General features: G+C 44.4%; 4 protein-coding genes and 2 long non-coding RNA genes across 10 annotated transcripts; 3 read left to right on the top strand and 3 right to left on the bottom strand.

Annotated features, from left to right (window-relative positions):
• Positions 1–60,334: 60,334 nt before the first annotated feature.
• On the bottom strand, positions 60,335–74,547 carry LOC116273680 (collagen alpha-2(I) chain-like). The gene is made up of 4 exons (XM_031662929.1): positions 74,500–74,547; positions 74,216–74,340; positions 67,901–74,098; positions 60,335–62,367 (listed from the first exon to the last, which is right to left on the bottom strand). The coding sequence occupies exons 1-3, from the start codon at positions 74,545–74,547 to the stop codon at positions 73,120–73,122; spliced, it is 1,152 nt and encodes a 383-aa protein (XP_031518789.1). The 3' UTR covers positions 60,335–62,367; positions 67,901–73,119.
• Positions 74,548–82,731: 8,184 nt separating this feature from the next.
• On the top strand, positions 82,732–93,875 carry EPHB3 (EPH receptor B3). Its single transcript, XM_021934599.2, has 15 exons — positions 82,732–82,912; positions 84,031–84,703; positions 87,352–87,507; positions 88,307–88,648; positions 88,814–88,938; positions 89,139–89,298; positions 89,379–89,487; positions 89,895–89,947; positions 90,952–91,074; positions 91,169–91,416; positions 91,885–92,100; positions 92,212–92,361; positions 92,455–92,648; positions 92,736–92,891; positions 92,997–93,875. The coding sequence occupies exons 1-15, from the start codon at positions 82,856–82,858 to the stop codon at positions 93,103–93,105; spliced, it is 2,871 nt and encodes a 956-aa protein (XP_021790291.2). The 5' UTR covers positions 82,732–82,855; the 3' UTR covers positions 93,106–93,875.
• LOC103882150 lies at positions 91,011–92,799 on the bottom strand. The gene is made up of 3 exons (XR_643866.2): positions 92,712–92,799; positions 91,752–91,939; positions 91,011–91,083 (listed from the first exon to the last, which is right to left on the bottom strand). It is a non-coding gene; the product is annotated as an uncharacterized LOC103882150 (long non-coding RNA).
• Positions 93,876–220,127: 126,252 nt separating the features above from the next.
• Positions 220,128–221,886, bottom strand: MAGEF1 (MAGE family member F1). Its single transcript, XM_003894729.3, has one exon. It carries the CDS (start codon positions 221,582–221,584, stop codon positions 220,658–220,660), a length of 927 nt encoding a protein of 308 aa, XP_003894778.2. The 5' UTR covers positions 221,585–221,886; the 3' UTR covers positions 220,128–220,657.
• A 9,708-nt stretch (positions 221,887–231,594) lies between these two features.
• On the top strand, positions 231,595–235,791 carry LOC108584611. Its single transcript, XR_001899904.3, has 2 exons — positions 231,595–233,161; positions 233,892–235,791. It is a non-coding gene; the product is annotated as an uncharacterized LOC108584611 (long non-coding RNA).
• An 85,592-nt stretch (positions 235,792–321,383) lies between these two features.
• On the top strand, positions 321,384–573,684 carry VPS8 (VPS8 subunit of CORVET complex). 5 transcript variants are annotated; one of them, XM_003894741.4, is made up of 48 exons: positions 321,384–321,472; positions 334,986–335,227; positions 336,631–336,699; positions 343,394–343,524; positions 345,542–345,635; positions 348,925–348,957; positions 349,906–349,960; positions 353,294–353,299; positions 359,046–359,170; positions 359,911–359,997; positions 362,462–362,529; positions 363,820–363,973; positions 364,077–364,136; positions 365,677–365,784; positions 370,269–370,349; positions 373,465–373,635; positions 377,729–377,803; positions 378,883–378,918; positions 379,801–379,891; positions 380,332–380,378; positions 381,567–381,656; positions 394,711–394,757; positions 402,374–402,596; positions 406,482–406,571; positions 408,821–408,872; positions 420,202–420,244; positions 421,668–421,740; positions 422,042–422,161; positions 426,960–427,031; positions 431,845–431,964; positions 433,709–433,765; positions 435,572–435,654; positions 436,685–436,769; positions 437,575–437,673; positions 449,770–449,859; positions 454,754–454,800; positions 472,154–472,301; positions 478,648–478,737; positions 480,904–480,946; positions 485,817–485,920; positions 502,345–502,426; positions 502,789–502,871; positions 513,446–513,526; positions 515,773–515,942; positions 518,971–519,136; positions 543,147–543,200; positions 569,565–569,645; positions 572,949–573,684. In XM_003894741.4, exons 2-48 carry the CDS (start codon positions 335,075–335,077, stop codon positions 573,096–573,098), a joined length of 4,287 nt encoding a protein of 1,428 aa, XP_003894790.3. In that variant the 5' UTR covers positions 321,384–321,472; positions 334,986–335,074; the 3' UTR covers positions 573,099–573,684. The 5 variants fall into 5 exon arrangements, with proteins under 5 accessions (XP_003894790.3, XP_009199498.3, XP_021790289.2 ...); XM_009201234.4 differs by lacking the exon at positions 353,294–353,299 and having other exon boundaries at positions 321,385–321,472; positions 572,949–573,658; XM_021934597.2 differs by lacking the exons at positions 321,384–321,472; positions 334,986–335,227; positions 336,631–336,699; ... (4 more) ...; positions 353,294–353,299; positions 362,462–362,529 and having other exon boundaries at positions 359,057–359,170; positions 572,949–573,658.
• Positions 573,685–576,716: the final 3,032 nt, after the last annotated feature.

The raw sequence follows: 576,716 nt of genomic DNA, 5'->3' as shown, positions 1-576,716 counted from the left end.
AATTCCTTTATATATTATATATACACACACACACACACATATTTTCTTTATCCAATCCACTATTGATCGGCAACTAGGTTGATTCCATATCTTTGCTGTTGTGATAGTCCTGTGATGAACACGTGAGTGCATGTGTCTTTTTGGTAGAACGATTTTTCTTTTTAATACATACCCAGTAATGAGATTGCTGAGTTGAACAGTAACTCTAAGTTCTCTGAGAAATCTCCACACTGCTTTCCACAGTGGCTGAACTAATTTACATTCCCACCAGCAGTGTATAAGCGTTCTCTGTTCTCTGCAGCTTTGCTGGCATCTGCTGTTTTTTGATTTTTTAATAATAGCCATTTAATAATTGCCATCTGGTGTCAGATGGTATCTCATTGTGGTTTTGACTTGCATTTCTGATGATCAGTGATGTAGAGCATTATTTCACATGCTTGTTGGCTGCTTATATGTCCTTTTTTGACAAGTGTCTGTTCATGTCTTTTGCCCACTTTTTAATGGGGTTATTTGTTTTTTGTTTGTTGAATCATTTAAGTTCCTTATAGATTCCCTACCTCCCTCCCTTCCCCCACTTTCTTTTTTTTTTTTTTTTTTTGAGACGGAGTCTCGCTGTGTCTCCCAGGCTGGAGTGCAGTGGCGTGATCTCAGCTCACTGCAAGCTCCGGCTCCAGGGTTCACGCCATTCTCCCGCCTCAGCCTCCCAAGTAGCTGGGACTACAGGCGCCCGCCACCACGCCCGGCTAGCTTTTTGTATTTTTAGTAGAGACGGGGTTTCACCATGTTAGCCAGGATAGTCTCGATCTCCTGACCTCGTGATCCACCCGCCTCGGCCTCCCAAAGTGCTGGGATTACAGGCTTGAGCCACCACGCCCGGCCTCACCTACTTTCTTTTTGTCTTTCTTTCTTTCTTTCTTCTTTCTTTTTTTCTTCAGGGTTTCACTCCTGTTGCCCAGATTGGAGTGCAGTGGCATGATCTCAGCTCACTGCAACCTCTGCCTCCTGGGCTCGAGCAATTCTCCTGCCTTAGCCTCCCGAGTAGCTGGGACTACAGGCATGCACCACTGCGCCCAGCTAAGTTTTGTAATTTTTCTAGAGGCGGGGGTTTTGCCATGTTGCCCAGGCTGGTCTCGAACTCCTTAGCTCAAGCGATCTGCCCACCAGACCTCCCGAAGAGCTAGGATTACAGGTGTGAGCCACCTGACCCGGCCAGATTCTGTATATGAGACCTTTATTGGATGCATAGCTTGCAAATATTTTCTCCCATTCTGTAGGTTGTCATTTACTCTTTAGTTTAATTAGGTTTACTCTTTAGTTTAATTAAAAACTCTAGTTTAATTAGGTGTCACTTGTCAATTTTTGTTTTGGCTGCAACTGCTTTTGAGGACTTAGTCATAAATTCTTCCCCAAGGCCAATGTCCAAAATGGTGTTTCCTAGGTTTTCTTCTAGGATTCTTATAGTTTGAGGTCTTACATTTAAATCTTTAATCCACCTTGAGTTAATTTTTGTATATAGTGAAAAGTAGGGGTCCAATTTCATTCTTTTGCATGTGGCTAACTGGCCATCCCAGCACCATTTATTCAATAGGAAATCCTTTCCCCATTGCTTATTTTTGTTAACTTTGTCGAAGATCTGATGATTATAGGTGTGTGGCTTTATTTTCGGATTCTCTATTCTGTTCCACTGGTCTATGTGTCTGTTTTTGTATCAGTACCATGATGTTTTGGTTACTGTAGCCTTATAGTTAGTTTAAAGTCAGGTAATATGATGCCTCTGGCTTTGTTCTTTTTGCTTAGGATTGCTTTGGCTCTTTGGGCTTTTCTTTTTTATCATTATTATTAGAGGTAGAGTCTTTCTCTGTTACCCAGGCTGGAGCGCAGTGGCATCATCATAGCTCACAGCCGCCTTGAACTTCTGGGCTCAAGCATCTTCCCATCTCAGCCTCCTGAGTAGCCAGAACTATAGGTGTGTGCCACCATGCCTGTCTACTTAAAAAAATTTTTTTTGGTATCAGACTCAGGGAAAAAATAAAAAAATTTAAAACTAAATAGAAGACCAAAATAAAAAAAGAGAAAACAAATTTTTGTAGAGATGAGGTCTCACTGTGTTTCCCAGCCTGGTCTCGAACTCCTGGCCTCAAGTGATCTTCCCATCTCAACTTCTCAAAGTGCTGGGATTACAGCCATGAGCCACTGTGCCTGGCCTCAATTCAGTTACTTCAAAACCTGTCCTCTGTGTCCCCTATTTCCCCCCAGTACTGAGCCTGCACTATTACCTGCAATAGCTGTGCCTGGGATTCTCCTGCAAACATGATCACACACATTCAATCCAGTATCTTCAGTGCAATCAGGCAGACACGCGCAGGCACTCACCCTCTCTCTGTGTGCATGCAGACCAAATTGATGACAATGGCCAGCTTTCAGAGCCCCATAAGCTATGCATATCCCAAACATTACCTCTAATCTTAGCACCCGCCCTGTAGGGTAAGTGTTATTATCCCTTTAGTCTGCTCCAGTTTGAGACTCAGGTTTGAGAACTGAGGCAAGGCAAGAACCCAGAGTGCACCTCATCACATTAAAATATTAATTATCTTGTAGGTTACACAGTATGGCCTTCCAGGTCTTTTGAAGTAGCAGGATGCATATCTTGAATGAGTATTGGAATTTCAAGAAGGGAGATAAGATTGCTGAGGTATTTAATCATTACCTGTTCCACATCATACAGAGGGACATTTTCAACATTACTCTTAAAAATGAGACCAATGCTATTCTGAGAATATTATTCTTTCTTACTTTTCCTCTTTGACTGTAATTTGCTTGGTGTGTTATTCCTGTTTCTATTAAGGTTATTCCTTCTTTGGTTTACAGACTAATGAGCCTGGTATGTTTTTATGTATCCAAACACTAATTTTCATTCTGATGTTGACTGGAACCTCTTGTCTTTCATTCTTTAGTATTTTTGTAAGGAAATGCTTCCAATATTCTTACTTCTAAACCCAAATTGACTCAGGCAACCATACAATCTATTATGTATTCTAGTAAAGTTGTGCTGGATCATTTACATATGAAGATGCATATTATTTTGTTATGATCATTTCATTTATCCTTTTATGACAAGGTGTGAGAAAAAGCAGTCCCTGACACCCGGGAGTTGGCTTGGCACTCACTTATGGGTTTTTTCTGTTGCATGTGAACAATTCCACAGAACATCGGTATTGGATAAGGCCACCCAGATGGGAATGGCTCTAGATAAAAACAAGAACATTCCCTAATCACGTCTGAACATAGACAAAACATGAACATTCTCCAAACCACAGAGATGACCAAACCTCCCCCTATCCTGGCTAATATGAGTGACTGCTGCTTTTTCACATTGATAGCTTTAGCCTGGCTCTAGTCTTCCCTCCTTCTAGATGAAGTTAATTAAAATACCCAACCATAGAACTACTCCCGCTTCTTGATGGCATCCAATCCAAAGCAAAGCATCGCTTTCATAAATCTTTCCAAAAGCTGCCCCCTAAACCCTAAATCCTACAGTAAGTCCTTTCTAATACCCTCTTACCAAGACATCCTGCATTTCCCTGTGGCCTGCATTCTCCCTCCCTGCAATGTACAATAAACTGAACTTGTTCAACTGCAAGTGCGCTCCCAAGGAGGCTGGGAGGCGTTGATAGATATAATGATGTTTTTGGAATTATGTATGTAGGTAGATTATATTATCTGTGAATTCTATTTCAAGATAGTAAATGGGGGAGGGGGGAGGGATTGCATTGGGAGTTATACCTGATGTAAATGACGAGTTGATGGGTGCAGCACACCAACAAGGCACAAGTATACATATGTAACAAACCTGCACGTTATGCACATGTACCCTACAACTTACAGTATAATAATAATAAATAAATTAAAAAAAAAAAAAGATAGTAAATGGGCTTTACAAAGCATTTGCTACAAAAAGTGGGTATTGAATTTGGTAGGATCATTGCTAATGATGTTCTGATCATGGCCCTGCCTAGGGCTACATCCTTAATCCTGGTAGATTGCTTATTGCTACATTTGCATAGAAATCCTGCTTGTGAAGGTAAGGTTTGCTTGAGGATGCCACTTAAATGATTGGTTAGTATTAAATCACCCCGCCCTTCCCATGCCCAAATTGCCCTCAAACTAAATACAGAACAAACTATTCTACTTTGCAGCTTAAGAAAAATGAGTAGGGAGGGACTGCTCCAGGTCAGTCTTGTCCTCCAGACTCTGGCTTTGATCGCCTTTGTCATATAGGGTACTATTGTCTGGGCATTAGGTCTTGCTATGCTCATTTAGGACACTCATGTATCGCTATCATTTGTTTTTCAGATGTGTGCTTTTTCTTCTGCCAGCACTTCTGGCATCTCAATCGTGTTGCAGGAACTGTTAAAGTAAATCAGTGGATAAAAGTATTTTTATGACCTTGTGGAATGAAACTGACATCCTTTCTTACTTTTCAAAAACTAGCTGCTTTAAAAGGGAGGAATAGGCACTTAGGAAATTCTGAGAAGCCCCAATGATTAAGACAATGCTGCTTCATAAATTAAAAAAAAAAAAAAATTAGCTACATATGTAAGCATTGTTTCCCGAGGACATACCCTCTCCATCTCGGCATACTTTTGTCACTTGCTATGCCTGGGTGCATGATGAAGACCAACTGGTCAAAGAAGTGTTGCTTTTAAGAGTGTGGGAGGAGGCAGTTTAGATTACTTAGGGCTAATCATTAATATATGATTTAATAAGTTCATTGTTTATTTTTTATCCAACCACACCTCTACCCCAGGTCCATGAGGGCGGGGACGTTTGATTGGTTTGCTGTTGCCTGTCAAGAGCTTTAAAAATGTTAAATAAATATTTACTCCATGCACAGATGACTGAATCAGTCCATCCCTCAGTGATTCATCTGTTTTTCCTCTTCCTTTCCCCATATCGGGTGTGCGAACCTCTGAGCACCAAGTACCAGTCGGCCCCCTCTCCCGCCCACTTGAAGGAAGAAGGCGCAGCGGCGCTGGGGCCTGACTAGGGCACCCACGCGGAGCGCTGCGCTCAGCCTGCTGGACCCGGTACCTCCCCAGGCTCTGAGAAGAGCAGCAGCCCCAGGACGGGCGGGTACGCCAAGTCCTGGGGACCCTCTTCCAAGCGCTGTCAGGGCGGCGGGGTGGCGCGCGCTCCTCCCTAGGGCGCCAGCTCAGGAAATCGCTCTGGGCAGAGATGGGCTTGTGTCCGCACCCGCAGCCTCCGCCTCAACACCCTAGGGGAGAGGGACGCGAGCAAGGGTGCCGGGCCCAGGCTCCCTAGCCATTCTCAGGCCAGAACCCCCTTTTTTAACAAGGGATGGCCGTGGTGTGTAGTGGACTCTACCAGGGACAGTCTGGCAGAACTGGGCTCCTTGCATTCCCCAGTATATCGGCTAATTCCGTGCCCTTGGCAAACTTTATATTTTGATTTCAAATATAAAAATAATCAATAGGCCGAGCGCCGTGGCTCGCGCCTGTAATCCCAGCACTTTGGGAGGCAGAGGCTAACGGATCGCCTGAGGTCAGGAGTTCAAGAGCAGCTTGGCCAACATGGTGAAACCCCGTCTCTACTAAAACTACAAAAAAATTAGCCGGGCATGGTGGCAGGCGCCTGTAATCCCAGCTACTCAGGAGGCTAAGGCAGGAGAATCTCTTGAACCTGGAGGCGGAGATTGCAGTGAGCCGAGATCGCACCACTGCACTCCAGCCTGGGCAACAAGAGCGAAACTCCTCAAATAAATAAATAAATAAATAAATAATCAATAGCATTACCCATATCCTTTCTTTTGTCCGTGGTAAAACAATCAAAAGTACCAAAAAAAAAAAAAAAGTGAAAATGAAGTCTGTCTCCCAGTCCCCACGCCCCCAGATACTGTCTAGGGCGCCTGGACAGGTCGGCACTGGAAAGCGTGAGCAAGCAGCCACCCAGAGAGCGCACTGCGGTTATCATCGGAGATGGGGTCTCCGAATCTGCGACTTCTACGAGGAGCTCGCGAGAGGGAAGTTAGGAGCTGGTTTCGCGAGGATGGATGGGGTTGGCACACAGTGCGAGAAGAAAGGGGTTCTCCCGGTTGAGCGCGGGCTGGCTCCGCTCAGTGTCATCAAAGAATTGCGAAGTAGAGGAGAAAGCGGCTGATTACCAAGGACGCCTTGGGCAGTGAGGAAGGTGGAGGGCGAAGGGGAGTAAATATATGTGGGCTCCAGGGCAGCCAGAAGGTGGCCCTCAGCAGTACCTAGGGAGTGGGAGAGAGGGACAGGAGGTGGGGGGAGAGAGAGAAGGAGAGAAGAGAAAGAGGAGGAGGGGGAGAGAGAAACCTGCGGGGATTCAGACCGATGCCTGGGTGAGGCTTTGAGGGTTGGGGACTATGAATATGGCTCGCTAGCCTTCCTGTGGTCCCTTTTGCACTCACAGGCTAGTGAACAGAGAAGGAATTGGATTTTCTTTTTTTTTTTTGAGACAGAGTCTCGCTCTGTCGCCCAGGCTGGGGAGCAGTGGGGCGATCTCGGCTCACTGCAAGCTCCGCCTCCCGGGTTCACGCTATCCTCCTGCCTCAGCCTCCGGAGTAGCTGGGACTACAAGCGCCCGCCACCTCGCCCGGCTAATTTTTTTGTATTTTTAGTAGAGGCGGGGTTTCACCGTGTTAACCAGGATGGTTTCGATCTCCTGACCTCTTGATCTGCCCGCCTTGGCCTCCCAAAGTGCTGGGATTACAGGCGTGAGCCACCGCACCCAGCCGGGAATTGGATTTTCATCTTCCATCTGGTGTATGATAGGCCCTCAATAGCCAGGGCGAATGAACTAAATAGCTAACTACCTCACATACTCTCATCAGACAGAATAATGCTCAACGTGGTCCCGGGATTAACCCCAGTCCCACCTTAAGATATTGGCAAAATCCTTAGTTGGGTAAGACTCAGGGGAAGTCCTTGTCTTCAGAACGTTCATCTCTTCTTCTTTTCATTCATTTTTCTCTTCATCTTTCTTTCAGCCTGGGTGACAGTCTCACTCTGTCACCCAGGCTGGAGTGTAGTGGCATCCAGTCCAGTGTATTCTGCAGACAGTGCCAAGACCAGCGCTTGGTTAACAAAGCTTGGGCAACACTGTGGAGCAAAGCAGGACCAGTTTCACTAGACTTGAGCAAATCTGTGCTGCCTTCACAGGGTAGGAAAGGAAGGAGGAAGGGGGAAATAAGGAAGGAGGCTTTGCTGTCTACTTCTGGTCCTGGAACAGGGCCAATCTTTAGTATCTGTGTTAAAACATGTTCCTGGCTTTCCTTCTACACCTGGCTGCTTTTTCTTGGTCTGCTCCCAAGTGCCTCTCTTTCCTTTCCCAATTATATGTGGGTGCCTCCCAAAGTTCTAAGCCCTCCTCCTTGCACCCACTCTCTCTCGTGACCTCACCCACCTCCATGGATTTAATGGCCATTCACTTGTGCATGATGCCCGGATCTCCCTCTCTACCCATCCCTTTCTCTGGAACTCCAGATTCTACCCATCCCTTTCTCTGGAGCTCCAGACTCACACATTCATACACCTCAAACTGTATCTCTCCATCCAGAATTCATCTCTTAACCTCCACCTCCCTGCCCTGGTTTTCATCATCTGAGCGATAGTGTTCACTTTCCTCCCAGCTGCCCAAACTGTGGCTCCTTCCCCCACTTGTTCACCCCACCAATCTCAAGCCCCAACATCCTATCAGGAGCCATTTAAATCAGCTCTCCAACGCATACAATTTCCTCTTTCCCCTTATCTGGCCACCGTCACCTGTCAGCTTCCACACTGGTCCCTGAGTTTCCAGGTTTGCTCTGCTCCCGGCCTCATTCCACATGAAGCCATATTCCAAAATGGGTATTTGATAATTACTTCAGAATAAGTGCAAAGTTACTTCATGTGGCCCAGAAGGACACTGACCCTTGTCTGCTTTTCCATGGCTCACCACTGCCAGTTCAAACACTAAGTTCAGCCATCTGGCTTTTGTTCACATCCTTGAATGTTCATACTCTCTGTGGCCTGGCAACCTACCCGTGGCCCTTTCTTTCCCTCTCCACCATTTTTCCTCCACTTCATCTGTCCATACTCATGCTTCAGGCCCCTGTGGAAACATCGCTTTTCTCAGACAAATTCCCTGACTTCCAAGTCTGGTTAGCTGGCCCTCATCACAGCCCTTTTCAGACTGTGCTCGGCTTACTATTTATTTGCCTTTCTCCTCCCATTGGACTATAATCAGCTTAAAGTCAGGGATCTTAGCATCTGGGTCACTTCATTGTTCTCAGGGCCTAGCATGAAGTCTGGCATATAATAGATTCTTAATAAATATTGAGTACCTACTTAGATGAATAAAGGGAAGAATTGAATTGCTGGAAATAAATGAAGATCAACCAAATGAGAACAAACAAAGGCGACTGATTCAGAGCTTGCTAAGCAAGGGAGTTGGCCACCATCACTTATGTTTTGACAGAGAATCCAAGGCAGGTAGAGGAGTGGGAAAGCTTTATAGTGGAAAAAAAGGGGAAGGCTTCACGTATGCCCTGATTGAGGCTGTTAGCCTCTAAATATTATTTTTTAATCTTTAAAAATAAGTGTCACTGGCTGGGCATGGTGGCTCACGCCTGTAATCCCAGCATGTTGGGAGGCCGAGGCTGGTGGATCAGCTGAGGTCAGGAGTTCAAGACCAGTCTGGCCAACGTGGTGAAACCCCATCTCTACTAAAAATATAAAATTAACTGGTCATGGTGGCACATGCCTGTAATCCCACCTACTTGGGAGGCTGAGGCAGAAGAATTGCTTGAACCCGGAGGCAGAGGTTACGGTGAGCTGAGATCGTGCCATTGCACTCTAGCCTGGGCAACATGAGCGAAACTCCATCTCGAAAATAAATAAATAAATAAATAAATAAATATCACTTACCTGCACACCCAGCACTCTCTCTCCCACTAGGGAGAATATGTAAGGGAAAGGTCCATATAGTATTATACAGTCAGAACTGCAATTAGAACCTATAGTGATTAAATTCCTTTTTTTTTTTTTCTTTTTTTTTTTATGAGACAGAGTCTCACTCTGTCACCCAGGCTGGAGGGCAGTGATCTTGGCTCACTGTAATCTCCACCTCCAGGGTTCTGCCTCAGCCTCCCAAGTAGTTGTGTTGTGATTACAGGCACCTGCCACCACACCTGGCTTTTTTTTTAATATATATTTTTAGTAGAGACAGGGTTTTACTACCCTGGCCAGGCTGGTCTTGAACTCCTGACATCGTGATCCACCCGCCTCGGCCTCCCAAAATGCTGGAATTACAAGCGTGAGCCAGCGTGTCTGGCCTTAAATTCCTTTAAAGTGAAGTTATTGGCTGGGCACGGTAGCTCACACCTGTAATCCCAGCACTTTGGGAGGCTGAGGTGGGTGGATCATCTGAGGTCAGGAGTTTGAGACCAGCCTGTCCAACATGGTGAAACCCTGTCTCTATTAAAACTACAAAAATTAGCCGGGTATGGTGGTGGGTGCCTGTAATCCCAGCTACTCGGGAGGCTGAGGCAGGAGAATCGCTTGAACCTGGGAGGCAGAGGTTGTGGTGAACCCAGATCTCACCACTGCACTCCAGTCTGGGTGATGCAGCAAGACTCCATCTCAAAAATAAATAAATACATAAAAATGAATTATTATTATTATTTTGGAAGGGCTCCAAAAATCATAACAAATACAATTGATGGAAATCATGCTGGAGTGGTCATACTCCAATATGCAGGGTATGAAGGTTAATTTTATGTGTCAACTTGTATAGGCTCTGGCACCCAATTGTTTGGTGAAACATCAGTCTAAATGTTGCTGTAAAGGTATTTTTGGGGTACAATTAACATTTAAATCAGTAGATTTTGAGTAAGCCTATTATCTTCTATAATGTGTCTGGGTCTCGTGCAGTCAGTTGAAGGCCTTAGAGAATAGATTAGGTCTCCTAAGGAAGAAGGGATTCTGCCTCCAGACTACCTTCAGACTCAATACTGCAACATCACCCTTCACTGTTCTCCCACCCGCTGGCCTGCCCTGCAGATTTTGGACTTGCTAGCCCCAACAATCACATGAGATGGTTCCTTAAAATCCCTATTAACTCCCAACAATTGCATGAGCCTGCCCCTTAAAATCCCTATTATCTCTCTACTCATCCATTCATCTATCTACACATCCTATTGGTTTTGTTTCTCTGAAAAACCCTAATACACTGGGCAAGGTCCAGATGTGCAGACAAAAATTCTCCCCCCAACAAGCACAAGTGAATATGTGCAGGACTAACCTCTGTACCTGACTCCCAACTTTTCCTCTAGTCTTCTGCAACTCTAATTCCTCTTTATCAGTTCAGACCTAGAATCAGATAACACGCATTTACATTTGTTGTCCGAGGGATTACACTATAGCAGGTGATTTTCAGCCAGTGTATGATGTCATTAACATTATAAGCATCTTGTTTCCAAGTTGAAGAAGGAAGGATTCTCTAAGAAAGAATGTTCCACAAACAGGTAGAGGGATGTGTTTATCATAAAGCATCCTGAAGTACATCTGTGGTAAGCCTCCAGGGTGAGGGCAGAGCCAGGCTTTGTGGGGCCTAATGCTTATACAATTTAGAGGACTCTCTTTAGGAAAAAAGAATACACAAAAATAGTACATTTGCAAATTTTCAGTGATAGGTGACCATGCGAACACCTTGCTAAAGCCTCTTCCAGGGCCTTGGGCAGGACGAGTAAGGTGAAGGGCCTTGAAGCTTAAACTTAATTGGTTCCGGTATATCTGACTCTGCTTCAGGGCTTTTTGAGGTGGGGACAGAAAGACAGGTGCTGGCCTCTCCCTGGGTTGGTTCTTCCACCTCTGGGGAGGAAAGTTGGGGCTGGCCTGGTTCCAGCTGCTTGAGAGACACATTTCTCTTCCTGTAAGACCCAGAGTCTTCCCTCCCATCCAAGCCCTGCCGGTGTGAGTTGCCAGATTCCTGGCTCCTTCTTTATCCCTTTCCTTTCTCCCCTTCTCTAATATTAACCCCTTGTCCCAGAATCTCAAAGGCCTGTTTTCTGTGCTCTTGTACACTGCTTCTTTAGAATGCATCCAATTGTCTTGTCTCTCTTTTCTTTTTTTCTCTTCTCTTCTCTTCTATCTTCTCTCCTCTCCTCTCCTCTTCTCTTCTTTCCCTTCCCATCCTTTCCCTTCTTCCTTCCTTCCTTCCTTCCCTCCCTCCCTCCCTCCCTCCCTTCCTCTTTCCTTCCTTCCTTCCTTCTTTCCTTCCTTCCTTCCTTCCTTCCTCTGTCTCTCTCTCTCTCTCTCTTTTTTTTTTTTTTTGAGTCAGGGTCTCACTCTGTCACCCAGGCTGGAGTGTAGTGGCATGATTATGGCTCACTGCAGCCTCTACCTCCCAAACTCAAGCGATCCTCTCACCTCAGCCTTCTGAGTAGCTGGGACCACAGGTCTATGCCACCACACTTGGCTATTTTGTGTGTGTGTGTGTGTGTGTGTTTTTAGAGACAGGGTTTTGCCATATTTTGCAGGCTGGTCTCAAACTCCTGACCCCAAGTGATCTGCCCACCTCTGCCTCCCAAAGTGCTGGGATTATAGGCGTGAGCCACTGCGCCTGGTCCACACTGCTTCTTTAGAGTGCATCCAATGATATTTTCAAATAACAGTGTGCAGCCTGTCTTGTCTGCCATCCCGCAAACCTCTCTGTGCTTCTTGAAGCTTCTCATGGTCTGAGGAGAGCATTCCTGGCTGCACACAGGGTGTCGTAATTGCAGCAGCTTCATCATGGGGACTTTTCTCTATGGTCCTTTCTCCACATCTGTGACCAGCCATCTCTTTTCTTTTTGCCTCTTCAGATTTCTAAATGCTGGGTGTGTCCATCTCACTTAAGCTGACTCATACTATTAGAAGCAATGGCTTTCTAACTGTACGCAGAGACACGTAATTTTATATAATTTGCTTTCATATATTTCACCGAATATGTGAATTTATTAGCACCTCATCCTAAGAGAAGACCAATGATTGGTTGAAAATATTCCTGCACATTCCAGGGTACTGACACCCTCAGATTCTCTCTCAGCTCTGAGTTCCTGTGTCTTCAGAACCACTGAGATCACTTGCACCCCATTTCATGGCAGTTCTTTCACCCTGTTCTTTTCCTACCAATTGAGATCTGGGCTCTTTCTCTGGCTTCCCCTCTGAATCATTCACATGAAACGTGTATACATGTAATAGACTTTACTGAATGAATTGGAACAACAGAGTTGTTTTGTATCACAGAAAAACACAAACAATTTAACATTATATTTAAATCATCTTCATTTTTGACAAACATCTTTGGAATTCCTCCCTGGCCTCCTTTCTCCCTAGTCTTGACCCCCTGCTAAATTGATTGCCAACCACACACCCCCAAATGCCCAACCTTCTCATTCCTTCCTCTCTCATAAGGCAGAAGTGGCCTCATTTAGTTTAGGTTTAAAAAACAAAAAATGGCCAGGTGCGGTGGCTCATGCCTATAATCCCAGCACTTTGGGAGGCTGAGGTGGGCGGATCGCCTGAGGTCAGGAGTTTGAGACCAGCCTGGCCAAGGTGTTGAAACGCTGTCTCTACTAAAAATGCAAAAATTAGCCGGGCGTGGTGGCAGGCGCCTGTAGTCCCAGCTACTCGGGAGGCTGAGGCAGGAGAATTGCTTGAACCTAGGAGACGGAGGTTGCAGTGAGCGGAGACTGAGCCATTGCACTCCAGCCTGGGGGACAGAGTGAGACTCCATCTCAAAAACAAACAAACAAACAAAACAAAAAACACAAAAGTTCCTCATACTGCCATACTGAGAGTGAATAAAAAACAGAGAAATTAAGAAAACAGAAGACTTCTCCATTATGGAAAAACGGAGCTCCTCTCTTTCACACATTGAGACTTCATTTGCAGGCATCCCCGTGCATACAGTAGTCCTGCACCACCTAAGATATACAGTGTCCACGAGCCCTCTTTCCTCTCCGTCTACTTCCTCAATTCATTTCCTCCTCTTGGATCCTGAAAACTGTCAGAAAAAAGCACTACTGTTCTCATTTCATGTAGTGCTTGGCCAGAATAATGATACAGAAAAGAAACAGACCTGGAGAGAAGAGAGTGATGGATGAGAAGTTGCCTCAGGAACTAGCAGGTTTTTTTTTTTTTTTTTTTTTTTTTGAGACGGAGTCTCGCTCTGTCGCCCAGGCTGGAGTGCTGTGGCCGGATCTCAGCTCACTGCAAGCTCCGCCTCCCGGGTTCCCGCCATTCTCCTGCCTCAGCCGCCCGAGTAGCTGGGACTACAGGCGCCCGCCACCTCGCCCGGCTAGTTTTTTGTATTTTTTAGTAGAGACGGGGTTTCACCGTGTTAGCCAGGATGGTCTCGATCTCCTGACCTCGTGATCCACCCGTCTCGGCCTCCCAAAATGCTGGGATTACAGGCTTGAGCCACTGCGCCCGGCCGGAACTAGCAGGTTTTTTTGGGAATAAGGAAGATGGCTACTGAGATGGAAACCAGCCTGTGAATTCCAGGACATTTCCATGCTATGCATGCCATGGGCGCCCTTGAAACTCTCATTACAAAAGGCATAGAACAAGGACAGTTTCTGTAGCTAGACGCTTCCATCCAGCAGCACGGCCTCTGCCCTGAGCTTCTCAAACTCTTCGCTACTGGAATTGGTGAGGCACGGCTGGTACCTGGGCCCTGGGAACGCTGTCCAGGAGGAGCAGTGACGGTGCCAGAGGCTGCAGAGGCCATAAACAGCAACCAGCATGGCAGCCCCCAAGCCCAGGTGTCAGGAGAAGAGAGTGAGGAAGGCAAGGTCCGTGGGGTTCTCCACTTGCAGGGCTGTCCAGAGGGAGGCACAAACATTAGCACACACAGCTGCAGCATCCAGTTGCTGAGCACCAGCCCCGTCCAGGTCTTGAGCACCCAGAGTTGGGGCTGGACAGGGACCTAGACCTTGAAGGTGAGCACCAGGGAGACCAGGAAGGTGGGCACGCTGAAGAGCTCGTACACATGGATCTCCAGGGTGCCCTTGTTCTCAATGTGGGCTGCCATCAGTAGTGCCAGCACATAGGAGCCCAGGGCCTCGGCTGCTTGCTCCAGCTTCATATTCTGCCACACCTGACATGACTGGCTTACGAAGTCCTCCACGCCACTGAGCATAAAGAACCCATACATGGTGATGTGCTGCTGGCTGTCCTTGAACACAAATGCCCACCGCGGATCCTCCCAGTCTACCATCATCAGCCGATTTACTCCAGACGGGTAGAATAACGTGGGTAAGATGCCAGCCAGGGTGATGACCACCTTCACCACACCTTCTAGTGGCACCAGTTGCCACCATCTGTGTCCTAACTTCTCCCTGGGGGGCAGAGGGAGTTTGAGGAGCCTCTGTTTCCATAGCAGGGCCAGAGACACCAGCCCCAAATAGTAGAATGAGTAGAGAAGGAAGAACATTGCTGGCAGCAGGTGTCCCTCGAGAGTGCCCATGGCTTTAGTGTGTGTGTCGGGGCCAACAGGGCGAAGGCTGGCAGATAAGCAGCAACCTCACACGCACACAACCAGCATCCTCACAGGCGGGAGTGGCCGCCTCTGAACCACAGAGAGATCATGCTGTTGAGCCCTACCCCTGCCTCCCACACACAGAAAGGGATAAGTCTCGTTGCAGACACCTGAGCCATGCCCCAGGGTGGGACCGCTTTAAGAGGGTTCCCCCAGGGGCAGCCACCTTGCTCTGCTCCTTACTTAAATTGGCTAGGCCCAGCATTTCAATCTCGGCACCTCACTGCGGACATCAGTTTCACAGATGCTGATTCAGCGTTTCTTTCACCAGCCCCTCTGCCGCAGCACCCTACCCCTACAGAGAGGAGACGAAGAGAGTGAAGGAGCTCCAGCAAAGAGGAATGGGGCTGACTCTGTCAGGCTGACTTTTCTCTCGGTGCTTGACACAGTACCTACTTTTCTCTCATTTGAATTCCTCAACAACTCTATGAGGAGGTGTTATTAGGTGAAATTTTACAGGTGAAATGAAGGTTCAGAGCAGTGCGGGGACATGCACAAAGTGGTGCATCTGCCAGTTGGCACTGCAGAGCCAGGACATGGACCCGGGTCTGCTCATCCGACAAAGCCTGAAGTTTATGCAGAACTACTGACATTCACCTCCAACCCCATAATCATGACTGTGGGGAATTTACTTCATCTTCTTGAGTCTCGGCTTCCTGATCTGTAGAATGGGAATAACAATTACTTCATAGATTTGTTACGAGAATTAAATGGAATAATAAATATAAAGTGTCTGATACATAGTGAATAATGATGGTGATTATGAATAATTTTCCTATTGTTATTACTAGCCGTCCTTGCTAAATTTCTATGATCCTGAAGTTGTTTAAGTATTTCTTTGAATGACACCAAAGCAAGAGTCATAAAGAAAAACAGTAACATATTTAATTACATTAAAAAATTTAAGTGGTTTTTTAATAAAAATTAAACATTATGTATTTATTAAAATTACAGTTTAAAAATTTCAAAAGAAAAACAAACTAAAAGTGTGCCCCATATGTAAGAAAGTGTCAGTCTCCTTACAACATAGAAAGCACTTACAAAGAAAAAAGTCAAAAATATGGCCAGACGCCATGGCTCACACCTGTAACCCCAGCACTTTGGGAGGCCGAGGTGGGCACATTAAGAGATCAGGCGTTCGAGACCAGCATGGCCAAAACAGGGAAACCCCATCTTTACTAAAAATACAAAAATTAGCCAAGCATGGTGGTGCATGCCTGTAATCCCAGCTACTTGGGAGGCTGAGGCAGGAGAATTGCTTGAACCCAGGAGGCAGAGGTTGCAATGAGCGGAGATTGCACCCCTGCACTCCAGCCTGGGTGACAGAGCAAGACTCTGTCTCAGAAAAAAATAATAAATAAATAAACACCTCAAGAGAAAAATGGACAAAGGACAGAAAGTGGCTATTCACACCAAGGGAACTATAGATGGCTCATAAACATAAAAGTCAAACAATTTTGTGGGCCGTAGGATTCTTGGTTGGCAAGTTTTCTTTTTTCTTTTAGAACTTTGAATATATCAGTCCCCTGCCTTCTGGTCTCCAAAGTTTCTGATGATAAATCTGCTAGTAATCTTATTGAAGATCCCTTGTATATGACAAAGTGCTTTTCTCTTGCTGCTTTCAAGAGTCTCACTTTGACTTTGGCTTTTGATGGTTTGATTATAATGTACCTTAACGTGGATCTCTGAGTTCATCCTACTTGTTGAACTTCTTGGATATTTATATTCATGTCTATTATCAAATCTGGGATGTTTTCAGCTATTTCTTTAAACACTCTCTCTGCCCTTCTCTCTCTCTTCTCCACTGGCTGCGGCAAGTGGTTTTCATTGACACAGAGACATAGAATTGCTGCTACAGAGGTGGTAAAGAGGTGTGGCCGAAATCCAGAGGAGACAGAGAGGTGTGACTGAAATCCAGAGGCCGTAGAGAGGTCTGACTGAAATCCAGAGGAGGTAGAGAGGTGTGTCTGAAATCCAGAGGAGGCAGAGAGGTGTGTCTGAAATCCAGAGGAGGCAGAGAGGTGTGTAGGTACAGAGGTGGTAGAGAGGTGTGGCTGAAATCCACAGGAGACAGAGAGGTGTGACTGAAATCCAGAGGCGATAGAGAGGTGTGACTGAAATCCAGAGGCGATAGAGAGGTGTGGCTGAAATCCAGAGGAGGTAGAGATGTGTGGCTGAAATCCAGAGGAGGTAGAGATGTGTGGCTGAAATCCAGAGGAGGCATGATTACTAAAGGATATTTGATTTATTTATTCATTCAATAATAAAACTTCCAAATTCCAGACATTTTTCTAGGCCACAAGGATACAATAATGAAAAGGACAGAGAAGAAACAAATAAATACACAATTAAAAAAGAAAAATAATAGAGAATGATAAATAATAATGGCAAACTCCCTCCTCCCTGCCAAAAAAATACTTAAATTAAGGTTATTGAAATAGTGAGTAGCTCTTTCAGATTGAATTATCAGAGAAGATGTCTAAGAAAGTGAGATTTAATCCAAGATTAAATTCGCATTAGGGGTCAGTCATGCAATATCTGACTGAATGTGTGAGTCACTCCATTGCATAAAAAACAAAGGAGGAGCTCAATAAAAGCAAAGACCCTGATAACCTCCATTGATGGCATGTGTTATTTTTTAATATTTTCAGTGTTTTGTTCTGTTTTGTGCTGCTATAACAGAATGCCTGAGACTGGGTAATTTTTTTTTTTTTTTTTTGAAGTGGAGTCTCGCTCTGTCGCCCAGGCTGGAGTGCAGTGGCGCGATCTCGGCTCACTGCAAGCTCCGCCTCCCGGGTTTACGCCATTCTCCTGCCTCAGCCTCCCGAGTAGCTGGGACTACAGGCGCCGCCACCATGCCCGGCTAGCTTTTTGTATTTTTAGTAGAGACGGGGTTTCACTGTGTTAGCCAGGATGGTCTCGATCTCCTGACCTTGTGATCCGCCCGTCTCGGCGTCCCAAAGTGCTGGGATTACAGGCTTGAGCCACTGCGCCCGGCCGAGACTGGGTAATTTATAAAGAACGGAAATTTATTTCTTACAGTTCTTTGGGCTGGGAAGTCCAAGATCAAGGCACTGCCATGTGATGCAGGCAGAAGGTGGAGGGACAAAAGGGAAGAAACCTCATGTCCCCACATGGTGGAAAAGCAGAAGTGCAAGAGAGAACCAGGTTCGTCTCTCAAGCACCTTTATAAGGATTCTTAATCCCATTCACAAGGAGTGTCATGGTCTAGTCACCTCTTAAAGGCCCCATCTCTTAATACTATCACATTGGCAATAGCTGAATTTTGGAGGGGACACATTCAAATCATAACATTCGGTAATTGTCTTCCTAGCCAGAATCTGATTTTGTTTTTTGCCATGATGAACTGTAGTGGGGCATTCCAGGTAGTAAGGCAATGGGGTCACGTATCTTTCCTTATCCATCTTTTTCTGCATTTTGCAATGAATAAGTATTACTTTTGTAATTGTCAGAGACTATGTGAAAACTTGAAATCAATGACACATTTAATGCATGGAGAAAAAACTGGGGTATGAAGACAACAAAATGTGGTGATTTCTGTCTCCACTTTTTTTTTTTTTTTTTTTTTGCTTTTCTGGTCATTATTTTTTATTGCCATTTTACTACTATTTAATATAATTTTTTGTATGTACAAAACTTTCATAATAGAAAAATTTTAAAGATATCTGTCTCCACTTTTTTGTATTTTTCAAATGTTCTGAAACTTTATTAATTTTATTTTATGGTAAAATTATTAACATGAAACTCTTTGTAAGAGCCCTTCTCAGTCATCGAAGTATTTCTTTACTTTTGCTTTTTTTTTTTTTTTTTGAGACAGGATCTTACTTTGTCACCCAGGCTGGAATGCAGTGGCCCAATCATGGCTCACTGCAGCCTCGACCTCCTGGGCTCAAGCAATCCTCCCACTTCAGCCTCTGGAGTAGCTGGGACCACAGGCATGTGCCATCACACACTACAGACTTTTGTGTATTTTGTAGAGATGGGGCTTTACCATGTTGCTCAAGCTGGTCTCAAACTCCTGGGCTAAAACAATCTGCCTGCCTCAGCCTTCCAAAGTGCTGAGATTACAGGCATGAGCCACAGTACCTGGCCAAAGTATTTATTTATACATGTATATTTGTGTGTATAATTATTAATATACCTATATATATAATACTGACAACTTTTAAAGATACCAAAAAGCACAAAGACAAGTAAAAAGAGTAAATATAACACAACAAATGCCAACTCAGAGTGAACAAGTGTTAATATTTTGTCCTGCTTGTTTCCAGGGTTTTAAAAAACTAAGTAAAGAAAACATTCAAATTCTTCTGATCCCATTCCCATACCTCCCTTCCTCCACTGGGAGAACCAATTATCCTGATTTGGTGTAGATCTTTCTTATCATTTTGTCATTTTGTATACATTTGTCTGTCTTTTTATCTGTTTATCTACCTACCTATCTACCTACCTATCTATCTACCTATCATCTATCTATCTGATCATTCTCTGTATATTTCTAATTCTGCAGAAACAAGGAACAGAAGGAGATCTTGCTTGAGTAAGGCACTGGTCATGCCTCAATTAGAACCCATGTAAGTGAAGTTCCTTTGTAATGAAGTCAGTGCAGTTAAATGAAAAAAGTGGGGGTGGGGGGTGGGATTCAAGAATCATGCAAAAATACAGTTGATGGGAACCATATGTCTGAGTGGCCACATTCCAATGAACAAGGAAAATCCACAGATGTCTTGGTCGTAAATTCCTCCCAACTCCTATTTTGTCCACAAGGTTACTAAAGGTAAACAGGACTAACCTTTATCACCACTCCCAAAAAAGCGGCCATGGGTCCCAGTGTTTCTGTCTCTCCCCATCTCCCAAATCAGCAGTCATTTACCATCTGCTATTCTGAGCCCTCCCAGTTTCCAGAAGGAGACAGTGTCTGATAATAATCACTTACCCTTGTTGACTGGTAGATTAATCTTTAGCAGATGAGTTTCAGTCGCTGTGATACCCGAATAAGTCATTTTAAGCCTCTCGTCTCCAGTTGAAGAAGGAGAACCCTTAGCTTTACCCACAGCTAAAGGAATCTGGGGAATCAGCCAGCAGGTGCTTAGGTGTGTTTGTCATAAGGGAGGGGTTCTTGAATGCAAATCTGATTTAGATCTTCCAACCCACGGGTGCCCATTAGAATCACCGGGGAGCTTTTAAAAATAACAACAATTATTTGGGCTCCTCCCCCAGAAATTCTGATTTAATTAGCTTGGGGTTGGGCTTGGGCATTCATGCTTTTAAAACTTCCCCTGCAGACACTAAAGGACAAATACTGTATTATCCCATTTATATAGGGTACCCAGAGTAGTCAAATTCATAGAGGAATAAAACAGAATGGTGGTTGCCAGGGGGCTGAGTAGAAGGGAATGAATTGTAGCCTAATGTACAGAGTTTCAGTCTGGGAAGATGGAAGAGCTCCGAAGACGGACAGTGGTGATGATTGCACAGCAATGGCGATGTATTTAATGCCAATGAACTGTATACCTAACAGTGGTAAAAGTGGTCAATTTTATGTCATGTATATTTCACCACACTAAACAAAGTGAAATATGAAATCTCCTGTGGTGATTCTACTGGGCAGTCTTGTCCGGAACCGCCTTATACTTACCTGCGGTGACTGTTGAAAGGGTGGGTCCTCTTGACAAGTTGGCGTCCTGCTTCCCCCGGGAGGCTCAGCTGGGTGCCCTTCTGATTTCAGCTATTGCTGCTACTGGAGGGCAAAGGAGTTCACTTTTCTTTTAAGATTTGGTCTGTCACCTGCCCAGGGCTGGTCCTGGAAACCCTCTCGATGCCCCCTGTAGCACCTCTGCATCTAGTAGCAACTTTTCAGAATAAAGAGTAGCATGGCAATCTCTTACCAGAAGGGATTTTATTTATTTTCTGGTCTCTTCTGATATCTCTGGCTGGAGCCTCCTCCCTTTCCTCTCTTTTTCCAGACTTACGCATGCTTCGTTTGATTCAGTCACATAATCTGACTCATGCAGGTATAAATCATGCAGGAATAACCAGCCAGTTAATGTCAAATAGGGATGACCATATGTCCATGGGGATGACTAGTTCTTTGTATATTTTCCAGTGAAATGTGCTTATCTAGTTTGTAATTCCGATATTACTGGAAGTCACCCTATCTTTTGAAAGTACATGGAGTTGACTCAGCCCCTGTCCTACATTCTGAGGGGAAGTTCAATGCTCTGCCCAAGATTTCCCCTCCCATCTGGCTTGGAGTGTCTGAATCTGCTCAAGCGGTGCCTTACTTGCAAACACATTCTGCAGAAGCTCCCTTTGCTCGGTTTCTGCCCTGACCCAGAGGGGACACTTGGCTCCTTTCTGCGGATTGTCACCTCTAACGTCTGGAAAACAAAACAAAACAAACACATGCAAAAGACATTTGCTTGCTCAACAGGCTTTACTATGTGTGTGAGGATGATGATCAGTTATTATATCATCCCAAAGCAAAGTTGTCAATATTGGGTATTTGATATTTCTGTTCTTAAAAGTCCTTCAGTCGTATCAGATGATTCTATTTCCATAAAGTTCCAAACTGGCAAAAGAAACCTAAGGTATTAGAAGTCAGGTGAGTGGTTAGCATGATGGGGAGAGACTGGGTGGGAGCATTAGGGGGCTTCTGGCGTTCTAGCAAAGTTCGATTTCTTGATTAGATGCCAGTTACACTTGTGATTTTGGAAAAGCCACTGAACTCATGATTTGTGCACTTCTCTATATTTATGTTATGCTTCAATAAAAAAGTTTATATTAAAAACTCAAGAAAAGATAAGAAGCCTTCAACCACCTCATGTGCAGGCAGGTTACTCAACTCCACAGAGAGGAACAGAAGGGTCTTCTACCCACCCGGCATCTGTACCCAGAAGTCAGACGTGGTTGTGGTCGCTTTTGGGTTTTGACCTGTTAGCAATGTTTTCAAAAAGAACCAAAAGAATGCAGGCATACAAGCACGTTATGGATGGTGGGCCCTGTGCAGACTTGGCCCATCACAAACCCTGCTTCATACACATCCTCGTAGCAATCACAGCAGTGAGAACTGGGAAGACTCGCCCAGGTGCCCGCTCCCTCTGGCCCGCCCTTACTCCCTCCACCTCTCCACAGCAGCTCATCCTTTGGACCACCCAAACCTGTCAAAAGAGTGTCTCTGTCTCCATTTTTGACTTTCCAGAGAGGTCTGAAGCCACCTCCACACAGTGAGGTGACAGACTCGTGGACAGGTCCTGAAGTCATACCAGGAGCTGACCAGTCCCAGAAAACAAGGACATGGTTGCAGGGACAGAAAGTCAAAGTGTGGGTCAAGGGCACTTCGGCCTGTCCATCTGGAGGCATGCTCAAAGGTCTATGGTGGGGCCAAAAAGAAAGGTGCAGGCTAAGAACAGAAGGACAGCTCGGCCTGAACAGCCACATCCTGCAGCCCACCCCAGCCCTGAGCCTCTGGAACTCTCCATCACTGCATCCTGGGGCACCTACTTCCCAAGCCCCCTACTCCAGGAAGAGTATCTATGCTGCCAGAGGCTGCAGACGGTGCCAGCAGAAGGTGGTGAGGAAGCTTGGGGCCTTTGGTGGGTGGAACGCATCATCACACACACCCACTGCAGCTGGGAGCGGATGAACAGGCCAACCGTGCCTCGAACACCTATATCAACGGCCAAGGCCTTGACTGCCCTGCCCAGCTCCATGCACTGCTAGTCGCCTTGGTGAATCACAGCCACTCCACACTCCACAGGAAGAATCCCAGACTCAGTGACCGGCTGCTCCAGCATGCCGAGTAAGATCAGTTCCTTAGGGTCCTCCCTGTTCTTCCTCACCATCTGTTTTGTGAGGATGAGAGAACTTAGCAAGGATCATATTAAAGAGACAACTGCTTTCTCTGTCTCTTCCACAGGTACCTGCTGCTGGTACCTCTGCCCTTGGTAAGACACAATTCCAGCAGGGCAGGACCACTTGCCCTGAGGAGAAGAGCCCAGGGACCCATCACAGGCAGGGAACCACTGCCCTTCTATTCTGCCCAGGGCATAATGGCGATCCAATGGGTAGACAGGTGGACTCACCAGTCAGGTAAGTGCTTCCAGGGGCAGGAGGAGGCGCCTCAATAATGGCATTTTGCCCTTGTGCCTTCAGTCACACCCCTCTGCTCTGCTCAGGCATAAAGCTGACACTTGGGAGCAGTGTGTACCATGGTGCCGGCACACCAGGACTCCGCGGCCTGAAACTACAAGTCCAATCTGATTCACAGGAACATCCACATTTTAATGCCTCTTAGCCCCCACCTGATCACAGAGGCTCTTAGGGTCTTGCAGAGTCTCCCTTCAGCACCTACACTGAGGGAGACTCTGGAATCTCACTGGCCCAAGAATCAGTCCTCGCGGCTGCTCTGGCAGTGGGTTGCTGGTCAGGTGCAAAGGTATTGCTCATGCTGACAGCTTGGCACTTATCCCATGCCTGCTGCCCTCCATAGCTCCCAGAGAATCTGCAGCTGGCTGGGTGGAGCCCTCTTGCCCTCAGGTGGCCTGGAGCATCGCCATCGCCATGGGGGCCCCTCCTACTGCTGGCTGAGCTGGGTCTCTGAGCCTGGGTCTCTACAGACAGCGGCCTCCACGGCTGTTCCTGCACAGTTTCAGATCTCTGCCAGTCTCCGCAGGGAAAGATGCTTATGCCAAGAGAGAGGGAAGCAGCTCTTTTACCCCTGGAGGGTGGTGGGGGGTACACAGGAAGTTTCTTTGAGCTCTGCAGGTTTCTACCTTTCTCCTATGCCCTCCACCCAGACGATCGTCTTCCCAAAGCACATTCCTGCTGCTGTGGTAGGCCGGGTTGAGGATCAGCCTCCCAGAGTTTCTGAAATCCCGAAGTCACTTAGGCCCTAAGAGTGGGAAGATGAATGTGGATTGTAGCAGGAGATACCTTTGTCCGGTAAAGTAAGTGTTCTCTTTGGTGCCATATTATTTCTTCTTACCATGGCTTTTATCAGAGACGCCTGGGGTATCAGTTATCTCTGAACTGTGACTATTAACCAAGTTCAAGTTCTTGTTTTTCCAAACAGTCCCCACATAGTTCAGCGGGTACAGACATGTATGGGAGAGGAGGGGCGTAGGGGACATAGTTATTCTGTTTGGCTGTTCAGCATCTGAGCCTTGTTCCTCCATCTAAGGAATTCCCCATCTCATGAGCAGGTAGGAGACAGAGCTCAGTTCTGCATAATACCCCATCATGGGCACCTTGCTACATTTTACCACTCCATTCTCCCCGCAGTGGGCACTCAGGTGACCTTGAACTCCCTGCCACCATAAAAAACAAGCAGTGATAACATCTTTATATGTGCTCCCTGTGGGTCTGCATGAGAACTTCCCTGGGGTATTATGCAGAGACTAGACGCCTTGAGTTAGATGTCACACCGCAACGTAGTTGGATGATAAAAATATAAAAAGGAGGAAACAGAATAAGACCTATCACACGGTACCTTTCAAACAGATTTTTTTAATGTATGCACATAAATCAACAGTACACATTTGCAAGAACACATTCAAATAAAGTTGCCCATTAACATGGTAAAATAGCTACCTGTGGAGGAAGGGGAATGAGAATAGGGACTAGAGATAAAAGAAAAGTCAGTCAATACAATAATGAAATGGCTTTGTGCAACCCAAGAATAATTATATGCCGTGGGTACAGAAATTGGAATAATTCAAACCCCTTCCACCCAGGCAAACAAATGAAACAAACCTCTTCAACCCAGGCAAACAAAACGAAACAAAAAACAACTACCATCTCAAAAGGAAAGACATGATATGTACATAACATCTCGATTCTATATGGTGGAGTGTGAAAAATGGCCACGTGAGACAAGGCAGGGAGAGACCCTGTCTGTCACAGGAGAATCAGATTAGGCTTAACAAAGAGGCATCATGTTTGAGTTAATGTAATGACCTAAGAACAGGCCTTTTCCAGGTGACTCACATCAGAGAGGTCTACTCAAAGAGGAATCTGTCCACCCACTTATAGAGACCTTGGGACCAAATCCATATCTGATTACCACTGGGAAGCCCAGCACTCACCAGAGATCCCTGCGTACATGAGTGGATGGTCATGGACACAGGAAGATGGCCTCGAAGCTGGGCCCAGTGGCATGGGCTAGGTCATAGGCCATACATAGTTGCTGGTTATAAATTGCTCTCTGTATTATAATGCATTATTTAGTCCCCTTATAAAACCCAACTGTGGGTGAATAAAAGGAAGGATCTAAGTTCAGCCAGGAAAGAAGTGGTACCAAGGGGCATTAGAGATTCCCTGCCAACTGTTTCCAGTAATGGTAGACTAAGGGATAAATCACCATTACTTCTAAAGGCAGCTACAAAAGTTAGAGGAGAATCAAACTATCTTCTTAATAACATTGAAGGTCTCATTAATAGAGCAGAACAGGGAGGGGTAAGAGCCTAAACTGGTTACCTGGGATGTGTTCACTTCCTGGGAGAAGGCAGCTGACACACCAAGGTCCTTGGGTGAGTGTGAGGGGTCATATTGCATTAAATAGTGTCCTGGAGATGTGCAAGTCACTTGTACCCCACTGATATGATTACCCTGGGCTGTCTGCCAATCCTCAGAACCATGTGAGATGAACAAGGTGAGCAGTACTTTTGGGGGACTCCCTAGAGCTGGAGGAACAGTTGGTGTCTACTGTTAGTAAAGGAGGAAACTTAGTATAAGCCCACTATGTGCTCTGAGCAGTGGCCCCAAAGGGCTGCATCTGGAAATAGAGGTGGGTACTGGCCCTGTGGACATATAGAACAGCCTCAAGCTTTGTTCCTGGACTGCTAGTTCCCTCAGGTGTTGGAAAAAAGGGGGGGAAAAAAAAAGATCCTCTTTGGAAGAAGATCCTAGATTTCAAATTAACTCTCAAAAGAGCCATTTCAAATAAATTGTCCAGAAAGCACAGAGGCACACGACCTACATGAGACAAAACAATGCAAGTCAGAATCAATAGAAACTGTGGACCATAGAAACAGACCCGCCAGATCCCAGATATTAGAATAACTAGATACAACCTGTAATGAAACCATGCTTACTGTGTTCATGGAGATAAATATTGAATTTAAAATTTTATGTAAGGATATAAAAATTTTGAAAGCAATGTTGAAGATTTTAAAAAGAACCATTTGGGCTGGGCACGGTGGCTCAAGCCTGTAATCCCAGCACTTTCGGAGGCCGAGACGGGCGGATCACGAGGTCAGGAGATCGAGACCACCCTGGTGAACACGGTGAAACCCCGTCTCTACTAAAAAAATACAAAAAAACTAGCCGGGCGAGGTGGCGGGCGCCTGTAATCCCAGCTACTCGGGAGGCTGAGGCAGGAGAATGGCGTAAACCCAGGAGGCGGAACTTGAAGGGAGCTGAAACCCGGCCACTGAAACCCAGCCCGGGAGAAAGAACGACAAACCAAAAAAAAAAAAAAAAAAAAAAAAAAAGAACCATTTGATATTATAGAACTGAAAAGTAGGATAACTCAATAAAAACTCTGTAGAAGAGTTAATAGCAAATAATTGGTGGAAAGGAAGATAAGTCAGAAGAAACTATCCAGAATGAAGTCCGGAGAGGCATAAAGACGGAAAATACAGATGAGAAGATAAACAAAATAGAAGACACAGGGAGAGAATCCAATATACGTTTAATTGGAGTTCCAGAAGAGAGGAGAGAATGGAGCAGAGGTAATATTTGAAGAGATAATGCTGAGAATTTTCCAAAATTGATGAAATAACACAATCCACTAATTCAAGAAACTAGAAGAGAGATTCCTACAGGAATTAGGAAGCTTCAGGAACCAGGCATTGGTTAGAGCCTAAATGTCTCCTATGGAGGTTCTCTTTTCATGACAAGGAAAGAATGCACTTGAGGGAGCCGGTGGGTTTCTTTGCAGAAGAGTTTTTGGTTTTGTTGTTTGCTTGTTTTTGAAGATAGGAGAGATTTGATCTTGTTGAAAAGCTGAGAGAATAAACCAATTGAGAGTGAGAGGCTGAAGCCACAGGAGAGAGGACGGGTAATGCATGAAGCATGAAGAAGTTTTTAGAGGGTACAGGGACTGAAACTATGAAAATAATAACAGCTATCGCTTACTGAGCATTACATGTCAGAGCGCTCTCAGGAATCTGGTCACACATTGATACTAATTCTTATAATCCTTAACAATGAGTATTTCTTTTCAAATATCCTTATGTTAATTGATGTTCTAAAGAGAGAGAGAGAGAAAATCTTGGTCTTATAGCTAGTAAGTGGTGGCACTGGGATCAAAATCAGGTCTGACTTACTCCAAAGCCTGTGCCCTTTCCACTCTACCAGCTGCTTCCAGAACTCCAGCTGGCCTCCTCTTTGTCTGAGACAGGATGGAAGGAAGAGAGGACGAGTGTGGAAGTGGAGATGTTTGGAGATATTGTAGAATACAGGAAGTTGAAGTAATTCAGGCTGGAGGCTTGGTCATTCCCGGGAAAATGAAAGGGATTCTACCTGCAGAGTTCAAGGATGTGGGAATTCAACAGAGAAGAAGCTACCAAGGAAGAGCCGACGAGGGGAGAGGGAGAGGAAAGTAGCCGAGGTTGAGGTGAGCCAAGTGCCCTAACCATCAATGCCAGCATGTAGCGGTGCTCCAGAGGCAGAGAGAGGAGATCGAGAAATGTGAGGATGAGGGGGAGGGGAGAGGGGAGGAGGAGAGGAGGAGTTTGAGAAGAAACAGAAGATGTCACAGTCTCAGAGCATCTCCCCCAAATATTTAATTACAAAGGGGAACCTAGTCATTTTATAGTGGGGAAATCAGCAGACATCACTATAACAAAGTGATCTCAAATATTGTTTTATTAAAAGAGAATGAGACGAAGCTCCTGGCAAGGAATAAGTGACTAAACCATGGCTGTTCCTGTGGTCTTTGCAGTAATAACAATATCCTCAATGACCTGAAGTCAAAAGATCTCCCCACCTCATCCCACCGCAGTGCCAGGTCCATCTGTGCTAACGTGTCGCCGAGTCCTAAAGGATGACTGAGTAGTCCTTGGGTAACACGTGGTTAACGCGTGTGCATTTGACAGGAGTCTTCTGTAATAACGGAGTGATTCTCATGGGTAGGCGGGATTCAGGCATGGCGGCAGCATTGGGAGAAGTGCTTTGAGCTGGGGTAAGAGGAGTCTGGGGTCTCCATGGGTATCAGGTGCCCCCGCTGTCCTCCATGGTAGGGCTCTTGCGTGAGGCTGCAGATCCCGGACGGCGCTTCGGCGGGGCTGGCCTCCCACAGGCACTCGGGTCTCCAGAGGCGGGTGTGCGCGTTGGGGACGCTTCGTCCTGCAGTTGAGCGCCCTGAAGCGGGAGAATCGGCGGCCTCCCCTATCCTGGCTGCGCTGTAGGGTCTGTGAGCTCCCGGAGGGCAGCGCCCAGCCTCCTTCGCCAGCAGCCCCCGCCCCCTGCGCAGAACCAGTCTACGCGGACGCCGGAGTCCCCCGGGGAGGCTGGAGAGCCCGAAAGCAACCGGGGCCGTGTCTTCTGGGAAAGGCGCCAATGCCCTCTAGTGGGCGAACTTTGAACTTCCCTGAGACCCTACGCTGACCTGAGCGGGGGAATTAAATCCCAGGAGCCTCATCCGTGTCTTGCCGAGAGCTGGGCGCAGTGTAGCCCTGGAAGTACGGAGAGAGTGAGGATGGTACACACTCGAACCAGCTGCATCGAGTCAACCCCCGCCCAGGAGGGCGGCGTGGTCTTCTCCTGCCTCATCGCCCCTCTCCCTGTCCTTCACTCCTTCCAGCTAGAATTGGCACCATCCACTCTTCATTCTCCTTGAGCGAAAAGAAGGGAGACTTGAACACATCTATGCGCCAGGCAGCTTCGCTTCTTCATCTGGAAACTATTTCTAAAAAGGATTTGAAGTGATCACAAAGGCTTACAAGGGGACTAAAAAAAGATGGGGAAGGAAAGACGCACAGGCTAGCACTGAAAATGTCTTAAGACCCTGAACGCTAGACCTGGAGTAGAGATAGGACGTTAAGCTTCCAAACCCTTAGAGCGCTACGAAAGAAGAGACTGGGGAAACTCCAGCAGTCCTTCAGGAATCAGGAACAAAAGACCAAGGCAAGGGGAAGCAAAAGAGGAAGGGGCAGGGAAGGTATGGTAACTAAAAAATAGGAAAGGAAGAAAAAAAAGAGAAACCACGGATCAGAGCAAAATTACTGCAGATAGATTAAACTCCCCTATTAAAAAACAAAAACAAAACAGTAAAAAGCCTACAACAACCTATCTACCTAGTTTCTAAGATACGTAGCTGTAACAAAGTGACATTTAGAGTTTCAAAATAAAGAGGTCGGTGAAGATATACCAGGAAAGGGCTAACATTTGTGCTTCCCTCCCGCTGGGGGTCTAGCTCCAAAACACAGCTCACTTCCACCCATGTCTTCTTCGCCCCGCTGCCACTTCCTAAGGCACACCACGGTGAGTTCCCCCCTGTCCCATAGCTATCGCTTTATAATTGGCGTCCTTAGCCCCCCTTGCCTTCCTCCCTACAAAGCACATATAATATTCTTTTAAAAACATAAATATGAAGTTGAGCGTGGTGGCTCACGCCTGTACTTTGGGAGGCCAAGGTGGGTGGATCACCTAAGGTCAGGAGTTCGAGACCAGCCTGGTCAACATGGTGAAACCCCATCTCTACCAAAAAATACAAAAATTAGCCAGGTGTGGTGGCAGGCATCTGTAATCCCAGCTACTCAGGAGGCTGATGCAGGAGAATCGCTTGAACCTGGGACGTAGAGGTTGCAGTGAGCCGAGATCGCGCCACTGCACTCCAGCCTCGGTGACAGAGCGAGACTCCATTTCAAAAAAAGAAAAAAAGAAAAGAAAGAAAAGCATAAATCTGGCTATGTCTTATGGCATTTAGAGTCAAGTTCAACCTTTTTACTCTGTCCTACAGCCCCCACCCCACCTTCTGTCACACCACCCCCTTCCCTTCTAGTTGCTGTCCCAGTGGCCTTCTTGGTGTTTTTCAAACGCATCCTGGCACACACTGTTCCCTCTGGCTGGAATGCCGTTTTTGGAGCTCTTCCTCTCCTTGCCTGGGTCCTAGCTTCAGGATCTCCCCTGGAGTAAACCCTTTCCTGGCCACTCTGTCTGGAGTGAGGCCCTTTGCCTAGCTACTCTTGATCACTGCTCTGTTTATTTCTTGCAGAGTACTTTTTTACAGTCTGTGAATATCTTGTTTATTTATTTGCTTATTTATGTCTTCTCTAGTAGAATTTTTACTACAGTCTTTTGGGTGCTTCTACATGTATAATCATATTATCTGCAGGTAAAGATAATTTTTTCTGCTGTTAGAATTCGTTCTTATACTTTCTTTTTTCCCCAAAATGCAATTGAGCATTTAAAACATGTTGAATAATAGTGATCATGGTAAGCATCCTTTCTTTGTACTTTCCTAATTTAATGGAAATAGTTTGAGGGTTTAATGGTTTTAGTAATAACGATATTTGCCATTGACTTCCGGTAAATATTTTTCATCATATTTAAGAAATGTCTTTCTATTTCTACATTACTTTCACTTTTCCAGTTTCTTCCTGGGTAACTGATCTATTTAAATTTTCAATCTTTTTTTGATATCAGTTTATGTTTTTCTAGGAATTCAACAATTTCTCTAGATTTTCAAGTTGGTTGCCATAGGGTTCTATGTAATATTGTCTTATAATTATTTTTCTCTCTTTTTGTATCTGGCGTTATATCATCCTCTTAATTTCTAATATTGTTGCATTTGATTTCTCTCATTTGCTCCTAATGGTCGGCATGGGATATCTATTTTTCTTACAAAATTTAGATTTGTCGTAAAACTACTGTATGATCCAGAAATTCTGCTCCTATGTATATATGCAAGAGAATTGAAAACAGGAACTTCAACAGATATTTGTACACTCATGTTCACAGCAGCATTATTCACAGTAGTCAAAAGGCAAAAGTAACCTAAGAGTTCATCAGCAGATGAATAGATAAACCAAAAGTGGTATATACGGAGATAGAACATTACTCAGCCATAAAAAGAAATGAAATTTTGATATACGCTGTAACATGAATATATCTTTTTTTTTTTTTTTTGAGACAGAGTCTCACTCTGTCACCAGGCTGGAGTGCAGTGGCACAGGCTGGAGTGCAGTGGTGCGATCTCAGCTCACTGCAACCTCCACCTCCCAGGTTCAAGCGATTCTCCTGCCTCAGCCTCTTGAGTAGCTGGGACTACAGGCGTGCACCACCATGCCCAGCTAATTTTTGAATTTTTAGTAGACATGGGGTTTCACCATGTTGGCGAAGATGGTGTAACATTAATATATCTTAAACATTATGCTACACACAATTAACCAGACGCAGAAGAACAAATATTGTATCACTGTAGAAAGTAAAATAGAGGTTACCATGAGTGGGCAGAGGGAGGAAGGGTGAGTTATTGTTTTAATGCATACAGAGTTTTTATTGAGAATCATAAAAAAGTTTTGGGTATAGATAGTGGTGATGGTTATACAACATTCTGAATGTATTTAATGCCACTTAACTGTACATCTATGAATGGTTAAAATGACAAATATTATATTATGTATATTTTACCACCATAAAAAGTTAGATTTGGGATTTAAAATTTATTCTTTCCATTTATTTTTGACTCTTTTATTAATTTTGGCATTTACTTTTACTAATTACCATGACTGAATTATTTGTTCCATTTTTAATTTTCTAAAATGAGTTCCATATTCCTCTAATTTCAGTTTTCTTTAAGAATGAAGGCATTTAAGACTGTGATTTTTCCTTTGAATATGAGTTTAACATACCAAAAAATAGAATTCATTGCTTTCTAGATAGTTTTTATTCCAATTTTGATTTATGTATTGATCCAGGGTTTTTTTTATTCTAAGCAGTTAATAGTTTAGTGATCATCTTTTTTTATTATTCTCTTGTATTCTGAAATATTGATCAGAAAATACCCTGAAAAATCTTCACTTTTTTGAATTTTTCAAGCTTTGTTTGTGGCCAAGTGCATGACTGATGTCTATCTGTCCATCCGTCTATCATATCTATCCATCTATATCTATCATCTATCAGTGTTACTTACATAAGAAAAAAGCATCTTCTATATTTGTAGGTTTCAAAGTTCTATACACACCTATTAAATTGAGCTGGTTGATTGTAATACTCAGAACTTCTATGTCCTGGCTACTTTTTATCTTCTAGATATGTCAGATTTTGAAAGATGTAGATTAGAATCTTCCACCACAGTTTATGTGTGCATTTTTAAAAATCACATTCTCCATGTTTCTGATAGTTTTTGCCTTATAGATTTGACTGCCATGATGTTTAGTGTTTAGAGATTTATGTTTAACATCTTCTTAAAGTGTGCCTTTTATCATTACATATTATCTCTGTCTTATTTAATACTTTTAACCTTCAGTTTCATATTGTCATTTTAGCTTTTTCTTTGTATTTGCCTGGTATTTCTTTTTTTCTTTCAGAAAATATTTGCTTTATTCATTTGTTAAATTCTTACGGATTGTCATTCATAAGGCACATAGATCTAGGTATTGTGGACACCAACATATGTTGACTTTACAATATTCTGGGGAAACAAAGAAATAAATCAATAATTACAATGTCCTGAGACGTGGATGTGACAATTTAGTAAAAATGCTAGACCACATAGAAAGGGCATCTTAACCAGGCAGAGGGGCTCAAAGAAAGCTTCCCAGAGGAGGGCAACTTTGAGCTAAGACAAGATTAATGTGGAAAAGGACTTTCTTCCTAAATGGTTCTGTTTTATGATGGAAAACTTTCTTTAAAAAATTTTATGAAGATTCACAAATGACTGCAGAGCATTTCCTTATGGAACTACTACAGATAATATAGATATTGTAGCATATTATCTATATTAATCTATATTATCTATGGTGGTTCCACAGGCAAATGCCGAGGTCATTCATCAGACATGCCAACATATGTATGCCTGGTATTTCTTTAACCATCACTTTATTTTAGATGTGCTTCCTGCAAAAACTGAGAGTCTCTATCTTTTCTATGAATATTCAGCTCATTCACACTTAGTGCAACAGTCGATATATTTGATTTTATTCTTTCCATCTTGTTTTATTTTTACTATTTGTCTTAATTTTTATCTTTTCCCTCTTTTCTAACGTATTCTCATTACTATTCATTTCTTTCTCCTCCTTTGTTAAATTAGAAGCACTCCTGGGCTTTCCTAATCAAAACTAGATTTATTTACAGTTGTATCAAAACACGGCAACAACCTGCTCTCACACCACGAGGTGTTCACTGCTTGGGCGCCCTCCTCCCAGTAAGATAAAACCTCTAAAACACTTTTGCTTCCTCACTCTTCCCACATATTCTCAACTCCTTGTTTTTTTTTTTCTAAGACGGTTCAGTGTTCCTGACTTATAACTAATATTAAGTTTTTCCTTTATGATAAAACAGTTCTTACTTAACACTCATATTACAAATTTTCGCACTATTCTCATCCATTTAAATCTAACAATATATAATGCAAACATCATTTCTCAGTAACTGTCTCCCTTTCTTTCCATATTTCCTTTTGTTGAAGTCTCTAGATTCTTTCCTTATTTGGTTATTCTTGGCATCTTTCTTTTACTTGACAGGTAAGTGGTCTTTTACCTGTGTGTAAGATTCATAGGTCACTGTCCTTTCTCTTAATATCTGTAGTTATTATTCCATCATCCCTTAGACCCTACAGTTGTGGCAAAACAAAACAAAACAAAACAAAAACAAACAAAAACCTCCCAGCAAGCTAGTAATATAAGGAAACTTTCCTAACATAGTAAAGTTACCTACAGAAAAGCTTATCGCAAACATCATAATTAATGGTACAATACTGAAACTGTTCACCTTTAGGTCAGGAATGAGGCAAGGATGCTCAATTTCACCACTTCCACTTAACATATTATTGTATGTCGAAGCCAGTGAAAGAAGGCAAGACAAAGACATAAAAAATTATATTATTTAGGCCGGGCGCGGTGGCTCATGCCTGTAATCCCAGCACTTTGGGAGGCTGAGGAGGGCGAATCACGAGGTCAGGAGATGAGACCATTCTGGCTAACATGGTGAAAACCCGTCTCCACTAAAAATACAAAAAATTAGCTGGGTGTGGTGGTGGGCGCCTGTAGTGCCAGCTGCTCCGGAGGCTGAGGAAGGAGAATGACATGAACCCAGGAGGCGGAGCTTGCTGTGAGCCGAGATCACACCACTGCACTCCAGCCTGGGGAACAGAGCGAGACTCCGTCTTAAAAAAAAAAAAATATATATATATATATATATATATAAAATAAAATAAAAATTGTATTATTTAAAAGAAGGAAATAAAACTATCATTAGCTGTAGGCAGTGTGACTGTGTATGTAAACATTCTAGAATACTCTAAAGATAATATGTTTAATTTAATAAGTGGATTTAACAAGAATGCTGGATCCAAGGTTGATATATCAAATATAGCTCTGATTTGTAGCTCACTATTATTGCCACATGTAACAACAGGAAATAATCCCACAAACATAATACAGAGTGAAAGGAGCAAAGGATTAAAATAAATACAGCACCATCTCATTCTTTTTTTTTTTTTTTTTGAGACGGATCTCACTCTGTTGCCCAGGCTGGAGTGCAGTGGTGCAATCTTAGCTCACTGAAGTCTCTGCCTCCCGGGTTCAAGTGATTCTCGTGCCTCAGTCTCCCAAGTAGCTGGGACTACAAGTGTGTACCACCACGCCTGGCTAATTTTTGTATTTTTAGTAGAGACAAGGTTTCACCATGTTGGCCAGGCTGGTCTCGAACTCCTGACCTCAGGTGATCTACTCGCCTTGGCCTCCCAAAGTGTGGGATTACAGATGTGAGCCACCGCGCCTGGCCTCATTCTATTTGAATAATTTTTTTTTTAAAAAAACTACGCTATATTGTTTAAGGATATACATACGCTGTTTATCACAGAAATCAGATATTTCAGAAATTAGAAATCCCTCCCTGGTGGGGAGGGAGAAGATTATGATTTATAAGGGGCACAATGGGGGCAGGAGGAGCAATTCTAAGGTGTTAATATTCTATTTCTCTACCTGGGTTGTAGTTACATAGGTGTTCACTTTATATTTATCATAAGCCATATATATGTGTGTGTGTATATATATGTGTATGTATAAAATCCCCATTTTCTATATGGAGATACATACCATGTTTATCAATAGGAAGACTCAACATAAAGTTGTCTACCTTCCCAAATTAGTCTATGAAGTTACTGGTTTTTTGGTTTGTTTGTTTTTGAGATAGCATCTCACCCTATCACCCAGACTGGAGTGCAGTGGTGTGATCACGGCTCACTGCAGCCTTAAACTCCTGGGCTCAAGTCATCCTCCCACCTCAGCCTCTGGAGCAGCTGGGACTACAGGTGAACGCCACCCAGCCAGGCTAAGTTTTTTAAAATTTTTGTAGAGATGGGGCCTCGCTATGTTGCACAGACTGGCCTTGAACTCCTGGCCTCCCAAAGTGCTGGGATTATAGGTGTGAGCCACCGTGCCTGGACCTGAAGTTACTGGGTTGTTTTTTTTTTTTCTTTTTTATAATTGTTTTTAACCACTTATCCTCAAGTTCTACAAAGTTACTGTTTTAATCAAAATTCCCATCAAAGATTTTTATAGAGCTGGTATGCTAGTTTTAAAAAAATGTACATTTCACCATAAAAATGCATGTAAAGTACTACAATAAAAGATTAAACAATTTTAAAAATAGAACTCTTGGAGTGGGGAAAGCCTTTCTAAGTAAAGGACAAAACTCAGAAGCCAAAAGAGGAAAAATAGAACATGTGCAAATACATTAAAGCAAAATTCTGTAAGGAAAACAAACAAACAAACAAAAAAAAACACGTAAAAAAAAATGAAAGTTAGAAAAAATATGGCAACTTATACATTATATAAATAGCTAATTTCCTCAATATATAGTGAGTTCTTACTATCAACATAGGAATAAATCCAGCCCAAAAGAAAATCAGCATAGAGCAAGAAAAGATGTATAAATGACTTAAAGACATATAAAAAGATGGGTTCTATTTCATCCATAATTAAGAAAATGCATATTAAAGCAAAAATAAATTTTTCATTTTAAAATTTGATAATATAAAGTGTTAGCGTGAATGAGGGCAATGCAGATAGGCAATTCTCATGCGTTTGTTGGAACTGTAAATTGTTGCAATCTTTTTGGAGAGCAATTTGGCAGTCTATAAAAATTACACATGCATTTATTCTCTGCCCATTCCTATAGCGATGCTCCCATTGTTGTAAAGCTGTATGTGTAAGAATGATGATTGCAGTGTTGTTTGTTATTGCAAAAGACTGGACACAAGTTAACAGGGAATTGGAAAATGAACTGTGTAGTTATTTTTTAAATGAGCTAGACTTTATGCACTAACAAGGAAAGATTACAATGGGAAAAGCAAAGTGCCGAGCTGTATGTATTTTATACTTTCATTGGTGTCAAAAAAAAAATGGATGGGATAGATTTGGAGAGAATATAATCATATGCATAATTGTAGGAGACCAATATTTCTGGAAGGCTACACAAGAACCTGTAAGCAGCAGAAGCCTGCTGGTGGGGAAGCCGAGAACCTGAGGTGGGCAGGTGGGCAGGTGGGCAGCTGAGTTCCATTTGTACGCTTTGTACTTTTTTTTTTTAAGAGACGGGGTCTTGCTGTGTTACCCAGGCTGGAGTGCAGTAGCTATTCACAGGTGCCATGATGGTGCAATACAGCCTCAAAGTCCTGGGCTTAAGTGATCCTCCTACCGCAGCCTCCCTACTAATGGGACTACAGATGTACACCACTGTGCTCATGTCATTGTCCATTTTTAAAATAAATCTATTGCCCTATATTCTCTGTCTCTCTACCTCCATTTCTGTTTGTCTCTCTATTACACACACATAAACTTTGTAAATTCTTAAGTGCATAAAAATTCTCCTGCCTTCTTCCTTTCTCCAAAGGTTCTAACACTTTTTGTCTATAGAGGAAGCCATCTTCCCATGACCCCAGTCTGCGTGTTGACATGAATCATTAAATACTTTTAAGGATTGTAACTGAAAAGGTTTACAATTAAAACCATACGTAAAGGTGTGTTTTTCCAATTATGAAAGTCAATCCTGGAGACTGCTGAAGTTTTACAGAAATAAAGTATCTAGGAATAAATGTAACAAAAGATATTAGATATATATATATGAAAAACTTTATTGAAGGATTTTGAAGAAGACCTAAATAAATGAGACATATTCCATGATTATCAATAGGAAGACTCAATATTCATAGGTTTCCCTAAATTAACCTATGAAGTCATTGTTTAAATCAAAATCCCAACAAAATTTTTGTAGAACTGACAAGCTAATTCTAAAATATATATGAAAATCAGAGAACTCCAAATAGTTGAGATAGTCTTGAAAAAAAATGTATGAATACATGCTCATCCAGAAGTCAAAACTTATTATCAAGTTGTAAGTGAGAGTGCAGTATTGCTAGAGGACAGAACGATGTAACAAAATAAGGAACCCAGAAATAGATCACCACGTACTGGGAAAATTGATTTATGGCAAAGCCAGCACTGCAGATGACTGGAAAAGGATGAGCTGTCCAATAAATGCTTTGACAATTATTATCCAATGAGAAAGATGATCTCTCCACTACACCTTCACAAAGAATCAAATCCAGGTAGATGTAAGACCAAATATAAAACAACAAAATTTAGAAACTTTTAGAAGAAAGTGTGGGGAAACTTATGATCTTGGAACAGGAAAAGGTACTTTCACCATGTCAACCAAAGTACAAACTTTAAAGAAAGAGGTAAACTAGAAAATGTGCAGATGTAAATTTTCTGTGTCTTGAAAGACACCACAAAAAGTTACAAGACAAGTCATGGAGTCAATGACAATATTTGCAACTCATCCATCTGGTGAAAGATTAAGATACAAAATATATAAAGAATTCTTAAAAAGCAACAAGAAAATGACAACAACCAATAGAAAAAAAGGAAAAGGTTATGATCAAGACTTTACAGTATAAAAAATACCAATAAACATATGAACACATGCCTGACCTCTAACCCCATGGTAATGAGGGAAATGCAAATTTAAACCATGAGAAGTAACCCTCCACACGCATTATACTGGAAAAGAACTGACCTGATGAAAGGCAGTGTTGAGGGCTGGGAGTATTACTACAATGACTCATCTGCTGCTGGCAAGATCACTTTGGAGAACGACTGGGCAGTAATTTGTAGCACTGAAATTAGGCATCCCTTACAATGCCTGTGGCCAATGCTAGGTGCACTCCATAGAAACTCACACGTGTGCACAAGAAGACACAGACCAGAATGTTCATCGTGGCACTGTTTGTAATAAGAACAAAATGGAAACATTCTAAATTTTCACGACAGGAGAATGGATCTGTACATTTAGTATGATATTAGCAACAGTCTACTATATTGCAGTGAAAATGATTTTTTTATTTCTTAAAAAACAACAAACCTATGTAGTGCCATGTGCCAGGCTCTGCTCTATGTTTTTGATAAATATTAAGTCATATTTACTCAATGTACCAGAGCCAGATTCATCAACACGAGTTGGCATGGATGAATCCCCGGAGCACCAAGTTGGCTTAAAAAAGCAAGTCAAAGGAGTGTGCATAGTACTTTACCATATATGTCAAGTTTGAAATACTTATGTAATGTTTAGGAATCCACTCATATGTAATAAAGATAGTGACAGGTCACCGTGAGGAGGGGGGTGAAGAGGGTCCCTAAGAGGCTTCAGCAGTGAGGGTGCTCCATTTCCCGTGATTATTGATGGGTGAGTTCTTCTCTATACCTTGATATATATCTGAAATAGTTCATAAAAAAGTTTTTTCAAAAGAAAAAAAAGAGCACCCATTCCTATTTAAAATGTATTTCTTCCAGTCTTTCCACTATGCTTAGTTTACATGCTTGTGATGATCTTGGTATACAAACTCACCTTGTGCCTTTTACATAATAAGAAAATTTCCTTATATACTTAAAAACTTTTCAGAAATGTTATCAATGACAGAATGATATCACAACTGTGGATACACCATAATATATTTATCAGTGCCCAACTAGTGATTTCAATTTTAGACAATTTTTTTCTCATTTTTCAGTGCAAAGAATGTCTGTGTCCAAAAAAGCTTTGGGGGAATATTTGGGATTATTTATTTTGATGCATGTCCACCACTAGAATCACACTGTCAAACAGTGTGAGCCCTCAAAGACTCTAACTCTGTATTATTACATTTTGCAAAAGAGCTAGACCAGTTCGCCCCCTGTCCCTGACGGTGCCCGGGTGACTCCATTTCCTCTGCAGCTCTGTCGGCACTAAACAGTGTCCTTTTAAAAAGCCTTTACTATTTTGATCGGTGACAATGGAAGCTTATTTGTATCGTTTTGAGAACACTCCCCACAAATGCACATAAAACCTCTATAAAGGGAGAACCACCTTGCTGCTGAGGGCGCGGTGGGGCCTGTCGCACGGCCAGCTACTGCGGCAGGTGACCCCAGAGGGTCCCGCCGGTGATCCTCGGGGACTGAGCGCCCACCGCCCTTCCCACGCGCTCAGATCCGCCGAGCCCAGCGCCCGCGGGAGCCCAGCGGGCCCTCGGGGTCAGAGTGGTCACGTCACCGTCATTATTTGCTGCCCGACTAGTCGCTCCGGGCTCCCCGGGACCCGGGGCCGAGCCGCCGCCCCGATTCCCGCTTCACCCGCCCTCAGCGTGGCGCCCTGCGCTCCATTCGCGCTCCCCTGCAGCGGGCAGATGGCCCCACCCCACCGCGGGCCACACACAGCCAGGGTGGGACCCCTGCCGCTTTCTCTTTCCCAGGGAGAGGACTGGAATTTGGGGGGGAGGTGGGAATTGAGGAAGTCGGGAAGGGAGGAGTAGAGAGGTGGGTGAGAAGGGGGAGAATGCTTCTAGAAGGCGGGTGGGGGAGTGGGGGAGGCCAGGAAGGGGAGGAAGGGGTAGGAGGTGCAGGAGGGCCTAACGGGGAGACTCCGGGGGCAATCAGGGGATATTCGCAGGCAGCTGGGCGCGAGCATCAACGGGATGAAAGGCAGGTCAGGGTTTGCGCGTCAGGTCTGAACTGCGCCCTGGAGGGGCTCCCAGTGGAGCCTGCACAGGAGCGCCGGGAGCGCGCAGCCCAGGCCTCCCGCCAGGTGGAGCAAGAGGAGGGCGGAGGTGGACAGCGCATCTCGCCTGTGGAGGACGGGCAAGGACGCCGCCTGCCCATCTGTTGGACTCTCCTGGGCACGGAGCGGGAGGGTCTGAAGAGCCCAGAGATCCCAGAGGCACCAGCTTCTTGTTACAGGGAAAATCCTCACCACCGAGAGATGCAATGAGTGAATCATGGTGTAGCCCTATTATGGGAAATTCTGTGGACATTAAAAACGATGCTGTGAAGCCATGCTCCGCAAAGTGTGTGGGGCATAGGAATCCTCTAGGGGCCTTACTAAAATGCAGATTCTGATTCGGGCCTGAGATTCTGCTCTTCTCACAAGCCCCCTGGCGCCTTCTATTGATGTAGAGCTAGCTTTAGATTATATGGTAAAGGGAAAAACAGTAGGTGTGGGATGAGCCCATTGGTTCTTTGAAAAATGTGTGTTTTACACAGACACGCATACACATATACAGAAAATAAGATGCAAAAAAACAAGAAAACACCAACTATGTTTTTCCCTAAGAGATGGGATTCTAGTCAATCTTAATTTTCTACTTTTTGCTTATCTCTATTTTCTGAATTTTCTTCAATAAACGTATATTCCTACTGTAAGAAAAAAGATTCTCACAAAACCATAGAAGTTACTTATTTCAAGGAGAGTGTAGGAGTCCAGGGAAAGCCCCCTCTGAAAGTTTGCTAAAAATCACTGACAAAAGACAGATTAACGGGAAAAAAAAGGCATACAAATTTATTTGATCATAGTTTATATGACATGGGAGCCTTCAGAATGACAACCAAAGATACAAGGGAAGTTGGTTTTTTTGTGTGTGTGTTTTTTCTTTTTTTGGTTTGTTGTTGTTGTTGTTCTGTTTTGGCTTGGTTTTTTTTGTTTGTTTGTTTGTTTTTTTGGAGACAGAGTCTCTTTCTGTCACCCAGGCTGGAGTACAGTGGCGCCATCTTGGCTCACTGCAACCTCTGCATCCCAGGTACAAGCGGTTCTCCTGCCTCAGCCTCCTGTGTAGCAGGGACTACAGGTGCCCGCCACAAAGCCCAGCTGATTTATTTTTGTATTTTTTAGTAGAGATGGGGTTTCACCATATTGATCAGGCTGGTCTCAAACTCCTGACCTTGTTATCCGCCTGCCTCAGCCTCCCAAAGTGCTGGGATTACAGGTGTGAGCCACCACGCCCAGCCTAAGCTGTTCATTTTTATGCTTAGGTTTGACATAGAATGGGCAGCCATGTTGAAATATGACTGGACAAAAGGGATATGTTCTAATGCTATTATAATAGATTGAATGGGGAAACACAGCAAGGCCTGTTTGGGTTCTTCTTGGCCTTTCTGTGCAGCTTTCCTTTCTTCTGGGGATGGGGCACAACACCTCTTTGGAGTGGGGTCCTATGAACTACAATCAAACAAAGTAGGCTGGGCATGGTGGCTCACACCTGTAATCCCACCCCAGCACTTTGGAAGGCTGAGGAGGGTGGATCACTTGAGGTCAGGAGTTCAAGACCAGTCTGACCAATATAGTGAAACTCTGTCTCTACTAAAAATACAAAATTAGCCAGGTGTGGTGGCACATGCCTGTAATCCCAGCTGCTCAGGAGGCTGAGGCAAGATAATTACTTGAACCCAGGAGGCGGAGGTTGCAGTGAGCTAAGATCGCGCCATTGCACTCCAGCCCGGGCAACAAGAGCAAAACTCATGTCTCAACAAAACAAAACAAACAAACAAGAATAAAAAAGTAGGTTAGATAATTTCTTTTTGTTTTATCTTTTGAGGTGGAGTCTCGCTCCGTTGCCCAGCCTGGAGTGCAGTGTTGCCATCTCGGCTCATTGCAACCTCCGCCTCCCAGGTTCAAGCAATCCTCCTGCCTCAGCCTCCCGAGTAGCTGGGATTACAGGCACCCAACACCACGCCTGGCTCATTTTTTGTTTCTTTAGTACAGATGGGGTTTCACCATGTTGGCCAGGCTGGTCTCGAACTCCTGACCTCAGGTGATCCACCTGCCTCGGCCTCCCAAAGTGCTGGGATGACAGGCGTGAGCCACCGCACCTGGCCATATCTCTGATTTCTATGATCTGTCTTGGGGAAGAAGGATTCTAGTTTCTAGGGCTAGCTGCAGGGGAGAATGAGGGGCCAGAGACAGGAGGATGGGAGAAGGTCAGAGAAAAACTTTTGCATCTGAGGCCTTCATTTAGGCTCATATTGTTTTCTGAGCCCCAGTGAGAGAAATCAGGCAGACGTTTCCAGATTTCCCTCAATTGGAATTAATTGCTCCTCCTGTGCCCTATACTCCTAGAGCATCAGTTACACATGGCATGGGGAGAGGCCATGGCATGGGGTTTTGCTATGTTGGCCAGGCTGGTCTCAAACTCCTAACCTCAGGTGATCCACCTGCTTCGGCCTCCCAAAGTGGTGGGATTACAGGCATGAGCCACTGCACCCGGCCTCTAGCACCTAATTTCTTAACTTAGAAACTTAACTGTCTTATTCTCAATAAAAGGCTAGCTTCAAATTCAGAAGCCCACTTTTCCAGTTCCACATCGCTGAAACTCTGTTTTCTCATGTGTGAGCTTGGGGTGGTGGAATCTCTCTTGTACAGCTCAGGCTCCAGTGAGGGGAGAGATGGCTTCTCTGTGAGTGAAGCCAGGCGCATGGGGCGGGTGATGGTGAGGATGGTGATGGGGATGTAATGATGCTGATGATGACCATTTTTGTTTCAAAGAAGGGCTGATAATGTGGATAAGAAATCTAGAACCTGATTCCTGGGAATTAACTGGTTATCCCTGAAATGGTCTTTTTCTTCTCTGGACATCTCTATACAGTACAAAACACTTTTGGCCGGGTGAGGAGGCTCATGCCTGTAATCCCAGCACTTTGGTAGGCTGAGGTGGATAGATTGCTTGAACCCAGGAACTTGAGACCAGCCTGGGAAAAATGGCAGAACCCTGTCTCTACAACAGATACAAAAATTGGCCGGGCATGGTGGCACGTGCCTGTAGTCCCAGCTATTCAGGAGGCTGAGGCAGGAGGATGGCTTGAGTCTGGGAGGTGAAGACTGCAGTGAGGTGTGATCACATCAGCGCACTCCAGCCTGGGTGACAGTGCAAGACCCTGTCTGGAAAAAAAAAAAAAAAAGAAAGAAAGAAAACACTTTTATTAAGGTCTCCCTCTGTCTTTGAAAAGTTTTAGTCTATCAGGCAAGCAGCATTTTTTAACTCATAATTTTTCATATTTTTATTAATCAAAGTCATTTGTAACTACCAGAGCTTTTAATCAACCTGAAATGCAAATATAACCACACTGAACAGGTGCAATTCTATGCAAAAGAAAATTGGCATTTTAGTTGACCTGTGCAGCTTTATAAGAGCTAATTCTTTCATTGTTGTAAAGGCTTTTAAAATGGTGGAAAAGGCCCATGGATTCCCTAAGAATCTATCCTTAAAGAAACTATGTGCTTTGCAGAAGATAAAATGTATTTACAAAGATGTTTGCTGCATTATTTATTATGACTTAAACAGTAGACACACACTAAATATTCATCTGTAAATAAATTAGGGCTTATTTGCATATTTGCACAATGGCGTGCTTTGCAGCCATTAAAAGTTATGTTCAGTCTTAGGGTGGAGAAAGATTTCCTATGCGGGGCACCAACCCCAGAAGCCATTAAGGAAAAGCTGACAGATTTGATACCATAAATATTAAAAAGGCTTGTCCTTGAAAGACATCATAAACAAAGCAAAAATACAAGTGCCAAACTGAGATAAAATATGCAAGAAGAACAATATTAAATCCACGTATTTTTATTTTCCCTGTAAATCACACTCTTTCAGCTTCTCCTCCCCAAGGCTGAGCCATGAAGCTCATTGCCCAGGGAAAGAAGGGCAGGTACTGCCTGGGACAGAGGCACCCTTGAGAGACTTTCCTTAACTTTCCTTAACCCATTTAGCAAGACAAGAGGCTCAAATGAAAGCCTTTGTGGAAAAACAAAAGGAATGATTTTGACTTTATCCTGAAGCTCCTCCTCTAATAGATCAAGGCTCAACCTTGTGGACTTTTTTTTTTTTTTTTTTTTGAGATGGAGTCTCACTCTGTCGCCCAGCCTGGAGTGCGATGGAATGATCTCGGCTCACTGCAACTTCTGCCGCCCGCGTTCAAGCAATTCTCTTGCCTCAGCCTCCAGAGTAGCTGGGATTACAGGCATGCACCATCATGCCTGGCTAATTTTTATTTTAGTAGAGATGGGTTTTTTCTCTGTTGGCCAGGCTGGTCTCGAACTCCTGACCTCAGGTGATCCACCCGCCTCAGTCTCCCAAAGTGCTGGGATTACAGGCGTGAGCCCCCATACCTGGCCAACCTCAGTAGATTTAATAATGAAAGTCCACATGGGAGATGCGCTATCAAGAGGAAGTAGAAAAATGCCACCCTTCCCTGGGAGGGTTGTTGGGGGAGGAGGAAGATGGAGGTAGGAGAAGCAGTTGTTAGAGATGTGTCCTGACAGCCCCAATTCTAGACAGGCAAATTGAAGGGAACACCGAAAGCAGAAGAGAGGCCTCTGACTCTGTTTCAATTTGGGCTTCTGGGAAGAGAAGCCTCACCAGGTACCTTCCCTGTATCAATCTGTCTGCCTATTAGGCGCCTAGACACAAGACTTAGATGCCCATTCATTGGCATGAAAAGTGTCCAGAATTTCCTGGATACTCTTGCAGAGGAAGAGCTTATGTGAGGAGAGGTGACCCTATAGTTGAGAGCTGGGTGGTCACTCAGGCTGGGAGCCTAATGGAAGTTCCCTGAGGGGGATCGAGCACAGTAGGACCGAAGTGGAGAAGAATCAATGGAAAGGACCCCCGGACTTGGAGGAGCTAGGAAAGAGTTTCTCAGCTATCAATGTAAGCAGCAGATGCCAGCGAGATTCATGTCCTCTGATGGGGTCAACAAGAAATTGGCTACAGAAATCGGAGGTGGTATAGAGCAGCACATGTATCTGTGCCAGGAACTGAGGTCCCTTCTTCACCTTCACCACCAGACCAGCTAAGACCCACCTCCCACACCCCAAATGCCATCTCAGAGAATAAGCAGCAGGAGGAGGATAAGCTGAGATCATGGGTAGAGTAGCTGCAACAAAAAGATCTTGAAGATGGTGGCTTAAAAAATAGAAGGTTTCTCTCTCAGATAAAAGTGTGGGTGGGCTGGGCACAGTAGCTCACGATTGTAATCCCAGAACTTTGGGAGGCCAAGGCAGGCAGATCACTTGAGGTCAGGGGTTCAAGACCAGCCTGGCCAACATGGCAAAACCCCCTCTCTACTAAACATACAAAGATTAGCCAGGTGTGGTGGCGCATGCCTGTAATCCTGGCTACTTGGGAGGCTGAGGCACGAGAATCACTTGAACCCAGGAGGTGGAGGTTGCAGTGAGCTGAGATCACAGCACTGCACTCCAGCCTGGATGACAGAGTGAGACTCTGTCTCAAAAAACAAACAAACAAACAAAAAAACAGGCCAGGTGGTGGGCAATGCAGACTGGGCATCTGGGGATGGCAGCTGGATGGGGTGAGGGACTGAAGCTGTATGTGCTTTTTGCAATGTAGGACTTCTAGCTAGTGGGAAGAAGGAAAACAATAAATCAAGACAAATTCCTCCTTATTCCCTTTAAGAGCATGACCTGGAAGTCACACACATCACATATGCTCCCATTCCATTGTCTAGAACTAGGTAACTTTGCTACATCCAGCTGGAAGGGAGATGTCCATCTGTCTGACCTACAGAACACACTTGCTCCTCCCCAAGGAACAGGTCTACAGTGATGGCATCAGTGCAAAGGGCAGACTCTCTGGGTCCTCTCCCAAAGGTCCAGATGTGACTCTATCTCTGCCGACCTATAAACCAAAAGAAAAGTCACTTCTCTTGCTTCTCATGACACATAAACACAGTATGCACTGGGGTAGAAGGAACAGGATAACTAATAAAAACTTTCAGAAAAGGGAAGAACAGAAAACACGCATTAGTCACTGGTCCGTAGCGATAACGAGATCCTACAAAGACTCCCTTCCCTTGCATGGAGTCACCATTGGCGTCGCTGTCTGGGAGCAAACCCCTTGTCCACTGGCCCCAGAGAGGACAGGCTTGTTTTCTGGGAGGTTATTCTCTGTCAGTTGTTTTTTCTGGCCACATCCCAAGTGGGCACTGGAGACTACATCCTTCGTGGGAGGGGGAGCTCATAGGTCTCATAAGCTCTTTCTGTCCGTGCTGTCTGGGGACCCTAGAGTTACTTTAGGAGTCAAAACCAACCCAGGCTGTTGTAGACCATATCTGTGGTTTCTTTTTTTCTTTTTTCTTTTCTTTTTTTTTTTTAAATGTAGTTTTGCTTTTGTTGCCCAGGCTGCAGTGCAATGGCGTGATCTCGGCTCACTGAAAACTCTGCCTCCCAGGTTCAAGTCATTCTCCTGCCTCGGCCTCCCAAGTAGCTGGGATTACAGAGGATGGGACAGAATAAAAGGCATACGAAGGAATAATGACCAAATTTTCCCAACATTTAGTGAAAACATCAACCTACTGATACAAGAAGTTCAGTGAACTCCCAGGATTAAAAAAAAGAAAAAGAAAAAAAAACTATAGTTAGGCTCATTACAGTCAAACTGCTGAAAATCAAATATAAGAAAAATTCTTGATCTGGCGCAGTGGCTCACAGCTATAATCCCAGCACTTTGGGAGGCCGAGGCTGGAGGATCACAAGGTCAGGAGTTTGAGACCAGCCTGGCCAACATGAGGAAACCCCATCTCTACTAAAAACATAAAAATTAGCCAGATGTGGTGGCGGGCACCTGTAGACCCAGCTACTCGGGAGGCTGATGCAGGAGAATGTGGCGTGAACCCAGGAGGCAGAGCTTGCAGTGAGGCTGAGCTTGCAGTGAGCCGAGATGTCACCACTGCACTCCAGCCTGGGCAAGAGTGCGAGACTCCATCTCAAAAAAAAAAAAAAAAAAAAGCAAGGGAGGCCACAAGACAATAGGAGAATAGCTTCAAATTGCTGACAGGAAAAACTAAAAACCCATAGTTTTATATTCTGTGAAAAGATCCCTCAAACATGAGGTTAAAAGAAAGACATTTTGGCTAAGTGCAGTGGCTCCTGCCTATAACTCCAGCACTTTGGGAGGCCGAGGTGGGAAGATGGCTTGAGTCAGGAGTTTGAGACCAGTCCGGGCAACATAGGAAGACAAAACTGAAGGGAGAAATAGACAAATCCACAATTATAGTTGGAAATTTTAACATCTCTCTGTCAATAATTGATAAAATAACTAGACCAAAAAATCATTAAGAATATAGATTTGAACAATACTACCAACACGACCTAACTGGCATTTATAGGACAATAAACCCAACAACTGCATATTCTTCTCAAGTGCATATAGATTGTTCTCAGGACAAGCCATATGCTGGAGGATAATATGTCTCAATGTATTTCAGAAGACTGAAATTTCACAGTGCATGTTTTCTGACTACAATAAAATTAAATTAGAAATCAGGCCAGGAGCGGTGGCTTATGCCTGCAATCCCAGCACTTTGGGAGGCCAAGGCAGGTGGATCACCTGAGGTCAGAAGTTTGAGACCAGCCTGGCCAACATGGTGAAACCCCATCTCTACTAAAAATACAAAAATTAGCCAGGTGTGGTGGCACCCACCTGTAATCCCAGGTACTCAGGAGGCTGAGGGGCAGGAGAATCATTTCAACCCAGGAGGCAGAGGTTGCCATGAGCCAAGATCACGCCACTGCACTCCAGCCTGGGTGACAGAGTGAGACTCTGTCTCAAAAAAAAAAAAAAGAATAGTTGTACATGAATATTTGTAATACCTTCCTCACAACAGTTAAAACCAGAAATAACCTAAATATCTATCAACAGGAGAATGGACAAATTGTGGCATATTTATGCAATGAAATACAATTTAGCCATTAAAATGAATAAATGACTGATAGGTGTGACATGTGTGAATCTCAAAGATACTATGCTGAGTGACACAAATGAGTACATAATGTATTATTGCATTCATATGATGTTCAAGAAGGGGCGAAACTAATTTGTGGTAATAGAAATTGGAATGATGGTTACCTGTAAGCATTGGGCATAAGGGAAATTTCTAGGGTAATGAAAATACTCTACATTTTGACTTGTGTGTTGGTTTCACAGGTGTAATTCATCAAAACTTTTTGTGTCATACACAAAGATCTTTGTGTTTCGCTCACGGCACATAAGTGTTCCTCAATGAAAAAGAAGGGAAGAACAAATATTGAGGGGCTAACTCACAGTTTCTGGTATATCATTAAACATTCTTTAGTTTTCACTTAATATTAACAAATTCCTTTGTGCAGTACTCAGTGTTTGTTGCTGTAATTGATGAATCCCTAAACCCACTGCCTTAGCACAAAAACGTTTCTCATTCACATGAGGCCCCAATGGGTGCTCGTGATCCATAGGGAGTTCTCCTCCAAGTGTTGATTTAAGAATCTATAGTGGGCTGGGTGCAGTAACTCAGGCCTGTAATCCCAGCGCTTTGGGAGGCCGAGGCACGTGGATCACCTGAGGCCAGGAGTTCAAGACCAGCCTGGTCAACATGGGGAGACCCTGTCTTTACTAAACATACAAAAATTAGCTAGGCGTGGTGGCAGGTGCCTATAATCCCAGCTATTTGGGAGGCTGAGATAGGGGAATCGCTTGAATCTGGAAGGCGGAGGTTGCAGTGAGCCAAGATCGCACCATTGCACTCCAGCCTGGGTGACAAGAGTGAAACTCCATCTCAAAAAAGAAAAAAAAAAAAGAATCTATCATGGCCTCCACCATCTCCACAACATGGCTTCCAAAGTCATTGCGTTTGTCTACATTAAACAAGAAGGGAGGTTGAAGCTTAGAGCTTGTGCATGGAAGGTTTTTATGGGCCAGGCCTGATGGGCTCACATCACTTCCACTCTCATCCTGTGGCCTTGAGTTTAGTCACATGGTTACACCTAACTGAAAGAGAGGCTGGGAACCGTAGTCTAACTAGGAGCTCTAGAAGAAAACATGATTTGATAATGTTAGCAGCCTCTGCCACATTGTTATTAAAATATCACGAAAGCTAACTTGTATTAAATACTCCTTACCTGCAACTGTTCTAAGAACTTTACATTTCATCTTCAACAACTCTTTGAGGTACGTACTAGTTTAATCTCTGTTTTACAAGTGAGGAAACTGAGGCATAGAGAAATCAAGGGAGTTGACCAAGGCACAGTGTTGGTAAGACGAAGCCTGGCTTTGAACTCAGACAGGCTAACGCGAGAGCAGGTGTTTGTAGCCACTACTCCACGCTGCAGCCATTTAAGGATTGTACAATTTTTCAAATTTTTGGGTGAGCCAAATTTTATTTAACCCTTTTCGTATCATTAGAGATGTAGATTACATCTTGATTGGGGCTCTGCAAATAATACATTGCTAATATCTTTTTTTTTTTTTTGAGACAGAGTCTTACTTTCTCCCCAAGCTGGAGTACAGTGGCACAATCTCGGCTTACTTGCAACCTCCACCTCCTGGGTTCAAGCAATTCTCCTGCCTCAGCCTCCTAAGTAGCTGGGATTACAGGGGTGCACCACTATGCCCAGCTAATTTTTGTATTTTTAATAGAGATGGGGCTTCACCATGTTGTCCAGGCTGGTCTCAAACTCCTGACCTCGAGTGATCTGCCTGCCTTGGCCTCCCAAAGTGCTGGGATTATGGGTGTGAGCCACCGCACCCAGGCCATAGCTAACATCTTAAAGTTTATTTCTCCCTATGTCATGAATTGATTCCTTAGAATTAATTTTTTAGTTTTTAAAGTTCACAAAATTAGGCTGAAAAAGTCTATTTCCTCTCTGAATTATGTACTGCATACAAATGACCTCATTATTGACAAGACATTCATCATTAGATATTAAATATTTTGGTTCATCTATCTCAGTTTGCAAACGATTTTGTATAAAATATTAATCTGCTTTTGTTGATGTTTGAACTCTAATGATATTTGAGTAGACAGACATGAGTTCCTCATCTTAGGCAAGAGAGAAACAGAATTTTTCACTGGAAAAAGATCTCACGGCTTATCTGGTCCAATTCCTTAGCCACTGGAGAAAGATAGTTCTAAAAACAGCTGAACGAAAATAGAAATTTTATAAATTGAATCACATTTATTTTTACTTATGTAGCGCACGTGCTCTCAAAGACAGCCTATGATAAATGCTTCAGTAAGTGAAAATTTAGCTTGTGAACAATTAGCAGCCATTAAAGCTGAGATGCAGAAAGGAATGAAAACTGCAAGCTGACAAATTGGGCCTCAGCTTCTGAAGTGATTTGGCTGTTTCTAAATCATAGTTAACATTTACTGAGTGCTTAACTGCGCATCAGACACCGTGCTCAGCACTTTACAGACTTCCTGTCATTGAGTCCTTGCAGCCCATCTAGGGGGTGCGTATTGCTAATATCTCTATTGTACAAAGGAGGAAATGAGCTTAGGGAGGTTAAATGAGGATGTATGACTTTTAAAAGCAGAAAACTCCCCGATGAAATAGTTCATGCAATCCATTAACATCATTTCCATCTTAGATTCTTTGACAAGGTTGGAGATAGCGTAGGGGATTCCACTCAGGTAAATAATTCCGAAATTCTAAAATTATTAGTTTCTCAGGTTAAAAAAAAGGATAATGTAGAAAGTTAACAGGTATGGTGAAAACCTAGATTTTCCTGAAATCTGAGGACGGAAGGGACATTTGATGGACTGATTGATTGATTGATTGATTGATGAGCCTTCGAGAAGAGGCCCCCCAGCGAGTCTATTGTAGAGTTTCATTCTCTGCCACTTGTCTGTTCTCTATTTCAAAGCCCTCCCACCAAGTGTCGGGATCCCACCCTCCTTCCTTTTCTTTCTCCCCTCTTCCCACACGCTCTCCCAGAGCCTCTTCCCAGGCCCAGCCTTCCCAGCCTTCCCAGCCTACCTCAGTCCTTCCCTGCCATTCAAGCCACAACCCTGTGGAACCTCCTTGAACTCAGAAAGGAGAGGCTGACTTCCGATGAGTTCCACCTAATTAATGAGCAGTTCCTCCCCAGAACCCAACGCTTATCCCAGGAGCACAGCACTCGTGCCTCTCATGGAGCAGAAGTGTGCCCCATGAGTGGTTGATTCGCCTGATGACTGTCCTTCAGGCACCACCGGAGGCTGAATTCTCACTAGGAGGTGGTCACAGGTGCAGGCAGGCTCCAGGGATTAGGAGCTGTGGTGTCTTTCCAATGCTCCTGTGTATACTTGGTGGAGCTGAGAACAGCCAGACACTGGGTGAGAGCTTGGCTTTAGGATAACATCCTACATTTGGGGCCCCATGGCCTCTGGTGTCCCCACCTGGATTGTGGTAGCCTACTCTGGGGCAGGGGAGGAGATTCCAGGGAAAACAGGGCCAAAGACTGTGCAGTGAGGTGGAGGTGGTGTGGAAGGGGGCCTTGGTTCCAGCCGCATGAGCCTCTCTCCACTTGACACTGAGGAGTCGTTGGAACCCTAGCTCTTGTCTCTGGGAGGTTGGCAGCAGGCATCACAGACTACCTCCCTCAGGGAGCTCACAGTCCCCATAGAAAGGAAAGACGTGCAGGTGCATGCCGGCTCACACACACACACACAGAGCACATCCACACACGCGGCGCATAATGAGAACTGACAACTGGCCCGCAAACTCGAGAGCTGTGGTGGCTCCAGCAGTGCCACTGCTGCTTGTAGGTGGGGGATGTGGGGGCATGCATGCGCTGATTTCGCAGGTGGCTTTGGAGCAGTGGTTCAGGCAAAGGAGTTACAGGACCTAGAGCTGGGCCCAGGTGGAATCATTGTCTTGTTGGGTGACCTTAGCCAAACTAGGAGTCTTAATGCTACCTTACAGGTTTTGTGTTTTGTTTAGAATTAAAAGAGGCAGGGCCTGGCACGGTGGCTCACGCCTGTAATCCTAGCACTTTGGGAGGCCGAGGCGGGAGGATCACCTGAGGTCGGGAGTTTGAGATGAGCCTGATCAACATGGAGAAATCCCGTCTCTACTAAAAATACAAAATTAGCTGGGTGTGGTGGAGCATGCCTGTAATCCCAGCTACTCAGGAGGCTGAGGCAGGAGAATCGCTGGAACCTGGGAGGTGGAGGTTGCTGTGAGCCGATATTGTGCCATTGCACTCCAGCCTGGGCAACAAGAGTGAAACTCTGTCTCAGAAAAGAAAAGAAAAAGTGGCAATATCTGTGTAAGAGCCTACCGTAGAGAAGTGTTCATGGCATCACCTGAACCTGAACCTGGCACATCCTGGGAGGCCTGTGGTCGCAGGGGAACTGCCTGGCCCAGCAGAGCTCGCTGTTTGATATAAACACAGATCACACATGACAACTGGTAACAGCAGTGGCCTCCTGGAAGGGGAAAGGGTTACCGGGGGCAAGACAGGGAGGGACATTTTTTTTTTTAATTTTGTACACAATACATCTACTTCTTGTTTCAGAAGTATGTCAACCATTTTCCACCTTGGCCTGCACGCAGTGGTGTGCTGCGAACATTCAACAAGGGGCTCTGGGGCAGTCTGGTACCAGCAGGCTCCAGCGCTCCCACTGGTTGCACAGGTGTGTTAAGGCCAAAGCTTAAGGACTGATGACTAAGCTTTGCTGTTCTCCTTCACTGGGATGGAAACCAAGGCACAGAGAAAGCCGAGGCTCTCTCTTAGGACCAAAAACCCAGTGGTGGTGAAATTGAGTCTGAATCCAAGTCATTTGACTGGGAAGGGCCTGGATTCAGGTCCAGCCTCTCTGTCCAGCTGTGACCTGAAACAAGTTGGCTAACGTGTCTGAGCCTGTATTTTCTTGAAATAGAAAATTTCTCAAAGACTGTTTTGCAGCTTCACTACAAAAAAAAAAAAAAAAAAGTCTACCTGAGGGTGCTTTGAAAACCTTAAAACCCAGCCTGGCCAACATGGTGAAACCCTCTCTCACTAAAACTACAAAATTAGCTGGGCATGGTGGCAGGCGCCTGTAATCCCAGCTACTTGAGAGGCTGAAGCAGGAAAATCGCTTGAACCCAGGAGGCAGAGGTTGCAGTGAGCTGAGATTGCGCCATTGCACTCTAGCCTGGGCAAAAAGAGCGAAAGTCCATCTCCAAAAAGAAAGAAAAAAAAGAAAGAAAGGAAGGAAGGAAGAAAACCTTAAAACCCTAATACAATATAATATGTTTTTAAACAAAAAAGAAAATAGAAATCACCTTTTCCTCTAGCCCCTCAGTTCAGCATTAGTCAAGCTCTTTAACCTACTCTTGAATGTACCAAGAGCCTTCTTCACTTGGCCCACCCTGGGTAGAAGTGGATTCTCTCTTCCTCTCTTCCCAGTTCCTGAAGTTTCCATGGCTCTATACTCTCTGTAACAAGCAAAGGAGAAACAGGCCATCCTCCCTCCGCTGGAGCTTCTCCACAGGTGAGTCCTTTGCTGCCAAAGGCTGTACCTGTTCCGCCATCTCCCCCTGGTGGTGACTCTTACGAGGCGCTCTGGCTTCGCTGGCATCTGGGCAGGTTGGAATTTAAGGGAAGTATCTAGATGCACCTAGATGGGGCTTGGTGAGGAGGAATCAAGCTGCTGGGCCTCGAGTAACATCCATCTCTGCACCGTGGCCACTGTGCCCATCATGCCGGCAGTGGGCTGTGCAATAACAAAGGAGGGCTGTTGAAGGTTGACCAAGTCATTTTGTCTAGTTGGTTGTTCAGTGCCTATCCACACTGGATGCTCTCTGGCAGCTGTTAATATGTGCTACAAAAACCTTCACGCTTGGGCCCACTCCCTAATGTCCAGACACGTCCTTCAGCCCAGACCTGCTGCTCCTCAGCTTCCAGCCTTTTTCCTTCAGGTCCCAGCCTCTGACCAGTCAGCCAAGCCATCAGCCCTGCCCATGAGTTGTACATGTACTTCTCTTTCCACACAAAGGGGACAATTAGATGCACCATCTGAAACTCGCCTATTTATTGGAGGATTTTCTCCAGTAATTTTGGATAAATAATTTCCAAAATTATTGGGAAATTATTCCAAAATAATTTCAAAATTATTGGAAATTCCAAAATAACTTCCAATAATTCTTTTCAAGGCCACCCCTGAGTGAGGCTGCCATCATTTTTAGTTTGCACATACATATGGAGTTGTACCCCAAGTTCAGGCTTTTCCTCCCACTTTGGCTGGTTGGAGAGGAACCCATAGAATCATGGGCTCGAGCTGGGGTGGGGGCCCTGCGGCTTGCGGTCTACTCACTTCAATCCTGGAGGATGCATCTCCATCTTACAATGGGCTGCTGCTGGACCTGCTTGGCCTTATGGCTTGGGAGGACTGACAAGACCCAGCTCACAATGGGCAGTTCTGGCTGCACAGTCACTTGGTGCCCCATGGCAGTTTCTTATTTTATTTTTTTTTGTTTTTTGGCATGTAGTTCTCACTGCAGATGGCATGGCCTTGCTAGAGAATCTCAGAGGGCTCACTGTGAGTCTCCCACTGGAGCCTGCACAAACACCATAGGCGTCCTTCCCCACCATTGATCTTTCAGCACCATAATGTCTGCTGGGCCAGAGGCTTCAGGCGACAGGCTGCATCTGTAGGTGACACAAGGCTACTTGGAGTCATTAGGGTAGGGCAGTCTGAGCAGGGGATGCTGTTTCCTTCTCAGGGGAAGCTCTTGTGAATGCAAACAGAGCATATTAAGTCCTGGAAGGAGAGACAGAGAGAGAGAGGGAGAGAGACAGAGGTGTGTGTGTGTGTGTGTGTGTGAGAGAGAGAGAGAGAGAGAGAGCAGGGGAGAGAGAGAGAGAGATGAGGGAGTGAGGAGAGAAAGAGAGAAGGAGATGGGGGAGAGAGACAGAGAGAGAGAGGTGGGAGAGAGAGAAGGGAAGGAAGGAAGGAAGGAAAGAAGGGAGGGAGGGAGGGAGAAAAAGAAAGGGAGAAGAGAAAGAAAGGGGAGGAAGAAAGAAAATGAAGTTGCTCTTTGCTGTATGCTCTGTGTCATTTAGGGTCTTTTTCTATATACAACGCCCCAACTAACTGTGAGTTCCTTAGGGGCAGAGTTAGAACCCCAGCTCCTCCACCTACTGGCTATGTGATCCTGGGCAAGCCACTTCACTTCTCTGAGCCTTGGTGTCCTCCTCTATAAAATGTGGATTTTTTTTTTGAGATGGAGTCTCGCTCTGGAGTGCAGTGGTATGATCTCAGCTCACTGTAACCTCCGACTCCGGGGTTCAAGCGATTCTCCTGCCTCAGCCTCCCAAGAAGCTGGGATTACAGACATGCACCACCACACCTGGCTAATTTTTGTATTTTTAGTAGAAACGGGTTTTTGCCATGTTGGTCAGGCTGGTCTTGAACTCCTGACCTCGTGATCTGCCCGCCTTGGCCTCCCAAAGTGCTGGAATTACTGAGCCACGGTGCCCAGCCCCGAATGGGAATAATATTTTAGTATTTTAGCTCACAGCACAGTGTCTGCACCCAATCAGCACTCCTTAAAGCCTGGCTAGCATTCTCCTCCCCTGTGGCCCTCTGACAGAAGATTCCCCACCCCAACCTCAGCGCTCAGCAAATCTGTGCTAATGTGTGAGTGGGTATCGATGAGTTCATATAACCCTTGGATAGCATGTGGTTAACATGTGTGCATTTTAATAGGGCTATTTTACAGCGACTCTAATGATGTGTGGATTGTCTGGGGGCCGTGGGGGTTGTTCTCTCAAGCTATAAACTCACCAATGCTCTACTCCACATTCTCCTCAGAGTCTCTAACCTACCTCCTCTTTGGCCCTGGGTCTGCCCAAGCTGGCCCCTCGAAGGTGCCCAGGGCTGCAGGGTGTGTGTATGTGACTTGTGTGGTGTGTGCGTGTGTGTGTGTGTTGTTTGTGTGGTGTGAATGTGGGTGTTGCTTATATGATGTGTGTTGTCTACTTGGTGTATGTATGTGTTGTGTGGTTGCACGTATGCGTGTGTCCTATAATTAAAGTCCCCAGAAACAGGAAAAAGCCACGCCCTGCCTGGTTACCACCTTCTCACCCCTCTCCACGGGCTCTGAGCCCTCCCCCGACGTGGCAGTGGGCAGCACCTGTGCCCTGATCTTTGCATCTCAGCATCTCACCCAGGGCTTTGTGCTAAACGGGTGCTCAATACGGTAGTACTTTGCTAATTGGAAAAAAGCCGTCGCGGGATGTTCTTTCCAGGGCAGTGCTGCAGTGCCATCTGGTGGATTTTCTCTGAACTTCTCTAGGTTTGCGGTTCCGCTCGTCCTTGACAGGTGAGTCGGTCCTGGGAACCCAACCGCCTGGCCTTCTTCGCTCTGGGTCACCCCTCCACCTTGCAGAGAGTGGGGCTCAGTGGGAGCTGAGGCTGTGTGAGGGTGAGGCTGGGGTCAGGCTGGGGAGGAGACTGATGTTGGGAGTCCGGAGGTACAGTTATTCTTGTACCTCTAGTAATAAGAACTGTGAGGTGGAAATGCCCATTTCAGTGATGGTAGAGAGAAACCAATGGAACCTGAACATAGGCAGCAATCCCTTAGGAAGCATCTCCTCCTCCTCCCCCTCGTCCCCCTCCTCCTCCTTTCCTCCTCCTCCACTTTCTCTTCTTTTCAGACAGAAGTGCCTCCACAGATTCCCTTATTATCCATGTAGAAAAGGAAGGAAGACATGAAAGCTTGTATGTCAGATATGTTATAAGTAATCTGTTTAAAAGGGGAAAAGAAAATAGGGGAAGAGATAAGAAACAAGACAATAAATCTAGAAAATCAGGAATGAGAATAAAGATAACAACCAGAAAAGCAACAACACAAAGGTAGAAATCAAAACTAAAGTGATCTCAGTAATTATGAATAAATTATCCATCCTCTGAATATGAAAATATGAATAGTTTAAATTTAGCTATATCTTGTTAATAAAGATGACACATAAAGGCCAAGATTCTCTTACACTAGGCAAATACTCACACATGCACATCCAATCCATCAGCAAGTCTTGCTGGCTCTGCACCCAAAACACATCCCAAATCCATCTTCCCTGCTGGCGCCACTGCCCAAGCCACCATCATCTCTTGTTTGAATGATGCCAGGAGCTTCCCAACCCATCTGCTGGGTTCTTTCTGTTACTCCCCTGTAATCCAGATTCCACACAGTAACACAGTGTTGTTGTTGTTGTTGTTGTTTCCTTTCCTTTTTTCTTTTTTGAGACAGAGTTTTGCTCTTGTTGCCCAGGCTGAAGTGCAATGGTGCAATCTCAGCTCACTGCAACCTCAGCCTCCTGGGTTCAAGCGATTCTCCTGCCTCAGTCTCCCAAGTAGCTGGGATTACAGGTGCCCACCACCACGCCCAGCTAATTTTTGTGTTTTTAGTCGAGATGGGGTTAGACCATGTTGGCCAGGCTGGTCTCGAACACCAGACCTCAGGTGATCTGCCTGCCTCAGCCTCCCAAAGTGCTGGGATTACAGGCATGAGCCACCGCACCTGGCCCACAGCGTTCTTTTGAAATCAGAAATCAAATCACGTTGCCACCCCTGCTCCCTGGTTTAACAATACATCATTTGCCCCCCCATTTCACTTGACGTAAAATCCAAAGTCATTTCTGCAGCCTATGCAACCCTGTGAGTGGGATGAAGAAATGATGCCACTCCAGAGGGCAGAACCAGGGCCAAATGACAGGAGTTGTAGAGCACAAACCTTGACCCAAGGAAGGGGGAATTTTCTAATCATTAGAGCTGTCCAAGCTGACTGTACGGTGCGGAATAAGGTCCCCACTACAGAGAGTACGGAGCTGCAGCTGAGGGGATTTCCGTACAGGGTTGGCTGGTGGCCGAAGTAGATTTCCCTGTTGCCTTCTTGCAAGAGACTCTGTGCCTCTAGGAATAAGAACTGTGAGGTGGAAATGCTCACTTTGGTGATGGTGGAGAGAAACAAATAGAATCTGAACATAGGCAGTAGTCCCTTAGGAAGCATCAGCTTCTGCTTCTTCTTGATTACTTCTTCCAGTGGGGAGCTCAATACGTGGCGGGCAGCCCTTCCTTTCAGTCAACACCACGTATTGGGCAGGCCAAGTCTGTCTGCCTCCCCGAAACTTCCTCATCTCAGTCTCAGCTTCTCTCTCTTGCAGAGTTCTAAGCACTCTTCCAAAAGTGTGCCAGAAATTGTGCTGCATGTTGGGGACATAAAGATGAAAGATGTGAACTCTGCTGTCAAGAAGTGCACAGACTAGAGGCAGCTGGCTCATTCACAGCAGGAGTGCCACAAGGATGATGGGGTATTGCAAAGGGCAGGGCATGCAGGAACAGCAGTGCAGGAGAGCTCAACCCTGGCTGGGCATCACCATTATCCAGGGAGCTCTGAAAACTCCCACACTCACAGGGTCAGAGCATCCAGAGATTGTGAGGGCTGGAGTGCAGTGGCACAATCTTGGCTCACTGCAAGCTCCACCTCCCAGGTTCACACCATTCTCCTGCCTCAGCCTCCTGAGTAGCTGAGACCACAGGCGCCCGCCACCACACCCAGCTAATTTTTTGCATTTTTAGTAGAGATGGGTTTCACCGTGTTAGCCAGCATGGTCTCGATCTCCTGACCTCGTGATCCGCCTGCCTTGGCCTCCCAAAGTTCTGGGATTACAGGCGTGAGCCACCACACCCAGTGGCTTTGGTGTTTCTTAAAGATCCCCAGGTAGTTGTAAGGTGACTAAAGTCGTGGGCCCCTGGCTTAGTTGGGAAGTGCTTCATCTCTGAGACACCTGGATTCGAATCCCAGTTTTGCCACTTAACAGCTTAGTGGCCATGGATCTGCCTCTCTAGTCCTGTGAATGAGCAGGAGAAAAAAACAAGAAAGAGGGAGGGAGAGAGAGGGAAACAAGAAGAAATAGCTTGAGCAGTGCACCTGGCCATAGAACACCAGGGCGGGGCTGGGGGTGTCTTTGCAAATGGTCACATCACACCAGGCCTAGCTGCACCCCAGTACACCAGGCCGCCAGTACAGCTGTGGCACCCGCTCAGTCGTCTTCCTTTGCGGAACACCTGCTGTCAGGGTTTATTGCAGAAGGAGCCAAGATCACAACTTTATGTAGGCAACAAAATAAACCCTTACAAAACATGAAAGGATTTTTACAGCCACCCTATGACATGAGAACTGAGTACCCCCATTACAGAGAAGGAAACGGTTACATAGTCTGTCTAAGGCCATGTGAAGTGAAGGGCTGGACTGGAACTATAATGTAGACCTATCTCATACAACACCCTGGAATGAGTCATGCCCAAGTGAAAAAGGAAACTACTGGCCGGGTGCGATGGCTCACGCCTGTAATCCCAGCACTCTGGGAGGCCGAGGCGGGCAGATCACCTGAGGTCAGGAGTTCAAGACCAGCCTGGCCATGGTGAAACTCTGTCTCTACTAAAAATACAAAAAATTATCCAGGTGTGGTGGTGCATACCTGTAATCCCAGCTACTCGGAAGGCTGAGGCAGGAGAATCACTTGAACCTGGGAGGCAGAGGTTGCAGTGAACTGAGATCGCGCTATTGCAATCCAGCCTGGGCAACAAGAGTGAAACCCCGTCTCAAAAAAAAAAAAAAAAAAAAAAAGGAAAAAGGAAGAGGAAACTATTAGAGTGTAGCTGTCTGTATTCCCTCCTGATCCTCTCACCTCTCTCCCCTCCAACCACTGTCCTGAATTTGTGTTGATCATTTTCACCCGTCTATATGCCTTTGCCATATATGAAAGATTCCATACCCAGTACATTGCATCTGATTGCATGTTTTTCTGCCTTATATAGACAGCATCATAGGAAAGAAATCCTCCTCTTGCATCTTGCTTTTGTCTACTAAAATTGTGTGTGACATTTATCCATTTGAATACATATATCTCTAATTTGTGTATTGTTACTGCTTTTCAAAATCCATGACTCTGCTGATGAAGTTTCAGGTTGCTTCCCATTTTTTACTGTTACAGATAATGCTGCTACAACCATTTTTGTTCTGGTATACTGCACATGCGTGAGACTTTCCCAAGCGTGTACACCTGGGGAGGTTACTGGGCTTGGAGTACGGTGCTTTTCCCGTCTGGCGTGCAGGTTACCTTCATGCCAGCGTGAGCCAGTTTCTGTTGCTCTGTGCCCTCACTCACACTTGGTATCACCACATTTCACACGTACAAGCCTACATTCTTCTTTTCTTCTTTTTTTTTTTTTTTAGACAGAGTCTCCCTCTGTCTCCCAGGCTGGAGTGCAGCGGCACAGTCTCAGCTCACTGCAACCTCTGTCTCCCAGGTTCAAATGATTCTCCTGCCTCAGCCTCCTGAGTAGCTGGGACTACAGGTGCTCACCACCATGCCCTGCTAATTTTTGTATATATATTTTTTTATTTTAGTAGAGACGGGGTTTCACCATGTTGGCCAGGCTAGTCTTGAACTCCTGACCTTAGGTGATCCACCCGCCTTGGCCTCCCAAAGTGCTGGGACCACAGGCGTGAGCCACCGCTCTCGGCCACAAGCCTATATTCTTTATACCGTCCCTAACAACCTTTTGGGAGAATAGTTGCACAGAGAACTGCAGCTAGACCATGTTCTTGGCTATGACATCCTTGGCAAAGCCCGGACGGAGGTCACTGAGGCAAGCTGTGCCAACATTGATTCAGAACATCCTGTTGCAAAACATGGAGTGAAAGACATGAAGCAAAAGAGGACTTTGGAAACGTTTCTTGGCCATCTCCACCAACAATTTGCTTCAAGGTATCATTCTTTCGTCTTGACCTTTTTTTTGAGGGACTAAGTAGGGAGCCCAAACTCCTATATTTACCCAGGGTAGTCCCAATTCAGGCCAGTTGTCCCAGTGTAATTATTAATAGTACCACCTTTGACTCTTCAAGGTGTTCAGACTTGAAAGATAATTTATATGGTCACCTTCTGTAGGAGGGTGGCAATTCACAGCAATTTCCTATCCACAGGTACTCTGCTGTGGCCAACGTGGGGATGACTGAATGATGGAGAGCCTGTGTTATACAAACCACAGGGCAACATTTGCCATTGTTTCTGCTATCGTCCCGCAATTGTTTAAGATGGAAGCACGAGCCCTTGGAAGCTTTCAGAGAAGAAGCTAGCCAGAAACTCACAAGCCCTTTCCTTGTGAAGATCTGGCCCATGGAGTGCTGGCCATGCTCCCTGGTCACTGCCCATGGGATGGTCAGCTCCCGGGGCAGGTGGTGCTGAGCAGGTTGGCGGGTGTTACCCCTCCCAGTCTCCTCAAGATTAGAATCTGTTCCAGGCCACCAGACAGAGCTCCCTGCCAGCGCTCTCACTAGAACAGTTCCTGGACGTGCTTCGAGAGCTGTGGCCAAGCTCTTGTGACAACACCTCCTGGAATAACAAAGGGATCCTTTGTGGGCAATCGGCTCCAGCTAACAGCTTGTGGATGGCTGGACTCCCTCTGGCATTTTCTTTTCAAGACAGCCGCCCCCCCATTCCCATCCATTCAGCTCAAGACAATCTGGGATCGTACATAGATAATTGGATCATTTGTTCAACCTGAAGAGGTAGGTCAGAGCGGCCTTCCAACATCGAAACTTCCGGAGGAAATGATGGACACAATGGGAGGTCTGTGGGGGTGACAGCTCAGGGCATCCGCATTCGATGGTTCCCTTCCAGTAAGTATTGTGCCACCTCTGAGAGAAGGCCTTCAGCTGGCAGTGTGCTCGTGTGACAAGGGCTTATTCTTAGCAATAGGTCCACAAAGGATTTCCCACTGAGCAGCTTTGGAAACCTAGGCTGTTACTTGGAAGGGCAGGCCCGTTGAGGATTGCTCTTGCCAATGGAGCTTCAAGACTCCTCTGGGGCCACCAACTCCATGAAGTCTTTGTGGAGCCACCGCCTCCTAGATGTTCTCCCAGATGAGAGTTGCACACTCTTGCTTTTGTGCCCCCTGTGTTATCCCCATGAGTGTGTGCATATGTGTATCTGCCTCCATGCACATGTCCATATGTCTGTCACGGCACAATCACTCCCCAGGGACAGCGACACTACCTTACTCTTCTGTGTTCTCCTTCCTGCACTGGGAACTCAGTCAAAGCTTGTGAAATGAAGAACAGAGTCAGTCTTTCACCTGGAGGTGGTTGGGCCCAGAAGCAGACTGCATGGAGGAATTCAGATGATATTGTCTCATCTCTTTTTGCCTCCTGAATTCTTCTCTGTTTCTTTTCTTTTCTGTTACTGTAGATGAATGCTCTCCATGTTGGGGGAGATGGCCACCAGCACCCCCAACTGGCAACATTGCAGCTCTGGAAATGAGGGCAGCTCCATGGTCTCTCCCCTGTCCCTTGATCACCCCTGTGGCCACAGGGTGGGGTGCAGTGACTAGCGGGTCCACTAGAATGCCATGATTGGATTGGGGTATAGCAGTTCCCCAAAGTGGGGCGATTGAGGTGGCCCTGAAGAGACAAAAACAACAGACATCCAGGAGAAAAGCACTGAGCTTGAGGGATCTCTAGGAGGACAGATTCTGACCTGGAGACCTGGAGGGCTCCTGTGAGAGGAAAGACTGAAATCTCCAACCACCACAGGCTGAGGAGCTTGGGCTGGGCGTGTTTACAAAGACCACCCCCTCAGAAAGGACCACGAGTGGTTGATCTGCAGGCTTTGAGCATGAGGCAGCAGCAAATGGACCCTCACTGGGACACCCAGCGGCCTGGTCCTGTGCAGGACCGGAAGTCAGCAGCCAACCCCTGCTCATCTGCTGGGGGACCGTGGTCCGCTAAGTGGCCCCACAGAGGCCCCCCTCCCATCAGGCTGGCTCCGGGATGACCGGGTGGTGGCCCTCACAGCAGTAGTTAACATTCTGGGAACCAGGCTCCCCGGGCACTGCCCCATTGCCTCCTGCCAACAGTGCTATCTTGTAGATGTTAGGATTTAGAATCAGAAACAGGCCCTAAATTAAGCAGAGAAAGAGAGAGAGGGTGGGAGGGAAAGAGAAGAGGAGAGACTGAGGAGAGAAAGGGAGGCAGAGAGAGAAAATGTTGGAAGGACACGGGATAGTTGAAGGAAAAGATGAACAGCCGCTTTCGGGATAAACGGGCGCAGGACCGAGGCCTGCTGCTCTGCCGACCCAGGGCCAACTCCCTTCAGTCCCTGTGACTGCCCCAGGAGTCCAGTTCCCAGGACTAACACGGGCCGGTTCCTGCCCCTGGGATCGGGGATCAGGTTCTGTGATTGACCACCCCACTATGCGGACTTGAGGGGCCGCTCACTCAAAGGAAGGGTGAGAAGGAGGGAAGTTTATTGTGGACAGACAAGACCAGCAGCTCTCAGGCCCCACTAGCTCCATTTTCCAGGTAAGGAGACAGGCTTGGGCAGGGGGCAGGACTTGTCAACATCACGGTGACAGTGAGTGACAGTACTTAACCCAACTAGCTTGACTGCAGCACCACATTCTTAATCACTGTGTTTGCTCCCCATCCAACCAGGGATGGCTGCCTGGTGAGGACACCTCATTTGATCACAAATCGTAATTTAACAGAATAACACAGTGGTTAAGAGTTTGGGGACCTGTTAGAAAGTCACTACAGTCAAACAGGCAAGAGAGGAAAGGACTAGCCTGTCCCAAGGAAGTAGCTAGGATGACAGGAGGACATGAATCAGTAGATGCCAGAGAGTGTGAGAAGAAATCTGTCACGACTGAGAACTCATAGGACTGGGAAGGGAGGAAGGAGTGGGGTCTACATTGGCCTCAGGCTTCTGGTTTGGGCACTGGGTAGATGGAACTGCCCTTCACTGAGGTGCAAAGCCCAGGAGGAGGAAGCGGTGGCAGTGGAGGTGGGAGAGAGAGGAGTTTCATTTTGGAAATGTTGGGTTTGAGGTGCCTGCAGGACACCCAAGTGGAAATGCCTAGGGTTCAGTGGGTCCATGGGGTGTGGAGCATGAGAAAGAGCCATAGGTGGAGCTGGTATCCCCCAACGGCATGGTATAGTGTGAGGCTGGCAAAGGCCTGAGGACAGAGCCTGGGCATCATGGCATTTAGGGGCAGGGAAGCCTTCTCAGGTGAGAAAGCATCAGTAGCTCATTCTTTCCTTGCATGAGTGTGATTCTGTCTGCCTCTTCCTTCCCTGTCCACTCCCCCAACTTTGCCTTGCCCAGGTAAGCCTTTTTTTTGGACAGAGTTTCGCTCTTGTCACCCAGGCTGGAGTACAATGGCTCAATCTCGGCTCACTGCAAACTTCGCCTGCCTAGTTCAACTGATTCTTCTGTCTCAGCCTCCCAAGTAGCAGAGATTACAGGTGCCCAGCACCATGCCCAGCTAATTTCTGTATTTTTAGTAGAGATGGGGTTTCACCATGTTGGCCAGGCTGGTCTCGAACTCCTGACCTCAGGTGATCCATCCACCTTGGCCTCCCAAAATGCTGGGATTACAGGCGTGAGCCACTGTGCCCGGCCAGGGTAAGTCATTCTTAACATTTCAGCCTCCACAGTCGTTCCTCGGCACAGCCTTGCCTGGCCTCCCAAGCATGCTTTCATAGGCTCCCATGCTTTTCCAGCACAGGACTTCTTACCTTGCAATAACCAAATCATGTCCGCGACGATCGCCCCTGCTGGACTGTAAGCTCCCTGAAAACAGGGGCCATGCCTACCATGCTCACTGTTGTATCCCTGACGGAGGTGGAGAAACTCCCCCTCTCACTCTCTTCCCGTGCCCCACCTTTTCCAGGGATGCGGATTGACTGGGTGAGTTTCCAAGACGCAGACAGGGACAGAATCACAATCAGTGTATGAAACTGACCCACATTTCTGTGGTCCTTCTTCAGCTTCCTTCATCAGGCCCACTGGGTCAGGAAGAGAGCCTGGACTCTCTTGCAAGCTGGCATCTTCTCTCTCTTGTCTTCCCACAGAGTGCCTGGGTAGTTGGCAGTGCTCCTCGTTTGGGCTGCAGCCCTTGGTAAGACCCAATCTGGGCTGTGAGGCTGAAGCACATGGCCCACCCCATGCCAAAAGCAGCCTGTCTTGGGGAATCACACAGTCACCCAAACTTGTAACAAAGGGGCACTTTGGTTTCTCGTTTATTTTTACCCTCACAGCCTTGGGAACCTTATGGAAAGAGGGATCACAGGAGGCCAAGATTTGGCCATTCCCAGATTTCCCTCTGGTGAAATCCCATTGAATAGACCCTTTCCCTTGTTTAACCCCTGTTCAGTGAATGAAGGAAAGAAGGAGGAAAGGGATGCACAGAGCAGAACTTCAACTCTAGAGTCATGATCATTTATGAGTGTCTGTCTCTGGGGAGATCTGGTCCTAGACCATTCAGATACCATATGGATCCAGGGCTTTGCTCCCATGGTACTGCGTGGCAGACAATGGGCCCTGTTACAGCAGTTCCCACAAGCATTTGGAAGGCTTCTCTGTCAATCTGCCAGCCAGACAGTGGTATAAACCTCTGCAACCTAAGCACAGGTTGGGCTGGGCGCAGTGGCTCACACCTGTAATCCTAGCACTTTGCAAGGCTGAGGCGGGGGGACCACTTGAGGTCAGGAGTTCGAGACCAGCCTGGCCAACATGGTGAAACCCCGTCTCTACTAAAAATACAAAAATGATCCGGGTGTGGTGCCGGGTGCCTGTAACCCCAGCTACTTGGGAGGCCGAGGCACAAGAATCGCTTGAAACTGGGAGGCTGAGGTTGCAGTGATCCAAGATCATGCCACTACACTCCAGCCTGGGTGACAGAGTGAGACTCAGTCTCAAAAAATAAAAATAAAAACCAAGCGCAGGTTGGAACGTCTGCCGGGTCTGTTAGATATTCAGCATTTTCTTGGCCCATGAGTAGCCTCCAGATCTAATAAAATGTCTTTAAAACTATCTGAAACTGGCCAGGTGCGGTGGCTCACATCTGTAGTCCCAGCACTTTGGGAGGCCGAGGCGGGCGGACCACGAGATCAGGAGATCGAGACCATCCTGGCTGACGGGGTGAAACCCCATCTCTACTAAAAATACAAAAAATTGGCCGGGAGTGATGGCAGGCACCTGTAGTCCCAGCTACTTGGGAGGCCGAGGCAGGAGAATGACATGAACCTGGGAGGCAGAGCTTGCAGTGAGCCAAGATCGTGCCACTGCACTCCAGCCTGGGTGACAGGGCAAGACTCCATCTCAACAAAAAAAAAAGTCTCTGAAACTGCCTGCATGCTGGAATTCACATCAGTCCTATAAGCTAGGTGGCACATCTTGTTTTACAAAAGGGGATACAAGCTCAAAGAAATCCTATCATTGGCAGAATACCCAGCACGAGTAACAATAATTAACAGTAATGAATGATAGTAAATGGTGCTACCATTGACTGAAGACCTACTATGTGCTAGGTACTCCATTCAGGCTTCTACATGTTTCTGTCACTCATTCTTCGCAGTTGTCCAAAGAGGTTGATGCCATTATTTTACAAATGAGGAAACCGAGAATGGGAGAGATAGGTGACTTGCTAGAGTTCACAAAGTTAATGGGAAATGGGGTCAAGGACTCGAACCCAAGTCCGTCTCTAAGGCCTTCTTCCTTTCACTGTGCTGTTCTCCTTCCAGCTGGTGGCAGGAGGTGCAGCGAGGATTCTGTGTGTAGCAGGAGGGACCCAGACAGGCCCGACAAAACAGATTCTGAAGGAAAAGGCTGTTAGGCCTGGTCCAGGATTGGCAGCTTCAGAAACCAGCGTAAAGGAATTGCCTCGTTTGTATTGCACGCTGGGCCAGGTCATGTGCCAGCCACTTCCCAGGGGGCGGCTGGGCATAGTGGTTCATGCCTGGAATCCCAGCACTTTGGGAGGCCAAGGCAGGGGGATCACCTGAGGTCAGGAGTTTGAGACCAGCCTGGCCAACATAGTGAAGCCCCGTCTCTACTAAAAATACAAAACTTAGCGGGGCGTGGTGGCGGGCACCTGTAGTCCCAGTTTCTCGGGAGGCAGAAGCAGGAGAATCACTTGAATCTGGGAGGCAGAGGTTGCAGTGAGCCGAGATTGCACCACTGCATTCCAGCCTGGGTGACAAGAGCAAAACTCCGTCTCAAAAAACAAAACAAAAAAAGAAAAAAACCAAGAAAATAGAAACCCAGGGGGAAACTGGCCAGACCTGGGACCCGGGCAGAGTGGGGACAAAAGGCGAGAAGAGACCTGACATTCAGATGGCCATTCCCCACCGGAAGCAGATGCAAAGGACTCGTGCTGCCCAGAGACACAGGGCAGGGCCTGGCAAAGGCCTTAGCTCTGCAGAGGAAAGGAGAAGCCCTGAGAAGGCCTCCTTTGGGAAGGAGATGGGCCAGGAGACCTTGAAGGTCCAGTTGGCCCTGGTGGCCCCGAGTGAACCTCTCTCCAGGGATCCTTCTACATCAGCAGTGGGAGAGGGAGGGAGAAGAAAGAGGTAACTGAGATTTTTCTAAAAGCTTTTGTTTTATAAAGCATTGTGACTGACTGAGGCTTCTGCTTGAAACATTAAAACCCATCTAGGAGTTCGTGTCTCTCTCAGGCTGAACTGGAAACTCCTAACACAGCTAACAAAGCCCTGTGTGCTGTGGCCGCTGCTGACCCCACCTGACTGTCCGTGTCTCCAACACATATCTCATGATGCAGTGGTTCTCAAAACTTCCCTTCCCCTTCTCCCCAGCATGAGAACCCCCTGGGGGCTTTAGAAACGCACCCATGCCCAGGCCCTAAGGCAGACCAGTATCTCTGGGGGTGGCATCCTTCTTCCTAAAAACCTTCCCAGGTGATTCCGTGTGTGTCTAGGGCTGAGAACCCTGCCACTCAGCCTTCTCCGTCATCCTCTCCTGCCCAAATCCTCCTATTCTCCAGGCCTCAGCCAAGTCTCTGTGCGGGGTCTGTTCCAGAGGAAGCCCTCCCTGACCCCTCTCCCAGAGTTATATTTGGCACAACGGGTTGGGTGGCCCATCTGCGCCTGTGTTCCCATGGCACCTTGTGATTGTCCGGAACTGCTTGACACTCACCTTTCTCCCTGTGACTGTGATCTCCCTGAGGACAGGGGCCTTGTCTGGTGGTTCACAGTTGCATTCCTGCACCTGACATATGATGACCGTTCAATAAATGGGCTGAAATATTAAATATCAAGTTAAAAATCTGTCTTCCTAAAAATTTCCCTTAGTCCCTGATGTTCCCACCTTCCTAATTAAACGTGAAAACCCACTTCTTTTCCATTTTTTAACTTTCCCCAAATGTCTATGGATATTGGCCCTTAATTAGCGCTTTTGAATCCCGCTGGGTCCTCCCTGTCCTCCTGAGCAGGGAGCTGGCTTTCTGTTCCTGCAAACATTAGTGTTTCCCCAAATAGCTCCTAGAAAAGGAAGCACAGCTTCTCCACAAGAAAAGACAGTTTGCAAACAAGAGCTCTGCACAGGCAGGCTCAAAGGCAACTGAAGCGGTTCCCTCTCTGGGAGATGTTTAAAGCACCTTCATTTAGGATCACAGAGAAGTTTAGTCAATACTCACCCATTTCCTCCTCCACCCTTCCTAAAAGGAAGCCAGAACGGAGCTCTTGTCAGAGAGGGTACCGGCCGCAGAACAGCTTCAGGAGAGTAGAGGGGATGACACATGTTGGAGCGGAAGAAGATGAAGGTGAGAAGCTGACAACAGGGCATTAATTGGCTTTGGAACAGCTAAGAGCCTCACCCTGGCCCAAAAACCCCGAGGCAATTTCCGAAAGCAACTGTGGAGGAAGAGGCCTGCCCCTTTCTCACCTCCTCTGAATGGGCAGCTTGGAAGTGGGAAAGAGGGCCAGGAATCCATGGGGCATCCTTCTCCCGCCAACTGCCTGGAGCCTGGAGGGAGGCCAGGCGCTCACCTCCTGGGGTTTGGGATTGTGCCTGGATATAAGGAGCTGCAGCCCCCATCTCCCCATTACTGAGAGGAGGTGTTGAGAGTTGCCCCGGCAGAGCTAGGGCACAGGGATGGCTGCTGCTAAAGTGTTGGGTGTGGACAAGTGGTCTTTGCTGAGTTTCTGGCTCCACTGACGTTTCTTCTTAGCTCAGTTTCCTTATCTGAAAATGAGGGGATTTTTGGACCAGATATCAAAGGTCTCTTCAGCATTGCTTCCTAGGGCTGGTGAGAAAACAGGGAAGCAGGAGGGGAAAGCCCAGGAGTGGTTGTAACTCAAAGACCGGCACTGAGCCCCTGTCTGGGGGATGGGGCATGTCCTCACAGTGGTATCCAGGCTCTAGACTGGGGGCTCACATATAAAAGGGGTGGCAGGTCTACCCCTACATCTTGTATGAGTCATTACATGAAGGAATCGGGCCCAAAGAGCTTTAAAAGACTCACACAAGGTCACACAAGTAGTGAGCATGGAAGCTTTCTCTACTACATGGATGGCAGGTAGATTTACCTTCATGCCCAACTCTGATAGATTGGCAAGGGCTGTTGGGAGCATCATGTGGAGGAAAGAGTCTGTGATCTATTAGCAATGTCTGCCACACGCTTGGAAAGAGGAAATGCCAACAAGGCCACCACATGTTTACCGTAATTACTAATTATTTACTAAATTGTTATTGAGAGGCTGCTTCATGTAGGGCACTGGTCCTTATACTGGAGATTCAGTGATAAACAAGAGCAGCTCCTGCCCGTAGGAAGTTTCCATTCTAGAAGGGGAGACAAACAATATATATGTGAACAAATGACTAAATAATATCATCTCAGCTAGTGCTAAGAAGTATAAGGAAGATAAAATAGTGCAATGGGATAGGCAGTGGTGGTGTGGGAGAGGAGGGAGGAGATCAAGGCAGCCAGCAGGCAACATTTAGGCTGAGACCTAGATGCTGAGAAGGAGGCCTCCTTGTGAGGAGCTGGAGGAAGAGCATCCCGGCAGAGGGAACAGCCAATGCAAAGACTCTCCAAGAGACAGAAAGACCAGAGTTGAGGCTGCTTAGAGGGCAAGCAAGGGGGCCAGTGGAGGGGATAGGAGCAGTGAGAAAGCCAGCTGCCTGCTCAGTGTGACCATTCGGATATCTGACAGGCCCCCCCAACTTAGCCAGTCCAGCACGACACTCTCAGTCCGCTTCCCCATCACCCCTGCTTCACACACAACAAAACCTGCTCCTCCCCAGGTCTTTCCCTTCCCTTCCCAGCAAATGACATCTTTGCCCACCCTGTTGCTTGGTCCACTGTGCTACAACCCTGGCCATGCCACCATCAACTCTCTCCTGCAGCCTCCCCGTAATCCTCTACAAAAGCCCCCAAAGCACTCATCAAACCAATCCCCTCATTGCTTACTGCCCAAGGCTCTCTTCCTCCCAGTTTTGTCTTTTTTGCAGCTATCCCTAACCCATGAACCCACGAACCCAGGGACAGATACTTTATCATCTTTTTAAAAAGAGAATCTGAAGTTGGTTATAGCCATAAGAGCACTAAGCACCAATTCAATCCACACATATTCCTCTAGTTGCCCCCAAACAAACAGTGTTTCCAGAGTGGATATGAGGACTGGGTATTAATGATCACAGGACCATTTATCAGGCCCCTGCAGTGCTCCTGGCTCCCTGGCCAGAGCATCACAATAGCCCTGCAGGGACGGCATGATTTTCATCCCACTTTCATTCATGCAGAGATTTAGACTCAGAAAGGTTCAGCTTCTTATCAGAAGTCCCAGAGCTGGTAAATGGCTGAGCCAGGATTTGGACTTAGGTCTCTCTGATGCCAAAGCCCAAGCTCTTACTTCTGCATCAAGTTTCCTCCTAGACTCAGATGGGCAAAGAATGATGGGCTCAGAAAGAGACACCTCAACCTCAGTCCAGATGTTTCCCTTTTATACCAAAATCAAAGGTCAGAACCTGCTCCCTGGGTTCCTTGGGACCGCCTCAGCCTGGAAACAGGAGGGGCAGGAACTTCTGCCCACCTAACCCCAACAAAATGAGGCATCCCAGCTCTCCTTATCTTCCTAGCTTTCAGTCTTCATCCTTCCATCTGCCCCTTCCCAAGTCCTTCTTTTGCCAGGTGGTCACCTTTTTGCCCTGGGCTGTTATAGCCAGTACCCCAGTTTTCTCCAGGAAGCATTCCCGTGGGAACCACAGTGCCAACATCCGGTGAGGACAGGCCCTCCGTTACCTGCTGGCCCTGCTGCCTCTGCTATCAGAACCAAGAACAAAGGAGCTTGGTGCCTGCCGCCTGGCTGGCTGTGTTTGTCCAGGGTGAGGCCTTGCCTGGCACAGATGCTGAGCAAACAGAAGTGCGGCTTCACAGATCCGCCTTACAATGAGTGGGACTTTAGGGGATGTGTTGCTGCCAGGCCACCTGCCGAAATATCACTGTGCCCAACCCCAGCCAGCACTCCAGGGCATGGAGGACTGCAGGGCAAGGGGACCCATCTCTGAGCCTTAGGCTTTTCGGCTCTACAATGGGAGAGTCGTACAAGATGATCTCCAAGAGCCCTTCTGTGGTCTGGAGGCCTGAGAGATGTTTCTGAAAGCCCCTAGGGCTTGAGAACAGATCTTGGTGGCAAAATGCTGAGGGTGGTGTGGGGTTGGAAGCCAGGCTTCTGACTCATGGCAGTCCGGGCCCCAGCCCCATGTACCCACACATGCCTCTGTCTCTGACCAGCAGGACTGACCTCTTTCAGAGAAATGTCCTTCAGCACTGGATTTATGACCTCATTCACTCTCATGGAACTTCCAGGACTAGAGCTAGGGCACTTCACGGTCAGAGGACTAAGTGTGCCTGTGTTGCTTCTGAGGTCATTCAGAATCTAACTTCTCACTCTCTGCCTGCAGAAATCAGGGTAGCTGGGGAAGGCTCTGAGGGACTGTGGAGGGAGGTTTCTCCAGTTAGGACAGGAGAGCTGCATGATGATGGTGATTCTCAGAATGTAGGTGCATCAGAACCACCTGCTTGTTAAAAATACAGAATCTTGGACCCCAAACTCCAGAGGTTCTGAGTCCCAAGATTTGAGGTAGGAAAGGATGGCTTAGAATTCTGAGTTTTAAACAAGCACCTAGGTCCTCTGTAGGTTTATGATGAAATGTATTTAAAAGCTATAAAGTCCTGGGTTCAAATCCCACCTCTGCCACTTTTTAGCTACGTGACTTGAGAAAGTCACTGAGCCTTTCTGGATGTCCGTTTTGTCTGTAAAATGAGGCTGTATAAAATAACTTGCAATAAGTTCGAGTTATTGTTTCAGAGTGTTGATTGCACTTTGTAAATGTTTGTGGAATGAATGGGACAGAAGTCTATTTGCCCAAACCAGAAACCTACTGTTCTCCTTGACTTCCTCACCTACCACATCTCTCCACCAACCAATCACAAATTCCTGTGAACTCTATCTGCTACATACACTTCACACCTGCCAGCTTCTCTCCATCCTCAGGGCCATGACGCTAGCCAAAGCCACCATCTTCCCCTGCCTGCGCACCGCACAGCACCCTCACTGGTCTCCCTGCTGCCACCATGGCCTCTGCCCATTCATGCTCCCCAGAGCAGCCATGCTCATCCAAGATCATGCCCCTACTTCAAACCTTAACTCTCAGGAAGGCCTTATCATGAGTCCAGAACAATTCCTCCTTCTCCCAACACCTACTTCTAAGAACTCCTTTCAGTCCCTCTTACACTCAAGCTATTCTGAACTTCTTTCGGATTCCTCCAGTGAATCACAGTTTCTCTTGCCCCTAGGTCTTCATACAAAGAGTATTTGCTCCCCTCCCCAATCCTCCGGAACACACATCCGTCACTCACTACTCATCCTTCCTATTTCAGCTTGAATGCCAGTTCTTCAGGGCCGGACACTGGCCGTCGCCCTCACGTACGCTCGGGAACTCTTCCTCCTCGGCAATAAAGCTCCTTACACTCTACAGCGATGACTTAATCCCACATCCTCCACTGTCTTGTCCATTGCAGTAGCACCCGCAGGTACTAGAGTCTGACACATTGTGGGCGCTCACAAAGATGTGCTGAATGAATGACTAAATACTCAGCCCAATGAAAGAATGAAGAAACGATAAAGTAGTCCCTGGTCACAGGATACAGCGCGGTGGGGGTTCCCCCAGGTAGGGCTAAGCTACAGCCACATGAGGGCGTTGCAGGGCAGGCGCGGGCCACATGGGGGCGCCCCCGGTCCGTCTTAGCTGGTTGGCACCTCCTCGGACTGAGGTTCAGTTACCAATCGCCAATGGGCGCCAGGGAGCGGGGTTCTCTCTCTGATGGACGGCATCGCTCCGCCCAATCTAATTCATCTTTTCCTTAGTCCCGCCCACTCCGAGCCCCTGAGACCCCGAGGGTGGGCCTGGCGGAGACACCGCCAACTGAACTCCAGCTGAGTGCTCTCGAGGCCGAACCAGCGGGCCTGGCGGTCTGTGAGTGGGTGGCCAGCCGCTAGGGGCGGGGCCTTAGCGTTGACGGGCAGGCAGGCCGTCCCGCCCCTCTCACCCAGAGCGGCCGCGCCAGCGCTGGGGACAGCAGAAGTGAGTACGTGAGCGGCGCAGCAAGATCCCAGCTCGGACCCCGGACGGCGCGCGCCCCCGAAGCCCGGGATCCCAGTCGGGCCCGCAGCGGACCGCCAGATTACTGTGCACCCCGAATCACGACCACCTGCACCCTCCCGCCCCGGCCCGCCCCCCGAGTCCTCCTGCACCGAGCTCCCCGGCGCCCCGGATCCTCCTGGACCGGTCCGTCCAGATTCCCGCGGGACCGACCTGTCCGCATCCCCAGGATCGCCGAGCTCGGTGCGCCGCCTCGGTCCCGGAGCCGCCCGCTTGGATTGCATTCCCTTCTCGCCCGGATCTCCTGGGACCGGACGCGAGCCTGCCCCGGAGCCCGCCAAGCGCACCCTCTCTCGGGTGCCTGCAGCCCCGCCGGCGCGGCCCGGCCAGGCGCGGCCCGGCTCGGCTCCTAGAGCCGCCCCGGCCATGGCCAGAGCCCGCACGCCGCCGCCGCCGCCGCTGTCGCCGCCGCCGGGGCTCCTGCCGCTGCTCCCTCCGCTGCTGCTGCTGCCGCTGCTGCTGCCCGCTGGCTGCCGGGCGCTAGAAGGTGAGCGGCGTCGGGGGGGCGCGCCCGGGAGCAAGGTGCACGGGGTCGCGGGGCTGCGGGCTGGTAGCGCGGGTCCGACCGGGGTTGAGCGCACGTCGGAGGAGGCCCCGCCACCGGCGCCCGCTCCGGGACCCAGGGATGGGGTGGGGAGGCCGTCCCCGGAGCCGCCTCGGAGGCTGGAACTGGCTCGGAGGCAGGCAGCCCGCGGGTTGGGGGATCCAGGGGAGCTAGACTTGGCACGAACGTCCCCGAAAGTCCTGGCCCTGCCTTGAGCTTTCGCGGGAGTCCCCCACACTCACGGCAGAGAAGCGGGGCTCCCGGCACCCCCCGAAGTCGGGGATGTGTAGGCGACCCCCCAGGCAAGGCGAGGGCCGCGGGGCTGTGGCGGGTAGGGGCGAAGCGGGACTCTCCGGGTTGGGGGGCGCTAATTAGGAGCCCGTTGGAGTTAACTGTGAGAGTGTGAGTGCGAGCACCCCGCTTTGCCAGGGGGCCGCTGCGGGGGCGGACAGGCGGTGGCCTGTTATTGTTTATGGTTTACCGGGCGCCAATTACACCCGAGGTGCTGTGTGCGCGGGCCCCGCACCCTTTTCGGAGGCTCCCTCTCGCCTTCTAGCAGGGCTTGGGTCTCCATTGAACCCCTGAAGTTGTGGGGTTTGCCCCAGGTAGCACCAGAGCCCTGTGCCTTCCTCAGTAGCCGGTGGGAAAAGGCCCGGCTTCTCTGGGTTCTGTGAAACCTGCCAAGGCTGCTGTGGGGGGCAGCTCCAACTTCCAAATGATTGTACTTGGATGAACAGCCCCGCGTTGTTGGCCCTGGCAGGAGAGCTCACACGCATGCCACTTGACACAAGCTTGCCGCGGACAGAGGCCCCAACACCAGCCACAAACAATAGGGAGGCCCACACACACTCACGCCCCGTTTCCAAGAATTTCGGAGCCATTAAATGAGAGGGGGTCAAAACCTTCCCTAAAGTGGAGGGAGGGAAGCCCCAAAAATTCGAGGGCAATTGGAATAAAGGCAGTACTTATTTGGGGCATCTTTAACAGATCTAGTCACTTTCTTAGTTTAGGAACGAAAAGAGAATTCTGTGGAACTTGGCTTGTTCTTATGTTCACAATCGGTAAACTTAAAGGTTGGAAGGAAAAAAACACAGTTCAGAGAGAAAGGCATCCTCTGGTGCGTTTTAATGTTCTCCAGGGGAAAGATCTCCTATGATCCCCCACCCCCTTCGTCTCTGAGCCCACTGTGCTGACAGATCCAGTCCCACGGGTGGACACATGCAAATTCAGACCGGCACACCGAGGTCTCGCCCACACTCACACACATTCTCCCACATGTGTGTGATAGGATCGCAGGCGTGAGAACCCAGTGTGGGGCTTTGTCGTTGATTGCCTTGAGGGTGTGAGCCAGGGAGCCTGTTCAAGTTGCCAGATCTGTGTTGGGTCTCTGTGTCGTAGCCCAGGAGAGACGACATTGGTACACACACCCTCATACACTTACGGGGCTGTGTGTCACCTGTGTGTGTCGTGCCGCAAGGCCCTTGTTGTGGGTGTGGTGGGTGCTGGTGCTGAGAGTGGAGTGGGGGTGTGGTTTGGGTCAGGTGCACAGGTGCTACCTGAGGAGGCTCTCTTCTCCCTCCCTCCTTCCCTTCCTTTCTCTTTTTCAACCCTCATCACCTACTGGACCCTCAGGAGTCCAGGCCCTAGCAGGAGCCCAAGCTTCCAAGCCTCCAGGCCAAGCAGCTGGAGAGCTGTCCAGAAGGCGGAGTCCTTATGTGCTGGGGCAGCCTGGGAAGAGGGGGCAGCAGGGCCCTTCGTTCCCCGTTCCCGGCCTGCCCACCTCCCCTCGGCTGTGAAGTGGGAGCTAGGGCTACTCTCTGGCTGTGAGGCCAGGCCAGCACGGGATGCCTCTGGGAAGCAGCGGTGCCTACAAGGGTGGTTTCACCAATTCCTTCACTTTTGCAATACCTCAGACCCTCTGGTCTCCAGTTTGTGCACAGGAGAATGTGAGAGAACAAATGCAAGGTGCTGACCCCAGGGCAGACCTTGCACCTACCCACCCTCTGGCTCTTCCTCACTGGGAGACAGGATAGAACGGCATCGACCTCATGGGGTTCTTCTGAGAACTGCATTGTTAATGTGTGCAAAGTGCTTAGCACATAGGCATTGTTATTCAAGGAGTAGCTGTTATTATTATTACCCTAGGGTCTGCTCCTTGGGGAGCCTCAGGAGTGTGTGCCCTTATCCTGCCCGAGGGAGGTTAGAGGGAGGAAAGATGAAAGGGAAGGTTGGTGCAGGGGGCCGGGGGTGGGGTTGTCTCCCCCACATCTCTGCAACTCCAGGGAGGGAAGGAATGGGGAGAGAGCGGGCCCAGTGGGTAGCTGTTTTCTGCCTGTCCTCCCTCCCGTATTCTGGGGTTTGGCGTGTGGATGGGTGGACTTCAAGGTCCTGGGGTGTGACCGGGATAACATGGGTTTCATAGCACTGAAGAGCTTTTCAGCCCCTCCAGCCTGACAGGTGGGGGGTCCAGCTTTCTCCATCCAGCCTTCCATTTGGCTTCGTCAGGATTTTGGTCTGCCCTTGGCCTTGTGGCTCTCTGTGTCTGGGGCATGACATTTATTTAGGCTCAGGGTCCCTGACCCCTGGTTGCTACCTCTCGTGTACCCACTAGTTAGATGCTGTCTAGTGCCTGGTTCCTCTTACCTCCCTGCACACTTGGGGGTCACCAAGACTCTGCATCCAAGGCTGCCGTCAGTTTTCTGTGTGGCTGGAGCCTGGGTCCTTGCTTGTCCACGTGGATGAAAACATGCCCTCACCTTGCCCTCTGATTGACTGCCCCCTTTCCCCGTGCAAATTGCCCTGGGCTTTACCCACAGACACAGGGAAACAGGGCCACCTAGTCGCCCACTGGCCTTTTGAGTACTGTTCCCCAGTTCCCCAAAGCCAAGATTATTCTCCCCTCAGGGCCATCAACGGGTCGGGGAGTGGGGTCCAATGGGGAGCAGACTAGGAATGGGGCCTGGGATAAGGAATGGTGCCTGAACCCCAGCGCCCCTATACCTGGGATAGGATGGAGAGGTCCCTGCTGGGAAGAGACCCTTTTGAGAAAAGAGAAACAGTTACCAGATCTCAGGAGGTGGGGCCAGCACGTTCCCCTCCAGCCAAGCCATGGTAACGGAGCTGTCACTGCAGTGGAACCTGTCCCTGAGGGAACAAGACAGCACGGAGCCCAACTCCTCCACAGGGACAGCAGGAGTGACCCCTGAGAACATGGAAACTGAGAGGGGACAGCGGGCTGGGATTTGGGGGGCTTGCTCACTTGTTTGAGTTGCCTCTGGCACCCCCAAACCCCATCTGTGTCTGTCAGGAGCTGGCCTTCTGAGCGGCTGCTGAGGGCCGGCAGGTATTTGGAAGAACCAGTTTGCTCGGCACTGCCCTGTCTTTAGCCACAGCTGCTGCTGCCGCCACTGCAGCCTCAGCGGCTGCGAGCTGAAGCCGAAGCTGCCGTGGGCAAGGCCTCTGCCGCACAGCCTTCCACTAATTAAACAGCATGAAGAGGCTGAATCACCAGGCCTGCATAGTTTGAAAATTGTAGCCCTGCCTGTTGTGCTGAGTCAAACTGGTTTGTCGGGATTGGGCAGCTGGGGGGGTGAGGGGTGGAGGGAGACTGGATACAGCTGGGCACCTGATGGGCTGGGAGAGGCCCCCTGCCCAAGGGCTAGCCCTGGTGCCAGGTCTCCTATTCCCTTCTGCCCCCAGCCTCCTGGCCAGACCCAGTGTGGCCAGCATCACAAGGAAGGGCTGAAAGGCTCAGGTTAAGGGCTAGCTGTCCACCCGTTCTTCTGGCTGCTGGCAGGGCCACGAGTGGGGTGGGGGCATGGATGAGCGCCCAGGCGTTTGGGCTCCCCGCCCTGGGCTTCTTCCCCCTTCTCCTCCCTCTCAGGTTTATTTAATTATAAACCCCCATGATCTGAGGAGAAGAATGAAAAACAAAATGTGTTCTCTGTTCTGAGATGTTCCCCTCCCCTCCATCCCAGACATGGGGGCCAAGGGGCTGTGGCAGGAAAGGAGGAAGTGGTCCTGGGTGAGTTAGGCTCCCCCACAACATGTATCTTCTCCAGGCCCCACGGCAGGTTCCCCTCAAGACCCCTTGATCCTCACGCTGACCACCTTGTGTGTACAGGCTGGCACAGGCGTGTACACATCCTGACCCATGGGAGGGGAGCCAGATCCTTCAGCTTGGTAGCTGAGGAAGGGACTCCATGAAGAGGAGGAGGGTGTCCGACTCAGGTGGCATAGCACTGCTCCAGGGTGCTCCTTGCGCAGATCCTGGCCCTCTGCCCTCCTGCCCCCCTGCACACTCTGCAGGCCCAGCCCTGGTGCTGACCTTTCCTTCCACCTCTAAGTCCCTAGTCTGGAATTTGGGCTGAAGTCTTGCTGCTTCTGTCTTTAGTTGTTTTGTGTTTCTGTTTTTGGTTTTGGCTTGTTTTTTTGTTGTTGTTGTTTGTTTCCTGGGTCTCAATGACACTCTTGCTCCCAGGGTGCTATGGGGCCTGGCCCTTCACCAGGGCAGGTGGCAGGCCCTCAGCTGGTGCCCCTCCTGCAGGCCAGGGTGGCCATGATGTCCTCCTCATGCCCTGCTCAAGGTCCTCAATCTGCAAGTGGAAGAGCCTTGCCCAGAGCTTTTGAAGCCAAATCTCTTCAGGGTGCTACCCTCTACCAAGGGCTCAGGGGCCCTTGAGACGGTGCCATTGTGCTGGCAGGGAAGTGGCTTGTTACTTGGGCAGGGGCTATACCTGGGGAGGCCGCACCCAGCCACACCCAGAATCATCTTCATACCCCTGCCCCACCCCAGCCTCGTGACCTGACTGACAGCTCCTGCCCAAGCCAGGACAACAGGAAGCAGGGCTGGGGCTCTTTCCCTACACCTCTGGCTAAGGCTGCCCCAGCACCTCTGCTTCCCTTGCAAGAGTGGCCCATGTGGCTGCCCTGCCTGAGCGAGAGGCACCAGAGTGTTGGGGCAGGATGAGGGGTACTGCCCTCTCCCAGTAACTCTTCCTCTACCCCACTGGAAGACATCCCGTAAAGAGAACCATGCTTATAGGGTGTGTGTGTTGCGGGTGCATGGAGGATGCACCTCTGAGGCTTTACACAAATCTAGGTATTGATACTTACACCATGTCAGGATGCTCTTTTGCAGGGACTGTGGCATGTTCCAGTGTCATTGGGCATCTGTGACTTTGCAGCTGATTGTAGTTTGTGTGACTGAGTAAGAGCATGTCACCAAGTCTATACAGGGAAACTGGTGTTTGTGTTTGCACTTTACACTGAAGACTGTATGACTTGCAGCTGGTGATAGCATGTGCAATTGCGTGTGTAAGGAGAACATACTGTAGGGTTGGGTGTGCATGCTCTCGGTGTGTGCATATGTTTCAGGAAATCTGCACATAGGCAGGCTGGAAGCGTGGGTCTGCCTAAGGCAAGCCAGATCTCTGTGTAAGAAAGATTCCTGTATATAAATGTCTAAGGAAGACTAATCTGTTTGTACCATATGCATCCGTGTGTCTGAGAAAGACAGACCGTGGCTCTGTGTGAAGCTGGGTGTGTGTTTGTGGGCGGCTGTGGCTTTGTGTGTTTTTGTCCACCATATGTGTTGACTTGTCGCTCTTTAGCCCCAGTGGTGGGGAGTGAGCCCAGCCCCCGACGACTGGATGCTGTGAGTGCATCTGTGTGTTTGTGCATGGGCGGGGGCCACACAGCTGCTGCCACGTGGCTGCTCTCCATGGCCCTGTGGAAACCTGAAAGAGGTGTTGCTTTGCTCCTGAGCATCAAAGCTCCAGTCCTGGAAAGACCCTGGGCCTGGTGCCTACCTCCCTGGTGACTTTGCGGGGCAGTTGTTGTTTCCTGCCCGACAGAGCCCAGTGTCTAGGGTGGCCAGCGTCTTCTCCCCTCTGCCTTCTGCAGATACATGGTGGGGGCAGCGAGGGATGGGGTGCAGCAGGCACCTGGGGGAGCTGGGAGCTTGCTCACTCACTCCTCTTTTGTCTTTACCTGCTGCCCCTCATACCCCCGTCCCAACGTGTGTATGTACAACACACGTACACACACGTGCACACACATGCACACACAGCACAGAAAAGGTGGGTTGGGTCTCTTCCTCCCAATACCACGGACGGATGGGTTCTATGACCCCCCACACACCCCCCTCACCTACTGCCGAAGGCGGGGACGGGCACCTCAGGGCTGAGGAGGGCCTTGCCCTGTCTCCTGTGCCCGCGCAGGCTGAAGGGAGCAGGCTCCTCCTCTCCCCCTCCGAGAAGCGGGGAAACCGAGAGCACGCGGCCCCCTCCCCACCGGAGTGACCGGAGCCCTTCTTCAGGCACACATGACTCGAAACTCAAGTCCTCTCTTCATTAATGGGAAAAATGTGGCGAGATTGAGCGATGGCCAAGGCTGAGCGATGGCCAGGGGCCGATCCCCTCCCTCCCTCTCTCGCTCCCCAAAAATTAAACAGAAATGAAGAGCCTCCTTGCCTCCCTCGCTCTTTCTCTCCCTCCCTCCTTCCCGCCGCCGCCTCTCCGCCGTCCCCTCCCTCCGCTCCCTCCTCCCGGAGCCAGCGCAGGGCTTGTTTTAAACTGTGGAGGAATCTGGCTGGAGGGGGAGGGGGCTGAATATTTGGGTTTAAACAGTTCCAGATGGGTCTGGCACAGGCTGAGCAGAAGGAAGTGAGGGAGCGGGAGGAGGGAGGCGGCGCGAGGGAGCGGCGGGAGCCCCGGCCTGCTCGGACGGGCAGCGGCGGGCGGACCGGCGGGAGGACTGGCTGCTGGGGCAGGGCGCTCTCGCTGGGAGGGCTCCCAGGACGGACACTCGGGCCGCCGGCTGGAGACAAGGCCGCCTGGCAACCTCCCTCTGTCTCTGTCTCTGTCTCCTCGGGCCTCCGCGTCTCTCCATCTCCCTGTCTTTGTAGTCAGCCGCCGGCCATCCCGGCTGTCTGATCCCCGCCAGCCGGCTCCGCACATCCCTCCGGCTCCGTGCCGCCCACCGCCCGCCTGCCGGAGTCGCTACCCCTCCCGCCTCCCTCCCCGCCGGTCTCTGGGCCCCGGCTTTTGAGTATCTCGGCTTCCCTCGAGTACCCCCCGGCCAAATGTCTGTGTCTGTCTGTCTGTCCGCCAGAGGCCAGGATCACTCCCCTTGCACCCGGGCCCTCAGGGGACCAGCGGCTGCGGCAGCAGGAGGAGCCTCCCTCCCTGCAATGAATGGCTGCTACCTGCTGCCCCTTTGCCTGACATCGGAGGCTGGGGTCACAGCTGCCTTGTCCACCCTCGGGGTCCTCCGCCGGCCTCGACTCAGACCCAGCCTCAGGAAACCACTGAAGACTGCAAGCCTGTGGCCGTGGGGTTTGGGTCTTTCCCCACCTGGGCACACCGAGGGGGTGATGTAGAGGCCTCCAGAGGTCCTGGGGCAACCCTGCCCCATTCCAGCTTCAGAGCTGGCTGCACTGTCTTCCAGGCCACGGGAAAGGAGTTGGCACCTCTTTCCTTCCTTTCCTGCCCCAGGTCTAATCTGGGGGTCACACTGTCTTTCAGAGAGTAGTGACATCCAGCCAGAGCCCAGAACCAGGTTCCTAAGAGAGCAAGAAACTTTAATGGGCCCCTGCTATGACCAAACAAAGTGAAACAGGCAAGAAACCAGCTCAGAACACAGGCCGGGTACTGTGACAGAGCCACTGGCCCTTGATGCACAAAGGAAGGCATCTTACCCTGACTTGGAGGTTCACGGAAGGCTTCCTGGAGGAGGCAACAGCTCTGTTGGGACTTAAATAATAGGCAGTTTTCTAGACTTTCTTTCATCCCCCCCTTACAGAGGGGCATATTGCAGTCAGAGTGCAAGGGATTAATTATAGAGTCAGATACACCTGAATCTGAGCCACTCTTGTCCCCTCACCCCAAGTCCTAGCAACTTTACCTTAGGCAGTATATTTTCTTTGTCTGGGCATCAGTGTTCTCTTCTGTAAAAAGGATACACCAACAGTACCTTCGTGCAAGGATTGCAAGAAAAATTGAACTAAGAGCTGGTTTGGGCCTTTGGTCGTCCCCTCTCCACCCTCAAAGCGTCCCCTCTCCACCCTCAAAGCGCATCCCTGCCCCATCACCTGTAGGTGCTGGGTGGGAGCTGGCTCTGGCCTTTCACTGCCCTCCCCTTCCCCTGGGCCTTAGTGTGGGGCTGGGCCTTTGTGCTGGGAATGGAGTCAGGGGAGGCCAGGGCCAGGGTCTGAAGCACACAGCCCTTTGTTCCAGGATAAAGGCCCTGCCGGCCCCTTTGTGTGGAGATTAGCAGAGCCTGTAGGTGTGTGGACGGGCCTCTGCTCCTGCCTCATTAACCCAGGCCTGGGGTCAGGGCACCCACCCCTAGCCTGCCCAAGGGGACATCTCTGGGGCTGTGACATCTCTGGGGATGGCCGCAGGGTCTCCTCTAGGATAGGGAAACTGGGAGCTTTCAGGACTTGTGGAAAGTGGAGCCTGGTGGGAATCCTTTCCTGAGCCATCTCTTCTTTCTTTCCTTTTCTTTTTTTTTTTGTTTTTTTTTTCTAGACAAAGTTTCGCTTTTGTTGCCCAGGTTGGAGTGCAGCAGTGCAATCTCTGCTCGCTGCAACCTCCGCCCCTCGGGTTCAAGCAATTCTCCTGCCTCAGCCTCCCGAGTAGCTGAGATTACAGGTGTGTGCCACCACACCTGGCTAATTTTGTATTTTTAGTAGAGACGGGGTTTCACCATGTTGGTCAGGCTGATCTCGAACTCCTAATCTCAAGTGATCCGCCTGCCTCGGTCTCCCAAAGTGCTGGGATTACAGGCGTGAGCTACATCACCCAGCTGTGATCTCTTCTTTCTCCTCACCCTGAGATTAGTCCCTGACCTTTTACTCCGTTGTTCCTCCAGAGACCCTCATGGACACAAAATGGGTGACATCTGAGTTGGCGTGGACATCTCATCCAGAAAGTGGGGTGAGACTTTCCCATCATTCTCTGAGTGTTGTTTGCCATTAGGCCTCCCCCCACTTCCAGCCTGCGTGCCCCCTCACCTCACCAGGGCCTGGAGGAGGGCTGCCTCTGCCCTCTGCTGTCACCCTCACTTCCTGTGCTATCCCCATCGTCCTCACTTGTCACCCTCTGAAGCACCTCATGATCCTTCTCTGTGGGTGTTTTCTATCTCTTCCTACTCTGCCTGCCTGTGACCCCCAGCTCCCACTCCCTCTCCCTCTGCTCCAGACAGCCCTCTGCATGTCCATCCCTACCATCTCCCTCCTCCCTGGGTCCCTGGAGAGAGCACTGGCTTGGAAACCTTAGTTCCAGATCTTTAACTTGCTGTGTGACCTTGGGCAAGGCCGTTTACCCCTCTGGGTGGCCACTTCTTGACTGTTGAATTCCTGCAGTCCGGACCTCTCTCAAATATTCTAATTAATCTCCCTAGATGGCCTTCATGGCTGCTTGAAGCCCTAGAACCCTGGAGTACGATGGCACCACAGGCCCTGCAGTCATCATGCCTGACTGTGTGACCTTGGGCAAAACTCCCTTCTGTGGGCCTTGGCCTCGTCATCTCTAAACATCGGGACAACAGATGCGGCTCCTCATGGAGTTGCTGTGAAGATTAAATGCGATGTTAATAGTGACAGCCAGTATCCCAGAAGTGCTTGCACTGTTACAAGCCCATTACATTTATTAGCCTGATTTAATTCCTCACAGCCTTGTTTAGTTCTAATCAGCCCCATTTTACAGATGATGAAACTGAGGTATAAAGATAGCAGATATAGCTGATGTTCCCACAGTACTTAACAAGTTGCTAGTCCTGTCCTAAATGCTTTATTCAGTTAAAGTCATTATTCCTTACACATCATTATGATCCCCATGTTACAGATGGGAAAACTGAGGCACATGGAGGTTAAGTGACTTATCCATAATCACACAGCAAGCAGAGAGCTGGAATTTGAACCCATATAGCCTGTATCCTCAGCCGCTACACCATAGAAGCATCCCCGTGAGGTACATAGAGCAGATCTGGGCATGAGGGAAGCACTTGGCAAATGCAGGCGTTCACTCTGTTTTTTTCATTGGTCCATGCACAGTGGGAAGAGGTGAGTGGCTACGATGAGGCCATGAATCCCATCCGCACATACCAGGTGTGTAATGTACACGAGTCAAGCCAGAACAACTGGCTTCGCACAGGGTTCATCTGGCGGCGGGACGTGCAGCGGGTCTACGTGGAGCTCAAGTTCACTGTGCGTGACTGCAACAGCATCCCCAACATCCCTGGCTCCTGCAAGGAGACCTTCAACCTCTTCTACTACGAGGCTGACAGCGATGTGGCCTCAGCCTCCTCCCCCTTCTGGATGGAGAACCCCTACGTGAAAGTGGACACCATCGCACCAGATGAGAGCTTCTCACGGCTGGACGCCGGACGCGTCAACACCAAGGTGCGCAGCTTTGGGCCACTTTCCAAGGCTGGCTTCTACCTGGCCTTCCAGGACCAGGGCGCCTGCATGTCGCTCATCTCCGTGCGTGCCTTCTACAAGAAGTGTGCATCCACCACCGCAGGCTTCGCACTCTTCCCCGAGACCCTCACTGGGGCGGAGCCCACCTCGCTGGTCATTGCTCCTGGCACCTGCATCCCCAACGCCGTGGAGGTGTCGGTGCCACTCAAGCTCTACTGCAACGGCGATGGGGAGTGGATGGTGCCTGTGGGTGCCTGCACCTGTGCCACCGGCCATGAGCCAGCTGCCAAGGAGTCCCAGTGCCGCCGTGAGTGGGGACTGTCCTGGGGAAAGGGTTGTGGGGAGGGCCTGGGCCACAGCTACCTACTGCCCTGCACCCCTGCCCCTGCTTGCTATCTGACTAGGAGGTCTGGGAGCAGGTCCACAGTGGAGGCAGGAAAGGGAAGAGTGGGGATCAGATGCAGAGAATGTGGTGCAAGGAGGGAGAAGAGAGAGAAAATCAGGAGAGACACAAGGATAGTAAGAGAAAAAATGAAACTGAAGAGAGAGGAAGAGAAGCGTGCAGAATCCTTGGCAATCAGGCACCTGGAGAACCCAGTCAGAGGCTTAGGAGGCCAGCAGAAATGCTCACTTTGTCCTGGCCTGAGTGTATACTTCACCCTGAAAGTGGTAGGTCGGCCCCAGGACTGAGGGCATGGGGGCTGTGGGTACCTTGTGCATGGCCTTTTACCCTGGGCTCTCTTCTGCCCCTTGGGTGGCAGTATATAAATGGCACAGTGGTTAGGGACCCAGTCTCTGAAGTTGAGTCCCGACTCTGTCACTTACCACTGACGTGACCTTGGGCAAGTTACTTTTTTTTTGAGATGGAGTTTTGCAATTATTGCCCAGGCTGGAGTGCAGTGGCACGATCTCGGCTTGCTGCAACCTCCACCTCCCAGGTTCAAGCAATTCTCCTGCCACAGTCTCCTGAGTAGCTGGGATTACAGCTGTGTGCCACCATGCCCGGCTAATTTTGTATTTTTAGTAGACGGGGTTTCACCATGTTGGTCAGGCTGATCTCGAACTCCTGACCTCAAGTGATCCACCCGCCTCAGCCTCCCAAAGTGCTGGGATTACAGGCGTGAGCCACCACGCCTGGCCCTGGGCAAGTTACTTAACTGTTTGAACCTCGGTTTCCTCATGTGCAAGATGAGGACAATAATCAAGTTTCCTTCATAGGGCTGTAGTGAGGCTTACGTGAGCAGTGCTTTGCCCGTAGAACAGTGTCTGGCACATGGGAGCACAGCCACCAGCTAAGTGTTGGCCATGAGTCTCCAGAGCCCCGGGATCCATGAGAGCTGGGCTGTTCTGCCCTCATTTTGTACATGAGGAGTTCAGGAGGCCTGCCTCCGATGGCTTGCCAAGACTTATGTACGAGGCTTCTCAATTATCAAAACTGTCCACCTAGGGGGTCTCTCACTGAGCCTCATCAGTCCTTGTGAGGTAGATTCCTGCCATCTCCCCATTTCGCCAATAAGGAAACTGAGTCTTGGAGAGGCTCTGTGCACAGGCCTTGTAGCTAGGGAATGTGGAAGCTGACATGGAAGCCTCCTCCTGTGCTCTGCCATGCAGGACGGCGCGCTGAGGGCCCTGTCTTTCGCTCCCTCTGCCCGATTCTCTTCCTTGGGGCTTGCAGCCTCCATACAGCTCTGAGGCGTAGGTGATGGCTCTTACCGCAGCCCTAGGTGTGAGGGGCTTGGCAGCATGAACCTGGCTGCGAGGCCCAGTGTTGTTATGTGAAGGTGAACAGTGCCTTTCCTGGGCCCTCTCCACTTCTCGATGGGAATCTGTCCTGAGATTTCCTCTTCCTAAGTGGAGAAAGGGGGTGGGGTGATGAGCCTGACAGACTGAAGAGGGGCTAACACTCTGCAGGTCCCCGGCAGGAAATGCATGCTGGTTCCCATAGCAACCAGGCTGGCCTGGCCTCTGCCCCCTCCCCCACTGGCTCAAAAGAGCTAGGGTGGAATATCACCTTCGTGAGGGGAGATGAAACCCCAGAAAAGGGCAATCCCTAGCGCTGGGCATTCTCCCCTGTGGGTGTCCCCCTCCAGAGGCAGTCATATGGAGAGGCGTTGACCCACTTTAGTGTCTAGAAGGGTCTTGGTGTGTGCCCATTTTCCTAACACAGTTATTACTAGTGCCTCCTTTGACTTGCAAATTCCAGTGTGAAGAATACACGATATGGCCACCATAAATCCACAGAGCCTGTGTCCAGGGGGCCAAGGGTAGATGGCAGGAGGGGAGACCCGGGAGAAGGGATGCTCAGGCCCTGGGCTTGCTCTGGGGTGAGTCCCCTTGTGAACACTTGAGGCCTCTGAACTCCAGGTGACCCCAGCCTTCCTGCCTGCTTTCTTTCTCTCCTCCTCTAACCCGTCCTCAGCCCCCATCCCTGCCCAAAGGCAGACAGGAGCTGCTGCCTGCGCCTGGTGGGTGGGGCGAGAGCTTCCCTGTGAAGGCCCCACCTCCTGGCTGTTCTAGGGTGTCCTTCAGGGTCCTCAGGAATGATTTTTCTGGAGCCTCGGGGAGAGGTGGGGCATCTCCACAGTGCCGGGTGCTGCTAGCCCACCGGGGGTCTCTTCCCCATCCCCGCCTCTTCCTCTGCCTTTCACTGTCTTCCCTGCCTCAACAAGCCCAGGCTGTCCAGGTGATGGGGCTGACGTCTTCGTCCATGAGGCCCCGGGGTAGGGGTGAGGGGGGCAGGGGCGGGGAGGAATCCGCTGACATGGGGTTTCCATGGGGCAATAGGGCCTTTTGTAGCTGCAGCTGGAGTTAGGCAATCCTAGCATTGCCCCCACAGTCTAGGAGGTGGAGGGGCCAGACCTAGGCTGGGGAGAAGCCAGGTTCTCACGGAGGTGTGGAGGTCTGGTGTCTGCAGTGAAGGGAGATAAGCCCCATCCATCCTCTTCTCCCCCACAGCCTGTCCCCCTGGGAGCTACAAAGCGAAGCAGGGAGAGGGGCCCTGCCTCCCCTGTCCCCCCAACAGCCGTACCACCTCCCCAGCTGCCAGCATCTGCACCTGCCACAATAACTTCTACCGCGCAGACTCGGACTCTGCGGACAGTGCCTGCACCAGTGAGTGAATGCGCGTCCTCTCTCCCCATCTGCAGGCCTTCCCTCTGGGGGGCCAACCTGGGAAGCCTAAGCAGTCACTATGAATAGCCCCATTTTCCAGAGGAGGAGCTGAGGCTCAGGGAAGTTAGATGTTGTGCTTAAGATGGCACAACTGGGAGGTGACTGCCCCGAGCCAGAATCCAGGTCAGCCAGCTCATCCCTTCCACCAACACTTGCTAAGCACCTACCACTTCCTAGCCACGAGTAGGGACTGGCTAGGAGCTTAGCAGTTGGCCTTCTAGTCCATCGCCCCTCCCTCTGTATAGAAGTGCCTCTCCCCAGCCCTACCCTAACCATGGAGGGGGCCTCACATCCTGAGGGTGACCTGGTGCCCCACTTCCTCTCTGCCCTGGCCTTTGGTGTGCCAGGCATTGTGCTGGGTATTGACGGTGAATAAAATATAGTCATTGTCCTAAAGGAGCTCGCAACCTGGTGGGAGAAATAGGTGTAAAAGCAGATAATTAGCATAATGTACTGAGAGCTGGGCTAGAAGGCTGTCTAGGAATTGTTTTATGTACATGCAGAGTATAGGGCAAGGACGAATCAAGGAAGACTTCCAAGAGGAAGTGACATCACAAGTTGGGTATTGAAGGATAGATAGGAGTCTGCCTAGTGAAGAAATGTAGGAAAGTTATTCTGCTTATCAAAGTAGAGGCAAGGCAAGGAGGTAGAAAGCAGGTTGGAGTGTGCAGGAACTCTGGGCAGAAGGATGGTCCTAGAGACCCCAGCTCACTGCCTTCTCCCTCCATGTTCCTCACAGCCGTGCCATCTCCACCGCGAGGTGTGATCTCCAACGTGAATGAAACCTCACTGATCCTCGAGTGGAGTGAGCCCCGGGACCTCGGTGGCCGGGATGACCTCCTGTACAATGTCATCTGCAAGAAGTGCCATGGGGCTGGAGGGGCCTCAGTCTGCTCACGCTGTGACGACAACGTGGAGTTTGTGCCTCGGCAGCTGGGCCTGACGGAGCGCCGGGTCCACATCAGCCATCTGCTGGCCCACACGCGCTACACCTTTGAGGTGCAGGCGGTCAACGGTGTCTCGGGCAAGAGCCCTCTGCCGCCCCGCTATGCAGCTGTGAATATCACCACAAACCAGGCTGGTGAGGAGGGGGCACTGGAGGGCAGGGCCTGGGTCACCTTCCCCTGGATCGAGCTGAGGTGTCCTCGGGCCTGCTAAGGGACTACTGGGGGTCCCATGGGAAGTGGGTCTTTGGGAAGGATGCCAGGGTCCAGGGAGCCCCTGGTGAGCCCTCTGCTCTTCCCAGCCCCGTCTGAAGTGCCTACACTACGCCTGCACAGCAGCTCAGGCAGCAGCCTGACCCTATCCTGGGCACCCCCAGAACGGCCCAACGGAGTTATCCTGGACTACGAGATGAAGTACTTTGAGAAGGTCAGAACCTCAAGGGGCAGGAGGAGGCCTTGGGCTGAGATGGGCTGAGATGGGCTGAGAAAATTACCCCCAGATCGCGATGGGGCCCTTGGGAGCAAGGCCTTGGGTATGGAGGGGACATGTGGCAGGCCTGGGTGTGAATGGGGGCCAGTCGGCCTCAGGACCCACCTGAGGATGCCCCCTCCCTCCTGGCATTGCAGAGTGAGGGCATCGCCTCCACAGTGACCAGCCAGATGAACTCTGTGCAGCTGGATGGGCTTCGGCCCGACGCCCGCTATGTGGTCCAGGTCCGTGCCCGCACAGTAGCTGGCTATGGGCAGTACAGCCGCCCCGCCGAGTTTGAGACCACAAGTGAGAGAGGTTAGTAGCCCCCTGCACCTGTTGCCATCATGGCCCTCACTGTCTGTCGTTCCACTCAGCAGCCCCTTTTCCATCTCCAGGCTCCGGGGCCCAGCAGCTCCAGGAGCAGCTTCCCCTCATCGTGGGCTCCGCTACAGCTGGGCTTGTCTTCGTGGTGGCTGTCGTGGTCATCGCTATCGTCTGTCTCAGGTACTCCCAGGCCCATTGTTGCTTCATGGGTTGACTAGAACTGCCTTTTAGCATCCTAGAGCCCTCCTGCCACAGAGATGAGCTGCCACCACCTCCCTCAGACCCAGGGCCTTAGCCCTCCTGGGGCCAGTCGTTGCTGGAGAAGCCCTCTCCCATCCCTGCCTGTGTCTTCATCCTGCCCTTTCTCCACACCCCATTCCCTGAACCTCCAGGCAGGTTCCCTAGGGACTGAGTCCACTGAGCCCCTTGCTCAGAGACCCAGAGATTGCTGTGACCACCAACTGTGGGACTAGGCCCCGGGCCATCCGCTGTGTCCTCTCTGCCCCTTCTGTGAGCCCAAGGGTCCCCTGAACAAAGGGAGCCAGATGACTTGTCTCAGGCCTGCCCTCCACCCTGCCACCCTACAGGAAGCAGCGACACGGCTCTGATTCGGAGTACACGGAGAAGCTGCAGCAGTACAGTGAGTTTGCTCCCGCCGCCCTCCCCAAGCTCTCCCAGCTCTCCCAGGCCCCTGCAGGGCTCGCAGACACCCTTCTCCCCTCCTGGGACTTCATTCCTTAGAGATAAACCCTGAGGCCCCCTCCCACTTCCAGTCAAGTGCCATTTCCTGACCCCTATCTCACTCCAGGTACCCTGGGCCCCTACTCACTCCTGCTAGCCCCAGAAGTGACTGAGATGTGACCCCTCCCCGTAAAGGCAGTTAGTCTTGTGGGAAAGACAAGATGCATACACACAGGAAACAATTCAAGAACAATTAAGCTCGAGCAGGTGCTCCTATTGTAAAGGGCCCTCAGAGTTTAGAGAGTAGGAAGGCTTTCTGGAGGGGGTGAACTTGAGCCGAGCCAGGGTTTTGGGAGGTGAGGGAGAGCATTCCTGGCCAGAGGAGCCTCTGGAAGGTAGTGGGTGGGGTGGGGAGGGAGCCCAACTGTGGGGGCAGCGGGAAGACTGGTTTGACAGCCGCTGGGAAGCCAGGCTGGGTAGTTGTGGCCAGCCCTCGGAGGGTCGTGAAAGGCAGGCAGAGGAGTTTGGACTTGACTCCACCATAGGTAATTGGAAAGGCTCTCAAGCTGGGGAGTAATACAATGAGAGGATTGTTTTAGGAAGACAGCGGTATGCAGGATAGCTCAGTGGGAAAAGTCCAGAGGCAGAGAGCCCAGCTGGGAGGCTATTGGAATAGTGCGAGTGTTGAAGGTCTGGACCAGGTCAGGGCAGTGGGAACCAGGGGAGGGATGAATCTGAGAGAGGTCTGGATGTGATGAGAGATGAGAGAGAAAAACTAGGAGTAGAATCCTAGGTGTCTAGCCTTTATGGTCACCAGGAGTTCTCACGGGGGCTGGGGGGTTAGGGCAGCAACACAGAGGAATATGGGGCTGGGCTCAGCCGGGAGCCTGCTGGAGCTGTGCCTGTCGCAGGGAAAGGCTGGCTTGACTGTTGCCCTCTCACGCCCACCTCTTCTCCTTCCAGTTGCTCCTGGAATGAAGGTTTATATTGACCCTTTTACCTACGAGGACCCTAATGAGGCTGTTCGAGAGTTTGCCAAGGAGATCGACGTGTCCTGCGTCAAGATAGAGGAGGTGATCGGAGCTGGTGAGTCTCCTGGGGCACAGTAGAGATGAGAAGCTGAGGCAGGCTGGGTACAGGGGTGAGTCATAGCTTGTTCCCTGTGCCCTGTGCCTTGCAGGGGAGTTTGGGGAAGTATGCCGTGGTCGACTGAAACAGCCTGGCCGCCGGGAGGTGTTTGTGGCCATCAAGACACTGAAGGTGGGCTACACCGAGAGGCAGCGGCGGGACTTCCTAAGCGAGGCCTCCATCATGGGTCAGTTTGATCATCCCAATATAATCCGGCTCGAGGGCGTGGTCACCAAAAGTCGGCCGGTTATGATCCTCACTGAGTTCATGGAAAACTGCGCCCTGGACTCCTTCCTCCGGGTAAGAGCCAGCCCCCAGGCCCTCTCCCTCCCCCAGAAAGTTGGGTTGGGCTAACCATCCCCTCCCACAAGTCAGACAGCCCCTATTCAAGTCCATAAGCATTTACTGAGGTGGCTTGGTGCAGGGAAATGGCAGGGCCTTCAGAGCCAGAAGTGTGGGAGGTCACATCTTGACTGCTCCTTACTGCCTGTGTGACCTCAGGCAAGTGACTTAACCTCTCTGAGTCTCAGCTGCCTGGTTGTAGAATGGGAGTGGTAAGAGCTAGTGGGTTCTCATGGGATTAATTGGGATGTTATCTACAAGATACTTGACACCTAGTAGGGCAGCTCACTTACCCTCAGGGCACTCTGGACATGGTTGCGGGAGAGATGAAGCAGAGTCTGAGTACTTGGAGAGGACAGGCAGGTGGGCAGGCCACGGGTTGGGATGGGGGCAATGGGCCCATCTGAGCCTGCTTGTTGCCTGCAGCTCAACGATGGGCAGTTCACGGTCATCCAGCTGGTGGGCATGTTGCGGGGCATTGCTGCTGGCATGAAGTACCTGTCCGAGATGAACTATGTGCACCGCGACCTGGCTGCTCGCAACATCCTTGTCAACAGCAACCTGGTCTGCAAAGTCTCAGACTTTGGCCTCTCCCGCTTCCTGGAGGATGACCCCTCCGATCCTACCTACACCAGTTCCCTGGTACAGGAAGCCGCTGGGAGGGAGACTGGGGGCGGGGCCTATCAGCCAGGGGCTCGGGCCTTGGGGGCAGCCTGGAGTCACAGGGTGAAGGGCCTGTGCCCCCCTCACCAGGGCGGGAAGATCCCCATCCGCTGGACAGCCCCGGAGGCCATAGCCTATCGGAAGTTCACTTCTGCTAGTGATGTCTGGAGCTACGGAATTGTCATGTGGGAGGTCATGAGCTATGGAGAGCGACCCTACTGGGACATGAGCAACCAGGATGTGAGTGAGGCTAAGCCAGAGTGGTTAGGTGGGTGGGTGCTGGCTGGGGATCATAGCAGCAGCTCACTCTGCGTTTCCCTGCTGTTGGCCCAGGTCATCAATGCTGTGGAGCAGGATTACCGGCTGCCACCACCCATGGACTGCCCCACAGCTCTGCACCAGCTCATGCTGGACTGCTGGGTGCGGGACCGGAACCTCAGGCCCAAATTCTCCCAGATTGTCAATACCCTGGACAAGCTCATCCGCAATGCTGCCAGCCTCAAGGTCATCGCCAGCGCTCAGTCTGGGTTGGTACCTCTGCCTCTGCTCCCACCAAGCCAGTAGCCCTATCTCCTGCCCTCGAGACTCACCAGGTCCTTCTCTTCTTCCCACAGCATGTCACAGCCTCTCCTGGACCGCACAGTCCCAGATTATACAACCTTCACGACAGTTGGTGATTGGCTGGATGCCATCAAGATGGGGAGGTACAAGGAGAGCTTCGTCAGTGCGGGGTTTGCGTCCTTTGACCTGGTGGCCCAGATGACTGCAGAGTAAGTGTGCCTCAGATTTGGAGGAGCAGGGCAGGGGGCCCTAGACTTGGCCCAGAGTAGAGGGCACGAGGAGAGGGACTAATCCTGCTTTTGCTCCATCTGCAGAGACCTGCTCCGTATCGGGGTCACCCTGGCCGGCCACCAGAAGAAGATCCTGAGCAGTATCCAAGACATGCGGCTGCAGATGAACCAGACACTGCCTGTGCAGGTCTGACACCGGCTCCCACAGGGGATCCCGAGGACCGTGCAGGGATGCCAAGCAGCCGGCTGGACTTTCGGACTCTTGGACTTTTGGATGCCTGGCCTTAGGCTGTGGCCCAGAAGCTGGAAGTTTGGGAAAGGCCCAAGCTGGGACTTCTCCAGGCCTGTGCTCCCTCCCCAGGAAGAGTGCCCCAAACCTCTTCATATTGAAGATGGATTAGGAGAGGGGGTGATGACCCCTCCCCAAGCCCCTCAGGGCCCAGACCTTCCTGCTCTCCAGCGGGGGATCCCCACAACCTCACACTTGTCTATTCTTCAGTGCTGGAGGCCTGGCAGGGTCAGGTTGGGGTAAGCTGGGGTTCCACAGGGCCCAGCCCTGGCAGGGGTCTGGCCCCCCAGGTAGGTGGAGAGCAGTCCCTCCCTCAGGAACTGGAGGAGGGGACTCCAGGAATGGGGAAATGTGACACCCCCATCCTGAAGCCAGCTGGCACCTCCAGTTTGCACAGGGATTTGTTCTGGGGGCTGAGGGCCCTGTCCCTACCCCCGCCCTTGGTGCTGTCATAAAAGGGCAGGCAGGGGCAGGCTGAGGAGTTGCCCTTTGCCCCCCAGAGACTGACTCTCAGAGCCAGAGATGGGATGTGTGAGTGTGTGTGTGTGCGCGCGCGCGTGTGTGTGTGCACGCACTGGCCTGCACAGAGAGCATGGGTGAGCGTGTAAAAGCTTGGCCCTGTGCCCTGCAATGGGGCCAGCTGGGCCGACAGCAGAATAAAGGCAATAAGATGATTCTCTTGCCCCTTCTTATTCCTCCTCCGAAAGCAAGATTCCCTGATTCAGAGTTCACAGTCCCTGGCTGGCAATCCTTCACAACTCCCTGGAGGCATTGAGAAACCAGACGCGGGCCCATCCAGGCTCAGTTTCCCCTTTGTGCTTGGACCTCACAGCTTTGAACATCTAATACACTTCTTGGAAGTGGGTCAGTGGCAACAGAGAACAAACTACCCCAGAGCTCCTTCCTTCTAAGGCAGAGGGCTTCCTGGGGTGGGGGCAGGCTCTCGTGTCTGGATGGTGTTTTACTGAGTTGATTCCCAGCCTTTGTCTTTAAGGGAGCTGAGGGGAGAGGGGGTTGATCAGTTCCCAGGGTCACGTGACCATGGACAAAGGGAAGGAGAGCCACTGGTGTTCAGAGGCGGAGGCCCGGAAGTCCGGCTGCTCCTCACTGAGCGCTTCCTATGCCCAGGCGCTGGGCTAAATGCCCCATTTATACAGGGATCTTATTTAATCTCACAACAACCCAGCCAGGCAAGGAAGTATTTTTAACTCCTTTTTACAGAAAAGGAAAAGGAGAGGTTAAGTAACTTGCCCAAAGTCGCTGAGCCAGTAAGTGAGGCCCGCGGCTGGGATTCCCACCCAGAGACTGCCTGCATACTTGAAAGGTTCAGAGGATAAATAACAAGAACCAGGGAGAGGGTTAGGAAAACAGCTTCTGGAAATGCCAAAGGAGAAAGCGTGGTGGGGGGCCCTCAGAGGCCCGTCGGACGCAGGCACAGGCTGGGGGAGGGGGGAAGTGCAGTCATGTTCCCAGTGTCGGGAGGGATCCCTGGGCAGCAAACCTTTGTGCTTTCCAAGAGATCTGCACAGCCGAAATTAGAGGGTCCCTGGGTCGGCACAGAGGCATGAACAGACACCGCGCCATGTAGATGAGCGGTTCACGTGTCGCGGCCCCGCACCTCTCCTTGGACACGTCCAGGCAGCGCAGAGCTTCCCAGGGGAAATCTAAGCGAGAGGTTGCACCTAGGGGTCGGCGGAGCCGCAGGCCTGGAAGCATGCGACCGTGATTTCAGGCTCCGGGGTGGAGGCCCAGGGAGGCCGCCAGCGAAGGTTGCAGGGTCTGCTGCGTGGCGCACTCCCGGCCGCGGAAGCCGGCGGCGATCGGAGGAGCCTGGGAGAGGCCCCGCACAGCTGGTGGCGGCGCGGGCTCCACAGGCCGCCCCAGTCCCTCACCGCGCGCTCCCGCGCTGGGGTTGCTCGGCGGCGCCCGCTCCTTAGTATTCCCCCCACGGAGCCCAGCCGCGCCGCCGCAGCCGGCCCGGGGGAGGGGCGCCCCGCACGGCTACGCTCTAGGCGTCCCCCGGGGAGGACGTGGGGAGGGGAGGGGAGAGGAGGGGACGCAGACTCTCGGCGTAGGCCTCCTTCCTCCCCCAGTAAGGGAGGGGATCTGCGGGGCCGGGGCGGGGGCGGGCGATGCGGGGGCCCGAGGTGGCCCTTGGACTAGGCGCCGGAGCTGTCAACGGGGCGAGGTGTGGCGGGCGGCCGGGGGAGGGGTCGCGGTGCCGAATGGCCTCCTGCACAGCAGCTCGGCATTCCCCGGCTGCAGGCGCAAATAAAGCGGAGGGGGCGCGCTGAACAGCTGCTCAAGGGTCCACTTCCTACTCTGGAAGCTAGGGGCTGGGGAGGGATCCGTGGCCCCTGAGTCCTGCGAAGCCGCCCTCGCCATCCTACGCCCTCGCCTTGACTTTTATAGTTGGAGTCTCGGTTTAGGGCGCGGAGATGCTGGGGTGGGGGCTTCACCCGCAGAGGTATGACATCGCCCTCTACTGGGTCCGCAGGGAGGGCAAGATCTTGGTCGTTTAGCGCCAAGGCGAGAGGGGCCCTGGGAGCCAGACAATCAGGGGGAACTCTTGGATTGTGCGCCCCAGGCCGAGGATCTCGAGGGACGTCTTGAGCCCAGCGGTCCAGGGGAAGTAAGGTACTCTGTCGGCTGTGCCTTGTGCAGCCACCACGCATACCTCGCTCCTCCTGTATCCAGGTATCCTCGCCTGCATGCGCGCCCTCTCCTGCCGCTGGCCCACAGAAACAGCTGACGGGCACACTACACTGACCCAAGCTACACCACACCATAGTCCTTACTCCCTCACTCACAGTCATTCGTCCTCAGTTACTTGACCCTCTAGGCCCCACCTTCCAAGCCCCTACGCCCTCAGAGCCTAGGGGAAGGGATGCAGAGAGGGAAGAAAAGCCATCCCCTTCCTGGAAGGCGCCTCCCGCCCCCAGCGCACGTCCTATCCGAACCGCTTAACCTAGCTAACCTGTGTCTCCCTGGAAAGGGCTGGGAGGAGTCCCCAGAGCCCCCAGCAGGGTTGCAAGGAGGGAGGGCTATGATTAAAGCAGAGGAAGAGACAGAAGAGAGAGGGCGCCTCAGGAGTTGTCTGGCTCTTCTGGGGACAGATAAGGAGTGAAAGGGAATGAGATTTTAGTAGGCCTAGCTTTGGTTACTTACACACTTCCTGGGGGCAGAAAATTCGATCTCCCAAGTTAGGGCTAAAAGGAAGCCGGTGGGGGTGAGGGGTTGTTGAGTCTTAGGAAGGGGCTGCTCCCCCTTGATTCCCTCATTCCACTTGCCCCATTGGGGCAGTTATAGCCCCAGAGGAACCACTTCTTGCCCTCTGTATGCCTGAGCTCAGAGAGTAGGAACAGCTAGGGAGCAAAGGTGCTTTAGTCTGTGCTCAGCCCCTGAGCACAGGGAGAGGTGCCCAGGACAGCAGGTGAGGGAGAGGGACCTGGACACGAGTCCTTAGATGTAAGCCTGAGTGGCCAGACCCTGGATTATAATCCAGAAAATGTGGGTAGTGCCCTGGGAAGGGCTGCCTATTTATGTACGGGCAGACCGGGGTTCAAAGCCCAGCTCTTTTGTTTCTATACCTCTCTGCCTCAATGCCCTCAGTGATAAAAAGGTATCGTTATCATTTCTATATCATGAGATTGTTACATCAGTTAATACATGTAAACTATGTGCCAGGAAGTGCTCAAAAATGTTAGCTATTTTTTATTTGTATGAGGTTTGAAGAAAATACAGAAGCAAATAGGAAAATGCTGAAGGGTGCTTGGCACATAGCAGGGGCAGAATAAACCAAGGCACTTGGAGAAATCAACCAACTCCATTCAGGTCTCTTTGGAAGGGAAGAGGGTGAGGAAACTAAAGGGGCAGAGAAAGAGGTCCCACTCACGGGGCTCCTGGACGTTTTGCTGCAGGTCTACCCCAGGCCCTGGATCAGTTCCTGGGGTAGGGCTGCTGGGGCCTGGGTGGTTTGAAGGCCATGGGAATGTGGTGCATTGCTGAGAGGGCAAGTGTGGTTCATGGCTTCTGGCTTTTTCTCAGCACACTGATCCTGGGCCTGCTTGGAGAAATGGAACTGTTTCCCCCCGGTAGTCATTCTTCAAGCGTATACTAGAGAACTCCTGTGTGCGAGGCACTGTGCTGGGCACTGGGGATACTGCGATGAGGGAGAACAGAGAAGATCGATGCTTCAAAGAGCTTCAAGTCTAGTAGGGAACAGGGATGTGATTCAAATATACACGCAGATAATTGTATCTAATTACAGGTGGAGGTAAATGTTACAGAAGCCAAGTTGAGTGTTGTGGAACTAAATCACAGTTCTAGGGATTTCAGCTAGTCTTGGGCAGAGCTGGGGGCTCTCTGACCAGTTATTTGATGCCCAGCAGAGGGAGCTGGGACCCCCCATTACCCTCCAGGTCCTTTTAATCTTTTGTGTCTGACCCTGAGCATATCTTAATTCACTCCCCTACTCATTCATTTATTCAACATACTTTCACTGGGGGGGTTCTATAGACCAGATCCAGTGTAAGGAGCTGGGGATGTGGGGATAAACCAGCTTACAGCCCCCACTCCCCGGAGGTGTGCACAGCTGAGAGGGTCCCTGATATGTAAAGCAACGAATACAATGTGGTAAGTGCCACGGGGTAAGTTCTATACCTGGATAAGCACTTCCAAGTGCTGTAAGGAAGGGACCTAGGCCAAAATACTGTCAAAAAGGGCTGCCCAAGAAGGGGATTCTTTTTTTTCTCTCTCCCTGTCTTTGAGATGGAGTCTCACTCTGTCACACAGGCTGGAGTGCAGTGGCGCCATCTAAGCTCACTGCAACCTCAGTCTGCCACCACACCTGGCTAAATTTTTTTTGTATTTTTAGTAGAGACAGGGTTTTACCATGTTGGCCAAGCCGGTCTCAAACTCCTGACCTCAAGTGATCTACCCGCCTTGGCCTCCCAAAGTGCTGGAATTACAGGCGTGAGCCACTGAGCCTAATTCTTGAATTCAATCTTGGTGGCTGTGTTGCAGTTAGCAAGAAGAGACGAGGGAGTGCTGTGTGTAAAAGTTCTAGGGCCGATGAGAGCAGGGCAGACTAGGGGCCCTCATTCCAACTCAGAGGATGAGGAAGGAACAGGGTCATGAACATATGATATTGCCCAAGTCTTCCCTTTTCCATAAGTCATTCCCAGCCGGGGGCCACCCGCTTCTCACAGCTCAGAGGAGCAGTCTTGGGCTTCTGGCCTCAGCAGTTCTTGGTTCCACAGAGTTCCTTGGGCACCCTCTATGTTGCTGCTTCCTTAGCCCTTTGCTCCACTTCTTCCCTGCTGCAAGGTACATCTGTCCACAAGGGTTTCTGAATACGTGATGCACTCTATGCCTGTTTCCAAGAAAAGGCTCAGAGAGGTTAAATGAGTTGCTGAAGCTCACGGAGGCAGTTCCTGGCAAAGACAAAATCCAGATCCCACCTACCCTGTCCCCAGTTCTGTGTTCCTCCCGCTACATCAGGATACCTAGGAAGGGGGTCCAGGGGAATCCAGAAGTGCTCCACTTGGATGACACACTCAGGCCCTTCCTGCCCACCTCAGAGTGACCCCTCCTGCCCCCTAGTTGCACACATTTTAAGGGCTGCCTCAGCTTTGTTTTTTTTCAGAGAGAGGAGGAGAGAGATCAGAGGGAAGCTGGGCACCCAGGCGCTGAAGGCAGTTTTCAGGAGCATAGCCCAGATTCTAGCTTGGGGTGGGGCAGATGGGCAAGGGGCTCTCTCCCTCCACTGTCTCTCCCTGTGCCTCTCTGTTTCTCATTCATTATTCCCATCTCATAAAGCAGGAATGAAAACAGACTCAGGATGTGGCTGGAGGCCTGTGGTGACATCAGCCCAGAGGTGGCTGCCCTGACCCTGACTACTGGGGGCTGAAGAGACCTCCTTCCCTACTTTGTCCTGGCTTGGCAGAGAGAAGGAGAAAGGGAAGAGTCAACTGTCCCTGAATCGCTCTCCCTTCTGGTGCACTGAACTTGGGACAGGTAAGAAAGGTGGCACTTGCCTGAAGGGACCAGAAAGGGTGTGTCCGCAGAAGTGTGAGGGGTACTGGAGTTGGCTTTGGCCAGACACCACTGCCTCCCACACATCCTGCCACTCCTTCCCCACAGCCACCCCAGCACCACTCCTGGCCATTGTTCTCCAAACATCCCCTGCACTTCCTTTCGAAGCCCCCTCTGTTACAGAGGTCTTCCCTTAGATTCCCTGCTCCTGCCTTCTTCCCAGCATCACCTCCCATGGCCTTTCCAAGCCCAGGTCAGCTCACACTCTGGCTTCTGAAACTTGGTATCTGGCTGACCAGATTCTTCTTGGCTCCAACCTCGTGGCTTTCCTACACAGATGCTGACCTCTCACCTGCCGTGACTTCCTCCATTCCTAGTTGGCCTCCTGACAGCACACTGGGCTACCCTTTGAGCCTGGTCATCACGTAGCCATCTCCTCCAAGATTGCAAGTCAGATATTGCAGGCTCTTATCCATTCCTCCTTTCTGCCTAGTTTCAAAATCTGGTCCCCGAACCCCTTCTTCTCCCCAACTGTGGACCTTCTGAGATGCTCCTCTCTCCCAGCCCAACCTGGATTACACCCACTCCCAAACATCCCCACCACCATCTCTCTGAATAATCCTTTTCTTGTTTTGCTAATTTCCAGGAACATTCCCCCACAGCAGCTGGTACAGACTTCTCTACACTACTGAAGCCCCCAGTTGTACCTTCTTCCATTCTCAGCAGAGTTTCTCACCTTCAAATGTACTAAAATAATGCAGCCTCTCAACAAATACTCACTGAGACTTCTTTGCCAGGCAATGGAGATAAGTGAGCCCCCTTGAGGAGCCCACAGGCCAATGAAGGAGAAGAAAATGTGATAGGGTGATGTAGGAATATTCCGGGTATCACTGATGGATTTTGAGGATCGTGCCATCATGAGGACAGTGTTTAGGGAAGTGGAGTGAGGCAGGTGTGGGAGGGACTGGAGGATGTAGAGATAGTGGCAGGAAGGCAGAGAAGGATGCCACAGTCTAGGTGAAGGGTAAGAAGGTCCTGGTTGGAGATGGGGTGAGGAGGAGGTGCTGCCAAGGTGGCAGGTGTGAATGATCTTGCAAAGGTAAGTAACAACATGCTTGGTGACTGATGGAGTGTGGTAGGGGAGAGATAATAGATGTCTGAGCTTGGGTGATTTTGGGGACTGGCAGTAGGGCATACTTTGGCACCATTTGCGGATCCAGAAAGTACAGGAGAAGGAATGGTAAGTGCGAAGGAGAATAATGAGTTCAGTTTGAGGCTTGCAAGGAGAGATGCCTCGTAAGCCATTGAATATCTGAACTGGAGCCACTAGGCACAGCATGGAAGCCCGGGATGAAATACGGATAGTGGGCAGGATTGCCTGGGAGAGTTGTGGAGAGAAGGGGAGGCTGAGGTGGGTATGAGTGAATATGCCTCCTGGCTGCTCATGCAGGCATTGTTCACGCCTCTCCAAGAGCTCTCGCCACATCGCATTGTAAATGTTCCTGTTTGTCTACTCCCACACCATCAGTTTCTCAAATGAAATCTTAGAATAAGAAGTACTACAATTACCATTACTGAACGCTTACTGTGTCAGGCACTGTGCTAAGAACCTTATTAGGTTATTCCATTTAACATAAATGAATTAATAGGTGAATGAAATAATGGATGTTAGGATATAGTACCTGGATGGATGGATGAGTAAAATATGTGTATGTTGATGTACATATGGACAAGTAGGTAAATTGATGGGTAAATGAATGGGTAGATCAGAAGATAAATGGAAGGATGACTAGAGGAGTAAACCATGTATGAATGATGAATAGTTGGCTGAATGGATGATGGGTAGATGAGTGGACAGAGAAATGGACATGTGAATGGATAGAGGGTTGAATGAATGGTGGATGGATGAAAGAATAGACAAACAGGTGTGTGGATGAGAGAATGCTTGGATGGATGGATGGATGGATGGATGGATGGATGGATGGATGGGTAGGTAGAGAAATACATGAATAGATAGAGGAATGGATGGGTAGAAAGAAGGATAAAAAAAGAAGAAATGAAAACTAAATCAATACACAAGCATAAATGACAAGATAAGTAGATGAATTGGTGAATGAATAGATGAGTAGATAAATATATGGGTGGATGGAAAGATGAATGAATGGTAGGATGGATGAATGGGTAGACAATGGGCATATGGATGAAAAGATGAATGAATGGATGGATAATTGAAGGACTAGATAGCAGGATAGCTAGATGAATGAATGGTTCGATCAATGAGTGGATGAGTAAAAGGATGGATGAATGGATGTGTGGATGGCTCCTCTCTCTCTCCCCTGTTATAATCTCTTTAACAGTCTTAATCCTGAAGCCCCAGGACACAAGCAGATGCCAGGTTTGGAGGGTTGTGATTAGAGTGGGAAACTTACCGGCATCACAGAAAGGAGGAGGAGTGTTTTGTGGGGCTGCCAGGACAGCCATATCTATTCCCAGGTAGAAAAGTGCTTTTTAGGAAGCAGCATTCAGGCAGGGAGGAGGCAATGAAGCCTTGCTGAGGTAAAAGATAGGACCTACCCCCAAAGGCATCTGGAGAAGTGGTGGCAATCCCCAGTTCATAGTCTGATAGGCCCAGTTGCAGGCCTTCAGTTCAGTTCTACTACCTAGGAGCTGTGTGACCTTGGGCAATTTCACTTAACCTTTCTGACTTTCCTCGTTTGTAAAATGAACCAGCAACATCTACCTCACATGGTCACTGAGAGAATAAAACAAGATGTTGCAAAGAAAGCACAAATGCTTTCAAGAAATAATAAAATACATAGATTTCATTTTTGGTTGGGGAAGATAAACTAAGGAAGTTTCACTTTGTGCCTGTTTAGGAAGAAGTGTGAGTTTGGTATGGGGATGATGGCATCATGGTCTAGGGTCCTCATGGCCTCTGGGCATTAGCACAGCCTCATAGCGTTCTTGAGAAGCCCCATCCTGCTTCCTGCTCCCACAGGCTCAGGTCCTTGGAGATTTCCGAAGGCCAGAGCTGGAGGAAGTAGCATCAGGGTGCAGGTGGGGGCAGGAGCTAGCCTTGGAGCCCCTCCCTCTAGCCCGACCCTCCATCTCTGGGCCAGGTGCCAGCAGGCAGGGCACTCAGCTCTGTATGAAACAAAGAAGAGTTGCTCGTTGTGGAGGATGAGTCATGGAGACCCCAGAATGGCCCTGGGAGGAAGTGGGGAGAGGGTTCCTCCCCCAGCCCATCCCCAGGAACAGGACTTCTCCCACAGCTGGACCTCGATGTGGAGCGTGTGAATTAAAGGGAGCCAGGAACTGGGATTTGTACCTTTTTCCTCCCCGCTACTTTCTTTCACTTCCCTTCTTTCATTTTCTCTCCATCACATTGAAACGTTTTCAGATGGAAGAACAGAGGCTGGGAAGCTTGCCTTGGGTCTTGCAGATATTGACAATATTCAACACCTGGGCTTTTGGCTCTGCTGGAGGCATTTCCTCCTCCTAAACTGGCTTGTACTGACCTTGAACATAGGATAGGTGGAGAAAGACTGTCTTACACTAGACTTTTTATGTAATTTCATCTTCACAGCAATCCTGCAAGGATGACTTTATTACTCAATTTTACTTTTTTTTTCTTTTTTTTTGTATTTTTAGTAGAGACGGTGTTTCACCATGTTGCCCAGGCTGGTCTCAAACTCCTGAGCTCAAGCGATCAACCTGCTTCGGCCTCCCAAAGTGCTGGGATTACAGGTGTGAACCACCACGCGTGGCTATTCCATTTTACAGACAAGAAAACGGAGGCTCAGGGAAGTAACTTACCTAAGGTCACATGTCTGGTAAGGGTTAAAGCCTGGATAGAACCCAGGGTGTCTGACTCTTGACTAGAGTGGTACCTTAGAGAGAGGGCCTTGAGGACAGGGACCACACAGGGATCTGAGAGAGGCGGTGAGAGGCTCTAGAGGCATGAGGGCCTGGGTACTGTTCGGTTTGACTCAGCGGCAGGACTCCCGGCTCGGCATGCAGCTCTGCGCCAGGAGCCCCAGCTCTCTGTGCAAAATGAAGATGCTGAAGCAGTGCCAACAGAGCCATACCCAGCCCCAGCCCCCACCTGAGGGCTCGGGAAATGACACACCTGAATGTAGAACAGATTGTTGGACCCGTCTCCAGGATCACCTCCCAGGGGAGGGGTTTGCAGATGGTGGCTCAGCAGCCCCTAGCAGGGAGGAGGTCCAGGCCTCCTGGGTGGGAGTGCCCTCCATGGCCCAGACCCTGCGGTGTAGTGTGGTGGGCACATGGGCCTGTGGGTCAGGTCCTACTGTGTGACCTTAGACAATTTGCTAAATATCTCTGGGCCTCATACTCCTCTTTTGTAAACAAAAGGAGAAAATGTGTTCTGTCTACCTTCTGGGCAAAGGGCCTGGAGAAAGAGACCTCCTACTCCATGGGGATCTAACTGTGGATCACAACCCAGTCTCTGGAAAGAGGTGGGGGAACGGGAGCTCTGCCCATTGGTAAGGAGTGTTAGGAAGCACGAAACAGCACCCTGGGGGCTGCCTGGAATTTTTTTTTCACAGCTCTGCCTGTGCATGAGGAGCAGCTTCCTCTTGATACCCTTGCTATGGGATCTGAAAGGAAGCCTTTTCTGCTCCTGCGGGAATAGAGGATGTGTTAAGGGGCAGGCGGGGATGGGCTCCTGGGATAGTGATTAGCTCTGCTGTGGCAGCTAAACTCTCCTGTGGTCAAGGCCGGACACTGGGCTCAGCTCTAGATCGTCTGCTCCTGGCACAGGCAGGGTGACTGAGGTACTCAAAGGGGCAGCCAGCAGAGCCTGAGCTCCCACATTCTCAAGCCTGAGGCAGACAGCGCGAGTGGCCAGCCTGCAGGGGCCTCTCTTTGAGGACTGTAAGTTGCGTAGAGGCTGAAGTGCCCAGGAAGGGGTGGTGGGGACAGTGGTGTCATTTCAAGTGTGTGTGTGGGTCATCCCTTCTCCTTCCACACCAGCCTTGGCTGAGGCGGCAGCTCAGGCAGAAGGGAGGCTGGGGGGAGGGGAGGGCAGAGTTTTGCAAAGGAGGAGGCAGGAATTCTGGTTGGAAATCATTCAAATGAGGCTATGAAACCAGAACCCTGTCTCAGAACAAATTGGCCAGATTTGGCCTGGGGCCGAGAGTACAGTGGGAGTGGAGGAGGTTGGGCCCTGGCTGAGCAGGGGAGGGGTTGGACAGGGCTCTGATGTGTGGCCCCAAGAGGAGCCCAGTCTTGGACTGTGATGGGAAAAAGGGGGCAGTCGTCCCTGTTCTTCCTGCCACTCTGTGGGCTGCCTGCCACGACCTAGGAGGGAGCTGCCAGGAGCCCCAGCTACCCTCTGGCCTGTCCTGGAGCGAAGGGATCCAGTCCATCGCTGACACCTTCCAGGGCCACCCAGCTGTGACCCTGCCACAGTCCTGTCACTGCTCTTTTATGGAGCAGAAGAGGCCGTGTGGCTCCCCAGCTCAGCGAGTATTCATTCTCACTTTTCTCTTTCCCTTCTAAGTCCCATGCCAGCAGCTCCAGGGATGAACTGGGCTGGGGGCTAGGGAGGGAGGGGTGAATCTCTGAGGCTTTGGGGTATGCCTTAACAAGTGGGTTCTCACTCCTTGTCCTAACTAGGGGGGTCTCTGGGGGCCTCTCGCAGGGTTGCTAGGGGAATGCCTCTCCTCTCTAGTCAGAGCTGAGGATAGGCCTGGGTCACACACTGAGTGGGGGAGGGGGGAGCACTAGGGGTTCACTGCAGGGCCAGGCAGGAGCATGCATGGAGGAAAACGAGGCCTTCAGAGACCCATCGAAGGAGCTGTTGTGTGAGACAGGCAACCTTGGAGGGTCACCCAGGTTCATGCCACTGAAGGGGTGGAGGCCTGGGCTGATGGAGGGGCGGTGGAGGCAGCTGGGGATGGACTGACTAAGCGGGGAGTGGCCAGGCGCAGGACACTTGGCTCCTCGGCCAGGACCAGATTCCTGTCCAGCTGGCCGGCCACAGGCAGAGCCCCAGGGAGAGCTTTCTAGGGAGAAGCTCTGTCTGTCTGTCTATAGTGATCTGAGTGTCTGCGCCCCTTCTCAGGGAGGAAAACAGGGTTCCTTGGCCACCCAGCCCCCACACCTCCTCTTCTAGACTGAAGAGCCAAAATCAAGCCTCAGAGCCAGAGAGAAGCCGAACTCAGACACAAGCCGTGACCTCCCGTTTCCTGTCCGACCCTTCCCTCTTGCCACCCCAGTCCTGGGGTCTGTCTGGCATCCCGTTCCTTAAACACTGCCCTCATCATGCAGGCTTCTGCCCTTGTTTCCATGACAGGCACTCCCACTTTCTATCCCCATAGCCTTTCCTTTAACTCAAGTCTCACCCCATGGAGAGAGAACCAGAGATTGGATGGGAACCCCCTTCTTATTCTTCTCTGTGCCCACTAAGCATCCAGAGGGGACCTTACTTCCTACCCACCTCCAGTGTGGGGTCTCAGAGGCCTCTGACCTTCCCGCTCTCGCCCCAGTGGAGGCTTCCAGAATCTTCTCTGCTCCCCACCACGTGGATTTCTAGGATCTTCTCCGACTTGCCCCTCCGAGTGTGGGTCTCAGTCTCGTTTTCTACTCTCAACACCCCCTACCCCACCTCAGCGAGCCCTCAGGATTCTCTCTGTTGTCTCCACACCCCAGCGTGGACTTCCCAGGGGAGCCCTGAAAGAAAGGCGCTTCTCAGGCCACGGAGGGGGTGGCCAGCCCTGGCGCCTGCTGGGAGGTGACTGCCTTCTGGCCCTTCCTTAAGGATCAGGCTGGACCTGGACCTCCACTCTCAACCCCTCCTCTCAACGAAGTGGGGACCTGCTGTGGCGGGGGAGTGAGCTGGAGGGGGATGGGAGGGGCAGGAGAGGTGGGGGAACCGGTCTTCTGTTGTTCTTGGCTTGGAGCCCCCAGCCCCAGGGAAATCCTGACTCTGTGGAAAACTGAGCAGGCAGTCAGGCGGAGGAGGAGGAGTGGGAAGAGGAAGAGGAGAAGGGGGAGGAGGACCAAGGGCTCAGGGGGAGGAGGGGTAGGGGCTCCTTTCATAAATCAATCCCACCAACGTCTCAGGCCTGACGAAAACCAGAGACCCAGGGTCCCTTGGGGGCCGGTGTGGGGGCGCCGTGCAGACCATCAGATGGACTTCAAGAGAGGAAAGGCTGATTTGAGGGGCAGCGTCCTGCCCAGAGGGTTCTGCCTCTAGCCCCCCAAAACAACAGGTGTTTGTGTGGTGGGGGAGGGGTCTGAGAATTAGGCCTCACAACTACGGGAGCGCAGCCCTCATGGCTGTGACAGATCGATGGGGAAGGGGGGCCCCACTTGTCTACAATTCAGAACTCTTTTATTGCCATGGATTGAGGCCTGGTTCAACTCCTGGGGAACCGTGCGACTTCACACAAGTTATTTCACCTCTCCAGGCCTCTGTCTCCATCCCCCAGGGTGCAGGATGCTGGGCCGTGAGGTTGAAGTGGATGTTTACAGAGGTCCCACCTCACTTTGGCACCCTCTGACACTCCACCACAGTCCCTCTCAATGCTTGGCAGAGGAAAGAATATTGTTCTGGAGCTGGTAGGACAACAGTGAGAAGTCTAGACTCCACCATTTAGTAACTGTGGCCCTGGGCAAGTCATAGAACTTCTCAGATCCTCAGTTTCTGCATCTGTGAAATAGGCATAATATTGGCTCTCTGGCAGGGCCATTATGCCAGTGAGTGAAGTGCCATTAAGCCAGTATGGAAAGTGCCTGGTCCTGCAGATTCTCAGTGGAAGGCCATGGTTTATTTTGTGTCTGCCTCTTGGGTGTTCGCAGCATCCAGAGATCCCCTCTGTCCTTTACTGATGCTAATTAAGTGGATGCAGCTCCCAAACTGGTGACATAGGAAACCCTTGCAAGCCACTCCCTCAGTATTTCCAAGAGTCTTAAGATGCCTGCTTCTCCTGCACCCACTCATCCTTCCTGCCATGGCTGGTGTCTTCCTGCACTGAGTGTTGCCCCACTTGGCCACTGCCCCAGGGGACACGTGAGGCCTAGGATGTGCTTTGGCTGGCCATCACCAAGGTCTGCGCCATGGAGGAAGGATCCAGCCAGCCCAGCGCCGCCAACAACGAGCACTTGAACATTAACTGCCACTGCTGTTCCAACCCCCAAGTCTCACCAGCTGCTGGCCTTGCTCCCACAAATGTCCATCACGGGCTGTTTCTTGCGCCCTTCCCCTCTAGTCTCCCCTCCCAATCCCTGCCCCTCACTCCTTCCCCATCCAGGTTCCTTGGCTGTTGACTGAGCCACCCAGCACCCCTTTATACTGCGCTCCTCTCCCTGCTTCGGCCCAGACCTTACCTGGTTTCAGCCAGATCCCCATTCAGGTACACTGAGATATTTCAACCAGTAGAAGGGACTGATGCTTGTGGTATGTTCTGTTCCTCCAAGGGGATGCCGAAGGGCAATAGTGTGTTCATTTCCCGGGTAGTAATGTTTTCTCATACCTAGATTGTAAGACTTTGACCAACGCTTCCCCTGCCCTGAGCTTCCCCCATCTCTCCTGCCCCTCCCATCCCCAAAGGCTCACCTTCTTCTCTAGGCCTCAGGTTCTCTCTGGAAATCCCTAGGGAGGTATGTGGGGAGGCATTGGGTCGGGCCACTCCAGGTCCCCACTTTTGTGTGTGTGTGTGTGTGAGACGGAGTCTCGCTTTGTGGCCCAGGCTGGATGCAGTGGCACAATCTTGGCCCACTGCAACCTCTGCCTCCTGGGTTCAAGCAATTTTCCTGCCTCAGCCTTCTGAGTAGCTGGGCATGTGCCACCGTGCCTAGCTAATTTTTGTATTTTCAGTAGAGATGTGTGGTTTCACCATGTTGGCCAGGCTAGATTCCAACTCTTGACCCCAGGTGATCCACCTGCCTCTGTCTCCCAAAGTGCTGGGATTACATATGTGAGCCACCATACCTGGCCAGGTCCTTACTCTTGAGTTTGAACAAACCCATTGGGCTGGGCCAAACCTGGGGCACAGGCTGGGGAGAATTTGGCCAGGCTGGTCTGATCCCCCTTGAAACTTCTAGCTGTGGTCTCTTTTCCCAGGAAATCTTGTCTACCTCCAAGATTTCCATTCACTGATGGTGTCCGCAAGGATCCATGCTCCAAGATGCAAGGGACAATGGAATCAGAGGCCTATGAGGGCTGGGACCTTGCTGGGTGGCTCTTGTAGTGACCAGAACTGCCATTGTTTGAAGGTGTGGGCTTTCAATGGTGAGAGGCGTGAGAAGCCCCTGGGGGAGAGTGGGCAGTGCACAGGTTCCCAGATAGAATCTTTCCAGATTTGTCTTGCCCACTGCATACCAGTCCCTCAAGGATGGAGTCCATACATTATGCGGTGGTGGCCCTTTGGGCCTCTGGGCCTGAAGCTTACTAGGTCTCACCTGTTGCCCCAGGGCTCTGAGCAGCCCAGTCAGGCCAGCTGGAAAGGTCCAGAGAGACCATTTCTCTGACAGTGGCATCCCCACTCCTCTCCCAGGGGCAGAAAGCCCCTCTCCAACCCCCATGACAGATGACACCCAAACTCTGCTTGGCCACTCCCAGGGACGGGGTACTCATGACCTCCCAAGGCAGCCCCCTCTTGGTGGGGTAGCTGGGATGATTGAAGAGTTCAAAGTGGAGACTCCAACAAGCATTTATTGCTGGTCCCTCTGTGGGAGCAAAAAGGGGGTCAGGGAGCACAGCTGTGGATGTCTCCATGAGGGAGGGTGTGGGGCAGGGCTGCCTGTTTGGGGTGAGGCCCAGGATCCTGGGGAAAAGGCTCACACCTAGGAAGCCAGGGATGGGATTTGAGTCTCTGCTCTGCCATTAACTCATCGTGTGGCCTTGAGGGAGTCCCTCCTCTCCCTGGGCCTCAGTTTCCACAAATGTAAACTTTGGGAGCTGGGCTTGGGGACTTCTAAGGGCTCTGCCCCTGGCAACGGATGCTCTTCCGTGAGTCTATGAATAGCTGGCGCGAGGGATCAGGCCTTGGCCCACAGGGCTGGGCTGGCTTGACAGTGCTCAGAGAATGAGCCCTGTGTGGGACAGGACAAGGTTCCCTTTCATTTCAAGAGGTCTTGGCAGCAGCCCAGGGCCCACAGGCTCTCCCTCCTGCCAAGGTCAACCCGACCCTGACCTGGGGGGCACCACTGCCTGGGGTGGTTGAGGTCAGGCGCTGGCGACTTGGTTGAGAAGGAGCCCAGCACAGACGATGACTCCCATCCTCTGGGCTGGGGTCAGGGTCTGAGCAACAGCAGCTCTGTGTGCCTTGTGTTCCTGACAGTGACCCAGAGCTCTTTCCCCCACCCCACCTGGGTGGTTCCTGGAAAGACCCCCTCTGGCCTTGGCATCAGGCAGGTCTGGTATGGAATCCAGACCTGCCACTTACAGGCCAAATGACCTTGGGCAAGTCATTGCTCCTCCTCATCTGGAAGTCAGTGACTGTAATTTCTACCTTGCATGGTTGCTGGGAAGATAAGGCCTACGAGCAAAAGCATCATGCACACAGCACGTACTCCATGAAAAGTGGCTGCAGTGATCATGACCAGAGGCCCAGCTAAGCAGGGAAGGTGACAAGGAACTAGCCTGGACTTGGACTCTTCCTGCTGCCTTAGCCCTCTGTTTCTTGGTCTGTTTGTCCATCAGGGCATTGGGGGGTTCCAATTCTCAGGCTCTAAAATCTGCACAATTTAAAGTAGTCAAAACAAACTCCACTGACTCTATTTATGCTGAGAGGGAACAAGCTCCTGGCCGGGTCTAATGGGTTCCAGGTGTGCTCTGTGCCCTGCAGCGCCTGAACTGGCAGCAGTGGTGGTGGCTGTGACTGTGCCCGGCTGGCTGAGAAGACCCAGCTAGGCCAATCCTCTCTAGCCCAGCCCTCCAACCTGTGAAAACTGTAGAGCTGGATCAGGCCCTACCCAGTATGGCGGAACAGATGTTAGCCTTGTGCGCAGAGGGCCTTGTGCTCAGGAGTGTTGTCTGCACCCCCAGCAGCACACATGGGGGCTCCCAGACTCTCCTGCCTTTATCGCAACAGCTTCTGGGGCTGCCCAGACATTTTTCACAGATCTGTAAAACTCCCTCTCACAGGAGGTCGGCTGCGGCAGTGACCTCCCAGAGAGGCTCGGGGAACCAGGTGGGAGCCCAGAGGGCATGAGTGAGGTTTCTTTTATTACCATTATATATTAATTATCCTGTTATATAATCAGAGTGACAGCTGTCCTTTATTAATGGCCAGCCATGGGCCAGGTACTGTATTTGGTGCTTTCCATCTAGGATTCATCAAATGCTTACAGCCACACATGGCAATGACAGGCTAATGTCGTCTCAAAGAACACAAAGGGAGGGAGGCTCAGGGATACCAGGAGCCTTGCCTGAGGTCACACGGTCAGGAACTGGCTGAAGTGGGACTTAGGCCCAAGGCTGTCTGATTCCCACGCTAAGGTCTGCTCACCATACCAGGCAGGCCTGTCTCAAGGGCCAGAGGGAGTGCATGTGTGTCAGTGTGAGGGTGGATAGGAGGATCTGGAAGCAGAGCTGGGAGTAATTTCTCCTTGAGTGACAATGCCAAATACCCATGAGGTGAGTGCACAACACCTTCTCCCATTCTAGCTGCACTCCCTCCCTGCACCCAGTCTTCCTAATCCCAAGCCTGAGCCCTGTCCTGCTACCTGGGTGGACAACCTCTCCCTCAGCCTCCTGACCACCTCTGGACCAGGCCAGCCCAAACCCTGCCCCAGGAAATGGAGGCGACTGTTGGCATTGAGGCCACCATCAGATCACCCTACTTTCGCCCATATCAGCTGGACCCTCCAGGACAGACTGGGCAGTTCCCCGTTGAGGGAAGGCTGGAGATCCATCGTGGAATCACAGATGGTGTGTGGGCACCATTGCAAGTGGGGTGCCTTGGCTCCACTCTTTGGGTAATTATTAGTAATAGTAATGTTTAGCCTCTGTAGTCCCAATAATCATCCCATACACACAGTGTCCTTACTGATGTGACTTCTCAAAGCACCAGGTACTTTCCTTCACACCATTTACCAATTCGTTATTAGACACTTACACACATATTTTCTTGGTTCATTCTGCCCTCCCCCAGGCTGCAAGCTCGAAAAGGACAGTTGGCTTTCAGCTGTATCCTTGGTACCTGGCACAGCGTTGACGTATAGTACAGGTCCCTGATAAACTGTGTTGAACACACTTGTGGATGAATGAGTGTAATGGAGTCAGCAGGAAGCTACGAAGAGGTAGACAGGACTACGGGAGAAGGCTGGGAAGCGGGAGGAGTATGAGGAGGAAGCTTCAGGAGTCTGTGGATGGAGCTGGGCTGGGAGGGCATATCCAATAGGGACAGGGAGGAGGGACACTGCATTCTTGGTGGCCCCTGGGAAGCCAGGTATGGTTCTGGGATGAAGGAGCTAAGCTGTAAGGCCCCTTCACCTGCCTGGAGCTGAACTGTGGCCTCCTGTAGGTTGGGAATCAGAGGAAGCCTGTGGATAAAGCCCTCTCTTGTATCTCCAGACTTTTGCAACCCAGAAGAGCACTTTCTCCCCTCCCACTAACACTCTCAAGAGGGGATTCGGGAAGGACCTCAGTATTTAGGCCCTTTCATCGAGGCCGTGGAGAAGGGTCCTGATTACTCAAGTTGCAGAATGGGATGCTCCTCACCCCTTTCTCTCCTGTCTCTAGAGCTGTTCAGTGCATGACCCTCTCTCAATCAATCTCTACTCCTTAGCCCAGTGTTCTTGGGATGGCGGAAAGGGAAGTTGTTTTGGAGTCAGAAAGATCCGGGTTCAAAACCAGCTCTACCGCTTTCTACCTGGGAGACCCTGGGTACACTTAGCTTCTCCAAGCCTCAGTTTCCACATCTCTAGAATGGAGGGGATAGTGCCCACCTTGCAGTGTGGCAGTCATCCCAGTGCCTGGCACCACACAGGCACTCACTGATCGCCTGGCCTCTCATTCCTGCTCTCACCAACTGGCTCTGTGACTTTGGGCAGGACTCATTACCTCTCCTGGTCTCAGCTTCCTCATCTCAAAGACAGGGTTGCATCCCGCAGTCTTGAAGGCCCCTTCCAGCTCTGACTTGCTCCGTTCTATTCTGAGCAGGGAGCCCCACCTCTGGGGAGGGGGAACACGAACATTCTTTCAGCACAGATTCAACCCAGGCACATGCTTGCCCAGCCCCATCCTTCACATTTAGCCTGTAGCTGTTGCCACATGGGCCGCGCCCTTGGCACTGTGCTGCTCCCCCCACCCCCGCCTGACTCGCCAGGGCCACAGGTGGGTGGCTTGTTCTTGTGGGACTGAAGGAGCCTGGGAGGACAGAGGAAGAGGGTGGGAGAGAAGAGGGAAGAGTGGAGGGGCTGCAGGGATAGCCAGGTGGGAAGGGCGGGGCTTTGAGCCCCGTGGAATTCTAGCTCTGCCACTTTCTAGCGGTGTGTGTCCTTGGGCAAGAGGCTTTAACCTCTTAGAAACCTGTTTCCTCGTTTATGAGCTAATAATAACAATTTTTTAAAAACCCATTAGATCGCAGTGAGAATTAAATGAAAGAATATCTGTCAAGTGCCTGGCACTGCAGCGGTTCTGTTCTGGGGTCGGGGGAGGCAGGCACGTACACCCTTCTCTCGCCCCGGGTAGCAGGAAGTTCCACGAAGGCCCGTCGGGGCGCCTTGGCCACCTTCTCGCAGGCAGACCCGAGCCGGAGAGGCCCAAGGTCCTCCCCGCAGCCAGAGCCATCTCCCGAGGGCTGGCGGTCTGGGATCCTTGGCCCGGGAGCGCCAGCCCGCAGAGCAAGGGGAAGGCTGCGGCCCGAGCCAGCCCCCGACCCACCCGCCCCGCCTCGGCCTCGTACAAGCGCCTTTGATCTGCAACCTTCAGGGGGATTAAGAGCCTGAGAGTCCCGCTCCCCGGGGTCCCCCGCTCCCCAACGCCCTCCCTCCGGGCTGACCTCCCAGTCTGCGGCCCGGGCTGGGGGCCGGCTCCGCCGCCGGTGGTCCCCGCCGCTCCTGGCTGCCGCGCCTCCGGGCAGGCCACTTGGATTACAGGGGCAGCAGCCGCGGTTGGCGGCTTCGGGGAGCCCTGGGGCTGGGGCCCGCGGGCGGGGCGGGAGGGGAGGTTGGGGGCGGCGGCCCCGTCTCGGCCATTTTTGGCCGGGGAATCTGTGTAAAGTGTTTAAAAAGAAAAACTCTCCGGAGGAGGACGTAACCTTTTCTTAACATCTGGGGCTCAATTAGCTAATGACAGCAAAGCCTTCTCCGGTGTCGCTGACCCCTGGGCGGCAGCCCAACTCCCCCACCCCCGGTATTTATACAGCTGCGGCCCCTCGCTGGGACTGGGGGCAGGGGGCTTGACTGGGTTATCTCGGCGGAGATCCGCCGCCCACCCCAAAAAGGAGAAAGAAAAGGCTTAGCACAGGGTCCCACCCACCGCCCCTCGGTCCTCCTCGTCGCCCCTCACTCTTTCCCTCTCTCTAGCTCTTGGCGCTGCCTCTGCCTTCCTGCCCCTGGGCTTCCCTCCTCTGCCTCTCCTACATTTTCTACTCTTTCTCCTTTCTCCTCTCCTCTTCTCTTTTTTACCTCTCCCTCTCCCCTTTCTCCCGTTTCTTCTTCATCTCTGCTTTGTCTCTCCTTCCTGCCCAGCTTTCTCACTCCTCCCTCCCTCTCCCCCTGCTCTCCTCCCTTTCTTGCCCACCACCCCCTTGCCTGTCTGTCTCTCTTTTCGCCCCTCTTTCTCTGTCTTTTCTCTCTCCCTAGCGGCCTCCCCTCTCTTTCTCACTCTCTGAATAGCACTCTTGTTCCCTCTCTGTGTTCCTGTCTCTCCCTCTCATTCTAGCGCTTCCTCCCCACCTTTGTCTCTCCATGTCTCAACCTCTGAATGCCTGTCTGTCCTCCCAGAGGTGTGTCCTACCCTGGCTGCCAGGCAGATGCCCCCAGGGGAGCAGACCTATTGCTGGGCCACCTCCAGACCAAGCATCCTTTCCCGCTGCGTTGGGCAGGCCTGTGGCTGGGCACTTGAGGGCTGACTCTGGATCCTGGGTGTGGGAGGTGTGTGGGAGAGCCGTGTTTAAGGCTCTCCATGGCTAGAGCCAGAGGGGATCCCCAGCGGCTTCCCCAGACACCCTGCCACTCCAGCTGGTGGAATCTCGCCTTCCCTGGAGGCTCCTTCCCTACCACTCCACTCATCCCCAACTCCCCCAACACCTTGCCTGGTATTTTGAAACCCGGCACAAGTGCAGATACACACTTTCCTCTTTATCCTCCCTGAGCGCAGTTAAAACAGGCTGGAGTCCCTTAAAAAAAATTCACCAATACTAAGAAAAAAACTGATCAGCTCAGAAACTATAAATAGCACAAAATAGTCATGTCCAAGGGCAGCGCAGAGCAGCAAAGAGCACACAGTTAGGAATGAAAGGAGCTGGACTCAACTGCTAACTCCATTATTTAAACAGTTCTGCCTTCTCCAGGGAGTCATTTGAGCCTCAGTTCCATCATCTATAAAATGGGCATAATAATAGTTATTAAACAATATTGAAACATTGTGTTCTTTCAATCAGGCATTTGCTTTTTGTTTTCCTGGAGAAAATCTTGGACTCTGATTTTTCCAGGATAGAACTATGTTCCAAAATTCTACCTCCTTCTCCTCCAAATACACTTGAAACTCTGGCATCCATTGCTGACCCCTCTTATCTAAGGGTGAAGGCTTTTCGCAGGAAAACGCAAACATAGGCAACATTTACAAACAATGGGTTGAGGGGGTAGGGAGTCTCAGAGCTCCTGAAACCTTTGGTTGATGCTGGGTGGGACCCTGGGCTCACTGCGGCGGATGCTTTGTGAATCCTCACAACAACCAAATGAAAAGGGTCTTGACGTCCCGTTTTACACTTGGGGAAAAGCGGAAGCAATTGTCCAAGGACCACAAAGCGGTCTAGGAACCCAGGGTGTCGTCTCTAGAGCTTTGGGGAAGTGGGGTTTCTCCCAGCGGGCAAGGGGTAGAAGCGAGGTAGGTGGCTTGGAAAAGTTCGGTAGTCGGACCTGGGCCGCAGAGGGCACAGCGGCCACTCTTTCTGAGAGGCAGAGGTAGGTGGGCTCACCCTCCCACTCCGAGCCGGCCTGACCCTGGATGCAGGCGGAAGGGGGGCAGCGGGGAGCGGAGGACTGTGCTGAGGCCTCGCTGCAGCTGCTGCACCCCCACCCCGCGTCGCCTCCCTGCCCTGGCTCCCAGTGCTCCGGGTTTGCTGATGGTCCCGGATGGACAGCCCGGAGAAGGCTTCCTGTGCAGGAAGACATTCTCATCAGATCTCGTGTCCCGCAGCCCAGCGCTGCTGCCGGGGGTCTGACCCGGCCGCTCCGAGCACCCCTCCCCCGAGCCCTGACTGGGAGAGAAACCGAGATGGTGGCTGCAGAAACTGGAGCCCCGGCGCCGGGGCGACCGCGAGGGGCTGAGGCCTTTGAGAGCGCTGCCGCCCCTTGCCAAGGTCAATCAAACCCTCCCACGCTCCGGAGGCTCGCGCTGCGTGCTCGGGGCAGCGGGGATTGGGGCCGGAGGGGGCGTCCCCGGCGGGGCCGGGAGAGGGTGGGCTGGGAGCTGGCCTTGGGGGCGCCTCCCGCCCCTCTCGGGGAAGGTGCTCGGAGACTCCTGGGCCCTGGGCGGAGAGTGTGGGGAGACTGGGGCTAAAGGCAGAGACCCTGGCCAAGGGCTCTGACCCACCCAAGAGGAAATAGCTACTAATTAGGGACGGGACGTTTTTATGCTAATATGCACCTGGCTGGGCTTTTCTGGGGGCTGAGAAAGAGTGTAGAGTGGAAGGGAAGAAGTTCCGGAGAGCGGGAAACTTCCGGAAGCACTTGATTCCAGGATAAAAGACAACCCCTGCTCCTGCTCTCCTGCTCACCCGCTGTGTAGCCTTGGGGAAGTTACTTAGGGACGTGGAGGAGCTTCAGTTTCCTCCTCTGAAAAAGAGAGAACGCGGTCAAGTTTCTTCCCAAGCTCAGTCACTGTCAGCAAAAAGATGGAAAGCCAGCCCTCGGGTGGCTCCTGGAGAGGGGACAGAATTGCGGAGGTGTGCGTCGCGGGACAGAGTCCTAGGAGAGCCGGGTGCACACTGCCAAGGGCCTGCGACTGTCTCCACTGTTGCCCAGAAGTGGGGGGTGGGCAGTAGAGGGAGGTCGAACAGAGGTCCTCCGATTGTTGGAGGGAGCGGTCAGGAGGTGCTCCGTTGTAAAAGAAAATGGGAGGTGGATGGGAAGTACTGTAGAGGAGTGGGTATTCTATGGTGGGACCGACTTGAGCTTAATCAAATAGTTGGGGTGGAGGGGCGGGATAGGTTGAAGATGCCAAGGGGAGAAAAGGGAGATGACTGATGGAGTCAAGTCCTGAAGGAGGCCTAGTGGGTGGGAGCCAGGCAGGGTGCAGGTTGGAAGAAGTAGAAGGAGACAGGTTGGAAGTGGGGAGGAGGAAGGGGAGAGGAGGAAGTGGTGGAAGAGGAGAAGAGGAAGGAAAGGTGAAATTCAGGATATTTTGAAGGGAGGGAACACTCTCCATTGGCCTTATTCAACTCAGCTCAGTATTGCAGGATGCCTCAGTGTTGTTTCACAGACTAAGGAATCAAGAGCGGATTTGGGCTGGCCGCGGTAGCTCATGTCTGTAATCCCAGCACTTTGGGAGGCGGAGGTGGGCAGATCACCTGAGGTCAGGAGATCCAGACCAGCCTGGCCAACGCGGAGAAACCCTATTTCTACTGAAAATACAAAAATTAGCCAGGCATGGTGGCGCATGCCTATAGTGCCAGCTACTTGGCAGGCTGAGGCAGGAGAATCGCTTGAACCCAGGAAGCAGAGGTTGCAGTAAGCCGAGATCGTGCGGCTGCACTCCAGCCTGGGCGACAGATTGAGATTCCATCTCAAAAAAAAAAGAGTGGGTCTGGAATAATCCACCATGGAGACCCAAGCAGGAGTAGGGAAGGTTGGACAGCAAGGGCTGCTGAGCAGGGCTGCCACTGACGGTGGGTTACAGGAATTTGAAAGCAAAGTAATAGAAACCTTTGAGCTCACGGGAAACAGGAAGCGTTTACTGAGATTGGCTTGGGATTCATGGTCTCATTGATTTCTCACCACCCAGTGTGGTCCGTGTTATTTCTATTTTACAGATAGAGAAACTGAGGGTCAGAGCAGTAAAGGACCTTGCCCAAGATCATTCAGCTGGTGATAATGAGATGAAGGAACGGTTTGAACCCAGGTCTGTCTGCTCCCAAAATGAGGCTGCTTCCTTTGGGGTCCATTGGGCAGGAGTCCTGACCATGGAGCCTTAGCAGTCCTTCCCTCCCTGGGCATGGCCATCCTGGGAGCACTGACCCATTTGGCTGGGAGGAAGGGGCTGGGCATTTTTGACTGAGTACAGGCTGCCCTGAGCCAGCCTGAACTTAGCAGGAAGCCCCAAACCCAGCTGAGAGGAGAGGGGAAAGGGTAGGCTGCGCCTCTGCCAAATGAGATCAAACCATATATTTTATTCTGCAACATGCTATTTTTATCTTAATATTTCCATGTATATATATATATATATATAGGCCTATTTTTTAAAGTTGTGTAGTGCTCCTTTGCATAAATATTTCATTTCTTATTTATCTATTCCTCTACCGCTGAACATTTATGTTGTCTCCAGTCTTGGAATTACAGGTAATGCTCACTGAACATCCTCGTGAGAATGTCTGTGTAATGACACAAGTACTTCTACAGGATAGATTCTTAAAAAATGACATCAGTGGGTTAATGGTATGCTTTTAAAAAATTCTTATAGATAGTACTAGACTTCTCTCCAAAGATGCTTTATCAATTTACACTGCCTCCATTAAACTATGAGTTTGCCTACCCACTGACACCCTTGCCACTGGGTATTCGCGCTCTCTCTCTCTCTCTCTCTCTTTCTCTCGCTCTTTCCATATAGATAAGTTTGGGTGGGGGGCAATCTACTGAGTGAAAAAGAGTTTTCCACTTATGTTTTCATTTGTATTACCCTGAGTCTCTACAGGTCTGCCAAAGGTCCATTAGCTGAAGAAAGCACTGTGAAGGGAAGAAGAGCTCAAGATGAGTAGCAGAGATTTAGGGCAGCTCTGAGGAAGAACTTACTCCCTAGATAACAGAGGCACCTGAATTCCTTTCTCTGTGCACATTCTTTTGCTGCAAGGAAGATCGCATGACCCCAGTAGCTCTGGGTGAGGGCTGGCTACCTAGGGTCTCATGGCAGTTAGCCAGACACTGAGAGATGCCCGCTCCCCACGGGCTGCAGGGACAAGCTAACAGGCTGCATGGGACAGAAGATGGCAGTTTTCAGGGAGGGCAGAGGAAGGGGTTCAGCTTCCTGAAAGAGCCAGGGAAGATGAGGGTCACCATGGCGGGGGAGGCTAGCCCTGGGTGCTAAATGAAAACAGGAAGGTCAGTAGTTTGAGGAGGTGGCAGATGGGAGGGAATGGGATGCCAATCTAAGCTTAGCAAAGGTGGGACTGGGCAGTGGTGGCTGCACTCCCCCTATCCCATAGGCACATCCACCCCAGCCTATTGATGATAATAACATGGCTGATATTTTTGAGCCTTTACTGTATTAGACACTACTTTCTTTCTTTTTTGAGACAGAGTCTTACTCTGTCACCCAGGTTGGAGTGCAGTGGCATGATCTCCACTCACTGCAACCTCTGCCTCCTGGGTTCAAGCAATTCTCTTGCCTCAGCCTCCCGAGTAGCTGGGACTACAGGTGCCCACCAATTTTTGTATTTTAGTAGAGATGGGATTTCACCGTGTTGCCCAGGCTGGTGGTGAACTCCTGAGCTCAGGCAATTCACCTGCCTTGGCCTCCCAAAATGCTGGAATTACAAGTGTGAGCCACTGCGCCCGGCCTAGACACTGCTTTAAGTGTTTCAATGTTTTGACTGATTTTATCCTTTTAACAATTCTGTGAGGTAGCTGTAATTATGATCCCCATTTCATAGATGAAGACATGGAGGCATAGGCCTAAGTTGCCTACCCAAGGTCACACAGCTAGAAAGTGGCCAAGCTGGGATTCAGACCCAGGCCAGGGGGCTTGGGAGGCTACACTTCCAACCACCTCACATGTGGCTTTTCATAGCCTTTCTTAGCCAATAGAATGACCACTGCTATTAATTAAGAGTGGGCCAAGAACACTTAATTCTTTGTCTCTAATGCTTACAACAAGCCTTGAAATAGAAGGTGCTACCCTAAATTTATAGATAAGAAAAGTGAGGTTCAGAGAGGCTGAGCACCTTGGTTGAGATCACCCACATAAAAAGAAGTTGAGCCAGACTTTGCACTCAGATCTGTATGAATCAAAAGCCCCTGCCCCTTCCATATCACTACAGGATATTTTGCAACATGAGAAGAGAAATCACACAACCACAGAATAGTCATCCCCCTAAAAATGCCTCTTTCCTGTAGAGATGAGTGTATGTGAGTGCAGCCTGGAGGCAGCATCTATGCACTCTATGGTGGGGGAAGGGGAGCCAAGGGGGCCAAGGGCTAAGAAAGGCTATGAAAAGCACTATGCAGTGCTGCGGAGAGACTATCTCCCCTCTATCAGCAGGGCTGCTTGGGAAGCAGAGTGGCAGTTTGGGAGGGGAGTCTGGGGAAGCCATCCCTTTTGTTACTGGAACCTAGAACCTCTCTCCACCCCCATCCACTCCATATCCACCTCCAGCTTAAGAAAAGCATGAGTTGGCCGGGCGTGGTGGCTCATGCCTGTAATCCCAGCACTTTGGGAGGCCGAGATGGGTGGATCATGAGGTCAGGAGATTGAGACCATCCTGGTTAACATGGTGAAACCCTGTCTCTACTAAAAATACAAAAAATTAGCCAGGTGTGGTGGCAGGCACCTGTAGTCCCAGCTACTTGGGAGGTTGAGGCAGGAGAATGGCGTGAACCTGGGAGGCGGAGCTTGCAGCAAAACGAGATCGCGCCACTGCACTCCAGCCTGGGCAACAGAGCGAGACTCCGTCTCAAAAAAAAGAAAAAAGAAAAAAGAAAAGCAGAGTTGGTATTATGGACAGAGCTGCTTTTGAAGAGCCCCAAGTCACTGGCTGACCCGAGAAGGACTGCCATTTCACCTTATATGAGTGGCCTGTTAAATTAAGCATTGTCTTTTTTTTTTTTTTTTTTTTTGTGGGAGGGGGTCTCCCTTTTTCCCCCGGGGTTGAGGTGGGGTGGTGGGATGTCGGCTCATTGCAACCTCCGCCTCCCGCGTTCAAGCGATCTTCCTGCCTCAGCCTCCTGAGTAGCTGGGACTACAGGCACATGCCACTACGCCTGGCTACTTTTTTTGTGTTTTTAGTACAGATACGGTTTCACCATGTTGGCCAGGATGGTCTCGATCTCCCGACCTCATGATCCACCCATCTTGGCCTCCCAAAGTGCTGGGATTACAGGAGATGATTTCAATCTCCTGCCCTCGTGATCCACCTGCCTCAGCCTCCCAAAGTGCTGGGATTACAGGTGTGAGCCACCACACCTGGCTGTCTTTTTCTTTTTTTAATTTTTGAGACAGGGTCTCAGTCTGTCACCCAGGGTAGAATGCAGTGGTGCTATCATAGCTCAATGTAGCCTTGAACTCCTGGGCTTAAGCCTCAGCCACCTCAGCCTCTGGAGTAGCTGGGACTACAGGCATGCACTACCATACCTGGCTAATTTGTAAATTTTTTGTAGAAGGGTCTCGCCATGTTGCCCAGACTGGAAGCATTGCTCTTTCTAAGGGTATATGTAAGAGTGCAAATTGCCCTTGGACCTAGCAACTTGGTGAAAAGGATGTATCAGTCATTCACACCTTCCTGTGAATTAGTTTCTCAGCCAGGACAGTGTTTCTCAAACTAGGGTATCTACTTTCAGAGTTCCTAAGTGCTCTGAAGAGTTTTAAATTTTGGATGTAAATTTCAGTGATGTTAAAATATTTTAGCAGTTATAAAGACAGAACTCTTTGCAGTTAAACATTTTCATAGACTAGAACTTCAGTTCCTTACATTGGCGTTGCTCCAGTATGGGTCTGTGAACTTCTGGGAATTCACAGATGGGATCTTTGAGAATTGCTTTTTCTTTCAAGAGGTTTGCTCATTACACAGGTTTGGGAGACACTACGCAAGAACTAGATGGGTGTGAGCCTTTTCCACCCTGGTGCCATGGTTGCCAAGGTGCTGGGGACCCAGAGATCTGAGTTCTAGCCTTGGCCACTTGACCACTGGTGCCTCAGTTTCTCCACGTGAAAATTCACTCACTCTTCGCCACTTTGCAGCATCCTCTCTGTCAGGCCTGTGCTGGCTGCTGTGAGGGACAGGAGATGAACAAGACCAAGCTGGTGAAGGTGCCAAGCATGGCACCCTCCTGTCTGACAAGTCAAGGCAGAGGGGAGATAAAGGCTATGGGGGTCCAGCAGAGGAAGAGGTCATTTCTGCCTGCTGGGTGCAGCAGAACTGGCTTTGAGCTGGGCCTTGAGATGGTGCCACGGCAGGGGAGGAGTCCAGCCCTCTAGGCAGAGAGGATGAGTGAAGTGGGCTGTCTGCGATGAGCTTGTGCGGAGAGTTCAGGGTGTGACGTACGTTTAGGGAACTGGACCTGTAGCCGAAGGACCTGAGAGATCATCTCGGCCAACTCTTTAGGATACAGGGGAATGTCAGGAGGCTGAATTGGCTCAAGGGCCTCCTCAATATCACACAGCCAGCTGGGGGCCCTGCCGAGAACAAGGAGGTAGGCGAGATGTTTTTCCATCTGGAGCTGAGCTCCCAGCCTCAGGAATGTTTCGGGGGGTCCAGCCCATGTTGGCAACCCCCTCTTCCACCACACACTCCACGAAGCCTAACACAGGCTCTGCAACCCACCGTCTCTCCTGCCCCCAAGGCTACTGAGGCTCACAGGCCCACAGACCTAGGGGGCGTTTTCATCTGATTTTCACTCAAGGAAACAGCCACGTCCTGACGGAAGCCAAGTTGGAGGGAGGTCTTTAGCTCACCCTTCCCAGCCTCCTAGTTCTTCGGGGTTGGGGTGGGGCTCTAATAGCCTTCAGTTAACAGGGGCGGAAGCGTCCAGGCTTAGGCAGACAGCCTGCCTCCACCAAGCCCCAGGAGCCTTCTCTTTTTGGCTGTGGGGGACTCTCAGGTTGGGCCCACCCCTTTGAGTCTAGAGAAAATTCTCCCCTCACACAAGTCTCTCAGGGCCCATATCTAGTCATCCTGTGTGGGCCGAGAGGGGCTCACTGTCCCAGGACTAACTGGATAGTGACCACCAGAATAAGGCTGGGCCCAAAATCTTGTGCCCGCTTCTCTCAGCCAAGACATGGAAAGAACAGGCTAGTGTGAGTGGCCATCACAGATGCCAGGCAGGAGGGCTGTGAAGCCCAGATTTACCATCACTAGTCTGAGTTGGCTTGCTGCTGCCATGACCACCACCGACCACCACCATTGTCACATTTCCATTTCTGCCACCATCACTGTTTCCATCTCTACCATCGCTGTCTTCATCTCAACCACCCTCTCCATCTCCACTGTTATCACCACCTCCATACCCACCATCGTCAACATCTCTATCACCATCATCTCCACCTCAGCCATCATCCCCAGCTCCTCGGTCATCACTATGCACCGTCACTGCCCCCTCCACCATAACCACTGCTTCCATCTTTACCACCATCACCAACTACCCCCACCAGTATCACTACCGGCATCCTCACCCAACAATTGCCATCTCTGCCATCATCACCACCTCCACCAGTATCACTACCTTCCTGACAATTATCACCACCATTTCTACCACCACTGCCCCTCTTACCTCCCCGACACGTCTAACCACTGCCAGCCCAGTACCCCACCTACCCCAACCTCTGTCCATTCGAATCCATCCACGCTACCTAAAACATAAAGAACTGCCATTTGGGCTAACCCTTCAACCTCTTTTCATTTGCCCAACCCCAGAAAGGCCAACTATAGACCTCATTTCTCCAGTTTCTCTTTTGAGACTTCTCCTGGAAGATGAAATGAAATGCCTTGCTCTTGAAGTTGAGGAAGATTATGTGTCTCTTGCCGTTCTTGATTTACCAGGCCCATCATTCTGTCCTAGAAGGAAATTGGATTACTCTGACAGAATGTGTTCTTTGGAAAGCAGTGCTGGTTATTACCTAATTCCTTATGACCTAGTGTTTGCAGATTGATTTTTTGACGACGTGTCCCAGTAGTTTTCTATTATAGCAGCTTGGTGGATGGGCCCAGCACTTGTAGAGGCATCTGCTTTCCCCCAGGTTTGGAAAGAGGCAGGGACCGGCTGCCTGGGTCTCTTGTCTCCAGGCCCCTCACCAGTTCTCCATAAATCCCCTCAGAGTGAGAGAGAGCTAGTGATTGGACTCCAATGTGGGCCAATTTCTTAAGTACCTAAGCATGTAAGTCATCAGGGCCTGTGGATGGGAATACACAAGTTCTTTCCTTATTCCCCTGGCTTCCTGCCTGCTCGTGATTCCACGTGGTGCCTCTTTCAGTTTTCAGATCACAGCTGACCTTTTTAGGCTAAGAAAAAATTAAAAGGCTCTGCTTTTTCAGTGTCGTTGCTTATAAGCTTTCTCTTCCCAGCGAAAAACGTGCCAGCAATCCCCTTATCCCCTTTCTTTGGCCCATTATAGTTAGCAAATGTTTTTCTCATTCTTTTGCCACCTCATGCAAGTTATATCCCATTTCTTTTCTGAACAAGTTTTCTGATTTTATCTCCACAGCCTTTTTTTTTTTTTTTTTTTTTTATTTCTTTGTGTGTACCCCTCCTTTGGAACCTGGCCTGATTTCTACTTTCTTTGGCTTGTCCGTTATCATTTTAGTTCTCCGGGAAGCTTTCTGCATAACTAACACGTAATCACTGGGTTCTTTTTAGCTGCTTTGTGCATCAGGATAGTTTCATTCTCTTCTCCTAATTTTGTTGCCTTATGTGGAAATGTCCAGTTCTCCTTAGAGAGTGCCCTTGGTTCTTAAACTCTGTCTTTGTGTTTTTCATCTTGAATCTCAAAGCCTGGTACAGAACGCTTTCAGGAAGGGCCAATATCTGGATCTCGTTTGAGTTCCTGCTTTTCTTCCTTTCTCTCAGGTGGTGCTAGCTTTTCTCAGTGCTCCCTTCCATTCCCCAGTGTCTTTTTTTTTTTTTTTGAGACAGAGTCTTGTTCTGTCACCCAGGCTGGAGTGCAGTGGCACGATCTCAGTTCACTGCAAGCCCTGCCTCCCAGGTTTACACCAGTCTCCTGCCTCAGCCTCCCAAGTAGCTGGGACTACAAGCGCCTGCCACCTCGCCCGGCTAATTTTTTTTTTTTTTTTTTGTAGTTTTAGTAGAGATGGGGTTTCACCGTGTTAGCCAGGATGGTCTTGATCTCCTGACCTCGTGATCCGCCTGCCTCGGCCTCCCGAAGTGTTGGGATTACAGGCGTCAGCCACTGTGCCTGGCCCCCCCAGTGTCTTTAGTTTGTTAGTAGCAAACTGAGTCAGGACTTGCTCCCCAAGGCCTCACAAAGCAGGCAACCAGAATGGGGAGGGGACCAGCAGCTGCATTTGGCTTCTGATGCCTGGAGTGTGGATGGGGTCACTTACCAGGAGTGTTTGGTTACCATAAGGGGCTCCTTCCATTCACAGACCCATTTGTTCATTCTCAGACTCCCTCATTCCCTCCAGAACCTCTGTGTTAGTCTGGGGTCCTGCCTGCGTGGGCTTACCGGGCACATGAGCCTTCTTGAATGTTAGGTCAATAATGGTCTGGTGCAGTGCACCAGCGAGTAATACACACAGAAATCAGGTTAACGACGTAGAAGGTGGCGTGTGTAAGGCATGTAGACAGTGGTGTGGGAGCGATGTGCTCTGCTGTTCCATTGCAGGAGGCTGCTCCCCGAAAGCCATATTCCAGCAGGGTCTTTACATTTAGGAATGTGTTTGCCAGGAAGGGTGATGTAGAGGAGCATTCCAGGCAGAACAGGATGTGCAGAGGCAGAGAGGGCCATCTGGGACTTGCCGTGTCGGGCAAAGGGAGTCTCCAAACCCCATGAAAGCCTGTTGTCTTTCCAACCCTCCACTGGTCTGGATGGATCATGTCAAGATGGCTCTGGGAAGGGCCCTTTCAGTGCCTCCCCAGGGACGCCCAGTGCTCCCAGAGCCACCTGCTGTCAGCTCCAAACTTGCCTGTTCAGTGAAGGCTTTCTCCATCCAGCCTGGCCAGTGCTGACTGGAGGCTCCGGACCTAGTCCGTTCCCTTCCCCCATGGCTATGACAATAGGAACTCTCTGAATCTTCCCTGGGCTCTGCCCCGTTCTCTTCACCCCAAGCATCCAGCTAAGCATTCCTCTACGTTCTAGATTCAATTTCTTACGTCTAGAAAAACTAGAAAATACAGAGTAGTAAAAATGTTAAAATAGCTTCAAAAAGCATGCATATGCCGGGCGCGGTGGCTCATGCCTGTAATTCCAGCACTTTGGGAGGCCAAGGTGGGTGGGTCACCTGAGGTTGGGAGTTCGAGACCAGCCTGACCAACATGGAGAAACCTTGTCTCTATTAAAAATACAAAATTAGCTGCGTGTGGTGGCAAGCACCTATAGTCCCATCTGCTTGGGAGGTTGAGGCAGGAGAATCGCTTGAACCCAGGAGGCGGAGGTTGTGGTGAGCTGAGATGGTACCACTGCACTGCAGCCTGGGCAACAAGAGCGAAACTCCATCTCAAAAAAAGAAAATTCATGCATAATCCCATCATTCAGAGTTAACCTTGTCTACATTTCGCTGTATATCCTCCCAGATGTATCATTTCCTTTTACAAAACAGGCAGTTGGCACGGGCATTTTTTAGAAGTATATATACATCTAGCCCAAGATTCCAAACAGCTTCGTAGTACTCCACTGTGCAGCTGAACCATCACTTATTTAAACCTGGAAGCTTGATGAAGGGCACCGACTGAATGAACAAAAATGAGGAAGGGCCTTTGTAGATTCCTCTTCTACGTCTTCCATGTTCCTTTGGAGCCAGTGTTTGAATGTATAGAAAGTGCGCTGGTCAAGACATGAGTTTGAATGCAGGCTCTTGTCCGTGTGTGTGGGTCTCAGATCCATCCACACATCTTATTGAGCCTCATCCTGTTTGGCATTTTTGAGCATTAAACACAACTGACCACTCCCCCTTATTTACCTCTTTTCTTCCTCCGGCCTCGGACGACGTCCTCCAGCCCAGCACTTCTCCCATATTTCACCTTTCCTTCCTAGTTTCACGAACTGGAAACTTTTCTCCTGACCAGCACTCATGTCAGCACCCTCCAGGCCTCTGTTCCCAGTTTCCTCTCTGACTCTTACCACCTTGTCATATTCAGTTTGTTTCCTTTGGATGACCCATCTAGTTCCATAGATTTGAGGGCCAAACTCTCCCTGGCCCATCTCTCCTGAAATCTGCATCCACATAGTCAAGGGCCTAAAGAACATCTCCATCAGAAACTCAATGATGTGACTGGGCGCGGTGGCTCACGTCTGTAATTCCAGGAGGCAGGAGGATCACCTGAGGTCAGGAGTTCGAGACCAGCCTGGCCAGCATGGTGAAACCCCATCTCTACTAAAAATACAAAAAATTAGCTGGGCGTGGTGGCGGGCACCTGTAATCCCAGCTACTAGGGAGGCTGAGGCAGGAGAATTGCTTGAACCCAGGAGGCAGAAGTTGCAGTGAGCCGAGATTACACCACTGCACTCCAGCCTGGGTGACAGAGCAAGACTCTGTCTAGAAAAAACAAAAAGAAACTCAATGTTGCCACATCTGAGCTCACTTTTTCTTCCCCCAAACTACTTCCTCTTGGGGTCTCTGTCTCAGTGACTTCCTGTCACCTAAGCCAGCAGCCAGGAGCCGTCTTGAGTCTTGTTTTGACCCCCCCGCCCCCACCTCCATATCCAGCCCCTTAAGCAGCCTTATTCCTGATGGTACCAGCACCTTCCTCCAGCCCTGCCCCACTCTGCTCCAACATCTGCTATAGCCAGGCCATGGTGTCCTCCTTCTGGGTGACGCCTGCAGCCTTCCCAATGGTTCCCTACCTTTAGATTCTCCTACCATCCATCTACCAGGATACCTTTTTAAAAATTGAGGCATTACTTGAAAACAATAAGATGTACATATTTTAAGTGTACAATTTGATGATATTTTGTTTTTTGTTTTTGAGATGGAGTCTCACTCTGTCGCCCAGGCTGGAGTGCAGTGATGCAATCTTAGATCACTGCAACCTCCCCCTCCCAGATTCAAGTGATTCTCCTGCCTCAGCCTCCTGAGTAGCTGGGATTACAGATGCCCGCCACCACCCCTGGCTAATTTTTGTATTTTTAGTAGAGACAGGGTTTTACCATGTTGGCCAGGCTGGTCTTGAACTCCTAATCTCAGGTGATCTGCCCTCCTCAGTCTCCCAAAGTGCTGGGATTACAGGTGTGAGCCACCGCACTTGGCCTGATGAATTGTAATAAATATATTACATCCATGTAGCCACCCCAATAAAGATAGAGAAAATTTCCATTATCCATGAATGTTCCTTAGAATCCTTTTCAATCAATCCCCTTTCCCATGGGCAATCTCTCCTCTGATCTCTTCCCTAGATTAGTTTTGCCTCTTCTATAGAAAGTCTCACAAATGGAATCATATAGTTTGCATTCTTTTGCTCAGCAAAATGCTTTTGAGATTCCTTCACGTCACTACAATCACTTAAAAGTGAGTATTTATTTAAATCAGTCTCCTATTAAAACTTTTCGTTGGCTCCTGTTATCCAAATTCCTGGCCCTGAATGATCTGGACTCATCTCACACATTGCCTACCCTTGAACTTTCACCTTTAGGAAGACTGAACCATTTGTTCACCTGCACAAACATAGCTTTTCATGGGTTGAGTCCTGTGGCTGGAATCCCTCAGCTCCTACGCAGTTTGCCTGGTGCACTCCTACTCATCTGGCAGCATTCTGCTCACATGTAGATTGTGTGAGGCTTTCTCTGACCTGTTCCCACCCCCGGACAAAGAGTCAGTCAGCTGCACTATAATGGACTGTGTCCACTATTCTTGACACCCCGGAACCCCTGCCCAGCATCGACTGAATGGATTCCTTTCTCGGTATGACTGCTGTGTCTTGCATGTCATTTATCATTGTGCCCACTGCACTGTATGTGTTTATGGACTTGTGTAACCCCTTAGCTATGCTCAGAGGGATAGAAAGATTCATTTTGTTTCCAGAAATTCTTCCTGTGGAAGACTGTCTTGCTGCCTACCGAAGAGCCTACCCAAGAAGTACTCCACTGTGCAACTGAACCATCAATCTTGTGCAACAAGAAGCAAGACAGGCCAGGCGTGGTGGCTCAAACGTGTAATCCCAGCACTTTGGGAGGCTGAGGTGGGTGGATCACCTGAGATCAGGAGTTTGAGACCACCCTGGCCAACATGACGGAACCCCATCTCTTCTACTAAAAATACAAAAATTAGCCAAGTGTGGTGGCGGGCTCTTGTAATTCCAGCTACTCAGGAGGCGGAGGCAGGAGAATCTTTTGAACCTGGGAGGCAGAGGTTGCAATGAGCCAAGATGGCGCCATTACACTCCAGAGTGAGACTCTGCCTCAAAAAAAAAAAAAAAAAAAAAGGCAGTAGCAGCAAGACAGTCTTGTTGCCTACCTAAGAAGACTGCTGGAAATCTCCAGTCTTCTTCGCTAACAGACCCTGATCTTGCTCAGGCAACCATGTGCCTAGAGATTTTGCCAATGATCAGTTGAGGAGTGGTGTAATTCCGACCAAGGAGTTGTTAAGAGGACATCTTCTGGGAAAGCTTTTTCTTCCTGAAAAGAAGAAACGAGAAGCAAATGCTCCATGTTATGCCTTCCTCTTTCCTCTTGTTTGGGACACTATTGTGTGACGGTATGATGTTTGGAGTTGTAGCAGCCACCTGGTGACCATGAGGCAGCGACAAAGAGGAGTGCAGAAACATTGATCCAGAACCCTGGCATAAGTGAGGGTCTAAACATCCCTCCTTCCAACTTCCCGTTACGTGAGGTAATTAAATGACTTTACTGCTTAAGACACAACTAGTTGGATTTTCTGACATTTGCAGCTGAAGGACTCTTACTTGATATATTTTGTGAGTAAAGTTTTTATTTTGGGATAATTGTAGAAACTCTAAATCTTCATGAGATTGTGAAGCACTTGATATCCAGATGATGGTACAGACCCGCCTGGAGCTGTCCTCTCAAGTGGCCATATCATGTCTACTTAGAGTGCGCCTCAGGGAGCTTCTGCCTTCTCTCCTTGTTCTCAGTCTTCGGACCTCTCGACACTCCCTTAGGAAAAAGGAAAGGGCTTCCTCCTCTGGGCCTCTGAGTCAGGCTGTCAGTCAGTCCGTTCCATGCAGCTTTCCCCCACTGGAGCTAGGGGGAGAAGGCTTCAGGTCCTGGATTATCTTCTTAACAACCCATGAAAAAGGCATTGTTGCTCCATTTTGTAGAAAAACTCAGTCATATAAGTAAAAAACCTGATCAAGATCACACGGTCAATAACAGAGGAGCCCCACAACCTGGTCTTCCCAAAGTCACAGTCCTTATACCTCAATACCTGACCCCCCTTGGGCTTAAATCATGTCAGTATCAAGCAGGTGGTGTGAACATTGCTTTGGATGGCGGCCATGAAAATGCCCCACTCAGATCTCCTACTGCTGGGAGTGTCATCGACCAAGGCCTCAACTCCCAAGGCCATGCTTCCTATGGGCTTCCTCTCACCCAAGGCTGAGCACAGCAGGGGTACTAAGACAGGACCAACCTTGGGAGATGCAGGGCTCCTCTGAGGACATCTTTAGCTCAAGGACTCCCAGTTGGTTCGACCAGAACTTTGCTAAAGCTGTGCTGAGTCTGAGACTTTGCTCATCCGACCCTCCTTCCCTCTCTCTCTTCCTGGCAAGGGTCATACCTACAGCCTGGTCTCACAGTTCCCGCCTCTGCTGGCTCACTTCCCTTTTCCCTTCACAGATATTTTCCCCAATAAATCTCTTGCATATCTAATCTTGTCTTGGGATCTGGCTTCTTAGAGGACCTGAATTAATGTGCTTTGATTTTTAACCCTCCAAACTCAACCTGGCAACCTGTCTGTAAAGCACCTGGCACATACTACTAGGTTCTCTTTTCCTCTCAGAGTGTGGGTGTTATGAGTGGCCAAGATGTGAGGCTGTTTCTGTCTCCAGTGGGAGCAAGGTGGACTGCCCTGTGACCAGAAGAATATGCACATACCTGGAAACCTATGCATCCTGAGGTTCAGAGAGGCTGAGGGACTCACCCAAGGCCACACAGCTCATGCCTGAATGCCCACACAGATACACACACAGATGCATGGGATGGGGAGACAAAGTTGGGGTGGAGAGACAGGGTCAGGATGTAGTGTGGGGCAGGCAAAGGGCATGAGGAAAGCAGCCCCTTCCTGCCCCTCCCTGCTGACTTCCCAGGCTGGTCTGTATGTTTTGGTGTCATGGCAACTGGCTGTGGGGGCTGCATGTGGAAAGTGAAGCTTAACCTTAAGACACTGTGGGGAGCTAAATGGGCCTAAAAGATACCAGGTCTGTGATTTTCCAGCCTCCCAGCCTTGCTCCGGCCTGGAGATACTGCCAGCTCAGCCCAGCCCCCAATCATCAGGAAATGCCTTTCTCTACTTACTCTTACTGCCTATCCAGCCCATTGGGCTCACTTGCATGATTGTACTAACTGAATCTGGAATCCTCTCTTCTCTTCTTGTTTGTCTAAATCCTCTCTCTCTCTCTCAGAGTTAAGTTCCAGTCCCACATTCTCTTGGAAGCCTTCCTCGATTTCCCCAGCCCACGGAGCTCTTTTCTTCCTCTGATCACAGCTAGCAGTCACTGCACTATCTGGAGCACTCACCTTATGGCATTTCAACTTTGTCCCCATGCAATTCAACAAGCTCCTAATATGTGCTGGACATCGTGCTAAGTGCTGTATGTTCCTGCGGGTATCTTGGGGGCTAAATCTACTCTAGGCTCATGGCGGGCGAGGTGGCTCACGCCTGTAATCCCAGCACTTTGGGAGGCTGAGGTGGGTGGATCATGAGGTCAGGAGATCGAGACCATCCTGGCTAACACGGTGAAACCCCTTTTCTACTAAAAATACAAAAAATTAGCTGGACGTGGTGGCGGGCACCTGTAGTCCCAGCTACTTGGGAGGCTGAGGCAGGAGAATGATGTGAACCTGGGAGGTGGAGCTTGCAGTGAGCTGAGATCACACCACTGCACTCCAGCCTGGGGGACAGAGTGAGACTCTGTCTCAAAAAAAAAAAAAAAAAAAATACACTGTAGGCTCGTTAGACTTCAGACAGGGAGCAGCTGACCGTCTAGCATTTATGGACCATTTATGACCAGGAGAGGCTCCCATCAGCTCCCAAACTAGGCAAGACAGAGGGTGCAGGTGGCAACTTGTTAGAACCTTGGTCTCAGAGTCCAGACAGGCCACTGTTTGCGTCTTGTTTTTCTAAGCTATAAAAGGGGGATGACAGTACCTACCTCACAGGCTTGTTCTAAGGACAAATGATATGATGAGATAATATATGTAAAGTAACAAACACAGTAATTGATGTGCTAGTTGTTTGCTTTATCCATGCCAGCGGCCCCTGCTGCCACCCCGTAGCCTCTGAGTCTACCTAAATACAAACACTGTGTTCCCTTTGGGGCCATTCAAAGCACTCCCTGTCTTGGATTGTAGAATTAAATAGGAAGAGGTTTACCCTCCAGAAGCTCACCATCGGGTACTTCTCATGCTTGCTCTCACTGAATCCTCTGCCAATTCTGGGACAGGAAATAGTATTCCTGTGTCATACATGACAGAGCTGGGGCTCAGGGAGGTCGAGTCAGACTCAGGCCTGAGACGGATGATTAGCCCTAAGCAAACAGGCATCCACTGGGTGAGAACACTCTTTTATACTGTGCAGGTGTCAGTTCTGCCCAAAGAATTCTTCTTTTTTTTTTTGAGATGGAGTCTCACTCTGTTGCCCAGGATGGAGTGCAGTGGCACAATCTCAGCTCGCTGCAAGCTCCGCCTCCTGGGCTCACGCCATTCTCCTGCCTCAGCCTCCCGAGTAGCCGGGACTACAGGCGCCCGCCACCACGCGCGGCTAATCTTTTTTGTATTTTTTAGTAGAGACTGGGTTTCACAGTGTTAGCCAGGATGGTCTTGATCTCCTGACCTCATGTGATCTGCCTGCCTCAGCCTCCCAAAGTGCTGGGATTATAGGAGTGAGCAACCATTCCTGGCCCAGAAAATAGATCTTAAGTGTTCTCACCACACACACACACAAAGGTAACTATGGGACGAATGTGTTAATTAGCTTGATTGTGGTAATCAATTCACAATGTAATGTATATCAAATATATCTTTTTAAATTCAAAAAGTAATGCCAGGCAAAATCACAACAGGGTTTTTGGGACAGGGCGGGGGAGAGATTTAACAAGACCATTCTAAAACTAATCTGGAAGAGTAACTGTATCGGAATAACCAAAAAATATTTGAAAAAGAAGTACAATGAGGGGAGACTTCCCCTATCAGATATCAAAACACTACCAAGCTGTACTCATTAAAATGGTGTGCCGGCCTGAGACAAGACAGATGGATCAATGTCACTGAACAGAGAGCTGAAAAAGGGGTTCTGTATTAAGAGGAATTCAGTATGTAATAAAGTAGCATGTAAAAGCAGCAGAAAAAACTTTCAGTTATAAGATGAATAAATTCTGGGGATCTAATGTATAGCATGGTGACTATAGTTAATAATACTATCTGGTATACTGGAAATTTGCTAGGAAAATAGATTTTTTTTTTTTTTTTAAGATGGAGTCTTTCTCTGTCACCCAAGCTGGAGTGCAGTGGCATGATCTCGGCTCACTGTAGCCTCCGCTTTCTGAGTTCAAGTGATTCTCCTGCCTTACCCTCCTGAGTAGCTGGGACTACAGGTGCGCGCCACCACACTTGGCTAATTTTTGTATTTTTAGTTGAGATAGGGTTTCACCATGTTGGCCAGGCTGGTCTCAAACTCCTGACCTCATGTGATCTGCCCGCCTCAGCCTCCCAAAGTGCTGGGATTATAGGAGTGAGCAACCATTCCTGGCCCAGAAAATAGATCTTAAGTGTTCTCACCACACACACACACAAAGGTAACTATGGGACGAATGTGTGAATTAGCTTGATTGTGGTAATCAATTCACAATGTAATGTATATCAAATCATCACACTGTAGACCTTGAATATATACAATTTTTATTTGTCAATTAGACCTCAAAAAAGCTAGAAAAAAGCAATAGGGAAAAGAGGGATTCTTCAGCAAGTATTGTAGAGACAATTGGCTATCCTTGTGGAAAAAAACCATAAAGTTAGATTCCTGCTTCACACCATTCATTAAAATAAATTCCAGATGGATTAGAGAGCTCAATGTAAAAAAAAAACAAAGCTATAAAACTATTAAAAGAAAATATGGGAGAATTTGTTTATAACCTTGGGGTAGGAAAGGCTTTCTTTAGCAAGACATAAAACACAGAAACCATAAAGGAAAAGATTGCTAAATTTGATTATGTCCAAATTCAAAACTGCTGTATAACAAAAGACGCTGTAAATATTGTTGTTAAAAGACAAGTGACAGACTGGAAGAAGGTATCTAGAACATATGCAACAGAAAAAGATTAATATTTAGGATCTGTAATGAATTCCTATAGTAACAAGCAAAAGATAAACAACGCCAAAGAAAAAAATGGGTGCTGGGAACAGACAGTTCACCTAAGAGGAACTGCAAATAGTCAATACACATATGAAAATGTGCCCAGCCTCACTAGTAATCAAAGAAATGCAAGTAAAAATAACGCCAAGTTAAGGGTTTTCACTAGTCGGATTTGCAAAATTTAAGAGATTTGCGCCGGGCACGGTGGCTCACACCTGAAATCCCAGCACTTTGGGAGGCAGAGGCAGAAGCAGAAGGATCACGAGGTCAGGAGATCGAGACCATCTTGGCTAACACATGGTGAAACTCCGTCTCTACTAAAAATACAAAAAAATTAGCCGGGCGTGGTGGCGGGCACCTGTAGTCCCAGATACTCGGGAGGCTGAGGCAGGAGAATGGGGTGAACCTGGGAGGCGGAGCTTGCATGAGCTGAGATTGTGCCACTGCACTCCAGCCTGGGCGACAGAGCGAGACTCCATCTCAATAAATAAATAAATAAATAAATAAATAAATAAATAAATAAAATAAAATAAAATGAGATTTGCAATGGCCACTGTTGGGAAGAATCTAAGGGCAATGAATACTTTCGTCACCGTTGGTAAGAATGGAAATTGTCCTGGCATTTGCAGAGTGTGATTTGGCAGTATCCACTAAAATGGAAAACACCCAAACTCTTCATAAGAGCAATTCCAAGTCTCTGCTGGGAGAAATGCTCTAAGTGTACAACGGGCCACATTCACTTGGGGTCGTGGCGGTGGTGATAGAAATGTGAACAATCAGAAACAACTGAAATGTTCCTCGGTAGAGAAAGGGCTAAATACATCTTTTTTCTTGTTGTTGTCTTTTGAGACAAAATCTCACTCTGGAGTGCAATGGCGCGATCTTGGCTCACGGCAATCTCTGCCTCCTGGGTTCAAGCGATTCTCCTGCCTCAACCTCTCGAGTAGTTGGGACTATAGGCACGTGCCACCACACCTGGCTAATTTTTGCATTTTTGGTAGAGACAGGGTTTCACTATGTTGGCCAGGCTGGTCTCGAACTCCTGACCTCAGGTGATCCTCCTGCCTTGGCCTCTCAGAGTGCTGGTGTGAGCCACCACACCCAGCCCTAGATACATCTTTGAATGTGTACACTAGTAATGATTTTCTGGGGACCAAGCAAATGAGAGAGACTTTTACATCCTGAAATGAAAAGGTCTCATTACAGGAGGAAAACAGGTCACAAAACAATATGGCTCTGTTTGTATAAACATGGATACACACTTCACAAGTGTACATGAGAAAAGATACTCTGGAAGGTACCAACCAAACTGACACTCCCTAGGGAGGTGAATGGGGTTGTGTGGGAGCCAAGGGGGGCTTTATCTGAACTATTCAATTTTTTTTTTAAATTATTTAATTTTTTGACAGTGAGTATGTATATGTGTTTTACTCACGTAGTAATAGTAATGCATAATGCATTTAAAATAACTTGAAAGACCAGCTGTCACTCAATGCCTGGTAGTTTTATGCCTCTACTTCTCAAGCCCTGCTCACTGCCGGTGCCCTGGACTTGTTACCCAGATCCTGTGCCTGGTTCCTGATTGTCCACATCCCTGACCCCCTACCACTTCCACCATACTAGGCTCTTAGTCTGGGTTCTTGGCTTGTGCTATGTGACCTTCTTGATTCCTGGTGCCTATCACGGGTCAGGAATAAGGGAGAATTGGACATGGTCAGAGTCCCAGAAGAGTACATGGTCCAGCAAAAGAAGTACCTCAGAGGACTGGCGCAGTGGCTTACGTCTGTAATCCCAGCACTTTGGGAGGCCAAGGCAAGTGGATCAGCTTGGGTCAGGAGTTCGAGACCAGCCTGGCCAACATGGTGAAGCCCTGTCTCTACTAAAAATACAAAAATTAGCTGGGTGTGGTGGCACGCGCCTGTAGTCCCAGCTACTCGGAAGGCTGAGGCATGAGAATCGCTTGAACGCGGGAGGCAGAGGTTGCAGTGAGCCAAGATGGCACCACTGCACTCTAGCCTGAGCAACAGAGCAAGACTCCATCTCAATAAACAAACAAACTTCAGAAAAGATGTGGTTGGAAATTGCAAGGAAGGCTTCCAAGAGGAAGTGACGTTTGAGCTGGGACTTGAAAGCAGGATAATTTTAATCCTAAACCCCACCTCAATTATGTTAAAAACTACATACCACCATCACAGAAATTTTGAATAATGGAGAGAAAAAACGTCACCCAAAATTTCACTGCCCTAACCCAATAACTTTGGTAAATTCCCTTCAATTCTTTGTCCGCAAGACACTTATCATTTAAGTATGCAATCCAAATAATACATTTGATTTATATATATGTGTGTATATATATGTGTATATATATATACACGCACACACACATATACGCACACACACACTTTTTTTTTTTTTTCTTCAAGAGACAGGGTTTTGCTATGTTGCCAAGGCTGGATTTGAACTTCTGAGCTCAAGTGATCCTCCTGCCTCAGGCTCCTCAGCTGGGATTATGGGTGTGCTCTGCTGTGCCTGGCTGGTTGTTGTTGTTTAGTATAACATCATATGACAGCCCCTTTTTACATTACTAAGTGATATTTATCATCATCAACTGTTAATGACTATGCAATTTGCCATACAGTGAGTGTGCTTCTGATTTAATTACCTATTCCCCTATTGTTGGCTGTTTAGGTTGTTTCTTATTACTAATGCTGCAATGAACATCCTTGAGCATGTAGTTTTTTTTTTTTTTCTTTTAGGTTATTTCCTTGGAACAAATAAATTCTCAGAAGTGGAAATACTGGGTCAAAATTTATGAACACTTTTATGGCCCTTGAAACATGTTGCCAAATTGCTTCTAAAAGTAGTTTCAGAATACACTGAGGGCTTTGTTAGGCAAATATGAGAGGTATAGAAATTGAATGGAGGTCCCAATTCCAGGAAACAGCATGTATAAAGGTGCATTGACCAGGACAGACTTCTGCAATTTATCCTTTGAATACCATGACATGGCCAAGATACAGAATTTTATGGCAGAGTCTTCTGGTTGGCAAACTAAGAAGCCATTCACAGTCTCCTTCTTTCATGTTATTTTCCCACCATAGAAGGTAAAAGCCAGATAATCTCTTGCCCAGCTTCTTTTGCAGCTAAAAGTGACCATGTGACTCCATTTTAGACTTGTGGAAGAATTCTTTCCTTCCTTTCAGGTTTTAAACCGGTTTATTAAATCATTCAACTAGGAAGTTGAAGGTTTTTAATATCCCAATTAAAGGGGAAAATGTCATTGATGCCATCTCTCTTTCTTCCTCCTGCCCTGAATGCAGATGTGATGCCTGGAGCTGTGGCAGCCACATGAAGCCTATAAGGTTGGACAAGCATTAGCACAAAAAGCCAACGCAGGAGGGTGGCAGAAAGGAGACAGAAAGAACCTGGTTTCTTGATATCACCGTTTGAGTGGCTGAATCAATACCACCAACCTCTAACTTTTTCTTATGTGGGAGAAGTATTTAATTATTTGACAATCATTATTTGATAATTAGGGTAGGTAATTATCCTCCCTATTTGATTAAACCCTTGTTAGTCAGATTTTTTGTTACTTGCAGTCAAATGCTTCCTAACAGTTGTAAGGCTCCACCACCCTGCCCTATCTCTCTCAAAAAGCACCTGGGATTCAGATTCCTGTCCTGATAGAATTTAAGTTGTCTCTCGGAACTGGTGACTTGGATCTCTGCGGCTCGGGACATTTACCACCTGCCCACATGTAGTGTGGGTGGAATCCTCTTTCTGATGCTGGATGCTCCCAACAGTCCTCAGAGTCTGAGAGCTGCTTCTATAGTCCCTGAGCCTTGTTGGTTTTTTCAAGAGCAGCCACCAGGCCAGGACCTTGTGTTCAAGATACACAGTTGCTGGCTCCCTGTGAGGTCTCAAGAGAATTTTGAGCGAAGAGTCCTGGATTTGTTTCTGGCTCTTTCCTTTACCAGTTGTACGTTGTATGGTCTTTTTTTTTCTTTCTTTTTTTTTTTTTTTGAGATGGAATCTCACTCTGTCACCCAGGCTAGAGTATAGTGGCGCAATCTCTGCTCACTGCAACCTCTACCTCCCAGGTTTAAGCAATTCTCCTGCCTCAGCCTCCCAAGTAGCTGGGATTACAGGCGCGTGTCACCATGCCTGGCTAATTTTTGTATTTTTAGTAGAGACAGGGTTTCACCATGTTGGTCAGGCTGGTCTCGAACTCCTGACCTTCCACCTGCCTCGGCCTCCCAAAGTGCTGGGATTATAGGCATGAGCCACCACACCCGGCCCAGTTGTATGGTCTTAGTCACTTAATCTGTCTGAGTATCGGTCTCCTCCTATAAATAGGGATGCCAGGGTTGCTGGAAGATTTAGAACTGCCAATCTGGTAACATGGTAAGGGCCTAATAAATGTCTTCCATTTGAACTCTCAGAGAGGTGTGGCAAAGAGTCCATCATAGGCCAGGCGCGGTGGCTCATGCCTGTAATCTTAGCACTTTGGGAGGCCGAGGCAGGTGGATCACAAAGTCAGGAGTTTGAGACCAGCCTGGTCAATATGGTGAAACCCTGTCTCTACTAAAAATACAAAAAAATTAGCTGGACGTGGTGTCGCATGCCTCTAATCCCAGCTACTCAGGAGGCTGAGGCAGGAGAATTGCTTGAACCCGGAGGATGGAGGTTGCAGTGAGCTGAGATTGCACCACTGCACTCCAGCGTGGGCGACAGAGTGAGACTTCGTCTCAAAAATAAATAAATAGAGCCCATCATGTAGCAGAACTGGGGATAGACTAGTGTGTGGAGCCTCTGTCGAGGTACCTTCCAGTAGCATGTGGCCTCCTCTGTGGACACCTGATGCTGGAAGTGACGCAGGTTCTGCCCCGCTCAGAATAGAAATTGCAGCCGGGAGTGGTCCCTGGGCAGGCGACTGTAGGGTACACTGGGGCTGGGTTTAGCACATTCTGAAACAGGCTCCCAGGGGAAAGAAGGAACTTCTTCTTCCAGGCTCTGGGGCCTGCAGGGCCTGCCGAGACCTTGTTACTGTTCTTAAGCCCCTGGAGGTAGAGCCAGACCTCCCCTGCATCCCTCCAAGTAGCCAGAGTCAAGGTCAACCTGCTCACTTCCCTCCCACAAACTCTGCAGTGTGGGGGCAGAGGGTGGGGGTGGGAAGCAGCCCTGGTCTCTGCTGCACATTTCCAGCTGACAACTTGAGTACATTACCCAAGCCAAAATTAGGACATGGTTCTGTCAAAGGATTCTTTCCATGGCTGAATATATTTATTTGAAAGTTCTTATCAAGGAATAAAAATGAAATCTGCCAGAGGTTTAATGAATCACCTTAAATCGAAGGAACACAAATATGGGCAAACAGGGTCATCTCAGACACGCTGAATGATGTCAGGAGAGACCTCCTTCTCCACAGCTGAGAGGTAGAAGTCTTAGGCCCAGGGGCAGAAGGAGAGAGGTGGAAGAGGGTGGGCCCTGGGCAGATGTTACTTGCCTTGAACAAATTATCCAAAACTAGCAGCTTTTCAACAATTTTTGAAGGGATTGTAGAGGCGTGTTGATTAATGAAACCAGAATGAAAAGATGTAAATGGATGCACAATTAATGAAAGTAAAGTCCGGGGAAAGCTGGGCGTGGTGGCTCCAGGCCTGTAATCAACACTGGGAGGCAAGGTGAGTGGAACTCCTGAGGTCGAGGGATTGGAACTGCTGTATGAACAAAGGCTCAGGTCTCTACTAAAAATACAAAATTAGCTGGGCATGGTGATGTGCGCCTGTAATCCCAACTTCTCAGGAAGGCTGAGGCAGGAGAATCAGCTTGAACCGGGAGGTGGAGGTTGCAGTGAGCGAGATGCCGGTACACCTCAGCCTGGGCAGCAAAGAGGAAACTGTCTCAAAAATAAAAGCGCGCGAAACCGAGAATATGATCATCATCAATCAACAGGAGGAGCGAACAGTGGATCAAAGGTCAGAGAGATCAGAGATCAAAGTCAGAAACCATCTTGAGCCAGTGTAGTATGGGTCAGGGAGAACAAATCGTTGAACAGTGAAACCTGAGATCAATAAAGTGATAGTCAAAGACCTCTTTTTCCGCTTTTGTTTAAGTCCAGGGGCCACAGAGAGCTGGTGGTGGGAGGGTCACACTGTTATTTTAGCCACTCACGCCTGCCCCCAGTTTACTGGCAGAGCAGGTCCTGCACCCACCCTGACTCCAGATTTACCTGTGTAATTATCCAGCTCTGCACTGGGGGGACGCCAGGTTCCTACCCTGAGCAATTTTCATTTCCCTTCCCTAGCCACCTGCAGCCTAAGGCAGGGAAGGAATGGAGAGAGCGGTGTGAGGCCTGGGAGGAGCCCTCTTCTCAGCAGCACAGCAAGCTTATTCTAAGAGTGTTTCCACCAGCCTAGGATAAGGTTGGAACTCCCTGTAAGCCTGCTCATCATTGCACTGCTTTAGGGGACATGTACCCCCAGTCCCCTCACTCACCTGTGTTTGGATGCTTTCTGGTTCTGACTTGGCCCCTGCAGGCCTCCAGGGAAGAGCTCATTCAAGGACAGCTTGTCCCCTGAGTCCAGGGGAAGACAGGGAGCCCTGGTTGCACATCCTTGTTCTGCATCTTCCTCTGATCTCAATCAAGGTATATAGTCTCACTGAGCATCAGTGTCCTCTTCCGTAACAGGGACCTAGTGATTTCTACCCTTTAGGCCAGATCATACCTGCCGAGCCCCGATTTCTTTGTCTGGCACACAGTAGGCCATTGATAAGTAGTGACTATTAGTATGTAAAAACCATTAAGGCACATAAAAGTATAAGGGCTAAGCACAATAATAATAATAATTATGGCAATTATCCTGCCTTCCTCTTTCCCGTAGGCAGAAGGAAGCCAGAAGGGAGGACGCTGCCGTCCTTCCAGCCTGATGACTGCCTTCTCGTAGAGAGATTCTTGTTGTTCTTGGGCAGATGGGCTCTGACTAATTTCCACAGCCGCTTTCCTCTTGCATAGCACCATTCACACCTAGGAGACTTGACCTTCTTCTCAGCTGGGTAGGGTGCCGCTTCTGCCCCGCATAATAGTCAGGCCCCGGAGGCCACCACCTGGGGCTGCTGGGGGTGACCCATCCCAGCTGCCCTAGTTCCAACAGCCCCGTGAGGTCTCAGCTGCCCTGGTCCAAACAGCCCCGTGAGGTCTTAGCTGCCTTAGTCCCAGCAGCCCCTTGAGTGATCCCTTCTTGTCCCTCCCCTGCCCTGCTCAGCTAAAGGAGGACTGAGCTGCTGTGAGCCCAAGAAAGATGCTCATTGGCATCGCACTTCAGCACTGACAGCAAGGCTGAGCACGCTCAGAGGGAAGGCAGAGAAGGCCCTTGCCTCTTGCTCATGGCCTGCTGTCTCCACAGGCCCAGGCTGCATGGGCAGGACTGCGGCTACATGTTTGCAGCCTGGCTTAGCCTCTCAGCCGACCCTCTCTCTCCTCCCCCACCTTCTCCAGCCTGTTGAGGGTAGGGAGTGAGGAGGGGATCTTAATTTCTCCTGCTTCTAATCAGCGCCACTGGGAGCACCAGCCCACAGGGGCAGGAGGAGGTGAAAGGCCACGGGCCTAATCTACAAGCCACCCAGTCACCAGCACCCAGCTTCCCTCCTCACAAGCCATGGAGCCAAACAAATTATTTTTGTTGTTCCTGGGAAATCTGCAAGTACTTACCCGTGTAATTAGCATCTGTGCCTCGTGCCGGCAGTTCAGGCGAAGAGGCCACGGCTACCTGGTGCCAGGCCGCCTGTAATCAAAACCAAAGCAGTGGCCAGGGTGCTCTCTGGCAAAGACGATGTCAAACTCAATCTGGCCCTCACCTGGGACAGCTTCCCTGGGAGCCCTATGCACGATGAGGCCTCGGTAGCTCTGAAATAAATGCAGGATTGGGCTGGGAGGCAGGGGTAACCCAGCCTTCCGACAAGTAGCTCTGGCACTCCAAAGCTGGGACAGATGGAAGGCCTGAGGCCTGACGTACTAATGCAAAAGCCTTGGGCCCAGGGATCTGCATTTTATGCTGCATCCCAAGTGGCTCTGATGCACATCCAACACTTGGGAAACACAGGATGCTGTCCAGGATCCCCTGAGTCAGTCTAGCAGTAATAGCGATGAGCACTGTTTCCAAATGCCTACGAGGTGCAGGGGCTTTCTCTGTTAATACATTCTTACATCATCCCTTTGAGAAAAGTGTGAATATACCTTCATATAGATGAGGAAGTTCAAGCTCAAGAGAATAAATACTTGCCTAAAGACACAGTGGCAGGATGGAGAGTCAAACTGAGGTGTACCTGCCCGCAAACCTTGTTCTGGACCCTTCTGCAGAGTTAGGTCCTGCTTAGAGCTGCTTGTTTCATGCAATGCAGAGGTGAAGCGGAGTCCCCCAACATTGCTCATGGACTGGCAGCTCCCTCAGTGAGAGAGCACAGGGAGGGAACGACACAGAAAACTCTGATGTGTCTTGTTCCCGCCTAAGGGGCAAGTTGTTCTCAGCCTCCTGCTCAAAGCAGGGAATAACAAGCATCTGCCTTTATTCCGTGGGCACAGAATGTGGCACCCCTACCAGGAGCAGGAAGAACAGGCCAGAAACTGGCAAATGGCACACAAGGTGCTAGGACTGGGACGGAGTGCAGGAGCTCAGCATGGAGCCCACGGGGGAGGTACTCCTCATGACAGCAGGCGGCTGGCACGTGCAGACAGAATGGCCGCTGGAGGCTCTCCGTAATATGCTGGGCAGAGGTTGTACTTAAGTGAACCCCCAGTGAGCCCTCTTGGAGACTAAGGGCCAAAGCTGAACTCAGGGGAAGCCAGCATGGAGCCGGAGTGGGGAAGCCGCGGGAAGAAGCAGTGGAGTTTAGACGGACAATGTAAGAAGTTGACTCTAGCTTGGATAGCGCAGAGACTGGGTTTTCATCAGCTCCTCAGTGAAGAGGAAATTGGAAATTAATATCAAAATCCCACTGAGTAGCGTCCATAGTTTCCATATGTAATCATGCTTGGCTTAGCCAGGTAGTAAAATGTTTATGATTTTCTTTCCAAGGTAGAGTTTAGTCATTCTCAACGAACCATTTAGTTGGCTTCATAAGGTCCTGAATTAAAGAACCCCTCTAGGCGATGTTATAGATGGGCAGATACCTGGGCGAGGTGGACCCTCACTGGCTGTTGAAGTCAAGGCGGGGGGCCCAGATTGGGCAAATCCAGGGAAGAAGCCGTCCTCCCAGACAGCTGCTTGGACAAGGCCAGGGCGCCACACGCTACGTGAAGCACTGGTTCGAGGAGAAATGGTCTGTCTTAGGTCTAGGTCTGTTTTAAGGATCTCCCGTGACATTTGTGATTCACGTACAGAAATTCAAATGGTATGCCCCACCCCCAACACAAGCTGTCAGTAAACCGAGGCATCGCTACACGGCCAGCTAATGACTGCAGGCTGAGGTGGGTGGCTGGGTGCGTTCACCGCAAGCTCGGAACACTGGCACTGGTTCTTCCTGCTACATCCTGGAAAGGGGGAGAATGAGGCAGCCTCCTGCCCGGGGCCCTGATCTTTAGCTTGCTCTACACTGGAAACATGGAGATGGATTTAGAGACCCAGCTGCACAGGGCCTCACCAGCTGCTGGAAACCACAGGCAAGTGAGGGCGGCTGGGCAGGGTGAGGGCCTGGGGATCCCATCATGTGCCTATACACACATGCACACACACTCTTAAGCACACATTATACACACACACTCTTTTTTGTTTTTTTTTGACATGGAGTTTTGCCCTTTTGCCCAGGCTGGAGTGTGACGGCACGAACTCAGCTCACTGCAACCTCTGCTTCCCGGGTTCAAGCGATTCTACTGCCTCAGCCTCCCGAGTAGCTGGGATTACAGGCATGCGCCACCATGCCCAGCTAATTTTGTATTTTTAGTAGAGACGGGGTTTCTCTGTGTTGGCCAGGCTGGTCTCAAACTTCTGACCTCAAGTGATTCACCTGCCTCGGCTTCCGCAAGTGCCGGGATTACAGGCGTGAGCCACCATGCCCAGTCCCCACACACACTCTTAAGCACACATACACACATACACACACATTCATACACACACATACACGTACACGTTCGTGTATACATATTCATATATACACATGCATGTTCACACAGATGTGCCCATTCATCTACACACACTCACTCACAGACACACATTCATTCACAAATGCTCATAAACACACACTCAGAAATAAACTGTATACACATATACAAAGACAGACATACCCTAACACACTCTCACACAGACACACAGTTAACACGAATACAAGACACACACTTATATGCGGCACACACTTGTTCACTTGTTCAATGAGTCTATACCCTCAGACACACGCACGTGCACACACACCTTCCCTCCCCAGTTGCCCTTCAGACAGAAGAAGGCAGCGTTCCGGCGCTCGCTGCCGCCACCTGACTGCTCTGCACAGAGGCCTGCCAGCCCTGGCAGAGCAAGATCTGCTGCCAGGCAGCCCCTGCTGCCCCCACCTTGGTCACTCATAAATGCCTTGAGGATGCCCACACGCTCGGACCTAGCCTTGCCCACCTGCTCCTGCCTGCGGCCTTTTCTTCCACATATCAACAGCCTCTCTCACAAGGGCCTGCCCACAGCCTCTGACACACACACACTCAAACGCATGGAACATGCTCTCCCTCCTTCGCCATCTCACTGTCACATGGGTGGGTCACTCTGTCTCCAGCCTCTCCCAGTCACATCCATGCCATTTGCCTGCCAGCTTGTCCCCCACAACTGCACCCCTGGCTTTGGTCTTTGTCTCATGCACAGATACACCCGGCCCTGTATCTGTCTGTCTGTCTCCCGCACGCAGGAACAACTTGAGCCATGGCAAGTGGGAGAGGGCGTCAGGTCTGATGGAAGTTGTTATTCTTAGCCCTGTCACTGAACACTTGCATCCCTCCCCAGCTCAGCCCCTGCCCTGCCTGTCACCCTCCCCTCGGGCAGAGCCGAACCTGAGGCCAGTCTAATCCCCCATCTGTGGAGAGGGAGGGGAGGCAGCAGGGGACTGCTGCCCAGCATTGAAAAGGAGCAGAAAATGGGATTTATTTTTGCCGCCCCCCACCCCCCACCCAGACCCTGCCCCCAGCTGCTCAGAGAGCAGTTGTGTGAGGAACAAGTGGGGGTGGAAGGAGGGGATTTGCATTTGAAAATACTTGTTGGTTGGCCTGAAACATTGGGTGCCATTGCTGATCCGGTTCTCTGTGTGCACACGTGGGTGCATGTGTATGTGTGTGTGTAGGGTATGAAGAGGTGGGGCTGTGGGTGAGAAGACACTGGGGAAGTGGACTCTGGGCTTTCCGGAGAGACTTTGTACCCCTTTCTTGCTTTGGAGCCGGAACCAGCCATAATAGATCAGACCCAAGCTCAGCTTCTTTTTTTGAGACAGAGTCTCGCTCTGTAGCCCAGGCTGGAGTTCAGTGGCGCCATCTCAGTTCACTGCAACCTGCGCCTCCCGGGTTCAAGCAATTCTCTGGTCTCAGCCTCCTGAGTAGCTGGGATTACAGGCGCGCCACCACCCCTGGCTAATTTTTGTATTTTTAGTAGAGATGGGGTTTCACCATGTTGGCCAGACTGGTCTCAAACTCCTGACCTCAGGTGAATTGCTGAGAGAGAGACTGGGCCTCCTAAAGTGCTGGGATTACATGTGTGAGCCACCTAGCCCGGCCCCAAGCTCAGCTTCTGTTTGGCCTCAGGAACCACCAACTCCTAGACCTCTCTCTGCCACCCAGGCCACTTGTCGGCCTCCATACCTTCTGTCCAGCTGCCAGGAGTAGAAGGGAGGGAGTTCTACCCCAGGAAGTTACATGGACATCTCAACCCCAAGGTGCTTGGTCTTTTTCTCCAAACCTCTCCTCCTCCCTGGTGTCCCTAAGTTGGAAGCTTCAGACAACCCCCACTTCTTCCTTGCCCCCAACCTTTCTGGTCTGCTTCAGAAGGTGCCCTGAAGGTGTCCTCTTGTCCCCACTCCCATGAACGCAGCCCCAGCAGGCCCCTCTTCGGCTCTCGCCAGGACCATTGTAGGAGCTGTTGGCTGCTCTTCTCGCCCTCCGTCTCCCTTCCTGCCCATCCCTTCTCCAGACAGCTGCCAGTGACTTATTAAAAAGCCAGAATAAATAAAAGCGGACAGTGTCACTCTCCTGCTCAAAACAGCCCCCAGGCAGCCGCAGACAGAGTCTGGAGCCCTAGGGTGCCACACCAGGGCCCCCGTTCTGTCCCATGTCCCTCCCACCACTCTCTCTCTCTCTGAGCCCTTCCCTTCCTTTCTGCTGGCTCTTTAGCCTAAAATAGCTTTTCCCTCTCCTTCACCTTAAGTGGATTTGGAATCCAATGTAGATACCATCGCCACTTCTGAAAACTCCTGCCTACCCCCATGTACCTCCGTGAGAATCGTTTTTAATCTTTTTACTCTCAAGGGTGTGCACAAACTTCTTTGGAGCTGGGTGCAGTGGCACAGGCCTGTAGTCCCAGCTACTCAGGAGGCTGATTGCTTGAGCCCAAGAGTTCAAGACTAGCTTGGACAACATAGTGACACCCTGTTCCTGAAAAAAAAAAAAAAAAAGAGTTTCCTGGACATGGAACCTCTCACCTCAGCAGGGAGAGGAGCTGTGGAGGGAGCATGGGGCTGAGACCCTCCGAGTCCCTCCATGGGAACAGCGCACCTGCATCTGTGCCTAAGCCTCAGAGAGACTCCCCAGGGCCTTGGCAGTCCATTCCATTGTTCCCCCATCCAATACAGAGAGCCCACTGGAAGTCCTCCCTGCTGTCTCATTCTGATACCTCCTATTGCAAGCGCAGCCCACTCAACTTTTTAGGAGGTTAAAAAAAAAGTAACAAAAACCCCTCCACCGAAATCTGAAATGCCACACAGTGCTCAGACAAAGACCCCTTTCTGCACAGCTCCACTCCCTCCTACACCTCTTTCCCCCTCCCCACCCCGCTTCCTTACTGCAGGCTAAATTGGCAGCGGGGACGTTTTGAGTCAACAAATGCAGTGGGTTGGGGAAGGGAGCCCTGAAGGGGATTCCTGTCTGGGAAACATTTGCTGACAGCAGTTACTATGACAAGGAAGGCCTGCAACAGAACCCAGCAGCCCCTGCCTCCTGCCTGCTGCCCCTCCCAATTCTATCTCTCCTTGCCCATCCCCCTCCCAACCAGTTCATTCACTGACTCATCCATTCCATCATTTACTCAACTCAACAATCTTTAGACACTTACCATGTCTCCAGCACCCGCTTGGCATTTCATGTTTATTCTTTCACTCTGTCCTCACCACAACCCATGAAGTTATCTGTTGTTTTCCCTTTTGACAAAGTAGAAAGCTGAAACCCAGTATACTGAAGTGACTTGCCCGGGGTGCTACAGATGATAGGAGGCAGAGCTGGGATTTGCACCCAGAACTCTCTGGCTTTCCGGATCAGTGTGGGGGTTTCTGACCTGTGTCAGGAAAGCAGGTGCCAGGTGATGAGCACTGTACAGGCTGAGACTTCGCCGTCTTTGGCTCTGCATCACTAAAACTGTGCCCAGCACCCACACACAGGAGGCACTCAGTACACACTTGTGCCATAAATTCAGCACACGTGAGCTCAGTATACACATGTGCTTTTTGACGGGAGGGCAAGAGTCAGCAAAGGTGGGACTCCTGAGAAGAGAGGGCCTTCCTGTTTGGAAGCAGCTGTACCTGGGTTCTGCAATCCAGGCACTCAAGGGCATTGATAAAGTGCCTACTGTGTGCCGGGCACTGTGTTAGGACCTCTGAATACAAATACTTAAAACACAGATTTGTACTTTGCCCTAAAGGAGGTCTTTGTTTAGTGGAGGAGGCAGACATATAAACAGATGGAGTTAGCAGTGCTACAGAAATAAGTACCAAGTGCCGTGGGGTTCCAGGTGGAGCATGGACCTAAATCTGAGAAGCAAAACAAGAAAGCCTTTATAAGACAACGTAAAAAAAAAATTTCCGTGACCTCAGGGTAGGGAAAGATTTCTTAAACAACACACAAAAATAACACTAACCATAAAGGAAAAGATTGACAAATTCGGGTGCGTTAAAATGAAGAAGCTGTGTTCTTCAAAAGACAACATGAAGAGAGTAAAATGGAAGCCACAGAGCAGCAAAAGGTTTCGCAACATATGCAACTGACAAAGGGCTCAGCTCCAGAATGTGTAAAGAACCCCCACAAACGAGTATGAAGACTGGCAACTCAGTGGAAAAACTGGATCAAATACATAAACATGCAAAAATCCAAATGGCTATAAATATATGAGGTGTGCGGCCTTATCAGGAATCAAAGAAATGCAAATTAAAATCCCAAGGAGATTCTACTACATACCCTCCAGATTAGCAAAAATATAAAAGTCTGATAAAATGAAGGGCTGGTGAAGATCTGGACCAGGAGTTCTCAAATATCTCTTCAGAAGCAGCCAGTCAGCATCTAAGCAGTCAAGTCAGACGTGTGTACTCCAGAAGTGAATCGTGTGCAAGAATATTCACGGCAGGCATTATTCATGAAGGCCCCAAACTGGAACCAGTGAATATCCAACAGCTGTGGGCTGGATAAACTGAGTACAGAGAAACAGAATGAAGAGCACAGCTAATTCTGCCTGAGGGGCTGGGGTGTCTGGGAAGGTGACATTGGAATTAGCTCTTGGAGGAAGAATAGTTTCCCAGTCAAGGAAGCGGGAGACAGGGTATCCCATCCAGAGGGTTCAGCAGGTGCATGATCATGGGGTTAAGAGCAGCTCTATCTCATCCAGGAGGCAGCTGAATTAGGGGCCAGCAGGGAGAGAGGCAGGGAAGGTGAGCAGAGAGAGGCTGGAGATGTTGGAATGTGAAGGCCTCTGTGGGCCACTGAAGGAAATTTGGCTTAAATACGAAAGTGAGAGATAGTCAGAAGTAAGGAGCAGTTAGAGGCTATTGCAAAAGATGATGCACCAGAAAAAAAATCGTAGCAGTGTGGCAGAAGAGAGAGGGTGCATTTGGGAAACATGTCTGAGATAGAATACATAGAATGTTGTGTGGGGTGTTGGGAGGGGGTCAGGATGGAGCTGAGGCAACTCCTAGGTCTCTGGCTGGCCGGCTGGGTGGATGGTGATGCTCTAACTCAACATCCAGAGACCGTGGAGGTGGAGGTTTGAGGCAAGAGCTAAGAGGACTAATTGGGGACATGCTGCTTTGGTGGTGCCTACAGTATACATAGGCAAACATCCAAGTTCACCAAGATGTAGAGCCTGGACATGTGTCACAGATATCAGAGTTACCAGAGCAAGAAGCCATGGGTTTAGATGAGAATATCAGGGGTGCAGCAGCAGGGCAAGACCAGAATTGGAGCCCTGGGAAACACAACATAGAGGCAGCAGGTAGAGGAGAAGCAGGGGAGAGACAGGGAAGGGAGGATGGAAAAGAAGAGAAGGTCTGGAAGACAGGGCAGTGCCACAGCAGCTAAGGGAGGAGCAAGTTGCACCAGGGCTGGGTGGTCTGTGAGTGAAAACTAGGTCTTGGGAAGAGGGGTGACTGGGTCTGTGGTAAGCAAGGAAGAGGAGGAGAGGGTAGTTGAGGGAGTTCTGAGAATCTCCATTTTCTCTGTCAATTACACGTGAGGGAGGGGACAGGCCGGAAGCCTGAAAGGGTGGTAAGGTTCAGAACAGGAGCTGATCACCAGCAGCCCAGAAGCTGAAGGGCCAGGCTGAAGTCAGGGACCATAAATCTGGAGTGGCACTAGTTTGCACGGTTGAGTGGTTTTCCTATGCCTTCTAGTAGCCTGGGAATCGCAATGGACAAAGCAGATGACTGGAGTCCTCCAGGGCTGGGAAAGGCAGGGCAAGGGGGTGTGGGAATCGAGGGTGCCGGGAAAATGAATGATGTGGGCAATCACGGGCAGGTCAAGAGGGGAGAAAGTGGAGCCGGGAAGGAGTGGATGCGCTCGCAGAAGGCCTTGTCCAAAGCCGGCAGTCCAGCACCGGAGCTCCAATGAATGAGACAGAATGGGAGAACTGGAGAATCTCTGCGAATGGAGACCAGGTTTTATGGAAAGGAGGGAAAAAGTTGTGACCCAAGATGGGGGTGCTGGGGTTTAAGATTTCATCAGAGACATTTCAGGTGATATGTGGGTGGCAGAAGTGGAGAGAAGGTCGTTGGAGAAGGGGAGATGGGGAGCCAAGGGTGAGGGTGTTGGGAAGTCCATGTGGATGTTCAGGTTCCCCAGGCTGGCACAGGAGGTGGGAGATAGAGGAAGACCCTGAGCTAGGTGCCCCAGTCCTCAAAAGATGTTGGGTGACCTCTGGGTGGATGGGTGATCTCAGCCAGGTTGGGTGAGGGGTGTGTGGCTGGGCTGGATGGTGGGAACCTGGAGGTCTGATTTTGAGTGGGAGAGGAACTGTCATGGACTGGGTGGCAGAGGGAGGTGGAAGAATGCTGACTCTTTGGCCTGGCCAGGTGCCACCTCCAGAAAGCTCGTCTGATCACTCTCTTCTTGACCTTCATTGTTCTTTGAGCCTGAAAGACTCCATTTAACCCATGAGTATCCACAGCCCCAATATTTGCTTCTCTCCTCTGGAGATCCTTGGGCTGAATCCCCATGGGTGGATTGTGGCTTCTGTGTATTGTGGCCCCAGTATATTCTGAGAAATGGGCCATGGACACAGGACAAAGAGGCCTTGACTGCAGCTTGGGTTAGTGAAAGTGTGGGCTGCTCTGGGCCAAGCCACACCTTCTGCTTTGGGCCCAGCAGGCTGGGCTCCTCCTCCCCTACCCCATCTCCCTGGGACATGTGGAGCTTTTCTACCCTTCATTCTGCATGTGGAAAATTAAGCCAATAAAAGCCTCAAGAATATTAAGTCATGAGTTGAGGCCTGATGGCATCTGGAACCCTGTCTGTAATACCTGATTCCCTTCACCTGCTATCAAAACCTTGCTCGGCCTTCAAGGCCCAATCAAGGGAGCCTCACCTTCTTCCTCATCTTCCCTTCTCCATGTCAATTACTTTGCTGGCTAGATTCTTGGTCCTTCCATTTGGCATTTATTTCCACCCATCTTAAAGTTGGTTGCTAAGAATCTGTGTTTTCTATAAGACTTTTTTGTTTTGTTTTGTTTTTTTGTATTTTGAGGCAGAGTCTCATTCTGTCACCAGGCTGGAGTGCAGTGGTGCTATCTCGGCTCACTGCAACCTCTGCCTCCCGGGTTCAAGTGATTCTCCTGCCTCAGCTTCCCGAGTCAGATTACAGGCGCGTGCCACCACACCCAGCTAATTTTTGTATTTTTAGTAGAGATGGGGTTTCACCATGTTGGCCAGGATGGTCTCGATCTCTTGACTTCGTGATCCGCCTGCCTCGGCCTCCCAAAGTGCTGGGATTACAGGTGTGAGCCACCGTGCCCGGCCAAGACTTCATTTTTTTAATGAAGGGGAGTCGGGGGTTGAAGATACTAACCATCATCCTCTGTGTGATGGTATCTACAAGACTTCATTCTTGAAGCCAGTGCCACTGAAGGAGCCATGGGTACAAATAAGACATGGTCCTTTGGAGAGGAGCTCACATTCTGAACATAGTGTTGTTAGTGTTGTGGATTCGAACTGATTCTTGGATCTCCAGGGCTAGGATTTGCAAATTGAAGACCAGTGGATCCTGGGGTAGGTTGGGGGGAGTGAGAATACCCTGAAGCCTCTTGGAGAAATTACAGAGGCCAAAATTACAGAGGTCACACCTAGGGATTCTGATATGATAGGTGAGGGGTGGGAGGAAGGGTCAGGACCTCTGAATTTGTAGAAACCTCTGGTGGTTCTGAATCTTCTGGTCAAGAACCACGATTTGGGGCAATACAGTGAAGTGTTCTGTGGGGCTACCAAAGTAGTAAAAGAAAAGCTGAACTCACTGCCATGTGCTGGGTATGCAAACGACTGTCACTTATGAGTCCTCCTCACAACCCAAAACCAATTACTGCAAAGCACAATAGCAATTGGGCCTGCCATTAAAAGGTGCAGGTCAGTTTTTGTAGGTGACGTTAGATTTTACTGTAAGCATCTCAGTACTGGCTGTCGTTCAAGGCATGAGTGCTAATCACAGTAATAAGAAACCTCGGTGTGCTTTGAGACTCTCTCTGTCTCTCTTTCTTTCTCAATATGTCTTTGAATCTTCCAGTTTCTAGAGTTAGATATCCAGAAATAAGAAACCTAATGCATGCTGAGTATCTATCATGTCTGGAACTTGGAGTATTTATCTCATTTGATCTCTACGACTTCCCCATGATGAAGAGCTGTGTGCAGAAAAAAATGGTTCAGAGCAGTGGTCTCCACTGACTTTGCTTCAGGTCCTGGCCCTGCAGCTCACTACTGCAGATCTGGGACAGTCTAACCTTCACAGCATCAAGGTGCTTATCTGTGAGATGGAGCTACGATAATATACCCTATCACCCACAGGGTAGATGTGTGATACATTGCAGCTCTTTATTGCCATCATCCCGTTTTGTAGATGAACACACTGAAGCCCAGTTGTAAGCAGCTGTAGGTATTTGCACTCAGGTGGGCTGGACGCTCCATGCTGTTTCCCCCAGCGCTCCACCTCCAGGCAGCCTGGCCTTGGCTGGGGAGCATGTGCCACGGGACCCTGGCAGAGGCTGTAACTATTTCCAGGGATGTAGATCTCCAATGGGGTTGGGGGATGGGGGTGTGGGGGAGCACCTGTGGCCATTAGGAACTACTTTTATGAGCCTGTTACACCAACTGGCCCCCTCCCCTAGGTCTGCAGCACATTGAAGCTCTTCCTGTTTGCTCCCAAGCAGATGGTGCCGGAATCTCTCTACACCAACTCCCATTCATAAATCACAGCCATTCCCCGGGTGCTGGAGCAACCATTCTAATTACGGTGGGGGAAGTGTGCGCGCAAGTGTGTGCGTGTATGCGCACGCGCAGGTGTGCGCGTGAGTGAAGGGACATAGACAGAGACTCTGAACGGGAGATACCACCTCTTCTGCATCACAGGTACTGCCGCCTCCCGCGGCAGCCCTCCCAGCCCCTATGCTTCACAGAGGGAAGCCTGAGGGTCCTAGGCCTGGGGAGGGAGTCCTGGTGGGAGTGTTTCCTGCTCGTGTGACACCACCACCCTCCTCAAGTGGCCTTAGGACGAGACAGCCATTCTTGACCCCACACTTTCAGGCCCCAGGCTCTCTGTATAATGGTAGGGGGAGGGGAGGCCACTATTAACAGAGCCCCTGGTGTGTCCCAAGCCCTCTGATGGGGACTTGAGGGGTTGTAAGGGGAGGGGTTGGGAGATAGGATCGGGGACCTGGTCATAATCTGGTCAACTCTTATCTGCTGGAGGTGAGAGAGAGTGGAGGGGCGGAGAAGAGAATGACAGGCTTGAAGAAAGCCAGGCTGGGGGACCCTTGCTGGGCACCTCCACTCCCCAACTCCAGAGCTCTCTGGGTCCCTTATCTAAGGCCCCTGGGCTGTATGTGTGAGCATTATTTTCACACATATTCATCTACCTCAGTGTGCAAGTGAATGCGGATTTGGGTGTGAATCTGGGGATATTGTGCTTGTGAATACAAGCAGTTTGTAAGCTGGGAATCCCTGCGTGCACTGTTCACACGTGTGTGCGAGTCTGTGGGCTCCTGTGGGGGAGGGTATAGGGGTTTGGTTGTGTGAGTTTGGGTGTATATAGAGTGCCTTTGGGGTGTGTGTGTTGGAGCCTGGGAAAGTAGGCATGAGATGCATCTGCAAAGCAAGATGGAGTCATGCTTTCTTGCCCAGGCTGGAGTGTAGTACAATGGGACGATCTCAGCTCACTGCAACCTCCGCCTCCTGGGTTCAAGCGATTCTCATCCCTCAGCTTCCCGAGTAGCTGGGATTACAAGTGAGCACCAGCACTGCCATGCCTGGCTAATTTTTGTATTATTAGTAGAGATGGGGTTTCACCATGTTGGCCAGGCTGGTCTAGAACTCATGACCTCAGGTGATCCACCCGCCCTGACCTTCCAAAGTGCTGGGATTACAGGTGTGAGCCACCATGCCAGGCCCATAGCCTCTCTTTTTTGTCGATCTCCTGTAAGTGTGATTCTTCCCAGTCCCCTTCCTCTCCAGAATCTACTCTTCAGGGAGTCCTCCTTCTTCCCCTGCTCCAGAGGATCCAATACTTCACCTGTCCATGTCCTCTTACCTGCTTGAGTCCTCCCTCCCCATTAGGTGGCAAACTGAGAGGGGCAGAGTTCGGCCACCGTGACAGATGCTGCCGAGAGGGGACATTTTTACTTCCCTTGCCCCTCCCTCCCCACAGCTCTCCATAATCCCCAGCACTTCCCTAAGCAGCTCTAAGCTATCCCCAGGGGAAACAGCAGGCACTTGAGAATAAGAGCTCCCCACCTGCTGGCTGTTTCTCCAGCTACAAGTCATTGTACTTGTCTGAGACTCAATTTCATCATCTGTAAAATGGGGGTTAAAATACCTGTCCTGCCTACCTCACAGAATTATTGCAGAAATCAAGGGAGGTGATGCATAGGAAAGTAGTTGGATCTGGTAAAAGACTATCAACATGTGCCAGGTATTGTTATTAAATATTTCTGGGGGCCGAGTGCAGTGGCTCACGCCTGTGGTCCCAGCACTTTGGGAGGCCGAGGTGGACGGATCACCTGAGGTCAGAAGCTTGAGACCATCCTGGCCTACAGAGTGAAACCCTGTCTCTACTAAGAATACAAAAAATAGCCGGGTGTGGTGGTGTGTGCCTGTAATCCCAGCTACTTGGGAGGCTGAGGCAGGAGAATCACTTGAACCCAGGAGGTGGAGGTTGCAGTGAGCCCAGATTACGCCACTGCACTCCAGCCTGGGGGATGGAGCGAGACTGTGTCTCAAAAATAAAAATAAAAATAAATTTCTGGGTTTTCTTTTAACTCACCAACACTATATCCATTTTAAAGATAGACTGATCATCCTGGAGAAACTTGACCCTGTGTTGCTCCCGTGACTTTTTGCCTGGATCTCAGCCCCCAACCACTTGTCTCTCCCTCCTGTCCATTAGCAAAGGAGAGCCCAGGGCTTCCACCAGGCCTTCCACCTGCCCCACCCTACCTGCTCTGATCATATTTAAGCATTCTTCAGGCACCCGCTGCAAGGGCACCTCTCCTGGGGAAATACCCCTGATCCCCAACAGAGTTGGAGTCTCCTGCTCTGGGCCTCTGGGCTCACACCTCCAGGCTGCTTGGTAATTGTTTGTTTTTCCAACACTGTTTCACAATTACTGTGCAATTTACAAACTTGACAATTCAGTGTGATCCAGCTACTGCAGAGGTGCCACCCAGGTGCTGATTCCTGCAGGGCCAGCCCTTCTAAGGAAGAAAGTACCACCCCCAGCCCTTACTTCTGCCCACCCCCACCCCAGGGCCTACACCAGAACCCGGCTAGAGGAGGCCCTTGGTAAATGTTTATCGACTGAAGGAACGCGTGAATGAGGGATGGAGTGGAGGCTCTGGGAACAAGACAGAGGGGAAGAGATGCTTCTTGTTAACATCTCTTCATAAAAGCGAGTGAGTTCCTACATCCAGCTGGTGTCTGAATTGGGGCCAATCATAAAACCAGGAGGCCCCTGAGGCTGAGGGCAGCTGGCTGGCCAGTGGGCTTTATAAGGCGGTTTTATGGACTCAGCTGAGACGTGGTGATGAGAAGCCAAACTTTAAACATCCTCTTAAAGTTCGTTTTCACTCCCCCAGGGCTTCTAGCTGAACAAGATTGAGGAGAAGGCCTTTTGAGGCACCAGTGGAGGGATGATGAGATAGCATCATCCACATGGAGGAAAAGGAAGTAGGCGGGACTTGCAGCAGGAGGGGTGCAAGTTAGGCACGAGGAAGGACTTCCTTCTGGGCTTGGGATGCAGCAGGCAGTTATGTGGGGAGGGGAAGAGATAGGCTGACTTCTTCCCCCTATTATTCGGCCACCTAATGGGATCATGTTCACTTCTTGCAGCCTCCCCTGGTCTATGTTTTTTTGTTTTTTGGGGGGGTTTTGTTGTTGTTGTTGTTGTTGCTGTTGTTTTGAGATGGAGTCTTGCTCTGTCGCCCAGTCTGGAGTGCAGTGGTGCAATCTCGGCTCACTGCAACCTCCGCCTCCCAGGTTCCAGCGATTCTCCTGCCTCAGCCTCTGGAGTAGCTGGGACTACAGGCGAACACCACCACACCCGGCTAATTTTTGTACTTTTAGTACAGACAGGGTTTCACCATATTGGTCAGGCTGGTCTTGAACTCCTGACCTTGTGATCCGCCCACCTCAGCCTCCCAAAGTGCTGGGATTACAGGCATGAGCCACCGCGCCCGGCCTGGTCTGTGTTTTGAGAGGGCCACCACCTCTGCTCCCCGTCTCAACCTGCTCTCTCCTGACTTCTTTCCTGTTCCTGGCCAGGTAGAATCTCCAGAAGGAAGGAGAAGGGAAGGAAGAGCTGAGGGCAGTACCATGATCTGCTCAGGAGCTGGAAGCCCAAAGCTGACCCAGGCCAGCCACGCCTGTGAGTCCAGGGTCCCATGGGTTAAGATGTGAAGATTTTTCTCCAGCTTCCCTACTTGCGCCGTGTGTGGAAAGGAGAAAAGCAACCAGCCTAAGGAACTGAAGAAAGTGCCAAGAAGAGAGTTGGAGCTGAAAAAGGTCCAAGAGACAAGAAGAAAGAAAAAATCAAGAAAGAAAAAGTGAAAAAGAAATGCAAGAGGGAATTAACATACACAGGGTGCAGACATTAACATCCATGGGGCCTCTGAGGCAGATCTCAGCAATCCTCGCCACCCTTCCAGGGAGTGTTACTATTTTAAGGATGGTGTGCTGGGAGCAGCGGCTCATGCCTGTAATCCCAGCACTTTGGGAGGCCGAGGCGTGCGGATCACTTGAGGCCAGGAGTTCGAGACCAGCCTGGCCAACGTGGTGAAACCCCATCTCTATTAAAAATACAAAATTAGCCGGGCGCGGTGGCTCAAGCCTGTAATCCCAGCACTTTGGGAGGCCGAGGCGGGTGGATCACGAGGTCAGGAGATCGAGACCATCCTGGCTAACATGGTGAAACCCCGTCTCTACTAAAAATACAAAAAAAAAACTAGCCGGGCGAGGTGGCGGGCGCCTGTAGTCCCAGCTACTCGGAGGCTGAGGCAGGAGAATGGCGTGAACCTGGGAGGCGGAGCTTGCAGTGAGCCGAGATCACGCCACTGCACTCCAGCCTGGGTGACACAGCGTGAGACTCCGTCTCAAAAAAAAAAAAAAAAAAAATACAAAATTAGTTGGGCTTAGTGGCACGTGCTTGTAGTCCCAGCTAGTTGGGAGGCTGAGGCAGAGAATGGCTTGAACCCGGGAGGTGGAGATTGCAGTGAGCCGAGATTGTGACACCGCACTCCAGCCTGGGCAACAGAGGAAGATAGTCTCAAAAAAAAAAACAAATGGGGAACCCTGGCTCAGAAGTCTCACATGGCTTGCCTGAGGGTTCCCCTGCTGGTGAAAGGGGCAGCTGAGCCTTGGACCCAGCACCATCGGATTCCAGCCCAGAGCAGGTTCTAGGCCTTGGAAAACACAGTTTTCACGCACCCAGGTGCAGAAGCCTCGCTTGGTTCTATCTTCTGCGAGCTCTAATAGGCTGGGATGCTTCCAACCCCTGCGATTTTGCAGCTGGCCTGTAGCCTCCAGATCCCCCTGGGCTGGCCTGTGTCTGCTCTCTGAGCCTGGGCTTGTGGCTGCTCTCTGAGCCTGGGCTTGTGGCTGTCCTGCCTGCTGGGAGGATTGATGGCTCTGCTCTGGGGAATTGAGAAGTTGGAACCCAATTAAAAGTTTTTCAACTCAGGCCAGAGACCTTGGCTACAGAGAGGATGCCCTTTGCCTTGGAAGCGTCTAGTTCAAGCAGGATTCAGCCCCTGGGTTCACAGATCCTGTCTGCTGAGAGTGGTCAAAACCACTCTGCACTCTCCTTGTGGCCTGCTCCCCACAGGGCCTTTGACCAGAGAGACCAGGGACGGGAAACTCGTCTGTCTATACACAACTGTATGTGTTGGGCGCTGCCCCTCCTCCTCCCTGGACTTGGCCTCAGGGGTCAGCATGACCAAGCCCCTTCTTTTTTTTTTTTTTTTTTTTTTTTGATACAGAGTTTCGCTCTTCTTGCCCAGGCTAGAGTACAATGGCACGATCTTGGCTCACTGCAACCTCCGCCTCCCAGGTTCAAGTGATTCTCCTGCCTCAGCCTCCCAAGTAATAGCTGAGACTACAGGTATGCACCACCACACCCAGCTAATTTTGTATTTTAGTCGAGACGGGGTTTCACCATGTTGGTCAGGCTGGTCTTGAACTCTTGACCTCAAGTGATCTGCCTGCCTCGGCCTTCCAAAGTGCTGAGATTAGAGGAGTGAGCCACTGCGCCCAGCCAAAGCATCATCAACAGCCTTCCCATCAGGGAATTGAACCTGGTCTCCCGCGTGACAGGCGGGAATACTCACCACTATACTAACAAGAACTGCCTATCCAGGCCCTTCTTGATTTGGGGCAGGGGAAGGGGAAAGAGGACAGGGAAAGAACATTGAGCACCTAGCATGTGCCAGGGCTCTCCATGCGTTAGCACATTTAATCCTCAAGCAACCCCACAGGGCGGGTTATGATCTTCCCTTTATAAGTGACAGGCATGAAGCTCAGAGAGGTTGAAGACCTCACAGAGGCCCACACAGCCGCTCAGCGCTGGAGCAGCTAGACAAACTCAGGTCTGCCGAACTGCCAGCCCTGTTCTCTCACTCTGCGAAATGGGACTTGCCCATCCCTCCAGAACTTCCAAGCCCGGGGCGTTCTCAGGCACACTCCATGTGTGCGCGTGGTCTCTAGGGGCCCAGGCCTCCCAATGCTAACAAACACCCTTCAGACGTTTCCGGATACTTCCCACCCCAGCTCCAGGGACCTTGGGAAAACTGGGTTGCCTTTGAAGGGGCCCCCCAGACCCATCAGCATCTCTACTATTTCACACTTTCCCTTCAGGATCATCAGATGAGGAACAGCTGGGCCTGCAGATTTATTAGCGTTTTGCAAGTGATTCCATCCGCTCTTCTAGTCCCAACTAAGCCCTGCCCCCGCTCCTATTAGAAGCCCCTGGAAAGCAAAGAGGTTCTTTTTTTTGTCAGTGCCCCAAGCCCACTTAGCCGGTGTGACTTTTGCCTCTCCCACTCCTCACAGCAATTGGGAGCCAGTTATATATCTCCCCAGAAACCAGGGACCAAGAGAAAAAAAGGAAGAAAGAAAGAAAAGGAAGGAAAGAAGGCAAGGCAAGGCAAGGCGCAGTGGCTCATGCCTGTAATTCTAGCATTTTGGAGGGCCAAGGCAGGCAGATCACCTGAGGTCAAGAGTTCAAGACTAGCCTGGGCAACATGGTGAAACCTTGTCTCTACTAATAATACAAAAATTAGCCGAACATGGTGGCGGGTGCCTGTAATCCTAGCTACTTGGGAGGCTGAGGCAGGAGAATCGCTTGAGCCCGAGAGGTGGAGGTTGTAGTAAGCCAAGATCGTGCCACTGTACTCCAGCCTAGGCGACAGAGCGAGACTCCGTCTCAAAAAAAGAAAAAAAGAAGAAAAAGGTTAGTTTTATCTTCCCTTTCAGTAAACAAAGTATAGGAAATCTCTGGCTGGAGGGACAGAAGACCCAGATTTTCTTCCTGGTTCTACCAGCTGTGGGTCTGGAGGCAAGTCATGAAATCTCCCAAGGCCTCAGTTTCCATCTGTGAAATGGGGGATGGTGCCTACCCTGAGTGCCTCACAGCGGGGATGTGAGTATCAAAGCCAGCACTTTGTACTTTCCAAAGGCCTGTCCCCGTCCTCTCTTCCTCACTGTCCTGCACACAGAAACGTCAGGTGCTTGTGCTAACATGAGATGGGTCATCTAGATGGGTCATCTGGATCTAACCTAGATGACCCACTCTCATACACACTGCAAATAGGGAGTTTTCCCACTAACGAGCCTTCAGAAACATAGAGTTTTTTCCTCTTTGTTTTTCAGGGGTCACCCACTCACCTACACCTGTGTGATGTGCATGTGTGGGAGCTTGTGACGGTCACACAGTCATGACATGAAGAGAGCCATGGGGAGGAGGCACAGGAAGTGGTGGGTGCTGGGGCACAATATGACATTCAGCACCAAACAAGGCACAAGAGGTTCCTGGCCACCCGTGTGGTCAGAGTTCCACTGTGTGACCCGTTGTCACAGGTGCCACCTACAAGGGCCAGGTAAAGCCTTCATGGAGTTGGGCAGAGGCACGGACCGATGGTGATAATTTAATAATAAATCACTATTAATTATTTTAATTGTTAAAGTATATTAATATTTGGTTAACTATGAATCTACTAATGATGACACTTATGAATTAATAGCTTGGGATGATTGTGACGGTCACCGCAATAATGCTACACTGAAGGAATTTTTTGTGTGCCAGTAGACTAATTAGAAAGCATTTGAGGTATGTAATTGTGATTGTAGGACTGATATATAGTGGAAAACAAAAAATAAGCATGCAGGTGTCAAAATGCCGACTGTTAGCCTTGACCTCCATGCTTGGCTGAAGGACTATCTGTCACAAAGTGGCTTTGTACAGCAATGACCCGTCCTCCAGAGCCCTCACAGCTGAGGGCCGTAGACAGTATGGACCTGCAGGAGGGAGCCTTGAGAAGGACGCTGAGAGAGGCTGGATGCAGCACCTCCGGGGAGCAAGGCCAGAGGGACAAACCAGCAGAGGGTGGCGCAATGAGGGACAGGGGTGAGAAGCACGCAGAGAGTTGGCAGCAGAAAAGCCCTCATGAGCCGGTGCCAATCACAAAGCCAGGCATTGCAGTATAACTACCAGGTATTGAAGAAATAGAAATAGGGTCTCTAGGTCCCTGGCAACATGGGCAGAGAGAGAAAATAGAAACTGACGCCATGGAGAGGCAATTGAGCCCAAATGAGCATGCAGGCTCACCTACCCCTGCCGGGAGCAGCAGGGATGGGCCACGAGAACCAGAAAGACAACCATGCTGCACACCTGTAATTAGGCAAAATGCTTACTTTAGTCGTTTGATAAAGTTGTAGTTGATTTTTCCTGTGATTTGGCTATTTACCAGGAATTTGGTAATTTCTTTGTTTTGAAGATGCCCCTGAAGAACCTCAAGCAGGATGGATCTGCCTAAACTTCCACGTGTCCAGGCAGAACCATTCACATGGTGGAGTCCAGAAAGGGACATCCTGCCCAGTTGATCCTGACCACCTTGCTGCATTCAGAACTCCCCATAGTGATGAGCAGCCCACTTTATAAAGACTAGGAATAAGCCCCACTGTCTCCTGTACTGGGCAGAGAAGCAGGGCCACCTTACAGAATTGGATCAGCTGCTCCAGCCAAGAAAGAGCTCACCACATCTGTCCCTGAGCCAAGAGATCAGTCTGGAGCAGTGGCCTCCACACTCCCACACTGGAGGAGGCTTCCTGACGGAGGCTGGCGGCCTTCACGAGTTGTTTCAGTCTGCTTTGAATTCTGCAAAGATCCAGTTTGTCCAGGCCCTTAATCAACTACAATGGTAGTCACCTTGAATGTAAGGGGAGCTGCAGTTAGACTGGATTGGAAGTAAAAGAGCATTTTCAAATACTCAGGCATTTCCTTATGGGGAAGGGGTTGTGGGGAGGGGTTCACACTCTTCTTGGCTTGAATCCCCAGAAACCTAATGGAAGGCCTAACGCCGTCTTTTTGCAATCGTGCTGACCACATGGTGTTGGGAAGAAGTTACATTAAAGAGTTAGCTAGTCTGTGTTATAAAATAGGAAAATTCCAGCAACCCCAAAATCTCACAGTGCCCGAGTTCCGGCTCCCACAAAGCCTAGGCATGGCACCCTCCTAGCAGGCAGCCTGCTGTGGGGATGGGCACACAGTAGGTCTCACAAGCAGCTGTACCTTTACATCTCGCTCCTGCTGTGGGCCAAAAACACTTAAGATTATTATAACAGGTCGAGTCTCACTTGCAGATTTGTTTAACCTCACACCATGTTGGATATGAATTCCTCACTCAAAATAACGGTCACTCATTTTCTCCTGCCTTGAAACAACAGGCACTTCATTCGCCCCAGCTGGCAGTGCCCTGCAGACTGGCTAACTGGCTCTCATGAGCTGAAACGTGCTGTGGCTTGTTCCTGCTCCATCTCTCCTCCTTCTCAGCTCTTCTACAAGCCACATGCAAAAATATGGCCCATTACTCCATTATCATATTTCGTATGAAATTAGGTATTGCAGGTCTCATGTCATTCAATTAGCTTGGCACAGGCTGAGGGCATGACTCAGAGGCACTCCCAGTTTCACCTCTTCCCAGTCATGGGCTCCTCCTTTATCCTGACCCCAGGGAGACCCTGTTGTGCCAAGACATCCTTCTTCTTCCTGAGGCTTAGGTCAAAGGACACTCTTCGGCCCCTTTGATCCAGAACAAAGGACCTTTTCTGATCAGGCTCAGTTCCACTCCCTTGAGCCCCAACTCTCTGTGTCTCCTACAAGCACCCAGACGAATGCCCTCCACTTGCCTCCCTTATGGTGAGGCCCACAGCCCTGCAAACCAGCCCTGTGCCTACCCTGGCCCTGGCCACTTTCTCCTTCTTCTCCCTGTCACCAGACTAATGGTTTCTCTAAAAAGCCTCAGCCCTCCAGGCTGCAGTGTCAGCAGCTCTGGGTGGCCCAGGACATACTTCCTCCAGGTACACACAAGTGTGCTGAAAATCCTGGTTCCACCCACACATCCTGGCCTGGTAGCCTCCCCCGTTCCACTTTGCAGCCTTCACATTCTCAACGCCCACACGTACATTTCATCACAGTCAAACCCAGGCTCTCTGCAATCCCGCCATCAATCCACAGTGATGTTTTTGGCTATACCTCCTGCCCCTGGAAATGATTTCCCGTCACTCCTGAGGCAGATACCCATGTGCCTCCTTCTCTTCCCTGCACACTTTCCCTTCTGTGCATAACTGCCCTTAGAAGGGCCAGAAAATGCATTTAGGGTCCATTTGCTCTTTCAGCAAAGTTGTCTGAGTACCTACTATGCATAAGACCAGATTCCTTACCTTCAGGATCTATATAACCTAGGAGGAGAGGTGAGGGAAAAAAAAACCACAACTCATAAAAAGATCAGCAAAAGTGCCTCTTATGAGAGAGGCAGAGGAAGACAGGATACTGATGAGTCTTAATCTGTATATTCACTCTGGGTCATCATGTCTGACCACCAAGGACCAGTGGGAAACAGTGAAAAGTACTTTGGGTAGGATGATCGGGGCCCAGGAGACTTGAAGACTCTCAAAGGCAATATAAAGATGAATCAGTTGTGGCTCTGATCTGTGGCCCCAGAACTCACCTTCAGCTAGAAGTAAGTGAAAGAACATTGAAAGATCCAGGTTTCCTTTCCGACTGATGAGCGAAATCAGATTCCTGAGAAAGGCCCCCTCTAATTTTGAGATTCCCTTTGGCAATGAGCCCTCTTAATTGCTCTAGAATTCACATGATTATTTAAAGCAAAAAATATAACATTATCTTGTAGGTTTTATAATGTATGTAGATGTAATACATATGATAACTATAGCATAAAGGATGGGGGTAGGGGGCAATGGTTTCTGCATTTTACTTGAAATAGTAACTAAGGGGACTGCGAAAAGTTACCGATGTGTTGTAATCCCTGGGGCAACCATTTCAAAATTAATATAAAGAGGTATAATTACAAATCCAATAGATAGATTTAAATGGCATTCAGGCTGGGCGCAGTGGCTCATGCCTGTAATCCCAGCACTTTGGGAGGCCGAGGTGAGTAGATCACCTGAGGTCAGGAGTTCAAGACCAGCCTGGCCAACATGGTGAAACCCCGTCTCTACTAAAAATACAAAAAATTAGCTGGGCCTGGTGGTGTGTGCCTATAATTCCAGCTATTCTGGAGGCTGAGGCAGGAGAATTGCTTGAACACGAGAGTGAGCCAAGAGATCGTGCCATTGCACTCCAGCCTGGGCAACAAGAGCGAGACTCTGTCTCAAAAATAATAATAATAAATTTAAAAAATAAAAATAAAAAATAAATGGCATTCCAAAAAATCTTTAAAAAAAAAAGAGGCAGGAAGGAGGAACAGAGAAATAAAAAACAGAGGGGGAAAATAAAATGAAATTCAACCATATCAATAATTACATTAAATGTTAATGGACTAAACATTCCAGTTGAAAGGCAGAGATTGTTGGAATAGGTTTTTTTTTTAAACCTATTTGCAGTCTACAAGAGATGAATTTTAAATATAAAGATACAAGATGAAAACAAATGGATGGAAAATTATATACATTCAAAAGCTGGTGAGGCTGCATTAATATCAGATAAAATAGACTTTGAGACAAAGGGTATTACCAGAGAAAAAGAAGGATATTTATTATGGTGAAAGGGTAATTCATTAGGAAGGGAAAACAATCATAACCATGTATGCAACTATTAACTCTGCTTCAAAGACGTGAAACAAAAATTGGCAGAATTAAAGGAAGAAACAGACAATACCATGATCAAAGTTGGAGATTCCATCAGCAAGGGTGAAGTCTGATTTCACCTTCAGGACATACCGGTTTGGGAGGTCATTCCTTAGGCCAGGGCTGGGCTATGGGCTGTGGGACGTGGGCTGTGGGCTGTGTTAAGACACTTCAGGGAGGAAGCCAGTAGGGAGTCAGGCAGGCAGTTTAGTGACAAAGACTGGAAAGATTCTTTGAGGCTGAGACACTGATGGTCTCAGGTGATTTTTATGGAGAGCCTCAGGTCCCACTTGAGGTGAGGAGGCAATGGTTGAAGGCATTGAACGGTTTCTGAAGGGCATGGTGATAATGTCCATATGGCAATGATTACTTTTGTCAGCTGTTCCAGAACAGGACGCCAGGTAGTGGAATGGAAAGCAGCAGCAGAGGCCAAAAAAAGCTTTACCCACTTCATTATTAGCCACTCAGGGTTCCTTTATAATAGACCTGATGAGTTGGGCTCAGGTGTCAAACACCACAACAAGAGCTAACCTTACCCTTAATGGTCCCCTAGACTTGTCGGGGTCTGGAGAAACAAGAGGTAGCCCAGTGGTTCTCAAGCTTGAGCATGCATTAGGATCACCTGGAGGGCTTGTTCAAACCAGATTGTTGGGCCCCATGCCCAGAGTTTCTGATGCAGCCGGTCTGAGGTGGGATCTGATGTTGATGTTGCTGGTCCAGGGACACACTTTGAAAACCACTAAGATAAACAAAATGCCACAGGAGCCCAGAAGAGGGAGATGTCTTTTTTGGCACGCAGAAGCAGGGTAGAATGACATAGTTGGAGGTGAGGCTGAGGGGCATGTCAGGTACAGGAGGCAGCCCAGGAGGAAATGAGGGGGCTCATTTATGGGGCTGAACTGCAACATCCGTCTAAGGAACAGGGCAGAACAGGCTGGCAAGGTGGACCAGAACCCCAGTAAAACATGGGCTAGCTTAGAAATGAAGAGCATAGGCATGGGTTCAAATCCTGGTCTGCCTCTTATTAGCTGTGTGACCTAAGAGAGATGATCTAAACTCTCAGAGCCTCGGTCCCATAATCTGTAAACTGGGGCTAATGTTATACCCACTCTAAGGATCTTTAGTGAGGGAATGCAGCCTGGCACAGAGTAAGAGCCAGTAGGAGCCAGCACCAGGGTTGCTATGGAGCACTAGGCAGAGAGCACATGGCTGACAAAGCTGCAGTGCTGGCTCCTGTGGGTTGACGTGGAGCACATCAGGCCTGGGCTGGGACTGGGGCAACCAGCTAGACAGACAGTATTTTGTGAAACTCTTCCTGAGGACACTCAGGCTCTTGGCTCAGAGGTATAGGCCTCCTTCTCAAGGCCATTGCTTTCCTAAGTCAGGTTGCTCCCCGACCCTCCTCCCATCCTTCCTGAGCCCCTGCCAAACTCAAGGGGTGGCTGTGGAAGCTCCACCAGGACCAGGCAAGGAGCCTGGCCTGGCCTCTGGATTTATTTGCCTGCCTTTCAGAATGATCAGCCAGCATCCAACGCAGCAAATGGCAGCAGCTTTTGGATTTTTTTTTTTTTAAAGCAACAAAGTGAAGTCTGTCTGTGTTAAGGAAAGGGAATTCAGGCCAGGCGAGGTGGCAAATGCCTGTAATCCCAGAACTTTGGAAGGCCAAGGCGGGCGGATCACTAGGTCAGGAGTTTGAGACCAGCCTGGCCAACATGGTGAAACCCCATTTCTACTAAAAATACAAAAATTAGCTGGGCATGGTGGCACTCACCTGTAATCCCAGTTACTCGGGAGGCGGAGGAGGAATTGCTTGAACTTGGGAGGCAGAGGCTGCAGTGAGCCGAGATAGCGCTACTGCACTCCAGTATGGGTGACAGAATGAGATTCCATCTCAAAAAAAAGAAAAAAGGGGGGGGGGAATTCATTTTTTCCCCCTGTGTTCTGAGATAAAATGGTTCATTTCCATGAAAATTGAAACTCAGAGATGAATCCTTGCTTCAGTGCCTTTTGGACTGTGGGCTAAATGGGGAGGGAGCAATGTGCACGGGCTAGAGAACTAACTGTGTCTTCCCCGCCCTTTCCGGGTGCCACAGAGGACCCCAGGGCATGGGCACTGGCTCCTGCATGGCCCCTGCATGGTTCTTTGTCTCCACTTTCTGTCTGTGTGGTTTGAATGGAGCTCAGGATAAAGCCAAGCCTGATCATCTTGGGGGAAGCATTGCTTGTGGTTGGAAATCATGAGTAAATTTTGAAAAATAGTCAAAGAAATTCTTGCTTAGGGAAGCAAATTTCCCAGCAGAGGGGGAAAAAAAGCCAACTGGTAAAGTCCAATAGGGATAATAAGAAATAGTCTCTGGATGATTCACCTTTGGCATCATCCACCCCCTTCCCAATCTTCCCTGCAGGATGGGTAACCTGGAGATACCCACGTTCAGGTGATTGTCTAGGAAGAATCAACTTAGACATGAAGCCAAATTCCTGAGCAGTTTTCACTGCACTCCAGATTCCCTCATGCTGCCTTCTCTAACTCCTTCTTCATCCAAATGCAGTTCACATTATGTATCTGCTCCCTGGGGGCTCTTGGCCCTGGCAGATGTTTGCGGCAGAACCCTGGGACTGATCCAAAGGTTAGACCTTCTAGGCCCTGCGTGGGGAGGTACAGCTTAAAGGTGTAGGTGGATTTATCTCATCGGCCAAGTATTGCCTGAGTGTCTGCATGAACAAAAGGACAGTGAATTCCTCTCTCTTAGCCTTGCAAATCAGTCCCCCAACTTGCCCAGACCATGCGGTGATGCTATTTTTCTCCCTTGACACTGAGAAGAGTAAATGAGGCAGCAACCCTGGTAGGAGGAGAGGATCTGGTTCAGGACCTGGCTGAGTCATTCCTCTCTCCCTCCCACTTTTCCCTGCCCCTCCATCATAGCTTTAATTCGGCCTTTATCTTCCTTGACTCAGGTAGACATTGGTCTTCCTGCCTCCACTCTTGTGTCTCCAAGCTTCTCTATAGGGCAGTTTTTTTTTTCCAGACAGGTCTCACTGTGTTCCCCAGACTGGAATTCAGTGGGGTGATCATGGCTTACTGTAGCCTCAACAACCTGGGCTCAAGTGATCCTTCCCCGTCATCCTCCTGAGCAGCTGGGACCACAGGCATGCGCCACTATGCCTGGCTAATTTTTAGATTTTTTGTAGAGATGAGATCTCTCTGTTGTCTAGACTGGTCTTGAACGCCTAGTCTCAAGCCATCCTCCTTCCTCAGCCTCCCAAAGTGTTGAGATTACATGTGTGGACCATGGCACCTGGCCTAGGGTAAGCTTTTTAAAAAGCAAATCTGTGCATGTAATTGCTTGGGATTTGTACCCAAGAACAACCAGGTGCACAGCTCAGCAGAAGCCTGGAAGGGGGATTGCAGGTGGAGGCTTAGTCTGGGTTAGGTCCCTTCCTTAGTGCAAAGAGGCCAGGTAAGTCTTCTATCTCCAAGTATGGGTTGGTCCCTGCTGATCCAGGTTGGGGTTTGGGGGAGGACTCATCTCCCTTTGAGAATGTTATCACAAGGGACAACCTGAAGTCATAAGCTGCCCACTTGTTTTGTTTTTGTTTTTGTTTTTGTTTTTGTTTTTGAGACAGAGTCTTGCTCTGTCACCCAGGCTGGAGTGCAATGGCAGGATCTCGGCTCACTGGAGCTTCCACCTCCCGGGTTCAAGCGATTCTCCTGCCTCAGCCCCCCCGAGTAGCTGAGACTATAGGCGCGCACCACCATGCCCAGCTAATTTTTGTATTTTCAGTAGAGACAGGGGTTTCACCATGTTGGCCAGGCTGGTCTTGAACCCCTGACCTCAGGTGATCCACCTGCCGCGGACTTCCAAAGTGCTGGGATTACAGGCATGAGCCACCGCGCCTCTGCCCACGTCTTTAACTCCCCCAGGGGAGAACATTCCTCTCCAAAGCCCCTACAATACTGGCTGTGCTCTGCAAGGTGTGGGCCTCCCTGGATGTTTGTGGAATGACTCTGAGGCATGTGGGAATGCCCCAAGGTCAAGGCAGCTTTGGAGTGGGGGATGAGAGTGCATCTCATTTCTCTCCCAGGCTCTCCCCAATTCCATGGGACCCAGGAGTAGCAGAGCTGCCTCAGAGAGTTGACAGGCTTATTTTTAGTTTGAATTCTCGTTCGCAAGCCGATTGTTTTTCCGTTTTGCCTAATTTGGGCCAGGTCCTGATGGTGTCTCCTAGGACCCTGGCTTGGGCTGTGAAAGGTCTGCAGGACTTAAGCCTTGGGGCAGGGAAGTCCCACCAGCTTCCTGTCCCAGGGCATTGGACACCCTGGGGCCTGGACCAGCTGCCCCCGTTGGAAAAGGAAGGAACCTGGGCCTCCCCTTGCTGAGCCTTTGGTGATTTGGGGTGGGAGGGGCATAGACTTAACATCCTGTTTAAATTTGGCATTAGCTGAATTTTTTAACAGGGGTTATGACCCCCCTCCTCCCTCTCCCAGGCCTTCCTTACATACTCCTCTAATCAATTTTTAACTTCTGGCTCGAACTCTGCCCTTTACCTTGGAGCATTGGGCCTGACCGAGGGAGGAGCATTATGATTTGTTGAATCCTGCCTCTGAACAGAACTGGCCAAAGGGAGGCTGCCGCGAAGCCCAAGGGACCACTGGGAGACTAGAAGATGGGAAGAGAAGAGGAGAAAAAGAATAGGGAGGAGGAGGATAAGAAGAGAGGAAAGAAAAGAGAGGGGTGTGTGTGTGTGTGTGTGTGTGTGTGTGTGTGTGTGTGTTTTGGGGGAGGGTAGGATTGTGTTGTAGGCATGTGACTCTGCTAGGGCTCAGCAGGAGATGCAGGAGGCCCAGTCGAAAGACAAGCAAGCAGGACAAAGGCCTGATTACACCCAGACACGATGGCCATCGAGCCCAGTCCCCAGTTGGCCATGTGAGTAGAGGCTCTGCCGAGCAAACATCCAGCCCCTCTGTGACTCCCAGGCGGAGGAGCCCACATTCCTGCCCGGCAAAGGCCGCTTTAATCAAGGTTCCAGATCCTTCCTGCGGCCGCCCGGGGGGGACTGTAACGCTAAACACATTAGTGTGTGAGATTGAAAGGTAACACATTCTCATGGAAGCCCCCAGAACAATGGGCCTCGGGTCTGGGTTTCATTTGGAGAAACTGTGCAGTGGGAATTTCTCTAATCAAATAAAAGGAAAATGAAAAACTCTATCGTTCTCAAACTTTAATGCTCTTAATTGCATTAATTCGAAAAACATACAAGGTCTTTCTGAGTATGGTGTTGGAGCCTATAGGAAAAGAAGCTCAGGGCCTGGCTGGGGGAAAGGCAGGGGTCTGATGGCAGAGAAGGGTGCTCGGGAGGGGCAGCCAGTGTGTCCAGGGCTTGAAGGATGGCCTGGCAGAGACCCAAGTGACAGGCGGTTAGGCCTCTGTCCCCCCGTGGCCCCTCCCAGCCTCGGTATTTCCGGGGCCTCCGTGGTGGCTGAAGAGGCCACTTGGCTTGGACCTGCTGCTGTCACTCACTCCTCATCTGCCCAGACCCAGGGGGGAAGGGCAGATCCTCTCTGCTCTGTCAGCGCCCACAGCCCAGGGCCAGCTGCTCCTCTGACAGCACACCCTGTTCGGATGCCTCTAGAAGCCCAAACCCAACATGCCCCTTCATTGCTGTCCCAGTGTGCTGGACCTGCCAGCCTTACCCAGCCTCTTGCTGCCTAGACCCACAGAGGATGCAGTAGAAAGAAACAACCTGCACGAGGGCGTGGAGCCTGTCCAGAGGTGGCTGGAGCTTCCTGAAGCCTGAGGAATTGTGGGCTTCCTCCGCTGCCCTCCCGCTGCCAGGCCTGGAGTCAGCAGGGGCCAAGCCCGTTTCTCACCTGCACTTCCCAGGGCCACCCACAGTGTCAGGGTGGAGGAACAATAACTGAGCCTGCAGAGAATGTGGGGCCTGGGGGTTCCTAACCATTCTGGGACACGGCCTTCCTAGAAAATCTGGTGAGGACTAGAGGCTTCGTCTCAGAAAAGTGCGGACACAGGCCACGTGCGGTGGCTCATGCTTGTAATCCCAGCACTTTGGGAGACTGAGGCGGGCAGATCCCCCGAGGTCAGGAGTTTGAGACCAGCCTGACCAACATGGAGAAACCCCGTCACTACTAAAAATACAAAATTAGCCAGGCACGGTGGCGCATGCCTGTAATCCCAGCTACTCGGGAGGCTGAGGCAGGAGAATCGCTTGAACCCAGGAGGCGGAGGTTGTGTTGAGCTGAGATCGCACCATTGCACTCCAGCCTGGGCAACAAGAGCGAAACTCCGTCTCAAAAAAAACCCCAAAAACGAAAAATGCAGACACATGCACACAGACACACACACACACACACACACACACACACACACGGGTATGCACATGAGCGTAAAGGTCTTACAAACACTCGTTCTCTGCATTCCAGGAGCTAGGTGAAGTCCTGCTCCTGAGTCTTGGCAGGGACATTGCCTTGCTAGGAATCCTTCCAGGGGAGCAGGATTCTGGCCACAGAGACTGGGTGCAAGATAGGGGTGAGAAGAGCTCCCTGGAGCTGAGGAAGACTGAAGAAGTTCAGGCCTGTGACACACAGGAAGATGGCCACAGACCGGGAAGCCCGCACATTGGGGTTTAACGGCAGCTTCTCCACACTCCACCTGTGTGACTTTGAGGCAAGTGAAGTTCATGTGTTCAGGAATAATAGAAACCCCACCAGGACTGTGGGAGGATTGAAAAGGTATGCTGCACGCCAGGCAGGCAGGAGGGGCTCAGGAAGTGTTGGTTCCCCTTGGGACCGCAGTCCTCAGATGACAAAGAAGGGCATGAGGGTTGGCAGTGTGCGCATAGGAGCGTCAGGGCTTTGTTTTTAGTGGCCACTGTAAAGGGCCTTCTTTCTCCATCCCATGTTTCCTCCTTGTATCACTGTTGCCTTGTGGCTCCCTCAACCTGGAACTCCCATCTTTTTTTTTTTTTTTTTTTTTTGAGACAGTCTCACTCTGTCACCCAGGCTGGAGTGCAGTGGCACAATCTCAGCTCACTGCAACCTCTGCCTCCCAGGTTCAAGTGATTCTCCTGCTTCAGCCTCCCAAGTAGCTGAGATTACAGGCAGCTGCCACCATGCCTGGCTCATTTTTTATATTTTTGGTAGAGACAGGGTTCTACCATGTTGGCCAGGCTGGTTTTTTTTTTAAAAGACAGTTTCGCTCTTGTTGCCCAGGCTGGAGTGCAATGATGCAATCTCGGCTCACTGCAACCTCTGCCTCCCAGGTTCAAATGATTCTTCTGCCTCAGCCTCCCTAGTAGCTGGGATTACAGGCAAGTGCCACCACGCCTGGCTAATTTTGTGTATTTTTAGTAGAGACAGGGTTTCTCCATGTTGGTCAGGCTGGTCTCGAACTCCCAACCTCAGGTGATCGGCCCGCCTTGGCCTCCCAAAGTGCTGGGATTACAGGCATGAGCCACTGCGCCTGCCCTGGCCAGGCTGGTCTTGAACTCCTGACCTCAAGTGATCTGCCTATCTCCACCTCCCAAACTGTTGAAATTACAGGTGTGAGCCACCACATCCAGTCTAAGAACTCCCACCTTTACCTTCAACTTGTAGCAAGCTCATCTCAGCGCTCAAGTGTCATCTGCTCTATGAAGCCCTGCAGAGTCCCTGGGAGAACTAACTCCCCTGGGAGGGAGGCTGGGGGTGTGTTATTGTTCCTATTTTCCAGAAAATTTAGACTCTGAGAGGTTGGTTGACTTGCCTGAGGTCACTCAGCAGCAGAATCAGGACTAACATTCCAGGTAACGGCCTCCACTGTCCAGCACCTGCTGGGCCCTGCACTGGGTACTTTGCATATGTGAGCTTGTTGCATTTCTACCAGAACCTAAGTGGCTTGGCTCCAGGTCCACATTCTTTCCCAACAACACGCTGCCTCTCAAAGACCAGGATGGAAAACCAGATTTCCAGGGCTCTTTTAAAATCTTCTTCCTTTGTGAAGAATGTTGTCAGTCATCAGCCAACACCATTTACTCAGAGCTCTGGGCGTGGACTAATGAAGGACACTGTCCTCACCTGGGCAGAATGCAGGCTCTAAGGGCGGCCAGACCTGCAGCCAGCCCTCCAGGGGGAAACGGGAGTGAGACAGGACAACCTGCATCTCACACGAGTCTTGCCCTCCTGCTGGTTCTACCACTAACCAGCCCTAGAGCCTTGAGGAAGGGATGCCTCTCCTGGCCTCAGTTTCTCTATTTGCACCACAAGGAGCTGGAGGCGTAAGGTTTTCTAAGAACACTCCAGCCCTGGGATTCTAGGATTCTGTGACTTCTGAGAGTGCCTTGGGCTAGCTATGCCTGAGTGCAGGGAGGTGGTGATCAGCAGGGATTCTCGTGGAAAAAGGTGCCTTGGTCTGCCTTAATCTTGCGGCGTCATTGTTTGCCAGAGCTCAGAACTCAGGAGGGGGGAGCTCCTCTGGGATAAGGGGAGCCCTGGTTGAAGATGATTTACAAAGGGAAGCTGTGCACAGGTTAGCGGGGCCCGACGACGTGCTAGGGGGGACAGGCAGATGTGCTCTTTCGGCTGGCAGATGTTATTTCTTAAGAGCTTCTGAAGGCAGAGTCCTGAGCGGAGGGAATCTTATGGTCTTGTCTCTCCTATGACCTAATTTGATCATCCCACATGATCTATTAGGGGAGCATTTTGCCCCCCCCACCATTCCTGTCCCGTGTCTCCCCGTGTTGCCCCCTCCCAGCTCAGCAGTCCATCAAGTAGTGGAAGTAAGGTCACCTGGCTGGGACGTAGTGGGGCAGAGATGTAAACGCAGGCCCGCTGGTGCCAATGGCCAGGTGCCATCCACTGTGCCATGCCGCCCACACCTCATCTCCATTAGGGAGGAGTGCAAATCACAGAACCGGCAGTTGAATTCTAGTACCAAGCAAACTCATAGAAGGAAACCTCACATGAAAGGGTTGCAAACTGAATAGCGGCGTGCCTCAGTTTAAGCAAATCCAGTATACCCAAATCTAAAAATAGCTCCTTCTACTGGAGCTCTTTCCCACATGAATTCATTCCCATATGAAAACGAATCACTGGTTCTTTTCTTCAAGAAGCCAACTCTATTAGTGCATTAAAAATACAACTCAAGTTGCCAAATGTGATTTCATATGCAATCCTCCTCCCGCCCCCCACCCCAATATACTTCTCACTCTTGATCCCAAAGGAACACTCCGCCTTTCATAAAGAGAGGTCCGCCTGCAGTGAGCGGGGCTGGAAACCAACATGGCAAACACATGTCCAGGATTTTCTGGGACTGGCTTACTTTCTAATATTAGGTTTCCATTGTCCCATGAGAATGCTTGGAACTTGGGGCCTTGGGGACTGATGCTTCGGTTGGTACAATAAGGTCACTAGGGAGAGGAGGATGCTGTTCTGTCAAATCCATTTTCTACCCTGGCAGGCCTGGTCAGAGGGTAGGCTGGTCAGAGAGGGTGGTGACGGTGGGGAGCCCAGAGGCAAGCCTATGAGGCGGGGGGAGCCATGTGAGGTGAGGGATTTGGGGTATGGGGTGAGTCAGCTGAGAGAGTCAGCTCCTTGGGTTCCTGGGATCGATTAGCAAGCATGCCACGCAAAGCGGGCGGGCTGCAGAGATGCAGGCTCCCTCCACGGGCTCTCTCTGCATGGGAAGCAGGCGGGCGGGGCCCTGGAAGGTGGCCAGGGAAGAGCAGCTCCATGATTAAAGGGTTGGAGACCAGGACTTTTGAAGCGAGACCAGGATGGCTGGTTATTTATGCATTCATCTCCGGGCCCTGCCTCTATCCTACCCACTCCACCACCCAGCAACTCAGACCTGTGGCCCAGCCCTGGACCCCATACTGAGCCCTGGGAGGTGGGAGAAGAAGGCAAGGATTTCCAAAACATTGACTGAACACCTGGGGTGTGGTGGCCGTGGCTTTAACACACAAACATCATGAATCTCCCCAACAAGCCCGCGGGGCAGGAGATACTAGCTCCATTTTACAAGTGTTCAACAGGAGTTGAAATTCTTTGCTCAAAGTCACATAGCCAAATGGAATAAGATCCCAGATCTTCTGATTTTACCTCATTACAGCAAAAACAGAAGTGACAGAGGAAGGCTGGAGTCCAAAGGCGAGGGTGCGGGCAGGGAAACCTGAATGAGCTCCTCCAGTGACTGCGTTGTTTCCCCAGGGTTGTTTACGCGTGAAAGGGTCTTTCTCAAAACAGGAACAGTGGTGAGGCTGCTGTTCTTTACTGAGTACCTACTACATTTGTGGCATTCTAATCCTTACAACGATTTCCCAGGGTAAGTATTATAATCCCAATTTTACTGATGAGGAAACAGAGACTCAGAGACTTGCCCATAGTCAGGGAACTAATAAAGGGCAGAAGGGTTTGTTCTGCCTCCAAAACCTACAGCCCTTTCATCCCCCCGCTGCCCTCTGCAGCACCCGCATATGGTTGCTGGAGCTGCGTACATGTTTTTGTGTTAAAGCCCCTGCCGCCACACCACAGGTGTTCACTCAACATTTTGGAAATCCTTGTCTTCTCCCACCTCCCAGGGCCCAGCATAGCTGTTATCTATGGGAAGGGAGTTTAGGGAGGGACCTGGGAGTCATTCTGAGAGCGTCCTTAGAGCACAAGAGGGTTGCCCCAGGAGGCTGCTGACTGACTAGCTGCATTCCAGCTCCCCATGCCAATTCACGGCCAGGCTTTGGCTCGTGCCATTTCCTTCTTGCATTTTTTTTCATGTCAAACCCTACCCATCCTTGAGGACTGGACACTGATGGCTTTTCTTCATAACTCCCGCTGATCTCCTAACCAGAGCTGTCACCCCCTCTCTCAACTCTCTGTCTACCTTTCACGTAGCAGGTATGGACCCAGGGCCTCCCCTATTTATCTGGCTCAAATGTTTGGAAGAGAGAGGTTGGGTTACATTTAAGGAAGGGCTTCCTGGATGAAATTTCATGGAGGGGATTCCTGAGTCCCAATCTGGGAAGCTTGAGTGAGTCATAGAGAAATGGTCCTCTTGGTGAGTTGAGTGTGGGGACAGCCTGCCCCCACTTCCAGCATCAGGCACAGGTGCAGACTCAGCAGGGCCTCCGCTTTCCCTCACCTTCCTTACAGTCCCACAGTGTTCCTGTGTGTGTCGTGGGCTGGAGATTCCTGCTGGCCACACCAAAACCCTTCCTCTTAATGCTGTGTATCCGTGGCTCCTACATGGTGTTATAGGAAGAACTCGGCTGGGCGCGGTGGCTCATGCTATAATCCCAGTACTTTGGGAGGCTGAGGTGGGTGGATCACCTGAGGTCAGGAGTTCAAGACCAGCCTGGCCAACATGGCGAAACCCTGTCTCTACTGAAAATACAAAAAATTAGCTGGGCGTGGTTGTGGGTGCCTGTAGTCCCAGCTACTTGGGAGGCTGAGGCAGGAGAATTGCTTGAACCCGGGAGGTGGAGGTTGCAGTGAGCTGAGATCGCGCCATTGCACTCCAGACTGGGCAACAGAGTGACAGCGAGACTCTGTCTCGAGAAAAAAAAAAAAGGAAAAGAAAGAAAGAAGGAACAAACTCAGGACCAGGAGTCTCACTGGCCTGTGGTGGTTTCTCAGCCTGCATGTGGCCTTATAAACTTGGGTAAGTCACCTGTTGCTTCTGGGACTCAAAACTGGCCAGTGAGCTTTCCACTGGGTTCAGGAAATACAAGGATCAATAATAGAGGGTCCCTGCCCTTAAGAAGCTGACAGTCTAGAGAGGGACACTAAATAAACAGATTGCTGTAGTCAGTGCAGTTATTTCTGCAATAGAGAGATGAACAGCACCACACTGAGAGGAATTGAGGAGAATCAGAGGATACAATGACCAACCCTGCCGGGGGCAGTCGGGTAAAACCTTACAGAAGAGGTGATGTGAAGGATCACGGGAGTTTGTCATACAGAGAAGAGGATGGGAGCACTCGACTGTTGTTTACTTTGAGATGTGGTGGCTGGGGTTCATCACCTGAGCTCTGTTCCTGCCTTCTGATAAGGACGTGCCCTAAGTTACTACTTGGCGTTCAGGGAGGGTTCTGGTACCCCTGTGGAAACTCAACTCAGGCACAGTCTACATCCTGGCAAGGCTCAGTTAGCGGGCAGCTCACAAAAGAAATGGCTGGTGGGATAGGAATGGAAACCAGAGAAGGAGGTTGGAGGAGGGAGTTTCAAGAAGTAAATATTCAATAGCAATAAGTGCTACAGGGATCAGAAAAGATGAGGATGGTGAAAAATCAGACAATGTTTGGCATGTGGAAAAAAGACTGGAGGGAAATATACCAGAATGCTCATGATGGCTGCCTCTGGGTGCTGTGAGGATGCATGCCTGATCCTTTTCCTGCTCCTGTGCGCTGCTCTGCACTTGCCAAATTTTCTACAATGAGCATTTATTTGATAACCAAGAAATAGAACAATTGAAACTTGTTTAAAAAGAAGTCATTGGTGACCTTGGCAGGAGTGGATTCAGCAGAGCTGTACCGACAAGCCAGATTGCAGGGCATTAAGAAAGTAGCAGGGGGTGAGGAAGCAGAAGAAGTGCGTGGAACACTCGGAGAGAGAGCTGGCAGGACATGGAAGGGCAGAGACGGTTCTGGAGGCAGCCAGGCCAGGTAGGGATGTTTATTCTTTATTTAATGTGTGGGAGGGACTTTTGAAAGTGATAAAATTTCCTGCATCAAAAATCAGGATCTTATAAAGGACTTTTGTGCCTTTTCTGAATATAAGACAAAGAAGGGCTGGGTGCAGTGGCTCAAGCCTGTAATCCCAGCACTTTGGGAGTCCGAGGTGGGCAGATCATTTGAGGTCAGGAGTTCGAGACCAGCCTGGCCAATATGGTGAAACCCCGTCTCTACTAAAAGTAAAAAATTAAAAAATAGCTGGGCGTGGTGGCACACACCTGTAATCCCAGCTGCTGGGGAGGCTGAGGCAGAAGAATCACGTGAACCTGGGAGGCCAAGGTTGCAGTGAGCCAAGATCATACCACTGCACTCCATCCTGGGTGACAGAGTGAGACTCCACCTCAGAAAATAAAACAAAACAAAACAAAACAAACAAACAAAAACAAAGAAGGAGAAAATTTATTGGAATTTCTAGGACTTTTCTGTGGATTATAGAGACAACAGAAAAAAAGAATTCTGAAAGTGGGATTGTCCTGGCAAATCTGGGCTTTGAGTTTGTTTATTGTGTGGGTTTCCTGTTAGAGGGGAAGGAACAAGTAAAGAAGAAGACAGAGAGGATGTTAAGAAGCAGGGAAGACCCATGTTCACAACGGTGTTATTCACAATAGACAAACGGTGGATGCAACCCAAGCGCCCATCAATAGATGAATGGATCACCAAAATGTAGCACATTTACACAATGGAATATTATTCAGCCATAAGAAGGAAGGGAATTCTGACACATGTCCCAACATGGATGAACTGCGAGGACATTATGCCAAGGGAAATAAGCCAGCCACAAAAAGACAAATACTGTATGATTCCATTTATGTGAGATATCTAAAACAGTCAAACTCGTAGAAACAAAGAGCAGAACGGTGACTGCCAGCGACTGGGGGAAGGAAGAATAGGAAATTATTGTTAAATAGGTACAGAGTTTCAGTTCTAGAAAATGAAAGAAATTCTGGAGACATTGTGATGACCGTTGCACAACAATCTATAACTTAGTGGCTAAAATAGTCAATTGTATATTATGTATACTTTAATCATAATTTAAACAAATTAAAAATAAATAGGTAAGTGAAAAGAATTACCCCACTCCCCAGAGAAGCAGGGGAGAAGTGGGGAAGCAAGTCTTCCCGGGTGGCAGGACCGTCCCTGAGTGTCCCAACAGGGATGGTTTTGGAAAAGTGTAAAGAACACTTTCTGGCTAAGAGCGGTGGCTCATGCCTGTAATCCCAGCACTTTGGGGGACCGAGGTGGGTGGATCACCCGAGGTCAGGAGTTCGAGACCAACATGGTGAAATCCTGTCTGTGCTAAAAATACAAAAAATAGCGGGGCATGATGGCGGGTGCCTGTAATCCCAGCTACTCAGGAGGCTGAGGCATGAGAATCACTTGAACCCAGGAGGCAGAGGTTTTAGTGAGCAGAGATCGTGCCACTACACTCCAGTCTGGGCGACAAGAGTGAAACTCTGTCTCAGAAAAACAGAATGCTATCCATCCAGAGCACAAAGTGAAGATGGGAAAGGGAGATACAGAAATAGAAGTGGAGGAGGGAATGGGGGTGAGCCCAAGTGCCCAGGTCTATCCCCACCTGCTATGGCTAAGGTTTAGAGAATAGGTTGGACTTATTCGCCATTCATTTGTTCAATGAGGTACAGTGCTTCAGCACCAGCATACACATAGCGCCTTTGCGTGAATCAGAGAACAAACACCATCTCTTTCCCAGGGAGATACAACCTCCTGGGTGCGGGGTTTAGCGGGTGGACAGTATCTCTGTGGGACGGGGGAGTTCAACCCCTACCTGAGCACTTGGCTGAGAGCCTCTGTATTATAAGCAACTTACACAGTTGCATCATCAGCCCTGTGTACCAGGCACTGTGTTAGATTCTGTAGAGTTTTCTTAGCTATAGAAGACCAGTCTGTGCCCTGAACTATCTAATGTTGCAAGTGTTGAAGGAGCCAAGGGAAGAGAGAGAAGGCAATCTCTTCGACAGCATGACCCTGAACCTCATGTACTTTGCTTCTGTGGGGCTCTGAGGCCAGGAAGCAGGGATGCAAAAGATGGCAGGAGGGACTGGGTTTGGGCCTTGGCATTGCAAACCCAATGGCGGGTCAAGGCCACAGGGGTGTGGGGAGGGGCGGAAGGGGTTGACTTGGTGTCCAGGCTTGGGAGGAGCCCGGTTTGACTGGGGAGGAAGGCACCTGGACACTGCACATGTGTGTGAGGTGTGCAGGAAGTCTGCCTGCTGCCTGGAGGAACCAACTTGCTGCTGGTCGCCTTAGGCAGGTGAAGCCTCTCTGTACTAAGCCTGCTACACAGGGATAGCCGGTCAGCTTTGACTCCTCTGAATTATCCCTGGGGCAGAATGCCTGTAACCAATTTTAACCAGAGGCCAGCAGGCCTGGCTGCCTCTGATTTGTGCTGTCTTCCCCACTGTCAACACAAGCAAGATAATGATCTTTGGGCTATCTATGACAAGGGGTAACAGACTTTCCAGTCGGGGAAACCAGTGTTCAAATTCCAACTTTACAATTTATAAGCTAAGTGATCCTGGATAAGTCTCAAGTTTCCCTACCTGTAAAATGGATTCAATTATACCATCCCCCTAGGAGTTGATAAAGATGGAATGTGTTGATATACATAAAACACCCAGCACAATGCCTGTACAAACTAATGAATGTTCAGGGGATGTCATTTCACACACACACACACACACTCTCACACACACATGCACAAATACACGCATGTGCACAACCACTTGGTTTGGGAAGTCCACATCAGTGAGGTCTGACACCTGGCCCGTGTCAGTGGGGCTGGTACAGGTGATGAGGAAGACTTTTATCTGCAGCACAGAGAAATTCCTTCTGTCCACTAGCTCAGAGGTCCCTCGTCTCTCCTCTCTTCCTCTCCCAACCAGCAGGCTTAGAGACAGACCTCCTCTGTTGCCCGTGGCACAGGCTCACAGAGCATGCCACACGCTGGACGTGGCACTTCTCAGGCACTTGTGGTGGAGTATGAGGTGGTATGCTGACTGGCACTGCAATGCAGTGAGGTACAACGTGGGGAGCTAAGCAGCCCTGGGATGAATTGGGATACATGGTGGGGAGCTGAGTGACCCTGGGATTAGTGGGGTACAGTATAGGGAGCCGAGGTACCCCATGATGAAGTGGGTACGGTGTGGGGAGCCGAGGTACCCCATGATGAAGTGGGGTACGGTGTGGGGAGCCGAGGTACCCCATGATGAAGTGGGGTACGGTGTGGGGGCTGAGGTACCCCATGATGAAGTGGGGTACGGTGTGGGGGCTGAGGTACCCCATGATGAAGTGGGGTACGGTGTGGGGACAGGTGGGGCACACTGGGGCAGGTGAGTACCCCGGGATGTAGTGGAGTACAGTGGTAAACGGAGGCTCACTGGTGAGGGCAAATGCTCTGGTGAGAAGCAGTGCTACCTTCTGCTTCATAACCCTGCCTTCTCTTCCTACGTCTACTACTCCACTTTCTTTCTTTTTTTTTTTTCTTTTTGAGACAGAGTCTTGCTCTGTTGCCCAGGCTTTAACGCAGTGGGGTGATCTCGGCTCACTGCAAGCTCCGCCTCCTGGATTCATGCCATTCTCCTGCCTCAGCCTCCCCAGTAGCTGGGACTACAGGCACCCGCCACCACGCCCGGCTAATTTTTTGTATTTTTAGTAGAGACGGGGTTTCATCGTGTTAGCCAGCATGGTCCTGATCTCCTGACCTCGTGATCTGCCTGCCTCGGCCTCCCAAAGTGCTGGGATTACCGCGCCCAGTCCTACTACTTTCAAAGTAGACATCGCTGCTCAGGATTCCTTCCCTAGAAATGGACCTAAAATACCTCTCCTACAGACATGACCCTGAGGACAGCCAGTGGCTTCTCACCTGGGCTCCTTGCTCCCAGCACCGCGTGCTGCTGGGTGAGAGTTCCCTTTGTGCAGAGCCCACTTACCACGTGTTGGATGGATGCATCCATTAAGGATGGGATGGATGGAGTACAGGAGTCCATTTCGCACACATTTCCTGTGGTCTCCCAGGTGTCGCGCACAAGATGGCCTCTGGAGATCAGACGGGAATACAAACTGGTCCCTGTTCTCAAGGAGCTCACATAGGCCCCCGGCTTCATCTGGGCTAAGAGATTTGACCCACACACTTATCCAGTATAGGGGACAGGGCACCAGCTCTGCCTTGGTAAGCCTGGGAAGGCTCGACAGAGTTGGTAATCTCCGAAGGGGGCTTTGGAGGAGGCATAGGAGTGGAGGACCGTGGAACAGGCATTTGAGGCTGGCTCTCAGTGGCTTTAGGAGGTGGGAGATACGTCCTATAGAGGTTCTCCAAGGACCCACAGTGCTATGCTGATTTTCTGAAACCCAGCAGGACCTAGGCAGGGTGACAAGGGCAGTGACAGAGCTACAGTTGTGTCTTTTTAGAGGGAAGTAAGAGTGAGCATGGTCAGAGAACCTGGCTACACCCATCTCTTGCAGTCATAATCTATTCCTTTCCAATCAAAGAGGGAGGGAGAGCGGTTTTTCTCCCTCAGACACAGGGATGAGGCTAGGAGGGAGGAGGTGGGTGGGCTGGGCTGGACCAGCCTGGCCCTGGCGGACCTGCAGTTGGGCGGGAGGATGCTGGTTATTTGACTACAATGTATGTTTAAGGTCTCAGTTACAATGGGCCCCGGGCGCTGTGTAACAAGCTGCAGCTGTCCCGTTGCTCATTAGCTTTCCTGACATCTTCTTGGGCTGGTCCTGGGAGAGCCGCCCCCAAGCTCCTCCCTGTGGGCCAGGACCCTGAAAAGCTGACTTCTTGCCCCCAGCCTCAGAGCTGCCATGATGAATGGCGCTGCTGCCCCGTGCAGACAAATGTCTTCCAGGAACAAGCCCTGTTTGTTTAAATCAAATGATCACCATCTACTCTGGCGAAAGCCTCTCCCTGAACTCAAGGCCCAGGCCTGCCTCAATGCCACCCGCCTGTCCCTCTGCCTCTGCACATTAGGAAAGGACACATCAAGGAGTCAGGAACAGCTCTAGCCACTGTCTTCAGAATGGGGACAGAGCAGGGTCTCCAGGGCCAGCAGGGCCTGGTCATCTTTGGAAGTGGGGTGAGAAAGGACTAAGCCTTCATGGAGATGTGGAGAAGCAGCCAGCAGCATGGGAAAGCAGGGCCTCAGCTGCACTGCGTCTGTGCTCTGTGCTTTGTGCTTTCTACATGTGTCTGTACTTAAGTTACGCCTCTCCCGGCTTCAGACCCCTCAAGCATAGAAGAGTTTGTTAGGTTCACAGCTCTCAATCCCGGCTGCACACTGGGGTCACCAGAGGAGCTTTTAGCAACTACTGATTCAGTTGGGTTCCAGGCAAGGCCATTTCTTCCCCTCAGGCCCTCAAGCGATTCTAGTGTGCAGCCTTTGGTTTGAGTAGCTCCCAAGGTCTCTGACTGCATGGCTTATCAGGTCTTCTTTAAAAATTCCTGGCTGCTTAGGAAACACCTTCAGGAAGCCATCAATTTGCAGACTGCAGGCCCCAAGAAGTTCCTGTAGCAGGAGTTCTTCCTAAACAAACCCATCTGAACTGGGGCAGGAAGGGACCCCAGGGCCCACCTGTTCCAACTTGGTTTTAGAGATGGCAAAGCTGGGGAGTACTCCTCCTCTCCTTGGGAGGACCCGCAGCTCAGATGGGAAGTGCTTTGTCAACGTAAAGCACCAACACTGGGAAATTACTACAGATGGAGTCATTGAGGATGGAGATTGGGGCACTGGAATTGTAACCACTATCTGTCTCCCCAACTAGATTGTAAGCACCTTAATTGCAGAGACCAGGTCTCCTTTGTTGTGTGTGTGTGCGTATGTGTGTGTGTGTGTCCTCCTGACTTAGCAATAAATGACTATGTGGATGGATGGATGGATGGATGGATGGATGGATGGATGGATGGATAGATGGGTGGGTAGGTGGATGGGGCCTTCCACAGGTAAATTTCCCTTCCTTACTCATCACTACATTTTGCTATGGGTCACCTAGGCTGTCATCACCACTGTCACTGTTGTGAATAATGGAGTGTCAGGAGCTGAGGGAGGCAGTAGGGTATTGAGAGAACCTGTTAGCCTTGGGACTCAGGGGAGGGCCATTAATAAGGAGTAAGTATCCGAAGCTGGTCCTGACAGGCTTGCTGTGAATGGTGAGGCCAGCTTACATGCCCATTATACCCTGCTGTGAATCCACATCTCCCTAAGCCCCATCACACAGTGTAGCCGGGAATTTCTCACCCTCAAAGGCCATTTCTGCCCAAAGAAGAATGTGGACCTGCAGGTTCCAGGTGGGAAGGAGAGGGGCCCAGGGGCTGGGTGAGGACAGAAGTTGATGCTCTGGCCTTAGTATGAATAACTCCTACAAATTCTTAATTCCTCAAAATACTGCCCAACATGCAACCAGCCACCTTTTATTGAACTTCCACGTGGGCAGACACGTACTTGGCTGAGGATACAGAGGTAAAAGAGAAAGACCTCAGAGAACGTATGGTCAAGGAGTAGAAGCTGTCCAGGAAAGGGCAGAGGGCTGGTGAGCATGGAGGAGAAAGTGCCAGACGGGGCATGGACCGCAGGGGTGGCTTCATAAAGGGGCAAGATTTAAGCTCGGAGGGAGTTTAGGGTGGCTCCCGGGAATCTGAATTTCTATCTTTTTTTTTTTTTTTTTTTTTGGAGATGGAATCTTGCTCTGTAGCCCAGGCTGGAGTGCAGTGGTACAATCTCAGTTTACTGCAACCTCCCGGGTTCAAGCGACTCTCCTGCCTCAGTCTCCTGAGTAGCTGGGATTACAGTCACGCGACAGCATGCCCAGCTGAGTTTTGTATTTTCAGTAGAGGCAGGGTTTCTTTTATTTATTTATTTATTTTCTGAGACGGAGTCTCACTCTTTCCCCCAGGCTGGAGTGCAGTGGTACAATCTCAGCTAACTGCAACCTCTGTCCCCTGGGTTCAAGCGATTCTTCCGTCTCAGCCTTCCAAGTAGCTGGGATTACAGGCATGCACCACCACGTCCAGCTAATTTTTGTATTTGCAGTAGAGACGGGGTTTCCCCATGTTGGTCAGGCTGGTCTTGAACTCCTGACCTCAGGTGATCCACTCGCCTCAGCCTCCCAAAATACTGGGATTACAGGCGTGAGCCACCGCGCCCGGCCGAATCCGAATTTCTTCTCGAATGCATGGGGGAATCTGTTGTGCCGACAGGTTAGGAATGATTTGTCTAGTGAGCAGTGGAGAAGGCATCCTAGGCAGCAGAAACTGCATGTGCAAAGAAAGGGAGGTGATCTAAGGGCACACAGGGAACGGCAAACAGTCAAATATGTGTAGAAACCAGGTTATTTGGGGGAAAAGGGGATGCAACCAGAGTGGGAGGAAGAAAATCAAAATGCCATTTTGTTCGAATCGTTGAAAATAATTCCCCCAGGAAACAGTAATCCATTTCAGCCTTCCTCATTCAGTGCTGATTTGCCCAAGTGGCAGGGAGATCTGGTGCCGATTACCAGGTTTCGGTGCATTAGGTAATGCAACAATAAAATCTGGGTCACTGCAGCACAAAGTCCCCTTTATTTTGACAAGTGTAGTTTTTACTCTGAAGTGTTATCATAAATAATTAAATTAAACCAGTAAATGGGTTGGAGTATGCTTTGCTGCAGTACCAAAGTCTCTGTAACCCCAGACACTGAGCCGCTCCTTTGGGGGATTCTTGGCTCGGAAACATTTGGGAATTTTTCAGAAGTCAAGAATATTTGGAGTAGTCAAGGCAGAGAGGTAGAGCTGAAGGCTTGTTCCAGCCCATCCTGCTGCCCCATTTCCCACTGGGCTTCCCTATCCTGCTATACCCCATTCTATCATTTGACCTGTGGCAGCTTGAATCTGTAAAGGGCTCACTCCTCAGCCCTAGGCTGGCCTGGAATGAAGAGGGGTTGAGGGTCCCAGCACACGTATTGGGCAGCCCCCCACCCCCTCCTTGTTTTCCCAGCTACTTTTTTTTGAGACAGAGTTTTGCTCTCTTTGCCCAGGCTGGAGTGCAGTGCTGCAATCTCTGTTCACTGCAACCTCCACCTCCTGGGTTCAAGCGATTCTCCTGCCTCAGCCTCCTGAGTAGCTGGGATTACAGGCATGTGCCACCATGTTCGGCTAATTTTGCATTTTTAGTAGAGATGGGTTTTCTCCATGTTGGTCAGGCTGATATTGGGCAGCCTCTTTTTTTTTTTTCCCATAATGCCCACTCAGGCATCAGAGCATCAATAAATAAGGACTTCAAATCTTAGGGTAGAAGGGCTTGCAGGGACTCTCAAGACCACCAGACAACCCACCGCCACCCACACTTTCACCATTTCATAGATGTGAAAACCAGGGAAGTGAAGTGACATGACCCATTGGTTGTTGGCCGATGGACGGGATTAAGTAACATGCAGAGTGTGAGTGCCGAAGACTCAGAGACCCAAAGGGGAATGTGTTGGAGACACAGGGGCTGCATGCAGGCAGAGAAAGGGGAAGTTGCAGGAAATGGTAAGAGGCAGGGGTGAGGTCTACTAGAGGGCTGGGAGCTTTGAACCAGGCCTACAGGCGGAGACCCTGAGGAGTCATCACCGGAGCCCTCAAGTACTCAGACCTCTGCCTGCTGCATCAGGACAGTTCTCAAACTCAGCAAGAGAGAAGTAAAATCTCTGTAATGAAGAAGGAAAAATGGTGCTGGAGAGAATACCCAGAGGCGAAACCTGCTGGCTTTAAAGCAGAGAGGAGCTTTCGATCCCTCCCCAGGGTGAGTGCGTCTGCCTTTCACCTCCTTCTCTCCCATCCAGCCCCTCCGCTCTCCCGTTGTCCTGCCTGCTGGACGTCCAGGCATCAGCTTCTGTCACCCTTGTCAGGGCCCGCAGATAAGGTGGCGGTTGGTGGCCAGATTAGAGGGGAGTAGCATTCCACTGCCCCCTCTTTTGGTGGCATCCAGGCCTGTAGGACTCCATGCAGGGACAACCCCATTCATAGAGCCAGAACTCCCAGTGAGAGTTCTAGAATGGGGCCTCCTTCCGAATCCCAGAGCCTCCGGCTGAGCCAGCTCCAGGGAGAGCGTGACAAACAGGTGTCCTGGACACAGAGGCCTCTGGAGACCCAGTGAGCCTGTCAGAATGAGGGGCCTGACGGCACGCACGGCCTTCCCTCCTGCCCCTCCGCAGACTGGCTGTTTTCCATAGCACCTTTAGTGGAAATTAAAGCATGTTTTTCTAACTCCATGGAACTCTGAGCTATGTAAACAATAGAGATAGAGTTGGAACAAAAATCACCTACAGGGCAGATAGCTGCACCAGAAATCCCTCCGGGGAGGAGGCCAAGGCTCCTTGGTGTTTAACAGCACAAAAACTCAGATATTAGTGAAGTGTCGGTGCCCGGGGCAAACCCCAGGGCTGTGAGGTCTTCATTTAGAGGTCAGTGAAAGGGAAGGCCCGCACCTGGTGGGCTGCATGGTACTCCCTTCTTCTCCCTGACATCTATTGCACCCTTCCCAAGGCATGTGGACCAGGGACAGGGAAAGTGAGCTCAGCTGACTCAGAAACCCTGGCAAAGCCTGTGCCCAGCTTGCTGTTCCTCACCGGAGACCTTTGGGGTTCTAGGCCACTCTTAGGTGGTGATGGCAGGGCAGGTGTGCACAGGTCTACCTATGAGGTGGGGATCTGCAACTGTCCCCAGAAACCCACTGCTAAACTTGGTCCTTAGGGACTTCACTGCCCTGCTGGCCTCCTCCTCTCTTTGAGACACCATCGACTCCAGGAAACCCTCTCTGAACCCCAAGGTGCACCCTGGGGTGCCAAGCTTCTCTGTGTGCCCTGCACTGCACCCCGTCATACTCAGAGCTTATCACCTCAAGTGTATCTCCTTAAGACAGGGCTGTGTTTGACTTATCTCTGTGCACACTTCCATATACAGCAGGTGCTCAATAAATGCTTGTTGGACAGAATGGGGCATCTCTAGGCCAGGCCTGGTGTCCCTGATCAGGACGGCTTCAGTGGGACGCCCAGCTTTCTGGCCTCAGCTGCCCCTGGCCCGGGGGTCCGGTGCGGGAGAGACCAGGGTGGTTAGAGCGTGCACTGCCCTTCAATCCAGCGCTGGGTTCTTTCCCGTCACGGCCAGATCCCATCTCCTCTTCACCACATAGCGCTGTGGCTACCACATTCCCTCTCTGGCAGACATTGTGGGGATGTGTGTAGTCAGGTTGCGGGGAGGGGACTTTAAACAAACAGTCCATGGCCCCAGTCGGTGCCAAGGCTCACCACACCCCCACCCCCACACTCCAGGCTGAGGCGGCTTGCTGGACCTTGTGACCAGGAGCCCACAGAATTCATTTCATAAAAAAGGATTTGGTGCTCTGCTTCTCACCCCACCCCCAGCTGGGCCAGAGAGCACCTGAGTGCTCCTCCTGCTCTCCCTCCCTCTTGGGCCTTTCACCCCCTAATCCAGCAAGTGGGGAGTGGTCACGTGGGCCCCCAGCTCTCGACAGGAAGCTGTCGGCACCGCTGGCTCACAGGGCCAGCTCCCCTACCGCCAGGGAGGCAGGCTGCCGTCCCCCAGCCCGGCTTGCTGAAACCCAACCCCTCTTTCCAGCTGCAGCTCAGAAGAGCCCCTGGCCAGCCTTCCCCAGGGACCCTGCAGCCTGCAGATCTCACGGTCAGGGAATTTTCCCTGCACAGTGTTCCAAGCCAGCAGAGCCTCCAGAATAAAGGGCAGAGAGACAGAGACCCGTCTCTTCCTATCCCCCATCAGCGGCAAGAAAGACCCAGCCCACAGAGGCTGCTCCCCGGATCTGGGGGAAGGGTACACCCAGAGGACAAAGACCATCCTTCCTGGGAGACCTGTGCCTCGGGAAGCACTCCCTGGAGGAGCCAGGACCAGATAGATTTGCGCAGTCCCCGTTTCCTCCATCTCTTCCACCCCAGGGAGGAAAGTGACCTATACTGGCCCTGACATCCCAACGGCCACACGTGTCAGGAGGCCTGTGTCAGAATCAGGTGCTGCGCAGAAGGGGATTGTTGCTGGTTAGTGGGGAAGCACACGTTCCAGAACCCAGTGATTCCCTTCCCTGGGGAAAATGCAATTTACAAAAGAAAACTGGGTCTTTTTTGTTGTGGTCCCTAAGAACAGACTGTTCCTCAAACTCAGATAATAAACTGCTGTCAAGCAGCAGTCCTGGTAACATATAACGGAGTGGAGAGAAACCTGCAGCCAGTATTGGTTCAAGCTCTGATGTCATCACTAACTAGCTATGTGGCTGGTCTAGCTCTAAGGACACCCCAAAGCCACTGTGGCCCTGACAGAATATATTATAACTAACTTCTCTGAGCCTCATTTTTTCTCATCTGTAAGATGGGACTATTATCATTTATCATGCCTACCTTCCTTCATTTAGCAAACATTAAGAACCAGCTATGTGCCAGGTGCTAAGTCTGTTGCTGGAAGCTGAAAAATAACAGGATTCCCCACCCCAGGTCACATTAACTAATGGGTATAAAGGTGCTTGGAAAACTGAAATGCTGAAATAAATAGATAAGGACCAGCTGTAATGATCTCATTAACTTTCTGGGAATGAGGCTGCTGAAGTGATTTTTAAAGTTCTTAAAAACAGTTAAGTAAGCCAGACCTGTCTCTGTAATCTGGCCTGCACTATTTATTTGCTTAGCAAACCGTTTCTTCATAGATAGTGCAAAAGGAAAGACTTCAGACCAGCCTGAGGCAGAATTTATCCCAAATTCAGAGTGAGTGGGGTCTGAATTAATTAGGTCTTTCTGTAGCTTAATGTATAAACCTGGGCTCAGGAAATTTGGCCTTTAAAGCAGGTGCCCTTTCAAATGAGTGGGTTTCATGTGACTGTTTTAACTTCAGCTTCATTACCCTTTATGGGCTGCAGGAGTGGTGGGGGGAGCAGGCAGGAGGGATCTGGTGTGAGTCTGCTTCCGTGAATGGGGAGCCAAAGGAACCGTAAAACAGCCCCTGGGTCCTCAACAGCCCTCTCCCAACCAGGGCCGGCCAAGGTGACCTGCCCACCTCCCCATGGAGGTAAATTCATACTTACAGGCCCCGTCTGGGGTCTCCTCCAGTCTCAGGTGAGGGCAAGGGCCAAGGCTCCCAGTCCTACTTGTGGGGCTGGTCACCTGCTGGGGTTTCCTCCTTCGACCTCTCATTGTCCTTGAACTTCTTGTTCTAGCTCATTGGCAGCCTCCAAACTCCGCAGCATCAGAGCGCTGTGCCAGGATACTCTCTCGCTCAAAAACCCACGGTTATTCCCTACTGTCTGAAAGTCCTCAGCCCCCACCACCTGCTCTTATTATCTGCCCAAGATGCTCCAGGTCACCCATCTCTTTAGACAGTCCAATATAGCCGCCACCAACCACCCATGACCATGGAGCACTTGCAGTCTATCCCAATTGAGATGTGCTGTAAGATACACACCCAGATAATGAAGATTTGGTATGAAAAAAGTAATGTAGGCCGGGCATGGTGGCTCACACCTGTAATCCCAGCACTCTGGGAGGCCGAGGTAGGTGGATCATCTGAGGTCAGGAGTTTGAGACCAGCCTGGCCAACATGGTGAAACCCCATCTCTACTAAAAGTACAAAAATTAGCTGGGCATGGTGGCAGGCGACTGTGATCCCAGCTACTCGGGAGGCTGAGGCAGGAGAATCACTTGAACCCAGGAGGTGGAGGTTGCAATGAACCAAGATCATGTCACTGCACTCCAGCCTGGGTGAGACTCTGTCTCAAAAAAAAAAAAAAAAAAAAAAAGAAATGTAAACTATCTCATTAATAATGCTTATAATCTTTATATTGATTACATGTCAAAATAATATGGATATATTGGGCTAAATAGAATATATTATTAAAATGAATTTCCCGTTTCTTTTTTACATTTTAAATGCGCTACTAGAACGTGTGAAATTACCCATGTGGCTCCCATGTGTGGCTTGCAGTAATGTCTACTAGCCAGCCTGCACCGGAGTATCACGCAGTAAAAGTGCCTGGGCTGGGTGGTGGGCAGATTTCCCTTTCGGTGCTACTTGGTATGTAACCTTTCTAAACTTCTATTTCCTTTTGTTTCAAATGGGATTAAAAGTACTTGCTTCAGGTGATTACTAGGAGAACAAGATGAGCCAACAGCTGCCGAAGCTACTAGCATAGAGCAGTTAACTCAATACACGTTGGCTTCCTTCCCTGTCCTTTCCAAATCACATTTCAAAACATCTTTTAGAGGAGTGGTTCTCCCTGGATGCACTCAGAAATCACCTGGGAAGTTTTCTATTAAAAAAAAAAAAAAATAGGCCGGGCGCGGTGGCTCACGCCTGTAATCCCAGCACTTTGGGAGGCCGAGGCAGGCGGATCACGAGGTCAGGAGATCGAGACCATCCTGGCTAACGCGGTGAAACCCCGTCTCTACTAAAAATGCAAAAAATTAGACGGGCGAGGCGGCGGGCGCCTGTAGTCCCAGCTACTCGGGAGGCTGAGGCAGGAGAATGGCGTGAACCCGGGAGGCGGAGCTTGCAGTGAGCCGAGATCGGGCCACTGCACTCCAGCCTGGGCGACTAAGCGAGACTCTGTCTCAAAAAAAAAAAAAAAAAAAAAAAAATATATATATATATATACACACACACACACACACACACACACACACTCAGGCCTGGACTCCATTTTTTTGTTTTGTTTTGTTTTTGATTTTTGTTTGTTTTTTAGGAGAGGGAGTCTCTCTCTGTCACCCAGGCTGGAGTGTAGTGGTACAATCTCAGCTCACTGCAACCTCCACCTCCTGGGTTCCAGCAATTCTCCTGTCTCAGCCTCCCGAATAGCTGGGACTACAGGCACACACCACCATGCGTAGCTAATTTTTGTATTTTTAGTAAAGATGGGGTTTCACCATATTGGTCAGGCTGGTCTCAAACTCCTGACTTCAGGTGATCCACTTACCTCGGCCTCCCAAAGTGCTGGGATCACAGGCGTGAGTGGACTCCTTTTTTTTTTTTTGAGTCAGAGTTTTGCTCTTGTTGCCCAGGCTGTAGTGCAATGGCGTGATCTCAGCTCACTGCAACCTCTGCCTGCCAGGTTCAAGCGATTCCCCTGCCTCAGCTTCCTGAGTAGTCAGGATTACAGGCATGTGCCAGCACACTCAGCTAATTTCGTATTTTTAGTTAGAGACATGGTTTCTCCATGTTGGTCAGGCTTGTCTTGACTCCCAACCTCAGGTGATGCGCCCACCTTGGCCTCCCAAAGTGCTGGGATTACAGGCGTGAGCCACTGCCCCCAGCCGGACTCCACTCTTTTTTTTTTTTTTTTTTTTTTTTTAGACGCAGTCTCGCTCTGTCGCCCAGGTTGGAGTGCATTGGCGCCATCTCGGCTCACCGCAAGCTCCACCTCCAGGGTTCACGCCATCTCCTGCCTCAGCCTCCTGAGTAGCTGGGACTACAGGTGCCCACCACCACGCCCGGCTAATTTTTTGTATTTTTAGTGGAGACAGGGTTTCAACGCATTAGCCAGGATGGTCTCCATCTCCTGACCTTGTGATCCGCCCGCCTCAGCTTCCCAAAGTGCTGGGATTACAGGCATGAGCCACTGTGCCCAGCCCAGACTGCATTCTTAATTGGAGTCAGGGTGAGTTTAATTGGTCAGGTTGGGACCTGGGCATCAGCATAGTTTAAAGGGCTCCAGGTGATCTAATGCATAGCAAGGGTTGAGAATTCCTGCCCCAGAAGAACCAATTGCTCCTTCACCCCTCAATGCTCTGACCCTGTGCTTTATGTGCTGTCCCTTTAGCATTTTACATGTGTTTTGTGCTACTTTGATGATAACCAACTTTCCTGAATGCCTACCTGAACGCCTTTCCTGAACATCTGGCACTTTACGTATATTATCTTTAATCCTCATCACAACTCTGCGAGGTAAATTAGATTAACCCCATTCTGCAGATGAAGAAGCTGAGGCTTAGAAAGGTTAAAGTAACTTACTTGTTAAATCAGTGGAAGGGAGCTGGGAGGAAGCACTCAACCCCCCAGCAAGCCTGACTCCAAGTGAGAGTCATTGCTCCCTAGACTATGCTGCCTTTGCTTTCGATGATTCCGTCACAAGAATCTACGCGTCCAGGGGCAGGGGTGCTTTATTCCTGTTTGCAACAGTTCTCAAATGAGGCGTTCAGCAACCCCTTGATAAATACTGACTGAACCTCAGAGGACCTGTGTTGCTTTTTTGTTTGTTTTGAGATGGAGTCTCGCTCTGTCACCCAGGTTGAGCGTACAGCATACAGGCTGGAGTACAGCGGCACGATCTCGGCTCACTGTAACCTCCACCTCCTGGGTTCAAGCTATTCTCCTGCCTCAGCCTCCCGAGTGGCTGAGATTACAGGTGGGCACCATCACACCCAACTAATTTTTGTATTTTTCTTTTTTTTTTTTTTTAGAGACAGTTTCTCTCTTGTTGCCCAGGCTGGAGTGCAATGGTGCGATCTCAGCTCACCACAACCTCTGTCTCCTGGGTTCGAGCCATTCTCCTGCCTCAGCCTCCTGAGTAGCTGGGATTACAGGCATGCGCCACCACGCTCAGCTAATTTTGTATTTTTAGTAGAGATGGGGTTTCTCCATGTTGCTCAGGCTGGTCTCGAACTCCCGACCTCAGGTGATCCGCCCGCCTTGGCCTCCCAAAGTTCTGGGATTACAAGTGTGCCACCGCCTCCATCCCAGAGTACCTGTTTGAGAGTATCTGAATGCAGGCTGAGAGGCTAGAGAGCTAGCCTCGGGGCCCGTAAGGATTCAGGTCTGTGCTGTGCTCTGTTGTGTGCCGAGCAGTCTCAGGGCCAGGGGAGTTTCAGGGCTGCCCTCCCCAGGCAGGCCTCTAACAAGGACAGGACGGGCTCTAAAAAGGACAGCGGGCAAATAAGAGGCTCCTTGGTTTCTAATGTACCATTCTCCAACACTCAGTCTCTCTTGGCAACTCTCTGGCCCAGAAGCACTGTTGAGAGCACAGGTCCCTCATGGTCAAGAAGGCAAGAGATCTGACTTTGGTGGCTCCTGGGTGGGTGGCAGGTGCCCCAACCCCACCCTAGCAGTGCCTCCGCCACCTGCAGGTCTCCTCCCCAATCTGCCACCACCGAGGGCTGCTTGGATTTTTTTGGACCAGGTGTGAGTCCATGTAGTTGCATTCTTTTCAAAGTAGGTGGTGTGTTAAAGGCTTGACTAAATGGGATTCAGTTTTTCTACTTTTGTAAGACTTCAAATACAAATGTTCTTAAGTCAGAGGGAAAAGCCTTTGCCTCCAGCCACATGATGGACTCACCTGCAGCCATTCAAAAGGAGAACAGGCAAACCGCACAGTGGCATGGAAAGACAAGGATGATGGCCGCGAAGTGGGGGCAGCATCCGATCCACATTCTAGAAGTAGCATAATCACAATTACTAAACATTGAAAAAAGGAAAATAAAGAGGTAGGAGAGCGGGGGAAGAATACATGAGAATGTTCCCAGCAGTTGTGTTATGATGGTGAAATTACACATAATTCTATTTCTTTTATTTATCAAATTTTCTGTAATGTGTCTATATGACTTACAATAAAGGGAAAGAAAAATTTATTTGGGGGTAATCCATCCCAACTAAAACCATCGAATCTGATCCGCACTCCTTCATCTTCTGTCTCCTCCATGCCTTCCTAGAAGAGGACAGGAACAGAGGTGGGAGGCTCTGTGAGCCCGCTGGAAAGCCCACCAGGCCTGCTCTGGGGTGGCGACTTGGTCAGATTTTCCCACACCCAGTCTGGCAGTGGAAGATGGAAGGGCTGTGTCCTCACTCCAACTGTGCTCCAGGAACAGGGTCCGTTGCGTCCCATGGACAGGTCCCTGTCATTCTGCAGGGAGCAGGAGGGGAAGTGGGAGGCCACTGCCGCAGATGTACTTTCCCCTTATGGGGCTCCTAGTGCCTCCCCTGGGTTCAGAGTCCAGCTCTGGGGCAAGCCAGCCTTGACGCTTTTCCCAGCCGGGTGCAAAGGCAGCCCTGTGGTCTTTGGTGCCTGCAGGGCTGATAGGTGTCCAGAACTGTGGTTGCGGAGAGTCAACAACTTTCCCTTTTCTCTGAGGCTCTCTCCTCTTCCCAGGGTGGTTGGAGGCCCCACCCAGAAGATAGACCAGCCCACTCTGGCATTTTAGGTTGGTCCCCAGATAAAGCAGGCAGTGGGTAGAGTGGTTATAAGCTTTGGACCCAATCAGACCCTGGTTCAAATCTCATCCAGTTTTGCCACTTACTAAATGAACAACCTCAGGAAAATTACATGCAGTCAGAGCCTCATCTGGAAAATGACATAATGACTCCTGTCTCACAGGGCTGTGATTTGGGTCAAGGGAGAGAAAATGGACATAAAGCACCTTGAACAGCCTCGACACACAATAGCTATTATTGGTGCCTCTGTCTTCCTGGCCCCTCCTAAGCCAGGCTCTTGGGGCTGGGGGAGGACCCTGGACTTGACTTTAGGGATTGGCCTCTTTTAATGCTCTGCTCTCACAGCTGAGTGTGGGGGGCTGGCTTTGGGAAAGCCATGTGACTTCAGGCTGGCTATTTAGCCATTTCTTTGTGTCTCTTTGGCTCTGAAGGGGTGAGGTAATCCCTCAGAAGTGCATTCTTCCTGGGGAGAGAATGTCGCTGTTTCTTAGGGGGTTATAATCACTGTCCTTGCTGGAGGTTGAATGAGGACGGCAAGGGGGCTGACCTTGTCCCCTCCCCACCTTCCCACCCTGGCCACGCCCCACCACAGGATCTCATTGTCAGGGGACAGACTCCAGTCTCCAGTCTAGAAGGCTCTGGGAGTGTTTCCCTGAACAACATACGCAAGCATTGGGGGTATTTCTGAGGGACAGTGGTTGCTCTTACACACTCACAGCAATATAATAATCATAAGTATTATATGGCCCCCCAATTTGGAAAGTACTTTCTCATACCTCATCTACTCCTTTCTACAACAACCTTGTGGGTGACATTATTATCTCCATTTCACAAATGAGGCCACTGAGGTTCTACAGAGTAAATGATGATGAGAGGTAAGTGATAAAACAATGTCTCTTGACCACAAATCCTGGAATTTAAACATAAGTGCAGTAAACATGACCTCAATAGGAAGCCTCCTGGGGCTTCTCCCTGTGTATGGAGCCCTGCACATGCCAAAAGGAAGTCCTTTGGTTCTCCTTTCAGTAGAGAAAGGGAGCATTTGATTAAAAGGGAGGTGGGGAAACAAGAGTGGTTGTAGGGGAGGCTGGGCGCAGTGGCTCACGCCTGTAACCCCAGCACTTTGGGAGGCCGAGGCGGGTGGATCACCTGAGGTCAAAAGTTTGGGACCAGCCTGACCAACATGGTAAAACCCTGTCTCTACTGAAAATACAAAATTAGCCAGGCGTGGTGGCACTACCTGTAATCCCAGCTACTTGGGAGGCTGAGGCAGGAGAATCGCTTGAACCCAGGAGGTGGAGGCTGCAGTGAGCCAAGATGGTGCCACTGCACTTCAGCCTGGGCAACAGAGTGAGACTCCATCTCAGAAAAAAAAAAAAAAAGGGCCGGGCGCGGTGGCTCAACCCTGTAATCCCAGCACTTTGGGAGGCCGAGGCGGGTGGATCACGAGGTCAGGAGATCGAGACCATCCTGGCTAACATGGTGAAACCCCATCTCTACTAAAAATACAAAAAACTAGCCGGGCGTGGTGGCGGGCGCCTGTAGTCCCAGCTACTCGGAGGCTGAGGCAGGAGAATGGCGTAAACCCGGGAGGTGGAGCTTGCAGTGAGCCGAGATCGTGCCACTGCACTCCAGCCTGGGTGACACAGCGAGACTCCGTCTCAAAAAAAAAAAAAAAAGAAGCCAGGTGCCATGGCTCACCCCTGTAATCCCAGCACTTTGGGAGGCTGAGGCAGGCGGATCACCTGAGGTCAGGAGCTCAAGACCAGCCTGCCCAACATGGCAAAAACCTGTCTCTACTAAAAATACAAAAAATGAGCCTGGCATTGTGGTGGGCACCTGTAATCCTAGCTACTCAGGAGGCTGAGGCAGGAGGATTGCTTGAATCCAGGAAGCAGAGGCTGTAGTGAGCTGAGATCACGCCACTGCACTCGTAGTGGGTAATCTTCCCCAGGTATTGGGTGTGAGATTAATAGGCTGAGAAGGCAGATGCTCAATGTCAAAGGTGGTGTTTTGAGAGTACAGAGGATCAGCTGATGCCACATCTGGGGCCTCTTAGGTGGTTCCCCAGCAGAATATGACCTAGTCCTTCCCACAACCCAGCCTCAACCCTTGGGAAAGAGAACCAAGTTTCCTGCTGCTGTGTCCCTTCTGATGCATCCTGGCCATGGGAGAAGATAAATCTCTGAAAAGGCTTTCCAGGGTACAAGATTCCCGCAGTGTTCAGAGAGGCAGGAAAACAACCCCCTCTCCTGACTTGAGTCTGGGTCAAGTGTCTGTGTCGCCTACTTACTAGAATGGGAGGGATGGATGGGGCGGGTTTGCGGAGACCCGGAGAAAGTTGCTGGCAGCCAGCCCAGGCTCCATTTCCCTGCCCTGGGAGGGTGTGGTGGCCCAGGACCCCACAGCCTGTGGGGCCCAAACCCAGTGACAAAGACGTGCTTTGAGTCCCTCTGACTTCCAGATTGCTATGGGGAATGGGGAGGAGGGGAGTGAGGAAGGAAAGGGTGTCCATCCTAGACTGAGTATCCTGAAGCCGGCCATCAGTTCGGTTTTGCCACTGCCTGTCCCCCTGCCTTCGTGGCCAGTTGTGTGGTGGTGCTATTTTCAGCATGAGCAGTAGTAGCGCAAGTGTCGTTCTGCGCAGTCAGCCAACTTCCTGATGTGAAACCCTAGCCGGAGGTCTCCTCGGGCCCCTCCCGAGGCGCGCGGGCAGGCAGGCCCTCAGACTAGTTCCTGGAAACTTTATAGCCCCTCTCTCTGCACTACTCAGTTCCTCTCTCAGGGATTGCTCAAATAATAAAATAAAACATTATAGTAACAGTGAGCATTTATTGATCGCCTACTATAAGCCAGGCACTGGGCGAGGCGTTTCATCGATATTATCTCATTAGTTACCACCTTGCCTTCCTTGTTCTGTACCCTGCTTGAAAAAGAGGTATAGTGTGTGGAGAGCAGGCCTGTCATTTCTAGCTCATTACATTTGTTGCTGATGGATTGGTCTTCAAAAAGCCATCATTTTTATGGAAAAAGTAGATTTCACTTACATTGTTCTGCTTCGCAGGAAAACTTCCAGAAACTTCAGTTTGAGCCAGGCCCATAGCTGCCTGTGTCCACATCAGGCATGACCTCAACAGTCATGTCACCCATAATTCACAAGCATCTTTCTAGTCCCAGCTGTTCCTCTCATCAAGGAGGCTGTATTTTAGATGTCTGTTTCTCCAGTCTTTCTCTCTCTTGCTCAACGACTGAGGCCTTTCTTGCCAGAATTGGAGGAGCAGAGGTTCTGGGTCCAGCTATGGACTGGTGGGACATGCGGTCGGGGGAGGAATTAGCAAACCTCCTCTCTCAGCCACTGGGGCCCTGGGCCGCTGCCCCCGCAGGAGCTGCCAGGAGAGTGGAGGAATCTTGGAGGAGGGCTGTTGGTGTAGGTGGGAAAGGGGAACATTCCCCCAGCTGGTGGCAGGAGCTGGCTAGCCAGAGGCCTTTTTCACGGCCCAGTGCAGTGCGGCTCTTGTGTTTATGAGCTTTGTGAGATTTAGATCATTCTGTATTAGCCACAGGGTTTTGGGGGTCACATCAAAGGTTAGAAAGCTGTGGAAAGAGTTCTTTCCCCATGAATCACATGTCCCAAAAATGTAAATCTCTGAGAGGAGCCAGCTTGCTTTATAGAGCTGGCAGGAGAAAGGGGACAGCAAGAACTCCTGGAGAGTTTTTCTAAAGAAACCTCTGGAAGGTTGGACAAAGGAATTCTTAGCGAGAAGGGGAGCCAGAGGGGAAAGAGGCTCTGGGACCAGATAGATGGATGGGGTTGGGCACTGGGGTGGGGGCAGCAACAGGGCTTCAGTTGCTGCTGGCCTGGAAGGACTAGATGGCTGCATCACACGACTCTAAGAGGTATCCTGGCTTGTGCAGTGCACGACCTGAGTAGCCACACATGGCAGCCTTGTCTTTCCTTACTCCTTCCTGGATGGATTTGGTGGAGCCTCTGGAGGCTATAGAATCCTCCAGATGGTCATAGCTTAAAATTATCCATGTGCTTGTCTGCACCCATTCCTGGCCACTTCATAGTTACATCTTTGAGGACAGAGGCCATGTCTTCTAACATTTTGCTTTCTAGCCTGGCACATAGTATATGCTAAAAAAACATTTATGGAATGAATGAATAAACATTGTCAGAGAATTCTAACATTTAGGAACTGGTACAGCTAAGCCCAAGCATTGGGAACCAGAAAGAGCTTTGATTTCTTTGAAGAAAAAGTATGATCCAAAGACGTCAGCTTCTTAAAGATCCAGATCAACTACTACCTTTAGGAAGCCCCCCTAATAAAATTTTGTTCATTTAGTCCCTCCATTTCTCAAGCATTTACCAGCCCCTCTGTCAGGCACCAGATGGGGTTCCTTAAAGAATCCCAGTCTTGATGGGGCAACAGACATGTGCTCCTGCTACCTGCTGCCAGAATGAAGCAGTCACAACTGCCTGGAAGGCCTGTGGGAGGCATGAAGGGCACTACAGGTGCTGCAAAGGGAGCTGCTCACTCACTTTGCCAGAGAGGCAGGTTTCATGGAGGAGGTAACGGGGCAGGGGCTTGGAGGGAAAGCACCCTCGGCTCTGCTCCTATCTAGGTTTTGGCATTTTAAAAAATTCATTATTTATTTATTTATTTATTTATTTTGAGATGGAGTCTCTGTCGCCCAGGCCGGAGTGCAATGGCGCGATCTCAGCTCACTGCAACCTCTGCCTCCCAAGTTCAAGCGATTCTCCCACCTCAGCTTCCCGAGTAGCTGGGATTACAGGTACATGCCACCAAGCCTGGCTAATTTTTTGTATTTTTAGTAGAGACAGGGTTTTACCATGTTGGCCAGGCTGGTCTCGAACTCCTGGCCTCAGGTCATTCACCTGCCTCGGCCTCCCAAAGTGCTGGGATTACAGGTGTGAGCCACTGCACCTGGCCCAGGTTTTGGCTCTCTTGAGCACAGAGAAGGTAAGTGTGTCGTCTAAGGTCACAGAGCTTATAAGTACATCTTAAAACCCCAGTCCTCAACTCCACGTCCTGTGATGTACCACTGACTTGCTTTCTGTGCTCGAGCCCAGGCCTGGAGAAGCCCCCTTCGCCTCCTGGAGCAGTGAAGGAAAGTGATGTGAGAGGAGGGCCCCGCGCAGCTGTGGATTTTATTCCTGGGCCGACTTGGGACTTGCCTAGGCCTCTCTTCATGTCCGCCCCATCGACCGTGCAGCTCCTCCCGCCTCACTTGACACTCTGGTGCTGCGGTGCCTCACTTCACAGCTCATGTGCTCCCTGCTTGGTTCCTCAGCCCTGACCTGCATCACAATTCCTCATAGCGCCTTGGCACCCTCCGGCACCTAGGTGCTCCCCTTTTCCTGGCCACCCTGGCTGGTGTGCCAACCTCCAGGCCTTCACAGGGACTGGGGGCTTTGGCTCCTCCAGGTCTGGGCACAGCTCACTCCACTGAGCCTTCCACCCTGGCCCGAGCCCAAACAGGTCTCCTGCCACCAGCTGCCAGCCTTCCCAGCCAGGCTCCTCTGCCCGGGCTCTAGGCATTGCCTCTTCCCTGGGCTCACCAGTGGTGACACTGTCCGTTCCTGCCCACTGGACTGCAATATCAGAATACTTTGCCCTCTAGCAACGTGGCTCAGGAGAGAGGACATGGGCTCCAAAGTTAACTCTGTCATCTGCCAGCTCTCAGAGTTCCTTAACGTCCCTGGACCTTACGGTTCTCATCTGTGAAATGGGAATGACACCTCTCTCAGAGAAACACAGGCACCGCAGTGAGATACATGCTCGGCTCTGCGCCTCATACCCAGCTTCTGAGGACAGAGGGAGCTGACGGCAGCTCCTGCTCCCAAACGCTTCTCACGATCATTATCGGTCTTGTTGTACCCTGAGGTGAGCAGGGAAAACTTCATTGTACCCATTTTAAATTAAGGAGATTTGGGCTCAGGAAGAGTAAGTGACTTGCCTAAGGTCACCCTGGTCATCAGGAGAGGGCTGGGTGGGAACCCCAGCATTGTGATTCTGCATTCTGTGGCACCAGGATAAATTGTTCCCACTCTCTCCTCCACTGTCAGGGCTCCCCTGCCTTATTGTGAGACCCCTGCCGCCTGCCCTATGCTCAGAATGCCAGTGTGAAGGGGCATCACTCGGGCTCTTCCCATGGTCTCAAGCAGACCCTTTAGGTGGAGAAGGGTGAGAAGAACCCTCCAGATAGGTCGTGGGGTGGCTGGGGCTCCAAAAGCCCCCTTTGAGACCACACTTCCTCTCTGTGGCCCACTGAGGACTGCCGAAGGCAGCACTCAGAGCCCCGGGAAGGAGGAGGCTTCGGGTTGGGAGCCACGCCTTGCGCCCCCAAGTCAGCCCAGATGCTGCTCCTCCGGCGCCCCAGCCCCTGGCCAGAGCAGCCCTGTGGCCCGTTGGCGGCCGCTGCCCAGCCCCCATCTGCGGGCTGCCAGGGCTGGCAGCCTCATGGCCACGCTGCACAACTCCGCGCCTCTCCTCCTCAGTTTATTCCTTCCAGACACACAGTTGCTGCTTTTTATTTGGATCACTTTTCTGTGTTATGGTATTTGGGTTGTTTTTCCAATCCCTCCCCCAACCCCTGCCTTTCCCCCATGGCAGGATTCCTGAGAAGACTCGTTTTTGGAGAGAGCTGCAAGCACATCTGCTCTCTGACTGCAGCATTCCGGGAGGGCCCTGTCAGGGGGCTCAGGTCTCAGGGAGCCAGGACACGCTGGGCGGGGCGGGGGGGCGGTGGGCAGGGTGCAGGGCCGCTGGCAGTCAAGGCCTGTGGTGGGCACGCTCACTGAGGCAGGCAGTGCTGGGCCTGGGGGCCTGAGGCTGCTGCCAACGTCCTGGAGCCGCAGCTCACCAACTGCCTGGCCCCGTCGGCTGTGGCTGCTGGCTCTCAGCTCAGATATGAGTAGGCCAGACTTGGGGCAAGAGAGAAGCCAGGAGCCTTTAAAAACACCCTGGCCTTTGGGCTCCCTTTTCTGAGCAGATCTGAGGGGTGGGGGTCCTGTGTGTGGTAGGTGTTGGAGTCCGCATGGGTGTACCCTTATGTGTACTAGAAAAAGTGTGGTGGTCGTATGGAGGTTCAGAAGCCACAGGGCCTGGGTTCCATTCCTGACTTTCCCACCAACTGGCTGTGTGAACGTGGGCAAGTTACTCCGAAGTGGGGATAACAGCATGCCCCCAAACTCCACTGTGAGGATTAAACGAGTTAATACATGAAAATACTTCCTGGCACATAGTAAGTGCTCAATAAACGTTTTAGCTGTTATTATTATATATGCACTGGGATGTGTGTGGAATTACTAGATTCGGGGTGGTGCTCTTGGACTTTGGAGTGTGAGCATTGCTCCCCAGCTTGCTAAAAATGCTGGCTTCTGGGCCTCACCGCAGAGATTGTTTCAGCAGATCTTAGGAGGGCTCAGGAATTTACATTTTAATCCAGAGGCCTTGGCGATATTGACATGTTGGTCCAGAGTCTGATCTGGAGTCAACTGAGGTGTCTGGATGAACAGAGCCTTGGGAAGGCTTGGGGTGTGTGTGGGGGGGTTGTGAGTGAGTGTGTGTGTGTGTGTGTCTTGATGGCAGGGGCTGCAGGGGTGTGAGAAGGATTGGATTATGTCCTAGGCTCTGGTAAATCGCTCAGAACTGCTTTGCAAATGGAGCTGGAGACCCAGTGAAGGAGTGGAGTGGAATGAGGCAGCCCCAGGCAGGAGTCACCTCAGGCAGAGCCTTGGGGCTCTAGGAAGGAATGAGGACTGCTGGGGTTTTCAGCAGGGAACTGACACAGTCCGATTGAATGGTTTGAGTCAGAGCCGCCTGGTTTACAGCCTAAGGCACAGCAGATGGCAAGGAGGGTGTAAAATTGCAACTAGCTCAAGGCCACAATGGCAGAAGGGTCTATGCCCTGACAGCAGGAGTGGCAGCAGGATCTGGAGGAAGAGAGGATCCCCCAGATTGAGCGACTGTGCCCACCCCTTTCACTTCTGAGTTAATGACGCCACAGCATCCAAGCCAGGGCCCGGGGTCCGTGAGCCCACGGCTCCAGCAGCCCAGCCAGGATCGCTTAAGATAAGAATCAGGCTCTTGTAAACTCACCCGCTCAAGTGCTTGTAGTCTCTTGATTCATTTTCTTCTGCTTTCTCTCTCAGCAAAGATGTTTTAGAAAAACTGTTCGTTTTGACTGAGCTAAGAAAAGAAGGAGGCTAGAGAGAGGGCTGGTCGCCTGTTCCAGGAAGGAGACTGGGGGTACCAGCAGCGGACTGATGGTGTGAGACCCCCCTTCCAGGAGCAGGCCAGTGGGGGCAGCCTGGAAGGCCTGGTTCTCCCAGCGGGGGTCTCCTTTCAGACGGTGGATTGGATGTGTATGTAAGTGTATGTGAAGGGTATGTGTGTGTGTATTCACACAGCAACAAGATATTTACTGAGTGTGTACTATGTGTCAGACACTGTTCTAGATGTTAGGGCTACACCTGTGAACAGAATGAAGATCCCTGTACTCGAGGAATGTGAGGTCGATGGGAATTTCATGTCTGGAGGGATGGATAGGTGCTGTGTGTATGAGTCCATGGTGCACACACAGGTGAGGAATGGAGAATAAGGCAGACCTGGGTCAGGAAACATCTGCCATTCTCCAGGCATGTGATCTTGGGCAAAATACTTTCTGAGCGTTGGTTTTCCATAAAATGGGAAAATAATATCTTTCTCTCACAACTGTTGTGAGACTAAATATGCAAATGCTTGGAAAGCTCTAAGCAAAATACCTGATACATGATAGTTGCCAAACGATATTTTTTCTTCATGTTTCCTATGGAGTTGGTGGATCTATTTCTGCATGTATACACCAAGTATGTGTTTGTATCTGGGCAGGGTGTCCCATGTGTCTGAGAGGTCTAAATGTGTGGGTTCTCCCCAGGTGACAATCTCCTTCCCTCAGGATGCGCCTTGTGCTGTAGAGATATCTCAGGTCTGACTAAAGGTAGCATTGCCTGTTCCATTCCGAGCCAGGAGGCCCACTAATAAAGAGGGAGTAAAGGTTGTTCTGTCTGGAATCCTACGAGTTGGCCTGCTAAAGCCTTGGCTTAGGTCTATCATGAGTCCCTCCAGTTGCAGTGTGACTCTCATTTGCTGTTCTGTTTTTAGTGCACACAAAGAATCCTCAGCCACCCCTTGGGGACACCCACCTACACCAACTTGCAGCTTTTCTTTCCCAGTTCTATGACATCTTGGCCATGCTGCTCCCTGCTGAGACCCTCCCAGTATCCCCTAGGTCATTTGTAAAAGTGGATCTAGAAGGTAGACCCAGGACCAGCCCTCGACAGGCAACTGTGGGAGCAGAACTGTATTGTTGAATGATCTGCTTAGGACACCCACCATTCTTGCTTCCTCCCGCAGAGTGAGAAGAGAGGTGAGTCCGGTTCCCGTTCTCCTTGCTCTAGACTGTCTCCCAAGGAGAAAGCCCATGGTTTTGGCTATGTCCTCTAAGAAGGTGACTCAGAGTGTCTACTCTTAGCCTCAGTGTCCCTCCTCTGCCCCATTTCTAAGTGTCCATTGGCTGTCCAACTCAGCAACTGAGGCTCAGTGTGCCTGAAGCCATATCCACCTTCCTGCCCCCAAACCAGATCTCCCTGGGCATCCAGCTGTTCTGACGAATGACTCCGCTACGTTTCCAGGTGCTTCAGCTGGAAACACTGAGTCATATCTTACATCTCCCTCCGTTTCATTTCCCACAGTTCATCCATTATCAAATCATTTCAGGTTATTCCCCCAGCCAATCCTTTCCCACCCCCATTCCTGCTGCCACCATTGCTCTGGTCAAGCTGTCATCTGGACCATTGCCGAGGCCTCCCACTTGGCCTCCTTGCCTCCAGCCTCCCCCTTCACAACCAGCCAGTCCATCTTCCTCAAGCAGCGCCATGAGCTCACTGCTCTCCCTCCCTCCCTCCACCACTTCCCCCAGGGGCTCTCTCCATCCACAGCACCCTATCCTCTCCTCCAGACTTTTGGCTCCAGCATAATCAGTCCCCTCGTTGTTCCCGGGACACAGTGCACACTCCTGCTACCCTTCCGCTTCTGGAGGGATTTGTTTCCCTCGCCTGGAATCCTTTTTCCCATTCTAACCTTTCCGCTACATTTTCACCATCTTTAATACTAGGTAACATCCCTGGCTAAGCTGCACCCTAAGGTTTTAAAAATGGGGTGAGAAGAAGGCTAGAAAAGTTGGGGGGGCCGGGCGCGGCGGCTCAAGCCTGTAATCCCAGCACTTTGGGAGGCCGAGATGGGCGGATCACGAGGTCAGGAGATCGAGATCATCCTGGCTAACACGGTGAAACCCTGTCTCTACTAAAAAATACAAAAATCTAGCCAGGTGAGGTGGCGGGCGCCTGTAGTCTCAGCTACTCGGGAGGCTGAGGCAGGAGAATGGCATAAACCCGGGAGGCAGAGCTTGCAGTGAGTTGAGATCCGACCACTGCACTCCAGCCCGGGTGACAGAGTGAGACTCCATCTCAAAAAAAAAAAAAAAGAAAAGAAAAGTTGGGGGAAGGGGCTAGGTGCAGCGGCTCATGCCTGTAATCCCAGCCCTTTGGGAGGCCAAAGTGAGAGGATCTCTTGAAGTCAGGAGTTTGAGAGCAGCCTGGTCAACATGGTGAAACCCTGTCTCTAGAAATACAAAACTAGCCAGGTGTGGTGGTGTGCCGCTGTAATCTCAGCTACTTGGGAGGATAAGGCATGAGAATTTCTTGAACCCAGGAGGCAGAGGTTGCAATAAGCCAAGATTGCGCCATTGCACTCCAGCCTGGAAATTCTGTCTCAAAAAAAAAAAAAAAAAAAAAAAGGTTGGGGGAAGGGAGCAAAACTGCTAGCAGTTTGCTAGAGGTGGAGAATTTAATTCACCCCTGGGGCAGACTTTTGCTTTGTTTTGGGAAAATCAACACAAACCTAAAACTGTATAGTTACTGTCAGCCTAAATACAGATGTTAACTGTTCTGGTTCAGCGACGGAGATGGCCCCGCCTTGGGAACCTGGTCTGCCTTCCCTTCTTTTTTACCCTGAGATTTGAGGACAGAAATGATGGACGGAGGGAACCTAGACTTGTCCCAATGGGGGCTGCTATTTTCAGCTGAATTTGGGAGAGTTGCTGCAAGAGAGAGAAAGCAGAGACAGACAGCCTTCCTGAGGAGGCTGAAGGGCCCTGGCACTGTTGCTTTGGGACCTAGGTGACCTATGTTGGCACAGACTGCAGAAAGGGACATTGTATCCAGTTTGGAGGGAACCCGGTATCTCTGCAGAACTCCATTGGCATTAGAGGAAGCGGCAGCCGTGAACGCTGGGGACCCCTCAAGGCACGTTCCCAGCAGAGGGTCCTTTCCTGGGCCTCCACGAGCCCTAGTTATGACTGCAGTGGACAGATGGGTTTGTGACATCATGTGAGACATCCACTACAAGGTAGGCTCAGTGTCATTGTAACTCACTGGTAAAGTAGCAATAAGTCATTTATACCCTGGGCAAGTGAAAACAACATTACTAAAGATACAAAGCCATACTATACTGTTAACTGTGGTTGCCTCTGGGTGCCAGTATTGTAGAGAATTCCTTTCCTTCTTTGTATTTTTATGAAACCTTCCGATATTTCCACCGTAAGTATTTGCACTTAGAAAAACAAAAGCTATGAATAAAGAAGATACTCTATCTTTCCTTCCCCTTCCCGCTGCCTGCAGCCACACCGACAGTACCTCCCAGGTGCAGGGCTTGACACGCAGTCAGGGCAGATCAGCATCTATTTCTTGTTGCAGGTACATGTGCCAGCTCTGCCAGCTCTTTCACAATCAAGAACATCTCTCCTTCTTCCGACCCCACCCGCCACTTACTCTGCTTGCTGGAGCTATTTCTCAGAACATGCCTGGCCTGCTCCCAGCCTGCGCTTTCATACTTGCTGTTAACTCCGCCAGCTCCCCTCCTCCAAGTCCCCCCAGACAGCTTCTGGGCCCCTGCTTATGGCTTTCATTTGTGACTCCAACATCACTTCCCAGTGAGGCTTTCCCAAGCTGGAAGGGAAAGGACCCTTCTATTGGGTCCAAGCTATTTAAAACTGACCAAGCTATTTAAAACTGTACACCCTCCCAGCACTCTTTCCCCCTTGCTGGCTTCATTTCTCCTTATGACATGTGTCATCATCTATATCCTTAGGATGTAGGCTCTATGAGGGCAAGGTTTTTGTCTATGTTGGGTTCTCTGCTGTAATCGCACTACCATGTGTATGCCTGGCATTTATAAGATGCTCAATCAATATTTATAGTCACCACATTCCAGACCCTGAGGTAGGTGGTTAGTAACTTCCCAGTCTTCAGTGTTTTGAGGAGTTGGTACATTATCTCCATTTTAAAGAGCTCAGAAAGGTCAGATAACTCTGCTGATGCTGCACTGTCATCCATGGCAAGTGGGCAAGTGGGAATGGAGTGAGTGTCATCTCTGGGAGCTTTTCATTTCAGGAGGCTTCCTTTTTCTTTTTCTTTTTTTTTTGTTTTTAAATTTTCGAGTCAGGGTCTTTCTCTCTGTTGCCTAGGCTGGAGTGCAGTGGTGCAATCACAGCTCACTGCAACCTCAAACTCCTGGGCTCAAAAGATCCTCCCGCCCAGGCCTCCAGAGTAGCTGGGAATACAGGCGCATGCTAGCACCCCTGATTTTTAAATTTTGTGTAGAGACAGGGTCTCATTAGGTTGCCCACACTGGTGTTGAAGTCTGGGCCTCAAACAGTCCTTCTGCCTTGGCCTCCCAAAAGTGCTGGGATGACAGGAGTGAGCCGCTGCCCCTGGTCCTCCTCTGTCTTTATGGCTTGGGTATGTGGCTGTCCCTCACCATGCTCGATACACAGCAGCCCTCCCGAGGCTTTCTTAGGCTGAGGTTGCTGTTTCCTCTGCACTGATTGCCCCAGCGCATGGTCCACAGGGCTACTGCAGCAGGTCTGGGAGATGTCTCAGAGGCATCATCCCTTAAAAATGGGCTTCTCTCCCAAATAAGGTCCCTACAATCAGAGAAGCCAACTTGCCCCGGTCCCTCATCATTGCCTCCGCCCTCCAGTTTGGGTGCTCTAGGCTGTGGTACACATGAACACTGCCAGAGGTCTTCTTTCCTCCCTCCACAGCCCCACTGCTGTAATGGGAGTTGGCTGCTCCCTAAGTACCCTCTGAGGGTAGAATGCCAGCAACATCCCAGGTGATTTAGGTTGAAGTTCTGGATGTGCCACTCACTACTTATGTCATGAGCTTGTCCAAGTCATTTAACTTGTGCATTGAAAGAATGTAAGAAATTATTCCTTCCTCATGGTTTCCTTAGAGTATCTTAATGCTAGCAAATGTGGAACCTGCCTCATAGGGCTGTCATGCAGACGCATGAGATAATGTGCTTATCACGCTTAGCACTATGCCTGGTATACAAAGCTTAATAAATGCTAGCTGCTACTGTTATTGGTCCTGGCTGACTTGGGAACTCGGTAGTCTGAAACCAGCTGGTCTGAAACCAGCTGGTAGGATGGTTTGTGGCATGCGGACTGCATCTGACCCCTACTCCAATAATCCACTAACCTCTTTCCTGGATCTTCAGTCCTTAGACTGAATTTCCCTGATCAAGGTCACATAGTGGACTTTGAAAAGGCCTTGATTGGGACACTTTTCAGAATAGCTAACCTCCTTAGTCAGTACAGTTTCTGCTGGGAGGTAACTGTCCTCTCTGCTGGGCTGCACAATTTGTGGAATAATTTGCACAAGTATCAATTGCCATCATGACCAAGGCATGAAGCATAATTACCTCAAGTGGAAACTGTGATTGAGGCTATGAATTGAGGCTGGATTTGCAGGGACCACAAATGAGCTGCGACTTCTGGAGCACTATGTGCCTACTGGATATGGGTCTGTAATCAACTTGAGCCTGTTTCCAAACACTGGCTCTCTGAGTTCTGATGGGTCAGAAGTCCTGACTTTGGTGAGTGTCATGATCCCTGCAGAGTGTGTGGCTGAACCGAGAGAATGTCCCCTTGTCCAAGACATGATTCAGAGTTGTTTATTTATTTATTTATTTTTTGCAGGAGACTGGAGTTTTATTATTACTCAAATCAGTGTTCCCGAGCATTCAGGGAGCAGATTTTGTTTTTGTTTTTTTTTTTTTTTGAGATGGAGTCTTGCTCTGTTGCCAGCCTGGAGTCCAGTGGCATAATCCTGGCTCACTGAAACCTCCACCTCCTGGGTTCAAGCAGTTCTCCTGCCTCAGCCTCCTGAGTAGCTGGGATTACAGGCGCGCAGCACCACACCCAGCTAATTTTTGTATTTTTAGTAGAGATGGGATTTCACCATGTTGGCCAGGATGGTCTCGATCTTTTGACCTTGTGATCCGCCCACCTCAGCCTCCCAAAGTGCTGGGATTACAGGCATGGGCCACCGTGTCCAGCCTGGGGAGCAGATTTTTTAAGGACAACTTGGTGGGTGAGGAAAGCCAGTAAGCCAGGAGTGCTGATTGGTTAAAGATGAAATCATAGGGAGTCGGAGCTGGTTGCTGGGTCAGTTCCTGGGTGGGGGCCACAAGATCAGATGAGCCAATTTATTGATCTAGATGGTGCCAGCTGATCCATCAAGTGCAGGGTCTGCAAAATATCTCAAGCGCTGATCTTAGGAGCAGTTTAGGGAGGGTCAGAATCTTGTAGCCTCCAGCTGCAGGACTCCTAAACCATAAGTTCTAATGGTCAGAAATGGCTAATGGCTTCTAATGGCTAATGTTAGTCCTACAAAGGCAATCTAGTCCCCAGGCAGGAAGGAGGTCTGCTTTGGGAAAGGGCTGTTACCATCTTTGTTTAAACCATAAACTAAGTTTCTCCCAAAGTTAGTTCAGCCTATGCCCATGAATGAACAAGGACAGCTTGGAGGTTAGAAGCAAGATGGAGTCAGTTAAGTCAGATCTCTTTCACTGTCTCAGTCATAATTTTGCAAAGGCAGTTTCGATCCCTCCCTTTGAGTTTTACAACACCTTCATCTTAAGGAATAGGATGTGAAGATGGAAAAGGTTGTCAATTGCGCTGGCTTCTTCTTGCCAACGGGACGTAGTGGGAATGGGAGTGAACCCCAAGGTGAGAAGTGTGGAACCGCTTTGCAACTCTCTGAGCGACTCATGCAGGCCTGGGTGGGCTTTTGTGGCAAAAACATTGGCACTCTCATCTATAGTTTTACTACAGGGTTTAACTGAAACAGCCTAGTATAAGGTAAATAACAAGTCCTAGGATGAGGAGTACAATTCACAATTTTAAAAGCAAAGATTTGAAAGCATTAGTTTGGGGACTTCTAACCCACAAAGAATTAAGAATTTAGTCTAAACTGCAGAAAAAAACCTCAAGAACAGCTAACAACAATGTACTATAGTTTTTCTTTTGAAGCATAATTTTTCTCTCTCCAGTCCCCATTTTTATTAAAAACAAATCATGATAGAACTGATTTGTTTATAAAATAAACCTTAGTGTTATCGATCATTTGCATAATGTACAGCAAGAATCATTATTTCTCACTTAGGCTTTTTAAATCGGCTTTGATAGAACTCTGTTCCATGTAGAATCTCAGATAAGACTTTTCAGAAGCCAAGCCCAGCCATGGGTTTGTACCCTCAAATACCTATGAGTTGGGCAACTTCCTCTCCTCTTGAGGTCCCAAGATAACTTGGGGTTCCTGGGCCTGTTAGAAAGTGACATTCTTTACTTACCACAGGTCAGGAATTTTGTACAGGGACTCTGTGTGGACAAGGTATGAGGCCAAATGCCCCAACAGGCTTTAATTGGCTCTATAAGTCAACTTTGATTCTTTAAAGCATCCATTCCAGTCAAAGCCTTGGTAAAATAACCAATTTCTCCAATTGTGTCCTATTACAAAAGAAAACAGATTCTTATTGCACTTATGCAATTAGCTATACTGCCATAAATTGAGAATGTTCACAAATAGTTTCCAAATTCTGGAGAAATCAGGTAGAGAGGAGCAAATATGCTCCAAATTTTGTTCACAGGAGTATATTTTACTCACTTGTTAAAAGTTGCAAATAGCTCTAAAGAAATAAGTTCTCCTGACTCTGAAAACAAAAAGTTTAGCAATGTTTAACACATTAGCTCTCCATGAGAGTCCTGGAAGTTTGGTTTTTTCCTCTATTCCAATAGCATGATTTTTAAAGTTAGCAAAGTTATCTGAGACCTGCACTTAAGAGTCCTATATTTGATTATAAACTTCGTTTTGAAAAGGACCAAAGCAAGACAAAATGTCTGTGGATGACAAAAGTCTACAGCCACTATTAAAGCCACAATTGACTAGGAATTTTGGTTACTTGTGGCACACAATTTTTTTTTTTGAGATGGAGACTCACTCTGTTGCCCAGACTGGAGCGCAGTGGCACGATCTTGGCTCACTGCAAGCTCTGCCTCCCGGGTTCATGCCATTCTCCTGCCTCAGCCTCCCAAGTAGCTGGGACTACAGGCGCCAGCCACCGTGCCTGGCTAATTTTTTTGTATTTTTATTAGAGACGGGGTTTCATCACGTTAGCCAGGATGGTCTTGATCTCCTAACCTCGTGATATGCCCGCCTTGGCCTTCCAAAGTGCTGAGATTATAGGCATGAGCTACCATGCTCAGCACAATTTTTTTTTTTTTTTTTTTTTTTTTTTTGAGACAGAGTCTTGCTCTTGTTGCCCAGGCTGGAGTGCAATGGCACGATCTTGGCTCACTGCAACCTCCGCCTCCTGGGGTCAGGTGATTCTCCTGCCTCAGCCTCCTGAGTAGTTGGGATTACAGGTATGCACCACCAGGCCCGGCTAATTTTGTATTTTTAGTAGAGATGGGGTTTCTCCATGTTGGCGTTGGTCAGGCTGGTCTCGAACTCCCAACCTCAGGTGATCCACCTGCCTCAGCCTCACAAGTGCTGGGATTACAGGCATGAGCCACAACACCTGGCCACTTGTGGCATACAATTTTATATGATAATTATAATTATTAATAATGTGCACTAAATTATATCAACATTATAGAAGTTTCCCATAATTTTGGAATACATACTAATAACATATTTACACAAACACAGTCCAAAGTGAACCAAAGACCATTCACTCCTCTATTTGAAAGTTTTTCCTCTATTCTAATGTCACAATCTCCAGAGTTATTAATCAGAATCCTAAATGTAAGAGCACCTGTTAAATTTTATAGCTGATTATAAAACCATCTTTTAAAGAGGACCAAAACAAGACAACAATTATCTGTGAATGACAAAAACATTTTAGGGCAGCGACAGTTAAAGACATGATTGACAAGGAAATTTGTTACCTCTGCAGCATACAGCCTGTTAACATAATAATTATAATTATTACTGATAACATATACTAAGTCATATTAGAATTATAGGAATTTGACATAATTTCAGAACACATACCAATAACACATTAACACAAATATAGACCAAAGAAAGCCAAACACCATTTCATATTGAACAATGCTTCCTGTATGATTTTTGTAACAAATAAGCCAAATGTCAATTCTGGACTTTAGAGGACCTAATGTCTAAAATATTAGGTTAGAAAGAGACATAATTTATAATTTGATTTTGGAAAGTTTGTCAAATATCAAATGTTTAAAACACTGGATATCACAAAATAGACTCCCAGATCACCATAAAGTCATTCATTTGGCCAAAATGATAACTCCAAAAAAATTTTTTCAAAAGAAAAACCTTTACTCTGATAGAAGAGACTTAGCTTTCCAACAAGACCCAACAAAGATAGCATGAGGCCAACTGAATTTGTCTCTTCTCTCTCTCCTCTTTTTTTTCCTCTGCCATTAACCCAAAGGAGAAAACAAAACCCTTTCATTATCTTTTAACATTACATAAAAATCATCTTCAAAAGAGAAAACCAAATTTCATGTTTGCATTAGTGCATCTTTAATGTTAAAGTTAGTTTTTTAAATACTATTTTATATTTCTATGCAGTTTTAATTAGTTTGACCATAAGGTAAGATTTTCATCAACTTTTTAGAACCCTTTACAATTTTCCATCAAACAGCAGATCAATTTTCTAAGAAAACCCTGTTATTCCGACAAATGGGTCCAGATTCTGGCCCCACATCAGTATGATTTTAATGTTTTAACCTACGGAAAAAAGCTAAACAATTTCTTTTAAATCTTAGCCAACTTGTTTATACCCACAGAATTTTTACAAGATCAACACTTTTCAAGCCTTTTTCACTTTGCTTAAACTTTCTGTTTTGTTCCATTACTCTTTTAGGTTAAGACAATCTTTAAAACCCTCTGGGCTGGGCTCAGTGGCTCATGCCTCTAATCCCAGCAGTTCGGGAGGCCAAGGCGGGCGGATCACCTGAGGTCAGTAGTTTGAGACCAGCCTGACCAATATGGTGAAATCCCATCTCTACTAAAAATACAAAAACATTACCCAGGTGTGGTGGCATGCGCTTATAGTCCCAGATACTGGGGAGGCTGAGACAGGAGAATTGCTTGAACCTGGGAGGTGGAGGTTGCAGTGAGCCGAGATCGTGCCCAGCGTGGGCAACAACGAGACTCTACCTCAAAAGTAAATAAATAAAATAAAACCCTCTGAACTAGACAAAACTACATTCCCTTTAACAAAAGTCATATTTCCATGCCTTCTTATAATCTTTTACCAAAAACACATTCCCTACACACCTTGTATATAAAACCGTTTCTCTAGTGGTCTCAACTACATGTTACAATGTTAACTCATAGCAACTTTAATTTTTAGTGAAAACCCTGATAAGTAAGCAATTTTAATTATGTACCGGGGTAGAGCCTAGGACATTAGACAGAAATGAAGATAAGGTCTGAATCCTTTTAGTATAGTTAGTGACCATGGCTCTCCATATGTCCACAGGCCTTATCTATAATCTAATGCTCCAAAGTAGGTAAATCGAATAATTTTCAAAAGTCAAAGAAATAGTTTGACCTTAAAGTATCTAGCAAATCTGATATCTGACCTTAATTTAGACCAAGTGTCTACATTTTTGAGACATTCTATTTTACCAATAATCTTTAAAACTGTCTTTATTTCCAAAAGAGTACTAAAGTCACATGAACGAAAAGACATTAAAGTTTCTGTTTTTCTGACAAAATATTTAAGTGCTTATTTTTCTAAGCCAATTAATCAGAGCTCTTTTATATATAAACATACAACACATATAAATACACAAATAGACAGAAGATTCAGCACTTGTAAGATTTTTCATTTGCCAGTTTCTTAACTGGATGACTGGCTTCAGGGTGGAGCCTGTGGAGGAAGAGGGCCAGGAAAGCATGCGTTTCCAGGGCCAAATAAGCAGCAAATAAGCAGCTGAAGGCAAAGACAGATCCCCAAAATTAAGGGTGCCATTTTATACTGGTTCCTGAACTCTCAAAAGGAGGGAAATACTATGTGAGAAGACAGTACAGTGCTTCCACCCTGCATTTCATTTTGCAAGGCAGCCTAAAGCCAATCAGCCCATTTTGCAATCAGCCCATCCCTCATGGGAGTCTCATCTCCATTGTAGGGGCTGGGGATGTTCCCTTCTCTTCCAGGTGTCCACGAACATGCTTCTCTGATCCAAGTGTGCAGAGTCAAGTATCCCTCCATAACTGCTATTAGCCATCCCTTAAAGTATACTTCCTACCTAGTTATTACACACGAAAGCTCTCTCATAGTGAGAAGTAATTTCTGGTACCCCCAAAACTCAAAACCGTCGACAACACAGTGCAGAACAGACCAGAGCCTTTGGTTTTGAGAGGGAGCCATCCATTTTTAACTCCTGGTGTTTCATGAGGAAAACAGAGGTTTTGTTTTTGCTTTTGTTTTTCCCAAAACAGGGTCTGTGGCGCCTCCTCTGTTTTTCCCAAGGAGTCCCAGGCTACCAGAAGTTATCTTAGGGCCTCTCATGTGTGCATTAAGAGTGGCAAGACAAAACAAATGAAGAAAAATATTTCAGCCGACTGAGAAGAAAAAATTTTTCCAGAAAAACAAGTTCCAAGAAGAGAAACACATAAAGGCCTTTTAAATACATCTATAGCTTGTTTATCTACTTTTAATTAAGCTGACTTTTAACCATAGTGCTCTTTAAAAAAGAAATCCTTTCAAAACTCTTAGTACCCAACGTTAGCCATGACAAGTGGCCAATATTTCTAGCTTCTGAACTTTACCAAAGGTAACCTCCTAGGTGCTTCGAAGACATGGTAAGCAGTTTCTTTCTTTTCTTTTTTCTTTCTTTCTTTTTCTTTTTTTTTCTTTTTTTTTTTTTTTTTACAAGATTTAGAATCTCCACAAGGTAGTTCAGAGAAAGGAAAATTCAAGACAGGAAATCAGAAGCTATTTATAAAAGAAAAAAATCTCAGTAAATGGCAAAGTTACACAAATAACAAACCAGAAAGGAATCACTCCAGAAGCCAATGATTGAACCCAGGCCACTACTGTCAAAAGATAAAGGCTTAGCTACTGAGTTATACAGCATTGAGAAGCTTCTGTTGCTTTTCCCAGAAGGAGCATAGAGAAGCCAATTTCAAGCTTGCAAGGCTTTTAACTGTTCAGGGAAAACTTTTAGGACTATGACATGAACCCCAAAATTCCTGTGCTCTGGCTGGTGGAAACTAAAAAAAGTATCCACACATGGTCACAAGGTTAAGCTCTTAAGGACACAAAAGACAGAGAAATTTCATAGAGTATTCGTTTCAGGGACCCGTAGCAAAATGTGTAACTGACCAGCCTGCCAAGCTGACTTGAAAAGCAGGCTTATAGGGGTCCTAAACCCACATTCTATCCTGTGGCAGCCCTCTCTCCATTACAGAACACAGAAAGACAAATTCTTTGCACAAAGTACACCAGATGTGCTACAGCCTAAGACTAGTCTCACAAGTCCTTTTTTCTATTAATCAAACCCTTGCAGAGGAGACAAATAGTTCACTATTTATCCAGACAAAGAGAAAGAGACCAGAAACTTGGCTGGTAAGAATTTCTTACCCTTTTTGTTGGGATACCAGGTTTCCGGGTTCCCTTTCTCTGCAGCTTCCAGAAGAATGAAGCAGCTTCTGGTGACCCTGCTTGCTTGTGCTATAGCTGTGGGGTTTAAGTCACTTACAAGAGAAAATCACCCTTTCCTGCTTTATGGAACCAAAGACAAGATTCTCAGTTTGCAAGATGCTGCCCAATGGGCTACATGGGGAACCGAATTAACATTTTCCATCCCAGCAAAATACACATAACAAAACAGACATTAGTCACTTCGTGCAGCACCCAATATCAGCCTAGCAAAGGTCAAAATTTTTCCATTGGTCCCTGTTGTCTTTGACCCACTCCAGGTGGGGATGGATGACCCCTGAACGGTAATTCACAATGGGGTCTCTGAGCAAGGGGAAGACCAGACAGTCACCCCGAGAGGCCTGTTGAGCCTTCTTTAGAGCTCATTGAATGTGACCAGACAAATAAGGAGGGTTCTCTGAGTTAGGCCTGCTGGACTTTCATTAGCAACCCCTCTGAGATGCTTTCTACATATACAAACACACACAAAAATGAGATGGACAGACGGCCTTCCAAATCAGATCCTTAACCTAGAACTCCAAGAGTGTCCCTTCCAAACTATTCTCCTATTCTCTGAGAAACCTCCTCGAAATCTTCCTGATTGAAGAGAAGTCTCCCAAACCAGGACTCTTCCTACTAATTAGAAAGAGCCAACCAAGACCCGCCCAGGAGCCAAACACACACCCTGCAATGGAGCTATAGACACCCCACCATAGGGCTACAGAACCAGTCAGGAGAAGGAAGAAGGTGTTGGCAGCACCTAGGATACTCACCAGACATCCCACACTGGGGATACAATAGACACCCTGTGATAGGGCTACAGTTAAGGGATGTCTCCCTGGCTCTATTTCTCCATTGTAATTAAATCCATGCACATTGGGTTGGCAGCACCCTGCCAGTACAGAGTACCGGAGTTAGCCCCCAGTTCAAGAGAACTAGGTGACTGCTTGGGCTGGCTTCTGGATCCATCATTGGAGTGGGGCTACCTGTCCATGGTTCACTGGCCCCCCTCCAGCGATGAATCCCGGATGAGCCCCCAAATTTGTAACTGCCAAAAGGGTTCACATTGCCACTGCCTAGACAGCCAATTCATCAGACAGGGGAATTGCAATAGAGAAAGAGTAATTCATGCAGAGCCGGCTGTGCGAGAGACCAGAGTTTTATTATTACTCAAATCAGTCTCTGATTCATAGTTTTCGAGGGAATTTCCTTCACTGGCTTTGCTTCCTAGTTGTACTATAATAAATATGATTTGGAGTAATCCATCTGCCAACACTCCCTCAACCAAATCTTCCCTGCCCCACACACACAGTGTTTCACCCAGGGAGATCTAGTTCTGTTTGTGTCTGAAGGGGGCAGGAGGGGGGATCTAGGCCTTCCTTCTCCCTCATGTGAGTGGCCATAAGCAGGAGAAGAATCTGTGTCTTGCCCTTAACATGGCCAATGTCTGCTCCACATATGGGCCCAGAGGCCACACTATTAGCACTTCTGGGAAGCTGATAAGGACATCTGCAATGGAGGTCTTTCATCCTGAGGCAAGGGTACCAGTTCTGCCAGCATTTTGTATTATTTGAAAACAGTGCTGGGAATCATATTTGCAGATCCACAAATGCTATTTGATTATTCCATGGCATGAAAGATGAATTTGAAGTTTAGTGGAGAGGGCAGACTGAAGACTGAGGAAACACAGTTTGTAAGGGCAAAATACGCTAAGTTTGAGCAAAAATACATTCTACTTGTAGCCAGCACTCTGAGAACACTGGGAAGAGTAGGTAGAGCTGGGACCAACATTCAAAGATAATGCCCCAACTGTATTTTATCCTCATTTTTACCTGCTGGCCAGTGTCTTCTCATAATTACCTTGGCTACACAGCCCTTGTTTGCATCTCCAGAGAGACAGTGGTGTCTGAAGAAAGAAGATGATTCAGGAGACAAATGACCCAAGTCTGGAAGGAATCTCAAGAAGGAAATGTACAATAGTGAAAAGTGCGACCTCTTGACTCAGATTTCATCTCCAATCCTTGTTCTGTCATAGTCTATCTGTGAGACCCTTATAGCATCTGAGTCTGTTTGCCTCATGCAAAATGGAACAGATGATATCTTCTAAGACAGTTATAAAAATCATTAGGTCAGGCGCGGTGGCTCATGCCTGTAATCCCAGCACTTTGGGAGGCCGAGGCAAGCAGATCACGAGGTCAGGAGATCGAGACCATCCTGGCTAACACAGTGAAACCCCATCTCTACTAAAAATGCAAAAAATTAGCCGGGTGTGGCAGGAGGCTGAGGCAGGAGAATGGAGGGAACCCGGGAGGCAGAGCTTGCAGTGACCCGAGATCGCGCCACTGCACTCTAGCCTGGGCGACTGAGCGAGACTCCATCTCAAAAAAAAAAAAAAAAAATCATTAAAACATGTAAAGCATAAAAAGCTGGCTCATCTTAGGTATTAAAAAAATAATTGGTAAAACTACTATCATTAGTGTCTGTCAAATAGAGATATTTGCAATGTGCTTGTGAAAAGGAGAAAAAGAATGCCTTTGGCCTTTAGTAGATATTTAGTCAATGGTCCCGTTAGTCCTGTCTTTACCATGCACCACTACATGTTTGACCTTGAGCAAAGCCACCTCTGTCATTGGTAAGACAGGGAGAATTTCTACTCTATCTCACTCCCGTAACAACTGCAGTGGTGACTGGAGATAATTACACACACCTCACTTGTTTTTTGGAGTTGTGATGACCAAAATTGAAGGCTAGGAATGGGGAACAATGTACTAGAATGAAACACACTGGATTTTGGGGCAACAGACTCAGGTTATAGTCTTGGTACTGCATTTTACCAACCAAAAGGCCTTAGGCAAATCACCCAGTAATCTGACCTCTCATCCCTGTGAGAAAATACAAATGTGAGAAACTATCATTATTGCTCCTAGAGGGCAAAGCCAGTCTTCTTTTTTTTTTTTTGAGACGGAGGTCTTGCTCTGTTGCCCAGGCTGGAGTGCAGTGGCACAATATCGGCTCACTGCAACCTCCACCTCCTGGGTTCAAGAGATTCTCCTGCTTCAGCCTCCTAAGTAGCTGGGATTACAGGCGTGCGCCACCACACCCAGCTAATTTTTGTATTTTTAATAGAGACAGGGTTTCACTATGCTGGCCAGGCTGGTCTCGAACTCCTGACCTCGTGATCCACCCACCTCAGCCTCCCAAAGTGCTGGGATTACACGCCTGAGCCACCACGCCCAGCCAAGTCTTCTCATTTTAATAGTTCTGGTACCCATCAATGTTGTTAGCACCGAGTGGGCACTCAATATTTACGTTTAATGAATTATAAACTATTCAGAAGTTGTACTTTTAACCATTACCAACTTTTTTGCCCATAAGCTGGTAGCTTTTGTCCCAATCTGATTTGGTGGATCCCTATGTCCCAAAGTAGTTTGTATTCCATGCCAACCTTAACATCCTCAGAGATGTTACTTGGACACAACTGGAAGAAAAAACTGACAAGAGAAAAGAAAGCAGCTCTTCTGTTTATGGCAGTTGCAGGGGAACAGTTTCACGATCTGCCCGCCCTGCCCCCCACCCTCTGGTTTGGGAATCACTTCTCTAAATTACCTATTATTCTAAGTACCTTTTCTATGGGATTTATCCTCACAGAAGGTGGTGGGCATTGAAGAAGCCAGAGCTGCTTACGGATGACTCTCCACGGATAATATGAAGGGGAGGGATGCCTTACAAGTCTCCTCCAAATGGGAGGTGGCAGGTGGAAAGCAGTAGGTAGAAACATGGAAGGGAGAACTGGGCTTCCTGGTGCCAGGGGAGAAATCTTGAAGTGGAAATTCTTGGTAGTAGTAGATTTACGTACCCTTCGTCCACACTACATAATATTCCAGAAGTATTACCTTATTTGATCTCTGAGGGCTTTGGTAGAAGAGGGAACCCTGTAGAAGTTGAAAAGGAGACAGAAAGGGTCAAAATTTTAACAATCACCATCTTTGTGCACTGTTAACAATCTGGTCTGGAAAGAGGACACTGGTGAAGGTAGAGTATTTTCCAGATCTGCCATGTATCAAGTACTGCTCATGTTACTGAGGAGTAGCTGTAATCTGAAATCAGTATTTTTATTTTTTATTTTTTTCTGAGAAAGGGTCTTGCTCTGTCGCCCAGGCTGGAGTGCAGTGTCGTGATCTCGGCTCACTGCAACCTCCACCTCCTAGATTCAAGGGATTCTCGTGCCTTGGCCTCCCAAGTAGCTGGGATTACAAGCGTGCACCACCATGCCCAGCTAATTTTTGTAATTTTAGTAGAAACAGGGTTTCTACTACTGACCAGGGTGGCCAGGCTGGTCTTGAACTCCTGACCTCAGGTGATCAGCCCGTCTCAGCCTCCCAAAGTGCTGAGATTACAACAAACCTCACTCAATCACCCCAGCTGGATTAAATATCCCTTTGTAGTCTTCAACTTACTGCACTGTTAATTTCTCGTTTATTTACTTACTCTCCAACTCTGAAAAAAAGCAGGACCTTTATCTTGTTTAGTATTCTATCCCCAAGTGCCCACACAGTGCATCACAAAAAACAAGATACTCCACAAATGTTTAATTTATTAAATGTACCAGGGTATACTAATTCATTACATTTTAATTTTTCTATAGATACTCAAATAGCTAAGCAAATGGAGGTACATGCCAGTCTTTCTTCTTTTATATACAACAGACAAAAGTATTGGGAGGCTAGACACCAATCAGCTATTTTTTCTCCTGGAACCAGATCATCATACTGCTGAGTTCCTTCAAACCATTAAAGTACAGCCTTCCTTCCAATGCTCCATAATCTGTTCAAAATCACAGTATAAATACAAAGTTCTTCAAGCCATTTTACAAAACCAGCAAAACTCTACAACAAAATCCTACAGGAAAAAGTAGAACAATCTCATTTACAAACAGCATTTTAACAGTATTATTAAATGTAACAAAACATAAGATACAAAATCTAAATCCTTAAAGTCACACTATTTCTACAGAAATAAGACCCTCGCCCCACCTATACTACTTATGACTCAGGACAGTAGCTCATCCCCACGAGGACCCCACTGGCCAACTTTTCACCAACCCTCACCAGAGGTGGATGCCGGCCCTAGCACTGGCCCTGGCCCTCATACTGGCTTCAGCTCTGGCCTTGGCTCTGGCCCTGTCGGCCTCGTCTGCTAGGGCCTCACGGTACTGCACTGGCCAGTGCTGGGGTTCCTTCTTATGCAGTTTGGCCACGAACCCCAGGACTTTCATCTTGCTGATTTCCAGGTTGCTTCGGGGACCCCAAGAGAATTCATATTCCGGTGGACTGGTGTGAGGCACCTGCCTGTAACTGAGGTATCGCTGCTGCACAAAATCTTCCATAATAAGCCTCTTCGGATACCCAAACAGGAAATGATACTTTGAGGGTTGCATCCCCAACCGATGCAGCATCTCCCAGACCTGGGCTTCCCTGGCCCTATTACCTCTCATATAGATAAGGCCCAGGATCATCATTAACAGACCCAACCTGGGGCCATCTCCTCCCAGATCCTCCTCCTCCTCTTCCTCCTCAAGAGGTTTTAGTTTGTTGATCAGGATATAAGTGTGGTGCTTGCGGTCAAACTGTTTCAGCTCAAAACCAAAGACATACCGCAGATGCTCTGCGGCCCTTGCGATGATGTCCGGGAACAGAGCCTTCAAGTCTCCAATAACGTATTTCACCATCTCCGAGCGTGTGATGGGACTCTTCTTCTTGTCTTTCACCAGGAGGAACTGCACCAACTCCGCCACCGTCCGATTCAGACGGCGGCAGGCCCTGCGCCTTGCCAAGGCTTTGGCTGCCAAGGCCCTCGCGCCTTTCCGGGTGAGGGCGGGCTCCGCAGCCCCCTCCTCCCTCCCGGCGCCAAGCTCCTCCTTGGGGCGCTCCTGCGAGGCGGTCCGGGCCCGGGTCTCACCATCATGGCCGCCATCCTTCTCCCCCTCGGCCTGCGGGACCGGGAGCCCCCTGCTCTCTGGTGTCTGCAACATGTTTTCGGGCAGGCAGGTGCACAGCGCGTGCACGGGCCGAGGGGTGTGGGAGCCGCCGTGCAAGCCCCGGGAGAGAGGCTGGACAGCGGCTGGGGCGGCGGGAGTACAAGGAGCAATGGCAGAAGGAACTTTGTAGCTGCTGGGCCGCACCGCGCGGGACTCAAACCTGCTGCCGCAACGCCGCCAGCAGCCGGGACCTGCGGCGCGCAGCCTCAGTCCGCGCCCGCGCGAAGGGCCGCTTCCGGCCACCTCAGCCAGGATGGCGACCCTAGTGCCGCGCGAAGCCCCTCCTTTTCCGGCCCCTTCTGGGTGGGGGCGTGTGCCCGGGCTGCTATAAGTGGAAGTGCCCTGGAGTGTGGGACGTGGGTGCACCCTGTGCCGGATTTTAGGCTCGAAAACTCGGGGGCGGGGAAATGTAACCGGGACTCTCCCATCCAAGGCATGCAGACTGGGGAAGTTTCAGTGTACAAGGGATGAAATAGGGATGGAGTGCCACTCACGTTCTTTCTGCAAGTGCCTATTTGTAAGTGTGTGTATCTCGGATTTTCAGTGCTTTACCGTGGCTCTAGTGCAGAGTGCACGGTGAAGGCTGGGAGGTAAGACTGTGCGAGCCAATTAGTAAGGGATGCTAGGGAGATTGAAATTTATTCTGGACATACAGAGAAAATACTGCAGCGGGATTTAAGCAAGTGAGTGTCCAGACCAGATCTGTGTCTTCATGTTCTGGTGGTATTGTGGAAGATGGATTGGAGTTCGGCCGGCTAAAAGCTAGAATCCAGTTTGGAGGATTATTATAGTGCAAACTAGGAACTGGGACCTGGCCTATTCACTGGGGTGTATCTTCAGTGCCTAGAGCAGTGCCTGACACAGAGAGGAACTCAATAAATATTATTCAATGGGTCATTATGATAAGGGAGTAAGGACAACAGATTCCATGGGAATCAGAGGAAAATGATAAGATATACTGAGGAAGTACAGCAGAAATAGGGACTGGTTGGAAGAAAGGGGAAGTTTTTTGGTTTTTTTTGTTTGTTTGTTTTTGTTTTGCTTTTTGTTTTTGCCCAAGTCAAATTTGACTACTCCCATGTATTTCTTCTTTTTCTCTTTTTACACACTCTGAGCTGTCTTCCGCTTCTTGCTCCTTCCTTCCTTACTTCCCTTCTTCTTTCCTTCCTTCCCTTCTACCTTCCTCCCTCCCTCCTGCCCTTCCTGCCTCCCTTCCTCCCTCCCTCCCTCCCTCCCTCCCTTCCTTCCTTCCTTCCTTCTTTCCTTCCTTCCTTTCTTCCTTCCTCCCTTCCTTCCTCCCTCCCTCCCTCCCTCCTTTCCCTGTCTGAAATGCCTTCTCTGTTACCTCCATTTCTCCAAATCCTGTCCACCATTCAGGGCCCAGTTTAAACATCACCTTCCCAAACCTTCGTTAATCACCATGCATAGAAGTTATTTATTGTCATCTCTGAATCACCTTAGCAATTTGTTAACAACCACGTATACAGGCCTATTAGGTGCCAAGCTCCATTCTAAGCATTTTTCAAATATTAATTCATCGGATTCTCACTAATGTAGGTACTAATACCGTCATCCCCATTTTATAGATGATTGTGTCTTTTCTGTGGCACAGTTTGCTACTTACTAGCTGTATAATCTTGGGCAAGTTACCTAAACTTCTGCCCTTCTGTTGCCTTATCAGTAAAACGAGTATAATAGTAGTAACAGCATTGTGGAGATTATGTGAAGTAACGCACATAAGCATTTAACACAGTGCTTGGTACATATTGATATTCAATAAATGTTAGCTGTTAATTATTGCATATTTTTATATGCAATATACAATATTAGAATTGCAAGATGAACTGTCCTGGAATGCCTAGCACTCTGTGGAGATGCGGAGGAGGTGTCCTGGGACAAAGCACAGAACCAGGTCAGTACTCACCCATTCTGTGACCTTGCACAGGATGCTCAAACACTCTGGGCCACTTTTTTCCGATACTGTAGCCCTGCTAGGTAAGTGGTATTATTAGCCCCATTTTCCAGGTGAGGTTACACACAAGGAGGTTAAGTAACTTGCCCAACATCACACAGCTGGGACGTGAGCCCATATAGTATGACTCCAGAGACTGTGCTCTTAACCACTACATTTGTGGATGTTAATTATTATTATCATTTACTATACTTTGTATTATAATGTGTTGTGCTTATCTTATTACTCTTCCCAAACCAAACATCCTAAAAGCTAGGGCTATGTCTTTAACTCTTTTGAAGAGCTTCTCATAGTCAATACTCGATATATAATTGGCAATGAATAAATGACAGAATGCTTTACTTTTTTTCCCTGGGAAATAACAGTTACTTATTTTAAGTAAATATCTGACAGACTTTTCTAAATCTAAATATGAAATCTTCCTTTTAAAAACTTTTGAAAATATATACCCATTTGTATCATATGACTTACAAAAACTGAAAGTATGTGAATGAAGCAGGAGAAGATGTTTATTATAGCCGAGCTCGAGGCTGTTATTAGTTTTCATTGTGCCAAACATTTTATGTACAATATAATTTAGTCCTTACAAATCCCTATTAAGAAGGTATTATTATCCACATTTACAAATGGGAAAACAGTCACAGAGAGGTTAAATCACCTGCCCCAAACCACCCATCTGTTAAGTGCTAGACAAGAAATGAAAACCCAGATTTGTAAACTCTGAAGCAAGACTGCCTGGTTATCTGTTTTTCCTGAAGGTAGAGCGAGCCACCCATACCTAAAAGGACAGGGCTAGAGATAAAATAGTCCACTTGCATATTTTCCTCACTACAAGGATTGCCAGGAAGATATGCAGGAGATATATGCATGGAAAGGAGCATGCAGAAGATACATTAAATGAAAAGAATTTTGAGGGACAAATCTGTGGTAATAGGGCTGGATTTTAAGAACTGAATGAATGACAATACTTCTCATAAGAAGGAACAAATTACTGACACAATGTGAATGAGTCCGGCAGATATGTTGAGTGACAGAAGAAAGATACAAAAGATTATACATATAATATGATTCCATCCATTTGATGTTCAAGGCAGGATAAACTAATCTACGGTGATAGAAATTAGGACAGTGGAGGCTTGGGGTGGTGTTGACTGGAAAGGGGTATCTAGGAACTTTCGGAGGTGATGGCAATGTTCTGTGTCTTGATTTGGATGTAGGTATACATTTGTCAAAACTTGTCAGACTGTACACTTAATAGCTATGCATTTCTTTTCTTTTTTTGAAACAGGATCTCACTCTGTTATCCAGGCTGGAGTAGTGCAGTGGCACAATCTCAGCTCACTGCAGTCCCTGCCACTGCAACCTCTACCTTCCAGGTTCAAGTGATTCTCTTGCCTCAGCCTCCAGAGTAGCTGGGATTACAGGTATGTGCCACCACACCTGGTTAATTTTTGTATTTTTAGTAGACATGGGGTTTCACCATGTTGGCCAGGCTGGTCTCAAACTCCTGACCTCAAGTGATCCACCTGCCTCAGCCTCCCAAAGTGCTGGGATTAGAGGCATGAGCTACCACACCCAGGCAGGTATGCATTTCATAGTGTATGAATCATACCTCAAAATTTATAGAAATAAAAAGGATGTTTAAAAATGAACAGCCCTTTAGGTATGGGAGGTGGTGAGGAGTAAGAAAGGTGAATGGACTTTGCTTTACCACTTGCCAGTCCCTAGATGTTACCATGTTATAGTGGAAGGGATGCAAACAATCATTTTTCTCATTTCATTATGTCCACCATGTAACTGGACAGGCAGACTTTTTTTTTTTCTTTTTTCTGAAATGCAGTCTCGCTCTGTCGTCCAGGCTGGAGTGTAGTGGCGCCATCTCAGCTCACTGCAAGCTCCATCTCCAGGGTTCACCTCATTCTCCTGCCTCAGCCTCCCGAGTAGCTGGGACTACAGGCGCCCGCCACCTCACCCGGCTAGTTTTTTTGTGTGTTTTTTAGTAGAGACGGGGTTTCACCGTGTTAGCCAGGATGGTCTCGATCTCCTGACCTCGTGATCCGCCCTCCTCGGCCTCCCAAAGTGCTGGGATTACCGGGCGTGAGCCACCGTGCCCGAGCCACCGTGCCCGGCAACAGGCAGACTTTTAACACATTCCTTACCTAAGCTTTTAAAAGGGACAAAAGGTATATGTCTTTGGTTTGGGAGATGATGAAACATATACTTCAATGACTATTGGGTTGGAATCTTCTTGAGAGAGGATCCTTCTTAGCCTAGACTAGAGTCTTCAAAAGCTCACAGTGCTTCGTACAGTTTCATACGTGGAAGGGAGAAGGATGTTCCACTGGAAAAGTAGATTTGCGGCTGAGCTGTCCTGGAATGCCAGCACGCTGTGGAGATGCGGAGGAGGTGTCCTGGTACAAAGTGCTGAAGCACGTCAGTACTCGCCCATTCTGTGACCTTGCACAGGCTGCTGAACCTCTCTGAGCCACCTTTTCCTCATCTTTAGGCCCTGACAACCCTTGTTTTGCCCATCCTCACAGAGTTATTTTGAAGTTCAATCAAGATTATAAATGTAAATATGCGTTTAAAATGCTCCACCGTTAAGAAATAAATATAAAATATTACAGACCCTTTTCTAAAAGAGACGTGGTGGAAAAATCCCAGTAATGAGGGTGACTGGCCTCTTATACAGACATTTCGGAATAGCTTACACATTCCTGGTTGAAAAAACTGTCTGGCCAAAAAAGATTAAATAAAGAAATGTCAAGTACTGACACTCTATTTGAGGCCAGTGAATACTTTGGTACGGAGCCAGGGTTATCTTGTTGGATTCCTTCTAAACTTGGCAATAGAGTCCTCCAAACTCTTGAATGCCTTCTTCACACAGGTGCTGAGTAACATGTCACCGCAGATCTGATGGTCCCCAGGCTGCATAGGTGCTTGTGTCTTCCCTATTTCTCCTGACAGTCTTGATAGCCGTGCAGCTGATCCGGCTTCAAGCAGGGATCAGAGGAAGAGCTTTGTCCCTGTCCCTAGGCTGGGACAAATTGAAGGCTGGTTTTGTCAGAGCAGAATGGGCAGAGTGTGAGGCTTTGGGTCCCTCTGTGGGGCTGGGATTGAGGCAGGATGGCCAGGCAGATGATTCGATCTGACTTGGGTAATGAAAATTGTTTGTTACTGTTTGAAGAGTAATTGTGTAAGCAACAGTACTTCTGTGTTTGGCTGCCAGTGACTCACCAGTGTCTGTAATATAACACCAAACCCAGAGGAGGAGCAGACCCTGGCCTGCGGGGGAGGGGGAATGGCAGGGGGCAGAAGGCCCCCTACTCATTCTTCCCCTTCTCCCTCTTCCACTATCCCACCCCCTCTCTAAACCTTGAAGGAGAGTTGGCGAGAAGGCATTTGCCACCTGGACACAATGAGGCCCAGTGCAAGGGGCGGGCAAGAGCCTGGCCAGGAGCCAGGGCCCTGGTCTGAATGGCTGTTGCCAAGGGGCTGCCAACAGCCCATCTCAATCCCCAAGAGGCCAGGCAAGGGCAGGGGCCCCAACCCCCACCTCCGAGGCCCACCTCACGCCATTTGCAGGCCGTGATCAGAATGTGCAGGATGCGGGGTCTTTGAGCGGCTGAACAGAGCCGTTTCCCCTCTGCTGGCCGCCGGTCCGCTTGGATTAGAGCGGCCTCTCCGGAGCCCCTTTGTGGGCTGCTTGTTATTCTGCAGGCACAGAGCACTGTGCATTCATCTTTATTAGTTCTAATTGCTTCCCCATTCTAATGGGATCTTGATATTCCCATACAATTGAAAGGAAATGTATTCATTAAAATAATTCTTCTCCTAACTGCCGCTTCAAGCTGCTCCTCTAAGTGACATTGTCTCTCTAACCACAGCCTGCTGAGGCCTCTTATTAAGACTCTAGTCAAAAGCCAACTTTGGGCAGCAAACTTTCCTTGCAGGAGTTTCCAGACACTGAAGAGAGGGTGCTTTTTAATCGGCTCACACACAGAAGTTGGAGGCCAGCTGGTGTAATTGGGGGTGCTGCTCCGGGTGGATGGAGGGAGAAGGGCTCGCCTCCAGCTCTGCCTCCCATAACAATGACCCCTTTCTGCACACCACCCAGCTCATTTGGAGAGGGCTTCTCCCCCTGTCATGTGTGTGAAACTTCTTGTTTATGCCACAAGCAGTTACTAGGTGTGTTTTAAGCCCAAGGCACTGAGTAAGGTGCTGTGGGAAGCGTGGAGACAGGGCTGTAGATTCCAGGCGTTTATGGTCTTGGTGGGTGGCTCCCAACTCCAAGTCCCTAGAGTTAGGTATGAGAGGAAAGGCTGGCAGAGTTCTCCATGTTCAGAGAGCTTACTAGGATCACGAACTGAGAAAAGCAGGCTATTATTTCATAAATATGTTTGATTTAATAACCAAAATCTTTCAAGCTGTGGGACCATGGGGGTAATACAAGAAGCTTTTTGGGACATTGGGAACCACTGATCTATTTCAGGGAATAAGCTGTCGTAAAAAGAATGACTACGTCAATGTGTGCTCTTGACATCAGTGGTATCAATAAAGTGTTACGGGAATTTGGAGGGGTGGAAGGGAGTATGTGCTGGGCACTGCACAATTGCTTGAATCTTATTTAATCCCTGGAACAGCCCTTTGAGGGAAGCATAATTATTCCCCATTTTACAAATGAAATTTAAGAGAAGTTAGATAATGTTTCCACTGTCAAGAGCTGGAGTCAGGATGAACACCAGCCTTCTGATTCCAAAACACAGGCTATTTTCACGGCACCTCTCACATCATATCTGTCTTGGGCGATCAGAGGTTTCCTGTGGGAGGTGGTGTTTGATCCCCCTTGAGGCCTTTAGGAATAGTGGGTTGTCAACAGGCAGGGAGTGTGGTCCCAAAGGAAGCAAAAACACACACAGGGACTAGGAAGAAGCTGGCATATCAGGAAATGACAAGAGTCCAGGTGGCCCAGACGCTGGAGTGTGTGCCGAGGTGGAGGAGGAGAAAAGCAGAATGGTTTGTGAAGGCCAAATTTTAAAGAGCCATGCTTGTCAGGAGTTTGGATTTTATCCTGTAGATAATTCTCCAAGGAGGATACTTGAAGCCTCCAGATAAACACAGTATTTCTTTCAGGGACATCAATTTTCCTTGAAGTGAATAATTTTAAACATCTTCATATTAAAAGAAATTCAGATATATCATGGAGTAGAATGCAAAATTCTCATGAATTTCTAAGAGAAACCAGGAGACTTCAAAGAGAGTTTGGGTGTGCTGGCAGGAGCTTCAGGCTCTGCAGTACCCGGGGGGAACATAAGGCATTTCTTTTGTCTACTGTTGGTGTGCTTCAGTGGTAAAGATTGAGAAGCACTGATTTTACACAAACTGTTTTGATCCCAGGAATAAAATCGTTAGCTGTATTTCAAGATGGGAGGCAGGGGCCTGGAAGAGAGGTTGGGCAGGGTGGGGACTGAGGGCAAGAAGCCACTTAGGAGGCTGTTGCAATAAACTCTCCGGAGACATAAAGGGCCTGGGGGCTGCCTGGGCCTCAGAGCTCACCTCTTTGCCCTGGTACTTTTGGAGGGGGCTGCCTGAGAGACACCCACCTTGTAACTGCTCCTTTATTTTATTCTATTTTATCTTATTTTATTTTTTGAGATGGAGTTTCACTCTTGTCGCCCAGACTGGAGCGCAATAGCTCCATCTCGGCTTACTGCAACCTCCACCTCCTGGGTTCAAGTGATTCTCCTGCCTCAGCCTCCCGAGTAGCTGGGATTACAGGCGTGAGCCACCATGCCCGGCTAATTTTTGTATTTTTAGCAGAGACGAGGTTTCACCATGTTGGTCAGGCTGGTCTTGAACTCCTGACCTCAGGTGATCTGCCCATCTCAGCCTCCGAAAGGGCTGGGATTAGAGGCATGAGCCACCATGCCTGGCAGCTCCTTTCTTTTAACAAACTCAGCGATAAGACTAAGATGGCCAAGGAGGCTGTAGCAGAAGCAGTGAAGGGAGGGTCTGGGCCAGGAACAAGTCTTGCAGAGAACCTTCGTGCCCTGGCCTCTTCATCGACGATGCTGCCCTCCAACTACCTTCTGGCCCAACAGGTCTGTTACCTTACCTGCTGGAAGGTGAGTGACTGGACCAGTGATTCTTGGGGAGCACTGCCTTGTTGCAGCATCCAGCCTTCATACACTGGTGGGCAGTTTTGTTTTACCCAGTGTGGTGGCCAACACCCTATGGTCAAGAGAGACTCAAGGGAAGGAGGAAGGGGGAATAAGCATCCTCACTGAGGACCAAGGCCGCACTTGACTTCTCCTTGTCATCAGTAGATGGAGATAGCCCACCTCAATTAGCCAAAATCCCTAACTCATATGGGTCTTTCTGGAGGGGTCAATTCTTATGTAGTGCATAATTTGTTTATTGAATCATCTTTGTTTTTAAAGCATTACAAAATAACTTAGTGCTTTTTCTCCTAATTTTTAGAAGATACTATTTATTGTAGAAAATTGAGAAAATCTTGACCATCAAAAATAAAAAAACCAAAACAGAAAAACACCTGTAATTCCACCACCTACGAGCAACTACAGAAAACAAATACATTGGTGGGTGTCCTCCTCCAATTTTTCTAAGTACATACAATTTTATTTTTTTAATGGAGTCATTTTGTGTATACTGCATGTATACTTTGGCTTTGTATATGCATAACATATTTCTTCACATACCTTGAGTCTTTCACTCTAATTAATATTTTCCTGTAAGGTAATTATTTGTGATTGAAGTTGCCCGTGGATCCCTTGTCACCTTTAATGCCTATTGTTATAGATTTAGTTTGTTTTCAGTTTTTCATTATTAAATAAAATGTGGGGAACTTATTTGTGGCAAAATTTTTCACAGGGAAATATTATAAATATTTTCTCTTATACAAGTAATCATTTTATTGCTGAAAAATGTAAGTTAAGGCAAGAAAACAATTAAACGCCTGAAAAGTTACCATTCAGAAATCATATCTGTATACCTTTCAGTGCCTAGCCTCACAGATTTAATTCTGTGCATATGTTTATATCTATACATAAATAGATACATTGAATAAAGTCTATAAGTCTGGTATAGATACATTTTTATTAAAACAATACTATTTTCTAGCCTGCTTTTTCTTTTTCTTTTTCTTTTTTTTATTTTGAGATGGAGTCTCGCTCTGTCGCCCAGGCTGGAGTGCAGTGGCCCGATCTCGGCTCACTGCAAGCTCCTCCTCCTGGGCCTACGCCATTCTCCTGCCTCAGCCTCCCGAATAGCTGGGACCACAGGCGCCCGCCTCTGCGCCCGGCTAATTTTTTGTATTTTTGGTAGAGACGGGGTTTCACCATGTTAGCCAGGATGGTCTCGATCTCCTGACCTTGTGATCCACCCGCCTCAGCCTCCCAAAGTGCTGGGATTACAGGCGTGAGCCACCGCGCCCGGCCAAGCCTGCTTTTTCTTAATAGATAATGACTATCCTTGTCATTAGTGTTCAATATTATCATTTTACTGCTTTCTAATAATACATTGTATAAGTGTTTAACATTCATCCTGTTATTTATTTGAGTTTTTCCTGGACCGTTCTTCTTTTTCTTATTTTTTGCAAGAGTTCTTTAAATAGTAAAGATATGAAATTTTTTGTCATGTTGCAAATATCTTTCCTAGATTATTCATTTTTCCTTGGGACTTGTTTGAGGTAAGTTTTCAGTCTTTATTTTCATAATTACAAAAATAAAACATGGCCGGGCGCGGTGTCTCACGCCTGTAGTCCCAGCACTTCGGGAGGCCGAGGCGGGTGGATCGAGAGGTCGGGAGATCGGGACCATCCTGGCTAACACGATGAAATCCCGTCTCTACTAAAAGTACAAAAAATTAGCCGGGCGTGGTGGCGGGCGCCTGTAGTCCCAGATACTCGGGAGGCGGAGCTTGCAGTGAGCCGAGATCGCACCACTACACTCCAGCCTGGGCAACAGTGCATGACTCCGTCTCAATAAATAAATAAATAAATAAATCATGATTTTTATAAACATTAGAAAATACAGATAAAAAGAAAAACAATTAAAACGAAATAACCCTAAATCCCACTAACTAAAGATAGCCACTATTAGTATTTTAGACTATATCTTTCTATTCTTTCCTATTTCCCAATATAGATGAGTAGGACCATGTAAGTATGATATATTTTTAAAAATTGGGATTATTCTATATATAATTGTGACCTACTTTATGCACTAAATCGATTTTGAAAATCTATGTCAACACAAATTAATCTGTACCATTACGTATTAATTTTATTTTAAAAATAGATAATGCTTTTACACAGTTCAAAAATCAAAACATTAAAAAGCATATGTTGAGAATTCTTGTTCCCACACGTCCCCATTCACTTGGTTCTCTGCCTTCCCTTCCCATAGGTTACTGCTTTTCCTAGTTACAAGCAAATGCAGATATATATTCCCCATCCTTTCTTACACAGAAGATAACACACTGTATACACTGTTGGGCACCTTACTTTTTTGTTTTTGTTTTTTGTAGAGACTATTACTTTTTAGCAGTTTTAGGTTCACAGCAAAATTGAGAGCAAGATTCAGAGATTTCCCATATATATCCTGTCTGCACACGTGCATAGCCTCCTTCACTATCAACGTCCCCCACCAGTTGATACATTTGTTACAATTGATGCATTTGTTAAAAGTATCCATTGTAACAATAATAAATATATATAATAAATAATAATAAATGTATAAATTATAATACATTTGTTAAATATATTAACTTTAACAAATATATCAACTTCTGTAACAAATGCAATACATTTGTTAAATGTATTAACAAATGTATAATAAATAATAAATGTATCAATTGTAATACACTTGTTAAATGTACTGATTGTAACAAATGTATCAACTTTTGTAACAAATGTATTGCATTTGTTAAATGTATCAATTGTAACAAATGTATCGACTGCTGGGGGATTAACATACAATTAACACATTTGTTACAGTTGACAAACATACATTGGCATCATTATCACCAATGACCATATTTTACATTAGGGTTCACTCTTGATGTTGTTTATTCTGTGAGTTTGGACAAATGTATCATGACATATATCCACCACTATAGAATCATACAAAGTATTTTCACTGCCCTAAAAATCCCCCGTGTCCACCTGTTCATCCCTCCCCTCTGGCACCTTCCTTAAAAAAACAAAACAAAAATACAACCAAAAAAAATAGCGTATAGTGGAGACTTCCATATCAGTATATAGAGAGTTTCCTGGTGTTTCCTGGTATTTCATGGTATGGATGGATCATAATATCTAACCAGCCCATATAATTGGACATTCGAAATATTCCTGATATTCTGCTGTTATACATAATTCTATAATATGTACATATGTCATTTCTGTCCATGTGCAAATATATTTGCAGGAAAAATTCTGAGAGTAGGACTGATGAATCAAGGGGAAAATAGATTATCAGTAACATCAATAGAAAATATCAAATTGCCCTTCATAAGGATGTACCATGTTGCACTCCTACCAGCAAAGAATGAGGGTATCTCTTTCCCTACAACATTAGCAAGTGAGTATATTTTGGATATGTGCAAATCTGATAGGTGAAAAGTGGGTATATCATTGCAACTCCTATATAATTTGCTCTCCTGTTATTATAGATAAGATTGAACATTCTTTCATACGCTTAAAAACTATTTGTGTTTTTTTCTGAAAATGGGTACCTTTTTGTTGGGATATTGGTTTTGATTTATAGAAACAAATATGTATTAGAGTGATTGACCTTCTGCTAAATGAGTTGTAATTTTTTTTCAGTTAGCCATTTATTTTTCTACTTTGCTTATGGGGTTTATCCATGCAGGAGTTTTAAGATTTTTATGTAGATGTATTTTTCAGTCTTTTATTTCATGACTTCTTGATTTTTGAATCAGTTAGAAAGGTCTTCACTGCTCCAAGATTATAAAAGAGTTCTATTATTATTCTGGCAATTTTATGGTTTTATTTTCCGCATTTATTTCTCTGATCCAGTTGAAATTTATCCTGGCGTGCTGTGAGAAATATTGATCCAGCTTCTATCTTTTTCCAGTTAGCCAAATGCGCTTTATTTAAAAATCTATCTTTGTCTCACTGATTTGATATTTTTTATAGACCAGATTCTCGTATTTACTTGGGTCTGTTTCTGTGCTTTCTAGTCTGTTCCATTGGTCTGTCTATACAGCACCATTTTTGATAGCTATATAGTATTGCTTTTTATGTGTTGCATAATTTATTTGACTAATTCGTTTTTGTTAAACTTTCAGGTTGCTTCTGGTTTTTCAATATTCCAAACAGTGCATCGGTGAATAAAATCCTGGCACACATGCATTTGTGTGTATAGTGAATCAATCCTGTCCTTTCCATTTTTATACATGGAATTTCTGGGTCAAAGATATGTGCCTCCTTAGGCTTTTTTCATACATATTGCCAAAATGCCTTTATACCAGTTTACACCCCCTCCAACCGTGTGTGAGTGCAGATTCCCCTACCCATGCCAACTCTCAGTATAATAATTCTTTTTAATCATTGCCAATCTGATCAGCAAAAAAAGGTCTCTTATTGCCGTTTTAATTTGCCTTTCTTTGAATGTTAGTGAGGCTGAATATTTTTTCAATTTATGGTGGGTTTTGATGTACAGAAGTTTTTAATTTTTTTTGTAGTCAAATCTATTAATCTTTTCCTCTATGGTCTCTGCTTTTGTTGACATGTTTAGAAAGTCCTTCCCCATCCTAAGATTATAAAATATTCACTCATATTTTCTTCTAGTACCTTTATGATTTCATTTCCATCTTTATCCATCTGGTATTCATTCTGATGAATGGTGTGAGCTGGGAAATAACGTGTATTATTTATTTATTTATTTCCTGGATGGGTACTCAATTCTTTCATCACTGTTAAAAAGCACATATTTGTGTGTGTGTGTGTGTGTGTGTGTGTAACTATTCCTAAAGTGAACATCTTGAACAGCTGGACACTGAAGGGAACACAGCTCTACACTTTGGGTCATCATTATAAATATTAGCTTAGCAGGCAGATGTGGCACTTTCTAACAGATGTGAGCTTTTGAGTCAAATGGATTGACATTTGACATTCAAATCCTAGCTTTGCAGCTCACTGCTGGTGCAACTTTGAGCAAACCAATGATCCTCCCTGAGTCTTGGTTTCTTCACCTATAAAATGGGATAATAATACGTATAGGACTGTAATGAGAATTAAATGAGCTAATGTTTGTAGCGACTGTCTACACATGCCTTTCACATCATGGACAGTCAATATTTATCACTTGCCCTTTGCACTGCAACCATCATGCTCCCTTCTCCCCATCAAGTGAGCCCTCAGGCCTTGACTGTAAATAAGATATGCTGGAGTGGGGAGAGGTTGGATGCTGTGCTTGCTTTTTATAGGTTTTCTATCTTTACCCTGTGATCAGACTTCCATGTGTTATGTCTTGCTGCTTTTAGTGTCTTTTCATTAGCAGCCTTTCTCTCCCCTTCTAAAAGTACTGCTTTTAATCTTATAACAGCTAGAAAACCAGACAACAGGATTGTTCGAAGTATATATAAATTAAGAGTAACTGGGATCTGAGTGAGAGCCCGAGGGCCTCTCCTATTGTATAACGTGGTGGTTCTCGGCTCTGGCTGTACGTTAGAATCACCTGGGGAGCTTTGAAAACATATCCATGCCTGGGTCCTACTCCAGACCAATTAAATCAGAACCTCTGGTTGTGGGGCCCAGGCATGGGTGTGTTTAAAAACTCTGCGGGTGATTCTAATGTGCACGCAGGGCTGAGAACCATTGCTTGCGTGCACAGGCTTTGTGAGATCCACATTTACTGCTGAGAGGTTTTTCCCTCTGGTTCTCTCCCAAAGTGTGCCCCAAGTTGGGGCGGCAGCTCTGTGGAGCAGAAGGCCAGATGGTGGAGGTATCAGCGATGTTTAGGCTGCTGCTGTGCTTGCTAAAGTGAACAGCCCCAACACTCAGGTCTATGTAAGAGCACGTTTCTCAGGGCTTTCGGAGATGATGTCAGTTTGTCTTTAAGATGGAGCTGTTTTAGTCCTCGTCCTGATGCAGCTTCCCCTACCTCTAGGGGATCCCTGGGACCATGCTGACTTTGACTCCTGAGGAGAGTGGGAGATAATGAGAAATAAATCTTCAGAAAACACCTTTAGTTTTTATTTCTATTTTATTTGCATATTTGTTCTCTTTTTCTCTTGGCTCCTTCTCTGTCCTCAAAAACTTATGTAGGTGATATAGTTTGACTGTGTCTCCACCCAAATCTTATCTTGAATTGTGGCTCCCTTGGGAGGCCGAGACAGGCGGATCACGAGGTCGGGAGATCGAGACCATCCTGGCTAACACGGTGAAACCCCGTCTCTACTAAAAAATACAAAAAACTAGCCGGGCGAGGTGGCGGGCGCCTGTAGTCCCAGCTACTCGGGAGGCTGAGGCAGGAGAATGGCGTGAACCCGGGAGGTGGAGCTTGCAGTGAGCTGAGATCCGGCCACCGCACTCCAGCCTGGGCAACAGAGCAAGACTCCGTCTCAAAAAAAATTAAAAAAATTTTTAAAAAAATGAATTGTGGCTCCCATAATTCCCATGTGTTGTGGGAGGGACCCAGCGGGAGATAACTGAATCACTGGGGAGGTTTCCCCCATACGGGTCTCGTGGTAGTGAATCAGTCTCATGAGATCTGATGCTTTTATAAGGGGTTTCCTCTTCCATTTGGCCCTCATTCTGTCTTGCCTGCACGATGTAAGATGTGCCTTTCACCTTCCGCTATGATTGTGAGGCCTCCCCAGCTATGTGGAACTGTGAGTCTCTTTTTCTTTATACATTACCCAGTCTCAGGTATGCCTTTATCATTAGTGTGAAAACGGACTAACACAGTAGGTGACATGTGTCCAGCCTGCTTGGTTCCCAGCTTTGCTGGATCTATTTTATCTGTGGATGGAGCCACTCTCTCCCAAATGAACACTTACCATCAACTATTGGTGGACCCACGTTGTCTCCTGGCAAATAGATTAAAAATGTGCTCCCTACAGCCTACAAATTGGGCACCAACATCACAGCTCCTTGCTACAAAGTCAGCCTTCATGCTATTCTCAAATTCTAATAACCTGCCTGGGGGCTTAGCCCATGGGCTTGAGACCCCTTCCTGGTGTTTTGCCTGGTTCATCTAAAACTAGGGCCTCCCTTGCTCCACCAGATCCTGTGGCGGAAAAGTCGCCACCTTTTCTAATGAATTAAAGCCAATTCCTGCAAGCTTAGCAATGAAGGGAGCGTCTCTGTGTGGAGAGGGTTGACTAGAATTTCTCCTTGAGATTTCTCACTCATCATCCCCACCCTTCAACACACACAGGCCAGCTGAGACCAGGCTGGATTCCTCAGACCAGCCTTTACCACAGGTTGGGGAGAAAACCAGAAATAAACAGAGAGAGTAACATGAGCCCATAAAATCTTGTTTACAAGATACGACTTGATTGTGAGGGCTCAGGGCCTGCCCTCACCAGTGTGGGGGCTGCCTCTGCGTGGTCAGTGCCGTGGCACCAGCCCTGGCCTTGGGGCAGAAGCTGGGACAGCTGTGCTCTTGAAAGTTCAGATGGACCCACTAAATAAAGAATGGAGTTGAGAAGGAGACGAGAGTTCCCCTTGTGTCTGATGCCACCATCTGAATCCCAGAGTTCTGTATGAGGATCTGTCTCTTCCCGGGATGATTAGAAATGATTGCTCTTTTTAGTGGTAAATAAGCCTCAAGGCTGCATAGAGAAGGAATGGGGTGGGCAAACACTAGCTTACTACCTCACCCCAATGCCTTGACCGGTCTTGCTAGAAGTGCGGTTTTGTATCCACAAAAGACAATGACTTTTCTTTAGATACGTTCAGTTGAGAGGCAAAATGTTACAGCATTGTGAAATACTCTGTGATGTTCACGGCAGAGCAAGAGGTGAGCAAACTGAGGGTTATTTGCAAAGAGTGCTGATGATATTCTTTTCAAAGAGCTCCCAACAATCATCCAGGGAAGAAAAATACAAGGGTGTATCAGTTTGGAGAGACTTTTTTTTTTTTTTTTTAACTTGGAAGTCTGTGCAAAAGCTCTGTCTGTTTTGGTGCTGATTTCTTCTTCACTGTCTTCAGGAGAGATCTCATCCCCTGTCCATTGGGGAATGGCCTTGCTCTATGGCCCCCACCAAACAATAACATAGCAGAACACAGCAAAACAGCAGGGTCTGAGTGTGAAGTGCTGATAGAGTTCCCTAACGCTGACTGTCTGCTCTGCATTTCTGGAGATTGTATGCCTGTCATCCTGCATTCCTCGGTAGGCTTCCTATTGGATAATCCCATAAACTCTGGCCCACTTGTCTTCAATGGGGATAGTACTGCCCCCTAGAGGCACTTTAGAAACGTGTGGTGGTTGTTACATTGGTTGGGGGCACTACTGAGGTGGAGGTAGAGGGGAGCAGACTTCCTGCCATAGGCAGGGCAGTCTTGTACAATGAATATTTCTCCTGCACGTCTCCTGACATTTGAAAGCTCCACCAGATGTTCATGTAGGTAGAAAACCTCTTTATATTGGTTTGAGCCTAGAACCTAATTCTAATTTGCATATAAACACAAAGTACTTCTGTACAATTTCATTTATTTATTTATTTATTTATTTATTTATTTATTTAGAGACGGAGACTCACTGTCGCCCAGGCTGGAGTGCAGTGGCATGTTCTCTGCTCACCTCAGCCTCCACCTGCTGGGTTCAAGCCATTCTCATGCCTCAGCCTCCCAAGTAGCTGGGATTACAGGTGCCCACCACTACCCCCGACTAATTTTTTGTATTTTTAGTAGAGACGGGGTTTCACCATGTTGGCCAGGCTGGTCTTGAACTCCTGACCGTAAGTGATCCACCCTCCTGGGCCTCCCAAAGTGCTGGGATTATAGGTGTGAGCCACCGGGCCCGGCCCCTTTGTACAATTTTAATATGCACTGAATTTTTAATGAATGCTACCATCATATAAATGGAAAGAACACTGTATTTTATCTTTGCCAGGAGTTGTTTACCATTTTAGAAAACCACAATAACAACAATAATATGTTCATAGTATTTGAGTTGCCAAAACAACCCACCTCTATTCATCTGCATTTGTAGATGAGTAGTGATTCTACATATCTGTATGACTGTATAATTCTTATTTAGTCTTGTTTCAGAACACCAAATATAAAGAAGTACCCATAATGTTCCAGTGAATATTATTTTACCTCTCTTACATTCAAGCTTATTTATTACAAATAGGTGCAATCATTTGACTACATTATCTCTTCTAGTGTAGTTATGCCCAAGCATTTCTAGATTGCAGTGCATATTCGTTTATTCTAAGTTATTTTCCTTTTTGTTCATTATCTTATAGTTAGGGTGGTGTATTGATTTTCTAAAAAATATGTGCATAGATGGGTTATATCATCTATAAATTTCATTTCAGAATAGTCAAGGTGGTCTTACAAAATATTTGATGTAAAAATGGGAGCACTGAGTCTGATAGGGTTGGGACCCAGTGCTCTAGGTGACCTCATGGAGGATATTTGATTTTATCTAATTTTCACAGTAACTCTTTGAGCTAGGTCCTATTATGCCCACCATTCTGCACCGGAGGAAGCCGAGTAACAGAAACATGAGGTAACTTGCCTAAGGCCAGATATCTAGAAAATCGGGGAGCGAGAGCTCTAGAGCCCTCTTGCTATACCAGTTCCCTATTCTGCCTTCCACCCACCATGTCTGCCCCCTCTTCCATGATTTGCCCAGGTGCTGCAGGGCCTTTCTACCTGGAAGCCCACCCTCTGCCCCCAGAAGCCCACCCTCTGCCCCGTTAGCCGCCTTCTTCTTCTTTTTTTTTTTTTTTGAGGTGAATCTTGCTCTGTTGCCCAGACTGGAGTACAGTGGTGCAATCTCAGCTCACTGCAACCTCCGCTTTCCAGGTTCAAGTGATTCTCCTGCCTCAGCCTCCTAAGTAGCTGGAATTATAGGCACGCGTCACCACACCTGGCTAATTTTTTGTATTTTTAGTAGAGATGGGGTTTCGCCATGTTGGCCAGCCTGGTCTTGAACTCCTGACCTCAGGTGATCCGCACTCTTCGGCCTCCCAAAGTGCTGGGATTACAGGCGTGAGCCACTGCGCCCGGCCCCTGCTAGGCTTCTTGCAGGGTTCACTGGGGACACTGACTGGAAGGAAAAAAATGACTTTTCCCTTTTGGATAGAATTTTAACAGAATAAATAAAAGAAGAATTTTGCAAAGAGCAGGTCCCCAGTAAATTTTGCTGAAAGAAAGAATGAATGATTTGGTAATGTTTTGGGGAGAGTACTGCTGGGTCCTTTGGAACAGCCCCTGGGCTTTTTATTTATTTATTTATTTATTTTTGAGACGGAGTCTCCCTCTGTCACCCAGGCTGGAGTGCAGTGGCACCATCTCGGCTCACTGCAAGCTCTGCCTCCCAGGTTCACGCCATTCACCTGCCTCAGCTTCTCGAGTAGCTGGGACTACAGACGCGCGCCACCACGCCCGGCTAATTTTTTGTGTACTTAGTAGAGATGGGGTTTCACCATGTTAGCCGGGGTGGTCTCGCTCTACTGACCTCGTGATCCACCCGCCTCGGCCTCCCAAAGTGCTGAGATTACAGGCATGAGCCACCGCACCCGGCTACCCCTGGGCTTTTAATAATTGATTTCAGCAACCTAATGTGAGTTTCCCTGGGGTTGATGCCCGGGTTCGCAGGGCTGTCAGCTCAAGGAGGAACCCTTCCACTGTGTCCCCGCAGGCTGAGGGAGGCTGTTCACTCCTTTTTCTCAGGAAGCACAGCTGTTGAAACACAGATCAGCACATCTCCCTTGCTCTCTCCCCATGCACACTGACATGGTTTTCGGGTCCTGGGCTTGGGGGTCTTCTTTAAATAACAGCCTATCCTCCGGCCCTTTGGTCTGTGATCTGACTGAACCCCTGGGCCCTGGTTTGATGAACACCAGCTCCTACAACTGACAACCACAAAGGGATGCTGCACTTTTCCCCCGTGGTTCTTGGGCAGGGTCTCACTCTGAGCTATGATTTCTTCTTTCCTTCACTCAGCAAATGTTTTCTGAAGACCTGCTTTGTGCCAGATTCTGGGGTGCAGGAATGAGCAATGACACAAGGTCCCCATCCCACACTGATCTCAGGTGCTTTCTTCCTCAACTAAACCCTATACCCTTGCTGGAGGTGACTTGGGGGGGCATCCCTCAGCAGAAGCCAGACTCCCCACTCTACCCCATTCCAAACCTTCCCCTCAGACCCACAAAAGACACTCAACTTCAGTCACCCTCTGCAGACTTAGATTTAGTACAAATGACTGGCTTTTGCAATAGTGTGGGAAGAGCTGCCACAGGAGCATACAGAAGCTCTGGGAGCCCAAGGGGAAGGGCAGCTGAACCAGCCTGGGGAGAATAGGGAAGCCTTCCTGGAGGAGGGGGTGCCTGAGTGTAGTCCCAAGGAATGGCTATGATTCGGCAAAGACAAAGGATGAGTGCATTAGTCAGGGTCCTAAAAGGGAACAGGCCCCCTTAAGTTAGCGTGATTTGGGGAGGGTTTATAATAACCACAAAGAGGTTATTTGCAAAGGTTTGGGCAGAATGTGGGAGAACAACACAAGATAGTACAGAAACTCAGGGTCACGGGCAGCAGAGCTCTTTCCACCCCTAGGCCAGAAGACATGGGAGAGGGGCAGCCTGTACCCTGGAAAGAGGGAGAGTCTGTCGTTCAGGTCACCTTGATAGGAGTGATCTTCCCTCTAGGGATCAGCCGGCCCGATGCAACCTTATAAGGAGGGAATCAATTGCCTTGACCTCATTCTTTCCTGTCTTTCAAACTCTTGCTGTTGGTCCCCATTGGCCAAACCCAACCAGGAGCCAGAGGGCACTGGAGTTGATTGATGTGATCTATACGGGGCAGACTTTGGGGCACAGAGCAGGCTGGAGAGCGGATCTGGCGTGGTAAGCAGAAGATATCCAGCATGCTGGGTCACGGAAGGCCTTTCTAGGAAGAGGAGAACCATTTGTGAAGGCCCAGAGGTATGCAAGAATGTATAAGTTGGGGAAATGCTTTCTTTTTTTTTTTGAGACAGAGTCTCACTCTGTCGCCCAGGCTGGAGTGCAGTGGCCAGATCTCAGCTCACTGCAAGCTCTGCCTCCTGGGTTCACGCCATTCTCCTGCCTCAGCCTCCCGAGTAGCTGGGACTACAGGTGCCCGCCACCTTGCCCAGCTAGTTTTTTGTAGTTTTTAGTAGAGACGGGGTTTCACCGTGTTAGCCAGGATGGTCTTGATCTCCTGACCTCGTGATCCGCCCATCTCGGCCTCCCAAAGTGCTGGGATTACAGGCTTGAGCCACCGCGCCCGGCCGGGGAAATGCTTTCTTTATGTCTGGAGTAGTGTGAGTAGGGATGGGGGCATCCATCATGAAAGGCCTTGCATGTCTTTCTAAGGAATGTGAAAATTTATCCTAAAGGCGATGGGAGCCACCGAAGGGTTTTCGGCAAGAGGTCATCTGCTCAGATTTGTGTTCTGAAACGACCACTCTCGCCCTAGTGTGGATGTGGTCTGGAGGAACACTTCAGACTAGAGATGGTGAGGCCTGAACCAAGACAATAGCGATGGAGAAAGAGGTGGATTGATTTGAGAAATGTTGAGGAAGTAGTCTCAAAAGGCGTTGAAGGACTGGACATGGAGGATGAAGGAAAGGGAGATGTCGAGAGCAGTGTCTGGGTTTCCACTTGAAGCTCGGGCCGGGCAGGGAGTGTGAGGGAGCAGGTTGCCTGTCCAACTGTTGCTTCCTCAGCTTTGCTTTCTGGATTTGGGAGAAAGCTTAGATTGGCCCTCATTAGCAGGACCTCAGGCTTTCAAGGGGGCCTTGGAGGGGCTTCCTAGCCATGCCACAGGTTGGCCTCCCTTGGTTGTCTCAAGACACACCAAGCTAGAGAGCAGGCAAAGTCACCTTTTGCTGCTGCCCTGGGACCTACTGAGCTGGGACCTGCTCCTCTCCCACCCCCTGCCCTTTCCCATATGGACAGGGGATGTGTTTTAACTTGCTTCATTGCAGGAGCAAATGAGGTCCAGCTGAGGGGAGGAAGCCAGCCATGGCGGCAGAGCACAGGCTGTGTGAGCTGGGGCGAGAGGGGGGGCCCTGTCACCCTCAGTTTCCTTCCACTGGCTTTTCAGAAAGCTCTGGTCCCCATAGGCTCAGATTTCATCCCTAGCAATTCTGAAGAACCTGCTATCCAGTAACAGGTCCCATTCCTTGGAGTTCTCTGCCTAGAAACCTGGAATAATTTTCTTTTGTTGCAGAGGAAAATGCTGAGGTTGTTCTTTCATGGTCTAAGAACTTGAGTAGTCATGGCAACGCATGAGGGTGGGGTGGGTGAGTTGGGGGCGTCTTAGCAGCGTTTCGTTTCAAATGCCAGATTAAAGGAAAAGCGTCTTTGGAGTTCGCCTCATTAAGACATAGCTCGGTGCAGGCTTGTTGGATGGTTCTCCAGCTCATCATTTTACACATTACATTTTCCCTACATTTTTTCATCTGATGGGCAGTCTTCTGGGACTTCTTCCTGAGAATTTTGGCTCCGAGACTTCTCCAAGAATTTCAGCTCATTTCTGGCAAGAGCGTTGGTGGGGGTGATTCTTTTGTTCCTATCGGGGACCTTGTCTTATAAGTCCTTTGCTTCCAATGGGACTGCCACTTTAAAAAACCAAAGGTAACATGTTTATTGAGGGTTTGTTCTGTCTACAGAAAGAAAGATGGCGATTGAGCAGCCATTTCCTTTTCACACTACACTTTTGGTCCAGGATCTTTCTCTCAGAGTTTGGCCAGGTCAAGCCCAACGCTGGCTCGGGGCATCTAGGCCATCCTCTGACTGCCCTTCCGGGGTGCGTCTTGGAGAAAGTAAAGGTGGAAACGTTTAAACTAGACACCGGCCGCAAGTGCTTTCTTCCTCAACTGAATCTTATCCCCTTGCTTGAGCTGACCTGGGGGTCCTCCCTCTTGAGGAGCCAGACTCCCCACTCTGCTCCAGTCCAAACCTCTCCTATACCCGCAAAAGATACTCAACACGTTAGTTGCCCAGTTATCAACTAAAGTACTTCCCAAGTCCTCATGTATGCTTTCTAGTTATCTCCTAGATTCTCCTTGTGATGAATGTTCTTATTAATCATAGCCCCCATGTGCTGAACACTTACTAAGAGGCCAGATTTCTATTTATCACCTAATTTCATAGTCACCAACAACCCTGTGAGGCAGGTACTAGCAGCCTCATCTTACAGAGGAGGGAACTGAAGGCCCCCAAAGCTTACTTGTCCAGAACCAAATAGCTGGTAAGAGGTAGAGCTGCGATGGGATGGGATCTGTCTGGTGACACACAGTGCTCTCTCCACCAGTGACACAGCCTGCATCCTCAGCCACTTTCACTCCCTCTCACCTGATCACAGAACACATTCCTGCCCGCACAAGCCCCCGCCTCATTCCAGTCAGAATGTGGTCACTGAACCATCTCCCCAAAGTTCCCCTTTCATTCTTTTTTTTTTTTTTTTTTTTTTGAGATGGAGTCTCACTCTGTTCCCCCAGGCTGGAGTGCAGTGGCTTGATCTTGGCTCACTGCAACCTCTGCCTCCCAGCTTCAAGCGATCCTCCTGCCTCAGCCTCCCCAGTAGCTGGGAGTACAGGTGCATGCCATCATGCCCGGCTAACTTTTGTATTTTTAGTGGAGATGTGGTTTCACCATGTTGGTCCAGGCTAGTCTCAAACTCCTGACCTCAAGTAATTCACCCGCCTTGGCTTCCCAAAGTGCTGATATTACAGTCGTGAGCCACCGTGTCCAGCCCCAAAGCTCCCCTTTCATTGCTCCTGTGCTAGGCTCTCCTGCTAGGCTCAGTTTTGAGGGTACAGAGACCATGACTTGTTCACGTGGTATCTATAGGGCTGGACCCGTAGAAAGTGCACAAGTCATTACTTACTTACAGAGTCAATGGAAATATCTTTCTTCCACCAGCGCCACCCCCCTACACCTCCCTTGTTCTTTCTCTTCTCCCTTCCCAGCTACAGCCACAAGCTGTCTCCACCATCAGATGTGGCTTACCTGGTTCCTGAGTCAATTCCATCCAGGTAGGAAGAATCCTATCAGAGAGCATGTGAGTGTGTTTGCAGAGTACATTCCTGTGGAGCCCCCTTAGCTCTGACTGCGTCTGCTTCTGCAGGGAGAGAGTATTCCTACTGTGAGAGGTCTGGGATCTGGAGTACAGAGGGTAAGCCTGGGCCCCCACTTACCCCCAGGGTCCCATCCTCACTCACCTCCCTCCTGTATCATCCTAGTCCACAGAGTAGCTTTTCACTAAGCTCTTACTGGATTGGACTCTTCACTACATTATCTCATTTAATCATCACAACAACCCCAAAGGCAGACAGTAGTATCTCCCTTTTATAGGAGAGGAAACTGAGGCTTGAGGGGATTATGTCACTTGTTAAGGACTCACAGGGATCTGGGCTTCTCTGTGGTCGCAGCCTTTGTGATGTTTCCTTCTCACATGGGCTGGGCTTCTGCCATGTTCTACCCATCTAATCTGGGAAGCCCTCCTGATTTCTGGGAACCTGATAATCTCAGGGGCTAATCCTCATGGTTAGAATAGGTACAACTTTGTGAGCATCTATATACACCAGAAGTTTCACAAATGGCCTGATTTAACCTTCATCCCTGTGAAGTAGGTGCTAGGATTCTCTCTATTTTGCAGATAAGGAAACCGAGAAAGGTTAAGTGTTACCACGAGTGTTGTACAACTGCTAAAGTGGGGGAACGGGATTCAGACCAGGCTTGTCCGAGACCGAAGCCCATGTGCTATACCACTCCTTCTAAGGGTGTCTGACAAGGACTGGACTCTGACAGTTGTCTACTCCCCTTTGGGAATCCTGCTTCTAGCTGGGGTCCAGCCACCCAGAACCAGGTTGCAGCTGCCTTCCTGCTACTGACCTCCCAGTGGCTCCACCCTACCTGCCTGATGGACCAGCCTCCCAGCCCTACCTGAACTGAGCACAATTCTGTGCCCCTCTAGTGCTGTGCTTGACCACACGGCAGCCAAGTCAGTTTCTCGGGCCCAGCTTCCTCCACTCCCCAGCCCTGCCCTCCGGTGTCTGTGACGGTCCCATGTGCATGGAGAGGTTCTCATGTGATTCTTTCCACCACCATCCCCCAGCTGGATGGGCCGATACCTGCTTTAATCCCCACATGGCTCTCTAAGGTGGGTTAAGCGAGTGTCAGCACCTCTCCCTGACTTCTTGGGCTTGATGTAGCTCCCTCGCTTCTATCTACCAGTGGCAGCCTCTTCCCCGTGGCCCTGGCAGCCCCCTTTTGAGACCAGTCTGTATGGCTGAGCCTGGCTCAATGCCTCCTCAGCACTAGAGCTCATGCGTCCTGCGGTCCGTGGCTGCTTGCTGACCTGAATGCCTGCATTCCACCCTGTTCTGCCATCTGATGCCTGCCTGAGTGTCTGCACTGACTCCTGTCCCTTGTCTTCCTCTGACCCCTGAGCAGCACAAGCTCCTAAGCCTCAGCATGTCCCCATAAGCCCCAAGCTCTGCCTCCTGCCCCTTGCCCGGTCTCAGCCCACTTGAGTGGATATTTTCCAGCCTTTTCCCTCAATATCTCTCAATTTGGACTCTGCTCCCCATAGAGCAGAATCAATGACTCACCTAATAATATGTGCTGGGGGTCCATGTGCAAGACATTGTACAGGGCACCGAGACCTCCCAGCTGTCCCCTGACTCTCAGGCCCACCATCTCTCACTCTTTGTGGCTGGTTTTTGCTGTTTTCCTTGATTCCTATTAGGGCAGCAGAAGCCCCTCCATGCTGCCCACCTCATGAAAGGCCTTGTAGGTTTTGTTTTGTTTTGTTGTTTGAGACAGTCTTGCTCTGTTGCCCAGGCTGGAGTACAGTGGTGCAATCTTGGCTTACTGCAACCTCCGCCTTCTGGGTTCAAGCGATTCGTGTGCCTCAGCCTCCCGAGTAACGGGGATTACAAGTGCACGCCACCACACCTGGCTAATTTCTGTATTTTTAGTAGAGATGGGGTTTTACCATGTTGGCCAGGCTGGTCTCGAACTCCTGACCTCAGGTGATATGCCCACCTCAGCCTCCCAAAGTGCTGGGATTATAGGCCTGAGCCACTGTGCCTGGCTGGCCTTGTAGGTTTTGAAGCCTACTTGGAGGTCTCTAAGTCAGGGCTTCCCAACGTTCTTTGCACACAAAGGAATGGCTACTGTCTGTGTGACATACTGTAGGAACTGCCGGCAGCCTGAGAAGGGCCAGCTAAGGGGTCCAGACACCCCAGGCTGAGCCCCAAGGGCTAAAGGGATGGGTCAGGTCTCTGCTCACCTGGAACCCATTCTGTTGAGAAGCTCTCCTCTAAGCCTTGACAATAAAATAGTAATAGCTTCTTTTTATTGAGTGATTAAAATGTGCTGGGTGGTGTGTGAGGCATTCTATCTACATTGTCTCTGTAGCAAAGGGAAGTCATCATCATCCCCATTTTATAGATGAGGACGGAGGTTCAGAGATTCAGCAACTTGCCCGAGGGCGTTACCTCTCTGAACTTCTAATGTGCTTAAAAAGCAACGTCAGTGTCAAGTGATTTGCCCTACAACATTCTTTGTTTCCTCTATATGTTCTTCTTTTTTTTGTTGTTTTGGAGATGGAGTCTCTCTCTGTCCCCAAGGCTGGAGAGCAGTGGTGCGATCTCGGCTCACTGCAACCTCTGCCTCCATGGTTCAAACCATTCTCCTGCCTCAGCCTCCCGAGTAGCTGGGATTACAGGTGCCCGCCACCACACCCGGCTAATTTTTGTACTTTTAGTGGAGACGGGGTTTCACCGTGTTGGCCAGGCTGGTCTCAAACTCCTGACCTTGTGATCCATCCGCCTCCGCTTCCCAAAGTGATGGGATTACAGGCGTGAGCCACCGCACCTAGCCTCCTCTGTGTGTTCTCATCTTGCAACCAAACAGGGAGCTCTTCATGTCTAATTAATATTTTCATCCCTACTCTGCGTCACACACTTGGGTGTTCAATGGTTATTCTCCAGGTCTTTCTGAGAAGCCCACGGCTCCGTAGGCCCAGCCCTCACCACTTCTGTCCCAGAGGAGTAAACCCAAATGCCTGCCATGAAGGAGGCCAGACCTTTGATGTAGGGAGGGTGTTTGGGAAGAGGAATGAGCTGCCAGCAGGCTACCTGGTGACTGTGGCCTTATGGGAATCAGGATGTTTCCAAGTCAAAGGCTGCAGGAGTTCCTGTCTCTTTGCTCCTCCTCAGCAAGGGATCTGCACATGCTCATTCCATGGTCATGGCCTCGGGGGATCTTTTCTACTTTGGGTATTGAGAAATCTCACGTATCTCTGTAAAGATGATCCTGTCTTTATGCCCAGCTCCTTATGGCAATTCTTGAGAGAGGGAGAGGGTCAGGGAATTGAGAATGGGGTGCCGTTGCCACACTCCTGCCTCCATTCTGTTGTGTATAATACAGAGTGGTAGTGTCATGTGACACTAGAAATTGCTGAGCTGGTCCAATCTCTCCATTTATAGATGGTGAAGCCAAGGCCTGAAAACCTTTCCTGCAAGGTCGCAGAAGAAGAGGCAGAAGCAGGAGCAGAACCCAGCTCCCCTGACTCCCCATCCAGTGCTCTTCTCATAGATTACGTTGCTTCAGCTTCCCCCGGCTGTTGCTCCATTCAGGGGTTATAGGAGTCACGGACTTTTTTGGTTGCTTCTTGCTTGGAGGCTGTTGCCCCTCACCAGTGAGGGGTGGGTATTGGTGGGCAAGGTCACTAAGCAGGTCAAAACTTCAGCTGTCCCCACATGGCCTTGTTGGCCCCTGCAACACGGGACAAGTTGGCAGGCTGGTTGTTTGTGCTCACCAGTGCCACGGTCCCTGTATTCCCCTTGTCTGGAAATGTGGCAGGAGGGAGTTGCCTCTATTTTGAAGACTGCAGTTGCTATGGACCCATCAGGGGCACAGACTTTCTAGCAAGTAGATCTCTGGGTCTGGCTCTTCCTCAGCCTGGCAGGACCAGCAGGGTTAACTGCGAACTGCTCTCCTCCCCATCTTCGCAATTTCTTCCAGAGGGAAGGAGCGAGCACTCTGCCATCTACATATTTTCAGCTGAGTTATATTTTGCATAAAGTAAACTTAGCAAACAGAGAACACAGTGAGAATATATTTGGCTTTGAAGCGTCAGTGCTCTGACAGGCATTTCCTATTAGCTATCTCAGAGCCGACCAGCCCGGCTGGGTTTTGCTTAAGTGGCATAATTCTCCTGCAGTGGAGACAGCTCATTCATTAGTCATTCCAAAAGCCAGATACAAAATACCCTTCTCTAAGCCAACTCCACCAACCAGCTCCCCAGCCCGGGTGGAACAATGAAACTATGAGGCTTACCAGCCTGGCAAAGGTCAGCCCAAGAGCCACCTGTCTGCTGGGCTTTGGAAGATAGCTTTGGCTGCAGCCTTTCATTTCCCTTAGGAACAGGAAGGACACGTCTTCCTCCTGTTGGCAGAGGCCTTAGGATCCTTACTGGGGGTGGGTTCCTTCCCATTTCACTACAGCGTCACTTGCAACAGCGCAAAGCCCTGATTTAACACACTCTGTTTTGTGTTTTTTTAGCCGGAAGCTAAAGGTACCAGTTCTTAGAAGAAGCTTAGGAATGTGCCCCTTCCTGCTCGGGTCTCTCGACTGAACTCAACCCTTCCTTGATTGATGGACATGCATGTTATCTTTTGTAATCTCTGCCCGGTGAGGGCTGATGTTCCCATTTTACAGATGAGGATATTGGAGCTCAGAGAAGTGAAATGGTTGCTGAAGGTCACAGCCCAGCTTCAAGCCTGTCGGGCTCCAAAAGGCGTCTTCTGTTCTCTCTGTCAGGAAGTCTCTTTTGGATGATTAACTGAGATTGAAAATGAAAATATACATGAAAGAAAGGTCCTTTTTTCAACTTGACAAGAAGAATGCCACTGTATTGCAGGCACCCAGACCAGGGTGGGCTGGAAAGCCAGCCAGGGAGAAAGCAGGGGAAAGAAAGCATGTTCTAACAGGAAGGTTAAAGCACCCTGGGATGTGAGTTGGGGTAGGGTGGAGAGGGTAGTTCTCATGGGGGCAGAGCTTGGTTTGGGGTAGGCCAGGGGCTGGGACCAGAAGAGGGACAGGGAAGGGTTTTTTGTGGGTCCAAGGCCCAGCTCCACTGAATGGGCCATCTGACAGCGCCTGACCAAGCAGAATGCCAGGGTGTAAAGACCCCACTAATACCCAGTCAATGAGGGGAATGCCAGAGGAGCGCCCAGAATGTTCTTGTGCAGAGGCAAAGAGCAGGAGTTTGTGACCACAGCTGGCAGTCAGTGTCAGCCTCACTGGAGGACTCTTAGCATTCCAGGTGGACAAACATATTCACAGGTGCCTAGACAAATGAGGTCTGGGGGAGAGAGACAGGCTACATCAGAGGTAGAATATGTATTTACATAAGCTAGGAATGAGAGTCTCAGAATCCTTCCAAAGCAGATGTCTGCTTAAACCTCTTGAGCGGTGCCCTCCTTAGCCTAGAAGGAAGGCCTTGCTCAGGTAGTCTCAACCTGCCTCTGTGGTGTGATTTAACACCTTCCCCTTCATTCCACCACACTCTGTCTCAAAATATTTGTTGTTCTCAAACACACAGAACACTTTCACTCCACCAGCTCTTCCACATGTGATTTTCTTTGCATGTACTTCATCTTTCTCATCTGCAGCCCCACCTGGCAAACTCCTACTCACCCTTCAAAACCCTGCCTAAATGTCACTGAATCTGGAAGCCTTCTTCATCTTCCCAGTACACATTTGTCTGTATTCCTGATCCTTTATCTATAACTCTGGTAAATCATTGATCCTAGTGCACTGTCAAGAAACTTGTCCTATTTTATCTGTGGATTCCTGGAGCCCAATCAAGATCCTCACATGTAGAAAGTACTAGATCAATGGATAAAGCAAGCACAGCCTGATTGGCTGTGAATTTGAGAGCATGCGGCACAGAATGATTGCACCTCAGACCTGGAAGAAAATGTAGAGTTGTAAACCCGACATTCGAACGCCTCATCTCCATTTGCAGCCTGAGGTAATATACATAAACCACCTAATCTAGTAACTGGCAGGTATTATTAGTCAGTGAATGGTAGCTGATATTTTTGTTTTTGTTGTCATTTCTTAGGGAATCAAAATAGACATAGAAGAATTTGCAGAAAGAACAACAAATCTGCAGCTGGGGCTGTGGCTCTGCCTCTAAGACTCTCCCTTTATGACTTTGAACAAGTCATTTCACCCTCTTGAGACCTTGATTTCCTCATCGATAGTTTGGGATACAACTAGGTGTCCTGTAATTGGTGCCTTTCAGCCCTAATCAAAACAAAAACAAGACCCAAGCAAACATCATCCCTGACAGGTTGGAGGGAATCCAGCTCAGGTCTTCCCGGTGTCATCTCTGATCAGAAACCTGGGAACCAACCCTGACCTTAATGGCCCTTCTAGGGATGTGCTCTTTCCCTGGGCAGAGCCAATCCCCAGGGAGGCAGAAACTCCTACTTGCCAAACTCCTGGCCAGTCACACCCGCTTTGCCATCCTGGAGAAGGAGGGAGTTAGCCTGTTGTGGAGCTTGTGGCAAAATCCCTTTTCCTCCCCCAAACACAGCTATGATTAGCTGTGTCCTCACCACGAAACTGCAGGGGTGTGTGCGGGTGAGTCATAGTTGTTCAAATCACATTTATAGAGAGCTCGCATGGCAGGGGGCTTGGTGGCTGTCAGAGGCACCCCAGTTCCCTTTCTCTATCCCCAACAATTGCTGAGATTTTAGGACCCAGGCATTTGGGTTACAGAGTGTCAGAATCATCTGCTGATGATTCTTATGCCAGGCCCCAGCCACCCAGAACAGCTCCCCTGCAGGAGGAGAGGCGCTTGATCCTCATCCCATTGCCCACCCCGTCCCACCTGGGACAGCTGTCCCAGGGTTAGACCCAGGCCGGAACTGTCACTGTCTCTCACCGCCCTCTCCCTGGGGCCTACCATCCCCAGGACCACTCCGAAGGAATCAGGTAGTCTCTCCAGGTGTGAACCCCACAACCTCCAGGGGCCCCAGCTCCTGCCACTCCATGCCCTAGGCTCACTCGTAGCTGTTGGCACAGGTGTCCCAGCCTCTCTGAGCTGTGCACTCTGTCTCCAATGCCCCCTCCCACTCCCTTTTCACCTAGCCATGGGGACCCTGAGAGCTCCCATCAGGAGCTGAGAAAGAAGCAAAGGCCTCTTTGGTGGAGGAATCCTGGCAGGCCGGCAAGTCCCAACAGGCCGATGTTGGGCTGCTGCAGGCAGACCGTGAGTCACCTGGGTCCCCGCTGCTTACAGGACACAGCCGGAATAATGACAATAATAATAGAGATCCAGGGTGCTGTTATTAACGCCCACCTTTCCTCCCAGGACCCTGTCTCCTTTATCCATCTGACAGCCCTCGGGGCAGGGAGGGGCCGAGGGCCCAAGAGATTTTGTTGCCCTGTCTTAAATGGGGGGAAACTGAGGCTAAAGTTGTTTCCCACTGAACTGCTAGTCCTGAGAAGAGGACTCTGCCTCCTAATGTCCCTGGTGCCAGGAAAGTTCCGCAGCTCCACAGTTAGTGGTCTCCTTACTGGCAAAGCTCTAGGCTTAGGGATGAAAGAACCCATGTTTCTGGATTTCTCACACTCTGTCCTCTAACCCTTACTTACGACAACAGCTCTAGGGACTAGTTATGATTATTATCCTCATTTGATGGATGAGGAACGTGAAGTTCAGAGAGGCTAGGTAAATTCCCAAGGTCACGCAGCAAAGGAGAAGCAGACCCAAGGTTTGAAGCCAGGTTGGTTTGACTGTGCTCTCTCACTCAGGGTCCTGTAATCCGGGATCTAGAGTTTCCAAGTCTGACTTCCTAGGCCTTTTGGGCCTGTTCTTCCTCCATTGCCTTCCCTACCTGGGCTCACTCTATCTCAAGATTAGGGTTCCTCCCAGGGCCACCTGAAGGCCAGCTTTCATTTTCATCTTGAGCAGCCGTGGAAAAGTAAGGACTCAACCACTTTAATTTTGGGGTCTTAGTAATTATCTGACACTCACCACCCACTCAACTCTACCCACTAGTTATTAAAATAATAACAATAATAATTTAGAGAAGCGATGGCAATGATCACAGCGTTCACGGAATCCGGGACTGGGCGGAGATAGATATGGCCTCACACTTCCTTTTTATATCAGAATGGTGCTAGATTTGGGAGTAAGGACTGTTGGAGTCTGGTCAGTTTTGGCAAGGATGCCATGTATCATATGACTGAGTGAGCCCCTAAATGCCTCTGTGCCTTCATTTCCCCCTCTGTAAAATGTGGGTAAAAGTCTTGCAAGATGATGTGCTTTCAGCTTCTTGAAAGTCAGTCATGATAAGACAACCTTTTCTTTTTCACCACCCTATAGTCGCTATTTACAATGACCCAAGAGTCTGATGCCTAAATGATACATTATCTTCATGCTCCAGTCTCCCACTGTCTGACTGCCCAGCTTTTCTTTGACGAGAGGTCTCACCGATTGCGGCCCTTGGCCTTGGGAAGGGTGATGGACTGGGCTGGAGGCCTGGGCTGAGCTCTTGGGTGCAGGGGGAGCCTCAGCTTTTCTAGCCCTCATCCTCAACGGCTGCCTCTGCCAAGGCCTTGGAGCTAGAAAAAGCAAGACCAGTGCCTGAGTGCAATAAAGGCTTTTATTAGTCCTTTTATTAATGATGGTTGGTATTTGTTGAGAAGCTGGGACAATAGTTATTCCAGTAAGAGGATATTAAGCTCCCTCGAACAGGCCCTATATATCTAACAGGCTCTGGCCCCCAGCCTCCCCTGACGCAGCTTTGTTACACTGCAGCACACCCCTGGCCTCCTAGCAACTCCAAGAAGAGAGAGGAGGGATGGGGGAGGTAGGGATAATCTGGTGTCATTAAACACACAGGCCTTTGTGGAGGTTACTGTACACCAACAGCAGGAAGCTTTTTCTTCCTTCTGAGCGCATAGGGAGCCTATGTGATTTTGCTTTTTTTTTTTTTCTGCTACCCCTGGGCTCTTGGTTATTTTACCTCCAGAGCTGCTCGTGATAAGTTGGTAAAGGAGGACCTCCTTAAACCATTTGTTAAACCATTTGAGACTGTTCCTATTACTTGTTTAAGCTATTTTACATGATTTTTAATGTAATAAACACATTTATAATACTATGTGGTAGCAATGTTCCGAGTGCTCTTCAAATACTAATTTATTTAATCCTCATAACATCTCAATGAAGTAGGCACTATAATTATCCTTATTTTATAAATGAGGAAATGAGGCCCAGAGAGGTTAAGTGACTTGCCCAAGGTCACACAGCTGATAAGTAACAGAGTTAAGGTGTAAACCCATGCAGTTGTCTCTAGAGTCAATGCTTTTATCTGACATTTAAAAACTGAATCTGAAAAGAACTGGGAAATATTGCCTAAATTCTCAAGCTTTATTGCTTTACCAAAAGGAATTAGATATTCTCATGTACGGGATGGTATAATAAATTATAATAGAGTTCCCCCAGAATCAGAGCATCTCTGAGATGAAAATGTCCTTGAAGGTCATCAGATCTAATCCTCTGACAAATACAAGAATACTCTCTGCAGCATCCCTGATACGTGATCCTTCAGCTTTTGGCTGAATGTCTCTAGTGTCAGGAAGCTCATTACCTAATCCAGCAGAACATCCCAACTTTGGGCAGTTCTCACTGTTAGAAAAGAAAGCTCTTGGCCAGGCGTGGTGGCTCAAGCCTGTAATCCCAGCACTTTGGGAGGCCGAGGTGGGCTGATCACGAGGTCAAGAGATCGAGACCGTCCTGGCCAACATGGTGAAACCCTGTCTCTACTAAAAATAAAAAATTAGCTGGACATGGTGGTGTGCTGTCTGTAGTCCCAGCTACTCGGGAGGCTGAGGCAGAAGAATTGCTTGAACCTGGGAGGCAGAGGTTGCAGTGAGCCGAGATCATGCCACTGGACTCCAGCCTGGCGACAGAGCGAGACTCTGTCAAAAAAAGAAAGAAAGAAAGCTCTTTTCTTTCTCCAACTGGACTGACATTTAGCTCCCTTTAACTTAAATGGACCAACTTTGTCTTCTAGAGTTGGGTGGGTGGCAGGGCAGGGGAAGCCTCATCCCTTTTGCATAGGGCAGTCCATAAAGTGCTGAAAAACAGTGTTTTGTTTTTTGTTTTTTTTTCAGATGGAGTCTTGCTTTGTCACCCAAGCTGGGGTACAGTGGTGTGATCTTGACTTACTGTAACCTCTGCCTCCCGGGTCCAAGCGTTTCTCCTGCCTCAGCGTCCCAAGTAGCTGGGATTACAGGTGCTCACCACCACGTCTGGCTAATTTTTGTATTTTTAGTAGAGACGGAGTTTCACCACGTTGGCCAGACTGGTCTTGGACTCCTGACCTCAAGTGGTCCACCTGCCTTGGCCTCCCAGAATGTTGGGATTATAGGCATGAGCCACCATGCCTGGCCTGAAAAATAGCTTTCATGTCCCCCTTAAATCTTTATTTCTCTTTTGGCTTAAACTTCCTTAGTTCTTTCATGGCCATGGTCTTCATTTGTTTTTTTAATTTCCAGATTCTCAGATTCTCCATCTCCCTGTTTCCACCTCTCTCTGAAGTACTAGAGCTTATCAGTGTTCATTTTAAAGTGATGTAGGGGCTGGGCGCTGTGGCTCACACCTGCAATCCTAACACTTTGGGAGGCCGAGGCGTGCAGATTGCCTGAGTTCAGGAGTTCGAGAACAGCCTGGGCAACATGGTGAAACTCCGTTTCTAATAAAATACAAAAAATTAGCCGGGCGCGGTGGCGGGCGCCTGTAGTCCCAGCTACTCAGGAGGCTGAGGCAGAAGAATTGCTTGAACCCGGGAGGCAGAGGTTGCAGTGAGCTGACATCACGCCACTGCACTCCACCCTGGGTGACAGAGCGAGACTCCATCTCCAAATAAATAAATAAAGCGATGTAGGAATGACACACAGCACATCAGGTGTGCTCCTGCAATGCTGAGCACGGGATCATCACCTCCCTTATCTCCTTCGTTCATATTCTACATTTCCAATGATGCAGCCTAAACTCGCCTTAGGTTTTTTGACTCTTGACTCACAATGAGTTTGTAGCCAACGTGTAGCACTTTTAGCCTCATTTTCCAAATTCTGAATTTGTACAGCCATGCTGGGGTTTTTTGTTTGTTTTTTAAGCCCAAGGGCGGGACTTCACATTTACTGCTGATAAATTTCATCTTGTTAAATTCAGTTCCTTGTTCTAACCTATCAAGGCTGACATGGAACCTTACTCTGTTACCCTATTTCGTGATTTCTTACTTGATTTTGTATCATCTGAAATTTTGATAAATATGCCACCTGTGTTCCCATTCAGGTAGTCACTACTTGTTTTTAAAGCTGGATAGGAAAATTTTCCAAGGTTGGGTTTATGGAGGAAGATGAGGCGAAGCGAGAGTGACTCCGAAGGAAAGATTTCTGTTTGGATGGATCTGAGTGACAAGCGCTGTGCACCTCTGGGGGTGTGAGTGGCTGGGTAACCAGGTAAAGACTCCCACGGCATCAGGCCTGCGTCAGAGCCTGTGACCCATGACGAGGCCGGAAGGCAAATACTGATAGCGCCCAGTTCATAGAGCTGATTGTTTCCTATACCCTCTGCTGACAAGTGCTGAGGGTGTGAAATAGAGGATATCATAAAATAGAAGTAAGGCCCATTGTGAGGCGACAAACAGGACTCTCAGATCAGAAAAGCCAGGTGCTTGCTGTCAGCATCAAGACCTCCAGAAGTAAAAAAGAAGACATTCTTGGAGCAAAAGTAGAGCGGACAAAAAAAGTGCTTTAGCACGCTGCTTGGAGCTTGAACACATTTTTCTCCACTTAAACAACCCTTCTGTCGTTCCTTAGAGGTCTTACCTGAAAGTCAAAGAATCAGGCTGAGGCCACATCATTGGGGTTGACAGCAAGGGTTCTCAGTTTATCCCCAAGGGTACTGGAAATGAATTGAATGTCGCAATCTTGCTACCCGCTGGCCCTGTGAGGAACTCAGCCCACTCACCGCGAGCACCCAGGGAGTATATATTTAGCTGTCTTTCTAATACTCACCCAAATTGTTCTCCTCCTTGTCCACTGCAACCCAGTCTTTTATTTTCTAATTCCCACCCCTTCTTCATGCCACCTTCCCATTCCACCCCAAGGCCGGGAGTCTGGAATGCTTTGGTGTCCCAGGCCTGTGAATCAGGTGCAGCTGCAGGGACCAAGGTAGGTTTCGGTGCCTGGGGAGAAGGGCAGTTCTTGATGGCTGAGACTAATGTGAGTTCCAAGATAGTCATGAAGTAGAGACAGAACCAGTGCCCAAGTCTAGGTAGGACAAGCCAGGAAGGATGTACTGGAGACAGCCTGGGGCCAAGAGGGAGCCCAAATCTGGGGCAGAACAGAGCCATGGACACTGAACTGATGAGCAGGCAGTGCCTTGTGCTCAACTCTTATGGCCACAGGCAGGGCATGCGTCTAGGGTATAAGGGCCAGGCCAGGGGAGAATGCCCTCAGCTCTATGACTCCCTGGCTCCACACTCTAGCCTTGATGCCACTTCAGATTCTCCTACTCCAGTAATGCACTGGAACCTGCTTTGCCGATTTGCTGAAGTTGGTGCACACGCCTACTCTCAACTCAGTAGGTTCTTCCCTTCCCTCAAAGGGCCTGTGATCATGGTAAGAGATGCTCCTGCCACCTACCTTAGCCCATTGGTGCCCCACTAAGGGGACCACCTCACCCGGCCTCCCTGCTTGGCTGGGGCAAGGGCTGCTGGACACTTAAGTCAGCATCAGGCACTGTGCCCAATGAGACCTGAGCTCAGACAAACAGAAGGAGGCCAGCCTCCAAAGGATGGAAACCACTTATCTGCACAGAGCCAACATTTCCATTAATTTAGCACACTGAGACCCTTGTTCAGTGAAGTCTTTAAAAAGAAGATGAGGCTGGGCGCGGTGGCTCATGCCTGTAATCCCAGCACTTTGGGAAGCTGAGGTGGGCAGATCACCTGAGGTTAGGAGTTCAAGACCAGCCTGGCCAACATGGTGAAACCCCGCCTCTACTAAAAATATAAAAATTAGCCGGGCACGGTGGTACATGCTTGTAATCCCAGTTACTCTAGAGGCTGAGGCAGGAGAATGGCTTGAACCCAGGAGGCAGAGGTTGCAGTGAGCTGAGATTGCACCACTGCACTCCAGCCTAGGTGGCAGAGTGAGACTCGGTCTCAAAAAAAAAAAAAAAAAAAAAAAGAGAGAGAAAGTAAATGGGATCTGTTTTTTGGCTGTGTACATTAAGGAAGTACACAAGCAAACTCCTAAGGTTTGTCTCATAGAATATTTCACTTTACAGTTTATCTTCAGGTCAGGTCACACCAATCCAGTCTCTGGCAGAGCACTGGTGTTAAAAGGACATAGGTTTTATTTTAAATTATTATTATTTTCTATTATTAAGCAAATTCTTATTTAATAATAGAACCAACTAAGTGGTCTGATTCTTTCAGGCCTAGACTTGTGGGCCTGCATTAATTTGCATGGTTGAGTTATTCATGCTGTATTACAATCTAGTCTATCAATTTCTTTCTTTCTTTTTTTTTTTTTCAAGACAGAGTTTTGCTCTTGTTGCCCAGGCTGGAGTGCAATGGCACGATCTCAGCTCACTGCAACCTCTGCCTCCCAGGTTCAAGTGACTCTTCTGCCTCGGCCTCCCAAGTAGCTGGGACTACAGGCGCATGCCACCATGCTCAGCTAATTTTGTATTTTTAGTAGAGATGGGGTTTCACCATGTTGGCCAGGCTGGTCTCGAACTCCTGACCTCAGGTGATCCATCCACCTTAGCCTCCCAAAGTGCTGGGATTACAGGCGTGAGCCACCATGGCTGACCTAGTCTATCAATTTCCTACACATTTTCCCCTCCAGATTATCATTAATACAGAGTGAATTAAAACTCTCTCCCGGGGGTGGGGAAAGGGAGTTAAATAGAATTTGAGAACTGAAGGATGATCTCTCTGCATCTTGCCCCAGTGTCCTGGATCCCCAGAATAGAAGAAAGCAGACATTGCTGCTCACCACTCACTGCTCTCAACTCAAGAAGGAGAGGGAAATGGGAAGATAGCACAGATAAACACACCAACTCCACCCAAATGACTCAAATGAAGGCGCGTCTCAGAGTCTTGTGTTTTTCTGAAACTCAGGGCCTGAAGAAGGAGGAGCGCTGTCGAGCTGCCTGTGCTCGAATGGGAGCTTCATAAATCTCCAGAAAGCCCCTGACCCCTTCTCTTTTCACTCTGGCTCTATTTCCTTCTTTGCTGAGGTCCCCATTTGTCAGAGCAGAGGGGAATTACATCAGTCAGTTTTGAATCAGACAAAACAGAACTAAGTGGACTGCCTTCTTTGGAAAGGAAGAAATAGTGATGGGAATTTTTTCATTTTTTAAAACCAAAACGAAACTTATTCGACTTATTAGGCAGCACAAAGTAAGCTAGAGAAAGGTAGTCAGGATTGTAAAGTACATGAAGCGGGCAGCAATGTGAACACTGGATGGAAAGGGGGCTGGGTAGGAAAGCAAGGGTTGGAACTCAGCCTCATGGTTCTCCCTCTCCCCCTGCAGGTGAGAAGAGACACGCTGAGAGTCAGCAACACCAGCTTAGGGATGTGCAGGTGTGAAAGTGTGTGGCTGTTGGGGTGCACGTGCACACGCTGATGCACATAGGAGGTACTGTGTGAGCAAAATTGGCTTCAACAGAAAGGAGTCCAGGATAAGAAAGAAAAGGTGGATGAAGTAGAACCAGAAAATACTCTGGGGACAGGAGTCGTGGTTCATGTCTGTAGTCCCAGCACTTTGGGAGGCTGAGGTGGGAGGATGACTTGAGCCCAGGAGTTCAAGACCAGCTTGGGCAACAAAATGAGATCCCTATCTCTACAAAAAATAAAAAAAAATTAGTCAGACATGGTAGCATGTGCCTGTGGTCCCTGCTATTTGGGAGACTGAGGCAGGAGGATTGCTTGAATCCAGGAGATTGAGGCTGCAGTGAGCTGTGTGATCACACCACTACACTCCAGCCTGGGCATCACAGAGAGACCTTGTCTCAAAACAAAAATAAAAATAAAAAAAATAAAGGGAAGAGAAAGGAATAAAGAAAAAGAAAGAGAGAAAGAAAAAATAAGGAGGAAAGAGAGGGAGAGAAAGAAAGAAGAAGGAGGGAAGGAAGGAAAAAGAAGGAAAGAAAGAGAGAGAAAGAAAGAAAGAAAGAAAAGAAAGAAAGAAGAAAAGAAGAAAAGAAAAGGAAGAGAAAGAGAAAATATTCTGGACAATAATAATGATAATGATAATAACCATGAAGGAAAATAATTGATGAAAGAACATATGCTGCATCCATTCATTCTCTATATAGCATGTCCTAGAAGCTGAGGAAATGGCAGGAAATAGTGTCTGCCTTCATGGAGTTTATGTTCAGGTGTAATCTATGTCAGGCATGTTACACACATTATTGCATTTATGGACCGTATGAGGTGATTTCTATTATCCCCATCCTCTAAATGGTGAAACTGAGGCACAAAGAAGGTTCAATAACTTGGTTGAGTCTCACAGACACAACTGAGTAGTGGAGCCAAGATTTGACCCAGGTGTGCCGGACCCCAGAGCCCTTGCCTTTGACCTCCTAGCGGAACGCATCACCCCTAGCTGGCAGGAGCACACGGATGGTGCCTGTTCGGGTGTTCAAAGGCACAGACATTCTAACAAGATCCCAGAGGGTGTCCTAGAGCAGGGGGCATGTCTCCAAGGACCAAGACGCCCCACTTTCTCTGTGATCCAAGCATGTGGGCCAACTCCTGTAGCAGAGGGGTTCTGTATCTCTCTTTTTCTTTCTCTCATTCTTCTCTCTGTGTTTTTTCATGTCCTGAGCAAAAGCCCCACTGGTCCTGCCTTAGTTAGTTATTAGAACTCGTTAGACAGATCATTTTCCCTCCTGGAACCTTGGTCTATCAATCTGTTAAAAAGCGGGATTGGATTAGTCGGTGTCTGAAATCCCTTCTAGCTCTAGAAGGGATTATTATTATTATTATTATATACTCTATTATTATGGGGAAAATTCAGTTTTTGTATTTCCTCCCCTCCCCTGACCAGGTGCCTCTTCTGGAGAGAATCCTAAGCTCAGTGGATGTTCCAAAAGAGATGAATGCCCAGGGGAGCCGTTCCCACACTGGTTCCAAGGATTCCCTTGCAAAGATCCTCTGATTTTCTATGAGACCTTTCCTTTTGGGAAACAGAGTCCTTGAGAGCCTGCAGCTCCAGAGAGAAGCAAGCCTGGGCTTGGCCTCTGGATGCAGAGGAGGGGCTGAAGTTGGGGGAGAGGCTGCTGGCGGTCAGGATGGAGCTAGTCCAGGTGGTTGCCTGTCCTCTTGGAGGTACAGAGCTGGGGTAGTCCCAGAATAGTTCTAGAAAAAGTGAGCCTAGGAGAAGTGGAAGGCAGTTGGGGCCAATCTGAGGCCCCAAACTCAGCACCCAGGAAAGCAGGTACAGTTCAGGCCCCATGGAGGGTGGGCAGGGGGGATTCTGGGAGGATCCAGCTAAAACATCTGAGAGAGAAGGGATGTGTTACCAAATGGTAACGTGCTATTCAGCAAGGTGGGACGGGTCCCAGCTTTTCACCTTAACCCTGGCTCACTTTGTATTGCCTCGTGGCCCTCCTGGCCTGTCAATCGCGCTAATGTGAGCTTTGTCAACTGGGAAGGTGACCCAGCCGTGTGATCCAGGCCAGCCCCGTGGCTAAATGCAGCTAGGGTCCCTGATAAGCTTAGGCAACTTATTAAGTTACACAGGAAAAGTCGAGATGGAATATTAATTCTGCACACCTCTTCTCTCTGCCCGGGGAACCTGCCTTCCTGGGTTTCAGTTTTCAAAGGCTGAAATAGATATGGCGATTTCATGCTTAATTAAAGGAGAAGGGTGCTCACTTCGAGTCTTTTCAAAACCATTTTGATTCTGAGCTCAGTGGAGCCAGTGGAGACCCAGTCACCATCTGGCATGAAAGGTGTTAACTCGGAGTCTCCGGTCAACTCTAGACATCAGATCCAGAAACAAAGAGAATGAATTTCGGAGTCCCCCTCAGATGCCCCTCCTCTCCAGCCTGTAAGTTGAGAGCCTCTGTATTGACTTGCTAGGTATTAAAAAGTGAGGTCTGAGAGGTCACCTGCAATGCAGCACACCAGGTGCCAGAGCTCACCCAACAGGCCAGGATTATCTTATCAGCTGGGCTGATAAAACTCATGAAAGTCTGGCCATAAGGAACAAATATTTATAAGCCCAACACTTTTCGGTCCATAGCAGATTAGGCACAGAGTGTGAGCAAGAGCAGAGGGGGCTGCTTCCTGATCAGAAACTCCCTGGGTCCGTCCTGTCTCATTAAGGAGAATGCATGTTTGAAAGCTGAACTGTTTAGGGACACTGTTCTGTCACATGACCTCATGCCAGCCTGATGAGGAGGGAGCTATCTTCACCTGCATTTTACAGTTGAGGACGCCGAGGTTAAGGGAGGTTAAGTGACTTGCCCATTCGCTCAGCTAGGAAGTGGGACTTGAACACAAGTCTTCTGACTCCAGGCCTGTGTGCTTTCTACAGGCCAGTGGTGGCCTGGACTGGATCTCACTTGACTGTCCTGTAAGTCAGCAGCTCCCCGGAAGGCCCCTTCATTGCCCCAGTCCGAGGGTCACAGGTCCCGCTCTCTGGGCAGAGGAGGCAGGAGAGTATCTCATGAAGAGATAAAAAGAGTGACTCTCTCGGCTGGGCACTATGGCTCATGTCTGTAATCCCAGCACTTTGGGAGGCCGAGGCGAGTGGATCCCCTGAGGTCAGGAGTTGGAGACCAGCCTGGCCAACATTGATGAAACCCTGTCTCTACTAAAAATACAAAAATTAGCCAGGTGTGGTGGTGAGCACCTGTAGTCCCAGCTACCCTGGAGGCTGAGGCAGGAGAATGGCTTGAGCCCAGGAGGCGGAGGTTGCAGTGAGTCAAGATGGTGCCATTGCACTCCAGCCTGGGAGACAGAGCAAGACTCTGTCTAAAAAAAAAAAAAAACAAGAGTGACCTCTCCAGGGATGGCTGAGGAAAGCTGTAAGATAGCTCTGCCCCCAGTGACATGCAAACCTGGAGTCTATTCTTGGGGTTTGCAGTTGATTCCTTTGGGCCTCCAATTCTTTCCTCTGTATTTATTCTCCCTGGGAGAGGAGATTAAATGCAAATGTATTTGGATGAATGGCCTGTGGTGCCTAGGAGGCGTCACTGATTGGCTTTCCTCTTGTGCTAATTGTGGAGAGGGGCTGGGTGGAACCTGGAGGAAACCCCCTCCCTCGGGGGCCTGGGCTTTCTCCTCTGCCAATGGAGAGGTTGAACTAGATGATCTTAGGGGTCCTTTCTGCTCTGACCTCTCAGGCACAATCTCCTGGGACTGGGAGCCCCATAAGCCCTTCTCTCTGAATCCTTAGCAACGGGAATGGAAGTGTTGTGGAGGAAGCAGCTTCTACGCTAAGAGGAGAGGCAATGAGTAGCTGGGTCAGGAAGCAGCCCAGGCGGGGGCTGCCTGGAGGTGAGTGCAAACATGTTGGAAGGCTGGGCTGCAAGAAGATAAGAGATGAGGCTCGAGAGATAAGCAGAAGCCAGATCCCAAAATGCCTTCTAAGGCTCTGTCAAGGAGCTTGGGCTTTATCCTGAACACTATAGGGAGCCAGAAAGGAGTAAAGGTTAGGAAGTGGTATGATAATGTTTGTGTTTTCGAATGTTTCCTCTGGTGCAAGTGTGGAGACTAGATGGGGAGGGGGGTGGGAGAAGGAGAAGGTGGTGGGAGAAGAAGGTGGTGGGAGGAGAAGAAGGTGGTGGGAGAAGAAGGTGGGGTGGGAGAGAGAGACTCCAAGTAGGCTTAGTTCTGCTTCCCACTCCCTTCCTCTGACCTAGGCTGGCCTGGTTGTGATACCTACACTTGCAGGGGCAATGACAATGGCTACCATGTATAGACATGTATGTGGTGCCAGGCACACTGTGGGATATGGTACATGCTTTGTCTTGTTTAAGCCCCATAAGAACCCTATGAGGAGGCCGGGCGCAGTGGCTCACACCTGTAATCCCAGCACTTTGGGAGGCCGAGGCAGGTGGATCACCTGAGGTCAAGAGTTCAAGACCAGTCTGGCCAACATGGTGAAATCCCATCTCTACTAAAAATTAAAAAAAAAAACAAGCCAGGCGCGGTGGCTCAAGCCTGTAATCCCAGCACTTTGGGAGGCCGAGATGGGTGGATCACGAGGTCAGGAGATCGAGACCATCCTGGCTAACACGGTGAAACCCCGTGTCTACTAAAAAATACAAAAAAAAACTAGCCGGGCGAGGTGGCGGGCGCCTGTAGTCCCAGCTACTCGGGAGGCTGAGGCAGGAGAATGGCGTAAACCCGGGAGGCAGAGCTTGCAGTGAGCTGAGATCCGGCCACTGCACTCCAGCCTGGGCGACAGAGCGAGACTCCGTCTCAAAAAATAAATAAATAAATAAATAAAATAAAAAAAAATTAGCCAGGCGTGATGGCAGGAGCCTGTAATCCCAGTTACTCATGAGGCTGAGGTGGGAGAGTCGCTTAAACCCAGAAGGTGGAGGTTACAGTGAGCTAAGATCACACCATTGCACTTTAGCCTGGGCGACAGAGTGAGACTCCGTCTCAAAAAAAAAAAAAAAAAAAAACCTGTGAGGTAGAAACTCTTTATCTTCCATATTTTACAGATGAGAAAACTAGGCTCAGAGAGGCCAGGCATCTTGCCCTGGGCCACACAGCTGGCAAGTGGTAGCACCAGGACAGGTGTGGCTCATTCCAAAGCCCCTGGCTGTGACCACGGGCTGCCCTGCCTCCTGAGATGGCCATCGGCACACACAGTCATCCTACACTCTCCAGTGGCAGGAGGAGGTTCTGTTGGTCGGCTTCCTACAGCAGAGGGGCGTGAGAGCAGTTACAGAACACGTGCCATGTGCTGTGGATCTCCTCAAAACAAGCTGCAGGTTGCATCTGGAGAAGTGTGAGGCCTTTGGGAGTGTTTGGGCTCCCAGGGCAGGCTCATCCTTGCCTGACATGGGAGGAATAGAGCTGCGTCTGGGGCAGGCTCTGGAGCTCATGACTTGCCCCATCCTCCTCTCATGTGGAGGAAACCTTGGACCTTCATGAGCCATTTCCCAATCCAAGAGAAGCCCAGAAGTCCCACTTTCCAGAGGCTGGAAAACCTACTAGTAGCTCCTTCACACTTTGCCTTTCCCTAAAGGGGAAGCAGGGCCCTGTGTGGGGGCTGGGAAGGGCTGGAGGGCATCCCAAGGTGGTTACAGTCAGGGCAGTCCTCCCTGAAGGCTGGGCTGGAGGAGAAGGGAAGAGTCTCATCTCTGATCCCCCAAAGTCACTGGAGACACTCAAATGAAGTAGTGAAATTCACCCGCTTCTAGCCAGCGGTAAGGAGCAGGAAGTTTACTTTGCTGAGAGCCAAAGTGTATGCTTCTGATCTGGCACAGCTATAGGCAGCTGGGTAACCTTGGAAAAGTTCCTCCCCCACTTCCGCACCTCAGTTTCCCCATGGGAGGAGGTGAGTCTTAATGCCCCCTTTTCAGGCTGGCAGGCTTCATGGCCCTGGTCAGCCACCGGGGCCCATCCAGTCTCTTAGAGGCACTCTGGAGTGGGGCAGGTAGGTGGAGCAGCTAAGAGCCAGCACCCTGCCCCGCCCCACCCTCCACCTCCAGCCTTGAAAGGACACTAGCTCATCTGGCTTTGCTCTGTCGGTTGGAAGAAAGGGCTGGCTTACACCTGCAGCAGGGCACACTGATTAATTTATTTTGCATCACTTTGCATTACCTGGCTCCAGGGCCTCCAGCTTGACATGTAGATTTATGTAAAAGAGACCTGACATGCAAATGAACCAGGCCTGTGTCTTGTTTCCATCACAGAGAGGGCTGCATCACTGGTTCCTGGCCCAGCTGCTCTTCCCCAGGCCCACAGGTTCTCACAGCTGGTGAGGTGGAGACATGGGGCCGTTCTCCCTGTGCTGCCCCTGCTTGGAGCCCAGGCTAGGGCAAACGTGCACTTGACAGTGAGGCTAGAAAAAACGAGGTTAGAAATGCACCCTCCCCAGCAAAAGCGCCTGGCTGTGTTACTTGACGAGAGAGACACAGAGATGAATAGAGAGAGAGAAACACGCACGACAAGACAGAGAGAGAGGCAGAGTGAAGGGGAGGAGGACAGGATCCAGAGGGGTTCGGGAGATTGGTGTGTCCATAGAATAAGCACAGAGGAGTGGGACAGGGCGATGGACAAGCTCAGAGTCAGAGTGAAAAGCCAATGGAACAGAGACCAGGAGGCAAGGAGATGCAGAAAGAGAGATGGGGACACCATGAGGGGGCTGCTGAGGGAGGGGGTGAGACCCAGAAAGAAACAGATTTCAGAGTTGCTGCGGAGGAATGAGTGAGGATATAGCAACAGCCTGCCTGTGGGGGGAAGTGAGGGAGGAGTTGGTGATGATGACAGCTTGATGCTTGGGAGTGGGGACCAGGAGCCACAGGCGGAAGTGACGGGAGAGGAGTGCAGGGAGACACCCGAGCTGCCCTCTTGGAAGAACTAGCAGTGGCTTGGCTGCCGTCAGCGCCGCCGCCTACCTCCTAAACCCTTGATTTATATCCGTCTATCTATATTTATACACACACATATCTATAGACATACGCACATGTATATAAACTACACAGGCATGCATTGGCCAGGAGAAAACATTCTGCAGCCATCAGGCTCTAGAAAGAGAGCTTAGGGGGTTATCTAGGACTGCAGTGTGTCTGTCCTAGAACAGCAAAGACTGGGCTCTACCTCTGCAGGCCCAGAGAAGAGTGCACCCCCTCACCCCTGGCTGGCTCAGCAGCCAGTACCCCTCGGTGCTAGGATGCTGCTTCCACACCTGTCTGAGCCAGGGTCACCACTCTTCCTCTTACAAGACCGAGAGAACCAGCTAGTCCCCTTCATATGCACAATGTGAGCGGGAGAGGAAGCAAACAAGCAAACCAAAAGAGAAAGCAGAAAGCCCTTCTTGCTCCCCAGACTCCTTTGTAGGGAAATTGACTTTCTGGGAGGAGGGAGCCCAGGGCAGGCCCTGGGTGGGTGGTCCTGGAGTGCAGTGGGGAGAGGGCTGGGAAACTTATGTGGCTTTTGGATAATCTCTCCTCTCCCCACCCCCCAAACAGGAGCCCAGGGAGTGGGAGGAGGCACATTTCTTTTTTTTTTTTTTTTTTGAGACGGAGTCTTGCTCTTGTCACCCAGGCTGGAGTGCAGTTGCACAATCTTGGCTCACTGTAACCTCCGCCTCTTGGATTCAAGCAATTCTGCTTCAGCCTCCCAAGTAGCTGGGGTTTTAGGCATGCACCACCATGCCCAGCTAATTTTTTGTATTTTTAGTAGAGATGGGGTTTCACCATGTTGGCCAGGCTGGTCTCAAACCCCTGACCTCAGGTGATCCACCCGCCTCGGCCTCCCAAAGTGCTGGGATTACAAGCATGAGCCACCTTGCTCGGCCAGGAGGGACATTTCTTAAAACCGAGGATGGTGGCTCTGAAGGGGCCCTGAGAAACCCCGCAGGCCAACGCCATCCTCCCCCAGAAGGGAACTGCGGCACAGAAAGGCTAGTGTAGAGGTGGGCTGAGGGCCTTTCGCTACGCAGCTCTGCTTTCCTTGGGATGGCCTCCTTGGCGTTAATGACCTCCCCACCCTGTCTCTGATCCCCTGAGCTGCCCACATCAGCGCTGGGCACACTCATAGCTCCTTGGAGACTGGCCGCTGTTTTCCCTCGGAGACAGATGACCTTCATACACATTGTGAAAGTTATAGGCCCAGATTCTTCTGTACACTTTTCACCGACACTCCAGGAAGACCCGGGGCCCACGGTGGGTCATCTTTGCTGTCTCACTTGTGAATACCTGCCAGTGTCCCAGTAGATGAAGCCGACAGAGAGTTCAGGCCCAGTGAGGGTGTGTCCCATGGGCCACGGGATCTCACCTGGCAGAGATCTGCTTTAAGATGTCATCTGGAGCCAAGGTCATCTCCAGAATCTCTCCCCACATGTAGAAGTGAGATGTGTCTCACGTAACTGCCTGAGCCTGACCCAGTCTACTCGTTTCAGCCAGAGGTCATCTGGTGCCACTCTGGCCCACTTGTGGCATGACCTTTGGGTCACTCTGGCCAGCTTCAAGGGTCACCTTTGTGTTAACCTCCAGCACAGTGGTTTTTACCTTCTTGAGGTGAGAGACCCTTTGAGAACAAGATTAAAGCCCCATAATGCTGCCCAGATCCACAATACTTTGTACACAATATCAGGGGATTCATGGACTCCTGGAAGCCCTCAGTCTAGGACAGACCCAAGAGTCCATCTGGCATCTTTAGGCCTTGGGAAGCTGGTGTCCATGTGTGGAGGCCCCAGGACCCTACTCATTTCAGAGGGAAATCATAGCCCTGACAAGGTGGCATTCCAGGACACTTCCCACAGAAGGTCTTCTTTCCCCTTTTCTGCCTCAGAGATTCCTTTCTTTTTTTTTTCTTTTTTTTTTTTTTTTGAGACGGAGTCTCGCTCTGTCGCCCGGGCTGGAGTGCAGTGGCCGGATCTCAGCTCACTGCAAGCTCCGCCTCCCGGGTTCACGCCATTCTCCGGCCTCAGCCTCCCAAGTAGCTGGGACTACAGACGCCCGCCACCTCGCCCGGCTAGTTTTTTGTATTTCTTAATAGAGACGGGGTTTCACCATGTTAGCCAGGATGGTCTCGATCTCCTGACCTCGTGATCCGCCCGTCTCGGCCTCCCAAAGTGCTGGGATTACAGGCTTGAGCCACCGCGCCCGGCCCAGAGATTCCTTTCTAAGCAACTATTCCTCCCGTGCTGAAGTCAGATGTCAGCTTCCTCCATCCCCTAGCTACATTTCAGGGTAAGCTCAAATGACATACCATCCAAAACTCATTTCTAGGCTGGGCGTGGTGGCTCATGCCTGTAATCCCAGCACTTTGAGAGGCCAAGGCAGGCAGGTCACCTGAGGTCAGGAGTTCGAGACCAGCCTGGCCAACATGGTGAAACCCTGCCTCTATTAAAAATACAAAAATTAGCCAGGTGTGGTGGCACGCACCTGTAATCCCAGCTACTCGGGAGGCTGAGGCATGGGAATTGCTTGAACCCAGGAGGCAGAGGTTACAGTGAGCCAAAACTGTGCCACTGCACTCCACCCTGGGTGAGAAGAGTGAAACTGTCTCAAAAAAACAAAACAAAACAAAAAAACCCGCCTCGTTTCTAGTTTCCCTTGGACACCCTCTCTCAGCCCCTCCCCAAACCCCCTTCCCACTTAGTCCCTGAACCTGACTCCAGTTTGCTCTGTCTCCTGCCAGGCTCAGCTAAGCACCAGGTCCTGAGCTGGCACCCACAGATGAGCAGAGCAGATGACACTGAGAGCTGGTGAGTCCTGTCCCCTCAGCAGCCAGCACAGACAGTGGATGGCCACATGCTCAGAAAAGGACCTCAGAGGGCACGAGTGATGGAAGGAGCAGAGAAGCCTGGAGAGAGGCTGGGGCATGGGGAGAGCAACCAGGCAGGGGATCCTCTCTGCGGATCCCAGACCCTGTTCTCTGCCTGCCCTGCTTCCCAAGAGCTGCTGATGGAGGAAGTCGTACACTCCAGGTTCTGGGCCTGGCTCGAGATGCTGAGAGGCCTCTGTGAAAGGGAAGAGATGGGAGGGCTGGAATCTCTTGGGGGGGCAGGGCAGAGAGGGGGCATGGGAAGTTCCATGTGGAAGGCCTGGGACTCAGGGTGGGCCAGGGCTCAAGAGAGCGAGAGCAGCCGCCTCAGCAGAGAGGGGTCTAGCCAGCCCAGGGGGTGGCCCAGACGTCCAAACTGCCTTGGATGGAGAAAGCTGTTTAATCTCCCCATGGAAATCAGGAAGTTGGAACCCACACAGCTGATGGCGAGGCCAGAGGAGCGATTTCAGAGGAAAGATTAAAAGAATTAAAGTCAACTCAGAAGGGAGCAGGTGAGAGGGAGCTAGGGGAAAGTGGAGAGCTCAGGGGGTGTCTGCAAGGCCCCCGCACCCTGAACCCAACTGAGGGTGCTTCTAGGGGGAGGGGGTGGGGAGCCCTGCTGAGGTGCAGTCCGTGGGTAAGGGTTGACCCTGTCATCCATGGGGGATTCTATCAGGGTGAGAGGGAATACCACAGGGAGCTGAAGATCTTGAGAGAGGTCTAAGAGGAGATAGAGGCCAGGAACACAGTCTGAGCCCAGATTTCAAGTCCAGGCAGGTCCACTTTTGGTGGGGGGGGTGTGGGGAGCAGCTCTGTGCCGTGGGGCCTGGTCCTCTCAACTCTCCCTCCCCTCCAGGCCTGGAAACTCCAGCCCCAAACCTTCTGGCTAAGCAGGAAACGAGGGCAAGACATGTGTATGGTGGGTGGGTTTTCCTTAGCAGAATGTGCCACTGAGGCCACCTTGGGGCTGAGGGGCAGGAACAGGGGCTATTGTCCCAGGAGACCCCATGTTGAGGGACAAGGACAGCCTTCTGGGCAATGGCTTTGTACTGCTCCAGGTCCAGACCAGAGAGCCAGGGCCAGAGGGTAGCTGGGGCTCAGGCATGGATTCTGGTGGCTCCTCTGCTCTGCTGTGTGCTGTAGCCACACACATGTGCACACACACACACACACACAGGCACACACACCACTCAGCCATGCTTGCTTGCTCTCATATTCTCTCTCACTCTCTCTCTCACACACACACTTAAACATACATTTAAATAACTTGCAGACGTATATTAGCAAAAACATTCCATCTGGGCTGGGATTTCTCTCATTGCTCTGAATTCCTCTGGGTCTTAACTTGAAAAAAAATAGGAAGAGGCAAAGATTTGACTAATGTTGGGTTAAGTTTTTTTTCTTTCTCCTTTCTTTCTTGGTTACCGACTGCCAAGAATTTATGTTTGTAAAAGGAAAAGAATTAACTGTGTTGATTAAGAGGCAAACTCCCTGGAAATGTTCTCTCTTAACCCTTTGGTACCCTCTCAGCAAGAGATAGGAGGGTTCTCTGGCATGGGACTTGACATCCCTGGGCTGGAGGCCCAGAACCTTCTGGAGGGCTGCTTCTCTCCCAAGAGAGCTTACAGAGCAGAGGCAAGCTGGGCCCTCTGGCGGGCAAGCAAGTGTGTCTCTAAGCAGATGCGTGGGTAAGTGGTGTGTCTGTGTGTGAGCGTGGGTACTGTGAGCTGGCGTGTGGGAGGGGTTGTGCGCATGTGTGCACGTGAGTGTGGTAACTGCACACACGTCCCCTGGCAAATGTGGGGTGTGCTAGAACTCCCGTGGGCTGCTGGCTGCAAGGTCAAACTCCAGGGAGGGGAGAAGACCTTCACCTTGACCTAATTAGCAGAAACTGATTTGGCAGGAGGAGGGCGCGTGTCAAGGCTTAGCACAGAACAGGTGAGCAGGCGCTGGGGTGCGGAGGCCTCAGCCAAGGAAGCAGAATCTCTCCTGGCACCCAGCAGCTGTCACCACGAGTATGCAATGACCCAACACAAGGATCACCCTGGATGCCGGTCAGTGTCCCTGCATGGAGGGGCGGGGACTTCTTCTCTTTCTCGCCCGCTCTCAGCTCCCCATCCCTTTGTCCTTCCGCAGCTTCTCTGCCCCTCCAGAAGAGCCTGGGCTGCACGGCCCCCAAGCTAGGATAGGTTTTAGCATCAGAGAGGCAGAAGCCTCTGGAAAAGGGGTCTTCTGGAGCTGGGACTGAGGGATGTGACCAGGGAAAGGGTGTTGGGGGCAGAAAGAGAAGAAAAGAGGATCTTGCTGGAGGCTCCGAGCTTCCTGTGCATGCGTCCAACCTTACAAAACTACATTTAATCCCCCGAGCCCCATGCCTGGCCTGGCTTCTCCCAGACTATTTCCCTCCACCTGGAAGGACTTTCTGTCCCTCCTTTGTTAGCCAATTCCTACTTGTCCTCCAAGCCTTAGATGCCACCTCCTCCAGGAAGTCGTCCTTACGCCTCACACTTAGCTGTCTCCCTCTTGCATGACCACACCTGGGCATAGGGGCACTGTCCACACGGTGTAAACCTTACATCCTCTGTCTGTCTTTCCTACTTGTCCTCCAAGTCTTAGATGCCACCTCCTCCAGGAAGTCGTCCTTACCTCTCACACTTAGCTGTCTCCCTCTTGCATGATCACACCTGGGCACAGGGGCACTGTCCACACGGTGTAACCCTTACATCCTCTGTCTGTCTTTCCTACTGGATCCTGCACTCCTTGAGGCTGGAAGCACTGTCTTCTTCATCCTGAATCCCCACTATCTAGTACAGTGCCTGGTACATGGCAGGGCCCCAGTCAACACTTTCTGAGTTGAACTGAAGGCCTTTGACTGCTGAGAGGAGTGTTGTTAGTCGCACCATATGCTGTGATTGAAAGCGCCTTGCAGAGACGGCCCCCACTAGAACACTGACCACAGACCCTGACATTATCTACACATACATATATTTGATCCTCTCAATTTTCTTTTTCTTTCCTTTTTGTATTTTGAGACGGAGTCTCTCTCTATCACCCAGGCTGAAGTGCAGTGGTATGATCTTGGCTCATGGCAACTTCCACCTCCCAGGTTCAAGCAGTTCTCCCTGCCTCAATCTTCCGAGTAGCTGGGACTATAGGTGCCTGCCATTACACCCAGCTAATTTTCATATTTTTTTTTGGTAGCGACAGGATTTCACGACGTTGGCCAGGATGGTCTCAAACTCCTGACCTCAGGATGATCCGCTCAATTTTCTGTGAGCTCCTCGGGAAAGGATTCAGTCTTAGTCATCCCCAGGGCCTAGCAGAGCATCAGACAAATAGCAAATGCCTGATAAATGTTGAATGAACAAAAGAAGAGCCAACACATGATAAATATCTAAGAACATACACACGGTGTGTATGTATGTTTCCTCCTCTTACTGAGGCTGTAAAATGCTGTTAAGGGCTGGAGGAGAGAGAAGAAACTGCTATCAGAGCAAGGTTAAGAGGAGGGAAGAGTAACATTTGTTGAGCACCTACTATGTGCCATCGCTGCCCCAGGCATCACCCTCATCATCATCCATGAGGAAGAGATACTTACCTCATGTTACATGTAAGGACATTGAGACTAAGAGAGGTTAAGTAATTGCCCAAGGTCACCCAGCTGGTGGGACAGGTTAGGCTGGGATTCAAACCCAGGTTTATCTGATCCCGGAGTTTATGCTTCTCCCACTGGGACCACCACTACCATGTTTCATGAAGGACATGGGTATTGAGCAGAGTTTTGAATGATAAGAGGGACATGACTTTGTAGAGGAGGATCTCAAGCCCAGGCAAGTGGAGAGGACCGAGAGTTCCCAAGAAGGATGAATGCTGGCTCTCTGCTTCTGTGTGACCAGGAAGCACCAACATGACAAGGGACAAGGCAACTGTGGAGGAAGGCAATAGAGCAGAGAGCAGTCACAGAGACCTCTCAAAAACAGACCTTAAGGCCAGGTGTGGTGGCTCATGCCTGTAATCCCAGCACTTTGGGAGGCCGAGGCAGGCAGATCACAAGGTCAGGAGATCAAGACCATCCTGGACAACATGGTGAAACCCCATCTCTACTAAAATACAAAAAAATTAGCCAGGCACGGTGGTGCGTGCCTGGAGTCCCAGCTACTTGGGAGGCTGAGGCAAGGGAATCGCTTGAACCCAGGAGGCGGAGGTTGCAGTGAGTCAAGATTGCGCCACTGCACTCTAGCCTGGTGACAAAGCGAGACTCTGTCTCAAACAAAAACAAAAACAATAAACAGACCTTCAGCCCAATCTTGGCAAAAGGAGCTAGTACAGAAATAGTGCTTATTGGGTGGCAAGCACTGTGCTAAGCACTTTGTTAATACATTCAACTCTTGCATTTTTTTTTTTTTTTTTTTTTTTTTTGAGACGGAGTCTCGCTCTGTCGCCCGGCCTGGAGTGCAGTGGCGCGATCTCGGCTCACTGCAAGCTCCGCCTCCCGGGTTCCCGCCATTCTCCTGCCTCAGCCTCCCGAGTAGCTGGGACTACAGGCGCCGGCCACCTCACCCGGCTAGTTTTTTCGTATTTTTTAGTAGAGACGGGGTTTCACCGTGTTAGCCAGGATGGTCTCGATCTCCTGACCTCGTGATCCGCCCGTCTCGGCCTCCCAAAGTGCTGGGATTACAGGCTTGAGCCACCGCGCCCGGCCACATTCAACTCTTAAAACAAGGCTATGAGATGGGCCTACTATTATCCACAAATACAGATGGGGAAGTGAAGGCCCAGAAGGGTTAATAACCTGCCGAGGGCACACATGCCTGGCTAATGGTAAGCCTAGGGTTTGAACCCAGACAGTCTAGTTCCGGAGTCCATGGCCACTACACCAAGGAGGAAGAGTGTGGCTAAGGATGGCCTTCGACTGGTAGAAGTCAACATCAGTCAGCCTGCTGGGCTTGAGTTTGGGGGTGTGATCAGAGTCTGGTTGGAGGGACCGTCCCAGATCAGCTCTGTGCCTCTGTGTAGAAATCCAGAGGCATTCAGGGAGAGTGCAACAGCCAAGCTGTGGGCTGCTGGAAGATCGTGATCCCCACACATTGTGCTGGTCTTGTGATTTGCTTTTTAGGAGGAGAAGGAACTTTGTACCAGAACACTAAGAGATACTCTAAACCCATGTTCAAGAGAATTCTACCCTACTTTGGAACTTTGGGTCTGGCTTCCTGGGATTCCCCCAACATCTCCCCTAACCACTCCAGAGCAGCCTCCAGTCGCCACCACCACCACCCCCAGGCCAGAAATCATCTTTTTTTTTGAGATGGAGTCTTGCTCTGTTGCCCAGGCTGGAGTGCAATGGCATGATCTTGGCTCACTGCAACCTCCGCCTCTCGGGTTCAAGGAATTCTCCTGCCTCAGCTTCCCGAGTAACTGGGACTACAGGTGCCTGCCACCACACTGGGCTAATTTTTTGTACTTGTAGTAGAGACGGGGTTTCACCATGTTGGCCAGGTTGGTCTCGAACCCCTGACCTCAGGTGAGCTGCCTGCCTCGGCCTCCCAAAGTGCTGGGATTACAGGCGTGAGCCACCGTGCCCGACCCAGAAATCATCTTAAAACATTCCCTCAAACAACCCTTTACGTTGGTACAACACTCATAGTCACCGAGCATTCTTACATCCTCAGCCCATGGGTTCCTCCTCCCCACATCAGCCCTGTAAGGCAGGCAGGTCAGAGATTATTAAACCATTTTACAGATGAGGAAAATGAGACAAGCTTAGTGATGTTTGCAAACCACATGGTTGGTGAGTCATGTTAGCTGCACTGTTAGATTTCAAGCCTCGTATGGGGAGGGGTGGGATCTGGGTTGATGTAGCCAAGGATTTGCATGAATTGGATGAGAGATCCCAGCTCCTCTGTGCCCAGAAAGTTCCAACTTGAGTCACCTACCTTTCCCTCCCCGGGACACTGCACCTTCCCAACTGAGCAGTGTTGAGTCAGCTCCCCTTTTTCCGCCTCTCCAAGGTGCTCTCAGCCATGCCCTCCTTCTGGATTTCGTAGGATCTGACTCAAGATCCACATTAGGCGGGCAGTATCTGTGGAACCTTCTCGGGTAGGGCCCACCTGTAAACAAGAGGAGGTGTTTGGAAATTATTCATGAAAGAAGAACACCATGAACAGCATTTGACCTCTTCAGAGAAAAGAGATATGCAAGTTTATATTGGTAGTGGCAATAGTAATACTCAATTACATAACAATTTCAACAACTACACCTTGCATTTCTTCCAAAGAGCTTTAAGCATTTTCGAGTTTATTAGGCTATTTGATCTCATAAAAGTCCCACAAATGGGTAGTGATGGTTATTATCATCATTTTATAGATGAGAAAACTGAGGCCCAGAAACATGTCAGTGATTGCCCAAGGCCTCGCGATGAAGGAGGAGGGAGGTAGGGCTGAGTCTGTTTCTTCACGTCTCTAGGTGTTTCATGTGTGGGACTCCCTCTTGGTGTCTGAATTCCTGTGAAGTAGGGTGTGGACAGAGGAGGTGGCTGGCAGCAGGCTCAGAGGATTTTTCTGCACATGGTCACTGAGAGACAGTGAGTCAGGCACCCTTATTTTGAGTTCAGTTTCCTCTTTCACTTCCCCAATTTCTGGAGATGGAGTTCACTTGGCACCCATTCTCAGATGAGGAGCTGGGGGTATTTGCACAGCGGCCCCTGAAGGTTTTCATGGTAGTGGTGATCTGGAAACGGTGGTTGCACACACTCCTATCCTAAGACTCCTCCTGTTTTCCTGGTCTACCAATCACCCCGCCAGGAGGGGGGTCCTTGCTAGCCCTGTGTGTTACCACAGCCTCCTCACTGTTTTTCTGACCACAGGAGTCTCGCTCTGACTCCCAGGCTGGAGTGCAGTGCCGCGATCTTGGTTCAGTGGAACCTCCGCCTCCCGGGTTCCACCGATTCTCCTACCTCAGCCTCCTGAATAGCTGGGACTACAGGCTTGTGCCACCACTCTCAGTTAATTTTTCTATTTTTAGTAGAGACAAGGTTTTGTCATATTGGCTAGCCTGGTCTCAAACTCCTCACCTCAGGTGATCCACCCACCTCGGCCTCCCAAAGTGCTGGGATCACAGGCATGAGCCACTGCGCCTGGCCTGACCTCGGTATCTTTCTCATTCAATCCTCTCCATGACTGGCCTTCCGAAAGCTCTCCCTCCATCTCTCAGAAATTGTCAGTAGAATCCCATTACTTCCGGCCTCAGCTTGGCACTCAAGGCCCCACCCAGTCAAGTCACAAACTACCTTCCCACCCTTGGCTCCTCCCTCTCATCCTCCTCTTGGAGCTTTATCTTCAGCTAGACTGGAGGACTTGCCTAGACATGCTTTGTGTTTTCCCAACTCCACAGTTCCCTTAGCTTGGAAAGCCACTCCCACCCCCTCTACCTGCTGGATTTCTATGCAGCCTTCAAATCCCATGACAAATGTCACCTCTCTCATGAAGCCCTCCTTGATTCCATAATCAGAAAATCAGCTCTCCCTCCTGGGATGTCTCACGGCGCCTGGCATACAGGTCTCCACACAAGCAGTTCTCTGTGTGTTGTGGCAATGGTGTCAAGCTTTGGATGTTTATGAAACTACAAAGACTGCAGGATTCGGCAATACCACTTGTGTGCATGTGCGTGCGTGTGTGTGTCTGTATGTGTGTGTGCAGGCGTGTGTGTGTTTGTGTTGGTATGAGGAGGGAGCACAGCTACATAAACACTTGTACGTCAGAAAGGGATGAGACACTTATTAGGTTTAGAATGTGTCAATCACTTCAGCTCTGCCAATGAGCACAGAGCCAGATGTCTCTCTCTAAGGAAAGAGAACACTCACAATAAAGTCTATAAACACACTTGGGGGAAGAAAGAATGGAGAGAGGGAGGAAGTGAACAAGTATGTATGGCTCATTTACTATAGTCCAGGCGCTGCATTGGAGAGGAAATTTCATGTGAGCCATGTGCTCACTTAACCCTCACCGTAGCCGAGAGGTAGGAATCTGCCCCTGTTTTGTGGTTGAGTACTGCCTTGGGTCAGGTTCTCAAAACGCAGGCTCTGGGTGTGCGGGGTGACTGGGAGCACTCACGGAGCAGCCCCGCTGGGGAGTCATGAAGGCAGGCTGGGCGGAAGGGGAGGCTGAACGGCAGCAAGGCTGGTGTGCTGAAGCTTGGGTGGCCCTTCTAAGATGTGCCCCTATTGAGGGCATGGGGTTCTTGTGCCCTCAGAGAAGGGGAAAACCCAGGCAAGATGGCTGCCTTCAGTTGAGGGTGGCTCCTGGAGGGAAGAGCACCCACTACACGTACACTGTGGATTAGGGAAATGCCTGCCCACGCCACACACAGCACTGTCGGCAACTAGAAGGGGCAGGAATGGAACTCGGCCTGCCTGGCTTTGAAGCCCTCAGGCTGTGTCCCGAGGCCCTGTGCGGCCTTCAGTCCATCTCAGAAATCAGCATAGGCCAGGCGCGGTGGCTCACGCCTGTAATCCCAACACTTCAGGAGGCCGAGGCGGGTGGATCACCTGAGATCAGGAGTTCGAGATCAGCCTGGCCAACACGGTGAATCCCCATCTCTACTAAAAATACAAAAATTAGCTGGGCGTGGTGGCAGATGCCTGTAATCCCAGCTACTCAGGAGGCTGAGGCAGGAGAATCGCTTGAACCCAGGAGGCGGAGGTTGTTACAGTGAGCCAAGATTGCACCATTGCACTCCAGCCTGGGCGACAAGAGCAAAACTCCATCTCAAAAAAAAAAAAAAAGAAAGAAAAAGTCAGCCTGGTCGCCCTGTGCCCAATGTGCACTGTCAGGTATCAATGGAAGACTGCACCCAGAAAGCTCCCAGGAAAAGAACGCTCTTCCCTCTTTCTTAAAGATTTCAGGTAGATCTGGTATCAAATAATAGCAATGAGAAAGGCAGGTGCGGACCCTTTCGTTACTGATATTTTTGTTACTGTCTGGTTCTTAGTCGCATTTTGCTTTTATTTTTTATTTTATTTTTATTTTTTTGAGAAGGAGCCTCAGTGCCCAGGCTGGAGTGCAGTAGCGTAATCTTGGCTCACGGCACCCTCCAACTCCCGGGTTCAAGCGATTCTTCTGCCTCAACCTCTTGAGTAGCTGGGATTATAGGCGCCTGCCACCACATCCAGCTAATTTTGTATTTTTAGAGAGACGAGGTTTCACCATGTTGGCCAGGCTGGTCTCGAACTTCTCGCCTCTAATGATCTGCCCACCTTGGCCTCTCAGAGTGCTGGGATTACAGACATGAGCCACCGCGTCTGACTCTTACTCGTACTTTGGAAACATTGGTAGTGGGATCCCAGTGTGATCTTTAAAATATTTAACAATCAGGTAAACCCCCAGGACACCAGAGTGGATGCTGGCAGTGTGGTGCACTAGTGCGTGCCCGCTGAATATCACGGCTGCTGGGCCCTAGAGGACAAGGCTGTGCTTCCCCCTGAGTGCTGCTTGCTGTGGAAGAACCCTGGGAAGGGATTTCTTCACAAAACAAAGTTGAGAGAGGCAGGTCTCCTGATTTAACTGGGCATTTGGTTCAGCCTTTGCGATGGAGGTATTCATCTGTGCTGTGGGCTCCACATTCTCCCATACCTAACCAGCACAATTTGTGACGTGAAATCTGTATGACTGTAGGCAAGGCACCAGCCACCCTGCTTTGTGCCTCAGTGTCCTCATTTATCAAACGAGAGGTTTCCAAACTCCGTTTCTCCTTCAAACAGGAGAATCTGGTGAAGCCCCCTTAGAGGAAGGGAGGCAAGTGGGCCAGGCGCAGGGCCCCCTCCTCTGCTTTAGCTAGAGCGGCTCTCTTGTATTTGTTTATGCCTCCATACGGTTTCACTTAAACCCAGCATTCCTCAACTAAAAACAAAGCTTGGGAAGCACCGTGCTGCATGTGATATCCGAGGGCCCCTACTCACAGCTCTGCCGTGCTCAGCTGTGATTAGGCGAGTGGGTGAGTGGACGAAAGAATGAATGAACAGACTCTGTGTTCCTAGCTAACAGAGGCCGGTCCCTGGTCACACCTGTTCTTGGAGCAGATGGCCAGCAGTCTTGGGTGGTTCAGAAATCTACACAGGGCTAGACTGGATGCTCTCCCGACATCCCGCCAAGTGTAGGGTTCTGTCTGTCTCCACCATCGCCACGAACAAGGCCTCCTCCCTTCGGGCATCTTGGATGCCACCAGGTCTGAAGTGGAAAGTCATCAGCGGCGAGTCGCCCTGTGCTTGTCTCCTTCGGCTCTTCCTATGTGTTGACTCAGCTGAAAAAAGATACTGACAACAGCACCCCGAGTCACCGGCAGGCTTGGCAGAAGAATCATTGGGTTTTCTCCGTGTCTGTCCCGGGGTGTGGCACCAGGTCTGGCTCACTTCAGTTTTCTTCCATCACAGGGAAAGGGATTCCAGTTTTGGCCTTGTCCTCCCTCCCACCACCCCTACTTCCTCCCTTCCTTGCCTCCTTCCTTTCCTTCCTCTAAGGCAGTGGTTCTCAACCTTGGCTGCACGCTGGAATTGCCCAGGGAGACTTAAAAATTATTGAAGCCCAAAGATTCTGATTTCATGGTTTGAGGTATGGCCTAGGAAATAGAGTTTTTTTTAAAGTTCCCAAGGTGATTCTAATATGCAGCCAAGGTTGAGAACCACTGGTCTGAGGACACAGAGTCGGGATCCTAATTTTAGCCTCAACTGTTTCTTAGTCTGCTGGGTTTGGAAAAGTGTGGGGCACAGATGTCTATTGGCAGTGGATGGAAGGAAAGGGAAGTGGAGAGAAACATACCTCACCCCCCGCCCCACCTCACTACCCTGTGTGACTCAGGGAGGTCAGCTCTGTTGGGTGTCCAGATGACAGCATGTGACAGAGTGGAGAGGACACCCCAGGACACAGGGAGGCTCCTGCGCGCTAAGGGCATGAGGCCAACAGCCCTGTTCTGGAGCCTCAGGCACTGCAGTTTTGGGGGCCTCAAAAGGCAACACCCTGGGTATGGGTGGCAGCATTCCCACAGGGCAGGCCAGCAAACAAGGTGACCCTGGAGTGACTGTGGGCAGAGCCACACGGGGAGAGGAAACTTTGGGTAAGACACAACATCCACTCTTGCTGACAGTCCTGTTCACAAGCACATGTGGGGCACTCCCAAGGGGTCCCCCAAATCAGAGTAAGCCTACAGCAGACAGAAACAAGCACAGTGAATTCTGGTCATTTCACCGATGGGAGCCCAACTGGACCTACGGATGGTGAGGTCTGGGGGTCACAGATACAAGCCACAGTCAGGAAATGGTCTGGTGGCGGCAGCGGTGCAGTAAGGTCCAGCAGTTTGCCAGCCTTCTCCGACGTTGCCTCCTCGTTGGGTCAGCCGCCCTGAACGGTTTTTCATTCCATATGTTCACCAGGCAGTCAGGGTCTTCTCAACGCTAGGCTTTTCTGCATGCATGTTCTCAGTGTGGAGTATTTGCTTTACTTCCTGTGCAAGTTTTCTCTCTTTTTGAAAAAATCACATTCTCTCCTAAATTAGAAAACCTCTTTAATTGTTAGCAGGAGCTGAGGTTCTGGTCCTTGCATGGACAATATCATTAAACATTGGAAAATAAACAAACTGGAAAAGCTTAAGACATTTTCAAACCCTTTGCCTCCCAGAGGGCGTCTGGGGCCCTGGGTAGGACAAGGTTCTGCTGGCCTGGGTTTATACTGTGTTGATGACTTGACCCCTCCAGCTGTGAGAAGCCACACTGACAGCAGGGTTGTTTTTCCCAAACTTCCCAGGACTGCAAACTTGACTTGGGAGGCATAGGCGCTGATGTGCGGGGAGGCCTCCAGTGACTGCCCTGAGCTTCCTCCTGGGCGGGGCGGAGCGCACGCTGGGAGGGGGCGGGTGGCTGTGGTGGCGGCTGACGGCTGCTATAAACCATCGCTGTCCTCCAGCATGACTACACAGGGCTGGGGAGGACGGGGGAGCTGTGGGAGGGGGCGGCATGTGAGAACGTTTCTTTCCATCTTGCTGAAATGTGAGTCTAATGAAATGATAATGAGGTTGTGGCCTTTAAGCTCCATTGAGCTTCTTGCGCATTGTAATTTTACCCAGAGTGGGGCCAGTTTTTGAAATGATTAAAACTATCGATTCCTAGGCCTGTTCAGCTTGAATCAGAATTCATTAGAGGTCCAGAGGTGAGGGACGTACACGTCTCCCTTGCTGAGCCAGGAAACAGACCCCATCGTGTGAGTCTCCAGCTAGCGTGGCTGCCCCTGGTGGTGCTGGCAGACGGACCAGTAATAGGATCTGTCACCCACAGAATATGTCATGAAGGTCCCATCCATAAGTCCCAGCCCATTTTCTAGGGACTTCTCCCTCATGTTGGAAGAGGGAGGTTCTCTATGTTTAATCTTGGCTCTATTTTCTTACAGTTATTGTAAGTAAAATATCTTCTTCATGAAAAGAAACACAGAAGTGCTCCAAAGTTTTGACTCAAAAGAATACTGGAAACTGGGAGGGGTAGCTGACAATGTGGCCTGAACTTGGCCTCCAAAACACCAACTTTGTATGGATACAAAGACGGGATTCTCCCTCTGATGTTTGCCACCACTCCGCTGACTCCCAGGAGCATAAGATCGCTCCTTTAAAGTTCTATTCCAAATCCTAGAGCTGAGCTAGGTTAGCATCTTAAAAAGTAACCTTCCTAGCCAGGCGCGGTGGCTCACGTCTGTAATCCCAGCACTTTGAGCGGCAGAGGCAGGCAGATCACTTGAGGTCAGAAGTTCAAGACCAGCCTGGCCAACATGGTGAAACCCTGTCTCTACTAAAATTGCAAAAATTAGCTGGATGTGGTGGTGCACACCTGTAATCCCAGCTACTTGGGAGGCTGAGGCAGGAGAATTGCTTGAACCCAAGAGGCAGAGGTTGCAGTGAGCCGAGATTATGCCATTGCACTCCAGCCTGGGTGACAGAGTGAGACTTCATCAAAAAAAAAAAAAAAAAGAAAAAAGAAAGAGAGAAAGAGAAAAGAAACATAACTCTAAGGCAGTTAAGTCTATATACCTTAACTTTAAGAAGAAAGAAAGAAAAGGAAGGAAGGAAGGAAGGAAGGAAGGAAAGAAAGAAGGAAGGAAGGAAGGAAAGGAAGGAAGGAAGGAAGGAAAGAAAGAAGGAAGGAAGGAAGGAAAGAAGGAAGGAAGGAAGGAAAGGAAGGAAGGAAGGAAGAAAGGAGGGAGGGAGGGACAGAAGAAGGAAGAGAGAGAAGGAAGGAAGGAAGGAAAGAAAGAAAGAAAGAAAAAAGAGAGAAAAAGAAAGAAAGAAAGAGAAGGAACGAAGGAAGGAAGGAAAGAAAGAAGGAAGGAAGGAAGGAGAGACTCTAGAAGGGTAGGGCCTTGCTTAAGGTCACCTGATTCCTGGAACTGGCGCCAGGGCTGTGGTGCAGTCTGTTAGCTCTGAGAGGGGTGTCCCTGCCCAGGCCAGCTCTGAATCTTGCAAGGCACTGAACTGCCTCCTACACAGGTGGTTCCCAAGCAGTTCATATCAAGGTCCCTTTTATTATCACCCCACACCGCACCTCCAGCACCCGGGCTTTGAAAGATCTGGCCTACCAAATGAACTGCAATTATGCAGTAATAATGACTCCATTTTCTCTCTCTCTCTCTCTTTTTATTAATAAAAGACATATGTGACATGCCACTCAGAGCTTTCAGTGTGGAGAAAACAAGTTTCCCCTGCTAGGTTAATAGAATTCCACCCAGAGGCAGACAGTTAGCAAACCACCTTCTCGGGCTGTGGCTGGGAATCGCGCTACACTTGACAGCCGCTTCCATGGCCTCCCCGGCCGCCTGCCCTGGGCCCTGAAGTCAGGGGAGACAGGGGCCATTTCAGCTGCTCGCTTTTTGTGCTCGCTTGCCTTCTCGTCCCTGCCGGAGTCAGCAGACCCTGACTTCTGGAGAAGCGTTACTGCGATGTGTCAGCTGCTCGGGGAGAGGCTGGAGTGATGGATTCCAAGACCTGTCAGGAGAAAGGGTTTACGGTCAGTTAGGAACCGTGAGCTCCTGCCTGTGGAATTGCCGCTGGAATTTTAATACTCTGTCTCCCTCTGTCTGGGTACTTCCTTCCCTCCTGGCCCTGCTCTCCAGGCATATGGAACAGGGCTCATGTCAGACGGTCCCGGGGAGATCCCAGGGCTTCGCTGGGTCCCAGTGTCACGGCCGAAAGCCAGAGGTGAGGCTCCGACAGGATGTGGCCGGCCTTCTTGCTGCACTGGGCCTTGGCCGGAACCCATTGCCGGGTCACTGTCCCGGGCTCTCTTCCCCTTCATGGCAGCAGCCAGGCCCTCCCTGCACAGGCCTTGAAGGGAGAGGAAAAATGGAACGCTAGCCTGGCTTCTTGACTTTCTTCAGGCAACGAATCCATCTTGAAGGCCCACTGTGTGCCAGGCAGGGATCCAGGAGCTGGGGAAGCAGACGCAGCCTCTGTCCTCATGGCACCTCTTCAGTGCGGTGCTCGACCCCCTCCCCCATGGAAGGTAGACACAGAACAGGAAAGGGAAAAGAGTGGAGGCCACCAAGAGGAAGATTTGCAGACTGGAAAGACCTCAGCTAAGAGGAAATGAAGGCCGGGTGCAGTGGCTCATGCCTGTAATCCCAGCACTTGGGGAGGCGGAGATGGGCAGATAATCGCAGTCAGGAGTCCGAGACCAGTCTGGCCAACACGGTGAAACACTGTCTCTACTAAAAATACAAAAATTAGCTGGACATGGTGGTGCATGCCTGTAATCCCAGGTACTTGGGAGGTTGAGGCAGGAGAATGGCTTGAACCTGGGAGATGAAAGTTGCTATGAGGCAAAATTGCGCCACTGCAATCTAGCCTGGGTGACAGAGTGAGACTCCATCTCAAAAAGAAAAAAGAAAAAAAGGAGGAAGTAAAATAGAAAAACAGGATCTGAAGGGGAGCCAAAAGGACACTGTACGTCCCTGGCTTTCTGATCACAGCTCACTGCAGCCTCAAACTCCTGGCCTCAAAGTGATCCTCCTGCCTCAGCTCAAGGAGCTAGGACTATAGGCATGTACCAAGTCTGGGTTTCTTGTTTTTGTTTTTTTTTGGGGTAGAGACAGGGTCTTGCTATGTTGACCAGGCTGGTCTCAAACTCCTGGCCTCAAGAAATTCTCCTGTCTTGGACTCCCAAAGTGCTGGGACTACAGGCATGAGCCATCATGCCTGACCACTTATGTCCTTCCAAAAAAAAAAAATTTCGCCTCAGTTTTCTTAAGCTGCTTGACATTCTGCTATCATTCCAGAGCCATTCTGGCAGGAAAGCTTTTTGTTCTTTAAGAGTTGTCTCTGAAAATGCAACAGTCCCACCCCCACCATCAAAGGGCTGGTGCTTAAATTACATCCCCTAAATCCTTAGTAGGAATGCAGTCTTCTGAGAAACCAGGCCAAGAATTAGGGACCAGGGGAACCTCCAGAGGACATAGATGAGCCCCACACGCTTTCCCACCCCCGCCTGGGCCACACCCCAGTGGGAGTTGTGCTGTGAGCCTCCTGTGGCCATTGTTAGCCATTCAGAAGTGGGGTGGGGTGGAAGTCCTTCCCACAGAGGAAGGCGGGACCATGTCTCTTGCTCTCTACTGTATCCTGAGCACCTGGTGTTGAGACTGGCACCTAGTAGCTATTGAATAAATGTTTACTGAATGACTGGAAGAAGGGTGCCATTCTCTAGCCATTTCCTCACCCTAGATGGCCTTTGACTATTCTAGAAGGGGCAGAAGGGAAGAAGAAAGAAACTCCTCTCCTCTCTGCTGAAGGCTTGCTCTGCCCCAGGCTCTGTGCTGTGTCCTTGTGAGGCGGGCACATGCACGTCCTCCCATCTCTTCTATGACACCTACTCCTGCCTCTGGCTCTGCACGCTGCCTCCTCTCCCCTCACCATCGCCTCTGACCTCCTCACCTGGCCTCTTTCCCCACGACACCATTGAAACACTCTGATGAAGGGCAGGGGTGATGTCCTGATGAAGCTGCTGGGAAACCCGTTTTAGTCCTTACCGGTGGTGTTGGACCCTGTTGAGTCCTTCCTTGTTCTTGCACTTCCTTCCTTCCTTGATACTATCCTCCCCTCATTCCCTGCACCTTCTGACCTTGGCTCATCTGTCCCCAAATCTACATTTCTTGCCTGAAAATTACTCTTGAGCATCAGACCCTCTACATCCGATGATCTTCACCTGGAGGTCCCAGAGGCAACACATCCATGACCAAACTCAGCATCTTCCATCAGCTGTTTAATTATAATCTCTGATTTTCTTCTCCTTCTCCTTCTTCTCCACTAGACTATGAGCAATCTGATGCTAGTCCCGATGTCTTGGTTATCTCTTGTGTATCCAGCACCCAAGGTCAGCCCCTGGCATATGGCGGGCATTCAGGAATGCTGAAAAATGACCAGTACAACTTAGAAGACGCAATCTCTACAGATCAGTTTCCTCGTTTTTCCCTGAAACTGCTCTTATCTGTTTGCCCGCAGGGAAGTAGCATCCCATGGCTACAACGCTCAAGCATCGAAATGGAACCTGTGAGAGTTCTTCACCCCACAGGGAACTCCTTCCACCACATTTGGGGGGGACTTGCCTTTGTATCCTAGGTTTTCCCCCGCCACCACACAGGGCTGGATTTGCGTATGTTAATCTGGAGAACTGCAACTATTTAATGAGAAGCAGTGGGCCATGTGGGTGAGCAGAATTCCTTAGAGTATTTTTTTCAGATGTCTTAATTCACTCTCTCTTTGTTGTATTTCGGTGGATCCAGGTGTTTGCACTGAGTTGGTCCCGGTCCCCACTCCTGTCCCCCAAATCTCTGAAACCACAGATCTCATTAGATGCCAGGCTCAGCCTTGTTTCTGGACGGTGATGGTGGGCGGAGTGCTCTGCCTACCTGGAAGCAATGCCAGGATGGCTGGAAGTAGCCTACTGAGGCCAGAGAGTGCCGGCCCAGAGGTTGGGTGGGGCCGTGCCTGAGCGGGTGGGGAGGAGAGGATAGAATTCCAAAGATGAGAACCTTCAATGGAGACAGCCCTCTGGGCTTTCAGCCCTCCATCTGGGTTCCACTAAAAACACATTTTGCGTGTTTCTGTTGTTCTTAAGTCTAGGTTTATTTCAAGGGGAAAATTATAAAGAAACATCTCTTCCTTTATTTCAACAGCAGCTTGTGCTTGGGTAGAGTCTCATCTGTCTGGTCTGTCCTGCCTGGAGGTAAAAGGAGTAGGTTGGGGTGGGGGTCCCAAGAGGCCCCAGGAGACCGAGGCTCCAGACTGTGCTTGCCTCCAATGTGTTAGACCAGTGGGTCTGTCACAGGTTCTGACCTTCCAGCTGATAACAACACACACCGCCAGAGGAGACCCTTGGTGGGTTGAGAAAGAAAGGAAGGGACTTGGGGAAGCACAGGGCAAGGAGAGGCCTGGTGAGGTGGCCCCACCTGGGAAACATCCACAGACAGGCAAGTGACCGTCCCCATGGCCGTTTGAGAGCCTTCCTCTCTGAACCCAGGGCAGCATCTGGCAGGTAGCCATCCAAGCGAGGCAGGGTTTTGCCCAGGTCAGAAGCCAGAGGCAGCATCCAGTCTTCCTAAGGATTCAGGTTCCAATCCAGCCTGAGAATCCCTAAGATGACCCAGAGCCCTTGAATCTGTCCGTACCTCAGAGACACAAAGAAAAAATGTCAGCGCTCGAAAGTCCCTTAGCCATGTAACCCACTGCCCTCATTTCACAGATGAGGAAACATGCCCAGAGAGGGAAAGCTCCTTGCCTAGGGCACACAGTGGGTCAGCGATGGGCTGGTCCTGCAGCCTCAGTTCTCCAGCACTTTTCTACTTTTCCAGCCTGCTGCTTACAAGGGTAGGCAAATGGCCACGTCTCCACGGAGCGATCCAAGGGCTCTAATAAACATGCCCACTCATAGACTCACATGCATACATGCACAGAACATGTACACTGGCCCTGGGATCCCATCAGCTGAGTTTGCCAGGACTCCACCAGACATAACCTGGGTCTCTCCTCCAGGGTCATCTTGGGCACTCAGGCTCCAGGCAGACGTGGGACTCAGGACACCATGGTAGATGGTCCTGTCTTTGCACAGAGCTGGTGCCAGACACAAAGAGAACTTGAGGCCCAGCGCCCAGGCCCCGGCCTTCACCCACCAGTGAGAAATCTTTGCAGAGCCCTCTCTTGCTCTGAGACGGGCCTCTGCAATGACTCAAGTCGACGTGTTTAGGAAGGACTTGATTGCCCCCTGGTGGCCATATCTGACATCTCACCCCAGCTCCCCAATACCACAGTCCATTCATTTATCAAAGATGTATTGAGCCCCTGCTGTGAGCTAGGGAAGAAATATTTACCCTTGTTGAATGAATGAATATCCGCTACCCCCAAGAAGAGGTCAGTCCACTGTAGAAGACTGATATGCAAAGCAACAGTTACAATACAGGCTGATTAGTGCTACTATAGACATAAACTTAGAATACAATGGAAGCTTAAAAAAAAAAAAAAAAAGAGGGGGGAGATGTGGGAGGGCGGTGTCATTCCAGCTTCTTTGTAAGGAGCCTGAGGAAGATTTCTCAAGGGGTGTGGGTTGCCGTGCTTCCCGGGGTATGCATAAGCAATCAATAATTACATTAATTTGTCTAAGAGTTTTCGCCAAAAGATTCCTCTTGCATATCCTGGTTTATCCTCCCAGTAGTGCCATGAAGTATGTATAATCATCCCCATTTTACAGAGGAGGATACTGAGGCTTGGAGAAGGTAAGTGATTTGCTCCATGTCACCATCTGGTAGTTGATGACTATAATTCCCAAACTACTCCCAACTGAATCAGACTCCCACAGGGAGGCAGGTGCACCAGGCGAGGGTTACAGATGGAGGTCAGCTGCCTCCACCACAGGAGAGTTGGTAAGTTGGGGGTCTGGATGGATAAGCAGCTCTCTTCCATCTCCCAGGCAGTGGAGCACAGTTCCGCTCTGGAAGCAACACAATAATGCATGGTGAGCCTCAGCCAGGGCAAATGCAACCTGGAGGGTCCTGGGTTCAGTGGTTATGTCACAGCCTCATCACAAATGTGAAACTGGTGGGCATGAGAGGCAGATGTGTAATTTCCTCTTTACTACCACCGGTCATGTGATTACAGCAGAGCTCAGGAGGGCAGGGTGAGCATTGCAGAAAGGCTGCAGCTAGATAGGATCCTTAGGGCCAGAGCAAGGTTGGGGAGTGCAACTCTAGGAAAAGCTTCATTTTCCACACCCGCTCCAGTTCCAGACACAAGCTGGAGGTCCCAATGAACTCCCTGTTAAAGAAGAATGAAAAATCTGGTGCAGCTATCGGCCAATGGCAGTCAAGTGCAGCCAGGGCAGCGCTCGGGAAAATCATCCACCACCCTCAGCCCTGGAGAAGCAGACCTGGGGTTCCCAACAGAGGCGGGCGTGGGTCCATTTGGGCTACCCCGTCATCTTTGTGCCACGGAGCTAGTTCATCACAGGGCCTTGCTGATTCCTTCCCCAGCACGCCTCAACAATCCCACTGCTCTCCTGAGGCCCAAGCCTTTTCACTCTTTGCTTAGAAGCCCAGCTTTGTTTCCAGACTGTTTTCCCTTTCTCTTCTCCCTATAGCCTCCCTTGACAGGGCAGCTTTAGTGTCCCTGCTTCCCAGAACCAGTGCTGCATACTCACCTGCTGCACTCCCCCAGGATGTACAGACATCTCATAAGAGTGGGGGCTGCCTCTGGAAACGGACTGGAAAAAGGTTAAGGGGAAGGAGCTTGGGGGCCGGCAAGCCCGGATGTGACAAAGCACCGAGGTGGGCTTGAATGTGAATGGCTGTGGTGGGTAGACAGTGGGCTATTGTGCACAGGAAGTTTGGGTGAGGGAGGATTTTAAGACTCTGCTGGGCCAGGTGCAGTGACTTCACACCTGCCGTCCCAGCACTTTGGGAGTCCAAGGCAGGCCGATTACTTGATCCCAGGAGTTTGAGACCAGCCCGGGCAACATGGCGAAACCCCATCTCTACAACAAACAAACAAACACACAAAAAATTAACTGGGCATGGTGGTGCCTGCCTGTAGTCCCAGCCACCCGGGGTGGGTGGGTAGGGTGCTGAGGTGGAAGGATTGCTTGAGCCCAGGAGGTCAAGTCTGCAGGGAGCTGAGATCGCACCATAGTACTCCAGCCTGGGTAACAGAGTGAGACCCTGTCTCAAAAAGAAAAAGACTGCTGTGGCACAGGTGACTTTTACCTCTATCAGGGTTCTAGACCTGTCTGTTTTCCAGTGAGCTATAAAATGGGGATCCTAGGGAAGGGTATGTTCCAAGGGAAGGACTCAAGACACAAGATCCTTTGGACCAAAGAAACTGGCAAGAGGTGGAGGCTTTACATTTGATGGCCCTTCACTGACAGCCCACCTTGGGCCCCATGCAGTGAGGCTTAGACTTAAGCCCACCGGCAGCCTCACCACAGTCCTCTAAAGCCATGGAATTTAGGGAGGTAAAGTAACAAGCCCGCGGTCACAAACCTAGTAACAGTGCTAAGATTCAAACCCAGGCCTCTGATGCCATGTGGTTTTTTCACAAGAGCATCTTTTGACTTTGCTAATTTCTGGATATCATGTGGAGCCTTCCATGAAAGGGTCAAATATTTGGGAAGGCAAACATCAAAGGGAGGAAGTGCAGGTATTTTATGTAAGCGGATTGCCCTGCCATGGTGTCTGATTTCCCTGCCAGCTCTGCCCTCTCCCAGGACACACGTTCTTTGCCATGCATTTGCTTTTGTCAGTGTTCTCTGGAACTGCATTTTCCAGGACTCCGTTACTCCCCAAGCATACAAATGCCTCTCCTTCATTTTTCCTGTTAAGCAGATTTCAAGAATGAACTAAGAATCTTGGCCACCATTAATTTCACAGCTTACAATTATTTGCATCCCCCTCCTTCTTTGCCTGAGTCATTTAAAAAAGCCCTTATGATTTCCTTTAATCCCTTTTGGTAGAGCAATTCCATTCTCTTCTCTCTTAACCTCTTCTCTCCTGAACGCCCCCCTCCCCCTGAAAGCTTTAAATAATGCAGCAAATTCTTGTTTCATTTCCTTTTCTCTGTTTCCAGATGGATTTTTCTCCCTAGAACATCCCAGGGAATCATTTCTGTCAGACGCTTCACTGGATGTCCCTTGGTCTTTACAGCCATCTATCCTTTCTCCAAACCCCACCTCAAATTGCAATTTGCTATTTTAATTGTAGTTTTTCTTGCCACACTTGGGTTTTTTTCCCCCTCTTCTCAGTCTTCTACCTCGCTTAGATTTTAATCTCTTCTTCCAGTGCAGAAAATTCATTAAGATTTCTAGATTCCTCCAAATTTGCTTCCTTGATGTTGAATAATTCTTCTTAGTTTATGTATGATGCTGATTGTTCAGATGCTGAATTAAGTTGCTGAGCAGTGGGGCCAGGAGGCCCTGTCCAAGTGCAGACTGAATCCCCACTCTGGAGTGGAGTTGGGGTGTTCCTGGGTCTGTCTGGTCCCTGCAGTCCTGAGGCTGGCCCTCTCTAAGGCCAGACCTTGGCCCCAGGGCAACCAACCACCTGTGCCTGCCTCCCTGGCCACCTAATGAGAGGTCCTGGGATTGTTTGTCTTTGGTTCCATGGATTGATCTTTGCAGGCTGGGCCAGGCTGGCTCTGACCATAAACCACCTGGGTCACCTGCAGCCGTTTCCCAGGTGCCTGCTAGGCCTGCGGGCTGGGGCTGCAGCTGGAAATGGGTCTGGGCAGGAAGCGTAGGGGGAAGTAACCTGTGTGGCTGGGGAGTCAATGAGGCCATCATGTGAGGGGAGGACTAGAACGCAGTTCTCTGATGCATTCCAGGGATAAAGGCTGAGTTACTCACCACGGAGAGGAACTGCTGAAAGCTGCCACCCATCCTGTCTGGGCTCAAAAACCTGTCCCTGTTCTGTCTTTCGGGTAGGTATGTAGGTCAGTACTGGTGAAGGTCATTTACTGTGGGAGCATGTCAACATCAACCTTGAGTCTGGCTCAGTCAGAAACAAGGGGTGTTCTGAAGTGGCCTAAAAGTCCCTGGGAAAGGGTGATCCACTTACAGCTGCTTAACCTGGGGCAGGTCACATCACCCCTCCAAGCCTCAGGGCTGATATGAGACAGTGTGCATGAAAGGTCACTACCTGGGCAACGCTGATATTATGATGCAGGTGACAGGAGGTGCAAGAGACAGCATTCACTCCTTCCTTCATTGCTACCTTGTTCTTAGAGATTTAAGGCAAGAGACACAACTGGAAAATGGACAAAGGAAAAATAATTTTGAGGATATTAAGGATAAGATAAGGTCTGAGATTGTCTCAAGTGGGAGTAAAGGAAGTAGAAGGGAGGGTGGCCCTGTAAAGCCAGGTGACCTCTACCTCCAGGTGAGGAGGGGAAGGCCACAGAGGAGGCCCTAGAAGACCTGCTACAGGATCACTTGAAGAAGTGGGAGGGGCAGAGGGCTGCACATCCCTAATGAGCTTGCCTGCTAATCCCAGACGGTTGCTGCACTGGGAGAGCACAGGCAGAGACTCCTAAGATGTCTGGAATACCAAATAACATGGCAGAATGTGAGGCAAATACGTGGACTTACAGAACTCTGCAAATAATCCTTTCTTTTCTTTTTTTTTGAGATGGAGTCTTGCTCTGTCACCCAGGCTGGAGTGCAGTGGCACGACCTCAGTTCATGGCAACCTCTGCCTTCTGGGTTCAAGCATTTCTCCTGCCTCAGCATCCCGAGTAGCTGGGAGTACAGGCGCACGCCACCACACCCAGCTAATTTTTTAATTTTTAGTAGAGACGAGGTTTCACCATGTTGGCCAGGCTGGTCTCGAACTCCTGACCTCAAGCAATCCACTCACCTCGGCCTCCCAAAGTGTTGGGATTACAGGTGTGAGCCACCGCGCCTGGCCTCTCTGCAAATAATTCTGACACCTAGGAGTTGCACTTTGTATATCATGCTTTTAAATGCAAAGGACTTGTTTCAGCATGTCTGTTGCACTTCCTTTAATAGTGCAAGGGCAGTGGCAGTGCCAAGGAGTGACTTGGAGAGGTATGTTTTATGCCCCTCCTCTTCATGAATCACCCCTGCCTCCCCTCCCCCCCCAAAAAAAACCAAACCAAAACAAAACAAAAACAAAAAACTGACTAAAAATCATGTTTTTGACATGGGCGGGGGATGTCTTCTTGATTTTATGGAAAATGTTGAGTACAAGCCCCTTCAGAAAAATTGCTGTAAAGAATCAGTTGAAGGCCAAGTGCGGTGGCTCATGCCTGTAATCCCAGCACTTTGAGAGGCCAAGGCAGGTGGATCACCTGAAGTCAGGAGTTTGACGCCAGCCTGGCCAAGACAGTGAAATCTTGTCTCTACCAAAAATATAAAAATTAGCCGGGCATGGTGGCAGGTGCCTGTAATTCCAGCTACTCTAGAGGCTGAGGCACAAGAATCGCTTGAACCCAGGAGGTGGAGGTTGCAGTGAGTCAAGATGGCACCACTGTACACAGCAAGACTCCATCTCAAAAAATAATAATAAGATAAATCAGTTGACTTCCTACCACAGCTTTGAGACAAGTCCCCAGCCCTGCTTCCAACCAGATTGCTGTTTCTAAGTTTCTCCCAGGCAGACATCCTAGAGTCCTGGCTCCAGAAGTGCTCTGCAATGAACAGAGGGACCAGGAGGTGCTGGAAGAAGGGAGAGCCCTGTGTGGTCAAGAGTTCACAGGGCAGTGGGGATTTCAGCTGGGCTGGATGCAGGGAGGGCAGGGGCAGACTTCCCTCAGCGAGGAGGGCAGAGACAAAGCCTGAGGCAGTGGGAGTGAGTCTGGCTGTTCAGGGAGACCCGGGGTTGGTCTGCTGAAAGGGAGGGTGTCTGGAAAGGAGGAGTAGGAGGTGAGGATGGAGAGATGGTGGTGCCAGATCAAAGGAGGTGTAAGCGCTGGGCGAAGGAAGCAGATCTGTGTCCCTGAGCAGGACCCAGCAGGAGGCTTGGGTGAAAGTTTGGGTGAAAATAGGATTTTAGGAACATTAGTCATATATAGAATAAACTGGAGGATGGGGGAGGACCAGTCAGGAAGGTCAATTAGGAGGTTTTGGCTGTGAGTCCTGTGTGAGATGTAAGGACCTAAACTAGCTGTGTATGGCATAGAAATGAAAGAACAGGCCAGGCATGGTGGCTCACGCCTGTAATCCCAGTACTCTGGGAGGCCGAGGCAGACAGATCACCTGAGGACAGGAACTTGAGACCAGCCTGGCCAACATGGTGAAACACTGTCTCTACTAAAAATAAAAAAATTAGCCGGGCATGGTGGCAGGCGCCTGTAGTCCCAGCTATTTGGGAGGCTGAGGCAGGAGAATCACTTGAACTTGGGAGTGGAGGTTGTGGTGAGCTGAGGTCGCGCCACTGCACTCCAGCCTGGGAGACAGAACAAGACTCCATCTCAAAAAAAAAAAAAAAAAAGAAAAGAAAAGAATAAATAAGTCTGGGCACAGTGATTCATGCCTATAATCCTAGCACTTTGGGAGGCCAAGGTGGGCAGACCACAAGGTCAGGAGTTCGAGACCAACCTGACAAACATGGTGAAACCCTGTCCCTACTAAAAAACAAACAAACAAACAATTAGCTGGGCATAGTGTCAGGCGCCTGTAATCCCAGCTACTTGGGAATCTGAGGTGGGAGTATCGCTTGAACCTGGGAGGCGGAGGTTGCAGTGAGCTGAGATCGCGCCACTGCACTCCAACCCAGGCGACAGAGTGAGACTCCTTCTCAAAAAATAAATAAATACATAAGAAGTGAAATGGAAATGATGTGGCGATAGGAGGGGGCAGCCCAAGAGTAGGAGCACTGGAAGGTTACGAGGAGAAAAATGCCCCAGAAGCAGACAACATGGGGACTTGATGTTCCCAGATGTATTCCCAGAAGGGAACTAGTTAGTTAGGCTGGTTAGTTTCTGATGTCCGGTCCTTGTTTATGTGGCACAAGAGCAGCAGAGAGATTTTCCACAAACCTCCCCTAGGAGACGGCAGAATAAGGCAGGCAGGGGTTAATATGGTCTGCAAATAAACTGCAGATTAATCCTCAACGGTACTTAATGCAGGGTAAAATGTGATAAATTATTCACATCGTACAGAGTAATAAGCAGGTTGACTCTGTGGCACCAGGCCTCTTGAGCTGTATTTTACACTTAGTTCCTCCTCTTGTTCCTCTTATTTAATCATTTTCAGAACACCTGACTTAAATAGGTGTTTCAGGTCCCATTTTTTTCCCCTGAAAAAATAAATTAGATCATAGATTCATCTCATGACATTCTGACATTTACCATCTTCTTACATTAGAATACACATGATTAGAGAGAGAGGAGCTCAGGAATTAGGCACAGGAGGAAGATGAAATACACTTTTCTTGAGGTTACCCCTTCTGGTCTTCGAGCATGACAGTCTGTTGTGCAGACAGGTTACAGGAAGCTCATTTTCATGTGGGATACAAGCCCAATTTGTGGTTAATCTGAAGGAATTAAATCTGCTATTTAGGGCTGACTGAGATTCTCTCTCCTGTGGAGTTGGGTGTCTGGGTAGAGGTGCTCATAGCCCTCCAGGGTGTCTGTAAAATATATTAAATGAATGGGGCTTTTGTAGCCAAGAGCCTCCCACTCGTGGGCAAGCTTTCAATGGTCCCAGTCCATGGCAGCCAGCTCCCCTAAACTATGGCTGGATTTCTGCCCTCCCTTCCTCAGGCAGATCTCCCTAAGAAGGGCCCGAGCCCCTGCGCGTAGAAGGCTTTTGCGGAGGGACACAGATTATGGACTGAGGTGGGCAACATGCTGAGGAGGAGCGTGTTGGAGGCGGACTAGTAAACTCAGACAGCACTGAGACGCGGGAAGAGAGAAGCTCAGGAAGAAGAGGCCGTGTACTAGCCCCAGGCGATGGCCAAAGAATCAAAGACGTGGTCCCTGGAGAAAACCAAGCTGAGGGGGAAGGTGTGGGTGCAGGGTAACAACCAGGGGTGGGAATGAAGCTTTGGGAGAGAAAGTCAGGGATCGCAGAAAGAAAAAGGAGCCGGAGAAATGGGAAGAAGCAGAAAAGAGAATGAATGGCAGGAAGTGTAGAAGGCAGAGTCTCAGTCCGCAGCGATTCTGATGAATTAAGCTGAGCTAAGGGTAGGTTAACAGCGTTGTCATCTTTCCTCTCCCAAGCCAGCTTCTTCAGCAGGGTGCGCGCAGGCGCGCGCGCACACACACGTATATATGGTTTCTGATTTCTTTATTGCATCACTGTCTGTAAAGTGCTTGGCAAACTCGAACTGCAAAACTCAATGATGTGCTAGGGGTACCCTCTCCTTTACTTCAGCTGCCAGGCCCAGCAGGACGTTTTTGATGCTTAATTGTAAATATGAGACAGATGGGGACTAATAAGGTCCGCAGAATGCTGAGAAAGTGGTGGGCTCTTTGTGTCTCAGAAGTGAGGTTTCAGTCCCCTGGGCAGCCCATTCAGCATGTCCGGTGAGATCAGACAGTTGTCCTGACCAGGAGCTGTTCCTGTGGGATGGAGCCGAGGGCTGGGAGCCGTTTCCTGCAAAGGGAAGCCTGGCAGCAAATGTTTAGAAGCAAGATTCTCATGGCTATCCAGCAATGACCTCAGACATTCCAGATTTCGTTGGGGGATGGCAGTGGCTCATATACAGTATGTTATGTAAGAAACCAGAGAGAGAGAGAGAGAGAGAAAGAGAGAGGAGGGCAGCCCACGTTTCTCAATGGCTATGGAAAGCTGAAAGCACTCTGATTTTCATGATTGAGGCAAGAAGCAGCTGATGTTAACAGTGACATGTACCAAAAAGAGTGCGAATCACTGCAGGAAGAAACGCAGCAGTCTTTTGGGCGTCTGGCAGGCAGGTCCAGAGCTGAGGAAACATCATTCCCCAGCCTAAGCTGAAGTTGCTAAGAGCATGGGAAGGGCTGAGCTGTCTGTGTGTTGCCAGGCTTGGACCCACCACAGTCCCACTTCCGGCTTCCTGAGCAGTTTCATCAGAGCTTCCCTATTAGCCCTGCATAGCAGTGGCTGTTGAGCCCAATGTCAGCAGCAGGCTCTGGAATATTGCCTGTCCACCGTCAGCATGGAATGGAGGCCCCCTGCCCAGACTCTCCTGGGCAAGACGGTGCTGGGGACAGCTGGCAGCGACGTTGAGGCCTGAAATGGAGCGTTCTCAGCCACGGAGGCAGAAAGGCTTCCAGGCCCCCTTGCAGACACATATAGTGCAGCAGAGCCATGAACTTGGGGGAAAAGTTTGCACCACTCTCTCTCAGCACAGTTCTTCTGAATGTCTTACCTAAGGTTGGTCTTTACTTCATTTGGTCAATCAAACAAAATCAATGTTTATTTAGCTGACATTTAAGACCAGCCCTCAAGGAGCTCACAGTCCAGAGAGTCCACTCTGAGGGACAATGTAACTTATCATCTCGTACTAAGATAAACGCAATGACAGATATTTGAACAAGGTAGAGAAATGGCATAGAAGAGGGGAGAAGTGATATCTGAGGTGGACTTTTGGGGATACATAATAAAAACCAGCATTCTATGCTTACCATGTTCCAGACATGGTGCTAGAGCCTTCCATCAATTAACTCCCTTAATTATCAGAAAAGCCCAGGAGGTAGGTTCTGTTCTTCCCATTTTACAAAACAGAGGCACACAGGGCTTAGAAAAGTGATCCAAATTTACATAGCTAGTAAGAGGAAAAGTAGAATTTGATGCCACTCTATATATTTTTTTATATATATATATGTATTTTTTTTTTTGAGACAGGGTCTCACTCTGTCGCCCAGACTAGAGTGCAGCGGCACGATCTTGGCTTACTTCAACTTGTACCTCCTAGGTTCATGCAATTCTCCTGCCTCACCTCCCAAGTTGCTGGGATTACAGAGGCACACCACTACTGCCCAGTTAATTTTTATATTTTTAGTAGAGACAGGGTTTCACCGTGTGGGCCAGGCTGGTCTTGAACTCCTGACCTCAAATGATCCACTCACCTTGGCCTTCCAAAGTGCTAGGATGACAGGTGTGAACCACCGTGCCTGGCCTGACGCCATTACATTTGACTGCCTGTCTAAGATATTAAATAATGAAGGTGTCTACCTGGGATAAGAAGTAGAGGAAAGCATGGCAGGCAGAGCAAATAGAATACACAAAGCATGGAGGCGTGAGATCACATGGCTCAGTCTTATAGGAGCAGGAAGTGTGAGAGCAGGAAGGAGTGGAATGTGAGGCTGGAGAAGCAGACGGGGTCTGCAAGGTTGGATTTCCTGCTCTCATCATGGGGCGTCATTGAAGGACTCTTAGAGACAGAGTCACAGGTGCACGTTTAAGAAAGACTACAGCCGGGTGCAGTGGCTCATGCCTGTAATCCCAGCACTTTAGGAGGCTGAAGTGGGCAAACCACTTGAGGACAGGAATTCAAGACCAGCCTGGCCAACATGGTGAAGCCATGTTTAGTAGAGGCCAGTCTCTACTGAAAATACAAACATTAGTAGGGCGTGGTGGCCCATGCCTGTAATCCCAGCTACTCGGGAGACAGAGGGTAGAAAATCACTTGAATCCAGGAGGTGGAGGTTGCAGTGAACGGAGATCACGCCATTGCACTCCAGTCTGGGCGACAGAGCAAGACTCCTTCTCAAAAAAAAAAAAAAAAAAAAAAGGGGAAAAGAAAAAAGAAAAGAAAGACCACTCTTGGCTGCAGGATGACGTGGGTTGATGCGGGCAAAGGAGAACAGTTAGGAGGCTGTCATAACAGTAACAGTGAAATCACTAGGTACTGTGCTAAGACAGTGAAAGGAGACATCTTTTTAAAAGGAATTTTTGGAAGATCCAATCAACAGGCCTTGGTGGTGATTACATGTGGGGAGTAAGGCTGGGGAGGTGTAGAGGAAGAGTCCTCGGTTTCTGGCTTGGGAACTGCTATAGCCACTAGCAGGTTTGTAGGAAGGGGAAGGAAGGGAACCAGTAAGTTCAATTCTGGACGTGCTGCATTGGGGTGCCTGCGGGGCCCCCAAGTATGTGGAGAGCTGCAGGCAACTGGATATGCAGGTCTGGGTGGCCATTGGCCACAGCTCCCTCTTCTCTGCCCCATCCTGCAGACAGTCCCTCACTGGGAGCACAGTGACAGGAAACATGAGATGCTGGAATCTGGCATTGGCATGGTTGAGTGTGATTAATGCAGAAGAAATGAAGTCAGTATTGGATGGCAACAAACCCAGACTCTGTTAGACGCGGCAGAAAGTGAACAAAGCGGATGGATTAAAGGTGGTAATGGATGCTCAGAATATTCACTCCACTAGACAGTGGGGATTCTTAAGTGAGTTGAAGAGAGGGGAATTCAATAAAGGCACAACTATCTTTTATTTTTAGTGTCAACCTTTCGTGTAATACAACAAAACTTGTCGAGCAGTTACCTTATTCGTTGACTCAGTGTTTATTGAACACCTGCTGTGTGCCTGGGCAGAGCTGGGGATAAATCAGTGAACAAGATAAAAACCTCTGCCCTTAAGGAGCTTATTTCCCGACTAGGGAGGGTGGGGAAACAAATGATAAGCAAAAGAAGAAATAAAATAAATAATCTTTGGGTATCCACTAGCTTATACAACACCTTCATGCAAATTCGAAAAAGGCCACACCTGTGTGTGGGTGGAGGCAACCCTGCGCCAGGTCACAGAGCTTGTCAAGCAGAACCTGGGCTCACTCTTGCTTGGCAAGGCATCCAATCTGCACAGCTTTATCTGGTGGCCCCATATGGAACGCCAATTGTCTGATGGAGAAAAATAAAGCAAGAGAGACAGGCGGTAAAGAGGGAGAAGGGTTGCAATTCAAAAGAAGAGGGTCAGAAGGCCTCCATGAGAAAATGACATTTGAGCAGAGACGTGAAGGGGATGAGGAAGTAAGCCACATGGATATCTGGGGAAGACTCCCAGGCAGTGGGGACAGCCAGTGCAAAGGCTTGAGACAGGAGCATGCCTGGCTATTTGAGGAATGGCAAGGAGGCCAGTGTGGCAGGAGCAGGGAGACCAAGAGGAAGAGAGTAGGGGACTGGATGGGAAAGGCAGCTGGGGGCCAGAGAGTGCCTCCTAGGCCCCTGTAAGAACATTGGTATTCACTCTGGATGCCATGGGAAGTCTTGGAAGAATTTTGAGTAGGGAGCTACATGATTTGACTGACTTTTTACGAGCTCCATCTGGCTGCTGGGTTGAACATACTGTACAGGAGGGGAGGTGGAAGCAGGGGCTCACTGAGGAGGCCACTGCGATTACCAAAGTGAGGAGTGATGGTTGCGCAGACCAGAGAGGTGGCAGTGGAGGTGAGGAGGAGTGCTCAGATTCCAGATATATTTCGTAAAGCCCGCAGAATTCGCTGATGGGTTGGAAGTGTGGTGGGAGAGAAGGATGACTCCAAGCTTCCTGACCCAGACAGTGGAAGAATGAAGTTGCCATTTATTGAGAAAGAGAAGGCTGTGGAAGGAAACACAATTGGGCATAATGTCAAACGTTTTAATTTGAGCACTGATTTGTGAACATGCAAAATGACCCTCCCCTTAACAGGTTCTGACCCCTGCAACAACTCATATTACAGAGGACAAAACCAAGACCCAGAACAACTTGTGTAAATCTTGCCCAGCTCGTAAGTGACAGAACCAGGTTTCAAACGAATCTGTGTGCTTCCACATCTGTGCACTTTGCCCCATACTGCATTGTCTCAGGGAATTCCTGCTCCACCGAGGAAGCCACGGAAACTGCATCGTGAGCTGTCGGGAGCTGAGGTTGCGTCTCACTCTCCTCTGTAGTCCCCATGTTGGGATTTTGTTGGAGGAACCAGCAAATAACACTCCTCCTCTCAACTTGACTTTGAAACCTTTGGAGAAACAGACACAGGAATCATGCAGATAGATAGGAAGATCGGCTTTATCTTTTTTTTTTTTTTTTGAGATGGAGTTTTGCTCTTATTGCCCAGGCTAGAGTACAGTGGCACAATATCGGCTCACTGCAACCTCCACTTTCCGGTTTCAAGCAATTCTCCTGCCTGCCTCAGCCTCCCAAGTCGTTGAGATTATAGGCGCCCATCACCATACCCAGATTTTTTTTTTTTTTTTTTTTGGAGAGACGGGGTTTCACCATGTTGGTCAGGCTGGTCTCGAACTGCTGACCTCGTGGTCCATCCGCCTTGGCCTCCCAAAGTGCTGGGATTACAGGCGTGAGCCACCGCGCCCGGCCCCATCAGCTTTATCTTTGATCACTCTGGGGTGGAAGATGATACCTCAGTGTGTGGCCACAGTAGGCTTCCTGAGGTTCCCCTGATCAGGCAGAGCTTGGACACTGCAAGTCTCTTCCTGGAGCCTTCACCTGAAGAAGCAACCTGAATGCAATTATCCAGCAGGCCGACTGGCTCTGAGAGAGAAAGGGAGAGGAAGGGGGTGAGCTTCTCATGCTCAGATCTTCCTTTCAAATTCATTATCAGATAAATCCCCTCTCTTCCCATGGGGAGGAGTAGGGAGCGAGGCCAGCAGGGTTATTTTAGCTGCAGTCCTTCCCCATGGAAACATAAAGCACAGAAATGAAAGTTCCCCCTCCCCCGCTCCAGCACAGCCTGGCACACAATAGGTGCTCAGTGTTTAGTTTGTGTGTGTGTGTGTGTGTGTGTGTGTGTGTGTGTGTGTGGCTAAAATAAAAGCAGGCACTTCTACCTAGTGAACAATAGAGAAGGCATTCCTTATACACATTCACTTCTCATTATTATCCAAGAGGTAGAAACTACTTTTCTTTCCAGTTTACAAATGAGAAAGTGAAGGTTTGAAAGGTTTTGAACCTGACCTAGGATGGAGCCAGGACTTTAACCTGGTGGCTTATTGGAGTCAGAGCAGATAAGCAGCACAGGTATTCCTCTCACTCTGCTCTGCTGGTGACGATCCCAGGCAGTAAGGACATTATTAGACATTAGCATGAAGTGCCTGGGAAAGCAGGCAAGAGAGCAGTTAATTCTGTCTAGAGCTGGGGTGGGGGTGCAGAGGCAGAGACAGGCAGTCACAGAAAGAAGATGAGAGCTGACTGGAGTCTTCAAAGACAAGTAGGGATTTGCCAAAGGGATAAGACTAGTGGAGGGAGGCGATGGCATTCTAGGTGGAACAGCTTGGACAAACATCCAAGACCTCAACAATGTTTGGGGAGTAGTGAATGGACCAGACTGCTCAAAATACAGATCACAAAACGGCAGCCCACCCTCCGAAGTCAACCTGCAGATGTGAGTTGTTTGGCGTGTACAAAATATACACATATTTAAGTTATCTCAACATTTGAGTGATTTCGTCACTCTGGACTTTTGGCTTTTCTTAAAAATCCAGAAGATAACCCTAAGTCACCCTAGGTATGTGTTCCCATATGGCCACCTTTGTTGAGCCCTAAGAAGCTGCTAGCTCCTTCAGATGAACATGTGCTCCCCAGCTGGCCTCAACCCCTGCCCACTCCCCAGCACCTGCATGTTTCACCCATTTACTTAACTAGCCTATCTTGCTCCTATGGGCACTTGAGCTTGCAACCCTTGGGCTAGATGTTTGGACCAAGTTTTGAAGGGCCTGCTGTGCCATGCCAAGGAGGGGATTTGGGAGTCTTCAAAGGTTGTTAAACAGAGGAGTGCATGATGGGATGAGTACAGAAGATGGGATAGGTGGGAGAGAAATGGACGCAATATTGAAATTAGTAGGCACAAGGGTCAAATGGTTTCTCCTGGAGAATTCTTCTTCAGGCAGAAGTAGTAGCAGTTGTTCCGGGCGGGTCATAGTTGTGGACTGGACTTGGATTTAGACAGCCTGAAATACTGTTTTTAAAAATTTTTTATTTCCATAGGTTATTGGGGAACAGGTGGTGTTTGGTTAAATGAGTATGCTCTTTAGTGGTGATTTGTGAAATTTTGGGGCACCCATCACCCAAGCAGTATACACTGAACCCAATTTATAGTCTTTTATCCCTCACCCTCTTCCCACCCTTTGCCCCTGAGTCCCCAAAGTCCATTGTGGAATTCTTATGCCTTTGCATCCTCATAGCTTACTTCCCACTTATGAGGGAGAACATACAATGTTTGGTTTTCCATTCCTGAGTTTTTTCACTTAGAATTATAGTCTTCAATCTCATCCAGGTTGCTGTGAATGCCATTAATTCATTCCTTTTTATGGCTGAGTAGTATTCTATCATATATATGCATACACACACACACACACACACACACAAAACACAGCTTCTTTATCCACTTGTTGATGATGGGCATTTGGGTTGGTTCCACATTTTTGCAATTATAAATTGTGCTGCAATAAATATGCCTGTGCAAGTATATTTTTTGTATAATGGCCTCTTTTCCTCTGGGTAGATACTAGTAATGGGATTGCCAGATCAAATGATAGTTCTACTGTTTTAGTTCTTTAAGGAATCTCCACGCTGTTTTCCTTAGTGGTTGTACTCGTTTACATTCCTACCAGCAGTGTAGAAGTGTTCCCTGTTCACTGCATCCACGCCAAAATCTACAATTTTTTTATTATGGCCATACTTGCAGGAGTAAGGTGGTATTGGATTGTGGTTTTGATTTGCGTTCCCTGATCATTAGTGATGTTGAGCATTTTTTCATATGTATGTTGGCCATTTGTATATCTTCTTTTGAGAATTGTAATTCATGTCCATAGCCCACTTTTTTTTTTTTTTTTTTTTTTTTTTTTTTTTTTTTAAGATGGAGTGTCGTTCTGTCACCCAGGCTGGAGTGCAGTGGCAGGATCTTGGTTCACTGCAACCTCCACCTCCCACATTCAAGTGACTCCCGTGCCTCAGCCTCCCTGAGTAGCTGAGATTACAGGCACCTGCCACCACGCCCAGCTAATTTTTGTGTTTTAGTAGAGGTTTTGTATTTTAGGTTTTGCCATGTTGGTCATGCTGGTTTCGAACTCCTGACCTCAGGTGATCCTCTGGCCTCGGCCTCCCAAAGTGCTGGGATTGCAGGCATGAGCCACTGTGCCCGGCCTGGAGGAGTCTTTAGGGTTTTCTAGGTATACAATCAAATCATCAGCAAACAGCGGCAGTTTGACTTCCTCTTTACCTATTTGGATGCCCTTTATTTCTTTATCTTGTCTGATTGCTCTGGCCAGGACTTCCAGTACTATGTTGAAGAGAAGTGGTGAGAGTGGGCATCCGTGTCTTGTTCCAGTTCTCAGGGGGAATGCTTTCAACTTTTCCCCATTCAGTATTATGTCAGCTGAGGGTTTGTCATAGATGGCTTTTATTACATTGAGGTATGTCCTTGTATGCTGATTTTGCTGAAAGTTTTCATCATAAAGGGATGCGGATTTTTTTTTTTTTTTTTTTGAGACAGAGTCTCACTCTGTTGCCCAAGTTGGAGTGTAGCATTGTGATCTCAGCTCGCTGCAACCTCCGCCTTCCAGGTTCAAGTGATTCTCCTGCCTCAGCCTCCTGAGTAGCTGGGATTACAGGCATGCGCCACCACGCCCAGCTAATTTTTGTATTTTAAATAGGGATGGGGTTTTGCCATGTTGGCCAGGTTGGTCTTGAACTCCTGACCTCAGGTGATCCACCGACCTTGGACTCCTAAAGTGCTGGAATTACAGGCGTGAGCCACTGTGCCCGGCGGGGATACTGGATTTTGTGGAATGTTTTTTCTGCATCTGCTGAGATGACCATGTGATTTTTGTTTTTAATTCTGTTTATGTGGTGTATCACATTTATTGACTTGCATATGTTAATATATATCTGTATTAGAGGACCTGTATCTAGAGGACCTGAAATAAAACAGAAGAATGAATGACCCTCCTCCTTTCAAACACTGTTACCTTCACCTCTCCAGTAAGTTCCATCTGGTCTGTTTAGAAAACAAGAAAATGGGCCAGGCATGCTGGTAATCCTAGCACTTTGAGAGGCCAATGTGGGTGGATCACTTGAGCTCAGGAGTTTGAAACCAGCCTGGGCAACATGGAGAAACCTCCTCTCTACAAAAAATATAAACATTAGCCAGGTGTGATAGTGTACACCTGTAGTTCCAGTTCCTCAGGAGGCTGAGGTGGGAGGATCACTTGAGCCTGGGATGCAGAGGCTGCAGTGAGCCAAGATTGCACCACTGCACTCCAGCCTGGGCAACAGAATGAGACCCTGTCTCGAAAAGAAAAGAAAAGAAAAGAAAAGAAAAGAAAAGAAAAGAAAAGAAAAGAAAGAAGGAAGGAAGGAAGGAGAGAAGAAAGAAAGAAAAGAGAGAGAAAGAAAATGAGCGAAAAAGAAGGAAAGAAAGAACAAAAAAGAAAGAGAAAGAAAAGAGAGAGAAGAAAGAGAGAGAGAAAGAAAAGAGAGAGAAAGAACATAAAGAGAGAAAAAGGAAAGAAAGAACAAAAACTGAAAGAGAGAGATAAGGAGAAAGAAAGAACGAACGAACGAACCTCCGTACCTCTGGCAAGCCACTTAACTTCTTTGAGCCTCAGTTTCCTCCACGGTAAAATAGGAATAGCATTACCATCAACAGCATCTCATGAGGAAAGGTGTTTGAACACATCTGTGGGTCCTAGGGAGTTAGAGGATTGCTGGGGTTGATACAGGAAGGCCCCACATGTTGGCTTGGCTCTGAGGTGTCAGACCTCTAGAGGTGGCACAAACCACACAATAGCTGTGGTTCCTGCTGTCCTGGGAGTTTTAACAATGATACAAGCCACATCAAGCTGCTTGAACAAGAACATATGCATAAAGACTTACATCCCCTGCCTCTCCCTTTCCACCCCGTACACCCATGAAGTCTGGGGCAGGGGCAAAAGCCCAGGGTGTGGTCTGACTTGGATTTGGCTTCTGGATTTGGGGCAGGGCCCAGGGGATTCAAATCCCCTCTGTCCTGCACACAGCATTATGGTGACTTGGGGATGAAGGCTGCACAGTCAGCCTGGCTGGTTGCAGCCTCTCAGCTCCTCCCTCCCTTCTCTGGTCTGCTGCTCCCTCCCTCCCCTTCCCCTCACTGTCTCCATCCCTGCAATCCATCACAGCTCTGTGTCCCTGCCCTTTGTGACCGTGTCTCTCTGCAGCACTACTTTTGCATTTTGATGTTAAAACAATATTTTACCCAATATATGACAGCACTTGGAGCCTTTGCAAAGGCCTTTCACATCTGTTATTTCATTTGATCCTCACCAGGTTGCTGTCAGGTAGGCAGGGAAGGTATTATTAGTGAAGGTGGTAGTCAAAATATTTAACAGCCCATATACGATGGGCTCAACCATTGGAGTGGATGCAGGTCTAGTGCTGGAGAGGGCCCTGGAGGCATCCTCCCTTAGTTATTGGAGCAAGGTCTGAGGGAGGGGGGCACTGGCGTAGGGACCCGGAAGTCTGGGGCAGTCCAGGGTGGCTGGGGACAGACATGAAGGATTCAGGGAAGTGGCTTTTTGCCAAGCAGTCTGGAAGCATTTCTGTTTTTTTCTTTTCTTTTCATTTCTTTTTTTTTTTTTTTGAGACAGAGTTTCACTCTTGTTGCCCAGGCTGGAGTGCAATGGCACAATATCTCATCACAACCTCCGCCTCCCAAATTCAAGCGATTCTCCTGCCTCAGCCTCCCAAGTAGCTGGGATTACAAGCATGCACCGCAACACCCGGCTAATTTTGTATTTTTAGCAGAGACGGGGTTTTTCTATGTTGGTCTGTCTGGTCTTGAACTCCCGACCTCCGTTGATCTGCCCGCCTCGGCCTCCCAAAGTGCTGGGATTACAGGCGTGAGCCAGTGTGCCCGGCCTCGATTTTTTTGTTTGTTTGTTTTTCGTTTTGTCGTTTGTTTTTTAGCAGGATTGAACTGTACCGGTGCTTACAATGGTCTCTAATCATCTGTCCAATTGTGGTGATGTGGGAACCAGGTCCAGAGAGGTGAGTAACTTGTCCAGGGTGCAGGATGAAAGGAGGGCCAGCAGTGAGGTCGCTGGACTGCTCAAGCAGAGTTTTTTCTGCCGCCCCAGAGTGTAGGCAGATGCAAAGGCTTTCTTTGGCACCTCCTCCTTCCTGACAGAACAGCAGCCTTGGACACTGGCGAACAGCACTCTTGAAATCTGATCCCGGACCTCACACTTCTCTCCACACTTCTGTCACCATGTCTTCTTATCTTCTCACTATCTCCTCTGTCTCACCCTCATGTGTCAAGACTGCCCCTGAATTCTCTCGCTTGACTGTCTCCTTGATTTCTCCATGGACTCCCACACCATCTGCTAGTACCTCGCTGGGAGCAATTTCCAGAAACTCCCTGAGGCCCTAATTCTGCTCCTGAGCTGAGCATTGGATATCTCTCAGGTGTCCTGCCAACTACCTCAAGTCAACATGTCCCAAAGGGACCTCACCACCTTTTCCTCCCAAACCAGCCCTCCCCCGTGACCTTGCTGTGCCTGTAAATGGCACCACCGTTGTTAATCCTCCTGGACCACATGGACCGCCCACTGGCGCAGTGCCCATAATGGCCATCCACCTGCTGTAGCCTAATGCTCTGGAGACCCCAGTGATCAGTTTTGAAGTCGAGACTGAGGCTGGGGTCTGGCTTCCTGCAGCCCTTGTCCTACCCTGAGATCATGACCCCATCTTCCTTTGCACTGGTGTGTTCATTTTTTTTGTAAACATAATGCTATTTTTTATTGAAATAATTCGTATATACTACTTAAAACCAAATAGTCCTACTAAGTACATAATGAAAAAACAGATTGCTCCCTGTGTCATTTCTTTTCACCTGTGATTACTACTCCTTAGAGGTAATTGCAACATATTTTGCTGTTTCTTCAGGTATTTACCTCCATTTTTCGAATGAGGTAAATGGTAATTTTAGTTTTTTCATTCTGGACATTATCTATTGATTTTTAATAAAGATGCTGTCAATATCCCATCTGTATGCCTTAGATCAAGCTTATCCAACCTTCAGCCACAGGCAACTTGTGGCCCAGGATGGCTTTGAATGTAGCCCAACGTAAATTTGTAAACTTTCTTAAAACATTGAGTTTTTTGTGTGATTTTTTTTTTTTTTTTTTTTTTTTTAGATGGAGTCTCACTCTGTTGCCCAGGCTGGAGTGCAGTGGTGCGATCTTGGCCACACATTCTCTTAATATCATTGTAGCATGGTTTTTAGTTAAATCAACATTCAGTATGTACATTATTATGACTATGTAAATATTGCTTACAACCAAGCAACATAAGCTAGAATTATATTTTTTAAAAAAGCATTTCCCCTTAAAGTTAATAATAGCTTCTTTTTTTTTGTTTTCTTAGTTTTCTATGTACTTACCACTAATTTGTCCCCAACTATCTTATAGAGTAGAAATCTATATAGTAAAATAAATAATGTTATCTATATGTTCTATTTTTTCCTTGGAAACCACTCCAGAAGCCTGGAGTTTTCCTGCTCCAATGTGGACTGACTGGTTGCTTTCCTGGTTTGCTACACAACTATTATCCTGGGGCTTCCTTCATTATAATTCTAGAAAGTTCTTTTCCCTCTCTCTCCTGTGTGAGTTCCCCTATTGTCTGGGTCTCGTGTCTTCTTTCATGATTTACCTTCTCCTCACATCTTTTATGAGAATGGGTACATCAGAGACAAATTGTTTGAAGCCTGGAATGTCTGAAAATAACTGTTCATGTTTCATCGACAATTTGACTTGCTAGAGAATTCTAGAAAGAAAAATTGTCTCCCACAATTTGGTGGAAATTACTCTACTGTCTTCTAGCTTCTTCTTCTTCTTTTTTTTTAAATCATTTTTAAAATGATTTAAAATTTTTTAAATGATTTATTTGGTAATTATTCCCCAAACTTTTCTCAGTTCCTCCTTCTGGAGCTCCTGCTTTTGTTTATATTTTACTTTATATAGTAATTTATTTGAAAAGTATATTTAATACTTAGACATGTATTATCTTATTAGCTACTTTATAATATGATTATACCTTTTTGCATTTGAAATGCTTTATATATTTAATTCCACAATTTTTAAATTTTATGAATTCTGTTTTTTACAATGTTATTGAGGTATATTTTAGTTTTATAAAATTTCCCTTTTTGAGCGTACAATTTAATGACTTTGCTGGGTGCAGTGGCACCTGCCTACAATATCAGCTACTCATGAAGCTGAAGTGGGAAGACTGCTTGAATCCAGGGTTTTTCATATATTGCCTGGGCAATATATGAAGACTCCACCTCAAAAAAAAAAAAAAAAAAAAGACTTTTACTAAATTAACCAAGTCCTACAACCATCACCACAAACAAATTTTAGAATGTTTCCATCACCCCAGTAAGATCTCTTATGCCCATTCCGGCATTTTTTTCCCAGTGTTTTCTGAACCTCAATCCTTTGTAGGTGACCTAGATTTTCCTCTCTACAAGGTTCCGCTCTTTATTTCTGATATGTTACAATGATGTGCCTTAACACGATTTTTTTTTTACTATCCTGGAAAATTTTCAAAGGATTTATTTAGTAATTATTCCCCAGACTTTTCTCAGTTTCTTCCTTCGGGAACTCCTGTTATTCTGGCATTGAGCCTTCTGGAGTAATTGTTTGATGCTTTAATCTTTTTCTTTTATTAATTCTTTTTTGTCTTTATTTGTCTTATTTTTAGGTGATTTTCTAGTTTTTTTTCTTCTAAACCTATACAACATTAAAACTTTAGCAATCTTGATTTCCAAGAGCCCATTCTTATTCTCTGAAGGTTTATTTTCTATAGCCCCTGATATTGTTTCATGGCTTCAGTGGTTTTCTAGCCCTCTAAGGATATTAAATATGCTGTTTAAAATTGCAGTGAATTATCTTCTGAATTGTCTCTGCTTCGCCTGAGTTTTCCTCCCTCCCTGCCTCCCTCTCTTCGTTCCTCCTTCCTTCCTTCTTCTCCCTTCTCCACCTCTTCTTCCCCCTTTTTCTTCTACTGGGTTTTGCTTTAGATCCTCTCTTCCTTTCCTCACCATCCATTCATATTGAAGAGTGAGGCACTAAAAAGCTCATTGAAATCTCTGTGTGTTGGGGCAGGGCTGGTTTAGTGGTAGACCACACCTTAAGGTTATCAGGTAGGAAGCTAATGTTTTACTGCGGACTCCCCAACCAATGCCAGTATCAATAGGTCTTTCTCTTGAGCCAGTTTACCCAGCAGGACCTTCCCCAACCTCTTTCCTCTAGAGTGTCAGCCAGGCCTCCAGCATTCTGGGTGCCCCTGCTTTCCCTTCCCATGGGAAGGAGTGGGTGATTGCATTGCTCAAGAATGAGACTTTTGCCTGACCAACAGGGTGAAACCCCCTCTCTACTAAAAATACAAAAAAAATTAACCAGCCATGGTGGCACGTGCCTGCAATCCCAGCTACTCAGGAGACTGAGGCAGGAGAATCATTTTTACCTGGGAGGTGGAGGTTGCAGTGAGCCGAGATCGCACCACTGCACTCCAGCCTGGGTGACAGGGCAAAATTCCATCTCAAAAAAAAAAAGAGTGAGACTTTCACTTGATCATCCTGCTTTCTCTATGCTGCCTTTCCTCTTCATCTTCCATGCCTGGTGCCTTCCCCAAATCCAGAATCTCTCTTTCAGCCTCTCTGGAGAGTAAGGCCGTGTTTTGCAGGATGGGATGAACAAAGCTATTCGACTACCAGGGCTGGAGAGGGGAAGCTGACTTTCAGCTCATCCTTACGTTTGCAGCCACTCCATCCCATTAACTTCACAGTTACCCATACCTCCGTTTTCTGAACTCTTCCGTTCTTATTTTTTTGTTGTTTTTCATGTCAAATTGGCTTCCTTTTTGAAAGCATCTCTACCCCTTGCCTGCCCTGCAGGCAGCTTTTTTTTGTCTGCTAAGTCAGTTAATACTCATCCAATGGGATCCTTCTTGCAAAATTCTTTGACATCATCCATCAGCTGTTGTCTCTTCTTTTGTTCTGATAGTTCTTGTGGGTTTAGACTTTACTACTTTACTGTCATTGCAGCAACAGAGTCAAACACATGGGCTTAATGTGCCAAGTCTGGGAGGGGAGAAATTCTCTCCCTGTCCCTGCTGCCACACTCTTTAGCCTGACTCACATTTCCAGTCTGGAATGCTTACTGCTCCCCAAACAAACCCAACTCTTGCTGATAACGTTTCTGGAATGTACTCCTTGTCTCCTTTCCATCAAGACTCATCTTAAGTATCATACCCATGAAACCTCCTCCAATTTACCACTGCTAAAGAAACATCTTGTCCCTTCTAAAGCTCATTGCATGTACATGTTTCACCTCTCCTGATTCATCTATGGTATGAACATCTATTGCTCTGCTATACAAGTTCTTTGAGGGAAGGGACAACAGCTTACCGTCTCTGAATCCTCTTCAGCCAGCAGCTGATCTACCTATCTATCTATTATAACAAGAACCATAATAATTAAATGTCTGCTGTACTGTGTACAGGCATTTTAATCACAATGGTCTCTAACACCTACAGTAATTCTACAAGGTAGGGTATTAGATTTAATTTTTAGATGGACACTCTAAGAGGTTAAAGGACTTCACCAAGGTCCCATAGCCAGCAAAAGGCAGGATCTCAATTCAAGCACTGGTTTCTTTGTCTCTAAAGTCTATATTTTTATCTCAGCTGCTTTGTTTCAGTTATCTTTTTAATTTTAACATTTTATTGTTACCTTTTTATTTTTAACTTGGGTACTTAACATTTTTCTTTCACCTGTGTGTTACTCCTGCTGCTCTGAAAGTGCAGGTGCAGTGTGGTTATTTTGCTCATTCCAAACTCATGTCCCTAAAGCAAGAACTCTCAACTTGACCCTGTGGATCCATATCTGTCATTTATTGGGCATTTTCTCTCTGTCAAGCAATTAGTAACGAGTGTGGTTAAGGGCATGGGCTCTGAAGACAGGTTCAAATCCTGGCTTCTCCACTTACTAACTATGAGTTTGGGCAAGTTACGACTTCTCTATGCTTCAGTTTCCTCTTCTGTAGAATGGGCCTTAATAATACCTGCAGTAGATACAACATAAGGTAATGGTGAGAATTAAATACGTGTAAACTACTTAGAAGAGTGTATGGCACTTTATAAGCACTAATTGATGTTACCTATTGTAATCACATATTTTGTCTTATTTAACTTACACTTACACCTATGGGGTAAAAATTATTATCCTAACTTTGCAGGTGAGGAGGCTGATATACAGATGCAAATTGAGATCTTCCTGACTCTAAAAGCATTTTCTTTCTTTTCTTTGTTTCTTTTTTCTTTCTTTCTTTCTTTTTTTTTTTTTAAGATGGAGTCTTGCTCTGTCTCCCAGGCTTGAGCGCAGTGGCCTGATCTCAGCTCACTGCAATCTTTGCCTCCCAGGTTCAAGCGATTCTCCTGCCTCTGCCTCAGGAGTAGCTGGGGTTACAGGCATGCACCACCATGCCTGGCTAATTTTTGTATTTTAGTAGAGATGGGGTTTCATGATGTTGGCCAGGCTAGTTGCAAACTCCTGACCTTAAGTGATCCGCCCGCCTCGGCCTCCCAAAGTGCTGGGATTACAGGTGTGAGTCACCGTGCCCAGCCTAAAAACATTTTCTTAACCACTATGCTATACAGCCAGAGAGACAGATGATACTTGTGGACATCCTGCAGGCCTTTACATTTTGGTGAACCTATGAACAAGAAGATGCTGGTCTGGACACTGGTCTCCAGTGCAACTCCAGAGAGAATGTGGGTATCATTACTGGGTAGGGATGTGCCACCCCAGGCTGGGAGTCAGGAAACCTGCGCTCTAGACTTCCCTGCTGTGTGGACCCCCACCCTCTGCACCCTCCACTGCCACCCCCAGGCCTCATTTCTCTCATCTTAGAGAGGAAGGGTAGCACTGGCCTTCTGGGGCTCCTTGTAAAGGCTCCCAGCAAAACCAGGTAACTGCTGAATGCCAGCACCATCTGGTGGCCAGGGGCCAGAACCCAAGCCCATTGCTCCCCACTGCCACTTGGTGGCCACTAATGCCATCTTAGGTTTGCCAGGCATTTCACATTAAAAAAAGAATCATTGACATGATCATATGCTCTTTTCAGCAACTTGAAGAAATATGTAGGATTTGGTACTATCTTTTCCTGACAGGAAGCTGGGGCCCAAAGAAATTGGGTAAATGGCATAGAGTCACATGGCAAGCTCACTGGCTGTCACAGCCAGGTTTAAAAGGCTCTGAATTTTTTTTTTTTTTTGAGACAGTCTCGCTTTGCCACCCAGACTGGAGTGCAGTGACACGATCTTGGCTCACTGCAACCTCCGCCTCCCAAGTTCAAGCGATTCTCCTGCCTCAGCTTCCTGAGTAGCTGGGATTACAGGCACGCACCATCACGCCCAGCTAATTTTTGTATTTTTAGTAAAGACGGGGTTTCACCATGTTGGTCAGGCTGGTCTCAAACTCCTGACCTTGTGATCCACCCACCTCGGCCTCCCAAAGTGCTGGGATTACAGGCGTGAGCCACCGTGCCTGGCCAAGGCTCTGAGATATTAAAGCTACCTCTGAAATAGACTTTGCAGGCATATCGAGAATATACCAAGTACAAGATGTGTCACATAGGTCATTTAATTTAGTCTGAGCATACAACTGAGACTCAGTGAGGTTTAATTTACTCAGCGTATAGGGTGTGACAGAGGCAGGATTTGAACCCAGATTCTATGACTCTACCCAGCCCTATTTTTCTCCTCCTCAATGTCTGGGGCTGGCCCTGAAGCATACAGAACAATTAAGGCTTCTAACCTCCAGAATTCTGTTGTTCTTTAGGATTGAATCCATAAATTTTAGCTAGGCTGATAGCTATCCAGAATATAGACTTCCTTTTCCTGCCTTCCCTGCAGCTAGAAATGGACCAATGGTAAGTCAGCAGGACTGGTGTATGCAGTTTCAGAAGCTGAAGGGAGTGGGCACACCCTTCTTTGCCAGCAGCTTCTAAAACAAGTCCCAGTGACCCTACTTCCTGGAAGTCATGCCCTTGTGTAATTGCCTCCCCTGGAGTATGGGCTGAGCTTGTACTTCTAACAAATAGAGTGTAGCATAAAACAATGGAAAGTAACTTCTTTTTAAGTTATTTGTTTATTTATTAGAGACAGGGCTTTGCTCTGTCACCCAGGCTGGGGTGCTATGGTGTCATGATAGCTCACTGTAACCTCAAACTCCTGGGCTCAAGCGATCCTCTCACCTCAGTCCCCAGAGTAGCTAGTACTACAGGCATGTGCTACCATGCTTGGCTAATTTTCTGATCTTTTGCAGAGATAGGGTCTTGCTGTGTTGCCCAACCTGGTCTTGAACTCCTGGCTTCAAGTGATTCTTCCACTTCAGCATCCCAAAGTGCGAGGATTACAGGTGTGAGCCACCATGACCAGCCAGAAGTCACTTCTAAGATCAACTTACAAAAGACTGTGACTTCCATCTCCCTGACATTCTTGCTGGCTCTTCTTGCTTGCTTGCTTGGATGAAGCAAGCTACCATGTTGTGAGCTGCCTTATGGAGAAGCCCATGTGACAAGGAACTGAAGGCCCTCTGGCCAAGAACCAGTGAGGAACTGAGACCCTCAGTCCAACAGCCTGTGGCAAGCAGAATCCTGCCAATAATCAAGTTAGTGATCTTGGAAGAAGATCCTTCCCAATTTGAGCCTGGAGATTTCTACAGCTTGGGCCAACACCTTGGTTGCAGACTCGTGAGAGACCCAAACCAGAGGACCCAGTCAGGCCATGCCCAGAGTCCTGATTTATGGAAACTATAAGATAATGCATGCCATTGATTCATGCCTCTAATTTCTTGGGTAGTTACACAGCGATAGATAACTAATATACCTTCCTTCTTCCTTTCTTCTTCCTTGCTAATTGGAAAACGGATGTGATAGTTGGAACAGACGTTTTGGACGATAGAACAGACTTGAGAATTGAGGCCCTGCGTGGAGGAACAATGAGATAGAAGGAGTCTGGGCCCTGACACAGTGATGATTTTGAACTGTCTTTCGTTCTCAGCTGACTTCAACCCTTCCTCTTTTTGTGTTACCCTTTTATGTAAACAAGGCTATGTCCAGGCAAAATGGCAAAATAGGTCAAATTTGCCTCTGATATCCTGGTTGTTTCTGCATCTTCTTTACTCTTTCCTCGACCTTTTCCTCTTCTAATGCTTAGTCCTCTTCAGTCCTTGCCTAATGCCCAGTCCTGCCTAGGATCCCCTTTAAAGCTCAGATCCTAGCCCTGGACATTTCTCTCCACCCTCTTCTTGCTATTCAGTTCTGGGAGAATGCCCAGTTCTAGGTTCAAAAGATTGATAAGTGATGTGATTATTTGCTTGCCGGAGTACAGGAGCAGTGGCAGGGGTGGGGCTGGAAGACAAAATACTCTAAGCAGATTTCAAATGATAACATTTCTGGAATCGTGAAATTATTAGAAAGAGAAATGTTTTTCTTTTTCTAAGGCCGAAGGAAAGAGGGACGAGGGAAGGCATTAGAATGAATGCGTGAATGGAAAGTGAAAGTCAGCTTGTTGTTGAGAATACAAAATGGCAGAGAGTATAGATACTATTACTTTTATGACTTTGGGAAGCAATTTATGATTCCTGAGTCCCCTCTTTTTTTGTTGCTGTTCTAGTAATGTTTGGATATAAAACACGATTCTTGCTAAAGGTCAGGAGAATTTGACCTTCTGAGCTTCCATAATTTATTTCTATCATGGATCTTGTAAATGTTGTGTTTTTTAGTGTTGTCTTCCTGGCTAGGGATCAGGTACTGGCTTTCATTCATATTTGTGTTCCTGGCAACAAGCGTTGTGCCTGGCACATAATAGGTACTCAATCAATGCTGGTGTATACTGTAAGGGAGATCTTTATTCCTTGATCCCGACTTTGGAAGCATTCTCAGGTTCGTGCATGTGACACCTCCTTCACACACAAATATAAGCTGTCATTGCAGAATTTGTTCATTTATTTAATACAAATTTATGGAGCTCCTACTCTGTGCCATGTACTATTCTAGATGCAGGGAGTACAACCATAAATGAACTACACAAAAGTCTCTGCTCTCATAGTGCTTATGTACTGGTGGGGAAGACAGAAACTTGACAGATAAATAAGTACACATATGGTATGTTGGATGATGACAAGTGCTATAGAAAAAAATAACACACAGGAGAGTGGTGACAGGGTGTGGGGAGGATGAGAGTGGCTAGGGAAGACTTCCCTGAGGTGACCGTGGCAGAAGCTGGCTATACTCCCTAGAATTCTGTACTCCTCTACACTCCCTGGCCTCTGTCGTAGTAAAGCAGGGCTGGGTGGCTAGTGCTGGCCAATGGACTGTGAGCAGAAGGGGCGCATGTCACTTTCAGGCCAAGGAATTCAGAGCCAGTGGGCTTTCTGCGCCCCCTCTTCTGTCTCAGAGCATTTAGAGGCCATGTGTTCAGAGAACAGTGTCACCAGATGGAAAGAAACCGGGTGGATGAACTGGTGAGAACCGGATGGAGGAGAGAACTGCTCCCCATCTTCCTTATATTTATTGCCCTGACTAAATATTTATTGCAGTGACATTTGAGCAAAGCCCTGAAGAAGGTGAGCGAGTGAGCCAAGTGGTTATCCTGAGAGAGGAACACTCCGGGCAGAAGGAACACGAGAGTGACAGCTGGACTAGGTTGAGTCACTTACAAAGAACCAATTTTACGTCTCTGCAGCCTGCTTGGACATTTTGACTCAATGAAGTTTGCATATGTATATATGCAAAGACTCCTGATTTTTAGATTAAAAACCCTGTACACCAGGTTTTGGTTTTGGCTTTTTAAATTATCATTATTTTCATTATTATTTATTATTTTTTGAGACAGAGTCTCGCTTGTTGCCCAAGCTGGAGTGCAGTAGTGCAATCTTAGCTCACTTCAACCTCCGCCTCCCGGGTTCAAGCGATTCTCTTGCCTCAGTCTTCTGAGTAGCTGGGATTACAGGTGCCTGCCACTATGCCCGGCTAATTTTTGTATTTTTAGTAGAGACATGGTTTTGCCATGTTGGCCAGGCTGGTCTCGAACTCCTGACCTCAGGTGATCTGTCCACCTTGGCCTCCCAAAGTGCTGGGATTACAGGTGTGAGCCACCTCACCCGGCCAAATTATTTAAATAAGCTTGATTCTTTAGAGTAATTTTAGGTTCACAGCAAAATTGAGAGGAAGGTACAGAGACTTCTCATACACTGCCTGCCCCACGCATACATGGTCTCCCCTACCAGAGTGCTACATTAGTTTCAGCTGATGGACCTGCACTGACACATCATTACATCATTATCACCCACATCTAGAGTTTACCTGAGGGTTAATTCTCAGTGTTGCACATTTTGTGGCTTTGGACAAATTTATGATGTTTCCACTATTATAGCATCATACAGAATCATTTCACTGCCCTGAAAATTGTCTGTGCTCCAACAAGCTCCCTTTTTAAAAAAGGAAAAGAGGTCAGTTTATTTTGTGATTGTGAGCAAAAAGAGAAATGACAAAGGGGTCCATCTCCTATTCTCTGCCTTTTGTTCTCAGGTACAGACATTTTTTTTTTTTCTTCAGGAGAGATGTGGCTTATTCTAGATGCAGGGGTAATAGTGATGTCTGGGTTGAGGTCTGCATCCTTCTCTCTCGGGGAAAGCTGGAGGGAATAGAGCTGGTGTAAGGACACCATCCAACTGTGGCAGCCCTCAGTGGCGCCCCCCTTCTAGCTCCTGTGCACCCCGCAGTCCAGCCCTCACTGCTTCCCAAGGCTCTGAGAGCTCACATGCAACTTTTTTTCTCATTGGCTTAATTTCTCTTAAGACCACTTCGCAAAAGCTCCATTGTAATCACTATCTGCTCAACTGCTTTGTCTTACTTACAGGTTTAGTAAATGCAAACATTCTTCTGTCTAGGTCTTACTGACCTGTAGAAAGTTAACTGATGAATGGTACATTGTAAGTCAAAACATACTTTCTGAACCCCAAACATAGTAGAGCTTTTGGTACTCTTTCCAAAAAGAGGAAAATCATTACACTATTCTATATAGAAAAATTTCAATATATAATATGCTGAAACAAATTTTACCTTTCAAAAAAATCTCAATACCTATGTTTAGATAAGTACAAGTGAAACTTTAAGAAATTCCAGTATCACTGTTTCTCAAACTTGGATATTGTTCAGATCCTTTGTAAGGGGAAAAGATTCTCACAGATATCTAGAGTTAGCTTATATATTTTTTATAATGTTGCATACATATATGTGTATGTATATATGCAAACACAAAACTAAGGGCTCCTGATTTTTATAGATTTTATGCATCTATAAAACTAAAAAAATAAATTGAATACAAACAAAACTACTAAATGAAGAAATTCATATCTACAATTTTGATTTAATATAAGGAATGATATTTTGCTGAAGCCAATATTCACATGAATATTGTAATACTGTGTGATGACTCAATTCTCCCACTAACCTTTGTTAGTGCAGCGCACCACAATATAACTTGCCTATAACTTGGTGTCACCACATCATTTGTTTTAAAAATCCTTCTCCGTTTTTTTTTTCTCACAAGTCTGTAACAATTCACTCAGTACTATCTGCCAATCAGAAATCCAGCAGTGAAACTGCATTCCCAGAATAACTATAAAGGGCTGAGAAATTTATATAGATATTCCACTCCAATAGTAATTCCATACAGGTTAAAATGAGAGACCGTTTCATCTATCATATTGGCAAATCTTTTTTTTTTTTTAAAGAACAAATAAATGCCAGTGGGGGTATGTGCGATGGGCACCCTTGAGCACTTCTGGTGAGAATGAAAACTGGCCTGACATTTCTGGAAGGCAGTTTGACCACGGGTATTCACAGACTTAAGAGTTTTCAAAGCCTTTGAATTCCACTTACAGGTTGGTAGCCTAACGAAGGAAATAATTTTAAAATGCGGTCAAAGATTTATGTATAAGGATATTCATGGCAATGTTCTTGTTAGCAGTAAAAAATAGGAACTCCTATATGTCCAAAAATAGTGGAATAATGGAATACATGAAACTATATCATTAATAATTATGTAGCCATGACAAATAATATTTGTGAACAATTTTAGTGATGGTGGATAGTGCTCAAGATGAAAAAAAAGAGGATGGACTATTAACTATATATCCTATAAATATATAGAATACACAACTAAATATGCAGTTCTACTATGTCAAAAATGTAAATATGCAAAGAAAAAGATCCAACAGAAATAAGCCAAAACAATGAGTGCCTTTTTTCTGGGATGTGAGTAATTTCTGCTTTAAAATATTTCCTGAATTTTCCACGTTTTCGACAATAAGCACAAAATTTCTTTTTATTATTAAGGCAAACAGCCCTGGAAAGGATAGCATTTGACATTATTTACTGCTGTGAACAGAGGTACATAAAAGGGCTGTTACTTTGGAGAGTTCTCACAGTCAGTCTGGACCATCCTAAAATATTCTTTATTATAAGTTGAAATCTGCTTCTCTGCAACATCCATACACAGCTCCTAGACTTGCTTTCTTTCTACAGCTATCCAGAATAAGTCTATGAGTGTTGTAGAGATATTTCAAAGGGTCAGTTTTTTAAAGTAATGGCAAAAACCGCAATTACTTGTGCACCAACCTAATAGTTACCTTTCCACTGCTCGCCCCTATGACCCTGCTCTCCCCTACTTCTGCCAATTCCTTTTCCTCTGGATACTTTCTTTTTTTTTTTTTTTTTGAGACGGAGTCTCGCTCTGTCGCCCAGGCTGGAGTGCAGTGGCCGGATCTCAGCTCACTGCAAGCTCCGCCTCCCGGGTTTACGCCATTCTCCTGCCTCAGCCTCCCGAGTAGCTGGGACTACAGGCGTCCACCACCTCGCCCGGCTAGTTTTTTGTATTTTTAGTAGAGACGGGGTTTCACCCTATTAGCCAGGATGGTCTCGATCTCCTGACCTCGTGATCCGCCCGCCTCGGCCTCCCAAAGTGCTGGGATTACAGGCTTGAGCCACCGCGCCCGGCCTCCTCTGGATACTTTCAAAAGTTCTCTGTCACACAGGCTTTCTGGTCTCACCAGCTTGCTTATCCTTCTGTAGACAGTCTCCAGTTTAATAACTTTTCTAGAAAAATGTGATATTCAGAACCAAAGGCCGGTTTCCAGCCTTCTTAAGCACTGCTATCATCTTGCCACTCCTCTGCCCAAGTTCCTCTGGAGGCTCTTACCAGAAGAGCAGAATGCCCCAGCTTAGCGTGCAATGTCCTCCTGGATCTGGTCCCAGCCTTTCCAGCCTCATATCCCACCACATCCCTGATACACACTACACCAGTGTCTTCAAACTATGGGTTGTTCTGCATCACTGAGTACTGAAATGAATTCAGTAACCAGCACTTAAAAAAAGAGAATAGAATAGAATAGAAAATACCAAGTTGCATTTTACATTCTAAGGGCAATTACTGTCTCAACATTATCTATCTATCTATCTATCTATCTATCTATCTATCTATCTATCTATCTATCTATCTATCTATCTATCTATCTTACCTACCTACCTACCTACCTATCATGCACACTCACACATATACGCATACTGTGTGTATTTTTATACTAGGCCATGGCTGAAATATATTTTTTTCTTTTTTTTGAGTTGGAGTCTCTCTGTTACCCAGGCTGGAGTACAATGGCATAATCTTGGCTCACTGCTACCTCCGCCTCCTGGGTTCAAGCGATTCTCCTGCCTCAGCCTCCCGAGTAGCTGGAACCACAGGTGCATGCCACCACGCCTGGCTAATTTTTGTATTTTTAGTAGAGACAGGGTTTCTCCATGTTGGTCAGGCTGGTCTCAAACTCCTGACGAGCTGCCTCGGCCTCCCAAAGTGCTGGGATTGCAGGCATGAGTCACCGTGCCTGACCTGAAATGTATTTCTTACTGTAAGGAATGATTAAAAGAAGGTTGAAAGCCACTGCCCACACCACGGCTACATCAGGCCAGTAACTAGTTCCCAAACTTGCTTCATACTACCTGTGATCCCAGCCTTCCTGCAGCTTGGCATTCTCCCTGCTCTCTGCTACTGAAATCCTTCAAGGCCCCGACAAGATACCACATCCTTCCTTCAGTGTTTCAACTTTTCCCCTTGTCTGTGATCTGAAAATGGTGGTTCAATTGTCTTTCTTTATATTACTCAAAACAGCCTACTTTGTATTTTGTTATGTCTGTACACTGAATTCTTAGACAATAAATATCTGGAGGGCAGGGCAGTGTCTTACCCATCTTTGGGTTCTCTGAAGGCCCAGAAGTCTAGTGAACCTGGCTGATGCTCAAAAATGTCTGCCCAACCGAATGTTTTCTGTATCTCCTTCCAAGAGTATCTTCTGGTGTTCTTCCTCCTATTTCCTTGACCATAGCCCCCAGCAGGCCTAAAATCTGTGTCCTGGGGCTAATGTTACCTACAGTGATGACTCTAGAAATGAGTCTCTTCTGAAAGCTTTCACCTTTCTTCAGGAGCAATAAGAGAAATAAGCGTATGTTTTTATTTATTTTTCAGAAGTTTCCTTTATTTGACACTATGTTTCTCCTATATTTTTGGTGTTAAGATGTATTTTGGGGAGCAATACTGACGATATATTAGAAGATAATAGTTGGTTTTTTAGTATGTGTATGCCTGTTGTCCTTATTTGACAAAATAAATTGGCAATTCTGTGTTCATCTTTTTCTTAAAAAAAGCTAAAAAAAATTTACTGGTCGCAAACTCCAAAAGGCAGGGAATCAGTTCCCCTTCTGGGCTGGCTGCAAGTAAGTTCACTTTCTTAAAGGAGGAGCTTTCTCCTCTCACCTCAAGGACTGCTATTTATTCGTCCGCGCTACTCTTTCCACGTTTCCATTCTCTTGGTCTTCAAGATGTGAATCACCGGTTTTTTCCGTGGGGGAAGCCAGTATATCTCTGGCCCTTTAAATAGGGGCGGGGTGAAGAGGCGCGGACCGCCCAGGAGGGGGAGTAGTGTGAGGGGAAAAGCGGAAGCGAGGCCAGTAGTGGTAGGTAGTGCGCGTGCGTGAGGCTAAAACTGGGGTGCGGTCACGTGGGCCAGCGGTCCGGGGCCGGAATGGCTGCAAGCTCAGGTAACGAGTTTCCAGAGAGCGGGCCCGTGGGGAGGAGACAGGATTGAGGGGCTGTATTCAGGGTAGGAGGAAAGCGCGCGACAGGTCTCTGAGCCTCGGCGCCTCCTCCCAGCGCGACAGCGGCGCGACCTCGGGGAGCGGACTGAGCAGCCCCTGACTGGCTAGCCGGACCCGAGCCACGGGCCGGGCGGGGTTGATTCTTGAGTGGAGGGGCGTGTCCTACGTTGGCCCGGAACTGGGTCGGGCAATTTCCACTTACTGGTTCCAAATGAATGTGAAAATTCAAATGGGCTTAAGTAAAAAGGGATTTATTGGCTCCAAACATGGAAGGGGTTGGGGTATCACTAAATCCAGTGACTCCAGTGATGTATTTGTGTGTCTCTCCCTTTCTGCAAAGGACCAGTAACCCCTCAGTTCCCTATCTCCTTTGCGACTATAATTGCAAGCCTCATTCTGTCCTGTTACAGTCCTGCGACAATTAGGCTGAGGGACTGGGGCACCCGCTCCCCCGACTGTGAGCCTAGGCGGCGGGTGTCATGCCCCTCCCCACTCCCGGGCGGAGCAGGTGTGTAGCCCGTCTGTCGGGCCTGGAAAACAGGTGTGGACCCCTTTATCCTCCAGGGACTGATATCAGGGTGCCTGAGCCTGAGGCTTAGATGGGGTATGCACCTCTTAGGATCGGTGCGCACCCTGTGAGGCTGGTTCCAGTTTGTCTCCACGTGCAAGTTGTGCACCAGAATTAGGGCAGCAGGGTGAAAGGTGGACCTCTAAAGTTCGAGGCTATTCCTGTGCCTTGGCCTGTTCTTCGTGCGTGGCACCTGGGGAAGGAGGAAAACAGCTGCTCAGAGTGTCTGGGTGTACACAATGGGAGTGCTTCACAGGATAGGGTGGGAGGAGGTAGGATCCGTGAGAAGTTCCATGGCCGTGGGTTATCAGGAATAGCTAGCTGGGGAGCCTTCTTTAAATAAACAGACCCCGTCCACTTCTTAAATTCTTGTTAGAACGAATAGGAAGACTTCTGTCCTCTGCACCATCCACCCTCTACCATACTCAATTTTCCCGTACTAAAAAACCCAAAACCCAAGCCAAACAAGCATGGATGTTAGCTTGTGGTGCTAAACCTTATTCCAAATGTCTGCGTTTGGGAGATAATTACATGTTGTCTGTGTATGTCTATGTCTGCCTGTGTGTGTTTGAGGTTTATCTAATATAAATGTGGATGGAGAATCTGCACGTTTGTGTAAGATATGGGTTTGCTCATGGTTAAATTCAAGCACAGAGTAGGTATTGAATCCTCTGGCAGTAGCTGGCCTGTTCTGTAGAATATGCAATAAAGATAAATGGAAAAAAAAAATTCGTTGAACTGTTGGGCTTTATATGGTCAAAGAGGCATATGTGAGAAAATTCTTTCCAGAGCTCTTACAGAGTAATATGTTGATTTTTTCCTTAATGTATTTCCTTCGTATCTGGACCATTGTCAGCAGATAGATGTTTTCTGTCTTCCAGAATATTGGGACATGTTGGTGATTCTTAGCTGTATCTCACTCTTCCATTGACATTTCAACCAGTGTGACACAAAATGTCAGTTATGTATGTGAATGAGAAGTAAGATCTTTTGAACTTAATAAAGTATGTTTAACTTTGGATCTATTGATAGCTTTTATAGAGTTTAGATGGTATGTTCTCTTGATCCACAACTTTAGGTGCCATCTGTACATAGTGGTAAAATCAAACTGTTGTATTCTTAACTGAATCTTGAATGAATATTTGACTTATCTTCACACTGTATGACATTATTAAACGTGTTCTGTGTATTAGCAAGGAACTACAGCTTTGCGTTGGATTTTTCACTGTTATTATGAATTTCTTAGGTTTACTCTAATAGTAATTACACTTTTTTTAGTCAAAGATATTTCTGTTGCAAGCGACAGAAAATTCAAATGGGCTTAAGCTAAAAGGGATTTATTGGCTCCAAACCTGGAAGGGGCTGGGGTATCACTAAATCCAGTGACTCCAGTGATGGAGTACTTGCGTGTCTCTCCCTTTCTGCAAAGGACCAGTAACCCTCAGTTCCCTATTTCCTCTGCAACTGTAATTGCAAGCCTCGTTCTGTCTTGTTACAATCATGGGACAATTAGGGGATACATTCTGAGAAATGCATAGTTAGGCAAATTTTGTCATTGTGCAAGCATCATAGTGTGCTTATACAAACTGAGATGGTATAGCCTACCACACACCCCGAGTATGTGGGATGGCCTATTGCTCCTAGACTGTAAACCAGCACAGCACGTTACTGTACAGAATACTCTAGGTGGTTGTAACACAGTGGCCAAGTATTTGTATATCTAAACATAGAAAAGGTACAGTAAAAATACAGTTTAAAAGATTAAAAGGTAAGTGCACCTGTATGGGGCACTTACCGTGAAGGGAGTTTGCAGGACTGGAAGTTGCTGTGGGTGAGGCAGTGAGTGAGTGGTGAGTGAATGTGAAGGCCTAGGACATTACTGTACACTACTGTAGACTTTTTGAACACTGTACACTTAGGCTACACTAAATTTATGAAAAATTTTTTTATTTCTCCAATAATAAATTAACCTTAGCTTACTGTAATGTAACTTTTATGTTATAAACTTTTAAAAAAGTTTTTAACTTCTTTGTGATAAAACTTAGCTTAAAATACAAACACATGGTACAATTAGCTGTACAAATATATTTTCTTTATATCTTTATTCTGTTAGCTTTTTTCTATTTTAAAATTTTTAATCTTTAAAAACTAAGACACAAACACATTACCCTAGGCCTGCACAGAGTCAGGAAGGTCCCACTGGACTGTCTGCAGAGGCAGTAACACATAGGGAACTGTCTTATGATAACAGTGCCTTCTGGAATACCTCCTGAAGGACCTGCCTAAAACTGTTTTACAGCTAACTTTTTAATTTTTTAATAAGTGGATGAGTACACTCTAATGATAAAAAGTATAGGATAGCAATACATAAACTGGTATATAGTTTATTGTCAAGTATTATGTACTGTACGTAATTTATGTGCTTAGCTTTTATACTACTGGCAGTGCAGTAGGTTTGTTTACACCAGCATCACCACAGACACATGAGTAATGTATTGCATTACAACAGCTATGACATCGCTGGGCTACAGGAATTTTTCAGCTCCATTATGTGTAATCTTAGGGGACCATGGTTGCATATGTGGTCTGTCATTGACCCAAAATGTCTTTTTGGGGCACATGACTGTATATAAGTGCATAAAAGATGTGACTGCAGACAACTCCTGTGTTATGCCATCCAAGGTTAAGCACCCCAGAATAAAGAGAAATTCCAGAAGGACCTTGATTGGCCAGGTAGGACACAAGAATGTGATGTGCCTACTGTTCTGCTCCCGTAGCTAGGCAGATAGGGTACTTGATTGGCAGCACCACCAAAATCATATGGTTGGAATGGAGGAGAAGCAGTTGCCCTCCAGGAAAGATGGCAGAGGTGCTGGGGTGTTTTATCTTTATTTTTTCCGTTGCAATTCAGCAAGATGCTTCCAGTTACTTCTTGCTCTTAAAAAAAAAAAATAAATAAATCTCTTGTGACACTACATCCTTCTTGGTACCTAACCAAGAGAAATTGAGATGACAGTTAATTGCAAGTTAATAAAGAAGGCCATCATCCACTCAGCCTTTACCTAAGTGGAATCCTATCTTTTGCGCATTTAACTTATAAGAATTTACCTGCATTAGTTACGTAAAGAAGAAAAGGGAATATATTTCAGCCTACACAAGGCCCTTATGCCTTTTAGAAGGAGTTCTTTGGGGTTGAAGTGGGTCTGGAAAGAGATTCTCATGATAGTGGAGACAATATTATAGAAGCTGGAAGTGATCATTTTTCTCTGTTATTCATTTCACTTATTACCTCATACATATATTGATATAAAACTGATCAATAAAGTTAGAATTTCTACATTATATATTTGTAGACTTAGTTCATGTTACTGTTTTGTGTATTGTGATAGGGGATTAGATTTTTCTTTTCTAGACTGGAGCTGATTGCGTCTGACAATTCATAGCAGTAACTTAACACTGTATCCAGATTGAGTCTGACAATTCATAGCAGTAACTTAGCACTGTATACAGGAAGGTCTTAGGCACTGTTCCTTCCCTTTTCTTTTTAACATTTTAAAATCTGTATGTACTTATGATCACTCTCGTCATTTAGACGTTCACCAACAGAACAGAAAGAGAAACAGAGTTTGGGCTTTTTCATTGTGGCAGTTCTGGCATTGTGAGCTACAATTACCTAAATGTGCCTTCTTGGAAAGAAATTCCAGGGTCAAGTAAAGCAGCCCATCCCAGTATATAGTAACGTTGCTCTAAATAAGGTCTGTATCTAAAGGCCATGAGTAAGGTGAAAATTGAGTACCCTCAAAGTACTCCAAGAGGGAGTCATATCAGAAACTGACAAGTGTTGGATCTCTCAGGAAGCCCAGTACAGCCAAATCTTGTTTTTCCATGTTGGAACTGCATGGCGTTTGTTATTTTGAGCACAGGTGACATGAATTGCTTGGGTGTGAGGCATGTGAGAACTGAGACAGAGAACAGCAGCTGACCGTCTCCTATTCTGTGCTTACTATGAAGCACAAAGTTATTGAGTGGAGGTATGCAGAGTCTCTGGCTCTATGTGAATCACTTCTTTTTCTCTCCTTCCTGTTGCTGAAGGTAATAGATGAAATCCTGTAAATTGAATGGAAGTATGGTACATTTCCACTGAATTCATCTTGGCCTCTAGGCTGAATTAACGTAAAAGAACATAAAACATCCGAGATTGTGGGGTTTGCATCATGTTATAAATGAGCTAAATGATTTAAAAATATCTCTCCTAGATGCAAAGAATGGAACTTGCACAGATGGAGGCGTTTTGGAGTAGTGTAACTAACCATACTTTATATTACATGACCAGACTGCTATTTGAGATTCTGGAAGCCAGTGATGCAGTCTTGCTTGGGTATTTACCCAGGGAGGGAGGGATGGGTGGATTGATCAGCTACCGTGTCGTATCGGCACAGGGAATAGAATGGTGAACAAGGCAGGTCTGGTCTTTGCTCTCCCACGGAACCTGCATTCCAACTGGGGGCAAGGAATGGTGGTTTAGACAATGAGGAAATGATTACAATGTGATAAGTGTAGTAAAAGAGGAGAACAATGTTATGGGTGCATATTAACAGGGAACATAGCCTAGTTGAGCAGGGCAAAAAAAAGGGTTTTCTAAGGAAGCAAAGTTTTAGCTGATAGTTGATAAATATAGCTGATAGTTGATAAATATAACCTGCAGTGGTTGACAAGCTTGACTACATATAAGTAATATTCATTTATAACTTGGCTTACTTATTATGACATAGATTCCTATATGCTGTGAGTCAAATAACATCCTCTGGAGCTTAACAATTACAAGTAATAACACTTATGTATTTAATTTGCAACGCAGATGTTGTTCCTGTCTCTAATTCCCATGTTAATCAAACATTTTTTGAATGTCTCCCTAGCTGTGCAAGCCAGTAAGCCCAGTGTTGTGGAATATTCAAAGAAGCATGGCCCCATTTTTATTATATAGCTGGGGAGAAAAGATAGTCACGTGGTAAATTCACTAATGAATCAGTATGAGGAAAGAGCCAAGCCACTGTTTTAAAAGAAGACATATTTTCTGAATTCAGAGGATGGTTAGGGAAGGAAGAGGTCATAGGCAGATCCAGTTTGAACAGTGCCTGGAAGGAAGAAAGGAAGTTAGATAAATGTAGAGAAAAAGGAAAGGAAAGGGAAGGTGAATCAGCTCGAGCAGACATGGAGGGAAAGTGGAAGCTATCCATGAAGGACTCTTAGTGCAAAAATAATAAATTCAATTGTAAGGGAAGAAGCCGGAGGGATCCGCTCGTGTGATAGCTGGAGTCACAGGCTTAGAATTTGGGATTTTATCCTGGAGGCATTGGGAATCTGTTAAAAATAAGTCCACTTGTGCTGGGCACAGTGGCTTACACCTGTAATCCCATCACTGTGGGAGACTGAGGCAGGCAGGTGGCTTGAGCCCAGGAGTTTGAGACCAGCCTGGCCAACATCATCTCTATGAAAAATTCAAAAAATTAGCTAGCCTTGGTGGTGTGCGCCTGTAGACCCAACTCCTTGGGAGGCTGAAGTGGGAGGATTGCTTGAACCTGGGAGGCAGAGGTTGTAATGAGCCGAGATCATGCCACTGCACTCCAGCCTGGGTGACAGAGGGGGATCCTGTCTCAAAAAAAAAAAGTCCGTTTGCCAGAGGAAGGTAATAGAAAACTAATAGAAGTTAACTCACTATTGCATTTTTTTTCTTTTACAAAACAAACCACAAAACAAAACAAAGGAATGAAGAGAAATGCTTGGATTGGGAAGGCCAAAAATAAAGTTTGCATGTAATGTTGTTACTATATCATGATTTTGTGATTTTTTTTCTAGCATTATATGGTAAATAAAAACTTGATTCTATTTCATTGTAATGTGAAAAAGTATCTCATATGACACTTTTAGGAGGAAAAGAATGTCAGAGAATTAAATAGGCTCGTGGAGCTTGAGAACAGTTAGGAATAAATGTTTGCCGAGATGAAAACTGGTGAGAAGCCAGGCATGGTGGCACAGGCTGGTAGTTGCAGCTACTTGGGAAATGTGAGGTAGCAGGATCACTTGAGGCCAGGAGTTTAAGGCTAACCTGGGCAACATAGGAAGATTCCATCTCTTAAAAAAAACTGGTGGAAGTTTAACTTGGCCTTATATAGGTCACACATTCTAGAGTTCTTATTCAGTTAGCCAGTGTCATAATTAAGTCATTGCTGTTTATATGGCATATATCTTTTTTTAATAGTCCTTGAATCTATTAAGTGGTTGGAAATAACAAGAGGAAATAACAGAATTATCAAGATGTCAGATAATCTTATGTCTGAACTATTAAAATACTCATTTATCAGCACTCAGAAGAGGACAGCGTACTGGGTAATTGTGATTCCGTGACATATATTTCTTACCAGATTAATCTGATTTCGTTCTAAGAGAGATTAAGAAATACTTCATGTAGCCTGTTTTGTTATGTGCAAGTACTGGCTGGTATGGCATCCCCTTAAGAACTATAAAAACACTAGCTCACATGATGGTTGGGTGAAGAACTAATTGTAGAATTGCATCCCAACAGGAATTTATGAGTGGTTCATTATCCACCTTTTACTGGGATAACATTTAAGAGATAGCTGAAGCAGGATCGGTATCAAGTGTGAAATATTAAGTATCATATATTAAGCATTTCATCATTGGTGCATATATTGGAATGAAGGGCCTACTTAATAAACACATGGCAACACCAACCCACAAGAGAAGGGTTAATATTTCAGAATGTTGGATATGTGACCAGAAACAAATTAACTTATATTTATTAGTACAGTTGACCCTTGAACAATGCAGGGGTTAAGGGCACTGCCCCCTCAACCAGTGGAAAATCCGAGTACAACTTGTGACTCTTCAAAAACTTTACTACTACTACCTACTGTTGACCAGAAGCCTTACTGATAACATTAATGGTCATTTAACACATATTTTTTGTGTTATTTGTATTGTATACTATATAGTTACAATAAAGTAAGCTAGAGAAAAGAAGATATTAAGAGTCTAAAGAAGAGGAAATATATTTGCTTTTCATTATGTGGAAGTGGATCATTATACAGGCCTTCATCCTTGTCTAAACGTTGAGTAGGCTGAGGAGGAGGAGGAGGGGTTGGTCTCCCTGTCTTGGGTGGAAGAGGCAGAGGAAAACCCACCTGTAAGTGGACCCTTGAAGTTCAAACCTGTGTTGTTCAAGGGTCAACTGTCTATTCATTTTCTATTGTTGCCGTAAATTACCGTAAAGTTAGTGGTATAAAACAATGCAGATTTATTTTACAGTTGTCATTAAAATTAAGAGGTCAAGACAGGACTTCAGTCCTTCTGGAGGCTCTAGGAGACCATCTGTTTCCTTGTCTTTCGCAGCTTCTAGAGGCTGCCTGCATCCTTGACTCCTGAGCCCCGTTCTCCATCTTCAACGCCTGTGACATGGTGTCTCTCTGATTCTACTTCTCGTGTCACATCTCTTTTTCTGGCGTTCTCTTCTGCCTCTCTCTTCCACTTTCAAGGACCTCTGTGATTACATTGGACCCACCCAAATCATGCAGAATAATCTTCCTGTCAAGGTCTTAATTTAACCTGCAAAATCCCTTTTGCCATATCAAGTAACATATTCATAGTTTCTGGGAATTAGGACTGTCACTCTTGGATGCCTTTATACTGCCTACCACAGGTAGTTTCCCAGCTCAGGTACTTTCTGAAAAATTCACAGAAGCTGCTCATGTGAACTCTCCTTTTGAAAAAATGTGAGCATGATGACATTTTGATTCATCAGGTCTCTTTGGTTTGGAAAAATTGACTAAAATGAAGAAAGGAGTAACTGCTAGTAAGTGACAAAAGAGGGACTTGGGAAGGGGACGTAGTTGGCTTCACTAATAAAACGTAGACTAATGTTGATGTTAAAAAAATCCAAAACATGATTTTAGAATGAGTTAGCAACAGTAAGACACTTCTGTTATAATGAAAGTTTTTATTAAGTGTCCCTGTTGTTTTGGTGGGGGCTGTGCTACTCTTAGACAAAACCCCTACCATTCAGCTCATGAAGAACTGCTATGATACCCAGGATATTGTTCTGATATGCTTAGCACTGGCTAGACCTATACAAAAATACTGGATTTTGTTTTAGAATCTTTAACTTTAGAAAAATTTGAAAATCTTGAGGTTTTAAATATAATAGCTAATATCTGTTGAAAATTATGTCCAGACATTATTCTAAATACTTTATTGTCATATCATTTGTTCCTCACAGGAGCCCTGCGAAGTAGGTAGTTGCATTCATAAGAGTCAGGACTCCCAATTTTATGTGCTAAAAGAAAGGGGGAAGTTGGGAGAGTATATGTTGGCTTATGTAGCCAAACTGCCACAAGGCAATGGGCAGAGCTAACTTCATAGAAGACTAGAATCTGAGGTTTGAATAATATCAGGACTTTCTTCTCTATTTTGTTTTTTTTTTTTTAGAGACGGAGTGTTGCTCTGTTGCCCAGGCTGAAGTGCAGTGGTGCGATCTTCTTGGCTCATTGCATCCTCCGCCTCCCAGGTTCAAGCAATTCTCCTGCCTCAGCCTCCTAAGTAGCTGGGACTGCAAGCACACGCCACCACGCTTGGCTACTTTTTTTTTTTTTTTTGTATTTTAGTAGAGACGGGGTTTCACCATGTTGCTGCCCAGGCTGGTCTTGAACTCCTGAGCTCAGGAAATCCACCCGCCTCGGCCTCCCAAAGTGCTAGGATTACAGGTATAAACCACTGTGTCTGGCCTCTACTTCGTTTTTTAGATAGGTTTCATTCTTGCTAGAGAATCTGTACCTAGAACCTAGTTCTGTCAATAGAGGTACATCTCCAGTGACAGATGCTTAGCAAGTGTTTAGTTAGGTGTGTGTTAAGTGAATGATTTCTTTTCTGCAGAAGAGAGCTGGGTGGGGAGTGTGGGGTCTGCTCATCTGCGTTATTCGTTGTATAGAGAACAGGAAATACCTGTTCCTCATCAGTTCCATTTTAATGAATCCTGGTGAAAGACTCTGGCTATCACATAATCCCTTTTACCAAAGGATTTTTGACCATTAGCCTCTACAAGAACAAAAGGTTTGAAGGAACCCTTCCCAGAACAAGAGGCGCTGTTCTGAGCAAACAACGTAAAGTCTACAATATTCCATTTTAATGATATAGAAATAGAGAGGTTCAGAAAAGGTAAACAAATTGACCAGGGTTACAGATGGGATGTCATAAAGGCCAGATTCAGACTTGATTTATTTATTTTATTTTTTGGGGGGTCGGGGTGGTGATAAATGTTTATTTCCTGGTCATTTCTTTTTTTGAGGCAGTCTTGCTGTCTTGCCCAGGCTGAAGTGCAGTGGCGCCATCTCGGCTCACTGTAAGCGCTGCCTCCTGGGTTCACGCCATTCTCCTGCCTCAGCCTCCCGAGTAGCTGGGACTACAGGTGCCTGCCACCATGCCCGGCTAATTTTTTGTTTTTTTTTTTTTAGTAGAGATGGGGTTTCACCATGTTAGCCAGGATGGTGTCGATTTCCTGACCTGGTGATCTGCCTGCTTCGGCCTCCCAAAGTGCTGGGATTACAGGCGTGAGCTACCGCGCCCGGCCTATTTCCTGGTCATTTCTAAGAAAAGTGGCCACAACTGCAGACCTGAGTTTAATAGACTCTTTGGCTTGTGTTCTTTCCACTTTGCCACCACATCCATCAGTAAAAGGAGTTCTGTGAAATGAAGGACAGAAATGGGGCGAGGTAGCTTGGCGGGATGAAGTCTTGAGGGAGTGCTTGATCACCTGACACTTCTTCAATGTGATATTGGGGTTCACGGATGCTAACTTGTTATATGGTCTTGGAACCTCTTAATAACTCCAGATATGAGATAAAAAGAGCTGGAAAAAATTGTTTTTCTTTATGAGTTATTTTGGAGAGACAAATATAAAATATGAATCATTTTAGATTATTAAATCATTTAAATAAATATTATTTTGCCATATGGTCTTTCCCACTATTTTTGAAAAACGTATAAGAATAAAAGTTAATAACTATCTATAGGAACCACTGAAAGTGAATTAGATTGCGCGTGTTTGTAAATACTTGTTAAATAATTGCAACCATTCTTGCTTAGTGATACAAATAGGAGTTGAAAGACTTTATTAAAAAGTAATTTGTCATGAGCCAAGGTCTTTGAAGAAATGCATATAAACATTAGTATTGCTACGGCATTTGGGTTATTGCAAAAGGAGCCCTATATTTAGAACCTGATGATGTTGGAAAGATACTTTAAAATGTTGCCAGGCAAAGAGTGGCCTCAGTTATGTGTTCTAGGAATGTGTTTGATAGCATGTGTTTTATAGGACATGACCCTATAAACAGAAAGCCTACTTTCTGTAGCACGTGAAAGAAATTAGTTTGTATTTGGTAATATACCAAATAGTGTAATAGCTAGAAAAGTTGGTTTCAGCTCTTGAAAAGTCAGTTTCATGAGTCCATGATTTATACAAAGTAACAATTCATTTCTTTTAATATGATAAAAATGAAACATGAAAGGAAGTGAAATTAATTATAGGTACTAAAATAATGAGCTTCATTAGATAAAATTGTCAGTGAATTTTTGGCATATTGTTTAAAAGCAACTAATCTCAGTTCACTTTTTAAAAAATTAGTTATTTCAAGCCAGGCATGGTGGCACATACCTGTAGTCCCAGCTACTCAGGAGGCTGAGGCTGGAGGATGGCTTGAGCCCAAGAGTTGGAGGCTACGTTGACAATATAGTGAGCTCCATTTCTTTTTTTTTTTTGGGGCCGGGAATGCAGCTCTGTGCCAGGCTGCAGGTGCAGTGGCGGATCTCCCAGCTCCTGCAAGCTCCGCCTGCCCTCCGGGTTTACGCCATTTCTCCTGCCTCAGCCTCCCGAGGCGCCTGGGACTACAGAGCCCGACACCCAATGCCCGGCTAGTTTTTGTATTTTTTAGTAGAGCGGGGTTTTGCCGTGTTAGCCAGGATGGTCTCGATCTCTGACCTCATGATCCATCCCGTCTCGGCCTCCCAAAGTGCTGGGATTACAGGCTTGAGCCACCGCGCCCGGCCGAGACTCCATTTCTTTTTTTTTTTTTTTTTTTTGGAGGCGGAGTCTCCCTCTGTCGCCCAGGGCGCAGGGTGCAGTGGCCCGGGATCTCCAGCTCACTGCAAGCTCCGCCTGCCTGCGCCATTCTCCGGCCTCAGCCTCCCGAGAGTAGCTGGGTTCTGGGGCCCCGCCACCTTGACTAGTTTTTGTATTTCTTAATAGAGCGGGGGTTTTACCGTGTTAGCAGGGGATGCCGATCACTGACCTGCGTGATCCGCCCGACTCGGCCTCCCGAGACTCCATTTCTTAAAAGAAATTAAGTGACTCAGTAATTGCAAGCCTTTTTTTTCTGCCTTCACTAACATGCACAATCTAATTTACTAAGAGAAGCTGACTACAGCGCAAGGGTTGTTGGTGGTAGTGGTGTTTATACCCACTAAGGGCAATATGTAGTTTGAAAGAGCTTTGCACTGAGAATTTTGCCAGTTGTTTGGTACTGTGAAAAACATCTAGTTTAGAAAACAAAATGATCTTTATTATTATTATTATTATTATTATTAGGGCATTGTTTGTGTTTTCATGTTTTTGCTTTATTCTAAACAGATAAAGCTAATTGGACTTTTTAAAGTTAGGTCACTTGTAGCCTAGTTGAAACACAATGTAAAATCATTTAAAAGCAAATTTAATTATTAAACTTACAGTAATGTTTTAAGTATATTTAACTTTCTAAAAATGACAGTTTTGCAAGTAAACCAAATTATCTGTGATTTTTGATATAAGAGCGATCTATCATTTAGAGCTGTGAAATAATAAAAAGCTATATACTTTTCTAGTTTTCTTTAGTATCTTATTTTTCTCTGAAAGTATCCATGTTTCTCTATGACTAGCTCTCTTTCTAGAACTCTCTGGTAGGCTATGGAATTATTATTATTATTATTTTTTTGGAGACGGAGTCTCGCTCTGTCGCCCAGGCTGGAGTGCAGTGGCCGGATCTCAGTTCACTGCAAGCTCCACCTCCCGGGTTTACGCCATTCTCCTGCCTCAGCCTCCCGAGTAGCTGGTACTACAGGCGCCCGCCACCTCGCCCGGCTAGTTTTTTGTATTTTTTAGTAGAGATGGGGTTTCACCGTGTTAGCCAGGATGGTCTCAATCTCCTGACCTCGTGATCCGCCCGTCTCGGCCTCCCAAAGTGCTGGGATTACAGGCTTGAGCCACCGCGCCCGGCCGGCTATGGAATTATTTTATCTTGGGGTCATTGTTGTTTCCTTTAATAGATCTCAACCCCTAGGTTTGCTTGTGTTGTATTAAATAGCTAGTTGTTCATCCCTGGTGTTTCTGCTAAACTCCCAGAGACATCTGTGGCCCTGTGCAGAGGCCAACAACAAAACTGGTTTATATGCTTATTTCCAGGGGAACTGGAGCACTACCCTGGGGTTTGGAATGTAAGGAAGGCATTAATTGCAGCTTTTGGCACCGATTTACCCTTATGCTGTTAGGTAAATAAATCTAGTTGGTACCAGGTCTAGTGGCTGAACCTGTTAAGTTATCACTATCACCAGTTTCATGACTTTGGGTGGCGGGCCACTTCCCAAAGTCCTTGAGCCCAAGTTAGGTGTTCCTCCTTTATGCTGTCATTGAAGCCCTCTCCCAATAATATACCCTGTACCCTGCTGTTAATTTCAGTTTGCCTGCAATCAGATGATTAGGTGAAATCTGACCAAGTAAATCTTTGGAATGTCTAATTGACAAGGAGGAAATCTAAATTACACTTTTTTTTTTTTTCTTTTTTTCAAAAGAGATAATCATTCAGGTCTTTGTGAGCTAAGGCCAAACAAACAAAAGAACATTTGCTTTGATGGACTGAATACTGTTATTAGAAGTAAATATGGAAAATGAACCAGACCATGAAAATGTGGAACAGAGCCTCTGTGCCAAGACGAGCGAAGACGAGCTGAATAAGTCCTTCAATCTAGAAGCTTCACTTTCAAAATTCTCTTACATAGATCTGGACAAGGAACTGGAGTTCAAAAATGATCTGGTAAAAATTTCAACTTTTGTCAAGTGATAATGTTTAACCAGTGTTGGTTAGAGTATGCTTTGTGACCCAGAGGCTCTAAGTCTGTCGTTTTTGCATGGGTTAATAGGAGTCTGTGTATAATTTTTTTGTTTGTTTGTTTTTTGCTTTTTTTTTTGTTTTTTTGGATACAGGGTCTCACTCTGTTGTCCAGGTTGGAGTACAGTGGTGCAGACATGGCTCACTGAAGCTTCAACCTCCTGGGCTCAAGTGATCCTCCCGCCTCAGCCTCCCAAGTAGCTGGGACCACAGGTGTGTGCCACCACGCCCACCTAACTTTTAATTTTTTTGTAGAGAGGGTCTCGCCATGTTGCCCAGGCTTGTCTCAAACTCCTGGACTCAAGCACTTCTCCCTTCTTGACCTCGCATGTGTGTAGTTTTATGAGATGACATTACTCTTCATTTGTATAGTCCATTACAGTTTATGAAACAATTTGATTCATGTTGTCATTTGAGCTTCACAACTCTCACAACACTCTGATAATCCATTGTATAGATGAAGACACTGGCATGCAGCTATGTAAATGACTTCTTAAAGTCACAGAGCCAGTGGTAGTTTCCTTATCTTGCACAGCATTTTTTTCTCCTTTTGATTTAATATTATGTTAATGGGTTTCTGTGAGTATGAGGATATTTAATGACAAGTTGCTTGACCTAATTATCTCTCACCATAATTTATGAAATAACTAAGAAATATGATGTCAGACTTTTGCTTATTGCTTATGACTTATGTCTAAACTTAGAAAATTAGGGGTTTTCTTAGATGTTGTTTTGTCATGTTTAAGAAAGCAGATGCAGAAGTCTTTCAACAGAAGTTGTCTGGAAAGTAGGCTGGGCGTAGTGGCTGATGCCTGTAATTCCAGCACTTTGTGAGGCCGAGATGGGCGGATCACTTAAGGTCAAGGGTTCAAGACCAGCCTGGCCTTATGGTGAAACCCCACCTCTACTAAAAATACAAAAAAATTAGCCGGGTGTAGTGGCGTGTGCCTGTAATCCCAGCTCCTCAGGAGGCTGAGGCAGGAGAATTGCTTGAACCTGGGAGGCGGAGGTTGCAGTGAGCTGAGATCGTACCATTGCACTCCCCTGGGCATCACAGCGAGACTCTGTCTCAAGAAAAAAAGCGTTCTGGAAAGGGCTGTCAGGATAGTGCAGTTAGTACATATATGTCCTTGATAGTAACTGAATGTGTAGATAGGAAAGGAAATCACTCTGTAGTCTTGACTTGATTATTACTATGGATTTTTGAGTTGATCATTGTGGTGGTAAGTTTGTCTTTTAATTGATGGTGATTTTAATAAACTGAAACCCCTCACAGTTATAAGGGGAAAGGCATCATTTTGTGAGCATTATTTTTTTTCTTTGTTTAGATTGATGACAAGGAGTTTGATATTCCTCAAGTTGATACTCCTCCAACACTGGAAAGCATACTAAATGAGGTAAGTGAATATTAATGATTACTGTCATTTTGTGGCATTAATCTTAATACTTTTTGGATTAGTTATAAATGCACCTAGATGCACACTATCCAGTAGGGTAGCCACTAGTCATGTGTGTCAGTTTAAAATTTAAATTAATTATAATCAAATACAAATTTAATTCCTTGGCTGTACAAGGCACATTTCAAGTGCTCAATAGCCACGTGTGGCTAGCGGCTACTATGTGGCTAGGGGACAGCATAGATAAAGAGTATTTCCATCATCACAGGAAGTTCTCTTGGATAGCAGTAGTCTAGATTGTGAACTTCTCAAGGGCATAAACCATCTCTTGTTCATCTTTAGTCTCTGTGCTCAGAACAATGCCTAATACTTGGCAGACTTTAAAATATATTTTATTAAGTGAATTGAGATGCAAAATTTATGTCACTTTTGAGGTTTGTATTATGTGTTGCTAATGGTTAAGTTTTCTCTACCACTGATATTCAAATAGCTTGTCCTCTGACACTAAAGAACATCTTGCAACCTTATAATAAGCTTCATCACTCTTCTGCATGAAGAAAACTAATCTTTTATAGTTTATCTTATGAATGCCATTTCTATTGAAAAGTTTTTCAGAGTTTTGAAATGATGTTATTCTTTTCTGAATTGGGAAATGAAAGGCTTTCTAAAGGGGCTCTGTGAGAGTCCATGGTTGGTGAAGCACGCCTGTTTTATGTACCCTGCATCTGCTGACAACCCTTCAGCTCAGTCTTCTTCATCTTTTAAAACCTTGCTTGGGACTTCCCTTGGAGGTTTTAGCTTCTAATTTGAGAAAGACCTTGCAATGTATAAATCTATTTCAAATCCGCAGTTATGTTTTCCAAAAGATAAGGACCCAAAAGTTCCCCGACGAAAATGCCCACGTATACCAAAGCTCTGAGTGAGTTGGGCCTCTGTCTATCCTATTAGGGTTATAGGCAACACTTTATAGGATACAAACTACTTTCTCTGTCAATTGTGTCTTTTATTTTTCTCATATGGCTTTTATTTCTATTTTTTATATCAGTTTGATGTTGCTGTTACTTTGAATGTATTTTAACTTTGAATGTGTTTTAACTTCAGAAGTGTTCTATATGTTCTGTGTGAAGACTTAGGCATTTTTAGTTTTGACAAAGAAGGCTTTGGTCCATGAAAGAATATTCTGTTACAGTGAAATGTCCTTTATTTACTTTCTAATATAGAGGAAATCTTTCATTTAGAGGTGAGAAGATTAATTTTAGTCAGTTTTGTTAAAATGGCCTTAATTGCATCCTCATTTCAATTATCTTATTAAGTGTAAAATAAAAATAATCTTAGAGGACTGTGTATAAGGCCTTGTTTGTACATCATTATATAATATCAGCAAAGAAAATAATGCTCATATGAATGAGCTGTAGTTCCCAATGAAGGAAAACTGTTCTTGCACAATAACTTTCTTATCTATGAGTAACAGTAAGTATAGTCATTAGTGGTTTACTAAGAAGATAACACTGTTATCATCCTCAATAGTAGTTTGAGTGCCTGGTGTATTTGGGTCATGGTGTTAGATGTTGGGGTTATAAAGTGCAATATGACTATCTCTGTGCTTGAGAGGAAAATGAGGCTGGAAAGTGGCCAGACTTTACACCTCCAGGGAACCAGGCAAGTCGTAAGTGGAAGAAAACATAGTTCAAATTGTAGACCATTATGAAGACTATAAGGGGGCTGTGGGGAGTAATAAAGAAAATGACTGAAGAGAAAATGAAAAGGGCCGAAGTAGAAAATGTAGATAAGCCCTTTTCTCAGGATATGTGGATGCATATATTCTATAATGTTCATTAATATCAACCTTAAGGGAGACTGGGAAGAAATGGACATCCAAGTTTTTTTTTGTTTTTTTGTTTTTGTTTCTTTGAGATGGAGTCTTGCTCTGTCACCCAGGCTGGAGTGCAGTCGCACGATCTTGGCTCACCGCAACCTCCATCTCCCAGGCTCAAGCGATTCCAGTGCCTCAGCCTCCCAAGTAGCTAGGATTACAGGCGCCCGCCACCATGCCCAGCTAATTTTTGTATTTTTAGTAGAGACAGGGTTTCACCATCATGTTGGCCAGGCTGGTCTCAAACTCCTGACCTCAAGTGATCTGCCTGCCTCAGCCTCCCAAAGTTCTGGGATTGCAGGCATGAGCCACCATACCTGGCCAATACTTTTTAAAGTAGAAATGTAGAGATACTGAGACATCCTGGATCTCAGAATTTAGGGCATGAAATGATGTTACTAGATATTGCCATCTTTCGAAACTGTGCTTCTTCTGAGATTTTAAATTTTGAAATTCCATTCTCTAACTATCACCTTTTTCACCTATTCCCTTCCATTGAACCTGTGTTTTGGCCTCATTAAGATCAAGTCTTTTGACCCTTTCTAATCTCCCAGTCTCTGATAATAGTCCTGGGTTTACTTCAATCCTGCTATTGGATTGTACAGCCAGAAATTTCTTTTGAACTTTTCATTGAAGTATATCATACATAGAGGAAGGTGCACAAATCATAAGTGTACAGTGTGGTGAATGTTAACAAACTGAACAACCTGTGTAACCAGAATCCAGATAAAGCAACAGAACATTACTAGTACCCCAGAAGCTCATCTTGTGTCCTTTTAGTTCCCAAACCCAGAGTAATTACTACTCTAACTTCTACTAGCATTGATTACTTTGCCTGCTTTGAACTTTATATAAATGGAATTATATAGTGTGTAGTCTTCTGTTTCTGACGTCTTTCCCTTAGTATTATGTTTTTAGATTTGTTCACATTGCTGTGTAAAATTCTTTGTGAATATACCTTTATTCATTCTACTATTGATATGTATTTGTGTAGTTTCTAATTTCTGGCTACTATGAAGAGTGTTGCTGTAAATTTTCCTATTCGTGTGTTTTGGCATATACATACTTACACACATTTCTGGGTTTTGTCTGTTTTCATTTTGTTTTTTTTGAGACAGTCTCACTCTGTCACCCAGGCTGGAGTGCAGTGGTATGATCAGGGCTCACTGCAACCTCCTCCTCCTGGGTTCAAGTGATTCTCGTGCCTCAGGCTCCCGAGTAGCTGGGACTACCAGCATGTGCCACCACACGTGGCAAAGTTTTTTGTATTTTTATTAGATACGGGGTTTTGCTATGTTGGCCAGGCTGGTCTTGAACTCCTGACCTCAGGTGATCTGCCTGCCTTGGCCCCCCAAAGTGCTGGGATTACAGGCATGAACCACTGTTCCCAGCTTTATAAACATTTCAGTTGGGCATATACCTAGGGGTGGAATTAGTGGGTCATCAGGTATAGTTATATTCAGCTTTAGTATATATTGGCACAGGTTTTCAAAGTGGTGGTTTGATATACACTTCCAGGAACAGTGTATGAGATTTCTGATTTCTATATCCTTGTAAACTTTTGAATTTTTCTGTCTTTTTCACTTTCATTCTTTTTTTTTTTTTTTTTTTGAGACGGAGTCTCGCTTTGTCACCCAGGCTGGAGTGCAGTGGCGCGAAATCGGCTCACTGCAAGCTCCGCCTCCCGGGTTCACGCCATTCTCCTGCCTCAGCCTCCGAGTAGTTGGGACTACAGGCCGCGCACCACCATGCCCGGCTAATTTTTTGTATTTTTAGTAGAGACCGTGTTAGCCAGGATGGTCTCGATCTCCTGACCTTGTGATCCGCCCGCCTCGGCCTCCCAAAGTGCTGGGATTACAGGCGTGAGCCACCACGCCCGGCTTCACTTTCATTCTTAACAGATGTGTAGTGCTATCACATCATGGTTTTAATTTGAATTTCCCTAAAGACTAATGAAATTGGGTACTTTGACATATGTTTAGATACCTCTTTTGCGAATTGCTTTTTCATATAATTAGCCCACTTCTGTTGTTTTATTTTTTAAGTGATTTATAGGAGTTCTTTATGTATGCTAATACAAGCCCTTTATTTGATATACATATTGCATCTTCTTTCTTTCTGTACATTACCTTTTCACTCTATTAATAGTTTCTTTTGAGGAGCACAAGTTCTTAATATAGTTCAGCTTATTAAAAATTTCCATTTGTGTGCATGTGTGTGTCCTATTTAAGAAAATTTTTCCAATTCCAAGGTTATAATGATGTTACCCTATTTTGTTCTAACATTTTCATTGTTCCTGTCATATGTAGATCTGTAATTCATCTGGAATTATTTTTGGGTGTGATAGTGTGAGCTATGAGCCAGCACCATGTACTAAAAAGAGTATTCTCGTCTGGTGTCACTTTTGTTATAAATCAGGTGGATATATAAATATGTGTGGATCTGAGTCCATTGGTGTGTCCATACTTGCCTCAATCTCACATTCTAGTGATTGAAACTTTGTAATAGGTCTTGGTATCTGGTAGTTCAAAAACTTTCAGCTTTAATGTTATTCAAGATTGCCTTTTTTTTTTTTTTTTTGCATTTTCATGTAAGTTTTAGAATTAGTTTATCAGTACACACACACACACACACACACACAAATCAGCTGAAATTTGAAAGGATTGTGCAGTTTTTTTCACATCAGTTTGGGGATAATTGATACTTTTGCTGTGCAGCAGTAGTTTTAAATTCAGTCTTGACATCTTCACTTCTTTTTTTCCCTTCACTTTTTCTTTCACTTATCTTGTAAGCCTGGCTTAATTCATCTGATTCATTTTCTTTAATTATGTCCCCAGACTTTTTAAGAAAATCAAATAACATTTTGATTGACTCTCTTGTTTAAGATCTTGATGCTGCCATACTTATTTCTGAATTATTTCCTTCCCTTTTCCTACAGCAATTGTTCCAATCTTTACAGCACTCAAGCAACATATTGTCTTATTGCCAATCCTAACCCTGTTCTTAGAAGACGTATGTGTAGAGATATCTGGAAAGCAGTTATAAATTTGGACCTAAACCTTGAGAAATGTTGATGCTAAAGACACAGATTTTGGAGTCATTAGATAACATGGTTCTTAAAGCTATAGATATGGGTGAGCTTACTCAAATAGGAAGTACATGAAGTAGGAAGAGAAGAAGAGAGCTTAGAGTATAATCCTGAGGGACAGTCGTATTTAAAGGTTGGGCTGAGAAGAAGCTAGCATGTGACTAATAGGAGGACACATAAATTAGCGGAGAACCAGGAAGGAGAGATGTACCAAAAACCAAAGGAAAAGAAAATTTCAAGATGTAGGGAATGAGCCAGGCGTGGTGGCATGCACCTGTAGTTTCAGCTACTTGGAGGCTGGAGTGGAGGATTGCTTGAGTCCAGGAATTTGAGGCTCCAGTGAACTGTGATTGTGCTGCTGCATACTGGCCTGGGTGACAGGGAATGGTCAACAGGGTTAAATGATGCCTGAAGGACAAGAACACACTAACAGAAAGCAGACCAGTAGATTTGGCTAGTAACATCAGCAAGGTTGGTAGGAGCTTGTAATGAGTGGAGTTGAGGTAGTGAGTAGACATTAATCTCTCAAGCACATTGACTGGAAATGGTAAGGCAGAAGGTAGTGCAGCTGAAAGAGACGGTGAGACATCGTTCTCTGATATTTGTCACCCAGAATCAACTTGTGCAAAGCCAAGTACCTCATCCTGCTTTATCTGCCATTTGTCTGCTTTCTAGTTTCAGTGAGTAGAATCACCCTTTGCCTAGTTGTAGAAGCTGGAAATCTTGTACTCTTCTTTGACTTCTCCCTTACCTCTCCTCCCATCTGTACCCCTACTCAATCCCCCATTTCAATGGTAACCAGAGACGTTTGATTTTTTCTCAGTAATGTGTTTCATCATTCCCTCTGTTGACCTCTTCTGCAGCTTCTTAGGTTGGGATCTCCTGTTTCTCCTTGATAGTGCAATGGCCCTCTTACTGGTCCTTAAAGTCTTCTTGTTTCCCCTCATCTATTCTTCATACTGCCCCACTTATCTTTCTAAAACATGGTTCCCATCATGTCTTTCCACTTCTTAAAAATGTCAGTTGCCTTCCCACTGCCTGCTATATATAGTATACTGAATACTCATTAAATGAGTACTGGTTATGTGTCAGGCATTATACTAGGCACTAGAGGTACAATGATGAACAAGAGAGACATGGGCCCTGCTGCCATCTAGTGTAATGGAATATAAGGCTTTTTATGGTTCGGGTACCAGCTTATCTTTCTAGGGTCATCTCCAGCTTCTGCTTATATCCTCCAGACATTTTGGACTACTACTTTTCCCATGGACAAAATCTGTATTGTGAAATCACTGAGTCTTTCTGCGCTGTTTCCAACCCGAATGCCTTTCTGCTGTCTGCTTGTCATATTTTTTTATAGTAGACTATTTATAGTCAGATGGTGTTTGTTTTCTTCAAATGAGCCATTGGCTGTTAGTTAACTGCTAAATCATCTGTAAAAGCTTGATTTTTAAGAAATATTCTATAGCTAACAGTAATCTGCATAACGGCTTCTGCTTCTTCCTGCTACGAGAAAGAAGTTTTTGGGGTGACTTCTTTGTAGAAAGAAATAGCTATCTAGAATTTAATACTAATAATTCTGTATGGTGCCTTTCTGGTCAATAAGAATGCATGGAATGGAGGTGAAAGGCAGAAATAAGCACTTGTGTGCTCTGGAGAAACCCATTAATACCTGTCTTATTTCATAGAGTATTTGGATTTTGAATGTATTGATTTATCTTCTTCCAATTTAGACTGATGATGAAGATGAGTCTTTTGTTCTTGAGGATCCTACATTGTTAAACATTGATACTATTGATTCTCACTCCTATGATACTTCATCTGTGGCAAGCTCAGATAGTGGTGACAGGACCAACTTAAAGAGGTAGGTATTCATGTAAATCATACTTGCTTACAGTTGAAGTATTTAATTGTTTCAAATGTAAATATTGTACTCTATTGTACTTTTTAAAGTACGATATGGTCTGTTGAAGCCTTGCATAGGAAGTAGAAGGGATATAATATCTTGAAGATTTTGGCACCATTAAGGAAGAAGGTAAAAGGGTAGGTGCTATGACCACTTCGGTAGGAAGCCATAATGATAGCCAGGGACTCCTGGAAGCAGGAGAGCCCTTGGAGGAAGTACAGATTAAACCTGGCACAGTGTCTGTGGTGGAAACATGCAGCTTGGTTCACTACCCTTCTGTTCTGCGCACCCTCCCGCACCTCCCTGTCACCGCATTCTCTAAGATCGGCCTTCCTTCATTCTCTTGGAGTGGGTTCAGAGAATCACAAAGATGATTAAAATTTCAGGAAAAAGACTTCTAAACCTAAATAACTTAAATTTGGGCTGCTTTTCACCTTCCAATTCTTGGAGAGAATATGAAAAGGAAAGAGAAGTGGAGAAATCATAAATACATTATTGAATTCATGTGTAACTTTAATATTGATAAAGTGATCTGTTTTTCTTCTTCAATTTTGCCGGTGTCAGTGCTCTTTTCTTTAGGTTATCTCTTATGGGATAGGGGACGTTGCTGAACAGGACGTTATGTTAACCTGTTCAGCAATGTGTCCTTCAAATAGATAACTTAAATGTTTTTGATGATCTGGTTACTACCTGCTTAAAAGATATGGTGTCATTGGCCAGGCGTGGTCTCTCACGCCTGTAATCCCAGCACTATGGGAGGCTGAGGCAGGCGGATCACGAGGTCAGGAGATCAAGACCATCCTGGCTAGTACGGTGAAACCCTGTCTCTACTAAAAATTCAAAAAATTAGCTGGGCGTTGGGGCAGGTGCTTGTAGTCCCAGCTACTCGACGGGAGGCTGAGATAGGAGAATGGCATGAATCTGGGAGGCAGAGCTTGCAGTGAGCCAAGATCGTGCCACTGCACTCCATCCTGGGTGACAGAGGGAGACTCCATCTCTAAATAAATAAATAAATAAATAAAAAGATATGGTGTCACCTTGTCACCTACAAGATTAAGTCAGAACTCCTCTGCATGGCCTCAGTCTGGGCCATGCTTACTGTTTTGACCTAATCTCTAAGCACTCGTACTTCAGCCCTCCTAGTCCATACCTTTTGTGTGTGTATACCCCAGACACACTGCACACTTTTACATCTTCATATTTCTGCCCATGCTTTTTGCCTGACAAACTCCTAGTCATCCATTAAGGTCACATTAGTCATCTTCTCTTTTCTATAGCTATCCTTAATGTCCCCCAAATAAACAGAATTAAAGTGTTCTTCATTTGCATTTATATGGCACTTAATTCATATTTCTAGTGTAACATTCATTCTCTAGAGTTACTTCTCAGCCTCTCTAAGCTGTGAGATCCTTGACAGTAGTAACTGTGACTTTCTTATTTTTGTATTTCCAGAGCATACTTCTAGTCATACAGAGTAGGTGCTCAGTAATGTTGGGTAAAAGTTTAAAAGTTACTTTTTATATGAGGATGAGTAGAAGGGGGATTTGAGGAAGTGGTTGAAGAATGAGAGGATGGTCATAGGAGGAGCAGCAGCGCAGGAAAGGTGAGCAAGGGTAAGAAGGCAGCAGGGTAATGTAGACTTGCAGGCCGGAGGAGTGCGCTGTAGTCAGCCTTCTGGAGAACATGAGAACCTACTGTCGCATTTCCTAAGGTGGGCATGGAGCAGTTTGAATCGTGAGAAAGGAATGGTGATTTGATTCATTTTCCTGCTTGTGCTTCTTTGAGGTTCAAGGCGGGTTTAATACATTTTAAGGTGGGATTGTTAGATACTTCATACATCTTTTAAAAACAGATCTAACAAATAACATACAATGTTGTCTTCTGCTTTTTGTGCGTGTGTGTTTTCTTTCAAAGCTTTGGGACCTCGCCTTTTCACTTTTTTTGTCTGTTTTTAAATGTTTTTCTTTATTTTTAGGAAGAAGAAATTACCTGATTCTTTTTCACTCCATGGATCAGTTATGCGCCATTCACTTTTGAAGGGAATTTCTGCCCAGATAGTGTCTGCAGCTGTAAGTATTTTGTTTTTTTCCCTCAACTTTGTAACCTGCAATGGCATAATAAAGTAGGAATGAGCATAAAACAAAATACAGCACTTCTCTTGGCCCGAGGCTTAAGAAAAATAGAATCTGGCTTTCATGGTTTTTGTGTGACATGGCTACACGTCTTGACATAGAAATTAGTGCAGCCATGAAAATAAAGTTCTGCTCAGAGTCTAGGCTGTGCCTAAATGAAATATGGCAGCAAGCCGAAAATAAATACTATCTGTCTTTTCTTTAAATTCCTTTTCAGTTTAGTTGCCATCTTGTGTATTTGTTGAGATTCTGTGCTTGTTTTTTTTTTTTTTTTTTTTTTTTTTTTACTCTTTTCATATGGGGGAAATGATTGATCAGAATCTTTTACAACTTGAATGATTTTTTTATAATTCACAAAAGTATTTTCATGCCCCTTATTTCTTTTATTCTTGCAACTTGGAAAGTAGGTAAAGCTGTTTTCTATTTTACAAATGAGAAGATAGGCCCAGAAAGGTGATAGTAACTTGTCTTAGATCATTCTGTTAGGAGGTAGCAAGGCATTTATTCAAAACTGGGGTTTCTGGCTTCAAGTGTAGTGCCTCTGTTGTGAACTGGAGGTGGCACTGGTGAATGTGGCGAATGTGTGAAATGGCTGGAACAGAATATTTGTGGCCTTTTTTGAAAATTATGTAGAGCACTGGGTTAACGTAAACAGTATTTAACGGTCCATAGATGGCAGACTTTTCGTTTGACACTATCAGACTTTTCTTTTGACCTCACAGCCGGTAGTTTTATGTAGTCTTTCAGTTTTGGTTTTCTGAATACAATGTATAGATTCTATATATAATGATAATGACAGATTTATACTCCAGGAAGTTTGATGTGTTTTTATGTTCTTTTTGGGGCATTTAATCGGCATTTTGCATATCCAAGTTGGACAAGAAATAAAAGTTTGGATTTTTCACGAGGGTGAGAGATTGATACAGAATTACAAGATACCACAATTGCATTTCAATTTTCAGGTTTATCAGAAAAAGCCCTTAGTGCAAATACCAAAAAAAAAAAAAGTATTTACTATTACAATTGGTGTATCCTGACCTAGCTCATATATCATGAAGTAAATTTAAATAGAGAGATGCTCAACAAGCAATGGAGGAAACCTGGGCAATTGTTTTTCCTCTTTTAGGTGGAGAGTAACTCATATTTGCTAGAATGGGAACCACCTGTTGAGGATTACATTTCCATGACGTTTTCTGAATTTAATCCTTATGTAGGTGATGAAATTCATTCCTTTCAAAATCAAGATGAACCAGAACAGTCATTTGACCCACCTGTGCAGTTTTAAAAATATTTTGAATATTGGAGACTGAGCTAAAACTCAGACTCTGAACAATGATTAGATAAATCTGTTATTTAAAAGGGTTTCTCCTTCCCCTTGAAGAGGAGGGGAAATTCTAATAAATCCCAGAGTGTTTGCATTCTGTTTTTATTTCATTGCTATGGCTGAGCTCCTTTGGTATGTTAAAATGAAAACTGCCTTTCCTGTGACAGTCATCATACGGTGCCTTCCTATTTTTGGATTACCAGCTCAATTTAAATTGCATGCTTTCCTGTGATGGTTGGTTTATTAACATGTAAAGCTAGTTATATTTTTGGATATTTCTTCCTGAATAATTGCTCAATAGTGCCTTCAGCCATGTGGTTAGTGATGTTATTAGGGCTGCTTTGGGCCTTGATCACAGTTTTGGGGTTCATGCATGGAAAACACTTAGGAGAGATGAAATTTTTGCAGTTGTGAAGCTCGTTTTTTAATTTGGGATCCTTTTCAAAGTCGTATGACATGTGACCATACTTTAAAATAATTCAAAGTAACTTTTTTTTTTTTTAAGGGTCTTTATTATTTTTACGATCAACTTTAAAATACTAGAGATAGCTTATTGTAGTGTTTTTTTCAAAATGCGTCCGCTGTATAACAATCTCCTAGGATACTGATTAAATTGCAGATTCCTGGGGCTCACCCCAGACCTACAGAATCCCAGGCATACAGGCATCCCAGGTGATTCTCATGCATTTTAGCTTTTGAGACCCACTACCCTTAGATATTGCAACACCAGTACTAAAATTCTGTAATCTCTACAATGCTTCCAAATATCTGTGTTTTTTTAGCTTTTGAAGTCAGGCGACTTCTGATTTCATTATTCAGGCTCTATTTTGAATGTAGAATAGGCCTTCGAATAACATCATTTTGTTCAATGTCGTTTTGTTATAATGTTAATGAAGAAAAAACAATTGGTTTAAGTTGTTTTGCTTAAAGTCACAGTTTTCAAGAACTTACTGACAACATTAAGTGAGGTCTTACTAGAGTTTATGACCTTTATCTGCTGTCCCATTTCTCTTTTTCCCTGTCTAGATGCAAATTAATCATTTATCAACTATGTATTACATGCTTCTTAATTGTCGAGCATTATGTTAGGCATGTTTGACACACAGATATATATATACACTCAAAGTTGGATAGATGCTGCTATATGCAAGCTCTTTGCTACTACAGTACTGTATCACTACAAACTCTTAGGGTTATTTAAAGCTATGTAAGCATAGAATTGATACTCTTCCATATTTATCTGATTCTTCACATTTAATTTGATCCTCAGGACAGCTCATTGAGGTAAATAGGACAGTATTTGCTATTTCTTTGAACAGATGAGGAGACTAATATTCAGAAAAGTTAGGTGACTTTTTGAATGCCATGTAGTTGCTGGTAGGGAGGTGGGACTAGCACTTCTTTATGTTTTAATTTCTTATGCTTGAGAACTGACTTAATATACCCTGTTGGGGTTTATTTAGAGGTTATTGGGTAATTGCTAGATAGGAAAGTCCTACTTAGTAGTAGAAACATCTTTAGCATGTTTACTTTTCTCAAATCTTTATGTACTCCTACTGTTTTGACCCCATAGTACTTACAGTTTATTCAAGTACAGAAAATGGAACATCTTTCCTCTTTTTCCTTTGCATTTCCGTTATAATCAGTACCCTCCCTGAGGCATCTTACTTCGTAAAGGCACTTATATACTTAGTAAAATAAAGCAATCCTCTTTCATGCCCTTTGTATTTTGTTGGTATATATAGCTTTTGTGATTTCTCTTAGATGGGGGCAAAAATTAAAGGTTCCACCTCTAATCTAAATTGATTTGGACCAAAGTGTATGTAAAGCAAGAGCCTTATACCATTTTCTGTTTTAAAAGTGAGAATATTTTTCAAATACTTTCTTTAAAATTTCATTTAGGACAAAGTAGATGCTGGCTTGCCTACAGCAATTGTAAGTATACTTGAACTTTTTAAAGGTAAGCTTTTTATTTGATTGGGTTTTCTTAGATTTATTATTACATGGTTCAAAATATTACATAAGTTATTATGGTAATACATTCGTAAGTCATTTTACTACCAGTAATCAGGCTTAACGTTTGTCCATGTTGGGTGCTTTCTTTTTTCCTAATTTTTTACTTTTTAGGGTTTTGTTTGAGAAGCAGATAATGGAGTAATACTAGCCTTCTCCAGGTTTATTTGTTTGTGGTACCACCCTGCCCAAGTAAATTTACTTCTTCTGTGATTTGGCTCCCCTTCCATAAGGAGTGGAAAGCATCATTTGATAGGATGACTTTGTGGTAAATAGCACATTTAACAGCTCTGGATTCCGTTGCCAGGCTTGCCAAATAGAACTCTGCTGCAGTATTGTAGAGAACTAGGGGATATTGAAAACATACTGGTTCTCTCTCTTCTTGTCTTCCTCCAGTGCCTTTTTAGCTTTCCTTTTAGTCAGTCTTTGGTAAGGAAGTGGGTGAGTTTTCAACACTTTGGATGCCTTTAGGCTCCTGTGGATAAACTAGAGAATTGTGTTCTCATCTCTTCCCCAGGCCTTGTAGGAAGCTCTTGGTTGGGTAGCATAAGTGCCTCTTACTTTGCCTGGACCCCTGATTTTTTATTTGAAAGTTGCTTTAGAGGAAGCTAAGTGGCATGTTATTGCCTATAATGTTGAACATATGATATTTTGATAGTGTTACTCCTAGAGTAAATTTAGAGGGATTCTCAGAAATAAAATGTCCTGAGTTTCATTTCCCGTTTTGCCTCCTGGATGAAATTCTTCTTATTTACAATAGTTTGTATGTCATCTGGTGCCTAGAGGAAGGAAGGCCAACAAATTCAACTCTGATTATTTTAAGATTCTTAATGTAGTATCTTAAAATGTAATCTTCCCTTTTGTTTTCAGGCAGTGTCCAGTCTGATAGCAGTGGGTACATCTCATGGATTGGCTTTAATATTTGGTAAATTTTTTAAGTGCTTTCCTGCTTTTAAATATTGTCCTTTTGGGTTTTGTAATGTCCTTTAATCACAGTTTATATAGTGTACTTGATTTTCTTGAACAAAACCAGAAAAACTTGAAAAGTAGCAGTCAATATTTTTATAGCTAAAAATTATTTGACTCACAGCTTTGTTTTGCTGCTTATTGCAAGTTTGTTTTCTTCTTCATGAATTTATAAACTGTCATATCTATTGATCTCTCTGCAAACCTAGACACAAAGAATAAAGTTGAGGGGAACCTTGGGTTATCATCTTGTCTGCCTCCGGTTGTTGGTGGTGGGAATTTTTGATTCTGAATCACGTTCCCGTAATGGGTATTCTAAAAGATCTTCCGGAAAACAGGCTTTCTCAGTAATTTTCAGGAGCTCTCACTGACAATAAGCTTTTTTTTAAATTTCCAATGTAAATTGCTCTAAACCGAAATTTTTTTGGCCTGTAATCACATTGCTTTCTTGTTTGAAAGAGAACTAGTTTTATTTGTATAGTAGAAGATAGTTGTATTTTCTCATTTTTTTCTACCTGAGACTAAATGACTATAGTTTCATTAAACCTTCTTTGTTTTTGAATTCAATGTATGAATAGAATATTTTGTTCTTTTTAAATTAAAAAACTATTAGATTTTTGTGGCCGGGCACGGTGGCTCATGCCTGTAATTCTAGCACTTTGGGAGGCTGAGGCAGGTGGATCATCTGAGGTCAGGAGTTCGAGACCAGCCTGGCCAACATGGTGAAACCCTGTGTCTACTGAAAAAAATTAACTGGGTGTGGTGGCGGATGCCTGTAATCCCAGCTACTTGGGAGGCTGAGGCAGGAGAGTCGCATGAACCCAGGAGGCTGAGGTTGCAGTGAGCCGAGATTGTGCCACTGCGCTCCAGCCTGGGCAACAGAGTGAGACTCCGTCTCAAAATAAATAAATAAATAAAAAATAAAAAACTGTTAGTTTTTTTGAGGGGTCATTTTTAGTGTTCTCTTCTGGATATTAAGTTGTTTCATCTCCCTTAAATGAAAGACTTGATGACACTGTATTTAGTAAGGAATCTACAGACTATTTTATATGGATTACCTGAGAATTCTTAATAGCAGAACCACAATTTGACTTCTGTGGGGCCTTGCATCTTTATTTACCGTATAAGTGGATAACTAGTTATTTTCTGTTGGTTTTGAATGATTTGACTTACTATTATGAATTTTGTATTATGACAAAAGCTTTTTAAAATGTAATTGTAAAACCTAGTCTTTTCAAAGGTAATTGAGTTAAATAATAGAGTTTTATTAATTGGGGACCAGAAGAGTAGAAACAAAATTATAATTCCCTTAAAGGAATTTAGAATTGGTTGAAAAAGACTTAAAACTTAGATAGTTGATATATATTCATAGTAGAAAATATAGAAAATATAGATGAGCAAAAAGTTGAAGATATACCAAATCCTGCCATCCAGGAATAATCCCTAACATTTTTTGTATGTAACCTTTTAGTCTTTTTTTTCTGTACTTGTATATATGTATCTATACATCCTCAAATGGGATCATGTTAATTTGTAAACTGCTTTTCATGATAATGAATATCTTTCCATGAAGTTATGTATTTTGTCTGTACATTTTTAATGGCTACATAGTATTCTATTAAATGGATTCTTCCTAATTTACTTAATCATTTCCTACTATAAGACATTTAAGTTGTTTGTAAACATATAGTACTGTGATGAACATCTTTGTTACTACATTTCTGTGTCCATGATTACTTTTTTAGGACAGATATTCCTAAAAGTGGAATTGCTTGGATTAGGAGATGAACATTAAGAATTTTGATATGTATTATCTAATGGCCCTCTAGAAAAGTTCTATCAGCCTTCTCTCCTATCAGGTGTTCAGAATGGTGGTCTTCCTGTGGGGCATAATTAATGTTAGATAAATAGAATTTTGGGAAAGAATCTTAGGTCGTTTAGTTCAGTCCCCTTATTTTACTTCTGAGGCTATTGAGGACCAGAGAGGTTAAGTGACATGCACAGAGCCAAGTTCAGCCAAGTTCATTGAGGAATGCTGAATCCTATATAAGTGTATTTCCACTATTCTAAGCAATTCTGCTATCCTGAGAGAAAAGGAGGCCAATTCTAAGATAAGAAGAAAAGAATAAAAGAACTAAGGTGAAGGAGAATAGATTATAATGCATATATTTGTCAGCAAATTGCATGTTAATTTTTGTTCCCACTTACCAGTACTCATTTCTCACCTCTATCTGCTTTAACATCCCTTTCTTGTCAATGTTATAAGAATATGTGACTGCTTATAATCAAACTCAAGTATAGCTTACTGCAAACAAAATGAATACAAACAAAAACTAACAGAGGAAAAGACAACATTGTCTTTTGATACTGTCTTTAATTTCCTTGGGCCTGGTTCCTGATTTTTTTTTTTTTTTTTTTTAAAGACCCAGCAGCTTTCCTGTAGATATGAGAAAATAATAATCTTTCATTACAGTCTCATGGAAAAGAAAGTATGTCAAAGTGAACATTTTGAGAAAGAATCATAATATGCTGGTTGTGCTTTGGGTATTAATAGTGTGGCTAATAAATTTTACTCATTACTGTTTATAGGAATCAGATGTTTGGACAATGTGTTTTAACAAATAGATTAAAATATGCTTGAAAGCCTGGGAACAAATGGCAGAGTAATAATACTATAAAGTGTCTAGAGGCCTGGGTTAGATCTCATCTCTGTTAAACATCTGTGTTGATCATAGGAGAAAGTGTAACAGGAAGAGCTATACTTGTTTAAGTACTACATGTTTCTCTTTGAAACAGAGGCCCAGGTCATTAAGATAGAAACTATTATAAGTTTCTTGAAGACTGATGTTTATTGCCTCTTCTTAAGTAATTATAGGCATATAGCTTTTAAAAAAATATGTTGGTACTTACCTTATACAGAGTCTCAAAAGTTCAAATCTTAATAAAGATGTTTCCCCATCCCAGGGCCCTTAGTTTTCCTCTTTTTTTTTGGTTGTTAGTGTACTTTAGTAGATTATCTTTTTGAAATTGTTTTTGTATTTATCTCACTTAAACATGGATTTACTTACTTTGCTATAATGGGAGTATTATGGATTTTTTTCCCCATAACCATAGCTGAGCATAATCATAAATGCTAGAGACATCACTTAATCACATTTAGTATCATTCCCACAGATAACTAAAGCTTGTCACGTATATTCTTGAAATTTTTTACCTGCCTTTTCTTCGAACTTTTGAACTGATTTCTTGCTTTTCTTTCTCTCTCTTGATCTTTTCTTCATGGATTCAAAAGGAAAAGGTATAGTAAGTAATTTTAGTTTGCATGAATGATTTCTTTTCTTTTGGCCTTTTTAGTGTTAGAAGAATGCTACCAATTATAGTCAGTGTCCTCTTATGAAATGCTTATTGGAAAAAAACCAGCTAATTGAAAAATTAGTTAAGCGGGAAATTGTGAAAAACTATAAGTATATATATATACCTTCAGTGTTTTAACTGAAAATACATAAATTTTCATTTTTCCTTGATCTTTTGTTGTAGTCCCAAACTTTTTCTTTGAGTTTGTATTTGCCACTTGGAGTCCTGAAGTATCTTTTTTGGCGTAAACTTTATCATTAATGGGTCATGCAAAATTTGCCATTTTAAGTTTTAAAAATGAGGTAAAAGCTTAAGCACCTGTGAATCAATCATTGCATGCAAAATCCTGTTATATTATGAACACCTTATTTTGTGACAGTTTTGTAAAGAAACTCATCTTTACCAAGTTTTTCTAAACCATCCATTTAATGTTCATGGAAACAACAGCTCTTTCTTTTTCACTCTGTTTCATTAGTTTATTTACTGTTTAAGTTTTAAAGTACAGTAACATTACAGTGGCATGAACAGGCTTGGGAATGAACACAGCTGACTCATAGTAAGCATCAGCATTCTGGAAGATATCCAACTAGCCATGGGGATTCAGTATGCCCTGGCTTCAGTCAGTAAGCCTTACAGAGGGAAGGAGAACTTGAATTCTGTGAGTTGGTTTGATGGAGGTCAGGTAAAAGTGCTTCTGTTGTTTTATGATCATTGATGAAAAATGTTTCCTGATTAGATCTTTTCTCCCTTGATCCTAGAGAATATTTTAGTGTGAATAAAGGGTAAGAAAAGGCCAGATGTGGTGGCTCACGCTTGTAATCCCAGCACTTTGGGAGGCCAAGGTGGGCGGATCATTTGAAGTCAGGAGTTCAAGACCAGCCTGGCCAACATAGTGAAACCCATCTCTACTAAAAATACAAAAATTAGCCAGATGTGGTGACATATGCCTGTAATCCCAGCTACTTGGGAGACTGAGGCAAGAGAATTGCTTGAACACAGGAGGCGGAGGCTGCAGTGAACCGAGATGGTGCCAGCCTGGGTGACGGAGTGAGACTGTCAAAAAAAAAAGGGATAAGAAAAGAGTAGCATTAAAGAATAGTGAATATTGGCCAATAAAGGTAGAGTTCCACACACACAATTAAATTGGATTCCTGCTAGGATGTAGGTATTTCCTTCTTTGATAGTCTTTAGAACTAATTAAAACTAATTGAGGGTAAAGAAATAGAAGATTGGGCTAATTTTGGTATATGGAAAGAGTTAACAGAAATTCTTGAAGTATGTTCAAATTTAGATTTTAGGGCTATTACAGACTTTGTACATTATTTGAGACTTTTCTTTGCTATTCAGCATGTTATTCTTAAGTCCAGAATATGCTGAGGAGATCTACTCTAAGCAAAGTGTACTTTGAAAGACATGCTAATAAAAGATACAGATATAATTCAGGGCAATGCTAAATAGATGTGCTGTTTGTGATATTTGGCCTTCAAGTTATCTAAATTAATTGGGAAGCTATATTACTGTCATAAACAATAATTCCTTGCATTTGTGCCATTTGATGATTTTCTAATTTTTCATAGGCAAAACTCTTTGTCGACTCAGTGAAGTTTATAAGAAAGGTGATAGTCTCATTTCATATTTCTTGCCAGGGTAACCATTATTAAGACCCACTGCAATTTTTTTAAAACACAAATTTGACAGTACTAATCAAAGATACCTTTATATGACTTTGAAATGAAATTAGATATACTGTTAATTTAATAACTTTTTCCAACTGTAAACAAAGGAGACTTCAGAGAGGAGGAGGAGAATAGAAGTTTTCCTTCTAAATTCATGAAATCAAGAGTAATCTGGAGTGGCTCTCATTTTCACCTTCTGTCCAGGTCATTTTGTTCTTTACATGTATCCATGGAATTTAAGTGTTTTGAAGAGGTTTTATGTTTATTTTGCTCAAATACCATTTCCCAGAATTGTCCAGAATTTTCTGGACTACAGAATGTTTAGTTACTCTAGCAGGAGAAACCTCTTCAATAAGACTGCTTTCTTCTTTCCACAGAAAGTCTACCTTTTCTGAATTTAGTCTAGATTATATAACAGCAAGTTTGTTAAAATGGTACTATAAGGATAGAATGTATGAAGAGGAGTGGCCAGCTACGGTGGCTCAGCCTGTAATCCCAGCACTTTGGGAGGCTGAGGTGGGCGGATCACGTAAGATCGGGAGTTCGAGACCAACCTGACTAACATGGAGAAACCCCGTCTCTACTAAAAGTACAAAATTAGCCGGGTGTGTTGACGCATGCCTGTGATCCCAGCTACTTGGAGGCTGAGGCAGGAGAATAGCTTGAACCCGGGAGGTGGAGGTTGCTATGAGCTGAGATCATGCCATTGCACTCCAGCCTGGGCAACAAGAGTGAAACTCCATCTCAAAAAAAAAAAAAAAAAAACAAAAACGAATGTATGAAGATAGTAATAAGAGTTTGATAAATATCTTTATGGAGTCAAAGTAGATTACATTTGTTACACTGTCCATCATGTCTCTCACCATCCCTGCTGTTTTTTTAAAATGTATATATGATTGTAATCTATAGATTAGTTTGTGATGAGCACTTAATACTATTCAAGGGACACTGAATTGGTTCCTTGGTGCATTATCTTACTTTACTAATTTATTCCTCTTAGCAACACAGTGAGATAATGGGCATTTTCTACATTTTACAGATGAAGATAGGGAGGCTAAGTGAATTTAAGTAACGTTCCTAAAATTACCAAGACATGCTGTAGTTGTAAGGCTCGTAACTATCCGTGGGGTAGGGGTGGAATTAAAATCCAGGTGTCTGGTTTCATAGTCACGATACCTTCTAAAGGGACATTATAAAAACAACAAATACATTGTAAAAAATCAAGAAAAAAGTTGAGAATGTTTCCATTAACAGATTTGTGGGCTGTGAATTTAATCCATATTTCAGGAATGGCTAAGATTGATAATTTACTTCCCTGTCTTAGCTAGTTGATGGTATGTGGGAACAGCAGTCAGGAAGGCATGGTCATGTTTGGTTTTTAATCTGGAAGTTATGTCCTTTTCCTTCCCTCATTTCATCCATTGCCACTCTTTTCTATTTCCTCTTCATGGTACCCTTACTCTCTTTGTTATCATATCCTCAGTTCTCCTGTTCATACTTCCTGTGCCTGAAATAGTCTGATATAAAGTGTGAACATTGTTAAATTAGAAAGTAGTAGTGAGAGTCTTTACGTATTGGTGAATCAGAACTCTGTGAAGTTTGGATCTCAAAGCAGGGACTACGGAGGATCTTGGTAGTATGCTGCTTAGACATCGCTCTGTGCCTGGAAGGCAAGTGGTCCAAACTCCAGGGTATGAAATTTCATACCAACTCTATCCTTGTCCTCTTACTTTCAGTCCATCTGTTAGCTATACATGTGACCCAGAGTAGAGGTATATATGGGATACTATTGCCCAACCATCATATCATGATAGTTTGCAAATTAAGATATGTGGAAAATCCACTAACTATACAGGGTGGCTCTGATGAAATAAGGATCATGCAAAACATTAAGTAGGTAGTTTTGGAAGAGCAAAATAAAATGTGATGTTATATTTAGAGTCAGGAAAATTATCGAATAAAGGGAAGTTTTATAATTTGGATTAAATCAAGGAAGGGTGAAAAAATTTTAAGGGGGAGAACAGTCAGGATGTATTGAAAAATATCTGTAGTTGTAAAACTCTAGATGTGAATAAAGACAGTAACTTTTAAAATACATCAGACCCTGTATATTTATGAGTTTTATTCCTTTTCAATGTTCACCTTGGAAAGCTAAAATCCAAAATGAGTGAAAAAAATCAAGTATGTTCTGTGTGCTATGTAGTTACACTCATTGTTTCAGAACTCTTTTTTGGGAAGGGGGGATTTCTATTTAAGTCTGTTTGTGAGCACAGAAAAATACTCTTACAGTATTCACTTTGAATGGACAAAAGGACTGACCTCATATTATTCCTTAGACCTGAGAATGAATGACTGTGTCTGATAACTAGATTTACTCTTATAGAAGGAGAATTGGCAAATGTGAAAGCTTTTCAGATGATTGTCAGATGCCTTCTAAGCACAAGGCATTAAGCAAGGTACTTTGGGAGTGTTAATTCAGCCATGATCTTAGCCCTCAGAGAGGTCATAGTGTAATAGGGGAAGTAAGACATACCCCCAAATTTGCATGTAGATAATTAAGAGAGGCACAAACAGTGCTGGGGAAGTTGAGAAAACTCCAGGTTGTGGAAATATGGTGTTTTTTGCTTTTTTCTAAATAGTTATATTTTGTAGGCATGCCTTCTGACATTTAAATTTTTAATTTCATTGTTTTCAAGTGTGTATAATAATGAACTCTAGACACAATAAACATTGCCTAGGAGAAACCCTAGAGAAATTTCTATTAATTATTAGATAGCAGAATTTAATAAATATTTGAGTGCCTCCTGGAGAAATCAGAGGTGATTAAGGCAAGATCCTCGCCCTTATCAAACTTAATCTAATAGATATTTGAATTACTTGCTTTTAGCTTTTTGTTGTTGTTTTTTGAGACAGAGTCTTGCTCTGTCGCCCAGGCTGGAATGCAGTGGCATGATCTCGGTTCACTGCAACCTTTGCCTGCTGGGTTCAAGTGATTCTCCTGCCTCAGCCTCCCGAGTAGCTGGAATTACAGGCGCCCACCACCACACCCAGCTATATTTTTTATATTAGTGGAGATGGGGTTTCACTGTGTTGGCCAGGCTGGTCTCGAACTTCTGACCTCAAGTGACCCTTCCTTCCTCAGCCTCCCAAAGTGCTGGGGTTACAGGTGTGAGCCACCATGCCCAGCCACTTTTAGCATATCAAATTTTGATGTTTGAAATAATTTTCTGAAGTCGTTTAAATGTTTACTCTGTAATTTGCACTGTTAATTTGCTTAGTAAATTTTCTTTATGGATAATATAAATGTAAATTTCAGCCAAATTCTAAATTAAATTTCTTGAGTTTTGAAGTTTTGTAGTTATTTTAAAAGACGATGGTATTCCCCATAACTTTGCATCTTAAAAATAGCAAGAAATACAATTCTAGGATGAGACAGATGACGGTTTGTTTAAGGAGATACAGATTTCATATGGATTTTTTTGGCTTATCGTTAGCATTTTATATTATGCTTTCTTGTAGATCTTTTTTTTTCTGTATTCTTTTTTTTGAGACCGAGTCTCACTCTGTTGCGCAGGCTGGAGTGCACTGGTATGATCTCAGCTGACTGCGACCTCTGCCTCCCGAGTTTAAGTGATTCTCGTGCCTCTCGAGTAGCTGGGACTACAGGCGTGAGCCACCATGCCCAGCTAATTTTTGTATTTTTAGTAGAGATGGGGTTTTACCATGTTGGCCAGGCTGGTCTCGAACTCCTGACCTCAGGTGATCCACTCACCTTGGCCTTCCAAAGTGCTGGGATTACAGGCATGAGCCACCACGCCGGCCTTTTTTTTTTCTGTATAATTCAATGCCCAGCATCTGCTAGTTGCCCAGTAAATAGATTTAAAAATGAATGTGACTTCATTGTCTGCTGCTTTTGATTCTTGTCACTTCCCAAGTCTTTGAAAGCATGCCTGTACTAGATGTATTCACACTCTTGCATTTCTTTCACTTGACTTTAAAAACTGCTTTCTTTAGATCAGAATCAAGCTTTGCGACTCTGTCTGGGTAGCACTAGTGTTGGAGGTCAGTATGGCGCTATCTCTGCCCTCAGTATCAACAATGATTGCTCAAGACTTCTTTGTGGCTTTGCTAAAGGACAGGTAAGATATGAACTTCCTTTAATTCATAAGACAATGTTAAAATAAGATCAATTAAAAAAAACTAATATCTTAGATCAAAGACCACAAAATATGTGTTATGAAGTAATATGTTTGTAGAGCTAACCAGAGATTGCTGAATCTGATTTTTGTCTTGTTCAAAATTTTACTTAATTGTTATCAACTGACCCAGAGTCTGTAATTTTTTTATATCCTAGTTCATGTGTCTATTTGGGTAAATAATTTTTGTAAACCAACCAGGGGTGTTATATAAAATGTACTTCCTTACAGTCATGTAAATAATGGAGGCTGCTTTTTAGAAAGATTCTGCATTCCTGGATGATGATTTTTGCATTTTTTTTCTACTTCTGAAACTGGCAATAGGTTAAGGTTTTTTTCATCTTCCGATTTGTACATCCCTAGCTAGTTTGGCAGTAAGGCCTTCCTATACTTTTTACCAGTGCTGAACAGATTGACTTATTAGAGAAATATCTTTTGTCTCTCAGTATGAGAACATTTAAAATCTAAAGGGAAAAGTAGGATGGACAGGATGGGGGTAAATGAAGATCGAATAAAGGCTCAGTGCTTTAATGGATCTGCAACCTTTAGGTATGTTTTAACTTTATAGTTCTTTGCCTGCAATGTTTATAGTCAAGGAATAGATTATCCCAACCAGAAGACAGGATACTTAAGTCCAAAAAAGAGTAATAAATTTGTTTTTAAAGCACTTAGTTGTCTTATAGATCACCATGTGGGATTTGGCCAGTGGAAAACTTCTAAGATCAATAACAGATGCTCATCCTCCAGGAACAGCAATATTGCATATTAAGGTAATAGCTTTATTTTCTTTTTCTAATAATTTTTTTATTATGCCTTTGTATTTATTTTAAAGTAAATTTCTCTATATTGATAATCAGAGTCCAAAAAATGTATTTAACATGAAGCTGAACATTACCTCATAAACAGAATCCATAACATTGAGCTGTCTTTTATTTGACTAGCCCAACATGATGTTTTTCCAGGTTAAAACTGGAGATGGGCTGGTATGGAAATATTCAGCTTCAAGTTGCACTGAAGTCTAATAGATATAGCGGCAAAAAGGGCAAATTGATGTGTTGCTAGACTAGAGTTTGGCAGTAAAGACAGGCAGCTCCCTGCTAAAACTCATATGGAACTCTTAAAAAGTCTTTTTACCTTTGTTTAGTTCATCCAAATTTTATTGCTGAGGTGGTGTGCTCTGTCACCCTTTTTTGGGAGTTGCCTGAGGTTTAAGGCACAGATTGTGAAAGAACCAAGGTTTGGATTATGTTTAGAAATGAATCTGTTGGTTTATTTTCTTTCAGGCCTCTAAAGGGAAAGCATTAAGATCCCAGTCTTGGCTTTCTCCTTACAGGCCTGAAAAAATAAACTGACTTAGGTAACAGATTTCATTTATAAATACAATGTGAGTGTTGATTCTTCCATGCTGTCAAGCTCATGTTCAGAAGCATAAAAGGTAAAGGATTATAACTAGAAAAGTCTAAAATCAGATCTTCTAGATTTTAATCATGTACACATTTTGTTGCTTAGCTCTGCAGAGCTCTGTCATCCCTAAGTATCCTTTTTAAAGTCTGGAAGCATCTGGAGTTTGTATGTCTGTATCTAGGTTAGTTACAAAAAGTCTTCTGTGACAGAGCAGCGTTGAAGCATTTAGTAACAATGAAAACAACCAAGACAAGTAAAAAAGTAAAAGTGGAGAGAATTTCCAGAGCATTATGGCAATATATCTTGACCTCTTTTCATATGGCTTGTGCCGACTTTTAATATGTTATAGTTGTTTGTATATAGGTCTTATCTCTCTTAGTAGATGAGCGTCTTTGAAATCACAATCTGTTTGTCATTTATTTTTGTGTTTTACTCATAGAAGCTCTCAATAAGTACTTGATTGAAGGAAAAACTAGATGGTGGTGTTTATACAAGAGCAATCCTTTTGCAGAGAAAAATATTGGGAGAAAGAATAAGAAACAGAAGAGATAAAGGCAGAGAGAAAAGAGAAGAATGCAGTTGAGATAAATAATATATAGTAGGAGCCATCGTGTTGCCTGACAATGGTGATGAAGGTGGTACATGTAGTAATAACACTGGAGTAAGATACATAGGGTTGAATATTTCTGAAGTCTTCTATTGACATCAGCCACTTGCATTTTAATACTCCTACACGTTGTTCTTCAAATTTAAGCTTGTATCTCATCAATAACAATTTGAAATTTCATTCTTTATGGGTATTTATGTGTATGTGTGTATTTATATGAATGCACTACTGTACTAATTTTTATGTACATTATAAAGCACATACACAAGAAATAGAAGATTAAACAAATACAAGTTCTGTTATTTTTCCTGCACGCCGGTGGACCATTTCATGCACATACTTAGGGTATATGCTTCTCACTCTGGCAACTGCTCATCTAGGCCGTAAGAGCAAAGTTGTGGGGCTTTTTAACTCTGCGTGTGTTTGGGTAAAGGAAGAAGAATTTTACAGTGGCCTCTAGTACCTCAGCCATCCCTGACTGAGAACCTGAGGCATGCCATTTAGGATGGTTCACCAACCTTTGAGTTTAGGGAGGATAGTCACTGTAAATGGCACAAGTTCACTTTATTCCATTTTGTGTCCTGCAACATTGACCATACTTCAGGTCACCTTAGGACTGTCTGTCATTGTGAACATTATTTATTATTCTGAGTTTTCTAAGTTAGGTAGTGATAACTGATGTATTTGCTGTGGAAGAAGATCAAGGAGGTAGCACATTTTGGGAAGAGTTGTATATGAAAAGTTAAAATGTTTTAGATACAGTGGACTTACTTTTCAGTTATTCAGAAGACATATTCAGATAAGTTTATTTCTCAGAGATACCAAGTATTTTTTAGAGTCGCTATTCTTGAAAACTGGGCAGGTGCAAATGTAACCAGAGGATTTCATTTATTTAATAATAGCAAGTTACAAAAAGTTATTGTAAGAACCCAAGTACAGAACTTTAGAATTTTTATCAATCATAGTTTGTATTTTTCTTTTATCCTGATGAAAGGTGGTTTTGCTTTTTGAAAGCCTCTGTTTTTTTTAAAGATTTTGGACCATTATTACTCTAAATAAAGGTAAGTTTGTATGTTTAGAGTAATGAGCACTAAATCTAGTTTAGGTTATTTCAAAAGCTATTAAATGTGTATATTGTAGTTTTCCAAAATTGTATAATTTTTTCCTTCTTAATACTTGACTGTTTAAAAATCTACAAGAAAATAAATTCCTTCTCTGTTTAGTTTACAGATGACCCAACTCTTGCAATTTGCAATGACAGCGGAGGCTCTGTTTTTGAATTGACATTTAAGTAAGAGACTGGTGGACATCTGTTGACAAATGAAAAGACTAGCTCTAGTTTAAATGATTTGAAATTGAACATGAGGAGGTCTAGAAAGCCCCTGTAATTGAGAGTAGACTATGATTGTGTATTACAATTAGCTGGGAAAGCTAATATTAATAGAACAAACAGAGTTCTGGGCCTGGTCCTCCCGAGTTTTATCTCAGTAGGTCTGAGTTGGGATTCTAGACTCCTATTCCCCGGGAGATTCTTATGTGCTGTCAAGCTTGGGACCACTCTTCTGGAGTAGCTCACTAATTTTGGTTTAGGCTCAAGGCCCAGTTGATTATAATCAAAATGGGCAGGTGTAAACAGGTTTTTAATTATCTTAGAATTGCCATGTTTGCTCTTTAAGAGCAAAGACTGTATAGACATATCAAAGAGCGTTTAGGAAGCAGAGTTTTTTGAAAAGTAGAACATAATATTCATTGTGTATTATGTTTTCATAAGTTCTCCAAGATTGACAACTATCTTTGTTTCTTGTGTTTCTCATAGCTTCTAACAATGCTAAGCACAAAGTAATTTCTGAAAAAAACATACTTCTTATTCAGTTAATGTTTATTGAGCATCTCCTATGTGTAGGTATTTATCTAGACCCCAGAGTTTTAACTGTGAACCAAGCAAAGTTTCTGCTCTAAGAGAACTTAGATTCTAGCTGCAGTAAGGGTAAGGAAACAGCAAACCAGCACATAAATGAAATCACTTCAGATGGGTCTAAGTACTGCGAAGAAAACAAGACAGGGGATAACTCTAGATTGCACTTAAGGATGATTCTGGAATGCCTTTCTCAGAAGGAGCAACATCTGGAAAAATACCTGAATGGTGAGCCAGTCAACATATGCACAGATCTGAGGGAAATATTCCAGGCAGAGAACATTCAGACACAAAGGCTTTGAGGTGGCCACAAACTTGGCCTGCTAGAGCGATTGAAGAAAGCAGGCATGGGTTGAGTGTGACTTTGTCAGGAACACAATAGTGGGAGAGGAGTGAAGGGAGGAGCCAGATCATATGCTTTTAAGACATGGGAAAGAGTTTGGATTTTATTTTTTATGTACAATAGCAAGCCAGTAGACTGTTTTTGGCAGAAAAATAAACGAATCTGACTTGTATAATAAAAAGATCATGCTGCAGTCCTGTGGAGCTTGGATTGTTGGGGGTTAAGAATAGGAGGTAGGAGGCTATTAAAGTAGGCCAAGCAAGAGATAGTAGTGCCTTGAATCTTTGCTAAATTGATTCTGAATTTTCTAATTACATTTTCAGGAGAGTGATGGGAGTGAGAACCTGTGAATCTAGATGTCTGTTCAGTGGTTCCAAGGGTGAAGTCTGCTGTATTGAGCCTCTGCATTCTAAGCCTGAGTTGAAAGATCATCCCATCACACAGTTTTCATTATTGGCCATGGCATCCTTAACAAAAGTAAGTGCATTTAGAAGTTAAAACTCAGAACTTTTAGAAACTTTGAATACCAAATATTTGAAAATTACAAGGTCAATATTGAAAACATATTTTTCTCTTAAAGATACTGGTCATTGGATTGAAACCATCCTTGAAAGTATGGATGACTTTTCCCTATGGCCGGGTAAGTCCCTCCATCTTATTGGCCAAAGGAAGGACCATGTCAGGAGGTTGAGAGAGATGACTTGCAAGGGGTGAATTCTATGAGATTGTCAGAAAACTAGACAGGATGAAAGTCAGTACTCCAGAGATCGTTGGCTGGACTTGCCTTAAGGTGATCAAAGCATTATAAGCTGATGACCAGCACAGTGTCCTAGGGATCATGAGATCTTGTACTTTTCTACATTTATCGCTTTAAGCTTTTCTCTCATAGACAGCATACAGTTGGCTTTTGTTCTTAACCTCAACTTGACCGTCTCTGTATATTGCTGTCCTGGCACTCTGTGGTCACACCTAACTTCATGCATTGGAATTTCCTACTTCATTCAGTGTCCTTCTGAGGGCAAGAAAATTCCCTTACCAGATTTAAAGTTGAAGGATAAGTTGATTTATTGAGTCCAAGCCTTGATTTTCAGTGTTTAAAAGATACTTATTTTTACATGGCTGCTGTGCTGAGACAGGCTTATACTCACTGTCTGCAGCTTTGGCACTGAACTGTGGATAGAGTAGACCCCACTGTCATATGTGCTGTAGATTGCTACTACATGTGCTGTCCCTGGCTTCTGCCTCTGGTATTTTACTTTGGAGGATGATACTTCCTGGCGTGTGTTATTTATATACCAGTTTTCCCTTTCTTTTCTTCTTGGTTATTTTCAGAGTTATGATCTTCCAATGTATATATGAGGAGAGGTATTGATAGGATGGGATGGAGATTGGTGGTACAGAACTCTGGCTGGTGCAGAAAGCATCCCCTATGGTGAAGGAACTCACTTTTGTTTTCCTGTTGGTACCCTGTGTGTCTCTGGGCCCTAGGGGAAGCAGGTCTATCCTTTCAGATGGCAAAACTGGCTTAGATGGCCATTAACATTTGTTAGATTAGCTTCATTGGCAAATTCAGATTTTTTTTCATGGTAGTATGTGTTTGCTTTTTAAAAATGTTTTTATTGGTTTTTTTTTCAACATTTTATTATAAACATTTTCAAACAAAATTGAAAGAATTTTACGTTGAATACTTGTATAGCTACCATTTAAATTCTATATATAACATTTACTGCCCTTTATTACATATCTGTCCATATACCCATGCCTCTGTCCACTTATCAAATTATATTTTTTATATATTTCAAAGGAAATTTCAGAAACCAGTATTCTTTCCCCTAAATATTTAGCATACATATTATTAGCTAGAGTTTAATACTTCTTTAGGTTTTTCCTTAGGTGTAGAATCTACATACAAAGAAGTGCACAGATCTTGAGTGTACATTTGCTGAACTTTGACAAATGCGTAACACTTTTGTAACTCAAATTCCTATCAAGGTGTAGAACATTACCATCAACCCAGAAAGTTCCCTCGTGACACTTCCCAGTTAGTTCTTGCTTTACTGAGAAATTGGAGAAAGTTTTTATCAAGGAACACTAGTCAGATGCTGTTTTTAACCACAGTTTTCTCTTTGTCCCCTTGTTTATCAACTGTGATGATGTTTTTTTTCCATCTCCCTACTTAGATGGATCCTTCCAGTGTGCCACTGCTGGCCTGGCACTTTGTAGCAGTGCAAAATTATGTGAATCCCATGCTTGCCTTCTGCAGAGGAGATGTCGTTCATTTTCTATTGGTAAGTCCTAATATGATGCTACATCCATTAGAAAGCCTCTTATAGTTTTTTTTATTCATCAGTAATTTAATAATGTGTCAAAGAAATTTGTGTTACTATCATAAGTCTTTGGAGAGAGTGCAACCTATTTTATTTTTATCTGAGGCTTTAATGATTAGCATGGGAAAAAGGTGATCACTCTCAGTTCCATAACCTTTCATGGTTTATTTCTCAGCTCCATTTCTTTGACAAATAATTAATGGTGTATGTAAATGTATAAAGGTATGAATGTGAATATGTGTTAATGTATGTGTAACTACATATGTGTGTATTAGAGAGCAAGTATCATTGAACACCTGTTGTGTCCTCTACACTGTGATGGGCACAAGTAGCAACGGAAGGAAGGAAGGAAGTATACAACGTAATTTCATCTTTCACTCAGCTTATAATCTTGTTTGAAAAGCAAAATCAGTCTGTTCATTATTACTACAGAAAATGGTTTAAGGATTGAACTATGTGATGAAAATCAAGCTGATACAAATTCAGAGTACAAAGTGATTAGTATGGACTAGAGAGGGTATTAATGGCTTTATGAAGGATATACTGCAACTACTGCAGGAAGGCTGGGTATGCATATTATTGGAAATGAGATGAACTGAAGTCACAGAGGCAAGAATGTGCCTTTGTATTAATAATCTCTTGGGTTTCCTAGCTCAGTGAAGCAAGTTCACTACTGTCTACCTACTTCCTCCAGCCAGAAACTTAGGAGTTACTTTTCAGTTACCTTTCTTTCTTCATATGTGCCCTATCATCAAGCCCTATTGACTCTACCTCCAAAAATCTCTTGAATTTCTCCTTTTTTGTCTCCCCCATTGCTCTTTCCTTAGTCTAAATCATGTACATGTCTAGCCTGGATTCTGTCATAGCTTCCTAACTAGTCTCTGGCCTCAGTGCCTTTTACGTATACTGTTGCCTCTGCCAGAAAAGTTTTGTGCTATCTTCCGTTGTCTCCCAGCTGATGATTTACATGGCCTTCCCTGACCTCTGAACTAAGTTAGTTATATACATCTTTTGATAATATTCAGCACTTAAAAGAAAAACAAAAACAAAAGAGGGGCGAGGTATTGTGGGTCTCCAACTGAGGCCCAGGCTGACTCTCTAACTCCTGGCCTCAAGTGATCCTCCTGCCTCAGCCTCCCAAATATTGGGATTACAAGTGTGAGCCACTGTGCTTGGCCACATTCAGCACTTTTTAAATTATTTGTCTAATGTTTTTCTTCGCCACTAGACAGAAAGCTCCATAAATCTAGAGACCATCTTTACTGTTATATTTCCAGCCACTAGGACAGTGCTTTATATTGTAAATAGTCAATAAATGTTTATAGAATTAATGACAAAGAGAAGGTTGTAGTGGAAAATATAATTGAATATATGGGGTGGATTGAGAGTAGGGGTTGGCAAACTGTGGCCTGTGGGCCAAATCTGGCCAGCCATCTGTTTTTATAAATAAAGTTTTGTTAGAACATCCCCAATACAACATTTGAGAGTCCCACCTTCAGTTTCAGCTCAAAACATTGAAATATTCCTTCATCATTTTCTCCCCAATCAGTCTCTTTTCAAATGTTTCTTGATTCTAAAATGCAAAGTCAGAAGTGGGATGTTTCATTCATGTCCTTCAGTCTCTAGATCCAATATGATGAGAAGACTTATTTTTCCTTGAAAGTTGTCATCCCTTAACTCTCACTGCAACTAACCATCTTTGTCTAAACACCTTACACCTGCCTTATTGAGAAAAACCTTTAATTTTTCTCCTGCCTTCTGTATGTATGCTTTTTGCTACTTCTAGACTGATCTTCCTAAAATGTCACTTTAATCGCATCTTTATGACTTTAATTACTTAGGAACCTGTGATGATGACTCCATTACCAGTCTAGGCCAATCATTATTAATCTAGATGAGGGGTTAGCAAGCTTTTTGTGTAAAGGGCCACACAGTAAACATTTTAGCGTCTGTGGACCATATATTCTCAGGAAACTGAGAAAGAGTAGGTGACTGCCTTTGGTCACACGGGTAGAATAGTGGAACTTAGAATTAGACATATGGCTCTAGATCCCATGTTCATTTTACCACAGGATCGTTTCTTAAGGGAGAAGTGATTTAGTGAAATGAAGGTGGGTGCACATGAAGGGCCCATGTTAAGTGGTCTCAGATTTCTGTTAAAACATCAGGCGAGGTCACCACTGTAAGTGATGGGGCCAGAAGGCAAAGAGAATTGTGACTTAAAGGGAAAGACATCTGTTATACTACTATGGGGACTGTACAAGAAAGCCCAGGTTGAATTGAATGCCATGAATTTCAGGTGGTCAGGCGCATCTTGTGCTTTATGTTTCTTCAGTGTTCTGTTACCTTGGAGCAGAAGGGGAGAAGGATGACTGAGGATATAGAGTGTATTTATAGATACGAATAAATAAAAGATTGACACTCAAGGTCCTTTTGGGAAATTTTGGGATGTTAGAATTACACAACGGAACTTCAAAAAGTTTGTGGAAAAATGGAGTTAAAAAAAAAAAATTTTATTTCTCAACATAAGCTTCATCTTGTTCAAGATACTTTTTAAAGTGCTGATACCAGCCATATAGTCCACCCCTAAAGAACTGAAGGTCTTGGGAATTTAATCATGTCAATGCAGTCTTTTTCACATTATTAACTAAAGAAAAATGGGTGCCCTTTATAGACTTTTTCTAGATTAGGAGACAGAAGTCAAAGGAGCCAAATCAGTACTGTATGGTGGATCGAAATGCTCTCAGAATTGGCCTTGTTTGATGAGAGCAGTGAGCAGGAACATGGTTGTGGTGGAGGACAGTCTGGTGAAGCTTTCCTGGGCATTTGTCTGCCAGAGCTTTGGCTAACTTTCTCAAAACACACTCTTAATAAGCAGATGTTATTGTTCTTTGGCCCTCCAGAAAATCAACAAGCAAAATGCCTTGAGCATCCCAAAAAATTGTTGCCATGACCTTTGCTCTTGCCTGGTCTGCTTTTGCTTTGGCTAGACCACTTCTGCCTCTTCATAGCCTTTGTTTTGCTTGTGCTTTTTCTTCAGGACCACACTGGTAAAACCATGTTTTATCTCCTGTTACAGTTTTTCAGAGAAATGCTTCAGGATCTTGATTCCACATGTTTAAAATTCCCGTTAAAAGCTTTGCTCTTGTCTGCAGCTGACCTGGGCACAACTGTTTTGGCACCCGTCAAGTAGAAACTTTGCTCAGCTTTAATTTTTCAGTCAGAATAGTGCAAGCTAAACCAGTTGAAATGTCTATGGTTTTGGCTGTTGTTTCTGCTGTTAATCATTGATCTCTTTCAATTAGGGCATGAACAAGATGAATATTTTTCCTCGCTAATTGATGGGTGTGGTCTGCAATTGCAGGCTTCACCTTCAGCATCATCTTGTTCCTTCTTAAAACGAGTTACCCATTTGTAAACTGCTGCTTTCTCTGGGGGCATTGTTCCCATAAACTTTTATTAAGCATCAGTGATTTTACCATTCTTCCACTGAAGCTTCACCATAAATTTGATATTTGTTCTTGCTTCAATTTTAGCAGAATTTATGTTGCTGTTTGGGGCTCTTTTCAAACTGGTGTCTTTCCTTCTTAATGCCTCAAACTAGATCCTTTTCAGACATGTTATAGTAAGTTAGTACGAGTTTATTTTGGTGCAAACAATTTTTGAGATCCATGCATAGTTTTTTCATTGTATGCATTTTCCATGAACTTTTTGAGGTCCTCTCATAATAGTATCATAGTTCAGAGAAGTCTGGCTCACATCACTGCAGCATCTTTTTTTCTTGAATGGACTTTTGACTTCCTCACACTGTGTCACCATTCCTTTTTGTATTTTTTTTTTTTTGAGACAGAGTCTTGCTCTGTTGCCCAGGCTGGAGTGCAGTGGCGCTATCTCAGCTCACTGCAAGCTCTGCCTCCTGGGTTCACGCCATTCTCCTACCTCAGCCTCCTGAGCAGCTGGGATTACAGGCACCCACCACACGCCTGGCTAGTTTTTTGTATTTTCAGTAGAGACGGGGTTTCACTGTGTTAGCCAGGATGGTCTGGATCTCCTGACCTCATGATCCGCCCACCTCGGCCTCCCAAAGTGCTGGGATTACAGGTGTGAGCCACCTCGCCCGGCCCTTTTTGTATTTTAATTATAGTCATTGATGTGATAAAGTTAGGTTGTTCTGAATTATAACAGAGTGAAAACTATGTCACAGCATTTGTCAATACTGACAACTAGACCACTTCCAGATATGCCCTGCATTTTGGTGTAAATAATGGAACAAATAATTTTTTTTCTACTTTCATAGTCATTTATTTAATTATCAGCACTTTTGGCTTATCTACAGTGAATGGGATAACGGGTAAATGTGATATTCTAGGTGGAGTATAATTAAATATCTAAAAAAGTCCCTCAAACAGTAGTTGGTTTTTAGGTTGTTTTTATTTCATCATCAGGTAAAGAGAGACGAATCTGGAGCAATACATGTTACTAAGCAAAAGCATCTTCACCTATACTATGACCTCATCAACTTTACTGTGAGTATTATTCAAATTAAATATCCCCATTTAGTTCATGTAATTGTTCTGAACCTATGATATATTAAAGCTACCAGGATTTCTGCCAAGAATTATTACCTTTAAGATCATATAAAATATGGACAGTCAGGTACCCAGGCTCGTGCCTGTAGTCCCAGCTACTTGGGAGGCTGAGGTGTGGGATAGCTTAAGCCCAGGAGTTCAAGGCTGTAGTGCTCAGTGATCGCTCCTGTGACTAGTCACTGCACTCTAGCCTGGGCAACATAGTGAGACTCTGTCTCTTAAAAAAAAAAGTGTGTATATATATATATATATACACACACACACATATATACACACACATACATACATATATACACACACACAGAAAGGAAGTCCTGGTTATATTGAATAAAGTCTGAATGTGGTGTAATGCCATAAATTATTGCCTTTCAACCTATGTCCTGCTGAACACAGGCAGGATTAGAAATGTAGTGTCTCGTTTAGCTCAAAGGGGAGTTTGGCTTCAGAAGAATTTAGGTGAGTTTTTTGAGGATCATTGCCCTGCTTTCTCTGTAAAACATTTTTTGTATTTTTGAGCTTTGTCTTAAATTGGTTCAGCAGCTCATGCAGCCTCTTTTTTTCTTGTGGCTGAAAACTTTGCAGAGTTCTCTTTCTACCATGCATCTCAATCCTGAGTGACTTCTTGTTTTTTTGTTTTGTTTTGTTTTGTTTTTTTGAGATGGAGTCTTGCTCTGTAGCCCAAGCTGGAGTGCAGTGGTGTGATCTCAGCTCACTGCAAGCTCCGCCTCCTGGGTTCAAGCGATTCTCCTGCCTCAGCCTCCTGAGTAGCTGGGACTACAGGCGCCCCCACCACCACACCTGGCTAATTTTTTGTATTTTTAGTAGAGACGGGATTTCACCGTGTTAATCAGGATGGTCTTGATCTCCTGACCTCGTGATCTGCCCGCCTCGGCCTTCCAAAGTGCTGGGATTACAGGCGTGAGCCACCACGCCCGGCCACTTCTTGGTTTAAAAAGAGAGAGATTTCTTTTTGTATCAAATTTTATTTTTTCTCTCTCAAATAGTTTGTTAATTTTGAGAACAAAGTAATTATAATATTTCTGGGTTCCCATCATTAATACATTTTAGCACATCCATGTCTGGTGTCTGGTAAAACATTCTGTAGATGCATGAATATAGGCAACCCTAAATGTAAGGCAATTCCTCATTTTTCTAATAAAAAGACTGAAAAAGAGTTTTTTCCTCAACTTGATAACATGTAATTTTTTAGAATATAGATGAAATAGATCTTTTCTTTACATAATTTATTGATTTAGTTGTACATTACATTTTTTTTTTTTTTTTTAATGTGTGGGCGGAGTCTCGCTCTGTCGCCCAGGCTGGAGTGCAGTGGCCGGATCTCAGCTCACTGCAAGCTCTGCCTCCCGGGTTTACGCCATTCTCCTGCCTCAGCCTCCCGAGTAGCTGGGACTACAGGCGCCCGCCACCTCGCCCGGCTAGTTTTTTTTTTTGTATTTTTTTAGTAGAGACAGGGTTTCACCGGGTTAGCCAGGATGGTCTCGATCTCCTGACCTCGTGATCCGCCCGTCTCGGCCTCCCAAAGTGCTGGGATTACAGGCTTGAGCCACCGCGCCCGGCCTGTACATTACATTTTTAACTCACAGACAGTTGTTTAGAAATAATTCTTTCTTCCATACACATTTTATGAAATAATTTTGTTCAGACTCTTAAAAGACATCAGTGTTGTCATCACCAGAATTGTCTTGTTGAATCATGTCATACAGTTTTTCAGAATTTATCATCATTACTTCTGTTTAAGATGTTTGAGATACAGTACTTTAAAAATCTGCACGAGTGTATGTGACCATTAACTGCACTGTTTTCTAAATTACCCTTAAAAGGCTTATTTACAACAGTGTCAACACTCGCAACTCTGCGGGTCTAATCTCAGGAATAATTACAAAACTTACTGAGGTTCCTTTTTTTTCTGCCATTCTCTCGTTTTCTTTTAACCAGGTGACCTGTGAGAGTACCTAAGAACTAGCACTGATTAAGGTTGTATAAGGCTAAATAATGTGATTTTTCCTAGAAAATACTTTGTTTTTCTAAATAAAATAATTAAGAGAGCACCTTATAAGAGCTTTCTGTAAAATATTTGCATATCAAACTCCCTGTTTTCTGAAAGAGATTTTTTAGAGGAGGAGAGGGGAACAAACTCTTCCCTTAGGGTGGCTAATATACAGTAATAGAGTATATTTTTTAGCATTTTCAACTTGGTTATCTTTAGTTGGACATTATGCAAATAATATCTGATGGCATAGAATAGAGCATACAAATACATCAGTGTGAATACCAGAGACATAAAGGGCAGAGGAAGCACTTTGTTCTGGCTACTTCTGAATTCTGATTGAGCAGATTTTAAGATTTATTTCTTGGGAAAGGATTGGGATTGCCAAAAAAAAATTTGAAAATAAGAAATCTGATTTTATACATAACCTAAGAAATTTGTTAAAATGGCATCCTTCAGAAGATTTTTAAAGTTATTATTGTTAGTACTTTAAAAATTATAATAGTACTTATTAAAGAAAATTTGGGAGATACAGAGAAATAGAACAAAGGACTCTCGTAATTTTAAGAGAGATTTTGAAGGAAGTAGATTTTTAAAATAGCTTCTATTTTAAAATTTGTATTGCTTCAGTGCTGACAATTGTCCTTTGACCAGCTAGGTTTATGGGCTTTACTTTGTTCTTTTGTTTTAGCAGTATCATAAAAACTAGAAATGCAGAGTTTGTCATGATACTGAAGTCATTTGTGCCAGTTGCTTTTAAAAATCTTTTATAAAAAACGATATGCTCTAATCCACCTACAGCTTTTAGTCTTCTTTTACACTGTGCAAGTGTCATTTTAACATTTTCAAAAGTTAGTAGTATATTGTAGCTACTGTTCTCTGGCCTGTCACTGAGTAATTCTTGCTTTGATTGTGTTGCCATGTTAATTGTTAAATGGATAAAGTCCTCAATGTAATTTAATCGAGGAGCCAAGCTTTCTTCTTGACCCAAATAATGATGTGGGTGTGGTCTCTCTTTTGTTTTGTTGTGTGCTTGAATTACAGTGGATAAATTCACGCACAGTTGTGCTCTTAGACAGCGTAGAGAAGTTGCATGTGATTGATCGGCAAACACAAGAGGAATTGGAGACAGTGGAGATCTCAGAAGTTCAGCTGGTCTATAATAGCAGCCATTTCAAATCACTAGCCACTGGAGGAAATGTTAGCCAGGCACTGGTAAGGATAATCACTTCTTTTGGTATTGCTTTGATAAACTTGGTATTTTGTTGTATTGGTTTTAGAAATAGGAACTCTGGGGAGTTACCTTTTTCTGTCTTGAGGTGTTTATTTAAAAGCCACTAGGTTGAAGTGGGTGTGAATGTGCTTGTAAGTTTTTAAGAATACAAGCTAAAACAATAATTTTTGTTCCCTTCTATTCAGAAATGTTACTTACTTAATACCAGTTTTAATTTTTATACTAAAATAATGAAGTATGGAAAATTTGTGAGAAAAACTGTAAAGTCAAAATATTTTTAGAAAGCTTAATTTGGCAGTAATAAGCCTGATAGATTTAAGGGATAAGTAACTACAGACAGGTACCCTATGAGGCTTTGGAAATATTTGAGTGATCATGGTAAAGGCTTGAACAGGTATGGTTGCTGTGGGTATTAAAAAGCAAAGATGGCTTCAAGAGAAAGAAGATACTCTAGAAATAGGTAATAGATGAGATACAGGAGCCTAGAGAGAAGGAGGACACAACAGAGTTATGGCCTTAGCATTAATTTTATTGTATCGTTAAGCAACTACAATAATGGCCTTAAGCAATTTCCACAGATAGTTTATAGTTCAATCAACTTGAATTGTGATCTCATGTTCCTAAACCACAAATCTTTAAGTAGGAAATTTAGATCATTGTGAGACTTCCTTGGATCATTTTTTGAAAAAAATAGTAATGATGGTAATATTTAATGAGTGACTATAGCATGATGTGTAGGCTTTGCTCAAATCTCCCTCATATTAAAACTTCAGAGCGTAAAATATATATGAAAGGGTCTTCCAGCCTCCCACTTTAAAAACCAAGAAAAGTCAGAATAAGAAATGATAGTGCAATATAATTCACTAAGTGATAATAATAATTACTGTTCCATACTTTATTTTCTTGTGTTTGAATGGTATTAAAAATACCAGTGGACTTTGAAATTGTACTTTTAGCCAAGATAGAGTTGTGGGGAATTAGATTTACTCTCCTGCTTGAAATAACCGAAGAAGGTGAAGGAGGAGGGAGGGGGAGGGGGAGGGGAAGGGGGAGGGAAGAAGAAGAAGAAAACTAAACAGCAGTTCTTAAGACACTGGACATCTGTAATGACGGACAGCAATCTCTCACAAAATGGGGAACAAATGCTGTGAACTCTGTGATTGTCCTAGCTTCCAGCCTCCAGAGGGCATCTGGGCTGTGGAGGAACCCAATTGGAGCCTAGAAGACTCCATGAGTTGAGAAGACATAGCTGAGATTGCAGGAAGACAAAATTGGGTTGAGTTTGCAAGAGAGAGTACTGGAGAAAAGAGCACTATGAAAGAGTCCCCCTTGAGTGTTCATCAGACTCCTAATCAGCAAATGCATAGAAGGAAGCTGCCCAAGGACCAGGAAGGAGCCATTTGAAAGGTTTAGAGGGAACCGTATCTAGTGCTTACACAGGGCCGGAAACAGTGCTTGTTACACCAGCCAGAATGGAAAGCTTCATGATTCACAGGACAGTGGGTAGAGACCTCAGAGTCGTCTTGCCTCATTAGGACTAGAATAAATGGCGCACTGGTCCCAGCTAACACATCTTAAAAGTAAGACCAGAAAGGATCAAACTGTTTCCAAATCACTTATCTTCTAGAACAAAGCACAAGAATATTGGCCAGGCGCAGTGGCTCACGCCTGTAATCCCAACACTTTGGGAGGCCGAGGTGGGCGGATCACAAGGTCAGGAGATTGAGACCATCCTGGCTAACACAGTGAAACCCAGTCTCTACTAAATATATAAAAAATTAGCTGGGCGAGGTGGCGGGCGCCTGTAGTCCCAGCTATTCTGTAGGCTGAGGCAGGAGAATGGTGTGAACCTGGGAGGTGGAGCTTGCAGGGAGCCGAGATCACCCTACTGCACTCAAGCCTGGGCGACAGCGAGACTCCGTCTCAAAAAAAAAAAAAAAAAAAAAAAAGGAATACAGAAAGATCCAGAAACCAACAAGTTAAAATTCACAATGTCTCTCATCCAATTAGAGATTACTAGGTATGCAAAGAAGAAAAACAACCTATAATGAGGAGAAAAATAAAAACTAACTCACATCTGACATAAATGTTAGCAGACAAAGACATAAAAGTTATTATAACTATACTCTTTAGTTAAAAAAGTTAAGTAGAGACATGGAAGATATTTAAAAAGATGCACATCAGACTTCTAGAGATGAAAACCAGTGCTTATAGATGAAAAAAAATGCACTGGATGGGATTAATGGCAGATTAGGCAACACAGAAAAAACGATTAATGAATTTGAAGATACAACAGAAATTATACAAAATGAAACACAGAAAAATAATTTTAAGAAATAGTATTAGTGAACTGTGAGAACACGTCAGATAGCCTAATGTACGTGTAGTTACAATCTCTAAAGGAAAGGAGAGAAGAAATTGGAAAAAATAATGGTCAAAAACTTTTCTAAAACTGTAGACACACACGTTTAAGAAGCTCAGTGAACCCAAGCACAACTAAAATAAACTGTATATGAATTGATCAAAATTAGTGATAAGGAGAAAAATTTTAAAGCAACCAGTGGGAAAAAAAAGACACATTAAATGCAGAGGAGCAATAATTATGAGAACACATTTCTCATCAGATAGTCGGCAGTGATCGGTAAAGATTTAGAAGGGGACAATGAACACTTGGGGCACTGCTCAACATCATTAGGTATTAGGGATCAAATACCTAATCAAAATCAAATGAAATACTGCTTCACACCCACTGGGAAGTGGGAAGGCTATCATAAAAAAAAGAATAACAAGTGTTGGCAAGGATGTGGCGATATTGGAAGCCTCACAGATTGATGGTAGGAAACCAAAATGGTGCAAATGCTGTGGAAGATGGTTTGGCACTTTATTAAAAAGTTAAACATTGAGGCCGGGCATGGTGGCTCTTGCCTGTAATCCCAGCACTTTGGGAGGCAGAGGCGGGAGGATCACCTGAGGTCAGGAGTTCGAGACCAGCGTGGCCAACGTAGTGAAACCCTGTCCCTACTAAAAATACAAAAATTAGCTAGACTTGGTGGTAAGCACCTGTAATCCCAGCTACTCGGAAGGTGGAGGCAGGAGAATCGCTTGAACCTGGGAGGCAGAGGTTGCAGTGAGCCGAGATTGTGCCACTGCACTCCAGCCTGGGGTACAGAGTGAGACTCTATCTTAAAAAAAAAAAAAAAAGTTAAACATTGAATTACCAATCTGACCCAGAAGTTCTGCTCCTAAGTGTGTTTCCAAAAGAGTTGGAAATACATGCTTATATAAAAACTTGTATATGAACACACATAGCAGTATTGTTCTTCATAACTGAAGAGTGAAAACAATCTAAATATTCACTAACTGGTAAAGGGATGTACAAAATGTGGCATAGCCATTTAATAGAATACTCTTCCACAGTGAAAAGTATGACAGCTGATACTTGGCTACAACATGGATGAACCTTAAAAATACTAAGTGAAAGAAGACATACAATAAGAGCACATTTTTGTTTAATTCTATTGATATAAAATGTCTAGAAAAGGTCAATGTAATTTAGAGACAGATGTACATTAGTGGTTACCTGGGTTTGGAGGTGGGAATGGGATTGACTACAGATGGGTACAAGGATCTTTGCAGAGTGATGATAATGTTCTCAAAATGGATTTTGATAATGGCTGAACAACTGTGAATTTACTAAAAAATCATTGAATTGTGTGCCTAATGAGTGAATTTTATGGTGTATGTTATATCTCAATACTGTTGTTTAACAAAAGCAATTGACCGTCTAAAACAAAAATAATGTGTTGTGAAGTTTATGATCTATAGAAGCAGTATATATAACAAAAATAGTACATAGCGCCGGGATGTAGGAGATGAAAGTACATCATTGCAAGGTTCTTACAGCATATGTCAAACATTATTTAAATATAGACTGAGATAAATTACACATTGTAAACTATAATCACTAAAAAAGACGTGTAACTAGTAAGTCATTAATAGTGACGAAATGTTAAAAAATACATTAAATACAAAGGAATTTTTTTAACCTTTTTTGTATGTATGTTTTTTTTCCAGGCTTTGGTTGGAGAGAAGGCTTGTTATCAATCCATCAGTAGCTATGGTGGTCAGATCTTTTATTTGGGGACAAAAGTAAGCTCTTTTACTCTGTGAGTTGGTATTTCTATGTATTGGGGTAGTTGAGGCTGAAGGAGATTGCTGGTAAAGAGGGCAGTATATTGCGAAGTGAATATTGATCAGCAGTTATCCAAAATGGTTTGTGGTTAGGTAGTCATAATTTTTAGTTAATTATTTTTTTTTCCTCCACTTTTAGACATATTCTTTACTTTTGTTTAGGTGCTGGCTAATAGGATGCTTATTTTCTTGATTCAGAGTTGTGCTTTTGTAAGCTTCCTTCACATTTATGTTTTTATGATCAGGCAGCTACCTAATCGTCGATATTTGTCATGTAATTAAGATGGCTTTTAGCTTAGATCAGCCTAGGATGCTGATTAAAATGCATTGAGGTATTTGACTTAGAATATAATTGTTGGAATAGGAACTTTTTGTATCTCAATTTATCTCAATTTGTTCCTGTGCTTTTTTAAAAATATGGAGAAACATTTCTTCATTATTAAAATTTAACCAAAATATTGCCAAGTCAGTAGAGGGAAATGAGCTTGGGCTTTCCTTGCTTCATGTCCATGGAATTAACTCCTTCTTGGACTGTAGGCCTTTAAATATTTGACTTACTCTTTAATGTGGGTTCTAGGCCAGATGCGTTGGCTCACACCTGTAATCCCAGCACTTTGGAAGGCCTCGGCGGGCAGATCACATGAGGCTAAGAGTTCAAGACCAGCCTGGCCAACATGGCAAAACCCTCTCTCTAGTAAAAATACAAAAATTAGCCAGTTGTGGTGACAGGCGCCTGTAATCTCAGCTACTCAAGAAGCTGAGGAATGAGAATCATTTGAACCCCGGAGGAGGAGGTTGCAGTGAGCCAAGATCCCGCTGCTGTACTCCAGCCTGGGCGACAGAGCGCGACTCTGTCCCAAAAAAAAAGAAAAGCGTTCTTGAAGACCCATTAGTAAATTCTAAGATATACTTCTAACTGTATTATGAAATGTTTTACTTAAAGAGCTGTCAAGTGAGATGTGGGACTATGATGAATGTATCTCCCAAAGAAGTCTGTTAAGGGTGATCATTTTAATTTCCATCTCTTTACTTTCCAGTCTGTTTATGTGATGATGCTGAGGAGCTGGAGAGAGGTGAGTTCCAAGTAATTTCACATGTCAGAGTTACTGAATTGATAGCTTCTTAACATTTCTGTTTTGACTTTTCAGAAGATTATTTGGTAAGCTTCTTAATTTCAGAATGTACATGAAAACTATTATAGCTGTTAGGTACTTGATTTGCTAGAACTGACATTATAAGTTAGAATTAGGTTTGTCTACATATATCAGAAAATTCAAAATAATAGTGGCTTAAATAAGATTTCTGTGTCATGTAAAAGCAACCTGGAGCTAGGTGGTCTGCAACTGTTGTAGGAATTCCATAAGCTTAAGCGTGCTGTCCTGTTCCACCATGTTTGTCTTTGATGTTCTGGTCTCAGGGTCATTTTATAATTCAGTGTGGTTGCTAGAGCTCCAGCTGTTACCACATTTTAGGAAGGAAGAAAGAGAAAAATAAAGGATGTCTCCTACCTCTTAAGATGACATCCCAGAAATACCAGACAACACTTCCACTTGTCATTAGCCAGAGCTTAGTCACATTGTTCCCAGTGGCTACGAGGTAGTCTTAGAAATATCCTTCAGCTGCTATATTGCTGTCTCAAATAAACATGGGGTTTGTTACTACCAAGGAGGGAGAAATCAATGTTGTGATAAACAACTAGCCATTTCTCCTACAATGACATTCCAGCTATTACCCCTTTTCATATTTAGGCCCTGTGGCTGTCTATACTAGCCTATACAGTCACTATACTATCTAATGCTTTAAGATATTTTTCTTTGAAATAAGATATTCACATAATTATTAAAATAATTTTTGCCCCTAAGCAGCAACTTCTGGAAAGATTTAAGGTGGAACAGGAATTCTGCCTGGTGACTGGTCGGACAAAGGGGTCTGATTTCTCTCATTTTTCCATTTAGAGAGTGGATCATCTCCTGAAACAAGATTGTCTTACAGAAGCCTTGGCTCTTGCGTGGTCTTTCCATGAAGGAAAAGCAAAAGCTGTAGTGGGTGAGTAGACAGAATTACAGTGTAGTAGACATGGGTCTCCTGGAGTAGAGGGAACGGATAGTACTAACCACTCACAGGACACTTTTAGCTGAGTGTTCAAGTGTTTATAAATTTATAAACAGGATGCTATTAAACCTTATAGACTTTCAGTTAAGAAGGTTAAGGTGACAAATAGAGGGTATAGAAATTAAAATGTCACTTTAAAAATTATTTTGTAAGGAAATTACTATTAGAACGAAAGAGAAGTACATTGATGTGCTATCTGGTCCAGTAGATTTGAGGTGTTCCTATTATGGTGTATTATCCAACATTTTGATACCTAAGGATTGTTACAATTATACCTGATGTTACACGTCTTATGAATGTGAAACCAGACATAGTGTCACTACTAAAGATATGGACTAACTTTTGTTTTTTTGTTGGATTTTCCTTCTCTGCAGGATTATCAGGGGATGCCAGTAAGCGAAAGGCTATTGTTGCAGACCGGGTGAGTGTTTTAATAGGGCCTTTACTAGAATGCAGTACAGATTTGCTTTTGGCATTTGCTCATATCTTTGGGCATGAGTAGGTAAATGGCTACAATCTAGGAGAGAGTGTATTAAACACACCACACACACACTTGGGGTCAGGGGTTCAAGACTAGCATGGGCAAAATAGCAAGACCTCGTCTCTACAAAAAATAAAAAAAGTAGCTAGGCATGGTAGTATGCACCTGTAGTCCTAGCTACTTGGGAGGCCGAGGCCAGAGGATCACTTGAGGCTAGGAGTTCAAGGCTACAGTTGAGCTATGATTGCGCCACTGCACTTCAGCCTGGGTGACAGAGTGAGACCTGTATCTAAAAAAAAAAAAAAAAAATTCCGGTTACAATTCTCTGTGTCATCTTGAATACTTTTTAAATTCTTTCTTAATCACCTTTTCTTTTTCCCTTGCTCACTCTTTTATGAAGATAATAATGTACATAGCCAAAAGCCAGCAGGAAGGAGGAGGAAGAAAACCTGGGAATCTGGATTATTTCTGAACCAAGTAATAGGCCAGAGAAAATTGACATTTGTCAGTTTTTATGAACTTATTAAGTAACTATGAGAAATACTGTATGTGCAATGTTTGTGTTGCCCAGAACCAGCAGAGAGGGTTAATGTTTTAATGTTATTATCAATTAGCATCAATATAATTGATGCTATTTAATACTGACTTTCCGTTCCTACTCCAGACTGGGCTGAATTAATTGACTATAGTATTTCTTCCCTTTTGTTGTGTAAATGCATTGGTAAAAATTATATTCCAGATTAATAGAAACATTTGTAGAAAACTTGGATAGAAGTCGGTCACTCCTTAGACTCCGAATGATTTGCTCATCTGTGCTCTTTAGGGAAACACCTAAGGCAGAGGATTACTGAAGAATTTGAATGTTTCATTTTCTGAGCAGTGTAGATACCACTGAGGTCTAGAACATAGAGATATTTCTTAAGAAAGGTTAGCAAATTAGTACTAGCCCTGAGGCTGAAAGAAATGAGACTAGAGTTTTAAAAAGTTGGTAAATAAAGCCACCAACATTTTCAATTATAATTTTAATATAATAACATTCGAATTCTATATTATTTAGGAGGGCCACATAAATATTGAAAAACTTTAGAGATATATTTTAATGGCTATGCCAGGCTATTTTCCTTACAGATGGTAGAAATCCTATTCCATTATGCAGATCGAGCTCTGAAAAAGTGTCCAGACCAAGGAAAAATCCAAGTGATGGAGCAGCATTTTCAGGTACACGTTTGCATGTGCTTCTGGTAGACAGTGCTCTGGAGAGGTCTAATACTGCTCTTTTATGTCACTTGAGAATGTGACTTTCATTTTTGGTTAAACATGTTTTTAGTATTCAAAACTTTATTGAAGGGCTTATAGAACATTCTAAATGATTATATTTTTAAGTAATGGGTATAAATGAGTAAAATATGGAGTATTACTTAGCACTTAGCTACTTAGTGCTGTGTGGAAGGAAAGGATATACGTGTGAAGATCCTTTCCTGTAAACTGATACCTTATAGTGGCTGACATCTTGCTGGTGACTGATATTTATGTTAACTAGATTATTTAGTACTGCCAAGGTTTAAATTTAGTTCTCCTAGGAGCACCTATAACTTAAGAATAATAGATCAATCACAAAAAATATATATATGATCTATAAAATATGCTAACGAAAGACCTTTAGTTTATCTTGGAACTTAATGAAAATGAAAGCCGAAGAACAATGTACAGACGTGTATAGTATTTATTATGCAGGTTTTTCTTTCTGCAGTGCTCTCCGGTTATATTCGTTGCACATCTCTGTTCCCCATTCCTACTGCTCCTTTCCCTCTCCCTACCTCCTCTTTTAACAAATATTTGAGTGTCCAACACAGGGGTCAGCAGACTTTTTCTAAAAAGACTCAGATGGCAGAGTTTAGGCTTTACAGGCTACAGTGGTCTCTGTCACATCTTTTTCTTCCTTTTTTTGTTTTTTGATTTTTTAAGCAACTCCTTAAAATTGTAAAGTCCATTCTTAGCTGTGAACAATACAGAAACAGGCTTTGGGCAGGATTTGGCTAAAGTGTGTGTCCTGTGGTCTAATAAGTACTTGGTACTGGGCAATAGTGGGTGGAATTTACATGATCTTTACTCTCTTAAAGTTTGTAGTCTAGTCAAAATAATGTTTTTTTTTGGTTTACATTAATGGAAATATTTAGAAGAAATCTAGGGATTTTGAAGTTCTAAAGAGCAGGCACAGGTCCTATCTTTTTATATTCTATTTGATGCTTGTAACATTGGAAGACAAGAATAGATATGGCAGTTAAGAGTTGGCTGGTATCAGAGAAGCATTTGGCTTCCTGAACTGTACTGTTCAATGCCACGCTAGTGAGCTTCTGGTAGAGTAAGTGTTATTACTCTGTTTGACTGGATGCTTATTAATCAGTAGAGAAGGAGAAATAAGCCTAGATAATAATTATAAAAATAAATAAGAAGACATATGGTAGAAAGAAAGCATTTGGGAACAAAACTGTTTGGAAACAATACCTTATATATAAATACTTGTGTATACCAACGCAGTATAGATAGAAAACTTAATATTTGTAACAAGAATATACCTATCAGCAATAGGTTGTAGGAACTCTGGCCATTGGAAGGTATATTTTGTTGAAAAAAATCATCTAGTAGAAAAAACTAGGAGGGGTGAATGGAATGAGTATGTGTGTGTGTGGAGAATATAGAAACCACCATGTCAGGGAAAACGTGGTAGAGAGCTTCTTTCTAAAAGACGAAAGGAACAAAGGTGATGTTCTGATGGAGAAATAGTAAAGAATCTCAGATACAGGAACTGTAGATGGTAGTTTCTGATGCAGACTGCAGAATGTACAGAGAAACAAATGTTAGTAGTAATGTGCCCTGTAACCATCTAGCTACCTGTTAGAAGTCTCATTCTGTTGGTAGGAATATTTGATAAAATTTTTGATTTATCAGTGATTTAGTCTCATAGGAGGTAAAGGAAACAATGGAGGCGGCTATTTCTCTGGATTTAATTTTTACTAATGATTGGGGAAGTAGAAGAGATAGACCCTTAAGAGAAGAATTATCACTTTATTTTAACAATCATAATAATGATGAAAAATATACATAGCATGAGTCCAGTATTTTAGAAAGCAAGTATCTCAGAAAAAAATACGGATATAATCACATGGCTACAGGCTCCAAAAAAAGAATGAGTTCACAAGGAACAGGAAATTCTAAAATTTTGACCATTCAAGGAGAAAGTAATGTTGAAAGAAGGTTCTACCTGCAAATCACAGAACATCTATAAATATGGAGAAAGGCGTGTAACTAAAGATACATACCAGAAGTATCATGAACTTGTAAGACTGTCAGAAAGGAGAATGATATGGCCCAGACTGTGCCTACCAAAATGCTGTGGAGTACAAAATAGGGATTTTTAGCAAAGATTTACTGAGCACATACAATGTGCCAGGTACTATGTAAAGTGTGTGACATGTATTTTTATTCTCACAACAACCCCAGGGAGTAGGTGTCGTTTTTAATCCCCATTTTATAGATGAGGAAACAGGCTTAGAGGAGTGAAGTGAAGTGAAGTTACAAGGTAATATTATAGTAAATGGTGGAGCCGGGACTCATATCCAGGTCTTTGTGACTTCAAAGCCCAGTTCTTAACTAATCATTGTATTATATTGTTATTTTAAGAGCAAACACAGGGAGAAGATGAGTGAGAAGGGGTGATATTAATAAATGACCAAGAATGAGAATTACAGCAAGCATCTAAACTGTTTAATACTTAACTGTGTGGCTGGCACTGTTACAGACCCTTTATACATGTTTATTAACTCATTTAATTCTTATCATAACTCTGTAAGGTGGCTGCTGTTATTATTCACATTTGTAAATGATGCCAAGACACAGAGAGGTTAAATGATTTGTTCCAGGTCACAAAGCTAATAGAGAGCTAGGATTTGAATTCAAGCAGTGGGCTTGATCCTGACTGCCGCACTATACCATAGTACAGTGCTCCTCATTTTGACTCCATTTTCGTGACCACAGAGAATGGTTTTAAAGTGGAAAAGTCCAGATAAGTGTATTTAAAAACTGAAGCCTACCGTATGTAATATGTAATATCATTATGATTGTTCACCTCTCAAGACCCAGTAGAATTATAATCCATGATACTGTTGAAACAATCTGGGCCAACATGAATAATTTGCAAGTAACTTTTCATTAGTTTTCAAATAAGGCATTCTTGATTAGTGTGGAGTATATACAGGGAGATACAATTTATTCCATTCAGGAGGACAGTTTTCTTCTGGAAAATGTGACCTTCAGTGCATTAGGATGGGCGAAATGCATGCACTGTCAGCCAGTGCATGTTTGTTTTGTTTAATCATATTTAATCATAAAATAATTATATAGGTTGACTTTTAAAGTGGGTTTTTTTTTTTTTAAGTCGAGTGGACTTTGGAGACTATCTGCTGACATCCCTGATGTGATTTGTGAATGTTTTCCTTGAATTCACCTCAAAACAACCATGTTAAACTCATATAATTACCTTTTTGAAAGGAATATAAAGATAATATATTCCTGGAATGCCTGTGATATAACATAATTGATTTCATTAAAGCATTTGCCTAATTTTTCCATTATCTTTGTGGCTGGAATAGATTAGTAAATAGCAAATAGATTTGCAACTAGATAAATATTTCTACCCAGAAATATTCTTTGCTGGCTTAGTATTAATTACATCTTAGGACTCTTTCATACCCAAGTTTTTATCATTGATTTGGGTGAAAATTTAGTGACTGGCCTGTCAAATCTAGGTAGTGTCAAGAATCAAAGTTCAAAGTGATTTTGATAAGAAAGTGCAATCAAAATCATCATAAGTTGAAATTTAATGAGGATTAACATCAAGACTTAGATTCATTAGATTCAAATAATCAAATTATGTGAGTACTAGATCGGGAAGATCTAGGTGGACAGGATTTTAGTTGACCGTAAACTTAGTATGAGCCAACTGTGTGTTAAGACACAGATACAGGAAAGTACTAGTACTACTGGGTTGCCTGTTTGAAATAAAACTGCTAAGTCATTTTGTAGGCTGCTGATAAACTCAGCCACTTCCCACAACTGAGATGGTGGACGGTTTTAAAAACAACAGGTAAAAAAAAAAAATACTGGGTTGTTTAATCTGAGGAGAAAGTAAGTGGAGACATGCCCGCCTAGAGATGGTGGAAGCTGTCCTATGGGATTAGCCGTATTGCTCCAGAGGGAAGGCCTAGTATATAGTGGGTAGAAATTAGGAGAAGATGTGTTTCAATTTAAAATGACCTACTCATGTTGTAACAGCTCTTGGATTTATGCACCTCTTATTACGGAATGTATTCAAATAAAGGCAGGGTGAGCAACTGATAGAAGTGTTTTTAAAACACTTTTTTTTTTTTTTGCTCGGTAGGAAGGTCTCAGATTCTCTCTCAGTCTCAAGAAGCTATTATTGGAGACATAAGTAACCTCTAATCGAGTTAGTTGAAATTCCTATTAAGACTCATTTCTGTCACAGTCAAATACTGAGAATTTGTGTTTTACCAGCAGGTGGCACCTCCTGCCTGCTGCCTTAATTTCAATCTTTACCCTTGGTGAGGAGCCTCACCCTTTCCTTAGAGTCAGAATATGTAAGGCTATTCACTATTTTTGCTTTTCTCCAAAGATCAATCAATATTTGTCCTGTCTTAGTTATAGAAAATAACTTTTGGATCTTGTCACATTTTGGACAGGTTGTGGCTTTTATTTAAGAAAAGATTTCAACCTATAATTATAATTTATTTGTATCATAACTATTATAGTAGGATAAAAAGGAATTAAAGTATTTCTGTCTCATACATCTTGAGACTTGCCTTTTCTTCTGGCTTTCCTCATATGCATTTATATATGTTCAAGTGTTTCCCACCCTAAAACTAAGTCAAGCAGCAAACAAATTCTTTTTTTGCCCCACACTGTCTCTAATATCCTGTGCTTTCTTGTTCATCCGTTTTTTATAGAGCCAGACATCTTACAAGAGTTGTCTCTGGCCAGGGATGATGGCTCATGCCTGTAATCCCAGCAATTTGGGAGGCCGAGGTCGGTAGATCACTTGAGCTCGGGAGTTCAAGACAGCCTTGGCAACATAGCGAAACCTTGTCTCTACACACACACACAAAATTAGCTGGGAGTGGTGGTGCACAGCTATAGTCCCAGCTACTCTGGAGGCTGGGTGGGAGGTTCGCTTGAACCTGGGAGGCCGAGGCTGCAGTGAGCCAAGATCACAGCACTGCACTCCAACCTGGGTGACAGAGCAAGACCTTGTCTCCCAAAAAAAAAAAAAAAAAGAAGAGAGTTGTCTCCATTTCCTCATCTCCTTCTCTTTCCTTAACCTATTCCATGTCTATAAATTCTGTGGACCCTTTTATTTTTCATCTTACTGGTCCTTAGCAGCATTTAGCACATGAAGACTTCTTGAAAGTCTTCATGTGCTTCCCTGATACCATGCATTCCAGTTTTTTCTCTCCCTCTCCGACTGCTTATTGATTTTCTTTGTTTATTCTTCTTCCTTTTCTTTACTTAACCAAGAAATGTTAGGATTCTTCACAATACCCTTGTCTTCTATTTTTATTACAATGTTTGTCAAGATGTCTGTGTACCATTTACTTCAAAAATCATTTGAAGATGTTTGTTAAAAATACTTTTTATTTCCCAGGCCTACTGAATCACTCTCTGGGGTTGGTGACCAGGATTTGTAGTCAGCTCTCAAGATGTCCCTTAAGCACATCAAAGTTGATGAATCACTGCTTTCCATTCTTCCCTAGGTGATACAGGCACATGACTCTCTTAACCAGTGTTAACATCAAAGTTGACAAATCACTGCTTTCCATTCTTCCCTAGGTGACATAGGCACATGACTGTCTAACTGGTGTTAGCAACCTAGATTGCTCTTCTGAATTCTGAGATCTATAGAGTAAGGTGCCCATTTACATTTTTGCTTGGATGTTTTGTAGGTACCTCAGACTCAATAACTGTTTCCTCACAAAGCCTTTTCTGAGGATTCTTGTGTTAGTGAGTGGATCCACCATGCACCTAACGCAAATTAGGTGATTCTTGTCCTTTACTTGTTCCTGGCTATTCTGCCTCCTGACAGTTTCTCTCATCTGTTTCCACCATGTCCTTGTACACATTCTTACTGTACTTCATTTCATTTTCTACACAGCAGCCAAGGAGAAATGTATATCAAATCTAGATATGATGCTTCCCTAATTTTAAAATATTTCAAGGACTTCCTGTTGTTTCTGAGGTAGAGACTCAATTTCCTACTATTTTCTAAGGCTCTGCATAGTCTACTCTTGCCTAACTGCCCCCAATTCTGTGTATTCCTGTTATACTAGAGTTCTTTTCAGTGTCTTAATGTCCCTGTTCTCTCATAACCCAGAGCCTTTGTCCACAGTGTTCTCTCTTCATAAAAAATCCTTTCTCATTTCTTTGTAGCTCAACTAGCTCCAGTTTATTTTCACGTCTCAGTGTAATTGTCCCCCAGATTAACTCAGATCCATTTCTTTCTAAAATACTATTCACTGAAGTCACTCATTCAATGTCAGTTTTATGTTTAGGGACCTGTGTAAGTTTAGGAACATGTCTGATTTTTGTCATTGCCATATTCCCAGCATCTGGTTTAGTGTCCTTGATAAATAGTTGCTGAGGAAAACTTAAAATATAGAAATAGATTTGGCTTTAACTAATACTCTGTTTTACTTACTGTTTTAAATGTTCAAAATTGATAAAGACCTGTTTTCTTTAAGAAGCCAGATTGAAAGTGTTAATTTGGATGGTTTTGCCTTAATTGAGTTAGGAACAGTTAGTGGCAGGCATAAAGATTGTGTGTATTTTGTTTTTTTAAAAATTAAATTTGTAATTTTGTGATATTTATAGATTCATATTCAGTTGCAAGAAATAATGCAAAGAGATCCCATACCCTTAAACCATTTTTCCCCAATAAGAGAACGTCTCACAAAACTATGGTACAGTCACATAACCAGGATATTGATATTGATAAGGTAAAGATACAGAACATTTCCATCACCGCATGGATCCCTCATTTTACCCTTTTATAGCCACACCTACTTCTCTCCTGCTCCCACCCCCTCCTTAACCTCTGATTCCCAGTAGTCTGTTCCTCATCTCTATAAATTATAATTTCAATAATGCTATATAGATGGAATCATAGAGTGTGTAACCTTTTGGGACTGACTCTTTAAACTCAGCATAATAATTCCTTAGTGATTCTCCCAGGTTGTTGCTTGTATCAATAGTTGGTTGCATTTTACTGCTGGGTAGTATTCCATAGTATGGATGAGCCACAGTTTGATTAACAATTTTACCCATTGAAGAACATCTGGGTTGTTCCCAGTTTGGGGCTATTAAAAATAAAGTGGCTGTAAACATTTCTGTATAGGTTTCTGTGTGAACATGTCTTTTCTCTAGGAGAAATGTCCAGGTTTACAATTGTTGCATCATATGATAGTTGAATGTTTAATTTTTAAAGAAACTGCCAAATAGTTTTCCAGAATGCTGGTACCATTTTGCATTCCCCCCAGCAATGTGTGAGTGATCCAGTTTCTAATCCACATCCAGCATTTGGTGAAGTCACTGTTTTATTGTAGCTATTCTGATAGGTGCATAATGGTATCTCATTGTGGCTGTAATTTGCGTTTCCCTAATGAATAATGATGTTAAACATTTTTTCATGTGTTTATTTGCCACAAGTTTATCTTCTTTTGTGAAATGTTTCTGCGTGGGTTTTGTCTCTCTTCTAACTGGATTGTTTCTCATTATACTGTTGACTTTATAGTGTTTTAATATATTCAAGGCACTAGTCCTTTATTGGACATAATTCTCCTAGTTTGTAGCTTGCTTTTCATCCTTCTTAACAGGATCTTTTGCAAACCAAAGGTTTTAATTTTGATGAAGTCCAGTTTATCAGCTTTTCCTTGTATAGATTGTGCTTTTGAAATCAAGTCTCAGAAATCTTTGCCTAGCCTAAGGTCCTGAAGATTTTCTCCTGTTTTTTTCTGGAAGTTTTACAGTTTTGTGTGTAACTTAAATGTGTGATCTATTTTGAGTTAATTTTTACATAAGGTATGAGACTGAGGTCGAAGTTCCTTTTTGTGTGTGTATAGATACCTAATTGCTCCAGCATTATTTGTTGCAAAAGCAATCTTTTCTTCTTTCCTCCACTCAGTTGCTTTACCAGCTTTGTCAAAAATCAGCTGGGCTTATATGGTGAATCTAATTCTAGGTTCTCTATTTTGTTCCATTGATCTGTGTGCCTATCCCACTGCCAGTACCACATAGTCTTGATAACTGTAGCTGTGTAAGTCTTGAAATTGGGTAGACTGATTCTTCCTCTTTTATGAAAATTGTTTCAACTATTCCAATTTCTTTGCCTCTCCATATAAATTTTAGAATAATCTTGTCTATATCTCTAAAAAATCTTGTGGGTATTTTGATATAAATTATATTAAACATATCAGTTTGAGGAGAACTGATTTTTTTACTATGCTGAGTCTCCTAGTTTTCCCATTTCTTTCTTTCTTTTTTTTTTTTTGTAGTTTTTAGTATACAGGTACTATACATGGATTTTTAGATTTACACCGAATATTTCTTTTTTCCTTAGCAGTTTTAAATGGTATGGAATTTCTAATTTTGGTATTCATATGTTCAGTAATGGCGTATAGAATGTTTATCTTATATTCTGCAATCTTGTAGAACTCATTTATTCTGGAATGCTTTTTGTAGATTCCTTGGGATATTCTATGTGGACAATCATGTCATCTGCCAACAGAGACAGTTTTATTTTTTCCTCCCCAATCTGTGTACTATTTTTTTCCTTTTCTTGCCTATCGCATAGGCTAAAACTTCAGCATTGTATTGAAGAGAGGTGAGAGCAGACATCCTTGCCTTGTTCCCAGTCTTAGAGTAAAAACATTCAGTTTCTCACCATGAAGTATAATATTAGCTGTAGGTTTTTTGTAGTTACCTTTTATCAAGTTGAGGAAGTTCCCCTCTATTACGGTTTTTCTAAGAGGGTTTTTGTGAATGGATATTGAATTTTGTCAGTTGCTTTTTCTATGTACTTAATATGATTATGTGATTTTTTTTTTCTTTAGGCTATTGATATGGAATATTATAATGATTGGGTTTTGAATATTGAACCAGTCTTGCATCCTGGAATAAACCTCACTTGGTCATGAGGTATAATTCCTTTTATGTAATTGTGAATTATTATTCCTAATATTTTGTTACGGACTTTTGCATCTTTATTTATGAAGAACATTGGTCTGTAGTTTTTTTGTAATGGCTTTTCAGGTTTTTGTATCAGGGTGATACTAACTTAACAAAATGAATTGAGAAATATTCGCTCCTCTTCTATTTTGTGGAAGGGATTGTATAGGATTTGTTTTCATACTTTTTAAATGTTTGGTAGAGGCCGGGCGCGGTGGCTTAAGCCTGAAATCCCAGCACTTTGGGAGGCCGAGACAGGCGGATCACTAGGTCAGGAGATCGAGACCATCCTGGCTAACACGGTGAAACCCCGTCTCTCCTAAAAATCCAAAAAAACTAGCCGGGCGAGGTGGCGGGCGCCTGTAGTCCCAGCTACTTGGGAGGCTGAGGCAGGAGAATGGCATAAACCCGGGAGGCGGAGCTTGCAGTGAGCTGAGATCTGGCCACTGCACTCCAGCCTGGGCAACAGAGCGAGACTCCGTCTCAAAAAAAAAAAAAAAAAAAAAAAAAATGTTTGGTAGAATTCTCTGGTGAAATCATCTAAACGTGGAGATTTACTTTTGGAGGATTTTAAGTTATGAATTCAGTTTCCTTAATAATTATAGGGGTATTCAAATGAGCTATTTCATGTTAAGTGAGTTTTGATAGTTGTGTTTTTTGAGAAATTGGTGCACTTCATGTAAATTGTCAAATTTATGTGTGTAGAATTTTCGTAGTATTCCCTTATTATCCTTTTGATGTCTTCAATGTCTATAATGATATCCTCTGCTTCATTCCTGATGTTTTCTCTTACTCTTTGTCAGTCTCGCTAGAAGTGTGTCAGTTTTAATCAGGAAGCTAAAACACCTTAACTAAAGACACCAGTTATATCCACATCGCTAAACACAGTACATATTTTTCAGATCTTGTTCATTGTCAGTTCTGTATTAAACAGCAATGATTAGTTCTTCCTTCTTGAAAGTCTATATCCTGTAGATATCTGTGACTGTGTGCCCTTCTGATTTTAAACCTCAGTGACTCTTCTTGAATCAGTTTGTTTCTATCCTCTGACCATTTCATAAATATTGGTCTTCCTTAAGATTTAGTCCATTGTTGACTGCTTTTCATCTCGCTCTGTTGTCCTTGGACAATTTTATTTCTATTCACTGCTTCCTCTGATAACTTAGATATCTGTAATTCTAACCCAGATGTTTCAGATTACTGTATTCAATTTCTTGTTAATCAACATCAAAGTAAAGGTGTTCCTCAAATCTGCTGTGGACCAGATTGTACTTACCTTCTTCCTTCTAACACCTCTTCCCACATTTCTTATATCATTTTGTGACCTCTTCATTCAACCATCACTTAAACCAGAAACCTAGGAATTACAGACTCCTCTCAATGCCTTCCAAACCATGATCAATCTGTCACCAAACCCTATAGTTATAAATAATTTTGTCCACTGTTCTTTATACCTGCTGTCAGTACCCTAGTTTAGTCCACCATTTTTTTCTTTGATGACTGTAATAGCCTTGGTTTCCAGTGTTGATTTTTCAGATGCTCCCACCGTGCAGTCACCATAGTGATCTAAGTGTATGAATCTGATTCACACTCCACTAAACCCTATAGTATATCGAAAGTACTTAGTACCGGGCCAGGCACTTAATTCCTTATTTTATGCCGTTAATTATTTTAAGTGTACTTTAAAAATAGTTTCTACCTGATAATTACATTATTTGAAGTTTTGGGGGTATACTACTGCCCTTTATAGTTCCTCCAGACATTCATGTATGGTGTATGGTGCATTATTTAACGAAGTGTTTTCAAGTTTTTTATTTTGAGCACATCTTCAATAGGACTTTATCAGTAGTTATTTTGCCTGGGTTTAGGGTGATCTCTGGGGAGTTTTTGAACTTGCTTCTTTCAAGTATCTGAGGAGTATCCTTTTTCAGGATCACTTTTTTTTTTTTTTTTTAATACTTTAAGGTCTAGGGTATATGTGCACAATGTGCATGTTTGTTACATAGGTATACATGTGCCATGTTGGTTTGCTGTACCCATAAACTCTCCATTTACATTAGATATTTCTCCCAGTGCTATCCCTCCCCCAGCCCCCCACCCCCCGTCAGGCCCTGGTGTGTGATGTTCCCCGCCCTGTGTCCAAGTATTCTCATTGTTCAGTTCCCACCTATGAGAGAGAACATGCAGTGTTTGGTTTTCTGTCCTTGTGATAGTTTGCTGAGAATGATGGTTTCCAGCTTCATCCATGTCCCTGCAAAGAACATGAACTCATCCTTTTTTATGGCTGCATAGTATTTTCAGGATCACTTTTTATGTGAACCTCTTGGCTCAGTTGTTCTCATACTGAGGAGATGGTATAAATTCAAATCCCAGCTCTACCTGAAGACAGAGTCTTGATTACAGATTCTTGGTGAGTATAAATTTACCCCCTCTGAGCCCAGGCTGAGACAGACAAACTTCCTTGTCATCTTCCTGTGCCAACAGGCAGATTTTTTTTTTTTTCTAGTTTCCTTTCATTGAGGATGCGGCTTTTCAAGAATCCCAGTTTTAGGCAGGTCCTCTGCTTCAGTTCCCTCTGTTAAAAGGGTTTAAGGCCTCAACTTCTTTCTGGCATTAAAGCCCAAGCTCTTCTGCGACCAACAAACCTACAGGATAGGATCAATAACAGCTCGGAACTTACTGCTTTGGTTTTCAGTTCCCTTTTCACTTTTAGACCTGGCTATTGCCCTTACTATCTTAGGAGCTCAGCTGTGTATTTTAAAGGATGTTTATTTTCTCTAGCATTTCTAGGGAAGTCCTCCTGCCACCAACTCCCCGTTACCTAGCCCACTGTATTCTCATTCAGGGTTGAGATTTGCTATGGCTCTTAACACTTTTTACATCTATAATTTTACCTCCTATTTTCGAAGAATCAAATCTACTTGTAGTCATGAGTAATATTCGTAAGTAAAGGAAGCAGGATGGGTCAGGGATAGCCCTATAATCCTTTCAGGATTGTAGGTCCTTCTTTAGTCACCTCTCTCTCAAATAATAAGAGTTCCTTAGGTTTGACCTTTTTATCAGACAGATGTTAGTATGTGGAGCTCTTTTTCACATAGTGCCTTCTCCCTCCTGATGAGATTTCTGTCCAGAACATAACCTTTCCAGGATTTTTAAAAGGAAACCATTTCCCTGTAGCCAGCAGGAAAGGAAAGAATACTGCTGAAGTTTGATGCTTGGTTACTTGACAATTTCCAGTCATAATAAGCTACTGTTTCTCCCTCAGACTCTTTCCATTGAAAAGGGTCAAAATTGTGGGTTGTCATTTACTTGATATGAGTCTGTACATGATGAATTTAAAGCAATAAAAATATTGTGAAACTGAGACGTTAAATCAACGTTAAAATAGCAGGTTTGGAGGATTGTGACAAAATATGGGCAACCTTAATCACCTGAGCCACCAGCAGGACCAACTGTATCCCGTTATCAATTTGATTTATTTTCTTCTGGTTTCCTTTTTTTTTTTTGAGTTTTCTTTACAGATCTGTGAGACAAATGCATATTTTCACCTAGTATTTGTTTTAATGATATTGTAAACTCTTGATAAGCTTGTAAAACATATGTAGTATTTTACTTAAATAATAAAATTTACTTAACTTTTCCCATGTTGTTGAATGTAATTCATATTTCTTTCTTTTCTTTCCCATTTCCCCTTCCCCTCCTTCTCCTGCTCCCTCTGTTAGAAAGATGCAGTGAACACCTTAATGCATTAAAATAAGTTTTATTCTTAAACATATTTAGGGTACATTTCCAGAAATAGAATTACTAGGTCAAACGTTCTATTTTTCAGACTTTGACACATAATGCCAAATTGCTTACCAAAAGCATGATACAAAGTTATATCCTCCTAACAGTCTAATAGCATCTTAAGCAGTCCTGTCATTATCAGTGGGCCACTGGACAGGGTTGTGGGGCTGATGCTTTCTTTATGGTTCCTCTACAGGATATGGTGCCTGTCATAGTTGATTACTGCCTTCTGCTGCAGCGAAAGTGAGTATGCATTGCATGTCAGATTCAATTATTTTGGAAACAGGTAGCCTCTTGTTTATGTATAAGCCATTGCTAGGAATTGTATGAATTTGACTGAATAGATTAAAAAATATTAATTTATAGAAATTTGATTCTTTAGCAATTTTCAGTTCATTTACCTAATAAAATTAATTTTCCTAAGACAGATGCTATGGATATATTATTTATTTGTGTGGCAGGATATTGGAAGTAAAGAACGTAACTAGCAAAAGAGCAATATTAAGGAGTTTTAAAAGTAAAAAGTGTATGATTCATTATATATAGATCTATACATACATGTATATACACACACGCATATATACACACACACATATACACACACACACACATATATACACACATATACACACACACACAATCTCCTTTTTTTGGTATATATACTTTTTTTTTTTTTTTTTTTGAGACGGACTCTCGCCCTGTCGCCCAGGCTGAAGTGCAGTGGTGCGATCTCGGCTCACTGCAACCTGCGACTGTCCTGCCTCAGTGGCAAAGGTGGGATTCAAATACATGAGTCTAGCTCCTGTGTTCTTGGTTTTAACCACTGGCTTATACCACTTTGTAAGTGATAGAGAACAAATGTGAAGGTTTAATGTAGATATCTCCCAAAACCCTATGCAACACGACGTGGTTCATGAATTTATATAAATTCTAGTAGCCTGATTCATAAAAGGTTGGGTCATATTTTGAAGTATCAGTAAAGGTTATCAAGAGGGCAGTAATTTGCTATGTCAGACCTCTGATGCAGTCATAGATAGCTATAGTAAGTTCTCCTTGGGGCTCAAATTGATTCCAGTGTTTTAACTCTAGTGTTACATAATTAGCGAAATACATCGTGCTTACAGTAGGGATGTTGAGAACATTACTTTTTTTTTTTTGTTTGAGACGTAGTCTCGCTCTGTCGCCCAGGCTGGAGTGTAGTGGCACCATCTCGGCTCACTGCAAGCTCTGCCTCCCAGGTTCCCGCCATTCTCCTGACTCAGCCTCCCGAGTAGCTGGGACTACCGGCATCCCCCACCAAGCCCGGCTAATTTTTTGTATTTTTTAGTAGAGATGGGGTTTCACCGTGTTAACCAGGATGGTCTCGATTTCCTGACCTCGTGATCCACCCACCCGTCTCGGCCTCCCAGAGTGCTGGGATTACAGGCGTGAGCCACCATGCCCGGCCAAGAACATTACTTTATATTACACATTGTCTTCTTTAGGCTACAGGAGAAATTTCTTTCAGGTGTTAGGGCCAGAAATACCTTTGTGTCTCTTGAACAGCTAGTTTACTTTTAGCTGATGGACAGTGATTGTGTAGTTAATCATTGTGTCCTAGAAAGCAAAGCACCATGATATGTCTGCTAACCTTACCCTATCGTTTTCTAAATTAGTTCTCTCTTTACCTCCCTTTCACACTCAATTCCTTGTTGTATGTCCCTGTATTTTTAAAGCAGCCTTAATAGTTACATGAATCAGTTTTACATATTCTACTTAACTCTCATAAATACCATGTAAAGAGAGGTAATGTTATCCTCATTTTCAGATGAGGAAGTGGAGGTGTAGAGGTATTTCTAGTACTAATAAGTATAAGTACTAGGATCAACTCTGATATTCAAATTGAGATAATTTATAAATGAGATGAAGTGAAGTGCCTGAAAGACTAAATTTTATTTAGAGTAAAAAGGCTTATTTTTATAAAACGGACTATTTCTACCTAGAATGGTGCCTGACACAATATAGCTATCCAATACCTGATGGTTGAACTGATGAAGTAATCCTGCCTCCTGATTTGCAGGGTGACTTGTGATCATTATCTTGAATACTAAAATACTGTCACAGTGACATAAAGTTGAAGTGGGCCTAACAGTTGTAAGATGAAAGATTATATAGGGAAAAAGAAAAAATTGATGATATTTTCCCAAAATATTTTGTTATTCCCTAAAATATTCCGGAGATAAACTTTTCTTTTTTATATGATTTGAAAAGGAAATATTCTCTAACATTTATTGCACCTATTGAATGGCTGAGAATGCAATAATTTCTGTATTGAATCACAGCATATAACATAGAAGATAAAATCTGGTCTCAATTTTCACCAAATTAGGATTTATTTATTATTTCTTTATTTTCGTCAACTTCTTTCCTTTAATTTTTCCTGATTCCTTAGCGTGCTTTCTCTGTATTGTGTCAGAAACAAATACAATATTTGTTGTTGGAGATCTCAGAAATAACAGGAACAGCAGTCATAGTGTATACTCCTCACCTCCAAGAGGAAGAGAATCCTTCCTCAGTTCAGCTCTTCCTGGTCCTTTTCATACCCGTACCTCTTTTCTTTCTTCCTCCTCCTGCTCTTACATACTCACTCCTAGATCAAGGCCATGAACATTTTCCCTGAACCATAGTACAAAGAGCATACGGATGGCTTCCCTCTCGCTCAATTCTGTTTTTTAACACCGAAGACTGGATTGTACTAGATCCTGCCTCTGCTTGGGAGAAGTTCCAGCATGTGGGTTCTTATTCTCTTTCTTTCCCTCCTTGTCTGTTTCCCTAATTCTACTCTTTGGGTTCTAATAGGAGAAAAAGTGGGAGGGCAGCATTCCCAGAGATGTAAGAAAGGTTGGGGCTGTGAAACTAGGCACTGGGTCAAACATTCTCTCTTTTGTTCTAGATCTGTGTTGTGCTTGTTTGCTTCTCACCATGCTGGCTTTTCTTTTTCATCAGAATGTTAAGATTCTTCTAGGTATGGGCCTGAGCTTAGAAGGAAAGGTTGAATAAGCCATTTGATCAACTTTAATTGTTTGCATTTAGGCCATCTTTCAGTTCCCTTCCATTTCAAACATGCAATGACTAAAGATTTATTAGATACAAGAATTCTATGTTTAATTAAATAGTTCAGTGTAACCACTTAAATGGTAGAGTTTAAAAATTTTTTTTCTTAGAGTTGCCATAGATAATAAGGTTAAAAATGGTCAGTTCCCTATGCTAAATTGTAGCAAAGAAGTGTCAGATGTAAGTAGCTTCATTCTAGTATAGTACTTTTCTCTTTGAACTGGATGCTCTCTTTATACTATCCTTTTTGACATTTGGTCCTATTTATGTCTAAGGTCTTTTCTTCTACATTTCCAATTTTGTAAAATATCTGTGACATTAACATTGCTTTAAGGAATGCTCAGATTTTGCATAATACAAATACAATCTAACAAAATGTCATCTAGTACTCAGCCAGCCAATTTCAGGTAACTTCTTCCACTTCTAGGGTCATTACACAGACACTCAATCCTGTTCCCCAGATTCCTTTTATATTAACGTCTTCTGATTGAGTATGTTGTTTTTATAGGCAGTCCTTTTATTTTCACATATTATATTGTTTTTTATGTGAGTGAAATTATAAACATAATACATGCTCTGAAATTAATTTTAACTTAGTGCCACAACCATTATTACACTATAATCACTGTTACCTCATAGTTTCATAACTCAGAGAATTCAATACCCATCAGTAATATTAATTAAGCTAGTGTGTATATGTATTCCTATTTATATTTAATAACTCTTTTTATAATGTAAAATCATTTTTACTATGTGACAGTAATCACATTTGTTTTTCTGTGTAGGGCATACTGCTCAGTGTATTATGGACATCTATCTTGGTTAAAATTTGGCATTAGAATCTTTTGTAAATTACTTAATATCAGAAATGACAGGAATTCTGTTTTTGAAGACTTATACTTTATTTTCATAATTTGGTCTGTGTTCCACAATTTCATTTCAATTTCGTTTTGTGTATTTTTTTTTTTCAGTATTAGGCAAAAGACACAATGTCTTCAGGCTTTTTGTGGGATACTTCTGATTTGTCATTTTACCTATGCAAAATACAGGCTATATATTAGCATATATATGGTAGCCCTAGTGTCAGTTTTACTTTGAAAATAGATCCAGAGTTTATGTAAACCATAATTATAATTTTAACGTTGTTTAAAAATAGGGTTATGTGATTATATGTGAATTATATAGCAATAAAGCAGTTATTTTAAAAAAAGCAAAATGGGTGTTCTACACGGATGATACTGACCCCCTTGAATTTTGATCACTGTAAGGGGATTCACAGTTGTTAAGGAGCCATCGTTCCAGTGGCTTGCGTTACGTATGCATCTGAACCAAAAATATTTCTGTTAAATCCAAAGTGAACTTGAAGTAGTCTTTTAATTTGTTCCCTCATGTTGTTCAACATCAGGACTATTGTTTGAGAAACAAAAAGATCTTAATTATCAAGACTTGTGGAGGAACTGGATGTTTAAAATTTTATTAGGGTGGTGCAAAAGTAATTGTGAATTTCGTCATTAAAAGTAATGGCAAAAACTGCAATTTTGCATCAACCTAACATCAAAGCTAGGGGAAAAAAGGCCTTTTTAATTTTATTATAGCTATATTGAGATGTAATTCACATACCATAAAATTCACCCTTTTAAAGTATACAATTCAGTAGTTTTTAGTATATTCACAGTTGTGTAACTATCACCACATGCCTTTTTAAAGGAAATCTTTACAAACTGTGGTACTTGTATCAGAAAATAGAGCATTTTGAAAATAATTTCTTAAAATTCGTTTGAATTTTGCTTTTATAAATAAGGAAACCAGCCCAAATCAACTTTGGATGTATTAAATACCATTTGTATTTGGTGGAAATTTACTTATTTGGTTCTGGTTATGTATTTAGTATGGATTGGCAAGTGGTAGGATTGATGCCCTTGTTCCCCTTCCCATAAATTCTAAATTTGTAATTTCTTATAACCAGAGCTGTTCTTCGCTTTTAAAAAATCATGAAATTGATAATGTACAAAGTAAATTTAACAGTTGTCCTCTTTTTGAAGTTATAAATGATAAACTTCAAAAATATCTTTAATGTGAGTACTATTATAAAACGAAGTTTGTAGAAATATCTCTTTGGTCCTCTATTATTTATGATAGATTTTCTGTTAGACTGGCCATAGGGAGGCTAAGCTTGAAATGGTAAACATCAACTTTGAAGTCAGTCCTTCTAGGAAACAAAGATAGCACCCTGGAGAATAATGCCTAAATATAGAAAGAAATGTGAGAGCTAAAAATTTTTGTGTGTACTTGTCTTTTTTTTTTTTTTTTTTTTTGAGATGGAGTTTCGCTCAGTTGCCCAGGCTAGAGTCGATCTCAGCTCACTGCAGCCTCTGTCTCCTGGGTTCAAGCGACTCTCCTGCCTAGGCCTCCTGAATAGCTGGGATTACAGGCACACGTTACCACACCCAGCTGATTTTTGTATTTTTAGTAGAGAGGGGGTTTCCCCATGTTGGCCAGGCTGGTCTCAAACTCCTGACCTCAAGTGATCTGCCTGCCTCGGCCTCCCAAAGTGCTGGGATTACAGGCATGAGCCACCGCACCCAGCCTGGACTGTATGTACTTTTCTATCTCCCCTCTTTCCTGATGCACTAATAAATATTCCCCCAGAATGATGAGAATCTGTCGTTGAATATAATTTTTTTTTAATTTTATTTTAAGGTAGAGATGCAAGTAGGAGTTGCTCAGCCTTATTTTTCTTTCTTCTTTATATTATAGTTTCTGATTGGTTAAGAAAGAAATGTGTGGTTTTGCATTTATCTTACCAGCATCACATGCTATTTGACACAGGAGTGCCTTGTTAGTTAACTTTTGTAGCCTTTACTGAATTTTTAGCTCTTTAATTCTCTCTCCAAGGCTTTTTGTACTAAGCTAAAATATGTAATTATCTTTTTTAGCGTGTTCCTTTTAACAACACATTACAGAGTACAAGGACTAGCAAATCTGACATTTTCTTTGAATCATTAGTTGTCTTGTTACTTTTTCTTTCTTACAGTAAAACTCCATTAATCTCTGTTTCTTCTGCTTGGCTAGTAATCAATCATCACAAAAATATGATGAATTATTGATTCAAATGAAACTGACATGAAAATATTTCGATAAATATTAAATGAAGAGGAAAAATGATGTAAAATTACATTTGTGCATTTGAGAACAAAATAAATGGCTATGGATTTTCCCCAGAATATTGCAAATGCTGTTAATTGCAGGGTGACATGGAGTTCGGGTGCAGTTGTAGCCAGTCTGTTTTCCATCTGTCCCCTTCCACGACTTCAGATGAGTCAAAACCCCATCCTAGTCCTTTCAGGAGCTTCCTTGACGTTTGTGTGGAACTTGTCATGAAAGACCATACCTGTGAATAAACAAACCATTTATCACTTTCCACAATTGACACGATATACATATAAAGAAATTACACATTTAGAAAAAAGTAAATAATCTCAACAGGTAAATAAAATTCACAGTTTTTGTATTTTTTAAAAAACGGAATGAACAAAGAAGTGAATGATACAAGGCAATAACAATTTATAAATGAAAACATGAAAACTACTCAAATTTGCTGGTCATAAAAGAATTATTAAATTGTCAGGGGAGAAAAACCAAACTTGCAAATGTCATGCATTGGCATGATTATACATTGCGGGTGGCAGTGTCAATTGATGCTGTGATGCTTTTCTAAGATAATTTCGTAGCACATTTCAAGTGCCACAGATTTTTTCATATCTTTTCACTTAAGATAAATTTCTAAAAGTTGAGTGATTTAGGAATTAAGCCCTCCAAATGGGAAAGGCTTTGTATAGATGTTCATTGTAGTATCACTCAAAATATTAGAAATAAGTAATATATTCAACAGTACAGGAATACTTAAGTATATTCTGATTTTTCAGCATATTGAAATATTGTATTAGACAAAATGGTAATTTTAAAGAATAAATAGCAACTTAGAATAATACTTATATAATGTATGAAAACAGAATTCAGAATTCTGTCTATGGTCAATATAACTCAAATTATTTATGGGTCAGAAATATGAAATAAACATTGTCGAAGTTGTTGACATTTAAAGTAATTTAAAACAATTTTTGTTTCTGCAACAAAATTGTTTCTAGGTTTATATTTAAAGTATTAAACACTTTTTTTTTCTTTTTCTTCCATGAATAATCACTAGCCAAACATTTTGGGATGCAAAGGGTTATAGCTAGACAAAGAAGCATATTGGCTCTGCAAGTCAGCTAGGAATATTTAAATACCAGGAAGGAGGGAAGGATAAATCATGAGTAGTCCTTTTTTATTTTTCCTGCTTCATGATGTCCATCCAATTATCTGTTCCCATGTCAGTGTTGTCTTTAAGAAGCAATATGCCACAATAGACTGACACAGGATTTAGGCCAGAAGGCTGGGTTCAAATTCTGACTCTCTTGTTTGTTAGGTATGTTACTGTTAGCAAACAATTTATCTTAGTTTTTCTGATTTGTTAAAGAAGTGTTGGGAGGATTAATTGGGATTATATATATATATACACACACACACGCACATATATATATACACATACACACGTCCACATATAAAGTTTTTGCAATATAAAGCTCTATGTGAATATTATTGCCATTTTAAATAAATTCATGAGTAAGTTGAAATAGGGAAAAAATGAGATATACTTTGGAGACTAAATTTAATGAATATTTGGCATATTCCTAAAAGTTTTTTCCCTCCCCTTTCTGTTACAGGGATCTCTTATTTAGCCAGATGTATGATAAATTAAGTGAGAATTCAGTGGCCAAAGGAGTATTTTTGGAATGCCTTGAGCCATATATTTTAAGTGATAAATTGGTGGGAATCACACCCCAAGTAATGAAAGACTTGATTGTTCATTTCCAAGATAAAAAATTAATGGAAAATGTGGAAGCTCTCATTGTACATATGGATATCACCAGCCTAGATATTCAGCAGGTGAGTTTATAGACAGTCTACTAACTTATGAAGTAAACTTCATTCCTTTATTGATTACATTTACTTCACTGATCAGGCCTGACCCTGCCTTCTAAAAACCATAATTATTTATTGAGCACTTTTTGTAAGATGTATTATAAACTTATATTTGTCAATATATTTCCTAGGACTGTATTTAAGTAAAAGCTAGATTGTAAGTGCCTTGCAAGCCAGGGATTATGTCGTCTTCTGTCTCTTTCACATCCCCAATGGTACTTGGTGTAGAGTTTACGTTTAGAAGTTGCTCTGTAAATGCTTGTTAACTGATCCCTCTTCATCAGTTTGTTCGTTCGCTAATATAGTTTTCATTGAGCAAGTGAATTTCAACTATGGATGCTTTCTCATGAATTATAAAATATTTTTACCTTGAAAAATGTGATGCCATTTTAAAAAAGAGCTAGTATGTAAGTCCAGAGTTTTGAAATATAGAGCATGGTATAACAGGCAAGTTATAGACCTTTTTAGCATGAATAGCCAGCCATTGTTTGAGAAATACTTCCAGTGTATCTGAGGTTCTCACAATAAGTTATCTTAATTGAGTTTCTTGAAATAAGTTTCTTAATGGAGGTGCAGTATTTATTCTGGCCTAAGACATTTCACAATTTATTTTTCTTTTCTTCTTCTTCTTCTTCTTTTTTTTGAGACAGAGTCTCACTCTGTTGCCCAGGCTGGAGTACAGTGGTGTGATCTTGGCTCACTGCAACCTCCTAGGTTGAAGCAATTCTTGTGCCTCAGCCTCCAGAGTAGCTGGGATTAAAGGCGCACACTTCCATGCCCAGCTAATTTTTGTATTTTTGGTAGAGATGGGGTTTCACCGTGTTGGCCAGGCTGGTCTCAAACTTTTGACTTCAAGTGATTCGCCTGCCATGGCCTCCCAAAGTGCTGAGATTACAGGTGTGAGCCACTGAGTCTGGCCCACAATTTAATTCTTTAACTCCACATTAGTCCTAGTAATGAGCATGTTACTCCTGCAAAGGTGCTAAGCCCTCTTGAGCTTGAATATGGAAGACTAACAAAAGTCTTAGAGCAAAAGTTTTTTGAAAGTGTGCAAAATCACATAGAGATTAAGGGTTTGGAAAAATGATTATTTTATTTCTGGAAGCTCTTTATGAATGGCTGTGAGTTTGCAAAGTAAAGCCAGATCCTGTTTTATACCTGCCTTTGTATAACATGGGTAATTTGGCATAGTCTTCATAGTCTGACAATAGGTCTGATGATTTGAGAGCATGCTGTCCATCTAGTTTTGCCTACCTATCACATATAGGAAAAAAAATTTAGTTTCTTCTGTTTATAACACTTTATAACATTTTCAGTCTTTCCCCAATACCATGTAAATATACTCTAGTCTTTTTAATGTTAAATAGCAATTTCAAAATCCTCCCCTCAGTTTCTTATGTCTCCATATAAAACCTTCTCTCCTTTTTCCTCCTAGGTTACTGCCCCATCTCACTCCTCCCAGTCATAGCCAGATGTCTTGAAAGCATTGTCTAGGTTGCTATTTTCATTTTTTTTCCCCACATCCTAACTCTTCAATCTTACTTTTACTAGAGTCAACAATGGCCTCTTTGTCCACTACACCAAATGTAGTATTTACTCTTTTAACAGCATTTGTTCATTAATTCAAGAAGCATTTACTAAACGTCAGGCTCTGAGGATGCTTCAGTATCCCTAGTGAACAAGGCTTGTCCTCTCATAAAGCCTAAATTTTAGCAGAAAAGTTTGACAGTGAACATATCAGTGTACAAAAACCCAGAAAGTATTTCTTTTTTTTTTTTTTTTTTTTAAGACGGAGCCTCGCTCTGTTGCCCAGGCTGGAGTGCAGTGGCCGGATCTCAGCTCACTGCAAGCTCCGCCTCCTGGGTTTACACCATTCTCCTGCCTCCCGAGTAGCTGGGACTGCAGGCGCCCACCACCTTGCCCGGCTATTTTTTTTTTTTTGTATTTTTTAGTAGAGACGGGGTTTCACTGGGTTAGCCAGGATGGTCTCGATCTCCTGACCTCATGATCCGCCCGTCTCGGCCTCCCAAAGTGCTGGGATTACAGGCTTGAGCCACCGCACCCAGCCCAGAAAGTATTTCAATACAAGTATTATGTTAAAAATCAAACCGGGAAATATGGTAGAGAGATAATGTGAGGCTACCTTAGATTGGTTAATTATAGATAGTCTTTTTGAGGAGGCAGCATTGAGTCTTGGGAGCTAAATGATAAGGAATCAGTAATGCAAAGGTCTTGGAAGAGAAGATTGTTATAGGTAAAAGCAACAGCTAATGTAAAAAAAAAAAGGATTTTTGTCTTGGGTGTTCAAGTAACAGAAAAGGAAGCAGATCTGGAGCTTGGTACAGAGGTAGATCTTGCAGGGTAAGGTATAGATCTTTCCATCTTATTCTAAGTGCTATGAAAAATCATTAGAAAAGTTTTAAGCATGAGCACCCTGTGTTTTAGGGGTAACAGAATGAGGGATGGGGGCCAAGTGCAGAGGAAGCAAAGAGACTAGTTGGGAAGTTGGTCCAGGAGGTGATTCTGGCCAGAGATGGTAACAGTGAGATGAAGAGAGATGGCCTGATTTTGAATGTTTTGGAGATAGAATTGATTTGCTGATGAATTGGGATGTGAGAGTGTGGGAATGAGAGAATTTAAGGATGATGCCTAGTTTTTAGTTTGAGAAACAGGGTGAATAGTGAGTGATTCCTTTGAGAAGATTGCAAGACTAAGGCAGGTCTAAGTTTGAGAGACAAATCAGGAGTTCTGGTTGGCCATTTTATTTTGAGATTGCTACTAGACATTCAGGTGAAGATATCAAATTAAGTAGTTGGATATATGTACGGGTTAGAGGGAGGTTAGGGCTGAAGCTGTAAATGTGTTAGTCATCAGCGAAGAGATGCATGATCATGGTACTGGCTGAGAGAGGGTTAGAGAGAGAGTCGTAGAAGTCCAAGAACAGGCCTTCTCTAGAAAGACTCTCCCAGCACATCTCACTTCCATTTTCTTTCTTACCTCTCACTTCCGCTTGTCATTCTTCTTTGCTGACTTCTGCCCTTCTCCTCTTGCCACTGTTTATAGTATTATATAGCTGTCATAGGGACAGAATATAGAGTACTGTATACTCAAACTCATATCTAGTCCTCTTCTAAAATGTTTTCTCAAATTGATTTCTCTCCATCCTTAAGCACTTCCAGCTCACTTCCACATTAGGTCCTTTATCCTTACTCTTGCTTCTTCCTACAGAATTCCTAGCTTGCACTTCTGCTTGCGGCTCACATTTAGGTCCCACCTTAAATGTTGTTCCTTCAGGGGTGACTTTTTGAATACTCCAGACCAGTCAGGTTAATAGCGCTTACCACATTTGTAAATAATGAATTATTTGTGTAACTGAGTATCTTCCCCAAGTCTTAACTCGCATGCCATTTTGTACCCCTACCTCCTTTTGGTGGGCGTCCAAGATCAATGTAAGTTCTATAAGGGTAGGGACAAAGTCTGGATTTATCTTACCTAACACTTTATTCCCAGAGCCTAGGAGAGGGTCTGAATATGTGTTCAATAAATATTTGTAGAACTATAGACCAAAGGTAAAATGAATATAGAAAGGAGGAGGATAGAGAAGAGACAAAACTAGACACTGTGAATGTCTTAAAGTAAGCATTGTACTATTAAAAGTAGTAATTTCACCTACAGCAGCTGTTACCCTTGCCTTGCATTGTGTTTGAGTCCTTGAATTTCAGTTTTTATCAGAGAAGAAACAGGAAAAATTAGGGAAGATAATTCCAGACCTTTTCCATTCTTAAAGCTTTAAGGAAAATAATTGGTGACTCTGAATTGTATGGACCAAGTGGCTTTTCCTTTTCCCAGGTGGTTCTCATGTGTTGGGAAAATCGTTTATATGATGCTATGATCTATGTCTACAACAGAGGCATGAATGAGTTTATTAGTCCCATGGAGGTAAGATACTTACTGACTTGGATACATAATTAATTTTGTCTACTAACTTTTTTTCTCCTATTCTCCATTTGCTTTTAACAGTTTCTAGTTTTATCCAGTTATTTAAAAATTCTTATAGATTTATTGACCTTGAACCCATTTTAGCTTGGGACTTTTAGATAGTCTTCAATTTTGTACCTTCTGCCATTGCTTGCTTTCTTATCTACATAAGTAGGTATTTAAATACCAGAGAACAATAGATAAAATTTAAATTAATGCTTGCTTGTTAGGCTTTACATGTTTTTCTCATAAGAATTTTTGATACTGTGGTAACTTTTCCTAAAGATATGAAAAATTCATTTTGTATAACTATTTTATATAATCAATGTACTATTGAGTAATGCTATTTGTAGATATATTCTCTTGGGGAAGGCTCCTGAAAATGGTAGGAGGCCATTATTAATTGATCATTTTTCGCTTTTACTAACTCAGAATTTCATAGCATTCATTCTAATTTTTTATTCTCCTTACCAAGAGAATCTAAAAAACATTTGGACTTACTTTTGGAAGAACCAAACCCCATATCTGTTTTCTTACTTGTCTTAAGTTTGATGGCAGAATAGGGAAGAATGAGTTGTAGATACATGTAGTGCCCTCCTAGCCCAATGCTTTATTATAGTGTCCCTCAAAAAAATCAGGCCTCTGCCGAAGGCATCCAGTCGACCATTTTGCTAATTTATTGCCATCCAAAACTATCTTCAGTATTAAGAAGTCAGCATTCTATGACAGTTCAGGCTTCTTTAAGCACGTTAAGTTTGGTAGGGTGCGTACCCCTCTAATTCATAACCCTTCAATTTTGGTTGCACTTCTAGTTTCTAAAATTAGTCCCCCACCCCTCTACCCCTGGTTTTGGGGGTTTGGCCCTAATCGTCTGTAATGTCAAGTATTTTTTTTGTCTTGAGCACCTCTCAGCTGCTGCTTAATTAGGGTCCAGTAGTTCCCTGAAAAAGACTCGTCAGCTGCCTCCTCAGTGAGGTCCAGTGCCTCCCTGCATGCCACAACTAAGCCACAATTCAGAAGAATTAATGTAGTTTCTAGTTTTGCTCAAATTAATCCCTCAAAACAGATTCTATTTTGATGCATTCTGCATTGACAAGATGATTGCTGTATTTTTGTTACGTTGCTTTTGAAATTTTTGTTTTGCATCGGTTTCATATTCCTCATATTAATAAAATCTGGTTTGCATTTATACTGATACATCTCAAATGGAACACTGAGCTATTGAGGTTACCTTGTTTTGTGTTCGAAGTGTTTAAAGTTTAGCTATTTTAGTACTTAAAGAGGTCTGAATTAAAAGAGAGTGTCCTGTCTCTTGACATTGTCTAGATTTTTTAGAATGAAAGAGTGTCATCACATTTGAGATGACTACCATAGGAAACTTTCCTTTTTTCTAGTTTTGGCTAAGGTGTCTTGAGTTGGGAGGAAAAACTTTTTATTTACCAATTTAGGTCCCAGAGGTGGGAGGTACAGGGAAAGGATTGAAGGCTATGAATTAACTGACAATATACAGATTAACAGGAGAAAAGATAAGGATTATTCACATATGTGCAGGAACACTCAGTAATAAGCATCTCAGCTGAGTAGCCAGAGGTAGAGGTTTATATACCAGCTTAACAAAAACGAGGGTAGCAGGTAGTTAGGTCTTCAGTGGGAAAGCATGGAAAGTTCTTTTGGGCTTTTTGATGCTAATTGACAGCTGAATTTGCATTTCCTGATGCTAAGGATCCATTTTTTCTCAAATAGGAATCTCCCTCTGAAGGGGGATCCATGGCAGCTATATATTTGGGAGCCTCTGCTTAAGTTTAGGTGGTATTTCTTTCTGTGGCTGCTGGTTAGGTATTTTCAGTTTAAAGTCATCTCTGTTACCACTTTAGTGGGACATCCTTTCACTTGCTTCCTAGATTTTACAAGAATAAAGCTTTTAAGAACCAAAGGATACTTTATATCAAAATTATAATCTCAGCTAAGCCCTTTATGTAACTGGTATGTATTAAATAGGTTTTTTCGGTGAGGAATATGACAACAGTGATTGTTTCTCAGTGACCCTTCTAAACATTTCATGTACAGATTAAAGGTTTTCATGTTGAATCCTAATGGTAAATGACTAATTCTGTCAGCGAATGGTGATGAATAGCATAAGATTCTTGATTATTTTTTAAATAATATCATTTGAGATGATGGTGATTGTTTTCCTATTACTTTTAATGCAGAAACTTTTCAGAGTCATTGCTCCTCCTCTGAATGCTGGAAGAACGCTAACAGGTATTTATTTTCTAAGCCTTAAGTTTTTGCTTTCCTGTATTTAAGGTATTATTTAAATGTTATAAAATTCTCCAATTATATGTGTGTAGTGTGAATGTTGGTAATCATGTGCAATCATGTAACACCACCATAATCAAGCTGTAGAAGGAGCCATAGCCTCTCATACTAAAAAGTTATCTCCTTCCCCTTTGTACTTGATCCTTCCCCCACAGCCCTGCTCTGGGCAGTCACTGATCTACTTTCTGTCACTACACTTCATGTGAATGGAATTATGTACTATGTAATCTTTGGTGTTTTATTTCTTTCATTTAACGTGGATGAAGCATAATATTTTTGAGAGTCATCCATGTTGTTTTATGTATATTAATATTTTGTTCCCTTTTACCACTAAATGATATTCCATGGATTGAATATACCATAAACTGTTTAATCACTCACCGCTTCATGGATATTTGAGTTGCTTTCGGTTTGGGACTACTATGAATAATATAATGCTGCTACAACATTTGCGGACAAGTTTTTTTTTTTTTAGTTAAACTTTTTGAGATACATGCAGTTGTAAGAAATGGCACATAGAGTTCCTAAATAGTCTTTACATAGTTTCCTCAGTGATAACATCTTGCAAAAATAAAGTACAGTATCACAACTGGATATTCATATTTAATTCATATTGATAAAGTCAAGATACTGAAAACTTTCATTACCTCAAGTATCCCCCCTTGTTCTCTTACCCTCCATTCCTGACCACTAGCTGTAAGTTTCTGTGTGGACAAATGTGTTCATTTTCTCTGGCAAATACCTAAGGTTGGAATGGCTGGATTGTATGGTAAATATATGTTTTACTTTCTAAGCTACTGCTATATGGTTTTTCCAAATGCTGTACCATTTCTTATCAACAGTATTTGAGAGTTCCAGTTTTTCCACATCCTTGCAAGCACTTGATACTGTCAGTGTTTTAAATCTTCTTAAAACTTTAGCCATTCTAGTAAATAATGGCATTTCATTATTATTTTAATTTTTATTCTCTGATCATTAGTGATGTTAATCGTTTTTTCATGTGCTTGTTTAGCCATTCACATATCTTTTGTGACTCGTCTGTTTAAATATTTAGTCCTTTTCCTTTTTTTAATTGGTGGAGGTGACCTGGGGTTGTCTTCATATTACTGAATTATTAAGAGTTCCCAAGCTGGCCAGGCGTGGTGGCTCATGCCTGTAATCCCAGCACTTTGGGAGGCCCAGGCAGGCGGATCACGAGGTCAGAAGTTCAAGACCAGCCTGGCCAATATGGTGAAACCCCGTCTCTACCAAAAATATAAAAATTGGCTGGGCGTGGTGGCGGGCGCCTGTAGTCCCAGCTACTCAGGAGGCTGAGGCAGAAGAATTGCTTGAACCCGGGAGGCAGAGGTTGCAGTGAGCTGAGATCATGCCATTGCACTCCAGCCTGGGTGACAGAGCGAGACTCTGTCTCAAAAAAAAAAACAGAGTTGCCAAGGTAGTGAGCTTACCATCAGAGTCTGGAAGAGGTTTTTATGTAGTCCGGATATAAGCCCTTTTCCAGTATGTTTGGCAAAAATTTTAACCCTCATCCATAGCTTGCTTTTTTGTTTTCTTAGCCATGTTTTTCAAAGAGCAAAATGTTTTAATTTTCATGAAGTTCATCTTATTAATTTTTTTTGTCATTTAGGCTTTTGGTATTCTGTTTAAGAAATTTTGGTTCAATTTAGTGACATACATATTTTCTCCCACATTTTCTTGTAGAAATTTAATAGTTTTAACCTCTTGTATTTAGGTCTATAATTCATTTTGAGTTAATGTTTATAAATGATGCAAGGTGAAGTTCAAGGATTTTTTTCCATACAGCTATCAGTTGTTCCTGTAAGTCTTACCATTTATTGCTAAGATTATCTTATTTCCATTGAATTACCTTGACACCTTTATGAAGAGTCAAGTGACCGTGTAACTGTGGGTGTGTTTCTGTGCTCTCTTCAGTTCTATTGCGCTATATGTCTATCCTTGTCCAGTAATACACTGTCTTGCTTCTTGTAACTTCATAGTAAGTCTCAAAGTCAATATTTTAAGTCCTACAATATTGTTTTTCTTTTTCAGAATTGGCTTATCTAGTCCAGGTTCTTTGCCTTTCTATATAAACGTTAAAATCAGCTCATCAGTTTTTTTTTAAAAAAACTCGTTTGATTTTCTTTGAGATTGCATTGACACTATCGATTAATTTGGAGAGAGAATTGCTATCTTAACACTGTAGAATTTTGTAATGTATGAATGTGATATATTTTTCTATTTTTATCTTTTTAAAATTAATTTTCTTTTAGAGACAGAGTCTCATTCTGTCAGTCAGGCTGGAGTACAGTGGTGTGATCATAGTTCATTGTAGCCTCAAACTTATGGGATCAAGTGATCCTCCTGCCTCAGCCTCCCAAGTAGCTGGTACTACAGGCCACTATGCCCTGCTGAATTAAAAAAAAAAAAATTCTTAAGACAGGATCTTGCTATGTTGCCCAGGCTGGTCTTGAACTCCTGGCCTCAAGCAATCCTCCCACCTCAGCCTCCCAAGTAGCTGAGATTATAGGTGTGAGCCACTGTACCCAGGTTATTTTGGTCTTAAAGTCACTTTGCTTTCCACTTTTCTGCAGAAAAGGCAGCTGGTATTTTCATAAGGATTGCTTTGAATCTGTATATCAATTTTATTACTATCCTAATATTACCAAATGTTTCAGTTCATGAACACAGCATATCTTTTCATTTTATTTAGGTCTTCATTACTTTTTTTTCAATGATATTTTGCAGTTTTTAATGTATAGGTCATATACTTCTTTTCCTCTTCCTAAGTATTTTATTCACCTTGATGCTCTTATAAATGGAATTGTTTTCTTAATTTTATTTTCAGGGTATTAATTGCTAGTGTGAAATAGGATGTTAATTGCTAGTGTGATTTTTGTATATTGACTTTGTATCCTACATCCTTGCTGTATTCATTTATTAGTTCTAATTTTTAAAGTTAATTTCTTAGAACTTGCTAAGGAAAATATAGATTATGTCATCTGCAAATAAAAATAATTATACTTTTTTCTTTCTAATCTAGATGCCTTTGTTTTTATTCCCTAATTGGGCCGGCTACACCCACTAACACAGTGTTGAACAAAAGTGGCAAGAATGGATGTCTTATTTTCTTGATATTAGGGGGAGAGCACTCAATATTTCATCATTAAATTTGATGTAGATAGTCTTACCCATTCGATGAAGTTTTCTTTACCCAGTTTGAGTGTTTCTAACATGAAAGACTGTTGGATTTAACAGATCCTTTTTCTGCATCTGTTAAGATTATCTTGTGGATTTTGTCCTTTATTTTATTGATATGATCTATTTAATTCTGTATGTTAAGCCAACCTTGCATTCTTGGGATAAATCTCACTTGGTATGTAATCTTTTAACTATGTTGCTGGATTCAGTTTGCTACTATTTCTCAAGGATTTGTGTGTCTATATTCATAAGAGATATTGTTCTACAGTTTTGTTTTCTTTTGATATCTTGTTATCAAAAGAATACCAGTGTTGTTATTAGTGTGTCTTGGTATTTTTGCCTCATAGAATGAGTTAGGAAGTATTCTCTCTTATTTTTTGGAAGAGTGTGTGAAGGATTAGTGTTAACTTTTTTAATGTTTGGTAGAATTCAATATGAAGCCATGTGGGCCTGGGCTTTTCTTTATTGGAAGTTTTAACATTATTAGTTGTTTTGGTCTGTTTTGTGCTGCTGTAACAGAATACCTAAGACTGGGTAAGACAAACTTATGCCTTACAGTTCTGGTGGCTGAGAAGTCCAAAATCCAGGTGCTGGCACCTGGTGTCTCGTGAAGGCCTTCTTGCTGTGTCCTCACGTGGCGGAAGTTGGAAGGGCAAGTGGGAACAAACATTGTGTCCTCACTTGACAGAAGAGTGGAAAAATAGTGAACCCAGTCCATCAAGCCCTTTTTTACTACAGCATTAATCCATTCATGAGGGTGGAACCCTCATGACTTAAACACTTCCCCAAAGGCCCCCACCTCCCAGCATTGTTGCATTGGGGATGAAGTTTGCAACACATGAATTGGGTGCCGCATTCAGACCATAGCACTAGTTTAGTTTCTTTGTTTGTTGGAGTTTACTCAGATTATCTGTTTCTTTTTGAGTGTTTCAGTAGTTTTAGTAGTTTTAAAATTTCTAGACATTTGACCATTTCATCTGCATTATCTAATATGTAGGCATATAGTTGTTTATAGTATTCCTTCATAATTCCTTTTTTTCCTGTAAGGTCAGTAGCGATGTCTCTTTCATTACTAATTTTTGTAATTTGACGCTTCTCTCTTTTTTTAGTTTGCCTAAAGGTTTGTCAGTTTTGTTGATCTTTTCATAGAACCAATTTTGATGTCATGCATTCAACTTTAGTCTATTATTTGCTTTCTTCAGCTCTTTGGGTTAGAAGCTGTTTAGGTAGAGGCTCATATTGTTGATTTGAGGTCTTTGTTGTTTTGTTGTTGTTGTTGTTTTAATTAGGTGTTTACCGCTACAAATATTCCTCTAAGCAATACGTTTTGGTATGTCGTCTTCATTTTCATTCATCCTAAAGTATTTTATAATTTCTCTTGTCATGTCTTGACTGGTGATTTAGAAGTGTGTTGTCTAATTTCCACCTATGTGAGAATTTCTCACATTTCCTTCTCATACTGATTTCTACTTTTTTTGGGTCAGAAAATGTACTTTTTATGATTTCTCTCTTTTAAGAATTTGTTGAGACTTACTTTATGACCTCACATAAGGTCTGTTCTGGAGAATGTTCTATGTGCACTTGAGCATAGTAATATGTCGAATGTCTTCTGTTGTTGGGTAGAGTGTTACATAGATGTCTGTAGGGAAATTTAAACTTTCCCTCTGAAACTTTGAGTCTAAGTCTGTTGAAATGAATTAATAATAGATTAGTGGGTAGAAAAAGGCATATACTTTTGTTAACATGCATAAACATGGGGTAATTGAAGGATTATGATGACTTGAAAACCCAAGGAGGTACAGATGCACCCTTTCTTATGGGGTAGAAGGGAGTTGGGGAAATAGGCAGTTCTTTTAAGGGGTTGAAAATGATTATTAGGGGAATGAATGGACCTGGGAGACAGAAGTTAACTTGTAAAGGATCGTCTTTGGAATTTGAATGATCCAACAATATTTGGATCATTGTTGAGAGCAGACATTATCTTGTGAAAAAGCTTGTAGAGGTGCGATTGTATTCCTTAGGTTTCTTTTCCTCAATAGATAAAGAGATTTCAGGAAAGGGATGGAAGGCAATTAATTGTGTTTTCTTTGGAGGGTCCGGTCTTAAGGTAGATCACATAATGTCAGAGTAGAGCCTATTAACTCAAAATATCTTTAACCTATTAAAGTTACTGAGACCTGTTAACCCAGGCCTCAGTCTATTTAGAAAGTTTATCTTTCCAAGGTTAAGGATGCACCCGTGACACAGCCTCAGGGTCCTAACGACACGTGTCCGAGATGGGCAGCTTCCTTTTATACATTTTAGGAAGACATGAGACATCCATCGATATGTTTAAGATGTACGTTGGTTCAGTCTGGTAAGGCAGGACAACTCGAAGTGAGGGCTTCCAGGTTAGAAGTAGGTCAGAGACAAAAGGTTGCATTCTTTTGAGTCCTTGATCAGCCTTCCACTGAATACACAATTTAGTCTGGCTCAGTGAATCTCCATTTTTACATAAACAATAGGTAAGAGGAATCAATTAGATATGCATTTGTCTCAGGTGAGCCTCAAAGGGATGACTTTGAGTTCTGTCTGTCCTTTGTCCACAAGGAATTTCCTTGTGGGTAAATTGTGAGGGAGGTATGTAGCTTCTTATCTTTGTAGCTGTCTTATTTAGGGATGGAATGGGATCAGGTTTGCCTGACATTAGTTCCCAGCTTGACTTTTCCCTTTGGCTTAGTGATTTTGGGGTCGCAAGATTTATTTTCCTTTCACAAGTCTCTCCCAGCATATGCTGACCTTGAAGGACCCTTAATTTAAAATAATCTGCATACCATGGTGCCATATTTTGGGGTGAAATTCTCTGGGCTTCTTTGTCTGTTAGGTCTATTTGCTTATAGTTTTGTTCAAGTCTTCTATTTCCTGTTCATCTTCTACTGATTGTTCTATCTGTTTTTGAAAGTGGGATATTGAAGTCTCCAAATATTGTTGAATTGTCCCTCTCTCACTTTAGTCCTATCAGTTCTTGCTTCATTTTATCTTGGAATTTTCAGTTCTTTGGCAGGCAGTTTAGAATTCTGCTGTAGCCTTCCCTTCCTGCTTGCACAGAGCTGCAAAGTCAGCCATGGGTTATAAATTAGGGCCTTTGAGAATTTCCCTGGGTATGTGCAAAGCCCTTTATATGCATACACCCTTTTAGAATTCCAGGAATATGTTAGAACTTTTTAAAAGCCCCCGCAGATCTCCCGTTCTCCAGTTTTTCCTTTTAAGGTTTTTGGTGCACCACTTATTAGTCCCAACTACTAACACTGTCTCAGCCCGCTGTAATGTTGAACAATGGCACTGACTGTTTCCACAAATGTCCTGGGGATAGTGCTGTTCCCACAGAGTGAGTTCTGAGTTAGGGCAAAAAAAAAGATAAGCCCTGAAAATGGAGCTTTTAAGTAAGCTGCCAGATAGGTCAAGTAGTGACAATTCTCTGAGGATGGGGCATTTGAGGGGCTACAAGATTGACACAGGAATTTTCTCTCGGCCTTTTGCCGGACGTGCAGCAGGGGCACCCTGTCTACTTGGCCTGCTGCGCTCAGCCCCTTGTGGGAGGGAGCACATGAGCAAGCGAGTGTGGGATCTGGCTGGCCACTCCAAGCGCTGACACAGGAGCAAGCTCCATGTGAGGCCCGTGGCCTTGAGGGGAATGCAGCAGCACCCAGACAAGGGTGCCCACGACCCTGAAGCCCCAGATGGGGTATTAGTGTGTTAATTAGCTCTCAGTTTTACCATCCACAGCCTGATGGAAGGCAGCATGTTAGCAATTGGTCGGCCCCTGGCCCCATTGTGTGGGGTGGCTGCCCTTTGCCAGTGAAGGCAAAAGGCCAGTGTAACAGCCTTTCCGGGTACCTGCACTTGGTGGCTCCCCGGCTCTTGTCCAGCATCCAAGAAGAATGCGGATACGCTGACAATTGAAGAGTGACCAAGGTGGGGAGTTTTATTGAGTGATGAAATGGCTTTCTGCAGAGAGGGGATGCGGGGGTGGTCCCGCTACCCGAAGGCGGGAAAGTCCCCTCAATCTGGTGAGTCTGGGGCTACTATGGGCTCAGAATAGGGGAGGGGCAGGCCATAGCAGTATTGGAAAAGGCAACATTCAATTGGTTAAAAGACATTATTCAGAAAGAATCAACTGGGAGAGGATGTGCAAACAGAAACAGAAGTTCTCACTCCATGTTGCAGATTTCATCCCGGACCAGTAATCTGGTCTTTCAGCCTTCAGGCTGTTTTTTGGCTTGAAGGTGGGGTTTCACGAGGGACCCGCCCCTATCTGCCTAGGCATTTGGCTGCCTCCTGTCGCTATCAAACCCGCTGTGTTCTACTTGTTTTCACAGCTGCCCAAGTTGTAAGGCAATAATTGATTTTCAAAACTACAGTAGAGCTGGAGAAAGGGAGATGGCAACACATAAAGTTAAAACTCTAAAATTCACTGGTCTTCCTGAGATTCAGGCATTTTTCTGAATACATTTTCCTCAGATTATGGCAAATTTTTAGTTAATTTCAAGAGTTCTGAAAAAGCCGGTATGACAGTTTTTACCAGTATTTGTATTGCTTTTATGGAGGAGATTTTTGCAGGTCCTTACCCCACCACTTCTGAGGTCTGTTTCTCTGGGTTTTGGCTGTGTTCTGTTTGGTCTTTTTTCCTCTCTGTTTTTCACCTTGGATGATTTCTATTCTCTTCCTTCAGATTCATTTGCTCTTAACTCCTTCATGTCAATTCAACTGTTAAATCTGCTCAGTGATTTTTTATTTTCAACAGTTATATTTTTCAGTCTAATTTCCATTTAGTTCTTGTTTCTGTTTTCTCTGCTGCAACTCTTCATTTATCTGTTGAAATTTTCATGCACTGAAACCATTTCTTTTGCTTAAGGGTAATTATAATAGTGCTTTAAAATCTTTGCTTGTTCTCACATTTTGTTCATCTCAGGATTGGATTTGATTCACTTTTAAGAAAAATGTGTTTTATTTTCACGGTTTTTCACGTTGGGTAATTTTGGACTGTATCTGGATATTATGAATGTTACATCGTGTGGAGAGTATGCGTTCTCCAGTGAATATTTTTCTCCGTTGTTCTATCAGGTATTTTTCACCACTGAGTATTGTTTTCCATTTTTTTATCAGATAATTTTCTTGGTGGGCTTGAACTGCAAACTCTCTCTCTTGTGCAGCTGCAGTCTCTCCTCAGGTCATTTCTGGATGGCTGATCTGATTTGATTCTGATCCACACGCATGGTTCAGGGGTCAGTCAGTGATGAGGATAGACAGAGTTTGGGGATCCTTCCTCTTTCTCGTTCCTTTGCAAGATTCTCCTAATTTTTAAACTGTGTATGTTTCTTAACTTCACGTTTCCCTTGCCAGAAAGATTGTTGCTTTTTCCGTGATGGCCTCCAGCTCTGCTGTGCTTGCCACACAGACAGCACTTAGACCTGGGCCGAAAGCCACAGAGGTGGTAATTTACTTGTACAGCTAACTCCCGATCTCCGCTTCTCCAAGTGAAGGAACTCTCCACCAGAGCCCATGTGCTTCTCTCCTCACTCCAAAACCTTCAGAGAAGGAGCTCCATTCTTGATCCTGGTTTTTTGTCTTTGACTAAGCTGCTTTGAGTCTTTTTCCTGCGTGCTAGTTTAGTAAATGGATCCTCTCCAGGTGTGGGCAGACAGTTTGGGGATCTCCTCTTTGATTCTTTCACTTTTGGGATTCCCCAACTCCCTTCCGTATTCATGGTTTCCTGACCTCATTTTCCGATCCCCCGCCCCCACCCCCATGCCAGGGAGATTAGGGCCTTTCCATGCCTCCCTGTGTATCCGATCCCCCGCCCCCACCCCCGTGCCAGGGAGATTAGGGCCTTTCCATGCCTCCCTGTGTGTCCAATCCCCCGCCCCCACCCCCGTGCCAGGAAGGTTAGGGGCCTTTCTATGCCTCCCTATGTGTGCAGTTCAGAGTACGCTTACTCAGGGACAGGCCAGCAGGAAGAACAGTGTAACTGCCTGTCTCTCCTACCCCAGATGAGGCTGAAGTCCCCACCAGCTCATGCTTGTGCTCACTCCCCAGTAACTCATTAGTAACTTCAGGTAGTTCCTTTCTGTATGATGTCCAGGTTTTGTCATTTTTTTACTATAAGGGTGGGGGTGGGGGAGTCATTTGATAGTCCTAACTTCCTGTACCTGATAGTAGCCCTGAACCTAATCTTTTTGAAGCAAATTTGAAAATTGCCTTTCGCATCTATATCTACCAGAAATGAAAGTGGAGAATTACAATGTGTGAATGGAAGTGATGATCTTTTATAATGAAAAGTTGTCTAAAAGAAGATACTGGGAAGAGAAAGGTTGTAGAAAATTAAGTACTATGTCAGTTCATTTCAGCAATTTACTAATTACCTACTTATGTGCCAGACACTATACTCGATGCTAGAAATACAGAAATGTCACAGACTCTGCTCATAAGAAGCTCACAGTAGTGGAATAATGGAGATGGGTAGGTTAAACAAATACATTTAACTCTCGCTAGGAATATCATGAGCTAGATATATTCTACCTGAGATTTCCAGCAAGAAAGGTGTGTAAATCAAAAAATGTCTGAGACAAGTCTCAATCAGTTTAGAGGCTTATTTTACCATGGTTGAGGACACACTGGGAGAAAGGGACACAAGCTACAGTAGGATCTTCAGCTTGTGCTTTTTCCACAGAGGATTTCGAGAACTTCAGTGTTTAAAGATTAGAGAGGGGGCGAGAGGGAAAAGAGGAACACTTAATTATGTATTTGTCTCATGCTCAGTAAATCTGCATTTTACAGAAGGTAAAGTAAACATAGAATAGGGGAAGAAGTCAAATATGCATTTGTCTTGGGATGGGCTGAGGAATAATTTCTAGTCTTATCTTTGCCCAGTGCTTGTGAACATCAGCTATTAATTTACATTGTCAGGGTGAGGGAGGCCAGCTGGGGAGACATGGCCTTCTATCTTGCAGCAATCTGTTTAGGAACCAATTTTTCGTTTATTTGTTTTTGTTTTTGTTTTTTACATGACTCAGTTCCGAAGCTTAACTTTTCCTTTTGGCATAGTGAGTTTGGGGTCCTGAGACTTTATTTTTCTTTCACTGGTGTTTATCTAGTTAGCCAATAAACATTAAGTTGTTATGCCATGCAGGTGATGATCACCATGTGTCATACTAGTTGATTTGAATCAAATAACATTTGGAACAGAAGCAAAATGTAATTATTCATACATTTGGAGCAATTCAAGTTTACATGCACTAACAACATTGCAGATTTTGAGTATTTGTGAAAGATTACTGATAAAGTTAAAGGCATACACTTGCTTGCATTATATCCAGGATTCATATATCAAAAATAGAAACTACAGCTCTTCATTATTACCAACCACAGATTCCCATCATCTGTGCGCTATGGGCGTTCCCAGTCACTTCACCCTGTTGATGCTCCTGCTCCATTCTGTGTTGCCGTTGACCCCTTGGCTTCAAACTTTGTCATATTATCTTTCTGATTTCTTCAGTCAGAGAACAGGCTCGCATCACAAGATGGCAGAATCTTACATTTTTATGTAACTTAGAATAGAAAGGGCCCTAAAGATCATTTAGTTTAATTCTGTTACTTTAAACATTTGGGAACAATGGCCTTTTCAGCCCTAGAGCACTGTGGGTGGTGAAAGTCCATATTACAAATAAGAAGACAGTATGGTTATGCCTTAATATTAATTAATTGGTTCTGATGTACAGTTCGTCAACTCATTGCCTGCCCTACACCTTCCCTTGGTCCCAAGTTAGTGGTTAGGCCAACAATACATAGATCTCTACCCTCAGATCTATTCCTTCTACATCTATCTTTAAATAGCTTATATTGCTCTTATCTGTGACAAGAATCTGACGGAAACTCAAAAGCTAATAAAGTGGTCTTATCTCAACTTCCTGTTATTTGGGAATATATTTACCTCACTGTAAATGCCAAGTTTTATTTTTTTGTTTCTACATAAAGATTATTTTTCTGAAAAGGTTTTGAGAGAAAATTGCTGAAGATACTTCTCTTTCTATTTTAGATGAACAAGTTGTTATGGGCAATAAGCTTCTTGTATATATCAGGTAAGATCATTTTACTTATTCATCTGCATGTATGTTCTTTCTATATTTCTCCTATATTTTTAGAGATACTATGATCTCTTATCTATATAGTACTTTTCATTTTTCACAATTCTTTTATGTAGAGCAGTGGTTCTCAACCATGGATGATTCTGTCTCCTACTCCCTGGAGATGTTTGGCAACATCTAGAGACATTTGTGGTTGTTATAACTGGGGCTAGAGAAGGGGGGCTACTGGTATCTAGTGGGCAGAGGCCAAGGATGCTGCTAAGCAGCATACAATGCACACAGTAGTCCTCACAACAAAGAATTATCTGGCCCGAAATATCAGTAGGGCTGAGGTTGAGAAACTTTGGTGTTGAAATCGGGTTTTTTACGTTTACTGGTGACAACTATGTGGGATGTGTGTTGTGTCTATATATGAGGACAAGAGATTTGTTCAGATCTGAAAAAGTTAGTAACAGAGGTAAAAGTAGAATGTTTATCCCCTGACTTCTGGAGCAGGGTTCATTCCAGTAGACTGTGCCAGCTCAGAATTGAGCCCTGATAGAACTTTTAGGTAGACGGCTATTTGGCAGGAAGGTGGCAGAACCTAGCAGAACGTCATTTTAGCTCATATCTAATGAGTTAACTTTGAAACCTGTTTCACACTTGTTACATTGATTTTTTAGTGTGAAAGAAATACGCATTTACTTAGTGCTTTATCATCTGTACTTTAAACTCTTGAAAATATGCTGGTGTCCAGTTGTCTCCAATCTAACACTGAAAATTGTAGTTGAAAAAGGTTTAAAATTTGCCCCCTCCCCACCTCCAAAAATAGAAAGAAGGTAGACATGTTCAGATGACATTTGTAGTAATTCAACTCACAAGGCAAGTCTTTAGCCATGAAGAAGGTTTGATTTGGAGGTAAAACTGTAGGGTAAATTTCTCTTCAGATTCTAACTCTCCCTGGTTTGTCCTGTTGCAGACATTTTCCAGACATTTAGCCTAGCTCTTTCCCCATCTTTAATACCATTGTTAGAGCCCCTGGTTTAACAGTATCTGAGAATGCCAGGCTTCTAACAGGTTTATCGTAGTATAATGGTGCCATTAGGCACCATCTTTCTAGACGCTGGGTATGAGGCCTTTAGAAGTCCGTCTTCTTTCCTTCTTGTCCCTTTAATAGAGCATTGGTTTTTCTTAGGAAACATATGAAGAAATGAAAGCTCCTACTCAGTCACAGGATGCATTACCTCACCCCCCTATCTGTTGCCCACGTTTTCTAAACTGGGTGTCATCTTGACCTGCTTTGGAACATGACCTGACAAAAGCTGAGCCTACTTAACAAATTGAACTAGTATCTCAAGTTTGAGAAACAATGTGTTAACTCGCTTGAAAGTTATCTGCTTTACAAGTCACCAGATCCATTCTCATTCTTTTCTTCCAGCTGTTGTCTAGCAGGTCGTGCCTATCCCCTTGGTGACATCCCTGAAGATCTTGTTCCCTTGGTTAAAAACCAGGTTGGTACTATTTTCATAGCCTTTTGACTGTTCTCCGTCTCTTGTTAAGATGCACTGAAGACAAATTGCAGTTGAGGCTTCCACGTGTGTCAGGAGCTATCGCCTGTTACAGGAGAGAACTTACACACTATTACTAAAGTCAATAATTAGAGCTGAGAGAGAATTTAAGAGAGAACTTAAAATATAGTAGCAATTTAAACTGAATTCAGCCTGCCTTTATTTTATCCAAATGGAAATCACTGCTTCAGCAGGATACTTTGTAAGGTGAGAAAATAATCAACATTTTTTTTCCAACTTGCAGGTTTTTGAATTTCTAATTCGCCTGCATTCAGCAGAGGCTTCTCCTGAGGAAGAAATCTATCCTTACATTCGGACTTTGCTACATTTTGACACAAGAGAATTTCTCAATGTATTGGCACTGGTAAGAGATAGTCTTATTTTGAGGTGTTTTCAAAGAAGACAGAGCAATAATTTTTTGGTGGGGCGCGGTGGCTCAACGCCTGTAATCCCAACACTTTGGCAGGCCGAGGCGGGCAGATCACCTGAGGTCAGGAGTTCCAGACCAGCCTGGCCAACATGGCAAAACCCCATCTCTACTAATAATACAAAACTTAGCCGGGCATGGTGGCGGGCGCCTGTATCCCAGCTACTTAGGAGGCTGAGGCACGAGAATTGCTTGAACCTGGGAGCCGGAGGTTGCAGTGAGCTGAGATTGTGCCATTGCACTCCAGCCTGGGCTACAGAGAGAGACTCTGTCTCAAAAAAAGAAAAAAGACAAAGCAATATTTTTTAAGAGAAAAATCATAATTATTATGCAGGTATAGATTTTATGCACTAGCAGTAAGTCAGGGTTTCAAATGTTTAATTTTGTTGTGCCACCCATTTTTTTTTCTCTAGTTCTTTGCCTTCCTCCCTTCCTCCCCTCTTCCTCCCTCCCTCCTTCTATCCCTCCCTCCTTCCCTCCCTCTCTCCTTCTCTCTCTTTCTCCCTCTCTCTCTAACACACACTCATCAAAAAGTTAAGGAGAACTGAGTTAGATGTAGTGCATCTTTGATTTCATAAATTATATTGCCTGGCATACTAAATATGGAAGGGAGATGTTGAAGGAGATGTGGTAGTGATGATAGTAAAAATAGCTGGAGTTGAAATGGAACATGGAAGCTTTTTGCTGAAAAAACACCCTTATACATGTTCAGTTAGGGATGAATATGTACAATTTGGGTGAGCCAGGTTGTCCGTGAAAATGCCCCTGGGGAACAATTAGATAAAACATAATATATCTTCTGAATTAAATAGTATTGTTGTTGTTTTTTGAAAAACTTTTGATATTATGGAAAATGCTTATATTACAGCATTTAGCAAAGTAGCAGGCACACAAATATGCAAAACACACATATACACAGTATTTGGAGGAAAAAAGGATGGAAATACACCTAAATATTAATAGTGATTCACTCTGTGAGATGAAGCAAATTTCCCTAATAAGCATATACTACTTTTATAAATTGAATTATATAAATATAATAAACTATTATTTTAAAACGGTAAGTACTCATGAGAAGGTTATTATCATTTGAATTGGTTTAATTTGAAAATCTGACATCAGAAGTAATAACTTTAATTGCATAGAACGAAGGGAAGGAGAAACTTAGAAGTCAGATGTAGTTGGTTTAGGAAATTTTAAATGTCCAGAGGGGAACATAAAGGTAGTTGGTGACTGACACATAGGAAAAAAAGAAACAGGAAGTGATGGGGGAGAAAGAGTGTTAGAGAAAACAAAGAACTTAATGTAATTCTTATTTCTTTAAGGGCTGTGGTAGCACCGAAACACATGTGGAATTATGCTGATGTCTGAATTATGACACTGGGATTTATAGTAAGGCTGCAAAACAATCTCTGATTTGGTTGACAAAAATTTGAGTGCATTGCGTATCCCACGTACTATCCTCATTAGGGCATGCAGCCTTGGCCAACAAGATATAAACTTTGCTTTTGTGGAGGAAGAGGATCCAGACTTGTAGATAAATAATTATAGCACAGTGTAATACATGCCTTAGGGGAAGTACAGGATGCTATAGGAACACTTAATGAGGGGCACCTAATGGAGCGTTAGGGAATGTTTCTTAGATAAAATGGTATCTACACTGAGTCTGAATAGAAGTTAGTAAGGGGAAGGGTAGGAAAAAATATTGTAGGCAGAGGGCTGAATATGTAAAAAGGCCTGGAAATGAGACAGAGCAACAAGTATTCAAGTAATTGAAAAAAATTCAATATAGCTGCATCTTTTAAGTATAAGGAGAAGTGCAGAGAGAAACAAATCCAGAGAGGCAGGCAGATAACGAGTTTTGTAATCTGCAGTAGAAAATCTGGACTTCCCTTCCTTCCTTCCCTCTCTCCCTCCCTGCTTCCCCCCTCCCCTCCTTCCCTTCTTTCCCTCCCTTCCTTCCCTCCCTCCCTCCTTCCCTCTCTCCCTCTCTCCTTCCCTCCTTCCCTCATTTTTGAGGTGGAGCTTCGCTCTTGTCTCCCAGGCTAGAGTGCAATGGCACGGTCTTGGTTCACTGCAACCTCTGCCTCCCAGGTTCAAGTGATTTTCCTGCCTCAGCCTCCCCAGTAGCCAGGATCATAGATGCGTATCACCATGCCTGGCTAATTTTTGTATTTTTAGTAGAGGCGGGGTTTCACCATGTTGGCCAAGATGGTCTGGAACTCCTGACCTCAGGTGATCTGCTCACCTTGATCTCCCAAAGTGCTGGGATTACAGGCATAAGCCACCACGCCTGGCCATAATTTGGACTTCATACTACAGCAGTTGGTAGCCATTGAAGCCTTTTAGGAAGGAAAATATATTAATTTTATACTTTAAAAACATTCCCTCTAACTCTTGTGTCTTAGTCAGTTTGAACTACTATAACAAAATGCCATAGATTGGGTGGCTCACAAACAACAGAAATGTATTTCTCACAGTTCTAGAGTCTGGGAAGTCCAAGATCAAGGTGCTGGCAGATTCTGTTGGTTTAGGCACACCTCCGAGAGGCTTACCTCCTAAAACCATCACATTGGTGATAGGTTCTCAACATGAATTTGGGGGCATACAAATGGATTGAAATGAGATAAGATGGAGGCAGGGAGATCTGTTAGTAAATTTTGTAGTAATCTAAATACAAGATAATGGTGGCTTAAATTAGGGCAGTGACAGTGGGGATACCAAGATGTGAAAGGATTTGAAAGATATTTTAAGAGGCAAATCAGCCTCATAAAGAAGAAGAATCTGTGATGGAGGCCATATGTAGCCCCAAAGCCAGAAATATTTACTGTCTGGCTCTTTACAGAGAATATTGACCCCTGGATTAGGAGTTAGCTTGCTATCATTATTTTACAGAAACCCCATAGTAATTTGTAAAGTACTACAGAAATAATTTTTAATGTCCAAATGCACAGATGACTTACAACTTGGGTTTTAGGTCTACCTTTGTACTTCAGAAACTGTAATTCTCCATTAGGACATCTTTGCATATTAGTCCTCTAGTAAACATCCATAGTTAAAAGCATTTTTGTGGGATGATAATGGTCTAACAATGTGCCATTTTGGTGGCAGATGTTAACTACCACCAAAATAGTCATGAAGCATATCACAATATTCACACCGTAGTGTATTACCAGTTAATTATGTTCACAGAATCAAACTATCAGTGTCTGTTTCAAAGGAGTGACTACGTGCTGCCAAAAGGAAAATGGTGAAGGAAATTCTTTTTTACTTGCTGTCACTGCTGTAGTTTTTAAATGCATGTGTTAATTCTCCATGGTTTTGTTTTTTAGTTGAATAGCACTTGTATTAGCAGATGGTACTTTCCCTTTGTACCTGTAGAGTGATATCTCACTTTAGCAGGCAGGGATGGGTGTCTATGTATGTGTGTGTGTGTTGTTCTCATGAATCCGAAGATAGAACTGAGAGAGACTTTGTAGTCTGTCTTCCTGTCTTCAGTCAGAGTCATATTTAACCCATATATACATCAGAATAACTTCTATTTGAGCCTTCCACAGTGAGTTCCTACAGTCTCCTTGGTAACTCGTTTCAGCATTTCCCAGCTACCTGGCAGTAAAGCCGACTAGCTAAAAAAAAAAGTCTAGAATATTTTGTTTTTCTGTGCATCAAACAGGAGAAGGAAGGGAAGGACATGCTAATAAGAGAACAGCTTGAACAAAGGTGCTTTGGAGAAATTGGGGGAAATTCAGGCCCATTTGAAGAACAGTAATTACTCTTGTTTGAACAGGACTATGATGTCTTGAAAGTTCATGGCTGTTAAATTCCTTTTTATTTTTAGTCTACTGGGACAATGTGTAGTTCATTTTCTTGTTTCAAGGAAATAGCAATAAATTAGCGCTACGTGGATTTAAACATTTCTCAGAATCAAGTGAACTAAGTGAAAACCATAGGAACGATCTTTAAGTCTTTCATCATTCTTACTGTTCAGTAAAAATTTTCATTTCAATTTTTTGATAGTGGACATAATCTCATTTTCTTCACATATACTATATGTACTACTTTTTTTGTGACATGCTGTTATCATATACTGACAAACAGAATCTGGTATTGTAATTTATTGTGATGCATATTATATTCAAAGTATTTTGGCTCTGCTTGATCAGTTACATAAAATGAAAGTTGCCATAGTTGGCAGTGTTTTGAGATCAGTAAGTAGGCTTGATAATTTTAACTTTTTTACCATAATACTTTTTTTTAATGCTATCTTTGGACATCATTTTTCTTAATTGTCATGAAAATTATGAAAGTTATTTTTATGACAGTTAATAAACTGGGTCTTAGTTATTTCCAGATAACATAGACTGAATGATGGCTGAACATGTAGTATTTTATCCCTCTGTTCTCAAACCTTTGCTCCCAAATTACCTCTTTTCATTAGTGTTATCTCTCTCTCTTTTTTCTTTTTTTTTCTTATGGACTTTGCCTTCCTTCCTTTCTCAAATTCTTATTTGTGATTTTTTTTTAAGTCTCAGAGTACTGTGCAATATTAAATACCGTAGCTTCCTACTTGACTCACTAAAAATAACGTCACTCAAGGTGTATAAGACAAAAACTAATGAGGAATATATCTTATTTGGGAAATTACTTGGATTTTACTAACAAGAATTTGATAACTTGTTTTCTTCTACAATGTGCAAATAATAATTACTTTTAAACATTTATTTCTCCCTTTTAGACTTTTGAAGATTTTAAAAATGACAAGCAAGCTGTGGAATATCAACAGCGAATTGTGGATATTTTGTTGAAAGTAAGTATTCAAAGAATACATGTCTTTATATGATATTTATATTAAGATAGTTGAGTTTTTTAATAGCAGGTTATAAAATCTTGTTAAGTGGTTTCTTGGACTCATATCTTAAAATTTTATTATGGTGTCTTTGTCCTCAAGAGCTGAATTAAGTACTAATCATTTATTTAAAAAAATTTTGAGTGTATGTTAGCTTTAGACTGGGGACCAGAATAGAGAGCACTACTGTGAGAAAGGCATATGGTGATAATTGCTATATTAGTATGATTACATGTAATAATAGAGACTAACTTCAAAGTGCTTTGAGAAAACAATGTGAAGAATCTTCCTCTGTCTCATACCAACTTCACTTTGTTGCTAAGGCAGTGCCGTATTCTGTCATGGCACTGAGATGTTGGATGACACTTAAGAATGATTTGAGGCACAGAGAAATGATCATCCCAGTATAAATCTAATTAGATTCAGCAGAAAGCTATTTTGAGATTGATGCTGTTGCTAATGAAGAATGCAGAGAAAGGTTCTTTTCTTTTCTGTCTGCATGACTTCAGGCAGGCCAGTTTCCTCTTGTAGTTGAAAGCTTAGAGTTTTTATTTTGTTCATTTGACTGTAAAATAGAGTTTTCTTTCTTTTAATGTTGAATTATTGTGGACAAGAGACCAGAATTCAGGTGTTTTCTAGTTGTACATAACATCAAAATACTACATTTATACTCATTCTGTATAATTTCCAAAGCATATTTATATACATTATTTCTTTTGTGCTATCAGTTAATATTAATTTAACCTTGTAAGACAGGCAGTGATGATTATGAGAACAGGATTGCTAACCTGTCAGATAATGCCAGTTTGATTCAGATGGCTAATATGGAGAATTTTCACCTAGATTTATTCCCAATCTATGTCCTCCTTTAATTTGTGATCTTGCGTTTCTTCTACCTAATATTCTTCTGTGGCTTCCTATTGGTCATTTAGAATTAAGTTCTGCTGTGAGTGAGAGAAAACTCAAAATAACAGTAGTTTAATTGTGATAGGAATTAATTTTTCTCATAGAAGTCTGGAAGTAGGCAACCTGGTCTAGTAGAGTGACTTCATAAACTTCTCAGGGACGCAGATTCCTTCTGTCTTAGTATTACACTTAGTATATGATTTCTGTCTTTCCATCCAGAATGGCTGCTGAGGCTCCTGCCATTACCTCTGCATTCTAGCCACGTAGAAAAAAATGAAGAAACAAAGAAAATGTTCCCTCTCCTTAAGGAAACTTCTTAAAAGCTGTTTAATACAATTCTGCTTACACCATATGAGGCCCCTTAGTTGGTGGGGGAGATGGAGAAACATTGTCTGTATTCTTGGTAACCATGTGCTTAGCTAAACATGAGGAGTTCTGTTTTTTTTTTCTTCTCCTTCTTCCTCCTCTTCTCCTCCTCCTCCTCCTCCTCCTCCTTCTTCTTCCTCCTCCTCCTCCTTCTTCTTCCTTCTTCCTTCTTTTTCTTCTTTCTTCCCTCCTCCTTCTCCTCCTCCTCCTCCTCCTTTTTGAGACTGAGTCTTGCTCTGTTGCCCAGGCTAGAGTGCAGTGGCACGATCTCAGCTCCCTACACCCTCCATCTCCTGGCTTTGAGCGATTCTCCTGCCTCAGCCTCCAGAGTAGCTGGAATTAGAGGCGCCTGCCACCATACCCAGCTAATTTTTGTATTTTTAGTAAAGACGGGGTTTTCACCATGTTGGCCAGGTTAGTCTCAAACTCCTGACCTCAGGTAATCTGCCCGCCTCAGCCTCCCAAAGTGCTGGGATTACAGGTGTGAGCCACTGCGCCCAGCCTTGAGGAGTTCTGTTTCTAAGGAAGGAAGACTAGATGTTGGAGCATAAGTAATAGTTTCTGCCATACCCGTCTAAACTGTTGAATATCCAAGATCCCTCTATATTTTCTGGTCCTGACTAGGTCTCTATAACTGGTCCCTTCTCTCATCCACCTTGTCATCCTTCCCCACACACCTTGTATTATGTACCCTCAACCATATTAAATTATTAGAATTCACTAGACTCTCTGTGGTGTGTTCATGGTTTATGTTCTTTGCAAGGGTTTTCTTTCAGCCTGTCATGTCTTTTCCTTTTCTTTCACTGACTGGCAAGTTCCTAATCATTTTCCAAGACTTAACTGAAATATCATCTATGAGAAACTCTTTTGAACGCTCTCCCACACATCTAGGTTGATTAGTTGCTCCTTGTCTGTGCTCAGCCAACACTTTATGCTTCAGTTAGCACACTGTAGTGTCATATTTACATATTTTCTTATCTGTTTTATCTAGACTTGAGCTTCTTGAATGTAGAGACTGAGGATTATTCTAATTATTATTATTATTATATTTGGTCATTGTTTTAGCCTGCTTAGAACAGATCCAGCACAATGCCTGTAACCCAGTAGGTGTCAGGTCAGTGTAAGTTGGTTAAATTACAATTTGAGTTTAAAACTATACTAAGTTGGAAAGTAATCCAAATGAAGAGAAAGCTCCACAAGTACTTGACTATTCCTGTTGGTGACTTGCCATTCTTGTATGTTGTCTTGATAGTGTTTACCTTGGGTCAGTGAAGAATGAGCTTTGGAGATTATTTTTCTCATTTCTAGTGCTAGAGATGTGCTAATTGGTTAAAGTGTACTTGTGAGGGAGCCATTGAGAGGAGGAGTATAGGCAGTGACCAGAGAACAGGCCAATGGGTGTTATCATGTGTGCTGAAATGGCTGCAGACAGAGAGGAAACATCTATTAATTTGTGACTTCTTACATTGCCCGGAAAATTTGTAAGCATGGTCTCTGAAAGAGGCCAAAGAAGAAATGGAAAGGAAATGGCCTTTTGTAGGATAATAACCAATTAGACACTCGTTGAGGTGATGAGGGACTTCTTTTATATATTTATATTTTTATATATATATATATGAATGATAGAGTTTTTATAACTTGAAATACCCACATATTCTAATAATGAGTATGCACTTGGCAAGCAATGATTACTGGACTAAAAGCAAAAAGAGTAAAAGAAAGGGATGTAAGAAGAAGTAGGTCAAAAGCTAGGGAATGTTGTATAATGGGAGAAACCTGGTGCTTTATCTTTGTGTGGAGGATGGAAGGAGGGAACTTGGAACTTTTTGATAGATGTGTGAGGGTACTATACCCTAATTTGTTGTAGAGTTGCCCCCATGAACTCAGCTCGCCCAAAACAGTACGTGGTGGTCTTCCCTCCCCCACTTCTGTATTCTCTCTGTTAATAGCATCATTATCCCACCTGCCAATCAGGCTCAAAGTCTGTCCTTTTTCATTGCTCCTTGAACCACATGGTTCCACGCATAGGAATAATTGTCCTGTCCCCACTCTCTCTGCCTCTTTCCATTTTCATGATCACTGCCCTACTTAAGAGCCCTTTGGTCTCTCCCTTAGACTCCTGCAGTCGCTTGTATCTTGCTCTCCCTGCCTTGTGTTTCTTTCTTCTGTTAATTTTATCCCATGCACTGCTGATCGGATAATTTTCCTAAGCACAGTACTGGTCATGATCAACCCCCCTGGTGGAACACGTTTAGTAGCTCGCCAGTTTTCTATAGAATACATTCCAGATTCCTTAGGATGACATTTGAGGCCTCATCTTCCCTTTTAATCTATTGTTTCCCTCTTCCTGCATGCTGCTGCATTCTAATAAATATTGTTGTTCCCCCTAACAATTGTGTGTTTTTCTGTGTCCATGATTTTGCTCTCACTCTTCTCTTTGCCAGGTTTGCCTTTTCTATTGACATTTCCGCTTGTCAAAATTTCTGCACGGGCTTTAAAACTTAGCTTCAAAGCTATTCTTCTCATTTCTTTTCAAATTCCCTCTCTAACCAGTTGAATTAAAATTTTAATCATTTGTGCCTTTATAATAGCAGTCATTATATTATGCCTTTTGTTTAAGATGTGTCTGTCTTTTCTTTCTTGTTCCTAATTTTCTTAAAGACACTTATAGCCTCTTACACATAGTGAGTACTTAGGAAATGAGAGCTGAGTTAAAGCCAGAGGAATGGCTATGATTTGATAACCGTGTGTGTCATAAAAAGCCTGTTATACAAAACCATGTCTTCAAGGAACTGCTTGATACAAGGCCGAAGCCATTCACTTCATTGGTCTGTGTGATAGCTAACTTCTCTGGGCTACCTTGACTCTCAGTTGTCTTACTCTCAAACCTCAAAGCAGCTTTCTTCTTCTGTTGTTGATGGACAGATTTTTAGTAGGGCTATTTAAATTTAACTGTACAAGACCAGCCTGGCCAACATGGTGAAACTTTGTCTCTATTAAAAATACAAAAATTAACCAGGCGTGGTGGCACACACCTGTAGTCCCCGCTCCTTGGGAGGCTGAGGCAGGAGAATCACTTGAACCCAAGAGGTGGAGGTTGCAGTGAGCCAAGATCATGCCATTGCACACAAACTTGGGCAACAGAGTGAGATTCCATCTCAACAACAACAACAAAAAATTAGTTGTAGAAGGGTTCTCTAAGAATTCCTGAGGGAAACATGATTAATGTTTCTTTGAAACACTACAATTTACATCTCTACCTCTTTATCAATTCAGTTCTCATCCAAAGTGTGATAGAAGTAGGCGAGAAATCACTGAAATGTTTTCAGAGTATGCAAGTAGTTGTGCTTCTTCTAAATGGCGTTGAATTCAACTGTTGCACAGTCAATAAAAGAATCTTTTTATGAGTCTTCAGTAATGAGGCTATCCCCTCTTCTAATTGTATATATTTTTGCATCAAACCAGATGGTGTATTGAATAAATGGTCTCCTTTGCTCCTCAGGTTATGGTGGAGAATTCAGACTTTACCCCCTCACAAGTAGGATGTCTCTTTACCTTCCTTGCTCGGCAGCTTGCAAAGCCTGACAACACCTTGTTTGTAAACAGAACACTTTTTGATCAGGTAAGTGTCTAGCAGTGAAAACTAAAAGGTTTTTTCCTGTTTACTGTGCACAGTTCCCTGGATTACACTGTTTCCTGATGTGACAGACTATTGGGTAAATACCTTATCAAGGAGAGGCCTGTTCAGGTTTTGGATCTAAATTGAGGGATATGTGTATGTGGGTGTATGGGTATGTTTTGTGGAGATTGGTTTATAGAGATTGTGTTCTCTCAATTATTCTGTTGCTATGAATTGCCTAGAATTCTTTGCTCAAGAGTTTCCCAATTTAAGAATCTCCCCCATCTCACAGGTAGTAAGAGTATTATGATCATCATCTGGAGAAGAGATTACTTTTGTAAAATCTCAGTTTACTTACAAATGACTTTGAAGGTATCTTGTAATCCCGCTTAAATATCTCCTATTTTTCCACAGGTGGCAAAGAAAATACTTTTTGTCTGGAGAAAGTAACTAAAAATGACTAGCATTTTTTGAGCACTTCACAATGGCAGACATTGTTCCAAAACCTTATGTGTGCCTGTTACCTTAGTCCTCTCAAGAGCTCTAAAATAGGGACAGTTATACTCCTTTTATAGATGAGGAAACTAAAGCCTGGAGAGATTAAGTAATTCATGTAAGGTCATACTTAGTAAGTGTTATTATTAGCAGTAAATATTAAGTCTTAATAGAGTTTGTGTCCAAATTCAAGTGGCCTGACTCCTAAGTTCATGCTTTGCTAGGTCCATGGTATCGTATCAGGAAACTTAAAATTAAGGTATAGAGACAACACTGCCTTATAGTTATGTTTCTTTTCTCTCTCTCTTTTTTTGAGACAGAGTCTGGCTCTGTCGCCCAGGCAGGAGGGCAGCAGCATGATCTTGGCTCACTGCAACCTCTGCCTTCCAGGTTCAAGTAATTCTCCTGCCTCAGCCTCCTAAGTAGCTGGGATTACAGGCGCATACCACCACGCCTGGCTAATTTCTTGTATTTTTTGTAGAGACGGGGTTTCACCATGCTGTCCAGACTGGTCTTGAACTCCTGAACTCAAAGTGATTCGCCCTCCTCAGCCTTCCAAAGTGCTGGGATTACAGGCATGAGCCACTGCACCCAGCCTCTTAGAGTTATGTTTCGAAAGAGTAAAGAAATACATACACAAGGGCTGCCTCAACCTCCCAAAGTACTGGGATTACAGGCATGAGCCACTGCACCCGGCCTCTTAGAGTTATGTTTCTCAAGAGTAAAGAAATATGTAGGCCGGGCGCGGTGGCTCAAGCCTGTAATCCCAGCACTTTGGGAGGCCGAGATGGGCGGATCACGAGGTCAGGAGATCGAGACCATCCTGGCGAACACAGTGAAACCCCGTCTCTACTAAGAAATACAAAAAATAGCCGGGCGAGATGGCGGGCGCCTGTAGTCCCAGCTACTCGGGAGGCTGAGGCCGGAGAATGGCGTGAACCCGGGAGGCGGAGCTTGCAGTGAGCTGAGATCCGGCCACTGCACTCCAGCCTGGGCTACAGAGCGAGACTCCGTCTCAAAAAAAAAAAAAAAAGAAATATGTATGTAAGGCACATATTAAATTGTTAGCATACCTGAACCTGATGTTACATATACTAGGCTAATCAGTTGGGAAGGTACCTTATACCTGTGGTATTTGTTATGGCTGGGTGTGAATAAGTTGGTTATTTGAAAGGGTAGTTATTACTTTTATTATGAGAGTATTAATGTCTACATGCTGATATCAAATAAAAAATACTTTTTCTTTGGCCAGGTCCTTGAATTCCTTTGTAGTCCCGACGATGACTCCCGACACTCTGAAAGACAGCAGGTATGAACTACTAGAACTCTTTTTGCTAAAAAATAGGAAAGAAGAATAAGCCAGAAAGAATTCTTCTGTGTTAGACCTCACTACACATGAGGGGCAATGACTTCTGCCAAACCCTAATACGAAGTTAGAGTCGGTGGGAACCAGAAAATAGAGTGGATGGTTGTTAGAGTACATGTATAAGAAGCTTATATCAAACTAAATTCCTAGGTAGACTGGATCTGTCTTGCATCTACCATGACATCAAAGAAACGACTTCATCTTCCCCTATTATGTGGCAACAGCTAGGACTTCTTGTACGCTGCATTCCATTGGCATAATTAATCTGGTAACTACTGCTAGCTGCTGTGGTCCTGAAACAAAAAAGCTACAGGGTCCTGAGTATTGACATACCTAACTTTTGAGAGTGCCCTAAAACCCCACTGCATTAGGGCTGACCATTCTGGAGACTAGAATCCACCTGTCCCTCCACTGCTTATTATGAGACAGTAACTGTTTGAGTACCACTTCTTTTTATTCATGCCACTTTCTTGAGGTTGCCTTCAGGAGTAAGATTCTTTAAAAAGCATACCCACCATAATTGTGGGCACTAAGAGAGTCAACCCATTTTGTATTGATAGCTAGATTTTGTCAGGCAAGTAAACTAGTAAAATTAAGAACCATGAGAGCTGTGCAGAAGTATGGCTTTATGGCACTGTGGTAATCATACACAGCTGGGAAGTTGAGACTATCAGATAGCAGCAGTGACCCTTTATCTGCACAGCTATGGCGCAGTGACTGCTGCAGAGTATCCTAGGTCAGAGAACAGCTGGTAAAATTTTGGTTATCTCTTAAATTATATTGAATACAAATAGTAATATGGGCCCCCTCATTTCAGCTGCGTAGTGTGGTAAAAATTATTTATATGAGCCCCAATATTTTTGTTTCCTTTTTATTGTGGTAAGATAGACATAACACATAATTTACCATTTTAACCGTTTTTAGGTGTGTGCATCAGTGGTATTCACATTATTGTATAATCCTCATCACCATCCATCCCCAGAACTCTTTTATCTTCCCAAACTGAACTACCATACCGATGAAATCGTAACTCCTGCTCACTATTTCTCCTCCCCACCCCTTAGTAACTACCAGTCCCTATGAATTTTACTACCTTAGGTCCCTCACATAAGTGCAGTCGTACAGTATTCATTCTTTTGTATTTAGCTTATTTCACTTGGCAGAATGTGTTCAAGGTTCATCCATGCCATAGCATGCATGTATCAGATTTTCTTCCTGCTGAATAGTATTCCGTTGTATGTATATACTACATTTTGTTTATTCATTCATCCACTGATGGACATTTGGATTGTTCCACCCTTTGGCTATTTTGAATAGTGCTGCTATGAAAAGTCATAATTTTTAAAAAATTAACCTATAAACATGGATACCAGCTGTAGGTAAACAGATTGTAAAGAACCATAAGACATAAAAGTGAGACAAAAATTCACTTCTTGAAAGAATATATACGGACATTTTAGCTTAGCAGAGAGTCAGCTCAGTGTCTCATAGGGCTTCATTCGTAAACTCTGTGGCGTTCTTTCCATGTTTGAAAAGCGGAGCCATTTATCTTTTTATAGGGCTTAAATGCAGTATGATCAAGTTTATGATGTCAGTCTAACCCCTTCCATATGTGACAGCAAGCCAAAATATCATCAACTAAGAATACAAAAGAAAAAAATTAGAAGTTATAGTCTACATGGCTGAATGCACTCTTAAAGGGCTAGTAAATTCTCAAGTGTTTTTACTCATTTATTTTTAAATGTTCAGGTCCTTTTAGAATTGCTGCAGGCTGGAGGCATAGTTCAATTTGAAGAGAGTCGCCTCATCCGGATGGCAGAAAAAGCTGAGTTGTAAGTTGTTTTGAGGCATATATTAGTTTGCCATAGAAATATTAAATTACATTTCTCTAACTTAAAGCCCAGTTTATTGATGCATTGCTGCTTTTTTAATTAGGAAAGATTATACAAATAACAAAAAGCTAAGTGTGAAGTTTTTGCCTTTTAATTGAATTCTAGAAATTAGTGAAATTTGCAGAAATTGATAGGGCAAATATGAAGCTTTTATATAATTGTTTAAACATAAAAGTGAAATAGCAGTCTTATGATGTTTTATTTTAGATTTTTCCTTTAATATTTCCATGTTTCATAAATTTTTATGGTTACCTTAGCTGTATTAGAGACAATGTAGTATTTGACATAGCAAATAAGAGAATATCACATTACTACTTATCTAGTATGCTGTATTTATATGACGTAATTCTGAACAGAGGAACTTTATGTAAAATTTTTGTAAATTATCAATATCTAACATAGTCACTATTTCTTATGTGATACATTATTGCTTTAGTATTTCTTTTGTATTCAGCATTGAAATTTCTTATAAACATAATATGTAGCAGCCTCTTGAACCTGTAGTTAAAGGAATGGTAGATACTCATCTCCCTTAGATATTCACTGTAACTTTATTTAACAGTAGAAATCACATCTACTCTATTAATTTTTCTTTTCTTTCTTTTGAGACAAGGTCTCCCTCTGTTGACCAGGCTGGAGTGCAGTGGTGTGATCATAGCTCACTGCAGCCTTAACCTCCTTGTCTCAAGCAATCCTCCTGCGTCAGCTCCCATAGTAGCTCGGATGACAGGCACATGCCACCATGCCTGGCTAACTTTTAGTTTTTTTTGTAGAGATGGGGTCTTGCTATGTTGCCTAGGCTGATCTCAGACTCCTGGTCTCAAGCAATCCTCTTGCCTCAGCCTCCCAAAGTGCCTGGCATGAGCCAGGACACCTGGCCCACTTTCCCTAATACTAACCGGTGTGCCAGAGCAAATGTCTCAAAAACCTGCCTGTTTGGTACACTGAAGTTTTTCCCTTTACATTCTAGCTATCAAATTTGTGAATTTATGTATGAAAGAGAACACCAATATGACAAAATTATTGATTGCTACTTACGTGACCCTCTGAGAGAGGTGAGTCAAGACACTGCTTTACCCTTTTTTCTTACTCAGCCTTCCCTCTTATTGAGTACAAATAACTGTTGAGCAGAAATATTTGTGCATGTGCATGAGCCAAATATACATTGATAAATAAAACAGATATAGTTCTTGCAGTTTTGGAATGTATGATTTAGTGATGGAGACTGACAATTAACAAAGCCAAATATGATTACAAATGGTGATAAATGCTAGGGAAGAGAAACCGAGTGCAACTTTAGAGGATAATGGGGAACTGACTTATGCAGAGTAGCCAGGGGAGGAATTTCAGAGAAAGTGACATATAAACTGAGTTTTGGAATTTGAGAAGCCCGTGAAGGAAAGAGTCAAGAAGAGTGTTTCAGGATGGGAAACTGTATATGCAAAAGACCTGAGGTGGGGAAAATGGACATGTTCAAGGAGCTGAGTAGAGATCATATAGATGACGTGAAAATCAGTATAGGTGGAGCATAATAGACAAGGGCAGGAGTGGTTTGATCTGAAATTGGGAATGTGGACAATGGGATCCCCAAAAGCCAAAGTGTGATACTCCTTCATTATGTCACTGAAGATTAATGAATTGAAACCAAAATTAATTAGAACAGATATTTTGCTTCTAAGAGTCTACCCTAAATTTTAAACAATTACCCTTTCTTTTTAGGGGCAGAGTTTTCCATCAGTTAACAATCTCCAGATGGTTTTTCATCTTCAAATGATAGATGTTTACCAAGACTGGTTCAGTTGGTAGGGACTAAATCTTGAGTGAGTGAATGAATAAATTATATTGTCTTGTACTCTTCAGGAAGAAGTCTTTAATTACATTCACAATATCTTATCCATTCCCGGACACAGTGCAGAGGAGAAGCAGTCTGTATGGCAGAAAGCAATGGATCATATTGAGGTACCGATGTGCAAAACTTCACACTTTACCATCTGAATGGTCATCTAACCCAAGTTAACTTTATGCCAACTAAACAATGGCATGTATCACATTAAGTTGGTTTAATTTAGGGTTAAAATGTTTTTCATGTGTAATTATTCCTCTTCATATTTGCATTCATAAAGTCTGTGTCACATGCAATCTATTACATCCTGACTTCTGAAACTAGCCAATGTTCAATCAGCTAGTGACAAACTAGTATTAGTGCATTTTTACAAAGTTCCTAGAATGATTCTGAGAGTACTACTTGTCCTTTTTTCCTAGTATGTGATGGGTGCCATACCCTCCAATCATCTAATGGACTTTTAGAAAAATTACTGCAATGATGTATTTCTCTTCCTTATATAACAGGATGATGATTCTGACCTAGCTGTGGTCAACTAATTCACTGATTTTGTTGATGCCTGCAGTTTTACAGAGGATGCAAGTGTTCACTTCTATTGAAACAAAAAGTTCTTATTCAGAAACAACGCTTCTGGATATACAAATAGACTACCTGTGTGATGAGGGCTGTGATCACAATGTGTTCTGAAATGGGACCCAAAAATCACTTCTTACTTGAGTTTCCTTATGTTCATAACATACTCCTTACCCCAGAATCCAATAGAACTAGCAGTTTTGTTGAAATCTATTATTTTTATGATTTATGTTATTTTATCTATTCTACTATGTTTATTTCTGATTATTGAAAAAATAGTAAGAAAAGAGGTAATCCTCTTTTGGAAATAATATTTAGACTGAGGTAGTCCTAGTTTTGGAAATAACGTTTAAACCGAGGTAATCCTAGTTTTGGAAATAACATTTAAACTGAGGTAATCCTAGTTTTGGGAATAACATTTATATCTACAGAGTTGCTCTCGTTCTCCTCATAGCAAGAATCAGGTGGTGGATTTAGAGATGTAGTAGAGATATGATTATTCAACACGTTTGAACATTTTTTTATAGATATGATGTGGATACTTTATTTTAGTTTCTGAAGGTTGTAAAGTTTAGAAAGATCAGAGGTGTGAATAGCATCTTCTTGTGAAATATCTGACATGAAAGGTGGTATAGCCAGTCATGAGATACGTGGTCTGAAGTAATTTCCACACTGCTGTATATAGGATTGAGAACATGGAATATATTATTTAATGTTGTTATGTTCCTGCTAACAACAGATGAATATATCATGGCAGGATAACCCAACAAGTCATTCTCTGATTTTGTGTTTTATATTTTTTCCCTTTAATCATTTAGTACTCTTTTTCATCATCCTCTTCAAGTCTCCATGGTTATATTATGGTTCAGTTCTCATTTCACCTCATCTGCATTATACAGTGGTTTGAGCACATGGATTCCAGACCTCAAAAATGAAGCCACATCTCTGCATTATGTGAAATGTGATAAATTAATCAATGGGCAAACAGATTACTCAGCAACAAGCTCAAGCTGGGGAAGCAAGAAGTATTTCTGCTGTACAGTAATTATTTTTGCTGACTAGTTTTTCCCACATCTGCATATTTTTCACCTTGAACTTTTTAATATCTCTTAAGGCCACAGTGACAGGTGTATAAACTTTTGTTGAAGGACTTCTATGTCTTCAATAATGTAAATATAATCAACATTGAATACATAGGACAAAAAGTCATAAAGAAGTTTTCTGACAAGATACACTTAGTTTATAGCTTAGTGGTTCTTAACACATTTGGGGCTCTACACTGTTTTTGAGACTCTAATGAAAGATTTAGTCTTATGCCTCATAATATTGCACATGTACATAGATATCATGACTCTGTTTAAAGTTTCAGGGATCTACAGATCCCTAAAAGTGTTTCTTAGATGACAAATCTCTGGTTCAGATGGTTTTTTTTTTTTTTTTTTTTTAGAATCTAATATATAAATAAATTTTTTTTTTAAATTTATTTATTATTATTATACTTTAAGTTGTAGGGTACATGTGCATAACGTGCAGGTTTGTTACATATGTATACTTGTGCTATGTTGGTCTACTGCACCCATCAACTCGTCATTTACATCAGGTATAACTCCCAATGCAATCCCTCCCCCCTCCCCCCTCCCCATGATAGGCCCCGGTGTGTGATGTTCCCCTTCCTGAGTCCAAGTGATCTCATTGTTCAGTTCCCACCTATGAGTGAGAACATGCGGTGTTTGGTTTTCTGTTCTTGTGATAGTTTGCTAAGAATGATGGTTTCCAGCTGCATCCATGTCCCTACAAAGGACGCAAACTCATCCTTTTTTATGGCTGCATAGTATTCCATGGTGTATATGTGCCACATTTTCTTAATCCAATCTGTCACTGATGGACATTTGGGTTGATTCCAAGTCTTTGCTATTGTGAATAGTGCTGCAATAAACATACGTGTGCATGTGTCTTTATAGCAGCATGATTTATAATCCTTTGGGTATATCCCCAGTAATGGGATGGCTGGGTCATATGGTACATCTAGTTCTAGATCCTTGAGGAATCGCCATACTGTTTTCCATAATGGTTGAACTAGTTTACAATCCCACCAACAGTGTAAAAGTGTTCCTATTTCTCCACATCCTCTCCAGCACCTGTTGTTTCCTGACTTTTTAATGATCGCCATTCTAACTGGTGTGAGATGGTATCTCATTGTGGTTTTGATTTGCATTTCTCTGATGGCCAGTGATGATGAGCATTTTTTCATATGTCTGTTGGCTGTATGAATGTCTTCTTTTGAGAAATGTCTGTTCATATCCTTTGCCCACTTTTTGATGGGGTTGTTTGTTTTTTTCTTGTAAATTTGTTTGAGTTCTTTGTAGGTTCTAGATATTAGCCCTTTGTCAGATGAGTAGATTGCAAAAATTTTCTCCCATTCTGTAGGTTGCCTGTTCACTCTGCTGGTAGTTTCTTTTGCTGTGCAGAAGCTCTTTAGTTTAATTAGATCCCATTTGTCAATTTTAGCTTTTGCTGCCGTTGCTTTTGGTGTTTTAGACATGAAGTCTTTGCCCATGCCTATGTCCTGAATGGTACTACCTAGGTTTTCCTCTAGGATTTTTATGGTATTAGGTCTAACATTTAAGTCTCTAATCCATCTTGAATTAATTTTCGTATAAGGAGTAAGGAAAGGATCCAGTTTCAGCTTTCTACTTATGGCTAGCCAATTTTCCCAGCACCATTTATTAAATAGGGAATCCTTTCCCCATTTCTTGTTTTTCTCAGGTTTGTCAAAGATCAGATGGCTGTAGATGTGTGGTATTATTTCTGAGGACTCTGTTCTGTTCCATTGGTCTATATCTCTGTTTTGGTTACTGTAGCCTTGTAGTATAGTTTGAAGTCAGGTAGCGTGATGCCTCCAGCTTTGTTCTTTTGACTTAGGATTGTCTTGGAGATGCGGGCTCTTTTTTGGTTCCATATGAACTTTAAAGCAGTTTTTTCCAATTCTGTGAAGAAACTCATTGGTAGCTTGATGGGGATGGCATTGAATCTATAAATTACCTTGGGCAGTATGGCCATTTTCACGATATTGATTCTTCCTATCCATGAGCATGGTATGTTCTTCCATTTGTTTGTGTCCTCTTTTATTTCACTGAGCAGTGGTTTGTAGTTCTCCTTGAAGAGGTCCTTTACATCCCTTGTAAGTTGGATTCCTAGGTATTTGATTCTCTTTGAAGCAATTGTGAATGGAAGTTCATTCATGATTTGGCTCTCTGTTTGTCTGTTACTGGTGTATAAGAATGCTTGTGATTTTTGCACATTAATTTTGTATCCTGAGACTTTGCTGAAGTTGCTTATCAGCTTAAGGAGATTTTGGGCTGAGACAATGGGGTTTTCTAAATATACAATCATGTCATCTGCAAACAGGGACAATTTGACTTCTTCTTTTCCTAACTGAATACCCCTGATTTCTTTCTCTTGCCTAATTGCCCTAGCCAGAACTTCCAACACTATGTTGAATAGGAGTGGTGAGAGAGGGCATCCCTGTCTTGTGGCAGTTTTCAAAGGGAATTTTTCCAGTTTTTGCCCATTCAGTATGATATTGGCTGTGGGTTTGTCATAAATAGCTCTTATGATTTTGAGGTACGTTCCATCAATACCGAATTTATTGAGCGTTTTTAGCATGAAGGGCTGTTGAATTTTGTCAAAAGCCTTTTCTGCATCTATTGAGATAATCATGTGGTTCTTGTCTTTGGTTCTGTTTATATGCTGGATTATGTTTATTGATTTGCGAATGTTGAACCAGCCTTGCATCCCAGGGATGAAGCCCACTTGATCATGGTGGATAAGCTTTTTGATGTGTTGTTGAATCCGGTTTGCCAGTATTTTATTGAGGATTTTTGCATCGATGTTCATCAGGGATATTGGTCTAAAATTCTCTTTTTTTGTTGTGTCTCTGCCAGGCTTTGGTATCAGGATGATGTTGGCCTCATAAAATGAGTTAGGGAGGATTCCCTCTTTTTCTATTGATTGGAATAGTTTCAGAAGGAATGATACCAACTCCTCCTTATACCTCTGGTAGAATTCAGCTGTGAATCCATCTGGTCCTGGACTTTTTTTGGTTGGTAGGCTATTAATTATTGCCTCAATTTCAGAGCCTACTATTGGTCTATTCAGGGATTCAACTTCTTCCTGGTTTAGTCTTGGAAGAGTGTAAGTGTCCAGGAAATTATCCATTTCTTCTAGATTTTCCAGTTTATTTGCGTAGAGGTGTTTATAGTATTCTCTGATGGTAGTTTGTATTTCTGTGGGGTCGGTGGTGATATCCCCTTTATCATTTTTAATTGCGTCGATTTGATTCTTCTCTCTTTTCTTCTTTATTAGTCTTGCTAGTGGTCTGTCAATTTTGTTGATCTTTTCAAAAAACCAACTCCTGGATTCATTGATTTTTTGGAGGGTTTTTTGTGTCTCTATCTCCTTCAGTTCTGCTCTGATCTTAGTTATTTCTTGCCTTCTGCTAGCTTTGGAATGTGTTTGCTCTTGCTTCTCTAGTTCTTTTAATTGCGATGTTAGAGTGTCAATTTTTGATCTTTCCTGCTTTCTCTTGTGGGCATTTAGTGCTATAAATTTCCCTCTGCACACTGCTTTAAATGTGTCCCAGAGATTCTGGTATGTTGTATCTTTGTTCTCATTGGTTTCAAAGAACATCTTTATTTCTGCCTTCATTTCGTTATGTACCCAGTAGTCATTCAGGAGCAGGTTGTTCAGTTTCCATGTAGTTGAGCAGTTTTGATTGAGTTTCTTAGTCCTGAGTTCTAGTTTGATTGCACTGTGGTCTGAGAGACAGTTTGTTATAATTTCTGTTCTTGTACATTTGCTGAGGAGTGCTTTACTTCCAATTATATGGTCAATTTTGGAGTAAGTACGATGTGGTGCTGAGAAGAATGTATATTCTGTTGATTTGGGGTGGAGAGTTCTATAGATGTCTATTAGGTCTGCTTGCTGCAGAGATGAGTTCAATTCCTGGATATCCTTGTTAACTTTCTGTCTCGTTGATCTGTCTAATGTTGACAGTGGAGTGTTGAAGTCTCCCATTATTATTGTATGGGAGTCTAAGTCTCTTTGTAAGTTTCTAAGGACTTGCTTTATGAATCTGGGTGCTCCTGTATTGGGTGCATATATATTTAGGATAGTTAGCTCTTCCTGTTGAATTGATCCCTTGACCATTATGTAATGGCCTTCTTTGTCTCTTTTGATCTTTGATGGTTTAAAGTCTGTTTTATCAGAGACTAGGATTGCAACCCCTGCTTTTTTTTGTTCTCCATTTGCTTGGTAAATCTTCCTCCATCCCTTTATTTTGAGCCTATGTATGTCTCTGCGTGTGAGATGGGTCTCCTGAATACAGCAGACTGATGGGTCTTGACTCTTTATCCAGTTTGCCAGTCTGTGTCTTTTCATTGGAGCATTTAGTCCATTTACATTTAAGGTTAAGATTGTTATGTGTGAACTTGATCCTGCCATTATGATATTAACTGGTTATTTTGCTCGTTAGTTGATGTAGTTTCTTCCTAGCTTCGATGGTCTTTACATTTTGGCATGTTTTTGCAATGGCTGGTACCGGTTGTTCCTTTCCATGTTGAGTGCTTCCTTCAGGGTCTCTTGTAAGGCAGGCCTAGTGGTGACAAAATCTCTAAGCATTTGCTTATCTGTAAAGGATTTTATTTCTCCTTCACTTATGAAACTTAGTTTGGATGGATATGAAATTCTGGGTTTAAAATTATTTTCTTTAAGAATGTTGAATATTGGCCCCCACTCTCTTCTGGCTTGTAGAGTTTCTGCCGAGAGATCTGCTGTGAGTCTGATGGGCTTCCCTTTGTGGGTAACCCGACCTTTCTCTCTGGCTGCCCTTAAGATTTTTTCCTTCATTTCAACTTTGGTGAATCTGGCAATTATGTGTCTTGGAGTTGCTCTTCTCGAGGAGTATCTTTGTGGCGTTCTCTGTATTTCCTGGATTTGAATGTTGGCCTGCCCTACTAGGTTGGGGAAGTTCTCCTGGATGATATCCTGAAGAGTGTTTTCCAACTTGGTTCCATTTTCCCCCTCACTTTCAGGCACCCCAATCAGACGTAGATTTGGTCTTTTTACATAATCCCATACTTCTTGCAGGCTTTGTTCATTTCTTTTTCTTCTTTTTTCTTTTGGTTTCTCTTCTCGCTTCATTTCATTCATTTGATCCTCAATCGCTGATACTCTTTCTTCCAGTTGATCGAGTCGGTTACTGAAGCTTGCGCATTTGTCACGTATTTCTCGTGTCATGGTTTTCATCTCTTTCATTTCGTTTATGACCTTCTCTGCATTAATTACTCTAGCCGTCAATTCTTCCACTTTTTTTTCAAGATTTTTAGTTTCTTTGCGCTGGGTACGTAATTCCTCCTTTAGCTCTGAGAAATTTGATGGACTGAAGCCTTCTTCTCTCATCTCGTCAAAGTCATTCTCCGTCCAGCTTTGATCCGTTGCTGGCGATGAGCTGCGCTCCTTTGCCGGGGGAGATGTGCTCTTATTTTTTGAATTTCCAGCTTTTCTGCCCTGCTTTTTCCCCATCTTTGTGGTTTTATCTGCCTCTGGTCTTTGATGATGGTGATGTACTGATGGGGTTTTGATGTAGGTGTCCTTCGTGTTTGATAGTTTTCCTTCTAACAGTCAGGACCCTCAGCTGTAGGTCTGTTGGAGATTGCTTGAGGTCCACTCCAGACCCTGTTTGCCTGGGTATCAGCAGCAGAGGCTGCAGAAGATAGAATATTTCTGAACAGCGAGTGTACCTGTCTGATTCTTGCTTTGGAAGCTTCCTCTCAGGGGTGTACTCCACCCTGTGAGGTGTGGGGTGTCAGACTGCCGCTAGTGGGGGATGTCTCCCAGTTAGGCTACTCAGGGGTCAGGGACCCACTTGAGCAGGCAGTCTGTCCCTTCTCAGATCTCAACCTCCGTGTTGGGAGATCCACTGCTCTCTTCAAAGCTGTCAGACAGAGTCGTTTGCGTCTGCAGAGGTTTCTGCTGCTTTTTTGTTGTTGTTGTTGTTGTTGTGTAGCTGTGCCCTGTCCCCAGAGGTGGAGTCTCAGTTGAAAATGCAGAAATCACCGGTCTTCTGTGTCGCTCGCGCTGGGAGTTGGAGACTGGAGCTGTTCCTATTCGGCCATCTTGCTCTGCCCCAGTTTTTTGAATATGAAAGGTTTCATTAGATTGTGATGACATTTTATATTTTGAAATTTATAAAACATTCAAAAAAGTACATAAAACACATGTACAGCTTAATTAAAAATTAAAAAGCAAACATCCTAGGTCCTGAACAAGAAATATTATATTTCCACACCTCAGACATTTCCCATGTATTCTTTTCTGATCACAGTTTTTTTCTTCCGCCCTTCCCCCATGTAGCCATTATTCTGGTTTTTGTGACAGTTTCTTACCTTTTTGTATACTGTTACTGCATGTGCATGCATCCCTAAATATGTGTTTTTGTTTTGCCTATTCTTGAACTTTGTGAAAATGAAATCGTACTTTATTTTCTTATTTTTGCCCAGTATTTTGTTTGAGAAGATTGTACATTTTGTTTTATGTAGCTACAGTTGATTTTTATTGTATAGTATTCCATTTTATAAGTATATCACAGTTTATCCATTCTACTGCTGCTAGACATTTCAGTTGTTTCTAGTTTTAACTATTAAGAATAGTCTGTTCATAATCATTCTTATATGTGCATCTTGTGCACAGCCACAGACATTTCTCTAAGGCAGTGATTCTCAGTTTCATCCCCAAACCAACATCACAGCATCAGCTGAGAATTTGATAGAAATGCAAATGCTCCACTTCAGACCTCCTGAATCAGAAACTCCGGGTGAGGCCCAGCAATCCCCTAAGTTATTTTGATGTATGCTAACTCATAATCTCTGCTCTGGAGTATATAATTGATAGTTGAGATTAATATTTTAAATTTCACTGGATGCCAGCACTATATGAGAGTTCCTATGGACTCTGTATCCTTAGCAAACTTTAAATCTTTCCCGATCTAGTGGATGTGTAATGATATCTAATTATGTTTTACATTTACCTTTCCTTAATTACTAATAAGATTGGCAGCCTTTTCATATGTTTATTGGGCATTTAAGTTTTCTGTTTTGTGAAGTGCCTGCTGAAGTTTTTTGCCCACTTTTCTGTTTGAATGTCTCATACTTACTGCTTTGGAAGATTTCTTTATGTATTGTGGATGTTAGTCTTTTATCAGCAATATATTTTGCAAATATCTTCTCCTGTTCTGTGGCTTTTCCTTTCAATCTTTTTGTGTTTTTTTTTAAGTGGTCAAAATAATAATTTCCCCCCTCCACTTTATGTCCTGCTTTCTTTCTCATTTCTTTTTAAGCTTTGGCTCTTGAGTTCCACCTGAAAGTAATTTTTGTACAGAGTATGAGATAGAAGTCAAGTTAATTTTTTAGAATACAGATGCCCAATTTTCCCAGCAGCAGTTATTTTTAAAGGTTGCCTTTTCCTGTTGCTCAGCAATGCTGCCTTTGTGATGAGTATATCAAGGATCTATATGCGTCGTCTATTTCTCTGGTCCTTCTGTTCCATTGGTCTGTTTGTCCATCTCTGCATCAGTACCACACTATTTTTAATATTGTTGCTGTATAATGAGTCTTGATATCTTTAACAGAATCTTGTCTATTATTGACTTTTGATACTTTCAAATATATTTTAGAATCAGCTTATTAAGTTCCACCAAATTTTTTTTAACTTTGTGATCAGGCATTGCACAGAATCTATCAATAATTTTGAAGATAACTTGCAATCTTTACAATATTGAGTCTTCATATCTATGTATGGTATAATCCTTTATTTAATATCTTCCTATAAAGTTTTATTTTTATTTATTTTTTTTTTGAGACAGAGTTTTGCTCTTGTTGCCCAGGCTGGAGTGCAATGGCACAATCTCGGCTCACCGCAACCTCCACCTCCCAGGTTCAAGCGGTTCTTCTGCCTTAGCCTTCCCAAGTAGCTGGGATTATAGGCATGTGCCACCAAGCCCGGCTAATTTTGTATTGTTAGTAGAGATGGGGTTTCTCCATGTGGGTCAGGCTGGTCTCGAAGTCCCAACCTCAGATGATCTGCCCGCCTCAGCCTCCCAAAGTGCTGAGATTATAGGCGTGAGCCACGCCCAGCCCCTATAAAGTTTTATAATACCCTCTGTGGAGACTTTCCATCCTTTGTTTTCATTTTGTTTGTTTTGTTTTGTTTTTCTGAGACAGAGTCTCACTCACTGTGTCGCCCAGGCTAGAGTATAGTGGCACCATCTAGGCTCACTGCAACCTCAGCCTCCTGGGTTCAAATGATTCTCTTTCCTCATCCTCCCTAAATAGCTGGGATTACAGATGTCACCACCACTCACAGCTTATTTTTGTATTTGTAGGAGAGACAGGATTTTGCCATATTGGCCACGCTAGTCTCAAAGTCCTGACCTCAACTGATTCACCTGCCTTGGCCTCCCCAAGTGCCGGGATTACAAGCATGAGCCACCATGCCCAGCCCCATTCTTTGTTATACTTACTGTCACAACTTCATATTTTTAATGCTGTTGTTAATGGCATTTTTAAAAATTTCATTTCCGCGGGTCACAGTAGCTCACGCCTGTAATCCCAGCACTTTGGGAGGCTGAGGCAGGCGGATCACCTGAGGTCAGGAGTTTAGGACTGGCCTGGCCAACATGGTGAAACCCCGTCTCTACTAAAAATATAAAAATTAGCCGGGCGTGGTGGTTCATGCTTGATCCCAGCTACTCTAGAGGCTGAGGCAGGGGAATGGCATGAACTTGGGAGGTGGAGCTTGCAGTGAGCCGAGATGGCGCCACTGTACTCCAGCCTAGGCAACAGAGCAAGACTCTGTCTCAAAAAAAAAAATTTCATTTCCAACATAAGTATGTTTACTATAAGGATTTTTATGGAAGTTTTCTTCTATTTCTAGTATGCCAAGAGTCCTCATGAATGGATTTTGAATTTCATCATGTTTTCTTCCTCATTCTGTTTTTGTGTTACATTTTATTGATATTAAACCAACCTTGATTTTTGCAGCTAAGTGCTACTTGATCCTGATATATTATTCTTTTTACACATTGCTGAATTTCATTTTTATTTAGGATGTTTGTATCAGTATTGTGGTTCAGATTTATCTGTAATTTTATCCTACTGGGTTTAGTTGTCAAAATGTTACTAGCTTCATACAATGCACTGAAGAATTTTTCTTTTTTCTGTTCTCTGTTGTAAGAGGTTTAGTTAAGGTTGGGATTATTTCTTCCTTAAATAGTTACTAGAACTTACCAGTGAGGCTATTTGAGCCTACAGTTTTTCATATGGGAAGTTTTTACTCATTCAGTTATTTTAATAGTTAAAAATCAAATCAGGGGCAGACACAGTGACTCATGCCTGTAATCCCAGCACTTTGGGAGGCCAAGGCAGGATGATCTGTTGAGCCCAGGACTTCCAGATCAGCCTGGGCAACATAGCCAGACCCCGTCTCTACCAAAAAAAAAAAAAAAAAAAAAAAAAATCACATCAGGCTATTTCTTCTCAAGTCGGTTTATTAAATTGTACTTTTAAGGAATTTATTTTGTTTAAATTTCCAAATGCTTGGCATAAATTCATTCATCATAGCTTATTTTTGAATGTCTACAGATCAGTAACAGTGTCTCCTTTGTAATATTTAGTTATACCTTCTCTCTTATTAGGAGTATTGCATTAAAGTTATATAAACTATAGTTATTTGTGGCAGCTAATTATTACGAATCTACAAGTACTACCTAACACGATAATTACGAGATACATTGTGAATGTTGTAGTCATAGTAGCTTGTCTGAGTTTTATTTAATAATACAGTATTTTGGTCTACATTTGGTCTTTGTGTTTTAGCTGTGTATCATGGTTGTGTTTGATCACAGTGTCCCCACAGAGAAGGTAAATTGGAAAGGTAGAGTATTAGGTGACAGAAACCAAGTAAGAGAGTTTTAAAAAGAAAAGGATAGCCAGTAGTGTCCAGGAAAGTCCAAGGGGAGGTCAAATTAAAAGTCTTATATTTGACAAATAGATTTTATTAACAATGTTTGATTAAAAGTGGTCAACATTTTACTTTCATGTAAAATTTAAGACCTGAAGTTTATTTCTTAAAATGCTTGCAGTTTCTAAATCCGCTGGGCACCAGAAGTAAAGTTTTAAAATTCTTAGCCAGATAAATTACAACTATACTTTCTCATTTCTTCACGTTATTACTTTAAGCTCCAGGGTGAAATGCATTGACAGAGAACTTGGGAAGCTTTTGTTCCTTCTGTTTCTCCTGCAGATATCATGGCTGAAATCCAGAATTCTACAGTGCTTTCATTTTCTAAGAGTTCTGAATTACCTTTCTTTAAATTAAATTTTGATTTTTTTTTTTTACATGACACATTTCTAATTTTGCTCATTTGCAAAGTGCCCTTTAAATTGAGGCCCTATATCAAGGTCTGCTGAAATGCAGTATGGGAGCTCGCGACTATATTGAGGTAGGTAATCATGCCTCATATCTGTGGATATGCTGGTTAAATGAGCAATTAAAGATGGCTTTGTCTTTTCCTTTAACTCCAGGAACTTGTGTCCCTGAAGCCCTGTAAAGCTGCGGAGCTGGTTGCCACCCACTTTTCTGGACATATTGAAACGGTCATTAAAAAACTTCAGGTATGTATTGCAAATATATATTGGGGAAAAATATCTAGTGGAGAGACAATTATTAAATCTTCACCTAAGAAGTTTTGATTATAGTGATTTCTTCAGTTGATATTTATTAGCAATTTCTGTTAGGTTGGTGCAAAAGTGATTGTGGTTTTTGCCATTTCTTTAATGGCACAAACCTAATACCGTGTGTGTGTGTGTGTGTGTGTGGGAGCAGTTGTGTGATGATCTCTTAGTTTGGAAATGAGGGAGTTGATCTTTGTGCATAACAAATATCAGCTTCAGAGAAGCATTTCTGGAATTATAATGTACTTATTCTAGAAATCCTAATCCACAGATCCTCTCTTCCCCCATTTTCTTTTGCTGTAGGATCCACAACCCTATTTTCTTTTTTCTTTTTTTTTTTTTTTTTGATACGGAGTCTCACTCTGTTGCCCAGGCTGGAGTACAGTGGTGCGATCTCCACTCACTGCAAGCTCCACCTCCTGGGTTCACGCCATTCTCCTGCCTCAGCCTCCCGAGTAGCTGGGACTACAGGCACCTGCCACCACGCCTGGCTGATTTTTAAAAATATTTTTAGTATATTTAAATATATGTATAAAATATATTTATATATTTATATTTTATATATTTAATTTTTAAATATTTTATAATTTTTTATATTTTTAGAGACACAGTTTCACCATATTAGCCAGGATAGTCTCGATCTCCTGACCTCGTGATCCACCTGCCTTGGCCTTCCAAAGTGCTGGGATTACAGGCATGAGCCACCACTCCTGGCCCACAACACTGTTTTCTTTGAGATTCATATTTATTCAAAACTTTGTCATCCTGAAATTGTGCTGTTTAGAATTTTTCTTGGAAAATCTTAACTAGAATGCAGCTATATGCGTAGTAAATATTGAGAAGCTCAGTTAGAAGTACTATTGAATGCACTATTTAAGGTATTCCACTTACCACTTACCATGGCAGTGCTGATGTTGAGTTTGCTCCCTGTCATTGTAGCCACAAGTGATAGAGGCAGGGAATAGGACAATGACAGGGACTTGAAGCACCACCCAAAGTCCTCAATTGACATTAATAGTGGTTGGGAATAGCTGTGCAAGCAGGAAATCAGAGCAGTGAGTAGGAGGTAGCTGGCATGAGAGACAAAAACATGGAATTCATTCATTCAGACACTTAGTGCAGCCCCACTCTCTAGCAGTGTGCTAGGCCCTAGGGACAGAAATAAGAATACAACCTTTTCTTAAATTTTCCCTCTGGAACAGAGAAGCACTTGCATAATTACAGTCCAGTGTTGAAAGAGCTACACTAGAGATATGTGAAAAGTGCTGTAGGAACAAGAGAAGAAGAGTGTGATGGATTGCAAGAAAGACAAGAATGCCGAAAGATCCCTAACCTGGTCTTGAATGCCTAATGTCAGATTTCCAAGCAGAGACTTGGGCAGGGCTTTCTCGATAAAAAGGTTCTGGATATAAAAAGCCTTGAAGGCATGAAGCAGCCTGCATGTTCGGAGAACAGTCAGGTCTGTGTGAAGCATGACGTCGTGGGGGTGATGGTGGAAGTGGCATTAGATTAAGCTATTAGTGATAGGCTGGAGGGGAGGAGCTAAACTAGAGGGGTGGCAAAATACAGCTTGGAGACAGATGTGGAATGGTTTCATATGTGATGCTATGAAATTTAAACTGTCTTCTGTGTACTGAGAGTGTGTGTGTGTGTGTGTGTGTGTGTGAGATTTTGGCTCTCTTGCCCGGGCTGGAGTGCAGTGGTATCATCTCGGCTCACTGCTACCTCTGCCTCCTGGGTTCAAGCAATTCTCCTGCCTCAGTCCCTGAGTAGCTGGGATTACAGGCGCCTGCCACCACGCCCGGCTACTTTTTGTATTTTAGTAGAGACGGGGTTTCACCATGTTGGCCAGGCTGGTCTTGAACTCCTGACCTTAGGTGACCCACCTGCCTCAGCCTCCCAAAGTGCTGGGATTACAGGCGTGAGCCACCGTGCCCGGCAAATTACTGAAGTTTTTTAAAGCTAAAGGGCAGTATCATTAGATCCATTTTACAGAAAATTAACTTTGTATAGCAGTGGGGAGAATGGACTGGAAAGGAGAGCGAATGGAGGAGAGAGAAGGTCTAGGCAAAAGATGGAGGACTAGCACTAAGTCAGTGGCAGTTGGAGAGGACAGATTTAGGACATTTTTGTAAAGTAAAATGTATAGGATCTGGAAATTAGTTGAATGTGGTGGGAGGAGTTAAAAACGAATCCCAGGTATCAGGCTTGGTTGTCCAGCATGATAATGATGAGGTCCATTAACTCAAGAAAAAGACTCATCCATTAATTCAATAATTACTCCGGTACCTGCTCTGGGCCAAAAATATTAAGTACTGAGGATACAAAATCATGTAAGTGTGATCCTGCTCTCAAGAAAGAAGACAAATAAGCCAAGACAATTACAGACTAGTTTGATCGGAATGCTAATGGAGCCCAGGATTCTAAAGTAGTACACAGAAGGACATGAAATTCAGTCTACTGAGGGAGGGTAGGAGGAGGTTTCTACCAAAATTACTCTCAACCTCCAGAGCTTCTCTCCCCTTTAAAAGTCAGCACTTCTGGTAAATTTTGCCTGTGGTGGGGGCTGTGTTGTCATTGTCCTTTAAGATTTAAAATGATCACTTGTGGCCGGGCGCGGTGGCTCAAGCCTGTAATCACAGCACTTTGGGAGGCCGAGACGGGCGGATCACGAGGTCAGGAGATCGAGACCATCCTGGCTAACACAGTGAAACCCCTTCTCTACTAAAAAAAAAAATACAAAAACTAGCCGGGCGAGGTGGCGGGCGCCTGTAGTCCCAGCTACTCGGGAGGCTGAGGCAGGAGAATGGCGTAAACCTGGGAGGCAGAGCTTGCAGTGAACTGAGATCTGGCCACTGCACTCCAGCCTGGGCAACCAAGTGAGACTCTGTCTCAAAAAAAAAAAAAAAAAGAAGATCACTTGTAGGGTTTTCTTTTCTTTTCTTTCTTTTTTTTTTTTTTTTGGTAGTCTCTAAGAATATTAAGAGACAGACCCAGTAGATAAATATAATGTCATTCATCAGACAAATATATAGAAGTAAAGTACAGGCCAGACACAGTGGCTCACACCTATAATTCTAGCACTTTGCAAGACCCAGGCAGGCATATCGCTTGAGCTTAGAAGCTCAAGACCAGCCTGGGAAACATGGTGAAACCCCATCTCTACAAAAAAAAAATCCAGAAAATTAGCTGGACGTGGTGGTGTGTGCCTTTCATCCCAGCTATATGGGAGGCTGAATTGGGATAATCACCTGAACCCAGGAGGTTGAGGCTGCAGTGAGCTGTGATCATGCCACTGCACTCTGACCTGGGTGACAGAGTGAGACCCTGTCTCAAAAAAAAAAAAAAAAAGCTGAAGTATGATGGATAATAAAAAGCTTTCTATTTGTGGTCTGTTTGTGGAGTCTTAGACAATTCTTTTAAAGAAATGAAGTATTTACTTTACTGCCTAGCTTTATAAATTCTGCAAGAATCCCATATAGATCTTACAAAGTATGTTTACTTTTGATTGACAAGAAATATGCCTCTAACCAATTGTTTTCAGAATTCTTATAATGAAAAATATGCCAGAATGTTAAGTTATAACCAAGAAGAAAGTCATGTAAAATAACACAAAGTGATAGTGAAGAAATAGAAAATGAAAGACTGATACAAATAAATATATTTTTTAAATCATATTTTTATATTAATCTTTTTCATCCTTAGGAGTCTCCCATTTTTTTACAGATGAAGTGTGAATGTGTCAAAAAATACAAAACAAAAAAAAACTAAACAATAACAATTTTTGCATAGGTTTCCCAAGAATTTAGAAATATTCATATTTTTGTAGTATTTGAAGGTTTATCTCTTTTAACCCTCACTACTACCCTGTGTGGAAGGCAGAGAAGATATTGCTGTCCTCTTTTTTTTTTTCACATAAGGAACTTGAATTGCTCGGAGGATAAGTAACTTACAGGAAGTCACATTGTGAGCAAGTGGCAAGAACAGAACCCAGATTTTATGGCGTATTGATTGCTAACATGTTGCAGTTTGATTGGCATCTCTTCTGTAGTTGTTTATGTTGTTCATGAGCTTTTTTGGTGGTGGTTGTTAACTTGGACCTCAAACTCCCACCTTCCCTCTATGAGCTATCTCACAGCAACCCATTGCCACAGGAGGACCAGGTTAAGGCCGGGTGAAACTGATCAGTGCAGCAAGAGCTCAGCATCCACAGAGCAGTTCCAAGGACCTGCCACTCCGGGGGTCCTTGTGCTGGGAACAGTTCGGCGATTTGTCTCAGTAGAGGTCTTTTTTGGGTGATAATAGGGTGTTTGTGTTCCGTTTACACTGAGAAGTGAATGTGCAACAGTGATTAGAATTATTGAGAAGACATAAAGAACCTCCAAATGATTCTTTTTTTTTTTTTTTTTTTTGAGACGGAGTCTTGCTCTGTGCCCCAGGCTGGAGTGCAGTGGCGCGATGTCGGCTCACTGCAAGCTCCGCCTCCCGGGTTCACGCCATTCTCCTGGGACTACAGGCGCCCGCCACCTCGCCCGGCTAATTTTCTTGTATTTTTAGTAGAGACAGGGTTTCACCGTGTTAGCCAGGATGGTCTCGATCTCCTGACCTCGTGATCCGCCCGTCTCGGCCTCCCAAAGTGCTGGGATTACAGGCTTGAGCCACCGCGCCCGGCCCAAATGATTCTTTAGAATTTCTTAGATACGTATTGAGGGCTTTATGGAAGTACTCAGATATCTGTGCATAAAGGGATAGGTTAAAGTAGTTCTTTACTATGGAAGAATTTGAAAAATTTGTTTTAATATTTAATTGTAATTTTTATTGTTTTTCTATTCAGAACCAGGTTTTGCTTTTCAAATTTTTGAGGAGTCTTCTTGACCCAAGGTATGTTGATAAACTTTAGTCTTTCATGTTATATGTATATATATGAGAAACAAAAGGAAATAAATTGAGATTAAGTTACCAGCCCATAGTATCTAAATAGTACAATTATCTCTTAATTTTTTAATATTAGTAGGAGCAACTGTTACACAGATAATGTGAAAATAGAAGATACGAACAATAGATTGTATCTTGAGATAATACTTTTCTTTCCATTTGAACATGAACATATATGGTGAGTTCTCATGGGTGTAAATAAAATAATGAAGCCATGCCACGAGGACATGTTTCAGAAGAGTTAGCTTCCCCCTCCTGCCCTTGTTTCACTCTTGCTTACTCCTAACTTCATGTGGGAGATTGATGGTGCCTGTACTTTCCAAAGTTAACACTTGGTTCCCAGCCTACCTCTAAATGTATTACCTTTTAAACTCTGACTTAGTATGTTTAGTTTTAAACAACTTCCTGATGGTGTGGGAAGGAAAGTTGAAATGTGTTTTTTCACTGCTACTCTGATGCTTATATCAAATAAAAGCAAACTCAAGGAGATGATGAAATTAATTAATAATGGATTTGTAGGCAGAGCAGTTCTGCATATGAGGTTTTAAAGTTTTGCTGTAACTACATAGAGTACATTGGGAGTTGAGGACAGTAATATTTAATATCCTCTAAGATAGTTACTCTTGACCAGTAGTATGCATCAGAATCACCTACGAAGCTTTTAAAAATTCAGATGCCTTGGCCCAACCCACGGAATCACTGGGAGCTGGAATATTTTGATGCACACCTAGAGTTAAGCATGGTTTACATGTATTTTTCCAAGATGATATAGCTTTCATATCAAACATGCAAACTTTAGGTTTCATTATAATGTATGCTGGCCATTAAAAACAACTATTTACTTACTTTAGCAGTTGTAATATCAGTTTTGGTTATTTCTGTGTTCTGTGCTGTTTTAAAATACCAAAATACCAGTAATTTTGTTGACTGTAAAATTTTTTTGAAAGCTCAACCATTTGAATCTTGAATAGGCTGTGGTACATTTAAATTTAGTCAAACAAATGTGTATGTGTAGATGTTTACTAAAAGCAGACTGATTACAACCCCCCCCCCCACTTGTGTTCAACACCTTTTCAAAGTATCTGTGTTTTAATTCTCTGTCCTCAGATTATTACTGAGGCTAGACATCCTTTTTTTAAAAAAATTCCTATTAATCATGTGTATTTCCCTCAGAGTCAGTTTGGGCCCTTTTCTACTCCCAGAATTAACTGATGGAAAGATTTTAGAATTGGAGCTGGGAGTGGAAGGGAAGGAAGGAACGTGGGAAGAGGTAGGGAGAGCTGGGAAGGGGAGACATGAAAGTAGGGCAGAGCACGGAGCTCAGAGGAGGAGGAAGGAAATGCCAGTCCCACTTCTCAGTCCTTTCTCTAGAGCCTGAGAGCCTGTCCACCTCTTTTTCTGTGACACAGTTCCCTCTTTTCCTCCCCCATACTTTTCCCTGTGTTAGATCCATTCACTGCTCTGCCCTTAGGTTAATTTATTTTAATCAAGTCCTTTTCCTCTGCCATCCTACCTGAAGAGACTCAAGCAGGAAGGACAGGGGAAGGTCAGCTTTGAACTTGGCATTTTCTCAAATGAAGTGTGGAAAGTGATAGTGACCAAATATTTTTTTTTTTTATTAAAGAAAAAAAAAAACAGGGCCGGGCACGGTGGCTCAAGCCTGTAATCCCAGCACTTTGGGAGGCCGAGACGGGCGGATCATGAGGTCAGGAGATCGAGACCATCCTGGCTAACACGGTGAAACCCCGTCTCTACTAAAAATTACAAAAAACTAGCCGGGCGAGGTGGCGGGCGCCTGTAGTCCCAGCTACTCGGGAGGCTGAGGCAGGAGAATGGCGTAAACCCTGGAGGCGGAGCTTGCAGTGAGCTGAGATCCGGCCACTGCACTCCAGCCTGGGCGACAGAGCGAGACTCCGTCTCAAAAAAAAAAAAATAAATAAATAACTGTATTAGGTAATGTAAATATCTGTGTCAAAGATCTAGTGTTCTGCTTTGAGAATCCCAGTTCTTAAATTCATCATATTTTATCCTCTTACTTTATGTCTTATATAGGCGGCAGGCATTGATGTAGATTATGCTCTAAACTTTTTGAATTTGATGTTTGGCATTTCAATCCTTTTTTAATAAAAAGCAAATACAAATAATATACCTGCTTTGGTATTGCAGTCACTATTTAAAATAAATAGTACAAAAAAAAGACATATCACAAGTATCAAAAGTGGACAGTCTTGCTCCATTGTTACCTATATCTAGATTTGAAAGATGTTAGTTAGGTAAGACCCTTTACGAGTGCTGTGAAAGTTGTTTTGTTCACCAGTAAACCGCAAATTATTTTACTTGAGAAACAGGTATATTTTATTTCCCTAAGCTAACCGTAACCAGGATAATTACCTCTCACACATTATTCCTTTCCTGTCATATCAATTCAGGCACAAGGTCTTGTGTTACCAACCTTGAAAAGAGGCAGTGGGCTCACAGGCCTTCCTTTCCCCTTCCCCAAAAAGTGACATGACCAGGAATGATCTCACTCTCACAGCCAAATTTCTAGCTTTACTTTTGCCTACCAGAAATTAAGAGCCTTGAAGTAACCAGCTTACCTTAGCTCTGCCTTTAAAAAGAGCTCACTTTTGTATTGATCTGCCTCCAAAATATCGAAGACCGAGTGTTCTGCTTTGAGAGCCCCAATTCTTGGATTCATCATATTTTATCCTCTTACTTTATGTCTTCCATAGGAGGCAGACATTGATTTAGATTATGCTCTCAACTTATTTTTGAATTTGATGTTTGGCATTTCAATCATTTTTATATAAAGAACATTTTAAATGATGGTATCTCAAGCTAACCCATACAAGCCTCTTTAACCCACAGTGTAAATAAACATATAATACTAGTAACATATTGAGTTCTGGATTGAGGGAGAGAAAGTAGGTTAAGAAGGTTGAGTGCCGAGGGAGTAAGGAAAAAAGAAGAAGTTCTCCCTTTCTTGCTTTGAGAGCGGTTCTTAAACAAAGTTTTGATTTGTATAAAGTTTGTTTTTGGTATCCTTTGAACCCTACCTCCACCCCATTCTGTTCCCTTCTTTCCAGGGGTGCGGGGTACACACACTTCTTCAAGCTCTTTGCATTATAAGCACACTCAGGTATAGAGTTTCTTTATAGATGTAAAAAATCCAAATTACCTTCCTCCATTTCCCCATCAAAACTGTTTTCTAGTTGCTTTGTCAATTTCTGTATTGTATGGCCCCTTTTACAATGAGGAATATATAAATAACATGAACATAATGAAGCATATAAAAGATGGGGAAAAAACTCAACACCTTTTCCTAATACAGTTGACCTCAAGGGTAAGAAGAAAGCAGAGTGCACGGATTGGTTTATATTAGTCTCTGATTGACTAACTTCTCATTACATTTTAGCCTGTTTTTTAGTGACTGTGCTTGTTAACTAACCTAAAGGATTAGACTCTTTTCAGGTACTGGGAAAACTGAGGGAGTACGGAATATGGATATAGGGTCAAAACAACATCAAGAATAGGTAGACTGGCCCCGGCTAACAGTTTACCTGACAGCCAAACGTGAATTATTTTTGCCTTTGTTTCTTCTCTTTTTGTTATTTTTAAGCAATAGATATTTTTGACCTCCAGTTTTTTTCCCCCATGAAACTCCTAAAGCAGCATTATGAAAGCAAACAGTTACTTTGGGATGAGGACTGCTGGTGTGTATATATCATCTCAGAGTGTTGCTTTTTTTGCTCTTGCCCCCAACACCTGAGTTAATAGGATTCTTATTCTTGTATGTATAGTTTATGCATATTTAATTTAACATTTACATGTATGGCCAGGCGTGCTAGCTCATGCCTGTAATCCCAGCACTTTGGGAGGCCGAGGCAGGCGGATCACCTGAGGTCAGGAGTTCAAGACCCACCTGGCCGACATGGTGAAACCCCATCTCTACTAAAAATACACACACGTGCACACACACACAAACATTTACGTGTATCAGGTTGTTTTTTGAGGGGGTAGCTTTTATTTTGTCAACAGCATTATTAAAAGAATAGGTCATCCAGTTGAATTCATGTGTATATTTCTATCTTTACCCGGTGTCTTTCTGTTATCTTTGTTATGTAAATAGTTTCCTCAGTCGAATTAATTGACCTGCAAGGATATTGGTGGCATCTGTACATAGAAAGATTAGATAGTTTTAGGGGGAGAGGGGGTTAATCCTCCAGAAGCAAATTACTTGCCTGAATTAAGGCCAACAGCTTGGGAGAGAGGATTTGCATCCTCTTCCAATTATTTCTTTTGGGACAGCTGCTACATAAAGCTCCACTCTACCCCCACCCCCTGGGTGCATTCCTGCTGGCCATGAATTCTCACAGGAGTTCTCCTGATGTGCTTACACCCAGCTGCAGGTTCCTTATGCAGTGGGGATTGCTTAAAGGATAATACAAAAGGACATGTGTTTTTGTGAGGCCGTGAGCTGCATAAGGAATAAAGAGAATATGCAAGTATATTTATATTCTGAATATTTTCCTCAGTATGATTTTCCTGGTAATGTTGACTTAGCCTTTGTTAACAATGTTCTGAAGGCCTCTGAAACATATAGCATGATTTTCCTGAAGGAAAAAAACACATGTGTCACATTGTATCTGAAAGTCTTTAATCAAAGTAAAATAAAAATTGAACATTGTTAAGAAAATGAGTAACTTTGCCCAGGAGCAAAATATAGATTATGAAAATGGTTATGCATTGGATTTTAGCTGAATCTGTCAGTGTTTCTGTGGATATTTTTGAAGGGACATTTTAAGATATTGACACTCAGTATTGAAATAGCGTATTTCAAAGTTAAAATACAAAATTAGAAGATTATATATATTAGAAGATTATATATGTTCATGAACTTTGACATGTTAAAAAAAAAAATACCTACTTCAGTGAGTGCCTACAGTGGCCAAGGTGATTGTTAATTTGGCCTGGCTTACCCCTAGATCTTATATCTTTGGTTAGTATTTTGCCAGCAACTCAAATTCAGCCTTTTAAATTGTAACACATCATCACCTCCTAATCACCAGTCAGCTCCTCTCTCTCTTTCTCTCTCTCTCTCTCTCTATATATATATGTTTATTGTATATATATGTTTATTACATATATATATTTCTTTATTCCTTTAATCTGTACTTACCTATAATGAAATTATTATACTCACTTTTTCCAACCTAAACCTCTTCTCTTTTATTTTCTCTCTTAACAATTAATATCATAAACTTGTTTATTTTATGTAGCAATTTCCTGAGTAACTACAGCATACCAAGCACTTGACAGGCATGGGAGATAAAACGATAAATAAGACAGGGCCCTGCCTTCAGAGAATTTACATTCTAATGGAGGAAGATAGGCCAAAACAGGTAATTAGGTATAAGTATCTTAAATAAAATCCTGAGAGTGATGATCAAGTTTTCAGTTTCCTTTATCCATTCCCACTCCACCTTGTCACCACACCACACAGAAACAGTTACCAAAATCTGTAAACTCTACCTCTTCTCTATCTCTTATGTGATTTTTCCTCTCGTCTTTACCCCCACTGCCCTAGTTTAGGCACTCAGCATCCCTCCTCTGGTTTCTTTTGCTGGTTTCCCAACTGTAATCTCCCAACAGTTTCTTCCTGCTACGCAGAAAAACCAATTCACTGAGACCATAATATTACAATAGAGAAAGAGATTAATTAACACAGATAGCCACATGGGAGGGCTGGTGTAATAACTTATTACTTAAGTCAGTTTCCTGGAGAACTCAGAGGCTAGGGCTTTTATGGATAATTTGGTGGGCAAGGAGCTAGGGAATGGGCACTGCTGACTGGTTGGAGATGAAATCATCGTAGTGTGGAAAATGGTCCTTATGTGTTGAGTCTGCCTCTTGGTGGGGGCCACAGGACCACTTTAGTCATGAGTTCCAGGTCTGGTTAGAGACAGAAGATGGCCAGAATGCAAAAGTCTGAAAACATCTCCAAAGACCAATTTTAGGTTCTACAATAGTGGTGTTATCTATAGGAGCAGTTGGGGAAGTCACAAATCTTATGATATCTGGCCATATGACGCCTTCAGCAGCAAGGGATTATAGAAAGGCAAACTAGGTTACAACGGCTGGCTATCATTTAGCTACACCTATATTTTAGCAGAATTCAGGCTCTTCCGATAATCCCAATCTTGTAGTCTTTCATTTGTCTTACAAAGGTGGTTTTGGTCCCTGAGCAAGGAGGGGGTTAGTTTTAGGGGGACTGTTACCATCCTTGCTTCAAAGTTAAACTGTAAACTAAATTCCACTCATGGTTAGCTTGGCCTGTGCCCAGGAATGAGCGAGGACAGCCAGCCTATGAGGCTTGTCACAAGACAGAGTCAGCCATGCTAGATTTCTCTTACCATCATCTTCTTTGCGGTGGCACTTTCATAACCAGCCTGGCTTCCTTTTCCCTTTTGAACAGGCAGATAATGATAATGTTCTCTACCACTTTCTTAAAGCTTTTTCAGTTCCCATTACCTAAGGTGAAATCCAGTTTTCCTTGTATACAGGGCCCTTCTTGGTACAAAAGGATTCAGGCCCGCCTGGCCAGCCGCGTTTTCTTCCATCTTCCCATATCTGTTCTCTCCTCTATTCCTGAGCAGTGCTGAACTATTTGTTCATATTTTCATTCTTCCCTTCACATACCTGTTCCTCCCTCTTCATCCACATTGTTTTCTTGAGAGCAGTTTACTTATATGTAGTAAGAGCTGCAAAGTCATTTTAGGGAAAAAAAAAACCATTTTATTTTTTCCTTTTTGAGTTCTTAGTTTAGACACTCTACTGAAAACAAAACTCAGATTAACAAAAGAAAAACAAATAGAAGCTTACTAATGTGTGATGTACCCATCATGTGGGACAGGCCTCAGTTCAAAAGTATCTCTCTCAAGGCAGTGACTTAGGGGCTTTGCTTAAACAGTATTTTAACAAAAAGCCTTAAATCTTACATAGTGACAAGACAGGAAAGAGCAGTTCCAGCCTAGTTAAAGGTGGAGACGTGTGGAGAGATAGCAAAATCTGTTCCCAGATTCCGCTGGTATCTGCTGGTGCCTTCTCTGGGCCAATAAGCAAGTGCTGTCTCCAGTAAAGAATGTGTGTCCTGCCATCAGGCAGATAGAGGTGGGGGCAGAGGGTTCCCCTGCATTTTCATTGTCTTTAACAATCCTCAGTATTTTTGGGAGATGTATTTTGATTGTTCGGTGCCCCCTTTGAAACTTTACTTTCAGAAAGTTTCACATATTAAAAGCCAGGTGGGTAGCTCTGGAGAGATTTAGGTTAGAGGTTTTGACATAAGAGTTTGGCAGAGGAGAGAAAATCATAGATTAAAACAAATGGAAAGGAACAAATTTGGGTACATTGTCCCATATCTTATTGAAACAGTCTTTAAGTCCTGAGAATTACTCTGTTCAGTTGATCAGTTGTATCTTATTTCAGGAGGTGATGTTATGGGCAGGTTTGTTTTGTTTTGTTTTGTTTTTAATCAAAATTAACTCTGTGGTATACACAAACATATTTAGCAAGAGGCATGTCTGTGGAACCAAAAGAAACACAAAGGTTAATGTTTGGAGCAGTCTATTAGCCAGTTTAATTCTGGAGCAGTCAGTTGAGAAGATTTTTATATTTGTTTTCAAAATATCTACAGTTGGAGTAAAAGTAAACTGGTAATTCTGACAGATTTTTCTGGATTGCTATTTGCATCAAAGTTTCAATGAACTTTTTTCATAAATAAGTTGTATGATTTCTTTGAAGTTTATATCAAGTTGTATAACTTTAGCTTACAGGGCTTCAGGGAAAGCACACTTTAAACTTTTAATGATTTCAAGTCAGAAAGGTAGGAGAAAAATTAGAAACGTTAGTCTGGGAGTCATAGTCAGATATTGGAGGAAACTAAAAATTCAGGATTTAGTCCGGATCATAAAAAAACTCAAAAGCAGTAGACAGGTCTAGAATCTAATAACAGATGTGCTATAGTTTTCTTCTGAAACATAAGTTTTTTCTTTATAATTACTGCCATTCTTATTTACAGTAATTACACTAATTTAATTATAAAAACCAGTTTTAGCCTTATTATACTTGGCCTGATCATTTGCATAAAGTGCAACAAGAATAGTGATTGACTATATAGGCTTTTTTTTTTTTAAATCTGCTTTGTTGGAATTTATTATAAGAAACCTTAGATTATACCTTTAAAAGGTTCTGCAGGCCAGGAATTCAAGACCAGCCCGGGTAACATAGTGAGACCCTGTATCTAAAAAAAAATAAAAATGAAAAATTAGCCAGGCATAGTAGTCACACCTGTAATCCCAGCTGTTCAGGAGGCTGAGGCAGAAGGATTGCTTGAGCTAAGGAGTTTGAAGTTAACAGTGAGCTGTGATTGCGCCACTGCCATTGCACTATAGCCTGGATGACAGAGGGAGACGCTGTCTCCAAAAAACAAAAAGGCCTCTTCGGGGTAGGAAGTCAAGCCATGGACTTTACCAATAGTAAATCAGTGGCCAGCATAGTAATCAGATTTTACCTGTAGTGCTTGGGTGAATTCATTTTTGCTTGGAGTCCCCAGAATATTCTGAGGTTCCTAGGCCTGTCAGAAAGTGACATTCTTTACTTACTGCAAGGCTGGGAACCATGTAGACACGGCACCAGGCCAGTTCTTCTAAGGGCTTTAATGGCCCCTTCAAGTTAACCTTAGTTTCTTAAAGTAGTCTGAAATACGACAACCCAGCCTGTATAGAATTAGAATGATTCAAATAACATTTATACCTGATGTGATTATAGAGCTAAATTATTCTTTCTGTCCCTGAAATCATTAGGCTTTTTTTCTGTTAGCTTATAAAGTTCATTTTTCCTTCCTATGTAGGAGAACAACATATACTTTCTTCTCATGACTATCAGAGAAATAACACATTTTATTAAAATTTGAAAGATTAGGCTGGGTGAGGTGGCTCACACCTGTAATCTCAGCACTTTAGGAGGCTGAGATGGGCAGATTGCTTGAGCCGAGGAGTTCAGGACCAGTCTGGGCAACACAGTGAAACCCTATCTCTATAAGAATTAGCAGGGTGTGGTGGTGCACACGTGTAGTCCCAGCTACTTGGGGGGCTGAGGTGAGAGAATTGCTTAAGCCGGGGAGGTCAAGGCTGCAGTGAGCCATGATCATGCCACTGCACTCCAGCCTGGTCAACAGTGAGATTCTGTCTAAAAAAAAAAAAAGATTTGAAAGATTACATTTTGGCATTTAATTATTAGTCAAACCAGGAAAGTGGAAAGTGACCAAATCCCCTCAAGCCAACTATCTTAGATCTGCTGTTTCATTAATTTGATGTGTCAGAATCTTTGCTATCAGGCAAATGATGAGCTTGCCTGCTTTGTTCTGTGCCTCTTAAAAGTGTACGATGGATTGTGGCTCTTCCTATACATGGAAATACTGTTAGCTCTGGGGATGGTGGCGGTCATGATGGGGAGCAAAGAAATCAAGGATGCACTGGATTTCTTTCTTGCCAGAGGAAAGTTTCTGTCTCAGTCAATGCTTGTCAAGTTTGTAGAGACCATTGTGTTTGTATATTACAATTTCATACAGATTTTATGGATATTGTAGTTGCTACCTGTAATAATCACATTTAATGTATTTTTCAGGCAGATTGAAACATTCACTTACGTTTTGCTTAGTTGGCACAGGATTACATTTGGCATTTTTAACTCGGAATGTGTATGGAAAACTAAAAGTTCAGCTTAGAGGCCTTGTGATTTGAATTACAACTATAGGGAAAATAGGTTTTTTTAAACTGTTGTTTATTGCTGCTGCTGCTGCTGTTGTTTTTTAATTGAGACAGAGTGTCTCACTCTGTTGCCCAGGCTGGAGTGCAGTGGCGTGATTTCAGCTCACTGCAACCCCCACCTCCCGGGTTCAAGTGATTCTTCTCTCTTTGCCTCCCGAGTAACTGGGATTACAGGTACGCACCACCATGCCCGACTAATTTTTTGTGTTTTTAGTAGAGATGGGGTTTCACCATGTTGCCCAGGCTGGTTTCAAACTCCTGGCCTTAAGTAATCCACCCTCCTCAGCCTCCCAAAGTGCTGGGATTATAGGCATGAGCGACCATGCCCAGCAGTTTTTTTTTTTTTTTTTTTTTTTTTACTCTAGCTTGTTGTGGGTGATATATTTGCATTCTCAGTCTAAAAGGTGCTGGATAGTCCAAAGGGGGCCACCACATCTAAGGACTGGACATATGGGATTGAGCAGAGAATTTAAGCAGACAGGATTTAGGCTAAGCCAAAGTGAACCTAAATTGTAAAAACAATATATGAAGGAGATTGTGAAATCCTCTTCCTTAGAGAAATGGAAGATTAATCTAGACTGGCCTATTTAGATACAGTTTTTAGAGTGAGGGGGTGGGACTAGACTAGCCTTTAAAAAAATTCCAACACAATGTTTATTTTCTTTAGCAAATATTAGGAAGTCAAAATTTGAATTTTATATATTTTTAAATTTTTATTTTACTTTAAGTTCTGGGATACATGTGCAGAACGTGCAGGTTTGTTACATAGTATACGTGTGCCATGGTGGTTTGCTGAACCTATTGACCCATCCTCTAAGTTCCCTCCCCTCGCCCCCCACCCTCCAACAGGCCCTGGTGTGTGTTCTTCCCCTCCCTGTGTCCATGTGTTCTCATCATTCAACTCCCTCTTATGAATGAGAACATCCGGTGTTTGGTTTTCTGTTCCTGTGTTAGTTTGCTGAGGATAATGGCTTCCAGCTTCATCCATGACCCTGCAAAGGACATGATCTCATTCCTTTTTATGGCTGCATAGTATTCCATGGTATATATGTACCACATTTTCTTTATCCACTCTGTCATTGATGGGCATTTGGGTTGGTTCCATGACTTTGCTATTGTAAATAGTGCTGCAATAAACATACATGTGCCTATGTCTTTATAGTAGAATGATTCATATTCCTTTGGGTATATATCCTGTAATGGAATTGCTGGGTCAAATGGTATTTCTGGTTCTAGCTCCTTGAGGAATTGCCATACTGTCTTCCACAATGGTTGAACTAATTTACAGAATTTGAATTTTAGAATAATTTTAATGTGGGCTAGACATGTTGGCTCACACCTGTAATCCCAGCACTTTAGAAGGCTGAGGCAGGTGGATCACTCGAGCCCAAGAGTTCAAGACCAGCCTGGGCAACATGGTGAGACACCATCTCTACAAAAAAAATCAAAAATTTGCCAGGCATAGTGCCCCACGCCTATAGTCACAGCTACTCAGGAGGCTGAGGTGGGAAGATCACTGGAGCCCAGGAGGCGGAGATTTCAGTGAGTTGAAATTACACCACTTCACTCCAGCCTGGACGACAGAGTGAGACTGTCTTAAAAAAAAAGTATTTGATGTATGTTCTTCAAAACTGATAGATATTTTTAGTCTTCCCTAGAAATAGTTCAGTTTACAGAGTTATAATTTGAAATGATTTTCACAATCTGAATAAGAGTGGATATGTTCTCCAACCTGAATTCTGTAGTAGGCAGGGTTTGTATGTGTGTTTCACAAGGCACATACATGCTTTCTTCTAAAACTGACAAAGCAGTGGGTATATTGCAAAGCAGATAGTTAATAGAAGACTAACAGCTTTGGGAAATGGATATAACAAATTTATGTGCAAGACTGATAAACAACAGTCAGAAATGGATGTAAATTCATTAATGCTCCAGCTAATTTATTAAAGTTTTGATTATATTGATGTGGCCTGATCATTTCCCATCAGACACATTATTTCTCTCACAAGTGAATCCATCAAAATCTATTCATCTGGATGATTTGCTTGGTTTGATGCATATTCACAACTTTGTTTCTTGTAAATGGTTGTGTCAATAAATTTTCTGGAAAGAATTAAGTACTATTATTCATACTTATGTCTAGTCTTAATTTGCTCCATAGTCTTGCATTTATAAGACATATTAACAGAAGTCTGATGTAAATGAAATACCAACAATTTGGCGTAAAATACAACCTACAATTTGGCGTAAACATCTGGAAAGCACACTGGCTCATCTGAGTGTAGGGAAACATTGGTTAGCATTCCCATTTTCTTTTACCTAATAGTGTTCTCTTGAGACACAACCTTGATTCCTCTGATAATAAGATAGACCAATCTGCTTTGGTGACATGTGTGGCAATTTTTCCCCACACACCAATCAAGCAATTCTCTAGTGGGCACCAACTGGGTAGCCTATAATTTCACTCATTTCTGACACTATGTATCTGGAGTTACTGTCAGATCCTTGTCAACTGAAGAATCACAAGGTTCATAAATTTTGAAAGGAGAGCTTTATTTCACATAAAGGGTTGCAGCCTGCAAGGTGGCCATTCTACAGGCTGGGAAGTGTAGCCTCTGGCAGAAGCTGAAAACAAGCAGTCTAAGGGAGGGGTAAAGGGAACAGTGATTTATGCTGAGTAGTAGCTAAGTATATATATTCAGTAACCTGTAGGAAGAGTCATGAATATTTATGAAAGGGGAAATAAGCACATGCACAATTGAGCTTCACGCCTTTTCAGGGGACCCATGTTCAAAATATGGCAGCATTAGCACAATCCAAAGGGGCAGTTTTCAACCCTCTGACGTTGAAAGGTGAAGCAGATGACACGAAAATCCTCACTGCATGTCCTCTGCCATTCAGCAAAACAGTTGTGGAGGTGGTGGTTAGTGTTTAGGAAAGGATGTGTTGTGTAACTGGTGAGCTGTCACATTGAAACAGCAAAGGTGGAGGAAGAGTCTGGTCACAACCTCAGACAGTTGGCTGAAGGCAATGAAAGAATGAGCCATCTGTGTTTTGTTTTCCAGAGCTGGTTTCTGTTTACTCCTTAGGAAATAATTCTGGTTAAAGGTTAATAAGGAAGGGGCATACTGAGGCATGTCTGACTTGCCATTCTGTCATGGCTGGGAACTCAATTTTTAAGATGGGGTCTGTTACCAAACTGAACCTGGGTCCACTTACCTGGTGCAGTAAAGCCAAACACCCACATTGAGGTTTGCAGTGAGAGAACGGAGGGCATTTCTTTGCAGGGCACTAAGCAAGGAGAATCGGCAGCTCATGCTTAAGACCAAACATACCTGATAGCTTACAGGAAGAGTTTTTAAAGGCAGGGGAACATTTCAGGAAAGCAGAAATTACAGGCCAAATTGCAAATCCCTACATGGAGGTTTTATACATTGATTTGGCTCGAAAAAGGTGGGATATCTTGAAGTGGGGGTCCTATATGGCATAGGTGGATTCAGAGATTATTTGATTTGCAGTTGGTTAAGGAAACAAAATTTTGTCTAAGAACTTGGGGTCAGCAGAAGGAATATTAAGGTTTGGCTTGTGGGCGTGACTTTCTCCAGACCCTTCAGAAAGCAATCTAGAGCAAACAACGGAAGTCAGGGCTCAGTCCTCAGGGGCCCCCTTATCTGAGCTCTGCTTGACAGTGGTTGGCATTTTCCATCTGGTTGTGGTGCAGGTTTCAGAAAAACAACTCAGGGACATATGTTAAGATGTTATCTTTAATTTCTACAGGGAATCAAACATCTTGTGGCTCTAACCTACTTGGGTGGCTATTGTTGTAAGCTATTTCTTTGTTATCTGGTTGCTCATTTACTTCTAAAGGCTAGCTAGATGCCTGGAATTTCCTTGAAGAGATTCAAGATTTTTCTTTATTTTCATGCTTGAAGGAGGGGAAGGTATGTGGCAGCTCACTAAGAGAGGCCCCCGCTCCATCTCAGTTTCATTAAGTTGGTTGGAGGGCTTAGAATTTTCCTGTTATTTCTCTTCCCACAGGTTTAGTCCCACAAAACTAGCCCCTACTTCAGGTACGAAGCATAAGCCCCAGGCTGTAGCCTGTGCTTCTGACCAACTAGGACTTTAAATCAGGATACCCTTGACCCTCCTCCCCAGGTTCGATTAATTTGCTAGAGCAGCTCACACAATTCAGGGAAAACTTTACTTACATTTACTGGTTTATAATAAAAGATATTACAACAGATACAGAGGAACAGCCAAATAGAAAAAATGCATAGGGCCAGGGAGCTTCCATGCCCTCTCGGCGCACACTGCCCTCCAGGACCCTCCACGTGTTCAGCGATCCAGAAACTCCCTAAACTTAGTCCTTGGGGTTTTTATGGAGGCTTTATTATGTAGACATGATTGATTACATCGTTGGCCATTGGTGATCAAGTCAACCTTCAGCCCCTCTTCCCTCTCCGGAGGTGTCAGGGTTGGGGTAGGACTGAAAGTTCCAGCCCTCTAATCACATGGTTGGCTTCCCTGGCAACCAGCCCTTATCCTGAGGCTATCCAGAAGCCCCCAGCCCTCAGTCATCTCACTAGCATGTAAGAAGATAACACTTTGGAAAGCTTAAGGATTTTAGGAACTGTATGCTTATTAGATCACAATATTATATTCCCACATAGAGAACTGCTGTGTCCCTAGATTTATCATGTGCAACTTCTAATTTCTCCACGTAGGACTTTCTGATAGGATTGATTCCTAGCTATCTCTGACTTTATAGCCCTAGTCCCTGTAATTTTCAGCCCTCTATTCTACATTTTTGTGGGGGAAAGATTACCTAGGTGCCGAGGCAAGAGACTGAAGGCACAAACTGTTTCAGTGTAATAAAGAAAATAGTTAAAATAAGAATAGTCATAATACAAATTAGATATAGAGAGGATCATGGACAATTATCAATCATTATTATAAACATTATTAATCATTAGCTTTTAATATTACTCTTTGTTGCATTACTGATATAACCTAGGAATAACCGGCGGGTATAGGGTCAAGTGCTGAAGGGACATTGTGAGAAGTGACCTAGAAGGCAAGAGGTGAGCCCTCTGTCATGCCCACAAAAGGGCCGCTTGAGGGCTCCTTGGTCAAGCGGTAACGCCAGTGTCTGGGAAGATACACATTACTTAGCAGACTGCGAAAGGGAGTCTCCTTTCCTTGGAGGAGTCAGGGAACACTCTGCTCCACCAGCTTCTTGTGGAAGGCGGGATATTATCCAGGCCTGCCCGCAGTCATCCGGAGGCCTAAACCCTTCCCTGTGGTGCTGTGCTTCAGTGGTCACTCTCCTCGTCCACTTTCATGTTCCTCCCGTACTCCTGGTTCCTCTTTGAAGTTCGTAGTAGATAGCGGTAGAAGAAATAGTGAAAGTCTGAAAGTCTTTGATCTTTCTTATAAGTGCGTGCTGACATATGCTGCCCTCTCTCTCTCTGCTGCGGCTACCTGAAAGGGAAGGGCCCCCTGTCCTATGATCAGGTGACTTGCTTCACCTTATCACTTAGAAGATTCATCCTCCTTACCCTGCCCTGCTTGTCTTGTACGCAGTAAATATCAGCGCGCCCAGCCGTTTGGGGCCACTACCAGTCTCCGCGTCTTGGTGGTAGTGGTCCCCTGGGCCCAGCTATTTTCCCTTTATCTCTTTGTCTTGTGTCTTTATTACAATCTCTCCTCTCTACACACAGGGAGAACACCTGCTAAGCCCCGTAGGGCTGGACCCTACATGTTTTCCTCTGTTTGAAGGCAGTCCAATGTCCTATCTCCATTCCTTTCAGTTGAATTCAATATATATTTACATCAGATTACTGAGCACTATTTATTATGTCTTAATGATGGGTAAACAATTATGAATGCAATACCATGGACTTTACAATGTAGTTTGGGGACGCAGATACTTAAACAGATGATTTTCAAGTTGTTGGTAAGAACTAAGGTGGTGGTATACATAGGGAATAGCCAGTAACTGAACAAACGTCTGTATTAAAGGCAGTCATAAGATACCAAGAAACAAAACAAAACAAAAAAACAAAAAATGAACACTCTTTCTTTGGAGTTTATAGGCAATTTGAGGAGATACTGAATTAGCCCATCAGCAAGGATTGAAAGTTCCAAGCAGCAGAATTTACTTAGTTTATCGTTTACCCACGTCTGGTCAGGACTGAGTATCACAAAGCTCTTAAATTAGGGAAAATGCCCTATATCTAAATACAATCTCTCTTTCTTTAACTCAAGCTGCTTCTTAGTAAAAGTAGAAGCACAATTTACCGTCACTTATGAATAATTATAAAATCCAAATTGTTCTTTCTGGAGTCCAGAGAGTCCCACCCTGTGGCTATTGATGTACTGTACATGGTTACAAGTGTGCCTGGAGACTGTCTCAGCTCTTGGGACAACCAGAGTCCCTTGTAAGCAATCTTACTTCACTACAGTGGACCATACAAATATCTTATTTTCTGTGTGCCACAATATGAGAAAAGCTGGAAACCACTTCTTTAGACCATGTGCTTTAACCTTTCTTCAGAACTGGGCTAGTTTTCCAAGCAATCATTGTTGTATCTTGTTAACCCTATTCCAGTTCTTTATGTAATAATGAGCTTTATTTGAAGAATTCTGAAGAGAAGATAGGACTCACAGAAGGAACTAACTTCTTTTGAAGCTAGAGAGAGGATGATTCTTAGGTCTCCAGTGAACAGTTGATTTCCTAAGTAGCTACTTTTGGCCATCAGTAGTTGAGTGCTTGAGTGCCCAGCATAATGCAATTAATACTCTACTTCCAAAACTTTTGTATAGGCATTATGAATAGTGGGCTATGTGAGTAGCTGGCATACTAGGCAAATGAACCCATAAATATTATGTATTTTAGTATTATTCCTTTATTTGTTTTAACAATAACCAAAAAAGTTAGTCCTCATTATGTGCAAAATTTGGTTAGCTTAAAAAGTTTATTACTGAGAAGATACCTGGTACCTACCCCTCACAGAATATATAGTGTTTTAGAGAAGACAGATAATTAAAGAAGTCATTGCAATGTGGTATGATTGGTGTTATGAAGAACATAAAGAAGAAACACTTACTGAGATTGCAAGACAGTTATATATGGTTACTTAGAGATAAAATTATTAGGACTAAATTGGGTGGCTCTTGTTTCTTTTAGAGTAAAATACAACTTTTGGTATGATTTAGAAGAGTTTCAACTGAATGTTACTTCCTTAATTATTCATCATAACCTGAGTAATATTGCAACTTACAATGCCTCTTATGTAATGTACAGTTTGCCCAAGTAACCTAAATAACATTGAGACTTTCAATTCGTATTTTTCCCTGACCAGCAGGTAGTCCTAGTTTTAATGTAGTATGCTTTTTACTGGTAGCTTTTAATTGTAGATGTGATTAAATGATGCTACAATTGAGTATCCTCTTATCTTTTGTATTTTTAGGGAAGGTATTCATATAAATCAAGAATTACTGCAAATATCTCCTTCTATCACAGAGCAGTTCATTGAGCTGTTGTGTCAGTTCAACCCAACCCAAGTTATAGAGACTCTGCAAGTTCTTGAGTGCTACCGTCTGGAAGAAACTATTCAGGTAAGACGAACAATGTAGAAGAGACAAGAGTAAACTATTCTTAACATTCTCCATTTGTCAGATGATCAAAGAAAAGGGGAAAAAATATATAATTTCTTTTTTAAACCTTATAAATTCTTAGTTGAGACACTCTCCTGAAAACAAAAGTCAGATTAACAAAAGAAAAACAAATAGAGGTTTATTGATATGTGCTATACCCATCATATAGGAGAGACCTCAGCTCAAAAGTATCTTTCTCAAGGCAGTGGCTTAGGGGCTTTGCTTAAACAGCATTTTAACAAAGAGCCTTAAATCTTACATAATGACAAGACAGGAGAGAGCAGTTCCAGCCTAGTAAAAAAAGGTGGGAACATGTATGGGAAGATAGTCAACTGTGTTCCCTGATTCCTCCGGTGCCTGCTGGTACCTTCTCTGGGCCAATAAGCAAGTGCTATCTCCAGTTAAGAATGTATGTCCTGCTATCAGGCAGATAGAGGCGGGGGCAAAGGATTCCTCTGCATTTTCATTGTCTTTAACTTAACAATCCTCAGTATTTGGGGGAAATGTATTTTGGTTTTGTTCGGTGCCCCCTTTGAAATTTTACTTTTAGAAAGTTTCACATATTAAAAGCCAGGTGAGTAGCTCTGGAGAGATTTGGGTTAGTGATTTTGACATAATAGATTGGCAGAGGGGAGAAAATCATAGATTGGAACAAGTGGAACGGAACGAATTCAGGTACATTGTCCCGTATCTTATTGAAACAATCTCTTGGTTGTGAAAATAGGTCAGTTTAGTTAAATAGTTGCATCTCACTTTAGGAGGTGGTGTGGTAAGTGGGTTTCCATCAAAGTCAGTCAGGTATAGGCACATAGGCATTTAATAAAAGTCATTTCTATAGAAACAAAAAGGAAACAAAAGTTAATGTTCGGAGCAGTCTCTAAGCTTGTCTCTCAGCGTTCCAGAGAACTTTCTGTCCATAAATAAGTTGTTGTGGTGATTCCTCCAAAATTTATATCAAGTTGTCTAGCTTTAGTGTGCAGAGCTTCATGAAAAGCAGTTTTAATTTCAGTGATTCCAAGTCAGAAAAATGGAAGAAAATGTTCAAATATTAGTTTGGAGGGTTCGTCATATATTGGAGGAAACTAAAAATTCAGGATATAGTCAAATTGCAAGTAAATAATAAAATCTCAAAAACTGTAGTTAGGATCTCATAATGTTTACTGTAGTTTTTTTTTCTGAAATAGTTGTTTCTCCAGTTATCCCATTTTTACCAAAAATAATCAGAGTAAGTTCAATTGACTTGTAAAATAAGTTTAGTGTCATTATATTTATTATTTACATAATACTATTTTTTATATAAGTACTACAAGATTATTTATATAAGGACTACAAGAGTAGTGATTGGCCATTTAGGCTTTTTAAAAATCTGCTCTGCTGAAACTTACAAGAAATCTCACAGTAGACCTTTAAAAATCTCTCATCTTCAGGCTGGGAAACGAAGCCGTGGGCTTGCCATCATCAGATTTTACCTGTAGTACCGAGGTATACTGTTTTCTTGAGGCCCCCAAATATTCTGAAGTTCCTGGGCTTCTCAGGAAGTGACGTTCTTTACTTACTGCAAGTCCAGGAACCCTGTAAGCACGCCATCTTGACAAGGGACCAGACCAGTTTTTCCAAGGACTTTATTGCCTCCTTAAAGTTAAGCTTAGTTTCTTAAAGCAGTCTGGTTATATCTAAAAATAATGACATCCCAGTCAAAGCCTTGGTAATATAACCCGTGTTTCCAATTTTTCTGCTACAAGCAGAGCAAATTCTTACTGAACTCATGAAAATAACTATGTTGCCATAGAATATGAATATTCAGTTTCCAAATTTGGGAAGGATCAGGTATAGAAAAAAGTAAATGTTTTAATTTTGCCACAAAAATATACTTCACCAAATTATTGTAATGCTATGAATAGCCCCCCTAACCCCCACAACCCCCACCCCAGGAAAAAAAAGTTTTCTTAACTCTGGAAAGCAACATATAAAAAGTATCAGCAGTGTTTCAAACAAGTCATAAAAAATTATTTCAGTCCACTGTAATTAATTCTTATTTTTCTTAATGTCAGGTTAGCCATGTTATGAGGCCAGGTTTGTTTGCTTTTTCCATTGGGGTTTGGGAAATTTTTACCCAATTCAGTGGTAATATGGTGTCATAGTTGTCAGAAACCTGTATTCAAGAATGTTTGTTGCACTCTTTTTCATGACCTCCTTGAAGATGCAACACTTTAGAATTTGCAAGGAGATTTCAGAAAAAAAGCATCAAAATAAAGTAATTAACTGTGGACAACATGACTTAAAATGGCTGTGATTAAAGGCATAGTTGTCAAAGATATTTGGTTATTTTCTGTGGCCTACAACAATTTAACATAATAACCCAAAATATGACTGATAACATATACCAAGACATAACCAGATTTCTAGGAATCTCAGAATTTTGGAACACATATTAATAACACTATATACAAATCCAACTCAAAGAAACATCATTTCTTATGTGACAGTGTTTCCCATATAATTTAGCACATCAAATGAGCTGGTTTATGATCTCTCTTTTGTATGCCTCAGGGACCCTCTGCAACATCCCAATATTAGGTTGAGGTTAAAAAGACTCAGTTTTAGAATCTGAACTTTGATTTTGAGAAGCCTGTCAAATACGTCAAAGGTTTAAAGGACTGGATCAGAATAGGATCACAGTTCACTGTAAAATAATGATAATTCATAAGTCAAAGACATAATTAAAAGGGAGACTCACATATGACGTTACCTGTGTAAGTTTATACCTACTAAGTGGTAGCCCCCGAGATTGAACCCACATAGTCTGACGCTATAGTGCATGCTCTTAATTGCTGTGATAAACTGCTTCTCCATTTATTTTAGTAAAGTCAGCTTTATAGAAATTGTTATTGATCAGCATGATAGAAATTCTAACCAACTCAATAAGCGTAGAAAAAGGAACATAGTAAAAATATTGAAAGGAGACCAAACTCTTGTTTGCAGACACAGATGGTTAGATAGTCCTGTTGTGCCATAAAACTTAATAGACTAAATAGCAATTCAGTAACTTTAGCATATTCATTGCCTTAATTCTCTTCCCTTGTTTTCTCCTGTTTCTAAATGAAAATGTACAGACACACACATTATTTTCTGTAACAGGTTAGTATGTTTCCCTTTTAACATTTATTTTTCAGCTATTACGTATCTCTTTTCCTTTCCTATCAACACTCCTGAAACAGTTGCCTGTATTTTCTGCATCTACCTCCTGAATTGCCCCCACATACTTTTAAAAAATGTTTAATTATGAAATATTTCAAATTTACAGAAATGTGCTGAATATCAACTATGTATATACCCGCCAACCAAATTTTACAGTTAACATTTTGCCATACTGGCCTTAGATCTTTGTTATCTTGTTGTCCTTGTTGGTTTATATTAAAAGTAGAGCACCCATTATCTTATTCCCCCCTCTCCCCGAGGGCTCCACCATCCTAAACTGGTGTTTATCCTTCTGATCTATGTTTTGAATTTTTTCTATATATGTATCTATAAAATACATATTAGTTTTATATGTTTTTAAAATTTGTATTAATATACAGTAGATATTTTATTATAAATTGCTTTTTTTAAACCAATTTTTTTTTTTTTTTTGAGACAGTCTCTCTCTGTCATCTAGGCTGGAGTGCAGTGGCGTGATCTCTGCTCACTGCAACCTCCACCTCGCAGATTCAAGTGATTCTCCTACCTCAGCCTCCCAAGTTGCTGAAATTATAGGCGCGTGCCACCGTGCTGATTTTTGTATTTTTAGTAGAGATGGGATTTCAGCATGTTGCCCAGGCTGGTCTTCAACTGCTGACCTCAAGTGATCCGCCCACCTTGGCCTCCCAAAGTTCTGGGATTACTGGCATGAGCCACTGCATCTGGCCACTTTTACTAAATTAAAAAAAAAATTTTATACATGTAGATCTACTTCATTCACTTAATGATCTTATGGTAATCTATCAAATGAATGTGCCAATTTATTTCCCTCTTGGTAAACATTTAGATAGTTTCCAATCTTTTGCTATTATAAACAGCGTTACAGTGTACATCCTTATATATATCTTGTGTGCCCATATGAGGTTTGTCTAAGTAATATTCTTGGAAATGGAATTGTTTAGACAACAAAGTAGTGTAGTTATACTGATATTGCCAAGTTGATTTACAGATTGTTTCTATTCTCATCAGCAGTGTCTGATATTTGCTATTTTTCACATCCTTGCTGATGCCTAGTATTTTTAGTCTTCTTAATTTTTGCCATGGTGGATATTAGTGATTACTCATGACATTAAACATCTTTCCGTATGTTTGATGACCACTGGAATTTTCTTTTCTCTGAATTATTTATTCATGTCATTTGCCATTTTTTTCTGTTGAGTTTCTGTGGTTCTCTTACTGAGTTCTAGAAGTTTTTTTCTGATTTCCCAATCTCCAATCCTTTGCTAATTTTATGTGCTGGAGATACTTTCTTCCAATTTATTATGGCACATCATTTAACTTGGCTTTTAGTGACTTCTGTTTTAGTTTACCAGTATTTATGTCTTGTGTGTGTGTGTGTGTGTTTCCTTTCCTATTTTAATGGAATAAAGGATATTCTCTTATATATATAAATTTTATAGTTTAGCTTCTTACATTTAGGCTTTTAATTCATCTGGAGTTAATTTTTGCAAGCTGATCAAAAGAAGGATTTTTATCTTTTCTTCCACATGATGGCTAATGGTTCATGTGGCATTTTATTATCCATTCCTCACTGGTTTTTAATGCCATACTGCCATATACTAAACTACCAAATATGCATGACTCTGTTTGTGGGTTCCATTCTCTTCCTTTGATTGTCCTTCCCTATACCCATACCACATATTTTAATTAATACAGCTTTTCAATAGATTTATTATTTGGAAAAAGAATCCTCCCTCTTTATTCTTTTTCTTTAAAATGGTTTGGCTATTTTTAGTGTCCTACATCTCCTAGTATTCCACATTAATTTAGAGATCACATTGTCAAGTTTCTTTAAAAGAAACAAACTCTCTGGAATTTTGATTTATGAATACATTGAATTTATAGACTGATTCAGAGAGAATTGACATCTCTAAAGTGTTGATTCTTCTCTTTCAGGAAAATGTATGCCTTTTAAAACAGCCTTTTCTGCTCTTTGGTGAGGTTTTATAGCTTTTATATAAGGTTCCTACATGTATTAAATTTGTTCATAGTTACTTTATAGTTTTTATTAATATTGTACAAGCAGATTTTTTGAGATGACCTTTTTTTATTGATTGCTGCTGCTTATTAAAATGTTACTAATTTTTGTACATTGTTTTGTATGGAGCAACCAGGCAGAATTCTTTTAAAATTCAATTTCTAGATTATTATGACGATAAGACTAATGGCAGTTTTATTTTAATTCCAATCTTGTAGTTTTTTCTTTCTCTTATCAGATGTCTAGGATCTCTAAGGCACTGGTGAATAGAAGCAGTGATAGTGTGACTGCTAACCTTGTTCCTGATTTAAAAGGGAACATATCTAATATTTTACATTAAGTATGATATTTATCATAGGATTTTGGTAGATAATTTTTATTAAGAAAATGTTATCCCCAGTTTGAGTAAGAGTGTTTTGTTTTTGTCATGAATGGGTGCTGTATTTTGCCAAATGCTTTTTCTGCATTTATTGAGACTATGATGTTTTTTCCTTTGTTCTGTTAAACTGTTATTGTTTGTTGTCTTTTTTCTTCTAATAAACATTTTTTCTAACTTGTTAATCTTTTCAAAAAAGCTACATTGGAGTTTGTGAAATCTCTCTATTGTTTCCCTATTGTTTGCCGTCATTTTCTGTACCTTTTTCCTTTTTTCTCCCTAGCCTAACGGATACTTCTTTTTTACTAATTAGAGATTTTGTTTATTAATTTTTATTAATATTTCACAAGTTGATGTGTAATGTTTTCATTGTCATTTTCAATTTTTTAATAATTATACTTGATCAAGTTCTAGTTTATATTGTTACTATGTATGTATATACGCTGGCTTTTCTCCAGTGTGTATATCTAATTCAGGTGTGTAACATTTTAAAAATAAATAAATGAAAAAAATGAGTGAATTTGGTCCAGTTAGAACTGCCAAATGAGCTACTATATGACTAGAAAGTCAGTTATTTGCACATTATACTGTAAAGTATCATACTAATAAGGTATAAATTCATTATTATCATATGAATTTTTTTCATCCTCAATGGGATCTTCCCACTCCACAAACAAGATTGGGGAAAAAAAATATTTATCTTTTTTATTTCCTAGATTACTCAGAAGTATCAGCTTCATGAAGTCACTGCTTATCTACTGGAAAAGAAAGGAGATATTCATGGTGCCTTCCTAATAATGTTAGAGGTAACATTTTACTATGTTTCTTTCATCATGTTTCTGTCTATTCCTCTATTCATTCATGAATCCATCTTAATTTCTTATGTTTCAAAGCAAGTTGCAGACAGTAATATATTTTACCCCTGAATATTTTTATCATGCGTAGCATTAACTAGAGTTTAATATTTCTTTGCGGTACTTTATTAAAAGGTAAAATGTACAACAGTAAAAAGAAATGTCATAAATGTACCATTTGATGAGTTTTTGACAAGTATTTTTATGTATATACCACAATTTGTTTGCCCATTCCTCCTTCAGGGGACACCTGGGCTGCTTCTACCTTTTGGTTGTTGTGAACAATGCTGCTGTGAACATGAGTGTACAAATACCTTTGAGTTCTTGCTTTTATTTCTTTGGGATATATACCCAGAAGTAGAATTGTTGGATCAAATAGCAATTCTATTTTTAATTTTTTGAGGAATTGCCCTACTGTTTTCCATAGCAGCTATGCCACTTTACATCCCTACCAGCAACACTCAAGGGTTCCAGTTTCTTCGCATTCTTGCTAACGCTTGCTTTCTGTTTTCTTGATTAGTAGTCATCCCGATAGGTGAAGTGACATAGCAGTTTTGTTTTGTTTTGTTTTTTAATGTTGTCATGTGGCTAGGAATAGATTAGGGATATCATATTTATATTTTAAAATGTTCCATATTGGCTTCTTGTTTCTTTCTAGCCATATGATTCTAAAATAAGCCAGGAAGAATCATCCACAGAGGCTTTGTGTAGGCTCTTAATCTCTTTTAATCTGTAAATTACTCCTATACCTCTTTTTTTCTTGCAATTTATTTGTTGACAATACCATGAACCTAGTTTTAAGGAATAAATAAGAGTATTTTTGACATTGATGAGAGGAGAAACAGGAGATCTTTGTGGGGAATGAGGCCATTATTCGTAAAAGAATACAAAGCGAAGAAGTATGGATTGCTGAAAGAGTGCCAGCAGCTTCACTAGGGCTCCACTGTGTAACATATAGGCAGGTCAGGTGAGAAACAACGGCTAGGTCCAGATTTGGACAGATTTTGTTGGACACACTAACGAGTTGTGACTAATCTTCTTATCACATGGGATCAAATAAAGGTTTTTAAGCAAGAAACTGATTTGATGTTTGTTTCATAAAGACTGCTCTGGTGACTGTTGGGGGATGGAAGGCAGGATACAGAGAAGAGGGAGGTAAAACAAAGCAGACAATACTTGGGAGGCCATTGCAATGGTACAGGTATGAGTCTCTGAGAGCTTGAACTGGGTGTGTCAGTGGCAATGGAGATAAGAGGGCAAGATTTGAGAAGTTATTGATCATTTGCATATGGTATGAGGTAACTGAGAGGGAGTAGTTGATGATTTGAGCTTATAAGCTTTTTACTCATAACCCAGTATATTATACCCCTTTTACTCATAACCCAGTATATTAGTCTCTTTTGTGTTACTCTAAAGGAATACTTGAGGCTGGGTAATTTTTAAGGAAAAGAGGTTTATTTGGCTCACAGTTCTGCAGACTATGTTAGCATCTAGCATCTGCTTCTGGTGAGGACCTCAGGAAGCGAGGGTAAAGGAGAGCTGACGTGTCACATGGCACGAGAGGGAGCAAGAATGGGGTTGGGGGAGGAGTGCCATGCTCTTTTAAACATCCAGCTCTTGTGTAAACTAACAGAGGGAGAAGTCGCTCATTACCACAGCAGGGTGCACCAAGCCATTTGTGACAGATCCACTCCCATGACCCCAGACACCTTCCACTGAGTCCCACCTTCCAACGTTGGGAATCACATTTCAACATGAGATTTGGAGGAGTCAGATATCCAAACTATATCACCCAGTATTAATTGGATTCCCTTATCCAAAGCATAGATAAATCCTGATCCTCATTCCTGTGCCTAAAGAATATAAGTGGTGACTGTGGCCGGATGACAGAAGCAGAGGTGGGCAAAATGAGTGCTACTTGATCTTTGGGTCCCTTTTCATACTGCTAGCTACACTGTCTGTAAACACAAGATTTTACTTCTGACTGACAGTAAAGGACTGTTCTTAATAACCTTGTAGTTTTGAGGGTGTTACCTTTAAAATATGTTAATTCAAGTATTGAGTGGGTAGAACTACAAAGTGTTCCTTTTTAACTCCTATGTTCTTTTTGTCTCCTAGAGACTACAAAGCAAACTTCGGGAGATAACACATCAAGGTGAAAGTAAGTTCTTAAATATAATTACAACATTTTTCATCCATGGACCCCATGTTTTAAAAGATATGTAATAAATTGCATTTATTATGTAATAATTACACTTGCATATATGCATAATTACTGTTTATTCGTTTTAACATGGATCCAAAGAGTTCATAACAGGAAATCATAGAAACCATTGTGGCTTTGTGATGTTAATTTTCAATGGAGTTAAATATACAGAAAATTAGGCACTGTTTGTTGGTTATCTTTATTTGTTTTTGAGACAGGCTTTCGCTCTATTGCCCAGGATGGAGTGCAGTGGCACAGTCTTGGCTCACTGCAACCTCCGTCTTCCAGACTCGGGCAGTCCTTCTGCCTCACCCTCCCAGGTAGCTGGGACTACAGGCGCACGCCATCACATTGGCTAATTTTTGTATTTTTTGTAGAGATGGGTTTCGCCATATCACCTGGGCTGGTTTCAAGCTCTTGGCTCAAGTGATCTGCACACCTCAGCCTCCAGAGGTGGTGAGATTGCAGACATAAGCCACCACGCTATGTTTAAATGAGGTATATAATAACATCCTAAAAATTAATGTGCCAAACAACAGCAAACCAGAGCTTCTAATTAGTAGGACGTTGAACATAACCAGTGTTTCCAAACTGAATTTATAGTTTTAACCCAAAGCAGTAAAAGTTGACAGTTTAGTATCTTGAGTGGCTTTGTCCTCAGCAAATATAAAATTTTCATCATATTCCTTGATATTTCAAAGAAAAATTATTTTAAAAAATTGTGGTGGCGTGGCGTGGTGGCTCACACCTGTAATCCCAGCACTTTAGGAGGCCGAGGCAGGCGGATCACCTGAGATCAGGAGTTCAAGATCAGCCTGGCCAGCATAGTGAACCCTGTCTCTACTAAAAATATAAAAATTAGTCAGGCATGGTAGCACGCACCTGTAGTCTCAGTTACTTGGGAGGCTGCGGCAGGACAATTGCTTGAACCTGGGAGGCAGAGGTTGCAATGAGCCGAGACTGCACCACGGCGGTCCAGCCTCAGTGTTATGACAGAGCAAAACTCCATCTCAAAAACAAACAAACAAACAAATTATGGTAAAATATACCCTAACATAAAATTTACCATTTTTAAATGTACATTTCAGTAGTATTAAGCATATTTGTGTTATTATACAATCATTACCCCCATCCACTTCCAAATTTTTTCATCTCCCCAAACTGAACATCTGTACCTATTAAGCAACAACTCCCCTATTCCCCTCTCCTCCTAGCCCCTGGCAAACACCGTTTTACTTTCTTTTTTCACCATTCTTTTTCTGAATTTGATTACTCAAGTATCTCATATGAATGAAATTATATAGTGTTTGTCCTTTTGTGACTTGTTTATTTAGCTTACCATAAGGTTCATAAATGTTGTAGCATGTGTCAGAATTTTCTTCCTTTTTAAGGCTGAATAAAATTCCATTGTATGTATAGACCACGTTTCATTTATTCATTCATCCTTCAGTGGACACTTGGGCCACTTCCACTTTTTGTCTGTTATGACTGATGCCACTATGAGCATGAATGTACAGTATCTCTTCAAGACCTGGCTCTCAGTTCTTTTGGGTATATAACCAGAAGTGGGATTGCTGGATCAAGTATTAACTCTGTTAATTTTTTGAGGAATGACCATACTTTTTTCCCTAGTTGCTGCTTTATTTTACATTCCCACCAACAGTATACAAGGTTTCCAATTTCTCCACATCCTAACATTTATATTCTGTTTTTTTTATAGTAGCTATCCATATGTGTGTGAGGTAGTATCTAATTATGGATTTGATTTGCATTTCTCTAATGATTAGTGATGATTTTCTCGAGTATTTTGGCTATTTATCTACCTTATTTGGAGAAATGTCTATTCAAGCCCTTTACCCATTTTTTAATTGGGTTGTTTGTTTTCATATTCCTTGACATTTTTAAAATAGCCCTCCTGAAGATCAGGGAATCACTTGGTGGGTGATTTTTAGATTATCCTCTTTAACGCACATGTCTTAGAGACTTCTTGGTCCACACATTTCACTAATACATGGTTTCCCTAATTCTCTGTAGATTACTTCCCTATATTTTTGTAGTAAGATCCTAGATGATAGGGTCTACGTTGTTTTATGATCATCAGGTATTATAGTAAATCTTTTTGGAATGTCAGTGAACACTTGATTGACTTTTTATATTGAAAGTTCAACTGGACACTTAATTGCTATTTTTGTACTATCAGTATGTGTTCAGTCAATTTGGTTATGTTTGTTGCATTTTGTGGTAATTTTAAAAATTTAGTGTTATAAGAATAACTTTTTGGTTTTTTTTATTTTTCTTTTTTCTTTTTTTTCTTTTGGAGATGGCATCTCTGTTGCCCAGGCTAGAGTGCAGTGGTGCAATCTTGGCTTACTGCAACCTCCGCCTCCCAGGTTCAAGTGATTTTCCTGCCTCAGCCTCCCGAGTAGTTGGGATTACAGGTGTGTGCCACCACGTCCGGCTAATTTTTGTATTTTTACTAGAGACAGGGTTTCACCGTATTGGTCAGACTGGTCTTGAACTCCTGACCTCGTGATCCACCTGCCTCGGTCTCCCAAAGTGCTGGGATTACAGGTGTGAGCCACTGCACCCAGCACCCCTCCGCCCCACCTTTTTTTTTTTTTTTGAGATAAAGTCTTGCTCTGTCGCCCAAGCTGGAATGCAGTGACGTGATCTCGGCTCACTGCAACCTCCGCCTCCCGGGTTCAAGTGATCCTCCTGCCTTAGCCTCTTGAGTAGCTGGGACTACAGGTGTGTGTCACCATGCCTAGCTAATCTTTGTATTTTTAGTAGAGATGGGGTTTTACCATGTTGGCCAGGCTGGCCTCAAACTCCTGACCTCAGGTGATCTACCCGCCTCGTCCTCCCAAAGTGTTGGGATTACAGGTGTGAGCCACTGCGCCCAGCCAAGAATAACTTTTCAAGACAATACATGAAAGACTGAGGGAAAAATTAAGAAGAGCATTCCCCCAAAATCCCTACAGTCATTTGCAGGTGGTATGTCTGCAAAGGCCAGTGTTTTGAATTCTAGTGAAAATAAATTTTCCAGAAATAGTCTTATGCCTGCTATCTACTTTCTTTCTTTTTTTCTTTCTTTCTTTTTTTTTTTTTTTGAGATGGAGTCTCACTCTGTTGCCCAGGCTGGAGTGCAGTGGCGCAATCTTGGCTCACTGCAACCTCCACCTCCCAGGTTCAAGTAATTCTTCCTGCCTCAGCCTCCAGAGTAACTGGTATTACAGGCACCCACCACCACACCCAGCTAATCTTTGTATTTTTAGTAGAGGCAAGGTTCCACCATCTTGGCCAGGCTGGTCTCAAACTCCTGACCTCAGGGTGATCCACCCACTTCGACCTCCCAAAGTGTTGGGATTACAGGCGTGAGCCACCACAACCGGCCCCATCTACTTTCATATTCCATTTTGATAGTGTGCTTAAGTATTTGGGAGGATTTGCTAATCGTGCTTTTTTCCTATGGGCTATACACAGACTACTAAAACAAGATTCCCCTACTCACTGCACAAAGAACGTTAGTCTCCTGAAGGAGACAGATATATAAATAAAACCTTATAGTAACAGTAGAATGGTGTGTCATAAAAGGTACATTGAGTGACTAAAATGTGTGGAAAATTATGGAACTATTTGTAACCTATAAATCAGTGAGTTTTGTGGAAGACCTTTGAAGAAAGACTGGAAGGATAAATAGGAGTTTGATAGAAGCAGAAGAAGGACCTTCTAGGCTGAGGAAAACATGAACATGGAAGTGCCTGACTACTAATCAGGGAGTAAAAAAGAATAGGGCAACACCAGAACGCGGAGGGTGAGATGAGCCCAAGTCTTTGCTCTGTTAACTTAGTGTCAGATCCTTACTGACATTCTATTTTTCAGAGTTAGGAGTCCTTGGTGGTTTTTATGGAAGGGAATGATCTGTTTGAACTTGTGCTTAAGAGAACCCTAGTGACAGTGTAAAAGAGAATGAGGGAGGCAAGATTGGGATGTCAAAAGTTCAACTAAGAGACTGCTGCAGTAGCATAGACGAGGTGATGAAAAGCTCCACCAGGGTAAAAGTTGTGGTCATATGCAAGCACGGAAGTAATATCAACACAAATTAGCAAGTTACCTGAATGTGTGGGGTGAAGGAGAGGGAAGCACCAAAGATGAAGATTTATAAACTGGTTGACTTAAAGATGATGATTCCATTAACTTGGTTTGTAAACGGAGGAAGGAGCAGATTTGAAATGAGAAAAATAAGTTGGATTTTGCACATATAAAGTTGAAAGTGCTTGCAGGACATCCATGTGGAGATAAATGTCTTAGGTTCATTAGAAAATTCAACCTGTAGACTTTGAATGGAATAAAGATTGGAGATGTGTATTTGAAAATTACGAACAAAGACATAAGAGTTGAAACACGAATCGCTGAAATCATTGAGACAATGAAGAGAGACCTGAAGTAGTATCTTGGGGGGAATGTCTACATTTAAGAAATAGGCAGAAGAAGAGATAGTATACCAAGAAAGGTGAGTGAGAATCTCTCTAGTAACTAATCCTTAGACAGATGATTGGGGATTTTCCATATTTCTATAGCATATTGAAATGCTAAGTATCATGTGCTTTATCTGTCCCACGAATGTAAAACATTTCGTGGGAAACTCTTATTTCACAGAATAAACTATTTTTTAATCTACAAAACATTAGTATCAGGTTTTATTAATTATTATATACTAGAAAATGAAGGTGATATAAAGAAGAAAATGTTTAACTTTTCACAAAAACTCTGAGATTATCAGCAACATATCCCGAAATGATATTTACACTTTTTCTAAATCTAGATACCAAAGAGGATCCCTCATTGAAGGATGTTGAAGATACTATGGTGGAGACCATTGCTCTTTGCCAGAGAAATTCACATAATTTGAACCAGCAGCAACGTGAGGTAGGAGAATGACTGTTTAGGTATTTAAAAGCCTGTACTTGGCCAGACATGGTGGACCACGCCCGTAATCCCAGCACTTTGGGAGGCCGAGACAGATGGATCACCTGAGGTCAGGAGTTCAAGACCAGCCTGACCAACATGGAGAAACCCCATCTCTACTAAAAATACAAAAAATTAGCCGGGTGTGGTGGTGCATGCCTGTAATCCCAGCTACTTGGAAGGCTGAGGAGGTAGAAGAATCGCTTAAACCCAGGAGGCGGAGGTTGTGGTGAGCTGAGATTGCACCATTGCACTCCAGCCTGGGCAACAAGAGTGAAACTCCGTCTCAAAAAAAAAAAAATAAAGCCTGTACTTGTCTGAAACTAGGAATCAGTTATGTTTCGGCCCTCTCAGCCACCTGGGCTTAATTCAAGTTAATTTTAATCACTTCTTAGTGTTCCCAGGAGTAGGAGACTCCCAAAGTTATTATAAAGAGTGTGTGGCCTCTTTGTTGTCACCAAAGGCTTTATATTCATGGTTTGGATGTGCTGCAATACTTAAGGTGCGTGAATACTAGATGTGCCTGTTCTCTTTGGACTGAGATTTTGTGTATTTCATGTAGTTGTACCAGAGATAGGTCATATTTTATCATCGTCTCTATTCCCTGTGGTGAAAGTGAGCATGAAGAAGTGGAGGAAAGCCCTTAAGGGCTATAGAGAAAGCTGAAGAAAGGTTAAAGAAGGCTGTGGTGTAGTCATTGTCAACCTTGGTTGCACACTACAGTCACCTGGGGAACTTTGAACAATTCCAGTACTCAAGCTGCACCCCAGATCAATTAAATTAAAGTCTCTGGCAATGAGACCCAGTCACCACCATGTTTTAAAGCTCCCTTCATGATTCCAATGTGCAGCCAGGGTTGGAACCAATGCTATCACAGATCCCAGATGGCACAAAAGAAGAAAACAAAACTGAAGGAGGTACCACTGAGCAGCAGGTGCAGGTGGGAGTTACAGCAGTGAAGCAGAAACTAAGGGGGCGAGATGTGATTTGATAGTTAAATTCTGCAGTAGTTTTAAGAAGTAAAGTTGTATCATGATACGGCTTAACTCCTTGCCTGCCCTTCCACGGCTCAGGTCTCTGACTTGACACTGCCTGGCCTCTCTCTAATGCCTGGGTTTTGAAATGGGGAACAGGTTAATTGTATATCTATATTTAGCCATACATGTTACAGTAAAAACAATAAATCATGGCATATTTTCTGTTCTTCTGAGATGAGTAAATTTCTCCTTTAAGTTTTTGTCCAGAATTTTTCAAGGTCATAAATTATGAAAAGTCTTCAGAATGTAAATTGTGTATAACAAGCCCATTTACATAAATGTGATGGTTTTTCTTTATTAAAAGAAACTTTCTGTGAAATGATACATATTTGTGATTTTTAAAAATCATGAAATATAGAAAGTTATGCAGAAAATTGTTTTTTTTTTTGTTTTTTTTAAATATTTTATTATACTTTAAGTTCTAGGGTACATGGGCACAACGTGCAGGTTTGTTACATATGTATACATGTGCCATGTTGCTGTGCTGCACCCATTAACTCGTCATTTACATTAGGTATATCTCCTAATGCTATCACTTCCCCCTCCCCCACCCCACAACAGACCCCAGTGTGTGATGTTCCCCTTCCTGTGTCCAAGTGTTCTCATTGTTCAATTCCCACCTATGAGTGAGAACATGCGGTGTTTGGTTTTTTGTCCTTGAAATAGTTTGCTGAGAATGATGGTTTCCACCTTCATCCATGTCCCTACAAAGGACATGAACTCATCCTTTTTTGTGGCTGTATAGTATTCCATGGTGTATACGTGCCACATTTTCTTAATCCAGTCTGTCATTGTTGGACATGTGGGTTGGTTCCAAGTCTTTGCTATTGTGAATAGTGCCGCAATAAACATACGTGTGCATGTGTCTTTACAGCAGCATGATTTATAATCCTTGGGGTATATACCCAGTAATAGGATAGCTGGGTCAAATGGTATTTCTAGTTTTAGATCCTTGAGGAATCGCCACACTGTCTTCCACAATGGTTGAACTAGTTTACAGTCCCACCAACAGTGTAAAAGTGTTCCTATTTCTCCACATCCTCTCCAGCACCTGTTGTTTCCTGATTTTTTAATGATAACCATTCTAACTGGTGTGAGATGGTATCTCATTGTAGTTTTGATCTGCATTTCTCTGATGACCAGTGATGATGAGCATTTTTTTATGTCTGTTGGCTGCATAAATGTCTTTTGGGAAATGTCTGTTCATATCCTTTGCCCACTTGTTGATGGGGTGGTTTGTTTTTTTCTTGTAAATTCGTTTGAGTTCTTTGTAGATTCTGGATATTAGCTCTTTGTCAGAATGGGTTTTTTTTAAAAATTAAAATATATTCGTCCCATTACTTAGAAATAACTGTCATCATCATTTGGTGAACATAACTCTAGATATTTTTTGTCTGCCTAGGTTGATATAGTAAAATTGCATCAAATAATGCTTGCTTTTAAAAATATAGTACTCAAAAAATATGTGTATAGTACTCAGCTTCCCATAGGAAACTTATGTAAAACTAAAGAATGTTCTTAATTGATGCAAAATAATTATACATATTCATGGGGTGAATGTGATATTTTGATACATGCATACAATGTGTAATGATCAAATCAGTTTACTTAGAATATCTGTCACCTCAAACATTTATCATTTCTTTGTGTTGGGAACATTTCGAGTCTTCTAGCGGTTTTGAAATATGCAATACATTATTGTTTACTGTAATCACCCTACTGTTTTGTTGAACATTAGAACTTATTAAAATTCTATCTAATTGTATGCTTGTAGCCATTGACAATCTCTCCTCATCCCCCCACCCATCCTTACCAGTTTCTGGTAACCATTCTACTCTATTCCTCCATGAGATCAACTTTTTTAGCTCCCCACATATAAGTCAGAACATGCGATATTTGTCTTTCTGTGCATGGCTTATTTCACATAACATTATGACCTCCCCTTCCATCCTTGTTGCTACAAGTGTCAGGATTTCATCCTTTTTTATGGCCAAATACTATTCTATTGTGTATATTTACTGCATTTTCTTTATCCATGCATCCATTGATTGACACTTAGGTTGATTCCATATTTTGGCTATTGTAAAAAAGTGCTACAGTGAATGGGTGCAAGTGTCCCTTTGATATACTGATTACAATATATTTCCTTTAGATAAATACCCAGTAGTAGGATTGCTGAATTATATTGTAGTTCTGTTTTTAGTTTCTTCAGGAACCCCCATGTTGTTTTCCAAAATGGCTGTACTAATTTACATGTTCACCAACCGTGTATAAGGCTTTCCTTTTCTCCACATCCTCAGCAAGACTCATCTCTGATCTTTTCTATCATTGCTGTTCTAAGAAGTGTGATGTGAATCTCATGGTTACTTTGTTTTACATTTTCTTGATGGTTAGCGATGTTGGAACATATTTTTCATGAACCTGTTGGCCATTTGTATGGCCGACATGTTGATCTTCTTTTGAGAAATGTCTATTCATATCCTTTGCCCACTTCTTAATTGGATTATTTAGTTCTTTTTTGCTATTGAGTTGTTTGAGTTCCTTATATATTCTAAATATTAGTCCCTTGTCAGAAGACTAGTTTGTAAATATTATCTTTCATTGTAAATGTTGTCTCTTCACTCTTTGGATCATTTCCTTGCTGTGCAGAAGTTTTATAGTTTAACATAATGCTACTTGTCTATTTTTTTTGTTTTGTTTTGTTTTCGTTACCTGTGATTTTGAAGTGTTAGCTGTAAAATTTTTGCCTAGACCAATGTCCTGAAGAATTTCCCTTATATTTTCTTCCAGTAGTTTTATGCATGTGGGCTTTACGTTTAAGTCTTTAATCTATGCTGAGTTAGTTTTGTATATTGTGAGAGATAAGAGTCTAGTTTCATTCTTTGCCATATGGATATCCAGTTTACCCAACACCATTTACTGAAGAGGGTGTCTTTTCCCTAATGTATGTTATTGGCTCCTTTGTGAAAAATCAGTCAGCTATAAATATGTGGATTTATTTCTGCGTTCTCTGTTCTATTCCATTGGTCTATGTGTCTGTTTTTATACCAGTACCATGCTGTTTTGGTTATTACAGCTTTGTAATATATTTTGACATCAGGTAGTATGATGCCTACAGATGTATCCTTTTTGTTCAGGATTGCTTTGGCTATTCAGGATCTTTTGTAGTTCCATATGAATTTTAAGATTTTTTTTTTCTATTTCTGTGAAAAATGTTATTGGTATTTTGATAGGGATTGCATTGAATCTACACATTGCACTGGGTAGTATTGTCATTTTAACTTTATTCTTCTGATCCATGAGCATGGGATGTCTTTTTATTTGTGTATATTCAGTTTCTTTCATCAGAGTTTTGTAGTTTTCCTTATAGAGGTCTTTCACCTCCTTGGTTAAATGTATTCCTAGGTATTTTGTTTTATTGTTTGTAGCTCATGTAAATGAGATTGCTTTCTTGAATTCTTTTTCAGATAGTTTGTTATTGGTATGTAGAAATGCTACTGATTGTTGAATGTTGATTTTTGAATGCAGCAACTTCACTGAATTTGTTTATCAGTTCTAACAGTTTCTTGGTGGAGTCTTTAGGTTTTCATATGAGATAATTCATATGAGATAATGTCACTTTCAAATAAGGACAGTTTGATTTCCTCTTTTCCAATTTGGATGCCTTTTATTTCTTCCTCTTGCCTTATTGCTCTGGCTAGGATTTCCAATACTATGTTGAATAACAGTGGTAAAAGTGGGCATCATTGTCTCTTTCAAGTTCATAGAAAAAAGGCTTTCAGCTTTTTCCTATTTGGTATGATGTTAGTTGTGTGTTTGTTATATATGGCCTTTATTATGTTAAGGTGTGTTCTTTCTCTGCCTAATTTATTGAGAATTGTATCATAAAGAGATGTTGAATTTTGTCAACTGTTTTTTCTGCACTGATTGAGATGATCATGTGGTTTTCTTCATTGTGTTGATGTGATGTATCACATTTATTTATTGACATATGTTGAATCATCCTTGTATTTCTAGGATAAATCACACTTAATCATGATTTATTACAGTTGACTCTTGAACAACACAAAGCATGGGGTGCCAACCCCCTTGCAGTTGAAAATTTGCATATATCTTGGTCCTCCTTCCTCCTTCCCCTTCTCGTATTGATCCATATCTATTGTTCCCATCATTACATCCATGTGTTCCCAATGTTTAGCTCCCATTGTAATTATGTGTATATGTTTATAATTATTATACATTTCCATTTTTATGATATGTATGATACCATGCCAATAAGGAAATTCCCATGGACTCATACTTGCTTCCTACTGTCGCCTTCACATACCTACTAATTTTAATTAATCACAGTGTTTTACCTAATTAAGGGTTATAACACATTCTTTTCTCTGTCTATAATTTCCATAGTTGTGTAACCTTTATTTAGGTAGATCATACCAGTCTTTTTGTTGTGATTTTTTTATTCCTAAATTTTTATTTTTATTCATCTTTTGATTGGCAGCCTGTATTTGGACTTTTTTTGTTGTTTTTCATTTAACTTGCTCTTTTTTCCCCCCAACTTTTATTTTAGAATCAGAGAGTACATGACTTTTTGTTGTGTCTCTGCCAGGTTTTGATATCAGAATGGTACTGGCCTTTGTTACCTAGATATATTACATGGTATTGAGGTTTAGAGTATGAATGAATAATCTGTCTCCAAGGTGGTAAGCATAGTACCCGATGTGTAGTTTTTATTCAACTCTTATCCCCCTTCTTCCTTCTTATATTCCCCAGTGTCTATTGTTCTCATTTTTATGACCATATGCCCAATGTTTAGCTCCCACTTATAAATGAAAACACATGGTATTTGGTTTTCAGTTTCTGCCATTAGTTTACTTAGGATAATGGCCTCCAGCTCCATTTATGTTGCTGCAAAGGACGTGATTTCATTCTTTTTATGGCTGCATAGTATTCCACGGTGTGTATGTAACACCTTTTCTTTTTTTAAAATTTATGTTCTAGGGTACATGTGCACAACGTGCAGGTTTGTTACATATGTATACATGTGTCATGTTGCTGTGCTGCACCCATTAACTTGTCATTTACATTGGGTATATCTCCTAATGCTATCCCTCCCCACGGCCCCCACCCCACAACAGGTCCTGGTGTGTGATGTTCCCCTTCCTGTGTACAAGTGTTCTCATTGTTCATTTCCCACCTATGAGTGAGAACATGCAGTGTTTGGTTTTCTGTTCTTGCGATAGTTTGCTGAGAATGATGGTTTCCAGCTGCATCCACGCCCCTACAAAGGACACGAACTCATCCTTTTTTGTGGCTGCATAGTATTCCATGGTGTATTTGTGCCACATTTTCTTAATCCAGTCTGTCACTGATGGACATTTGGGTTGATTCCAAGTCTTTGCTATTGTGAATAGTGCTGCAATAAACATATGTGTGCATGTGTCTTTATAGCAGCATGATTTATAATCCTTTGGGTATATACCCAGTAATGGGATAGCTGGGTCAAATGGTATATCTAGTTCTAGATCCTTGAGGAATCACCACACTGTCTTCCACAATGGTTGAACTAGTTTACAGTCCCACCAACAGTGTAAAAGTGTTCGTATTTCTCCACATCCTCTCCAGCATCTGTTGTTTCCTGACTTTTTAATGATTGCCATTCTAACTGGTGTGAGATGGTATCTCATTGTGGTTTTGGTTTGCATTTCTCTGATGGCTAGTGATGATGAGCATTTTTTTATGTGTCTGTTGGCTGCATAAATGTCTTCTTTTGAGAAGTGTCTGTTCATATCCTTTGCCCACTTTTTGATGGGGTTATTTTTTTCTTGTAAATTTGTTTGAGTTCTTTTTAGATTCTGGATATTAGCCCTTTATCAGATGAATAGATTGCAAAAATTTTATCCCATTCTGTAGGTTGCCTATTCACTCTGATGGTAGTCTGTTTTGCTGTGCAGAAGCTCTTTAGTTTAATTAGATCCCATTTGTCAATTTTGGCTTTTGTTGCCATTGCTTTTGGTGTTTTAGACATGAAGTCCTTACCCATGCATGTGTCCTGAATGGTGTTGCCTAGGTTTTCTTCTAGGGCTTTTATGGTTTTAGGTCTAACATTTAAGTCTTTAATCCATCTTGAGTTAATTTTTGTATAAAGTGTAAGGAAGGGATCCAGTTTCAGCTTTCTACTTATAGCTAGCCAATTTTCCCAGCACCATTTATTAAATAGGGAATCCTTTCCCCATTTCTTGTTTTTTTCAGGTTTGTCAAAGATCAGATGGTTGTAGATGTGTGGTATTATTTCTGAGGGCTCCGTTCTGTTGCATGCTGTTTTGGTTACTGTAGCCTTGTAGCATAGTTTGAAGTCGGGTAGCCTAATGCCTCCAGCTTTGTTCTTTTTGCTTAGGATTGTCTTGGCAATGCGGGCTCTTTTTTGGTTTCATATGAACTTTAAAGTAGTTTTTTCCAATTCTGTGAAGAAAGTCATTGGTAGCTTGATGGGGATGGCATTTAATCTATAAATTATCTTAGGCAGTATGGCCATTTTCACGATATTGATTTTTCCTATCCATGAGCATGGAATGTTCTTCCATTTGTTTGTGTCCTGTTTTATTTCATTGAGCAGTGGTTTGTAGTTCTCCTTGAAGAGGTCCTTCACATCCCTTTTAAGTTGGATTCCTAGGTATTCTCTTCTCTTTGAAGCAATTGTGAATGGGAGTTCACTCATGATTTGGCTCTGTTTGTCTGTTATTGGTGTATAGGAATGCTTGTGATTTTTGCACATTGATTTTGTATCCTGAGACTTTGCTGAAGTTGCTTATCAGCTTAAGGAGACTTTGGGCTGAGACGATGGGGTTTTCTAAATATACAGTCATGTCATCTGCAAACAGGGACAATTTGACTTCCTCTTTTCCTAATTGAATACCCTTTATTTCTTTCTCTTGCCTGATTGCCCTGGCCAGACATCCAACACTATGTTGAATAGGAGTGGTGAGAGAGGGCATCCCTGTCTTGTGCCAGTTTTCAAGGAGAATGCTTCCAGTTTTTGCCCATTCGGTATGATGTTGGCTGTGGGTTTGTCATAAATAGCTCTGATTATTTTGAGATACGTTCCATCAATACCGAATTTATTGAGAGTTTTTAGCATGAAGGGCTGTTGAATTTTGTCAGAGGCCTTTTCTGCATCTATTGAGATAATCATGTGGGTTTTTGTCTTTGGTTCTGTTTATATGCTGGATTACGTTTATTGATTTGTGTATGTTGAACCAGCCTTGCATCCTAGGGATGAAGCCCACTTGATCATGGTGGATAAGCTTTTTTATTTTTTATTTTTTTGAGACGGAGTCTCACTCTGTCGCCCAGGCTGGAGTGCAGTGGCCGGATCTCAGCTCACTGCAAGCTGTGCCGCCCGGTTTAGTCCATTCTCCTGCCTCAGCCTCCCAAGTAACTGGGACTACAGGTGCCCGCCACCTCACCCAGCTAGTTTTTTTGTGTTTTTTTTTAAGTAGAGACGGAGTTTCACTGTGTTAGCCAGGATGGTCTTGATCTCCTGACGTCGTGATCTGCCTGTCTCGGCCTCCCAAAGTGCTGGGATTACAGGCTTGCGCCACCACGCCTGGCCTGGATAAGCTTTTTGATGTGCTGCTGGATTCGATTTGCCAGTGTTTTATTGAGTATTTTTGCATCGATGTTCATCAGGGATATTGGTCTAAAATTCTCTTTTTTTGTTGTGTCTCTACCAGGCTTTGGTATCAGGATGATGGCCTCATAAAATGAGTTAGGGAGGATTCCCTCTTTTTCTTTTGATTGGAATAGTTTCAGAAGGAATGGTACCAGCTCCTCCTTGTACCTCTGGTAGAATTCGGCTGTGACTCTGTCCGGTTCTGGACTTTTTTTGGTTGGTAGGCTATTAATGATTGCCTCAATTTCAGAGCCTGTTATTGGTCTATTCAGGGATTCAACTTCTTCCTGGTTTAGTCTTGGGAGAGTGTAACTGTCCAGGAATTTATTCATTTCTTCTAGGTTTTCTAGTTTATTTGCGTAGAAGTGTTTATAGTATTCTCTGATGGTAGTTTGTATTTCTGTGGGGTCAGTGGTAATATCCCCTTTATCATTTTTTATTGTGTCTATTTGATTCTTCTCTCTTTTCTTCTTTATGAATCTTGCTAGCAGTCTATCAATTTGGTTGATCTTTTCAAAAAAACCAGCTCCTGGATATTCACTGATTTTTTTGAAGGTTTTTTGTGTCTTTATCTCCTTCAGTTCTGTTCTGATCTTAGTTATTTCTTGCCTTCTGCTAGCTTTTGAATGTGTTTGCTCTTGCTTCTCTAGTTCTTTTAATTGTGATGTTAGGATGTCAATTTCAGATCTTTCCTGCTTTCTCTTGTGGGCATTTAGTGCTATAAATTTCCCTCTACACACTGCTTTAAATGTGTCCCAGAGATTCTGATACATTGTATTTTTGTTCTGATTGGTTTCAAAGAACATCTTTATTTCTGCCTTCATTTCATTATGTACCCAGTAGTCATTCAGGAGCAGGTTGTTCAGTTTCCGTGTTAGTTGAGTGGTTTTGAGCGACTTCCTTAATCCTGTGTTCTAGTTTGATTGCACTGTGGTCTGAGAGACAGTTTGTTATAATTTCTGTTCTTGTACATTTGCTAAGGAGTGCTTTACTTCCAACTATGTGGTCAATTTTGGAATAAGTGAGATGTGGTGCAGAGAAGAATGTATATTCTGTTGATTTGGGGTGGAGAGTTCTGTAGATGTCTATTAGGTCCACTTGGTGCAAAGTTGAGTTCAATTCCTGGATATCCTTGTTAACTTTCTGTTTCGTCCATCTGTCTAATGTTGACAGTGGGGTGTTAAAGTCTGCCATTATTATTGTATGGGAGTCTAAGTCTCTTTGTAAGTGTCTAAGGACTTGCTTTATGAATCTGGGTGCTCCTGTATTGGGTGCATATATATTCAGGATAGTTAGCTCTTCTTGTTGAATTGATCCCTTTACCATTATGTAATGGCCTTCTTTGTCTCTTTTGATCTTTGCTGGTTTAAAGCCTGTTTTATCAGAGACTAGGATTGCAACCCCTGTCTTTTTTTGTTTTCCATTTGCTTGGTAGATCCTCCTCCATCCTTTATTTTGAGCCTATGTGTGTCTCTGCACGTGAGATGGGTCTCCTGAATACAGCACACTGATGGGTCTTGACTCTTTATCCAATTTGCCAGTCTGTGTCTTTTAATTGGAGCATTTAGCCCATTTACATTTAAGGTTAATATTGTTTTGTGTGAATTAGATAGCTGGTTATTTTGCTTGTTAGTTGATGCAGTTTCTTCATAGCATCGATGGTCTTTACAGTTTGGTATGTTTTTGCAATGGCTGATACCAGTTGTTCCTTTCCATGTTCAGTGCTTCCTTCAGGAGCTCTTGTAGGGCTGGCCTGGTGGTGACAAAATCTCTCAACATTTGCTTGTCTGTAAAGGATTTTATTTCTCCTTCACTTATGAAACTTAGTTTGGATGGATATGAAATTCTGGGTTGAAAATTCTTTTCTTTAAGAATGTTGAATATTGGCCCCCACTCTCTTCTGGCTTGTAGAGTTTCTCCAGAGAAATCTGCTGTTAGTCTGAGGGGCTTCCCTTTGTGGGTAACCCGACCTTTCTCTCTGGCTGCCCTTAACATTTTTTCCTTCATTTCAACTTTGGTGAATGTGACAATTATGTGTCTTGGAGTTGCTCTTCTCGAGGAGTATCTTTGTGGCATTCTCTGTATTTCCTGAATTTGAATGTTGGCCTGCCTTGCTAGGTTGGGGAAGTTCTCCTGGATAATATCCTGCAGAGTGTTTTCCAGCTTGGTTCCATTCTGTCCGTCACTTTCAGGTACACCAATCACACATAGATTTGGTCTTTTCACATAGTCCCATATTTCTTGGAGGCTTTGTTCATTTTTTTTTTTTACTCTTTTTTCTCTAAACTTCTCTTCTCACTTCATTTCTTTCATTTGATCTTCAATCACTGATACCCTTTCTTCCAGTTGATCAAGTTGGTTACTGAAGCTTGTGCATTTGTCACGTAGTTCTCGTGTCATGGTTTTCAACTCTATCAGTTCATTTAAGGACTTCTCTGCATTGGTTATTCTAGTTAGCTGTTTGTCAAATCTTTTTTCAAGGTTTTTAGCTTCTTTGAGATGGGTTCAAACTTCCTCCTTTAGCTCGGAGAAGTCTGATCGTCTGAAGCCTTCTTCTCTCAACTCGTCAAAGTCATTCTCTGTCCAGCTTTGTTCCATTGCTGGCGAGGAGCTGCGTTCCTTTGGAGGAGGAGAGGTGCTCTAATTTTTAGAATTTTCAGCTTTTCTGCACTGCTTTTTCCCCATCTTTGTGGTTTTATCTGCCTTTGGTCTTTGATGATGGTGATGTACAGATGGGGTTTTAGTGTGGATGTCCTTTCTGTTTGTTAGTTTTCCTTCTAATAGTCAGGACCCTCAGCTGCAGGTCTGTTGGAGTTTGGTGGAGGTCCACTCCAGACCCTGTTTGCCTGGATATCAGCAGCAGAGGCTGCAAAAGAGTGAATATTGCTGGACAGCAATTGTTGCCGCCTGATTGTTCCTCTGGAAGCTTCGTCTCAGAGGGGTACCCAGCCATGTGAGGTGTGAAGTGTCAGTCTGCCCCTAGGTGGGGGGTGTCTCCCAATTAGGCTACTCGGGGGTCAGGGACCCACTTGAGCAGGCAGTCTGTCCGTTCTCAGATCTCAAACTCTGTGCTGGGAGAATAACTACGCTCTTCAAGGCTGTCAGACAGGGACATTTAAATCTGCAGTGGTTTCTGCTTCCTTTTGTTTGGGTATGCCCTATCCCCCAGAGGTAGAGTCTACAGAGGCAGGCAGGCCTCCTTGAGGTATGATGGGCCCCACCCAGTTCGAGCTTCCCAGTGCTTTGTTTACCTACTCAAGCCTCAGCAATGGTGGGCACCCCTCCCCCAGCCTCGCTGCGCTGCCGCCTTGCAGTTCGATCTCAGACTGCTGTGCTAGCAATGAGGGAGGCTCCATGGGCGTGGGACCCTCTGAGCCAGGCAAGGGATACAGTCTCCTGGAGTGTCATTTGCTAAGACCCTTGGTAAAGCACAGTATTAAGATGGGAGTGACCTGATTTTCCAGGTGTTGTGTGTCGGTTTCCCTGGGCTAGGAAAGAGAATTTCCTTCCCCCTTGCGCTTCCCAGGTGAGGCAATGCCTTGCCCTGCTTCGGCTCTCACTCGGTGGACTGCACCCACTGTCCTGCACCCGCTGTCCGACATGCCCCAGTGAGATGAACCCAGTACCTCAGTTGGAAATGCAGAAATCACCTGTCTTCTGTGTCACTCACACTGGGAGCTGGAGGCTGGAGCTGTCCCTATTCGGCCATCTTGGAACTGCCGTCCAACACATTTTCTTTATCCAGTCCACTGTTGATGGGCACCTGGTTGAGTCCATGTCTTTGCTATTGTGAATAATGCTGCAGTCGACATACAGGTACATGTATCTTTTTGATAGAATGATTTCTTTTCCTTTGGGTATATTACAAATGGTGGAATTGCTGGGTCAAATGATAGTTCAACTCTCAGTTCTTTTGAGAAGTCTCCAAACTGCTTTCCACAGTAGTTGAACTAATTTACATTCCTACTAATAGTATACGTAAGTGTTCCCTTTTCTCTGCAGCGTTGCGAATGTCTGCTATTTTTTGACTTTTTAACAAAAGCCATTCTCACTGGTGTGAGATGATGTCTTATTGATTTGCATTTCTCTGATGATTAGTGATGCGTTGCATTTTATGTTTATTGGCCATTTGCATGTCTTTTTTTAAGAAGCGTCTGTTAATGTCCTTTACCCACTTTGTAATGAAGTTGTTTTTTGCTTGTTGATATAAGTTCATTATAGATTCTAGACACTAGACATTTGTCAGATGCATAGTTTGTGACTATTTCCTCTCATTCTCTAGGTTGTATGTTTAGTCCATTGATAGTTTCTCTTGCTGTGCAGAAGCTCTTTAGTTTAATTAGGTCTCGTTTTTCAATTGTTGTTTTGTTGCAGTTTCTTTTGAGGACTTAGCTATAAATTCTTTACCAAGGCTGATATTGAGAAGAATATTTCCTAGGTTTTCTTCTAAGAGTTTTATACTCTGAGGTCTTACATTCAAGTCTAATCCATCTTAAGTTGATTTTTATATATAGTGATACTTAGTTCCCCAGTTTCATTCTTCTGTGTATGGATAGCCAACTATCCTAGCACCCTTTATTGAATAGGGAGTCTTTTTCTCATTGCTTATCTTTTTTTTGGTCAACTTTTTCAAAGCTCAGATGCTTGTGGGTGTGGGTCAGCTTTTGAATATGTTGCTGGATTTGGTTTGCTAGTATTTTGTTGAGGACCTTTGCATGTATGTTCATCAGGAGTATTAGCCTGATGTTTTCTTTCCTCTTTTTTTTTTTTATATTGTGTCTCTGCCAGGTTTTGGTATCAAAATGATGCTGGCCTCATAGAATAAATTAGGGAGGAGTCTCTCATCCTTACTTTTTTGAAATAATTTCAGTAGAATTGGTGCCAGGTTTTTTTTTTTATATGTCTGGTAGAATTTGGCTGTGAATCCGTCTGGTCCTGGCCTTTTTCTTGTTGGTAGGCTTTTTATTACTGCTTCAATTTCAGAACTTGTTATATTGATTTGTTCAGGGTTTCAATTTCTTTCTGGTTCCATCTTGGAAGGTTGTATGTTTCCAGGAATTTATCCATTTCTTCTAGGTTTTCTAGTTTGTGTGTATAGAGGTGTTTATAATAGTCTCTGAGGGTTTTCCTTTTTTTAATATTTCTGGGGGTCAATGTTATGTCCCATTGTTTGTTTGGATATGAAATTTTGGGTTGGAATTTTTTTCTGTAAGAATGCTGAGTATAAGCCCCCAGTCTCTTCTGGTTTGTATGGTTTCTGCAGAAAAGTCCACTGTTTGCCTGATGGGATTCCCTTTGTAGGTGACCTGCCCCTTCTCTCTAGCGGCCTTTAATTTTTTTTTTCATGTTGACCTTGGAGAATCTGATGACCATGTGTCTTGGTAATGGTTGTCTTGTATAATATCTCACAAAGGTTCTCTGCATTTCCTGAGTTTAAATGTCAGCCTCTCAAGGTCAAGAACCTAGCGAGGTTAGGGAAATTTTTGTGGACAGTATCCTCAAATATGTTTTCCAGGTTGCTTGTCCTCTCTCCCTCTCTTTCAGGAATGCCAAAGGTTTGCTACCTTTACATAATCTCATATTTCCTGGAGGTTTTGTTCATTTTTTTTCTTTTTTTCTTTGCTTTTGTCATTATTTTTTGTTTGAAGAACTCGTCTTCATTTTTTATTTGAAGAACCAGTCTTCAAGCTCTGAGATTCTTTCTTCAGCTTGATCTACTCTGCTGTTAATTGTCCCACTTGTATTATATGATTCTTGTAGTGAGTTTTTCAGCTCTAACAGATCAGTTTGGTTCTTTCTTAAAATGGCTTTTTCCTCTTTCAGCTCATATCATTTTATTAGATTCCTAAGATTCCTTGGATTTGAATTCAACTTTCTCCACATCTCAAACATCTTCATTCCTATCCAAATTCTGAATTCTGTATCTGTCATTTCAGCCATTTCAGCATGGTGAAGATCCATTGCTGGGGAATTAGTGGGGTTGTTTGCTATTAAGAAGAAACTCTGGCTTTTTGAGTTTCCAGAGTTCGTTCTTATCTGTATAAGCTGGTGTACCTTTAATATTTGAAGTTGCTGTACTTTGGATGGCATTTTTTGCTTTTGTATTCTTTGATGCCTTTGAAGGTTTGACTGTGGTATAATGTGGGGTCAGTCAACTGTCTTCATTTCTGGAAGATTTCAGGGGGCCAAGGCTGAGCTCAACACTACTGGGCAGCTTGTTCTAACCCTTAGCGGCTGAGACCAGACCTATGGCTTTGTGCTCTGGCCCCTCGAACTTATGTACTTGCTGCATTGGAGGAGCTAAAATGTTTCTGGTCAGCTGGTAACAATGCTGCAGTGGGGGATGCCAGCTAAAGCACTTTGTTGAGGCAGTGGCTGTGGAGTCCATCCTTGTGTGTGTGTGTGCCAGCAGCAACAGTGGCATGACAGGTGCACATGCCTGTGCCAGGATGGACAGCAGTGGTTTGGGGTGCACTGCACACCAGCAGGGGTGGGTGGCAGAATCTTCATGGGGGCAGGGCAGCAGTGGGTTCATTTTTTTTTTTTTGAGACTGAGTCCCGCTCTTCTTGCCCAGGCTGGAGTGCAATGGCACAATCTTGGCTCACTGCAACCTCCGCCTCCTGGTTACAAGTGGTTCTCCTACCTCAGCCTCCCAAGTAGCTGGGATTACAGGCACCTGCCACCACGCCCGGCTAATTTTTTTGTATTTTTAGTAGAGATGGGGTTTCACCATGTTGCCCAGGCTGGTCTTGAGTTCCTGACCTCAGGTGATCTGCCTGCCTTGGCTTCCCAAAGTGCTGGGATTACAGGCTTGAGCCACCATGCCTGGCCATTCAGTTTTATAATGAATATTTTTCCTAAGGCTTAGGAAGAACACAGAATTTAGAGTCAGGTAATTGACTGGCTGTGTGGTCTTTGAAAAATTGCTTAACTTCAGTGAGCCTCAATTTCATATCTCTGGTGAATATAATACCTACTGTATAAGGTTATTATGAGATTGAAATGCAAAAATGTAAATGTAAAGCATTTAGTAGTGATTAATGTAATATGACTAAATGATAGATTTTTTAAAAATCTCTTGACATGGTTGATCATGTTAACTGATACAGTTTTAACTTCTATTTTCTGGTCCGTGATGACTTGGGAAATATAAGATAATGCTTGATGTGGAAAAAACTTTGGATAACCTTTACTCATTTTTCTTGCTTGACATAGCTGAAGAAAATTGAGTAGGGGACAGCTGGCGGGTGTGTTTTTTTCTTTATGCAGCATTAGGGTTATTTTAAACTTTGTCAGTGATAAATTTTTAATAGAGTAGATAAGAATCTAGCAGGAGGCTCTTTCCTGGCTTCTTTGAACCTGCCCTCCCCTGAGGCAAGTCAGATTGCAGTTCCAAGGCCTAGACTTACTTAACTTTGGCCTCCTTATGTTTCCCAAGGCTTCATGATAAAGATGCCTATTCTAGCTGTGGTTTCTGCTTTGTATTGTCTCTCTTTTTTTTGCCCCAAATATTTCCATTTTTATTTTTCTTATTTTTACAAACAAATGGTATGTGAGAAGTACATTTCAACCTGTAAAACATTATGGTGATGTTAGTTATTCTTTTGTTTTTCATTGTTTTCTTTGACCAATGAAAAAATGAAATGTTTTTCTTTGATTTTCTCTGACATTATAGGCACTTTGGTTTCCATTATTGGAGGCAATGATGGCTCCTCAGAAGCTGTCCAGTTCAGCCATTCCTCATCTACACTCTGAAGGTAAGTTCTTCAGAATTCAAATGACTGAGTCCACCTATATCATCAATCCAATATTTGTCTGCAGAAACTATCAGGATAGTATCTTTTTCCAATAGCATATTCTTATGATTTTCCTTAATGAAACCATACAGTATGGTTGATCTCATCTTTTATATTTCTTTCTGTTGTTCCACTCCTATAATTTATCTTAAATAATGGTAGTCTTTATAACTTGTCAACAGTTAATTTTAAAATCTCAAATAGGCCTTGGTTAGCTAAGTTTCTAAGAAGCTGTATAAATACACTGTTTTCCACAGACTTACAGGAAAAACTGAAAACTCTTATTTTAAACTAACCTTAATATTAATATTTTGTTATAACAGCTCTGAAATCTTTGACCATGCAAGTTTTAAATAGCATGGCAGCATTTATTGCCCTTCCATCAATCTTGCAAAGAATTTTACAGGTGAGTTAAAAGGGGTGAATATTAAATATTGATTGATTACAACTAACATTTTAGTGATAATAGTCAATTGGGCTAATGTGTAAAGGGATCTCAAGCATAATGCAGCTAATTTTTGGCAATAGCTAAATATGTAAATATCTAACTTCTGACCCTCATTCTTGAATCTTTTCTGTCATTTTATTGGTGTGACTTTGCCTGACATAAGCTGGTGACCTTCAGTTAGGGTGTGCAGCCTTCAGATATTCCCTGTTGCCTTGGGATATAGATATACAAGTTTCCTGTTGGTTTGATAACTGGGAGGCAGTTATCATTTCTTTCCAGCTGATTATAATTTTTAGATTCCAAAAAGAATCTAAAAATTAATACAGGGATTTCCTAAGCATTGGTTGTTATTTAGGCTTTCTAACTCATCCTAAAATAATTTTTGTCTTGAATACTCATCCTTGACTCTAAATTCTAGCTGGCTTTGTGTCCGAAGCTTTTTTAGGAAGCATCATTTCAGTTTGTTTCTTTCAGCAAAAAAGCCTGAACCTTCTCAGCTTCATCAAAAGAGAACACTCAGAATACTCCAAGATACATTTTTAGAAAAAAACCTGTGAGCATTCTTGGGGGAACAATAGGAATCATACTGAGAATCCATTTTGTCTTTCCTCACTTTATTCAGTATAGGCATACATGTGCATGCACCCTGCCCCCCCACACACACACAAAACAAACCATAATATGATGCCATTAGTCCTTATAATTTTCAAATGATTTTTATTCAATCAAGAGTGTTCCTATCAGTTCTCTTTTAAGACTCACCAAGCTCTCCTTCCCATCTGATATTAAGCTTCTGGGGCTTTTCTGATAAAGAAGACTACATCCTGTAGTCTTTGTCATCACATGGTGTACTATCATTTAGAATGCTTTTTTTTTTGAGACAGTTTCACTCTTGTTGCCCAGGCTGGAGTGCAATGGTGTGATCTTGGCTCACTGCAACCTCCGCCTCCCAGATTGAAGCGATTCTCCTGCCTCAGCCTCCCAAGTAGCTGGGATTAGAGGCATGTACCACCATGCCTGGCTAATTTTGTAATTTTAGTAGAGACAGGATTTCTCCATGTTGGTCAGGCTTGTCTCGATCTCCTGACCTCAGGTGATCTGCCTGCCTCGGCCTCCCAAAGTGCTCGGATTACAGGCGGCAGCCACCGTGCCCAGCCAGAATACAGTTTTACATGTATTATTTAATTTGATCTTAACAGTTATCATGTGTTGAATAATTCTTTGATATAGACTGCTTCACATATCCATTTTAAAGCACATTACTTATGAGGTTTCTAATCATATATAAAGTAATGTATCCAAAGGGCAGGAATACTTTTCCAAATAAGTTAGAAGAAATGAAATCGTAAAGCCAAATGGGTTCTCTCTGTGTTATACATTTTGCTTTCCATTGAGCTTTAACCACATGTTATGGTATGTAAATTATAACAAAAACATGTTTTTCTCTTGACAAAAACATGATTTTTAAAGTTTTTTATATTTCAAGACTTTGGAATCTAGAAGTCTCTTGATATTTGAAAATTTTCACTTTATTTTGAGTTATACTGGCATTCATTATAATTTTTTCTTATCATTTTCTACTTTCAATGGTTGTTAACTCCCACTTATCAGGAAGGTATGCTATTTCTTAAATTCCTCATTTGCATGTTTGTGATTACTGTAATTATGCTACCTTATATTTGTACAGATATTTTTATTTTTCAAAGTGCTTTCACAGATATCATTTCATTTGAAGCCCACAACAATCTCTTGAGGTAGGCAGGGCTACTATAAACATTTCTGTTGAAGAAAGAGGAAACTGAAGTATAGAGAAGTTGAGTTCTTAACCTATCATTAGCGGCAGAACTTGGACCACCCCCTAAGTCTCTCACTTCCTAATTCGTATTCTTTTTTTATTATGTCATGTAAGCTTTTTTTATTTGTTTATGTCCCTGGTCTTTTGAGTTCATTATTAATTAAATATATTAATTTTACATTATGCTGTTTAGATGAAAGGCATAGTTCTGAACCCATAAGAGCTCTTATTTGAGAGACAAAAAAATGTTCTGATACAACTATTCATAGGGCTGTATGCAAGTAATAGTGGCCACCTTCAGGATTATCTGCTCTGAATATAGGATAATTGCCATACCTACATTTCTATACTTAATCTGCATAAGAGCAGGAGCAGCCATGGGAAAGTGTCACCCTGCCTCCTGTGTCCAGCTGATTGACTCAGGGTGAGCAAATGGCCTAAACAAGGCCGATCGGTGTGCTTTCCAGGACATTTTAGAACTGAACTTGGAAAAGACCTGTAAGTCTCTCATTAAGTCTCTGGATTACATCAGGTACAAATTTCAGGAGTGGACAGTTCCTGTTTTTCCATTATATGGACTGGAAGAGTGAAAAAGCATAATCTGTAGAGAGAAGGAGACGAATGTAGTAGACTCTAAGAAGAGACACACCAACGGATAAATGTATAAAGAGGATTCAAGGCATAGAGACCGGGAGAGGAGGCGACCTGGGGAGAAAAAGCTGATGCACATCAGTCCTTCATTGTGACTCTTGAGACTTACTAGCATTCCTCTTTTTGGATCTGTGAAATACCCTAGCATCTTTACAATAATTAACTTTTTTGAGTAAGTTAGATTGAGTTGTATTTATGACTATATATGACCAAAGGAGTACCAATAAAAGTGTATACCTGAAACAGACTAGGGAATTTGGAAAGATTTCCTGGAAGAGGAGATGTCTGATTCTTAAAAGAGTCTAAGGAAATCAAGGAAAGAAAGGAGGTAGGATTTATTGTATATACACAAAGACTTTGAGGTGAAAGCATGATACATTTGGGAAGTTACAAGTTTTTTAAGTGTACTCAGAACATAGGATAAGAATAAAGAAAAATCACGGAGCTGAAATTTGAGAGATAGGCAGGGACTGTGTCTTTAATTGCTTGGTAATTCATGATAAGGAGTTTGGATTTTATTCTAAAATCAGTTGTCATCAAGATTTTTAGCAGAGGAATGACTCAGACACAAGGGGAGGGGAGTAAAACACAGGGCTGAAAATGAGGATTTGGGGAAAGTCTGCTGATAGGATTCCCTGTGCTCCTCTTCCCCCTTCCAGCAGCCATCAGACGCACTCACTTCCCACGAAGGAGACAGGTTCATTTTCTTGAGACACTGAATGATCTCAGAGAAATAAACCCTAAATAGATTGATGCTTCAGGTTTTCCTCAAGAAAAAGGCTGGCTAGCTGTCCTGTCACTCTACATGGAGTTGCATCAGTCAGCAAGCCTCAGTTACACAACCAGACCTTTCATTCAGGTTTAGTATTTCTATTATTAATTACTAGAGCAGTATTAGATTTACAGAGACATTAAACAGAAAATACAGAGAATTCCCTTTTACCCCTTCTCCCTCCCACACGCAGTTTTGCCTACCATTAACGTCTTTGTGTTAGTGTGGTGTATTTGTTACAATTGGTGAATTAATACTGATACATTATAATTATTAACTAAAATCCATAGTTTACATTAGGAATCACCCTTTGTGTTGTACAGTTTTATGGGTTTTGACAAATACGTGGTGTCCTATATCCACCATTACCATATCATATACTGCTCTAAAAGGCCCCTGTACTCCACCTATTCATCCTCCTCCCTACCCTAATCCCCTGGCAACCACTATTTTTTTTTTTTTGAGACAGAGTCTCACTCTGTCACCCAGGCTGGAGTACATTGGCGTGATCTCTGCTCACTGCAACCTCCACCTCCCAGGTTCAAGAGATTCTCATGCCTCAGCCTCCCAAATGGCTGGGATTACAGGCATACATCACCGCACCCGGCTAATTTTTGTATTTTTAGTAGAGATGGGGTCTTGTCCTGTTGACCAGGCTGGTCTTGAACTCCTGGCCTCAAGTGATCTGCCCACCTCTGCCTCCCAAAGTGCTGGGATTACAGGTGCGAGCCACCATGCCCGGCCCACTGATTGTTTTTTTAACTGTCCCTATAGTTTTACCTCTTCCAGAATGTCATATAGTTGGAATGATAGAGTGCGTCGTCTTTTCATTTAGGCTTTTTTCACTTAGCAATATGCGCTTAAGTTCTTCCATTTCTTTTGGGGGCTCGATAGTTCATTTCGTTTTATCTCTGTGTATTCCATTGTATGGATGTTCCACAGTTTTGTCTATCCATATACCTATCAAAGAACATCTTGGTTGCCTTCCGGTTCTGACAAATTTCAGTAAAGCAGCTATGAACATTCATATGCAGGCTTTTTGTGCGGACTTAAGTTTTAGACTCATTTGGGTAGATACCTAGGAATGTGATTGCTGGATTATATAAGACTATGCTTACTTTTGTAAGAAACTGCCAAACTCTCCTCCAAAATGTCTATACCATTTTACATTTCTGCCAGCACTAAATGAATGTTCCTGTTGCTCCATATCTTAGCAGCATGTGGTATTGTCAGTGTTTTGGATTTTAGACATTCTAGTAGATGTGTAGTAGTCTCATAATCGTTTTAATTTGTAGTTCTCTTACAACGTGTGATACTGAGCTTTTATCTGCTTTTTAAAGTGTTTGTTTTCTTGTTGGGTTTTAAGGATTCTTTGTATATTTTGGATAAGGTTCTTTATCACATGTGTGTCTTGCAAATATTTTCTCCCATTCTGTGACTGGTCTTTTCATTCTCCTAACAGAGTCTTTCACATAGCATAAGTGTTTGCTTTTCATGAAGTCCAATTTATTGACTTTTTCTCCCATGGATCATGCTTTTGGTGTTGTATGTAACAACTCATCACCAAACTCAAGGTTACTCAGATTTTCTCATATGTTTTCTCCTAAAAGTTTTGTATTTTTGCATTTTACATTTAGAGCTATGATCCATTTTGTGTTAATTTTAGGGGAAAACGTTTGGTCAGTGTTGATTCATTTTTCTGCATGTGGATATACACAGTTGGAACTAGTGCCAACACTACTTGTTGAAAGGACTGTCCCTTTCTCCATTGAATTGTCTTTGTTTAGTTGACTATACTCATATGGGTCTACTTCTGGGTTTTCTGTTCTTTTACATTGATCTATTTTCTGTTCCTTCACCAATACCAATGCTATCTTGATTACTGTAGTTTTATAATAGGTCTTAAAGTCAGGGAGTGACAATCGTCCAACTTTGCTGTTCTTCATTATCGTGTTGGCCATTCCTTGTCTTTTGCCTCTCTGCTTTAAACTTCAGAAACAGTTTGTTGATATCTACAAAGTAACTTGCTGGAATTTTGATTAGGAATACATTGAACTTATAGCTCAAATGAAGAACTAACATTATAATAATATCAAATCTTTCTGTTCAAGAACATGAAATATTTCTCCATGTATTTAGATCTTCTTTGCTTTCCCTCATTAGAGTTTTTTAGTTTTATTCATACAAACTTTATGTATATTTTATTAGATATCTAAATATTTCTCTTAGGTACTAATATGAAGTGTCTTTTTAATTTTAAATTCTAACTGTTGATTGCTGGCATATTGGAAACCAATTGACTTTTGTATAATTACCTTGTATCCTGTAACTTTGCTACAATCACTTAATTGTTTCAGGTTTTTTTAGACAATCATGTCATCTGCAAACAAAGACAGTTTTATTTCTTGCTTCCCAATCTGTATATCTTTTATTTCCTTTTCTTGTCTTATTGCTGTAACTAGAACTTCCAGTACAATGTTGAATAGGAGTGGTGAGAGGGGATATCTTTTCCTTATTTTCTGTCTTAGAAGAAAGACATCTGGTTTCTCACCATTAAGTATGATGTTAGCTGTAAGGTTCTTATAAATGTTGTTTATCAAGTTTAGGAAGTGTCCCTCCCTTTCTTGTTTGCTCACAGTTTGTCTGTCATGAGTGGGCGTTAGATTTTATCAATTACAAATTCTGCATCTACTAATATGATCATGTGATTTTTCTTACTTAGCCTGTTGATGTGATGGATTACAGTAATTTATTTTTCTTGTCTTTTTTTTTTTTTCTTTTTTTGTGGAGAATGGGGTGTCGCTGTGTTGCCCAAGCGGGTCTCACCCTGGGCTCAAGCCATCCTCCCGCCTCTGCCTCCGTAAGTACTGGGATTACAGGCATGAACCACTGCACCCAGCCGATTAATTGATTTTTAAATGTTGAACCAGCCTTGCATACCTGGGATAAATCCCACTTGGTTGTTATGTATAATTCTTTTTATACATTACTGGATTCAATTTGCTAATATTTTGTTGAGAATTTTTGCATCTCTGTTCATATAGTTTCCTCTCTTGTAATGTCTGTGGCTGGTTTTGGTATGAGGGTGATGCTGGCCTCAGAGAATGAGTTAAGAAATGTTCCCTTAGCCAGGCGCGGTGGCTCACGCCTGTGATCCCAGCACGTTGGGAGGCCGAGGCGTGCGGATCATGAGGTCAGAAGATCCAGACCATCCTGACTAACATGACGAAAACCCATCTCTACTAAAAATACAAAAAAAATAAGCCGGGCGTGGTGGCAGACGCCTGTAGTCCCAGCTGCTCAGGAGGCTGAGGCAGGAGAATGGCATGAACCCAGGAGGCAGAGCTTGCAGTGAGCCGAGACTGTGCCACTGCACTCCAGCCTGGGCGACAGAACGAGACTCTGTCTAAAAAAAAAAAAAGAAAAGAAAAGAAATGTTCCACCTGCTTCTGTTTTCTGAAATAGATTGTAGACAGTTTGTATAATTTCTTCCTTAACTGTGTGTTAGAATTCCTCATTATTTTCCTCAGCAGTCCCGGTATTTAATCCACATCAAATCCTCTCTACTCTATCTCCTAGAATATTTTAGGAGCTAAGTTTTTTCTTCCTTGCCTTTTCACCCTTACCGCAGCCCCAGTCACACCTGTAAATATAAACTCTTTTTGAGCCCTACCTTCATATTAGCTTACCCCCTAGGCTGTGAGTTTTATAAAAGCAGAGATCATGTCTCCCTTGTTCACTATGTTATCTACAACACCCAGTGCCATGCCTAAAACATAGTATATGCCCATTAAATATTAGTTGACTCCCTCACCTAATGTCCTTGTATAGTTCTCAACAGTTTACAAATCACTTTAGTGTTCATTATCTTCTTTGATCTCTAACTGTGCAAATTAAGCTGGGGATGTAGCAATACCTCATATCTCTCAAGAGAAAAGTGCCACTCAGAAAGATCAAATAACTTGTCTTAATTTATTCAGTTTTGAAATGGGAGCCATTAGAATTAATCCAGGTCTACTAACTTCAAGTTTTAGGGCTTTTCTTCTGTATCTAACACTAATCAAGGCGTTTCTCATGCCCACCTCACTTTATCAGATCCCCACTGAAAAATGTAGGGAACAGCACTTACTTAGATGCACAATTGCTCAGATACAACTGAAAAAATTAGTTTTTCCAAAAGAAGTGGTCACATGATAACAGGTTCTTACAGATCTTGATCTTCACGTGTTTATTCAGACTGATGTCTGGGACCCAAATTACACCGTCTTTTTTTATGAATATTAGGTGATAACATTTTAAAGACCGTGTTTATGTTGTATACATTCTATCTTCACTCTATGGCAGAAGTAATTTTTAGCTTCTGAGAAGCTGTTTATTACTTTCTCACTGAGGAAAGGCAAACAAATTATAGACTCTCCTGTTTAGGGCATCATTGATATTTTAAAGCAGTGCTCAATTAATAAAGATTTTTATTTTAAACATACACATACATGATACAGTAGGTACCAGAAAGCAATAGGAAAAAAAAAGTGGTCATCACATCTTTTCTAGTGTGTGTCTTGAAAAACACATTTACATGGGTAACCAAGTATGCTCTTCCTTCATAGTTTGCAAACAACTTAAGAGAAACCTCAGCATTTATTCATTGCTGAAGAATCTAGCTGACATCTTTGGAAAATAATTTGAAGAGCTAGTGGTTTGGTGCATGCTGTGCTAGAAGCTTTGAGCTCCCTTTTGCATTCTATAATTTATATGTTGTCCCAGCATGAGATTGTTTTCATGATTTTGCTTTTAAATTATGTATATTACAGTGAAATGTACTGACATAAATATAGAAATGACCTATAAAGATTTCTTTTTCCCAGAATTTAACCTTTTAAGACCTCTTTGTTCTCCAGACCACCTTTGTTGTAAACACATGCCAGAGCTCTATTGTCATACTGGATCCACATATTATAGTAAATATTTTAATAGAGTTTTCTAATAAGATATTGTACCATCTGTTGATATTTGGCAAATGTGTACTTATTAAGAACTTGACCAAATGTATAATTAAGCATTAACAAGGGTCTATTTTTATGCAAAGAAAATTAAAAAGAAAAAATTGTCCAGTGGGTATATGGCTTTGAGTTGTTTTTCTCTGAAGGACTAGTCTGAGATATCTGTATCTTGCCTTTTGTAAATGATTTCCACATATTTGACAGATATCTTTAGCTTAGTGATATGATCCCTAGCTGTGAAATAGAAATTTTTTCTATTAAGCTTAAGTGATGTGTTCAAGCCCAAACTTGTTAATTTGATAATTACTACACATAGTTATTTTGTGCCTTGGATTTCTTCAGCATAACCCTAGCAGTTGAAGAGGCCAAAGAAACCTCTGGCAGACAATCTCATGCTGCTCTAGACAGACTCAAAGCACTGAAAACCAATCTTAGTTAGGAACTGCACGACCTATTCTGCAAGAGCCATCACTAGAACCCAGAAGAGAAAAATAAGCAGATCCTGAGACAATTCTTGTACAGGTTTTTCCTGCTTCCATAGGCCTTTTTGCCTTCTCAACTCACAGTTAACTCTTAACAGTACCAAGACTCCCTAAGAAATAGCCAGACATGTTTCTCATGTTTTCCAGCAATCATTAATTTATTTAGTTACCTATGTTAGAAACCCATATATTCAAGCAAGAAGTAGTTTATTACTTAGTTTATTAGTTTTTGTATCCATACCTGGAAGACCAGTATAGTGTGGTTATTAAAAGCATGATTTCTGAAGTACCTAGATTCAAATCCCATCTTATCTGCTTGATAGTTTTGTGACTTAGAGAAGTTTTTGTAACCTCTTTAAGCCTCAGTTTCTTTACTCACAAAACCTGTTGAAGGAATTTAGTAATGTGGTAAACATAAAGTGCTTAGTACTGTACTTGGCATATGCTACTCACTTAAAATAGCAACTACTTTTATCATAACTGTGTAGCTGGATTCTCCTATTTGGCATGGAAAAGAGTCATTTATGTCATATGTAACTTGATATTAGAGAAAAGTAATAGACTTGACTCATGTGTTCACAGTTTTAAAATTATTAGTCTAGCCAAAGGTCAGTGAAGTGAGCACATACATATGCTGATGGGGATAAAAATCCTAAAATAAACTTTGGTAGAGCAATTTGGCAATATATATTGATAGCCATGAAAATGCCCTTTGAGTCTATAGTTTTCTGTCTAGAACTCTCTAAAGAATCAGAGATTCCAGTTGAGATTTGCAGCCACTAGCATTTGATAATAGTGGCTGGAGTTTGGGAAAGGGGAAAAGTGAAATGTTCAAAGCAGAAAATGAATAAAACATGATATTTTCACATAATTTATATTCTGTACCTATTAAGAAATATTTGTAATGTGTCACAAGAGTAGAGAAAAAAAAAGAAATATTTGATGGTATGGAAAAGTGCTCACAATACACCGTTGAGTTAAAAAAAGATATAAAAATATTTTGTAAAATACTCCAATTTTATACACTAAAAAATATATCCCTCTTTCCCTTCCTTTTCTCACCTCTCCCAGAAACAAGACTAGAGAAATATACATCAGAATATCAACAGTGTTTATCTCTGGTTGGATTTCAGTTTTCGGTGTGGTTTTTTGTTTTTTGTTTTTTTGTTTTTCATTTTTTTGTTTTTTGTTTTTTTTTGTGTGTGTGTGGTTTTTTTTTTGTACACTTCAGTGTTTCCAAAATGTACATAATAAACAAGTTACTTGGCATACCTCATATGTAATGCAGTGGAGGGAACATTGGATATCTAGGTATCTGTTGTTTATCAGTAGTGACTTTACTGAAAAAAACTTCAAAAAACTGAGAGCTGTTTTCTCAGAACCTGTTTGTCTCCAAAACTGGTGCGATTTAGTTGGTTAGGGGCAGGAGGTGGCTAAATGGGATCACAGGAGGAGTTGTTGGACAGATTCTGGGTATTCCTGAGTACACTGGTTTTAATGTAACAGATAAATAAGAGTGCAAAGAGGGAGAGTTGCTGTTTTATATGAAGGAGAGAAAGCTTCTTGCAGAAACAAAATAAAAGTAAAGTTTAATTAGACTTGCAAGGATTGTTAAGAAAGGGGCTTGGATAATTTAAATTTTGTTTTTCAAAAATATTTGAGATGATCAGAGGAAGACTATGGTACATTTCCAGTGGAACATTTGTGGAAGAATAAATATTTTGTGACTGTAGAAAAATACTTAAAAGCATTTGGCTTTTTCAGATAACTTAACATTTTAAAGTAATTTTAAAATACAGAATTATAACAGAATTATGTTTTTTTCTAATTAGGATCCAGTTTATGGAAAAGGAAAACTTGGAGAAATCCAGGGACTTATTCTAGGAATGTTAGATACCTTTAACTATGAACAAGTAAGTAAGCTACTTGTTACATCTAAGTCTGTCCTAAGATAGAAAAATGCTATTTTCTTTTCTTTTGTACCTATACTTAAAAAAAAAAGTTACCATCTATTTACTGGCAGTTAGGTAGACTGAGGTGTATGTGTGTATATTTATTTCAGTTTTTAATTTCTCTCACCAGGCATGGTAGCTCATACCTGTAATGCCAGCACTTTGGAAGACTGAGACAGGAGGATTGCCTGAGGCCAGGAGTTCGAGTCCAGCCCAGGCAACATAGCAAGACTCTGTCTCTACAAAAAATAAAAATAATTAGCTGGGCATGGTGGCATGTGCCTATAATTGTAACTACTCAGGACGATCAATTGAGCCCAGGAGTTGGAGGCTGCAGTGAGTTATGATTGCGCCAGGTGACAGAGCAAGACCCTATCTCTAAAAAAAAAAAAAAAAAATTCTCTTGACCTTGATTTGTGTACACACACACACATTTCAGAATGTAGAAATGCGTCTAATTCAAATTTAGTTTATTTTAATTCATTCACAATGAAACAAGTATCTTTTTTTTCAAAATGAAAGTATGAGAAACTTTCTGGAAAAATAATTTAGTACAAAGCTATACCACATGAAAAGGAAGGGTCAACATGAATATAGAAAATTGCAAAATAAAATTAAATGAGTATTATTTTAAACATTCTGAAACAGATAGTTGTCACTAACCATTGTATTAGTCCGTTTTTATGCTGCTGATAAAGACATACCCAAGGCTGGGCAGTTTACAAAAGAAAGAGGTTTATTGGACTTACAGTTCCATGTGGCTGGGGAGGCCTCACAATCATGGCAGAAAGTGAAAGGCATGTCTCACGTGGCGGCAGATAAGAGAAGAGAGCTTGTGCAGGGAAACTCCCCCTTATAATACTGTCTGCTCTCATGAAACTTACTTGCTATCATGAGAACAATACAGGAAAGACCTGCCCCCGTGATTCAGTTACCTCCCACCACACGTGGGAATTCAAGATGAGATTTGGGTGGGGACACAGCCAAACCATATCACCATAAATGGTCATTAGTCTTCCCTTAACTCAAAATTGTCTTTAGCTTTAAGTCTCAGTAAGTGCCAGCCTGGTGTACGGGCTTTTTTCTTAGTGTACTGCAAAGTGACTCCTGAAACCACCTAGGAAAAGTACCATTTAGGTCTGTTGGAGACAACGTCTGCTTTTTTTTTAAGAATCTGTGAGAAGAAAAAGGAAAATCTGGGTGACAGCTTTTCTTAGAATGTTGTAAGAGTTGCAGTTTGACTATGTGTAGCCCAGTGAAGCTTGATACTCCTACAGGCACAGATTCCACGTTAGCAGAAGTAAAGTTGAGTGCAAGGCAGAAAATGTTTACCAATTTTGGAACTATGAAAGAGGAGAAAAACGTGATACTGATTGGAAAGAATGAGACTATTAGAATGAAAAGTTTTGCGTTACAGGTGAAGTTAAAGAGCTAAGCTGTATAGCAAGGAGGGCAGGCAGTACCTAGCTCTATCTTCCCCTTCAGGACTGAGAGAAAAGAACCCAACTACATAGCCAGATGATATATACCAATGTTAAGAATGAGATATGGCACAAAAACAATACTTTATAAATACATAGAGCCTTAAAATGACTTAATGTGATAGCTGTTAAAATGTCTTTATGTGACTTAATGATAGATGTCATGGTCTTGAGTAGATGCAAATGACTTCTAAGTGCTGATCAGGAAAATGTTATCTCTCTGCCCAAGGAAGATGAAAATGGAGTAGTGGCCATTAGCTTTACTAGTGAAAAGATATTTGAAACATTACCATGAATGCAGTTTCAATAAAAAATCTGGGATTCAGACTTAGCTGTATTCTTTATTACAACACTCTGAGCCATTCAGAGAGCAGTTATTATATAAATGTAATAAATAGATTTGGGCTTATCTAGTCATTTGAAAGCCATCAATACTGAATTAAACTGCAGAATGGCAGAGCTCACATTTCTCAGTAGAAACTAATGACAGACTTGAGAGTCTCATAATGTATACACTCACCATTACTCTGCACATTGAGGTTAACCGCTTGAATTTGTGAGGTTTTGATTTTTTGTTTGTTTCAACAATTTTATCCCTTTATAATGTGTTCCAATTTTAGTGGTTGGTAGTTGAAAACTAAACAAGTGCTATTCACCATCCATCTCCTCTATCTCTTTCATTTTATAACCTTTTGTTTGTTTGTTTTTTGTTTTGTTGTTTCATAGACCCTGCTGGAAACAACAACTAGCCTTCTAAACCAAGATCTCCATTGGTCATTGTGTAACCTGAGAGCTTCGGTCACCAGAGGACTGAATCCCAAACAAGATTACTGCTCTATATGTTTGCAGCAGTACAAGAGACGCCAAGAAATGGCTGATGAAATTATTGTCTTTAGGTAAGAAAGGGAAATAAATGTTACATGTATGGTACACGTACATCTGTGGCATTACCAGGCAAGAATGCACATGGATACACAGACAGGCAGTCATTCTAGCAATGAACATGATAGGCAAGTTCCTGCCCTCACAGACCTTACATTCTGCATTGGGGTGGAGGTTGGGGTGCCCAGGTGAGACATAAATACAGAGGAATAAGAGCTTTGGAGAAAAACAGAACGCAGGACAAATGGATAGAAGGATGACGTGTTCAGGACAAGTGCTATTGAATGAGGGATGGCATATCTGAGGACGTGACCTTTGAGCAGAACAAGAGAGGGAGGAGCAAGGGTGCTGAGAGGTGTTTGGATTCTGAGTATCCTTTAAAGGTAGGGATAATTTGCTGGTGTATTAGATGTGGAATATGAGAGAAAAATGAGTCTTTGGTCTGAGCAATTGGGTAAACATGTACCATTGTCTAAGATGAAGAAGATACAAGGAAGTGGGGAAATCAGGAGTTTCGTCTTGCACATGTTAGGTTTGATATGAACTGTTAGACATCAAGCAGGGATGCCAGCTAGACAGTTCTTCAAGTCAGAAATCTGGAGATGTGTTGAGACTGGAAAATTTTAATTTATAAGTTGTCAGCATATGATACTTAAGCTACATTGCAAAGAGAGAAGAACCCTAGTGCAGAATGAAGGTGTTGGTCTCAGGAGCAAAGACAGCTCATCTAGAATGTAGGGATAGACGTAAAAATATGGCCATGGAGCCAAACTTCCTGAGTTCAGATATTGACTCTGCTACATGCCAGCTGTGAGACCTTGGGCAAGTTATTTAACTTCTTTATATTTTAGTTTCCTCATCTGTAAATAGGATAATAGTACCTACCTCCTAGGGTTTTGTGAGGATTGAATGAAATGATTTATATAAGGCACTTGTAACAGTGCCTGGCATGAGTAAGCACTATCTGAGTGTTAGCTCTGCATGAAGATTGGTAGACTTGATGGTTGGAAGAGGAAGTAGTTCTCTTCACACGAAGAGCCCATTCAGGCGAGAAATATTTATTGAGCACCTGCTATATGTGAGCTGCTATTCAAGGGGATAGGATACAGGATGAATGAAACAAAGGATCTACCCTCATGGAGTTTACATTGTAGTGTCAGGGATAGACCATAAGCCAAGAAGTGTATATGCCAGATACTGGTAACTACCACGGGGGAAAAAAAGGTTAAAGGAGATACAGAATATTTGGTGGGGGGTGCAGATATTTTATATAGGTTGGTCAGGGAAAGGCTTACTGTTAAGGTGACTTATGAACAGACAACTTAAAAATTAATAGAAAAATAATTAATAGTTACATGAATAAAAACGAGCTATGCTATAGAGAAAAAGGAATGTTGGGAGCTACTAATTTATAGAGTAGCCTGGAAAGCCTTCTTGTTTAAATGACATTTGAGGGGATCTAAAGAAAGTGGCCATGCAACCTCAGAAGAGAGTACACCAGGCAGAGGAGCCGAGTGCAGAGACCATGAGGCAGGAGAGCCTTGGCATTCTTGAGGAGTAGTGAGTGAGGAGGCTAGCGGCACCTGAGCAGCCAAGGAAGGGGACAGTGAAAGAGACTTCAGAGGAGCAGAGGCCAAATCATGTAGGAGCTGGCCCAAGTCTAACTCATTTTTATAATGAAAGTGAGACTTTTACTCTGAGTGTGAAGCCATTGGATGATTTTGAGGACTGGGGCGGTGACATGATCTGACCTATGTCTTAAGGATTACTCTGACTGTTGTGTTAAAGGACTAGAGAGATCAAGGGGGAAAGCAGACGGATCAGTTAATATATATACACACACACACACACACACACACACACACACACACACACACACAGAGAGATAGGAAGAAAAAAGAAAAAGAATATAAAGACTATAGAAAAGAAAAGGATTGATTTCTGAAATGTCCAACATTTTAGGTTAGAGAAATGAAGACAAATCAGTGTAGATGGCTGAGAATTATTCTCAGTACTCAACTTCTGGGAGGCTGATTTGGTCATTTAATGTAATCAATAGGGAATTTCTTTATATGAATAGTGTAAGGATTTACTACAGCAGTGACATTTTTGTAAATGTTTAATCAAATCACAACCCTTGCCTTGAATTTGGTGATCAGACCATTCATGTTATCAAGCTACTTAAATAGTTACGATTTTTTCCAGTTGCCTTTTTTAATTTTTTTTTTTTTCTTTTTGAGATGGAATCTCATTCTGTCTGCCAGCCTGGAGCGCAGTGACGCGATCTCAGCTCACTGTAACCTCTGCCTCCTGGGTTCAATCGATTCTCGTGCCTCAGCCTCCTGAGTAGCTGGGACTACAGGTGTGTGCCACCACACCTGGCTAATTTTTTGTTTTTTTTGTTTTGTTTTGTTTTTTGTTTCTTTGAGACAGTTTTTTGCTCTTGTCACCCAGGCTGGGGTGCAGTGGCACGATCTTGGCTCACTGCAACATCTGCCTCCTGGGTTCAAGCAATTCTTCTGCCTCAGCCTCCCAACTAGCTGGGATTATAGGTACCTGCCACCACACCCGGCTAATTTTTTGTATTTTTAGTAGAGATGGGGTTTCATCATGTTGTCCAGGCTGATCTCAAACTCCTAACCTCAGCCGATCTGCCCGCCTCGGCCTCCCAAAGTGCTGGGATTACAGGCGTGAGCCACCATGCCCAGCCCCCCGTTGCATTTTTTTCAGACTATCTGAAAATGCCATCCGATTTCATAGTTTGGTAAATGAACAGAAGTTCAACTCATCCTTTGAGTAGTTTGTAGTCAGAGAACGGTGATTTGTTTGTACTCACAACATAAGTATACAAATACATGAATGTGGATTTTTAAAAAGAGAGGACAGCAGCAAGTACATTCCCTTTCTTGTTTCTTACCCTGTACAGCCATCAGTGCCTTTCTACTTGTTAGATATCTTTATTGCTTCTCAGTACACTTACAAGCTTATGTTTATGGATTTTGTGATAATAAAAAGGACACATTCGTTGCCTTCATTTTGCAGCTGTGGCCATTTGTATCACTCATTCTGCCTTCAAAACAAAGAATGCACCATGGAAATTGAGGGCCAAACAAGATGGACATGCTACAAATGCAGCTCAAGTAACAAAGTAGGAAAACTCAGTGAAAATTCATCTGAAATTAAAAAGGGAAGGATAACCCCATCACAAGTAAGACTTGTTTTCGTGGCAAAATGGAGATGGTCTTTTCTTACCAATGTCATTTGGGCCTGGTTTTCATTTTCTTTGGTTCCCATAGGTCTCAACAAATTTACCTGATGGGTATTGGGTACATGAAGTGTTCTTTTCAGTCCTATTTAGTGTTTGAAGAGCCTCTCCTCTCTACTCAGTACAGAACAAACATGAATTTGAGAGCAACAGATGACATTTTCTGCCTTTAAAAGGCTGAAGATCTAGTTGGACAGATGAGGTGTACACACATGAGCCTGTTTTTAAGACCCTTTGACAGAGTAACAGCCCAGCAAGTACGACTGAATACTTCCAAGTACCAATGAATACCTACATGATAAGAGTGCAGAATTACGACTTTTAAGTAGGGCTGATGATGGACAAGGTATATGCACATATGCTCTTTCACTGCCTTTGGAGTCTGACTGCTGGACTAGATGATAATTTTATGTATTTTACAGCCTTTTTTTTAAAGCAGGCAGTGGAGCAGAATTTGAACTCTACCACTTGATAGTTTTCAGGAGAACAGAGCTTGACAACACAAGGGGTTCAATGTGGAGAAGTTACTGGGACTGGGACTTGATCACTGTGCTCTACTCAGCTATACTTCTTCTTTGCAGTAGTATCATATTTTCGGCTTCCCGTTCCTTCCTCTGTGCTACCCTATCCTATAGTTGGCCCTCACATCACATAGTGAAAAGTTGGGCTTGTTACTTTTCTCTTTTTGTTTCTTTTTTTTTTTTTTTTTTGAGATGGAGTCTCGCTCTGTTGCCCAGGCTGGAGTGCAATGGTGTGATCTCGGCTCATTGCAAGCTCCACCTCCTGGGTTCACGCCATTCTGCCTCAGCCTCCTGAGTAGCTGGGACTACAGGTGCATGCCACCACGCCTTGCTAACTTTTTGTAGTTTCAGTAGAGACAGGGTTTCACTGTGTTAGCCAGGATGGTCTCGATTTCCTGACCTCGTGATCTACCTGCCTCGGCCTCCCAAAGTTCTGGGATTATAGGCATGAGCCACCGCACCTGGCCTCTCTTTTTGTTTCATCGGCCATCAGCATTGTATTAGAAGCAAAGCCTGAGAAAACCTCGTGACTAACATCTCTCCAGATAACAATGTAGAATTTCTACTCTCCAGTGGTAGCCTTTCCATTTATACCTTCCTCAAGCTTGTATTGAACAGTGTGATAGGCTCTTGCCTGGTGCCTGGGGATACAATGGTAGACAAGGCAAACATGGTCTTGTCTTGCAGAGTTTACAGTCAATGAAATTATAAAAGGATTTTTAACTAAGTACTCTCAAGTTTTTTCTGACTCCAATTCAGTTCAATTCTAGTACTACCTAGAGTTAGAGACTCCATAGTTTAAGGGTTCAGTTCCGTAAGACAGTCCTCACTTTAGATGCCAGTCACAAAGTACTCAGGCTACCTACTTTTGTCTGACTTGGCTGCAAATTCAGTGGTCCCCATGACCCCCTCTCGGGTTCCATAATTCACTAGGATGACTCACAGAACTCAGGAAACACTTTATTTACATTTACCAATTTATTATAAAGGATGTGACTGAGGAAGAGCCAAATGGAAGAGATGCATAGGGCAAGGTTGGGGAGGGGGATGAGGAGTGGTAGAGATTCCATGCCCTTTCTGGGCCTAGCACCTTCCTAGCACATCAGTATCTACACTAACCCATAAACTCCTCAACCCCACCATTAACAGGTTTTTTTGGAGGTTTCATTATGTAGTCATGCCTGTTTAAATTATTGGCCGTTTATGATTGAGCTCAATCTCCAGCCCCTCTCCCCTCTGCACAGGTTGGGAGATGGGGCTGAAAGTTCCAAACCTCTAACCATTGCTTGGTCTTTCTGACACCCAGCTCCCATGCTGAAGCTACCTAGGGGTCTCCAGTCACCAGTCATCTTATTCTCTTGAAAAAGACACTCTCATCACTCAGGAGATTCCACTTGTTTTAGGAGCTGTATGCCGGAAACCTAAGACAAAGGCCAAATATATGTATTTTTATTATACCGCAAGTACTTACAGATGAACTATGCTGTAAGATAATGAGTAGATATAAAATAGGTATGAGGGATCATGGAAGGCTTCCTAGAAGTGCCATGTTAGCTTCCCTTGAAGGGAAAAAAGAGGAGTAAGCTAGACAAGTTTAAGTACAAGGGTAGACAGCAAGGGGAGTATTGCAGGCAGAGGAAACAATACATGGAATAAACACAGAACTAGAAGGTAAGCAGAATGGAATCAAGAGGGTCAGAGAGAGTGATATGAGGTGAGGCTTATTAGGCAAGCAGGGACCAAGTTAAGTACTTAACGTGTGCCAATACTTATGGCATTATATTTTTTCATTGGTAAGTATAATGTTAACTGTAGAATTTTAGTATGTAACCTTTATATCATGTTTAGGAAATTCCCTTTTATTCCATGTTTTCTTGAGAAATTTTTCATGAATTGGTGTAAAATTTTGAAAGCCATTTACACTACATTGGTGGCCCTCTTCCCTTATTCCCCACACCTCCTGCAGCAAAGAAAGGTAATCTGTTTCATTGAATTTCTTCCTTCTCAAACATCAAGAAAGGGGAAACCATTTTATTTAATTTTATTTTTAAATTTTTTATTTCCATAGTTTTTGAGGAACAGGTGGTTTTTGATTACTTGGAAAAGTTATTTAGTGGTGATTTCTGAGATTTTGGTGCACCCATCAGCCAAGGAGTGTACACTATGCCCAATGTGTATTCTTTTATCCCTCACTTCACTCCAGTCCTTCCCCCCTCCCTGAGTCCCTAAAGTCCATTGCATCCTTCTTATGCTTTGCATTCTCATAGTTTAGCTCCCACTTATAAATGAGAACATAAGATGCTTGGTTTTCCATTCCTGTGTTACTTCACTTAGAATAATGGTCTCCAACTCCATCCAGGTTGTACAAATGCCATTATTTTGTTTCTTTCTATGACTGAGTAGTATTCCATGGTGTATGTATACCACATTTCTTTATCCACTCCTTGGTTGGTGGGCATTTTAGGTTGGTTCCACGTCTTGCAGTTGCAAATTGTGCTGCTATAAACATGCATGTACAAGTGTCTTTTTTGTATAATGACTTCTTTTCCTTTGGGTAGATACCAAGTAATGGAATTGCTGCATCCAATGGTAGTTCTACTTTTAGTTCTTTAAGGAACCTCCATACTGTTTTCCATAATGGTTGTACTAGTTTACATTCCCACCAGCAGTATAAACGTGTTCCCTTTCCACTACATCCATGCCAACATCTAATATTTTTTTATTTTTTAGGGCCATTCTTGCAGGAGTAAAGCGGTGTCTTACTGTGGTTTTAATTTGCATTTCTCTGATAGTTTAGTGATGTTGAGCATTTTTTCACATGTTCAGCCATTTGTATATCTTCTTTTGAGAATTGTCTATTCGTGTCCTTTGCCCACTTTTTGACAGGGTTGTTTTTTTCTTGCTGATTTGTTTGAGTTCCTTATAGATTCTGGATGTTAGTCCTTTGGTGGATGCATAGTTTGTGAATATTTTCTCCCACTCTATGGGTTGTCTGTTTACTCTGCTGATTTTTCTTCGCCTGTGCAGAAGCTTTTTAGTTTAATTAGGTTCCATTTATTTATTTGGGCTTTTTTTTTTGCATTTGCTTTTGGGTTCTTGATCACGAAGTCTTTGCCTAAGCTAATGCCTAGAAGGGTTTTTATGGATTCAGGTCTTAGATTTAAGTCTTTGGTGCATCTTGGGTTGACTTTGTATACAGTGAGAGTTGAGGATCCAGTTTCATTCTTCTACATGTGGCTTGCCAATTATCCCAAGCACCTTTTGTTGAATAGGGTGTCCTTCCCCCACTTTATGTTTTTGTATGCTTTGTCAAAGATCAGTTAGCTGTAAGTATTTGGCTTTACACCTGGTTTCTCTGCTCTGTTCCATTGGTCTGCATTCCTATTTTTATACCAGTACCATGTTGTATTGGTAACGATACCCTTGTAGTATAGCGTGAAGTTGGGTAATGTGACGCCTCCAGATTTGTTCTTTTTGCTTAGTATTGCTTTGGCTATGTGGGCTCTTTTTTGGTTCCATGTGAATTTCAGGATTTTTTTTTTCTAGTTCTATTTAGAATGATGATGGTATTTTTATGGGAATCGCGTTGAATCTGTAGATTGCTTTTGGCAGTATGGTCATTTTCACAATATCGATTCTACCCATCCATGAGCAAAGGTATTTCCATTTGTTTGTGTCATCTGTGATTTCTTTCAGCAGTGTTTTGTAGTTTTCCTTGTAGAGGTCTTTCAACTCCTTGGTTGGGTATATTCCTAAGTATTTTATGTATGTATGTATGTATGTATGTATGTATTTATTTATTTATTCTTGCAGCTATTGTAAAACGGATTGAGTTCTTGATTCTCTTGGTTTGTTGTTGGTGTATAGCAGTGCTACTGATTTGGGTATGTTAATTTTGTATCCTAAATCTTTATTGAATTCCTTTATCAGATCTAGGAGCTTATTGGATGGGTCTTTAGGGTTTTCTAGGTATACAATCATGTCATTGGTGAACAGTGATGGTTTGACTTCCTCTTTACTGGTTGAGTGTCCTTTCTTTCTTTCTCTTGTCTGATTGCTCTGGCCAGGACTTCCAGTACTAAGCTGAATAGATGTCAGTGGGCATCCTTGTCTTGTTGCAGTTCTCAGGGGAAACCATTTTAAAATTGGATCTACACATCAGCAGCAGGTTTGTTTCTGAGGCTATCTCATTCTGCAGGACAGGAAAGATGACCCAACATTTTCGTTATCAGGAAACTTCAGTAAGATCAAATCTAGACACTTTATTGTAATTGTATGGAAGACAGAATGAGAACTATTTTGTTTTTTCTTAAATTTTCCTCTAGCTGTCTGTGTCCCTTGATTTTCTTGCATAAGATATTGTAAAAAGATCTAATGGGTTAGGTAACATAAGAAGGAAGAGTTTATCTATCAAATACATATCAAGTTTATTTATCAAATACATGTGTTAGATGTTTTATGTTAAGTTAGTCTTTACATCAAGTTATGAGGGTGATATCCTTATTTTACAACTGTAGGAACTATCTGTAGCTCAGAGAATGCGGGCCAATATTTGACCTCAAGTTTGTAAGACCATTATCACCCTGAATTGTCCTAACACCAACCTAATCTGTTTTTATTCTGGCTTTATTGAAACCTGGTAAAGCTGATTTTTCAAATACATCCATACCGTATTGGCAGTCCTAATTAAGATTTCTCACCATTGTGTGAACCATTCACATTTCCAGTTATAAGAAAATTCAAAATGAAAATACTATTTCTACTATGACAGTTTCTATTAAATTTTGTTATAAGAAAGTTTTACTTTGCTCCCTTAATTTCCTTTAAAAATCTGTCATCCTGGTTAAGTTCCTACGCAGTGCATGGAGAGCAGCACAAGAGGGCCCAGTGACTCAGACATCAAGCTGAAACAGGCAGTCAGCTTCCACCTGTGGTGCTCTAGACCTAGAAGATGGTGAATGCATTGGAGTCCCCTCACTGCCTTTGTAATGGGATCCTTCTGTCAAATAGCTTTTTATTTCATCTTTTTCCAAGATGTGAGATAATTAACTTTTACTTCTTCAGTTTCTGGCTCCAGCTCTACAGGATGCAAGAGTTACCCTCAAAACTATGGTCATGGCAGATAAAGTCTTTCTTCCTGCCACTTCTGTCTCACTGCTTTTTTCATCACTGGTCGATATATGCAACCAATAATTCAGACATAATAGTTGTCTGCCAACAAGGTTACATAGATGTGATGGGGGTTATACCCCAGAAAGCCTGCTTTCCTCTGGAAGAAGCACTTTTAGTCTTCAAAAAAAGAAATGACCCAAATTACTTTTTTTCCTTATCTCCCCCTCTTCCTCCTTCCCCCAAGCTTACTGAAAATCAGGCCTATAGAATAGGCCTTGTAAATCCATCTGATTCTCTTTCTCATTTCTCTACATACTACCCACAGGAGAAACTAATTTCAACTGAAGTACTCAACATTCTAGTATATTTTCTCAACAAACATTACTCAATCAAATAATTTATTTTTTAAATTTTATTTATGATTTTTGAGATGGAGTCTCACTTTGTCGCCCAGGCTGGAGTGCAGTGGCACGATCTTGGCTCACTGCAAGCTGCACCTCCCGGGTTCATGCCATTCTCCTGCCTTAGCCTGCTGAGTAGCTGGGACTACAGGCGCCCACTACCACGCCCAGCTAATTTTTTGTTTTTAGTAGAGGCGGGGTTTCACCATGTTAGCCAGGATGGTCTCAATCTCCTGACCTTGTGATCCACCCGCCTCGGCCTTCCAAAGTGCTGGGATTACAGGCATGAGCCACTGCTCCCGGCCTATCAAATAATTTAAATTTCTCCTTTGATTATTTCTTTATTAAATTCGTAGTAGCAAATAACAATCTTCTTTGGCATTGATTAGCATGAGAAGAAATTATCTTGCTATTAATTGTTTAAAAAATAGTATTTGTTAGTCAACAGGCAACTTGATATAAATTCAAAGAAAAATATCTAAGATTTGCTAGATTTCAATTAACAGGGCTCGGAGTTCTTGAGAGTAGATAATAAGCTAACACATTGTTATGTACCAGAACATTCAAGTTGTTATTCCTTTTAAAACTTCAAAAGCAAGAACATTCTTAGACACTCATTAGGGAGTTTTATATGGTATTGTTCAAAATCAACTGAGTTTTTCCCCACTACTTGGAACTGGTTTTATTTCTTGGTGTTTATTGTTCTCTAGGAAAATGTTTTGTCTTTTGGGGTAAATGTACAAATAATGCCAGGAGGAAGTATGAACAACTTCCAAGTAAGTATTCAGTAAATGATATTTATGTTCACTAGCCATAATTTTCTGTTAACCATTGCACATTGCTTAATTATTTTGAATTCCCACTATACTTGGAGATTCAGTTTATATGCCATTTAATGAAATAGGAACAGTGATATTAATGCCTGTTTTCATTTGTCCGTTTTAAAAGAATATTAGCTTTCTGATATAAATAGGTCATATCAATACTCTGTTACTATAATTAAATATATATTACTATAATTAAACCAAATACTAAAAAATGAGATTTCAGTGTTCAGCAGTAGTGTCATTTCTCAAAAGAGTGTCTTCAACATTAAACTTATAAATTAAATGAAGATTAGTATGTCTCAGGAGTACATAGAGATGATTGATCATCCTAATATAAATGCAGCATTTTGAGGATACTTTTGCCCATTTTCCAATAATCTTGTTATTGTTCTGTAGTACTAAGTGATTCATTACTTCAGCCAGTATTTAATGTTAAGTGATTCATTACTTCAGCCAGTATTTCATGTATGCCTGCATTGAGCCAAACACTATTTCTGGTATGACAATACATTGGTGAATAAAAAAATAACCATAGTTCCCACTATCATATAGCTTGCCATCTAGTAAGGGAACTAGACATAAATAATTAAATAAACAAGCATTATATCAAATATATAGCTTCAAATTGTGATAGGTACATAATTGGCATAAAGGGAAATAGTAGAATATTATAGGGAAAATAACATGAGGGAAACATACTTTAGATAGTTAGGGAATCTTTATATGCAGAGGTAATATTTAAGCCAAGACTTGAAGGCTAAGGTGGTACCAGCCATGTGAAAAACATTTCAGGCAAGAAATTTCAGGCAAGAGAGAACAGCAAGCACAAAGGATCTGAGGAGACAAATGACTTGTTCAAGGAACTGAAAAAAGATCAGCAGCTGGAACATAGTGCCTAAAAGGGAAAATGGCCAGAAATGAGGTTGAAGAAGTGGGTAGACAGGGCCTGGTTAGCCTTAAAGACCCTGGTAAACAGGTAAGCATGCATTATATCAAATATATAGTTTCAAATTGTGATAGGTATTTAATTGACATAAAGGGAAAGAATAGAATATTACAGGGAGAGTAACATGAGGGAAACCTACTTTAGATTAGGAGACAAATGACTTGTTCGATCAAGAGTTTGGTTTTATTCTTAGGAAACACTGAATGGTGATTGCAGTTGTAGAAAATGAATAGATAGCCAGATTTGTATTACCAGCCCAGTTCTCACTTATTTTCCAGAGCTGTGTAACAATCAGACTTTTGAAGTTCTGTAAATTTGTACATTTCCCTTTGATGCAGAAAAATCTTCATACAGACAGAACTAAGGATGAAAATAATACCAAGAAATTGTTTTTAGTATTTTTATAGAACTAAGGCTTTGATGGAAATATGAGATAAGGACATAAATTCTGTTGTCCAATAAAAAGTGAAAAAAATGCAATTTTACCAGTGATCAAAGAAATGCAAGCTAAATCAACTATACAATACCATTTTTTTTACTTATTAAGCTGGCAAATATTTAAAAATACATAATTAAACTGAGACACATTAAAAATACATATGCATTTACATTGATAAGGATGTGAGGAGAGAGATACTTTTATGTACTACTAGTGGGAATGCATATTTGTGTAAGTCCACAAGCCCTTGTCTAAGTCACTTTGGCCAGATATGTTTCAGAATTCAGAATTTTTTGGATTTTATAAATGTAACATGAAGACTTTCACTTCAGGACAAGATGCATTTGGAGGGTTTTTTTTTGGAGAGGGGAGGGGCAAAATATATAAAATAATGGTTCATAAGACATTGGACACCAGGCAGTGAATGATAGTGACCCCTGAAAAATAAGAAACAAATGACATAAACCCTAGGATTTCTACCAGATTACTCCCTGGAGAAAGTTTTCATGCCATGACTCAGAGAGGGAGAACCAAGGCAGAGCTTAGTCCCTCTGGGTCAAGGGGACAGAGCTCAGAGTCCAGGAAGGACAAGGTGGCTAGAGTTTGCAGGATGGAGTATTAGGAGAGAGCCATACAGAGGGCTCCATAGATCTGCAGAAGGTAACTTTTGAGTATTCAGTTTAGTACTTACCCACTTACCCACTGTGTGAGGAAACTACTTCAGGTCGAAAAAAAAAGTGTCACCCAAAAGGATTAGATTGAACAATGTCCCAGACTCACAGAGAGCCAGAAATAATGCTTGCTCCCACCAGCCAGCCTGGAAATCTTCATAAATCCCAAGGTAGCACTGAGAGTACTAAGTAAGTTCTTAGCCTCAGTAGTGGGGAAAAAATTAACTTTAAACTAACTGCCACTTTGATCTCACCTAACAAAGCTTAAAAGCAACCTAAAAAGATAAAACTATTTCCAAGTGTTTTAACCACATTGCAGAACAGAGCTTAGCAATGTATAAAGAATTATTAAAATATCCAATACCCAACAAGATAGAATCCACAATGTCTAGTATTTGATCAAAAATTACTAGGCATGCACAGAAGCAGGAATATACAAGCCATGATAATGAGGAAAAAAAAAAACCCATTGAAACTAACACAGAAATGACCCAGATGATAAAATTAGTAGACAAGGACATTTAAAGTTACAATTGTATTCCATATGTTCAAGAAGCTAGAAGAACAATTGCATATGTCAAATGGAAATATGGAAGTTAGAAAGAACCAGCAGAACATCTAGAGATTAAAACTACAATGTCTGAGATGAAGAGTTATACTAGATAAGATTAATAGCAGAATGGACATTGGAGAAGAAATGATTAGTGAACTTAACAATATAGCAATAGAAACTATGCCAAATCAAACACAGAAAAAAGACTAAACAGAAATGAACAGGGCTTGGTGCAGTGGCTCATGCCTGTAATCCCAGCACTTTGGGAGGCCAAGGCAGGAGGATCACTTGAGCCCAGAAGTTTTAGACCAGTCAGGACAACATGATGAGACCCTGTCTTTACAAAAGTTTTTTAAAAATTAGCCAAGCGTGATGGCACATGCCTGTAGTCCCAGCTGAGGAGATGAGGCAAGAAGATCACTTGAGCCAGAAGGTCAAGGCTGCAATGAGCTATGATTGTGCCATGAGACTCCAGCCTGGGCACCAAAGCAAGACCCTATCTCAAAAAAGAAAAAAGAAAAAGAAATGAATAGATCATTGGTGAACTGTGGAACAACTTCAAGTGGCCAAATATACATCTAATTGGAATCCTAAAAGAAGTAGGGACACAGAGTAAAAAAAAAAAAAAAATCTGAAGAGACGTAATAGAGTTCTAATTCCAGTAATGGCAGAGCAGCCTATATTAGATGACTTTTGTGCTAATAATTATAAGCCCTAGGTAAAATATGTAAAAAACATTGTTTAGAGAGCAACTGGAAGCAGGCAGAAACTATAGGGAATGCAAACCTTGAAAGAAGAGAAACAAACTAGATGAGTTTTACATTTAACCAGCTTTTCTAGGGCACTTCTTGGCTTGCCATGGAGCACTGGAGAGAGGAGCTTGAATAGCAAGTCTCATTCTTACTGGGTTGAAGAAACAGAGGTCAAAGTACAAGACTACCAAAGCAGCTCTAAATTGAGGGAGAAAATCTCAGAAAGAAGCATGCCACTGAAGAGGGAGCCCCAAGTTCTCTTTGCAGATTTCCAAATTGTGTACAGACAGACCATGCTTCCAGAAAGCAGCATCAGGTCCTAAAGAACTAAGCAGAGATTTCAGCAGCTGCCTGGTGCTGAGTTTTGAATGTAAATGTTGCTATGTTACAGGGATTGATAAATACCTCAAATTTTTTGAAACTGCAGAAGGGCTATGGTTGAGGACTAAGGGATTTCTCAGGACTAAGGGCAAAAGCACAATAAATCCTAACAAAGCCAAAGCCCAAACTATCATAGGATCAGTAGGAGGAAGAAGGGAAGTGTAACCTATAATCAAGAGAGAAAGCATCAGTAGAAGCAGACCTATGAATGACCCAGATGCTGGAATTGGCTGTGAAGGACTTTAACATAGAAATTATAACTATGTTAAAGTATTTTGTGGAAAAGATTAGCAGAATGATTGAACACATGGAGAAACCTCAGCACAGAAGTAGAAACTCTGAAGTAAAACCAAGTGTAAATTGTAGAGCCAAAAAACATATCTAAAGTGAAAATTTTATTAGGTGTCCACAGCATTTTTAACGCTAAGAAAAAAGTTAGTAAATTTGAATACAGTTCAGTAGAAATGATAATTGTAACTGAAGCACAAAGGCAAAAATAATTGAAGAAAGTGAAAAAGCTCTCGGTGACCTGTGAAACAATATCTGGAAGTCTATCGTATATACAAATTATAGCTATATCTATATTATATAGATATATATTAATATATGTTAGATATTTATAAATTATAGATATATGTACACTATATATGATATATATGATAGACAAATATATGAATATATATGTAACAAATATAGAATATATATATAATTGAATTTCTGGAACATTAGGAGCAAGAGAATGGGAGCTGGGGACATTGGACCTAATAATATCTGCAATTTTCCCGAATTTCATAACAAACATCAACCCATAGAGTCAAAAACTCAGCAAACCTCTAGCAGAATAAATATAAAGAAAACCGTACCCAAACACATCATAGTCATAGTCAAGCTGCTGAAACCAAAGATGAAGAAGAAATCTTAAAAGGAGCCAAAGACAACAATAAGAATGATGACTAATTTCTTATTTTTTAAAAAAGGAGGCCAGAAGACAATAAACTGGCATTTAAAATGCTAAAAAGTAAGTTAATATGGTGCATGTATTATACATGACATTCCTTGCCAAGACCAGCTCAGTCGTGGAGACCATAACCCAGCAGCGCTAGAGGAATTACACACACACATAGAAATACAGCGTGTGGAGTGGGAAATCAGGAGTCTCCCAGCCTTCAGAGCTGAGAGCCTCAGACAGACATTTACCCACATATTTATTGACAGCACGCCAGTGATAAGCATTGTTTCTATAGATTATAGGTTAACTAAAAGCATTTCCTACAGGAAATAAAGGGATGGGCCAAAATAAAGGGATGGGTCTGGCTGGTTATCTGCAGCAGGAACATGTCCTTAAGGCACAGATCGCTCATGCTATTGTTTGGGGTTTCAGAACACCTTAAGCAGTTTTCCACCCAGGGTGGGCGAAGTGTTCCTTGCCCTCATTCCAGTAAACCCACAACCTTCCAGCATGGTCGTCATGGCCATCACGAGCATGTCACAGTGCTGCAGAGATTTTGTTTATGGCCAGTTTTGGGGCCAGTTTATGGCCAGATTTGAGGGCCTGTTCCCAACATGTCCCCCTTATTTGTTTTGCAAAGCGATAAAAGCAAAGGCAGCTTTGCATGGTGAGCTACTTCTCACAGGAGTCAGGATCCACATCTGCAGACTATACAAAGACAAACAACACAGATTAAAAGCACAATCATCATTGAAATCACAGACCTTCCATGTATTTTTATCCATTTTAATGGATTACTAGCTGCTAATTTGTCTGCAGCTCCTTCAAGCACTCCAGTTCCTGGCATTATGCCTGGGACACTTTAAGTATTTGTTCTTTCAATTTCGTAATATCCAAAGACAAGTTTGTAGAGTGTCCTTCTAGATGCTTTTTTATTCTTTCCTAAATTTTGGTCTTATTAAGAGCTATTCATAGTTTCCACAAATCCTTATGTTTAACTCCTACAACAGGCCATATCATTGGAGGTTGAGGTGCCACTATACCACCATGGTTCCAGATAATAGGAACTCTTGCCGTACTTCTTACCATTTCTACCATCTGACCATTTTGTTCAGACCAGCTGAACACAGTGTGGCCGTGGCACCCAGACTGAGAGGTGCAATTTAAGCTAAACATCCCCTTAGGGGACCAATCAATAATGATTCCATAGGAATCATTGTGCAGCACCTCTGCCTGTTCTGCAATGCAATCTTCCCAAACAAGTACACTGATTTTTTCTAACTGGAACCAATCCTGTTTACAAATAGGTTTTTGAGGGTGGTATGCCTCAATTATTGGAGCAGATTTATTATGGTAAATCCTGAGATCAGAAAGCATGTGTAACTGTGTCAAAGTGATTACATCCAGGCATTATTGCCAGCCAAGATTGATAAATATGCCCAATAAGTATAATTGTTCTCTGTGCCAGCCCTTGTTGAAGGAATATTCATGGCAATGGTAATCACCACTATCATAGTTACCATTAAATTACTCATTGTGACTGGTTGTCCCGCTTTCCTCAGGTTTTCTTCCGCCATCTGTGACAGCTTCTTAATCTGTCCCCAAGTAGGTGGCTGTGTTCAACGGGTGTTGCTCTTGACAGTTGGGGTCCTCCTCAGCATCAGTCTTGACATGGCTGCAACCGGAGGGTCCTCGGGTTCCTCCCAGAATCTCTTCCTCGGCATCTGGCTTATGATAAGGTTTCAGGTGTCTTAATGGTATCCAAATCAGCTGTTGATTCGGTCCTGGAGAAACACAAGCATAACCTCTACCCCAAGTTATTATTTTACCTATTTCCCAACTTTTTGTTATCAGATCTCTCCACCAAACCAGTTGTTCTGCTTCTGTCTTTGCAGCTGGTTTCTGTAGATGCTGTTCAGCCGCTGATAGCATCTGGCCTTTAGACAGGCTCAAAAAATTTAAAGTTAATAATGCTAGATTCACTTGCGTATCAGGTGTCCCATAGTACCTGTTTCTCCCCCTTTTTTGTTTTTGTAACTGGTGTTTCAGGGAGAGATTCATTCTTTCCACTATGGCTTGTCCTTGAGAATTATATGGGATGCCAGTAATGTGTTTAATATTCTATGTAGAGAAAAATTAGGTAGAGCTCGGCTAGTATAGCCTGGGACATTATCTGTTTTAATAGAAGCTGGAATGCCGATCACTACAAAACACTGCAAAAGGTGACATTTAACACAGGCAGAAGACTCTCCTGATTGGCATGTAGCCCAAAGTGAGAAAAGGTATCCACACATACATGTACATAAGCTAGTCTCCCAAATGAGGGAACGTGTGTGACATCCATTTGCCAAAGAGAATTAGGTTCCAGTCCTCAAGGATTAAGTCCTCTTGTAAAAGATGAGGAATGCACCATTTGGCAAGTTGGGCATCGCTGGATGATAGCTTTAGCTTCTTTCCAGGTAATGCTGTATCTGCATTTGAGACCAGAGGCATTAACATGGGTTAAATTGTGAAAGTGTCTAGCATTAGACACTAGCGATCAGCCATTTGATTTCCTGTAGTTCAAGGTCCTGGAAGAGGTGTATGAGCCCTAATGTAAGTGATGTAAAAAGGGTGCATTCTCCTCTTTTAACTGATGTTTGCAGTTGGGTAAATAAAGTCATCAGTTGTTCATCTGTATGAAATTGTAACTGAGCATTTTCTATTAATGTTGTGAAATGAACCATGTATGAAGAATCAGAAGTCACATTAACAAGCATATCAAAAGCAGTCATACCTCAATTACAGCTACAAGCTCCGCCTTTTGAGGTGAAGTATAGGGCGTCTGAAAAATTTTACCTTTTGATCTGGAATAAGAAGCTTTACTGTTAATAGACCCATCTGTAAAAACATTCCCAGCACCTTCAGTTGGCTTAAATTTGGTTATTTTAGGGAGAATCCAATTAGTTAATTTCAAAAATTGAAACAGTTTTGTTTTAGGAAAAGGGTTATCAAGAATACCCACAAAGTCAGCTAAATGGGTTTGCCAAGTAAGACTATAAAAGCTTGCTGTATTTGTGCCTTCGTGAGAGGAACAGTAATTTTTCCAGGATCATATCCATGTAATTTAACAACCCGAGTTCTCCCATTTCCTATCATAGTAGCGATTTGATCCAAATAAGGAGTTAGGGTCAGTGAATTTGTATGTGGAAGAAAAAAACATTCTACTAAGCCCTGCTTTTGGGCAATAACACCAGTAGGTAAATGCTGAGTTGGAAAAATTAGCAAATCTAGAGTCTTTTCTGGATCTATTTATTTACGCTTTATGGACTTGCTTTTTAATTAGCTGCAGCTCTGCCTCAGCTTCTTTTGTTAATTGCCAAGGGCTAGTGAGACTAGGATCTCTTCTAAGGATAGAAAACAGATTACTCATGGCATAGGTAGGAATGCCTGTAGAAGGTCATATCCAGTTAATGTCCCCTAGTAATTTTTGAAAGCCATTTAATGTTTTCAATTGATCCCTACGTATGGTTACTTTCTGTGGCACAATGGTAGTGTTATTTACTAAGGCCCCTAAGTAGGAGTAAGGAGTGGTAGTCTGAATTTTGTCAGGAGCTATAATTAAACCAGTGTGAGAAATCGAATTTTGCAAGTGATCATAACATTGGAGTAATATTTCTCAAGTGGGGGCAGCACAAAGTATATCATCCATATAATGAATAATGTAACACTGTGAACATTTTTTACAAGTAGGTTCAATTGCTTGTCCTACATACCTCTGGCAAATTGTTGGACTGGTTAACACGCCTTGTGGCAACACTTTCCAATGATAACGCTTAGCAGGCTGCAGGTTGTTTACTGCAGGAATTGTAAATGCAAACCTTTCAGTCCTGGTCAGCTAAGGGCATAGTAAAGAAACAGTCTTTTAAATCTATGACTGTTAAAGGCCAGTTTTTCGGAATCATAGCAGGAGAAGGCAATCCTGACTATAATGTCCCCATTGGTTGTATAACTGAATTGATGGCTCTTAAATCAGTTAACATTCTCCATTTACCTGATTTTTTCTTAATTACAAAAACTGGAGAATTCCAAGGGGAAAATGTTGGAGCTATGTGTCCATTTTCTAATTGTTCAGTAACTAATTCCTCTAAAGCCTCCAGTTTCTCTTTTACTTAGTGGCCATTGTTCTGTCCAAATTGGCTTATCTGTTGACCATTTTAAAGGTATAGGTTTTGAAGGCTTAACAATGGCTGCCATCAAAAATGATATCCTAAACCTTGGCAGGAACTTTGTCTTTCCACTTGAAGTAGTTCCTTCAAACCTTGTAGATTTTTTCCTAATCCCATACCAGGGACATACCCCATTTCATGCATTATATGTTGACTTTGAGGGCTATATAATTGTTCTGGAATTAGAACTTGTGCTCCCCATTGTTGTAATCAATCTCTTCTCCATAAACTCATAGGTACAGAAGTTATAATTGGTTGAATAGTCCCAGGTTGCCCATTGGGCCCTTCACAATGCACAATATAACTACTTTGATACCCTTCAGGGGCTTTACCAGCTCCAACTATGTTAAATTGGGCAGATTGAATTGGCCATGTGGACGGCCAGTGTTGTAGAGAAATGATTGAAATGTCCGCTGCTGTATCTACCAAACCTTTAAATTTCTTTCCCTGAATAGTTATTTCACAGCTGGGATGTTCATCAGTAATTTGATTTACCCAATAAGCTGCTTTCTCTTGTTTATTTGTGCTTCCAAATCCTCCTGTTCATTTAATTTCACTTTTCCCCATTTCCACATACGGCACAATCAGGAGCTGTGCTATACGCTCTCCTGGCTCTGCTTTCCAGAGAACAGAAGTAGATATAACAATTTGAATTTCCCCATTGTAATCTGAATCAGTGACTCCTGTATGTATTTGCACTCCTTTTAAATTTAAACTAGACCTTCCTATAAGTAATCCTATCATCCCTGCTGGCAAGGGTCCACAGACCGCTGTTGGAACTTTTTGTGGGGGTTCCCCAGGCAGAAGACTCACAGCTTTTGCACAGCATAAATCTACTGCGGCACTACCAGCTATGGTGGGAGACAGACATTGTACAGGGGTGAGGGAATGGCCTGAGCTGGAAATGCCCCGGTTTGGAATGGAGCCCGGGACGGCCCCTCATGGCATTTCCCAAAATCAGGTTCCCATCTTTATCAAACTTAGAATGACACTGATTAGTCCAGTGTTTTCCTGTTTTACATTTTGGACATATTTCAGGCTCAGCAGTTTTCTTTTTTTCCTTCAACTGGCAGCGTGACTCGCTGATTTTTTCTACATGCTTTTTTAGTATGACCATGCTTCCCACAGTTAAAACAAGCTCCAGGAAACGGAATATTTCCTTTATCCACTCTCAGTCCTGCCATTGCCTGGGCTAGCAGAGTAGCCTTATGCAGATTACCTCCAATACTGTCACAGGCCTTGATATAATCAACTAAATGTGCTTTTCCTCTAGTAGGTCACAGAGCAGCCTGGCAACCAGGATTAACATTGTCAAAAGCTAATAACTGCAGCACTATTTCCTGAGCAGCTGAATCTGCAATCACCTTTTTAAGAGACTCCTGTAACCGAGCTATAAAATCTGCATACGGTTCTTTCAGTCCCTGCTTTACAGCACTAAAGGAAGGGTATTGTTCTCCACCTGAAGTGATTTTTTCCCAAGCCCTAATGCACACTCCTCTAAGCTATTCTATGGCATCATCCTGCATAACCACTTGTGCATCTAAACCAACCCAGCTGCCAACCCCCAAAAGTTGGTCTGCAGTTATGTTAGTTTGAGGTTGGGCCTGGGCGTTGTGAGCAGCCTGAATGGAAGCTTCATCTGCCCACCAAGTTTTAAATTGTAAGAACTGAGCAGGAGTTAGACAAGCTCGAGTAAGAGCATCCCAGTCAGTAGGAATCATGTGACTGGAAACAGCAACATTCTTTAACAGTCCCATTAAGAAAGGAGAACCTGGTCCATATTGATTAATAGCTTGTTTAAATTCTTTGAGTAATTTAAAAGAAAAAGGCTCAAATGTAGCTATAATATTTCCCTGTTTATTATGGGGGTGTATTCTAACAGGGAACTGCCAAGCCTCTAAATCACCCTCTCTTCTAGCTTGCTGAATTTCTGCCTGAATCGAACTGAGAGCAGTTGCTCAAGGCGCTGCTTGAACAGTCACTGGGGCAACTACTTTTCACCCAGTATCCTCTGGAAAAGAAAGATCTGGAGGATCAGGCCGCTCTTTTTCTTCAAAATAATGAGGGGGTGTAGAAGGGTAGGGATGAACCTCTTCCTCCTTCCTCCTTTGCCGCTTTAGCTTTAGCTGGCAAACAGACCTGCTCTCTTACCTCTTCTGTTATTTCATTGTACTCTCATTCCCCCTCATCATTAGTGTGAAAAGGTTCCAAGGTGGAACGAACCAGAGCCCGCTTGTCCCATTGTTACCCTGATGCTTCCAAGCTCCCCTTCTTACTCACCACGGGGATTGCTTAAGAGTACTCGAGTGTCCTCCAGCTTGGTTCCACATTCTCCAACCGTCGCTCTGGCGACCCTTCAACTCAGGTTTGAGCCCCCACGTTTGGGCACCACTTGCCAAGACCAGCTCGGTCATGGAGACCCTAACCCAGCAGCGCTAGAGGAATTAAAGACACACACACAGAAATACAGCATGTGGAGTGGGAAATCAGGAGTCTCACAGCCTTCAGAGCTGAGAGCCTCAAACAGAGATTTACCCACATATTTATTGACAGCAAGCCAGTGATAAGCATTGTTTCTATAGATTATAGATTAACTAAAAGCATTTCTTACGGGAAATAAAGGGATGGGCCAAAATAAAGGGATGAGTCTGGCTAGTCATCTGCAGCAGGAACATGTCCTTAAGGCACAGATCGCTCATGCTATTGTTTGGGGTTTCAGAACACCTTAAGCAGTTTTCCACCCAGGGTGGGCGAAGTGTTCCTTGCCCTGATTCCGGTAAACCTACAGCCTTCCAGCGTGGTCGTCATGGCCATCACGAGCATGTCACAGTGCTGCAGAGATTTTGTTTATGGCCAGTTTTGGGGCCAGTTTATGGCCAGATTTGGGGGCCTGTTCCCAACAATTCCTGGTATGGACTAGTCTTTATTTCATAATTAAATGCTTTTGAGAGACAAGTAGAGACTATAAATGGTCTCACTTTGGTTCAGGCCACGTTTTGCTGCCAGATGACTTTTGGTGTGAGAAATATTTTTTAAACAATCCTTTTGGTTTCAGAGCTTTTTGGATGTCAGAATTATAGGAAAGGGATTTGTGGACCCATCTTGTCTGAAGGAAAAGTAGTAATACATATTTTTAAATGGTTACACCCTTTGAAGCAGGGACTTACAAGAATCTGTCCAACAGAAATCATCAAGTTTGTATGCCAAATATTATATACAAGGATACAACATTTTAAAAAATAATTTTTAAAAATTGAAAATAACCTAAATGTACCAATAGCCCACAGTTGATTAAATTAGTCATGGTATGTCTAGGCAGTGAATGAACTGCTTTGTAGCCATGAAAAATCATATGGTAGAAGAATATTGATATGTCAAAGTAAACATTCATAATGTGCAACATAGATCACAAAAACAGTGATTCCAAATTTTAATAGCAGTTATTGCTGTATGATTGGATTGTGCTTTTTATTTGCCTTGTTGAAGCTGTTATATTTCTTAAATTTCCGTGACTGAACATGTATTTCTTTTGTAATCAGAAAAATTAAGACTTTTTTTTTTTTAAGATTTAAAAAGGCTTCACTCTGTTGCCTAGGCTGGAGTACAGTGGTGTGATCATAGTTCACTACATCCTGGACCTCCTGGGCTCAAGCAGTCCTCCTACCTCACCCTCCCAAGTAACTGAGGCCTCAGGTGCACACCACCACTCCAGGCTAATTTTTAAATGTTTTGTGGAGATGGCATTTTGCCATGTTACCCAGGCTGGTCTCAAATTCCTGGGCTCAAGCCAACCTCCTTTTGGCCTCCCAAATTGCTGGGATTACAGGTATAAGCTACCATTCCTAGCCCTATTTTAACAACAATAAAAGGCCTGGTGTGGTGACTCATGCCTGTAATCCCAACATTTTGGGAGGCCAAGGTAGATGGATTACCTGAGGTCAGGAGTTCGAGACCAGCTGACCAACATGGTGAAACCCCGTCTCTACTAAAAATACAAAAATTAGGTATAGTGGGGTGCACCTGTGATCCCAGCTACTCGGGAGGCTGAAGCAGGAGAATTGCTTGAAGCCAAGAGGTGGAGGTTGCAGTGAGCTGAGATTGTGCCATTATACTCTAGCCGGGGCAACCAGAGGAAGACTTCGTCTCAAAAAAAAAAACAAAAAACAAAAAACAAGATGATGAAGAATTCATATTGCTCATATTGCTTTTAAACTTCAGCTCAGATTGTTTCATTAAGTCAGGAATCATTTTATTAACAAAGATCACAAAAAGTTCAGCATTATTAAGGCCCTAGCCTAGTATATCATCCATATCCCCAGATCTAGTGTCTGCACACCTGGATTTAAAGTGTCTCTTTTAAGCTTCATTGCCTGAGGCATTTCCAGAAGGAATCCTGTTAAGTGAAAAAATAAGGCCTTTCATGAGGGATGCTGGACCACTTCCGTTGCCACTTCAAACATGTTCTGACTTAATCTCTAGAGAACAGCCTTCTCCAATAAATTGTCCACCAGCACATCTAATTCTTGGCTTGTTTCTAAAAGTCTGCAGGTTCTTTCATGAGGTCACTTTTTTAAGCTTAAATAACTACTTTGCTTTGAAAATCTGTTTTCTCCCTTTTCAAAAAGAGCATACCAGAAGTTAAAATTGGATCATTTTTAGCAAGCTGCATCGGACATCTGGAGTGAATTGAAGAGTATGAATGTCATAGTATGTTACAGCAAAGACTGTCAAGTCTAATTTTTGCAGATCTACTAAATCTGAAAGGACAGTCTGGACAGCTAGCAGTTTTGATTGTTGAGCTGAGGTGTGTTTCCTAAAGTTATTCTTAAAATCAGAGAGGTTAAACAAAACCTGCAGCGTGGTCCTACTTGAATAGCGATGCAACGGTGATAGGAAATATCTTTATCATCTATATTATAGTCTCTTATAATTAGAGTTGAAAGAGGCTTGAGATCTTGTGACTGTTTACCAGTACCTCATTCTAGTCAGATAGTATCTAGTATCCATTGAGCTACTTATAGTAATAATTATATTTTGCCCTTGATATGGTTTGGCCATGTCCCCACACAAATCTCGTCTTGAATTGTAGTTCCCGTAATCTCCATGTGTTGGGAAAGGGACCTGGTGGGAGGTAATTGAGTCATGGGGCCGGTTACCCTCATGCTGTTCTTGTGATAGTGGGTGAGTTCTCATGAGATCCTATGGTTTTATAAGGGGCTTTTCCCCTTTTGCTTGGCACTTCTCTCTCCTACTGCCTTGTAAAGAAGGATGTATTTGCTTCCCCTTCGCCATGATTGTAAGTTTCCTGAAGCCTTCCCAGCCATGTGGAACTGAGTCAATCAAACCTCTTTCCTTTATAAATTACCCAGTCACAGGAATTTTTTAATAGCACCATGAGAATGGACTAACCCCTGTAAATTAATAAGTAGATATTCTGGTCTCTGTATATTTAATATTTTTGCTAGAATTCACTGCTGAAACCCTGTGGGCTAGGAATTTTCATTGCAAAAGGATGTTTGATAACAAATTGAATTTATTTAATAGATATAAGGCTATTCATATTTTCTGTTTTGGGTCCATTTGTGTAAGTTCTGTTTTTAAGGAATGTATCCTTTTCATTTAATTTGTCAAGCTTATTGGCATAAAATTATTCACAAAAGGCTCTTACCATCTTTTAAATATCTGTAAATGATGTTGCATGTTGTAATATATCCTCTTTCATTGCTGATACTGGTAATTTATAGTCTCCTTTTCTTGATCAAGCTCCATAGCAGATTATCAATTTTATTTATCTTTTCAAAGAACCAATTTTGACTCTGATAATTTTCTTGGTTGTTTATTTTTATTTTTATTTCACTGATTTTTGCTGCTTATTATTTACTTCTTCCCTACTTAGTTTGGTTTTACTTTGATCTCTTTCTAGTTCCCTAAATTGGAAATTTGGATCCTTTATTTTAAACCTTTCTTGTTTTCCAAAATAACATATGGGCTGTAAATTCTTCTAACCACTGTTTTAGTTATACACTTCAAATTTCTTTAAATGCTTTATTGAGGTGTAATAACTGATATAAACTGGGCATATGTAAAGTGTATAAATTTGACATATGTATACATTGATGAATCTGTCACCACAGTCAAGATAATGACTCTACCCATCACCACCAAAAATTTGCTTAATCCCTCCCTTCTGTTCCCTGGCAACCACTGATTATCTTTACAAACTAATTAAACAGTAGATTACTTTGCATTTTCTTGAATTTTAGATTAATGAAACTATAAAATAGATATACTTTTTTATCTGACTTCTTTCACTCAGCATAGTTCTTTGCATGATTGCATCATGTATTTTTTTTTTTTTTTTTTTTTGGAGACGGAGTCTCGCTCTGTCGCCCAGGCTGGAGTGCAGTGGCCAGATCTCAGCTCACTGCAAGCTCCGCCCCCCGGGTTCATGCCATTCTCCTGCCTCAGCCTCCTGAGTAGCTGGGACTACAGGCGCCTGCCACCTCGTCCGGCTAGTTTTTTGTATTTTTTAGTAGAGACGGGGTTTCACCGTGTTAGCCAGGATGGTCTTGATCTCCTGACCTCGTGATCCGCCCGTCTCGGCCTCCTAAAGTGCCGGGATTACAGGCTTGAGCCACCGCGCCCGGGCTGCATCATGTATTTTTAAGCTATTAGGTGCACAGATGGTTAGCATTGTTGTATCTTCCTGATGAATTGACCCCTTTATTATTATGGGATGACCCTTTTTGTACAGATAGTAGTCTTTGCTCTAAAATCTAGTGCTATCGGCCAGGCGTGGTGGCTTATGCCTGTAATCGCAGCACTCTAGGAGGCCAAGATGGGCAGATCACCTGAGGTCAGGTGATCTCTACTAAATACAAAATATTAGCCAGGCGTGGTGGTGCATGCCTGTAATCCCAGCTACTTGGGAGGCTGAGGCAGGAGAATCACTTGAACCTGGGAGGCAGAGGTTGCAGTGAGCCAAGATCATGCCATTGCACTCCAGCCTGGGTGACAGAAGTGAAACTCTGTCTCAAAAAAAATAAATAAATCACATGCACACGTATGTTTATTGCGGCACTATTCACAATAGCAAAGACTTGGAATCAACCCAAATGTCCATCAGTGACAGACTGGATTAAGAAAATGTGGCACATATACACCATGGAATACTATGCAGCCGTAAAAAAGGATGAGTTTGTGTCCTTTGTAGGGACATGGATGCAGCTGGAAACCATCATTCTCAGCAAACTATCGCAAGAACAGAAAACCAAACACCGCATGTTCTCACTCATAGGTGGGAACTGAACAATGAGATTACTTGGACTCGGGAAGGGGAACATCATACACCGGGGCCTATCATGGGGAGGGAGGAGGGGGGAGGGATTGCATTGGGAGTTATACCTGATGTAAATGACGAGTTGATGGGTGCAGCACGCCAACATGGCACAAGTATACATATGTAACAAACCTACACGTTATCCACATGTACCCTAGAACTTAAAGTATAATAAAAATAAATAAATAAATAAATAATTTTAAAAAATCTAATGCTATCATGGTATATTGTCCTCATCCTTTTCCTTTTAACCTATTTGAGCCTTCATATTTAAATGGTGTTTCTTGTAGGCAGCATGTAATTGGCTCTTTTTCATTTATCTAATCTGAAATCCCTATATTTTCAGCTTTTCAAATATTTAAAGATATTTCTGTACCATTATCTTTTCTTCCTTGGACTAAACATCGTCTTATTATGGTTTGGCTGATACTTTTTCTAAATCCTTCACTATTATCAAACTCTTCTGTCCATGCTTTGCTTTAAAGGGATATTACATCACAATAGAGATTTTGAGTCACCTTCTGCAAGAAATGCTGATCATTTATTACTTCATTTGCTTAACATGATCACCAAAGATCTATCTAGTCCCTCACCATTTGGTTAAAACCCATCTAGACCATCTGTCCCACTTTTCTTACCCAAATCATATTTTTTTCTTGGGTCACTACTGATTTTTTGATCTCCAGAAAAATTTCAAGGGGGCGTAAGAAAAAATCTATTAATCAATGAATTTCCTCTGGAAATAGCTGTTTTATCTTAGTTATACCAATTCTAGTTGAATTATTTTGAATGTGGGTCAAACAAAACTAGACTATAACTGAAAGGGTATTAAAATGTTTGCCTTTTTCTTCCAGGTAAAAATGTCTCCATCATATCATCAGTCCAAAGGGGATCCCACTGCTAAGAAGGTGAGTTTGTTTTAATAAAGGCAAAAAACCAGTTCCTCTTCTGCATGTTTATTCTCCTATGTGGAACAATATTCTCAACATGGCAATGATTTCTAATCATCTTAATGCTCTCCAGGGTTATTTCTGATTAGATGCTTTAATGACATGTCTCCAGGCCTTCTTGGCTCCTCCAGAGAAGCCAAGTTGGGTTTTGACATCAGTCTCCTAGCAACTATCCGTTTCTAGAATTTCCATCTTCTATACCAGGCATGGTATCATGGTAGCAGGTGAAAGATACTCATAGGAAAGCTATATAGTTTGTCTTAATAATGTGCTTTACTTTGGCCGGGTGCAGTGGCTCATACCTGTAATCCCAGCACTTTGGGAGGCTGAGGTGGACGAATCATCTGAGGTCAGGAGTTCAAGACCAGCCTGGCCAACATGATGAAACCCCATCTCTACTAAAAATAGAAAATTAGCTAGGCGTGGTGGTGCATGCCTGTAATCCCAGCTACTCCAGAGGCTGAGGCAGGAGAATCACTTGAACCCAGGAGGTAGAGGTTGCAGTGAGTCGAGATTAAGCCACTGCACTCCAGCCTGGGCAACAAGAGTGAAACTGTGTCTCAAAAAAAAAAAAAAAAGTGCTTTACTTCTACAGAGCTGTGCCTTAAAAAACTGGCCTGAGATATTAACAGCACATGAGAAGGTCTTCAATAAATACTGGCAGAAGAGAGCTCTCATGTGTGCCGCTTCAGTTCCTGACTGTAAGCTTTGTAACCACAGATAGGGTCTGACTGTTTTACACCCTATCTGAGCAATGCATAGATGATGTGAAGAGAACCACTAAAATCTTTTCCTTTATCCGGCTGCAAAAGTGCGGTTGAAACATGGTAAACAAATTGACATTTCTGCTCGTTTCTTTCATCATTTTTCTTTCTCTAATAGTCAAAGTGTTTTTTTTCCTTGCCCTTTTTTACCATTTCAGCCAGCATCCGTATCAGTGAAGGACTATAGAACAAAAATAACCACCTGCTGGCTCTGTTGACTAACAGCAGGTTTTAGCTTCAAAGCAATGTTCCAAAAATGGGTCCCCCTCCTCTGACTTCAGAATCCCCTGAGACTTTTTCAGAAGAGAAGAGTCTAAAAACAAAATATGTTGTCTGAAAAGGCCTATAACACACTGCACATAAAAATCCTCTTTCACGCTTGTCAAGGCAGTAAGGGCAGGCGAGACTGAGGCAGTGACTGTTGATACTTAGAACCATCACACTGTAACGCGAAGAGTGGGGGGAGCCTGTCATTTTAGTCTCGCTCAGTAAATAGATGAGGAAATGGGAATCCAGAGGGATTCCAATTTTTTGTCTTGGCTCTCCAATGTTAGCTATGGAATACACTTCTAACATAGTGATGTCAAGCATGTGCTTTGGATACCACCAGACTTGGGTTCAAAGATTTACTCTTCTACTTATTTATCTGAATGACCTTGTGTAAATTGGCCCCTCTGTTTCATCCTATGTAAAATGGTGATGCTACTCTCAGAATTGTCCTGAAGATTAAATGAAATACTCTACTGTTTAAGAGTCTAACATTGTGTTTGACATATAGTAAGTACTCAAGCTGTTGTTGACACTAGTATTAAAATGCAGGTCTCCCGGCTCCTAATCAGATGTCCTCTTACTTTATCATGCTGCTTGTATAATATTGTTCATTCAGCAAGTATAGTCTACCCTTCACATTTGTGGGTTCTGCATCTGTGGATTCAACCAACCACAGATTGAAGATATATGGGGGGGAAATGATAAAAAATAATGATACAACAATAAAAAACAGTACAACTATTTACATTGTATTAGGTATTATAAGTAATCTAAAGATGATTTAAAGTATATGGGAGGATTTACACTGGTTATATGCAAATACCATGCCATTTTAAAGGACTTGAGCATCCATGGATTTTGGCATCCACAGGAGGTCCTGGAGTAAATTCCCCACAGATACCAAGGGATGACTGTATTTCTTTTTTTCTTTTTTTTTTTGAGATGGAGTTTCCCTCTGTCGCCTAGGCTGGAGTACAGTCGCACGATCTCAGGTCACTGCAACCTCCGCCTCCCGGGTTCAAGCGATTCTGCTACCTCAGCCTCCTGAGTAGCTGGGACTACAGGGATGCACCACCACACGCAGCCAGTTTTTGTATTTTTAGTAGAGATGGGGTTTCACCATGTTGGTCTCGAACTCCTGACCTCATGATCCGTCTGCCTTGGCTTCCCAAAGTGCTGGGATTACAGGTGTGAGCGACTGTCTTTTTTTTTTTTTTGAGACAGAGTCTCACTCTGTTGCCCAGGCTAGAGTGGAGTGGCACAATCTCAGTTCACTGCAACCTCTGCCTCCTGGGTTCAAGGATTCTCTTGCCTCAGTCTCCTGGGTATCTGGGACTGCAGGCACCCACCACCACACCCAGCTAATTTTTTTGTATTTTCAGCAGAGACAGGATTTCACCATGCTGGCCATGATAGTCTCAATCTACTGACTTCATGAGCCACCCGCCTTGGCCTCCCAAAGTGGTGGGATTACAGGTGTGAGCCACCACGCCCAGCCAGCTGTATTTTGTTACACTGGTTACTGAGATAAACAGTGGACTAGAGATGAGGTCCTGTTCTCAAAGGTCTCAGCATTTATTGAGAAAAGTAGACGGGTAAACTGACAGTTACCATACACCTTGACACATACCATGGAAGGTGCACAGGGTTCTGTGAAGGCGCCAAGGAAAGGCCCTATTCTGAGATGACTAGGCTAACTTAGTGCAGTTCTTACGTTCTTTATGGAAGAAACCTCCATGAAGAACTTTGAGGAATGGTTAGCTGCTTCCCTACAACACTGTTACCACATTAGAGTGACAGCAAATTCTGCCATGTATATAGGCATTTATTAAATAAATACTCATTTAGAAATAGGTTCTGCAACCTATTTTTCAAACTGAGTAATGTCCCAGCTCTTTGTCATTTTAGGTGTGTGACCTCTTGTAAGGGATGTGACATTACAGAAGCAGGATTCTGTTACTCAGAATCGGCATCAGGCAAACAGACGCTTCCTAAGCCGATGACTGCACACAAGTGGCCCGGGCAGCATTCCTTTGTGATCAGATGCAGACTTATTCCTGCTTTATGCAAAAGCTGGGACTATCTCTAAAATATTTTATTCAATATACATATCTCAGATACCTTTTACTTTATCAATGAGAGTCCATTTCCAATATTCACCATGGTGGTTAACAGGTCATTACTTTCACCAATAAAAATATTTCCATTTTTAAGCTAATGAGCCAAGTCTTAGTGTTGGTGAACATAGAATAGCTGAAGAGCTTTTTTTAGTGGCTGCCTTGTGGAGTTCATGTTAGCTGGCCTCTTCTGAAATACAGATTCTTAATTTGGGCCATGACCATTCCTGAGTTGAAGCCCAAAAGTAAATAGCACATACTTACTATCACGCTGTTTATGCCGTCTATCCTTACTTGAAAATATATATCATAGTGGGTGGCCATTCCAGATTAGGGGTCAGGAAAGGCTTCCCCGCAAAGGTAAAGTTTGACCTAGTCTTAAGAAACAAGGGAAATGATAACCTAGGCAGATGGAGGTGAATATAACACATTGTAGGAAATGGGAGTGGTTCTGCATGTCTTCAATATAATATGAAAGCATGGAGAAGTCTGGTAAAAGATAAATAGGGATTCAGACCACAAAGAACCCAAGTCTGTGAAGTTTGCTTTCTATCTTGACGATAAGGTTTCCAGCAAAGGTAAGATTAAAAGCAGAAAGACCAATTAGAAGAGTAAGATATTTGTCCAGGCAAGAAAAAAGGTCCTAACCCTAGGCTATCTTAATGGAGTAAAGAGATTAGATGGATTCAAATATTAGCTATTTTTTTCTCTCAGAAAACCCTGACACTCTCCTTAAATCTGAGTAAGTGTCCTTCCTTCCCTGAGCTCATAGCACCCTGAATTAGTCCCTACCAATACCTGGATGGGTTGAGGTTGCCTGTCTACTTAATGCCCATCTCCCATTAGGCCATATGCCTCGTGAGGGCAGAGCGGTAACCATGTCAGTCTTGTTTACAGGTTGTATCCTTAAGTGTAGAACAAAGTAGTCACTCGTTCATTGTTGAATAAATGAGAGATATACGAAAGAGATTTCACAGGACTCTGTGGTTGTTTATGAGAAGTGAAGGGGAAAAGAAATTTCTGGCTCTGATGACTAGAGGAAAAATAAATGAAACATCATTATTGTTTCAGGCTTGTCTCCCAGGCATGGCCAGTTCCTTATTGAATCAGCAGTACTCGAAGAGAGATTTACCTGAAGATCAGTGTGAAACTCAACACCTAATTATTACTTCCTTAGTTGGGTATATATTTTTGTGTTGATATGCTTGTATGCTCATGTACATCTATGTATATATTCTGGTTCTTATCCTTGAGCTACAGTCTCTCTTCCCAAAGTTGCATTGACAGATGGAAGCAGCAGTAGTGTCTGTTGAACAGAGTGACTGCCAAAGTGACATGTGTAGGAAACACAAAGGAAGCAGTAATGTTCTTGATTTAGCTAAAAAGTCTCTGTTGACCGATAACTGAAGGAAGTGTTTGGTGACTCTGCTGTCAATATTGGCCCTGCCAAGAGCTGGATTCAAGTGCTAAGGAAACCAGAGTCATGTTCTGTAGGACTCTGCTCACTTCCTGGGGCTTCTTTTTAGGTGTTTCATGTAGGAGTCACTCTGTAGAATGTCACTGTTCCACTCTGCCGCTGCATGTCAGAGTGTGCATCACATTCTACAACATGGATCTTTTTTTCTTTTTTTTTTTTTTTTTTTTTTGAGATGGAGTCTCACTCTATCACCCAGCCTGGAGTGCAGTGGTGTGATCTTGACTCACTGCAACCTCTGCCTCCCAGTTTCGAGCAGTTCTCCTGCCGCAGCCTCCCGAGTAGCTGGGACAAGCACACGCCACCACACCCAGCTAATTTTTTTGTATTTTTAGGAGAGAAGGGATTTCACCGTGTTGGCCAGGCTGGTCTCAGACTCCTGACCTCAACTTCCCAGAGTGCTAGGATTACAGGCATGAGCCCCCATGCCCGACCCACAACATGTATCTTTTTACTAGCATTTTGCATTATAGATATTCTTTACAAAAGCTTTAGATTGGCAATATTTATTGTATATAAAATTGGTATATATTTATATAAAATTTCTTCTTAGTGGGCTCTAATTGATAGTTTCAGTAACGGAGTTGGAAGATACACATGGTTCCTTAGGACCTTTAGTATTTGATCATGTATGACCAGAAATTTAAAAATCAAGAATCATTGCCTTCAGATAAAAATTGACATAAAACCCACTGCAGTGAATTCCCCAGGATAGATCCAAATGGAGGTGTTGACAGTGTTTAAGGTAGGTCAGAAGAGTTAGTTCGGGGCAGCATCAGACACCACTCAGCTATGATGCATCTCTTCTTGACTACCAAAGAAACACCAACCAAGAATTTTCACAGAAAAGTTGGGTCTGTTACATTTACGATAACTAGAGAAAGCATTTTGTCTTATGTCTTGATCACAGGTACATGGTTACTTCTCTGAGCAACTCCTGGTTTTAGATCGGTTTTCTCTGCCAGTGTGTCTGCAGAAGCTGAGGGGCCAGGTGCTCTGGCTGAAGACTATCCTCAGGCTGCTGGTGCCACTGGAGGTTCTCCTCCAGTGTTCTCCTCAAAGTAACTTCTTCCAGTTAGGGACAATGCATAGGGAATTAGACAGTGGAAAGCCTTTCCAATAGTTCTGTGAATCCATTCAGTAGATACTCCGCAAGCCTCTGTTAGGTGCCAGGGTTCAGAGGGACAAAGGACAGTGAAGAAATACAGTTCCCTCTCTCAGCACATTTACATGTTAATGGTGACTGAACTGGTGGATGTCATAGCCAAGCCTCTCAGAAGTTGATTTTCAGTTTGTTAAGTATTCAGGTAGGTTATAAGAATTTGGAGCTGATTTTTGGAGTTTTTTAAGAGACGGTGTCTCACTGTGTTGCCCAGGCTGGAGTGCAGTGGCACAGTCATAGCTCACTGCAGCCTCAGACTCCTGGGCTCAAGTAATTGTCCCACCTCAGCCTCCTGAGTAATTGGGATTATAGGCATGAGCCACCATGCCTGGCTGTGTTTTTTTGTTTTTTGGGTTTTTTTTTCGGTGGTTGTTCCAGGTGTTCTTACGAAGTAAGGTTTTTATAACCAATTCCCAGTCTTGCTGCTCATGTCAGCAATATAGACAGCTATACTTGCTCATAATTTTTGTTGAATTACAGGTTGGCTTTTTTTTTTTTTTTTTAAGGGAAAAAGCCTCACAAAGGCCACTGTTTCCATAACAACCGGAAAAGCTGGCCACAGTGTCTCAACTGACTGGCCCTAAGAATGGCTGGTTGGTAGTTTCACAAAAGTCAAGGGAAACATGAAATGAAGAAAACACTGAGATAGATGCAGCATTTTCTAGCCATCATTTGATGGAGGCTTAAATAAAATAAAGATACATTCACCTTTTGATGCCTCACCCTTAACTCTTTCCTGCAAAGATGCGAGTTCTCATAAACAACAAAATGATAGCCCTTGATGGATATAGATGCTTCTTCTCTAGAGTATTTGTCTTAATAGGACTCCAAATATGACTTCATTGCCTCTACTGAGCACCCCCGCAATTAAAGGAAACAGAGAACATGATTCAATCTTTGTTTTTGTATTAGTAGAGTTGAAAACCTCAGCAAGACAGATGCCTTTTTATGGATGTGAAGAAGCTGGAGTCTAGTTGCCTTTAGACACCTGGAGGGCAGTGATCTGGAGGACAGTAACTGGAAGAAAGCATAGGCATCCTTAATTGTTGAGAGGACAGAGCTGGTACCTGTGGGTAGCTACTGTGTGAATGGAAATGTCAGCTTGGTATGAGAATTTCATAATGGCAGAACAAGCTATCTTGAGTGACACTACATTACCTACTACTAGAGGTGTTTGGTCAGTGACAGGGTATCTATTGCTCAAAGCTCCTGCCATTGGTCAGAGTTGGGACTAGTTGATTTTTAGATCCCTTGAAGCATTAAAATCTTACGAGCCTATAATTGTATTAAAAACAAGTTGCAGCCGGGCTCGGTGGCTGATGCCTGTATTCCCAGCACTTTGGGAAGCCGAGGTGGGCAGATCACGTGAGGTCAGGAGTTCAAGACCAGCCTGACCAACATGCTGAAACCCTATAATTACTAAAATTACAAAAATTAGCCAGGCGTGATGGTGGGCACCTGTAATCCAGGCTACTCAGGAGGCTGAGGCAGGAGAATTGCTTGAACCCGGGAGGCAGAGGTTGCAGTGAGCTGAGATCACGCCATTGCACTCCAGCCTGGACAACAGAGTAAAACATTGTGTTTTTGTTTTGTTTTTTTTTTAAAAACCAAGTTGCATGTTCACTGATGTGGTGAATGATTTTAGTTAAAACTAACTAAACAGCCTAAACTAATAGAATGTATTGTCTTTCAAAGAAAAATCTGGATTTATGTAAGAAGAGACTTGATTCAGAAGAATCATTGCAGTAGAGGTGAGGGGGCTATTGCAGTAAGGGGAACGCTCCAACCATAACATCTGCAAGGGTCTCAAAGATCACACAGAAAGGAAATTTATTTCCTAAGAGGGGGTGGGTAAACAATGCTAGAAAGAACCAGGTGTGAAGGAGTGGGTGGAGGGAATGGACAGCTGATCAGCGATGCTTTTCCTTGTGGTCAGCTGATTCTCAGAAGCAATTTTCAAAGGAGAGATTCTATACTCTGGGTCAGAGTTCAGGGGCTTGGGGAAAGGAAAGAAGCTTAACCAAAATTTGGTTGTCCAGTAAGCATTTTGATTTTGTTAATAATTTTTGTAATTAATAGCCTTTATTTTTTAGGAGTACTGTAGTTTTAGGTTTACAGAAACGTAGAGCAGTAAGCACAGAGTTCCCATATGTTCACTTTCCCTCCCCATCCCCACAGTTGCCCCGTTACTAACATCTTGCATCGATCTGATACACTTGTTCTAATTGATGAGGCAATATTAATACGTTATTATTAACTAAAGTCCATGATTTACATTAGGGTTCACTCTTTCTGTTGTATATTCTGTGAGTTCTGATAAATGTATAGTGAAATGTATCCACCATTACACCATCATACAGAATAGCTTCACTGCCCTCCAAATCCCTGTGCTCCACCTATGTATCCTGCTTTCTCCCCAAACTTTCGGCAACTACTAATCCTTTTACTGTATCCATAGTTTTGCCTTCTCTAGAATGGCATGTAATTTCATAGTGTGTAGGCTTTCTAAATTGGCATCTTTCACTCAGCAGTCAGCAGTTAGGGTTCCTCGGTGTCTTCATGGCTTAATAGCTCTTTTCTTTTTATCACTGAGTAATACTCCATTGTCTGCTTGGACTATAATTTGTTTATCCATTCACCTACTGCAGGACATCCTAGTTGCTTCTACGTTTTGACAGTTGTGACTCAAGCTGCAGTAAATATCCATGTGTAGGATTTTGTGTGGGCATCTCAACTCATTTGTGTAAATACCTAGGACCATGATTGCTGGATTATGTGGTAAGACTATCTTTACATTTTTTAAATTGCCAAACTGTCTGCCAAAGTGGCTGTGCCATTTTACGTTCCCAGCAGCAGTGAATGAGAGTTCATGTTGCTCCACATCCTCACCAGCATTTGGTGTTGTGGTGGTATCAGTGTTTTGAATTTTAGCCATTCTAATAGGTATGTAGTGGTATCTCATTTTCTTAAATTCACAATTCCCTGATGATATAGGATGATAAGTGTCTGTTGACTCATATGTTTATTTTCCATTTGTGTATCTTTTTTTCAAATTTTATTTTAGACATGGGGTATATATGTGCAGATTTGTTACATGAGAATATTGAGTGATGCTAAGGTTTAGTGTGTGAATCCTGTCACGCAGGTAGTGAGCATAGTACCCCCCACCCTCTAGTATTCCATAGGGTCTATTGTTCCTATATTTATCTCCATGTGTGCTCAATGTTTAGCTCCCACTTATAAGTGAGAACATGTGGTATTTTGTTTTCTGTTCCATGTTAATTTGCTTAGGATTGCAGCCACTAGCTCATCTGTGTTACTGCAAAGGATGTAATTTCATTCTTTTTTATAGTTGTGTAGTATTCCATGTGTACCAGATTTCTTTATGCAGTCTATCATTGATGGACACTTGGGTTGATTACATGTCTTTGCTATTGTGAATAATAGCCATCCTGATGGTGTGAGATGGTATTTCATTGTGGTTTTGATTTGCATTTCTCTGATGATTAGTGATCCTGAGCATTTTTTCATATGTTTTTTGGCCACTTTTATGTCTTCTTTTGAGAAATGTCTGTTCATGATCTTTGCTCCCTTTTTAATTCGGTTATTTGGTTTTTGCTTGTTATTTTGGCTCCGTATAGAGTCTGGATATTAGGTCTTCGTTGGATGCATAGTTTGAGAATATCTCCTCCTGTTCTGTAGGTTGTCTGTTTGCTTTCTTGATAGTTTTGTTATTGTTGTTGTTTTGTGTGTATTTTTGCTTTTGTTTTTGTTTTTGCTTTTTTGGCTGTGCAGATGCTCTTTAGTTTAATTAGGTCCCGCTTGTCTGTTTTTGCTTTTGTTGCAATTGCTTTTGGAGACTTGGCAAAAAATTATTTGCCAAGGGTCAGTGAATGAAACCAAGACTTGGTTCTTTGAAAAAATAAACTAGATTGATGAACCACTAGCTAGGTTAACAAAGAAAAAAGAGGAGATCCAAATAAATACAATCAGAAATGACAAAGATGACATTACAGCTGATCCCACAGAAATAGAAAAGATCCTCAGAATATCAGGAACAACTCTATACACACAAATTAGAAATTCTAGAGGAAATGGATAAATTCCTGGAAACATACAGAATCTCCTAAGATTGAATCCAGAATATATTGTAACTCTGCATAAACCAATATTAAGCTCTAAAATGGAATCAGTAATAAAAAACCCACCAACCAAAAAAAGCACTAGACCGGATGGAGTCACAGTCAAGTTCTATCGAATTATACTTCTTTCTACCAAAAGAAGAACTGGTACCAGTCCTACTGAAAGTATTCCAAAATATTAAGGAAGGACTCCTCCTTAACTCATTCCATGAAGCCAGCATCAACCTAATACCAAACTCTGGCAGAGACACGATGAAGAAAGAAAACTTCAGGCCAATATCTCTGATAAACATAGACGCAAAAATCCTCAACAAAATACCAGCAGACCAAATCCAGCAGCACATCAAAAAGTTAACTCACCACAATCAACTAGGCATTATTCCTGGTATACAAGATTGGTTCAACATATGCAAATGAATAAATGTGATTCAGCACATAAACAGATTCAAAAGCAAAAACAATATGATCATCTCTATATATACAGAAAAGGCTTTCAATGAAATCCAACATCCCTTCATGATAAAAACCCTCAACAGACTAGGCATCAAAGGAACATACCTCAAAATAATAAGAGCCATCTTTGACAGATCGCACGGCCAACATCATACTGAACAGCCAAAAGCTCGAACCACTCCCTTTGAAAACTGGAACAAGACAAGAATGTCCACTCCAACCACTCCTATTCAACATTGTATTGGAAGTCCTAGCCAGAGCAGTCAGGCAAGAGAAAGAAAGAAAAGGCATCCAAATAGGAAACAACGTAGTCAAATGATCTTTCTTCATTGATAATATGATTCTATACCTAGAACATCCTAAAGACTCTGCCAGCCGGGCGCGGTGGCTCACGCCTGTAATCCCTGCACTTTGGGAGGCCGAGGCGGGCGGATCACGAGGTCAGGAGATCGAGACCATCCTGGCTAACACGGTGAAACCCCGTCTCTACTAAAACACAAAAAATTAGCCGGGCGCGGTGGCGGGCGCCTGTAGTCCCAGCTACTTCGGAGGCTGAGGCAGGAGAATGGCGCGGACCCGGGAGGCGGAGCTTGCAGTGAGCCGAGATCGCGCCACTGCACTCCAGCCTGGGCGACAGAGTGAAGACTCCGCCTCAAAAAAAAAAAAAAAAAAAAAAGACTCTGCCAAAGGCTCCTAGAACTGATAAATGACCTTAATAAAGTTTCAGGATACAAAGTCAATGTACAAAAATCAGTAGCATTTCTATACACCAACAGTGTTCAGGCTGAGAATGAAATCAAGAACAGAATCTTACTTTCTATAGCCACAAAAAAAAAAACACAACGAAATGACATACCAGGAAGATAGTTAACCAAGATATCTTCTACAAGGATAACTGCAAAACATTGCTGAAAGAAATCAGAGATGACACATACACATGGAAAAACAGTCAATGCTCATGGATTGGAAGAATCAATATTATAAAGATGGCCATGCTGCTCAAAGCAATTTACAGTCAGTGCTATTCCTACCAAACTACCAATATAATTCTTCACAGAATTAGAAAAAAACTATTCTAAAATTCGTGTGGAACAAAAAAAGACCATGAATAGCCAGCCACAGCAATGCTAAACAAAAAGAGCAAAGCTGGAGGCATCTACCTGACTTCAAACTATACTATAAAGCCACAGTAACCAAAACAGCTTGGTACTGTTACAAAACAGACACATAGATCAATGGCACAAAATAGAAAACTCGGAAATAAAGCCTCAAACCTACAACCACCTGATCTTTGACAAGGCCAACAAAAACAAGCAATGGGGAAATGACTCCCAATTTAATAAATGGTACTGTATATCTTTTTGATGAAGTCTTTAACAATTAACAGTTTTTCAGGTTTTTTTTAGTGGTGGCCTAGGATTTACCATATGCATCTTAGCTTTTCATATTCAGCTTTTGATTTAAAGTAGCTTAATTCCATATATATATACACACACACACACACACACACACACACTCCTATATAGTTTTATTCCCTTTCCCCCACTTTTGTGGTATTGCACATACAACAAAATATATTTAGTACCTTTAGTAATATATAGTACATATATAGTTATATTGTTAGATATAGTGCATCTAGTAGTGTTACAAATGCAACAATACGTTGTTGTAATTTTTACTTTACCATCTGTAGTCATTTCCTTAGCTTAGTAAAAGCTTGTTTTCACCCACCTCCTTTGTGTAAATGTTACATATATTACATTTCCACATATTATAAGCCCAACATTTATACACACTTTGTATGATTGCTTTTTAAAATAAGTTATTAGAAGAAAAAAGCAAATATGCATTTATACTGTATTTTATAATCTCATGCTTACCTTTTGCAGTTCCTTTTTTTTTTTTTTTTTAACATGGATTTGAATTACCCTCCACAGTCAGTTGCTTTCATGCCAAATAAATTGCATTAGTAGTTCTTACAAGCCAGGTCTGCCTATCAACAAATTCTCTCAGTTTTTGTTTAGCTGGGAAAGTTTTTATGTCACCTTCATTTTTGAAAGCCAGCTTTGCTGGATATAGAAATCTTAGTGGGCAGTTTTTTCTTTGAGCATTTTGAATATGTGGCCTCCATTGTTTCTGCTGTTAGTTTTATTGAGGTTCTTTATAAATTACTAGTCATTTTTCTCTTGCTGTTTTCAAGTTTTTCACATTGTTACTGACTTTTGGCATTACATTATTACGTACTTGCAGATAAATTATTATGATATATCTGTTTGTAGATCTCTTTGTTTTCATGCTACTTAGAATTTGTTAAGCTTCCTGAATGTGTAGGTTATTGTTTTTCAATGAACGTAGAACATTTTAGCCATAATGTATTCAAATATTTTCCCTCTCCTTTGTCTCCTCTTCTGGTCCTCTCTTTATGCATATGTTGGGCTGATGATAACTCCACATTTCTCTGCGACTGGGTTCACTTTTCTTCATTCTTTTTTCTCGCTGTTGTTCAGCTTGTATGATCTCTACTGAACTGTCTTCAAGTCACCGATTCTTCTGCTAGCTCAAATCAACCGCTGAGCCTGTCTTGTGAATTTGTTTCAGTTGTAGTTTTCAACTCCAGAATTTTCATTCATTCTGCTTTATAATTTGTATCTCTTTATTGATACTGTCTCTATTGATGTTATATTGTCGTCATACCTTCCTTTACTTTGTAAGCCATGCTTTCCTTTAGTTCTGTGAAGATATTTATAATGACTATTTTGAAATATTTTTCTGTTAAATCTGACATCTGTTTACTCTTCCAGACAGTTTGTTTTGTGCTTTTTTTCCTGGAGTTTGAGCATACTTTCCTGTTTCTTTGCATGCCTCATAACTTTTTAATGGAAACTGGACATTTTAGAAAAATATATTGTATACCCTATATACTGGTCCCCCTACCCCCAGGGCTTGTTATTAGTGACTGGCTAGATGAATTTAGTAAAGTCTATTTTTCTCCACAATATTAAGCTTCTGATGTTGTTTCTCAAGTAGGTGTAGCCTTGGGTATGTCTGCAGTCACCCTGGAATAACAGTGGTATTGGCTGGGCTCTCGTTTTGTTGTTGTTGTTTGTTTGTTTTTCTCTGACCATACCCCACTGTTAAGCTCTACAAATTGCCTGATGATTGTTCTACTGTTTCCACTAATGCCTTAGTACATAAATCGTCTATAAACTCATCCAGTCAAATTGCAGTTTCTTTTAAGTAATAGTTTCTGAGACCTAGTTTTGATATTTCTTCTGGCCTCACAAGGTCTCCTGCAGTTGTCTTTTTCCTCAGTTCTCTTCTGCAAAGTAGCCAGCTAATAGTCTAGGTTGTATCTTCATTAAATCCACAAGTCTGTTCCCAGTTGCATTTCACCACTACCTCCACTGTTTTTTTTTTTTTTTTTTAAATTATTATTATTATACTTTAAGTTCTAGGGTACATGTGCACAATGTGCAGGTTTGTTACATATGTATACATGTGCCATGTTGGTGTGCTGCACCCATTAACTCATCATTTACATTAGGTATATCTCCTAATGCTATTCCTCCCCACTACCCCCTCCCCACAATAGGACCCGGTGTGTGATGTTCCCCTTCCTGTGTCCAAGTGATCTCATTGTTCAATTCCCACCTATGAGTGAGAACATGCAGTATTTGGTTTTCTGTTCTTGCAATACTTTGCTGAGAATGATGGTTTCCGGCTGCATCCATGTCCCTACAAAGGACACAAACTCATCCTTTTTTATGGCTGCATAGTATTCCATGGTGTATATGTGCCACATTTTCTTAATCCAGTCTGTCACTGATGGACATTTGGGTTGATTCCAAGTCTTTGCTATTGTGAATAGTGCCGCCATAAACATACGTGTGCATGTGTCTTTATAGCAGCATGCCTTATAATCCTTTGGGTATATCCCCAGTAATGGAATGGCTGGGTCAAATGGTATTTCTAGTTCTAGATCCTTGAGGAATCGCCACACTGTCTTCCACAATGGTTGAACTGGTTTACAGTCCCACCAACAGTGTAAAAGTGTTCCTATTTCTCCACATCCTCTCCAGCACCTGTTGTTTCCTGATTTTTTAATGATTGCCATTCTAACTGGTATGAGATGGTATCTCATTGTGGTTTTGATTTGCATTTCTCTGATGGTGAGTGATGATGAGCATTTTTTCATGTGTCTGTTGGCTGTATTAATGTCTTCTTTTGAGAAGTGTCTGTTCATATCCTTTGCCCACTTTTTGATGGGGTTGTTTGTTTTTTTCTTGTAAATTTGATTGAGTTCTTTATAAGTTCTGGATATTAGCCCTTTGTCAGATGAGTAGATTGCAAAAATTTTCTCCCATTCTGTAGGTTGCCTGTTCACTCTGCTGGTAGTTTCTTTTGCTGTGCAGAAGCTCTTTAGTTTAATTAGATCCCATTTGTCAATTTTGGCTTTTGTTGCCATTGCTTTTGGTGTTTTAGACATGAAGTCCTTGCCCATGCCTATGCCCTGAATGGTATTACCTAGGTTTTCTTCTAGGGTTTTATGGTTTTAGGTCTAACATTTAAATCTCTAATCCATCTTGAATTAATTTTAGTATAAGGAATAAGGAAAGGATCCAGTTTCAGCTTTCTACTTATGGCTAGCCAATTTTCCCAGCACCATTTATTAAATAGGGAATCCTTTCCCCATTTCTTGTTTTTGTCAGGTTTGTCAAAGATCAGATGGCTGTAGATGTGTGGTATTATTTCTGAGGGCTCTGTTCTGTTCCATTGGTCTATATCTCTGTTTTGGTACCAGTACCATGCTGTTTTGGTTACTGTAGCCTTGTAGTACAGTTTGAAGTCAGGTAGTGTGATGCCTCCAGCTTTGTTCTTTTGACGTAGGATTGTCTTGGCAATACGGGGTCTTGTTTGGTTCCATATGCACTTTAAAGCAGTTTTTTCCAATTCTGTGAAGAAAGTCATTGGTAGCTTAATGGGGATGGCATTGAATCTGTAAATTACCTTGGGCAGTATGGCCATTTTCACAATATTGATTCTTCCTATCCATGTTCTTCCATTTGTTTGTGTTCTCTTTTATTTCATTGAGCAGTGGTTTGTAGTTCTCCTTGAAGAGGTCCTTTACATCCCTTGTAAATTGGATTCCTAGGTATTTTATTCTCTTTGAAGCTATTGTGAATGGGAGTTCATTCATGATTTGGCTCTCTGTTTGTCTGTTACTGGTGTATAAGAATGCTTGTGATTTTTGCACATTGATTTTGTATCCTGAGACTTTGCTGAAGTTGCTTATCAGCTTAAGGAGATTTTGGACTGAGACAAAGGGGTTTTCTAAATATACAATCATGTCATCTGCAAACAGGGACAATTTGACTACTTCTTTTCCTAACTGAATGAATACCCTTTATTTCTTTCTCTTGCCTGATTGCCCTAGCCAGAACTTCCAACACTATATTGAATAGGAGTGGTAAGAGAGGGCATCCCTGTCGTGCCAGTTTTCAAAGGGAATGCTTCCAGTTTTTGCCCATTCAGTATGATATTGGCTGTGGGTTTGTCATAAATAGCTCTTATTATTTTGAGATACGTTCCATCAATACCAAATTTATTGAGAGTTTTTAGCATGAAAGGCTGTTGAATTTTGTCAAAGGCCTTTTCTGCATCTATTGAGATAATCATGTGGTTCTTGTCTTTGGTTCTGTTTATATGCTGGATTACGTTTATTGATTTGTGTATGTTGAACCAGCCTTGCATCCGAGGGTTGAGGCCCACTTGATCATGGTGGATAAGCTTTTTGATGTGCTGTTGGATTCGGTTTGCCAGTATTTTATTGAGGATTTTTGCATGGATGTTCATCAGGGATATTGGTCTAAAATTCTCTTTTTTTTGGATCTGTTCCTATTCTGCCATCTTGGGCATGCCCCCCTCCACTGTTCTTAAGAACACACTTAGGACTGAAATTCTCTATATTCAGTATCAAGTGAAGTCAGTTCCTCTGGGAAAAGATTAGGAGTTATTTATTTTAGGATCTACTTTTTTCCCAAGGAAAAATCTCTGAGCTGGGGCTCTGGAGCTGGGGGTAGGCACAATGGCAAGCTTTTCGCTGACTGTCATCCCCTGGTCTACTAGTTGAATGCTGTTGGAAGCGGGGAGGGACAGGAGCCTAAGGTGAAAGCCTAAGCAGCCTCCTGGCCTGCCTCTCCCAGACTCATAAGCCAGGGCAAGGGTGATCAGAGACCAAAGATTTTCAGTGCACAGCCTCCAAGGTAGAGCTTCCATTCCATGAGTAGAGGCTTCCAGAAGAAGGGAACCCCCATTACCTCTTGACTCTACTCACCTAGGACTTAGCTCCAGCAACACGTAGCTGATGGCAGGATGAAAAATACCAAAGTCCTGCTCCTACTGGGAAGAAAGCCTTCCAACTGTGGTCTTGAGATAAAGAGAGCCTGCTGTTCTTGGTTGCAGTAGTGTGGAGTTCTGTCTTGCTGAGTTGTGAAGGTGGGGAAGGGAGCAGTCGGTTCAGAAACCATAGTCATCTTTCTTACCAAATTTTCATAGTGTAGGGAGGATAGTTTCTTCATTTGGTCTTTAAATGCTTGGAGTTTTTGTTTTATAGTTTTTACCAGTTTTTATTTGGAGTTTATCTTAATTCACTTGTATTGCTATAAAGGAATACCTACAGCTGGGTAATTTATAAAGAAAATAGGTTTATTTTGCTCATGGTTCTGTAGGCTATACAAGCAGCATGTACGAGCATCTGCTTCTGGTGGGAGCCTCATGCTGCCTCCACTCAAAGCAGAAGGCAAAGAGGAGCCAACATGTCCAGAGATCACATTGTTACCAAGAAAAAGGGGCATTGCTGGCCTGATACGTTAGAAGCCAACACTATGACACTGTGGGTGTTTTTTGTTTTTGCTTTTGTTTTTGTTTTTAGAAAAGAACTGCTTTTTATTATAAATTGACTAACAAGAAGACAGGAGTCCAGCTCAAATCTGTCTCCCTATGCTGGCTCTAAGGCAGTAATTTTATTAGTAAAGGTTCAAGGGGTAGATTCTGGGATCAGCAGGTGATTAGTAGAAAAGAGAAGGTCTGGAAAGTCCTCAGGGATGCGCGTTTATCTCTGCATGCTACCTCATGGGTCTCAAGTGCAAGTTTGGGAAGAATTAGTGTGAAATACGCAGTAGAAATTGGGCTGTGACATCAGTGAGCTCATTCCGTACAAACTGCAGTCAGCCATGTTGCTTCCAGCCAATTTCAACCGTTTTTTAATCTCACAAGCAGAGGAAGTTTTAGCATTTTAGCAAATTGTTCCTTATCTGCTATGTTGCAAACTCAAGAATTTCTGTTAGTCGTAGATTGTTTTTAACTCTTTGGGGCATTGTTTCAGCAACACAAGAGGAGCACCGGGAGAGGGAGGGGAGGGAAGTACCAGGCTCTTTTAAACAACCACCTCTCATGGGAACTAATAGAGTGAGAAATCACTCACCTCCCACCCTCAGGGAAGGCACTAATCTATTCATGAGGGATCCACCTCCATAGCACAAACACCTCCATTAGGCCCCTCCAACATTGGAGCTCCAATCTCAATACAAGGGTTGAAGGGAACAACATCCAGACTACAGCAGAGCTCCTCAGGCTGTCATGCTAGAAATAGCCTCTCTCCTCATCCATTGGAACAAGCAGTGTTCTGCCTCTGCTTGAAAACCACCTTCTTAGGGCAGGATATTCCATCTTTGGAAGCTGTAACTAAGATAATTCTTCGTTGTAGTAGGTGAAGCCAATTGATCCTGGTCCTTCCCCTGGGACCTACCAAAAACAGCTTAATCCTTCTGTTACAGTGCAGCCTTTCCAGTCCTTCATATAGCTGAGGTCCTCAATCTCCAGCCCTCGGTGGTCCCTTGTCCAGGCAGAACATCCACAATCCATTTCCTCTATCTTCTCCACGCTATCATACCACATCTTGAGTACTACCATTGTACTTCAGGTGAGGTCATTTTAGAACAAAATGACGTCATCATCTTCCTTACTCTGGAATCTGTTTCTGTAAATGGGAACCAAAAGCACATTAACTTTTTTAGCAGCCACTTTGCATGGTTGATTAACAATTAACATACTGATATCAAACTCCCAATTCTGTTCACACATGCTACTGATGCATATACCCTTGGTTTCTGGAGCCAAGTGCCAGGCATTGCTTATATTGTTTCAGTTTCTGACCCTTGGGAATCATTTTTTCCTCCCAAGGATAGGGTTCTTTTCCCTTTAAGCCATTGATAAAATATTTGTATATAAAAAAGCCAAGGTTGGTCGGGCGCGGTGGCTCACACCTGTAATCCCAGCACTTTGGGAGGCCGAGGCAGGCGGAACACCCGAGGTCAGGAGTTTGAGACAAGCCTGGCCAACATGGTGAAACCCTGTGTATACTGAAAAACACAAAAAATTAGCTGGACATGGTGGCATGCATCGGTAATCCCAGCTATTCGGGAGGCTGAGGTAGGAGAATCATTTGAACCTGGGAGGCGGAGGTTGCAGTGAGCCGAGGTCATGCCATTGCACTCTAGCCTGGTCAACAACAGCAAAACTCCATCTCAAAGGGAAAAAAAAAAAGCCAAGGATAGAGCCTTACAGCTCATCATCAGAGACTTAGCTAACATCATTTATTAGCTCCCATGCTAATGCAGCTGAGAGCTAATGGCTGTGGGTTTTGCACTTCTTAATATGACACTTCTGCTTGAGTAGTTGTCTGTTCCCACTCAGATTGTCATATGTGTGTCTTATTATGGGGCTGTGTGTGAGACCATCTCGGTGCCAGTAGTTCTCTATACTATCGTATGCCCTTTCTATATGGAAGGGAACTCCCTCAGCAAAACAGGAGTTCGCTCATGGCTACCATCTTCTTGGATGTTGAGATTATTGATCGAGTTACAAATGGGCCTTTCCCCTCCAACATGTTTCCTGATGAAGCTTTTAGGCACTTCCCACAATACATGGTAGTTATCTTCTTTCTCTTCAGTATGTGTGACAGAGCCACTAGCAGCCTGTCACTGTGCATTAAAACAAGTCAGGAGGCCGTTCTTAATTGTGCTGTGCTAAATTATCAGCCATTTGTAAAGGTCATGGGATTTGAACAGGGCTTCATAGATTGTACTGCTCTAATGTGTGTAGTGTTTTCTGTCACTGCAGAGCGTAGCCTTCTGCCTGGACCTCTGTCCCAAATCAATTGTGCCACCCTGAAAGCTCCCACGTCTTCATACAGTATCAAACATTGGATTGGGCGTGTTCGGGAAACTGGGAATCTCCATTGGCTAACGCAGAAGGGAAGGAGGAGGAGATGAACGTGGAATGTAGGCGGGGGCTTAGCACAGTCTCTGCTGTGGCTGACAAGTCACTGCCTTGGGACTTTTACGTTTTGTTGTTTTCTACAAATATCCTAGGTGTGTTCTGGTTAGAATTTACATTTCTTCCATCATAATATTGAAATTTTGCTCCCTGGTTTTCCATGAAATATCAACTGATGGTGGGTATTATTCAAGACATAATAACACCTCCTTAAAAGAGAGCCCCTACTCTGTGTTGTCAAGCATCTGGATTGTGTTGTCTTCCTTCAGAGACTTTTGAGGTTTTTCTCTGGCAAGCTATTAATTACTACTAAATCAGCCACATATTTTTGAGGCTTATTTTGAAGTTCTACTAGGGCAGATCCCCAGAGTATCCCTTTCCCTAGTACGTGCCCTGTAACAGTAATCTTTCTGGATTTTTTAAAGATCTTCCTGTACTGACAAAAGAATATGTAATTATGGAATGGCCACAGTATGCTGTGTGGCAAGACTCCAGGTTTGCGCAGGACAGTGGCCCCGGGAAGGGGGTCAGTCTCACTGTCATCCGTGTCCCTGTGCTGTCATTTTCATGCCTGTTTGTAACGGTCCTGCTCTCTGTCCTGGCATCTCGGGATAATGATGACTCGGGAAAATACCTCTGCTACATTGTGGGTGGCAGAATCCAGCTGTGATTTTTTAATGTTTGGGAATTTGAGCTTCCCCTGCCTGTGAGGCAGATACATTGAGATGGCCAACCCTTTCCAACCCTGTCAAGAAAACAGGAAGGCTGTCATGAATTTGACCAAGGAGCTACATTAGTTATCTAAGAATTCAAACTGTATTCTACATTTTTTTAATCCATTTTTTAAAAATGTATAATGAGATGATCAGCTTTTGTCACCACAGATTTTCCCCCAAGCTGTTGCCTTTCAAAGCAGGTTGGGCAAGGAGTAGCCAAGTCTATGCAGGAACAGCATATGGGTTTCAAAGACTTTAAACCAATTGGGGGACATTTTCTTTTGTGAGGGAGCAAAACAGGTGACCAACACCAAACAGAAGATACTTAGGTTTCCTTATCTAATGACACAGCCTTCACCTCGTGATAACCTTATGATAGCACCACAAAGGATCCCGGTAGGCACTCGGGCAGATTCAGCATCAGCCCCTACAGACACAGACCAGGCAGCCCAGGGTGTCCACGAGAAGCCCATGAAACTGTATACATTCAGAGCACCTTATGTTTGTCACTAACATGTCATAGTGGGCTTTAGGGTTAGACCCGTTATCAAGAGTTACCCTGTCTCTTACAAGCTGTATTTTAATATGTCTAAACTTCCGTTTCCTCACAGGTAAATTAGAGAAAATAATTTCTCCTTCAATGGGCTAATGTACACATTAAACATAAAAGTAGCTAGCAGAAGGCCAGAGACTAATGGACAACAGGAAATGAGCTTTCTCCATTTCCCTTCCCAGCCCTTTCCTCACAAGAAAGAGCCTTGTAAGGTAGGCTGTGCAGAGATTTTCCCCGTTTGTAGTTGAGAGAACTGATATGAGGGATATCAACACAACTAATTAGTGTCAGAGCCAAGTTCAGACTTTTTTCTGTGATGGCAGAGGCATTCGTGAATGCCTAGTGTGTACCCAAAACTGTCATTACGTTGTATGTGAAGTGTCTCACTGCAGAACGAAGCTTAGTTCTTAACACTGGGCTTTGGTCTAGGCTTCCAAAGTCATTTTTAAGCAGAACACTAATAGCTAGCTATATTTATTTCCATTAGCTGCTCTCTCCTCTCTCCTGGGTCTTTTGTTTATACTTTATAGAATGATGGGATGAGTTTTGCAATGAAAGCAGAATTGTGAAGGATCCCCAGAAGGAGGGCAGGTGTCCATCAGTTTCACAGGAGCTTGATTAAGCAGATTGATCCAGGCGAGTCCTACACTGCTCCTCACATAACCTTTTGGGGCCCTTGAAAGTGACTTAGTCGGCTGGGCATGGTGGCTCACGCCTGTAATCGCAGCACTTTGGAAGGCTGAGGCAGGCGGATCACCTGAGGTCAGGAGTTCAAGACCAGCCTGACTAATATGATGAAACCTCGTCTGTCCTAAAAATACAAAAATTAGCTGGGCATGGTGGCATGTGCCTGTAATCCCAGCTACTTGGGAGGCTGAGACAGGAGAATCACTTGAACCTGGGAGGCAGAGGTTGCAGTGAACCGAGATCGTGCCACAGCACTCCAGCCTGGGCAACAAGAGTGAAACTCCATGTCAAAAAAAAAAAAAGAAAGTGACTTTCCTCAGGCTTCTTTCAGACCGCTACCGAGAGAATGGCAGATGAAAGGCACCTCTGGAACCGGGCTGTGCCAATTCAGATCTGGGCTCCGCCACCAGCCAGAGTGACCTGGCATATCACTGAATCCCAGGACCTGAGTTTCTTCACCTGTAAAATAACAACAAGAAAAGTACCTACCTCGTAGGGTTTTTGAGATGATTAAATGAGATGATCCATGCGCAGTACTTGTGACAGTGGCTGGCACATGGTCATTACACGATCGATAAAGCGAGCTGCTGCAGCGGGGAGGGAGGATTGTTCCTCTGTGTCGCATCTGAGAAAACGTAAACCAGCGTTTTTCCCTGTGCTGTGAACGGTCGCCATGTTGTTTCTTTTTAATTGTGGTATTGAAGGGCTTGGGTTTTTAAGGTTATTTTTCAGTTAGCCTTTCAGTCTGTCTCTGTGGCCTCAAGCACTCACCTCCCCTAGAGCTGGTCATTCTAGGGTCATGACCACTATGAAAGAATCTCCTGCAGAGACGTTCTGCCACATTTTCCCCTCCTCTCTCTAGGCAGCTTAGCAGCTTGTCTGCCTGTCGTATTATTTCATTACCTAATTCATTATTAGCTGTGACCTACTGAGAGTTTTGAGGCATTAGAGAATGAGGGGCTATGAGGAGTCAGGTTCAGTCTGAGAGCAAACTGTGTTGTGGGTGGGAATTTAGAAAAAGTATTTCCTGTTTGCAGAGGGAAAGGAGGTATGTATGTGGCTTTTCCTTTATCTCTGAAGCCAAACTTTGATTTAGGCAAAACTTTTAAATATTAAGGACCTCCAGTGTGAAACAGCTTAAGTGGTGGCAAAAGACTGGCTGAGGCTATAACAGATATAGGGAAAGATTTGAAAGTGAGGTGGAGGGCATACAGGGAGAAAAGGGGGAAATATGCTTCTCATTCCACTCGTCCTACTTCATCTCCACCTTCATTGCCACCAGAAAATTACAGAAGCGCCTGTAGGAGGCTTCTAGAATACCGAAAGACATGATTGTGTTACGAATTATACAGAGTGGCCCGTGTCTCTCTCAATGATTTGATCCTCTCATGTGTTAGTGTGGAAAGATAATTAGGAAAGGAAATGTTAGGGTTTTGATTTCAGGATCTTAGTAGTTGTAGAGAGTAAGAAATGAACAAGCAGAGCTCAGACTTCTGTGGCAGTCTGTGTCTTCGAGTATGATTTGGAAGGCTTCGTGTCCAATATCCCTAGGAGTAGAATCAGCCCTGTTCTTGAGAACTTGGTCTGTAAGGTGGCAGTGGATCATGGTTGTTTTCCTATATCAGAGCTTGATACGTTTGTTAAGAGGTCTGTGGCCAGGCACGGTGGCTCACGCCTGTAATCCCAGCACTTTGGGAGGCCGAGGCGGATGGACCACCTGAGGTCAGGAATTCAAGACCAGCCTGACCAACATGGTGAAACCCCATCTCTACTAAAAATAGAAAAAATAGCCAGGCGTGGTGGTGCGCACCTGTAATCCCAGCTACTGAGGAGGCTGAGGTAGGAGAATCGCTTGAACCTGGGAGGCTGAGGTTGCAGTGAGCTGAGATCATGTCTCTGCACTCCAGCCTGGGCGACAGAGCAAGACTCTGTCTCAAAAAAAAAGAAAAAAAGAGGTCTGTGGATCCTGAGAGCCCTGGTTTGTTTTCTTCCTTCTAGCGGATATGGTTACTGCTCCCACTTTCACCTCTGTGAGTCACTGAGCTTCGCACTGTGCTGGCAGCCGTGTTAACCCAACACCCCTCCCTGGGCTCTCAGAGACCATCAGGACCTCGCTTTCCACTGGATTTACTTTAATGCTGAGTACTACAAGGTCATTTCCAGGGTGGCCACTGTTTCTTCCTCTCACACTCGCTACAGTTTAATTTTTAGCTCTTAACACTGGACTTTGTTACATGGAAAGAAAGAAATTTGCTCTAACAGACAGCAGCAAATGCATTTTTCTGTCTTTCCAATTGGAAAATCACTCCTAACCAGTTTTATCCTGGGGGATTTAGTGGTCTGAGAATACTTTTATGTTTTTAGATGTGAACAGAGATTATGTTCATATTTAGTTGCTCCTCCTTTATTTTTTGTCTGACCCTAATTTGGCATCTGTAGATGGAAACTGTTATTTCTCTTCAGGGCTGCCATGTGTCTTTGTGACATTACCCCTAATTTGCTTCCGAATATGCAGTAAAAGATAAAAGCCATGATTAGGCTCAGTATACATTACTAATTTTCTTGAACTTTCCATGCCCTAAATGCCTGTTAATCTCGTGGTGCCCACGTCTTCCCTGGATGGTGGAGTGTGGCCGGGGTGGCATTGCCCTTTAATCAGTTGGAACATAGACTCAGAGGAGAGATGTGACCTCCTCAGGTTATACAGGGAGCAGGTAACAGGATTGGAGCCCATGTTTCCTGATTTCATCCCACTGTTCTTTCTAGGGGGCACTTCTCTCTGGGAGTATAAACAACACAGTCACAGTAATTACTGCCATTGATTGAACATCAAATAGATGCTAAGCCCATATATGATGTCTAATTTTCACAACAATTCTGCAAAGTAGAGTTTTATAGATAAAGAAACTGAGACTGAGAGAAGCTAAATTCCTTGCCTAAAGCCACTCACCTAGTCTTGGGCAGAGTCCAGATTGAGCCCAAGTGTGTCAGAAGCCCTGCCCTGTGTTCTTACTGCATGGCAGAGGGTTGGTCACAACTCCAGTGATAAATAGTAAGAAATCGGAAATCTGCATGTCAGCCCTCCCATCCCTTCATTTGATCAGCAGATGATGACTCTGTGGCTACTCTGTGCAAGCACAGTACTGGGCACTGGTGAGCAAGACAGACAGGGAGCTGACCGTAGCAGCTCTCATTTCCATGAAGTTTTCCCTCTCACACTCCGCATACCCACTCCTGCACATCCCCCAGCCTCCTTCATTACCCAGTTTTGCCTGTGCATGATGCTCTGATGCCCCCTTCCTTTCTGTTTCTATAGCCACATCAGGACAAGGGCCACATGACGTTGTCCCCTGGAGACCGGCCCTGTGCGTGGTACCTGTGGGCCTTCCTGTGCTCTCTAGTTAGTAGTGCTCAGTGAGAACCTGCAGAGTCCCGTGCATCTACTATGTGTTCTGCGTGCATTACCTTCTTGAATCTTCATAGCCACTTTATGTGGTATAGCTATAGTCATTATCCCCATGTGAGCAAAAACAAACAAGCAAGCAAAAAGTACCCACCTCAGAGAACTTGCCTAAGATTGTGCTGCTCATAATTGTTAAAGCCAGGGTTTGGGCTTAGGCTGATGAACTCTGGAGTGCAGGCTCTTACCCACCAACCTGTACAGTGCAGACGCTTGGGACAGGTTCATAATATAGGGCAAAGAAAAACGTCTTTCAATTAATCTTATACATAAACAAAAATGCTTCTGAAATCAACTTTTAACTATGGGTATCTCTGAATTGTAAGAAAAGCTAGTGTGTACTGAACCCTCGCCTGGTACTAGGCAGGCGACACTTTAAATATATATCTCATTTAATTTTTGGTAATCTCAAAAGGTAAGCATTACCCCTTCCTTCCCACAGGCAAGGCAGCTGAGGTTTAGAGAAGTGAGGTGACTTGCCTAAAGTTACATAGCAGGTTACTGTCAGAACTAGTATCCAGATTCTCCTCTGACTCCAAAACCTATGGCCGCCTCCCCCAGGATTCCATTTCTTCTCTCTGCATGTGAGTTGGATCAGGTCCACTGAGAGAAAAACCACAGTTTGGCAGGTCCCACCACAGTAACAGGTGGAACAAAACAAGGCTGCTGTAAGAGCAGGCTAGACTGGCCCTTTTCCCAAAAGCAGCAGATGAATCTTGCAACCCCATAGGTGGCTACCAGCTTTATAATGAAACAGGGAGAGGATGAGATTTTTAAATGACAGTGCATCTCCTGTTACCAAGACAGAGAAAAGGGGTATCTTTGCTGGCCATGTAAAGTGATGGACATGGGAATGCAAGGCTGGAAGGAACTAACTAGCTCTGCATAGTGATGCCAAAGAGGGATCAAGAAACCTGAAAGGAACCTGTACATACGGGACATTTGGAGACTCCATTGGGAAAAGGGTCCACAGACAGGTCAACCTGCAGCCACACACCAAGGAGAGTTCTTAGGGGACGTGCCAATTTCTAACTCATGTTCAGCATATATGTCATTAATTGCTGGTAGCATGGATTGCTTTCAGAAGAATGAAGGAAGCACCATATTCTGCTTCAGCATCGTGTAGAGCACGTTCAGAGGCTGCCTAGCCACATGATGTTGTTAATCGTATCGGTTTTTATTCTTCAGGGAACCTCAGAACCTGTTCTGGATCCACAGCAAATCCAAGCATTTGATCAGCTTTGCCGTCTCTACCGAGGAAGCTCCAGGGTAATGTTTGTGTGGTTGTTTATATTTTCATTTCCCTATTTATAATTTACTGCTTTAGAAAGGCAGTGTCTTGGAACCTCCCTCTAGCCTCCTCCTAACCTGGAAGGTGCCCTGGCATCCCTGTTATGGCTACATGGACAACAGACCCTGGCCCCAGGGAGCACTCCGAGCTTGGCAAAGAGAGCAAAGGAAGTGGAAAGCTGTCTGTCCCTTACCTACCATGACCTGTGAGGACACAGAAGGGCTTTTGTGTTTGACCTCCCTCCAGAGAGAGCAGGCCAGAAGGCTGATCCCAGGAGGGCTTTGCTTAGGATATGGATAGGTGCCCAATCTGTCCGAAGCCCTAGACCCTCCTGGGCATCTGCATTGGTTGAATTAGTTTTGGCCATGAAAGACAAATGCAAAGTAGTAGTGGTTTAAGCAAGAGAGAAGTGTAACTGCAGCCAGCCAGGGCACATCCACGCACCTCCCTCCAGCTTTCGTGTGTCTTGTGCTCTGCCTTCCTTAGCACGTGACTTAAACTTCTGTGGTTCAACCTGGTTGCTTCCACTTATCTCCACTGTCTAGAATTTAGACCCATGACCATGCCTCACTGCAATGACTGGGAAAATTGGATTTTATTCCAAAAGACCTCAGGCTACAATTCTTGGTCTACTCTAACTGGAGAAGAAGAGCACAGACTGGAGGGCTTCTAGCAGTCGCTGCCACCACATCAGACCAGGTGTCCCCCAGGCACTTCAGAAGCATACTCATCGCTTTCTCGACCTGTTCTTTGCACCTGGTGCCTGCCTCAGGAACGACACCTCTGTCTTCCAGCCACCCAGAGCAGAGACCTGGCAGCACTAGGCTCACCCCTCCCCTTCCTTCCACCCAACTGGGGACATCCTGTGGGATCTTCTCTACTAATCCCCTTTTGCCACTACCCCCAGTGGGGCCGCCTCATCACTCACGGAGGCCACTGCAGGTCTTCTGATTGGCTAGAAACCCTTCTGTCCCTTCTCCATGCTGCTGCCTGGCCACCCTTTCTAAACCCAAATGTGTCATACCCTTGTTTACGACACATTCTGGATCTCCACCACCTAAAGAATGAGTCCAAACCCTAGCATCTTCTCCACTCCCCAGATCACACCTCAATTCTAGCTGGTCCCATTTGTTTCTGAGCTTATCTCAAGCTTGTGCAAACTGCTGTGTCCTCTGCTTCTCTACCTGGGCCCCCTTCACGCACTCCCCATTCTTAGGCAGAACCTACTAGGTTACTTGGCAGCCAGAGAAAAAAGTGGTGTTCCTTCTTTGAGAGTTGGTCTGGGCAGAGGTGGTTACTCCAGGAAGCTTCTCCAGGGGTCTCCTGGATGCAGTCCAGCAGCTTTATTGAACTGGCCTCACCCCATCCCTTTCCAGCCTCAGCCAAGCTCTGCCCCAAGAGTTGGGTTTCTGGGGCCTTCCAAGGAGGTTCTTCTGCTTCAAACTGTTGAACTCTGATTTAGGGCTCATTGATTTCCAGATCACAAAGTTACCAAAGTAGAACACAAAAATACCTCTTTTCCTGGGAAATATATATATATATATTTTTTTGCAATTGATCTTCCCACCTCACAGTGTCAGAATGTGAAAGCATTGAGTTGAGCATCTGTTGCCCATTCTGTTCAAGGCATCGTACATAACAGTCATTGCAGAGAACGTCACAGGCTGATGGGCAACTGAGAGGGTTATGGAAGAAAGGAAGTGGCACAAAGTGGACTCGGACAGAGCAAGGGACATCTCTTGGCCCCTGGCGTATTGCTTGAGTGGGCCTGCTCAGTAACTTGCAGTTAGAGCTTGAGTCAGAGTTACTGAGTTGTAAATGACACCATACATGTGTCTCTGGCCAGGACCTGGATTACTTGTGATAAATTGACACTTAGAACTCAGGGGCCTTTAGATGTCTTCCCAGTTACCACAGCCACTGGTACTGAGTTTTCCACAGAAGTGACACATGGACACATGTGAGCTTGTGCCAACGTTGCCTGTGAGGGAAAAACCCTTTGCCAGAGGTCAGAGGCACCTCAAAGACATGGTGCCTGGTGGGTGAATCCCACATCGCTACTCACTGCTGGTGACCGAGGGCAAGTCACTTCTCAGGCCGCAGAGTTTCTGCCCCAGAGGTATGTTGTGAAGGATGAGAAATAACACACGTCAAGGACCTAGCAAAGTACCGATCATGGAAAGACACTTGATGCAGTCACGAGAGGCTGTTAGACATCCCCTCGGACTCCTGGCGTGTTTAGTAGACACAGACAGGGCTGCCCTGAGGAGTCTGATGGCCCGCTTGTCTCAGCTGTGAGCTCTCCGTGGGCCAGGCTTTCACTGGCCTCCATGTGAGCCTGCGCAGGGTGCCTTAGAGTATTGGTAGTGGGACATGGTGGCCCGTCCCACAGGTCCCAACTGCTGTTATTAGGGACCGTATTGACCTGGGCTTGTGGGGTGGAAGTTAACTCGCAAGGTTCTGGGAAGCAACAGGCAAAGACCCTAATCAGTCAGGAAGTCTAAGGACCTTGGGTATAGAATTCTTGTCTCCTCTGACCTTCAAGGGTACCTCAAGAGCCAGGCTGCCAGCTCCCTGCTTTTGCAGAAAGCCTCTTTAGGTGAAAGGGATGGTCCCCCCGAGGGGCAGAGTGCTAGCATCCCAACAGGCCGACATTAGCATCTCCTCCTACCCTTCTATCCTCCTCGACAGGTCTTCCAGAATTGAGCCACTGACAGAACGAGGGTACTGCTAATGTCATTGGTGGGAATAAGGAAGCTGGGAGCAGGGAGGACTCACTTGAAGGAGAAGGTAGAATCCAGGGGTTCCACTCTGGAGCCCCTGAGTTTGAGTTGGCAGAAGAGAGGTCAGAGTCAGTGGTCATAATTAGTCATTCACCCCCAAGGAGAGTGCACCAAGGTGGAGAGCCTGGAATGAGCAGAGCTGAGAACAAGCTCCTCAGCACAGGGCACATCCACAGGGAGAGAAGGGCGGCAGCAGGGGCAGCTGAAGGAGCCCTCAGCGCAGGGCCAGCCCAGGGTGGGAGAGCTCTCCAGTGCCAGGGAGAGCACAGTTTGTGTGTCCTTGGGAGCGAACCAGTCCAGTCTCATTATTGGATGAGGAAATTAAGGCCCCAAAGTCACACTGCTAGTTTGTGATATATGGACCTAAGATCCAGACCGTGCATGTTACTATTCCTGCAACATAGCACTGTCTCTCATGTACCTGAAGCAGTGGATTCAGGAGCCTCTCTTCCCTCTGCTCCCCACAAACCTTAGCTGATGTGTGTCCTTCCTTTGCAGCTGGCTCTTCTCACGGAACTCTCCCAGAATCGCAGCAGCGAGAGCTATAGGCCATTCAGTGGCTCGCAGAGTGCTCCTGCTTTCAACAGCATCTTCCAGAATGAGAACTTCCAGCTGCAGCTCATTCCCCCACCTGTGACTGAGGATTGATGACTCCGTGGAGCCTAGCCCAGGAGAACCAGAGATGATCCCAAGGCCACTGGAGAGAGACCCCGCCTCTGGTGGGCTTGGCCTCCACCGCCTCCCACGCTTCTGAGAAGAGGTTCCAAATTGGGCTCCTGTGCCCAGAGCGTCCACAGCACCATTCCCAGCGTAGACTCCCAGTCTTCTCCACATTGTTGTCATGGCGTCAGTTCACCAGACTCGTTGATTTTGTTTTGCCTGTTAAGCAAAGGAATGTCACATACCTCTGTCCAGCTTTTTAGGAAACACATTTTGCCTATTGGGACTTTTTCCATTTCCCCTGAAGCCTAGAAAGTAGATGGAACTCACACAAATGGCATTCCAGAGTCTGCTGTACTCCGTCTCCTCCAGCTGCTGGATAATACAGAGGAACTTCAACTTCTACAGGGAACAGTGGTTGGCCAGGCTGCAGTATAACTGAAACATGCCTTGGAGAGAGCAGAGACACTGGGGGGGCCAGGGCCATCTCCCTTTTAATGTGTTCGTGTTAAAACCTATTTGAGTATAAGACTTGCCCTTTCTAAAAATAAATGCTCTGTGTTTAAGTTCTGCAGGTCTCCTGGCTGGCTGGCTCAGTCTGTCAAGTCATGGAGGACATTTAGAGCCCTGTTGTCACAATTTTATTAGCTCAAAGTCAGGAATCCTGACTATGACAACCCTCCTTAATTCAGATAAGCAGCTCCATCGTCAGCTCTATTCAGAGCAGCCCAGCCACCCAAATGCTCCTGTGACAGGGGCTGGGCTGCCAACGAGAATAGTACTTAACTCAGTTTTTGGCTATGGGACTTCATGTATCATTGAACCAACCACCACAGGAGGTCACCACACCCAAAGACCTAGGTTTCCACCTTACATACTCAGATGATCCTTTTCTGAGCGCACTGGAATGATTAGGCTCTCATGGACTGATACTAACCAAACCCACAGGAAATAGATACATAAACTAGATACAAATTTTTTTTATTATTTTATTTTATTTTTTGAGACAATTTCACGCTTGCTGCTCAGGCTGGAGTGCAGTGGTGCTGTCTCGGCTCACTGCAACCTCCGCCTCCCAGGTTCAAGTGATTCTCTTGCCTCAGCCTCCCGAGTAGCTGGGATTACACCCATCCACCACGCCCAGCTAATTTTTTAATTTTTAGTAGAGATAGGGTTTCACCATGTTGGCCAGGCTGGGCTCAAATTCCTGATCTCAGGTTATCCACCTGCCTTGGCCTCCCAAAGTGCTGGGATTACAGGCATGAGCCACTGCACCTAGCCAATACAAATTTTTAACCCTTAAATAGAAAATAGATCTTGTTTCTGCCATGTACTACCTATAATCAACAATCAGTTAACCTCTCTAATCCTCTGTTTCTTTATAAACAGAACTGTTATGAAGATGAAACAATACATGTAAATGTTTGCTGTGTGCCATTCAGGCACATGGCAAATACCCCAGAAATGCAAGCTTAGCTTTTATTATATAACTTCTCCCAAGACCTGGGCTACAAGGGTACTGCTTCCTGATGAAGGTGCCAGGATATAAAATTGAGGGAAGTGGTTAAACCATTAAGTCGTCACTGTTTGGATGCCTGCCACAGCTATATGACAGTCTCAAGCCGTTTACAGGTGAGAAAGCTGAGGCTCAGAGGTGATAAGTAATTTCACCAAGGTATCATACCGAAGAGCTAGCAGAGCAGGCGGAATTCGGAGCTGTGATTCCAGAGCCAGTGATGCTTCCTGCCCCAAGTTATGTATCAAAAGATTTCTCATTGAGCCTAAAATTAAGGCCAAAGGAACTTGATATTCTCAAAGCAAAACTCAGTTATTCCCCTTCATCTTTTATAGTGTAAAGAACTAAGGCAAAAGGAGTATTCAGTATAAAAATGTAAATTGTGACATCAAAAACATGAAATGTATGTGGGAGGGGTGAAGTAAAAGCAGAACTTTATGCAATCAAAGTTGTAATAAATTTAAAATAGCCTGTTACAAACTAAGATGTTGGCCGGGCGCGGTGGCTCACGCTTGTATTCCTAGCACTTTGGGAGGCCACGGAGGGCGGATCATGAGGTCAGGAGTTCAATACCAGCCTGGCCAAATGGTGAAACCGTGTCTCTACTAAAAATACAAAAATTAGCTGGGAATGGTGGTGCGTGCCTGTAATCCCAACTACTTGGGAGACTGCGGCAGAAGAATCGCTGGAACCAGGACCTGGGAGGCAAGGGATGCAGTGAGCCGAGATCGTGCCACTGCACTCTAGCCCGGGGTACAGAGCGAGATTCCATCTCAAAAAAATAAATAAGATGATTTATGTAAGCTTCATGGTAGCCACAAAATAAGAAATTAGGTAGATAAAAAGCAAGGAATAAAAGTATACCATTAGAGAAAATCATCTAATCAGAAAGAAAGCAAGAGAGGAAGAAAGGAACAAAGGATCTACAAAACAATGAACAAAATTGCAGTGATAAGTCCTTACCTATCAATAATTACCTTGAATGTGAATAGATTAGATTAGTCAATCAAAAGAGAGTGGCTGATTGGATTAAACATAAGATCCAACTATATGCCACCTAAAAGAGACTTAATTCACCTTTAAAGACACACGTAGCTTGAAAATTAAAGATGGAAAAAGATACTCTGTGCAAAGGAAACCAAAAGGTAGCAGGAGTAGCTGTACTTCGATAAAATAGACTTTAAGCCAAAAACTGTCAAGTGAGACAAAGTTATATAATAATAAAGGGATGGATTCATGAAGAACATAAAACAGTTGTAAATATATATGCATCCATTATCAGAGCACCCAAATCTATAAAGCAAATATTAATAGATCTGAAGAGAGAAACTGAAATACAATAATAGGGGACTTCAACAAGGGACACATTTTCCAGACAGAGAATCAGTAAACACTGGACTTGAATTACACATTAGACCAAATGGACCTAACAAACATACACAGAACATTCCATTCAACAGCATGAGAATACACATTTTTCTCAAGTGCACATTGAACATTCTCCTGGATAGACCATATTTAGGCCACAAAGCAAGTCTTAACAAATTTAAGATTGAAAATCATATTTTTTCTGACCACAATGGTATGAAACTAGAAATCAGTAATAGGAATTTTAAGAAATTCAGAAATCTGTGGAAATTAAACAACATGTTCCTAAACAACCAATGGGTCAAAGAAGAAATAGGAAAATTTAAAAATATCTGGAGACAAATGAAGATGGAAACATCCCATAAAAATACCATTTATGGTATGTGGGGCAAAAGCAGTTCTAAGAGGAAAGTTTATAGCAATGAAGTCCTACATCAAGAAAGAAGAAAAACTCCAAATAACCTATTGGCATAGCAACTTAAGGAACTATCAAAAGAACAGACTAAGCCTAGAGTTAGTTAAAGGAAGAAAATAATAAATATCAAAGCAGAAATAAATGAAATAGAGACTAGAACTAGAAAAATAATTTTAAAAAAGCAGTGAAATTAAGAGGGTTTTGTTTGAGACAGGCTCTTGCTTTGTCACCCAGACTGGAGTGCAGTGGCACAATCACTGCTCACTGCAGCCTCTCCCTTCTGGGCTCAAGGGTTCCTGCCTCAGCC

Source organism: Papio anubis, chromosome 2, assembly GCF_008728515.1.
Source record: "Papio anubis isolate 15944 chromosome 2, Panubis1.0, whole genome shotgun sequence".
NCBI lineage: Eukaryota > Metazoa > Chordata > Mammalia > Primates > Cercopithecidae > Papio > Papio anubis.
This window is presented reverse-complemented; position numbering and strand designations above follow the sequence as displayed.

Coding starts and splice junctions, on each gene's coding strand:
- MAGEF1 (XM_003894729.3), bottom strand. CDS start 221,584: ATGTTGCAGACACCAGAGAGCAGGGGGCTCCCGGTCCCGCAGGCCGAG.
- EPHB3 (XM_021934599.2), top strand. CDS start 82,856: ATGGACACAAAATGGGTGACATCTGAGTTGGCGTGGACATCTCATCCA. Junction 89,488..89,894: donor ATCGCTATCGTCTGTCTCAG/GTACTCCCAGGC, acceptor GCCACCCTACAG/GAAGCAGCGACACGGCTCTG. Junction 92,101..92,211: donor CTACCTACACCAGTTCCCTG/GTACAGGAAGCC, acceptor CCCCCTCACCAG/GGCGGGAAGATCCCCATCCG.
- LOC116273680 (XM_031662929.1), bottom strand. CDS start 74,547: ATGGAGACCCAAGCCCTGCTAGAAGGCGAGAGGGAGCCTCCGAAAAGG. Junction 74,341..74,499: donor AGAGGGAGCCTCCGAAAAGG/GTGCGGGGCCCG, acceptor GCTCCTAATTAG/CGCCCCCCAACCCGGAGAGT. Junction 74,099..74,215: donor GGGAGCCCCGCTTCTCTGCC/GTGAGTGTGGGG, acceptor CCTCCGAGCCAG/TTCCAGCCTCCGAGGCGGCT.
- VPS8 (XM_003894741.4), top strand. CDS start 335,075: ATGGAAAATGAACCAGACCATGAAAATGTGGAACAGAGCCTCTGTGCC. Junction 502,872..513,445: donor TCTTGCAAAGAATTTTACAG/GTGAGTTAAAAG, acceptor TTTTCTAATTAG/GATCCAGTTTATGGAAAAGG. Junction 519,137..543,146: donor GAAGGATAACCCCATCACAA/GTAAGACTTGTT, acceptor TTTTTCTTCCAG/GTAAAAATGTCTCCATCATA.